Source organism: Ambystoma mexicanum, chromosome 9 (genome assembly GCF_040938575.1).
Source record: "Ambystoma mexicanum isolate Mex_15411 chromosome 9, UKY_AmexF1_1, whole genome shotgun sequence".
Classification (NCBI taxonomy): domain Eukaryota; kingdom Metazoa; phylum Chordata; class Amphibia; order Caudata; family Ambystomatidae; genus Ambystoma; species Ambystoma mexicanum.
This window is the reverse complement of record NC_090931.1, coordinates 226627146-227203861: the sequence shown is the minus strand read 5'-3', so window position 1 is coordinate 227203861 and position 576716 is coordinate 226627146. Positions and strand designations below refer to the sequence as shown.

General features: G+C 47.5%; 1 protein-coding gene across 1 annotated transcript; it reads left to right on the top strand.

Annotated features, from left to right (window-relative positions):
* Positions 1–165093: 165093 nt before the first annotated feature.
* On the top strand, positions 165094–566320 carry LOC138487894 (NXPE family member 1-like). The gene is made up of 5 exons (XM_069614517.1): positions 165094–165225; positions 389930–390663; positions 479673–479734; positions 557296–557514; positions 565674–566320. The coding sequence occupies exons 1-5, from the start codon at positions 165145–165147 to the stop codon at positions 566207–566209; spliced, it is 1632 nt and encodes a 543-aa protein (XP_069470618.1). The 5' UTR covers positions 165094–165144; the 3' UTR covers positions 566210–566320.
* The last annotated feature ends 10396 nt before the right edge of the window (positions 566321–576716 follow it).

Below are 576716 nucleotides of genomic sequence, written 5' to 3'. Positions count from 1 at the left end.
GCAGAAAATGCGCTTTTTTTCCCACATTTCGGACTTTGCGGGGGTGTCTGGGTAATAAATTCTGGGGCGATTTGGGCATATCACACCTCTGCGGATTTCCACGGGTGTCCTCTTTTCGGAAATGCATGGGGTTCCCTGTTTTCCCTGGTGGCTTGGACACCCGAGGCCCATATCTGTATGTTGTGCCGGTCGGCAGAGCGTCTCAAATTCCGGTCTGAAAACAGACTTGGTGTTACTTGTGTTTTAGGCTTTCCCCTTGGCGGCCAGGTAGGTGCACCCAAATATGTGAGGTACCGTTTTCATCGGGACATCTGTGGGAACGCGGGACGGTAGGCCATGTGTTGTTGGGTGTGTGTTGCAATGGGTGAGCCAAGTGAAATGTGCGGAAATAGCGTTTTTTTTCCCACATTTCGGACTTTGCAGGGGTGTCTGGATAATAAATTCTGGGGCGATTTGGGCACATCATACCTCTGCGGATTCCCAAGGGGTTCCTCTTTTCGGAAATGCATGGGGTTCCCTGTTTTCCCCGGTGGCTTGGACACCCGAGGCCCCTATCTGTATGTTGTGCCCGTCGGCAGAGCGTCTCAAATTCCGGTCTGAAAACAGACTTGGGGTTACTTGTGTTTTAGGCTTTCCCCTTGGCGGCCAGGTCAGTGCACCCACACATGTGAAGTATCGTTTTCATCGGGACACCTGTGGGAATGCGGGACGGTAGGCCATGCGCTGTGTGAGACATGTTTCGATGGGTGAGCCGAGCGAAATGTGCGGAAAATGCATTTTTTTCCCACATTTCGGACTTTGCGGGGGTGTCTGGGTAATACATTCTGGGACAATTTGGGCAATTTACTACCTCTGCAGATTCCCACTGGTGTCCCCTTTTCGGAAATGCATGGGGTTCCTGTTTTCTCCGGTGGCTTGGACACCCGAGGCCCATATCTATATGTTGTGCCGGTCGGCAGAGCGTCTCAAATTCCGGTCTGAAAACAGACTTGGGGTTACTTGTGTTTTAGGCTTTCCCCTTGGCGGCCAGGTAGGTGCACCCACACATGTGAGTTACCGTTTTCATCGGGACACCTTTGGGAATGCGGGACGGTAGTCCATGTGTTGTTGGGGGCGTATTTCGATGGGTGAGCCGAGCAAAATGTGCAGAAAATGCGTTTTTTTCCCACATTTCGTACTTTGCGGGGGTGTCTGGGTAATAAATTCTGGGACGATTTGGGCATATCATACCTCTGCGGATTCCCACAGTTGTCCTCTTTTTGGAAATGCATGGGGTTTCCTGTTTTCCCTGGTGTCTTGGACACCCGAGGCCCATATCTGTATGTTGTGCCGGTCGGCAGAGCGTCTCAAATTCCGGTCTGAAAACAGACTTGGGGTTACTTGTGTTTTAGGCTTTCCCCTTGGCGGCCAGGTAGGTGCATCCACACATGTGAGCTACCGTTTTCATCGGGACACCTGTGGGAACGCAGGACGGTAGGCCATGTGTTGTTGGGGGCGTGTTTCGATGGGTGAGCCGAGCAAAATGTGCAGAAAATGCGTTTTTCTTCCGACATTTCGGACTTTACGGGGGTGTCTGGGTAATAAATTCTGGGGCGATTTGGGCATATCATACCTCTGCGGATTTCCACGGGTGTCCTCTTTTCGGAAATGCATGGGGTTCCCTGTTTTCCCTGGTGGCTTGGACACCCGAGGCCCATATCTGTATCTTGTGCCGGTCGGCAGAGCGTCTCAAATTCCGGTCTGAAAACAGACTTGGGGTTACTTGTGTTTTAGGCTTTCCCCTTGGCGGCCAGGTAGGTGCACCCACACATGTGAGGTACTGTTTTCATCGGGACACCTGTGGGAACGCGGGACGGTAGGCCATGTGTTGTTGGGGGCGTGTTTCGATGGGTAAGCCAAGCAAAATGTGCGGAAAATGCATTTTTTTTCCCACATTTCGGACTTTGCGGGGGGTGTCTGGGTAATACATTCTGGGACAATTTGGGCAATTTACTACCTCTGCAGATTCCCACTGGTGTCCCCTTTTCGGAAATGCATGGGGTTCCTGTTTTCTCCGGTGGCTTGGACACCCGAGCCCCATATCTATATGTTGTGCCGGTCGGCAGAGCGTCTCAAATTCCGGTCTGAAAACAGACTTGGGGTTACTTGTGTTTTAGGCTTTCCCCTTGGCGGCCAGGTAGGTGCACCCACACATGTGAGTTACCGTTTTCATCGGGACACCTTTGGGAATGCAGGACGGTAGTCCATGTGTTGTTGGGGGCGTATTTCGATGGGTGAGCCGAGCAAAATGTGCGGAAAATGCGTTTTTTTCCCACATTTCGTACTTTGCGGGGGTGTCTGGGTAATAAATTCTGGGGCGATTTGGGCATATCATACCTCTGCGGATTCCCACAGTTGTCCTCTTTTTGGAAATGCATGGGGTTTCCTGTTTTCCCTGGTGTCTTGGACACCCGAGGCCCATATCTATATGTTGTGCCGGTTGGCAGAGCGTCTCAAATTCCGGTCTGAAAACAGACTTGGGGTTACTTGTGTTTTAGGCTTTCCCCTTGGCGGCCAGGTAGGTGCACCCAAACATGTGAGGTACCGTTTTCATCGGGACATCTGTGGAAACGCGGGACGGTAGGCCATGTGTTGTTGGGTGTGTGTTGCGATGGGTGAGCCGAGTGAAATGTGCGGAAATAGCGTTTTTTTTCCCACATTTCGGACTTTGTGGGGGTGTCTGGATAATTAATTCTGGGGCGATTTGGGCATATCATACCTCTGCGGATTCCCACGGGTGTCCTCTTTTCGGAAATGCATGGGGTTCCCTGTTTTCCCCAGTGGCTTGGACACCCGAGGCCCATATCTGTATGTTGTACCGGTCAGCAGAGCGTCTCAAATTCCGGTCTGAAAACAGACTTGGGATTACTTGTGTTTTAGGCTTTCCCCTTGGCGGCCAGGTCTTTGCACCCACACATGTGAGGTACTGTTTTCATCGGGACACCTGTGGGAACGCGGGACAGTAGGCCATGTGTTGTTGGGGGTGTGTTTCGATGGTTGAGCCGAGCGAAATGTGCGGAAAATGTGTTTTCTTTCCCACATTTCGGTATTTGCGGAGTTGTCTGGGTAATAAATTCTGGGGTGATTTGGGCACATCATACCTCTGCGGATTCCCACGGGGGTCCTCTTTTCGTAAATGCATGGGGTTCCCTGTTTTCCCCGGTGGCTTGGACACCCGAGGCCCATATCTGTATGTTGTGCCGGTCGGCAGAGCGTCTGAAATTCCGGTCTGAAAACAGACTTGGGGTTACTTGTGTTTTAGGCTTTCCCCTTGGCGGCCCGGTAGGTGCACCTACACATGTGAGGTACCGTTTTCTTCGGGACACCTGTGGGAGCGTGGTACCATAGGCCATGTGTTGTTGGGGGCGTGTTTCTATGGGTGAGCCGAGCAAAATGTGCGGAAAATGCATTTTTTTCCCACATTTCGGACTTTGCGGGGGTGTCTGGGTAATACATTCTGGGGCGATTAGGGCAATTTAATACCTCTGCAGATTCCCACTGGTGTCCCCTTTTCGGAAATGCATGGGGTTCCCCGTTTTCTCCGGTGGCTTGGACACCCGAGGCCCATATCTATATGTTGTGCCGGTCGGCAGAGCGTCTCAAATTTTGGTCTGAAAACAGACTTGGGGTTACTTGTGTTTTAGGCTTTCCCCTTGGCGGCCAGGTCAGTGCACCCACACATGTGAGGTACCGTTTTCATCGGGACACCTGTGGGAATGCGGGACGGTAGGCCATGTGTTGTTGGGGGTGTGTTTCGATGGGTGAGCTGAGCGAAATGTGCTGAAAATGCGTTTTATTCCCACATTTCGGACTTTGCGGGGTGTCTGGTTAATAAATTCTGGGGCGATTTGGACATATACCTCTGCGGATTCCCACGGGTGTCCTCTTTTCAGAAATGCATGGCGTTCCCTGATTTCCCCGGTGTCTTGGACACCCGAGGCCCATATCTGTATGTTGTGCCGGTCGGCAGAGCGTCTCAAATTCCGGTCTGAAAACAGACTTGGGGTTACTTGTGTTTTAGGCTTTCCCCTTGGCGGCCAGGTCGGTGCACCCACACATGTGAGGTACTGTTTTCATCGGGACACCTGTGGGAACGCGGGACGGTAGGCCATGTGTTGTTGGGGGCGTGTTTCGATGGGTGAGCCAAGCAAAATGTGCGGAAAATGCATTTTTTTCCCCACATTTCGGACTTTGCGGGTGTGTCTGGGTAATACATTCTGGGGCGATTTGGGCAATTTAATACCTCTGCAGATTCCCACTGGTGTCCCCTTTTCGGAAATGCATGGGGTTCCCGGTTTTCTCCGGTGGCTTGGACACCCGAGGCCCATATCTATATGTTGTGCCGGTCGGCAGAGCGTCTCAAATTCCGGTCTGAAAACAGACTTGGGGTTACTTGTGTTTTAGGCTTTCCCCTTGGCGGCCAGGTAGGTGCACCCACACATGTGAGTTACTGTTTTCATCGGGACACCTGTCGGAATGCGGGACGGTAGTCCATGTGTTGCTGGGGGCGTATTTCGATGGGTGAGCCGAGCAAAATGTGCGGAAAATGCGTTTTTTTCCGACATTTCGGAATTTGCAGGGGTATCTGGGTAATAAATTCTGAGGCGATTTGGGCATATCATACCTCTGTGGATTCCCACAGGTGTCCTCTTTTCAGAAATGCATGGGGTTCCCTGTTTTCCCTGGTGGCTTGGACACCCGAGGCCCATATCTGTATGTTGTGCCGGTCGGCAGAGCGTCTCAAATTCCGGTCTGAAAACAGACTTGGGGTTACTTGTGTTTTAGGCTTTCCGCTTGGTGGCCAGGTCGGTGCACCCACACATGTGATGGACCATTTTCATCGGGACACCTGTGGGAACGCGGGACGGTAGGCCATGTGTTGTTGGGTGCGTGTTTCGATGGGTGAGCCAAGCAAAATGTGCGGAAAATGCATTTTTTTTCCCACATTTCGGACTTTGCGGGGGTGTCTGGGTAATAAATTCTGGGGCGATTTGCGCAAATAACACCTCTGCGGATTCCCACGGGTGTCTTCTTTTCGGAAATGCATGAGGGTCCCTGTTTTTCTTGGTGGCTGCAACACCCCAGGCCTAAATCTGTTGGTTGGCTCCCCAAACCCTAGTAGGATAGCAGTGGTTTAGCCTTATTCCTTCGCGCCCAGGTAGGTGCACCCACACATATGAGGTACCGTTTTCATTGGGACACATGTGGGAACGCGGGACAGTAGGCCATGTGTTGTTGGGTGCGTGTTTCGATGGGTGAGCTGAGCGAAATGTGCGGAAAATGCATTTTTTTCCCCACATTTTGGACTTTGCGGGGGTGTCTGGGTAATAAATTCTGGGGCGATTTGGGCATATCATACCTCTGCGGATTCCCACGGGTGTCCTCTTTTTGAAAATGCATAGGGTTCCCTGTTTTCCCTGGTGTCTTGGACACCCGAGGCCCATATCTATATGTTGTGCCGGTTGGCAGAGCGTCTCAAATTCCGGTCTGAAAACAGAATTGGGGTTACTTGTGTTTTAGGCATTCCCTTGGCGGCCCGGTAGGTGCACCCACACATGTGAGGTACCGTTTTCATCGGGACACCTGTGGGAGCACGGTACGGTAGGCCATGTGTTGTTGGGGGTGTGTTTCGATGGGTGAGCTGAGCAAAATGTGCGGAAAATGCATTTTTTTCCCACATTTCGGACTTTGGGGGGGTGTCTGGGTAATAAATTCTGGGGCAATTTGGGCAAATCATACCTCTGCAGATTCCCACGGGTGTCCTCTTTTCGGAAATGCATGGGGTTCCCTGTTTTCCCTATTGGCTTGGACACCCGAGGCCTATATCTGTATGTTGTGCCGGTCGGCAGAGCGTCTCAAATTCCGGTCTGAAAACAGACTTTGGGTTACGTGTGTTTTAGACTTTCCCCTTGGCGGCCAGGTCAGTGCACCCACATATGTGAGGTACCGTTTTCATCGGGACACCTGTGGGAATGCGGGATGGTAGGCCATGTGTTGTAGGGGGCGTGTTTCGATGGGTGAGCCGAGCAAAATGTGCAGAAAATGCGCTTTTTTTCCCACATTTCGGACTTTGCGGGGGTGTCTGGGTAATAAATTCTGGGGCGATTTGGGCATATCATACCTCTGCGGATTCCCACGGGTGTCCTCTTTTCGGAAATGCATGGGGTTCCCTGTTTTCCCCGGTGGCTTGGACACCCGAGGCCCATATGTGTATGTTGTGCCGGTCGGCAGAGCGTCTCAAATTCCGGTCTGAAAACAGACTTGGGGTTACTTGTGTTTTAGGCTTTCTCCTTGGCGGCCGGGTCGGTGCACCCACACATGTGAGGTACTGTTTTCATCGGGACACCTGTGGGAACGCGGGACGGTAGGCCATGTGTTGTTGGGGGCGTGTTTCGATGGGTAAGCCAAGCAAAATGTGCGGAAAATGCATTTTTTTCCCCACATTTCGGACTTTGCGGGGGTGTCTGGGTAATACATTCTGGGACAATTTGGGCAATTTACTACCTCTGCAGATTCCCACTGGTGTCCCCTTTTCGGAAATGCATGGGGTTCCTGTTTTCTCCGGTGGCTTGGACACCCGAGGCCCATATCTATATGTTGTGCCGGTCGGCAGAGCGTCTCAAATTCCGGTCTGAAAACAGACTTGGGGTTACTTGTGTTTTAGGCTTTCCCCTTGGCGGCCAGGTAGGTGCACCCACACATGTGAGTTACCGTTTTCATCGGGAAACCTTTGGGAATGCGGGACGGTAGTCCATGTGTTGTTGGGGGCGTATTTCGATGGGTGAGCCGAGCAAAATGTGCGGAAAATGCATTTTTTTTCCCACATTTCGTACTTTGCGGGGGTGTCTGGGTAATAAATTCTGGGGCGATTTGGGCATATCATACCTCTGCGGATTCCCACAGTTGTCCTCTTTTTGGAAATGCATGGGGTTTCCTGTTTTCCCTGGTGTCTTGGACACCCGAGGCCCATATCTATATGTTGTGCCGGTCGGCAGAGCATCTCAAATTCCGGTCTGAAAACAGACTTGGGGTTACTTGTATTTTAGGCTTTCCCCTTGGCGGCCAGGTAGGTGCACCCACACATGTGAGTTACCGTTTTCATCGGGACACCTGTGGGAACGCAGGACGGTAGGCCATGTGTTGTTGGGGGCGTGTTTCGATGGGTGAGCCGAGCGAAATGTGCGGAAAATGCGTTTTTTTCCCGACATTTTGGACTTTGCGGGTGTGTCTGGGTAATAAATTCTGGGGCGATTTGGGCATATCATACCTCTGCGGATTCCCACGGGTGTCCTCTTTTTGGAAATGCATGGGGTTCCCTGTTTTCCCTGGTGTCTTGGACACCCGAGGCCCATATCTATATGTTGTGCCGGTTGGCAGAGCGTCTCAAATTCCGGTCTGAAAACAGAATTGGGGTTACTTGTGTTTTAGGCTTTCCCCTTGGCGGCCCGGTGGGTGCACCCACACATGTGAGGTACCGTTTTCATCGGGACACCTGTGGGAGCGTGGTACGGTAGGCCATGTGTTGTTGGGGGTGTGTTTAGATGGGTGAGCCGAGCAAAATGTGCGGAAAATGCATTTTTTTCCCACATTTCGGACTTATAGGGGGTGTCTGGGTAATACATTCTGGGACAATTTGGGCAATTTACTACCTCTGCAGATTCCCACTGGTGTCCCCTTTTCGGAAATGCATGGGGTTCCTGTTTTCTCCGGTGGCTTGGACACCCGAGGCCCATATCTATATGTTGTGCCGGTCGGCAGAGCGTCTCAAATTCCGGTCTGAAAACAGACTTGGGGTTACTTGTGTTTTAGGCTTTCCCCTTGGCGGCCAGGTAGGTGCACCCACACATGTGAGTTACCGTTTTCATCGGGAAACCTTTGGGAATGCGGGACGGTAGTCCATGTGTTGTTGGGGGCGTATTTCGATGGGTGAGCCGAGCAAAATGTGCGGAAAATGCATTTTTTTTCCCACATTTCGTACTTTGCGGGGGTGTCTGGGTAATAAATTCTGGGGCGATTTGGGCATATCATACCTCTGCGGATTCCCACAGTTGTCCTCTTTTTGGAAATGCATGGGGTTTCCTGTTTTCCCTGGTGTCTTGGACACCCGAGGCCCATATCTATATGTTGTGCCGGTCGGCAGAGCATCTCAAATTCCGGTCTGAAAACAGACTTGGGGTTACTTGTATTTTAGGCTTTCCCCTTGGCGGCCAGGTAGGTGCACCCACACATGTGAGTTACCGTTTTCATCGGGACACCTGTGGGAACGCAGGACGGTAGGCCATGTGTTGTTGGGGGCGTGTTTCGATGGGTGAGCCGAGCGAAATGTGCGGAAAATGCGTTTTTTTCCCGACATTTTGGACTTTGCGGGTGTGTCTGGGTAATAAATTCTGGGGCGATTTGGGCATATCATACCTCTGCGGATTCCCACGGGTGTCCTCTTTTTGGAAATGCATGGGGTTCCCTGTTTTCCCTGGTGTCTTGGACACCCGAGGCCCATATCTATATGTTGTGCCGGTTGGCAGAGCGTCTCAAATTCCGGTCTGAAAACAGAATTGGGGTTACTTGTGTTTTAGGCTTTCCCCTTGGCGGCCCGGTGGGTGCACCTACACATGTGAGGTACCGTTTTCATCGGGACACCTGTGGGAGCGTGGTACGGTAGGCCATGTGTTGTTGGGGGTGTGTTTCGATGGGTGAGCCGAGCAAAATGTGCGGAAAATGCATTTTTTTCCCACATTTCGGACTTATAGGGGGTGTCTGGGTAATATATTCTGGGGCAATTTGGGCATATCATACCTCTGCAGATTCCCACGGGTGTCCTTTTTTCGGAAATGCATGGGGTTCCCTGTTTTCCCTGTTGGCTTGGAGACCCGAGGCCCATATCTGTATGTTGTGCGGTCGGAAGAGCATCTCAAATTCCGGTCTGAAAACAGACTTGGGGTTACTTGTGTTTTAGGCTTTCTCCTTGGCGGCCAGGTCAGTGCACCCACACATGTGAGGTACCGTTTTCATTGGGACACCTGTGGGAATGCGGGATGGTAGGCCATGTGTTGTAGGGGGCGTGTTTCGATGGGTGTGCCGAGCAAAATGTGCAGAAAATGCGCTTTTTTCCCCACATTTCGGACTTTGCAGGGGTGTCTGGGTAATAAATTCTGGGGCGATTTGGGCATATCATACCTCTGCGGATTTCCACGGGTGTCCTCTTTTCGGAAAAGCATGGGGTTCCCTGTTTTCCATGGTGGCTTGGACACCCGAGGCCCATATCTGTATGTTGTGCCGGTCTGCAGAGCGTCTCAAATTCCGGTCTGAAAACAGACTTGGGGTTACGTGTGTTTTAGGCTTTCCCCTTGGCGGCCAGGTAGGTGCACCCAAATATGTGAGGTACCGTTTTCATCGGGACATCTGTGGGAACGCGGGACGGTAGGCCATGTGTTGTTGGGTGTGTGTTGCGATGGGTGAGCCGAGTGAAATGTGCGGAAATATCGTTTTTTTTCCCACATTTCGGACTTTGCGGGGGTGTCTGGATAATGAATTCTGGGGCGATTTGGGCATATCATACCTCTGCGGATTCCCACGGGTGTCCTCTTTTCGGAAATGCATGGGGTTCCCTGTTTTCCCCAGTGGCTTGGACACCCGAGGCCCATATCTGTATGTTGTACCGGTCGGCAGAGCCTCTCAAATACCGGTCTGAAAACAGACTTGGGGTTACTTGTGTTTTAGGCTTTCCCCTTGGCGGCCAGGTCGGTGCACCCACACATGTGAGGTACCGTTTTCATCGGGACACCTGTGGGAACGCGGGACGGTAGGCCATGTGTTGTTGGGTGTGTGTTGCAATGGGTGAGCCGAGTGAAATGTGCGGAAATAGCGTTTTTTTTCCCACATTTCGGACTTTGCAGGGGTGTCTGGATAATAAATTCTGGGGCGATTTGGGCACATCATACCTCTGAGCATTCCCAAGGGGTTCCTCTTTTCGGAAATGCATGGGGTTCCCTGTTTTCCCCGGTGGCTTGGACACCCGAGGCCCATATCTGTATGTTGTGCCCGTCGGCAGAGCGTCTCAAATTCCGGTCTGAAAACAGACTTGGGGTTACTTGTGTTTTAGGCTTTCCCCTTGGCGGCCAGGTCAGTGCACCCACACATGTGAAGTATCGTTTTCATCAGGACACCTGTGGGAATGCGGGACGGTAGGCCATGCGCTGTGTGTGACATGTTTCGATGGGTGAGCCGAGCGAAATGTGCGTGAAATGCATTTTTTTCCCACATTTCGGACCTTGCGGGGGTGTCTGGGTAATAAATTCTGGGGCATTTCAGCATATCATACCTCTGCGGATTCCCAGGGGTGCCCTCTTTTCAGAAATGCATGGGGTTCCCTGTTTTCCCTGGTGGTTTGGACACCCGAGGCCCATATCTGTATGTTGTGCCGGTCGGCAGAGCGTCTCCAATTCCGGTCTGAAAACAGACTTGGGGTTACTTGTGTTTTAGGCTTTCCCCTTGGCGGCCAGGTAGGTGCACCCACACATGTGAGGTACCGTTTTCATCGGGACACCTGTGGGAAAGCAGGACGGTAGGCCATGTGTTGTTGGGGGCGTGTTTCGATGGGTGAGTCGAGCGAAATGTGCGGAAAATGCGTTTTTTTCCCACATTTCGGAATTTGCTGGGGTGTCTGGGTAATAAATTCCAGGGCGATTTGGGCATATCATACCTCTGTGGATTCCCACGGGTGTCCTCTTTGCAGAAATGCATGGGGTTCCCTGATTTCCCCGGTGGCTTGGACACCCGAGGCCCATATCTGTATGTTGTGCCGGTCGGCAGAGCGTCTCAAATTCCGGTCTGAAAACAGACTTGGGGTTACTTGTGTTTTAGGCTTTCCCCTTGGCGGTAAGGTAGGTGCATCCACACATGTGAGCTACCGTTTTCATCGGGACACCTGTGGGAACGCAGGACGGTAGGCCATGTGTTGTTGGGGGCATGTTTCGATGGGTGGGCCGAGCAAAATGTGCGGAAAATGCGTTTTTTTTGCCCACTTTTCGGACTTTGCAGGGGTGTCTGGGTATTAAATTCCTGGGCGATTTGGGCAATTTAATACCTCTGCAGATTCCCACTGGTGTCCCCTTTTCGGAAATGCATGGGGTTCCCCGTTTTCTCCGGTGGCTTGGACACCCGAGGCCCATATCTATATGTTGTGCCGGTTGGCAGAGCGTCTCAAATTTTGGTCTGAAAACAGACTTGGGGTTACTTGTGTTTTAGGCTTTCCCCTTGGCGGCCAGGTCAGTGCACCCACACATGTGAGGTACCGTTTTCATCGGGACACCTGTGGGAATGCGGGACGGTAGGCCATGTGTTGTTGGGGGTGTGTTTCGATGGGTGAGCTGAGCGAAATGTGCTGAAAATGCGTTTTATTCCCACATTTCGGACTTTGCGGGGTGTCTGGTTAATAAATTCTGGGGCGATTTGGACATATACCTCTGCGGATTCCCACGGGTGTCCTCTTTTCAGAAATGCATGGCGTTCCCTGATTTCCCCGGTGTCTTGGACACCCGAGGCCCATATCTGTATGTTGTGCCGGTCGGCAGAGCGTCTCAAATTCCGGTCTGAAAACAGACTTGGGGTTACTTGTGTTTTAGGCTTTCCCCTTGGCGGCCAGGTCGGTGCACCCACACATGTGAGGTACTGTTTTCATCGGGACACCTGTGGGAACGCGGGACGGTAGGCCATGTGTTGTTGGGGGCGTGTTTCGATGGGTGAGCCAAGCAAAATGTGCGGAAAATGCATTTTTTTCCCCACATTTCGGACTTTGCGGGTGTGTCTGGGTAATACATTCTGGGGCGATTTGGGCAATTTAATACCTCTGCAGACTCCCACTGGTGTCCCCTTTTCGGAAATGCATGGGGTTCCCTGTTTTCTCCGGTGGCTTGGACACCCGAGGCCCATATCTATATGTTGTGCCGGTCGGCAGAGCGTCTCAAATTCCGGTCTGAAAACAGACTTGGGGTTACTTGTGTTTTAGGCTTTCCCCTTGGCGGCCAGGTAGGTGCACCCACACATGTGAGTTACTGTTTTCATCGGGACACCTGTCGGAATGCGGGACGGTAGTCCATGTGTTGCTGGGGGCGTATTTCGATGGGTGAGCCGAGCAAAATGTGCGGAAAATGCGTTTTTTTCCGACATTTCGGAATTTGCAGGGGTATCTGGGTAATAAATTCTGAGGCGATTTGGGCATATCATACCTCTGTGGATTCCCACAGGTGTCCTCTTTTCAGAAATGCATGGGGTTCCCTGTTTTCCCTGGTGGCTTGGACACCCGAGGCCCATATCTGTATGTTGTGCCGGTCGGCAGAGCGTCTCAAATTCCGGTCTGAAAACAGACTTGGGGTTACTTGTGTTTTAGGCTTTCCGCTTGGTGGCCAGGTCGGTGCACCCACACATGTGATGGACCATTTTCATCGGGACACCTGTGGGAACGCGGGACGGTAGGCCATGTGTTGTTGGGTGCGTGTTTCGATGGGTGAGCCAAGCAAAATGTGCGGAAAATGCATTTTTTTTCCCACATTTCGGACTTTGCGGGGGTGTCTGGGTAATAAATTCTGGGGCGATTTGCGCAAATAACACCTCTGCGGATTCCCACGGGTGTCTTCTTTTCGGAAATGCATGAGGGTCCCTGTTTTTCTTGGTGGCTGCAACACCCCAGGCCTAAATCTGTTGGTTGGCTCCCCAAACCCTAGTAGGATAGCAGTGGTTTAGCCTTATTCCTTCGCGCCCAGGTAGGTGCACCCACACATATGAGGTACCGTTTTCATTGGGACACATGTGGGAACGCGGGACAGTAGGCCATGTGTTGTTGGGGGCGTGTTTCGATGGGTGAGCTGAGCGAAATGTGCGGAAAATGCATTTTTTTCCCCACATTTTGGACTTTGCGGGGGTGTCTGGGTAATAAATTCTGGGGCGATTTGGGCATATCATACCTCTGCGGATTCCCACGGGTGTCCTCTTTTTGAAAATGCATAGGGTTCCCTGTTTTCCCTGGTGTCTTGGACACCCGAGGCCCATATCTATATGTTGTGCCGGTTGGCAGAGCGTCTCAAATTCCGGTCTGAAAACAGAATTGGGGTTACTTGTGTTTTAGGCATTCCCTTGGCGGCCCGGTAGGTGCACCCACACATGTGAGGTACCGTTTTCATCGGGACACCTGTGGGAGCACGGTACGGTAGGCCATGTGTTGTTGGGGGTGTGTTTCGATGGGTGAGCTGAGCAAAATGTGCGGAAAATGCATTTTTTTCCCACATTTCGGACTTTGGGGGGGTGTCTGGGTAATAAATTCTGGGGCAATTTGGGCAAATCATACCTCTGCAGATTCCCACGGGTGTCCTCTTTTCGGAAATGCATGGGGTTCCCTGTTTTCACTATTGGCTTGGACACCCGAGGCCTATATCTGTATGTTGTGCCGGTCGGCAGAGCGTCTCAAATTCCGGTCTGAAAACAGACTTTGGGTTACGTGTGTTTTAGACTTTCCCCTTGGCGGCCAGGTCAGTGCACCCACATATGTGAGGTACCGTTTTCATCGGGACACCTGTGGGAATGCGGGATGGTAGGCCATGTGTTGTAGGGGGCGTGTTTCGATGGGTGAGCCGAGCAAAATGTGCAGAAAATGCGTTTTATTCCCACATTTCGGACTTTGCGGGGTGTCTGGTTAATAAATTCTGGGGCGATTTGGACATATACCTCTGCGGATTCCCACGGGTGTCCTCTTTTCAGAAATGCATGGCGTTCCCTGATTTCCCCGGTGTCTTGGACACCCGAGGCCCATATCTGTATGTTGTGCCGGTCGGCAGAGCGTCTCAAATTCCGGTCTGAAAACAGACTTGGGGTTACTTGTGTTTTAGGCTTTCCCCTTGGCGGCCAGGTCGGTGCACCCACACATGTGAGGTACTGTTTTCATCGGGACACCTGTGGGAACGCGGGACGGTAGGCCATGTGTTGTTGGGGGCGTGTTTCGATGGGTGAGCCAAGCAAAATGTGCGGAAAATGCATTTTTTTCCCCACATTTCGGACTTTGCGGGTGTGTCTGGGTAATACATTCTGGGGCGATTTGGGCAATTTAATACCTCTGCAGATTCCCACTGGTGTCCCCTTTTCGGAAATGCATGGGGTTCCCTGTTTTCTCCGGTGGCTTGGACACCCGAGGCCCATATCTATATGTTGTGCCGGTCGGCAGAGCGTCTCAAATTCCGGTCTGAAAACAGACTTGGGGTTACTTGTGTTTTAGGCTTTCCCCTTGGCGGCCAGGTAGGTGCACCCACACATGTGAGTTACTGTTTTCATCGGGACACCTGTCGGAATGCGGGACGGTAGTCCATGTGTTGCTGGGGGCGTATTTCGATGGGTGAGCCGAGCAAAATGTGCGGAAAATGCGTTTTTTTCCGACATTTCGGAATTTGCAGGGGTATCTGGGTAATAAATTCTGAGGCGATTTGGGCATATCATACCTCTGTGGATTCCCACAGGTGTCCTCTTTTCAGAAATGCATGGGGTTCCCTGTTTTCCCTGGTGGCTTGGACACCCGAGGCCCATATCTGTATGTTGTGCCGGTCGGCAGAGCGTCTCAAATTCCGGTCTGAAAACAGACTTGGGGTTACTTGTGTTTTAGGCTTTCCGCTTGGTGGCCAGGTCGGTGCACCCACACATGTGATGGACCATTTTCATCGGGACACCTGTGGGAACGCGGGACGGTAGGCCATGTGTTGTTGGGTGCGTGTTTCGATGGGTGAGCCAAGCAAAATGTGCGGAAAATGCATTTTTTTTCCCACATTTCGGACTTTGCGGGGGTGTCTGGGTAATAAATTCTGGGGCGATTTGCGCAAATAACACCTCTGCGGATTCCCACGGGTGTCTTCTTTTCGGAAATGCATGAGGGTCCCTGTTTTTCTTGGTGGCTGCAACACCCCAGGCCTAAATCTGTTGGTTGGCTCCCCAAACCCTAGTAGGATAGCAGTGGTTTAGCCTTATTCCTTCGCGCCCAGGTAGGTGCACCCACACATATGAGGTACCGTTTTCATTGGGACACATGTGGGAACGCGGGACAGTAGGCCATGTGTTGTTGGGGGCGTGTTTCGATGGGTGAGCTGAGCGAAATGTGCGGAAAATGCATTTTTTTCCCCACATTTTGGACTTTGCGGGGGTGTCTGGGTAATAAATTCTGGGGCGATTTGGGCATATCATACCTCTGCGGATTCCCACGGGTGTCCTCTTTTTGAAAATGCATAGGGTTCCCTGTTTTCCCTGGTGTCTTGGACACCCGAGGCCCATATCTATATGTTGTGCCGGTTGGCAGAGCGTCTCAAATTCCGGTCTGAAAACAGAATTGGGGTTACTTGTGTTTTAGGCATTCCCTTGGCGGCCCGGTAGGTGCACCCACACATGTGAGGTACCGTTTTCATCGGGACACCTGTGGGAGCACGGTACGGTAGGCCATGTGTTGTTGGGGGTGTGTTTCGATGGGTGAGCTGAGCAAAATGTGCGGAAAATGCATTTTTTTCCCACATTTCGGACTTTGGGGGGGTGTCTGGGTAATAAATTCTGGGGCAATTTGGGCAAATCATACCTCTGCAGATTCCCACGGGTGTCCTCTTTTCGGAAATGCATGGGGTTCCCTGTTTTCCCTATTGGCTTGGACACCCGAGGCCTATATCTGTATGTTGTGCCGGTCGGCAGAGCGTCTCAAATTCCGGTCTGAAAACAGACTTTGGGTTACGTGTGTTTTAGACTTTCCCCTTGGCGGCCAGGTCAGTGCACCCACATATGTGAGGTACCGTTTTCATCGGGACACCTGTGGGAATGCGGGATGGTAGGCCATGTGTTGTAGGGGGCGTGTTTCGATGGGTGAGCCGAGCAAAATGTGCAGAAAATGCGCTTTTTTTCCCACATTTCGGACTTTGCGGGGGTGTCTGGGTAATAAATTCTGGGGCGATTTGGGCATATCATACCTCTGCGGATTCCCACGGGTGTCCTCTTTTCGGAAATGCATGGGGTTCCCTGTTTTCCCTGGTGGCTTGGACACCCGAGGCCCATATGTGTATGTTGTGCCGGTCGGCAGAGCGTCTCAAATTCCGGTCTGAAAACAGACTTGGGGTTACTTGTGTTTTAGGCTTTCCCCTTGGCGGCCGGGTCGGTGCACCCACACATGTGAGGTACTGTTTTCATCGGGACACCTGTGGGAACGCGGGACGGTAGGCCATGTGTTGTTGGGGGCGTGTTTCGATGGGTAAGCCAAGCAAAATGTGCGGAAAATGCATTTTTTTCCCCACATTTCGGACTTTGCGGGGGTGTCTTGGTAATACATTCTGGGACAATTTGGGCAATTTACTACCTCTGCAGATTCCCACTGGTGTCCCCTTTTCGGAAATGCATGGGGTTCCTGTTTTCTCCGGTGGCTTGGACACCCGAGGCCCATATCTATATGTTGTGCCGGTCGGCAGAGCGTCTCAAATTCCGGTCTGAAAACAGACTTGGGGTTACTTGTGTTTTAGGCTTTCCCCTTGGCGGCCAGGTAGGTGCACCCACACATGTGAGTTACCGTTTTCATCGGGAAACCTTTGGGAATGCGGGACGGTAGTCCATGTGTTGTTGGGGGCGTATTTCGATGGGTGAGCCGAGCAAAATGTGCGGAAAATGCGTTTTTTTCCCACATTTCGTACTTTGCGGGGGTGTCTGGGTAATAAATTCTGGGGCGATTTGGGCATATCATACCTCTGCGGATTCCCACAGTTGTCCTCTTTTTGGAAATGCATGGGGTTTCCTGTTTTCCCTGGTGTCTTGGACACCCGAGGCCCATATCTGTATGTTGTGCCGGTCGGCAGAGCGTCTCAAATTCCGGTCTGAAAACAGACTTGGGGTTACTTGTGTTTTAGGCTTTCCCCTTGGCGGCCAGGTAGGTGCACCCACACATGTGAGTTACCGTTTTCATCGGGACACCTGTGGGAACGCAGGACGGTAGGCCATGTGTTGTTGGGGGCGTGTTTCGATGGGTGAGCCGAGCGAAATGTGCGGAAAATGCGTTTTTTTCCCGACATTTTGGACTTTGCGGGTGTGTCTGGGTAATAAATTCTGGGGCGATTTGGGCATATCATACCTCTGCGGATTCCCACGGGTGTCCTCTTTTTGGAAATGCATGGGGTTCCCTGTTTTCCCCAGTGGCTTGGACACCCGAGGCCCATATCTGTATGTTGTACCGGTCGGCAGAGCCTCTCAAATTCCGGTCTGAAAACAGACTTGGGGTTACTTGTGTTTTAGGCTTTCCCCTTGGCGGCCAGGTCGGTGCACCCACACATGTGAGGTACCGTTTTCATCGGGACACCTGTGGGAACGCGGGACGGTAGGCCATGTGTTGTTGGGTGTGTGTTGCAATGGGTGAGCCGAGTGAAATGTGCGGAAATAGCGTTTTTTTTCCCACATTTCGGACTTTGCAGGGGTGTCTGGATAATAAATTCTGGGGCGATTTGGGCACATCATACCTCTGAGGATTCCCAAGGGGTTCCTCTTTTCGGAAATGCATGGGGTTCCCTGTTTTCCCCGGTGGCTTGGACACCCGAGGCCCATATCTGTATGTTGTGCCCGTCGGCAGAGCGTCTCAAATTCCGGTCTGAAAACAGACTTGGGGTTACTTGTGTTTTAGGCTTTCCCCTTTGGCGGCCAGGTCAGTGCACCCACACATGTGAAGTATCGTTTTCATCAGGACACCTGTGGGAATGCGGGACGGTAGGCCATGCGCTGTGTGTGACATGTTTCGATGGGTGAGCCGAGCGAAATGTGCGTGAAATGCATTTTTTTCCCACATTTCGGACCTTGCGGGGGTGTCTGGGTAATAAATTCTGGGGCATTTCAGCATATCATACCTCTGCGGATTCCCACGGGTGCCCTCTTTTCAGAAATGCATGGGGTTCCCTGTTTTCCCTGGTGGCTTGGACACCCGAGGCCCATATCTGTATGTTGTGCCGGTCGGCAGAGCGTCTCCAATTCCGGTCTGAAAACAGACTTGGGGTTACTTGTGTTTTAGGCTTTCCCCTTGGCGGCCAGGTAGGTGCACCCACACATGTGAGGTACCGTTTCCATCGGGACACCTGTGGGAAAGCAGGACGGTAGGCCATGTGTTGTTGGGGGCGTGTTTCGATGGGTGAGTCGAGCGAAATGTGCGGAAAATGCGTTTTTTTCCCACATTTCGGAATTTGCTGGGGTGTCTGGGTAATAAATTCCAGGGCGATTTGGGCATATCATACCTCTGTGGATTCCCACGGGTGTCCTCTTTGCAGAAATGCATGGGGTTCCCTGATTTCCCCGGTGGCTTGGACACCCGAGGCCCATATCTGTATGTTGTGCCGGTCGGCAGAGCGTCTCAAATTCCGGTCTGAAAACAGACTTGGGGTTACTTGTGTTTTAGGCTTTCCCCTTGGCGGTAAGGTAGGTGCATCCACACATGTGAGCTACCGTTTTCATCGGGACACCTGTGGGAACGCAGGACGGTAGGCCATGTGTTGTTGGGGGCATGTTTCGATGGGTGGGCCGAGCAAAATGTGCGGAAAATGCGTTTTTTTTGCCCACATTTCGGACTTTGCAGGGGTGTCTGGGTATTAAATTCCTGGGCGATTTGGGCAATTTAATACCTCTGCAGATTCCCACTGGTGTCCCCTTTTCGGAAATGCATGGGGTTCCTGTTTTCTCCGGTGGCTTGGACACCCGAGGCCCATATCTATATGTTGTGCCGGTCGGCAGAGCATCTCAAATTCCGATCTGAAAACAGACTTGGGGTTACTTGTGTTTTAGGCTTTCCCCTTGGCGGCCAGGTAGGTGCACCCACACATGTGAGTTACCGTTTTCATCGGGACACCTGTGGGAACGCAGGACGGTAGGCCATGTGTTGTTGGGGGCGTGTTTCGATGGGTGAGCCGAGCGAAATGTGCGGAAAATGCGTTTTTTTCCTGACATTTTGGACTTTGCGGGTGTGTCTGGGTAATAAATTCTGGGGCGATTTGGGCATATCATACCTCTGCGGATTCCCACGGGTGTCCTCTTTTAGGAAATGCATGGGGTTCCCTGTTTTCCCTGGTGTCTTGGACACCCGAGGCCCATATCTATATGTTGTGCTGGTTGGCAGAGCGTCTCAAATTCCGGTCTGAAAACAGAATTGGGGTTACTTGTGTTTTAGGCTTTCCCCTTGGCGGCCCGGTGGGTGCACCCACACATGTGAGGTACCGTTTTCAATCGGGACACCTGTGGGAGCGTGGTACGGTAGGCCATGTGTTGTTGGGGGTGTGTTTCGATGGGTGAGCCGAGCAAAATGTGCGGAAAATGCATTTTTTTCCCACATTTCGGACTTGAAGGGGGTGTCTGGGTAATAAATTCTGGGGCAATTTGGGCATATCATACCTCTGCAGATTCCCACGGGTGTCCTTTTTTCGGAAATGCATGGGGTTCCCTGTTTTCCCTGTTGGCTTGGAGACCCGAGGCCCATATCTGTATGTTGTGCCGGTCGGAAGAGCATCTCAAATTCCGGTCTGAAAACAGACTTGGGGTTACTTGTGTTTTAGGCTTTCCCCTTGGTGGCCAGGTCGGTGCACCCACAAATGTGAGGTACCGTTTTCATTGGGACACCTGTGGGAATGCGGGATGGTAGGCCATGTGTTGTAGGGGGCGTGTTTCGATGGGTGAGCCGAGCAAAATGTGCAGAAAATGCGCTTTTTTCGCCACATTTCGGACTTTGCAGGGGTGTCTGGGTAATAAATTCTGGGGCGATTTGGGCATATCATACCTCTGCGGATTTCCACGGGTGTCCTCTTTTCGGAAATGCATGGGGTTCCCTGTTTTCCCTGGTGGCTTCGACACCCGAGGCCCATATCTGTATGTTGTGCCGGTCTGCAGAGCGTCTCAAATTCCGGTCTGAAAACAGACTTGGGGTTACGTGTGTTTTAGGCTTTCCCCTTGGCGGCCAGGTAGGTGCACCCAAATATGTGAGATACCGTTTTCATCGGGACATCTGTGGGAACGCGGGACGGTAGGCCATGTGTTGTTGGGTGTGTGTTGCGATGGGTGAGCCGAGTGAAATGTGCGGAAATATCATTTTTTTTCCCACATTTCGGACTTTGCGGGGGTGTCTGGATAATGAATTCTGGGGCGATTTGGGCATATCATACCTCTGCGGATTCCCACGGGTGTCCTCTTTTCGGAAATGCATGGGGTTCCCCGTTTTCCCCAGTGGCTTGGACACCCGAGGCCCATATCTGTATGTTGTACCGGTCGGCAGAGCCTCTCAAATTCCGGTCTGAAAACAGACTTGGGGTTACTTGTGTTTTAGGCTTTCCCCTTGGCGGCCAGGTCGGTGCACCCACACATGTGAGGTACTGTTTTCATCGGGACACCTGTGGGAACTCGGGACGGTAGGCCATGTGCTGTTGGGTGTGTGTTGCGATGGGTGAGCCGAGTGAAATGTGCGGAAATAGCGTTTTTTTCCCCACATTTCGGACTTTGCAGGGGTGTCTGGGTATTAAATTCCTGGGCGATTTGGGCAATTTAATACCTCTGCAGATTCCCACTGGCGTCCTCTTTTCGGAAATGCATGGGGTTCCCTGTTTTCCCTGGTGGCTTGGTCACCCGCGGCCCATATCTGTATGTTGTGTCGGTCGGCAGAGCGTCTCAAATTCCGGTCTGAAAACAGACTTGGGGTTACTTGTGTTTTAGGCCTTCCCCTTGGCGGCCAGGTAGGTACACCCAAACATGTGAGGTACCGTTTTCATCGGGACATCTGTGGGAATGCGGGACGGTAGTCCATCTGTTGTTGGGGGCGTATTTCGATGGGTGAGCCGAGCAAAATGTGCAGAAAATGCGTTTTTTTTCCGACATTTCGGACTTTGCGGGGGTGTCTGGGTAATAAATTCTGGGGCGATTTGGGCATATCATACCTCTGCGGATTTCCACGGGTGTCCTCTTTTCGGAAATGCATGGGGTTCCCTGTTTTCCCTGGTGGCTTGGTCACCCGCGGCCCATATCTGTATGTTGTGCCGGTCGGCAGAGCGTCTCAAATTCCGGTCTGAAAACAGACTTGGGGTTACTTGTGTTTTAGGCCTTCCCCTTGGCGGCCAGGTAGGTGCACCCAAACATGTGAGGTACCGTTTTCATCGGGACATCTGTGGGAACGCGGGACGGTAGGCCATGTGTTGTTGGGTGTGTGTTGCGATGGGTGAGCCGAGTGAAATGTGCGGAAATAGCGTTTTTTTTCCCACATTTTGGACTTTGCGGGGGTGTCTGGATAATGAATTCTGGGGCGATTTGGGCATATCATACCTCTGCAGATTCCCACGGGTGTCCTCTTTTCGGAAATGCATGGGGTTCCCTGTTTTCCCCAGTGGCTTGGACACCCGAGGCCCATATCTGTATGTTGTACCGGTCAGCAGAGCGTCTCAAATTCCGGTCTGAAAACTGACTTGGGGTTACTTGTGTTTTAGGCTTTCCCCTTGGCGGCCAGGTCGGTGCACCCACACATGTGAGGTACCGTTTTCATCGGGACACCTGTGGGAACGCGGGACGGTAGGCCATGTGTTGTTGGGGGCGTGTTTCGATGGTTGAGCCGAGCAAAATGTGCGCAAAATGCAATTTTTTCCCACATTTCGGACTTTGAGGGGGGTGTCTGGGTAATAAATTCTGGGGCAATTTGGGAATATCATACCTCTGCAGATTCCCACGGGTGTCCTCTTTTCGGAAATGCATGGGGTTCCCTGATTTACCCGGTGGCTTGGACACCCGAGGCCCATATCTGTATGTTGTGCTGGTCGGCAGAGCGTCTCAAATTCCGGTCTTAAAACAGAATTGGGGTTACTTGTGTTTTAGGCTTTCCCCTTGGCGGACAGGTCGGTGCACCCACACATGTGAGGTACTGTTTTCATCGGGACACCTGTGGGAACGCGGGACGTAAGGCCATGTGTTGTTGGGGGCGTGTTTCGATGGGTGAGCCAAGCGAAATGTGCGGAAAATGCATTTGTTTTCCCACATTTCGGACTTTGCGGGGGTGTCTGGGTAATACATTCTGGGGCGATTAGGGCAATTTAATACCTCTGCAGATTCCCACTGGTTTCCCCTTTTCAGAAATTCATGGGGTTCCCTGTTTTCTCCGGTGGCTTGGACACCCGAGGTCCATATCTATATCTTGTGCCGGTCGGCAGAGCGTCTCAAATTTTGGTCTGAAAACAGACTTGGGGTTACTTGTGTTTTAGGCTTTCCCTTTGGCGGCCAGGTCAGTGCACCCACACATGTGAGGTACCGTTTTCATCGGGACACCTGTGGGAATGCGGGACGGTAGGCCATGTGTTGTTGGGGGTGTGTTTCGATGGGTGAGCTGAGCGAAATGTGCTGAAAATGCGTTTTATTCCCACATTTCGGACTTTGCGGGGTGTCTGGTTAATAAATTCTGGGGCGATTTGGACATATCATACCTCTGCAGATTCCCACTGGTGTCCCCTTTTCGGAAATGCATGGGGTTCCCTGTTTTCTCCGGTGGCTTGGACACCCGAGGTCCATAGCTATATGTTGTGCCGGTCGGCAGAGCGTCTCAAATTTTGGTCTGAAAACAGACTTGGGGTTACTTGTGTTTTAGGCTTTCCCCTTGGCGGCCAGGTCAGTGCACCCACACATGTGAAGTATCGTTTTCATCGGGACACCTGTTGGAATGCGGGACGGTAGGCCATGCACTGTGTGAGACATGTTTCGATGGGTGAGCCGAGCGAAATGTGCGGAAAATGCATTTTTTTCCCACATTTCGGACTTTGCGGGGGTGTCTGGGTAATAAATTCTGGGGCATTTCAGCATATCATACCTCTGCGGATTCCCACGGGTGCCCTCTTTTCAGAAATGCATGGGGTTCCCTGTTTTCCCTGGTGGCTTGGACACCCGAGGCCCATATCTGTATGTTGTGCCGGTCGGCAGAGCGTCTCAAATTCCGGTCTGAAAACAGACTTGGGGTTACTTGTGTTTTAGGCTTTCCCCTTGGCGGCCAGGTAGGTGCACCCACACATGTGAGGTACCGTTTTCATCGGGACACCTGTGGGAAAGCAGGACGGTAGGCCATGTGTTGTTGGGGGCGTGTTTCGATGGGTGAGCCGAGCAAAATGTGCAGAAAATGCGTTTTTTTCCGACATTTCGGACTTTGCGGGGGTGTCTGGGTAATACATTCTGGGGCGATTTGGGCATATCATACCTCTGCGGATTTCCACGGGTGTCCTCTTTTCGGAAATGCATGGGGTTCCCTGTTTTCCCTGGTGGCTTGGTCACCCGCGGCCCATATCTGTATGTTGTGCCGGTCGGCAGAGCGTCTCAAATTCCGGTCTGAAAACAGACTTGGGGTTACTTGTGTTTTAGGCCTTCCCTTTGGCGGCCAGGTAGGTGCACCCAAACATGTGAGGTACCGTTTTCATCGGGACATCTGTGGGAACGCGGGACGGTAGGCCATGTGTTGTTGGGTGTGTGTTGCGATGGGTGAACCGAGTGAAATGTGCGGAAATAGCGTTTTTTTTCCCACATTTTGGACTTTGCGGGGGTGTCTGGATAATGAATTCTGGGGCGATTTGGGCATATCATACCTCTGCAGATTCCAACGGGTGTCCTCTTTTCGGAAATGCATGGGGTTCCCTGTTTTCCCCAGTGGCTTGGACACCCGAGGCCCATATCTGTATGTTGTACCGGTCAGCAGAGCGTCTCAAATTCCGGTCTGAAAACTGACTTGGGGTTACTTGTGTTTTAGGCTTTCCCCTTGGCGGCCAGGTCGGTGCACCCACACATGTGAGGTACCGTTTTCATCGGGACACCTGTGGGAACGCGGGATGGTAGGCCATGTGTTGTTGGGGGCGTGTTTCGATGGTTGAGCCGAGCGAAATGTGCGGAAAATGTGTTTTCTTTCCCACATTTCGGTCTTTGCGGAGGTGTCTGGGTAATAAATTCTGGGGTGATTTGGGCACATCATACCTCTGCGGATTCCCACGGGGGTCCTCTTTTCATAAATGCATGGGGTTCCCTGATTTCCCCTGTGGCTTGGACACCCGAGGCCCATATCTGTATGTTGTGCCAGTCGGAAGAGCGTCTCAAATTCCGGTCTGAAAACAGACTTGGGGTTACTTGTGTTTTAGGCTTTCCCCTTTGGCGGCCAGGTCAGTGCACCCACACATGTGAGGTATCGTTTTCATCGGGACACCTGTGGGAATGCGGGATGGTAGGCCATGTGTGTTTGGGGGTGTGTTTCGATGGGTGAGCTGAGCGAAATGTGCTGAAAATGCGTTTTATTCCCACATTTCAGACTTTGCGGGGTGTCTGGTTAATAAATTCTGGTGCGATTTGGACATATACTTCTGCGGATTCCCACGGGTGTCCTCTTTTCAGAAATGCATGGCGTTCCCTGATTTACCCGGTGGCTTGGACACCCGAGGCCCATGACTGTATGTTGTGCCGGTCGGCAGAGAGTCTCAAATTCCGGTCTTAAAACAGAATTGGGGTTACTTGTGTTTTAGGCTTTCCCCTTGGCGGACAGGTCGGTGCACCCATACATGTGAGGTACTGTTTTCATCGGGACACCTGTGGGAACGCGGGACGGTAGGCCATGTGTTGTTGGGCGCGTGTTTCGATGGGTGAGCCAAGCAAAATGTGCGGAAAATGCATTTGTTTTCCCACATTTCGGACTTTGCGGGGGTGTCTGGGTAATACATTCTGGGGCGATTAGGGCAATTTAATACCTCTGCAGATTCCCACTGGTGTCCCCTTTTCGGAAATGCATGGGGTTCCCTGTTTTCTCCGGTGGCTTGGACACCCGAGGTCCATATCTATATGTTGTGCCGGTCGGCAGAGCGTCTCAAATTTTGGTCTGAAAACAGACTTGGGGTTACTTGTGTTTTAGGCTTTCCCCTTGGCGGCCAGGTCAGTGCACCCACACATGTGAAGTATCGTTTTCATCGGGACACCTGTTGGAATGCGGGACGGTAGGCCATGCACTGTGTGAGACATGTTTCGATGGGTGAGCCGAGCGAAATGTGCGGAAAATGCATTTTTTTCCCACATTTCGGACTTTGCGGGGGTGTCTGGGTAATAAATTCCGGGGCGATTTGGGCATATCATACCTCTGCGGATTCCCACGGGTGCCCTCTTTTCAGAAATGCATGGGGTTCCCTGATTTCCCCGGTGGCTTGGACACCCGAGGCCCATATCTGTATGTTGTGCCGGTCGGCAGAGCGTCTCAAATTCCGGTCTGAAAACAGACTTGGGGTTACTTGTGTTTTAGGCTTTCCCCTTGGCGGCCAGGTAGGTGCATCCACACATGTGAGCTACCGTTTACATCGGGACACCTGTGGGAACGCAGGACGGTAGGCCATGTGTTGTTGGGGGCGTGTTTCGATGGGTGGGCCGAGCAAAAAGTGCAGAAAATGTGTTTTTTTCCCACATTTCGGACTTTGCAGGGGTGTCTGGGTATCAAATTCCTGGGCGATTTGGGCAATTTAATACCTCTGCAGATTCCCACTGGTGTCCCCTTTTCGGAAATGCATGGGGTTCCTGTTTTCTCCGGTGGCTTGGACACCCGAGGCCCATATCTATATGTTGTGCCGGTCGGCAGAGCGTCTCAAATTCCGGTCTGAAAACAGACTTGGGGTTACTTGTGTTTTAGGCTTTCCCCTTGGCGGCCAGGTAGGTGCACCCACACATGGTAGTTACCGTTTTCATCGGGACACCTTTGGGAATGCGGGACGGTAGTCCATGTGTTGTTGGGGGCGTATTTCGATGGGTGAGCCGAGCAAAATGTGCAGAAAATGCGTTTTTTTCCGACATTTCGGACTTTGCGGGGGTGTCTGGGTAATACATTCTGGGGCGATTTGGGCATATCATACCTCTGCGGATTTCCACGGGTGTCCTCTTTTCGGAAATGCATGGGGTTCCCTGTTTTCCCTAGTGGCTTGGACACCCGCGGCCCATATCTGTATGTTGTGCCGGTCGGCAGAGCGTCTCAAATTCCGGTCTGAAAACAGACTTGGGGTTACTTGTGTTTTAGGCCTTCCCCTTGGCGGCCAGGTAGGTGCACCCAAACATGTGAGGTACCGTTTTCATCGGGACATCTGTGGGAACGCGGGACGGTAGGCCATGTGTTGTTGGGTGTGTGTTGCGATGGGTGAGCCGAGTGAAATGTGCAGAAATAGCGTTTTTTTCCCCACATTTCGGACTTTGCGGGGGTGTCTGGATAATGAATTTTGGGGCGATTTGGGCATATCATACCTCTGCGGATTCCCACGGGTGTCCTCTTTTTGGAAATGCATGGGGTTCCCTGTTTTCCCAGTGGCTTGGACACCCGAGGCCCATATCTGTATGTTGTACCGGTCAGCAGAGCGTCTCAAATTCCGGTCTGAAAACAGACTTGGGGTTACTTGTGTTTTAGGCTTTCCCCTTGGCGGCCAGGTCAGTGCACCCACACATGTGAGGTATCGTTTTCATCGGGACACCTGTGGGAATGCGGGATGGTAGGCCATGTGTTGTTGGGTGTGTGTTGCGATGGGTGAGCCGAGTGAAATGTGCGGAAATAGCGTTTTTTCCCCCACATTTCGGACTTTGCGGGGTGTCTGGTTAATAAATTCTGGGGCGATTTGGACATATCATACCTCTGCGGATTCCCACGGGTGTCCTCTTTTAGAAATGCATGGCGTTCCCTGATTTACCCTGTGGCTTGGACACCCGAGGCCCATATCTGTACGTTGTGCCGGTCGGCAGAGCGTCTCAAATTCCAGGCTTAAAACAGAATTGGGGTTACTTGTGTTCTAGGCTTTCCCCTTGGCGGCCAGGTCAGTGCACCCACACATGTGAGGTACCGTTTTCATCGGGACACCTGTGGGAATGCGGGACGGTAGGCCATGTGTTGTTGGGGGTGTGTTTTGATGGGTGAGCTGAGCGAAATGTGCTGAAAATGCGTTTTATCCCCACATTTCGGACTTTGCGGGGTGTCTGGTTAATAAATTCTGGGGCGATTTGGACATATCATACCTCTGCGGATTCCCACGGGTGTCCTCTTTTCAGAAATGCATGGCGTTCCCTGATTTCCCCGGTGGCTTGGACACCCGAGGCCCATATCTGTATGTTGCGAGGCCCATATCTGTATGTTGTGCCGGTCAGCAGAGCGTTTCAAATTCCGGTCTGAAAACAGACTTGGGGTTACTTGTGTTTTAGGCTTTCCCCTTGGCGGCCAGGTCGGTGCACCCACACATGTGAGGTACTGTTTTCATCGGGACACCTGTGGGAACGCGGGACGTAAGGCCATGTGTTGTTGGGGGCGTGTTTCGATGGGTGAGCCAAGCGAAATGTGCGGAAAATGCATTTGTTTTCCCACATTTCGGACTTTGCGGGGGTGTCTGGGTAATACATTCTGGGGCGATTAGGGCAATTTAATACCTCTGCAGATTCCCACTGGTGTCCCCTTTTCGGAAATTCATGGGGTTCCCCGTTTTCTCTGGTGGCTTGGACACCCGAGGTCCATATCTATATGTTGTGCCGGTCGGCAGAGCGTCTCAAATTTTGGTCTGAAAACAGACTTGGGGTTACTTGTGTTTTAGGCTTTCCCTTTGGCGGCCAGGTCAGTGCACCCACACATGTGAGGTACCGTTTTCATCGGGACACCTGTGGGAATGCGGGACGGTAGGCCATGTGTTGTTGGGGGTGTGTTTCGATGGGTGAGCTGAGTGAAATGTGCTGAAAATGCGTTTTATTCCCACATTTCGGACTTTGCGGGGTGTCTGGTTAATAAATTCTGGGGCGATTTGGACATATCATACCTCTGCAGATTCCCACTGGTGTCCCCTTTTCGGAAATGCATGGGGTTCCCTGTTTTCTCCGGTGGCTTGGACACCCGAGGTCCATATCTATATGTTGTGCCGGTCGGCAGAGCGTCTCAAATTCCGGTCTGAAAACAGACTTGGGGTTACTTGTGTTTTAGGCTTTCCCCTTGGCTGCCAGGTCAGTGCACCCACACATGTGAAGTATCGTTTTCATCGGGACACCTGTTGGAATGCGGGACGGTAGGCCATGCACTGTGTGAGACATGTTTCGATGGGTGAGCCGAGCGAAATGTGCGGAAAATGCATTTTTTTCCCACATTTCGGACTTTGCGGGGGTGTCTGGGTAATAAATTCTGGGGCATTTCAGCATATCATACCTCTGCGGATTCCCACGGGTGCCCTCTTTTCAGAAATGCATGGGGTTCCCTGTTTTCCCTGGTGGCTTGGACACCCGAGGCCCATATCTGTATGTTGTGCCGGTCGGCAGAGCGTCTCAAATTCCGGTCTGAAAACAGACTTGGGGTTACTTGTGTTTTAGGCTTTCCCCTTGGCGGCCAGGTAGGTGCACCCACACATGTGAGGTACCGTTTTCATCGGGACACCTGTGGGAAAGCAGGACGGTAGGCCATGTGTTGTTGGGGGCGTGTTTCGATGGGTGAGTCGAGCGAAATGTGCGGAAAATGTGTTTTTTTCCCACATTTCGGAATTTGCGGGGGTGTCTGGGTAATAAATTCCGGGGCGATTTGGGCATATCATACCTCTGTGGATTCCCACGGGTGTCCTCTTTTCAGAAATGCATGGGGTTCCTGATTTCCCCGGTGGCTTGGACACCTGAGGCCCATATCTATATGTTGTTCCGGTCGGCAGAGCGTCTCAAATTCCGGTCTGAAAACAGACTTGGGGTTACCTGTGTTTTAGGCTTTCCCCTTGGCGGCCAGGTAGGTGCACCCACACATGTGAGTTACCGTTTTCATCGGGACACCTTTGGGAATGCGGGACGGTAGTCCATGTGTTGTTGGGGGCGTATTTCGATGGGTGAGCCGAGCAAAATGTGCAGAAAATGCGTTTTTTTCCGACATTTCAGACTTTGCGGGGGTGTCTGGGTAATAAATTCTGGGGCGATTTGGGCATATCATACCTCTGCGGATTTCCACGGGTGTCCTCTTTTCGGAAATGCATGGGGTTCCCTGTTTTCCCTGGTGGCTTGGACACCCGCGGCCCATATCTGTATGTTGTGCCGGTCGGCAGAGCGTCTCAAATTCCGGTCTGAAAACAGACTTGGGGTTACTTGCGTTTTAGGCCTTCCCCTTGGCGGCCAGGTAGGTGCACCCAAACATGTGAGGTACCGTTTTCATCAGGACATCTGTGGGAACGCGGGACGGTAGGCCATGTGTTGTTGGGTGTGTGTTGCGATGGGTGAGCCGAGTGAAATGTGCGGAAATAGCGTTTTTTTCCCCACATTTCGGACTTTGCGGGGGTGTCTGGATAATGAATTCTGGGGCAATTTGGGCATATCATACCTCTGCGGATTCCCACGGGTGTCCTCTTTTTGGAAATGCATGGGGTTCCCTGTTTTCCCCAGTGGCTTGGACACCCGAGGCCCATATCTGTATGTTGCGAGGCCCATATCTGTATGTTGTGCCGGTCGTCAGAGCGTCTCAAATTCCGGTCTGAAAACAGACTTGGGGTTACTTGTGTTTTAGGCTTTCCCCTTGGCGGCCAGGTCGGTGCACCCACACATGTGAGGTACTGTTTTCATCGGGACACCTGTGGGAACGCGGGACGGTAGGCCATGTGTTGTTGGGGGCGTGTTTCGATGGGTGAGCCAAGCGAAATGTGCGGAAAATGCATTTTTTTCCCCACATTTCGGACTTTGCGGGTGTGTCTGGGTAATACATTCTGGGGCGATTTGGGCAATTTAATACCTCTGCAGATTCCCACTGGTGTACCCTTTTCGGAAATGCATGGGGTTTCCCTGTTTTCTCCGGTGGCTTGGACACCCGAGGCCCATATCTATATGTTGTGCCGGTCGGCAGAGCGTCTCAAATTCCGGTCTGAAAACAGACTTGGGGTTACTTGTATTTTAGGCTTTCCCCTTGGCGGCCAGGTAGGTGCACCCACACATGTGAGTTACTGTTTTCATCGGGACACCTATGGGAATGCGGGACGGTAGTCCATGTGTTGTTGGGGGCGTATTTCGATGGGTGAGCCGAGCAAAATGTGCGGAAAATGCGTTTTTTTCTGACATTTCGAAATTTGCGGGGGTGTCTGGGTAATAAATTCTGGGGCGATTTGGGCATATCATACCTCTGCGGATTCCCACGGGTGTCCTCTTTTCAGAAATGCATGGGGTTTCCTGTTTTCCCTGTTGGCTTGGACACCCGAGGCCCATATCTGTATGTTGTGCCAGTCGGCAGAGCGTCTCAAATTCCGGTCTGAAAACAGACTTGTGGTTACTTGTGTTTTAGGCTTTCCGCTTGGTGGCCAGGTCGGTGCACCCACACATGTGATGTACCGTTTTCATCGGGACACCTGTGGGAACGCGGGACGGTAGGCCATGTGTTGTTGGGTGCGTGTTTCGATGGGTGAGCCAAGCAAAATGTGCAGAAAATGCATTTTGTTTCCCACATTTCGGACTTTGCGGGGGTGTCTGGGTAATAAATTCTGGGGCGATTTGCGCAAATCATACCTCTGCGGATTCCCACGGGTGTCTTCTTTTCGGAAATGCATGAGGGTCCCTGTTTTTCTTGGTGGCTGCAACACCCCAGGCCTAAATCTTTTGGTTGGCTCCCCAAACCCTAGTAGGATAGCAGTGGTTTAGCCTTATTCCTTCGCGCCCAGGTAGGTGCACCCACACATATGAGGTACCGTTTTCATTGGGACACATGTGGGAACGCGGGACAGTAGGCCATGTGTTGTTGGGGGCGTGTTTCGATGGGTGAGCTGAGCGAAATGTGCGGAAAATGTGTTTTTTTCCCCACATTTTGGACTTTGCTAGGGTGTCTGGGTAATAAATTCTGGGGCGATTTGGGCATATCATACCTCTGCGGATTCCCACGGGTGTCCTCTTTTTGAAAATGCATAGGGTTCCCTGTTTTCCCTGGTGTCTTGGACACCCGAGGCCCATATCTATATGTTGTGCCGGTTGGCAGAGCGTCTCAAATTCCGGTCTGAAAACAGACTTGGGGTTACTTGTGTTTTAGGCTTTCCCCTTGGCTGCCCGGTAGGTGCACCCAAACATGTGAGGTACCGTTTTCATCGGGACATCTGTGGGAACGCGGGACGGTAGGCCATGTGTTGTTGGGTGTGTGTTGCGATGGGTGAGCCGAGTGAAATGTGCGGAAATAGCGTTTTTTTCCCCACATTTCGGACTTTGCGGGGGTGTCTGGATAATGAATTCTGGGGCAATTTGGGCATATCATACCTCTGCGGATTCCCACGGGTGTCCTCTTTTTGGAAATGCATGGGGTTCCCTGTTTTCCCCAGTGGCTTGGACACCCGAGGCCCATATCTGTATGTTGCGAGGCCCATATCTGTATGTTGTGCCGGTCGGCAGAGCGTCTCAAATTCCGGTCTGAAAACAGACTTGGGGTTACTTGTGTTTTAGGCCTTCCCTTTGGCGGCCAGGTAGGTGCACCCAAACATGTGAGGTACCGTTTTCATCGGGACATCTGTGGGAACGCGGGACGGTAGGCCATGTGTTGTTGGGTGTGTGTTGCGATGGGTGAACCGAGTGAAATGTGCGGAAATAGCGTTTTTTTTCCCACATTTTGGACTTTGCGGGGGTGTCTGGATAATGAATTCTGGGGCGATTTGGGCATATCATACCTCTGCAGATTCCAACGGGTGTCCTCTTTTCGGAAATGCATGGGGTTCCCTGTTTTCCCCAGTGGCTTGGACACCCGAGGCCCATATCTGTATGTTGTACCGGTCAGCAGAGCGTCTCAAATTCCGGTCTGAAAACTGACTTGGGGTTACTTGTGTTTTAGGCTTTCCCCTTGGCGGCCAGGTCGGTGCACCCACACATGTGAGGTACCGTTTTCATCGGGACACCTGTGGGAACGCGGGATGGTAGGCCATGTGTTGTTGGGGGCGTGTTTCGATGGTTGAGCCGAGCGAAATGTGCGGAAAATGTGTTTTCTTTCCCACATTTCGGTCTTTGCGGAGGTGTCTGGGTAATAAATTCTGGGGTGATTTGGGCACATCATACCTCTGCGGATTCCCACGGGGGTCCTCTTTTCATAAATGCATGGGGTTCCCTGATTTCCCCTGTGGCTTGGACACCCGAGGCCCATATCTGTATGTTGTGCCAGTCGGAAGAGCGTCTCAAATTCCGGTCTGAAAACAGACTTGGGGTTACTTGTGTTTTAGGCTTTCCCCTTTGGCGGCCAGGTCAGTGCACCCACACATGTGAGGTATCGTTTTCATCGGGACACCTGTGGGAATGCGGGATGGTAGGCCATGTGTGTTTGGGGGTGTGTTTCGATGGGTGAGCTGAGCGAAATGTGCTGAAAATGCGTTTTATTCCCACATTTCAGACTTTGCGGGGTGTCTGGTTAATAAATTCTGGTGCGATTTGGACATATACTTCTGCGGATTCCCACGGGTGTCCTCTTTTCAGAAATGCATGGCGTTCCCTGATTTACCCGGTGGCTTGGACACCCGAGGCCCATGACTGTATGTTGTGCCGGTCGGCAGAGAGTCTCAAATTCCGGTCTTAAAACAGAATTGGGGTTACTTGTGTTTTAGGCTTTCCCCTTGGCGGACAGGTCGGTGCACCCATACATGTGAGGTACTGTTTTCATCGGGACACCTGTGGGAACGCGGGACGGTAGGCCATGTGTTGTTGGGCGCGTGTTTCGATGGGTGAGCCAAGCAAAATGTGCGGAAAATGCATTTGTTTTCCCACATTTCGGACTTTGCGGGGGTGTCTGGGTAATACATTCTGGGGCGATTAGGGCAATTTAATACCTCTGCAGATTCCCACTGGTGTCCCCTTTTCGGAAATGCATGGGGTTCCCTGTTTTCTCCGGTGGCTTGGACACCCGAGGTCCATATCTATATGTTGTGCCGGTCGGCAGAGCGTCTCAAATTTTGGTCTGAAAACAGACTTGGGGTTACTTGTGTTTTAGGCTTTCCCCTTGGCGGCCAGGTCAGTGCACCCACACATGTGAAGTATCGTTTTCATCGGGACACCTGTTGGAATGCGGGACGGTAGGCCATGCACTGTGTGAGACATGTTTCGATGGGTGAGCCGAGCGAAATGTGCGGAAAATGCATTTTTTTCCCACATTTCGGACTTTGCGGGGGTGTCTGGGTAATAAATTCCGGGGCGATTTGGGCATATCATACCTCTGCGGATTCCCACGGGTGCCCTCTTTTCAGAAATGCATGGGGTTCCCTGATTTCCCCGGTGGCTTGGACACCCGAGGCCCATATCTGTATGTTGTGCCGGTCGGCAGAGCGTCTCAAATTCCGGTCTGAAAACAGACTTGGGGTTACTTGTGTTTTAGGCTTTCCCCTTGGCGGCCAGGTAGGTGCATCCACACATGTGAGCTACCGTTTACATCGGGACACCTGTGGGAACGCAGGACGGTAGGCCATGTGTTGTTGGGGGCGTGTTTCGATGGGTGGGCCGAGCAAAAAGTGCAGAAAATGTGTTTTTTTCCCACATTTCGGACTTTGCAGGGGTGTCTGGGTATCAAATTCCTGGGCGATTTGGGCAATTTAATACCTCTGCAGATTCCCACTGGTGTCCCCTTTTCGGAAATGCATGGGGTTCCTGTTTTCTCCGGTGGCTTGGACACCCGAGGCCCATATCTATATGTTGTGCCGGTCGGCAGAGCGTCTCAAATTCCGGTCTGAAAACAGACTTGGGGTTACTTGTGTTTTAGGCTTTCCCCTTGGCGGCCAGGTAGGTGCACCCACACATGGTAGTTACCGTTTTCATCGGGACACCTTTGGGAATGCGGGACGGTAGTCCATGTGTTGTTGGGGGCGTATTTCGATGGGTGAGCCGAGCAAAATGTGCAGAAAATGCGTTTTTTTCCGACATTTCGGACTTTGCGGGGGTGTCTGGGTAATACATTCTGGGGCGATTTGGGCATATCATACCTCTGCGGATTTCCACGGGTGTCCTCTTTTCGGAAATGCATGGGGTTCCCTGTTTTCCCTAGTGGCTTGGACACCCGCGGCCCATATCTGTATGTTGTGCCGGTCGGCAGAGCGTCTCAAATTCCGGTCTGAAAACAGACTTGGGGTTACTTGTGTTTTAGGCCTTCCCCTTGGCGGCCAGGTAGGTGCACCCAAACATGTGAGGTACCGTTTTCATCGGGACATCTGTGGGAACGCGGGACGGTAGGCCATGTGTTGTTGGGTGTGTGTTGCGATGGGTGAGCCGAGTGAAATGTGCAGAAATAGCGTTTTTTTCCCCACATTTCGGACTTTGCGGGGGTGTCTGGATAATGAATTCTGGGGCGATTTGGGCATATCATACCTCTGCGGATTCCCACGGGTGTCCTCTTTTTGGAAATGCATGGGGTTCCCTGTTTTCCCAGTGGCTTGGACACCCGAGGCCCATATCTGTATGTTGTACCGGTCAGCAGAGCGTCTCAAATTCCGGTCTGAAAACAGACTTGGGGTTACTTGTGTTTTAGGCTTTCCCCTTGGCGGCCAGGTCAGTGCACCCACACATGTGAGGTATCGTTTTCATCGGGACACCTGTGGGAATGCGGGATGGTAGGCCATGTGTTGTTGGGTGTGTGTTGCGATGGGTGAGCCGAGTGAAATGTGCGGAAATAGCGTTTTTTCCCCCACATTTCGGACTTTGCGGGGTGTCTGGTTAATAAATTCTGGGGCGATTTGGACATATCATACCTCTGCGGATTCCCACGGGTGTCCTCTTTTCAGAAATGCATGGCGTTCCCTGATTTACCCTGTGGCTTGGACACCCGAGGCCCATATCTGTACGTTGTGCCGGTCGGCAGAGCGTCTCAAATTCCAGGCTTAAAACAGAATTGGGGTTACTTGTGTTCTAGGCTTTCCCCTTGGCGGCCAGGTCAGTGCACCCACACATGTGAGGTACCGTTTTCATCGGGACACCTGTGGGAATGCGGGACGGTAGGCCATGTGTTGTTGGGGGTGTGTTTTGATGGGTGAGCTGAGCGAAATGTGCTGAAAATGCATTTTATCCCCACATTTCGGACTTTGCGGGGTGTCTGGTTAATAAATTCTGGGGCGATTTGGACATATCATACCTCTGCGGATTCCCACGGGTGTCCTCTTTTCAGAAATGCATGGCGTTCCCTGATTTCCCCGGTGGCTTGGACACCCGAGGCCCATATCTGTATGTTGCGAGGCCCATATCTGTATGTTGTGCCGGTCAGCAGAGCGTTTCAAATTCCGGTCTGAAAACAGACTTGGGGTTACTTGTGTTTTAGGCTTTCCCCTTGGCGGCCAGGTCGGTGCACCCACACATGTGAGGTACTGTTTTCATCGGGACACCTGTGGGAACGCGGGACGTAAGGCCATGTGTTGTTGGGGGCGTGTTTCGATGGGTGAGCCAAGCGAAATGTGCGGAAAATGCATTTGTTTTCCCACATTTCGGACTTTGCGGGGGTGTCTGGGTAATACATTCTGGGGCGATTAGGGCAATTTAATACCTCTGCAGATTCCCACTGGTGTCCCCTTTTCGGAAATTCATGGGGTTCCCCGTTTTCTCTGGTGGCTTGGACACCCGAGGTCCATATCTATATGTTGTGCCGGTCGGCAGAGCGTCTCAAATTTTGGTCTGAAAACAGACTTGGGGTTACTTGTGTTTTAGGCTTTCCCTTTGGCGGCCAGGTCAGTGCACCCACACATGTGAGGTACCGTTTTCATCGGGACACCTGTGGGAATGCGGGACGGTAGGCCATGTGTTGTTGGGGGTGTGTTTCGATGGGTGAGCTGAGTGAAATGTGCTGAAAATGCGTTTTATTCCCACATTTCGGACTTTGCGGGGTGTCTGGTTAATAAATTCTGGGGCGATTTGGACATATCATACCTCTGCAGATTCCCACTGGTGTCCCCTTTTCGGAAATGCATGGGGTTCCCTGTTTTCTCCGGTGGCTTGGACACCCGAGGTCCATATCTATATGTTGTGCCGGTCGGCAGAGCGTCTCAAATTCCGGTCTGAAAACAGACTTGGGGTTACTTGTGTTTTAGGCTTTCCCCTTGGCTGCCAGGTCAGTGCACCCACACATGTGAAGTATCGTTTTCATCGGGACACCTGTTGGAATGCGGGACGGTAGGCCATGCACTGTGTGAGACATGTTTCGATGGGTGAGCCGAGCGAAATGTGCGGAAAATGCATTTTTTTCCCACATTTCGGACTTTGCGGGGGTGTCTGGGTAATAAATTCTGGGGCATTTCAGCATATCATACCTCTGCGGATTCCCACGGGTGCCCTCTTTTCAGAAATGCATGGGGTTCCCTGTTTTCCCTGGTGGCTTGGACACCCGAGGCCCATATCTGTATGTTGTGCCGGTCGGCAGAGCGTCTCAAATTCCGGTCTGAAAACAGACTTGGGGTTACTTGTGTTTTAGGCTTTCCCCTTGGCGGCCAGGTAGGTGCACCCACACATGTGAGGTACCGTTTTCATCGGGACACCTGTGGGAAAGCAGGACGGTAGGCCATGTGTTGTTGGGGGCGTGTTTCGATGGGTGAGTCGAGCGAAATGTGCGGAAAATGTGTTTTTTTCCCACATTTCGGAATTTGCGGGGGTGTCTGGGTAATAAATTCCGGGGCGATTTGGGCATATCATACCTCTGTGGATTCCCACGGGTGTCCTCTTTTCAGAAATGCATGGGGTTCCTGATTTCCCCGGTGGCTTGGACACCCGAGGCCCATATCTATATGTTGTTCCGGTCGGCAGAGCGTCTCAAATTCCGGTCTGAAAACAGACTTGGGGTTACCTGTGTTTTAGGCTTTCCCCTTGGCGGCCAGGTAGGTGCACCCACACATGTGAGTTACCGTTTTCATCGGGACACCTTTGGGAATGCGGGACGGTAGTCCGTGTGTTGTTGGGGGCGTATTTCGATGGGTGAGCCGAGCAAAATGTGCAGAAAATGCGTTTTTTTCCGACATTTCAGACTTTGCGGGGGTGTCTGGGTAATAAATTCTGGGGCGATTTGGGCATATCATACCTCTGCGGATTTCCACGGGTGTCCTCTTTTCGGAAATGCATGGGGTTCCCTGTTTTCCCTGGTGGCTTGGACACCCGCGGCCCATATCTGTATGTTGTGCCGGTCGGCAGAGCGTCTCAAATTCCGGTCTGAAAACAGACTTGGGGTTACTTGCGTTTTAGGCCTTCCCCTTGGCGGCCAGGTAGGTGCACCCAAACATGTGAGGTACCGTTTTCATCAGGACATCTGTGGGAACGCGGGACGGTAGGCCATGTGTTGTTGGGTGTGTGTTGCGATGGGTGAGCCGAGTGAAATGTGCGGAAATAGCGTTTTTTTCCCCACATTTCGGACTTTGCGGGGGTGTCTGGATAATGAATTCTGGGGCAATTTGGGCATATCATACCTCTGCGGATTCCCACGGGTGTCCTCTTTTTGGAAATGCATGGGGTTCCCTGTTTTCCCCAGTGGCTTGGACACCCGAGGCCCATATCTGTATGTTGCGAGGCCCATATCTGTATGTTGTGCCGGTCGTCAGAGCGTCTCAAATTCCGGTCTGAAAACAGACTTGGGGTTACTTGTGTTTTAGGCTTTCCCCTTGGCGGCCAGGTCGGTGCACCCACACATGTGAGGTACTGTTTTCATCGGGACACCTGTGGGAACGCGGGACGGTAGGCCATGTGTTGTTGGGGGCGTGTTTCGATGGGTGAGCCAAGCGAAATGTGCGGAAAATGCATTTTTTTCCCCACATTTCGGACTTTGCGGGTGTGTCTGGGTAATACATTCTGGGGCGATTTGGGCAATTTAATACCTCTGCAGATTCCCACTGGTGTACCCTTTTCGGAAATGCATGGGGTTTCCCTGTTTTCTCCGGTGGCTTGGACACCCGAGGCCCATATCTATATGTTGTGCCGGTCGGCAGAGCGTCTCAAATTCCGGTCTGAAAACAGACTTGGGGTTACTTGTATTTTAGGCTTTCCCCTTGGCGGCCAGGTAGGTGCACCCACACATGTGAGTTACTGTTTTCATCGGGACACCTATGGGAATGCGGGACGGTAGTCCATGTGTTGTTGGGGGCGTATTTCGATGGGTGAGCCGAGCAAAATGTGCGGAAAATGCGTTTTTTTCTGACATTTCGAAATTTGCGGGGGTGTCTGGGTAATAAATTCTGGGGCGATTTGGGCATATCATACCTCTGCGGATTCCCACGGGTGTCCTCTTTTCAGAAATGCATGGGGTTTCCTGTTTTCCCTGTTGGCTTGGACACCCGAGGCCCATATCTGTATGTTGTGCCAGTCGGCAGAGCGTCTCAAATTCCGGTCTGAAAACAGACTTGTGGTTACTTGTGTTTTAGGCTTTCCGCTTGGTGGCCAGGTCGGTGCACCCACACATGTGATGTACCGTTTTCATCGGGACACCTGTGGGAACGCGGGACGGTAGGCCATGTGTTGTTGGGTGCGTGTTTCGATGGGTGAGCCAAGCAAAATGTGCAGAAAATGCATTTTGTTTCCCACATTTCGGACTTTGCGGGGGTGTCTGGGTAATAAATTCTGGGGCGATTTGCGCAAATCATACCTCTGCGGATTCCCACGGGTGTCTTCTTTTCGGAAATGCATGAGGGTCCCTGTTTTTCTTGGTGGCTGCAACACCCCAGGCCTAAATCTTTTGGTTGGCTCCCCAAACCCTAGTAGGATAGCAGTGGTTTAGCCTTATTCCTTCGCGCCCAGGTAGGTGCACCCACACATATGAGGTACCGTTTTCATTGGGACACATGTGGGAACGCGGGACAGTAGGCCATGTGTTGTTGGGGGCGTGTTTCGATGGGTGAGCTGAGCGAAATGTGCGGAAAATGTGTTTTTTTCCCCACATTTTGGACTTTGCTAGGGTGTCTGGGTAATAAATTCTGGGGCGATTTGGGCATATCATACCTCTGCGGATTCCCACGGGTGTCCTCTTTTTGAAAATGCATAGGGTTCCCTGTTTTCCCTGGTGTCTTGGACACCCGAGGCCCATATCTATATGTTGTGCCGGTTGGCAGAGCGTCTCAAATTCCGGTCTGAAAACAGACTTGGGGTTACTTGTGTTTTAGGCTTTCCCCTTGGCTGCCCGGTAGGTGCACCCAAACATGTGAGGTACCGTTTTCATCGGGACATCTGTGGGAACGCGGGACGGTAGGCCATGTGTTGTTGGGTGTGTGTTGCGATGGGTGAGCCGAGTGAAATGTGCGGAAATAGCGTTTTTTTCCCCACATTTCGGACTTTGCGGGGGTGTCTGGATAATGAATTCTGGGGCAATTTGGGCATATCATACCTCTGCGGATTCCCACGGGTGTCCTCTTTTTGGAAATGCATGGGGTTCCCTGTTTTCCCCAGTGGCTTGGACACCCGAGGCCCATATCTGTATGTTGCGAGGCCCATATCTGTATGTTGTGCCGGTCGGCAGAGCGTCTCAAATTCCGGTCTGAAAACAGACTTGGGGTTACTTGTGTTTTAGGCTTTCCCCTTGGCGGCCAGGTCGGTGCACCCACACATGTGAGGTACTGTTTTCATCGGGACACCTGTGGGAACGCGGGACGGTAGGCCATGTGTTGTTGGGGGCGTGTTTCGATGGGTGAGCCAAGCGAAATGTGCGGAAAATGCATTTTTTTCCCCACATTTCGGACTTTGCGGGTGTGTCTGGGTAATACATTCTGGGGCGATTTGGGCAATTTAATACCTCTGCAGATTCCCACTGGTGTACCCTTTTCGGAAATGCATGGGGTTTCCCTGTTTTCTCCGGTGGCTTGGACACCCGAGGCCCATATCTATATGTTGTGCCGGTCGGCAGAGCGTCTCAAATTCCGGTCTGAAAACAGACTTGGGGTTACTTGTATTTTAGGCTTTCCCCTTGGCGGCCAGGTAGGTGCACCCACACATGTGAGTTACTGTTTTCATCGGGACACCTATGGGAATGCGGGACGGTAGTCCATGTGTTGTTGGGGGCGTATTTCGATGGGTGAGCCGAGCAAAATGTGCGGAAAATGCGTTTTTTTCTGACATTTCGAAATTTGCGGGGGTGTCTGGGTAATAAATTCTGGGGCGATTTGGGCATATCATACCTCTGCGGATTCCCACGGGTGTCCTCTTTTCAGAAATGCATGGGGTTTCCTGTTTTCCCTGTTGGCTTGGACACCCGAGGCCCATATCTGTATGTTGTGCCAGTCGGCAGAGCGTCTCAAATTCCGGTCTGAAAACAGACTTGTGGTTACTTGTGTTTTAGGCTTTCCGCTTGGTGGCCAGGTCGGTGCACCCACACATGTGATGTACCGTTTTCATCGGGACACCTGTGGGAACGCGGGACGGTAGGCCATGTGTTGTTGGGTGCGTGTTTCGATGGGTGAGCCAAGCAAAATGTGCAGAAAATGCATTTTGTTTCCCACATTTCGGACTTTGCGGGGGTGTCTGGGTAATAAATTCTGGGGCGATTTGCGCAAATCATACCTCTGCGGATTCCCACGGGTGTCTTCTTTTCGGAAATGCATGAGGGTCCCTGTTTTTCTTGGTGGCTGCAACACCCCAGGCCTAAATCTTTTGGTTGGCTCCCCAAACCCTAGTAGGATAGCAGTGGTTTAGCCTTATTCCTTCGCGCCCAGGTAGGTGCACCCACACATATGAGGTACCGTTTTCATTGGGACACATGTGGGAACGCGGGACAGTAGGCCATGTGTTGTTGGGTGTGTGTTGCGATGGGTGAGCCGAGTGAAATGTGCGGCAATAGCGTTTTTTTCCCACATTTCAGACTTTGCGGGGGTGTCTGGATAATGAATTCTGGGGCGATTTGGGCATATCATACCTCTGCGGATTCCCACGGGTGTCCTCTTTTCGGAAATGCATGGGGTTCCCTGTTTTCCCCGGTGGCTTGGATACCCGAGGCCCATATCTGTATGTTGTACCTGTCGGCAGAGCCTCTCAAATTCCGGTCTGAAAACAGACTTGGGGTTACTTGTGTTTTAGGCTTTCCCCTTGGCGGCCAGGTCGGTGCACCCACACATGTGAGGTACCGTTTTCATCGGGACACCTGTGGGAACGCGGGACGGTAGGCCATGTGTTGTTGGGTGTGTGTTGCGATGGGTGAGCCGAGTGAAATGTGCGGAAAATGCGTTTTTTTTCCCACATTTCGGACTTTGCAGGGGTGTCTGGGTATTAAATTCCTGGGCGATTTGGGCATATCATACCTCTGCGGATTCCCACGGGTGTCCTCTTTTCGGAAATGCATGGGGTTCCCTGTTTTCCCAGGTGGCTTGGACACCCGAGGCCCATATCTGTATCTTGTGCCGGTCGGCAGAGCGTCTCAAATTCCGGTCTGAAAACAGACTTGGGGTTACTTGTGTTTTAAGCTTCCCCTTGGCGGCCAGGTAGGTGCACCCACACATGTGAGGTACAGTTTTCATCGGGTCACCTGTGGGAACGCGGGACGGTAGGCCATGTGTTGTTGGGTGTTTGTTGCGATGGGTGAGCCGAGCAAAATGTGCTGAAAATGCGTTTTATTCCCACATTTCTGACTTTGCGGGGTGTCTGGTTAATAAATTCTGGGGCAATTTGGGCATATCATATCTCTGCGGATTCCCACGGGTGTCCTCTTTTCAGAAATGCATGGCGTTCCCTGATTTCCCCGGTGGCTTGGACACCCGAGGCCCATATCTGTATGTTGTGCCGGTCGGCAGAGCGTCTCAAATTCCGGTCTGAAAACAGACTTGGGGTTACTTGTGTTTTAGGCTTTCCCCTTGGCGGCCGGGTCGGTGCACCCACACATGTGAGGTACTGTTTTCATCGGGACACCTGTGGGAACGCGGGACGGTAGGCCATGTGTTGTTGGGGGCGTGTTTCGATGGGTGAGCCAAGCAAAATGTGCGGAAACTGCATTTTTTTTCCCATATTTCGGACTTTGCGGGGGTGTCTGGGTAATACATTCTGGGGCAATTTGGGCAATTTAATACCTCTGCAGATTCCCACTGGTGTCCCCTTTTCGGAAATGCATGGGGTTCCTGTTTTCTCCGGTGGCTTGGACACCCGAGGCCCATACCTGTATGTTGTGCCGGTCGGCAGAGCGTCTCAAATTCCGGTCTGAAAACAGACTTGGGGTTACTTGTGTTTTAGGCTTTCCCCTTGGCGGCCGGGTCGGTGCACCCACACATGTGAGGTACTGTTTTCATCGGGACACCTGTGGGAACGCGGGACGGTAGGCCATTTGTTGTGTGAGACGTGTTTCGATGGGTGAGCCGAGTGAAATGTGCGGAAAATGCATTTTTTTCCCACATTTCGGACTTTGCGCGGGTGTCCGGGTAATACATTCTGGGGCAATTTGGGCAATTTAATACCTCTGCAGATTCCCACTGGTGTCCCCTTTTCGGAAATGCATGGGGTTCCTGTTTTCTCCGGTGGCTTGGACACCCGAGGCCCATATCTATATGTTGTGCCGGTCGGCAGAGCGTCTCAAATTCCGGTCTTAAAACAGACTTGGGGTTACTTGTGTTTTAGGCTTTCCCAATGGCGGCCAGGTAGGTGCACCCACACATGTGAGTTAAAGTTTTCATCGGGACACCTTTGGGAATGCGGGACGGTAGTCCATGTGTTGTTGGGGGCGTATTTCGATGGGTGAGCCGAGCAAAATGTGCAGAAAATGCGTTTTTTTTCCGACATTTCGGACTTTGCGGGGGTGTCTGGGTAATAAATTCTGGGGCGATTTGGGCATATCATACCTCTGTGGAATTCCACGGGTGTGCTCTTTTCGGAAATGCATGGGGTTCCCTGTTTTCCCTGGTGGCTTGGACACCCGAGGCCCATATCTGTATGTTGTGCCGGTTGGCAGAGCGTCTCAAATTCCGGTCTGAAAACAGACTTGGGGTTACTTGTGTTTTAGGCTTTCCCCTTGACGGCCCGGTAGGTGCACCCACACATGTGAGTTACCGTTTTCATTGGGACACCTGTGGGAACGCGGGACGGTAGTCCATGTGTTGTTGGGGGCGTATTTCGATGGGTGAGCCGAGCAAAATGTGCAGAAAATGCTTTTTTTTCCCACATTTCGTACTTTGCGGGGGTGTCTGGGTAATAAATTCTGGGGCGATTTGGGCATATCATACCTCTGCGGATTCCCTCAGGTGTCCTCTTTTTGGAAATGCATGGGGTTTCCTGTTTTCCCTGGTGTCTTGGACACCCGAGGCCCATATCTATATGTTGTGCCGGTTGGCAGAGCGTCTCAAATTCCGGTCTGAAAACAGACTTGGGGTTACTTGTGTTTTAGGCTTTCCCCTTGGTGGCCCGGTAGGTGCACCCACACATGTGAGGTACCGTTTTCATCGGGACACCTGTGGGAGCGCGGTACCGTAGGCCATGTGTTGTTGGGGGTGTGTTTCGATGGGTGAGCCGAGCAAAATGTGCGGAAAATGCATTTTTTTCCCACATTTCGGACTTTGAGGGGGTGTCTGGGTAATAAATTCTGGGGCAATTTGGGCAATTTAATACCTCTGCAGATTCCCACGGGTGTCCTTTTTTCGGAAATGCATGGGGTTCCCTGTTTTCCCTGTTGGCTTGGAGACCGAGGCCCATATCTGTATGTTGTGCCGGTCGGAAGAGCATCTCAAATTCCGGTCTGAAAACAGACTTGGGGTTACTTGTGTTTTAGGCTTTCCCCTTGGCGGCCAGGTCAGTGCACCCACACATGTGAGGTACCGTTTTCATTGGGACACCTGTGGGAATGCGGGATGGTAGGCCATGTGTTGTAGGGGGCGTGTTTCGATGGGTGAGCCGAGCAAAATGTGCAGAAAATGCGCTTTTTTCCCACATTTCGGACTGTGCGGGGGTGTCTGGGTAATACATTCTGGGGCGATTAGGGCAATTAAATACCTCTGCAGATTCCCACTGGTGTCCCCTTTTTGGAAATGCATGGGGTTCCCTGTTTTCTCCGGTGGCTTGGACACCCGAGGTCCATATCTATATGTTGTGCCGGTCGGCAGAGCGTCTCAAATTTTGGTCTGAAAACAGACTTGGGGTTACTTGTGTTTTAGGCTTTCCCCTTGGCGGCCAGGTCAGTGCACCCACACATGTGAGGTACCGTTTTCATCGGGACACCTGTGGGAATGCGGGACGGTAGGCCATGTTTTGTTGGGGGTGTGTTTCGATGGGTGAGCTGAGCGAAATGTGCTGAAAATGCGTTTTATTCCCACATTTCGGACTTTGCGGGGTGTCTGGTTAATAAATTCTGGGGCGATTTGGACATATCATACCTCTGCAGATTCCCACTGGTGTCCCCTTTTTTGGAAATGCATGGGGTTCCCTGTTTTCTCCGGTGGCTTGGACACCCGAGGTCCATATCTATATGTTGTGCCGGTCGGCAGAGCGTCTCAAATTTTGGTCTGAAAACAGACTTGGGGTTACTTGTGTTTTAGGCTTTCCCCTTGGCGGCCAGGTCAGTGCACCCACACATGTGAAGTATCGTTTTCATCGGGACACCTTTTGGAATGCGGGACGGTAGGCCATGCACTGTGTGAGACATGTTTCGATGGGTGAGCCGAGCGAAATGTGCGGAAAATGCATTTTTTCCCCACATTTCGGACTTTGCGGGGGTGTCTGGGTAATAAATTCTGGGGCATTTCAGCATATCATACCTCTGCGGATTCCCACGGGTGCCCTCTTTTCAGAAATGCATGGGGTTCCCTGTTTTCCCTGGTGGCTTGGACACCCGAGGCCCATATCTGTATGTTGTGCCGGTCGGCAGAGCGTCTCAAATTCCGGTCTGAAAACAGACTTGGGGTTACTTGTGTTTTAGGCTTTCCCCTTGGCGGCCAGGTAGGTGCACCCACACATGTGAGGTACCGTTTTCATCGGGACACTTGTGGGAAAGCAGGACGGTAGGCCATGTGTTGTTGGGGGCGTGTTTCGATGGGTGAGTCGAGCGAAATGTGCGGAAAATGCGTTATTTTCCCACATTTCGGACTTTGCAGGGGTGTCTGGGTATTAAATTCCTGGGCGATTTGGGCAATTTAATACCTCTGCAGATTCCCACTGGTGTCCCCTTTTCGGAAATGCATGGGGTTCCTGTTTTCTCCGGTGGCTTGGACACCCGAGGCCCATATCTATATGTTGTGCCGGTCGGCAGAGCGTCTCAAATTCCGGTCTGAAAACAGACTTGGGGTTACTTGTGTTTTAGGCTTTCCCCTTGGCGGCCAGGTGGGTGCACCCACACATGTGAGTTACCGTTTTCATCAGGACACCTTTGGGAATGCGGGACGGTAGTCCATGTGTTGTTGGGGGCGTATTTCGATGGGTGAGCTGAGCAAAATGTGCAGAAAATGCATTTTTTTCCGACATTTCGGACTTTGCGGGGGTGTCTGGGTAATAAATTCTGGGGCGATTTGGGCATATCATACCTCTGCGGATTTCCACGGGTGTCCTCTTTTCGGAAATGCATGGGGTTCCCTGTTTTCAATGGTGGCTTGGACACCCGCGGCCCATATCTGTATGTTGTGCCGGTCGGCAGAGCGTCTCAAATTCCGGTCTGAAAACAGACTTGGGCTTACTTGTGTTTTAGGCCTTCCCCTTGGCGGCCAGGTAGGTGCACCCAAACATGTGAGGTACCGTTTTCATCGGGACATCTGTGGGAACGCGGGACGGTAGGCCATGTGTTGTTGGGTGTGTGTTGCGATGGGTGAGCCGAGTGAAATGTGCGGAAATAGCGTTTTTTTCCCCACATTTCGGACTTTGCGGGGGTGTCTGGATAATGAATTCTGGGGCGATTTGGGCATATCATACCTCTGCGGATTCCCACGGGTGTCCTCTTTTTGGAAATGCATGGGGTTCCCTGTTTTCCCCAGTGGCTTGGACACCCGAGGCCCATATCTGTATGTTGTACCGGTCGGCAGAGCGTCTCAAATTTTGGTCTGAAAACAGACTTGGGGTTAATTGTGTTTTAGGCTTTCCCCTTGGCGGCCAGGTCAGTGCACCCACACATGTGAGGTACCGTTTCATCGGGACACCTGTGGGAATGCGGGACGGTAGGCCATGTGTTGTTGGGGTTGTGTTTCGATGGGTGAGCTGAGCGAAATGTGCTCAAAATGCGTTTTATTCCCACATTTCGGACTTTGCGGGGTGTCTGGTTAATAAATTCTGGGGCGATTTGGACATATCATACCTCTGCAGATTCCCACTGGTGTCCCCTTTTTTGGAAATGCATGGGGTTCCCTGTTTTCTCCGGTGGCTTGGACACCCGAGGTCCATATCTATATGTTGTGCCGGTCGGCAAAGCGTCTCAAATTTTGGTCTGAAAACAGACTTGGGGTTACTTGTGTTTTAGGCTTTCCCCTTGGCGGCCAGGTCAGTGCACCCACACATGTGAAGTATCGTTTTCATCGGGACACCTGTTGGAATGCGGGACGGTAGGCCATGCACTGTGTGAGACATGTTTCGATGGGTGAGCCGAGCGAAATGTGCGGAAAATGCATTTTTTTCCCACATTTCGGACTTTGCGGGGGTGTCTGGGTAATAAATTCTGGGGCATTTCAGCATATCATACCTCTGCGGGTGCCCTCTTTTCAGAAATGCATGGGGTTCCCTGTTTTCCCTGGTGGCTTGGACACCCGAGGCCCATATCTGTATGTTGTGCCGGTCGGCAGAGCGTCTCAAATTCCGGTCTGAAAACAGACTTGGGGTTACTTGTGTTTTAGGCTTTCCCCTTGGCGGCCAGGTCGGTGCACCCACACATGTGAGGTACTGTTTTCATCGGGACACCTGTGGGAACGCGGGACGGTAGGCCATGCGTTGTGTGAGACGTGTTTCGATGGGTGAGCCGAGCAAAATGTGCGGAAAATGCGTTTTTTTCCCCACATTTTGGACGTTGCGGGGGTGTCCGGGTAATAAATTCTGGGGCGATTTGGGCATATCATACCTCTGCGGATTCCCACAGGTGTCCTCTTTTGGGAAATGCATGGGGTTCCCTGTTTTCCCCAGTGGCTTGGACACCCGAGGCCCATATCTGTATGTTGTGCCGGTCGGCAGAGCGTCTCAAATTCCGGTCTGAAAACAGACTTCGGGTTACTTGTGTTTTAGGCTTTCCCCTTGGTGGCCAGGTCGGTGCACCCACACATGTGAAGTACCGTTTTCATCGGAACACCTGTGGGAACGCGGGACGGTAGGCCATGCGTTGTGTGAGACGTGTTTCGATGGGTGAGCCGAGCGAAATGTGCGGAAAATGCATTTTTTTCCCACATTTCGGACTTTGCGGGGGTGTCTGGGTAATACATTCTGGGGCGATTTCGGCATATCATACCTCTGCGGATTCCCACGGGTGTCTTCTTTTCGGAAATGCATGGGGTTCCCTGTTTTCCCTGTTGGTTGGACACCCGAGGCCCATATCTGTATGTTGTGCCGGTCAGCAGAGCGTCTCAAATTCCGGTCTGAAAACAGACTTGGGTTTTCTTGTGTTTTAGGCTTTGCCCTTGGCGGCCAGGTAGATGCACACACACATGTGAGGTACCGTTTTCATTGGGACACCTGTAGGAACGCGGGACAGTAGGCCATGTGTTGTTGGGGGGGTGTTTCGATGGGTGAGCCGAGCAAATGTGCCGAAAATGCATTTTTTCCCCACATTTTGTACTTTGCGGCGGTGTCTGGGTAATAAATTCTGGGGCAATCTGGGCATATCATACCTCTGCGGATTCCCACACGTGTCCTCTTTTCGGAAATGCATGGGGTTCCCTGTTTTTCCTGGTGGCTTGGACACCCGAGGCCCATATCTGTATGTTGTGCCGGTCAGCAGAGCGTCTCAAATTCCGGTCTGAAAACAGACTTGGGTTTTCTTGTGTTTTAGGCTTTGCCCTTGGCGGCCAGGTAGATGCACACACACATGTGAGGTACCGTTTTCATTGGGACACCTGTAGGAACGCGGGACAGTAGGCCATGTGTTGTTGGGGGGGTGTTTCGATGGGTGAGCCGAGCAAATGTGCCGAAAATGCATTTTTTCCCCACATTTTGTACTTTGCGGCGGTGTCAGGGTAATAAATTCTGGGGCAATCTGGGCATATCATACCTCTGCGGATTCCCACACGTGTCCTCTTTTCGGAAATGCATGGGGTTCCCTGTTTTTCCTGGTGACTTGGACACCCGAGGCCCATATCTGTATGTTGTGCCGGTCAGCAGAGCGTCTCAAATTCCGGTCTGAAAACAGACTTGGGTTTTCTTGTGTTTTAGGCTTTGCCCTTGGCGGCCAGGTAGATGCACACACACATGTGAGGTACCGTTTTCATTGGGACACCTGTAGGAACGCGGGACAGTAGTCCATGTGTTGTTGGGGGCGTGTTTCAATGGGTGAGCCGAGCGAAATGTGTGGAAAATGTATTTTTTTCCCCACATTTCGGAGTTTGCAGGGGTGTCTGGGTAAAAAATTCTGGGGCGATTTGGGCATATCATACCTCTGCGGATTCCCACGGGTGTCCTCTTTTCGGAAATGCATGGGGTTCCCTGTTTTCCCTGTTGGCTTGGACACCCAAGGCCCATATCTGTATGTTGTGCCCGTCGGCAGAGCGTCTCAAATTCCTGGCTGAAAACAGACTTGGGGTTACTTGTGTTTTAGGCTTTCCCCTTGGTGGCCAGGTCGGTGCACCCACACATGTGAAGAACCGTTTTCATCAGGACACCTGTGGGAACGCGGGACAGTAGGCCATGTGTTGTTGGGGCGTGTTTCAATGGGTGAGCCAAGCGAAATGTGCGGAAAATGCATTTTTTTCCCCACATTTCGGACTTTGCGGGGGTGTCTGGGTAATAAATTCTGTGGCGATTTGGGCATATCATACCTTTGCGGATTCCTACGGTGTCCTCTTTTCGGAAATGCATGGGGTTCCCTGTTTTCCCCGGTGGCTTGGACACCCGAGGCCCATATCTGTATGTTGTGCCGGTTGGCAGAGCATCTCAAATTCCGGTCTGAAAACAGACTTTGGGTTACTTGTGTTTTAGGCTTTCCCTTGGCGGCCAGGTCGGTACACCCACACATGTGAGGTACCGTTTTCATCGGGACACCTGTAGAAACGCGGGACGGTAGGCTATGTGTTGTTGGGGGCGTGTTTCGATGGGTGAGCCGAGCCAAATGTGCGGAAAATGCATTTTTTCACCACATTTCGGACGTTGCGGGGTGTCTGGGTAATAAATTCTGGGGTGATTTGGGCATATCATACCTCTGCGGATTCCCACGGTGTCTTCTTTTCGGAAACGCATGGGGTTCCCTGTTTTCCACGGTGGCTTGGACACCGAAGGCCCATATCTGTATGTTGTGCCAGTCGGCAGAGCATCTCAAATTCCTGTCTGAAAACAGACTTCAGGTTACTCGTGTTTTAGGCTTTCCCCTTGACGGCCAGGTAGGTGCACCCACACATGTGAGGTACCGTTTTCATCGGGACCCCTGTGGGAACGCGGCAAGGTAGGCCATGTGTTGTTGGGGGTGTGTTGCGATGGGTGAGCCGAGCGAAATGTGCGGAAAATGCGCTTTTTTTCCCACATTTTGGACTTTGCGGGGGTGTCTGGGTAATAAATTCTGGGGCGATTTGGACATATCATACCTCTGCGGATTCCCACAGGTGTCCTCTTTTCGGAAATGCATGGGGTTCCCTGTTTTTCCTGGTGGCTTGGACACCCGAGGCCCATATCTGTATGTTGTGCCGGTCGGCAGAGCATCTCAAATTCCGGTCTGAAAACAGACTTGGGGTTACTTGTGTTTTAGGCTTTCCCCTTGGCGGCCAGGTCGGTGCACCCACACATGTGAGGTACCGTTTTCATCGGGACACCTGTGGGAACGCGAGACAGTAGGCCATGTGTTGTTGGGGGAGTGTTTCGATGGGTGAGCCGAGCAAAATGTGCGGAAAATGCATTTTTTTCCCAAAATTTTGGATTTTGCGGGGGTGTCTGGGTAATAAATTCTGGTACGATTTGGGCATATCATACCTCTGCGGATTCCTACGGGTGTCCTCTTTTTGGAAATGCACGGGGTTCCCTGTTTTCCCTGGTGGCTTGGACACCCGAGGCCCATATCTGTATGTTGTGCCGGTCGGCAGAGCGTCTCGAATTCTGGTCTGAAAACAGACTTGGGGTTACTTGGGTTTTAGGCTTTCCCCTTGGCGACCAGGTAGGTGCACCCACACATGTGAGGTACCATTTTCATCGGGACCCCTGTGGGAATGCGGGAAGGTAGGCCATGTGTTGTGGGGGGCGTGTTGCGATGGGTGAGCCGAGCGAAATGTGCGGAAAATGCATTTTTTTCCCACATTTCGGACTTTGCGGGGGTGTCTGGGTAATACATTCTGGGGCGATTTCGGCATATCATACCTCTGCGGATTCCCACGGGTGTCTTCTTTTCGGAAATGCATGGGGTTCCCTGTTTTCCCTGTTGGCTTGGACACCCGAGGCCCATATCTTTATGTTGTGCCGGTCAGCAGAGCGTCTCAAATTCCGGTCTGAAAACAGACTTGGGTTTTCTTGTGTTTTAGGCTTTCCCCTTGTCGGCCAGGTAGGTGCACCCACACATGTGAGGTACTGTTTTCATTGGGACTTCTGTGGGAACGCGGGACGGTAGGCCATGTGTTGTTGGGGGCGTGTTTGGATGGGTGAGCCAAGCGAAATGTGCGGAAAATGCGTTTTTTCCCCCACATTTCGGACTTTGCGGGGGTGTCTGGGTAATAAATTCTGGAGCGATTTGGACATATCATACCTCTGCGGATTCCCACAGGTGTCCTCTTTTCGGAAATGCATGGGGTTCACTGTTTTTCCTGGTGGCTTGGACACCCGACGCCCATATCTGTATGTTGTGCCGGTCGGCAGAGCATCTCAAATTCCGGTCTGAAAATAGACTTGGGGTTACTTGTGTTTTAGGCTTTCCCCTTGGCGGCCAGGTCGGTGCACCCACACATGTGAGGTACCCTTTTCATCGGGACACCTGTGGGAACGCGGAACGGTAGGCCATGTTTTGTTGGAGGCGTGTTTCGATGGGTGAGCCGAGTGAAATGTGCGGAAAATGCATTTTTTTCCCACATTTCGGACTTTGCAGGGGTGTCTGGGTTATAAATTCTGGGGCGATTTGGACATATCATACCTCTGCGGATTCCCACGGGTGTCCTCTTTTCGGAAATGCATGGGGTTCCCTGTTTTCCCCGGTGGCTTGGACACCCGAGGCCCATATCTGTATGTTGTGCCGGTCAGCAGAGCGTCTCAAATTCCGGTCTGACAACAGACTTGGGGTTACTTGTGTTTTAGGCAGTGTGCAGTCATAATGTCGAAAATAAAAAGTCGAATGACAAAAATGTCGAAAACTAAATTTTGAAAAAAAAAGTCGAATCTATTCTTTTTTTATTTATATGTATTTTTTGGGTTTGCTAAGTATAAAAAATGGGTAAAATAAAAAAAATAAAAAAGGGGGGTTAGGGGGGAACCCCCCCATTTTGGAAAAAAAACGTAACAGAAAAAAATGTGACTTTTTTTTCGACATTATGACATTCGACATTTTTGTTTTCGACCAAATGACTATAAACCGTTTTAGGCTTTCCCCTTGGCAGCCATGTAGGTGCACCCACACATGTGAGGTACTGTTTTCATCGGACACCTGTGGGAATGCGGAACAGTAGGCCATGTGTTGTTGGGGACGTGTTTCGATGGGTGAGCCGAGCGAAATGTGCAGAAAATTTGTTTTTTTCCCCACATTTCGGACTTCGCTGGGGTGTCTGGGTAATGTAATAAATTCTGGGGCGATTTGGGCATATCATACCTCTGCGGATTCCCACGGGTGTCCTCTTTTCGGAAATACATGAGGTTCCCTGTTTTCCCCGGTGGCTTGGACACCCGATGCCCATATATGTATGTTGTGCCGGTCGGCAGAGCGTCTCAAATTCCGGTCTGAAAACGGACTTGGAGTTACTTGCGTTTTAGGCTTTCCCCTTGGCGGCCAGGTAGGTGCACCCACACATGTGAGGTACCGTTTTCATCGGGACACCTGTGGGAACGTGGGACGGTAGGCCATGTGTTGTTGGGGGCGTGTTTCGGAGGGTGATCTGAGCAAAATGTGAGGAAAATGCATTTTTTTCCCCACATTTCGGAATTTGCGGGGGTGTCTGGGTAATACATTCTGGGGCAATTTGGGCATATCATACCTCTGCGGATTCCAACGGGTGTCCTCTTTTCGGAATAGCATGGGGTTCCCTGTTTTCCCCGGTGGCTTGGACACCCGAGCCCATATTTGTAGTTGTGCCGGTCGGCAGAGCGTCTCAAATTCCAGTCTGAAAACAGACTTGGGGTTACTTGTGTTTTAGGCTTTCCCCTTGGCGGCCAGGTAGGTGCACCCACACATGTGAGGAACCATTTTCATCGGGACACCTGTGGAAACACGGGACGGTAGGCCATGTGTAGTTGGGGGCGTGTTTCGATGAGTGAGCCGAGCGAAATGTGCAGAAAATGCTTTTTTTTCTCCACATTTCGGACTTTGCGGGGGTGTCTGGGTAATAACTTCTGGGGCAATTTGGGCATATCATACCTCTGCGGATACCCACGGGTGTCCTCTTTTCAGAAATGCATGGGGTTCCCCGTTTTCCACGGTGGCTTGGACACCCCAGGCCCATATCTGTATGTTGTGCTGGTCAGCAGAGCGTCTCAGATTCCGGTCTGAAAACAGACTTGAGGTTACTTGTGTTTTAGGCTTTCCCCTTGGCGGCCAGGTAGGTGCACCCACACGTGAGGTACACCTGTAGGAATGCGGGACAGTAGGCCATGTGTTGTTGGGGGCGTGTTTCAATGGGTGAGCCGAGCAAAATGTGCGGAAAATGCATTTTTTTTCCCCACATTTCGGACTTTGCGGGGGTGTCTGGGTAATGTAATAAATTCTGGGGCGATTTGGGCATATCATACCTCTGGGGATTCAGGTCGGTGCACCCACACATGTGAGGCACAGTTTTCATCGGGACACCTGTGGGAACACGGGACGGTAGGCCATGTGTTGTAGGGGGCGTGGTTCGCTGGATGAGCCGAGTGGAATGTGCGGAAAATGCGTTTTTTCCCCCCACATTTCGGACTTTGCAGGGGTGTCTGGGTAATAAATTCTGGGACGAGTTGGGCATATCATACCTCTGCAGATTCCCACGGGTGTCCTCTTTTCGGAAATGCAAGGGGTTCCCTGTTTTCCCCGGTGGCTTGGACACCCGAGTCCCATATCTGTATGTTTTGCCGGTCGGCAGAGCGTCTCAAATTCCGGTCTGAAAACAGACTTGGGGTTACTTGTGTTTTAGGCTTTCCCCTTGGTGGCCAGGTCGGTGCACCCACACATGTGAGGTACCGTTTTCATCGGGACACCTGTGGGAATGTGGGACGGTAGGCCATGTGTTGTTGGGGGAGTATTTCGATGGATGAGCCGAGCGAAATGTGTGGAAAATGTGTTTTTTTCCCCACATTTCGGACTTTGCGGGGGTTTCTGGGTAATAAATTCTGGGGCGATTTGGCCATATTATCCCTCTGCGGATTCCCATGGGTGTCCTCTTTTCGGAAATGCATGGGTTTCCCTGTTTTCCCCGGTGGCTTGGATACCCGAGGCCCATATCTGTATGTTGTGCCAGTCGGCAGAGCGTCTCAAATTCCGGTCTGAAAACAGACTTGGGGTTACTTGTGTTTTAGGCCTTCCCCTTGCCGGCCAGGTAGGTGCACCCACACATGTGAGGTACTGTTTTCATTGGGACACCTGTGGGAACACGGGACGGTAGGCCATGTGTTGTTGGGTTCATGTTTCGATGGGTCAGCCGAGCAAAATGTGCGGAAAATGCCTTTTTTTCCCCCACATTTCGGAATTTGCAGGGGTGTCTGGGTAATAAAGTCTTGGGCGATTTGGGCATATCATACCTCTGCGGATTCCCACGGGTGTCCCCTTTTCGGAAATGCATGGGGTTCCCTGTTTTCCCCGGGGGCTTGGACACCCGAGGCCCATATCTGTATGTTGTGCCGGTCGGCAGAGAGTCTCAAATTCCGGTCTGAAAACAGACTTGGGGTTACTTGTTGTGAAGATACTGGTGGGGGGTGCCTGTACTTCTGCTCTCTATATAGTAGAATAGAGGCGCAGATGACCCCAGCCAAGATTCTCAATACGGTAGCAATGGACGAGCAATCAAGGCCTAGCTTCTCAGGAGGTGATGCAGGCTGGTTCTTAAGTACAGTGTAGTCCCCAAACCCCCACAAAGGAATGTCCACACACTGTATTACTGAAAACACAGTCTTTATATAATTAATATTCAAATGTATGTACACGATCACAATAACGCATCTTGTACTCAGAAATCAACAATGATAAATATATACAATTCTAAAGTGGTACCACCAATGTTATCAAATCTCATTAAAGTGCATCAACTGTAGAGTTAAAATGTCACACAGATCAATAACGAGGAAACCAGCAATAGAGATAGGAAGGAATGCAAGATGGTTGAAACAATAGGCAGATTGCTGGCCTCTACCTTTAGACACAATTCTGTGTGGAGATCCCCCCACCTGGGCAACCTGTAAAATAAAGATATATAGCACAAGCCCAGTCCATATATTGTTCATTAGTCTTATTTCCTCCTATTAAGGTTTTAGCCCCCCAATGTACCTGGTGGAGTAGAGTTCTTCGAAGACGCGTCGGAGGATCCTTCTTGAGTGACTCCCTTTAAAGCAGGAGTCACGGATTGTCGAGAGGCGTCAAGGATGGTGAACTTGTCGTCGACGGCGGCGATGAGAAGTTCAAGGGTGCCGAGACCCCGATGTCGATCCAGGCGGTGCTCGTCAGCAACGTCCTGCGAGGATGAGGTGTGCGGGGCACCTCGGCGATAGATTGTTCAGGACCGCAAAGACTTTCAGAAGACCTGTTGCCCAACAAGGGCGCCGAGTTGTCGAAGCCTTTGAGGTTGTGGGATGGTGGGAAACCCACCGGCGGATTCTCCTCGGCGCGTTGGTCGTTCTCAACTTTCACCGGCGGGACAAAGCGGTCGACGCTGCTTACAAGGGAGTCCTTGGATTCAAAATGTTCTTAGGCAAAGGAGCGGGCGGCTCCGGTCGTCGGCGGCACGGCGTCAAGTGGTCCCCACGGCTGGGCAACACAACTTCGACGTGCCTCCAGCGGTTACATAAACCTGCAAACCCAGGTCGACGGCAATGGACTTCGACAACGGCGAAGTCCTGGTGCTTTACTTCCTTCTCTTCAGCGGTCCCGTCTCGGGTCGGCAGCCTTTCGAGGGTCTAACTTCCAGGGAGCTTCGGCGAAGTTAGCGGTGCTCAATGGTCCCTCGGAGCACGGGAAGAGGGCGCCTTACCAAGTCCTCTCTCGGATCAGTCCTTGATGAGTTCGGCAGCTTTCAGATCAGGTCGAAGCAAATGCAACAGCAAGTCTTCGTCTTCCAGCTGGGCGACGAGGATCAGCAGTTCCAGTTACTCTTTAAGTGTAGACACAGCTTCTGAACGCTTCTGAACAATTTCCAGTGGTGAATGGTCCCCAGATATACTATTCTGTCTCTCATCCACACTGCTGGTTCAAGCCCCACAGCCAATCATACGGAAGGGCATTCATGCAGTCAGTCAGCCAATCAGGCACACAGTACAAGTACTCAGCCATTCAACACTACACACTGCATTCAGGCCAGTTTCGGGCAGGGCTGTCTCAGTCTTTGTCTCTCATACCAGAAATCAGACAGCCACAACAAGAAGTGTATATTGGTCACACACTCCATTCACCCAGGTCCCACCCACAGGAGGTACCCACAACATACAGTCTCCGGGAAGGCTCCAGCTAGTCTGGCTGGGCCTTCACAACAACAGCATATATGGAACTGCAACCCAACAGCCAGTCAGGGGGAAGGGACAGAGTCAGGGCTTCCCAGGACTTTGGGAAAACAAGGTAATAGGTAATAGAAAGCAAGAGGCCACGGGGGCCATCTTGTTTTCCATCCGGAATCAACTGATTCCAATGGCAAGGCCTGGGGATCCCCAAAATGGAGGATACTCAGCGCACCTGTCAAAGTCAGCATGGAGCTGCCACCAGCCCATACCCTGCTCTGCGGGCCACCCACAGGTGCCCAAAAACATACACTAGGGGCACAGGGTTGTACCCCCACCCATGGATGCCATAAGGGTATCCCATGGGTCTGTTCACCAAACCAAAAGAGAGAGATCTGCACCGCCAGGAGTCCCACATGAACTCCTGCGCGGAAAACTTGACAGAACACATGATAAAAAGGCAGTAAAGGACAGGATACGAAGGCCCTGTCCCTCCGATGCATTTCCAACATCACAGTCTCCCCCCCCAGACTGAGGTGGAGGGTGCCTAATCTCCCACGGGATAGACACCCTCATCCAGGTGGTCAACATACCTTCTGGAAAGGCCATCTGCATTATCGTGACTCTTCCCTGGTCTGTGCTCTATGGTGAAGTCTAGCTCTTGCAGGCTAATGGACCACCTGAGCAGTTTCGGGTTTTCACCCTTCATCTGCATAAGCCACTTCAGGGGCTTATGATCTGTTTGGACCTTGAAGGTAGACCCCGTAAGGTAGAGCCTAAAACGCCTAAGGCTCCAAACTATAGTGAAACACTCCTTCTCAACAGTAGCCCACCTAAGTTCTCTGCCCTTAAGTTGTCTACTGATGAAGATGATAGGATGCTCCCTCCCTTTGTCATCTAACTGGGACAAGACAGCTCCAATTCCGGTGTTGCAGGCATCCATCTGGACGATAAAGGGTCGGTTGTAGTCAGGCGCACACAATACAGGTGCCCTACACAGACTTTCTTTCAAGCCATCAAAGGCCCTCTGACAGTCTTCCGTCCAATTAAACTTCCTAGGTTGTTTGGGGGAAGTCAGAGCTGTCAGTGGTGCAGCTATGGTTCCATAGTCCGCCATGAAATTGCGATAATACCCAGTGAGGCCCAAAAAGGCTCTCACCTGGGTTTGAGTAGTGGGAGTATCCCAGTCCTGTACATCCTGTACCTTACTGGGGAGAGGTTGGATTTGACCCCCTCCTACCTCATGACCAAGATATGTGACTTTCCCCTGAGCTATCTGGCACTTGGTGGCCTTGGTAGTGAGGTTAGCCCTTTTCAAGGCCTGCAACACCTTACCTAGATGTGTCAAATGCTCTTCCCAAGTGGAACTGTAGACGGCAATGTCGTCTAAATAAGCCACACAAAAGGCTTCCAGCCCACTGAGAGCATGATTGACCAATCTCTGGAAGGTGGCAGGGGCATTCTTCAACCCAAAAGGCATGACCCTAAACTGGTAGAATCCCTCTGGTGTTGAGAACGCCGTCTTTTCCTTGGCATGGTCCGTCAGAGCTATTTGCCAATAGCCTGAGGTAAGGTCAAAGATGCTCACAAATTTGGCAGCACCTATGGTGTCCACAAGCTCATCAGTCCGGGGCAATGGGTGCGCGTCAGTTTTGGTGACGGCGTTGACTCCTCGGTAGTCCACACAGAACCTCCAATCCTTGGTACCTGCCTGGGAACTTACCTTGGGGACAAGGACCACGGGACTGGACCAGGGACTGGTTGAGGGTTCAATAACACCCAGATCCAACATCTTGGCGACCTCAGCCTGGATGTGGTTCTTAACAGTATCTGACATACGGTAGCTCCTGCTTTTGACAGGCACGCTGTCACCAGTGTCAATCTCGTGCCTACACCACGGTGTAAGGGCTGGCGTCAGCGAAAACAGAGAGGCATACTGCTGGAGCAAAGCCCTGCAGGCCCTCTGCTGCTCTGTTGTCAACTCTGGAGAGAGATGCACTCCCTCCACTGAGCCATCCTGAGGGTTGCTATACAGCAAATCAGGAAGGGGCTCACTCTCATCCTCTTCTTGCTCTGAAGCCAGCAAGAGACATGAGACTTCGGCTCGCCTGTGGAAAGGCTTGAGCCTATTAACATGGAATACCTGAGGGGCTACCCCTGGGATTCCCATGTCAACCAGATAATTGACTCGCCTATCTTGGAGATTATCCTGAAGGGTCCAGTCCATTTATCTGCCAATGCCCGAGGCTTGGTAGGCTCCATCACGAGGACCTCCTGTCCCGGCGTCCAATCCACTTGCGATGCTTTAAGGTCATGCCAGTATTTGTTCAATTCCTGGCTGGCCTTGAGATTCGCTGTTGCCTGACCCATCATCTGTGTCATCCTCCGTCTGAGGCCTAACACATAGTCCCCCACTTGCTTGGCAGGACCTGGAGGGGTGGCTTCCAAACCTTCTCTGATCAAGGCAAGGGGCCCCCTCACGGGATGTCCAAAGAGTACTCAACCAGGCTGAAACCAACACCCTCTTGAGGTACCTCTCTGTAAGCAAACAGCAGGCATGGCAGGAGGAGATCCCATTTCCTCCTTAGGGGCTCTTCCAAAGCACCTATCATGCCCTTGAGAGTTTTATTAAATCTCTCAACCAGACCATTGGTCTGAGGTGGTAAGAGGTGGAGAACTTATAGGTTACTCCGCACTCTTTCCATGGTCTTCATGTAACTAGACATGAAGTTGGATCCTCTGTCAGAGACAACCTCCTTGGAGAATCCAATAACGGGTGAAAATGCCCAAAAGAGCCCTGGCAACCACCTTGGCAGTTACAGTCCGAAGGGGTATAGCCTCAGGGTACCTGGTGGCATGATCTACCAAAACCAGGATGAAACGATGTCCACCTGAAGTGGGAGGGTCCAGGGGGCCGACAATGTCGATGTCCACCCTCTCAAATGGTGTGCCAACCACTGGCAATGGCTGCAGTGGGGCAATGACACTGCCTCCAGTCTTGCAAGACAACTGACAAGTTGGGCAGGTCCTGCAGTGGGACTCCACTTCTACTCCCATCCGAGGCCAGTAGAAATGGTCAGAGAGCCTCTGTTTAGTCTTCTTGGTACCAAGACGACCAGCCAAGGGCACCTCATGCGCCAACTGCAGTAGGAAGGGCCTGTAAACCTGGGGTACCACCATCCTCTTGAGGGCACCAGGTTCAGGCTTAGTGGCCTCGCTAACAAGGAGCTCACCCTCCCAATAAATCCGGAATGTCCTAGGCACTTCTCCTTGTGCCTGGGACAGGGCCTGTTTCCTCAGACCCTCGAGAGAGTGGCACTCTCTCTGTCCTTTACAGAAGTCTGCCCGGGAGGGTCCCCCTTCAGCTAACAAGCATTGAAGATCGGGATGATCCTCCGGGTTGAGAACCTCTCCCACAGGAGAGTCTTCTGGCTCTTCTCCCACAGGATTTGAGACGGGGTTTACCACTGGACCCAGCCCGTCCGGAGCATGGATCCCAATAGGTGCTGTAAGAACAGCAGGAAGAGAAGGAGCTCTCTCCACAGAGGTGGCCTTCTTGCTCTTCCTTCGTCTGGCCTTAGGCTGCGCCTTTGGGTCGGGTACCTGACTCACAGACAGAACCAGGGTCACCTGTGACCTAGTGACCACAGCTGCAGTCATGAGAAGACCATCCAAGATCAATCCTAACTCTACTAGATCATTTCCTAACAGAATGTTAGCAGGGACATTGTCCTGAACCAGGACAGGAAGCTTTGCTGTCTTGTCTCCAATTACGAGTGTGACTAAGGCTACAGGCGATAATTTGGGAGGCCCACCGGCTAACCTGTTGGTTCTCAGAGGAGCACCTACATAGTCCTCTGGCTTGAGCAGGGTCCTGTCCACCACTGTCATGCTTGCCCCAGTATGTCTCAAACCAGTAGAAGGCTGGCCATTCAGGAGGACACTTCTCAAAAATCTACGGGTGTTCTGTGGGATAGTCGCCAGTACTTCCGCGTACTGGTCCCAGGCCTCAAGGGACACTAAGGAAATCTCTACAGGAGCACCAAATGTGATCCCTGTAGAGGAGGGGAGGACAGTGGCCTCCACCTCAGACATGGGGTAAGGGTAGGTCAGGCTGACAGCCTGTCCTCCAAGTGCCTTACCTTTACACTTGGAGTCACCCCTCTTGTGATCCAGAGCCCCACAATCCCAGCAAGTGCCAGGAGTGCGGGGTACAGTACTGGAACCACTGGGAGCCTGCTTTGCAGCAGGTGGACCACTACTCTTATTCCCATCCACAGATGACTTATCCCCACTAGATTTTTGGGTCTTAGGAGAGGAGGGTTTAGGTTTACCCGACTGTAACTGCTTTTGGGACTCCTCAGCTTTCTGAGAGGTCCCCTTTTCTTTGTCCTTGTCCTTCCCACTGGAGTCCTTAGGGGAAACCCGGTGGGAGACCCACTTGTCAGCCAGCCTAGCCAGCTTAAAGGGATCCAAAATGTTCTGGTCAGCAACATACTGACGCAGCTCCGGTGAACAGGCTTCAGAAAAATGCTCAAAAAACAATAGGTGGGACAATTCAACAAAAGTTTTCACCTTGTAACCATCAATCCACCCCATCATGTTCATGTGCGCAGCACTCACCCAGTCAACCCAAGACACATTCTCTCTTTTCTTAAAATCCCTGAACCTTTTAAGGTATTGGTTAGGTGTCTTGCCAAACTTGGCAATCAAAGCAGATTTCATACACTCATACTGACCCCTTTATTCCACACTCAGCTTCAGAATACAGTCATACCTAGTCTGAGGCACTCTGCTTAACAAACACTTAGCCCAATCTCTTTTGTCAACATCATGAATTGCACAAGATATTTCAAACGCTTCAATCCATTGGAGGATATAAGAACCCTCCACAAACACACCAACCAAATCTTTCATAAATTTAGTTGCTGGGGACCTGACACTCTCATTGGGTTTCGCTAAAGTCTCCACTCTAGCTTTCTCTAGCTGTATTCTCTGACATTCAGTGTCCTGGTTCTTGAGTTCAAGGTCCTTATTTTTGAGTTCAAGATCCCTATTCTTGAGCTCTACTTGTTGAGCCAATCCCTCCTTCTTAAGCTCAGCATCTATTTCCAACTTGTAACTCAAGCTCCAAGGAACTGCTGGGGTCCGGAACAGAGGCAGCAGGAATGGTGGCATTCCCAGAAACAGATTCAGTAGAACCCCCAGGGGCAGAGTCCTCATTGGTTGCATTCCCCCCTCATCAAGAGGTTCACCAGCAGTCTGGTAGTCCACCAGGGCAGCTATCAGCTCAGCCCTAGACTTATCCACAAAGTCTAACTCCCTGGCTTCACAAGCACTATGGAGAGCCTCTAAGCTCATCCTAGTCAATTTACCATTTGCAATAGAGTCCATTGCTTGTAATGCAGTTATTTTGTACACAACCAAACCTTAATTTAATAAAGTGCAGATATTTTGTAAGTGGCACAGTTATACACTGATTCTTAAAACCATAAGCATCTCACCGCTGCCACCAGTGTGAAGATACTGGTGGGGGTGCCTGTACTTCCGCTCTCTATGTGGTAGAAGAGAGGCACAGAGGACCCCAGCCAAGATTCTCAATATGGTAGCAATGGACGAGCAATCAAGCTCTAGCTTCTAAGGAGGTGATGCAGGCTGGTTCTTAAGTACAGTGTAGTCCCCGAACCCCCACAAAGGAATGTCCACACACTGTATTACTGAAAACACAGTCTTTATATAATTAATATTCAAAGGTATGTACACAATAACGCACCTTGTACTCGGAAATCAACAATGATAAATATATACAATTCTAAAATGGTACCACCAATGTTATCAAATCTCATTAAAGTGCATCAACTGTACGGTTAAAATGTCACACAGATCAATAACGAGGAAACCAGCAATAGAGATAGGAAGGAACGGAAGGTGGTTGAAACAATAAGCAGATTGCTGGCCTCTACCTTTAGGCACAGTTCTGTGCGGAGATCCCCCCACCTGGGCAACCTGTAAAATAAAGATATATAGCACAAGCCCAGTCCATATATTGTTCACTAGTCTTATTTCCTCCTATTAAGGTTTTACCCCCCCAATGTACCTGGTTGAGTAGAGTTCTTTGAAGACGTGTCGGAGGATCCTTCTTGAGTGACTCCCTTTAAAGCAGGAGCCACGGATCGTCAAGAGGCGTCGAAGACGGTGAACTTGTCGTCGGCGGCGGCAATGAGAAGTTCAAGGGTGCCGAGACCCCGATGTCGATCTAGGTGGTGCTCGTCGGGTGCTGTGGGGCACCTCAGCGATAGATTGTTCAGGACAGCAAAGAGTTTCAGAAGACCTGTAGCCCAACAAGGGCATTGAGTCGTCGAAGCCTTTGAGGTCGTGAGGTGGCGGGAAATCCACTGGCGGATTCTCCTCGGCACGTTGGTCGTCCTCGACTTTCTCCGGCGGGACAAAGCGGTCGACGCTGTGGACAAGGGAGTCCTTGGATTCAAAATGTTCTTAGGCAAAGGAGCGGGCGGCTCCGGTTGTTGGCGGCATGGCGTCAAGTGATCCCCACGGCCGGGCAACACAACTTCGACAGGCCTCCAGCGTTTACACAAACCTGCAAACCCTGGTCGACGACAATGGACTTCGACAACGGCGAAGTCCGGGTGCTTTGCTTCGTTCTCCTCAGCGGTCCCATCTCAGGTCGGCAGCCTTTCGAAGGTCTGACTTCCAGGGAGCTTCGGCGAAGGTTAGCGGTGCTCGATGGTCTCTCGGAGCACGGGAAGAGGGCGCCTTACCAGGTCCTCTCTCGGATCAGTCCTTGACGAGTTTGTCAGCTTTCAGAGCAGGTCGAAGCAAATGCAACAGCAAGTCTTCGTCTTCCAGCTGGGCATCGAGGATCAGCAGTTCCAGTTACTCTTTAAGTGTAGACACAGCTTCTGAACGCTTCTGAACAATTTCCAGTGGTGAAAGGTCCCCAGATATACTATATCCCCAGATGTCTCTCATCCACACTGCTGGGTCAAGCCCCACAGCCAATCATACTGAAGGGCATTCATGCAGTCAGTCAGCCAATCAGGTACACAGTGCATTCAGGCCATCCTCCTCCCTCTCAGACACTCACAACAAGGAATGTGGATTGGGACAAGTACTCAGCCATTCAACACTACACACTGCATTCAGGCCAGTTTCGGGCAGGGCTGGATCAGTCTTTGTCTCTCATACCAGAAACCAGACAGCCACAACAAGAAGTGTATACTGGTCACACACTCCCTTCACCCAGGTCCCACCCACAGGAGGTACCCACAACATACAGTCTCCGGGAAGGCTCCAGCTTGTCTAGCTGGGCCTTCACAACAACACCATATATGGAACTTCCACCCAACAGCCAGTCAGATGGAATGGACAGAGTCAGGGCTTCCCAGGACTTTGGGAAAACAAGGTAATAGGTAATAGAAAGCAAGAGGCCACGGGGGCCATCTTGTTTTCCATCCGGAATCAACTGATTCCAATGGCAGGGCCTGGGGATCCCCAAAATGGAGGATACTCAGCACACCTGTCAAAGTCAGAATGGAGCTGCCACCAGCCCATACCCTGCTCTGCGGGCCACCCATAGGTGCCCAAAAATACATACACTAGGGGCACATGGTTGTACCCCCACCCATGGGTGCCGTAAGGGTATCCCATGGGTCTGTTCACCAAACCAAAAGAGAGAGAGCTGCGCCGCCAGGAGTCCCACATGGACTCCTGCGCGGAAAACATGACAGAACACAAAATAAAAAGGCAGTAAAGGACAAAAATACAGAGGCCCTGTCCCTCCGATGCATTTCCAGCATCACACTTGTGTTTTAGGCTTTCCCCTTGGCGGCCTGGTAGGTGCACCCACACATGTGAGGTACCATTTTCATCTGGACACCTGTGGGAACGTGGGACGGTAGGCCATGTGTTGTTGGGGGAGTGTTTCGATGGGTGAGCCGAGCGAAATGTGCGGAAAATGTGTTTTCTTCCCCACATTTTGGACTTTGCGGGGGTGTCTGGGTAATAAATTCTGGGGCGATTTGGGCATATCATACCTCTGTGAATTCCCACTGGTGTCCTCTTTTCGGAAATGCATGGGGTTCCCTGTTTTCCCCGGTGGCTTGGACACCAGAGACCCATATCTGTATGTTGTGCCGGTCGGCAGAGCATCTCAAGTTCCAGACTTGGGGTTACTTGTGTTTTAGGCTTTCCCCTTGGTGGCCAGGTAGGTGCACCCACACATGTGAGGTACCGTTTTCATCGGGACACCTGTGGAAACGCGGGACGGTAGGCCATGTGTTGTGTTTGTGTGGTTTGCATAACATTTTGACCCATTTGCTGGTGGCCTTTGTCACACAACCCTTTCATTTCCCAAATGTGAGCTACATTTAGTCGCTGCTTTAGGCACCATACACTTTTGTAACCTGCACAAGTCACCTACCCTTGAAAAGGTCTGCCTGTGCTCTTTCAAAAAATGTATGCTTGCCATTCCTCACCACATTGATTTTCCTGATTTACACATGCTAAGTGCGTCTGTTCAGGCCGTGAGCGTAAAACTCCTGTGTACCATGGCTCAGTGTTTCGCTTGTGGTATTGCTTGTTTTGTAAAACACTAAAAAATGTGTGCTCTCCTAACTGCAAGAGTCGGGGGAATGTAGCAGAGCATTGCTTTTCTCAAAATTCACAGAAGCCATTGCCGTACCAAGCCAACCATGTCCAACACATACCTTTTTTTCGGTCATTTTCCTGCTTTTCCCCCAATCTATGGCAGTTTCCCCTACCTATTTGTTGCCTGACCTACGCAAATAACCCCTTCCGAAACTTGGAATTTTGTCTACTTTTCAGAAATACTTGACCTTCTGTCCTCCAATTCGGCTTTCCTACCCTTTTCTTCCATTCCGTCCATGCATGTCCAATTGGCAAAATCGCCTACCTCTCACAAAATGGTTGATAACCACATCAAAATATTTTTTTTTCGTTTCCACTCAACCTGTTCTTGAAAGCCAGGAAATTGGGAAATTCAGCACAGCAAACCATTTGTTCCTAGCTCTTGCAATGAAAAAACCACAGGCTTCTTTGCACATCATTTTATTGCCATTTTTTGAAAAACCCCAAAATTTTCGCCCTTTTTGCTTATTTTCTCTCACCCCCCTACAGCAACTGAGGGTTCCTGGGTGGCGTTACGACCACCTGCATGTGGGAAAAAAAGGAGCCAAATTTGGCCGAGATACCTCATGTAACAAAAAAGTTACAAGCCATTGAATGGCCACATACCAAAATCACCAAAAAAGGCCCTGGCACTGGGGAGAAATACCCATGGCAATGAAGGGGTTAATCATAAAGTTATAATTTAAATCTCTGCAACATAGAGCACTGTATTACATGGCCCCACTGCAACTCTTTAAACCTAGGAGAAAAGAACAAGAATGATTACGTTACTAAGACTCATTTGAAGCTGCACTCAAAACAAATAAAAGCAGTATAACAAATGTCAATTTCAAACAATCGAAAAAAAATGTTGCACAATGAACGCCAACAAGAGGAAGACATTGAAGCTCAACTAGATAAAGACACTCCTGAGGGCAGTCAACATTCCCTTACAGGAAGCCAAGAACCACTTGGAGAACCACTCATTCTAAAAGAAGCAAAAATAGCCATGACTGAGGTAGAAAATACCATGTATCAATATAAACAATCTGAACAAGGCTTCTCAGTGCTCAAATCACAGCTAAATGATGAACAACTCACCATGTATCTAGAAGTCACTGAAGAAATAGAGCATGATTTTAAACATGAAACTAAAACTTGTTACTATAAAAATGATAAACTTCTGCTCCTGTATGTAAACGATGAAGCTAGTTCTGGAAAAACAGTCTTAATTAAAATAATAAGCACATTTTTTACAACACTTAACAACCAACAACATTTTGGCTATTGTAACAGCCCCCATGGGTTTATCTGCCTGCAATATAGGAGGTGTAATTTTACAGCGACTATTGCTCCTTCCAGTAGAACCCCAAAAACAAATTAGAATGCTACAAATTATCAGCAGAAGCTGCTACCAAAGTATGCAGAATTCTGAAACAAATGAAAGTGCTCCTGATAGATGAAGTAAGCATGGTTTCCAACCTCATGTTGACTTTAATTCACCTCAGAATGCAAGTAGTCCTAAAAACTGACTATGAAGAACTGTTTGGAGGAAAACCTGTTATTGTTTTCGGAGACTTCCTACAGTTAACACCAATAAAAGGTCAACCTATTTTCAAAACTTTAGGACACAATCAATGCCCCAACATGATCAGCAGCATAGGAAATGTAAATCTCGGGCAACATTTTCAGTACAGAGAACTAACTCAAAGCATGCGTCAGTCTGCAGACCTCAACTATGCTGACATTTTTAAAAACATTGGAACTGGTCTGGTTACTAAAGATGCAAAAACCATCCTAAATAGTAGACTAATCCATGAGCTATATGGGTAAAACACTTCTGCTCCTGATGTCTTGCAACAATTAACTCAGCAAAATATAAAATGCATGTCCTTAATGCCAATCCTTGCAAGCTGTAGTGAATTTAACGACACAATGTTAAAAAAAGAAATGCAACACATACTATATATCAGCTCCACAGACAAACTAGAAGTGCACGGCATGACACACCCTATATGTCAACAAGCAACAGCACCGCTAAATAGCTTAGAAAAATGTACCTCCAACACAGCTGGATTGGAGAAAACTTTAACTTTGTATCTAAACTGCAGAGTAATTCTAAAATGTAACCTTGATGTAGAACAAGGTTTAGTCAATGGAGCAATTGGTACAGTGGTTGGCTTCTAAACAAATCTACATGACATCATTCAGTTTGTCAACATCCACTTTAGACAAACTTGCAGAAGTTAAAATAATTGGCCGCACAATAGCCATTTCCTTCTTTTCAAAGACATGTACGTATGCAGAGAACAATTCTCTCCGTCTCTTGAATATGTTGTCACTATTCACAAATCGCAAGGTCTAAAGCTAGATCACGCATTGATTGACATTGGCAGCACAGTCTTTAAAGAAGGTATGAGTTACGTAGCACTTTCACATCTCTGTACACTCAATGGTCTATTCCTAGTTAACTTTGATGCAAACAAAGTCAACGCTGACATTCCTTGCATCCTGGTATACAACAAGCTATGTGCACTGTACACCCCCCATCTAGATATGTACCCTGTACCTCAAAAAAGAAAACTTTTAAAAAAACGAATACAAACAGAACCTATAACAGATCTCCCAACAATATAGCTAAAGAAACAACTATCAACTGCTTCTCCATCAAATAATATAACTATACAACTGTTCCTCCTCCAAATAGATTTTTTTCACTTTTTGTTTTTGCATTCCCCTGATAATACTGGGGTAATCACTCGCACTGAGCAAAAGAAAAATGCCAGATTTTCATTTCTGGAAAGCCTCTCTATTGCAAGCACCATGGGAGATTTAGCTATATGTTTGAGTGAAGGCGGCACCCCTTTTCTCGTCAAATATTTTAAAAACTTCTAAACGGAATAACCACAAACATGTCCCGGAAATTAAGTCCGGTTTTGGCATGATAAAATGTGAACTTTTTTGACACCCTTTTTGTTTGGAAAATATCAGCCAAATCCGTTAAGTTATTAGAAATGAAATTCTTGGATTTCTTATGGCTCATGTCACTCAGCCTAACTTTAGTATGGTGTTGCACTATAATATATATATATATATATATAGGAATGCACATTTTTGTTGGATAAGAAGTGGAAGCTTATGTTAGGATAACTGGCGAGACGAGAGTGTGTAATTAAGACAGATCACCTGCCTCAGAGCACTTTAGTGTGTGCTCTGTAACAAATCCACTACTGGCAAAACACTCTTTTGGCCCAATCTACAAAAAGGTTTGGCATTAGGAAAGTCCTATTGAAAAGCAGTTTATAAATCAGGCCCTTTGCCTTTAATACTGCCTACCACAGGATGTGCAAATATTTGCTAAATAAAACCCAAGCGGATATGGAAGTGCCTGAGTCACCGCTTGGATAATTCAAAGTTTTGTCACTGCCCATTGTCTTTTTGTCGAAGTACGTTTAATGTTTATTTGTTTCTTCATTTGTAATACGCGCCAGACCCGAGGGTATCAGGGCACAAAGGTTACAAGGTAATACACAGCTTAGCTTACAGGAATGAGTTACACATGTGAAAGCAGGGATGGAGCAATGATACAGGTACATGAAATAAGTAAGAATCAATAAATACATGGATGAGGAGCACAGGCTATAATACAGGTACAGGGATGTGTATGAATCAATAAATACATGGAAGAGCAACAGGATAGTCGAACATGCTATGTGGGGGTTGCATAGGGTGGTCAATCTGGAGTGTAGGCGGGAAGCCGGGCCTTAGTAATCAGTAATCAGTTGACTTGAGCAGTATAATGTAATTACGTCTGAAATTCAGGTAAGATTGAGCCTCTCTGAGTGAAGGTGGCAGGGCGTGCCATAACTGGGCCGCTTTGACCGGGAAGCTACTGCCTCCTACCTTTGAGAGCTTAAATCTGGGAATGATGAGGCAATTAGTGTTGACAAGTCTTGAAGGTCTGATGGAATGTCTTCTGTGGAATCTCTCAGTGAGATACCTGGGAGCGTCGTTATTCAGGGCTTTATGGGAAAGCAAAGCAATTTTTAACTGGATTTTGTTGTAGGGCGAGAGCCAGTTATTTTGATGCTGAATCTCAGATATACGAGTTCTTCTAGCCGCTCCGAGGGCCGCTCTAAGGGCATTATTTTTAAGAATTGGGATTCTTTGGATGATCGATTTATTGGATCCAATGTAGAGGGCGTTACAATAATCTAGCCTGGAGAGAATGAGTGCTCTGGCCAGGATAGTACAGATGTGGTCTGAGAGAAAGAGTGCACCATTTCTAATAAGCTTACAAGTGTAAGCAGTGGCAGAAGCCATGGCGTTCACTTGTTTGGTAAAGGACAAGGTGGAGTCCAGGTAAAAGCCAATGGTCTTTACCTCGCTCGCCACTTAAATGAGGTTGCCATCAATTATGAAGGCAAAGTAGTCCTGGCCTAATTTTTTTAAGATTGGCAGGGGTCCCCAGGATGATGAGCTCTGTTTTATCATCATTCAGGCATATACCGTGGTTCGCCATCCATGTCTGGATGATGAGGTAAACTCTATTCACCAAGGCCAAATCCTCCGCGTAATCCCCAGAAAGTGGGAGGAGAATCTGAGTATCATCTGCATAGTTAGTATAGGTGATACCAAGATGGTCCAGATGATCGAAGAGGGGCTTGGTGAATATGTTATACAGTGTAGGGGAGACGCAAGAGCCCGATGGCACCCCACAAGTGATGGGAATGTTACGCTCACCTGGTCTCCGTGGGGGTGTGGGGCACGGTTGAAGCCCTCCCTTGACTTGACTCCTCGGAATCGCATTCCCCTCCAGATAGTAGTTGGACCTGCGGCTCGGGAGATGGGTGTTGCCACTGAGTGAAGAGGAGAGGCAATGAAAATGGAGTGGGGTTATCATGACTCCCCCAACCCTTTCGTGCCAAAATACGGTGTGCAAGCGCTTTCCCATATAAGCTCACCTGTATTTTTGTAATGTTGAGCTATCCGTCTTGCTTCTCCTAGCAGGGGCACGTAGAACAGACCAAGTTACTTCACTGGTCTGTGGGGGTGTTGATCCAGACCAGCTGCGACCAATCCACTTAGAAGGTAAGTCTTTTGTTATGACTATTGTTCGATTAGACTGTCAATATTTCGTCTAATAATAATCCTTGAAATGTCTCATTCCCTTTCCATAGGTACGGAGAAGTAAATCAGGACCGAAGAGAGTCCGGAAGACCTTAGAGGCTGATGAAGTTTCAACAGTGACAGGTAAGTTGGTCTTTATAAGGGAACTCTAGTCTCTTATATGATGCAGCCGTGCGCTCGATATGCATATGAGTTCTAACTTGTTGTGGTCTTATTTCCTCATAGGTGCAGATCGCCTAAGAAAATTGGTTTCTGGATTCTCGATGAAGATTCGCGGTTGCAGGATGAAGACTCCGACTCTGACCGTGATGGAATGCCGGCGAGAAAGAAGACTTCGGCTCCTACCGAGATGGAATCCAGATAAGAAGAAGAGTCCGGCTCCGCCTGCGATGAGTTGCAGGTAAGAAGCACACTCAGAGATGTAGCGGCTGGCAGCAGGTAAGATGCGCGCTCAGCGGTATAGCAGCTGGCAGCAGGTAAGATGCACGCCCAGCGATGTAGCGGCTGGCAACAGTTAAGGAGAGCCCTCAGCGATGGAGTAGTTGGAGAGAAAGGTGCGCACGGCGATGTAGCAGTAGACTGCAGGTAAGAAGCGCTCTCAGGAATATCTTCAGGATGGGACTGCTACAATCCAGTGATGCGCAGGTAAGCACAGTGGAGAGCATTACGCTGCTGAAAGCAGAATAACGCAAAGCAAAGGCACGTGGATGGGGCTGGCCTTATATAGGCTGGCTCAGGCCCCTCCCATTGGCCCTGCCTACTGACTCCACCTTGCCCTTCTTTGGGACTGTAGCACTTGCCTTCCAGTTCTGTTCTATGGCCATGCCCGGCCCAGCTGCACGCGCCCTTGGCATGGAGTGTGCAGAGCACACTTTTACATGAGCCTGGCGCCAGAGGCCAGAGGCGCCAGGACTGGGTCCAGTGGGACCATGGGGATGAGAAAGGACTGGACCCTTGACTAGTGGCCATGACAGGGAATGAGGTCTGCCGCTGCTGAAGGGGAGAAGACCCGCATTGTCCTGTCACTTTAAAATGACTCAATCCAAGTTATAGCCTCCTTGGAGAAATGTGCGGCTGAGTCTAGATGACTGCATATGACCCTGTGATCCACAAGGTCGAATGCAGCCGAGAGGTCGAGGAGGAGAAGGAGGCTGATTTCCCTTTGTCTCTTAACTCGTCAACCTGTGCCTTCAGGTCAATGAGGGTGGTCTCAGTTCCGTGTTGGGGGCGGAAGCCTGATTGTCTGGCTCCTAGCAGATGGTGTAGTTCCAAGTATTTCTGGATTTGAAGGTATGAACCTTGTCTAGTATTTTTAAAAGAAAGGGTACTGTCGTAATGGGACGGTAATTAGTTGGTATGAGTGGGTCAAGGGTTTGTTTTTTTAGCAGTGGGAGCACCCACGATTGTTTATGGTTGGTAGGGATGGTGCCAGATACGAACGAGGCATTGATGAGTTTGGAGACAAAAGGGGCAAGTTACCTCGCTGCATCCTTGATAAGCCGGGCTTCTCTGGCAGTTAGAAGGCTTAAGTGAGAGAATAACTTTTTCTACCTCAAGATTGAAAGTTTTAGTGAAGTTGAGTCAGGATGGCGGGGTGTCAGATGTAGTGTTCTTGGGAGGGATGTCAGAAGTCATGTTTTTAGGTGGTGGTAGGGAGTTGAGGGATAATTTATTTTGGGCAATTTTATTTTGGAGGGTGTTCACTATATTGGCCAGAGCCTGTTGGATGTCTGCACATCAAGTTTTGTCTTTAGTGCAGGTATCGGGTGTAGGGTTGGGGGTCTCTAATTCTTTTAGAATCTTGAATAATTCCTCATACTAGAGTTTGCTTGGGATATGGGGATGTCGTAAGATTCACGTTTGGCTAGGCAAATTTCTTTTTTGTATTGGGATGAAATCAGAGTCAGTTTATTTCTATTAGCTTCTGAGGCGAGTGATCTCCAGGCGGTTTCACATTTCCTTTTATTTAGTCGTAGATTTTTTAAGTGAGGGGTGAACCACTTGTTCAGATGGCTTTTGAGCTTGCTTGGTCTGAGTTTCTTTGGTGCAATAATATCAAGCGAAGTTAGCATGATTTTGTTCTACTCGTCGGCAAGCGTACCTGGGTCTGAACTTTCTGCAAGAGAATTCAGGGTAGGGAGGATAGCCGGAATAAGTTTGTCTGCTGTAATGTTCTTTTTGTCCCTAGTTGAGCTATGTGGGGCCATGGGAGTGACTCGGGGGAGAGATATGGTAGTGGTATTTGCAAAGGACAGGAGGAAGTGGTCCGTCCAAAGTTGGTGGGAGATAGAGGTGATATTAGCAGTGAAGTTGTAGTCAGCTACCCAATCTAAGGTTCTCCCTTTGTTGTGCGTAGGTACTTTGTTTTTTTGTGTCAGGCCAAGTTTGTTAATGATGTTGGCAGTGGAGGTGGCATGTTTAACCAGAGGGTTGTTGAAACCCAAATTAAGACCATCTAAGAGTAATCATTGCGAAGTAGTTTTAAGGTTGTTAGAGAGTATAGTATAGATATCCTCCTCAGAGGTTCCAATAGGGCCAGGGGGTCTGTAGATTAAATGAATAGTAAGGGTCTGGGAGTGGGCTAGTGGAAGTTTGGCTTTAAGAACTTCACAGGATTGGATATCTAGGGAAGGTGCACGCCTCATGAAAAGACTGGATTTGGAGATAATGGCGATACCTCCGCCTCACGTTTTGTGTCTGTCTTGTCTAAGAATCGTATAGCCGTCAGGGACTGCTAGCTTAAGTATGGGGCCTGCTGCCTCGTGCAACCAGGACTCGGTGATGGTGAGAAAGTTGAGGTTATCCACCAAAATCAGGTCGGCAATCTCTGTGGCATGTGCGACCAAGGACCTGGCATTTATTAGGGCCCCCCTTAAGAGGTGCAGTGGGGGTAGCTGTAGCCGATAAGTGGAGAGTTGACACATCTACTCTCTTGGGGTGGTGGACAGTAAGGTTCTTAGCTGTAGCAAGTAGAGGTGTTCTGATATGGGTAGGGTAGGCCCTGGTAGTGTTTTGGTGAATACGAGAGAGGGTTTTCATATTGCAGGGGGCAAAGATCTGGCGCGGGGTTCAAAAAGTTTAGTTAATCTAGATCGTAGTCCAGTATTCCTAGTATCAATGTTGCATGGATTGCTGAGGAGCTCGGTATAAAGGTGTTAGGTTGTACAGAGTTAGATAAATCTATAGTCATTATGAAGTTGGTAGGGCTTGAAGGATCTTAATGGTAGAGGGGAGAAAGCCTAACGGTGCCCAGTAGGGAGTTAAGTATGAATGAGATACCTAGGACGCTTAAGTAATGAGCTGTAATAAACATGCTGGCATAGGTAGGCGCAATCAGTGAATAGGCGGGCCTAAAGATCAACTATGCTAGTCCTTGAGAGAGTAGATAGGACCAATGCAATCAATCAGGGGGCAGGCCTAATACGATTGGCAGAACTCCGGCCGATGTAGTTTCCTATGGCAGAGTAGGCTAGTTCATTATTAGCGCAGACAGTTACGGACAATGGATTTGCAGGCCTAAAAATCAACAAATTATCCAGGTTGCATGCAGTGAATAAGCCAGAGAAAAAAATCCACCAAGTGGTGGGTTCGGTTTGCACTGGTGGACAAGTAGCAGTATGGGGCATATGAACAATTGTAAACAAAAATGCTAGATGTGGGTTTTGATACACAAGGGTTGTACTATTTAAAAAACCTCCTTGGACCAGCCGCTGGTTTATTTTGGACACTAAATTAATTAGTTATTTATATGCCAGAAAAAACACAAATAGACCATTAGGTTTGCCATTTTTTGCCTATATACATTTTTAAAAGATTTTTAACAAATGTAAAAGTACATGAATGAAGACAGTAGCACATCATTTAGACAAATTAAACAAATTGTGATCATTAGATTGAAATTAGGTATAAAGATTTCAGAAAATAGAAACACAGATCAAATTCAAACATGAACAGACTGTATGTCAAATTCACCAATTATGAACATTGACACATCTTGTGTTCTGCATAGTTTGTCCTACATAGCGTAGACCACATGGACACTCAACACAGTATACCACTTGACTGGTTTTGCAGTTGGACTCATGCTCCTCGATCTGGACTTTGAAATTTACGGAGCATTACTGTCCACTAACCTTGTGGTTCATGCTCAGTATGTAAATTTACTGAAAAAAATCCAAACCTTCACCATTGGAGAAAGGATTTGGACTTTAAAACATCAGTCCAACTGCAAAACCAGTCAAGTGGTATACTGTGTTGAGTGTCCGTGTGGCCTACGCTATGTAGGCCAAACTATGCGGAACATAGGCACCCGGATTTCAGAACACCGTTCAAGGATTCGGTGTAAGAATCTGACATCCCCACTGGTGGAACACTATTTGATTAACCACCACACACTCAATGACTTACTCTGGTGGGTTCTGGAAAGAGTCTGCGTGGGCCCTAACATACAGGGCAGATTAATGGACCTTGAAAGCAGATGGATTTACAGGTTGGATACATATGAACACGGACTGAATGAGCAGTTCATCCCCCAAACGTGACCTCCATCCAGTTACACATTTTCCTCCCCTACATCATTTTTCTTCCTCGGGGTCCCTTCAGATCTTTTTCAGAACACCCCCTTTCTTTTGGAACTAAGCGGTATACAAACACAAAGTGTACAATTGCTCCTGACCATGACCCTCTGTGCTCTTTGGATTTCCTTCCTAACCCTTTTTTTTTGCAAAGCGGGTCCTTTCTTTCCCGACCTGTGAGATTGATACAGAGGATTCGGCTCACTTTTTTTCCCTTCACTTCATACACTTTCGGCCACCCCAAACGCACTTTAACAGTCTGCTGAGTTTTGACTTTTCTCATACAAGTCAAGCAAGCTGTACACAGCCCAGCAGTCCTATTGGCCTACTGAGTCCCTATGGCTCCATCCCCCATTACTTTCATTTGGCTCGTATGCAGCCCCAGGACTGCCATTGGGGCCTGCACACATGCGCTAGTTCACTACGTTCACTACGTACACTTTTACTAGCAAGCCTTTCCGTCCCTCACACACGCACAGGATCTGGAGCATGACTGGCTCCACCACACACACCCCATTGCCTTACAAGCAAGCCCAGGCTTCTCATTGGTGCCTACACACACACCTCCCTGACGGATGTTAACAGACCAGCAATTGGGTAAGATGATGCAGAGACCTTGATTGGCCACTGTATTCCGTTTGACGCGCCTAACAACAAGGTCACGTACATTAGCAACCAAATTGCGCGTCCCTCTCTTCACACTAGTTCTGACCGCGGACCGATTTGTTTCATAGCACTGCTCGCCTGTGGCCTCTAACAAAAGGAATTGTATCGAAGAGACTGATTAGGCCCCGTCACACACCAGCTCCCGGTGGGACAGGTATCTATATGCGGCATACGCACTTTTACACTTATAATCGAACACACATGCTCCCACAAGCACATGTGCCTAATTTAGAGTTTTCGGCTCTTTGCCACTTATTTTCTCCCTCCCAGCAGACACTGACTGATGGCACACCACGGGAGAACACTACAGGCCGGCCAGAGCCAGGAAACTGCACATGAACACAACACGAGCTGGCAACTGCCAGACCACCTGTTTTTCAATGCACGCCACCAGCCTGGTGGACATCGCACATACAACACGAACAGGTGATTCTTACTTTCCTATTTCTGTCCTCACGGCTGCCACTGAGGCCTATGTAGGCCAACCATTTTTTTTGTTTTTGCAATATAACTAATATGACTTTGTCCCACAGTGCTACCGTACCAAAATGGTCAAAATCTAGATGACAAAAGCTCATCTTCCTTTACAGGATAGTTTTGAGCTTCTGCAAAAAGCATGCAATACGTACGGACACAACGTTCCTGATGTTCGGTGTGTTTCCAATGTGAGGGTGGACCTAAGGAGAAGCTTCAAACCCCCCCCCCCCCCATTTTTTCTCATGGTAAGTCCTTTCAAATTCATTTTGGTTACCACGGAGGAAAGGACTGTGCCAGTTGCCTTCATTAATTTAAAAATGTTCCTTGTTTGCTCCAATTCATCTTTTGGATTTTGCATAAATGCCAGAAAACCCAAATACTCCCCATCTTTTTGCTTTTCACTTACAGGGTCTTCTACCCAATGCCCTGATGAAGGCAGACATAAGGATCTTTATTCACATTACCGCCGAAACGCCACATATATGAGGGGACTGAAAGTATTTCTACAAAAGGCTGCATGTCTACAGTTTGGGACCTAGCCTATCCATTTTCATCAAACATCAGATGATTATTTTTCCCCCCGCTGCATTGGCAGACCCTACCTCGAGAAGCAGCTTTGACCTCGAGGGAAAGAGAGAGAAAAGAAAAAGTTCATTGTCACATAAGAGTGAACAACAGAACAGTATTTTTGCTTTCATTCATTGGTATAGTACACTCCGTTTTGAGAAACAGTTCCCACTCAGATGATCAAAAATGTATTTGCGGGGGCGTGGCCAACTAGCACACGATGAGGACGTGATTCCTTGGTGCTCCGTGGCCGCCAGCTGAATCCTGACCAAATCCTGCACAAATCGCATCAGATCGAAAGGAAAAGTCACTTTCCTGTGGCGGACAGTGTGAGCGAGAATCGGAGGAAAGGGCCAGAGATATCGCCGACTGACTCTGACCGTGCCTGGCACCAAACCTACATCAAGATGGCTGCCGGGTGCAAAGGGCGGTAGGAGTCGCCGCGGCCCGTTGGCGAGAGGGCCGTGATTCCCCCTCCTCCCTACTGCTGCGCTTCATTGCAAGTGCGCCACTGACAGGACCCACGACTGGGCAGCTGGCTGCTGTCGGATAAGAGGATCGATCGTGCGACCGGGCGCGGGACCCCTGGACTGCGGCCGGTTACGGTCCTGCACCAAAAGAAGACTCGACCGCCGGTGCCGGGACGCGATCCGGTGGGGTGAAGGACTCCATCCTGCCCGGACCCAGGGCGCTGCAGCGTCGGCGGGAGACAAAGACTTGTGGAGGCACCCCTGGCGTGCGGTCTCCGCGAGGGGGCCGTACCAGCTCAGAGTGGGGAGGACTGCCCTGGTAACGGGAGCCCGGGTGGGCTGTGTGCAGAGAGGGAGAGCAGAATCCAAGCCACTGCAGCCCTGGTGTGATCAGGAGCGCGAAGGGTGCAGATCCCTCTTACTGGCGTGCCCGCACTGGCCATACCGAATGCATGCTCCAACCCCTAAGCTAAAAAATGCATCTTGAGCACCGCAAACCACTGGATCCGGAGAGGAAGGCGACATGGACGCCGGACAGTAACCCTCTTCGACAAAAGGCCTACCACTCAATGCACTGAGGCACGGCCCTAAAAACCTCATCCCACTGCAGTCGTGTGGCTGGATGGCGCCCATGGGAGGCATATGATGTTGAGTGATTCACAGAAACAGGCACTACCTCTTGACTGTATCTCCACACCCACAGGGTTGCCGCCACGTGTGGCCCCCCCACGGTGAGAAGGGATGGATCGCGATGCCCGATTGTGCGTCCAGTGAACCCACGGGGTGCGCCAGTGAGCCTTGGCCCCTGATCTGCGACGAGGAGCGTGAGGCGAGAACTGGGGCGACCCCGCGGGGTCGGAACTGCCTCGCAGGGCGGACAAGACTGCAATATCCCGGCCCTTCAGGGGCATTCGCGGGCGCTCCATATTGCATGGAGCGCCCGCCGACATCCTCCACAATGTGCCGGTAAGGAGAGGGGGAGGTGGGACCCAAATGCCGTATATTGAGCTGACGGCATCATACTGCAAACGGTGGAGAAATGTTTCCCCCGCCCCTCCCCCATCGGGCCCGCTAGTCATACTGGCCTAGCAGGCGGGCAGCCAGAACTGGCTTCTGCACCGAGAGGGTGAACGAAGGGGCGTTATTGAACTATCAGACAGCAGACACCCTACACGAAATCCCAACTGACAAAAAACAAGAAACAAGAGGGATCTCTTACCCAACAAGAAAAGGGGGACAGGTCACTCCGAAGGTGCACTCAAAGCACATGATGCAATAACCCCCACAGCCGTCGAGGGGAAACTGGGCAGCTCCGGTGGCTAGCCCACACATATAGAGTCCCACTTTGTGCGCAGCGCGCTACAACACCACCTGCAAAAACCACCTAAAAGAGTACTGAATTAACTAAACAGGGACCCACGGCGACGAGGGATACAGTCAGGATACTGATCTCCTCACAAGACACAAGATCCATAGAACAAATCACCCTCACACAGTGAGCTCCAACGGGAAATCCTGCGCCAGTTACAGCAATACCACATTACAAGCACCTGCTGCAATTGGCAAAGACAAGACCAAAAACGTGACCAACCAAAGCACGATGGAACAATATACAACTGCCACTGTGCCCCCGACAGCGGAACCAGGCAGGTCTGAAGACTCTCAAAGTCCTGAAGACATCATCTCCCTGAGAGATGTGATGAACGCCATCTCCAGCTCGCGATCCTCTATGGAAGTGAAAATGGATGGCATTTCCACAGAAGTCTCCCTGCTGCGCCACGACCTCTAGAAACTCTTGTCCCGCACCGGAGAGGCTGAGACTCGAATATTTGTTGCAGAGGACGAATTGAGAAATGTGGATCGGCAAATGAACAGAGCAGTAGAAAGCATCAAAATATTAGAGAACAGGGTGGAAGAGGGAGGAAGAGGGAGAGGGCAGATCGAGAAGAAACAATATCTGCATTCTCTGCCTGCCTGAGAAGGCTGAAAGGGAAGGTATGGAGTTGTTCCTAGAGCAATGGATCGCTGATCTATTTGCTTCAAAGACCCTATCGAAACTCTTCTCGATAGAAAGGGCACATCGAGTCCCAACAGGCAGACCAACACCTGGCGGACCTCGGCGAAATGTGGTAGCAAATATCCTAAACTATACAGACCGAAATGCGGTGCTGCACATGGCCAGGACAAAGGGCGAAATAACATACAACGGTTCCAGGATAGGCTTCTTCCCAGACTTCACTAGGGAAGTGCAAAAAATGAGGCAATCCTTTGACCCCCTCAAAAAACGTCTGCAGTCACTGAACGTGAAATATGGCCTCCTGTTCCCAGCACAGCTAAAAATATATCATAACTGCACGATGACACAGTTCACAGATCCTAAGGAAGCATGGACCTGGGCAGAGACCAATCTGAAGGGAGACTGGGGCCCACGTAAAAGACGGGAACCGAAGGGAAACAGAACAAGGCTAAATGAGCCCCCACAAGAGCTACCTCACCAAGACATGGAAGTGATTCCACAAGAACAAGATGAATAAAGACAAGAGTGGATGAAAGATGAGAATTAACACGACACAAGAGTAAGTGACAATCCTTTAACAACTATAGCAACTTGCTTAATGAATGCTGGCGGCCCACAGTCCGGCACGGCACAACCCCCCCCCCCCAATAAAATACGAACTGCATGCTGAGATATTTCTAATACCATAGAGACTTTAGCACTTAGGATTAGTTCAACTAGTTAAACGTTTGTGTCATGATGCCTACCCCCGGGGACCCAGACCAAGTCCAGCAACCCCGGAAGCAGGCATCAAGTTATCCCAAGCAAGCCCAACAACCCCTGCTAGGGGCTATTTGGGTGCAGTCCTGGCGTCTATGGCCCCAGGCTCATATGGAGAGTCAGTCCTGGCGCCATAGGTGCCAGGCTCATAGATTTAAACGTACCTGATGCAGACCATGCTGCAAATTTACCTGATGCAGACCATGCTGCAAGAGCTCCAAGCCAAAAGTGGCTTGGAAGGGACTACTTTACCTAGGGACTATTTTTTACTCGGGTGGGGCTGGGGAGGAATACTTACCTGGGACTACTTTGGCGGCTATTTAAACCACGCCCGAAGAACAGCACACGCTTCGCATTATTCTGCATTCAGCATCGTAACGCTCACCGTGCCTGCAAGTCTGCATCCAGTCTTCTGCCATGCCTGCCTCGAGTCTGGAGCTCCTAGAAAAAGGGAGAAAGAGAAAAGGTTAGAACAAGAGCAATACCTTTGATCCTTACCTGAATTCCCGATCCATCGCGCCTTCGAGCTGGAAGACTGAAGTTATTTTATGCGCGTCGCCTCGCCTGCTGCAGCGCCACGCTGAACTCACCGGCCTTCGTAGCATCTTCACATTCCACCGCATCCTTCTGCATGTTCCCGCCGCGCCGCACTCTGGCACCTAAGAGGAAGACAAGAACAGCAAGGTGAGCCAAGGGAATACACAGAGGCAATATTAGTTACCCCCCATAGACTTATCTGATTTTACCACCGGGGGTACTATTCCTCTTCATGGGTCGGCACAGCCTCCACTGCATCTTCGCCGAACCCCGGCCCCTAAGGGGAAACAAAAGGACAGCAAGGTGAAACAAAGGGACAGACAAGTGGAAACCTCCTCACCACAATAGACTTACCTGATTCTACCGCCGGAGACATTATTCCCCGAGACGTCATACTTTCTCTCAGCGCCTGAATAAGGAAGAAAGCAGCAGGTTACATTTTGACATTATTTTATCGAACTGTGTTGGATGATACAAATCCTTACCTGAATATTACCGGTTGCCACGAGGAACTCTTCGCTAGGGTCAAGCTGCAACCTGCAAGGAATCGGACAAGAGTGAAAGTCAGACATTTGAACTCTTACGAACTACATTCTTACTGCGTCTTGCCGGGAATCTCAGAGTCAATATTGTTCTGGAACTCACCAATTCCTTCGAGCCAGCGAAGCAACTGGTTATCTACGCGCCCCTGCGCTCAATGCAGGATGGAGAGCTCATCTTTCCAAACCATCATGTGAGACTATAAGAGGGGACATCAAAGGTGATCAGTGGGGAGAACAGCAGGAGTGGGGGGGTAACGCTCAACTCCACGGGTGGTTAATTCCCATTCTCCATTTGCAGAAGAATATTCCTACGGGCCAAGCAAACGAAGCGAGGTGGGCCAGCCCAGACCGTCATCTCGGCACTACGCGTCACATTGGTGGAGACCGCAGCTGTCCAGTTCAGATCGACGTCCCTGTGGGAGCCAGGTGAGCTTAACAGTTTGTTCAATGGGCGACAGATGCTTCAGTTTGGGATGGAGTATGGGGAGGGGGAGTTGGGTGTTATACAGGTATTTAATTGACATTTGGCGCAGCAAGACTACAGTCTGCGGAGGCCACAACTGGAAATAACTTAAAGAAACTCGCCTTCATGACATGGAACGTAAATGGCCTGGGGAACAGTATAAATTGAAGGCTAGTAACACAATACATAAACCGTCATGAACTGGACATAGTGCTTCTCACCGAAGCACACTTGGCAGGCACCGAATGCCACTTTTTCAAGAGAACAATGCACAGTACGGCAATCCATGCAGGCTTCTCTATGGGCTCGAGAGGAGTACTGATCTTGATAAACAAAAGAATCCCAATCGATATAGCCAGCATAACCCAAGACCCGAGTGGTAGATTTGTCTTCATGCAGGGCACATTATGGAATCAAACCCTAGCCATAATAGCGGTTTACTCGCCCCCGGCACTCATGACAGCCTTGCTGGAAGAAATTACTCCGTTAATAGCCAATAACCCAGCAGATACATTAGTGGTGGGCGGAGACTTCAATGAAGTGATGAATATCACAGATGACCGCACACATAAGAGGGAGAAACCCGTCGATACCAACCAAACTTGCCACTTTTACATCAGCACTGGGCCTAAAGGACGCGTGGAGGGACCTGCATCCAACGGAGAGACAATTCTCGTTTCATTTGGGCGCACACGCGTCGATGTCTAGATCAGACTACTTCTTCCTCCCATTCGATATTATATACAAGGTAGCGGATGCAACTCTACACCCCCGTGGAATATCAGATCACTCCCCACTCACAATGCTGCTGGAAACAGAGAGACCCCGGCCTCCGCCGAGATGGCGATTAAACGCATACTATCTAGGATTCCCAGAACTAACGGAGAAAGTCCGGGAAGCGACTGCAAACTATTTCGAGCTGAACCAAGACTCATTGGCTGACAAGGGGATAGTATGGGAAGCATGCAAGGCGACTCTAAGAGGCGAAATACTGTGCTGGACAACTGCACACAAGAAGGCACATAAGAAAGATGTTGACGAAGCAGAAGCAGAGGTGAAACGCGCCGAGACGAAATACGCAAGAACGGGAGCAGAGATGGACAACACATCCCTCCAAGTAGCACAAAAGAAACTGCACAATGTGGCCCTGACATGTGCGAAACAAGTGCACAGAACCATGCGCGCCAGACTCTACGAGACAGGAGATAAGGCTGGAGAGGAGAGAGGAGGGACAACGGCAAGTGCGCCACATAAGTAACACAACACTGAATGGGCCTCAACGGATCCAGACATTGCGGAGATATTCGAAACTTACTACGAAACACTTTATGCCCCGCTCATGACACCAACGGATCCCAGCAATTCTGGAATCATTAACCATCCCAACATTAAACGAAACACAGAGGATGCAACTCGAAACCGAACTAACTGAAGAAGAACTGATTACAGCCATCTCGCAGCTCCAAAATGGGAAAACCCCAGGCCCCAATGGTTTTCCAGTGGAGGTTTGGAAGAAAATCGGCACTAGAGAGGTGGAATCCCACATGCTAAAAATGTTCTTATGCGCAAAGGAAAAAGGAATCCTTCCGCCAGACTTAAGGGAAGCTGCTATAGTGGTGATACACAAGGAAGGCAAACCACCGGACGCATGTGGCTCCTACCGACCAAACTCGCTCATAAACATAGAAGCCAAGGTACTGGCAAAAATACTGGCCAATAGACTTCAAACAGTGATACCCTTCCTGGTCCACCCAGACCAATGCGGCTTCATGCCACAAAGATCCACACGAATGAACATCCATAGACTCCAAGCTGCCATCGAAAAAGCATCATCCCTACAAGACTCATTAGCACTCCTCACTTTTGACTTTGAGAAAGCTTTTGATTCGGTCCACTGGGAGGCTCTATGGCACATAATGGGCAAAATGGGATTTGGGAACTACTTCATGGACTGGGTGAAACTCCTGTACAATGAGCCGACGGCAGAAATTAGAGTAAATGGCTGGTCCTCACGCAGTATAAAGCTAGGGAAGGGAACCAGACAGGGATGCCCCCTTTCTGCAATGCTATTCGCACTGGCAATCGAACCACTAGCGATAATGGTGCTGAGAGAGTCACGGGCTTGGAGGGGATTCCATTGGGCACAGGACTGGGAGGACAAAGTCTCCCTATATGCGGACGACATCCTGATCTATCTAAGCGATCCAGTAGTCTCATGTCACATTGTCACGACTATATTAAATACTTACGGGTCCTTTGGTCCTTTGCTCTGGCCAGGATAGTACAGATGTGGTCTGAGAGAAAGAGTTCACCATTTCTAATAAGCTTACAAGTGTAAGCAGTGGCAGAAGCCATGGCGTTCACTTGTTTGGTAAAGGACAAGGTGGAGTCCAGGTAAAAGCCAATGGTCTTTACCTCGCTCGCCACTTAAATGAGGTTGCCATCAATTATGAAGGCAGAGTAGTCCTGGCCTAATTTTTTTAAGATTGGCAGGGGTCCCCAGGATGATGAGCTCTGTTTTATCATCATTCAGGCATATACCGTGGTTCGCCATCCATGTCTGGATGATGAGGTAAACTCTATTCACCAAGGCCAAATCCTCTGCGTAATCCCCAGAAAGTGGGAGGAGAATCTGAGTATCATCTGCATAGTTAGTATAGGTGATACCAAGATGGTCCAGATCATCAAAGAGGGGCTTGGTGAATATGTTATACAGCGTAGGGGAGACGCAAGAGCCCGGTGTCACCCCACAAGTGATGGGAAGGTTACGCTCACCTGGTCTCCGTGGGGGTGTGGGGCACGATTGAAGCCCTCCCTTGACTTGACTCCTCGGAATCGCCTTCCCCTCCAGATAGTGGTTGGACCTGCGGCTCGGGAGATGGGTGTTGCCACTGAGTGAAGAGGAGAGGCAATGAAAATGGAGTGGGGTTATCATGACTCCCCCAACCCTTTCGTGCCAAAATACGGTGTGCAAGCGCTTTCCCATATAAGCTCACCTGTATTTTTGTAATGTTGAGCTATCCGTCTTGCTTCTCCTAGCAGGGGCACGTAGAACAGACCAAGTTACTTCACTGGTCCGTGGGAGTGTTGATCCAGACCAGCTGCGACCAATCCACTTAGAAGGTAAGTCTTTTGTTATGACTATTGTTCGATTAGACTGTCTATATTTCGTCTAATAATAATCCTTGAAATGTCTCATTCCCTTTCCATAGGTACGGAGAAGTAAATCAGGACCGAAGAGAGTCCGGAAGAACTTAGAGGCTGATGGAGTTTCAACAGTGACAGGTAAGTTGGTCTTTATAAGGGAACTCTAGTCTCTTATATGATGCAGCCGTGCGCTCGATATGCATATGAGTTCTAACTTGTTGTGGTCTTATTTCCTCGTAGATGCAGACCGCCTAAGAAGATTGGTGTCTGGATTCTCGATGAAGATTCGCGGTTGCAGGATAAAGACTCCGACTCTGACCGTGATGGAATGCCGGCGAGAAAGAAGACTTCGGCTCCTACTGAGATGGAATCCAGATAAGAAGAAGAGTCCGGCTTGCCCGCGATAAGTTGCAGGTAAGAAGCACACTCAGAGATGTAGCGGCTGGCAGCAGGTAAGATGGGCGCTCAGCGGTGTAGCAGCTGGCAGCAGGTAAGATGCACGCCCAGCGATGTAGTGGCTGGCAACAGTTAAGGAGCGCCCTCAGCGATGGAGTAGTTGGAGAGAAAGGTGCGCATGGCGATGTAGCAGTAGACTGCAGGTAAGAAGCGCTCTCAGGAATATCTTCAGGATGGGGCTGCTACAATCCAGTGATGCGCAGGTAAGCACAGTGGAGGGCATTACGCTGCTGAAAGCAGAATAACGCAAAGCAAAGGCACGTGGATGGGGCTGGCCTTATATAGGCTGGCTCAGGCCCCTCCCTTTGGCCCTGCCTACTGACTCCACCTTGCCCTTCTTTGGGACTGTAGCACTTGCCTTCCAGTTCTGTTCTATGGCCACGCCCGGCCCAGCTGCACACGCCTTGGCATGGAGTGTGCAGAGCACACTTTTACATGAGCCTGGCGCCAGAGGCCAGAGGCGCCAGGACTGGGTCCAGTGGGACCATGGGGATGAGGAAGGACTGGACCCTTGACTAGTGGCCATGACAGGGAATGAGGTCTGCCGCTGCTGAAGGGGAGAAGACCCGCATTGTCCTGTCACTTTAAAATGACTCAATCCAAGTTATAGCCTCCTTGGAGAAATGTGCGGCTGAGTCTAGATGACTGCATATGACGCTGTGATCCACAAGGTCGAATGCAGCCGAGAGGTCGAGTAGGAGAAGGAGGCTGATTTCCCTTTGTCTCTTAACTCGTCAACCTGTGCCTTCAGGTCAATGAGGGTGGTCTCAGTTCCGTGTTGGGGGCGGAAGCCTGATTGTCTGGCTCCTAGCAGATGGTGTAGTTCCAAGTATTTCTGGATTTGAAGGTATGAACCTTGTCTAGTATTTTTAAAAGAAAGGGTACTGTCGTAATGGAACGGTAATTAGTTGGTATGAGTGGGTCAAGGGTTTGTTTTTTTAGCAGTGGGAGCACCCACGATTGTTTATGGTTGGTAGGGATGGTGCCAGATACGAACGAGGCATTGATGAGTTTGCAGACAAAAGGGGCAAGTTACCTCGCTGCATCCTTGATAAGCCGGGCTTCTCTGGCAGTTAGAAGGCTTAAGTGAGAGAATAACTTTTTCTACCTCAAGATTGAAAGTTTTAGTGAAGTTGAGTCAGGATGGCGGGGTGTCAGATGTAGTGTTCTTGGGAGGGATGTCAGAAGTCATGTTTTTAGGTGGTGGTAGGGAGTTGAGGGATAATTTATTTTGGGCAATTTTATTTTGGAGGGTGTTCACTATATTGCCCAGAGCCTGTTGGATGTCTGCACATCAAGTTTTGTCTTTAGTGCAGGAATCGGGTGTAGGGTTGGGGGTCTCTAATTCTTTTAGAATCTTGAATAATTCCTCATACTAGAGTTTGCTTGGGAGATGGGGATGTGGTAAGATTCACGTTTGGCCAGGCAAATTTCTTTTTTGTATTGGGATGAAATCAGAGTCAGTTTATTTCTATTAGCTTCTGAGGCGAGTGATCTCCAGGCGGTTTCACATTTCCTTTTATTTAGTCGTAGATTTTTTAAGTGAGGGGTGAACCACTTGTTCAGATGGATTTTGAGCTTGCTTGGTCTGAGTTTCTTTGGTGCAATAATATCAAGCGAAGTTAGCATGATTTTGTTCTACTCGTCGAACAAAAAAAGTTCCTGGGTCTGAACTTTCTGCAAGAGAATTCAGGGTAGGGAGGATAGCCGGAATAAGTTTGCCTGCTGTAATGTTCTTTTTGTCCCTAGTTGAGCTATGTGGGGCCATGGGAGTGACTCGGGGCAGAGATATGGTAGTGGTAATTGCAAAGGACAGGAGGAAGTGGTCCGTTCAGAGTTGGTGGGAGATAGAGGTGATATTAGCAGTGCAGTTGTAGTCAGCTACCCAATCTAAGGTTCTCCCTTTGTTGTGCGTAGGTACTTTGTTTTTTTGTGTCAGGCCAAGTTTGTTAATGATGTTGGCAGTGGAGGTGGCATGTTTAACCAGAGGGTTGTTGAAACCCAAATTAAGACCATCTAAGAGTAATCATTGCGAAGTAGTTTTAAGGTTGTTAGAGAGTATAGTATAGATATCCTCCTCAGAGGTTCCAATAGGGCCAGGGGGTCTGTAGATTAAATGAATAGTAAGGGTCTGGGAGTGGGCTAGTGGAAGTTTGGCTTTAAGAACTTCACAGGATTGGATATCTAGGGAAGGTGCACGCCTCATGAAAAGACTGGATTTGGAGATAATGGCGATACCTCCGCCTCACGTTTTGTGTCTGTCTTGTCTAAGAATCGTATAGCCGTCAGGGACTGCTAGCTTAAGTATGGGGCCTGCTGCCTCGTGCAACCAGGACTCGGTGATGGTGAGAAAGTTGAGGTTATCCACCAAAATCAGGTCGGCAATCTCTGTGGCATGTGCGACCAAGGACCTGGCATTTATTAGGGCCCCCCTTAAGAGGTGCAGTGGGGGTAGCTGTAGCCGATAAGTGGAGAGTTGACACATCTACTCTCTTGGGGTGGTGGACAGTAAGGTTCTTAGCTGTAGCAAGTAGAGGTGTTCTGATATGGGTAGGGTAGGCCCTGGTAGTGTTTTGGTGAATACGAGAGAGGGTTTTCATATTGCAGGGGGCAAAGATCTGGCGCGGGGTTCAAAAAGTTTAGTTAATCTAGATCGTAGTCCAGTATTCCTAGTATCAATGTTGCATGGATTGCTGAGGAGCTCGGTATAAAGGTGTTAGGTTGTACAGAGTTAGATAAATCTATAGTCATTATGAAGTTGGTAGGGCTTGAAGGATCTTAATGGTAGAGGGGAGAAAGCCTAACGGTGCCCAGTAGGGAGTTAAATATGAATGAGATACCTAGGACGCTTAGGTAATGAGCTGTAATAAACATGCTGGCATAGGTAGGCGCAATCAGTGAATAGGCGGGCCTAAAGATCAACTTTTCTAGTCCTTGAGAGAGTAGATAGGACCAATGCAATCAATCAGGGGGCAGGCCTAATACGATTGGCAGAACTCCGGCCAATGTAGTTTCCTATGGCAGAGTAGGCTAGTTCATTATTAGCGCAGACAGTTACGGACAATGGATTTGCAGGCCTAAAAATCAACAAATTATCCAGGTTGCATGCAGTGAATAAGCCAGAGAAAAAAATCCACCAAGTGGTGGGTTCGGTTTGCACTGGTGGACAAGTAGCAGTATGGGGCATATGAACAATTGTAAACAAAAATGCTAGATGTGGGTTTGGATACACAAGGGTTGTACTATTTAAAAAACCTCCTTGGACCAGCCGCTGGTTTATTTTGGACACTAAATTAATTAGTTATTTATATGCCAGAAAAAACACAAATAGACCATTAGGTTTGCCATTTTTTGCCTATATATATTTTTAAAAGATTTTTAACACAAATGTAAAAGTACATGAATGAAGACAGTAAGACATCATTTAGACGAATTAAACAAATTGTGATCATTAGATTGAAATTAGGTATAAAGATTTCAGAAAATAGAAACACAGATCAAATTCAAACATGAACAGACTGTATGTCAAATTCACCAATTATGAACATTGACACATCTTGTGTTCTGCATAGTTTGTCCTACATAGCGTAGACCACATGGACACTCAACACAGTATACCACTTGACTGGTTTTGCAGTTGGACTCATGCTCCTCGATCTGGACTTTGAAATTTACAGAGTATTACTGTCCACTAACCTTGTGGTTCATGCTCAGTATGTAAATTTACTGAAAAAAATCCAAACCTTCACCATTGGAGAAAGGATTTGGACTTTAAAACATCAGTCCAACTGCAAAACCAGTCAAGTGGTATACTGTGTTGAGTGTCCGTGTGGCCTACGCTATGTAGGCCAAACTATGCGGAACATAGGCACCCGGATTTCAGAACACCGTTCAAGGATTCGGTGTAAGAATCTGACATCCCCACTGGTGGAACACTATTTGATTAACCAGCACACACTCAATTACTTACTCTGGTGGGTTCTGGAAAGAGTCTGCGTGGGCCCTAACATACAGGGCAGATTAATGGACCTTGAAAGCAGATGGATTTACATGTTGGATACATATGAACACGGACTGAATGAGCAGTTCATGCCTCAAACGTGACCTCCATCCAGTTACACATTTTCCTACCCTACATCATTTTTCTTCCTCGGGGTCCCTTCAGATCTTTTTCAGAACCCCCCCTTTCTTTTGGAACTAAGCGGTATACAAACACAAAGTGTACAATTGCTCCTGACCATGACCCTCTGTGCTCTTTGGATTTCCTTCCTAACCCTTTTTTTTTGCAAAGCGGGTCCTTTCTTTCCCGACCTGTGAGATTGATACAGAGGATTCGGCTCACTTTTTTCCCCTTCACTTCATACACTTTGGGCCACCCCAAACGCACTTTAACAGTCTGCTGAGTTTTGACTTTTCTCATACAAGTCAAGCAAGCTGCACACAGCCCAGCAGTCCTATTGGCCTACTGAGTCCCTATCGCTCCACCCCCCATTACTTTCATTTGGCTCGTATGCAGCCCCAGGACCGCCATTGGGGCCTGCACACATGGGCTAGTTCACTACATTCACTATGTACACTTTTACTAGCAAGCCTTTCCGTCCCTCACACACGCACAGGATATGGAGCATGACTGGCTCCACCACACACACCCCATTGCCTTACAAGCAAGCCCAGGCTTCTCATTGGTGCCTACACACACACCTCCCTGACGGATGTTAACAGACCAGCAATTGGGTAAGATGATGCAGAGACCTTGATTGGCCACTGTATTCCGTTTGACGCGCCTAACAACAAGGTCACGTACATTAGCAACCAAATTGCGCGTCCCTCTCTTCAGACTAGTTCTGACCGCGGACCGATTTGTTTCACAGCACTGCTCGCCTGTGGCCTCTAACAAAAGGAATTGTATCGAAGAGACTCATTAGGCCCCGTCACACACCAGCTCCCGGTGGGACAGGTATCTATATGCGGCATACGCACTTTTACACTTATAATCGAACACACATGCTCCCACAAGCACATGTGCCTAATTTAGAGTTTTCGGCTCTTTGCCACTTATTTTCTCCCTCCCAGCAGACACTGACTGATGGCACACCACGGGAGAACACTACAGGCCGGCCAGAGCCAGGAAACTGCACATGAACACAACACGAGCTGGCAACTGCCAGACCATCTGTTTTTCAATGCACGCCACCAGCCTGGTGGACATTGCACATACAACACGAACAGGTGATTCTTACTTCCCTATTTCTGTCCTCACGGCTGCCGCTGAGGCCTATGTAGGCCAACCATTTTTTTTGTTTTTGCAATATAACTAATATGACTTTGTCCCACAGTGCTACCGTACCAAAATGGTCAAAATCTAGATGACAAAAGCTCATCTTCCTTTACAGGATAGTTTTGAGCTTCTGCAAAAAGCATGCAATACGTACGGACACAACGCTCCTGATGTTCGGTGTGTTTCCAATGTGAGGGTGGACCTAAGGAGAAGCTTCAACCACCCCCCATTTTTTCTCATGGTAAGTCCTTTCAAATTCATTTTGGTTACCACGGAGGAAGGGACGGTGCCAGTTGCCTTCATTAATTTAAAAATGCTCCTTGTTTGCTCCAATTCATCTTTTGGATTTTGCATAAATGCCAGAAAACCCAAATACTCCCCATCTTTTTGCTTTTCACTTACAGGGTCTTCTACCCAATGCCCTGATGAAGGCAGACATAAGGATCTTTATTCACATTACCGCCGAAACGCCACATATATGAGGGGACTGAAAGTATTTCTACAAAAGGCTGCATGTCTACAGTTTGGGACCTAGCCTATCCATTTTCATCAAACATCAGATGATTATTTTTCCCCCCGCTGCATTGGCAGACCCTACCTCGAGAAGCAGCTTTGACCTCGAGGGAAAGAGAGAGAAAAGAAAAAGTTCATTGTCATATAAGAGTGAACAACAGAACAGTATTTTTGCTTTCATTCATTGGTATAGTACACTCCGTTTTGAGAAACAGTTCCCACTCAGATGATCAAAAATGTATTTGCGGGGGCGTGGCCAACTAGCACACGATGAGGACGTGATTCCTTGGTGCTCCGTGGCCGCCAGCTGAATCCTGACCAAATCCTGCACAAATCACATCAGATCGAAAGGAAAAGTCACTTTCCTAGTGGCGGACAGTGTGAGCGAGAATCGGAGGAAAGGGCCAGAGATATCGCCGACTGACTCTGACCGTGCCTGGCACCAAACCTACATCAAGATGGCTGCCGGGTGCAAAGGGCGGTAGGAGTCGCCGCGGCCCATTGGCGAGAGGGCTGTGATTCCCCCTCCTCCCCGCTGCTGCGCTTCATTGCAAGTGCGCCACTGAGGGGACCCGCGACTGAGCTGCCGGCAGCTGTCGGATAGGAGGATCGATCCTGCGACCGGGCGCGGGACCCCTGGACTGCGGCCGGTTACGGTCCTGCACCAAAAGAAGACTCGACCGCCGGTGCCGGGACGCGATCCGGTGGGGTGAAGGACTCCATCCTGCCTGGACCCCGGGCGCTGCAGCGTCGGCGGGAGACAAAGACTTGTGGAGGCACCCCTGGCGTGCGGTCTCCGCGAGGGGGCCGAACCAGCTCAGAGTGAGGAGGACTGCCCTGGTAACGGGAGCGCGGGTGGGCTATGTGCAGAGAGGGAGAGCAGAAGCCAAGCCACTGCAGCCCTGGTGTGATCAGGAGCGCGAAGGGTGCAGATCCCTCTTAATGGCGTGCCCGCACTGGCCATACCGAATGCATGCTCCAACCCCTAAGCTAAAAAACGCATCTTGAGCACCGCAAACCACTGGATCCGGAGAGGAAGGCGACATGGACGCCGGACAGTAACCCTCCTTGACAAAAGGCCTACCACTCAATGCACTGAGGCACGGCCCTAAAAACCTCATCCAACTGCAGTGTGTGGCTGGATGGCGCCCATGGGAGGCATATGATGTTGAGTGATCCACGGAAACAGGCACTACCTCTTGACTGTATCTCCACACCCACAGTGTCGCCGCCACGTGTGGCCCCCCCACGGTGAGAAGGGATGGATCCCGATGCCCGATTGTGCGTCCAGTGAACCCACGGGGTGCGCCAGCGAGCCTTGGCCCCTGATCTGCGACGAGGAGCGTGAGGCGAGAACTGGAGCGACCCTGCGGGGTCGGAACTGCCTCGCAGGGCGGACCAGACTGCAATATCCCGGCCCTTCAGGGGCATTCGCGGGCGCTCCGTATTACATTGAGCGCCCGCCGACATCCTCCACAATGTGCCAGTAAGGAGAGGGGGAGGTGGGACCCAACTGCCGCATATTGAGCTGACGGCATCATACTGCAAACGGTGGAGAAATGTTTCCCCCGCCCCTCCCCCATCGGGCCCGCTAGTCATACTGGCCTAGCAGGCGGGCAGCCAGAACTGGCTTCTGCACCGAGAGGGTGAACAAAGGGGCGTTATTGAACTATCAGACAGCAGACACCCTACACGAAATCCCAACTGACAAAAAACAAGAAACAAGAGGGATCTCTTAACCAACAAGAAAAGGGGGACAGGTCACTCCGAAGGTGCACTCAAAGCACATGATGCAATAACCCCCACAGCCGTCGAGGGGAAACTGGGCAGCTCCGGTGGCTAGCCCACACATATAGAGTCCCACTTTGTGCGCAGCGCGCTACAACAACACCTGCAAAAACCACCTAAAAGAGTACTGAATTAACTAAACAGGGACCCACGGCGACGAGGGATACAGTCAGGATACTGATCTCCTCACAAGACACAAGATCCATAGAACAAATCACCCTCACACAGTGAGCTCCAACGAGAAATCCTGCGACAGTTACAGCAATACCACATTACAAGCACCTGCTGCAATTGGCAAAGACAAGACCAAAAACGTGACCAACCAAAGCACGATGGAACAATATACAACTGCCACTGTGCCCCCGACAGCGGAACCAGGCAGGTCTGAAGACTCTCAAAGTCCTGAAGACATCATCTCCCTGAGAGATGTGATAAACGCCATCTCCAGCTCGCGATGCTCTATGGAATTGAAAATGGATGGCATTTCCACAGAAGTCTCCCTGCTGCGCCACGACCTCTAGAAACTCTCGTCCCGCACCGCAGACGCTGACACTTGAATATTTGTTGCAGAGGACGAATTGAGAAATGTGGATCGGCAAATGAACAGAGCACTAGAAAGCATCAAAATATTAGAGAACAGGGTGGAAGAGGGAGAGGGCAGATCGAGAAGAAACAATATCTGCATTCTCGGCCTGCCTGAGAAGGCTGAAAGGGAAGGTATGGAGTTGTTCCTAGAGCAATGGATCGCTGATCTATTTGCTTCCAAGACCCTATCGAAACTCTTCTCGATAGAAAGGGCACATCGAGTCCCAACAGGCAGACCAACACCTGGCGGACCTCGGCGAAATGTGGTAGCAAATATCCTAAACTATACAGACCGAAATGCGGTGTTGCACATGGCCAGGACAAAGGGCGAAATAACATACAACGGTTCCAGGATAGGCTTCTTCCCAGACTTCACTAGGGAAGTGCAAAAAATGAGGCAATCCTTTGACCCCCTCAAAAAACGTCTGTAGTCACTGAACGTGAAATATGGCCTCCTGTTCCCAGCACAGCTAAAAATATATCATAACGGCACGATGACACAGTTCACAGATCCTAAGGAAGCATGGACCTGGGCAGAGACCAATCTGAAGGGAGACTGGGGCCCACGTAAAAGACGGGAACCGAAGGGAAACAGAACAAGGCTAAATGAGCCCCCACAAGAGCTACCTCACCAAGACATGGAAGTAATTCCACAAGAACAAGATGAATAAAGACAAGAGTGGATGAAAGATGAGAATTAACACGACACAAGAGTAAGTGACAATCCTTTAACAACTATAGCAACTTGCGTAATGAATGCTGGCGGCCCACAGTCCGGCACGGCACAACCCCCCCCCCAATAAAATACGAACTGCATGCTGAGATATTTCTAATACCATAGAGACTTTAGCACTTAGGATTAGTTCATCTATGTTAAACTTTTGTGTCATGATGCCCACCCCCGGGGACCCAAACCAAGTCCAGCAACCCCGGAAGCAGGCATCAAGTTATCCCAAGCAAGCCCAACAACCCCTGCTAGGGGCTATTTGGGTGCAGTCCTGGCGTCTATGGCCCCAGGCTCATATGGAGAGTCAGTCCTGGCGCCATAGATGCCAGGCTCATAGATTTAAACTTACCTGATGCAGACCATGCTGCAAATTTACCTGATGCAGACCATGCTGCAAGAGCTCCAAGCCAAAAGTGGCTTGGAAGGGACTACTTTACCTAGGGACTATTTTTTACTCGGGTGGGGCTGGGGAGGAATACTTACCTGGGACTACTTTGGCGGCTATTTAAACCACGCCCGAAGAACAGCACACGCTTCGCGTTATTCTGCATCCAGCAGCGTAACGCTCACCGTGCCTGCAAGTCTGCATCCAGTCTTCTGCCATGCCCGCCTCGAGTCTGGAGCTCCTAGAAAAAGGGAGAAAGAGAAAAGGTTAGTACAAGAGCAATACCTTTGATCCTTACCTGAATTCCCGATCCATCGCGCCTTCGAGCTGGAAGACTGAAGTTATTTTATGCGCGTCGCCTCGCCTGCTGCAGTGCCGCGCTGAACTCACCGGCCTTCGTAGCATCTTCACATTTCACCGCATCCTTCTGCATGTTCCCGCCGTGCCGCACTCTGGCACCTAAGAGGAAGACAAGAACAGCAAGGTGAGCCAAGGGAATACACAGAGGCAATATTAGTTACCCCCCATAGACTTATCTGATTTTACCACCGGGGGTACTATTCCTCTTCATGGGTCGGCACAGCCTCCATCGCATCTTCTCCGAACCCCGGCCCCTAAGGGGAAACAAAAGGACAGCAAGGTGAAACAAAGGGACAAACAAGTGGAAACCTCCTCACCACAATAGACTTACCTGATTTTACCGCCTGAAACATTATTCCCCGAGACGTCATACTTTCTCTCAGGGCTTGAATAAGGAAGAAAGCAACAGGTTACATTTTGACATTATTTTATTGAACTGTGTTGGATGATACAAATCCTTACCTGAATATTACCGGTTGCCACGAGGAACTCTTCGCTAGGGTCAAGCTGCAACCTGCAAGGAATCGGACAAGAGTGAAAGTCAGACATTTGAACTCTTACGAACTACATTCTTACTGCGTCTTGCCGGGAATCTCAGAGTCAATATTGTTCTGGAACTCACCAATTCCTTCGAGCCAGCGAAGCAACTGGTTATCTACGCGCCCCAGCGCTCAATGCAGGATGGAGAGCTCATCTTTCCAAACCATCATGTGAGACTATAAGAGGGGACATCAAAGGTGATCAGTGGGGAGAACAGCGGGAGTGGGGAGGTAACGCTCAACTCCACGGGTAGTTAATTCCCATTCTCCATTTGCAGAAGAATATTCCTATGGGCCAAGCAAACGAAGCGAGGTGGGCCAGCCCAGACCGTCATCTCGGCACTACGCGTCACATTGGTGGAGACCGCAGCTGTCCAGTTCAGATCGACGCCCCTGTGGATGCCAGGTGAGCTTAACAGTTTGTTCAATGGGCGACAGATGCTTCAGTTTGGGATGGAGTATGGGGAGGGGGAGTTGGGTGTTATACAGGTATTTAATTGACATTTGGCGCAGCAAGACTACAGTCTGCGGAGGCCACAACTGGAAATAACTTAAAAAAACTCACCTTCATGACATGGAACGTAAATGGCCTGGGGAACAGTATAAATTGAAGGCTAGTAACACAATACATAAACTGTCATGAACCGGACATAGTGCTTCTCACCGAAGCACACTTGGCAGGCACCGAATGCCACTTTTTCAAGAGAACAAAGTACAGTACGGCAATCCATGCAGGCTTCTCTATGGGCTCGAGAGGAGTACTGATCTTGATAAACAAAAGAATCCCAATCGATATAGCCAGCATAACCCAAGACCCGAGTGGTAGATTTGTCTTCATGCAGGACACATTATGGAATCAAACCCTAGCCATAATAGCGGTTTACTCGCCCCCAGCACTCATGACAGCCTTGCTGGAAGAAATTACTCCGTTAATAGCCAATAACCCGGCAGATACATTAGTGGTGGGCGGAGACTTCAATGAAGTGATGAATATCACAGATGACCGCACACATATAAGAGGGAGAAACCCGTCGATACCAACCAAACTTGCCACTTTTACATCAGCACTGGGCCTAAAGGACGCGTGGAGGGACCTGCATCCAACGGAGAGACAATTCTCGTTTCATTTGGGCGCACACGCTTCGATGTCTAGATTAGACTACTTCTTCCTCCCCGGCGATATTATATACAGGGTAGCGGATGCAACTCTACACCCCCGTGGAATATCAGATCACTCCCCACTCACGATGCTGCTGGAAACAGAGAGACCCCGGCCTCCGCTGAGATGGCGATTAAACGCATACTATCCAGGATTCCCAGAACTAACAGAGAAAGTCCGGGAAGCGACTGCAAACTATTTCGAGCTGAACCAAGACTCAGTAGCTGACAAAGGGATAGTATGGGAAGCATGCAAGGTGACTCTAAGAGGCGAAATACTGAGCTGGACAACTGCACACAAGAAGGCACATAAGAAAGATGTTGACGAGGCAGAAGCAGAGGTGAAACGCGCTGAGACGAAATACGCAAGAACGGGAGCAGAGATGGACAACACATCCCTCCAAGTAGCACAAAAGAAACTGCACAATGTGGCCCTGACATGTGCGAAACAAGTGCACAGAACCATGCGCGCCAGACTCTACGAGACAGGAGATAAGGCTGGAGAAGAGAGAGGAGGGACAACGCCAAGTGCGCCACATAAGTAACACAACACTGAATGGGCCTCAACGGATCTAGACATTGCGGAGGCATTCGAAACTTACTACAAAACACTTTATGCCCCGCCCATGACACCAACGGATCCCAGCATACTGGAATCATTAACCATCCCAACATTAAACGAAACACAGAGGATGCAACTCGAAACCGAACTGAAGAAGAACTGATTACAGCCATCTCGCAGCTCCAAAATGGGAAAACCCCAGGCCCCAATGGTTTTCCAGTGGAGGTTTGGAAGAAAATCGGCACAGGAGAGGTGGCATCCCACATGCTAAAAATGTTCTTATGCGCAAAGGAAAAAGGAATCCTTCCGCCAGACTTAAGGGAAGCTGCTATAGTGGTGATACACAAGGAAGGCAAACCACCGGACGCATGTGGCTCCTACCGACCAAACTCGCTCATAAACATAGAAGCCAAGATACTGGCAAAAATAGACTTCAAACAGTGATACCCTTCCTGGTCCACCCGGACCAATGCGGCTTCATGCCACAAAGATCCACACGAATGAACATCCATAGACTCCAAGCTGCCATCGAAAAAGCATCATCCCTACAAGACTCATTAGCACTCCTCACTTTTGACTTTGAGAAAGCTTTTGATTCGGTCCACTGGGAGGCTCTATGGCACATAATGGGCAAAATGGGATTTGGGAACTACTTCATGGACTGGGTCAAACTCCTGTACAATGAGCCGACGGCAGAAATTAGAGTAAATGGCTGGTCCTCACGCAGTATAAAGCTAGGGAAGGGAACCAGACAGGGATGCCCCCTTTCTGCGATGCTATTCGCACTGGCAATCGAACCACTAGTGATAATGCTGAGAGAGTCACGGGCTTGGAGGGGATTCCATTGGGCACAGGACTGGGAGGACAAAGTCTCCCTATATGCGGACGACCTCCTGATTTATCTAAGCGATCCAGTAGTCTCATGTCCCATTGTCACAAATATATTAAATACATACGGGTCCTTTGGTGGATTGAGAGTCAATTACACTAAATCCTTACTGTTCCTGATCAAAGGACTAGAAGCAGAGGCCCTACACAACTGTCCATATAAAATTGTGCAGGAGCAGTTTAGATACCTTGGGATACAGATCACAAGAGATCTAATGCAATATGTAGAGAAAAACCTGCATCCAATAAGAGATAGATTTGTTAATGATGTGAAACACTGGACATCCCTCCCTCTCAACCTCCTGGGAAGGGCTGCCTTATTCAAAATGCTGGCCCTACCCAGGATCCTATACATCCTGCAGAATGCACCACTATATATACCAAAACTAGAATTTCGTAAACTAGATGAGACACTTAGGAAACTCTTGTGGAGTGGAGGGCACCCTCGAATTGCACTCAAAACTCTACAGCGCTCCATATGGGAGGGAGGGATCAGCCCCCCACACCTACAGACATAATACTGGGCAGCCCAGATGTCAGTGGTAAATGACATCCTACATAATGACCCAACGTTACCGCACAACAGAGCAGACACACAAGTAGACCAGGGGACCACGCCGATAGAAGGGCTTTATCAAAAACAAACTCGCCCATTCCCTCCTACAATAGCTGCACAGAGAACTCGGACACTGAAACAACCCCTGTGGCGTAATAAGCATCTGCCAGAACTTAGAGAACTCCCCCAATGGGCGGCCTGGGAAGAAGCTGGGATAGGAAGACTAGAAGACATGATTGAGAATGGAGAAAGAAAGACTTTTCAAGCCCTAGGGGACGAATACGGTCTCCCCGCCACAGAGTACTTTCACTACAGTCAAATGAGACATGCACTCGCCACAAGCGAGCTGGACCTCCTCAACATCCCAGAATGTACCCCAGTTGAGCGAAACATTGTGATGGAGAGAATTGCTCACAAAATAACCTCTACAATGTACAACGCAATTAGCTAATTTGCTACAACAGAACTCTCAGGACTGAAAGAAAAATGGGAAAATAACGTGGGCCTAATCCAGCCAGAGGAATGGACTACAGCTCTCATGTATCCCAGGGAAACTGCGATCTCAGCTAGAATTAGATTGATTCAACTGAAAATCCTGCACAGGGTATACTACACCAGGGAGGCCCTGCACCAATGGGGAAGAGCAACAGACCCCAACTGTCTACGATGTCGCCAAACGAGAGGGACCTTTTTCCATATACTCTGGGAATGCCCACAAATCCAAACATTCTGGCAAAAATGCTGTGAAAGACTGGCAACAGTGATCGGCCGAGAGATACCAATGGACCCCAAATTGCTAATACTAGGGATAGATGAAGAAATTGAGTTATCCAGATTCGAAAAACTCATGTTTGCAACATCCACAGGCCTTGCAAAAAGGAACATAGCTCAACTGTGGGGCTCGGCCTCACCCCCACAATACGAGAAATGGGTAACGGTAGACATGTGCGTACCAATGGAAAGGAGCGTGTACACCACAAGGGGGTGCCCAGGGAAGGAGACCAAGATATGGCAAAGATGGGAGGATAACTGAGGGCACGTGGCAAAGAACTGAAAGCCTCCTGGACTGATGAAAACGGCTAATTCAAACGACCGTGATGAGCCTAGAGACCTGCGTGATGCAATAACATTCACAGACTATGCGGAGAAGAGCCGAAGCCAAGGAGAAATGTATACCTGTATGTTTGAAGTATTGACTAAGAGTTAATGTGTTTTGTTTTATCTTGTTTGTACCTATAAAACAATAAAATATTTTATTTTTTTAAAAAATGTATTTTCATAAAAGACTGAATAGTGGATTTGTCCTTTATTTTCATTTATTGACATACCAAGTCGTTTTTCCTGATTGTTCCCTTTTTCATTAACAACCACTAGCAACATCCCACTCTCCTTTGGTCACATTTCTGGACATTGTTATGTAAAACTCAAGAATTTGACGAAATGTGAACCTGAATTATATTTTTTTGCGCACAAGATGTGTCAATGGTCATAATTGGTGAATTTGACATATAGTCTGTTTACGTTTGAAGTTGATCTGTGTTTCTATTTTCTAAAATCTTTATACCTAATTTCAATGGAATGATCACAATTTGTTTCATTCGTCTAAATGATGTCTTACTGTCTTAATTCATGTACTTTTACATTTGTGTTAAAAATCTTTTAAAAATATATATGGGCAAAAAATGGCAAACCTAATGGCCTATTTGTGGTTTTTCTGGCATACAAATAACTAATTCATTTAGTGTCCAAAATAAACCAGCGGTTGGTCCAAGGAGTTTTTTAAATAGTATAACCCTTGTGTATCCAACCCCACATGTAGCAGTTCCCTTTCTTGTTTACAATTGTGCGTGCAGTGAATAAGCAGACCTAAAAAATCAACAGGCTATGCTAGCCAGAAGGAAAATAAGTTAGACCAGTGCAATCGTGGGGAATGGGGGAGGGAAGCCTAGTATGAGTGGCAAAACATTGGCAGGGGTAAGTAAGTACAATCAGTAGATCACCAGTTTTGGTGACTAGGTAACTATGGGCTAGGTCAACCTAGTAGGAGGACGCCAAGTAGCATCTGCATAATTAACTTAGATCATCTCATACACAGGACAGCACACCTTAGAGGACAAGCAGTTCATTGCTTACAGTCATAATGAGATTGAGCAATAATACGTTAAGGAGTGAGAGCGCTAGTCTCAGCACAGACCAAGCCGGGCAGATATGCAAAACACAGGGGATGCATTAGTTGAAAGTCCCAGAGTTCATTTGATATTAGCTAAAGATAGAGATGCACTTACCCAGGAGGGGGGGTGACTCCCTGCGCTCCAGGTCCGCTAACAGGGAGCTAACAGGGCCTTTGTCTGGCCTTCGTCCTGCCGGCGGATGTTATTAAAACAAATAGCAACAGAGAAACGAGGCCCAGCCTCACTGTGGTGCCGCGTTGCGCCCGCCCTGGCAAAGTCAGGCAGACTAATGGGACAAAGCCAGGCAGGACTGATTGAAGATGGTAGCGGCCTTGGGCTGCTCAAAATGCACATTTGCAAAACAGTGGGCGAATCAATAATGAACGGCAAAAGGAAGCGTTGCAAATATCTCACCCTTTAAGCAATTTTGCATGCCTTGGGTGCAGAGAGGCGTAGATGTATTGAGTGCTGCTCCTAGACCATGTGAAACAGCTGGTCCTCTCCACGTGTGTCGGTTTAGTGCTATGCTGCTCCTCGGATGAGGGAGAGGGCTCCTGCCCTCTTCCCTCATAGAAAACTTCTGAACTGGAGGAAGCCGGATGTTCACAGGGCCTTTGTCTGGCCTTCGTCATGCCGCCGTATCCGCCTGCCGGTGGATGTTGTTAAAACAAATAGCAACGGAGTTGCTTCGAAACGAGGCCCAGCCTCACTGTGGTGCCGCGTTGAGCCCGCCCTGGCAAAATCAGGCAGACTAATGGGACAAGCAAAAAAGTAAGTCGGATGAAAAGCATTCATCAGACATTGGGTCGCCAATAGTGTAGTAAAAACTACTGCAAAATTTGATTCTGTTCATTCACTACTGGAAAATAGTCCGTAGGATTTAATTTTCTGACTAAATAAATAGACTAACAAAGTCCTTAATGATTCTGTTTGTAATTTTAATGTCACAAATTCATCTTAAAGTGAGGAGGCAGAATTCAAGCAAATTGCCAATGCATTTCAGACCTGGCGTTCGGTCCTTCTTCAGGGCGAATTCTATTTTTCAAAAAAAGACAAACAAAAATGCCTTTTTTAGTCACTCGAGTACAGTAAATTAGACTATTACATCCATTGTTCTTAAGCGTCAGAGTCACATACAGTTTCAGTTAGAAAAGTGTTACGTCTAGTGCATTAAACCTAAGTACAAGCATTATAGCTGAACCGTGCGTTAATGTGAGACAATACAATCTTTACACTTAATTTTAGCACAAGTACCTGTATTTAGATTGACCTTTGCCGCATGTCTTGATGTGGCCACCTAAGATAATTTGTCCTTCTTAAAAAAATCAAAAGTACGATCACATTAATCACATCCAATCCACACGTGAATTTTCTTAACTTGCATTCTCTGCAAAAATATAGAAAAACGCCTTCTTGCTAGTATATAAATGCTTACAGTGTATCAAGTGGCTACAATAAAATTACATGTCGTAAGTTTGTGAGTATTAATAGTTGACCTTCGTACCTTGTCAAAGAAATAGTCCATCTTAACACATGGGTCTGCTTTGTGTAATGCTTTGTGCCATTCTGCCCGCAAATCCCCATTTGTTAAACAGGGATTTGCGGGCAGAATGGCGCACAAATCCCCGTTTTTCAGTGGACAAATTCCATAAATCAGCCCCATTGTCTCAACATCCCTTTATTGTTTACTAATGTATGTTACACTGTGTACCCTTTTAACACCCAGCTCTGCTTCTCAGAGTTTAGACTACTCAGACATGTTTATCCTTGCGGGAGGCAGGTATCAAGGGAGAACCCCCTGAAACCTTGATGTGGGTCCGTTTTTTTGCCCTACAGAATGGGCTTAAGAAAAATCTCTGAACACTTAACCTATAGGTTCCAGACATCGGTTTCTTCCACGTCATTGCCTCAGACGTTCTCTCCAGGTCCTGTGGCTTGCTCTCTGGTTCTCCCCAATAGTGGGTGTATGCCGCCGACTTTCTTTCATGCATGCTCACCTCTGTCTCTCGATATGTTCACTTGCATAGACCTCCTGAAGAAGAAATCCTCCAACTGCTGCCCGTGGTGTGGCATTCAACTTGGCTTCTCACTCCTGAACCTTCTCAACAAAATCCCTCTCACCTGCTGTACACGTTTGATGTTTGTCTCATTCTCATTGATGCTCGCTGGCTCTGTGCCTGACATCCACCAATGCACCACTGCTTGGCTTGACTTTCTGAACACTAAACATCTTTCCCCAGTCTGCTGTACAGCAGCTCTGCCAGGACTCCCTTCTCGACACCGCTCGTTAATTTCTTCATACTTTTCCGGCCCCCAGTACTGCTGGTCAAGTCACATGACTATGATTAGTGTAAAAAAACTCACTATTCTGTGCTAATCCCACTGTTGTGCAGGGCACTTCGCCACACCCAGAAAAAATCCTTCCAAGAATAAAAGTGATATCCTTGGGGTAGCACATTGCAAATCACGCAACCCTTTAGATGAGCACCATTTTTAAAACAAGACCAATGATTTTGATGTTTCTTACTAGTAAAGGCTCTCGTTATCGAGGAACATCCTCTGCTGCCCTTAGATACAGGCCTACTCTCTGAACCGCCTACCACGCAACAATCATGCCAATCGTTTTAGCTGGAACCGTTTCTGGTAAGACAACTCCAGAAACCCGAGTGGAGATGGACTTAACAAGAACTAGAACCTAATCGCAGATAGCCCGAAGAGGGCGAGTGGCCATGGCCTCCTGGACCAAAAGAGGACAAGTATAATATTAATTGCCCTCCTTATTCTGATGTTTGTAAGAACCCTGATTATTAAAGGAAAAGTAAAGAATGCATACAGAAGGACCTTCAACTGTAGACGAGATAAGGGCTCGATTTACAAAGATTTGCAAATAGGGAGATGCCCTCATAATCTTAAATTTGCTGGTGCCACCTCATGCATGTGCCACAAAGGTTCAAAGTAGAGCAAATATAGAGCTGCATTGGGGAATCTATGTAATGCTCATGTGCAAATGTGATTCACGAAGATCTGCTCCAGGGCTTCTCCATGATGGTCCACATTTGTGCAAGTGTTAGGCTTTTAAGAAGAAGATTTGAGGGAGCAGGAGCCAAGATGCTTTTGGCATATCTTATTTTGCCCCAGTGCAAATAATCGCGAGTTGAGCCCAATACATCTGCCACCCATGATCAAAAGTCTAATGGACTTGCAAAATATTCTGCAACAAAGAAAAGCTAACAGATTGATTTGTAGACTCCAGAATCTCTTTTAAATCTGGTAAAGGTCTGACTGGGAGGGACAGCATTCTCTGGTTTAGCAAGGCAATCTGCTGAATGTGTCTGCAGCCAGTTACTTTTATCCCTAGGAAGTGAACTGTTGATAACAATAGGTTTCCTGTGGCCCAGCAATAGATCAGATCTCATACCATAGATAAGGACCTGACATTATTAATGAATTGCCATAGTATATGTCTGAGACCATGCTGTCTGTGCGAACTAATACTGCCTGTTTACCAATGCTGCTGGCAAATACCAATAAAGCTTGATAAACTGCGTGAAGCTTCCCAAGTTGGAGATTTTCTGCCTCACTTATGGAAGCCAAAGTCGTTGAGCTAACTTATTCCGCCAGGTCACACCCCAGTGTATGCAACTGGCCTCTGTAGTTATGATCTTAGGTACAGGGGGATCCAATGAAATTCCTCTCTCTTGACTTAAAATAATAAGGCATCATTGAAGTCTTTCCTTGGTCAAAGATGTCTTTTCGTACACTCCCCGATGGGACCGGTGTGCTAGAAAGGGCCTCACCATATGATTGAAGTGGAACAGAGCCAGCTGCGCCAGAAATGCCTTTGCTGTCTTGTCCCCAGGAACTATGAATCAACATCTGGCCAAACTTGCTAATAGGAAAGGAGAGCAATCCCAGAATCCTTGGCCTTAATTTCTAGGCCCTTGGAGCAGGAAGAGACCATTTCTCTACGTCTGTTAAAAAAACAAGCTCCTATAAACTCTAACCCCTGGACAGGGACAAAGTGGGATATGTAGAGGTTTAAAAACAGATATAGTTGACCTGTCCAAATGCACACTTTCAGCATATTCCCTTTCATTGGTATTTTTGAACAAGATTGAATTAACCAGTTGCCCAAGTAGGGATGTAATTGAATGCCATCTAAATGTATAAGCCACAGTCGTAACATTTATCTGTGCTTTTTTGAGCCCCAAAGAGAAAATCCCTGTAACTGAAAATGCCAAGCTGATATAGTTATGCACGGAAATCTGTGGCGGGTAAGTAGAATTGAATGTGATGGTTCACATCCTGTGTGACTATCATTGTCATGTACACACCTAGACCCACAAACTGAATGTTCTTTTGCAGCACCTCCATTTTAAAAAGGATCTCCAGGATAAACTGGTTGAGTTTCTTGAGTTTGCGACTTTGAAATTTACAACATCAGGAATTTTGGCACTAGAATAGACCATAAATATCTGTATTTCCTTTTGATAATATTATGAATTGATTTCATGACATGATCCTGAGCTGTAGAAGGATTTTCAAATCTACCCAAACAGTCCCCCCCATCACCTACTTCTTCCCCTGGTGCAGGAAATCAAAGAAAAAAAGCAGCAAAAAGGCAGTCTCAATCTAGACCCCCAGGCTGTGGAACCTCATAAATGTATTTCTTTAATATGTTTATTTGGGAAAACAAGAGAATTCCATAATACAAGAATAAAATAACGGTCAACATTAGACTCACACCCACCTTCATGTAATGTAGAAAGGAGCTCAAGACCCTTTTCTTTAAAGAACACCTTCTTCACCCCGATTACACCTGCTAGCCGAGCCCCAGACAACTAATTACTGCAGCTGCTGTTTAATTGTATATCAGACAACCCTCTTGTCACTTGTGCCTACTTACCCGCATTCCTAATAACCCATTCTTATGTAGCACACAGCAGCTTCTCGAGCAAAGTCCACACCCTTCAATAGCTAAAATAAATACTAAATAAATAAATATCATGATTTATATTCTTCCTAAATCTCATCCTCCTCTTCACTGCCAATTGCAGAAAGATCAGGCCCATTCTGCTTGCGGGCTCAGGGGAAAGCTGCTGAAACAGTTTCCCCCAGCGCCTTTTGTAGCTCAGCCTTATTCAGGGACCCCTGAAGAGGAAGAGCAGCGCTACCCAGATCTGTAAAGTGTCATGGTCAGCATAATAAAAACAGTGAGGAGAAACAGATTTGTACTGTGCTTCCGTAGGTGGTGGGGACACCTACATTGTAATGGCGATTTAGTTCACTGACTTTTTCCATGCCTTCATTTACGTATGCTCTTTCCTACACTCAGAGGTAGGCTGGTGAATATTTGATATAGAGAGGTGTTAATGTTTTCTCAGAATTGGAACAGGGGATCACAAACCAACCCTGGGGAGTTTGGAGTAGCCCTCTGGTTAAATGGTGTATTCTGCATTACAATATTTAAGCAAATTCAGTAAAACGCAATCCAATTTACAATCCGTTCTGCAGGGCAAAATAAGAAATTAGATTTCTGTCCTTCTGTCTTCAGACATACCTTATGAGAAATGGAAAAGGCTTGCATCGTATGAATGCCATTGCACAGGAGCATTCTCACTATCACAAAGTAAATATGGTTGTCAGAAAGTACATTAGACAACGTGTGAGTGCCCAGTACTGAAGATCCAAAGATAACAATGTGTATTGGCAATCCCTTAACACTGTATATGAGTTATGTCTGGTGTGTCAGTGACGTGTCAGATGGGGGATTCCTCTACGGACCATTTTATCTCTCATTCCATGAGGCAGAACAGAATGTGGGGACAGAGAAACAAATTGTGAAAATTAAATTTGCCTTATGTACAGTAGCCAACATATGGCCATGTGACTGCTTGTTGCACTTGCTGATTGTTCCGCAACCAACACCTATCCCCATTGTCTTTAAAGTGGCCCTGGCTATCCCCAGCTCCCGTGGGTGATGAAACCTGTCAGGAATCCACTGAGAGCACAGAAGAAGGTGTGCAATCACATATATTGCATAGAGCGTACTTTGGCCAGCTGAAGTGACGGTTCTGGTGTCTCTATCAGATAGGAGGTGTCCTAATGTACACGCCAGACAAAGTGGCAAAAATGCATGTTGTTGGTGCTATGCTGAAAAGAACAGGACAAATGTCACACGGGACACTGCAAAAAACTGTTTAAATCACAATTGATTCAGAGTGTGGAGAGGGAAGAGGCTCAGTCAGATAGCCAAATTATAAACATCATATTTTAATATTTATCAAAATCATCATAATCACATAAAAATGTATTACATTCACACGATAACATCCTAAAATACAATTAAATGTGTATCCCTATAGACAAATTGCCCACAAATATCAAAAAATAGAGATAAAAGCAACCTAACATTTACTGGCAGATGTAGTTCAAATCCATCTGTAATTCATAAACAGTATATATTAGTCATTCTGAAAGTGCTGACAAAAAAGTGCTAAGTGCCTACTACATGTACAAAATACCAAAGTATCTTAAAAAAATTGTCGTTTCGGCGACACACTATATCTGATTCAAGCAAGAACTGATGGTCGCCTTCATCAGGGCGCACTGATGAGTTGCATCTGCCATTAGAAAAGAACACTAATATATACACTTTGTAATTCAACAACTGAGACGCGTGATTGCACCGAGGTGGTACTTCAACCTTGATTGTAGGTCTCGGTATCTATAAAAGCATGAACCAAAAATAATAAAAAAATAATAAGAAAGCAAACATGTGTAATAAAATCAAACATAAGACTGACTTCGCCTCAGGTTACTCCACACCCAATTTAGAATTCAATATAATGACCTATCATTAGCAAGCAAAAACATGTTCACCTTGATTAGTCCATGCGGGGCGCAGAGAACAGTAATTTCCGTCACGCGGCCCATTAAATAGACAGATAACAATAATATTGCATCTGTGGAGACAAAAAGTATATGTGGGATCTACTTAATTATCCCAGCTTCTAACCCTATTGCATAAGAAAAACTTGTCCAAAAACATACACTGAGCTACATATCTGTGAATGTACTAACCTCAACATGATGCCAAGGCAGAGCATGTGTACAAATGGAACGATGAACCATATTCACATCCAACGTTCAAAAACTTTTCATAGTGAGAAACTTCTCAACGTAACAGTGGTGTCCTCCGCTGTAGTTTTAATGGCACAGAGGGCCATTTCAAAATGACCTAAAGGAGTAAGATAAGGCATCTCAATTGGTGATATGGAATAGTAGCGCCAATAACATGAGTAGCGCCACTAAAGTGAAGAGTAAAAAAGAAATGTAAGCTGTCTAACATAGGAGAGAGGGGCGATGATTGAGCCTCGATAGAGACTAACATACCATAAAGTTAGATGTCAAACGTTATTACAGAACTAAAACAAAATACTATATTAACGCTAGCACAGAGGTGCGTAAATAATATACTAGACTGATACATCAAACAGATGCATGTCACATAAAATTCTGTCCGATCGTTAAACAAGTACACATAGCCGTGCCTCGTGTGGACTGAACGTCCTACTGCTGTAATAGAAAGATGCGGCACTAGTGTATAAAGACTAAGGAAAAAGGTTTACTGCGTTCCAAGTACGCTGCAATACAAGCAACTCAGCCGCGTGGAAATGCTCGAACTGCGGCTTGTCAATTACTAAGAAGCCGGGACCGCTAGAAGTGACCCGTTAGCGTGTCTCGTCACCAGTGGAACTGACGGCGTAACAGCGAAATAGCCTCATTAGCACAAGAGAATAGAAAGGGAAATGGGACTTGGCTTCTAAGGCTAAATACCATAGACATAAAAGAAGGACTAACAAACTTCTAAGGCACCAATTATTTATCGAAATGAATGCGGGCCTATGGAGGGGCCAGAGTATTCAAACACTCTGTGCTCAAAGTAAGATAGAAGAATTAAACTAAACAAAAATCACAACAAGGATCATGATAAAAAAGATAATAATAAAGATGATAACAAAGAGTATAATAATAGAGAAGAAGAATACCGAAATAATCAAGAATGAACAGCAAATCATGGAACACAGTGGAGCCACTCTTCTTGGCGATTAAGGCCAGCTTCATAGCTATTGGCATTGTACATTCACCATTGTTCCCGCTGGGACAGTCTGGATGCTGTGTTGTTAATGCTGTGTTGTTAGAATTAACCTCTAGGACCTTGTCTAGTACCCACCATTTCAAATCATTACAATTATGGTTCTGTTTCAAAAAATGGGCTGTCAATGGAGCTGTAATAGTTCTAGTACATATTTTGGATTTGTGCTCTCCAATCCTCAACTTGATGGGCCTTGATGTTTTGCCAATGTATGTTTTTTCGCAGGGGCAAACTATAGTTAACATTTTTAGTGTTACATGTGGTATGCTGTTTAAGGTGCCATACTTTACTATTAATCGTTACAGAGGTGCAGGCAGTCGTATATGCACATTGGTTGCAAAAGCCACATGGAAAATGTGCCATAATGGCTTTAGTGCCCCAAAGGCTCGGAAGTGTATTTTGTTTAATCACGAGCGTTGCTCTGTCAGCTTTAGTAAGCCAATTCTTTAAGTTCTTACCTTTTTTAAAGGCATATAACGGACATGATAAAGCAGGAATATTCATTTGCAGAAGATGCCAGTGTTTTGTAATGATCTTCTTAATTTTGTGGTGGTGTGTATTAAAGGTCATTACACAGACTATTTGTTCCTTGATAATATTTTCCCGATTGGGCTTAGTCAGAAGGATGTCTCGATGCTGGAATTTGGCCCTTTTGCGGGATTGTCTAAGCAAATGGGAGGGATATCCTCGTACCTGAAGTCTGTCTTGAATTATGTCTGCCTGGGTAGTGTAGTCTTCAACCCTAGAACAGTTGCGCCTAGCTCTAAGAAACTGACCGTAGGGGATACTTTCACGCAATGATTTGGGATGAAAACTATCATATTTTAAGACGTTTTACGGTCAATTGACTTTCAATATAAATCCACTATGATGTGTCCACCACCATCTTTGATAAGGAGATCTAAGAAAGGTAAGGAAGAATTGCTAGCCCTCATAGTGAATTTCAAATTAATATTCACATTATTGACCCATGTAAGAAACATCTGAGGATCACCCTTGGATTTATCCCATATAATGATGATATCATCAATATATCGCTTATACAGTCTAAGAGCAGAGCTAAAGGGGTTAGTATTAGACTAAATAAACCTCTTTTCAAAATTCCACATGTAAAGGGTGGCATAGTTTGGGGCAAAAGCAACCCCCATCGCTGTTCCCTTAACCTGAAGATAATAAGTGGACTTAAACCGAAAATAGTTCCTGGATAATGCTATTTCCAAAAGGTCTATTAATACTTCACTAGGGACCTGATGTACCCCAGGTCTACAATCGAAAAAGTCTTTCATGACCAATAAAGATTCAAGTTGGGGTATATTGGAATACAAAGATTCCACATCAAGCGTCAGTAAAATGTCATTGTTGGAATCAAAGGGTAAGCCTTCTAAAGGAGTAATCACATCCGTGGTATCGGAAAGATACGTGTCAGTGGATGCTGCAAGGGGTTTGAGGAAAAAATCCCAAAATTGGCCAATGGGTTCCTACACAGAACTACATAAGGACACAATCGGGCATCCAGGGGGATCCAATAGACCTTTATGGATCTTAGGAAGTATGTATATAAGAGGAGTTCTTGTACCTTTAATTGTAAGAAATGCAAACTCCTTCTCATTAATAGCTCCTGCATCCCGTGCACGTAAAGGAACTGTCAAGATTTCCTTTTGTATACCATCCGTTGGGTCACCTTGTAGTTTGCAATAGAATGCAGGGTTATTAAGTTGGCGCATAACTTCATTGTCGTACTGGTCTGAATCAATTACTACCACTCCGCCCCCCTTATCCGCTTGTTTAATCACAATGGTAGGGTCTTACTTAAGATCTTGAAGGCTAGCCCATTCCTGTTTACTGAAATTGAAACATGGTCCCTGGCTGGTTCCATTGGAAGTATTATAGATAGAGTTAAAGTCTGAACATCTGCATGGGGAGACATGCCGGGAACCACTTGCAGTCACGCAGAGACTGTGATGAAGGCATCGATGGACGTCTTGTGTGCCAATAACTGATTGAGAATGTATTGTAAGGGCACTTACCGCACACAACTGTATATAGTAACAGTAAATCTGTCATACCCACTCAAAGATGACTGTGCTCGCATCTGTTCAAGTGTCTATGAGAATTTGTTTGCATTCCAAAAAACACCCCCTTCCACCTCCTTTATCCAACACCCTTCTTGCCCTCCCACTCCCTGGATGCCAAACAGCCTTGCTTCCCACCTCCCTTATCGCCAACACCCTTGTTCTTCCACTTCACTTGTAGCTAGCATGAGTGTCATAAGTACTGCAGTCTTATTTGTGTAACCGTTTGGGCATGCCCGATTTATCGGCCTGCGTATGTGGCACAGTTGGTGGTTCTAGATATGTCACAAAATCAGGATCAGAGTACTTTAGTACTTTGCATTGTCTCTACACCTGTCAATATAGCCTCCATAAGCTATCAGATCCATTGCAGTACTTGATATAGTTGCTGCAGAGAAGATGCAGGACAGCCTGTCCATTAACCCTGCCAAAATGAGGGATTATTCATGCATAGCATCCCAAATTCCCTGCAGGTATAGCTACTGCTGCTCTGTATTATGTTCTATGTGCTCCCGGCGCTGCTCAATATTATTGATACTTAGCCAGATCCCTTCATGGGTGTACTCGGGTACTATCTCAGGGGTATGGATAGGGCTGGGGTCTTGCTCATGTACCTGTTCCCTCAACCACATGCCACCATCGGTCCAATGCCATCAACATAAATCCCTGTGTCTGTGTCCTTGTGCTGGTGGTATTGGACTGATGTAACAGCTGAGGAGGGGGGAGGAGGGCCCCAGGGAGTGGTTGCCAGTGTCATCCATGGATGGCTGATGTGATATTGAAGCATGTTTGGTCTCCACAGGGGCCTGCATGCAGTCGAAGTTGGCAGCATGTGGGGCTGCATCATCGGCAGCAATGTTATTCGTGGTGCCGGCAGTTGGAGGCGCAGCATTGGCTGTGATATCTTTGGTGGTGGTGTCAGTGCCCTTAACTGCTGGGATGAAGCCAGTGGAGCTGGTGGGTGTAGTTCGCATGCTGGTGCTGGGCCAGCATCCACTTACTCAAGGTGGCACCCAGCACCGTGGGTCACCTTCCCAGTGGTCCCCAGAGTCAGGTAGGTGATGTCATTTCAGAGCCCTTGTGTCTCCTTGCCCTCACCCCACTCACTTTTTTTTTCTAGCACTTTCCTCAACTTTAGCCCTGCCAATAACCGCCAGAAGAATAGGCAGTATATAAATGTAAGGTGAATACCCACGATAGGTAGTGCCCTTCCTGTGAGGACATGGGAACCTAGGTTGACACTACTCTCCCCTGATATGCTCATATACATGTAGGTGTCACAACCTCCTCCAGTTTTTCACCTCCTCCTCCCTGGTGTAACCTTCCCCTCTTACATAGCTCTGACCACCTCCTCTTGTTCTGCTTTGCAACCACCTCTCCAGGTGTCAGTCTGAAAAAACCAAACCAAAAAACCAAACCCCTAACCGACGTGTTGCCCCCACCCCCCCTTTGGGCAAGCACGCTCTCCGGTCTTCAGACAACCTTCAGACAACCTTTGACAATCTGACAACCTCCTATTGGGGGTGTGGATCACTATACCCCCCCTTGACGGCATTCATATCAGGCCCCATGTGCACTGTGGTTACTTACTCCTAGATTACTGCTAATAACATACACTTATCTTACTACCGTGGGCAATAACAAATAACATTAAGACACAAAGAAAACACAAAGAATCGATTCAATTTATAACAATGGGATACATGTATTTATATACACACAGCTAAGCATTAATGCATGACAATGCAGGCAGTTCTAATGCTATGTATAATTTGCACCTTTTATACTTCTGGTGCAAAGCTACCATGCAGTAACTATAAGCCTGTGCTGCGAGTGTGTGGTTCTAATGCAATCTAATGCAAGCTTCAATCATCCATCATCCATCACCTTCATGGATAAATCCACACCATCAATCCACACCATCCACTCTAAACAATCCCCTGTCTGGTTTTACCCTTCACCCCTTATGCGAGTGTCTGTGTGTGTCTTTCTGCGTGTTCCATTAGTTTAGCCAAGGCCAAAACCATACTTCCCATTTTGCATGTGCCAGGTCAGTCAGTGTCTGCCTCTCAAGATCTGGTCACACGAACTCCCAAGCTCTCGATCTTATCAGAGCGTCATCAGGCTGCTTCACCAAGCACCATCTCCAGCCAACTCTCTCTCTGTGGCTCTCCAGATCTCTCTGGCCAACTCTCGATCTCTAGTGCAGTCCCCTCTCGTCCAGACTCCCACAACTCTTCCGTCTCTCACGGCTCTTCCTCGTGCAGCCTCGAACTCCCTCGAACTCTCTGGCCAACTCTCTCTGTCCTTTCTGGTTATAGTCTCCCATGAGGCACCATATTTCTATAATTACTTGTATTATAAGAATGTCTCTTTCGGCGTATAGCAAAATGCCTGCCTGTCTCCTTGGGTGTGCTGTCAGCGTGACCTCATATCTCTCTCTCTTGGCCTTCCGAGTATGTTGCGAAATACATCATCTGTTCCATGTTTCTCCATTCTCTCCACTGTAGGCTTCATTCTGCATTACAAAATGCTCTTAGGCCCCGTCCCTCTCATGCAAAAAGCACTCCTCCATCTCTCCATCGTCACTCACTTGGCGCAGCCCACACCTTTGGGTTGTCTCCGCGAAGCACACCAGCCAAGCTGATAAGCTTCCCTCTCGGACAAGGGTTCATGTTATCTGTGTATGTCTGCCAATGTTTACGAACAGTGTACCATAACATTTCTCCGCACTGAGCAACTTCTGTCTTTCTCCATCAAAAAATGGCTCATAGGCCTCGTGTCTCATTCTGAATGCTTCCTAGTGTTTACCGCAAATCTCTCGCAATGCAAGCACTAACTAAATGTAAAACTCATTCTAGGTGCATACTCAACATACATACATACATGTGTGTCAATCATATCTCTAAATGTGTCTCTACAAAGCATAACAATGTGTGAATGGCTTTTCGTGCATTTCAAATATGCCAGTGTGTGTGTGGCAAGCAATGCATTTTCTCTCTCAGCCTAAGCGCTATATCTAATGCAAACACAGATGAACAGCAAATCATGGTTAGTATATATCGTGTCTCTAAAATACTACATGGCACTTCAGATATATGGCAGTGCCATTCTATTTCAAATGGACAATGTGCAAAGTGCCAGCATGTTTCTCTATCATTCTAAATGGCAAGCACTATATGCATACAAAGGTGACAGTCTAATATTGAATAGTGTACACTTCAGCAATGTACTATGGATAGCTAAACAGAATGCAATAATGGAATGATTCCATTGCAAAGATTCTAATGATTGGGTAATGGTGATTCTAACAGAGAGTACTGATTCTAATAATGGATGTTATAATGAGTAATAGTTCTCTACAGATACTAATGATGAGTCTAACAATAACAATACCAGGCTCCTCATTTTATCAGATTCACACAGGTTCCTCCACTCTTTCTGCCTCCAAGTCTTCAAACGCTTTTAAACCTGTCACCTTCTACAGGCATATCATTCCTCTTCCTGCAACCCACACTACTGGTCTAGGCTAGATGGGTTTTATAGCAAGATTCTCCATCCCTCAGGTTGGGATTAGAACTGAGGTTCTGCAGCTTTGGGCACAGAGCATTTGTGAGTTGTGATTGGTTGGGTTTTATTACCTCTTGTGGGTTAGAATGAGGCTGAACGGGCTGTCCTAAAGTTATATCTACTAAGGCAGCCACTTTGGATTTTCCTTGTTAACATGGCTAGATAGCGAGAAAGTGTTGGTTTTGTTAGCTCGTTTTTCTGGGCTGTATATAAGTGAATGCACTTTTGGGGTGTCTAAGTTGCCCCTCAGGCTGCCCTCAAATTTTCATTTGATGACCTCTCACCATGCTCGCAGTCCTGCAGATTTTGTCGGCAAGACCACGGTTTCTGCAAGCAGGTCCATTCATCTGCACAAGTTTGTTGAGATCGTAAATGGGTCTGCAGTTAAGGGCTGTTCTGCCAGGACCCCGAGTGAGTCTGCAAAACTGCATGAGCTCACAGACCCTGCAGATGTACTCCGATAAAGTTGGAGATGGTTTGGGGAACCTGGCCTTTGCTTCAATAAGAAATTGTTCTGAGAAACGGGTTTGGGGGGATTACCCAATGTTTGACATAGCTTGGGCAGGGGGTATAATAGTGCCAATGAGGAGAAGGTGCTTGTTAAAGTCTGCCATACATTGGAGGAGACATGAAAATACTAATCTGGGGATGGACTCCCTAATGTCTGGCATGTCTAGTCGAGGGTGTATAATACTCCCAATGTGAGGAAAGCCCTCCAAATGCGTGACATATATTAAATGTACAATAGACCCAATGTCGAGATGAGCCTCCTAAAGTCTGGCCTTCAATTTGGAGTGGGTATGATGGTCCCCATGCGACTGTACCCTGCTGAGCAGCCCAGACAGTGGGGGAGTTTCTGGGGTATCCTCTACCTTCTGTGTCTGGGCCCTTCACCTAATAGCTTAGGAGATATCCAGCACCCAAGGCAAAGCCAGGAAGGGAACTTTGCCACATATACCCCCCACTTTTCCGATGAATCATCCTCACCTAGCTAGAGTCTGGCTCTGGTGGGATACTACTTCAGAGACTGGCAGGAAATCTTAAATTAACCAGATCTTCTTGGGCCATTGATTCAGCCACGTGGGCCATCTTGAACCACTGGTTGAACTTTGGAAGACAAGGGCCAATGTTGACCTCTTTGGATAAACCTGGTAATACCACCACCTCGGCCTCATGCTGGTCCTCACCAACATATCATTTCATTTCTGCTTTTAGATAGTGTTAGGCAGAATCCTATGCAGTTCCCTTAGGGAGCACTACAGAAGATTAGGACTACAGGTATATGCAATAAATGCCCTTTGGTATCAGTCTGTACTACACAGATTTAGTTGGTAGCTGTGGCTGGGTAGTCAGACGTATCTCAAGAGGGAAATGAGCAGTATTCAGGGTTAACACACTAGGACTACAATAATATGGAACAATGACACACTGACCAAAGCTTTGTATCAAAAAGAATATATATATTTATTTTACACACGCTTAAGTTCACACACAAATCACTATCATTAAAGCAAGTTAAAACAGTCAAGAAAATTATACACAACTCCCTATTTAAATTGTAGACAAGTTTGAGCAAGAGTGAAAACTGAGCAAAACGGCACAATGTAAACCAAGTGGAAATGGCACTCTAACAATTTCTTCAGAGGGAGGGAAAGGACAAGTCATACAGCGTTAGACTCCTAAACACACCAGCAACACTTCCCAAATGGATTGTGAACAAGTTAGGCAAGGCAGTACTTTAGCATAGGCAATACTTAGGTGAAAAACAAGCAAAATGGCACTTCACAATATTAAAAGAGGAAGGAAAAGGTGGTTATAAGAGTTTAGGTGCACAAGCACATTTCTTGATGAAAAGCAATCTGGAGAAGGCAGTTGTAACAGATTTAGCCAGAGTCAATAGGCCTGTGCCAGAGTCAGTGGTACAAGGGAAAGTGCCCAGGATCAAACTGTTCTAGTAGCTGCAGTCAAGTCTTTGTTTAACGATTTGAAAAGGCGGTTGCGGAAGGTAAAAAGATAATGTTAGACGATAGGGGCGGCCAACCCAGAAGGTAAGTAAAGGATTTAAAGCACCTTTAGCAGTACCCAGCGAAATGGGAGGCCTGGCGGAACAATATACCTTGAAAGTGGAAGAGGCTCCTGCGGTGGCGGTAGTTCCTGGCAGTTCCTGCAGTTCGGGAGATCCAGCAGAGGAAGAGAGGCTCTCGTCGTGGAGGAAGGTTCGAGTTACTGCACTGCCCAGGGATGATGCCAGCCGCATTGCTGCCAAAACGAAATAAAAGGTACGCTCCTTTAAATCGCAGTCGTGGTGGACGGGTGCCTGGCTATCCAGTCTCCTAGTGCAGGGCACTGGCGATTCGACCAAGGCAGGTCCTGGAAGGCGATTGGCAAACTGGTTAGCCACACCAGCTCAAGGGAAGAAGACTCTCACAGGTGAAGATCTTCTCGAGTCGTTGGAGAAAAGTGGTGAAGATCTGCAACAGGGCTTCACCGGTGGTTCAGTCATTGCAGAGGTCTTCAGCTTCTCTCCTCTTTGGGTTTCTTAGTTCCAGTGGCGACGTCTTGTCCTCAAGTCCTCAGAGCCCTGCTTTTATGCAGAAAAACCCCCATTCATACCGCCTAGCTGTCACTCACACAGTGGGGTGGCTATCCTGGTGGGATAACCCCCAGCCTATCAGGGCAGAGTGCGACTTGGGTTGCCTAGGTAACCCTGTCCAGGGTGCCTATTCCCCCTCCCACACATACTGTCTAGCCCAGACTCAGTGGCGCTGAGAGGAGGGCATCTGTGTAGAAGCCCGCCAAAAGGACGAACAAAGGATCCCCGACCCGGGTTAGGATTTCAGAGAAAGACACGAGAAAGAAATATTATCAAAGATCTGGCAATAAAAACCTACCGGAGTAAAGTTAATATTAAAATAAACCGGCGGTATGTTAGAGGCTGTCAGTAAAAGTGGTAGCCTCGAACAATGGGAAAATCCCATAGCAAAATATTTGCGGTCGAATATTGAGGGTAGTAACCACTACCACCAGGCAGAAACTTTGGAGAGAGGGACTGGACGGTACCAACTAGGGAAAAACTATTAACCCTTTCCAGTACTTCCATAGTAAGATGGTTTGTACTGGTTTTGTTCATAACTAGTCACTAGTAAACTCAATGGGGACTGTACATGCCCTGGGAGACAGTAGTCCGTCCCAGGCTATGGAGTCTATGTTTGGGGGTCACTGAGGGTGCTGTGTAACACACATGTAAAAAGATTATACCTATGAGGGTGATAAAAACCCCATAGACCATAAGCACAAAAATAGCCTAAAACAAACATCAGTAACATGTCTAAGAGTGGGAAAAAGAGTCTCACTCTTAGCAGGAGAAAAAAAATAAACGCTTCAAATCCAGCAAAGCTGCTGGGGGACTCTATAGGTAAGGGAAATTAGCCTTAGAAGAGAATTCTCCCTAACAGATAGATATCCCTGACACCATAAATGTAGGTTACTGGGACCAGCCATAAGTTGCTGACCTGTTTGGGGATCACCAGCTCGTGTAGACAGCAGTCTGTTGTCTTCCTGAATCCTGGGATGTGTCTTTAGGCCGTGAAGAAACAAATATATTACTGGCCTTCTACATCTGGATCTCCTAACAACTCCCTTATTCGCTAGATTTGTACCTGAATGGGGGATGGTTGTTGCTTTCTTATTTCCATGCCTTTCTATAGTAGGGGGTTATCCAGACAGTCATTTTGAAAGTGTAATTAATTTCCATATATGGATTTTTTTTTAAATGTTATTGCAGTGTTATTGCGGTGCGCTATATAAGTACCGTTAACATAACAAAACATAACATTGCCATTTTCAACATTACAGCATCATACATTCCCCTCCTTCACCCCTTTCCTCCCCCCCTTCCGACCTGCAGTTTGACATCGTATTGTACAAGTTCTTGAGACATCGAATTAAGTTGTAGTTTACATTATGTCCAAGATCTTCAGCTTCTGGGGGCACCATTGCATCGAGTAGTCTCCCTTTAGGTAGTCCAGCACCATTCCCCAAACTTATGGAACTTGTCTCTCTCCCCTTGTATTCCATATGTAACCCATTCCATCGCTACTATGCCCTATGCTGTCCGTAGCCACTCCACAATCGTGGGAGAGTCTTTCCATTTCCAGTTATTTGCTATTGTCACCCACGCCGCTATAAGTAGGACATGTAGGCCTTTCGTTGGGGTTTTGTCGAAATTTGGAGTTCTGGGTCAAAGAGGCTGCACATCCATCCTTTTGAGAGTATTCTGGGGAGCCCTGTACCATTTTTGAAATCTGAGATTTGATGTCTTCCCAGAAAACCTGTATTTTCAGGCAGTCCCACCAAATGTGTCTCCAACCTCCCCTCCCTGAGCATCACATCCAGCATTCCTGAGCTATCCCTGAGTACATAGAGTGAAGTCTCTCAGGGGTGTAGTGCCATTGTATCATCCTTGTACCACGCCTCCATGGTCTGAATTGATCTCGGTAGTTTTGGGATTTGCAACCAAAGTGTTTCCCAGTGCTGTTTGGGTATTTCCTCCCCAAGTGTGGTCAGCCATTTTAACATATAGAGCCACCTGCAGGTGGGGTCTTCCCCCTGTAGTATCCCATAGAGGCTTAAAATGCGAGGCTTGTCACCCGCATGTGACGTTATACATTTTTCGAATGAGGTAAAGGCTTGTGTCCCTGCTTGTTTAATTGCTGGTAGCTGCAACCAGTGCCTTAGTTGATAGTATTCCAATCTGTCATTTTCCAGCAGTCCCATCTGTATCTTGCACTCCACTAATGATCTAATCTCTCCCCCTCAAACATGTCCTCCACTTCTGGAAGGATCCCTGCACCATGCCTGGGGAGAATTGCAGGTTCCCAAATAAAGGGGTGAACGGGGAGGGAATCGTAGACATACAGCGCTGACCAATTAATCTGTTGCATATCTCGCACACAATTGAAAGGATGTCGCTCAACCTTATTTTCCTTGGCCTATCTTGCTTTCTCATCCGCAGGACCCCCGCAGGGTTACCGCCGCCGCCGCCTGGTGCATCCTGGTCCATGGCTTGGACATATGGTTGGTAAACCATTCTCTGAAGACACTTGGCGGGGCCACACTGTAGTATCTTTCAATCAAGATCACTGTGCAAAAAATACTGATTGTAATTTTGCCCTCAAACATTTTGCAATGTATTCTGCATTAGGGAGGAAGTGTAACGTTAGAACTGAAATCATAAAAGTTGGAAACACTGCAAGTTTATATGAATGTCACTGTCTAATAGTATCCTATGTAGGATTTACTTTCTTTCATTCAAGTGAACTGTAAGTATGCATACCTCATACTCTGGACCAGCTGTAAAGGACGAGGTAATTGTAGTAGAAATATCAGCATCCGCCTGTAACACAGTACTTGTTTTAGTACGCATGAAAACATGAAATGGGACAGAGACAATGGGATGCAGACAATGGTACATACATATAAAGAGAAACCCATAAATGACACTTAGTGTAAACAACCGACAGCATACATAAACGATGTAATATTATTTGAAATTCCAAGCATAATACATTCTCGTAATTGAAAAGTGAAATAAAATTACCTGATAGGCGCTTGTTGTTGCTGATTACTGCGGAAAAGAAATGGATGCAGAATCTTGCTCCTTCATTTTCAGTGCATTGTCATAAAGTGGTAAAAGGGAAAATTAGATTTGCATTAGATATGTGGGAAAATCCAACTGTCCAGAATATAAACCTCTGCATGTCTGCAGGGCTCACCATTGGTGTACTGGATGAGTCGGTGGTTTCGTCACTTGCGAGGGTCTGTACTTCCGTCAGTATGCTCTCCTAAATAAATGGACATTTCAAGCAACCGATTACGAAAACATTACGCTTCTTTTGAAGGGCACTATGGCATTGTTTTCCATGGTCATAATTACTTCATTTGAGGCTCCATGAACCAGGGACAGATGTATAGTAAAATGTGTTATAGTTCAAATGTAATACAATCTGGTAAATATGCAAACATTAGTAAGACACATTTACACCGAAAGCACCAATCCGTTCAGGAAGTTACCTTTTCAGTACCCCAGCGCCTACAGCTAATTCATCATCCGGGACTCACCTGAGGCAGCGTGTGCATCAATAGAGTTGGAATTGTATTTGGAAGCAATTTACGAAGCATTCTGGCTCGACGCTTTTTTGTGTACTACGATTGGTCGTACATATCCGCGGTAAAGTGCAGGCTGCAGATGCGGAATCGATTAGCCCTCAAGTCTCCCAAGACAGCCTGGGCTCTACTTTCAATCTCGTCCACTGCAAAACCACAATATCGAACCCATCTTCTTATTAAATCAATATCCTTCGGGAATGTATGCAGGATTGTGCCCTTACATTTGATATGGCTCCTAGAACGGCAACCCGAAACCATACAAGCAGGCATTCTTGAAAAATCTATAAGATCTGTATAAAAAAAGTATGAATAATTACAAAATAAATTGTACTGTATGCAAGAGATTGATGGAATTATATCACAGCTTTCTATGCAATGTTTGTTTTGGTCAAAGAAGCAAAACCTGTGTAGCGTAGTCGAATATACACTGGGATAGCTTTCATACAGAATTTATTGATATGACGCAAATATTTAACGTGTTACGCGTCCATTGAATGTACTTTCATGCATCAAAAGGAAACATGATTATAGACATGGTGCGAGAAAGATGCGATTCTATTACAATGGACACTGATCAAATGTGCTATATATCGAGATCAGAACACTTGAAACATTAGACAATGGTAAAGTCATTGAGATGAATGAACAATGCACTACTGGGTACATTCGGTCAAAATAGATAGAACATTTGATATCAGAAAGAGACGTATATAGTGACGTTGTGAAGTTAATAGGTGACCTGCCCTTACCTTGACTAACAATTAGATTCTGCAAGCAGGGGAGGTAGTAGCAGGAGAACAGGTAGCACGATCAAGAGTTGACTTCCAGTGTTCAGAGAAGTTCTCCGGCTAAATATCGAGGGGTTTGTAAAGTATTTGGAAAGTGGGTGTATATGTGAATGTGCAACATGTTTCTGGCGCGGTCTGCTAAAGGGGAGCTTGGAGACACTGGGTCTGGGGAGGCCATGTGAACAATAGCCCCTGTGCGGAAGATACCTTTGACACCTTGGCCGTTCCCACCCTCAAGCCCACTTGGCACCTTGGCCGTTCCCACCCTCAAGCCCACTTGGGATCGCAAGGCCACATGTGCGAACTACCATTGATAGTGGAGGGGGCATGGATGGGCAAGAGACGTGCAGAAAAGGGTCAGAACAATGCTGAAAGGAGACACACTTATGTAGATTTCAAGGGCGCGGTCTGCTTCAGGGGAGCCTGGAGACACTGGGTCTGGGGAGGCCATGTGAACAATGGCCCCTGTGCGGAAGGTACCTTTGCAGATTCGACCCTGCCAGGCCCCTTGGCAGCGCACGGGCACAGGTGCGAACTGCCATTGATAGTGGAGGGGGGACGGATGGGCAAGAGGCTTGCAAAAAAAAAACGGAACACTGGTGAAGTAGACACACTTATGTGGATTGCAGGGGCACAGTCTACTTCTGGGGAGCTTGGAGACACTGGTTCTGAGGAGGCCATGTGAACAATGGCCCCTGTGCGGAAGATGGTGTCCGGTCAAAGGGTCAAATACATTGTTTCGAAATACAATAGTTTTGAAACAAAAGGACCGAAAACAAAAAAGTCGAATGCCCTTTTTTGAATGTATTTTTTTTTTGGCCTTTCGTATAGGAAAAAAATGTTTTTTACCGAAAAAAAAAAACATGCATTCGACTCTTTTTTTTAAGTCCTTTTGGTTCGAAACTATTGCATTCGAAGCAATTTCATTCGACTCTTTCAACCTGAATCGCGGAAAATACCTTTGAAGTGTACATGGTGTTTGGTACCTTGGCCTTTTATAATGGAGGGGGGATAGATTGTTTCAGAGGAGGTGAGCGTAAAAGGGCACCAACCATTCTTTCATGTCCCTCATAGACAAGTGAGCATGTCCTTGATTCACTGAAAAATTGAAACAACTATTCATAAAAGCTCTTTTGTATTTTATTTTGTTGATGATGTTGATGGCACAAATATACTACAAATAGTATACTTCGGGTTGCAGAACAGTGTGGGAAAATCCCCTGTACTGTCCTCTGTCACTGGGGAATTTAGCGCAAATGGCTCCAACGACACAGGCGGGTATTATCCGTCGAACATTGAATCCAAGCCTCCCATAAAGCCACCATGTAAATTAACGGTAGGCCGGTACCACCTGTGGAAGAGAAACACACTTACTGTATTTAAATGAACCTGAGAAGTGTACAAACCTTACTTGAAAATGCACCCTGTATCCAATGGCATAGTTGCCCGTACAAATGTTACTTCATGGATCAATCAACTTGGGCTTTGAAGTATAGACACATCACAAAACTGAACACCCATGCAATCCATAACGTTTGGGGCACCCAGAAATATTGTTTCTTAGTTGAACTTGAAAGACACATAAGATGAACACTTTGATTTCCCCAAAGCGTGAGAAATGTATTCAATTGTCAGACTACATTCATTTGGCAGTGATAGATCAAAGTTAAAACAATATAGGAGACAAACATGAAATATTATTCGCCTCAGTGGTCAAAATGACATCACACCTAGAGTACACTTACGCGTTACTTGGATTGCGAGGGGAACTGATGCGCAAAGTTCATGCATAAGCACCATCATAATCCTCAACACAGACCTTGTAAGGCAGGCTGAAGTCATGCAGCTCGGTAACACATAGCGGCGGTGGGTCTTCCTCCGATATGTAGGCCAAGCATTCCGAGTTTTCTCTGCAGCAGCAGTTCTCCTCCTCGGTTGGCATGACCTTGCACCGATTGCAGGTACACAATGTGGAAACGTCTTCCATGCGATTAGGCTCTGGCTCAGGATCCATTGATTCCTCTTCCCAACTGTCGTCCGATGCCCCATTCTTTATGCATCTTTCTCTATCAAGTAATTCTGCCTCGGAATACTCCAGCTCGTACTGGTAAGGTTGTATTGTTGCATTATACAACAACATTGAAATCAATAGTAATGCTAGTATAAATATCTGTTCGCAGGGGCTCCGTGCAACGAAGATAGCTGAACACAGCAGAAAGGAGTCAAAGGCTATACAAAAAATAAACAGTGAAACGATTGAAAAAGCAACTCTGATGTTGTCTGATGAGAAACAGTCTGTTTATACTTATTGAGCAAAGAGGCGTCCTGCCATTTCCATGGAGAAACGTCATTAGCCAGCGCACAAGAGAACGTTGACACGAGACGTGCATTCGCGTTGTGAAATGGGCCGTACGCGTCTAGTGATGTCAGCTTCAGGGGCGGGTGATATGATCTAGTGCCGTGAGGGCACTTGAACTTAGGGCGATCGATCCACGGATAAGATTAGTACAAGATGGCCGCGCTCCGCACGTTGATTTCACATGTGTAAAACGTGTGGAAAACTAAGGTAAGGTGCATAGGAAATGTTTTTACGATCGATCACAGTTTGATTAAAACCACATGCCCAAACGCTCGGGACAATAAAAATTTTGAGCGCACTATTCCTTTAAAAAGGCTTGCTAATTTCTGGCTTTGTTTAAAGCAGAATTTTTGATAGAAGTTCGCCGGGAAGCTGTCTGGTCCCAGTGCTTTATTACCCGGTAGACCTTATCACTGTCTCTATTTCCTGGCGATTTCATCCTCCAGACCCTCCGTGTCTTTGCTAGTCAATTTTCGGGTTACGATCTGCTCATAATAATGCTTTACCTCGTTTTGGGTTGGGTTATCTGACTTGTACAGGGCCCCATAAAATGCTTCGAAAGTCGTCATTATTTTCTCTATATCGGTTGTATACTCCCCATCCAGTTGTTTTATTGTCACAATGGTGTGATCCGCCTGAACCTTCCTTAATTGTTTGGCTAGGAGGCTGTGCGCCCTATTAGCATGTATGTAATATCGTTGTTTCGTTCTCAGGAGTGCCCTCTCTGCCCTCTGTGATCAAAGTAATTCAAGCTGAGCTATTAAGCCCTCTTCTTATTGTAATTCCCCATGCTGTTGTTATTTGCTAATGAGTGTGTGGCTATTGTTATCTGAGATTCCAAGTCACGATCCAAGGCCTCCCACATTTTCTGTTTCTGGGATTGTAAAGCAATGATCTCACCCCGGAGCACCGCCTTAAACGCATCCCAAATCCCTTCTTGAGTTGAGTACCCCTGTTCATTTTGAGCAATGAATTTGTCGATCCAATCATTCAGTTTGCCCACCAATGTTGAATCCCTACTGGGAGTGACCAGGACCACAACCGCCTCCGTGGTTCCCACCTGCGTATTGTAAGCATTAAAGGTGAGTGGTCGTACAATGTTATCGCCCCTGAGTGCACTTCTTCCACCTTCCCCAAGATTGCCGCAGAGACCCAGATATAGTCAATCCTGGATAGGGACTGGTACACGTGAGAGAAGCATGTAAAACCATTCTCCTCCCGCTTCATCTACACGTCCCTAAGAGCGAGCTCATCAAAGATCTCCCTCAAGCACTTGGGCGGGGGGCTACTCCTCTGGCCGCTTCTTGTTTTTCTGTCCTTAGCCAGGTCCCATGCCAGATTAAAGTCACCTGTGATAATAATCGCCCCCTCCGCAAATCTCCCTAGTTTCAGCATAACAGCCTGAAGGAAGTTGGCATAGTTAGTGTTGGGTGCGTACACAGTCCCCAGAGCCATCACTTTTTGTTCCCTTCAAATTTGTAAGAATAGGTATCTCCCCATCTTATCTTCTTGGGTAGCTATTACATGCACCTGCAGATGTCTTTTAAAACCTATGGACACTCCTGCTGTTCTCCCCTGCGCGTTTGCCTGGTGTATGTGGGCAAAGTGTTGAAATCTGAAGCGTGTCTTGTCTGTTTTCTTTATGTGGGTCTCCTGGAGTGTAATGATATCTGCCTGACAACACCTGATCATCCCCTCTACTTTCTTATGCTTGGTGGGTGAATTTAAAACCCATACATTGCATGATGTAATTCTAAGTGACATTTCTCCCGTGGCGGGCATTCCGCTTTCTTTGTGCCATCCCCAGTTTGTATATGTCCAGTGGAGTTAAACTGCTGGTCTGTTTCCTCCTCTCTATTTCCCCCGCTTCCCCCACTCTCCCTCCCCCTCAACATCCCCTTCCCTGCCCCCTCCCCAGTATCCAACTCCCTCCTTTTCCCCATCCCCCTTCGCCCTGCCCTCCCTCCCCTCTTGCCCTTCCCAGTCAGGACCTGAGTTCCCAAGATCTTCCCCACATACTCTCCTGAGGCTCTGGCCCTGGTGCAACCCTGGGAACTTCCCCTGTAGCGGTGAACTACACCCCTTAAGTGATTCCATGGTCGACTGCTAGTCTCCCCTTCATCAGGGCCCCCCAGCTCCTCATTGCCCCCGCCCGGTGTTTATTCCTTCGGCTGTGGCCCCTGCACCCTATTGTAGAAAGGCTGGTCAAGTCCCCCCAACTCACTGTTTTAATGAATTGGTCTTCATCTAATGCGTTCATTTGGTCTGTGGACCCTTCAATACTATTTCTCTTTCCCCTCTCCTGCTTCTGCGACCAGACCATTCCCAGGGTCTGTTATTTTCGCCTGGTTGTTTAGACTTAAGCGGTTGCGTGTGTTGTGTCTCTTCCTCCTCTAGATTCATGATTGCCAAGCCTTCCTCGTATGTTGTGACTCTCTGATTCCTCCCTTCCCAACGTGAAGAGTAGGCCAAATGGAAACGTCCACTTGTAGGCTATGTTCTTTGTTATAAGGATTTTTGTTAGTGGGTGCATAGCCTTCCTTTTCTGTAACGTGGCTAATGCTAGGTCTTGGTAAAGGTGAATCTGGGATCCATTAATCGTAATTTCCTGCTGGGATCTAGCCACTCTGAGCACATGTTCCTTCCTCGTGTAGGAAGCAAGGGCCACCCGGACGTCTCGTAGTCTTGTGCCGGGATCTCATCTTCTGGGGCCCACCCTGTGTGCTCGGTCGATCGTAACCTCTTCTGGGTGAGTCTCCGTTAGTAGGCTCCCAAAGCATTGTTGCATGGTGCCTTTCAGCTCTGTGTCCATAATCACTTCGCTCAAGCCCTTCACCCGAATGTTTGACCTGCGGGAGCGATTTTCCAAGTCCTCAGCTTGTATTTCTAAATTCGGGGTGGTCCTCGCAACCTGTTCCAGGAGGAGGCTATTTTGCTGGGCGTTTTACGTCACTTCTGACAGCCCTTTCTCGGTGGTATCCACTCGGTCCCAAGATCTGTAAGTTCTCTTCTGACTTCCTGCATCAAACACCATATTTCCTCTTTCATTTTGTCCATTCTGTCCTGGAATGAGCTCATCAGTCTATCTTCTAAGCCTCTAAGGCACTCCAGCAGGTCCTCTTTGTTCAGGGCCATGGCACCTGTGGTCTCTCCTGTGGCTATGCCTCCCTGTTGCTTCCCAGTAGTGTTCTAGTTGGCCCTCCTGTGTGTCTGTTGCCCCTTTATGTTTGGTGCAGGTTGCTTTTGCCTTAGCTCCTGGCATCCGAAGGGTTTCCTGGCTCTCCTCCTGCTTATCGAAGTTACTCTCAGCGGAAGCAACTTCTCTTTCCATGGTCAGGCTTGTTCCCTTCGAGCTCTGAGATTTTCCCCTGCCCTTATGTCTCTTTTCTTGTTAGCCACCGGGTGGGGGGAGGCCCCTGGAAGACCTTCTCTTACCAAGTCTTCGAGTTCTCTGGCGGTTTGTGCCAGTTTTGCTGCTCTCTTCTTTAGCGCCTTGGAGCACCCGGATCTAGCCAGGGGTGGGGGAAGCGCCGACTCCGCAGATGGTGTCGGGTCGGGCCTGCACCATTATTCTGTCCTTATCTCTTCCAAGGACGTCCGTGCTCCCCTTGTGCGTTCCTGCTAGTTGGGTGTGGGGGGGACAGGCACCTTCCACCATGAGCCACCCCCCACTTACTTGATCGTCACTGATGGAGTCTCCGGTGGGCTTCACCTTTTCTCCGCTATAGCTCTCTGCTCCGGTGGCGGGTGCCTAGTCCTTGTTTCCCTTGGGGTTGTGGTTGTCAGACGGCTTCCTGCAGCAGTGCTCCTCCGTTCCAGGCTGCACACCTCATTACCTTCACTGGTCGGATCTCATCTACGTTGTATACACAGTACTTTATTTCCCCTTGGGGGTTCTTCCTGGGTTAGTTCTGGTTCTATCTTCTCTACAACGGGAATCTCCTCCTCCGTCTCTCCTGGTCTCCTACGCCTTGGTCTCGATGCGTCACCACTAGCGAAGGTCCGCTGTTACGGAGGGTTCCCTTCCCCCTCCGGGAACCGGGCTCTTCGTGTTCTGCTCCAAAGCCTTGCCTTTATCTCGCAGGGGACTCCCTTTGTTGGTTTTGCTGGTCTACCTGGTCCACTTCCTGCATCGGCTTTGCTTCCTGTTGAGACGCCACGACTGACAGGCGACCTGAAATGTGGCATCCCTCCGTTTCCCCTTGATACTTCGGACGGGCGTCCTGGGGGCGAGGGGGAAGCTCTTCAGGGCAGTCCTTTAGGGCCATGCAGGTGACGATTCTGATCACCGGCTTATGCCCGCTTCAGCAGGCCCCGACGGAGGACAGTGAGACACGTCTTCACGTTCTGTCGGCCATCTTGGAATCCCATGTATGCAATTCATGTGGGAAACTGTGTTCCCTGTTTTCCTGTTATGTTTATTTCAGTATGTATTATGTTGCTCACAAAGGAATAAGTAGTTTGTACATTTTTCAAATTAATTTTGAATTTGTTCTATTTATGTTCTGTACGTGCTATTGAATACCCTTATTCTATGGATGATTATCTGTCCAAAATACTATAAAATAGTATATTTTGTTTATTAAACATTCTTTCTATATCACATTAATGTGTCTGACTTAGCCCACGACTGCTTGTAGCCTCATTCATTGTGTGGTCAAATAATGTTTACCATTATTAGGTTTCTGAATGCTTCATTTGGGCACAAACCTCCTTGTTTTGTTATAATACTCATTTGTTCCCAACTCGAATCATCACGCAGTGATTTAGGAATAATATTCATGTCTCAACAGCACGGAGACCATTGATCACGTGATCGGAACCTTGGTTTATAAACAAAGAGCAATCCAAGATGGCGCTCGACACGAACCAGTACACGAGACACGGGTGTTTAAAGGAATCAAGGTGAGCAATGCACAAGACTGTTGAAGGGGGCTAAACAATAATAGAGCCGAGTTAACTAAAGAACCAGGTCTACACAACCACTCAGGAATAGAATGGAATATGGAACTATAACGGTCCACTAACCCACATGTGTAGATTTGAAAAAACGGATATGAGCAAATGTAAAGATAGACATAGCCATGCAAGCGGGAGTCGTGGAACAAAGTTAAGAATAGAGTTGCATGCAGTTTATAAGACTGGCATTGAAAACACACTACAAAGAGCAGGCACTGGAGAGAGACAGGCCACTACAAGAAATGCCCACAGAAGTTAGAACAGAAGGGCTACATTAGCAAAAATGGGGTCAAGCCGCACAGAAAGTTTCTGAGAGACATGGTCGTAAAGCAAGTACCTAAGGGATCCTATGTGTGTTTCTGTCCATGGGAGCACAACCTTAAGGACAGAAGAATCGATCCTTCCACTGTGCGAAAATTTACCAGTGAAGACAGGTGAATACATCTTTGAAGTTTTACTGTTGTGTCGTGGTGTAGTACACGGCCCTCACATGGGTAGAATTTTAGAGTACAAGACAACGAGATACCAGCATTGTTTATTAATTTATCCACAGATTCCAGTTTGGAATATACAGAGTTGAGCACATGACCCGCTCACCATAGAACAGGCAGCTACACTAAAAGGCTGCCCAACACATGTAAGAAAATTCTTACCCTCAGAATGTATGGACACATATACCCATACACCCGTTTAGAAAGCACCCATAGACTGATGTGAGTTCCATTTGTCTTTTTTGTTGTTTTATCCTATAGGATTCAGGGATCCATGCATTAAGCCCACTGGACACCCGAAGACATCCTCATAATCTTCACAAAATTGATAGTTAGGAGTATTCGACCTGAAGAAAGCGGCCAATAACTAAATCCCGCTGAAACCGGTTGACCTACCCCCAAGTAGTAGTGGACTGATTATCCGGACCCCGATACCACATATACATAGACATAGGGGACATATTAGAAGCAAGTAGAATCACTAGTTCTACCTAATTCTTTGTTAGGCGAACAGAAATACTTGATTTTTGACATCCCTTGACCAGTGATCAAAGGGAAAGCATTTTATGTTATAAACCATACGCGCTGGAGGCGGCAATATTAAAGGTTGAGACCGACCCCCACCATGTATGCACTTACTTTTAGAAAACAGGAAAGTAGTGAGAGAGGACAGGGAGAGGACCTCTACATCCCATTTGTAGTCGGCACATCAGCACTTGCTAGGGCTGGCTCAATGGGCTATGAGGTTACTTAGCTATAGGGATAATTAGTTATCGCTAGGGATCCAGCTTGAGGAATAACTTTTTAAATAAATATCCTTCTGTCAGTTTGGTGATACAAGAATTAAGGTATAGACGGGAGGTGACAACCTTTCGACTCCTATTTGTTGTTACTGCATCAGACGCTGGGGAGACAGAGGGACCCAGAATGCAGCAGGAAGTGCCAGGGGAACTGATAGGGAGAAAGAAGGAGACAGGTCACGTATCAAAACCATTTCTAAGATCAAAATGTTGGCTGGACTTGATGGAGCTTAAGGCCAGCCCTCGGTCAGCACACATGACCACAACTACATGAGCCAAGCAGAGGCAGCTTTCAGAACTTATGTTTATCTACTGAAGAAAAGCTTTGCCCCAGGAGGATTGGAAACTGCACCATATAAACTCGGTTTGTACTAGTTGTGGCTGAAGGTTGGACAGTAATGGAGTTTATTGGAGGTGAGAGGGGGTGAAGCACTCAGGAGGAGGTGGTGAGATGTGGAGGAGTTGGTAATATCTGGAAGAGGTGTTAAATAGGTGGAAGAGATGGTAATATTTGTGGGAGGTGGCGACAAGTTTATTGCACTGATAGTGTCTGTCAGAGATATTGTAGAGCTGGGGAAGAGAGCAGTATGTTGAGGAGGTGGCGAATGATTAGAGGAAGTGGTAGTATTGGGAGGTAGGGTCACCAAGGAACAGGCTGTAACAACGGACAGAAGTCGGAAACAGCAAGCGTAGGAAGGAACGAGGATGCTGGTTTGTCCCAAGGAAGCTGACGAATGTGGTATGCGGTACGAGAGACAGGCAGAGCAGTGATGTCTGTAGAAGTAGAGATGAAAAGGGGTGCAGCTTGGAAGGTGGAAGAAGGGACTAGGGAGTACGCATTTCTGGTTTGATTGCTGTCTCTGACACCAGAACCACAAGAAGCTGAACCTGTACCTGTACCTACACCTGGTCGAGAAGACAGAGAGGCGTTTCTTGAAGAGACTTTGATGAACTCAGTTGAAGTCCTACTTGTGGTGACTTTTAAAGGTACATGGCATGGGTACAGGACTCAGGGAAGTAGTGGTGAGCACCATCGAACAAGGTTGTGAGACTTTGTTTGGACACTCACAGGACTTCTTGTTTGGAGTCTTTTGTGCTGATATTCTGTTTTCAAGAAAATAAAGTACTGTAAAATCATTTGAGAGTCTCGATATCTGTACATCCCACTCAGCGCTGTCTGAGAACACCAAAGAAAGTATGCACAATAAGTGAGTAAAATAATATACATGTAATAATATTCTAAGTACTCCAGAGATTTGGCAGCATAATTCACAGACAATGTAGACAATCCTCCCTTAAAAAATAGAAAATTAGTGAGGTGGAAAAATGTTTTTAAAAAAGTAAGGTTGAACTCTATACATATTCAGAAAACCCATGTATAGGTTAAGGTTTAACCTATGCAAGGTAAACAAAATAAACATTCACATTAAACATAATATACAATACAACCTACATTAAAACTAACATTGTTGCAACACTGTGACAAATAACAAGTAAAACAGTTACCTCAGCACATAGATACTACTTGACAAAGCACACCAAAAACAAAGCAAAACAACATACTTATTTACAATAAACTGTTGACCCAAAAAGGGAAGCCGAGCACATTTCAAGGTTGTAGAAAATCGATTTCTGAATTTTGTTTCTAACTCAAATTGTCATCAAGATATTTACCAGAACTATCCTAACACATTTCATTTGAACTTTCTGGTGTCTTTGCTTATTATTTTATGCCTGTGTTATTATGGTTCCCTGATAAACCACATTGAACTTAGGTTTTCTGTGTCTGTCTAGTAACTGATCCCCATCACCTATGTGACAAATGTTGTCAGCAGGTGGATCAGAGGACTAGACAACATAGAACGCCCCACACCAGGATGCCAACCATACTACTACCAGACATTTGGTTGAAAAAAATTGGTCGACTGGACAAATGGTAGAACCAATTTAGTCGAAAACCAAATGGTCGAATTTCTTATTTTTTTTATTTTCACCCCCTTTTTTTTGGGGGGGGGTTCCCCCCCAACCCCCTTTTTTTCTAAAAAACCCTTTTTTTAAAAAACGAAAACCCGAAATATATATATATAAATAAATAAAAAAATTCGACCATTTGGTTTTCGACCAAATTGCGTCGACCAAATGTCTTTCGACCAGTTTTCAGTCGACCAAATGTCTGGACACCAGACTACACTTCCTATTGGGAGATCCAAATTGAGAACCACGGGGTAGACAGCTGAGACCTGGGTCATACCTGCCCTGAACAATCCTTCTTTTGAGTCTCAGGATTTTGTAGTGATCCGGATTGGAAAAAAAGAGGTAGACAATGAGAACCTCTGGGCAATACCCACTTTGCTCTACCCTACTTTCAGGTGATGTACTACGTTTTTAGAAGTGAAGTGGGGTTTTGCACCTCACAAGGTTAATTTCCCAATTAAGATGACACTAATAGAGGTAGAGAAAAGTGAAAGCCCAACCACAGAAGCAATGCTGAGATGGTCAGAGCTGCAGTTCTCCAAGCTTACACGCTGGCCCAAATGCCAACATGACGAATGCTCTGGAGTATCAACTATGAAGTTTTTTTGAAGTCACTGTGGAAGTTACAGGTTCTGAACACATACTCCTCAAAACCAGCATTAAGTTGAGGATATCAGAGAGTTGTTACGTGAAAGATGTTTTAATGATTTAAAAAGTGCAGTAGTGTTTGTTCATACCCTACTAGGCCTATGTACTTTGCACTTGAGGGTCAGGGGGCATTGAATGCAATGAGAAGTTGTCCTCATTTATCCACGTAATATGGCCAGTGACGCTAAACCTCATTAGAGGGTATAGGGGTTTGGGTTGAGCAACTGTCACTTGCCTGGAATGCTCTCTATATAAGCCAGAAGGTGAGGCATTGTGATGCTGGAAATGCATTGGAGGGACAGGGCCTCCCTGTCCTTGTCCTGTAGTGCTTTTTCATATGTGTAATGTATTGTTTTCTGCCCATGAGTCCTGGCAGTGCAGCTCTTCCTATTTTTGGTTTGGTGTACAGACCCATGGGATACCCTTATGGCACCCATGGGTGGGGTACAACCCTGTGCCCCTAGCATATGTTTTTGGGCACCTGTGTGTGGCCCACAGAGCAGGGTATGGGCTGGTGGCAGCTCCATGCTGAATTTGACAGGTGCTCTGAGTGTCGTCCATTTTGGGGATACCCAGGCCCTGCCATTGGATTCAGTTGATTCCGAATAGGAAACACAATGGCCCCTGTAGCCTCTTGCTTTCTATTGTCTTTTACCTTGTTTTCCCAAAGACCTGGGAAGCCCTGACTCTGTCCCTTCCCCCTGACTGGCTGTTGGGTGGAAGTTCCATATATGGCATTGTAGTAAAGTCCAGGCCAGACAGGCTGGAACCTTCCCAGTTTCTGTATGTTGTGGGTACACCCTGTGGGTGGTACCTGGGTGAATGGATTGTGTGACCAATATACACTTCTTTTTGTGGATGTCTGGTTTCTGGTATGAAACACAATGACTGAGACAGCCCTGCCCGAAACTGGTATGAATGCAGTGTGTAGTGTTGAATGGCTGGGTACTTGTACCAATACACATTCCTTGTTGTGAGTGTCTGAGAGGGAGAAGAATGGCCTGAATGCACTGTCCACCTGATTGGCTGACTGACTGTCTGAATGCCCTTCTGAGTGATTGGTTGCCTGAGTGTGACCCAGCAGAATGAATGGGAGATCAACAGTATATCTGAGGCCTCTCACTGCTAGAATTCGTTTAGAAGCTGAAGTTGGTACTTGAAGCTTATCCTTGAAACCCAGCTGGAAGAAGAAGGTTTGCTGCTGCATTTGCTTTGACCCGATCTGAAAGCTGTCGAATTCATCGAGGAGTGATCCGAGAGAGGACCTGGTTAGGCGCCCTCTTCCCGAGCTCCATGGGACCCTCGAGCACCACTAACCTTTGCCGAAGCTCCATGGAAGGACACCTTGCCAACCGGAGATGGGGACCGCCGAGGAGAACGAAGAGAAGCATCAGACATTCCATCCACTGTCGTCGACCAGGGTTCGCAGGTTTGCTATAACCGCTGGAGGCCCATCAAAGCCCTGTTGCCCAGAAGCGGGGACCGCTTGACGCCGTGCCATCGACGACCAGAGCCGCAACGCTCCATTGATTAAGACATTCGAATCGAAGGAATCTCTCGACCGCACCGCCGACTACTTTGTCTCGCTGGAGAAAGTCAAGGGTGCCGACGCGCTGAGGAGAATCCGCCAGTTGGTTTCCTGCCACCCGAAAGACCGCAGAGATGCCGGACGACTCAACGCCCTTGCTGGGCCAAAGTTCTTCATAGACTCTTTGCGGTCTGGAACTATCAACATCAAGGTGCCCCGCACGCCTGATCCTTGCAGGATGTCTTCGACTCTTCGTCAACGAGCACTGCCGGGTACCAAAGCTGCTGCCTCGGCGCCACCAAACTTTCCATCGAGGAAAATCGATGCCAAGTTCACTTTCTTCGAGGCCCATCAACGATCTGTGGCTCCTGCTTTAAAGGCAGTCACTCAAGAAGGATCCATCGATGCCTCCTCAAAGAACTCTGCTATTCCAGGTACATTGAGGTGGTAGAAACATCTTAGAAGGGAATAAGACTCATTGAACAATATATGGACTGGGCTTGTAGTAGATCTTTATTTTACAGGTTGCCAAGGTGGGGGGGATCCTCATACAGAGTTGTGACTTAGGTGCTAAAGTACTAATCTGCCAATTGTTCTAAACCAACTGCTTTTTCTCCTATGTCTATTGTTGGTTACCTTTATTAATTGATTTGTGTGACATTTGACCAGAGTACAGTTGATGCACTTTAATGAAATCTGATGATAATTGTGGTACCACTTAGAACTGTATATACTTGCCATTATAGATTAACTGAGCACAAAGTGAGTTATTGTGATTGTGTATATAACTTGAACCTTAATTATATAAAGACTGTGTTTTCACTAATACAGTGCGTGGACAATGCTACCTTGTACATTCCAAAGGTGAACATTATAGACTCTCTGCTTAATTTATGAGAACAATTGTCAATTTTCGTTTTACGTGAAATTGAGATGATTCATTCTACTATGTCCCCTATTGATCTATCCTCTGATTTAAAAAAGTCTTCTAAAATCCCTCGGACTGGTAAACTTAATTTGGACCTTTTGTTCCATTAACTCTAGAGGATCTGCTGCTTCGGATTTCTAGGTTAAAATCAAGATCGCCATTTAATCCATGCCCTATCACACTGTTACAAGCATCCAGCAATATTTTTGCACCTAAATAATGTCTTACTTGATCTCTCCTCCGCCTTCGATATGGTCAACCACACCATCCTGCTCAATCGTCTCCGTGACAACCTTGGCATCACTGATCGGGCTCTGGCTTGGCTTACCTCCTTTCTCTCTGATCGACCTTCCCAGGTACAACTTGGATCCTTCCTCTCCTCTATTTCCCTCTTTACCTGTGGTGTTCCCCAGGGGTCTAATCTATTGCCCTGGCTTTTCAACCAATACTTGGCAACCCTTGCCTACTGCATTTCCATCTTCTGCTCCAAATTCCAATGCTTTGCTGACGACACACAACTCATTTTCACGCTTCCATCTGCCACTTCCTCTCCCTCCCTCATCTCTGACTGTCTAATCGCCATTCAAAACTGGTGTGCAGCCAACGATCTCTGTTTAAATGCAAACAAAACTGAGATCCTCCTCATCGGCACACCCTCTCCTTCCTTCCCCCTTAGTCTCTGGCCTGCATCCCTCGGCCCTCCTCCTGCCCCTACCTGCGAAGCAAAGAACCTTGGGGACATCTTTGATTCCACACTATCCTTCTCTTCACACATCTCTGAAGTCTCAAAATAATCTAACTTCTTACTACACCTGCTCAGAGGTACCTTTCCCTTCCTCTCCTTCCCACAGAAACTCACTGTCTCCCAAGCTTTGATTCTCTCTAAGCTGGACTACTGTAACAGCCTCTTTCTAAAGCTACCTGCCTCCACCCTCAACACTCTACACCTAATCCAGAACAGAACTTGGTGACTTGTCCTTGGCCTCAGCCCTGGGATCGTATCTCTCCAGCACTGAAATCCCTCCATTGGCTCCCAGTGGATGCAAGGATTAAATTTAAAACCCTTTGCATTGTCCTCAAGGCTTTCTGGGGCCTGGGTCCAAAATACCTTCAACTATCCCTACGTAAATACCTCCCTTCTCGATCCCTTCGCTCCTCTACCTCAGACTCTCTCAGGGTCAGCCGCTTTTCTAAGAAACGTGCAGGGGCAGATCTCTGTCCTCGGCCAGAGCCTCCCTTTAGAACGGCCTCCCTGCCACCCTGAAACTGGAGGAAAACCATCTACGATTTCAGAAGCTCCTTAAGACCTTCCTCTTCGCATCTGCCTTTGCCACTCTCCTCCCCTGTTGATCTGCCTTCTCTTCTCAGCATTGCCTCACCTGCCAACGGGGCCCCCTTGACTCAGTTACTTGCCCTCCCGGACATCCTCCGGCACTGCCTCCCAGCCACCCTTGCACTGGGACCTGTTATCTGTACCCTTACAGGTCCCCCCACTCCTCTCCTGCAGTTATCAGATGTTACCCTATCTGACTTGCCCTGCACTGCACCAATCACTGCTCTTATCACCTTATTTATTCACTTATTTTATCCACTAACTTATAGATTTCCTATGCCTTGCACTTCTTTGCCCCCTCCCTTTTTCCTTTGCACTTTTCCCCCTTTTCCTTTCCCATGCACTTGCGCGTTCTCAATGTCACTGGGCCTAGTAAGATCGTTTTGTTTTTCTCCCCTGCTCCCCCTCCCTTTGCCTGGTCGTGCTCTGAAACATCTGTGAATGGGCGCGATATAAATAAAAATATCATATATCATAGCAATATTTTTGCATCTAAATAATTTCAGATTCTTACCCTTTCACTGAAGAAAGAAGTTGTCAGGACGAAAGGCCAATCCGCAGCTCTTTTTTCCTTACTTAAAAAACACTAATTGGACCCTGAGAACCTAGCCAACTTGTGCTTGGTCTTCTTGCGCCCATTCTCGGCTAGGATATTGTAGGTGACGATCATGTCCCAACTACAGAAATACGTTTACTCTATAGGCGTCATTCATCCTTCGCAAGCAGGAAACTGCTTAAATAGCAATCTTAAACAATGCAAGGAAAGCCCTTGATCACGATAAAGGGGTAGGGATAATCCTATTAGACCTTTCGGTTGCCTTTGAACATCACATTCTGCCTGTCTGTCTTAAAGAGGCAGACATTTTAGGTACTGCATTACACAGGTTTAAGTATTTCCACACAGATGAGTAATATTTTTCAAAAACAGCCAGAAAAGGAGTGCATTAAACCAGCCATAACAGGATTGCCTCATGGCTCTTCCCCGTTTCCCTTGCTTTTCAATATCTATGTACAACCACTTTCATTATTCATTCAATCATTTGTGTTTTCCTAAATTTCTCATGCAGATGGCATGCAGCTTCTCATATGTCTTAATGGTGACTGGGAAGCCTCCTGTGCATCTACCGGCTATAGCTAAATGGAGGAAAAACAATGATTTCCGTCTAAACACGAATAAAACAGAGGTGATAGATCTCGGAGGAAATGCAGAGCTACGGAGTGATATGTTCTTGCCTTCTGACATGTCCTAACCTCGTAGTTAAAAACCAGGGAGTCAAATTTGACCGTGAGCTTTCATTCGAAGACTATGGCCCTCATTCCGAGGTTGGTGCTAGTCATGGCGCTATTAGCGCCATGACTAGCACCAATACCGGTACCGCCACCAACATGGTGGTATGGGGATTTACCGGTCCATTCCGCCCTTTGCGGGACCGGTAAATCCCCATTTGAAATGCCATTCCCCATTCACATTTGAGCCCCCATATTGACCCCGGTATCCCTTTGCGGGTCCCATCCTTAACGCCTGCTAAAACCAGGCGTTAAGGGAGGACCAGCAAAGGGACCTCGGATGAGGGTGCAAAGGGATTACCGGCACCGGTGTCATTACCCCTATATCAACTATATGTCATACTCCTATTTTTATTATGTTTAAGTACTTTGTCAAATGTTTCCCTTTCTGACTCCCAGAGCTTGAATTGCAGCAGCAATGGCACTAATTCAATCGCGTTTGGATTATGCCAATTCTTTGTTGCTGGGAGTCCCTGATTATTGTTCACACCAGCTAGAAATATCCCATAATTTAGTGACCTGCTTGATATTTCTCTTCAGTATTGTTCATCCATCTCTCGATTGCGGCTTGTCTGCATTGGCCCACTGATAAACAAAGAGTGATTATCAAGACACTTTTTATTTACTGCTGTCTTCATCTCTACACCCACATCTTTGGTCTCAAGACTGCCAGTTTATGCACTCTCTCTTAACTTTAGTTCCCAACATTTAGGCGCACTTCTAGTCACTTGTTTCAGATATGCGTAAAATGGTGTTGGAGCTTTGGCGGCGCTGGCCCCCAAACTCTGGAACAATCTTCCAGTTTCTTTGCGGAAAATTCCATCTTTGAAGCTCTTTAAAAAAATATAAGACTTTCTTGCGGCTCTAAACGTACGCTTCCATACCCTATGTTAGTGGTGTAGTACTCTATTACCGAGCAACCACTTGTGGTGTAAACTGTGCTTTAAAAAAAGTTTTAACATAACATGTTCAGAATAGACATCTCTGCCAGAACACCAGACACACAGCTGAATGTCCATAGGGAAAACTTGGGGATCAACAGCAAAGGAAAATGCCACATTCTGAAAGACAAATGGAGCTGGTTGGGAATGCTAGCTCGCTCTCCATCGGCTGTAGTGTAGAACTATCAGTCCTGTGGAGATCAAGATGGACAGAAGCGGTTTCCTGGGAGACACCAAAACCATTAACACAAAATCCTGGAAACATTGGGCAAAAGAGCTGATACTACCCCCAACACAGTAGCCTCAACAAAAGTATTCAACTATGCCCTTAAAGGAGAGTTCCGGGACTTTTTTTTTATTGTCCCTACGGTTCGGCCATGTGTTTTTAAGCATAACTCGGTAGATCGTGGAAAACTTTCCTATGGACCTTACCCGACTTTTCGTCCATTAACGCACTCGAAATCAGCCGCCATTTTATGATAATCCTATCACTTGCCGCATCGCCCTGGCTCACCTGCTTTTGCGGCACTAAATCAAATCCCCCGCCCCTGAAACAGACTTGATCAAAACATTCATATTCCCCGCCTCTATCCGTGACGTGACTGAGCTGCGTAGGCAAACGCGCCCAGGCGTCTTCTACGCGACTCCACACAGAACCAGGAAATCAACACAGATGAGCTCAAACAACACAGCGCGCCACAATTGGGAATATGAAACTGTACTTTTAAATTAAACCGCAAGATTGTAAATTTGGTAAAGTAAATTTATTTGACATCAAATGTTTTGAGAATATTCAGCGATTAGCATTTTTATTTGCACATGTTCCAAAAAGTTCCGTTTCGAGGCACACGATGTTCCTTTGCTGTACACAGGGTCTTAGATCATCTCACAATACAGCGCCACAATTCGGAATTTGAAACAGTGGTTTAAAAGCAAACGGCAAGATTGTACATTTGGCAAAGTACATTTATTTGACATCAAATGTTTTGAGAATATTCAGCGATTTGCATTTTTATTTGTTCACGTTCCGAAAAGTTCGTTTCGAGGCACACGATGTTCCTTTGCTGTACACAGGGTCTTAGATAAATGAATTTTTATTTGCTCTCGATCCAAAATATTTCGTCTTGAGGCAAGCGATGTTCGTGTGCAGTAGACATGGTGTTGGTTTACGATAAAATAAGCTCTTCGGTCGCACTGATAATCGCATGGCTATTCCAACAACGAGGCACTAGGGCACCACAACGGTCTGTATGTTGCATCTAGCCATTAGTACCGCGTAAGGGCATACTTGTACTTGGCGATCGTCCCACAAAATGGTCAGGGTGCTAACGTTGTTCACGCGGAGAAGCAACTGGCGATTATAGAAGCCATCCGCCGGTGTCTGGTACTCGTGACACAGACAATAATGGACGATGTATCTATTTGAAAAACATAAAAAAAGGAAATTAGTCTCACCATCAGATCTTTATTAAAATTATTCATTTTATATATTAGGTCTGGAAATTATTTCATAGCTAGGACAGTGCAACTGGGTTTTAAACGTCAAGGGGGGCTGTAGGATACTGAGACAGTCCCCCAGTGCAGGGGTTGACAGGGAGTGCAGGTGGAGAGTGGAAGGGCCCAGGACCGAGATCGCAGACAGTGGACCAGTTGTAGCAGGGGAGAGGGAGAGAGAAAGCAGAAGCAAAGGTTTTGAGGTGCTTCCGTAAAAGTATGATATGATATGATATGGTATTTGTAACGCGCCTATACACAAGTGTTTCAAGGCGCGACGAGGCAGGGAGGGAGGGGAACAAGGGGAAGACAGACAAACGATCCTACTAGGCCAGGTGTCATTCAGATCGCGCAAGTGCAGAGGTAAGGGGAAAAGGAGAAAGTGCAAGGAGAGGAGGTGGGGGGAAGTGCAGTACAAGGTAAGTAGCGTAATAAAATAATAAATAATAAATAATAAATAAAAAGGGCCCGCTTGAGGCCAAGGACAAGTCTCGCAGTTCTGTTCTGGATAAGTTGCAGAGGGCGGAGAGTGGAGGCAGGCAGATTAAGATAGAGGCTGTTACAGTAGTCCAGCCTAGAGAGAACCAGGGCTCGGGAGACAGTGAGCTTCTGGGGGAAGGAGAGGAAGGGAAGAATACCTCTGAGGAGGTGCAGCTGGTAGTGTGACTTCTTAGAGACGTCAGATATATGAGGAGAGAAGGAGAGTGTGGAGTCGAAGATGACCCCGAGGTTTTTAGCCTTGCAGGTAGGGGCGGGAAGGGGGCCAAGTAGACGGTTCTCCCCAAGATAGTGCGCGGTACAAAACAACATGCCACATAGAACGAACAAGTACAACTTAACCCGTCTTTAAAGCAACTGTATAGTAATTAAATTGCGGTATAAACTCATCTAAAGAGTTACTTACATTATATTTGCATTTTCCATTGCGTCTGTGCGTAGGGCAGCCCCGAAATACCACTCCTTCTATGCCGACGTTATTTCTTCTAATGAACGAACATGAAATGGCTTTCGTTTCTGAAATTATATTCATTATCGTTTCTTACGTGGTCCAGGCCTGTCAAGGTCAAAATACAATAGAACCTTATTCTGAGTCGTGGGCCATTCTGGCACCCGAGAAAAAATCAAAGCAGCTGACCATCACTTCGAACGAGCACACATTCCAAGTTAGCTACATTCAGTGTAAGGCATTCTCACAGGACTTGAAATTTACACTCCATCTTTGCATTTTGTCTGCGTGCTTTGCAGCCACACAGAACCATAAATACGGAGAGATTCTATATTTATTGAAAAATGATTTATATTACTGTTTGGTTTAATTTAATGCGCAAATGAACAAGGGTGGAGAGACACATTGCATGTACACTGAGCAATCACTTTTATTTACACAATACATAGATACACATATTCAATGGGCCTGCGACATGAGGAGACTTGAGAGAACAGACAATCAAATTACAATCATTTAAACCGTGATGTGTATTTCTCAATGAGTTCTTCTTTAGGTGGACATGGAACAGATGCAATGTTGGGTGGCAATGCAGTTGTCCCCTGCACAGGTTCGTTCACAACTCCATTTATGTGCCTATCTAGGACGTCAACAATAAGTTTCTCAATAAACTCATATTGCATATCCTCAAACACTGGTTTGATCACCCATTGTTTACTTCTTTTAGTGAAGGCCTTATTGTAGCGAAGCGTCCCTAAAGTTCCGGTCGTCGTACTTTGTTGACGGCCAACATTATGGTTATGTGCCAAGACCGCTAAAAGAGTCCGATTTATCATGCCCTCCATGCCAAAATGCAATCGTTTTGGCCTGTACTTTAGGCACATATTGTGGAACACCTCCAAATCTCCTGTGTGGCAGAATTCCGTGAGTCCCCTCAAAGCTTTTGTTATAGTTTTATCAAATACAATCTTTTCAATGGCTTTGTGAGTGGGTGATGAAGGAATCAACCACTTCTTCTTCCGTGCCTCCTCTGTGGACAAATGGCCATGTTCACAATTGTGGAAATGTTGGTTCGTGTTCCATCGGTGAACATTTGTACAGTGTGGCATTACTGACCGCCATTTTTCCAGTAGAATTTCCAACGACCCTCCACATGTTTTTGAGCTCCACCAAAGATGGTTGCTGATTGACTTGGACCACTGTGAAATACCTTGCAATTCTTTTTTTTTACCTGCAGCCGACAATTTTTTATTGATTGATTTTGCAAGATGCCAAACGTCAAATTGGTGATTTATATTTTTGTACTGTTCTCTCATTGTCTTGGCAATTGAAACGTGTCTGTCCGTGGCTATCAGGTCGATCACCATTCCCCGCGATTGTAGTTCTTGCAATGATGCTACAAAGCCAACTTTCTCCATGGCCACTGAGGATGTACTTTGTGACACCTGCACGACCACCGAACTCACAATTTTCTTACTTTCCATGTCCTGAAAGTGGTAGGTGCAGTACTTGGCTGAAAATCCTGGGCTGTCGCACTGTCCATCACCGGCTAGCCTGAACCGTTTGCCCGCGAATGTACTATCAATAGACATTTTTTCCATTCTCCAAGCTTCGCTAATGGCTGGAAATAGATAATCGGTTTGGTATTTGTAGAACTGAGTTTTCGCAATGAAATGGATTCCCACAAACTGAAAGAAAGACTCTAATTTTTTAAAACTTGAACCACTAAAAAGTGCAGCCGCTGCACAAAGTAGATTGCCTGCTGGCAGTTGTCCCAGCATAGGTTGTGCAGACCATGTGAAAGGATGATATTTTGTACAGGTGGCATGTATTTTAAGGTTAGTGCCTCGAATTGCACGAGTCACATTAATCAATGGCTCCCCACATACTTCCCCACCTACCAAATGCCCACATTTAATCCGAATAATAATATCAATCAAACAACTATCGAATACAATGAATTTGGCCTCTTTCCTTATACTGTCACTCTGCATCCCAGCTGGTTCGGCCTGTAACGTTGAGGACATGTCACTCACATGAAAGGTAGAATCTCTGATATCGTCTTCCGCTATGTTCAGTGATATTGATGGTGTTTCATTGTCGTCTACTTCATTCTCTTCCATTGCAACATCTGTTCCTTCTCCGGCGATGGGTGAATAAAACAATTTCTTCAACTTTCTCGCCGTCTTAGTTTTTGCGGGTGTGGATTCTGTGAATTGATCTCCGACTGCATCCGAACTACCAGGAGGACATTCACTATCAATGGCTGGTGGTGGTATAGCTCCGTTGTCAATCACTTCATATTCTTCCCATTGGCACGATGCTTCTCCAGTCTCAAGTCCCTGCCAAAAGGTTTGACAAGCAACATCTCTCGTTCGCTTCACTGTCTGTGTAGATCTAGTTCGTACACCCACTCGCAACTAGAGGACAGATTGGAAAAGGGGTGTTCAGTTTAAACACAACTTACAGTATTGAACTATTAACAGTGAAAAACAACATAATATAGTGACCAGGACACTAACCTTCTTTTGCTTTCTTTTCTTTGAAACTTTCTTGCCTCGAACTTCAACATCAGGACGCTGTTGCTCCGACTCGTGTGTGCATGTCTCCACTTCCTCTTGCGCTGCAACGACTATGTTTTCCTGATAAGCACATCCATCACGCACTGACGCTCCATGGACTCCCTGAAACATAGAACTTTCATTAGTATGTATAATAATATCGAAAACACAAAATGTACTTGGGGACCAATACCCACGTACATCTCAATAGCAAAACACGAATGAACGCTTTGTGTAGAACATTCAAACGACAATTATTCACGCATTGTTGATCTAGTTAGATGGAACTGTCAAGATCCATACCTCGGGCTCCTCATAGACTTCCATTGATGATATTATTGAAGATGATGCTTCAGTGACTCCCTGAAACACAGTAATTGCATTAGTATGGTTTTCTATTTTGATAAAAAGAACAGAAAGTTTGTGCAGGCGTGAACGGCTCATCTAAATAGACCTGCACAAATGATCAGTTGTCTAAAATAAATAATGGATATCTAAATATGATTCGATTTGCTCGATCGTTGGAAGTGTCACCACCCAGAAATCTGCATCAACTACTAGGGGTGATGTTCTTGTAGAAGAAGCTCCGTCATCTCCCTGAAACATAGTACTTGCGTTAATAAAGAAGGAAGTATAGCGGATGTAATCACGTCATATGATCTCGCTTGATCGAGCTGTCAGTATCCATACCTCGAAATGCATAAGAACATCAAGGGACGATGTAACTGCGGTGCACACTTCTGCAAGCTGTTGCGCCGACCCGTAACTGCACGCTCCCCCTTCTTCTTGGACTAATGCTCCATCGACTCCCTGAAACATAGGACTTTCATTAGTAATGAACACAATATTGAAAAAAGAAGACACATAGGAGGGCGACGACAGAAGGACATATCAATGGCTAAAAACGAAAGAAACATTGTGTGTAACAATCACGCTACAAGAATGCAAGATCTGATGATCTCCATCGATGGGACTGTCCTGAAACGTACCTCGAGCATCTGAGTGACATCAACGGTAGTCGTCAATACGTTGGACTCCTCAGCATCTCCCTGAAAGACAGTACCTGAATTATTTTGGATAACAATAATTATAACTGAAAACAAAGACTAGAGGACGAGTACAAGGGTGTACCATTAGGTAAAATAATTACACGATAAATTAAAACTATTGATTTACATGCCTAAAACAAGTCAGTGGCAGAATAGCCAAGTAATATTACCCGATAGGCGCTTGAAGTGGCTGATGACTGCAATAACGACACGGATGGAGAATCTTCCGCCTTCATATTGAGTGGATACATAAATGGGGAAATTATTGTTAGCTAATGCTACACACTACCGCAAGGCCGAGAGATAAATACGTAAACTTGACTCACCAGTGGAGGGATGTGGACGAATAGAGTGGGAATAGCGGTTGAGAGCAATTTTCGCCTCGCTCGCGGTGTGTTCTTCTTTATTAGCAATGATGTGGAGTACATGTCAGAGGTAAAGTGCCTGCTGCAGATGCGGTATCGATCACCCCTCTTGTCCGCAAAGACTTCTAGGACTCTACTTTCAAGCTCAGAGGGTGGATATCCGCAATATCGGACCCATTCTCTTATCTGATCTATTGTCTTAGGGAAAACATGCATTATAGTACCTTCAGATTTATTATGGGTCTTCGAAGGACAACCGCCAATGGAACAGGCAGGCATTGTGGAAAGTTCTGAAAAGTAAAGATCAACAATTCTCTATGAATACCAATGTGTTAAAAAATTAAATACATAAAAGGTTCAATGCAAGGTATGTTTTGGTTTTTGGAACTATACACGGTATTCACATGCGGATAAGTATTTGAATAACTTTAAAAAAATACAAAAATAATTTGACTAAACTCAGAACATGTGACTAGTTCCTTGCATGTACTGTCTTGAACGAAAAGAAATTGGACGCAAAATGAGTATGGTACATGGCCTTACCTTGACGAGCAAACAGTTAGATGCAGGGATCAGAGTAGTTTCTTGTCGTAGAACAGGGAGCAGTTCACAGGTTGCAAACTGATGAGTTTGCTCAAAGTGGTCACGGAAGTTCACAGAGACGAAGAGCAGACAACCAGCACCTTCACGGGTTGACTAGCAAAGCGCAAAGAAGTTCTCATTAGAAATATGAAGTGGGTTATAAAGAATTCGAAACAGGGGTGTGTTTGTGAATGAATGACGTGTGGGGAGATGCTTGGCAGGAGACACGGGGTCTGGCGGTAGACATGGGAACAACAACCCATGCTCTATAGACCACTTTGAAGTGTACATGGTCTTTGGCACCTCTTGGCCTTTATCGCTCCCTGACAGCTCCACTTGCCAGCGCAAGTACCCCGGTGCGAACTGCCTTTGATAGGGCGGGGGGTGGATTGGGGCGGTGGTCGTGCAGACAAGACACAGGAAGACTCGTGAATGGAGACACACTTATGTGGATTGCAGGGGGCCGTCCAGCGTGAGGGGAGATGCTTGGCAGGAGACACGGGGTCTGGCGGTAGACATGGGAACAACAACCCATGCTCTATAGACCACTTTGAAGTGTACATGGTCTTTGGCACCTCTTGGCCTTTATCGCTCCCTGACAGCTCCACTTGCCAGCGCAAGTACCCCGGTGCGAACTGCCTTTGATAGGGCGGGGGGTGGATTGGGGCGGTGGTCGTGCAGACAAGACACAGGAAGACTCGTGAATGGAGACACACTTATGTGGATTGCAGGGGGCCGTCCAGCGTGAGGGGAGATGCTTGGCAGGAGACACGGGGTCTGGCGGTAGACATGGGAACAACAACCCATGCTCTATAGACCACTTTGAAGTGTACATGGTCTTTGGCACCTCTTGGCCTTTATCGCTCCCTGACAGCTCCACTTGCCAGCGCAAGTACCCCGGTGCGGGCGGTGGTCGTGCAGACAAGACTCGTTTGCCGTAGGGCCTCACCAAGGAGAGGCCATCTAACTGCATGTAAGAGGCAGGCTGCAGGATCTAGTACATGGAAGGCAGGGGGATGAGTTTATAAATACCTCAGCCTCCCAGGAGAATATATGGGTGCAGTTCACCCTGGAGACCCTGAACAAAGTGGTGTGGTAAGTATTTTTGGGGGAGGAGGCAAGGCCGGGAGGCTTGATGCCAACCCGCAAAATAACATATGTATGTCTGCTGCATATGGGTTCAACGGTTATGTGGATTGAAGGTGGGCGGCCAGCGTGAGGGAGGATGCTGGCCGGAGACATGTGGTGTGACAAGACAAGGCACAGGAAGACTATTCAATGGAGACACACTAGATTCATTTAAAAAATCAAAACAACCATTGTTAAAATATATGTTGGGTTTTATTTTAGATCTTAATTTCAATTGAACATAAATAATAAACATTACACATTGTAAAGTTGCGGTTGCAGCACATCCCGGGAAAAGCCGCGGTATTGTCCACTGTCGCTGGGGAAATGTTGTCTAATGGCAAGTACCGCACAGGCAGGTATTACTCTCCGAACGCGGTGTCCGAGCCTCCCGTGAAGCCACCAAGTGAAGCAACGATAGGCCACCAGCCTGTACCACCTGTGAAAATGAAAGATGCAAACTGTATTAAAATGACAACTTTCTTATCACTGTCGATTCAGGTACAAAAATGTCATTCTGCTTTGAAACAAATTCTATCTAGAAAATGCACAACATGGAACCAATTTACATGCATTCGAATGATATGTAGATGTAGTTTTATATGTGGGAGACGACCATGAAATAGTAGTGGCATCACTGACATCACAACCAGAGTATACTTACTCGTTACTCGGATGACGCGGACGAACAGTGCCGCAAAGTTCGTGCATAAGCACCATCATCATCCTCAACACTGTCCGTGAGAGGCAGGCTTCCCTGAACTCTGGCAGCTCGGTGATGCATTGCGGACTTGGCTCGCCTTCCGAAATGTAGGCCAAGCACCCGGAATTTTCACGGCAGCAGCAGTTCTCCTCCTCAGTTGGCATTAGCTCGCAACGATTGCACGTGCACCAGGTGGAGACGCCGTCCATGCGACATGGTCCAGGCTCTTCATCCGTTGACTGGTCCTCCCAACTGCCGTCCGAATCCCCATCGTTTTCGCGTGCTTGCCTTTCCAGTAGTTCTTCCTCGGTGTACTCGGGCTCGTACATATACGGCATTATTGTAGCCATTGTGTGGTAAAGAAAGTAAAATAATTTATAGCGGTGGTACTGGTATCTGTTCACACGGGCTACAATCAACGAAGGTAGCTGACCAGAGCACAGAAACGAGTCACAGAATACTCAAAGTAACACAGCGAGAGTAATGGAATCGAAAATCTGCTGCTGTGTGTTGTGAAACGGTGTGTTTATACTTATTGAGGAAAGAGGCGTCCTGCCGTTTCCATGGCGACACTTCATTAGCTGAGGCGCAGCGATTGTTGACACGAAACGTGCTTTGGCGTTGGGAAATGGGCGGTACGCGTCTGCTGATGTCAGCCTCGGGGGCGGGGGATTTGATTTAGTGCCGCAAAAGCAGGTGAGCCAGGGCGATGCGGCAAGTGATAGGATTATCATAAAATGGCGGCTGATTTCGAGTGCGTTAATGGACGAAAAGTCGGGTAAGGTCCATAGGAAAGTTTTCCACGATCTACCGAGTTATGCTTAAAAACACATGGCCGAACCGTAGGGACAATAAAAAAAAAGTCCCGGAACTCTCCTTTAAGAACCAGAATGAGAGTCACTTGGCACCAGGCGCTGAATCAGGTTTTATTATGTGTAATGGAAAAGACCTGTTAACAGCAATCGTGAAGTTATCACATGGGGGCAGAACGGAATTGTACTGATCTCAAATGTGCTCCAAAGCTGCCATTTCAAGCCAGGGGATGTACTGTTAGGAAGTTCATTGTTAATGTAACAGACTTAAATGTATCTTACTGATTTCTATGTATACGGCTCATTGTGTAAACCCTATAAAACCACAGGGTTTTTGTGCTTGGGGCTACAATTTTTTGATGTGGAAACTATGCCAAGTTCTCTGTCTTTCTGAAAAGCTTTATGAACTAAGTCTTGCCTCTACCTTTTCCACCTAGTTTCCAATAGCATTATTTGGCGTTGAGCCGCAGGATTCTACAATCTGGCACCGTGACTCATATTCACCATGCTCGTCTGAGACAGTAACAGAAGAAGAGGACTGCATTCACCCAAAACCCCTGGTGCTCAACTGAACAGGTAAGCGGCCTAACTGAAACTTCTAAAGGGGTTTCGAAAGAGAAGGTCAGCATTTCTTCTTCGGCTGCTACAGACCCAGCATAATTTAGTTTAAGGTAGACACCAGGAGGGTAAAAGAAATTAAATGGCAAAAAGGAGACAAGGTTTGGATTAAATTAATACAATCTAGGGTTCAAAAGAAGATTTCCCTTATATTTATAAACTTGGGGAGAAAATAGCACAACGCAGAGATAAACTTTAATCGTGTAGTGAAAAATGTAAGAAAGGTGCTGAGTGCACAGCCATTTGGGGAAAAAACGGAAGGAATACTTAATGAGGTCTTGTTCTATGATATCAGATCTCTGATATGGAATCTCACAATAAATGCTAGCAAACAGTAACAGAAGAAGAGGACTGCATTCACCCAAAACCCCTGGTGCTCAACTGAACAGGTAAGCGGCCTAACTGAAACTTCTAAAGGGGTTTCGAAAAGAGAAGGTCAGCATTTCTGAATAATATATTCAGCATAACTATCGAATAGACGTTCTTCCTAAAATGGGTAAGTGCCCCTCTAAAGAGCCCCGTGACCCAGATCTGGCAAGAGCTGCGAACTTCATGTACATAATATTATTCACCAGAGACTTGCAGATATCTAGAACAGTGGAGCTCCATAACAAAATGGCATAGATCACACCAGTTCCCAGTCGAAACAACATTTGACCTAATAAAGCTTTTCCGTTTAAGATACACTCTCAAGGATAGGGGTAAAAACAAAAAGCCCAACGATGGGAGATTTTCCTAAACTGGTTTACAGCGGGATCAAAGAGTTGAGAATCTAGAATAAGAGGCTTAGTAGACCAAATGCAAGACTGAAAAATAAATCGGACATGGTCCAGAGGAAGGATCAGGAGCAATGGGCAAGGCCTAATTCGCCAGCTCCAATAGCAAAATTGTATGCGCTATGAACACTGGTGAATGCCGGTGGGAAAGAGGAGGACCTGGATGAAGAAGGTATTATTGATACATTAGGAGATGCAGTGCTATGCCCCGAATGTGCCATGCCAGAGCAAACGTAAGCAAAATAGCGAGATCAAGCGTTGAAAGCACGACGCCAAAGGTTCTAGCGAATGCAACTCCATAACACAACATGCACAAGAGAAAAACCCCAAGCTCAATCGCCGGCCTATAAAACGGCAAGCACATCCAATATGAGCCCATCCAATATAAACCCATCCCATACATGTGCAGGAGCCATTTACAATTTTCAGTGCAGGAATTGCACAACTCCAAGACCCACGGCCACAGTTATCAGGAATGGGTACTGATGGTGCTGCTATCATTTAGGCCACACCCCTCGTTATAGCCCCCCTCAATATCTCACCCCACTTAAAGCACTGGCAATCTGGGTAAACGTAACACCACTTGGGCACTGTACTTGCAGGTGCATTACATTTTATCTTCCATCCTTTTTCCACAGTCTGGCATCTCATGTTTGGAGGGACGGAGCAGGTGAACCCACTAAAAAGCACAGTGTAGCATGCACCCACCTCACCTGTAGGAACTGGACATGCTCTCAGCACAGCATCTTGACATAGCCTTGCAAGAATGGTGTGCAAAGGAGCAGTATTGCCAGGGGGAGAGTATGCTCCTCTGCGGGCCGTTGGGAGAATTCCAATTTACATGTCTATGTCACAATCTGCAAATGCAACACCCGGGTGTGCACTCGTAGGTGTGCTATGCACACGTACACTGCCTCTGGCATGCTGGCACATTGTGAGACTGCAAAAATAAACTGGCACCATCAGTAAAAATGGCGTCAACACATGCACTGCTGGTTACAAATTCCTGATGGCCTTCTATTGGATGGGTGCTCGAGCCATCCAGGGCCATGATGTGTGGTAGGGGCAGTGGGGCGCTGGGGGTATGGGTCCCATATAGTGGCCGTAATTGGAAGCCCCCACACACTTTTTCCAGTGCTGGTCCTAAGCTCCACGCCACTAACAGAGTTTCCAAGTAACCCGTCCTCAAAGAACAGGCCAGTGGCAAACAGGGGCCTCTTGAGAAGGCAGGACCCCGGCCCTCTTGTGTCACAACAATGCACTGATGGAAGTCCCCACAGCAATTCTTCTCTGGGCCGACCTACAGGCTTTCCTGCAGCCACACTGCCACGTGTTATCCTGCAGGTACGTCTTTCTCTCTCTGTATGAATTGGAGCGGAATCTTCATGTTTTTCTTGAGGTTGTGGTCTTGTTGAAGTTGGGGTGCGGTGGATGTTTTTGGCGGTCTTCATCCACAGCCATGATTTTTTCTCTAGGTTCATTCACAGGTCGCAGACAATATGTTATAATCCACTTGTGGTAGTTATGTTAAAGGTTCTTATGCCGCCTAATGTTTCCACCTGCGTGGTCTCTTGGCACCCTAGTTGATCTGTAATACAAGGAGGATGGGGGGTGTTTAGTAGGATTGAGCGGGAAAAGGAGCAATAGAGGTATGATGTGCTGTTGGCAAATTTAGTTTAGTTTAACCGTTCACTGAGCGTAGGTGTGATTTTCAGTTGGTCGCGGTCATGTGGTGTTGGGCGAAATTAAGTGTGGTTTCTTTCATTGTTGTGGTGTTGTGAAGTACTAGCGGTTTGTGGTTCTGCAGGCTTGTGTTTAGTTCAGAGTTTGAGAGGTATATGCAGATGGATGAGATTTTAGTACGGTTTGGTAGTGGCAGTTCAATTCTTACCCCTGCTGTTCTGACTAAATTCATTCCATATCCCTTGCCCTGTCGATCATTCTAGAATATGGCAATTACTGCCTCCACGGGATCCTCCTAGGGTAGTGTGTTCACTGAGCTTCGTGGACAGCCCGTGGGCTGCCTGGTTTCTGTCCCTATTCTTTCATGTGTGACGAGTTTCATCCTCTGTGGTCCGATTAAGTGGAACACATCTCCCTCCCATTTTTACCTTTGGCTCTCTATGAGGATGGGTACACTTCAGGTCTAAAACCACCCTTCCCAGTTAGGCACCTCGCTTCTCCCCTGCCTTCCACTCCGCTCCGGCCTAATTCCCACTCCTTTTCCGTTGTGTGTTCGTTTCATAGTGCATGGTAGGTGTTCTGTCATTTGCATCCCGTTCAGAGATGAAGAGCCAGGTTTTTGGTATTTTTCCGAATTTTAGATGGTCCTTAGTTCTTGAATGAGAAAGCTGTAGACTTCTGTATTGGTACTGCTATATATATTCACCTTCTTGGTTACAAATTGCATCAGGATAAGATATATGAGGGAACATCCACCGGTAGGTCCACCACCCACGAGACTCAGGCACCATACGCCTTACATAGAATACTCAATCCAGGTTCACTCCATACAATCAATAAGACATCACACACCAGCACCTGTCACTGGCATCCATTACTCATGCACGGAAGGGTGCACAATCTTCCCTCTCACTCTATAGGCTTAAAACCTACAATTTTCCATTCAGCTGGCATTTTAAAAGACTGTGCCAATTGAACCTTTACAATGGGCCTCATTACAATACCGGCAGAAGCCGTGCCGGTATAACAGGCACAGCTGCCACCGGTATCATTTTTTTTCCTGCGCCCGGGAATGGGCAATTACCAGGCCATTCCTGGGCGCTGGAACAAAAATGCTCCCCATTCCCATTCGAACCCCATAGGGCTCAATGGGAATGGGGAGGCCGGATGCACCGGCACCATTCAGAATGGTGCCGGTGCATCTGGCATGGTCTGCTCGCAGGTCCCGGTCCTCATGCCAGGTCAGACGTGGCGGGCGAAAAGGCACCCGTGAGAAGAACTCTTAGTTTGCCGGTACAGTAACAACGGTACCAGCTTACTGGTACCGTTGTTACTGTACCGGCAAACTTGGAATGAGGCCCAATGGTCTATCTAGGTTTTTTTTTTAACAAATCAAGTAGGTTTAAAATGCATTGTTCTCCCATGTGTGCCTGTGAATTCCAAATAGCTAAAGGATAAGGGTCATGAGCCATCACTGTTAGAACAGGCACGCTTGGAAATGGTCATCCAATAGGTTTAAAACCTATACATTTACATCAAGCTGGAATTTTAAAGGCCTACACCCCCATATTGGCCACTTTCTTGAGATTTAACATGCTCTGTCGGTTACATAAGGTGCAGCTAGTGTGAATGTGATTCACAGCATATTGTACTGCAACCCCTTAATGGAACCCAAGGCTTCCTTTCCTTTAAAGATACATTCAATTCCTTGGGAAAAGAAGACCCACACCCTTCCTCCAGATGAGTTCTGCTTACTTTGCAGCCCCTATTTCGGACAGGAGCCAGCACAGAAGTGCTGCTACAAAGACATTCCTGCCTCTGTTCTATAGTAAATATTAGCTCCTTTGACTTCAAACCATAACCCATTTTTTTCTGCAATATATCATTGAAGCCTTGTAGAGGCTATGCAGCGCACAGATCTTATATCTGTGTCTTATTTGATTTTTATTGATTAAACTGATGCAACTAATTCTATTTCTGAAAGGGAGGTCTGCTAATCAGACCTTCCTTTCATAGAGGCTCCATGCCCAATGTATAGCGCAAAGATGTTCCTTCACTGAGAAACTCTACTGACACCCTCAGCACCTGCCCTGCAGTGGCACAGGGCAGGTTCAAAGGTCACATGTGCATTCCTGAGTGTTGCTGGAACCCAAATTGACAGCAGGCAAAGGTTGCTTTTTTACTGTCTGAACTTCTGATACAAATTATTATAACAGTGGAACCTAGTCAGCCTCGTGGCACATTAAACTTTAAATACAATCTGTGTTTGGTTATGGCATGGTGGCTGCTAGGGTCACACAAATATATATCCACAGCAATTCGATACTATAAAAGTGTCTTTTTTTTAGCAGGGCTTGGATATGGCAGGGGAATAAGTATTAGACAGTGTCAATAAAGAGAGTGAAGTAACTGTCTCTTGTACATAAGTTATTGGGCCTCATTACAAGTGTGGCAGTCCGAAATGATGGGTGCTGGTCATACCGTACCAGCACCCATTTCCGGACTGCTAAACTACAACTGTGCAGGCGGGGGCTGTTGCGCCCGACGGGTGTGACCTGCCGGGCGTAACGGCCCCTGCCCACAGAGTTTTCACGGAAGCACTGGCACTGTAAGCAACAGTGCCAGTGCTTCCATGTCCCCATTCCCATGAAGTCCTATGAGGCTCAATGGGAATGGGGACTAACATTTTCCAGCACCGGTCTTCCCGATCTGCCAAGACTTGTAATGTTCCAGAGCACCGGGAAGTCAGGCGCTGGAAAAGTGTTACGGGTCTGGCAGCAACTCGTCTGAAGCACTGTCGGGGTTACAGCGAGACTCGTAATGAGGCCCATTGTGAAGCTTTAAGATTAAAGCAGTTACCAACAAACCAGTGTTGAGATTTATGTTGGGTCACAACATAATTGCTGACAGGGAGTCGGGCTCGGACTCATCGCATTCACGATGTAAGGAGTGACACCGGCCCTGGCATTTCTGCAGTCCCCAGCTAGGCCTGTCATGCCGTGGCCTTGTGTGAACCTTTATTTGTCAAGAATTTGGATGCGCTGGGTAGCAAGGAAGAAGACTGTGTTGCTCAATGGCATGGGGGTGGAAGGTCAGAGGAATTTCGCAGGCCTGAAACAGTTGAAGATGATGGCAACAATGTGTACAAAGAGGCAATCAGGAGACTAGTAAAGCGGTTCTCAAATAAAGAAAACACAGTCCTACACAGGATCACATTTTACTGCAGGAAGCAAGAGAACTCTGAATCAGTGGATAACTACGTCATCAGAATGAGGGAAATGGCGGCACTGTATGAGTTTGTCGAGAATACAGTGAGCGTGATTTGCGACATGCTGACCTTGCACACCAATAGCAGTAAAGTCCAAGATATGTTTTTATTGGAGAAAGAGCCAGTATTAGACAAGGTGGTGCAGATCCAGAGCCATCGAGGAATGGCAGGAAGCCAGCAAGCTGTTGAAGAGCATGCTTACAGTACAAGGGTGGCAAGGAGAGTCGCCAAAACGATGACAGAAGTGGAAAAATACAACCATTGAAGTGCCATAGATGCATCAGCACTCGCCATTCGGCAAATGACAAGGAGTGCCCCATCCGAAGCAAAGAATGCTCGAATTGTAGAAGATTTGGTCACATTGCAATAGCCTGCAGTTGGCGTGAGAAGAAAGTTGCGTCCGTTGAAGTGGTCAGGGAAGCTGGAGGTAACGAGTCATCCGAAGAAGACACACCGGCCAGAATGAAGATTACCCAGGCATATAGCGCAGGGAGTCTTGATTCTATTAAAGACACAGAAACAAGCTTTATGCTTAAACTTCTTTAATTGCTACTCTCCAGCACCCTTCAAACCTTAAAACATTTTCATAACAAACTTTCCCATGTTTTCTAACATTTTCTCTAACCAACTCAAATCCACGGGAAACTACCTGGAAAACTCTCCTTCCCATGTAGCCTTTCATGTCTCAGTAGTTTCCTTCTTCAAAATCCAACCAGTCAGGACCCTCCAGACTCCCTATGCCATATCCTATCCGGGTCCTTTCCTCTTCTTTTTGACAACTTGTATGTCCAAACAATAACAATCCACAAGAAAGTCACCAAAACAATCCCAACTCAGGCAAACCACACCCTCTGGCAGTTCAAGGCTCGGTTTCACTTTCACTGACACTCTGGTCGAAGTCCTTTACTACACCCTCTCACAGATTCTTCTGGTCATCTCTTAAAACAGAGAAAACGCACCATTAGGGAGGGAAATATGCTGAATAAACTCTTCCACACTCGTATTTCACTGAGTGGGATAATGCTCACCTCTGTGTCTTTCATAGAATCAAGACTCGCTGCGCTATACGCCTGGGTGATCTTCATTCTATGTCAAGACCGGAGGCAAGCATTATGCTTGTTCAAAGCTTTTTACCACTGCCACTGCTAATGCTGATACCGGCTTCAAGTAAAAATTCCTGAACATGGAGTCACTCGACCAATCGGCTGCTCTGAGAATATCTTGCAGCGAGACTCCCACTGTAAATGCTCTCGATGCCATGGCCCCTCTCACAGAATGTGTGCCAAAGACTGGAGTATCAATACTATCCAATGCTAATACTTCTCAAACTCATCTGGCTATGGTAGTGACTGCCACCGCTTGAAAGGGCTTCCTGGTCACAATCAGCAACTGCAATAGACCCTGAGGCCTACCTGACGCTGCTACTCGATCATACTCTTTAATATGTGGAATGTATGGGTAAGATATGACGCCAGAACTCCCTTTCATCTGTCTGGCAATGTTAAATGCCATGCCATCCGGATAGAACACTCTCCTGTAAATCTCCAGGGCCCTGACATCGGACACTCGTCTGCATGATACCAGGCATAGCAACATAGCCAGTTTCCCTGACAACTGCTTGCCTGATAGCTGATTGTAGCTGATTGTTGCTTGGACATCGAGTGAACAGGTCCAGGACTCTGTTCACGTGCCACAATGTGGTGTACTTTGAAGTAAGCGGCTTAGTCATCTTAACGCCTTTAAGTAGTCGGACTATCGCTGTGGCTGGCGGAGATGGTAGATCTATAAGCGCCTATCGTCCGGAATGCTTTCCAGCTTTGCATAATTGTAAAAATGTATTTTAAAGGTTTGTAATAAACCATATAAAATTAAAATAAAAAGATAATGATGCTAGAAAGTTGGGCACCTGCACTACAGGGGCCGAAACGGGGTCTACACTCTGCTGCTGACACCACTCTTCCCACTGCTCCCATGTGGCACCATAGCTCCTGAGTGTGGAAGGGGCCCAAGACTCCCTGACGAATAAGGCAGCTTGTTCCGAAATACCTGGCATATTCCATCGTCGCCAGAAATTCTGCACATCAGCAGCAGGAGGCTCTGCGCTTGAATCAGAGCATAAGGATGCCGTTCTGGATCGGAGAGCAGGTCCTCCCTCAATGGAATCTTTCTTCGGGAAATCCGAGAAAAGTTCCATCAGAACTGGAAACAACAATTGCAATTTCCACTCGGGCGCTATGCCTACCACCTCCCCTTTCTCCCTGCGTATCTTCACCAGGGTCCTGGCCATCATGATGAATGGTGGAAAGGCATAGTGTGTTTGACCGGACCAGTTCGGAAGAAAGGCGTCTGTCATTTCTGCTCCCGGGTCTAGTCTCCAGCTGAAGTATCTGGGCAATTGCGCATTCAGACGTAATGCAAAGAGGTCCGTATGGAGAGGGTCCCACAGGTTCTGATTTCTCAGAAACGTTTCTCTCTGCAGCCTTCAATCGCTAGAGTCCCAAAAATAGCGAGAGTTCCAATCTGATAGCATGTTTTGCACTCGCAACAGATACTCTGCTGTGATGGGCACTTGGTTGCTAAGGCAATAGTGCCAGAAGTCCTTCGCTAGTTCCACCAGCATTCTCAATCTGGTTCCTCTAGAATGATTGATGTATCAGACCACTAATATGTTGTCCATATGGAGAAGTATGCAACATTTCACTCAATCCTTCATGAGCACCTTGACTGCAAAGGATCCCACTAGGAGCTCCAGACAGTTGTTGTGCAGGTCGAATTCCGCCTGCAACCATCTCCCCCCTGTCTCCAGCTGGCCGGGCTGTGCGCCCCAACCTGATCTGCTCGCATCTGATTCTATGGCCAAGTCTGGGGCGTCTCCAAAAATGGCAGGCCGTTTTAGGCTTCTTTTTTGTGGAGCCACCACACCAGATATGCCTGTGCTTCGCTGCCTAGGGGAACAAGCTGGTAATACTGCAGCCCTTTCTGCAGGTGTCTGATTTTCAGCCTCTGCAGAGCCCTGTAGTGTCATGGGCCGGAGAAGATCGCTTGTATCAAGGATGCCAGCAGACCCACTACTGTGGCTAGATTCCGAAACGATACAACCTGCTTCTAGAGAGCCCCTCTTAGCTCCTTGATAGCTCTAAGTATGGGTGCTGGGAGTTCCGGCATTGCTTTGGTGGTGTCTACAATGAAACCCAGAAACTCCATACGTAACCTGGGAATTAGATCTGACTTCTGTCGGTTCATCAAGAACCCCAGCGATAATAGGTGAGACGTCACCCACTGCACGTGTTCGAGCATCTGTTTTTTTACTTGGCCTAGGAAGAGGATGTCGTCTAGGTACACTATCATCCTCATGCCTCTTTTGCAAATCATCGTAGTGACTGGTAAAACACCCAAGGAGCCAAAGAAAGCCCGAAAGGCAGACATTTGAACTGCCATTCCTGCCCCTTCCATAGAAAACATAAGAAGGGACAATGCTCGTACGCAACTGGTACGGTAAGATATGCGTCTTTGAGATCCAGCCTCATCTGCCAGTCTCCCTTTCGTAGGATGTCTCCGAGGAGATGTATCCCTTCCATCTCGAAATACAGGTATGAGAGCCAGCTGTTGAAACCCTTGAGATTCATCACAGGTCTCACTTTCCTCTTCCTGTGGACCAGGAACATATTCCTGTAGTACTCCCTCTTCTCAGCTGAACCTTTTTTTATAGACCCTTTCAACTTGAGCTGTTGCAGCTGTGATTCCAATAATTGCGCTTCTAATTGTGAAGTTTGCATCGGTTGCAGAGGCAGAGTCTGCCTCGGAAACCCATCATTTCCAGTCTGAGACCTGCTACTGTCTGCAATACCCAGGCATCGCCTGATAGCGTGCGCAAAATGTCTATGTACTGACTCGTCCTTCCTCCCACTTGAGGGTACACATGCGGCATTGCACTTACCTGTTCCTGCACCTTGGTGATGGTAGAAGCATCTACTGCTGCAACCTCTGGGCCCTCTCCTCTGTGGCGGGAAGAAGGCGTCTTGCTGCCTGCTTTCTCAATATTGGGCTCTAGGTCCCTGAGGTCGTCTCTGCGCCTGTAATCGACCGGACGCTTGACCTCTGTAGCGACCAGTCCCAGCAAAAACACATCCCAGGAAGACCTACCTAATAGACTGGGCTTTTTCCAGTGCTGTGAAAGTTCCCACAAACGTATTCATCTTCTTCGCAAATGTCTCTCCAAATAATAGACCCTGTGCGGTCTCGCCTGCTTCCTAAATTGCCAAGTCACCTAATTTATTGTTGATGCTCCTTCTCCTTTCCGACGACAGTGCGCGGTTTGCATTGCTCAACATGCAGACTGCATTCTGCGCCAAGTTGGCAAGTGTATGAGCATCAATGGGCTCCCCCGTGTCTTTAGCTCTCTCTCTGCTAGGTCCATCATTTTTGCTATAGGACCCGTGAGATCCAAGAGCTTGTCTTGGCACTGCTTCCGATCCTGTACATTCCTTTGCTGGCATCCTTGGTTGCCTTGGTGACCAGAAATAATTATTCTGGGGTCCAACTCTGGTGCGTCCACTGCCTTACCCGGTAGCTCGGGTCTGGGGCACTCGGCTTGTCCAGGGGCTTCCACAGGCGCTGGGTAATGTAAGCTGTCACATTAGGTGAGGGAGACCACTCAGAGGATTTTAGGTGTTGATTGGCCTCTGGATCAAACATGTCAGGTGTCTCCTCCTCCTGCTCTTCCAGTATTTTAGGCCTCTTGGACAGGCCTGCCCCTGTTGCTTGCCTGCTTTTAAGGCTTGTGGGCTCCTCCCCTATATTTTGCACCCCTAGGGCAGCGGGTAAGAGGCTGGACACCGCCGACTGGCGCAGAAATGCTTCTTTCAACTTCTGGAAAGCATTGGCTGCTTCCAGGGGCTTCTCTATAATCCCCCTGTCATGGGGATTTGCCAAATATATGAGCAAGTATTTCCAGAGAAATGAACCTTGCTGTTTGTTGAAAATACATTTTCTTTTTCTTTTCTCTAATTCACATACTAATTTACTCTCTTCTACGTGTGCACGCTTTCCGCTGACCTTCTACATGGATAATGCAGAAAAAAGGATCTGCTGTGGGCCTTTTCGTGTTGGTAATCACACAAATGCAACGCTGTACTCACTGTATTGATCCGAGCAACTGTGCGTGCGTTCGCTCTCGCTGTCCTTCGAGCATAAGCTTGTATAGCGGTACTTTCCCTTTGAAGTCGTAATGTGGACATGCCGAGCCGCGCTGTGGGGGGCATGCTCGGGCACGCCGAACGAAGAATGCTTCCAGTATTAATCAATACGCAGCTGGGGCGTCTTACTAGCGGGATGCATGCCGGCATCTCTGCACAAGCGAAATGGCTTGCAAACCCGGCTTGCGTCCCGCGTGTAGTCCACGCGCTCTTTCCTTTGACTCGACTGTCAACCAGAATGAACACAGCAATAAGGCTCGCTGAGAACGAACCCGGCGATAAAACCCAGCTTGCCTTGGTAGTATAAATATATAGCTAACGCTGCAAAGTTACTCGCGCTCCCGCGCTCGTGTGAAAATATACTGGAGAGACAATGAATATCCCTAATATCTTGCTCACATATAGAACATACAAAACATTCCCCACACAAGCATATATAACTGTACACTTATACAGCCATAGACTGTATGTTAATTAACACAGTAATTAGGGAGCAAATCAAAAGAGAACTTATCTGGAAAGCAGCAAAAAGAAGAGGAAGGGACCCTGTCAGGACATGACACAGGGAGTCTGGAGGGTCCCTATTGGTTGTATTTTGAAGAAGGAAACTACGGAGACATGCAAGACTTTATGGAAAGGGGAGTTTTCCAGATAGTTTCCAGTGGATTTGAGTTGGTTAGAGAAAATGTTGGAAAACATGGTAAAGTTTGTTATGAAAATGTTCTCTGAGTCTTGAAGTTTGCTGATAGAAGCAATTAAAGAAGTTTAAGCATAATGCTCACCTCCAGTCTTGACATTGAATTATGGTGAACAGCTCTTTGGTGTGGAGAGAATAACCACACTGCATCTTCAAGGTGGATGGAAACGAAAGCAGAGTAATGGCTGTTTCTGGGACAGACTTAACGATACTGCCTATCCGCACCTGCAAAGACAAGGTTAGAAGAAGCACAGAGAAGGGCAAAAGGACGAAACAAAGGCCGATGGTGTTCAGAGTTACCTCAGCCCACCTGCTGGGCTACATCAATGGTACGTTTGAGTTTAAAGGCAGGAGGACTAAAAAGAGAGTGTATTTCTCAGAGGAGGGTCCGGCAGTGTTGGGTTGGGATGACCAGGCCAAGTTGGACATCAGGCTGGATCCCAGCACTGAGGACCAGGTACTCTCAATCAGAACAGGAGGTGTGTCAGTGTAGAGAAGTGAGTTTCCAAGGATATTTCTGGAAGAACCTGGGAAGACCAAAAATGATGCGCACAAGATCAGATTGAGACCAAATGACATCCCCATAAAGCATAAAGTGAGAACTGTGCAAGAAACACGTTACAGGTCCAACTACAAAAGATGGTGAACAATGGCACAATAGAGACTGTGGAATGGTCAGAATGATTGAGCCCAGTGGGATTAATTGCAGTTTGAATTTAGAGGTGATTACAGTTATCCCCGTCCCAGTATAAATGAATTATCCTGATGATGATGAAGGAGGCCCCTTAAAGGCTCATTACGATTTGGATGGTATTCCGGTGGTAAATCCGCTGGAATACCGCCCAATGGAATTAACTTTACCACCAATTGTTCTGGCAGAATTACCGCCGGATTACAAGTGGTGGTGCCAGAGTTATTCCCCCTTTCTTTCCTCAGTCTCTGTCGTACCTGCATGAGTGTGTGACCTCTCCCCTGCCCCTCCTTCCATTTTCTTTGTGCTTTCGTGTGGTTTCTGCCTTTTTGCCTTTCTTTTCTCAATCTTTGACGTATCTCTGGGAGTGTGCGACCTCTCTCCTACCCCTCCCTCCATTTTGTGCAATTTCGTGTGTTTTCTGCCATATTGCCTTTCTTTCCCCTGCCATATCTGTGTGAGTGTGCAACCTCTTGTTGCATGGTGACCCCTCCTGGGAGCATGGTAGCTCCCAGGATGTTGTAATGGGTCACGTGGCAGTAGCCACGTGACCAACGTAATAAAAGAAGCGAGCTGCTTCCGGCTCGTCAGTCACACTTTGACTCCAGTGTGGTTCTTGCTGTGCGCCTGCCTGGCGCAACACCGCGTGGTGTAGGCCCAAGGACCGGGCCCACCACGAGGCCGGCACCCCTGCTGGGCAACGCCGACCTCCACTGTTTGTGAGCCATGTGAGCATGGCTATTGTGGACGACCCCGGCCTGGGTGCCCCCAGAGCCAGGGCCGCCCTGTGCTGGGTGCCCCCAGCCAACAAAGGACCTCCAGTGACCTGGAGCTCGTGGGGTGATTCCCAGGACATTATCCGCGGCGTGAGCGCCGCCCACGGGTACCCCGTCGGGTGCTCCCGACATGTGTCTGGGGCTGCCCCGGGACCCGGAGCAGCCCCCAACAATGGCGACGAAGATCACCCGGACCTGGGCGTGGAACTTGTGGGTGGCCCAGGGCCCCGTATCCTGTTGGTGTGGGCCCCCTGGTGCCCACATGGAGGTGCGCGGCGCTGGCCGCCAAGGAGCGAATGGGGGCTGCCGAACAGCTAAGGCGGCCCCGAACCACGAGCGGCGTCAGCCGCAGCCCTTACACCGTGCTCGGGATGCCAAACAGCTGAGGCGGCCCCCCCGGAGGGTGAATATGCGCCCCTCCCCCCAGTGGAGAAAGGACAGGCAGAGCAGCGTCTGCCGCAGAGAACGAAGAAGAAGCGGCCCCCGCTGCAATGTGTAGAATGCAGGTCGTGGCCCGCAAGGGGGATGAGAGATGCGCCCCAAGAAGTCATGGAGCAGCGGCGCAGCAATAAAGAAGCCCTGCCCCTCCCACCCCCCTCCTGCACGCGAAAAGGAAGGGCAGCGATGTGGGCCGCAAGCATGAGAAAGGGGCGGGCCCAACTCCAGCTGGGCCCGCAGGGACAGACCTTCCCCAGCGGGAGAAGAGGGCGTCGGCAGCCTGCGGTAAAGAGGCCCTACCTCTTCCCACCAGGTGATGCCCGGCGGCCCCTCCCCAGCCGCAACACGAGGAACGCGGGTCGGGGCTGGTGAGGGGAAGAGGAGGTGCAGCCCCCCACAAGAAGAGATGAAGCCGCTGTGGCCGCAACAAAGGGGTGGACTGCCTGCCCCTGCCCCAACTGCAACACGCGCTGTGCTGGAGCCACGCTGGCCTGGAGGTGTGGCCAAGTGCCAGCACCGCAGAGATGGGGAATGCTGCAAGAAAAGGGGAACCGCCAAACCGCTGACGCGGCCCCCATGGGAAGCGGGCCCAACACCAACTGGGCACGCGGCAAAAAAAACAAAACAAAAAATAAGGAAACTCGCTCCGCACCGGAGCGTTTAAAAAGGAAAAAAAAAAAGGGTGATGGAGGCCCGGCGGGCTCCCAAGAGCAATGAAGGGGACGTGGCCTAAACCCGGGCCCGCAGCGGTGTAAAAGAAAAAGGTAATACACCCACGTCAGGCATCCAGCATACAGCTTTATCGATGGGGATGTGGGTGAAGAGAACGTCAATGCCTGCAGCACCTCCTCCTTCTGCCATCAGGAGGGAGCGAGGCCAAGATCAAGCAGCAAGTGAGATCTGCTGTGGTGCTCCATCACAATGAAGAGAAGGTGGGGGTGCTTGATGTCGATGCAACCCATCGGCCCAAAGTGGTCCACGGGCCAGGTGGGGGTGATGTCTTCTGCGCTCCATGTGGGAGCCAAGGAGATGAGGAAAGTAAAGCGCCAGAGAACTGCACATCTGTCCACCCAGAGAGGGCTGTGTCCATTGGTCCATCGCCCAGCAACAGGGTATCGGCTCCCCACCAGAGTGCTTGTGCGCCCTCAAAGACCAACCAATGGGGCCACGCGGAGGAGGGGTGCAGACTGCCCCGGGTGAAAAGGGAAAAGGGTGTGTGTGAATTCCCTGGTGCGGTTGTGCTGGTACCCTCCCTTTTGGACTCTGAACCTGCCCACGGGGGAGAGGAAGCGGAACGACGGGCCTGCTGCCAAGGTGCCAGTGGATCATCACAGGCGCTCCAGTCTATGGACTTGACCGATGTGGCCCCTGGGCCTTCCCAGGTGCGGCTTTGCCGGTCTCTCTTTAGGTGACTCTGGTGGGGTTGTCCGCAGCGAACACCACTGAGGACTCAACCTGGCCTGCTGCATCGTTAAGATGGCAGACACTGTCACCAACGCCCCCGTGAAGATTCTGTGCTCAAAATGACCCTATCGGGGGAAACGTAATGTGGTGCCAGCAGCTCCTAGAGTTAGTTGTGTTATAGTAGAACCACTCACCCAGGTTAATAAAGGGTGTAGTAGTAGAGTGGTCCTAGGAGCAGTAGTGTGTAGTGTTGTAAGTTTGTTTTGTTGTTATTAAAAAATGGAGTGGTGTTGCATGGTGCCACCTCCTGGGAGCATGGTAGCTCCCAGGATGTTGTAATGGGTCATGTGGCAATAGCCACCTGACCAACGTAATTAAAGAAGCGAGCCGCTTCCGGCTCGTCAGTCACACCATACTTTGACTCTGGTGTGGTTCTTGCTGTGCGCCTGCCTGGCGCAACAGAGCGTGGTGTAGGCCCAAGGACCGGGCCCACCACGAGGCCGGCGCCTCTGCTGGGCAACGCCAACCTCCACTGTTTGTGAGCCATGTGAGCATGGTTATTGTGGACGACCCCGGCCTAGGTGCCCCCAGAGCCGGGGCCGCCGTGTGCTGGGTGCCCCCAGCCAACAAAGGACCTCCAGTGACCTGGAGCTCGTGGGGTGATCCCCAGGACATTATCCGCGGTGTGAGCGCCGCCCACGGGTACCCCGTCGGGTGCTCCCGACATGTGTCTGGGGCTGCCCGGTGACCGGGAGCAGCCCCCAACACCTCTCTCCCCCTGTCCCTCCTTCCATTTTTCTTTGTGCTTTTGTGTGTTTTCGGCCCTTTTGCCTCCCTTTCTGCCTCTGACGACGGGAAAGACCCGAAGAAAATGGAGGAGGCAGCATGGTAACCGCTGCAGAGTCCTCAAAACAACTTGTTCCCCTCCCCCTGGGAAAGGGGAGGGTACGGGGGCGGAAGGGCACCAAAATATCCCAAAGCCCGCGAAGGGCAAAACAAAGGAAAGGAGCGGGCGAGGCTCTTTATAATCAGCAGGGTCTGACTGCAGAGACATCTCGCTCCTGCAGTGGGACCCTGCCGGCTCGCCGTAGTGAAGGAAGGATTTCGTTTTCCACCCACCCACCCACGAAAGGGCAGGGAAGGAGGGTGACACCTGGACGTCGCTGTCGCAGGACTGTCAGGATGGTGTAAGGCGGTGTTTGGGCAACCAAGCACAAATGATAGACTCCGGATGAGCCAGAAGGAAACCGGAATGGGTCTTCGCTCTTCCGGACCAGCGCCTCTTGGGGGCCTAACGGCGGGGGCGTCTGGTGGTAACAGCTAAGGCTCAGCTTCCCCCAAAAAGAAATGGCGCTCTCCCCACCCACGGACACCTGCATGGGCAGGATAGGCTCAGGTACAAAGGGTCGGGGGAGTTGGGGGCCTACTATGGAAACTATACAAAGGTATAGGGGGAAGCAGGTGAGATCCGACACGGAGCAAGCGCCACACTTGCAGACTGAAGTTCACAAAGGTGTACAATAATTCTGTTGTTATGGAAATAAAACTGCGGCCAAGTTTGCCATTTGAAAATACTGTGTCATGCCAATTCATTGCTTGAAAGGAAATAAAGCGCATTGAAGGAACATACACAAAGGACTAATTGGCAATAAGGGCAAATGGACAACTGCAGGGGTTATTCAGCCTCTGCCGTACCTGCGTGATTGTGCAAACTCTCCCCTGCCCCTCCTTCCAATTTGTGCTTTCATACATTTTTCTGTCTTTTTGCCTTTCTTTCCTTAGCTCTTCCGTACCTGGTGACTTGTTCCCTGCTGCCGTTTTATCAGTGTAGTACTATAGCCTGCCTCTGTACGTTACAACAACGGCGCGGACCTGGCGCCACCCCGCCCAACCGATGAACACTTAACCGGCCATTTCGCGCCTCCCTAGAGCGTTGTTTCCAGGTATGTAGTGCCCTGCTCGTGTCTTTTATAATAAGTCAGCTACTTCACATGGCACACCTCCTCAAAATGGCAGAGGCGTGGCACCAGGGCTGGGCAGAAGTTCCGTGTCTGAGTAGCGGACAGGCAGTCTGTATTTTTCTGTTGTCTTTCAGAGCGCCCGTCGAACGTACGGGAATTATTTGAGTGCGCGGACACCTGCTGCCGGAAAAGATACACTGCGCGGCCGTTGAACAGAATGAACTATACAACGATGTTTCCGTTGGTGGTTTTGATTTGTGCTCTGGTCAGTTTCCTCTTTCAGCTGAACATATTTAAGGTACAGTGAATTGTCGTCATTTCTCCTCGTTGTCAATCGGTGCTGTATTATTTGTTTGAACACATCCACGGAAAATATCAATAAAAATATATTTCAAAACCTTATCCGGGGACGTAGAAATGCGGCCGGTATGTCTGTTTCGCGTGGTAATTAACCTTATAGGATCACGCAAAATTGTGTGAACTATATTTTATCCGTATATTTGTTTGACGTGTGCAAATGACTCGCCTGTCTAGAATTATAAGTTCTTCTTTAGTTTTTGTAACATTTAAAGAGCACCCCAAGCACAGAAAATGTGCAGTTCGATTTAGAGTTTTCATTTTTCCTTGCCACAGAATCCGAAGCAATGGACACATTCAGAAGTTTATGAAATGTTCACAAACTTGTCTTACAGCTAGGTTTGTACGACATAAAAAACAGCACGGGCGCCCTAAAACTAACTCAGCAGAACATAACTAAACATAGATACAATTAGGAGCTTTGAAACCAAATATATTTACTTTTCTAAAACGTATCAACAATGTTCATACTTTTTGGAGAAGCACATGTTTTTGTTAAAACTTAAAAAGTCTACACATTATTTTAATACGGGAAAATGGCAAGTGTAAAAAATAAAACGTTTATTTTATTAAAGGCAAAGTAAATCACCTCAAGCCGCAGAACAAGTAGCTTTCTCTGAGAGATAGTAAACATGGTATAATGGTTTGTTAGGACCACCCAAAACATATTTTTGCTGTTTATGCGTTTTGAAAAGTTATTTGAGATTACAATCCATTCGTTTAACAAACAAGGCGAATAATACAAAGGAAACCTTTACAATGTAGATATTTTCCGAAAAACGTAGTTTACGTTTCCCAATTTTGCAGACTTCTAATTTACTTTTGTTGGTTTGCATATTGTTGTCAGCATATCTAGTCACAACATGACTAAATCACGACTCATTAAAAGCATGTACCCATGGAGCAGGTGTACGTCTGGTGTAAGGTTATGCAGGGAAACTGGAAATGTACGGGGGCGTGTCCGGGAATTATGGGGCGTGACATAAGTAGGCACCGTTACAAGTCTAACTTAATGTATGATATGATATGATCGTTTATTTATATAGCGCCTATACACAATGTGTTTCAAAGCGCTTCAAGGCAAGGGAGGGAACAAGGGAAAATACAACCACATTCTTACAGGCCATGAACAGTAAGGATGTGAAATTAACTATCGGACTCGGCCTGACGACATTTCAGATAGTGCTGGAGGGATGGTGGGGAGGAAAAAAACAGTAATGGGAGGGTGGAGGAAACAGACGAGGTTGCTATCATATTAGGTACAGTGACAATTCGGATAGAGTAAGTGCATAGAAGAAAGTAAGGGGAGGAGATAGGAAAAGGGAGAAGGGAAAGGAGGAGAGAGCAGTCAAAAAGAGTGGAGAAGCAAGAGTGGAGAGCGAATACAATTGCAGAAGTCAGTAGTAACGCATAATGTTGCAAGCCAGGATACAAGATGAAGATGGGAACAGCATGATTCAGGGCCACCATGAGTACAAGATTTATTTATTTATTTATTTATTTATTTGTTTTAATTCTTGTAATGCGCCAACATGCCCATAGGCCTCAGGGCGCACATAAAACTGGACGAACAAACAGACACACATGGCAAAAAGAAGAAGGGTCAAAGAGTTATTCCAGATTGAAGAAGTGGGTTTTTACAGCACGTTTGAATACAGTGTAGTCCTGAATCTGCCGCATCTGGGCTGGAAGTGTGTTCCATAGAAGGGCACCTTGAGCATCAAGAGTGGTACCTCCAAATTTGGCTGTCCTGTATTTTGGGTGCTTGAGAATAGAGGATGAACGAAGGTTCCTCGTGTTGGGTTTAATGCTAACACGGGCTGAAAAGTAAGTAGGGCTACAGAGGCTGAGGCATTTGTGGGTCGTGGTCAGTATCTTGGGTGTTATCCGATGTTTAACGGGAAGCCAGTGAAGTTTTTTCCTGAAAGTGGAGATTTGTGTACGACGGGACTGATTGAAAATATTACGCACAGCATTATTCTGAGCCACTTGTAATGAATGGATGTTGGAGGCTGTGGTGCCCGCTAGAAGGCTGTTGCAATAATCCAATCTTGAATTGATCAATGCAGTGGACAGAAGGGCACAGTTTTCTTCCAAAATGAATGGTCGAATATAGCCTATTCTTTTATTTATGAAACCACAGCTAGATTTGATGCTGGAGACATGGGACTTCATAGAGAGTTCTTCGTCAAGAATGACGCCCAGGGTCTTGACTTTCTTCTGGACAAGAATGGTATTGTTGGCAATATGGAAACTAGCATATTTGGAGTCGAGTTTCGCCCGAGTGTTTTTAGATGCCACGATGAGGAGTTCAGTTTTTTTGTCGTTCAGGGCAAGAGAATTGCAGGCCATCCAGTCTTGTATGGCTTTGTATATTTTATTGATGGTTACTGTATCGCTGCTATAGGAGCCACCCAACTGTATGACCACCTGAGTATCATCAGCGTAGTTCGTGTATTGCATTCCTAATTTGTTTAAGAGGTCAAGAAGGGGGCAGATATAGAGATTGAAAAGCAGAGGCGATAGACATGCAAGATGCAAAGGAAGTCCAGCATGAGAGTTGAGAAAGAGTGACGCACCGTGAATGAATTAAGTCCATAAAAGTCAAATCCAGCGTTGGCCACAAGTCAGTGATGGTGAAGGAAGGCACCAGGTGGGCCGGGCTTGCTAAGTGGTGAAAAAGAGCAACAGGCAGGAAGGTATCAGGTGGGCGGGGCTTAGGCCAGGTGACTTAGATCCACTTGCACCTGCTCCCCATCTGCAAAGGAAAAGAAGCTGGAGGGCTCCTTAAGTAGGGAAACAGAGCGGCAAGCAGGAAGGCACCAGGTGGGCATGGCTTGCTAAGTGGTGAAAAAGAGTGGGAAGCAGGAAGGCACCAGGTGGGTGGGGCTTGCTAAGTGGTGAAAAAGAGTGGCAAGCAGGAAGGCACCAATTGGGCGGGGCTTGCTAAGTGGTGAAAAAGAGTGGCAGGCAGGAAGGTACCAGGTGGGCGGGGCTTAGGCCAGGTGACCTAGATCCACTTGCACCTGCTCCCCATCGTATATTCACAAAAGTTAAGGATTGTCTTCAGTGCTCCAGATAAGATTTCGAAGTGTGAATATTTTATTCCCCGTTTTTAAAGTTGATAGTAAAATGATTTTTTAAGGGATTCAAAAAGTAAGTTCCATTTCTAATGGGAATATTTTATAAGCGAGTAAAAATGGTTTAAAAGATACATTTTTAACTCTGCAATGCATTGGCCAATCTTTCTGTCACGCAAACATATTTATTGTATTGTAATGTAATTGTCATTTGTTTACCGCCTTTCACGACTGGTATGGTCCCAACGTACTTTAGGTTGAACGTCTTCGGGGAACTGAAGTCTGGGTATGGGAAAATTCATCAGATGAGTTTAGAATGCGTGTGTGCATTTTAGCCAAAGAGGAGTTGGGTAGGGGTGGCCAGGTACCTACCGCTACCCATATCTAGGTGACAAATGGATGGGTACATAGAGGTTAACAAGAGGGAGTGCCAGAGTAGTAGATTCCTTACGTGTCCAGCCTTACCAATCTTGTGTCGTGCGGAATAGCTGCATTCTAATGGCAGAGGTGTTGTGCAATATGTCTTTGGCTATTTTCCATAAGCATGGAAGTGTGATAAATACTCTTCTGCTGTTGCTGGCTTCTTGGTTGCGTAGATGCAGCGTGGACTCTCTCCTGTGTTCTGCTTGAGATGATTAGATTATTCTTACTGTCATTATGTGCATGCATGAAAGTTCATCGCTGTCCCAACATTTCTGGAATGATTGACTGGCTCAAGAGGGCATGGTTTGTCAGGGTGCAAGGGGGAATAGCCATGTTTTGAGGGCCCTCCTTAACTGTTGAAAGAGCAGCAGTAATAAAGATGGTGTATTATGTTGGGAAGGAGGCCGCCCCATCCCCCCACTAGGCGCTTTAGAGTGAGATGAGATGCATTTGAAGCACTATCATGGGCCAAGGGAGGAGAGGGATGTGAGAGGACCATCTCCCAGTTTAACAGGACCCTACTTCACTATATCCAAATATAGTCTAACCACATAGTGCAGCATAAGGCGCACAAAGTATTGCTATTTTCCATAGGTATTAGTAAACCTAGATAGGAGGGAAGGCCTTGGTGGTAAACGCGGCATTGCATGTATTAGGCCCAAATTGTGAGACAAGGGAAATCTCCAGCCATGCCCAGGCCCCCATGAGGACAGCTCACGCTCCCAACCGTTACAACGCCTATTCATTGTTCTAACTGTGATGCTGGAAATGCATTGGAGGGACAGGGCCTCCCTGTCCTTGTCCTGTAGTCCTTTTTCATTTGTGTTCTGTCTTGTTTTCTGCCCATGAGTCCACGTGGGACTCCTGGCAGTTCAGCTCTTCCTGTTTTTGGTTTGGTGTACAGACCCATGGGATACCCTTATGGCACCCATGGGTGGGGGTGCACCTTGTGCCCCTAGTGTATGTTTTTGGGCACCTGTGTGTGGCCCACAGAGCAGGGTATGGGCTGGTGGCAGCTCCATGCTGAATTTGACAGGTGCTCTGAATATCCTCCATTTTGGGGATAGCCATACCCTGCCACTGGAATCAGTTGATTCCTGATAGGAAACAAGATGGCCCCTGTGGCCACTTGCTTTCTATTGCCTGTTACCTTGTTTTCCCAAAGTCCTGGCACGCCCTGACTCTGTCCCTTCCCCCTGACTGGCTGTTGAGTGGAAGTTCCATATATGGTATTGTTGTGAAGTCCAGGCCAGACTGGCTGGAGCCTTCCCAGTGACTCTATGTTGTGGGTACGCCCTTGCGGTGGGACCTGGGTGAATGGAGTGTGTGACGAATACACATTCTGTGTTGTGGATGTCTAGTATCTGGTGTTTGACACAAAGACTGAAACTGGTCTGGATGCACTGTGGAGTGTTGAATTGCTGGGTACTTGTCCCAATACACATAACTTGTGAGTGTCTGGAGAGAAGTGAATGGCCTGCCTGCATGAATGCCCTTCTGAGTGATTGGTTGCCTGAGTGTGACCCAGCAGAATGAATGGGTGATCATCTAGTATATCTGTGGGCCTCTCACTGCTAGAATTCGTTCAGAAGCTGAAGAGAAACTGGAGTTGAAACTGAAGCTTAACCTTGAAGACCTGCTGGAAGAGAAGTCTTGCTGCTGCTCTACTTCGTCGATCTGAAAGCTGCTGTGTCTCCAAGAACTGACCCAGAGAGGGCCTGGCTAGGCACCCACTTCCTGAGCTACGAGGGACCATTGTGCACTGCTAACCTTTGCCAAAGCTCCCTGGTAGACAGACCTACAAAAGGCTGCTGACCGGAGATGGGGACCGCCGCGGAATCACAAGGAGAAGCGCCCGGACCCTGTTGTCCATCACCGTCGAAGACCGCCGTCGCCGACCAGAGCCGCCGTGCTCCCCAGAGACGTTGTTCACCCTTTTCTTCGTGGGATCTCGATGATCCGTGGCTCTTGCCTTAAAGGGAGCCGCTCAAGAAGGATCCGTCGGGTCCTCGTCGAACTCTGCTATTCCAGGTACATTGGGGTTGTAGAAAGATTATAGAAGGAAATAAGACTCTTGTGAACAATATATGGACTGGGCTTGTACGATATATCTTTATTTACAGGTTGCCCAGGTGGGGGGTTCTCCACCCAGAACTGTGGCTATTGGTAGGGGCCAATATTCTGCCAATTGTTCTAACCAACTGCATTCCTCCTATGCTTATTGTTGGTTACCTTTATTAATTGATTTGAGTGACATTTAACCAGAGTACAGTTGATGCACATTAATGAAATCTGATAATAATCGTGGTACCACTTAGAACTGTATATATTTGCCATTTTAGATTATACTGAGCACAAAGTGAGTTATTGTGATTGTGTACATAACCTTGAACCTTCATTATATAAAGACTGTGTTTTAACTAATACAGTGTGTGGACATTCCTTGGTGGGTGCTTGGGGACTACACTGTACTTAAGAACCAGCCTGCATCACCTCCTGAGAAGCTAGGCCTTGGTTGCTCGACTACGTTACCAATAATAGAGAATCTCGGCTGGGGTCCTCTGTGCCTCTCCTCTGCCATATAGAGAGCAGAAGTACAGACCCACCCTCCAGTCTTTACACTGGTGGCAGCCGTGGGATGCTTATGGTTTTAAGAATCAGTGTATAACAGTGCCTCTTACAAAATATCTGCACTTTGTTAAATTGAGGTTTAGTTGTGTACAAGATAACTGCATTACAAGAAATGGAATCTATTGCAAATGGTAAATTGACTAGGATGAGCTTAGAGGCTCTCCAGAGTGCTTGTGAAGTCAGGGAGTTAGACTTTGTGGATAAGTCTAGGGCTACAGCACCCATTGGGATCCATGCTCCGGATGGGCTGGGTCCAGTGGAAAACCCAAACTCAACTCCTGAGGGAAAAGAGACAGAAGACTCTCCTGTGGGAGAGGTTCTCAACCAGGAGGACCACCCTGACCTTCAATGCCTGTTGGCTGAAGAAGTACCCTCCCGGGCAGACTTCTGTAAGGGCCAGAGAGAGTGCCACTCTCTCGAGGGTCTGAGGAAACAGGCCCTGTCACAGGCACAAGGAGAAGTGCCTAGGACATTCCGGATCTATTGGGAGGGTGAGCTCCTTGTTAGTGAGCCCACTAAGCCTGAACCTGGTGCCCTCAAGAGGTTGGTGGTACCCCAGGTTTACAGGCACTCCTGCTGCAGTTGGCACATGAGGTGCCCTTAGCTGGTCATCTTGGGACCAAGAAGACTAAGCAGAGGCTCTCTGCCCATTTCTACTGGCCCCGGATGGGAGTACAAGTGGAGTCCCACTGCAGGACCTGCCCAACTTGTCAGCTGTCTGGCAAGTCTGGAGGTAGTGTCATTGCCCCACTGCAGCCGTTACCAGTGGATGGGACACCGTTTGAGAGGGTGGGCATCGACATTGTCGGTCCACTTGTCCCTCCCACTTCAGGTGGACATCGGTTCATCCTGGTCTTGGTTGATAATGCCACCAGGTACCATGAGGCTATACCCCTTCAGACTGTTACTGCCAAGGTGTTTGCCAGGGCTCTCCTGGGCATTTTCACCTGTGTTGGATCCCCCAAGGGGGTTGTGTCTGACAGAGGATCCAACTTCATGTCTAGTTACTTGAAAACCATGTGGAAAGAGTGCGGGGTAACCTACAAGTTCTCCACCTCTTACCATCCCCAGACCAATATTCTGGTTGAGAGATTTAATAAAAATCTCAAGAGCATGCTAGGCGCTTTGGAAGAGCCCCTAAGGAGGAAATGGGATCTCCTCCTGCCATGCCTGCTGTTTGCTTACAGAGAGGCACCTCAAAAGGGTGTTGGTTTCAGCCCCTTTGAGTTACTCTTTGGCCATCCCGTGAGGGGGCCCCTTGCCTTGATCAGAGAAGGTTTGGAAGCCACCCCTCCAGGTCCCGCCAAGCAAGTGGGGGACTATGTGTTAGGCCTCAGACGGAGGATGACACAGATGATGGGTCAAGCGACAGCAAATCTCAAGGCGAGCCAGGAATTGAACAAGTACTGGCATGACCTTAAAGCCTCGCAAGTGGATTGGACTCCGGGACAGGAAATCCTTGTGATGGAGCCTACCCAGCCTAGAGCTTTGGCAGACAAGTAGACTGGACCCTTCAGGATCATCTCCAAGATGGGCGAAGTCAATTATCTGGTTGACATGGGAGTCCTTGGGGTAGCCCCTCAGGTATTCCATGTTAACAGGCTCAAGCCTTTCCACAGGCGAGCAGAAGTCTCATATCTCTTGCTAGCTTCAGAGCAAGAAGAGGATGAGAGTGAGCCCCTTTCTGATTTGCTGCATTGCAACCCGCAGGATGGCTCAGTGGAGGGAGTGCATCTCTCGCCAGATCTGACGACAGAGCAGCAGAGGGCCTGCAGGACTTTTCTCTAGCAGTATGCCTCTCTGTTTTCACTGACACCAGGCCTTAAACCATGGTGTAGGCACGAAATTGACACTGGTGTCAGTGTGCCTGTCAAAACCAGGTGCTACCGTATGTCAGATACCGGTAAGAACCACATAAGATGTTGGATCTGGGTATTATTGAACCCTCAACCAGACCCTGGTCCAGTCCAGTGGTCCTTGTCCCCAAGGCAAGTTCCCAGGCAGGTACCAAAGATTGGAGGTTCTATGTGGACTACTGAGGAGTCAATGCCGTCACCAAAACGGACGCGCACCCATTGCCCAGGGCTGATGAGCTTGTGGACACCAGAGGTGAGCACCTTTGACCTTACCTCAGGCTATTGGCAAATAGCCCTGATGGACCATGCCAAGGAAAAGACGTCATTCTCAACACCCGAGGGACTCTACCAGTTTAGGGTCATGCCTTTTGGGTTGAAGAATGCCCCTGCCACCTTCCAGAGATTGGTCAATCATGCGCACAGTGGGCTTGAGGCCTTTTGTGTGGCCTTCTTAGGCAACATTGCCGTCTACAGTTCCACCTGGGAAGAGCATTTGACACATCTGGATAAGGTGTTGCAGGCCTTGAAAAGGGCTAAACTCACTATCAAGGCCATCAAGTGCCAGATAGCTCAGGGGAAAGTCACATATCTTGGTCATGAGGTAGGAGGGGGTCAAATCCAACCTCTCCCCAGTAAAGTACAGGATGTACATGACTGGGAGGCTCCCACTACTCAAACCCAGATGAGAACCTGTTAGGCAGAATCATATGCAGTACCCTTTGGGAACACCACACACAATTAACACAAGTGTAAGTACAATTTCACCTTTGGTACAAGCCTGTACTACACAGTAAAGTGGTAGCGATGGCTGAGCAGCAAGACTTATCTCAAGAGTAAAGTGAGCAGTATCAATAGTTACACAAAGGACAACAATTACTATGGTTCAAACAAACACTGACTCAAGGTTTCTGAGTAAAAGAATATACATTTATTTACACATCAGTTATAAAACAATTCACTATTATCAAGTAACAGAAAAATCACAATCTTAATACACTACACACCACCCAATGAATTCTGGACAAGTTAAGCTCAAAATGAAGTTTGAGCAAAATGACACTCCAGCAATTAAAAAGGGAGGGAAAGGCAAGGTTATACAAAACTAAGCAGCACCAACAAGTAAGTAGGCAGGGCAATCTAGAAAAGGCTTTCTACAATGAGGATTCAAATCAATAGGCATGGGCCAATGTTAATGGTTCATAGTCTTTGCTCTGGATCACACAGTTCAGAGTAGTTTGCGGTTAAGTCTTTGCCAAGAGTTCGAAACGAAGTTGGTCGTCAGAAAAGTTATTCAAAAGAGTAGAGATGGACAAGCCCTCGGATTGGCAAAAGATTTCAAATACTTTTACCACGAAACAGGCGACCGGATTAAAACAGTACCTTAAATGAAGAAGGAGGCTGTAGCTGAGGCAGAAGTTCCTGGCAGGTCCTGCAGGCTCACGGTTCCTGAAACAACTGTCGGACTGACACGAAGTAGGAAGACTGGAGGGTCTTGCACTGCCCAGGGAAGAAACCAGCAGCGGAGCACAGCAACAAATAAAAGGTGCTTTCCTTAAAACCCAAACAGGGTACGAGCCTGCAGCTGTGCACAGCAAATTCGACCAGGAGAGGGGAGGCCTTGCTTGGTATTTGGCAAACTGGTTGGTCCCACCAGCTCAGGGGAAGAAGACTCCTTGCAGATCTTCTCTGTCATCGAAGTTTGGAGATTCGGACCCGCAGCAGGGCTTCACCGGGAGGTTCAGTCGTGGTAGTGGTCCTCTTCTTTCAGCTTCTCTTCGGTTCTCTTGATCCAATGCCAACTCTGCCTCCTCAGTCCCAGAGACCTGCTTTTTATGCAGTTTTCTCCCATTCACACAGCCTGGCTGTCAATCACACAGCAGGGTGGCTGTCCAGGCAGGACAGTCACCTAGCCAATCAAACAGGAGTGCGACTTGGCTTCCCAAGGGAACCCATGGCAGGGGTCCTAAAACCCCTCCCTCACATCCTGCCTACCCAGAGATTCAGGCGCCTAAGGAGGGCTTCAGTGCAGAAGCCCGCCAAAGGACGGTGAACAAAGGAACCAAACCTGGTTTGGCGCGCAGAGTAAAACACAAGAAATGCTTTTACAAAAAGAACTGGCGAATAACCCCAGCCTTTTCCGGATTAAAGTAAATGTGGTCCAGCGGGTTTAAGTTCGAGGCTACCAAGATAGCCTAAAGCAGCACCAAGGGTATTTAAATAATACGCGGTAGGAAAAATATGGTAGATACCACTGCCTCCAGCCAAGTCAAAATGAAAAGGGAACAAAACAATATTCCATGAGGGACAGACAAAAAGGGATAACTATTAACCCTTTCCAGTACTCTATGAAAGATAGTTTGTACTGGGTCTGTGGTTTTAAAAAGACTAATAAAGTCAATGGCAACTTTGCATGTTCTAGGAGACAGTTGTCAGTCCCAGAAAATGGAGTTTAGAGTGGGAAGTCTGAAAAAGACAACTCTGTGTCACTGCACTAAAGGTGTTGTGTAACACCCATTAAAAAGATGATGCCTATGGAGGAGGTGAGGCTCCACAGTCTATGAACACAAAAATGTTAAACACACACATAGGGATGGATGTAACGGTATAACGGTATACCGTGAAAGATACAGTGAACCACTTAATTGAACAATGATAACCATCACATTGTTTATACCGTTCATACCGTTAAGTGTGCTTTTCAATCTGATTTGGAAAGGCAGCCGTAGTGTGTGTGTGTGTGTGTGTGTGTAGCCTCCATTGATCTGTGGCATGCAGGTTATCAAGAAGGCAACATGTTCATCTTCACCAGCAGCCAGTGGGGGAGCAAAAAGCCCTAATGACCACTTAAGAAAAGCTATTCAGTTTGCTTTGTCAGTTGCAGCCGCCCCCCCCCCTCTCCACACGTGTGTTTGTGTTTGGTGGAAGCAGGGCATTTCAGTGGAAAGTATGTTGAAAAGCCCAATTCTGGCCCTGGGTGCCTGGTTTTGTTTATGATGATAAATCTGTCAATTTATGACCTTTTAGAAAGTATTTGTTAAGATTAGCTAACTCCACCTGCTACACCGCGATAACCATGATATACCGTAATTTGGCAAGAAGGTTATCGTACCGTCATAAAACTAATACCGTGACACCCCTACACACACACAGCAAAACACATGTAAGAGTGGGCAAAAAGGCCCACACCTGTTAGATGGCAAAGGGAGGGTACACCCGGTCATATTCATCAGTAGACAACTCAAAGGTAGAGAATTTAGGTGGGCTACTGTTGAAAAGGAGTGTTTCAATATAGTTTGGAGCCTTAGGCGTTTTAGGCCCTACCTTATGGGGTCTACCTTCAAGGTCCAAACAGATCATAAGCCCCTGAAGTGCCTTATGCAGATGAAGGGTGAGAACCCGAAACTGCTCAGTTGGTCCATTAGCCTGCAAGGGCTAGACTTCACCATAGAGCATAGACCAGGGAAGAGACACGATAATGCAGATGGCCTTTCCAGAAGGTATGTTGACCGTCTGGATGAGGGTGTCTATCTCGTGGGAGATTAGGCACCCTAACCTCAGTCTGGGGGGTGACTGTGTGGCTGAAAATGCATTGGAGGGACAGGACCTCCCTGTCCTTGTCCTGTAGCCCTTTTTGATTTGTGTTCTATCTTCTGGGGAACTCCAGGCAGTGCAGCTCTTTCTGTTTTTGGCTTGGTGTACAGACCCATGGGATACCCTTATGGCACCCATGGTTGGGGGTGCAACCTTGTGCCCCTAGTGTATGTTTTTGGGCACCTGTGTTGACAGGTGCTCTGAGTATCCTCCATTTTGGGGATACCCAGACCCTGCCACGGGAATCAGTTGATTACTGATAGGGAACAAGATGGCCCCCGTGGCCTCTTGCTTTCTATTGCCTGTTACCTTGTTTTCCCAAAGTCCTGGGAAGCCCTGACTCTGTCCCTTCCCCCTGACTGGCTGTTGGGTGGAAATTCCATATATGGTGTTGTTGTGAAGTCCAGCCCAGACTGGTTGGAGCCTTCCCAGTGACTGTATGTTGTGGGTACGCCCTTCGGGTGGGACCTGGGTGAATGGAGTGTGTGACGAATACACATTTTGTGTTGTGGATGTCTAGTATCTGGTGTGTGACACAAAGACTGAGACAACCCTGCCCGAAACTGGTATGAATGCCGTGTGGAGTGTTGAATGGCTGGGGACTTGTCCCAATACACATAACTTGTTGTGAGTGTCTGGAGAGAAGTGAATGGCCAGAATGCACTATGCACCTGATTGGCTGCCTGCCTGCATGAATGCCCTTATGAGTGATTGGTTGCCTGAGTGTGACCCAGCTGAATGAATGGGTGATCATCTAGTATATCTGTGGGTCTCTCACTGCTAGAATTTGTTCAGAAGCTGAAGAGAAACTGGAGTTGAAACTGAAGCTTAACCTTGAAGCCCTGCTGGAAGAGAAGTCTTGCTGCTCCTCTACTTCGTCGATCTGAAAGCTGCTGTGTCTCCAAGAACTGACCCAAAAAGGACCTGGTTAGGCGTCCTCTCTCCGAGCTCCATCGTGCACGGCTAACCTTTGCCAAAGCTCCCTGGTAGACAGACCTACAAAAGGCTGACGACCGAAGATGGGGACCGCCGCGGAATCACAAGGAGAAGCTCCCGGACACTGTTATCCATCACCGTCGATGACCGCCGTCACCGAACAGAGCCGCCGTGCTCCCTTTGCCTAAGTAACATTTGATCCAAGGACGCTCTCGCCTGCACCGTCGACCGCTTTGTCCCGTCGGAGAAAGTCGAGGCCGCCAACGCGCCACAGAGCATCCGCCGTGTGGTTTTCCTGCCACCTGAAGACTGCATTGTCGCTGATGACCCGACGCCCTTGCTGGGCCAACGTTGTTCAACTCTTTGCAGTCCTGAACTATCGTCACTGAGGTGCCCCGCACGCCTCCTCCTTGCAGGACGTCTACTCTCCATCGTCGGTGAGCACCGCTAGGAACGAAGCTGCCACCACACCTTCGTCGTTCACCCTTTTCATTGTGGGATCTCGACGATCCGTGGCTCCTGCCTCAAAGGGAGCCGCTGAAGAAGGATCCGTCGACGACCCAATGTCGAACTCTGCTATTCCAGGTACATTGGGGTTGTAGAACTATTATAGAAGGAAATAAGACTCTTGTGAACAATATATGGACTGGGCTTGTACGATATATCTTTATTTACAGGTTGCCCAGGTGGGGGGATGTCCACCCAGAACTGTGTCTATTGGTAGAGGCCAGTATTCTGCCAATTGTTCTAACCAACTGCTTTCCTCCTATGTCTATTGTTGGTTACCTTTATTAATTGATTTGAGTGACATTTAACCAGAGTACAGTTGATGCACTTTAATGAAATCTGATAATAATCGTGGTACCACATAGAACTGTATATATTTGCCATTGTAGATTTACTGGGCAGAAAGTGAGTTATTGTGATTGTGTACATAACCTTGAACCTTAATTGTATAAAGACTGTGTTTTAACTAATACAGTGTGTGGATATTCCTTGATGGTTGCTTGGGGACAACACTGTTCTTAAGAATCAGCCTGCATCACCTCCTGAGAAGCTAGGACTTGATTGCTCGACTACGTTACCAATAATAGAGAATCTTGGCTAGGGACCTCTGTGCCTCTCCTCTGCCATATAGAGAGCAGAAGTACAGACCCCCCTCCAGTCTTTACACTAACATTGTTGAAAATATTTGTTTTTTACTCGAGAGGAATGTGCCTTACAAGGCCATGATCACAGACCGGCGCCTGGTGGCCATGTTATCTCACACTGGTCAAAGCATGACCCAGTTCTTCCTCATGCGACAACGAGTTATGTCCCATATAACTGACTAAAACGTAAGCCTTCTGAATTCCATGGTACCAGGTGCCCTTTGACCACCAACCCCAAAGTAACAAGTCCTGAGATGTTAAAAAAGGACAGACAGGGCACATCATTGAAGCAACAATCGTGTAATTTGTATTGTGAGGTACTGGGAGGGATAAATTATTTTTCAAAACGAGGGTGGAGAACTTGGAACCGGATGGCACGGAGGGGAGTGAGTGAAATGCATGTTTTTAGGTTAGAGTACCCCAGAACCTCCTTTGTGCCGTTTTAAGGCCTGCCAAGTCAACAGTAGGAGTGATAAAGTAGTTGTATGGTAGGAGTATAATTAATTTGTTTTCTGACCTTTGCCGTGAGAAGATGATCACTGCAGCACCCGCGTGGAGGAAGACGGATTGACTGGGCTGGGACTTATGGCCTGGCATCCCTTATGGGGCAGGCAGATCCTGGATAGGTGCACACCAACCAGACACACAGGATTTTACCCTATATATTGCATCATGCATGACAACGTTGTACTTTATAAGATTCTGCTTGTACTATTTTTCGGCAGAACGTTCTTAGCAGTAGAGCTCTTTGCTGTTGCTCTCATCTGCGTGTGAGATTAAAACTTGTTATCCTTACAAGATCGACTTGGACCTTTCTTCCCTAGCGGGTTGTATTCTCTCTGGTGTGAGCGTTCAGGGAAGATTTTAGGATGCTTGATGATAATCTTTCAAACTTTGCAGTATTTTTCACTACAGGGGTGTGACTGGTACTGACAGAGGATCCCCCAGTGTTTCATGTATATTTAATTCCTGTATAGTGCAATGCAGGATCTGATATACACCAAATACTTTAGCATTTAATGTGCATATTTTATATAGAAATCTTTTCTGGTGGTGCCTGCTCAATCCCCTTTGTCGTAAGCCTGCTCTGCATCCATGGCAGAGCACCAACAGTGCTAATTATTAAGAGGTCAATTTTTGTGCTTCAGTGCCTCTTACAAGTTTTATCCAACTGTCCTATTTACAACTGAATTCTTTGTAAATCCAATTTGTGGTTATATATATATAAAGTTCTGACCAACCATTGGTGTAACCTACACCAAAAAAGGTATTGTTTGTTAATCAGTCCCTTTGGCCTATTGTAGCAGGTGGCCACATGTGCTAAGGATAATTAGCAAAACCTGATTGGGGTGGAAAGGGGGTTAAATCGCCCAATTGTGGGAAATTTGAAGAAGCAGTTGCTCTAGAAGTCAGTAGTGACCTATGGGAGTTCTCATAAAAAGGTATTAGATCATTTTTAAAGACTTTTGTTCCAATGTTTATTTTCTGTCAAATCAGAATTTGACTATTGGTGCATAGTGTGTTTAGTGTTACCTGGTGTCTGGTGGTTACACTGTTGCTGTGCTGTCTGCTTTCCTGGACTGGAGTCTTTTTACACTTTCTACCTGTGAGCCTGCCTGGAGGCAGGCACAAAAACCCCAGCACACGTGGAGCATGTGGTGTGTTTAGTGTTGCCTAGTGTCTGGAGGTTACACTGCTGCTGTTTTGTCTGCTTTCCTGGACTGGAGTCTTTTTACACTTTCTATCTGTGAGCCTGCCTGGAAGCAGACTCAAAAATCGCAGCACACGCGGAGTGCATGGTGTGCACAGTGTGTTTAGTGTTGCCTGGTGTCTGGAGGTTACACTGCTGCTATTTTGTCTGCTTTCCTGGACTGGAGTTGTTTTACACTTTCTACCTGTGAGCCTGCCTCGAGGCAGACTAAAAAAAACCAGCACACGCGGAGCGTGCGGTGTGCACAGTGTGTTTAGTGTTCAGTGGACTGCTGGACGATTGATCGGTGGAACACAAGTAACTTGTTGAATATCGTGTTGCGTTCATTCTTCACAAGTAAGATCTTCCTCGTTTCTGTTGTTTTGGAATCAGCGTTGAAGTATTGTGATGCGAGACCCTATGTAACTGGAATTAAAACGTGAGGCACTCCACCAGAGACGCAAACAATTCAAGACCAATTTCCGTTACTTTTTCTACGTCTAGGGCGTCCTTTTTGTTTGATACCAACGTTGATTATCTAAGTAATTGTGAGTCCACGGTCCACTGCAGTGTGATTGCAGGAGTGTGGTAGCTGAAAGTTCCATAGCCTGCCTGCATAGCCCGTGAGATATCACTTCCACTGACATTTGGATTGGTGCATGCTTCAGTGTTTCTACTTTTTGATTAAGCTTTTATCTTGCAAACATCTCATCATGAACAATATTGCGCACTGAAGGAAGGGCATGTTTTAAAATTTAATAACTTTTACCGCTAAACAAAGACATTTTGAGGAACACTGGCAACTTCGTAGCTCTACACGCTTGTGGGCTCAAACAGTGTGAGACAAATCAATTCTATCAAACATAAATGTTACTGGCTTAGTCTAGTCAATTAAGTCTGGCGCGACTTAACTGCATCTTTGGGTAGCAGTGATTGTTGAACATAGTTCCTTTGAGCCGCAGCCTGGGGTGTAGTTGACCTCACACCCAACTCACACAAACTTGTGGGTTCAAATAGTGTGAAAAGAATCAATTCTGTCGAATATAAATGTCACTAGCCTATTTATTTATTTATTGCATTTATTTGCAGCACCCAAACCCGTAGGTATTACAGTGCTGATACAACTTAGGAAACAAAACCTAAAGGGAAAAGTACATAAGCATGATAGTAAATATTGCAGAGAGTCAGGTTAGGGGGATACCGCAGCCTAGTCTGGCCATTAAAACGGACACAATTTAACTTAATCGTTGGGTAGCAGTAACTGTTGGACATAGACCCTTTGAGCCTGGGGTGTAGTTGACCCACACGCAACTCACACACGTTTGTGGGCTCAAACCATGTGAGAAGAATGAATTCTGTCAAAGTAATACCTTGTGATCAAGGATTTTATTTTCACGGAAATCTTAATTAAGAGTTTCTCAATCCATTTAATCTCTGCAAGCCTCATGGTTTTTGGGTTGAGAAGTGTTAAGTGTATCATAGAGCATCCACCGTCTCTTTTAACAATGAAAGATCACTCGCAGGGTATGCTCAGCTCACCCTCTGAATCCACAACAACTGTTACTAAACCCGAGCAGATAAGGATGTGTGTTGATGAGACAAACCAATTTAAAATAAAATGTGAAACTTGGATGAGAATGTTGATAGCACTAAATCTAAACATGACGCTAAGCAAGAGATTCAGGTTGAGATTCATCATGAGCCTGTAGGTGAACAAGCCTTGCTAACCAATAAGCAACCAGACTATGAGATCCAAAACTCCAACATTCCAGCATAGGTGCAAGCTAGTGATACTTCATGTTCTCTTACACATGTTGACCCTGAGGATTTATTAAATTGTGGGGTCAAAAACATTGTGTCTGATGTTTCAATACTTGCACCTGTCGTGCTGGCAGAGTTGGGCAAGCACGTGAGGTTATCCCTGGGACCAGCACCACCTTGTGCAATGCTACTGCACGCTATAGATGAAGTGCATTTATTTAACAAAGCTGATGTTTCTTTGACTAAGCCGGAAGAGACAACGGGCCTCATTACACGGAAGGCTGTAAGCCATGGCGCTATTAGCGCCATGGCTGCCGCCGGTACCTTACCGGGTCCGCCTTGGTGGATGGCGGAATTAGCGCCATATTCCAAGGTGTGTGGGGGCGCTAATTCCGCCATCCACCATTGCCCCTTCACCATTGCCAGTCAGCCCCATAGGGCTCCATGTTAATGGTGAAGGTGTTAATTACGGTACCGCAAATTGCAGTACCGTAATTAGCACCAAAGTCCCTTTGCGGGTCCCGTACTTAACGCCTGTAAAAACCAGGCGTTAAGGGAGGACCCGCAAAGGGACCTTGTAGTAAGGTGGTAAGGGTTTACCGGTACCGGTGCCCTTACCGGTACTGGTAAACCCTTACCGCCTTCCGTGTAATGAGGCCCAATCTCACATAAATTACCAAATAATTGTTCTCATTCAATTTCTAAAGTAGAACACTCAAGTAAACGATCAAAATTATCACAGAATTAGAGCCCTATCCTTCATAATGACTTGAATGAAGACCCTAGATCTCCAAAATCATGTTGCTCTAACTGGTTCGATTCAGACAGCACCACCTTGTGCAATGCTACCGCACGCTATAGATGAAGTGCATCTATTTAACAAAGCTGATGTTTCTTTGACTAAGCCGGAAGAGACAACCTCACATAAATTACCAAATAATTGTTCTCATTCAATTTCTAAAGTAGAACACTCAAGTAAACGATCAAAATTATCACAGAATTAGAGCCCTATCCTTCATAATGACTTGAATGAAGACCCTAGATCTCCAAAATCATGTCGCTCTAACACTGGTTCGATTCAGATAGCACTTCTATCTACACCTTTGGCTAATAACAGCACCTCTCAAGATTCCACTCTTGCTGACATCTGCTCCTTTCCAGTACTTACTAGAATTTGGAACCTACTGGATAAGGGTCATGATGTTACACAATATGAAATACGCGAGGTTAAACCCTCTCTATCAGAGATTCTGGCCAAAATGAATAAATTGGAGGGTTTCATATTGGCTTGTGCGACCCAAATCAACAATCCCAATTTGACTGCAAAAAAGGAGGTGTCGTGTACATCTAAAGCAATTCAAACAGAGGCGTGGGAACTTAAAAAACTTCAGTGACTGGTGCATTTATCACAGGCTTCACAGACCTCCCCATCATATGCAGCCGAAAGCACGATGCAACCTGAAATCGAACTGATAGAAGGGGAAAAAATTCAATTTACATCTATACATTGGCAAGTCTCAGATGACACCATTCAAGACATTGGTGAAGATATATGGAACACAGTGAATACTGATGTGGCTAAAATTGCTATATTGGAGGAACAAGCGCCTTGGTGTAAAGCGCTCTATAAATAAACCAATCAATCAATCAAAATATTAAGACTTTTAAGTGACATGGATGGTGGTATGGAGTCTGTGTCACTGATGCCCGTGATTGAACAAAGAACAGAGCTTCAGGAAGATCTTTCACCAAATAGCCCGAAACCGTTAACAGATATTATTGAACATTCATATAGTACCAATGAACAAGAGGGCCTAGAGTATCGTTCAAACCAAGAGACTAGGGCATCAGAGAATAGGGCAAAAAGAAAGGCCAACAAGAATATCAATAATTGCTGATAAAAAAAAACAAATAACATGCAAGCCTTGAAAATTGTAGGTCACAATTCTGCAGTGAAAAATCTATGTTATCTGCCTTAGCTAGATGTGATAATTGATTTGAATACCAGGCAGGAACACGTAAATGAGAAACAGCATACAAACAGAAAAGGTTCTATCAACTCCTCGAACGCTACATCGACACAAACCCAAACTGATATACAGGCTCTATCCTCTAAAATTTGCACCTCCAATTTAGTTAAAGGGTCTATAACTAATAAAAGTAAGGTTTTGCAGGTTGACGCAATGTCTCTACCAGCTCTGTTTCTAAATGGAGGAACAGGTAAAGCAAAGTAAGATGATGACCTTTTTTCCCTCCATGTTTAAAAAATCTAAGGGGCTGGTTACAGATTCTGTGCCCAATTCACATCTCCTAAATCAAACAATGCTCAACCCCCCAATCATAACAAATAATCTGGTAACTCTGATCTATTACTGTTACTATTCAGGAAGGGAATTGTGAGCACAACGATTTTCCCGCCATTCAACCCCAGGAATACAACACACATCAATTAAAACTGAAACCTATCCTTCAAACATCATGGGTTGGGAAAGTGACCTGAAAATCAACGGTACTAGTAGAATCAATAGACCATGCATGTTAGATCTCTTCAAACAAATTCCAACACTGAGATCTCTAAATTCCAAGGATATTGAATAGATTACATTACCACAGACAAATAATAATCGTATGATCTGTGAGTTTCATTCGATTATAATATCTAAGTTAATCTGGGAACAGCGTCATGACCTTTTGATCCTAGGGTATAAGCCATATTTATTGAATACCATGGAAGAGGCTATTACATTTGTAGGGTTACATGCAAAAGTCTCTGATAATGCAAACAACACAAAGTCGAATTCAAATAACACACAGTAGAATTAAAGCATCATCGTAGGTACAAATGACTTTCTGATGGCTCAGTTATCACCCTCGCCAAGAGTGCTCATGATTGGTCTTGGGTGGCGCCAGCAATAAAAACAATCATGACTTTAGAGCAAGGGATGTTGCAACCCTAGCATCCAGTTGTTAAACATAATGTAATGGAATAAGTGTGGCTTAAGGAACATGAATGCATGAAGCATTCCCTATTAAACCAGCGTGTATGCTTTTTTAGGAGACTATGGTATTAAAAGATTTTCCACTTAGCGGTTATGAGACATTTACATGTCCAGCTAAAAGAGCACTTGCGGGTCATCCTATTGGGGGGCTAGCTATTGCTACTGACAGGGGCGTTAAAACTAATACACCATTAATTAATTCCTTGGAAGATCTACTAGTTGTTAAGTTGAATTTGGTGGATACAGTGGAAACAACTCATCTAATTGTTAACTTGTACTGCAATCCGGCTAGATTTAAACTGTCGGATTTTCTCTCCAAGTTAACCGTAATACTTGAGGACTGGACAATCAACCATTTGAATAACCCAATCATCATAGGAGGTGATTTCAGTTGTAATTGCCTTGAAGGCTCGAAACTGAATAACCATTTTTTTTTTATTTATTTACTTGTATTTGTCCCTAAATGGAACTTTACAAAATTTTTCATTCCTGTATTTCCGCAAGTCCTCAGGGGCCTTTGTCCAGCCTTTTCAGTGTTTCTTGGATGATCTTTACCAAAGCGATTTGCCACGTTGTTCGATCTCCTCCAATCAATCTTAACCACCATTGGTCCTCGTCAAAGTGTTCCTTTACAAATAGGTGGTCGAGGTAAGCTGATCATATCGCTTGATTTTTTGGGCAGACCATTAATAAGTGGCGAATGGTTTCCTTTTCGGCACCGCAAAATCGGCATTCGCTTGTTTCTGTGATACCTCGAATGCAACGAATTTCATTTGTTTCGATTAAGTTCAGACTTATCCTGAGCAGGTAGTTTCTAGATGCTCTATTTGGGAATTTTTTGATATATCTCTGGAGTTCATTTACTTTACACTCAGTGTGAGGGAGGTGGGCTAAAAGTTTGTTTGCTGTTGCTTCTGCTATGGTGTCTGACCAGTCCAGATTTTTGAGTTTTTCGGTCACTCTGGCCGGATTCGAAGACAGGTCAGCTTCTGTGCATGCTACTGAATCCAATAGGGTTAAGTTTTCGTTTTTCCAATTTGTCAGCATTTTCACTGTGTCCATTTTCATTTCTTCACCGATCATTGTATAGATGTTCTGTTTGTCTTGGGCGATGCACTTACGATAGAGCAGGACCGAGTTGATATTTACTGTGCCTGCTAATGAGAGGAGGCTCAGTTCTCGTCGGATCGCCAGCGTTGAGGTTGAATTCGGCAAGGACGGCACTTTTCTCCAAAAATGTACTTCCAGCTTTGTCCAGAGCTTTTTTGGGATTTGAGGCATTGCTTCAGCTCCATATGCAATTGAGGGAACTACTTTTTTCTTATAGAATTCAATTACCGGGATTGTTGAAAGTTTTCCGAATTTCAGCTCTATAGCTTTGCCTTGTGCTGCTAGCTTTCTGATTTTAGTTTTCAGGCTTTCTTGCATTGCACTTTCTGTGTGGGAACTGTCAAGGGTCACACCCAGGTACTTAAACTCTTTTGTTCTTTCAATCTCTATGTACCATTTGAATTTGTCCGATCTTTTCGGTGCTGATTCTAGAATTAGTATTTTTGTTTTTTCTTTATTGATTTGTAGGTTGTTTTTCGCTGTGTAACATAAGAGGTTTGTCAGTTGCATCTGCAGGCCTATTTGGGTCTGGTCGAACAGGGCGAGGTCGTCGGGGTACATGAGGCGGCTGATTTGTACCTTGGCCAGTTTTGGCGGAAAGCTTTTTGTAAGGTCTTCCGTTTCACTGAAGTCGCCCATGTATGCAAGGAATAACTCTGGAGCGAGAGGACACCCTTGTTTGACCCCCCTACCCCTAGGAATTTCTGCTGAGACTTGTCCTTGCAGAGTTAGTCGTACTCTGAGAGTGGTGTTTGAATGCGGGGCTTTCAATGGTAGAAGGATCTCCTTAGGGCATTTCCATCCTTCGAGTTTTGACCAGAGTCTCGACTTATCTACCAGGTGAAAGGCCTGAGAAAGGCCAACGAAGGCCACAAAGGACCTTGGTTTCCCTCCGAGGACCTTGCTTTTTAGTATGCGGATGACCAGGATGTTGGCCGCTGTACCGACATTTTTTTTAAACCTGTTTGGAATCGATCATGGCATGGTGCAAGTTTAGTCCAGGTTTGCAGACCTTTCCAATGCAATCTAAGAGGGCGATTGGCCGAAAATTTGAAGGGTCACGCACATCCCCCTTTTTGTAAATTGGAACGATGGTCGCCTTGGTCCAGGAGGGTGGAATGGATTTCGATTTGGCGCATCTCGTAAAGATCTCTTTTAGGAGATTTGACCACTCTACCGGATTTTCTTTAAGGTCCATGTTGGAAATTCCGTCTGGGCCGACCGCTCGTGAGATTTTGAGCTTTTTTAAAGTCTCGAGGATTTCTTCTTGGTTGTCGAAACATAACCAGCTCGAGGGGTCGTTCTCTGTAGAGTCATCGCCTTCTTTTGTTGCCGGTTCAAAGAGTGTTGTAAAGTGATCAATCCATTTCTGTTCCCCCATTGAGTTGATAATAGAGTTTTTTTTTGACGATGTTGTGGTTTTTATAAGGGACCAAAATTCTCTCGCTTTATTGCCACAGATCGCCTTCAGTACTTTTTCCGAATCTTGTTGGTAAAAGATTTGAGCAATGGTTTTTGACCCAGTTTCTATAGTTTCTGGAAGCTTCTGATAGTTTTTTCTCCTGGTCGCTGGACTGCGTTTGCATCAGTTGACTCTTGATTTTTCGGAATTCACGTCTTTTTTGGGCTAGCTGAACATCATAGGTATGTTTATGGGTGGAATCGGTGGTTTGAGCTGTCTGTTTTTTTATGGAGAACACCACAATCAAAGGCACATAGTCTGGTTCAGGATTTTCTTCTGATATACCCTCTTCGGAATATTTTTGTATGAGCTTCTTTACTGCCGATGTTGAGAGTTCAATTTCCCTGGTTGTTTACTTCCATACCGTATGGTTCATTGCTGGTTCTGCGGAAGTTGGTTGACCAAGTTGTTATTAGTTGATTGTGGTCACTGTCTGTTGTCTTGCGCACTTTAAAAGTCATTACAGTGTCCAAGAAGGGGCGGGAGACATAGGTATAATCAATTGTTGCTCGCAACACTCCCTGTTCCCAGGTCGGCAAACGATCTTTCTCTGTAAAGACCATGTCGAGATTTAACATGTGTCGTGAGGCCATCAGTTTGCACCAAAGTTTTCCTCTTTTAGTTGCTGGTGTTGGATTGGAGTTTTTCCCCTCTGTTGAACAGGAGTTTTTAAGAGTGATGTTAAGGTCTCCGCAGATTATAAAGGACGAAACTTGGCGATTTGACTGAATTTCGTCGATTATTTCTTCCATCATGTGGGTGACGTTTTTTGCATCTATTGCCGCTGGGTTACAGTAGGTGTTTAAGATCGCTATTTCTGAGCTTAGCGTCCTTTCAGGGCCTTCGAGATCGATAAGGACTACCAATATGAATAGGTTTGACAGCAAGGTTTCTTTTATTTTTAAACCTACACCATTTCTGCATGCCACTAGTAGTCCGGATGATGGTCGGCCTAAGAGGCCTTTTTTTGCAGGTGCCAGGACTACGTTGTAGCCACCAGGATGGGTTTGTCAAAGAGCCATGTTTCTTGGAGACAAATCACATCGAATGAAACCAGGTCGGCGTCAGACCGAGTCGTCAGGTGGATATGTCCACGAGTGTTCCAAGAACAAAGTTTTAGTACTGTGGGGAATGTGTCGGCTGGCAAGGTGTCGTTGTCGGCGCTCTGCCAACCTTCGAGTTGCTATTTGTTCAGATTTTTTGAAAGTGCTTTTGGCAGCCAGGACCAGATTCCCTGCGGATTTCCATTTAGCTGACGAGTTTCTGGAAGTTTCACTGGAAGTAAGTTGGTTTTTTGCAGCACCTTTTTTTGAACTTCATGATTCACTGGTTTATGTAAGTTTTTATGAGTGTTTGAGTCTCTGTTTGTCCCGCTTGTTGAATTCCTTTCAGTTCTTCTTCCAAGGTGTGCCTGTTCCTGATACAGTTTCTCAGTAACAGAGTGGTCCTTTATCTTGTAGCCAGTGGAGTCTTTGCTTTTGGACTTCCTTTGATCGTTTTTCTGAGTGTCTCTCTGTTCTTCAGGTTTCATTGAGTTTTCAAACACCCTGTAGCCAAGTTTGAATAAATTCTCTGCTTCGTCGATTATTTGCGTCTGTATTTTCTTTGAAGGAATGTGCAAGTTGGTTTTTGCTCTACGGTTGGAGTGGTAAGGATCCACTAGCTTCAAGTCTTCTGATTTAATCTGTCGAAGTGCTGGAATGAATCCAAAGAGGGTTAGCACTCCTTTTCTGTTGAGAATTATTTCATCATGATTTTCTGACCGTTGTTCTATTTTTAAAGTCCAGTGGAACTACGTCGATCGTGGTATTTTTCGGTTCTGGATTTGTAGTGAACTCTCGCTGACGGTTCCTTTTCTTGTATTGAATGGTCCTTTGGGGTCTTTTTACTTAGATCACGCCGTAGGTCATCTCTACTTGATTTTCTGTCCCTTTCTCTGAGTTTGTGTCGATTTTCTAATTTTGGGGTTTCCTAGTTCATTGAGGGAAACTCAGTTCTTGAGGAGAATGATACTTTTCTTTGGCTAGTATTGTTTTGGTTGGTTCTTGAAGTATGGTGGAGATTGTTTCTTCTTTCTTCCATGGTACAGAAAGGTGGGCTCTTTTGTTGGTAAGGAGGACTGCTCGTATTGGCCCTTTTCTCGGCTTGATCTTTTCCAATTTGCGAACTACTTGTCTGATCCTTGTCTAGGTGTTCGCTGATGTTCATTAGCTGGTCGTCAGCCAGAAAATCTTCTACTGTTTTTGGCGAATGTTTAGTTCCTATATCATTTGTGATCTTGAAGACGAGGGGAGGCCCCTGGAGTGTAGCGGGGCTGCTCTTTGAAGGTTGGATTTTCTTTGCCCTCTGAAGCGTAGGCCCTGATTCTGGCATATCCGTTTTCCCTGCTGATGTTCCATGTTGTAGGCAGAAGATCGGGTAAGCCTGGTCTTTGTCATTAGGTTCAATTTGGTTTCCTTTGTGGCTTGGTGATGTTTCTTTTTCGTTGGATTCGGATTGATTTTTAGGCGGTCTTGATGATGTCTCTTCACTGATGTATATGATTTCACTTTGTTCATAATTGACCGCACCGTTTTTAATTTAAGTCTGAAGATCACTGGCCGCTAAGGCGGTCGTCAGTGAAGGGGTTGATAAACTTTGTATTTGTGTGGACACAGAAGACCTTTCTTTGCTGCAAGAAGGTACAACGTTTGGTTGTTCTTTTGACAGTGAGATGCTTGTTTTTAAACGTTCGTCCTGGTCAGTAATGTATCCCTCCAAAAAGATCAGTTTTGTAAACATCATTGCCTGCATAGTGGTGTGGTCTTTGAGATTGTCGCTGATAGATTCGAATAGCTTTGTGAACGGCACTAAAGCTATCGAGACTGCAGACATGATGGATATAAAGTCCAGTTTCTTTTTTGCCGGGGATTCATTTGTGGCTCCTGATGGATTTTTGTTTGAGTTCTGCTCATTTGTTGTCGACTTTCTAGGCAGCCAGATATTGGGGGCGTCCATGGAATCTCGCCTCTCCCGGCTTGATTTGTCCCTTTGTGGTTTTCTCTGGTCCCCCACCTGAAGTGGCTCTCCCACCCGCTTTTTGTTGTCGTAATTGTGATTTGGCTCAGGGCTCCTTTGCGGCCGGGGTAACCACAGGCTTTTTCCTTCTTCAGCTTTTTCAGTCGGCGTTAGCCAATTTTGCGAAATTCGTTGTGGTGGAGTCCCTGGCGGTGTTACTAAATCGACAGGTAGATTTTCGTCCAGTGCCAGAAGTTTTTCCTCATTCGGTGTTAGGTTTCTAAAGCCGGTATAAGTGTCGAAGGAGCCAAACTTGGAGTATTTTCGCAAGGAGTTGCTAAATTTACCAAGGAAGGATGTAGGTTTACTGAGTCGACCCCTGCCACATGTTCTTTTGGTAATGAAAGTGGGTCCTGTGTTGAAGCACCCGGCACTGGCGGCAAGTATTTGGGTGTTGGTGAATGTTGTGACTTATGGGGAGTCGATTGTTTCAGGGGGGTACCACTGGGGGTGGCAGATGGAGTGGAAATATCAGTTTTCCTGTTTTTTTTAGGTGGTTGGCAAGAGTTTATTGCTTCTAGTATCTCGGCGTCTGTGAGATCATCTTGGGAACCCCTGGCCTGCAGGGCAAAAGCATTGAAGAAGTCAGTTACTAGACTTACAGCTGGGGTTCTGCCAGGATCCAGTGCCCATAGTTTTTTTTAATATTGTTCTTACTCCTGGGTTTGCATTGTTCCGGGTCTGTTTATGAATGGGCATTTTCTTTTTCTGTGTGTTTGACTTTGGACTCACTTTTGCTTTTTGACAATGTTTTTCCCCTTCTTTGGGGACGTTGTCCGACTCAAGCGTCACTTCTTTTTGTTACTCGTGGTTTCCAGCATTGGAGTGTTTGAAGTGTTTGAAGTTTCGGTTTCTTGGACCTCTTCCTGATGTGAAAAGAACGGATCGGCCTTATGAAGCAGAGATAGTTTTCTCAGAACATTTTCCTTTGCTAACGTCTTTTCACACGTTTGGTTTTCTGGATGCGTGTGAATGATGGCAGTAATTTTCACTTTGTTTCTTTCTTCATTTGATGTCTGAGGCACTTTGTTTGATGGTGAGGCAGGTGTCGACCCTGCTGTAATTTCGGTCACAGTGTTGGACATTGGTCTGGGCGGCGCTGTCAGGGGATCACAGAGCACCGATAGAGTTGGGCTCGATCGATCCTCGGCACCGCCTCCCCCGCGTTGCAGGTCGTCAGTCGCTTCGGTTTCACGGTCAGCCCGGTTTTCGCTGCTTGACGTCGGCAAACCCGTGCCCCGCCCCTCTGGCTCACTGCGCCCGCCCCTCCCTCCGGAGGGACTAGGGAGCTGGAGCAGGGTGGAGGGAGCAGTGGGCGCAGGCGAGCCTTTTGTTGATGTTACTGTGGATTGGGATGATCGCTCTGGGGTTCGAAGGTTCTCCCCTGAGCTTCCACAGTCCCTGGCCGACTGCTCCTCTGGAACTACAGCTTCAAAAAACGGTAAGGTCGATTTGGTCGTTTTGGCTTCCACTCTCGAACTAAGAACATGTTTCTTGGGAAACACAGCCTCGATGGTTTTCAGAGGTTGGGAGAAACAGTCCTTTTCGAGTGGGCGCATTCCCGGTTTGGAGTTGTTTGGTGGTGCGCGCAGGCGAGCACTGCACAAGAAACGTCCTTCTTCCAAATCAAGAGCCTGTACCTCTTGTTCCAAGTGTTTGGACGAGTCGGCAGTCTTGACAGCCATGACTGACATGACTGCAAGACTGCCACTCTTCGCCACTCCGCGTCCGCTCCGCGGAGGAGATGGTGTTTTGTAGGGAGGTAGATCAGCTGTAGAGACACGCCTCCAGGCGTGAACACAGGAAACAGACTCGGATTCAGCACAGTCAACGGGTAAGCTGCAAGACTGCTACTCTTCGCCACTCCGCCATTTGGTAATGCACAAGTTAAACTTAACTAGTGAGCACAGGGGGCTGGAGTGGCACACATTTGTATCTGAATGGGACATATGTCAGTTGGAAGCGGATAAAGAGTCATTTACATTCCTTGGTGTAGGGGCAGCGCAGTGTCTAGGATAGACTATATCTATGTCTCCTCCTCTTTTAGAGCTTACTGCGGGAGAATGAACATATTAAATCCAGGACTGGGAGATCATATGATCCTACAATTACATTTTTTTAATACAATTCCAGTGTCTGAGATGAATACATCATTAGCCTACTACTACATAGTATAGTGAGCATGGGATGCGGGGGACACCCCCGCTGCCCTTTGCCCTTTTTTTGGGGAGGTGCCCCCGTAGCCCCCGCTCACAATATAGTGAGCAAGGGTGCGGGGGACACCCCTGCAGCCCCCAGCACGAATGCGTGATTTGGTCGAACTTTTCGGTTGTTTGGATTTTTTTCGAACGGCTGAAATTCAGCCAAATCACACATGATGACATATAGTTTCGGTCATTTTCCCAAATCTGTATTAAAATATGAGTTAAGAATGTATTCCCTGCTAGTAAATATCGATGCCTCTGAAGAAGAACTCACTAATAGACCAGTGAGCGTTAAAAAGAAGCTCTATAGCCATAATTGTTGCAATACTATTGACTCATTAGGCACTTATAAATTACACAAAGAGTACGCTGGTTTTGTGCGAAAAAGGGAACATCTGTGGCCTTATTTGATTCATCTCCCTTGTAACAAAGAACAGGCACTGTATATAAGATTCAAATCTAATCACTTCTCAACAAGAGAACGCACAAAACATTGGGTTAAATCAATGGTTATAGAAAAAGATGGTTGGGACTTAGAAGTATATGTTGTCATCCTTCCCCTGTCTGTTGTCAAGCACTCTGATTCTGACCTGAAGCATCACTAAAGATTGTTGGTGGGGACCCAGGATTGATTCACTCAGCGCTGCACTTTGATAGAGGTGGGCAGGAGCCCTCTCTCCCCAGCATCGCCACACAGCTTCAGGAGAAGCACGAAGACCTCCACAGCGACGAGGTGGCTCGCTCCACTTCCTGCCCGCACTAGGTGAAGCCCTTTTGCCCACACTGTGCCTGCATTTGCCCATTCTGTCATCTAAATCTCCATTTGCCTGTTTTGCCATCTGAATCTCCACACAGAGCTGTGATCAGCCTGCAGCATTGAGAAAATGCCCGCTGCCTCATTGTTTATCTGTTGCTAGGCAACCGTGCTTCCTGAACAGCCTCCCGATTGGCTGCCACAATCTACTTTCTTGCATTGGCCCCACCGAAAGGCGAAAGCCGGCCATTGTAGGAAGGGCCGCGCAGTAAGGGTCAGGCCCGTCTGTCCCGACCTCCCACTCACCGCTGCATTTTGACAGAGGTGGGCAGGAGCCCTCTCTGCAGCATCGCCACACAGCTTCAGGAGAAGCACGACAACCTCCACAGCGACAAGGAAGCTCGCTCCACTTCCTGCCCGCACTAGGTAAAGCCCTTTTGCCCACACTGTTCCTGCATTTGCCCATTCTGTCATCAAATTCTCCATTTGCCTGTTTTGCCATCTGAATCTCCACATGGAGCTGTGATCAGCCTGCAGCATTGAGAAAATGGCTGCTGCCTCATTGTTTATCGGTTGGTGGGCAACCGTGCTTCCTGAACAGCCTCCCGATTGGCTGCCACAATCTACTTCCTTGCATCGGCCCCACCGGAAGGCAAGAGCCGGCCATTGTAGGAAGGGCCTCGTAGTAAGGGTCAGGCCTGTCTGTGCCTGTCTGTGTTGGTCCGTGACCAAACACGCTGCTGCCCCCGACAAACTGCTCCGCTACCTTCTTGGTCAAGTAAATAGACACCCTAAACCGACCAGAAGGAGAGACTGACAGATTTGAGACTTTTTGCCACGCAACAGCTCGGACCTGGTGGCCCCACAGAACCATCCAAAGCATTGGTCGCCAATAGCAAAACCACTATGCAGACATCATGGACCCCCTGCGCTGAACTACTGCTTGCGGATTAGTAATGCTGTAAGTAGGCCGCTGCGCTGTATCTGTCATCTCATATTATGTATGCCCATATATCAGTATAGCCAGATCGCTAGCCTCTAGCCTTCTCCATGCTAAACTACCACCTACCTCCCCACTGGATCTATGCTGGCTGCACAGCCATTATTTGCTGCACTCATTGCATCCACAATTGTCATGATGATGTTATGCAAATCAGCATTTCGTTTTTACCTGCACTGTTTGTAACCACTGCCTTCTCGCCTGGTGCACAATTCTTATTACTGTATAGTGATTGACCCATAAGGCGTAGCATGTACCTATTGCATAATAGATTATTCTATAAAACTTAGTCTGTACTAGTAAGCCTTTACACACAACACACTTTGCCCTGCTGATACCTCTTCTTCTGTTTTCCCTCTTCAGCAAATCATCTACTCTCCCCTAGCACTATCTACTTTACTCTGCCCACCCATTCAGCCACTCGCAATTGCGCACTGCACTCGCATTATGGCCGCCACTGCACTCCCCCTCCCCTTTAACACCCCCACCCTCTTCCACCATCATACTCCATTAAACCCAACCTCCAGACTACCTACCCTAAACCCATCACCTGCCCAAGAGCCAGCAGCTCGAGAAATCAACTATTAGGCCTCCGCTTTAGACACCCACACAGCAGCTCATAGACCCACCACAGCACCTCACAGACCATAGGCCCTCCCAAACTTGCGACAAACCTAGTCTTACACAGCTTGCCCAAGGCACCACCTACCTCAACCACAACTGAGCCAGCCCAAAGCAAAACCCAAAAAACCACAACTCCCACCAACCTGCAATGTACACTGATCAATGCCAGATCCCTTCCTGCACATGCTACAGAAATCTATGACCTTATAACTAACCTCAACCTCGACATCCTTGCCATCACTGAAACCTGGCTACATAATGCTGCCGGCCCAGCCCTTACACTAGCCATTCCGCCAGGATACACCATCATTAGGCAGGACAGACCCACAACCATAGGTGGTGGAGTAGCCATCATAGTCAAGGACCACCTAGGAATCAGACAAACCCCTTCTAATCTCGGAGAGAACATCGACTCCCTTGCAGCTAAGATCTCTCTATCCCCAACACTACCATCACCTTCAACCTAGCCTACCGCCCACCAGGCCCTATATCTGACTTCCATGACAACCTTATACACCTCCTAGCTGAAAACCTAAAAACAACGACAAAAACAATCTTCCTGGGCGATATCAATTTGGGATTCAATGACCAGAATGACAGACCATCCAAAGTACTTGCACTAGCACTACAAGAACTAGACTTCGACCAAAACATCTACTCATCCACGCATTGTAAAGGACGCACCCTTGACTGCGAAGCTGACCATAATTGTGATATTGACATCTGCTCTATCACTCCCACCCCTTAGTCCGACCATCTACTGATACACTTTCTCATCCCCACACATGCAACCACTGCTAAAAACCCAGCCCAACGCCTCCAGCCATGGCTAGAAGCGCTAGGAACCTCACTAAAGACAGGATTCTCCCCCACCTAGACATTCTTACCTCAAACATGCCCTCCGCCTCAGACCCATCGGTACTGGCGGACATCTACAAATCAACCATCAGTACGGCCATAGATAGCATCGCCCCACTCCAAAAGAAGAAAACTAAAAACATTAAACACTCCAACACTTGGTTCTCATCAGAACTAAAGGAACTCCGTACCCAAAAACGCAAAGCGCTCAACAAATGGCAAAGCTCCCCAAATGCTTCCTCGCTATCCTTGTACAAAACACTTGCTATACAATACAAAAAAGCAATAATCACAGCCAAATCTGCATCCTACAATGACAGAATCACCAATACTAGTTCTGAATCAAAAGAGCTTTTTGCCATTTACAAAGAATTATCCACACCAGCCGCCAAGTCCCAAGAGATCGTTAAAGATCAATCCTGGTGCAACACCACACAGCCTGCCCTACTAAACAAAGTTGAACTCCTGCAAAAGAAAATTCAAGAGCACTACAAAAACCTCATCCAGCACATTAAACTATCCTCTAGCGCTGAGATAGAGATAGAGGCCACAAAAGACCCAATAACACCTTTCAGATTCAGAGAAATCACCGAATCAGAAGTAATGGAGATTGTGAACAAAATTAAGCCCTCCAATTGCAAAGGGGAGGCCTGCCCTGCCAAACTAGTCAAACATTGCGTTGAAACACTTGCACCCTTTCTCAAGGCATTCATCAATGCCTCCTTCAACTCTAACACTGCCCTAGATATCTCAAAGAAGCTTGGGTATGCCCACTTCTGAAAAAAACACCTTACACCCAGAAATTGCCTATAACTACAGACCCATTACTACTGTCCCATTCCTGCTCAAGATCCTGGACAAAGTTGCCTACACGCAAATCCAGCAATATCTGGAGGAAAATCACATCCTAGGTAAAAGACAATCAGGGTTCCGTCAAGGACACGGGACTGAGTCAGCTATACTCGATCTTAAAATACAACTCAGCGACATCATGGACAAAGGCAAACCGGCACTTCTGCTTTTATTAGATCTATCCACTGCCTTTGACCTTGTCAACCATGACATCTTAGGTATGCAACTGAAAAACGAAGCCCACTTCTCGCCACAAGCCATCGCATGGGTTGCCTCATTCCTTAAGGGTCGACTCATGAATGTCTTCTCAGACTCCGCCTGCGCTGCACCCACAACCATCAACTGTGGAGTCCCACAGGGCTCATGCACAGCCCCTACGCTGTACAACATATTCACCCTCCCACTTTTCAATGATCTGGATCATCACGACATAGCCTACACCAACTATGCCAACGACACTCAAGTCCTATTCCCCCTAACCGCCATCTACGAACAAGACGCCGCAGCCCTTACCAAGATCTACACAGCCATCCAGATATGGATGGCAGCCAACGGCCTCTGTTTAAATGGGGACAAAACCGAGATCCTCATAGTTGGCACCAAGGAAACCCTGAACAAGCTCCCACCACAATACAAAACCTTTACCATCGACAACTCCACCATCAATGTTTCTGTAGCGGTAAAAACCCTAGGAGTATACCTCGACTCAACCCTGTCCATGTCACGCCAAGTCAAGGCCTTAGCCTCCTCCGCTGGACTCACCACTAAGGTAATCAATGCAGTTAAACCCTTCCTCTATACCATTAATTTATTTTCTATCACCAGAGCAACAGTGGGCACTAAATTGGACTACTGCAATGCCCTCTTCCTGGGCACCTCTGCTAAAAATCTAAACAAATTGCAAGTCACACCGAATAATGCCTTAAGGGCGGCACTGAGTATTCCCAAAAGGGAGCACATCTCACAGGCTAGGAAAGATGCACACTGGCTACCAGTAAAAGAGTGTATCCTTTTCAAAACCTTGGTCATCACACATAGATGCCTCTCTGCCGACGCCCCACCTTACCTATCAGAGAGGATCACTCCCAACTCATCCACCAGACACACCAGATCTCACTTGGCCAACCAGATACATGTGCCCACCTTTGAAAGATGCAAAGCTGGCGGGTCCAGCTTTGAACACTTGGCACCCAAAAGTTGGAATGCACTACCCACGGCACTAAGAAACGAAAATTCCTACACTGTCTGCCGCAAACTGCTGAAAACCACCCTCTTCAACTAAGTCTTCGCTCCATCTTTCTGATATATGCTGCCTAAATGTAACCTTTGATCCTACTAATCAATACTGCCATTACTTGTACTATTCTACCTGCCACAGTGTATTCCTGTACCAACTAAGAGTGTCATTACGAGGTAGGCAGTAGGGGGTTAACAGCGCTGGTAAAGGTGCCGGAGCCGTCAACCCCTTACCGTCTGATTACGAGGTTTGCTTGTGGGAACCCGCTAAGGATGCCTGGTTTTACCAGGCGTCCTTAGCGGGTCCCGCGAGCAGACCAGCATGCTAACAACGGGTCCGTTGTTAACGGGCACGTTGTTAGCATCATCCCCATTCCCATTGAGCCCTATTGGGGCTCGAATGGGAATGGGGATGTACCGGGTCCGGGTTCCTTGAATGAGGAATTACCGGGCCCTCCAAGGTCAGAATGGCCCGGCAATTCCTCATTCAAGGAACCTGGACCTGGTACCCGGTAAGGGGGAAGCCATGCCGCTAATAGCGGCATGGTTACCTCCTTCCTCGTAAGGACCCCCAAAGTCTTCTTTCCATCTCCTCTCTGATATATGCTGCTTAAATGTAACCATTAATCCTACATATCAACACTTCCATTTCATGTACTTTTCTACCTGCCTCAATGTATTCCTGTACCAAGCGAGCTAACTGTAACAGCACCACGATGCCCCCGGGCCGATGTGCGCTATACAAATGCAAACAAATAAATAAATTAAGTTAGGCTTGGCCTAAACCAATCCCTGGGCCCCGTTTGGCTTTAAAAGAGGGCTGAGCCCCTGACTGATCAGATCTTCTGAAGACTTCCGAAGGAGTAAGAAGAAGAACTCATTTGGAGCTGAGCTGAAGGTACAATCTACCTTGCATCTTCTGCCAGTGAAGGAAGGCCAGAAGTTCCAAGAGGGAAGCAAGAACCCTCCCCTAAACATCTACCAGTGAACAGAGGGAGATACTGGACTCATAGGACCCGCCTAGCAGCTCCAGAACCGGTACCCAGCCAGCACACAGAGTGCCCTGCTAGGTTCTGACAGCAAGCTTCCTAGGTGGGAAGTGCCGTAGAGTCTCTGGACAAAGGACAAGAAGACTGTTCCCTGCTAACACCCTCCTGAGCTTTGGGCCGTTCGCCTTGAAAGGACACAAGCCCTGCGAAGAAGCTAGGAGCAGTGCCACACAACCATCATTCAGCATCCATCTTTGTAAGGACAATTTCGAGACAGTCGAGTCCTCAAACCGTATCCAGCTGCGCCGATGAATGGTCACGCCGCAGTGACCAGAGCCGTCTAAGACTCCTCGACAGTATTCCAGATTCGGCAACCAGCACAGAGACAACGATTCTTGGCCTGAGCCGCCGCGCCGGACAGCCTGCAGACATCCGTCCAGCCTTGCTTGCCGAACTGCATGCCGGCTGGTACCCGCAGATGTCTCCCCCCACTAACTCTGTCTCATGGGCTGCCAAGAGCCTGGAACCGTTTTGAAACTGTCGAGCACCAAGAACTTCTTCAGCACCAGGTACATTGTGGTTCTGTCCCCCCCACCCCCATCCATGGTCCTTCTCTGAAGGCCCCTAGAGACAGTTACAACCCTTTGCCCGTTTGGTGTTGAAACTGAATAACCTTGAACAGTAAGACTGATTGCTTTACCAACTACCCTCCTGTCAGTATCGAGAGTACTACACTTTCCTTTCCTTTCATTTGTGAAACTGTCTGTCCTCTGTTCCTTTACAGTGGGGGTTGTAATTGCAGTGTGCTAGAACTGTCTGTTGTAGTAATAATAAAGTAGATATTTTTACACAACCTTCATTGGACAGTCCCTTTTATCATTGTGTAATAATGGTATTTTTGCTGTGTTGCAACTAAGCAACGATTCACAACCTTGCGGAGATAAGCCTGCCGTTCCGCCCACGTTACCAAAATTGGACAAGGTGGTTTTATAATTCAGTTGTATTCCAATCGGTTTGGATCCCTTCGGGTGTACTAGAGGTGTGGGGTTGATTGATGGTTTAGAAACCGATATTCATCCCTGGACCACTGGTGCCCCAGAAGTTGATTTGTCACACTTGGTAACCAGTGCCCCAGCTATGACAGGGATAAAGTATATTAGCTGTCTGGCCTAGGTGGGCCAGATTCTCAAAAAATAGCCAAAATGTAAGGAGTGCAGAGAATGCGTTTGTTTTATTTGCGCTATTTTCAGAAATGCTTAGGTCAACTTATTCACAAAGGTGACCTGAGCATTTCAGGAGAGGCTGGACAATAGTGCAAAGATGTGCTGTTCATCCCCTTTGTTCATCCACCTTTGTTATTGTTGGCTGACTTTAATTTATGTGTGCTGTGCCATAAATTAAAGTTAGCCAGCCATAACAAACGTTCCTTGCCACCTGCATTCTGTACATTAACACAGCGCACACTCCTGACACTAATGTTTGTTTGTTTGTTTGTTTTATTATTTGTAATGCGCACCAGATCCGGGGGTATCAGGGCGCAACAGTTACAAGAATGTGCAAAGCTTAGTTACAATCATAGAGTGAAATACATTGCATACAAATACCGGATTTACAAATATTACAAAGCAATACAAGAATTAGAGTTCTACCCATAGGGATCACAAGTAGGTAGTGCTAAATTACATCTTGTTTACACAGACATAGGGCCTGATTCATGGAACATTTTCCTATGGGATTGCGCCATTATAAAACACTTCCATGAATGAGTCCCATAAGGTCATCCATGGGTGGAGGTTACACCGCCCGGGTTTACTGGTCGGAGGATTTGAACCATGTGATAATATTAGATCTGAAATTCTGGTAAGACTGGTCTTCTCTCAGTGAGGGGGGCAAGGAGTTCCAAAGTTGGGCCACTTTGACCGGGAAGCTATTACCTTCAATTCTAGATAGTTTGAATCTGGGACTAGACAAGCAATTCAGGTTAGCTACTCTGGTCGGTCTTAAGCATGTCCGTCTGTGGAATCTCTCAGAGACGTAGATAGGTTCAGCATTGTTAAGTGATTTTTTAGTGAGTGACACAGTTTTTAGTAGGATTTTGTCATTGGTCAGGAGCCAGTTCTGTCGCCTACTCTCAGAGATATGTTCTCTTCTGGATATGCCTAAGGCCGCTCTTAAGGCGTTATTTTGGAGAGTTTGGATTCTCCTGATGATGGATTTATTTGAGCCTATGTACAAGGCCTTACAATAATCTAAGCAGGACAGAATAAGGGCTCTGGCTAGGATGATGCAACTGTTGTTAGAGAGAAAGGGTTTACCAGTTCTAATAAGTTTACACGTGTACGCTGTAGTGGATGCTAGTGTGTTAACTTGTTTAGAGAAGGACATGGTGGAATTGAGATAGAATCCTAATGTTTTTACCTCCTTAGCTACCTTGATGAGGTTGCCGTCAATTATAAAGGAGGAGTAATCAGGGCTTAATATTTTTAGGTTGGTGGGGGTACCCAGGATGATGAGTTCGGTTTTATCATCATTCAGGCATAGACCCTGCGTAGCCATCCATCCCTGGATGATGAGGTACACTCTATTCACCAAGGCCAAATCCTTGTCATAATCCCCTGAAAGTGGGAGGAGAATCTGAAGTATCATCTGCATAGTTAGTGTAGGTGATACCAAGAGGGTCCAGCTCATCGAAAAGGGGCTTGGTGAAGATGTGGTAGAATGTGGGCGAGACGCAGTACACTTGGTGCACCCTGCAGGTGATGGGTATAGGGTCTGCTGCTGCTGATGGTGAGAGGACCCTCATTATTCTGTTGCTTAAGAATGACCTAATCCAGGTTATGGCCTCCTTGGAAAAATGTGCTGCTCAATCGAGATGGCTACATACGATTGTGTGATCAACCAAGTCAAAAGCAGCTGGCAGGTCCAGGAGGAGAAGTAGGGCTGATTTCCCACTTTCTCTCAGTTTGTCAACTTGGGCCTTAGGATCGAGGAGGGCGATCTCCGTTCCATGTTGTGGACGGTAGCCTGACTGTCTAGCTCCTAAAAGGTGATGTGATTCCAAGTATATTTGAATTTGCGTGTATGCCACTTTGTCTAATATTTTTAGAAGAAAGGGAACTGTCGTGATTGGCCTGTGATTGGTTGGCGTCTGGGGATCTAAGGTAGGTTTTTTTTAATAGTGCAAACACCCATGATTCTTTGAGGTTTGTGGGAATGGTAACGGTGGCAAAGGAAGCGTTGATAAGCTTGGAGATGAAGGGCAATAGGTCCCGAGCTGCATCCTTGATGAGCTGTGCCGGGCAGAGATCACCCTGGGAGTTAGATGGTTTAAGAGACAGAATAATTCTTTCAACCTAGATGATGGATGTTTTAGCCAAGTTGAAGCAGGCAGGTTGGATTTCAGAAGTGTAGGGGGAAGTTTTAGGAGGGGGGTAGGACATTTAAAGTTGCTTTTTCCTGCTCCTTTCCATTTCTTTCAGACAAAGTAATCTGGGTATGATGTCAGCAGTCTGGATGAGACCCCTTAAAACAGGCTTTCTTTTGCTGCAAGGTATCTGGGTGACTTGAGGGCTACTGCCTTATAGATGATGCAGCAAGACTTGAAGGTGATTTGTGCATCCATTGGGAGCCAGTGAAGGTCCATAAGGGCTGGGGTGATGTGATTGTGTCTGCGTAGACCCTTGATGAGGCATGCAGCCATGTGTAGGACACTTCTCAAGGGCACCAGGGAGGACTATGGAAGGCCTTAGCGGAGTGCATTGCCCCCATCCAGGTGGGATAGGACCAGTACTAGTGTCCGGAGGGAGGAAGGGCTTGACTTTTTTCGCAGGCGGGAGAGATGATACCAAGCTGTCTGAGTATTCTTAGCTATGTGTGTCTTGAAGGAGATGTGTTTATCGATGTGTTTGACTATGTAGCACGTAAGAGGTGAGATTAGGTGTGAAAGCCTCACTCATAATTCATGGTTGATAACCAGGTCTATTTGCCTGGGTGTTTGTTGTTGTTGATGTGGAGAAGGAATTCGGTCTTGGAGGGGTTGAGCTTCAGGTATGCACTGGACCCCCAAGACAGGTTCAGCGAGACGCAGGTTTTGAACCTATGGATGTCCTTGTTGAAGTCGATCTTGAGGTGTAGCTGTGTGTCATCAGCGTATTGGTGGATGTGGCAGAGGCTCCATGTAGAGATTGAAGATCACCGGAGAGAGGATGGAACCCTGTGGGACTCGTTGGCATAGGAGTGACAGGACAGATTCAAATAAGTAATTATTTATGAAAGAGGTGAAGCATAAAGTGAAAAAAGTAAAACACCAAGAACCGAACCTTGTGGGACACCAAATAAAAGAGGATGAGAAGGAGAGACTTGGCCAGATCAAGATACCGGACAAGATAACAGGCAGTTGGTGAGCTGGTGCAAGTGGATCTTAGTCACCTGGCCTAAGCTCCACCCACCTTCGTAGCCCTGCCTCTTCCTTTCTGCTCTTAACTCTTAGATCAAGGGCGTCTATGTGCCGGGTGTCCAAACTGAAGGGCAGACAAAGAAAAGGACAATTCCTGTTTGGACCTGTTCGGACCGCGAGGAGCTAGGGCCCAAGCCCTTGCTCAGACAATAGGTAAGCACATGCTGACATGTGTTTTCTCCCTCTGTCCCCACAGGCCATCGCCACCATCATCTGGTAATGCCAACGTAAACGACATTGCCTCTCCTCTAAGGCATGGACTGCGCAATGCAGCAATCTCACCCACATCAGCCCCAAGTCCATCAGCACCCCCTCACCATCCACAACACGGAAGTTGATGCTCGCCAACGTCCGCTCAGCTATCAACCATGCAACAGACATCACCAACCTCAACTCCACACACAACCTTGATGCCATTTCATCACCCGGACCTGGCTGGCACCCACCTCCACCCACATCCTAGACATCCTTGTACCCGACAGCTACAGCTTCCAACACAGAGGCTCACCAAACAAGACAGGAGGAGGCCTTGCAGTCTTCCACAAGACCTTCTGGCCCTGCACCAGACTTGACGTCAACAAAATGGACTCCTTTGAAGTTCTCTCCTGCCACTTCCCGCTCTCCCTGACGGACACAGCCACCTTCCATCTCATCTGCAGACCACCCAAATCCAACAATGCCTTCATCAAAGACTTCACAGTCACTGCACTGTCTTCCCACCACTACAGCTCTGCTCTCCTGCTTGACTGGTCTGATCACCTAGCCGTGCTTTTTAACATCCCGCACACCACCCCAGTCGAGCACTCCCAGCAGAACCCCATCAGACAAACCTTCAGATCCTTCAAGAACTTCCCGGTGGAAGCCCTCACGGAAGACCTCGCCAACCTCCACCTTACATGTACCAAACACCCCCAACCAAACTGCTACTTTCTACTTGAAGCACTCAAAGCCACCTTTTCATCTTCCATCGACCGACATGCGCCTTTAAAACAACGCACCTGCAAACGGAAGCCATCAGCACCCTGGTACATACATGAACTCAACCTCATTAAAAGAGTCATCAGGAAACAAGAGAAAACCTAGCACCGATCCAGGACCGCATCCGACCTGGCGCTCCTCAAGGAACTCTGAGCAACGGATGCGGAGACAGTAGAGCGTCGGCATCGAGCGAAACTTGGAGATGCGCGAGATGGTTGAGTGCTAACATTCATTTGAAAACTATCTGTTTTTATCATCTTTATGAGAGGATTGCCTTATGCAGTGTATCTTCCATATGATTTGTTTTAAATTGTTATCAAAGAATAGTCTCCTTATGTCCCGCTCCCGCTACTGAAGCTTGGGTCTACTGCCAAACTCCTCCCCTGTCACCCTTTTTCTGATATCAGAAATATTGAACAGGATGATGTGGAATCGGGAACCTGGTGACCAATCCCAGCTTCCTTACATCATCAAGATTTGGTGATCTTGGTCACATCATGATATAGGTCTTTGCATCGGCCCACTTATTTCTTTCAAATAGTAAATGCATATAACCACTATAACAACAAAGTTTTTTATTAACGATAAATACTCTTGGTCGTCCTGTTTCTCATTTGCTTACAAGCTCACTTATACAAAGCAAGAACATTCTAAACTCTGAACAGGCTGCAGGGTTGCTAAAGCTCAACAGAATACCGAATATTGCTGAGCTGTGACCCTGTCCCTTCTCAGGTCACACCTCTTTTATGTTGCTTTGGGCACCACCACCTTTTGTTCTGCTTTTGGTGAGTGGGTGTGTATGTAAGTGTATTTATGTGTATGCTGGGGTGTGTTTATGGCTGGAAAGCTTGTGTGTGAATTGATGGTGGACATATGGATTTGTTTGTGTGGATTGTTAAGTTAGGTGCATTGCTCTGTGTGTATGGGTTAGTGGTTGAATTGATGTGTGTGTGAGATTATTAAGATGAGTTAGTGGGTGAATGGTTGAGTAGGCTTGTGTATGGTTGTATGGGTGGTGTGGCGCTGCCCGATGACTGGGCGCGCACGCGTCGGCGTGACATTGCACGCCGCCGCGTGCAACATGAATAAACGGGGCGTTCCCGGCCACAGCAGAGCGACTGGGAAGCCCGAACCGAGAGGACATCTCTGGCTGTGTCCTTCGGGGTTGGGGGCTTACGGAAGGTGCTGGGGGGTCCCGACCAACCCCCAACAGTGGCGACGAGTGGGGGAAACAATGCCTGGGCCCGGCAGTGACTTGACCGGCAATTTTTGTGTATTTGCAGCGAGGTCGCCTTGAGACTTCGCTCCGGCCCGCAGGCCGTGCGTTACCCACGCGGCTGATGGCCATTTTGTGAATCAGGCCGTGAAACTTCTCCGAGCTCCGGTTTGAGCTGAGAAGTGCATCCAGGCCTAATTTTTGGAAATCCTTGAGACTTCGCTCCGGCCCGCAGGCCGTGCGTTACCCACGCGGCTGGTGGCCATTTTGTGAATCAGGCCGTGAAACTTCTCCGAGCTCCGGTTTGAGCTGAGAAGTGCATCCAGGCCTAATTTTTGGAAATCCTGCTAGCAGGCAGTGATACCTGCATGTGACCTTGCCCAGTGGTGATTTTGCATTTTTCTGGGTCTCCTACGTCGAGTGCAAGCATGAAGGAGGGCTACAATGGCTGGGCCTGCATAGCCCATATTTCTTTCTTGTCCTAATTTTTGGAACAGCTGGAAGCCGAGGCTTCTCTTCATCTTCTTTATCATCACACTTGTGGCCCCACTGATCTTCATCCTCTTCATCATCACATAGGTGTGGTGCAGCAGCTGTTTTTCTTCAATGGTGCTGGCTGGAGGCATTTGGACTTGGTATTTGAGTTGCGGCCTTCACACTGGGGGTGCCTGTGCGCTCAAACGAATGAGTGATACTGAGGACCAGGACAGAGCGGCGGTGCAGCGGCCTCCACGTGCACCAGCAGCACCTCAAGGTTTGCTGCCTCCAGTGCAGCCAGCACAGCAACCTCCAGGTGGTCAGGCAGGCCCTCAAGGTCCTCCACTTCCAGCGCAGCCTGTGGCAGCACCCGTTGTTCAACAGATTCTCCCTCTTATGGCTCAGGTACGTGCACAAGCGGCTCTGCAGCCCATCTCGGAGTTTGAAGTATCGGGCCCACCTTCCAGCTTGGGGCCCAGATGGAGGAGGTGTATGGACCGCCTGGACATGTACTTTCGGGCTGCCCAGGTGGTAGATGATGATACCCGACTGGCAACCATGCTGTACTCGGCAGGTCCATCTGTCCAAGAGACTTTTGAATCGCTCCCGCCAGGGGATGGATCCTATGATCAGGCGAAGGCCGCTCTGCAGGCCTACTTCCTGCCTCTCGCCAATGCGGATTATGAACATTTTGTCATGCTCTCTGCTCTCTGCTAAACAGAAAGACGATGAGACTCTGGACACTTTTTGTGGGCGCCTAAGGGGTCTCTCGCTGGCCTGCGCTTGGGTTGATGCGGAGGACATGATCAGGACGATGCTGATCCAGGCTTGCTCATCAGGCAAATTAAGGCGCCAGGTGCTAAGGGAGCCTGGAATTACACTTCAGTGCATCCTTGAACTGGGGAGGTGCCATGAGGTGTCGGAGGCGAGGGCTGCTAGAATGGAGGCTGGGTCGCACCCCATCAAGACCGAAGAGGTATGTGCGAGGTGGCAGGGGCACCCGAAGACCTGGCCGCAGTCCCCGTGATCGAGCCAGTAGGGCAGGAGAAATCTGCCAAAAATGTGGGTATGATCTGCCCCACCCTGCTGAATGCCCTGCGGCTGGAAAGACCTGTGGACGGTGTGGGATGCCGGATCATTTCTCGAGGGTATGCAAAGCTGCAATGCCAGTATTGGTACCGAGGGGCCCGGGACGGTCCAGTCTCAGTCGCCAGGGTCGACCATCCAACGTCGCTCAGGTGGATCAGACTGAGGAGGATGCCCAGGTGGAGGAGGCTGAAGAAGAGGAGGAAGAGAATATCTTCTTTGTCTCGAGTGTGGGGATCCTGAGAAGTAAGAACAGGAGACAGCCCAGGTGCATGGTTGAGGTGAACCGATCTCCAGTCCCCGTCCTTGTGGACACTGGGGCGTCGGTGAATGTAATGGCCCGTGGACACTATGATGCCATGAACCAGCCCTCCAAACTGGCTGCTCCCAAGGCCCGCATTTTTGCCTTCGGTGGTGTTGACCCCATCCCTCTGGACGGTGTGTTCGTGGCAAAAGTAGAACATGAGGGCTCCCATATTACAGCACGATTCTACGTGACACCGGTGAGCACCAACACGCTGCTCAGTTGTGCTGCAGCAGAGGCCCTCGGCATCGTCAGCTTTGCATACTCTGTCTATTTGGAGGACATTAATGACTTGCTCGAAAAGTATGCCGCTCTGTTCAAGGGTATCGGGCAGATGGCCGGTGACCCAGTGAGGTTACACATTGATGAGTCGGTGCAGCCCATTGCCCTGAAACATCGAAGGGTGCCGTTCCACCTGGGTGAACTTGTCGGCAAGGAACTGGACAATTTGGTCAATCTTGACATTATAGAAAAGGTGGAAGGCCTGACGCCCTGGGTGTCCCCGATAGTGGTGGCACGGAAGCCCAAGCAACCCGATGCTGTTAGAATCTGCGTCGACATGAGGCTCCCGAACAAGGCCATTAAGAGAGAGAGGCACCTCACCCCGACGATTGAGGACATCATTGCAGAGGTACAGGGCGCTCGTTTCTTTTCGAAACTGGACCTTCGAGCGGGATATCACCAGGTTGTCCTCCACCCCGAGTTGAGGTACATTACCACCTTCACGACACACCGAGGGCTATACCGCTACAAGAGACCACGCTTTGGTGTGTCCTCGGCGGGAGAGGTGGTCCAGAACATTATTTGGGGCGCCCTGGCTGATCTACAGGTCGTTTTGGACATAAGCGACGACATCCTGGTGTTTGCCAGAACGGAGGTAGACCATCTGAGGCGGTTGGCGAAGACGTTTGGAAGACTGCAGTCCTTGGGACTCACCCTCCACAAAGAGAAGTGTGAATTTCTCCGACCATCGATAGAATTCTTTGGTTTTGTATTCAAAGAAGGGGGGTGTCTCCTGATCCCCGGAAGGTGCAGGACATAAAGAAGGCGCAGCCTCCGGAGTCCGTATCCGAGGTGCGAAGCTTCCTAGGCATGGTCACATACTGTGGACGATTCATTAAAAATCTGGCCTCCAGATCGGAACTGCTCAGGGCACTGACCAGGAAGGATGTCATCTGGAACTGGGGCCCGCTAGAACAGGCGGCTTTTGATGACATAAAGGGTGCCCTGGCGGCTGAAGACACCATGTCCTTCTTCGATCCCGCGCTGCCTTCGGAAATCATCGTCGACGCCAGCCCATTCGGCCTGGGTGCTGTGCTAACACAAATTGACAGTGGTGGGGGCGTCCACCCGGTGGCATATCCCAGCAAGGCCCTGTCCGATGCGGAGCAGCAATACTCACAGATCGAGCGCGAGGTGCTGGCAGTACTGTGGGGATGCCGGCACTTCCGGCTCTACGTCCTTGGACGCCCGGTGACGGTGGTGACAGACCACAAGCCGCTGCTTCCCATCCTAGCAGGGTCGTCATCCAAGCCACCGGCACGAATTGAGCGGTGGATGCTCGCCCTTTTGGAGTATGGAGTCACCTTTGTATACCAGCCAGGGGCGAACAACGCTGCAGACTATCTCTCCAGACACCCTGGGGCGTACGCAGGCGAAGTCCAAGACGCCTGTGCAGAAGAAGCAGACGAGCACGTCCGGGTGGTGGTGGAGGCAGCCACGACAAATGCTATGCCTCTCCAGGAGCTGGAGGCAGCTGCAGCGCAAGATGAGTGCTTCCAGATCCTAAGACACTCGATGTAACAGGGCTCCTGGAAGTCGGTGCTGGAGACTCTTGCGGGGCGCACCCAGGATGCCAGGACCGGACTTGAGCAACTATGGAAAGTCCGGGAGGAGTTATCGTTCTCGACATCTGGCCTTCTGCTCCGCAGAGATCAGATTGTGGTGCCCCAATCGAAGGAGGACGAGGTGATCGCTTTGGCTCACCGGGGACATCAGGGTGCCGCCAAGACCAAGGCACGCCTACGGCTGAAGGTGTGGTTCCCTGAGCTAGAACGCAAGGTGGATGACTTTGTGGCAGCCTGTGTTTGGTGCCAGGCGGCATCTCCCCTGCAACGGGAACCTGCAATAGAGACAATGCCGAGGGGGACGCGCCCTTGGGAAATCGTTCATGCAAACTTTGGATCCACCACCATGGGCACCCATTTCCTAGTTCTGGTTGATGAGTACTCTAGATACCCCGAAGTGGAGTTTGTGGCGTTAGAGCATGTCGTGGTGGCCTTGGAAAAGGTGTTCGCGGCCCATGGTTTCTCACGAACGCTGTGCTCGGACAACAGGGTGCCATTCCAGAGCGAACGCTTCTCGGAGCTGATGCAGAGCTATGGGGTGGTGCACAGGAAAATCATGCCCCTCTGGCCCCGGGCCAATGGCGAAGTGGAACAGCTCATGAGGACTCTAAATAAGACCTTTAGAATTGCTCAGGGGCAGGGGCAGTCACTCCAGAGAGCCCTGTACCAGTTTCTGAGGGTGTACCGCACCACGCCACATGCATCCACTGGAGTGGCCCCGGCTGAGGCATTCTTCAAGCGGTGTCCTTGGGGATTGCTACCGGAGGTAGGAGAGAAAGAACCTGGGGTGATCAATCACCAACAGGTCGAGATGGACCGGCGGCTGAGGATCGAGCAAGAGAACGCTCGGAGAGGGCTTCGCCCGCAGTTGCTGGAGCCATGCGATGAGGGCCTCATTCGGAATAGGCATCCCCATGGGAAGCTCTCCCTACCGTATGAACCGGAACCGCTGGATGTCGTCGCGGTCCGGGGATCCATGGTGACTGCATCGGACGGACGATCGGTGGTAACTCGCAACCTGAGTTTCTTCAAGAAACTGCGGGATCCAAGAACTGATCCACCTCCTGATCCAGACCCATGAGAGATCCCTGAGGATGAAAGGGAAACACCCTGTCTGCCTGAGTCCCCGGCCCGGGGCATGCTCCTGGACAGATCACCCGTGCCGGAGGTGAGCAGGAGGTACCCCCAGAGGGCTGGGCGAGGGAAACCTGCTCACCTCAGCGATTACGTGTTGGGTTACCTGGCTGTTTGTCCAGAGGATGAGGACTGTTAAGTAAGGGGACCCGGGTGGATGTCAATAAAGGGGTGTTTTGAACATGGGGTTTTCGTAAAGTGTTAAGGACTCATTTTGGTTTGTTTTGCAGTGTCTAGTGTTAGTATTGTTATTGTTCTCCTGGAAAAAGGAGGAGTGTGGCGCTGCCCGATGACTGGGCGTGCACGCGGCGGCGTGATGTTGCACACCGCCGCGTGCACCATAAATAAACGGGGCGTTGCCGGCCGCAGCAGAGCGACCGGGAATCCCGAACCGAGAGGACGTCTCCGGCTGAGTCCTTCGGGGTTGGGGGCTTACGGAAGGCGCTGGGGGGTCCCGACCAACCCCCAACAGGTGGGTTACTTGGTGGATGGATTGATGAATGACGTCTGTTCGTGGATGGGTGGCTCATCTGTGAATGCGTGTGAATGGTGTACATAATGTTAAGTCATTTATAGTAAAGTACTCTTTTGTAACACACTTCTGCCACTTTGGTTGCCTCATTGTGCATAACCCTATTCATGAGATAAAGGGAGAGGTAAATGTGAATTCTGTATTGTTGAGACTAGCAAGCCAGAGGCATCCGAGTCCTGAGTGCCCGCGTGATCCCAGATGGATAGCAGCTGACATAACCATGGGTGCGTTTTTATTCGGAAGAGAGAGCCCTAGGTCGATCTGTGGGAGTCAGTGCATTGAGGACTTAGTCTCTTGCGTGTTGTGTGTGATAGGGCTAGAGGAGTTGTGGTGTTCCTCAATTAATGTGTTGTGTTTGTAGGCAGTTGCTGCCATTTGATAGATGATTTTGTGAATAGTTTAAGGTTGGGAGATATGGAAATGAGTCAATAAGAGGAGGAATTAGCTATCAAATCTGTTAATAATGGGTTAAAGGGCTTCGGGAGATCCTCTGTACTTCTCGGCTGGTGCAATGTGTGCTGGTCCATTGCGTGTGAATACATTGGCTTTGTGTGTTTAAATTATAGGTTAGAGAATGAATGTTGATTGCTTGCCAATTAATGTTAAGTGCACATTATAATGAATGCAAGGATGAATGCATGTTCACAATGTGAGTTGGCACAGAAGGATGTGATGCACTAGAGGCAGCCAGAACAAAAGGAGAGCCACAACGAAGTGACAGAAAGCGGTATTAATTGCAACGGGCACAGGAGAGGGGGTGACAGAGTAGTAGGTTGAAGAGTGGGCACAACAAGGAAATGGCACACACAAGTAAGTAGTGGAGTTGCCTGGCACATAAAAAAGTACATGGGAAATAGGTGAAGCCAGGCATCTACGGGACAGTTACAGAGAAGATTGTGTGAGAGAGCATTGGAACCAGAAAACAGGAACTGGGAAGTGATACAGAGTTCGATAGAGAGGGAGAAAACATGGGAGAAAGGTGCAGGGAGAAGTGACAAAGATGGCAACTGATGAGGGGCGTAGAGGAAAATGACAGAGCTGGAGGTAATACGAGTGAATTCAGATGGGTAAGCAGAGCAAAATAAAGAAGCAGCGGTGGAATGGGCATACCGGACACGACGGGAAGAAATGGTATAGATGAGGGACACAGAGAGGAGGGACATTAAGAAGAAAGATAGAGGAAAGAAGTAACATGGATGGAAAGCACTTAGACAAAGTACATTGGAGGTGTGTGGAGTGAAGAAATGTGGGAAGAGGCAGAATGTAACGATATATATCGAGCAACCACCCTTAACTTGTAGAGTTACTCCCCCTCAAAGAGCCCTCACGATAATTTGTTTACTTTTTTAGCGCTAGCCCTATTGGCGACTCTTATAGAGCCACGTAAATCTCCCTGCGCGCCCCTCCCATGCCTACATTGAGCAATTATAAACTCAATGAATAATTACTTGAACGGATTACACCCTGTGGCGTAAAGCAAAGCTTCAATTACAAAACACACTTTTTAGGATGTTACTTTTAACCCCTTAACTGTCAAGGGTCCCCCTCCACACCCCAGTGCCAAGGCCTTTTTTGGTGATTTCGGTATGACGCCATTCAATCCTTTGTACCTTTTTTTGTTACATGAGATATCTCGGTCAAATTTGGCCCATTTTCTTCCCACATCCTAGTTTGCTGTATGGGGGTGAGAGAAAATAACCAAAAAGGGAGAACATTTATTTTTTTCAGAAATTGCCAATAAAATGATGTACAAAGAAGCCTGTGGTTTTTTCCTTCTAAGAGCTGGGAACAAATGGTTTGCTGTGCTGAATTTGCCATTTTCCAGGCTTTCAAGAACAGGTTGAGTGGAAACCAAAAAAACATATTTTTATATGGTTACCAACAGTTTTGTGAGAGGTAGGCGATTTTGCCCTTTTTTCCAATAGGATATGCGTGGCCGGAATGGAAGAGGAGGGTAGGAAAGCTGAATGGGAAGACAGAAAGGCATATATTTCTGAAAAGAAGACAACATTCCAAATTTAGGAAGAGTGATTTGAACAGGTCAGGCAACAACTAAGTAGGAAAAATGTCCATAGTTTGGGGAAGCATTGGAAAATGACAGAAAAAAAGGTATGTGGTGGACATGGTTGGCCCGGTAAGGCAATAACTTCTGTGAATATTGAGAAAGGCAATGCTCTGCTACATTCCCCCGACTTTTCCAGTTAGGAAATCACACATTTTTTGCAATGTTTCACAAAACAAGCAATACCACAAGCAAAAAACTGAGCCATGGTACACAGGATTTTTATGTTTACAGCCTAAACAGACATATTTAGCATGTGTAAATAAGGAAAACAAATGTGGTGAGGAATGGCAAGCATACCGTTTTTGAAAGAGCACAGGCAGACCTTTTGAAGGGTAGGTGACTTGTGCAGGTTACAAAAGCGTATAATGCATAAAGCAGCACCTAAATGTAGGTCACATTTGGGAAATGAAAGGGTTGTGTGACAAAGTGCAGCAGCAAATGTATGAAAATATTATGAAAATCAAGTGAAGGGTGCACCTACCTGGGCACAAAGGGAAAAGGCTAAAGCACTGGTAACTCCAAGTCTTTCGGCAGAGCAGATTTTGCGGGAATTTGCTCTTGAGGACAACCTACCGATTTGGGCCTAAGGCGTTGCAGCCACCAAGAAAAACAGGGAACCTCATGCATTTCCGGAAAGAAGACATCCATGGGAATCCACAGAGGTCTGACTTGCGCGAATCGCCCAGAATGTATTACCCACAATAGCCAGGAAAAAGTCCAAAATTTGGTGAAAAAATCTCAATTTTCAGACATTTCCCACTGCCAACCCACCAAAACATGCCGGCAACAACACATGTCGAACCTTCCACCGTCCCCACAGGTATCCCGATGAAAACGGTACCTCACATGTGTGGGTGCACCTACCTGGGCGCAAAGGGAAAAGGCAAAACTACTGGTAACCCCAACTCTTTCAGCAGAGCAGATTTTGATGTTGTGGACAACCTTCAGATTTGGGCCTGGGGTGTCGCAGTCACCAAGGAAAACATGGTACCCCATGCATTTCCGAAAAGAAGACACCCTTGGGAATCCACAGATATCTGACTTGCGTGAATCGCCAAAGAATGTATTACCCACAATCCTCGGCAAAGTCCTAAATTTGGCAAAATAACTCAATTTTCAGACATTTCCCACTGCCAAACCACGCCACAAACAACACATGTCCTACCTTCCCGCGTTCCCAGGTGCCTCAACGAAAACGGTACCGCACGTGTGTGGGTGCACCTACCTGGGCGCAAAGGGAAAAGGCTAAACCACTGGTAACACCAAGTCTTTCGGCAGAGCAGATTTCGAGGGATTTCGCTCTTTTGGACAACCTACAGATTTGGGCTTATGGTGTCGAAGCCACCAACGAAAACAGGGAACCCCATGCCTTTCCAAAAAGAATACACCCGTGGAAATCCATAGAGGTCTGATTGCGTGAATCGGCCCAGAATGTATTACCCACAATCCCCGGCAAATTCTGACATTTGGATTAAAAACCCAACAATTTTCAGACATTTCACCCTGCCAACCCACCGAAACACGCCGCCAACAACACATGTTCTACCTTCCTGCGTTCCCACAGGTGTGCCCCGACAAAAACAGTACCTTACATGTGTGGGTGCACGCTAAGGCAAAAGGCTAAACCACTGGTAGCCCTAGTCTTTCGGCAGAGCAGATTTTGAGGGATTTTGCTCTGGTGGACAACCTACAGATTTGGGCATAGGGTGTCAAAGCCACCAAGGAAAACAGGGAACCCCATGCATTTCCGAATAGAAGACAGCCGTGGGAATGCACAGTCTGACTTGCACAAATCACCCGAGAATGTATTAGCCACAATCCCCGGCAAAGTCTGAAATTTGGCTAAAAAAAACACAATTTTCCGACATTTGCCCCTGCCAACCCACCGAAACACGCCGCCAACAACACATGTTCTACCTTCCTGCGTTCCCACATGTGTCCCGATGAAAACAGTACCGCACATGTGTGGGTGCACCTACCTGAGCGCAAAGGGAAAAGGCTAAACCACTGGTAACCCCAAGTCTTTTGGCAGAGCAGATTTTGTGGGATTTTGCTCTTGTGGACAACCTACAGATTTGGGCGTAGGGTGTCGAAGCCACCACGGAAAACAGGGAACCCCATGCATTTCCAAAAAAAAGACACCCGTGGAAATCCACAGAAGTCTGACTTGCGCGAAACCCCCCAGAAAGTATTTCCCACAAGCCCTCGCAAAGTCCAAAATTTGGCAAAAACCCCACAATTTTCAGACATTTCCCAATGCCAACCCATCGAAACACACCACCAACAACACATCCTACCTTCCCGCATTCCCACAGGTGTCCCAACGAAAACGGTACCTCACGTGTGGATGCACCTACCTGGGCGCAAAGGGAAAAGACTAAACCACTGGTAACCCCAAGTCTATGGGCAGAACAGATTTTGAGGGATTTTGCTCTTGTGGACAACCTACATATTTGGGCTTAGGGTGTCAAAGCCACCAAGCAAAACAGGGAACCCCATGAATTTCTGAAAAGAAGACACCCGTGGGAATACACAGAGGTATGACTTGCACGAATCGCCCCAGAATTTTCAGACATTTACCCCTGCCAACCCACCGAAACACGCCGCCAACAACACATGTCCTACCTTCCCTCGTTCCCACTGGTGTCCTGACGAAAATGGTACCTCACATGTGTGGGTGCACCTATCTGGGCGCAAAGGGCAAAGGCTAAACCACTGGTAACCACAAGTCTTTCGGCAGAGCAGATTTTGCAGGATTTTGCTCTTGTGGCCAACCTACAGATTTAGGCCTAGGGTGTCGAAGCCACCAAGGAAAACAGGGAACCCCATGAATTTCCGAAAAGAAGACACCTGTGGGAATTCACAGAGGTCTGACTTGGCGAATCGCCTTAGAATTTATTACCCACAAGCCCCGGCACCTACCTAGGCGCAAAGGGAAAAGGCATACCGCTGCAATCCCCCAAAGGGTTTGGGGAGCCAACCTACATATTTGGGCCTGGGGTGTCGCAGCCACCAAGGAAAACAGGGAATCCCATGCATTTCCAAAAGGAAGACACCCGTGTGAATCCACAGAGGTCTGACTTGAGCAAATTGCCCCAGAATTTATTACCCACAAGCACCGGCAAAGTCCGAAATTTGGGGGGGAAAAAACTCAATTTTCAGACATTTCCCACTGCCAATCCACCAAAACACGCTGCCAACAACACCACATGTCATACTTTCCCGCATTCCCATAGGTGTCCCGACGAAAAGGTTACCTCATATGTGTGGGTGCACCTACCTGGGCACAAAGGGAAATTCTGTAACGCAGCCCAGCCATCTCTTCAGGGTGGTTGGGGGTGATGTCCCTGGCCTTGGGTGAATGTCTCCCATGGGGTTTGACTGTCCCCAAGCCCAGCAGCCGGTACAGGGAGCCCCGTCAGGATCCTCAACATTTCCCAAAGGAGAAGCTGTAACGCAGGTGAGCCAGAGCTCCGGGATAGTTGGGGGGTAATGTCCCTGGCTTTGGGCGGCTGTCTCCCATGTGGTTTAACCGTCCCCAATCCCAGCAGCGGGCCCAGGGAGCCCCAGCATGGTCCCCGATCGTTCCCGGAGGGAGAAGCTGTAAAGCAGGCCAGCCAGAGCTCCAGGAAAGTCAGGGGTAATGTCCTGCCCTTGGGCATCTGTCTCCCATGTGGTTTGACCATCCCTCAAGCACAGCAGCGGGTGCAGGGAGGCCAGACAGGGTTCCCGGCCTTGTCTGGAGGGAGAAGCTGTAACGCAGGCCAGCCAGAGCTCCGAGATAGTCAGGGGTAATGTCCATGGCCTTGGGCGACTGTCTCCCATGTGGGTTGACCAACCACAAGTGCAGCGGCAGTCCCAGGGAGCCCCGGCAGGGTCCCCGACCTTTCCCGGAGGGAGAAGCTGTAACGCAGGCCAGCCAGAGCTCCAGGATAGACTGGGGTAATGTCCCTGGCCTTGGGCGGCTGTCTCCCATATGGGGCGACCATCCCCAAGTGCAGCAGCTGTCCCAGGGAGCCCCGGCAGGATCCCCATCCCTTCCCCGAGGGAAATTCTGTAACGCAGCCGAGCCAGCACTCCAGGATTTGTCAGGGGTGATGTCCCAGGCCTTTGGTGGCTGTCTCACATGTGGGTCGACTGTCCCCAAGTCCAGTGGCTGTACAGGCAGGGTCTCCATTATTCCCGGGAGGGAAAGACTGTCACGCAGCCCAGCCAGAGCTCCAGGATGGGCTTGGGGATGGTTGAGTCACATGGGAGACGGATGCCCAATGTCAGGGACATCACCCCCGACCATCCTGGAGTCCTGGCTGGGCTGTGTTACAGAATTTACCTCCGGAAAGGTATGGGGACCCTGCCCGAGCCCCCCTGGAACTGTCGCTGGGCTTGGGGATGATAGACCCACATGGGAAGTGAATGTCCAAGGCCGAGGACATCACCCCTAACTGTCCTGCAGTTCTGGCTGGGCTATGTTACAGCTTTCCCTTATGGGAAGGGATTGACACACTCCTGGGCCTACCTGGTGGGGAAACACTGTAATGCAGCCCGGCCAGAACTTCAGGACGGTTAGGAGTGATGTCCACGCCCTTGGGCATTCGTTTCACCTGTGGGTCTACTCTTCCCAAGCCCAGCGGCAGTCCCAGGGAGCCCCGGCAGGGTCTGTGTCCGTTCCTGGAGGGAGAAGCTATAACGCAGGCCAGCCACAGCTCCGGGGTGGTGGGGGGGTGATGTCCCTGGTTGGGCAACTGTCTCCCATGTGGGTTTACCATCCCCAAGCCCAGCGGCGGTTCCAGGAAGCCCCAGCAGGGTCCCCATCTTTTCCCAGAGGGAGTTGCTGTAATGCAGCCCAGCCAGAGGTTCAGCCTGGGCATGCGGACGGTCAACCCACATGGGGGACAGGTGCCCAAGGCCGGAGACATCACCTCCGACCATCCTGGTATTCTGGCTGGCCTGCGTTGCTTTTCCCTTCACAAAAGGACGGGGACCCTGCTGGGACTCCCTGGAACCGCTTCTGGGCTTGGGGACGGTCAAACCACATAGGAGACAGCCTCTGATCATCCTGGATGCTGGCTGGCTTGCGTTACTGCATTTCCCTCGGGAAAGGTCGAGACCCTGCCGGGGCTCCCTCAGAATGCCGCTGTGCTTCGGGATGGTCGACTGACAAGAGAGACTGCTGCCCAAGGCCAGGGACATCACCCCACCCATCTGTACCACTCACCTTGTATCCACAGGGACGCCACCCGACTGGACTGGAACTCTTCTGGGTTGGATTCACCTTCCCCTGGGACTTGCGCTGCTGTGGGTCTATTCTTGTATTTCGATAAGGTGCGCTCTCCGTCCTGCTGTTCTGAGCAGGGGCGCGTCGTGGCTGGGCACCTTTTGGCTAAGTTACTTCACTGGTGTGGGCCCTGGAGTCCAGGCCGGCTGCGACTCCACTCTTGAGTTAAGTCTTTAGTTCTAAAAGAATGTGTGTCTGCAATAGTTGTTGCCCTTTTAACCTTCTCCTTCTCTCGTAGATGCAGAAGGGATGATGAAGACGTCGAGCTGATGGAGAGGGCGGTGCTCGAGAAGGTAAGAGAAGGCGCAAAGCGCGGCGCTATGAGCATCCTTTGAATAAGGCTAACCTGTGCTATTCTTCCTTGCAGGTCGCCGAGAAGTTCCAGGAGGAAATGCGGCCAGATGGAAGTGGAGCGTAGTGTGGAAGATGTTCGGACCGTTGTCGAATTCCAGGAGAGCTTCGGTAGGTAAGCGGAGTCTGAAGGCTATGGAATCGGAAGATGAACGCTTACTAATTGTCCTCTTTGTCTCTCCTCTCTAGGATGTTGCTAGCGGAAGATGACTAGCCCCAGGGAAGACTCTGGAGCAAATGAGGAGCTAGATGCTGAACAGGTAAGGAAGAATAATGGTGTTCTTCTCCCTGTAGATGCAGGCCAAGGATGCTGCGAGCAGGACTTGGTGAACATCACGCTGCGAGTGCAGAACAACGTGAAGCGCATGCTTCAGCTCGGGCTTGGCTTAAATAGCCAGCAGGTATCCCAGATGCCTCCAGGGCGGACCACGCCCTAGATTCTAGACTGCATGATGCAGTTCCACGCAAGTCCTTGTGGGGGCAGCCATCTTGGTCCATTCCCCAATGGAAACTCCACCTGTCATATGAGCCTGGCGCCAAAGGTGCCAGGACTGGCTCCAGGACAGCCGATGGGGGCATGATTGGGCCCTTGGCCCCTTGCCGGAACACTGTGGTGAGGGTCAGAGACCCTGAGTTCCCAGGCCAGGGGCTACCATCCTGGAGCTCTGGCTGACCTGTGTTACAGCTTCTCCCCACCAGGTAACCCTGGCAGTTTGCCAATCCCTCTCCGGAGAGAAAAACTGTAACACAGCCCAACCAGAACTCCAGGACGGTTCAGGTGATATCCCTGGCCTTGGGCATCCATCTCCCATGTGGGGCTACCATCTCCAATTATAGCGGTATTTCCAGGGAGCCCCGGCATGGTCCCCATCTTTTCCCTCAGGGAGAAGCTGTAATACAGGCCAGCCAGAGCTCCAGGGCCTTGTCCCTGGCCTTGGACGGCTGTTTCCCTAGTAGGTTGACCGCCCCAATCCCATCGGCAGTTCCAGGGAGCTGGCAGGGTCCCATGTGGGTCGACAATCCAGAAATCCAGCGGCAGTTCCGGGAAGCCCCGGCAGGATCCCCATTCCTCCACGGAGGTGACATCTGTAACGCAGCACAGCCAGATGTGCAGCCTAGGCTTGCGGACGGTCAACCGTCATTGGAGCCAGCTGCCAAAATACCTCCCCAGACGGCCCACTCCTGCCCGCACCACCAACAATCCAGCCCAGTCCCACCCACCCCACTTACAATGGGCCCTAACCGTAGAATAATAAAAAACATTACTCAGCATTGCAGCATTTGTTACCTATGGTCAGCCCAGCAAAAACAAATCATAACTACTACTCTCCGTTCACGGCCCCCCTTTCAAACCATTGCTGGTGGTCTACTGACCCTCACCCCCAAGTAAAAACACATTTGCCCCTTCCTAGAGGTAGATTGCCAGATTGCACTAGCGATCTGCCCCTAGGCAGGGCTACATGAGAGGCCCCCTCCATTTTGGGTGGGTGGGAGAGGGCCACCCCCCTTTCCATTACATAAGTCCCTGGTGGTTTAGGGTGCCCCCACCATCAAAATGTAATTTTGTTTTTATTTTTGTTTTGCCCATACCCCAGGAGCAGATGGCCACATTACTGTACCCAACTGCCCCCAGGGTGGGCAAAACCTACTGCCCCATTCCTGGGGGGCGGAGCTGTGCCAAGATTTCTGGTGGCCCTCTCCCCTCCACACCAAATGGATGGGGGTATCTCATGTAGCCCTCCTTTGGGGCAGAAATATGCCTCCAGGGAGGGCTACATGAGGTGCCCCCCATCCACTTTGGGTGGGTGGGAGAGGCCCATCCCCCTTTTCATTACCTATATCTCTGGTGGTTTAGGATGCCCCCCATGAAAAATCCCATCTGTTTTATAATTTGTTTTTTTTTGCCCTTTCGCTTGAGGTAGATAGGCAGATTACTGTGCCCATCTGCTCCGGGGGGGGGGGCAAAACGTACCGCCCGATGCTTGGCGGGGCCTGTGGCAAGATTTCTGGTGGCCCTTTCCCCCACACCACAAATGGAGGGGGGCATCTCATTTACCCCTTCCTAGGGGCAGAAATCTGACCCCAGGGAGGGCTAGTTCATGTGTCCCCCCATCCACTTGGGTTGGAGGGGAGGGCCAACATCATTTTGTTTTTGCCCACTTTCCTAGAGGCAGATGGGCACTTTAGCCCCCAAGGTAGGCAAAACTGGCTGCCCCATGCTTTGGCAGCCAGGGTTCGGGGGGGGTGAGGGCTCCACTTCACAAATTGATCCATGGTGGTCTAGTGGCATTGCTGGGCACGGATCGAGCGGTCATTGGTGTCATTGGAAAGGGGAGAGTCTACCCTTTCCAATGACACCTCACTCGATCTGAATGGCAAAATAATCCCAAATATCGAGGGAGAGAAAGGTGGACACTCCCCTTCTCTTTTCACCGCGGTCGCCAAAAATGGCTGCCGCAGTGAAAATTACTTTCAGTTTCACATCAGCATGCATTATGCACGCTGACGTGAAACTGAAGGAAATCCAACCACCAGGCCATCAGGAGGAACATCCTCCTCACGGATTTCACTTTTGTGCGATCCCTCGCACAAAGTGCGGTACCAAAAAGGACGAGATACCTCGTCCTTGACACTTAAGGGATTAAACACAATTTTCCTGCATTTTACTTTTTTTTCACAAACATGGAACACAGACTAAATAACTCGTTCAACAATCTTGTCTCACAAACCCCTTTTGTCAAGTTAAAGGATACTTGGTAACATGACTAGAGCATAAACATCAGCACTTCTAAATAAGGGTTTACTTTTAAATCACATGCACATTTCGATTTTCAAAGCAATATTACAGCAACATTTGTTAGGTTAATTTCTATGCACGCTTGAAGTTGCTAGGAGTTTGAAATGCCACAGTTTAATTGACAATGCTGGGGGTTGATAGAACACTTCTTCCTACTACTACAGAATCTTTTCGGCTATCAAGATGACTTACTCTCAGGAAAGAGTGTATATTGTTCAATGGAAATTAAACTAGTTTCACTTTGCAAAGTGCCTCTCCCCCCAGCACCAAAAACCCAGGCATCAGTGATATGATATGATATGATGAGTCATTTATAACGCGCCTCTACACAGGTGTTTCTAGGCGCAACAAGACAAGGGAGGGAGGACAGAGGGGGTCAAGACAAACTATCTTACTAGGTCATGTGTCATTCAGATCGTGTAAGGACGGGGAATGAAAGGGGGTAGTGCAATCAGGCAGCAAAGCTCTGAGTAAGTGTGTAACCAGTGCCGGGAGACGGAAGGGGGAGTGCAATCAGGGCAGCATTGCTCTGAGTAAGTGTGGCCAGGGCAGCACTGCTCTGGCTAAGTACAAGGAGGCAGGGGACTTTAGGGGTTACAGTTACAGCCCCTAAAAGCGCAGTAGACCCGGAGGCAGTGCAGGGGAGACTGATCATGGAGGAGCCTGGTACCGAGTGAGACTCAGAGAGTAGCCCTAACAGTGCTCCAACGCTCGGTCCAACCTCACATGACCAGCGTAAAGTCAGACACCACTTGAATAGCAAGCCTACACACACTTCCAAAAAGTCCATCACTAGTACCGTCCTCAAGCCACCACAACCAGAAAAGTTCCAACACCTTAGATGTGCGTTATTAAATGTTTGCTCACTCAACGCCCACGCTTTAGAAGTTAATGACATTATTACCAACCAGGACCTAGATATGTTAGCCATAACAGAAACTTGGCTGCATTCTGCCGCTGGCCCGACTATCAGTTTAGCTGTACCATCAGGATACTCGATCCTAAAACAGGATAGATTAACCAAAATAGGAGGTGGAGTTGCACTGATTTTTAAAGACACCTTAGCCTTAAGAAAGACTCCCACCTCCGGGGAAGACACCATTGACATCCTCTCAGCCAAACTTACCCTCTCTCCCAAAAATACTGTAAACATTCACGTCATATATAGACCCCCAGGCCCTGCTAATAACTTCAAAGGCATAGTCAACCATCTTCTTGGAAAAAACATCAAACAAACGTCCAAAACACTGTTTCTAGGAGACCTAAACCTTGGATATAATGATAAACTCGACAAAGAAGCTACCACTCTCGCAAGAAACCTCACAGATCTAGGATTCACACAAATAGTCACTGCCCCGACCCATAATAAAGGCCGTATCTTAGACTGGGTGGCAGATCACAACTGTGGATCCACTCTCAACTCTAACACAGCCCTTCCATGGTCTGATCACAACTGCCTCCAATTCTGCATCCCCATATCATCTTACTCCAAACCTCTAAAACATGCACCGGCCACGCTAGCCAGAAGTGCCAAAAAACTCACAGCAGACAATATACGTCCCTTTCTCAAAACCCCTTGCCTAGCACCCCCGTTCTCCTCCAACCCCAACACTCTAGCAGAGATCTTCAAAAACACCCTCGCCTTGGCCATCAACACTGCAGCCCCTCTTGAAAACAAAAAAGAAAAAAAATCGTTTCACTCTAACTCATGGTTCACGGATGACCTACTAAATCTTCGTCAATGTAAGCGCCAAGCCCTCAAAACATGGCAGGCCAATCCCTGTGAGGCCACCAAAGTAGACTTTCTTTGTATCTCTAAAAAATACAAAAATGCCATATTCAAGGCGAAGTCAGAAGCCTACAATAAACATATCATGGAAGCCAACTCCCCCTCAAAAGAGTTTTTCACCATCTTTAAAGAGCTCACTATCCCCCCAATCTGCACAGATGAGATTGTTAAGGATGAAGCCTGGTGCAATAGCATCCAAACAGCGATGTTAAATAAAATAGACCTTCTCCAAAATAAAATAGCAGAACACTTTAAGGCTCTACACCCCGAACAGACCCTCTCCGTCAATACCACCAAAGATAAGCACACCTCAAAATTCAATTTTTTGCCAATCACCGAGTCGGACACTCTCCACATCCTTAAACAGCTCAAACCATCTCAATGCAAAGGCGACATTTGCCCCCCCAACATAATTAAAGAGTGTGCGGCACCCCTCGCAACGATCATCACAGCATTCATTAATGCCTCATTCAAGACGGGTAATGTCCCTGACAGCCTTAAAGAGGCATGGGTACGCCCGCTCTTAAAGAAACCAACCTTGGACCCCGCCCAACCTAACAATTACCGGCCCATTACAACGGTTCCATTTCTCCTAAAAATCCTAGATAAAGCTGCACACATGCAGATACAGGCCTACCTGGAAAACAACTATGTCCTAGGTAAAAGGCAGTCCGGATTCCGTAAAGGTCATGCCACTGAAACCGCGTTACTAGATCTGAAGAATCAAATCACCCTAATCCTAGATAAAGGCAAGCCGGCCCTCTTGCTCCTCCTAGACCTTTCGGCGGCATTTGATTTAGTCGATCATGCCATTCTCACGAACCACCTAACTCAGGCCGCTCATTTCTCCAAACAAGCCACAAACTGGATTACCTCCTTCCTCAAAGGTAAAGTGATGAAAGTGTTCTCCAATATAGCCAACGCAGAGCCTACCACCATCAGGTATGGAGTCCCTCATGGTTCATGTACAGCTCCCACCCTCTATAATCTTTTTACCAAACCTCTCTTTGATAAATTGGACGCACTTGGGATCACATACACCAACTACGCTGACGATACCCAAGTACTCCTCCCGCTCACAGGACGCTACCTTCAGGACGCAGCCACTCTCCAGAATATATACGCCACCATCCAAGCATGGATGGCCACGAACGGCCTATGTCTTAACGGTGATAAGACCGAAATTCTCATCCTTGGCTAAAAATCCACTCTCAAGAATCTCGACCCACTCTACACAAACTTCTGCATAGACAATTGTGTCATCCCAGTTCTACCTTCTGTTAAAACACTAGGAGTCCACATTGACGCATCACTATCCATGGACAAGCAAGTCAACTCCATTGTCTCTGCCTCCGCCCTGAGCACTAAGCTCATTAATGCCATTAAACCTTTCCTAACCAAAGATAATTGCTTATCTATTGCCAGAGCCACCATTGGAGCCAAGATAGATTATTGTAATGCGCTATTGGCTGGCACTTCCAACACCAATCTCAATAAACTCCAAACAACACAAAATAATGCACTAAGAGCAGCCCTCAATATACCTAAACGGGACCACAAGCCGGAAAGGCAGCACATTGGCTACCTGTCAAAGAGCGCATTACATTCAAAATACTTACCACTGCACACAAATGTATTTACCTATCCGCACCCTCATACCTGTCTGATACTCTAGTCAGATCGCACTCCACTAGACCAACCAGACAATGCCACACCAACCAATTTAGGGTCCCACGCATCAAACGAGCTAGAGCAGGTGGAATAAGCTTCCCATACCTTGCCCCGAAGCTATGGAATGCACTACCTAGCACACTCAGAGCAGAAACCTCTCTCACTGCCTTCCGAAAAAAACTGAAAACCACCTTGTTCAACTAGCTCCTCCTACGACATCATCTCCTCTTCCTCTCCTATCTTCTCCTTACTACTCTCTTGCAACTAAGTAATGACTTCATTGTATGCATAACAAGTCATGTCTGTAACAAGCGCCACGATGCCCTACGGGCTGCATGAGCGCTTAACAAATGTGAATAAATAAATAAATAAATAAATAAATAAGTCATCGCAGCAGCCAGGTAGGCCATCAAGGGAGGGAGAGAAAGCTGAGGACAAAAGGAAGGTCTTGATCTGCTTCCGGAACTTCTGGTGCTCCGGCTCCATTTTGAGAGGGGCAGGGAGGCCATTCCAGTGGGAGGCTCCTGCAGAGGAGAGAGATTTACCAATCACTCACTGCCTGGAGAAGCGTCTGACCCTTAGAGAGTTGGATCTAGATTCATGAAGGGCTCGAGAAGGAAGGTATTTTGGAAGAGAGAGTTGGATGTAGTGCGGTCCCCTGCCCCAGAAAACTTTGTGGATGATGCAGAGGGTCTTGAACGTGATCATTGCAGCCACCAGGAGCCAGTGGAGAGATTTCAGGGCTGGAGAGATAGGGTCCCTGGGCTTGAGGCCAAAGATAAGTCTTGCAGTCCTATTCTGGATTAGTTGCAGAGGGCGGAGAGTAGAGGAAGGCAGATTGAGAAAGAGGCTGTTGCAGTAGTACAGCCTTGAGAGAACCAGGGCTCTGGAGACTGTGAGCTTCTGGGGGAAAGTGAGAAAAAGAAGAATACCTCTGAGGAGGTGAAGCTGGTAGTGGGCCTTCTTGGTAATGTGTGTGATATGAGGAGAAAAGGAGAGAGTGGAGTCAAAGATGACACCAAGGTTTTCTGCCTCACAGGAAGGGAAAGGAAGAGGGCCAGAGTGAGAGAGGGAAAGCGGGAGCAAGGGTCCCAATGAGAAGGATCTCTGTCTTATTGGCGTTAAGGCAGAGATCGTTGGATGTGCACCGACCCTGAATTGCAGGATTTCTGTCTAGCCAGGAATGAGCCAGAGAGGAGAGGAGGCTGAGGGGAGCCCGAAGGAGAGCTGAGTGTCATCCACATAACACTGAAAGTAAGAGGAGATGGTAGAGATCAGGTGGTCCAAAGGGGCCAAGTAGACATTGAAGAGTTAGGGTGAAAGGGTAGAGCCCTGGGGATGCATGTGGAGAGAGAGGTGGAGAGAAAGGACCCAAGTTGGACCTGGGAGGGTCGGTCCAGCAGGAAGGTCAACCACTCCAGGGCCTGATCCGTAAGGCCCAGGTTCTTGCGGAGTCGATTGATGGGGATGGAGTGATTCACTGTGTCGAGAGCAGAGGAAAGTTGGAGGTGGATGAGGACAGAGCAACGGCTGAAGTCAAGATCAGAGAGTAGATCTTCACGGGTGTTCAGGAGAGCAGTTTCCGTGCCTCTGGCTGCTCTGAAGCCAGACTGATGGTCATGGAGACAACCAACATATTTAGCGTGGAGAGTATGCAGTAGACCCCTCTGTTTAAAGGCCAGGTCTAGGGAGCAGAGATTGTTTAGTTTGGGGCCAAAAGCACTCCTTTTGTTTAACACAATGTTTAAGCAGTGGTAACACTTGGGATTTTTGTTTTAGGAGAAGTATAACTTTCATTAAAATGCATGTTTTGGGGAAGGGGTAACAATTGGGATTTTCGTTTTAGGGACATGGACCTTTTTGTTTTAAAGGCAACGTTTGGGAAAGATTTCAGTTATCAATTTTGTTTTTGTGATAAGTATATCTTTTGTTTAAAAACAAGTTTTGGGAAGGGGTATCAATTGTAAATGTCATTTTAGGGAAGGACACCCATTTTCATTAGAGAATTCAGGGGTGAACAGGAAAGATCAAGGCACCCCGATTACTTTAAATGACTAATGTATTTTTCCGCTAGGAAAGAGGTTGGGGGTTTCAAACTCCCCCAGATCCCCCCAGCGTCAATCTGTTTTGGAATTAATTAAATTAATATTCAGTCAAATGTGCTAAGGGTCTACACACATTGCCCCCACCCACTATTAAGCAAAGAATATTAAGGCAAGCAGATCTCCCTACACTTTATTTGGCTTTGTGTGAGTTACTTATATGGAATTTCTCTGGTTTTGGTGCACAGGAAAGTCAGCCAGGTTCCAGGTTCCTCTCTTGTGGGAACACCGGGATCTGGTCCTGATATTTCAGTCAAAGGCAGGGACAAGCTTCCCCTATCTCTTTGGCTCCCCTCAGCTTTAGGCATCCCCTTTGGCTGCCTTCCCAGACAAGGTTAAATCTCCATTCAGCTTAGGCAGCCGTCCTGGCAAGGTTAGGTTTAGCCACCTTCCTTCAGCTTTTCCCCCAGGAGATTTTAGGCAAGTGTCCCTGGAAGATTTGAGCCACACCTTCAATTATTACAATTAGGAGGTGCCAGTTTATTGGTGCTAACTTTCTCATTGGAGGATCATTCTCTTTTCTTCCTCCCAAGAGCCCATCCCTCTCTATGGATAGGCTAGTGGAGTTCTGTGATTGAAGTGGAGTGGAGAGTTATACCCCTTTGTCATTTGCAGTTATTTTACATGACAGTTTATCCTCAAAAAGTCCCTACATGGCATATTTTAGTAACTTACTTATAAATGTCATAATGTATAGATATTAATATTCCCCTCCTCATGGCCGATTGGCAAAGGCCACTTTCATTTCGGCATGCCATAGCACAGGGCCACTATGATTTTTCACCTTTTCTTCAAAAAGTGTAATAGTTATGAATATGGAATGTAATATCCTGATCCCTAATTTAACAAGTCATCAGCTCGCCAGTCTTTATATTCAGGACATTTTCAGGGAAGTTAAAAACACATTTTAGGTGGTAACTGAAATTCCCGAAATCACACATGAATGACAATTACATCAATACCACTGCCTTGAAATCATCTTAAAAACGACACTTGTCCCAAGTCTGTAAGTATAACTGTTCACCAATTACTGAATAACATAAAATGTCCAATGTAAGGTTATGGACCCATACTTAACATTTATAATATTCAGTTTCACATCACAGTTCCCATTTCTTGGTTTCATTTGATTGAAGCCACATGGTTCAGAGTTTGCAGGCTGCAATGGTGACGTAGTCTGCAAATAATACATTAGCTGTATTGCTCTGGCCAGAGACCAGACCTGTGTAAAGTCCTTTAATCATGGTCTAAACATTCTGCCTGGCAACTGGCTCACATCCAGAATCGAAACCTATTGTGCTGTATTTTCCTGAACTCAGGAGAAATTTACATGTAGGACATGAAAGCAAATAGCCTTCTCAATGGGAATATTTGTTTCCTTTTCCCATGCAGCCTTTATTCCTTTACATAACTATGTATTTTCCTGGTTCAATGCGCTTTGGAATCAGTGGATTTCTTTTTTTCTTTGCACACAGTAATAGTTTTTTAATGGGGCATTTTGAAGGTCAAGGGCTATTACTGTTTATTTTGGTAATTCACAATGAACATTTTTTTGTAACATAATTCCCATTTTTGTGTTAAAAGGGGGTCTTAGTCACCTGAAAGGAAAGATATTCACATGGCTTTGAATGTCACCTGCCAGGCCCACTTTGTGCTCTGAATTGTCATAGTGCACAGCCTTATGATGTGTGGCTTTTTCAATGAAAAAATCTGCTTTTGTCTCTCTGTCAGCACTGTGCCTTTTCAATTTTAAATCTGATTTTACTTTTCAGCATACTCTGTGTTTCAATTGCAGACTTTCCTTAATACACTGTTCCTTGTGTCATCTTCCAGCAAGACACATATTTTGCTTTCACTAGGCCCTTTCGCTGTGTTAAGGTTTGGGCATAGGCCCTCATTACGACCCTGGCGGTAAGTAATCTACATTACCGCCATGGCGTAATCATCGTTTACGCCATGGACCGATGGCGTAAAGAGCGCCATATTCCGACCCATCGCGCATGAGCATTACGCCATGGCGGTAATCTAAACTACGCCATGGCGTAAACAGCCCTTACCGGCATCGAATGCGGCGCTGGGTGACCTACCGCCACCCATCATTGCGCCGACCGTAATCAGCGGGCACCGTAATTAGCGGGCACCGTAATTTTAAATCTGATTTTACTAGAAGTAGCGTCATCGCGGCGGAACGGGAAAGAGCACAGCGGCCATCTTTAAAAACACAATCCATTGCCATCCTACCCAACCACACTACATTCGACCCTGAAACCCTGTGAATCCCGTTACCCACCCATTTCCTCACCCATCCATGCCAAAAGTTGTCTAAAAAGCCTGCGACAGGCAGCGGCAGGACCGCTTCAGTCGCGAAGAGTTAACCATGCTTGCAGAAACGCTGCAGGAGAAGGCAGACGTCGTCTTCTCATCAGAGATGACGAGACCAGCCATAGCCCGGAAAAAAGCAGCATGGGAACTCGTGGCACAACGCGTCAATGCCGTAGGTACCGCCCCACGCACCGCCAGACAGTGCCGCAAAAGGTGGGATGACCTCCGGCTCCGAGTAAGGGGCATACTGTCAGCAAACCGCAACCTGGGACTGGCAACTGGCGGTGGAGCAGACTCCGCCCTGAAGATGCAGCCATGGGAGGAGACATGTGCCTCATTGATCGGCATAGAGTGCATTGAGGGCGTCGGCGGAATGGAGAGAGGAGCCCCGACATCAGGAGACACAGGTAGGTGCCTCCAATGCAGCCTTGCAAAACACCCTGAATCACACTTACATGGGAACCACAATGTCGCCGCATATGGCAAACGCAACACATCAGCAGAAGACCCACACCCTGCACACATGCAGCATGTACACTCTACAGCAGGCACACACATTCCTGCATGCTCAACCCACCCAAAAGTGAGACAACCTGTATGTCACGGCCTACCATCTATCCATCTAAACCATGGCACTCATCACAATGCCTGCTCAATATCCGCTGAACCATCAATAACACTTTCCCTCCTCTGCTCCACCACAGACTCACACTCGGACACCGGCAGGGACGAGAGTGGCACCACCCCAGCCAAGAAGACCAGGACAGAAGGAAGATGCCACCAACCATCCACCTCTGCTGGACCCATGGCCAACCCACAGCAGGCCAAAATTCCTGTTGCCGAACAGCCCAGGGCAGCAATTCCCCCCGAGGAAAGGGACATGATGGCCCCCACGGCAGACCCACAACCACTGCCGCCCACTGAGGGGATCGTGTCTGCGGGGAGCAGTACAGTCGGGGAGACTGCAGCCATCGCAGCCTGTTCTGACAGCGATGTGGCGAATGGGGATGATGACATGGAAGGTCCCCCCAACACCCAACTTACCTCCCCACACCTGTCCCCATGTAGCCTGCATGGACAGGACACACAGGGGCAATCCCCTGGAGGTTCATGGCCAGCCACTCCAAGCCCAGTGGGAGTAGGGGAAGAGGGGAGTAGTCCTATTGGGCCTGCAATTGCAACCTCCATTGTGCCTGATTTCCGCCAGGTGCTGGACCAAATATCAGCGAGGCAAGAACAACTGGCGTCAATCCTAACGCAGCATGTTGCTGATTGTGGAGGTGCCAGTTCAGGCATGGAGAGGTGTGCTGACAGCATCAAGGCAGCCATCCAATCAGCAAGCACGAACATATGCACAGAACTAGCCGCAGTGCGGAATATGATTGGTGAACTGATACGGACAATCATGGACACAAGGCGTACCGAGCAGGCCGGTACCTCCTCAGCTGCAAGTTCGGCCCCATCCAGCCCTGTCCGCAGGTCATCCAGGACCCGGAGGAGTACAGGCAGGGGGGCCCCAGGTTCGGGGACAGGGGGCTGCCAATAGTGCCCGCCCAGTGGACCACTAAAACATTACCCTCTTCACCACAGGCACTGGCACTCCTTTACAGGGATTTCTGGGGGGAGGGGAAGGGGGGATTGGGTGTTTTGGGGTGTTCAGGGGGGAGGGGGGATTGGTTGTGTTGGGGTGTTCAGGGGGAAGGGGATTGGGTGTGTTGGGGTGTTCAGGGGGGAGGGGGGATTGGGTGTGTTGGGGTGTTCAGGGGGGAGGGGGGATTGGGTGTGTTGGGGTGTTCAGGGGGAGGGGGATTGGGTGTGTTAGGGTGTTGAGGGGGGAGGGGGGATTGGGTGTGTTGGGGTGTTCAGGGGGGAGGGGGGATTTGGTGTGTCATGACTTTTCAGAAGCACAATACACTTTTTCGTTTATCACAAACCAAATGTGTGGACATTGCTCATTGTGTATGTGTGCTTTATTGTTGTACAGTCTACAGTGTGCATATACCAGACACACACAGTGCCCCAAGTGCCGTCCACATGTTACACGCACACGCTGTGTGTGCTAGAAGTATTGGTCAATGAGATTCTGACGCATTTCACGCCCCTCTTGTGCATCGCTGCCTCCTTGAGGTGCTGCCCCATCCCCACCCTCATCATCCTCATCATCAGGTGGTTGCAGTTCTGCGTCAGGGGGTATAGGCACGTTACTTCTGACGCACATATTGTGTAGCATGACACATGCCATGACGATCTTCGCAACCTTCTCATGGCGGTACAGGAGTGCCCCGCCAGACCTGCTGAGGCAGAGAAAACGTGCCTTCAGTAGGCCAAAGGCCTGCTCTATCACCACACGGGTACGTGCATGGGCACGGTTGAAGTCCTCCTCATGCTGGTTCTGTGGGTTCCGGACTGGTGTAAGGAGCCACCTCTTCAGGGGATAGCCTGCATCACCTGTAAATGGGCAACAATGTATGTGTCAGGAATGAGATTGCTTTCTGAACATGACGCGCCACCATGCCTTGCATTCAACTGTTACTTTGCACCAAATTCAGTTGTGCTAATGGATTCACACTATGCAACCGGTATATGTACATGGCTCTCATGTACTGTTTTGCATGCCAAGACACAATGCAGGGGGGACAATTGCCTTGTGAGTGCCCATCCACTGTGTCCGTTCAGGCCGTTACTTTATGTGACCTGGCACGTGTCCTGTGATGTCAAAGCTCACATGATTGCAACATTGCTGTCTGGCTCATTATGACCCCAGGGAACAATACTGGTGTCAATGGGGGGAGTTTGTGGGGCTTGCTGTCTGTGTAGTGGTGCATTGATGTTCCAGTCCCACATGTGCCTCCTTTGTGCGCAGTTATGGGGGACAGGCCTTTCAGTTGATGGTGTTTGGTGACGTGCATGTAGGTGCGTTCCTTTGGAGTCAATGTGGTCACATTTCGTACAATGCACTTGCAGATGGTTGTGTCATGGTTGGGGTACATTTTCATTCACATGTTAGGGCTGATTAGATCAGGCATCATGTATACAGTTGTCAGATGACGTGAGTGCTGCCTCAGGGTATGATCTGGCTACTGCTAGTCGCAGCCATGTGACGTATGCATCATCCCCCCCCCTTTCTGCCAGGTGAAATATGCATTGGTACGTCGATCACCTACACACTTCGCATTTCCATGCTCATGACATTAGACTCACCGAGTAGGCAGGATCTTGGGCCTGCATGTCGCTCCATGTAGCGTGGTATTGTGGAGTTCCGAAGGACCATTGAATCATGGGTTGATCCGGGGAATCGGGCACAACAATGTGTGAAGATCCTGTTGGAGTCGCAGACCATTTGCACGTTGATTGAGTGAAATAGTTTACAGTTGCGGTATGGTACCTCCATGGCATGTGGGACCACCAATTCAACATGGGTGCAGTCGATGGCACCAATGCAACCAGGTATGCCAGCTAGTGCATGGAAACCCACTTTGGTGTTGGCAATCTCCTGGGCAGACCGTGACAATGAGATGTGGTCGTCTGTGTGCTTGAGGAGGGCATCGAGCACTTGGATCAGTGTACGTGAGAATAATGGTTGGGATATGCCATGCAAGTGGCCCACTGTGTGCTGGTAGGTGCCTGTGGCCAGGAAGTGGAGCACGGACACGACCTTCAGTAGGGGCGGGATGGCGGTGGGTGTTTCTATCATGCTGACGATGTCGTTGTGTATCATGTGCACAATGTTGGTGATGGTGTCCCGGTCCAGTCGGTACAGGGTGTGGATCTGCTCTGCGGTGAGGTTGAATGGACTGGCTCTGATGCGTGGGATTGGGGGCTGCCTGCGTGGTGCCACTGGCTGTGCTGGTGGGGCTTGCTGGCCCTGCCTTGCCCTCTTTCTCCTCCTGCGTCTCCTCTGTGCAGCTTGTTGTTGTTGTTGTTGTTGTTGTTGTTGTTGCAGTTGTAGCACTCGCATTGCTATCAGGTCCTCCAGCCCCAACATTGCTAGTCCTATTGGTATCATTGTGGAGTGTGACTGGGGCTGGTAGGGGTGGGGTGTGCTCTTTTTGCACTGGGAGAGTCTGTATTGCCTCCACCTGTGCTGATTCTGTGCACCTGTGGCAGCTGGGAACACTGCACATGGCCATTTACGGTTGGTTCGCGATGGCGGAAATAGCGCCATGGCGGTAAGGTACTTTACGGCCTTGGCGATGGCTTTAGGGGCATGTGCGCTTGGTTTGTGATCTGCGTAGCTTTGCGCCATGCCTGTATTTACGGCATGGTGGGTCGCGCGCGCGCGACCTTGGTGCTGTTAGCGGCACCGTAAACTACGATGTCGCTAATTGCACTTTCGCGGGTCATAATCGGACCTAGCGGAAAATGATGCCGGTATTCATTTACCGGCATCGTTTTCCGCTTACCGCCTGGGTCGTAATGAGGGCCATAGTGTGTATATGTCAGTGCGTGTTTTCCCATTAGAACAATGTATTTCAAATCAGAGGCCTAACCCTGCTTTTCAGTTATGACATTCTGGCGGCCATTCAACCCCCCCCCACCCGGCTCTTGATACTGATTATTTGTGGAAAAAAAGTAGGGGAGAGTGGGGGTTTCCTCCAAAGTCTTTTTTTTGTTGTTGAAGCCCGTCTGGCTCATTTTCTTTCCTTAGGGAGTGGACACTCTGGCCTCCACTTCTGTATTTTTGGTTGCAGGGGATATGGGATGGAACCCCTTCCTCTCTTTGGTCCCCGGGGTACTCCCCGGACTCCACTCCTGCCCCCAGGCTGGAATGGAAGGATGTTAATTATCTAGAAATAGGAAGAACAAGAGAGGTTCAGTATTTTTTACAAAACATAGTCCCCCAGAAACGTTACTGAGAATTAAAGACACGAAGCACCTAGATCAATTCCAGTGAACAAAAATGTATACATAGCAGTTTCAATGACAGTTTTAAACTATATGTTTCTTTTTACTTTATGACCTGGTCCATGAGTATTAATTAAATAACTCCCTGTTATGTATATTTTGGTCTCCATCCGGGGTTTTCTTCTCACCTCTCATTCCTCAGATGGTTCATGAACTCGACCTTCATTGGGCTCCTCAATCAGTCGTATAGCTTATCTAGGATGACAGCTTTTCAACTGATTGATGTGGACCCATTTTTATTCCGTCAGTTTTCCTTTTGGTATGCAGATCTTGTAGGCAACAGGTGATATTTTATGTACAATTTCAAAGCTACCACGCCAATACGGAATGAATTTCCACTCCTTGGTTTGAGTCCTCTGAAAATTGTACAGGCAAACATGTGCCTCCTCTAGCAGTGCTCTGTGAAAGGAATAAGCCTCTGCAGAGTGGGTTTTCCCCAGGCAATACCCCGTCGTAGAACTGCGAGCATCCTTCTACATGTTCCCTCTGACTGCTGCATTAATCCCCACCAGAGCCATTGTTGCTAGGGGAGGCCGAACAGTTTAGCCATTTTTCTCATCATTGCTGGTTATCACATGGGTCTGCAACCTTTGACTCTCCAAATGCTTAGGACTACAACTCCCATTGGCCCTAGCCAACATAGCCAGTGGAAAGTGATCATGGAAGTTGTAGTACAAAATATCTGGAGTATGGGTTAGAGTTTGGCTGAATACAAAGGCAAGTTGGTCTTGTTTTCTTCTTAATCACATTTTACAGCCAAAAAATGTGTTAATCCCCATGTTTTCCTACGTTAAGAGATGTTTGGAATTTTTAAATGCAACAATATCTTTTGTTAATCATTCTAATATCACTGCTCATAATAAAATTATTTTGCAGAATATTAACATTCAATTAAAGCCAGAGCTGGAGCACACCGAATTACAAAACATTTCTTATCTATGGCTAATGTTTCTGAATATCTTCTATTGACTCATTGAAAAAATGAGCGAGCATTGATTACAAAGGCTAGATTTAACTTCCTGCCACTTAGGGCTGTTACTGGCAGGTGGTTCAGGGATTTGTTTGTCCAGCATATACTTCAATTAGGAGAAGAACATTTAAGTTTATACTGGGCAATTTTTATTTAAGGCAATGCAGACCGGCCATCATTTTCATTCTGTCTGCTAATTTTCCTGTAGTGGCCTGGAGTTTGCTTCAGTACTTACAAATTGCCCTGAGCCTTAGAAAGACATCAATGAATTAAATGATTGCCATATTTTTGTAATAATTTTATTCATTAACTTGTTCTATTTATTATGTGAAGTTGAATGACTGACATTTGTTTAGTAAGCATGCATGACACACATACAAATTAAAAATAGCAAAAATTAGAGAAAATACAATAAACATGCTTGCATCCATACACCCAACCTGCGTTAAAAAGAAAAATGACCAAAATCAATGAAAATTACGAGGCACCAAATTCTTCTATTACGAAGGATGCCCTGTTCAGCATCCCAGCCATGACTGATAAACAGAAAGTAGAATGTATACCCTGTCTAGCCTGCCTGTATGGCTGCAGTGCAAGGCATGCTCACATCTATCAACCTTTCGGACTGTAAGTAATAATGGTTTGCGAGAAATAATTACCTTTGTGAGAATAAATCTGCTTACAGACGTTATTACGTAATTAGTGAGAAAAGAAAATTCATGATAGGTGCTTGAATGGCACGCTGAGGTAAATATGTGAAAATTAAAACAAGAATTTTAACACTTATGACACATAGTCCTTCATCCAAACCGGCATGGACCTGAATCTCCGAACACTGCAAGAACTATTATGAGCATTTTGAACACTTCTATCCTCTTGAGGATTTCAAACACTCGCATTTTGAACTTTTACATCCCCCTGAGGATTTTGAACACATCCATTCTCTCCTCCTCCCCCCATTTTCATCATGCTCACCTGTGGCCACTCTATTATCCATACCATATGCTTTAGCAATCTTGCCTTTAGACCAGACTTCCCCTCCATCTAATATGACCACACTCTTCTTAACCGCAGCAATTCTCCTCGGACCCATGAATTTGCTGTCCAACACTTATTCACCATTCTAGGATTCTTCACATACACCATCTCACCCACCTTCCATTGTCGATCCTTCACTTTTTCATGAACATCAAATCCTACTTTATTCTTCTCTTGACTCTCTTTCATAGATTTCATTATTTGTTCTCTATCAACTTGAACCACTCCGGAAATTCCCAACCACCCTGGACACAATTTCGTACCTGGTTCTCTTCCCTTGAGCGATACAAAGGGTGATACTTTTGTCACTGAATGTGGTGTAGTGAGATAATTCCACGTCATAATCCTCAACATCTCCCTCCACGGCTGCTTTACTCTCAAAGCTAACTGCAGACCTTCCTTCAAAAAACGGTTGACTCTCTCCACTAGGCCATTTGCCCTAGGGTGATACAACGCTGTCCTGACATGCTTAATGCCATAACCACTAAGAAATCTTTTCATTGCCATTGATACAAATTGAACCCCATTATCTGATACAAGCTCAGTGGGTACTCCTTCTTTAAAGAAAACTTTCTCTAGAAATGTAATGATTTCTCTAGTTGTGACTTCCCTTACCGCCTTCCATTCAATCCATTTCGTATGAAAGTCAACCACCACAAACAAAAACCTCAAACCATTTCCCAGACCCATAATGGGTCCCATAATGTCTACAGCGACTTTGGTCCATGGTTTCTCCGGTACCTCATTTGGAACTAAAGGAACTTCCCTTACCACTTTAGTTTTGTCACTCCTTTGACACTCCATACACTCCTTCACCCACCTTTCAGCCATCTTATCAATGCGCGGCCACCAATAATTGTGACAAAGTTTTCTCTTCATTGCCCCTTCCCCTGGATGCCCCTCATGAGCCAACTCCAAAATACTCTCTCTGATAGCTTCTGGAGGAACCACACATCGCCCTCTCCTTAGTCTGTCTGCCCGCAAATTCAGCTCTTCTTTGACTTCCCACCATATATCGAATCTTTTATCCAAACTCTTTTTATTAAGCCATCCCTTTAAGTCCACTCTTTGATCAGCTTATAATCTTCATCAGAACTTTCAGCCTGCAACCACTTCTCCTAAGCTACTGCCTCACCGACTTCAGCCACCACTGACTCCTCCATTGCCTCATCCTCACGGTTTTCTGTGACAAGTAAAGGCATCCTAGAAAGACAATCTGCTACTATGTAAAAATACTCCAGAAAAAAAAATAGGAGACACTAAAGACCTTGTGCCCCTGCTTTCACCCAAACAGCTCCATGGATATGTTTGGATCAGTAGTGTATGTAGAGCCAGAGGAGGAAACTGCTATTTTTACTGCATGATTGGAAGAGTAAACATGTATATTTATTTGTGCATGAATAAACTAGGTGCACATAAAAGATTACAAACATGTCCACGTGCTTATAAAATTGTCCCATTGGGAAATGGACTTACATTTTTACTACCCCAAAAAATCATTTTATTCCCAACTTTAAAAAGTAGGGAATATATTGCGTATTTATAACAAAGGTTGTACCTCAAATTTTAGGTTTTACAAGGAGAAAAGTGGTATATAAGGTACTTCTGATATGAAGAAAAAATGTGAACCACCCACTACCGCCTGCTCCTTAGTTTCCTTGCGACTTTTATTTGTCGGTAGTGGGTGGTTCACATTTTTTCTTCATATCGGGAATATATTACTCCAACCTCAAAATCTTATCTGGAGCACTGCTTAAAGTATAGCCACTGTATTGAAATTAGCTGAACTTTAAAGTATAGCCACCGTAGTGAAATTAGCTGAACCTTAAAGTACAGGCACTGTATTGTATTTAGCTGAATTTGGAATATAGCCACTGTATTAAAGTTAGCTGAACCTTAGCGTATAGCCACTGTACTGAAATTTGCTGAATTTGGAGTAAGTATAGACACTGTAGTGAAGTTAGCTGAATTTGAAGTATAGTCAGTGTATTGAAATTAGCTCAACATTAAAGTACAACCACTGTATTGAAGTTTGCTGAATTTGAAGTATAGCCACTGTATTGAAATGAGCTGAACCTTAAAGTACAGCCACTGTATTGAAATTAGCTGAACCCTAAAGTACAGCCACTGTATTGAAATTAGCGGAACCTTAAAGTGTAGCCACTGTAATCACAACAACAACTGCATTGGTAATAGATTCACAGTCTGTCTGTGTAACCTGGCTGAACTTCCCTTCCCAAGGTTTTCATTTGGATTCAGTTCCAATGTTCAACACAAAGAAACAAGTAAATCCAGGTTTGTAACAAAGTTCCACTTTAGTTCCTTGCACCTGCAGCATGTCAAAAGAAAGTTCTATCAATCCAATCTTTTTCCTTGAATAGTGATTTTCAGTTAATAAAATAGCAACAATGATATTCTTCGTCAGGATGATTTGTTACAACTTATATTTTACAAAAAAAGGGGGAGCCCCCAGCGTGTTCAGTGGGAGTTCGGGGCAAGGTATACGATAAACAAAAGGTTGTAACTCTCACTGTAAAATGACCAAGAGCTTAAGGTCCAATTTTATATTCAGTTTTCCAAACCAATGAATGTTCTGCTCCTAAGGAGTCAGATAAATAGGAAATACCAAGGAGAACAAACGGAGCAAAAGTATTGATCATACATTTTATTTTTTAATGAAAAAAGAGAGAAAAATTGGTTAAAATCTTCAATGTACAAAAACATAAGTAAAAAATGGTAGTTCTGAGCAATGGAGAGAAGATTTTTCGCATGAGGTGTTCAGAAAACATAAACAATGGAAACAAAAATGACCACATAAATGATTGACATGTTCAAACAGAAATTATTCAAAGTATAAACAAAAAAAGGGGTTCATATGCTTTCATTTACATACATTAATAAATCCCAGTTATATTATATTTCAACGTCTCCTCCTTGATGCTACAATTGGCGTTGAGGATGTTCATCCAGTGCCGGTTTGTCCAGCAACCGTTTGACCAGCTGAACAGAATTAAAGACTGAAGGTGAGCGGCATAGAATCTTGCCAAATCACATTATTAGTAAGGACTTTCGCTTGGTGGCAAGTTGTGCGTACTTTAATATAGTGGTAAAGGACTCACGGCTCCAGTTGTCTATCCGTGTGAGCCCCTTGAGCCGCACATCGAGTAGAAACACTGCCTCGAGCTGGCCGCAGGCTCGCGGTGTTGTGGAGAGCGCAGCGCTTTAGAGTAAAGCACCTGCAATGTCGTGATGTTCTGCACGTTGCGTGCGTGCAGACATTTTGTTTTTGCAACTGTTACTGTGGCAACGGCATAACAAGGCCACCGCAGTCACGTCGCTACGAAGGCCGCTATGCCAACATTTGGATGCTGAATCCGATAACGTTGTTTCGGTTGTATAAGAAAAAGAAAAAGTAAAGCAAGAAGGCGGATTATATTGTTTATATTGTTTATATATAACCCTGTAAAGAAGAAGAAATTAATTTAAAAAAATAAATAAAGCAAATGAGGATTTGGAAATCCGCTCTTACTCCTACTTGTCCCAGTACTTCTACCAAAGTGACGATAGTTAAATGATTACGCAGTGGCATATGAGGTGATATTAAAGAAGTGCACACCAAGCATACAGGGAACATCAAGCATACAGGGAGGTGCAGGATATGTGTAAATAATAGAGCCTTGCAGTGACATTGCTATGAAGCTATTAGATAACAGAGGAGCAGGTGACCATCCTGCAGCTGGAAATATGTCAATGCACACTGTCCCACCACCGGCCATGTTTTTACTGGAAGCTGGAGAACCAAATTTGCCATGGAAAAGATGGCTGAAATCATTTGAGCATTATGCTTCGGTTGTCTGTGGTACGAACTATAGTGTGGAGAGAAAGAAATCACTATTACTCCACTGTTTGGGGCAAGCAGGACAGGAGAAATATGAAGACTTGCCAAATTTACCTGGAGATGATGAAGGGGATTTGAATGAATATGAAAAGTGCATTGCAAAATTGAACAAACACTATGAAAAGAAACTAAGTACAATTTTGGAAAGATATTAATTCGGCAAGACGGCACAAGAGAGTGGAGAAAGTGTGGAGCAGTTCATAACAGTTCTTAGGAAACTAGCAAAGAATTGCAAGTTTGGACCACAACTTGATGAGAGACTCAGGGATCAATTTATGTTGGAGTGCAACATGTACTAATATCAGGGAGAGACTGTGGGGAGAAGATGATCCTGATCTAGATAAGGTACTACGCATAGCCAAGGAGGTGGAGTATATGGAGAATTGTGTCAAGACGCTAGAGGAAAGAGTGAAAAGTACCACAGTAAAGTCGGAAAGTTCCATAAATGTAATTCAGATGGCAAAAGCTGATGAGACAAATAATCAAAATGCTGTGGTGAGACGGAAAGAGGAATCTAGAACACAGAGGGCCTCATTACGACCCAGGCGTTAAGGGTTAACGCCGTCGTTAACCCTTAACGCCTGGTTCTGATTTTAACGGCTGCTTTTAGCAGCCGTTAAAATCCATGGCGCTAACCTGCCATGATGCTAATTACGCCACCGTAATTTACGGTGGCGTAATTAGCGCCTTCCCCACTCCCATTATGCCCTATGGGGCAAAAATGGGAATGGGGAAGGGAAAATGGGAAATGGGGATTTACCGCCCCACTCACCTTGGAATGGGGCGGTAAATCCGCCATCCACCATGGTGTAAACATAGTTTACACCATGGTGGTAAAGTTGGCGCAATTAGCACCTGGGTCGTAATGACCCCCAGAGCATGTATAAACATGGTACTGATATGAGAAGTAGCAGTGATACAAGGAACAGAGGCTTTGCACGTGGTTTTGGAGTGTACAACAGAGGACGTTATGTGAATAATAGACGTCCTCAAATGAATCAGAGTGGTAGAGGAAGAATCAGGACGTGTTTCAGGTGCGACAGTCCCATGCACTGGGCTAACAGTCCTGAGTGTCCAGCTGACCACATCATTTGCAGAAACTGTAATGGCAAAGGCCATTTTGCCAAATGTTGTAGATTGGATAAAGCAAATATGAACTGGATTGGTGGTGCAGAAGAAAATGAAGAGGAGGAATGTGGATTTGCTGTCAGTAGCACAGTAAATGGGATGGAACTAGAGAGTCTGAAGGCCATCATCAAGATAAATGGTAATCCAGTTAAAATGATGACCGATTCAGGAGCAAAGTACAGGCTACTACCTGAAAAAATCTGGAGGAAAATTGGCCCGAGATGGCTGAATGAGCCTGACATCAAGCCAAACGCTTATGGAGGAGTGAAGATAGACATTCTTGGATGGTTTGATGCAGAAGTAGCATTTAAAGATAGGGTTGCCAAAGTGAAAGTTTATGTATCAAGGAGAGGAGAAACGCCTCTACTCAGTTGGACACGTCAGGCATGGTTGAAAGTCAAATTGGATGCCAGTGCCGAAGCGTCAGTCTATATGATTGAATCCAGTGAATTGTCTACTGAGGCAGTGAAGAAGGCGGTATTCAGAGATGAAATAGGCTGTGCAAAAGGGATTACGCATAAAATACAGCTCAAAAAGGATTGTGTTCCAGTTGCACAGAAACTAATAAATGTTCCGTTGGCAATGAGAGATGAGGTCAAAAGTTAATTGAAAAAATTGGAGGAACAAGGTATAATTGAAAAAATTGGTGCTTCAGAGTGGGTATCACCATTGGTTGTGGTGAGGAAGAGCTCGGGGAAGGTAAGAGTATGCATCGACCTCAGAGAACTGAACAAGTGTATCATCCCTGAGAGGCATCCGCTTCCCAACATTCAGGAATTATTATCTACGATGGGGCCTGCGAAAGTATTTTCAACCCTTGACCTCACTTCAGCGTATCATCAAATTTGTTTGCACAAAGACTCAAGACAGTTGACAGCGTTCATAACCCCAGAAGTTTTATATCAATACAAGAGAATGCCGTTTGATCTTATATCGGCAGCCTCTGTATTTCAGAAGACCATGCATCACATTTTTTATGGTGATAAGGGTATTATATTTTTTCAAGATGATATCCTCATATTTGCGGAAGATCAAAGAGAGCATGATAGGATTTTGGATGGAGCATTAAGGAAACTGCATAAGATGGGCATGACATTGAGTAGGGAGAAATCGAAGATCTACAGAGAGCAAATTGAGTATTTGGGCCATGTAATATCGGAGCAAGGTATTACACCCAAGCCTGATTTATTGTCTGCCATCAATGACATGGCTCAGCCTGGCAACAAAGAAGAACTAAGAACCTTCTTAGGAATGGCTGAGTATTACTCTAAATATGTTAGGAAGTTTGCTGATCATGCGGCTGCGTTGAGGGATCTCACCAGAATGAATGTTAAATATGAGTGGAATGAGAATTGTGAAAAGGATTTCAAGTATATAAAGAGTGCCCTCACAACCGCACCAGCACTGAAGAATTTTACAAGGGGGCAGCAAACAGTAATCACGACAGATGCCAGCAATGTGGGCCTAGGTGCAGTGTTAGCACAGCTGCATAATGGAGAGGAGAAAATTATTGTGTTTGCCTCGAGACTATTAAAAGGAGCAGAAAAGTCATATGCGACTATTGAAAAGGAGGCTTTAGCCATCATGTGGGCTGTGGATAAATTCAGGAGTTTTGTGTGGGGAATGCAATTCGAGGTAAATACAGATCACAAGCCACTTGTGGAGTTATTCATGAACAAAGGTTTGGACAAAGTGTCGGCAAGGATACGGAGATGGGTACATAGGATGCAGGAGTTCAATGTGGTGGTCAAGTATATTCCAGGAGTGAGGAATTATGCTGCAGATTGTTTATCCAGACTTACAAATATCCAAGAAGATAATAAAAAGGATGATGAAGAGAGTCAACAGGAAATGATATGTGTGATACAGGACACAGCTATTGCTAAGGAGGAATGGCTGGCAGGAATGAGTAAAGATGTCAAGTTACAATTTGTGATGGAAAATATAAAAAAGAGACAAATCCCTCTGCAAGATCAAGGAGGCAGATGTGCAAGGACTGTGGAGTATCAGGAATGAATTGAGTGTACAAGATGGATACTTGCTCAGAGGGGATAGATTAATTCCACCTGAAGATCTACGGAAGAAAATAATTGATTTAGGCCATGAAGGACAACAAGGGATTTCCAAAACTAAGTCCAGAATAAGGAACGCATACTGGTGGCCGGGATGTGATGCAGAGATCGAGAGAGTCACAAGAAACTGTATCCTTTGTAATAAATCTGATAAGGGTTGTGTGAGTAATGAGTACCCGATGGTGTTAACTGATGTGCCAAGCAGGACATGGATGAAAGTAGGGATTGATCTAATGGGTCCCATATGGAGTGAAGGAAGCCAAACATTTTGTGTGGTTATGATTGATATCTTAACAAGATGGGCAGAAGTGAAAATGATGTCTAGTGTGACAACAAAAAACATTATCAATTTCATAGAAAAAGTATGTGGTCGGGAAGGATATCCTGGAGTTATCCTATCTGATAATGGCCCTCAGTTTGTCTCGAGAGAGATGGAAGATTATTTAGAAAAGAAATCGATTAAGCATGTGACCAGTGCGGTTTATCACCCACAGACCAATGGTGTAGTGGAAAGATATAATAGGATTTTGAAAGATGCCATTAGATGGGCATGGGCAAATGGAAGGAGCTGGAAAGAAGCAGTTAAAAGTGTTATTATGGCACACAGATTTATCCCACACAGTTCCACAGGTATATCTCCTTTTGAACTGAGCAGGGGTAGAAAGGCAGTCACCAAGCTCTGTCCAGGATTGATGGGAGAAGTGGTAAATATGGGAGTGGTAACCAGTAACACTGCTGATATGATTAGAGAGAGACAAAGTAGAAATAAAGCATGTCATGACAAGAAAAGATTCAGGGAGAATGAGGCAGTGGAAGTAGGTTGTTTTGTGAGAGTGAAGTTGCCAGAAGCCTTGAGAGTGAAAGGTATTAAGTGGTCTGATCCCATTCAAGTTATTGAAGTGTTTAAACATGCTGAACGAACAAGTGATGGAAGGGTTTGGAATAATGGAAGAGTGATGGGAATCAATAGTCAAGTTAATGCTGAGAGCATGAATAAAAGCAATGTAGTTGAAAATAGAGAGAACCAGAAAATTTCCTTACCAGCAAATTCCATACATGTACCAACTGTGATGAAGACCTATATATCTAGGTTCGGAAGAAGGTACCAGAGACCGATGTACCTAACGGACTATGGAGAGTAAGGACTTGTCTAGAAAGAAGAGGGATGTGTAGCATGGCGACATATGCTGCACTGATATCATGGAATATACAAGGATTCTAGAAGGGAATGCGGAGAAGAGAATGTGGACATTGGAGAGGCGGTTGGAGAGACTGAAGCATCTCCCTTCAGAGACTCCTTATATCTATCCCTTTTTCATATATATATATATGCTTTCATTTACATACATTAATAAATCCCAGTTATATTATACTTCAACGTCTCCTCTTTGATGCTACAACTCCAACGTCACCCTAGCACTAATACTACTTGATCTGTCAGCAGCCTTCGATACAGTCAACCACGAAAGACTCATCAAAAGGCTGGAAAGTATTTGAATCAGTAACATGGCTCAACTCTGGTTAAAATCTTCTTGATAGAAAGAACAGAAACAACTTGGATAGCACTAATCAAGTCAATACCTCGCAAAACAACATGTGGAGTCCCACAATGCTCATCCCTCTCACCACTACTTTTCAACATCTACACAATTCCCTTGATTAACCTCATCCATAAACCCAGCCTCACCTGCTACAACTACACAGAAGACACTTAAATCATCTACAAAATCAATGCCAGTGAAGAACAAAACCTGACGCTCGCCACCTGCCTCACTGAATTAAACCAGTGGATGAGCACCAACAACCTTGAACTCATCCTGGACAAAACAGAAATCATGATTGCACCCAACAACCCGATGAATAACCCCACATCCCATGGCCTACCGAACTGAGAAAACCACCAGAACCATAGAAAGTGGACAAAAATCTCGGATTCCTAATGGACAACGAACGAATACTCGAATCACAAGTCAATGCAGTAGTTAAGAAATGCTTCTTCCACTTACAAACAATCAAGAGGATACTCCTCTTCTTCAGCTTCCCATGCAGAACACTCGCTGTCATCTCTCTTGTCATGTCCAAAGTAGACTACGCCAACAGCATCTATATTGGAATACCAGAATACCTTGTGAGAAAACTACTACAAATACAGAATGCAGCAGTAAGACTACTCCGCAGACTTACTAAAAGAGAGCATATCACACAGCGCTGAGAACACCAGTCAAAAAACAAATCTTCAAAACACTCTGCATAACACACACAGAAACCACGGCCAAGGAGCGGAATTCATACAGGGAAAAATCTCCATCTTCAAACCAACACGAACACTAAAGTCCAGCAATGACATTTGTCTCAAACCGAAACAATAGGTAAAAAAGAAATCTGTGGAAGTAGCATTCTCATGCATAGCGGTGAAACTTTGGAACTCACTCCCAAAGGAGATACATTCAACAGAAGATCACTTAAAATTCAGGAAACTATTAAAAACATGGCTCTTTAACTTACCAAACTAAAGAGGGAACACAGGTGAAAGAAAAAACGCCAAGGCAACACAATAAGAAAGTGCGAAACTGGATCACCCAAAGAACAAAACATTCAACCCCAATCTTAGAATAAGATTAACCCAATGAATCAACCTAAATGCACAGAAAAAAACCCAGAAGACCCCCAACTAACCCTACTAAATGATCTCTAACACTCTGCATACCCACCACCCAACATTGAAGAAACAAGACACATACCGTCTCCACAAAAACACTGCAAACGGCAAGCACTCTACTGACTCACCACAACACAGAAGATGCACATAAAACACTGTGAGGCAGGCATGGTACCACAAGTAAGGACACAGGCACAATGGTACACATTTCAACATCTTCATTAAGTTTGACTTGGGTTGGAGAATTCCTAGCTGGCCCTAATTCTATAATGGGAGTAGTCTCGACCATCAAAGTAAAACAAAATGGTCCAGGTCAGTCAGTCAAACAAAGGAAAATTCTGTGTCGGAAACCTATATTTGTCATCACGTTTCACAATAACTAAGTGTGGGAAAATGTGGCAAAATAAAGAGTGTATCAAAAGAAAGTTAGAATGGCAAAGAAGGGGACTCACCACTCCCTTCCCCAAGTTCAGTTCACTGGGGTTCTTACAAAGTTCCTTCAATCTGGGTAGTATACACAGTTGAAAGATTTCCCATAAATCTATCAGGCTTCCCTTGCCTATTGCAATGTCAGTATAATATGCATCACAGTTATCTTCAATGGATTCTTTCGGGTTTCCCTCACCCGGCTTCATAATTCTCAAACAATCAGATATTCACAAAGTTCCTTCTTAGTTACTTTCCTTCATACACTTAACATGGCTTAAACGCTTTCCAGCCAAACAGCTCTGCATCACAGAGCTCGGGAGAACTCCCTCCGCTCACCTTTGTACTTGTCTTTCACAATGTTCACCTGTCAAAGAGCTTTGCAACCGCATAGTATTATCACACTCCGACAGCAGGGTCCTTATCATTTTCGCCTTGCCAGAGACTTTTGCAACCGCACAGTATTCTCAGCCCTATGTGTGACCACTCCGACAATAGGGTTAGTTTCTCAATGTCTGTGCCTATTGCATATTTCACAAAAGCATATAGTTCATTAGGACGGGCCCATGGCCACTCTGTTCCTCGTTGCACACAAATATCAATTCACTTTCACATGAGCCTTTCGGGATCTCTCCCTCATGCCCTTTCCTTCAATTGCTTTAAACACAATTCATCTTCATTATTCATGTTCTGTTATCTTTCAAGAAGTGTTTACCAATGTGCCTTCTCACATGGCACTGCTCTGCTTTTTTTTTCTCATCAGCTCTCTCGACAGTTTAATACAGTCAAGCTTTCAGTTCAATGTTTTTATCCTCCAACGCTTAGCCTTTTGTGTCACACTGTAGCTTTCCACAATCGCGCGTATCACAAACCAGGCTCTCCCTTTCTTTGAACTCACTGGCTGTGATTGCTTTCATGTGTCCTTCTGTTTTCAATAGTTGAGATTGGGGTCTTGCCCACCTGCCCATCAGACGCTCCTCGGAAGCCTGGGGCCACGGGGAGGACACAAGCAGTTTCTGGCGCATGGAGGGAAGGGATAAACCAGCCACTTGTCTCCCTTCTCTGAACTCTCCCGGCTTCTTGGAGACACGGCTCCCTCGCCACACTTTCACCTGCTTCAACTTGCAGCCTGTGAGCATCTCAGTGTCCCATTCTCCCTGGCCTGGTACTCGACAGCACTCTCTCAGCTACTCCTCCGCCTTGCCATCCAGCTTGCCTTCCTTCTTGCCCGCTGTCTCACTCCCTGTGTCTTTCTGTGTTCCACCTTTTATAGTTTGGAAAACGGTCCATGAGTTTCAGGTGTGTGTGATTGTGACTGCGTGCCTGACCGTGCCTGGCATTGTTATTGCAACAAGGCCAGTACATGTTACTAGTGGTAATCTTCCTACTCTCCGTCTTCATCTTCCTCGTCTCAGTTGTTGGGTTGATAAGGAAAGGAGGGGATTTATGGGAGTTGTAGTATCCCACAATGGTAGAGTGAATATGGGGTAAATAACTGTCAGGAAATGGGAGATACCATGTCTCACCTTCTGGTGTCTCCTCCCCACTCCCTGAGGAACCCCTACCCACATGATCCTCCCTCGCTTGTCCACCCCCAGGGTCAGGATCCAATAGCGATGGTCCTTCCCTGGCCACCATAATACGGGATCCTGGGGACTGAGTCGTGAAATACCTTCAGGTTTTTCACAACACCCACATACAACACCCACCATATACCACACATTGTTTACCTATCCAAACATACCAGCACACAGTGACCGGTTTTACCAAACTGAAGCCACCAACAGCACATCAAAGCTCTCTTACACTTTTCCCTTCAATCCCACTAACAAATACATCCCAACTGTCTTCCTTTTCAGCTCTTTCTAGGTGCCTGGAGACCATGAAAATGGCAGCGGTGCGCGGTATAAATCATAATGAAATAACAAAACATACTCTAGCCCTGATTGAAGACTTGGCGAATCTGATCTTCAAATGTTGACCTGTTCAACAATCTGAATCTACTACTGGGGCATAGTTACAACTGATATCATGTTTTTGCTATCTGGGGGAAAGGCTAATCGAGTCCCTTTGTGTGCCTAGTAAAACTGAGCATTACATGTTAGGAATCTTGGGTTGTTAGGCTGAACCCACCTTGATATGAATAGTGTATAATCACAACTTACCAAACCACTGTATGTCCTGAATGGCACATTTTACCATAGGTTTTCTTGCCTGACTCTCCTTCCAGTCCCTAGCTGAGACATTACAACAACTTGCCACTGCTGCACAGTGGCAGGTTGTTGTAAAGCACTGCTCTCGCAGAATGTTTCAGATGTCCAAAATCAGCTACAATAACTGCTTGGTCATCAGCTAAATTACCTCAGTGCATGCTTGTTTTTTTGCATCCTTGTGTATAGGGTTTTGCCAGCCTAGTAACTGACTGAGCTATGCAAATAGCGCAGATTTCAGCTCTTAAGGCTTGATTGGCCACTGCATATGTCTTGCGGGAAGCCATATCAACTTTGTTATCAACCGCATCTTGTGGTGCGTTGTCGTCTGCTCACCCAGAACACTATCCTGCTAGGTTCAGGAGCATAGAATCTAGCTCTACATTATCAGTAAGATTGAATTCTTTCCCTTGAACTAGTTAAACAAAATCTTGAGAAAATGACCTTCTTGAGGTGTTTCCATTCACTCATAAGCAGTTTCTGTGCAGACACGATGACTGACAGCCCTCTTTCTGTCGCTTGGTCATATTTGCCAGGGCACTCTTCATAGGCCTCTGTTGGTAACCCCATGTTCATTATCACATTTGCTTCAGTGCTTGAGGTTTCCCTTTTGCCACATATCTTTCTTTAGCATCTCGATCATTCATACCCTTCGCTTCATCCTGAGAATCCATCAGATTTCTGAGTTGCTTTTTTCTAGTGGCTTTTTTTGCCCAACGTCTCAGTACATGCAGCATCATTCAAGCTTGGAGCTCTCTGCTTTGTCTTTAAACATTGCTTTGGAGTACTTTCTCAGTCTGCCCTCCCCATGAGTCCTTTTGCTTTTGTGTCTCTTACGCGAATAAGACACACTTATAAGAGATTGAAGTAGACCCTTTCCTTCTATTTTGGCGACCCTTCCTGGATTTCTGCTGGCTTTTCTTTCCTCAGATGATAAACTTTAAACCTGCTTAATTTAAACTTACCTTTGTGGTTGATGCTGTAATTACATGCCCTAAACCCCTACTCGTTTCTCAATGCCTGTCGGTGCTATTACACCATCTGTACAGATAAAGAGAAGCGGCTCAGCTGTCCCCTTCTTGCCACTTGTGATGAGCATGTCATGACACAACCCATCCATGGCCTGAGGAACAAGACTGTTCTCAAGCAGTTGCTTGCTTAATTCTCTGAGAATTGCTGCAATACAAGTATTTTCATGTGTGTTTAGCATGAGAAATCCTAGCTCCCCTTGTCTAGAAAAAAAAACATTTCTGTCAGAAACAGACACAACATGTAATGCTGTGAGAGAGCCGTGCCTTGTTACAGTGGGTAGGATTAATCATTTACAAAAAGCAGGTCAGGCTTCCATAGTTACAGAAGGTCCCTCCCTACTGCACCAGGTTCCAGCACACATCTCACACTTTGAGTTTCAACTGGAACTTGCAGTTATACTACCGTTTGTCCCCACCAGATAGTCCCTGGGGTCCGTAACACTCCTCCACTATTCTAGCCCAGTGTGAGGTACATATCCTCTGTTGAACACAACAGTTTCTGGAGGGAAAAGATTAGAGGTGGCCTTTTCCTATGCCATTTAACTAGCTGGATGTGCTATGGACCACACCATTGGTATTGATAAAATACCATAAACTATCTAATTATGATTATCTCAATTCAAGTCAAGGTGATATTTGAACAAACACAGTCCACACAGAATTTGAAAGAATTTTAGGGGGATTTAGGGTCTCATTACAACTGTGATGGGCCGGAAATAAGGGTGCTGGTCGCACCTGTAAGGAACTTATCATGGCAACAGTAAAGACAGACACAAGTGATCACAAGTGATCAAAGTTCAAGGGTGTGTATTAAACTGCATGCAGGTTGGAAAAAAGCCTAATCTACACCTAAATTGAAGATGGAAATAAGGCAGTCCTAGTGGCGTTGTATCAAATAAAAAGGCCTATACTAAGAAACCTATTGCCAAACCTTGTAACTAATACAAAAGGGGGTGTAGCATAGTTTTCAAGAAAAGAAAGAAGAATCACAAATAATATGTCAGGATATGGCAGCTTGGGTCTCCCTTCCCCACTTTTCAAGCATGGGGCAAGGCGGAATCCTGGAGCACAGTACACTCTCGAGCTTCCCCAGCACGAGACGACAGTTCCACTTGCAGCTATCAGGGCTGTTGATGCCAAGTCTCATCTCTCTTGAAAGTCTCTTGTCTTCGAGAGCTTGACTTATTCAAATAACAAAAAATAAAAGTTTATTCAACAATATGAAAGTTTGTTGCCTGGTTTCACTTAGGGTAAGGATTCTTCACCCCTAGGTCCCCCTCTTACGGGCACTGACCCCTCTTTACTTTCAGCCTCCGTCCACTGAGTTCACTATGGGTTTTCCTTCCTTCACAAATCTAAATGTCTTTTTAAACAGTTCCAGTGGACATCCCTCGGCCGTGTTCACTCTTGTCAACACACTGTTTCTTGGGACTTTACACTTTGCCGCCTATTTGTCAGCATCCCTCTTCCCGGGTTACTCTTGCCAACTTCACATTCACATTCGTTTTCAATGTTTGCAGGATTCACTTCCCTTACTTTTTCACAGTTCTTAGGTCATAGGTTTTCAACTGTTCTGGGATTTTGCTTGACCTCCTGTATGACCACTTTGACCTATCTTGGTGGCTCTCCTACGGCTTTCTGGTATCTGTAGTTTCATTCAGACGGGGGTTGACCAGAGTTTCTTGGAGCAGCACCCACGTGGTGCCGGCCCTCTTTTGAAGCTAGTCACCCCTTTACAATGTTGCAGTTCTTTAAGCATTTCTCACTGTGCCACTTAGCGACTTCCATTCACCACAGCCCTGTTCTAATTGGCTCTCCCCTCGACACACTGGCTGTGATGAACCGCTTGGCATTCCTCCTAACTGGAGTCAAGGCCGGTACCATGGATGCAGGAGTCTCTCTCGCTCCGGCTTATCAGCATCGATATGCTCCGTCTACTGTTGACATCTGCAGCAGCACACTTGGGCTATTGTCCATGGCCTTGCGATTCTTTTACCGGGGGGTTTGCAGGGTTTTGGCAAGGTCGTGTCTCTCCTCGTCAGCCTCTCAATGTTTGCCCCCTTTTTCCTCCATTTGAACTGCCGGGTCTGGATAGCTGTCTCGTTGTGCGGTCTGCGTGCTCATACTGTGCTCTCTTGTGCCACCTTTTATCCTTGTGGGGAAGGGAAAGCGCCGTCAGATATGTGTGATTCTGATCCATTGCCTGACTTTGCCTGACCCTCGTATTTGGGCAAGTCAGGTAAACATCGCTGGTGTTAGTCCAAAAAGGAAAGGGGGGGGCAGCGGTTTTGAATGTGGTAGGATGGGGAAACGGTGTTGAAAGAAGGAGGATACCGCGTCTCACCAGTCAGCGTCCCACTTCCACTCCCTGAGGACCCCCCATCCCGGTGATCCTCCCTCACTGGTCCACCCCCAGGAATTGGATCCAATAGTGATGGCCATGTCCTGGCCACCTGGATGACAGATCCCCGGGGACTAGCTAGGGAGACACCGTCAGGTGTCTCACACACCTTACCGGCACCCTTTCCGGACCTCCACAGTACAACTCTGCGGGTGGGGGCCATTATGCCCGGCAGGTGTAACCTGCCGGGCGCATTGGCCTCCGCCCGCAGTTTTCACTGAGCCACTCTTAGCAACGGTGCTGGTGCTCCCGTCTCCCCACTCCCATGGAGTCCTGTGGGGCTCCATGGAAATGGGGAACAACATTTGCTGGCACCTGACTTCCCGATCAGCTGGGAATTGTAATGTCCTGGTGGAACCGGGAAGTCAGGTGCCGGTAGTGTTACGAGTCGGCGGCCAACCCGCCGGTAGCACCAGCAGGTAACAGCTGGGCACGTAATGAGGCCCTTATTAACCTATATTGCCTGATTCGTACAGCTCTTGCTGAGGTATTGTGGATTTATCATTTGGCTGTGGCTCTCTTCTATCAACGCATGAGGGAGGAATGGAATGATGATGTAGTTGTAATTGTGGATCAACCAACTTCCAGAGTAGCATTAATTAACATCACATTAAAAAATAAACAGTAGCAACTGTGAAGGTGTGATAACAATGCAGAACCCCATGGGAAATAACTGTCCAATTTGTTGAACTCCCACAGTGACAACGATGGAGATGCAGGGGCACAATGTTAAGGGCACCCTGATACCATCAGAGACAGAATGACACCAGTAGAAACAGAGTATAGGAACAAATACCGATTTATGCTTAGCTTGTGTACAGTCAGTGCATTTTGCATGAATGTGTCTACATTTGATGGGAACCGGGAATGCTCAGTAGGGAAGAGGTGACAAATACCGAAGCAGTCATGTTCAATGCAGGCCACTCACCCCCACACACCCCATGGTTTGCATTTTCTCCTGCAAGTTATGATCTCACTAACATGTGGAACAATAGTGACTTTGGCATTACTAGTTTCTGTGGCATCTAGGGAAATTCATGGATCAATTATTTGCAAAGAGTTTTCGGATTATACACAACCTCACGGATAGCCCTGAGCCTCTTGGATCTGTGGGTCGTAGGGTATTGGGTTCAGATTATGTTTGCATTGATACGGCTAAAATTCCTATACCAATCTGACAGGACATGAGAAGGAGACAAAGTTTTACATTACCGGTTCTCCCAGGTTTCCTGTTATTTTAGGGACGTGATGTCTACTGTTACATAATACCTTGTTAGACGAGACACACATGACATTACATTCTCTAATTGTGCCAGGAGCATTGCCGGGGTAGAACACACATGAGTTAGACACAGAACCTGATATGTACCATGTTTCCACTTGGTTTAATTGTGCCAATATTTAAAGCTGACAAATTCTTCATGAAAAATAAATCGATGCATATTTCATTGTGGTTTTCCTATTGAAATGCATTTGACTAAATGGTCGCTCTGAATATAGTGTTTACTTTGCTTATGCCATGAAATGCAAAATATCCCTGCTTATCAAGTCCTACAATAGGCCATATTTAACTAATTGAACACACGCAAACATTTTCATCTGACTGGCTAATGGCCCATTAGATTTCATGAAAGGTAAGTTAGTGTGAGTGTGACCAGGCCCACAGATCAGCCGGTGATCTCCCCTACAACTCTGCCTTCCTTTCAAGCTCCCTCCCGCCAACCAAATTTCCAACACGTATCTCCCTTGCATGCAGCCTGGAACCACCCAAGAATATTCAGCAGATGGTTACTCACACGCTGCCCAAATTACTGATCTTTTCCCTTGCCCCCAGTCCTATCCTACCTACTTCCACTGCATATACCAGGTGCTGCCTGCTATCCAAAATGCTGGATGGGGTCTGCTGCCAAGAGGTGAGTATCCCATGAGCAGAAGATCACAACATTTGAAAGGAGCCGCATAGGCACTGACGGGGGATGCTGGTGCAACACAGCGTTTTCGTTTGAGAGGGAAGAATAAGGTCAGTGCCCTAAAATACCTTATTGTAAATTCCTTTCAATGAGGAGTCTAAAGTGAAGTAATGCATTTGAGCATGCGTGCATGCTGATCAGGTATGATGGCAGAGAAAGGAAACCTAGATGCTCTGATTACCATGACATACTTGTCAACCCTACAGATTTAGGCAGTAGGCTACTGCTTTTGAAGCAGCCCTACCGCCTACAGATTTCAGTGCCAGACCCTACTGCTTTTTACAGTGGCAAGTAATTTATGTGATTCTAAGGCAGGCTCTAGGACAGAGCATGCGACACATTACTTAGGCTCTCTATACAGTGGACTGGTAGGTGATTACTTTGATTGCACTCAGACCAACTCACTGACCTGACAGCAGCGTGACTCTGTCCTTCACTCTTGCTGGTACAACCCTTAGGTGAACCAGCAGTGAAAGCAAGTGGCAGAGTGTAACACCATCAGACAGCATCTACCGACAAGTTGGTGTTAACATTCAGAATTACACATTTTTAACATTTCAACATCTTTCCATGTTGTGCTGTTTGTATGTTTTGTATTTTCCTGTGACATCATTGTTATGGGAATTATTATTTTTCAAACTTGAAAAATCCTACATCTTTTTGGTCACATAATGTTGGCAAGTATGTTACACAAGGCCCTGGGGATGAAGGTCAATTGACTGCCAATTTATAAAGAACTTTTGGAATCATTTTTGAAAAAAGAGGTTGGGAATCTTTCCCTGCATAGAACCTATGATTGCGCCGTTGGTATGGAATCAGATGTGGTAATACAACATTAATGATTGTCTGCCTTGATCATATGAGAGAATGAAGAACAGTGTAGTCTGCCGTACTGGAAGAAGGAGTCAGACAAAAGGATGGCATATTTACAACAATCTATATTGAAATAATCATGAAAAAAGCCTATCTTCCCCTATCTCTAAAGGGTTTTTCCATTTGTGGAGGGTACAACGAGGGACGCAAGGTCTTTATTTGCAATAACTCCTTTACCTCAGCCATCACTTTGGGTATGAAGGTACTACCCTGGTCTGTCCGAATTTCCTGAGGAAACCCAAACCTAGATAAAAAGGGGATCAGATGTTTTAAGATCTGTTGGTAGGTGTAGCTTTTGAGGGGAAAAGCTACTGGGTATCGGGTGGCAAAATCAAGCATAACCAGGATATATTTATTTCCCAATTTAGAGGGTTCTAATGATCCTATTATGTCCATTCCAATCCAGGAAAAGGGCATTGCAATAAGAGGAAGATGTTTGTTTGTTTGTTTATTGTTTGTTTGTTTGTTTATTTTATTTATATCGCGCGTCTGACCCGGAGGTAATTGGGCCCTAGAGGATAGTAATGGTTACATGGCATAGTATAGCATTCGCGGAAAAAATTACAAGGGTGGCTGGATGGGTTACCAGGTTGCAGGTTCACAGGTTTGTTATGGAAGTAATCCCTGGGAAAGAAAACATATTAGCGGACAGTCTGTCGAGAGTAAAGGTTCATTCCCAGGATGGGATAGAGAATGATGATATGGAAATGGTGTTTGTAAGTACAGAGGGTATCGTATCCAAGGAAGAGTGGTTGGAGGAAATAAGGAAGGATGTGATATCGAGGAAGGTGATATCATATGTTGAGTCCGCAGTTTGGCCAAGCAAAGCAGCGTTATTGGAGGAAGAAAAACCCTTCTGGGAAGTGAAAGATGAATTGTCAGTTGCTGATGAGATATTGTTTAGATGGGAAAGAGCAGTGGCTCCCAGGGGGATTCGGGGAAGGATTATAGATTTGGCGCATAGTGGTCATATAGGCATTGCGAAGACCAAGGGAGTATTGAGAACGGATTACTGGTGGCCTGGTTTTGACAGGGAGGTTGAAGTTCGGTTGGGCGAGTGCCAATTCTGCCTCCGAAGTGGTAGGGAGGTAGAAGCTAAGAAGCAACCCCTGGTGGATGTGGGAGTTCCTTCAAGGGTTTGGAATGATATAGCCATGGACATACTAGGACCTGTTGAGTTGGGATATGGTCGGGGAAGATTCGTTGTAGTGGTGGCTGATCTATTTTCTAGGTGGGCGGATTTTAGAATTGTGAGGGAGATAACGGGAGAAAGCATGGTAAAAGTATTGCAAGAGATTTTTGCAAGTGAGGGACTCCCGGGAAGTGTTCTTACGGACAATGGAACGCAATTCACTGGTGGATGCTTTCCCAAGTGTTTAGAAAAATGTGGTGTGAGTCACAAGACGACAGCCTTGTACCATCCAGAAACTAATGGAGTTGTTGAGAGACTCAACAGATGTGTGATGGAAAGTATTCGCATGGGGGAAGAGTGTGGATTTGACAAGTTGGCGACTATTCAGAATAGGATGTGGGCGTTACGAATAGCACCCCACGCCACTACCGGTCTATGTCCATTCGAGCTCATGAGAGGTCGAAAGCCTTATTCCATGGCGTGCCCGCCGTGGTTGGGCAGAAGCAGGGAGTCTGATGTGGTTGTTGACGAGGTGAGAAGATCTCTCAAAAAGAAGAAGAGTGAATGGGTCATGCGGGAAAACAAGAGGAGAGGAAGGAAGGAATTGCATGTGGAGTGTGGTGATTTGGTAAGGATAAAGAAAGGAGTAGTGAGAAAGAAGGGTGAGATGTTGTATTCCGACCGAGTAAGAGTGGTAGCTGTGTTGAAGGGTGCTGTGCGGGTGGCCGGTGGCCAGGTTTGGAATATGAATAGAGTTGCCACGGTGAAGAGAGGTAACGTGTGAAACATTTTAATGCGATGAGGATGTTTATTAAAAAGAAGAGGAGATGTGTTATGATGTTGTTGCCAATATAGCAGCCTGAGCCACCCAGCACAGTGAAGCTGGATGGCATGGAATGTTATGCACCTCCAGTTCCGATGAGGTCATACAGGCTGCAATGTATCTCAGTGTTCTAACTTTGTCAGTTAATCTTGTCTGTGTCACTGTGGGGAGCCCTTGTTGTTGTTGGGGGTCTTTTTCCCTTATTAACCTAAATAAACACTTGTTAATATACATGCCAGTGCCCTGTGATGACTTCGCAACAGGAACATATATACATATTAAACATTGTACATATTATACATAGATCATAGCAGTAGTATAAGATGGATAACACATACTAGTTGTGCAGATCATCTCGCAGTTAGTGGTATCAAGAGCTGTTCTTTTATGTTTTGTTGAGTATCCATGTGATAACATGGCTTCTGAATTCGTTGAAGGTTTGAATAGTCTGAATATTCTGAGGGAGAGTGTTCCAAAGCTGGGCGGCTAATAACTCTGGCTCTGGTGATTCTGTTGGATACCTTTCATGTGAACTTGTCTGTGAGATAGGGGGGGGGCTTGGTAGATGAGCGCTTTGTGAGTGAGGCAGATAGTTTTTGGGACGATTTTGTCATGTATAGAGAGCCACCTGTAGTGCTTTGTAGTTTCAGATATGTGCTCTCTTTTGGGAATATTCAACGCTGCTCTGAGCGCGTTGTTTTGCATGATCTGGAGTTTATTTAAGATGGTTTTGTTCGCTCCTAGATGAAGGCTATTGCAATAATCCAGTTTAGATTGTATGAGCGCTCTCGCCAGCATAAGGCAGCTGGTGGGGGATAGTAAAGTTCTACAGGCTCTGATCAACTTGCCTGTGTAGGCTGTGGCCGATGAGGTCATGTTAATCTGCTTAGTTAGGTTGGACTGGGCATCGAGTTAGAAACCTAACGTTTTTACATGTTTGGCAATGGGTATACTGTTCCCATCGATGAGGATATTAGTGTAATGAGGACTTAGTTTGAGAAGGTTATTGGATGATCCGACTAGGAGTAATTCTGTCTTATCATCATTCAGGCAAAGGCCATGTGTGGCCATCCATGCCTGAATGATGATGTAGACTTCGTTAATCCACGCAACGACTATATCATAGGTTCCTGAGAGGGGTAGGAGTATCTGGGTGTCATCCGCATAATTTGTGGAGGTGACACCCAGACGGTCCAATTTGTCAAATAGTGGCTTTGTAAAAATGTTGTACAAAGTAGGCGAGACACAGGATCTTTGAGGGACTCCACAGGTGATGGGGATGGGGTCAGCAGCTGCTGAAGGTGAAAACACGCGCATAGTTCTGTTAGCGAGTAAAGATTGGATCCAGGCAATTACAGAACTGGAGAAATGGGCCGCTGAGGATAGGTGGTTACAAAGTATGGAGTGATCCACCAGATCAAAAGCCTACGAGAGGTCAAGTAGAATTAGGATGGCCATCTTTCCTTCGTCTTTTAATTCATCGATCTGGCTTTTGAGGTCGACAAGTGCGGTTTCTGTTCCATGCTGGGGTCTGAAGCCCATTGACGGGTACCGAGTAATTTGTGAGTTTCAAGATAATCTTGCATTTGCAAGTAGGCTATTCTGTCCAAAATTTTCAGTAGAAAGGGGACTGTCGTAGTTAGTAGGTATAGCCGGGTCAAGGGTCTGTTTTTTTAATAGTGGTAGAACCCAGGACTGTTTGAGGTTACTGGGGACGGATTTGTTAGAGAAGGAGGAGTTTACAAGTTTAGTAATGAATGGGGCAAGGTCTCTAGGTGCATCTTTTATAATCTGGGCTGGGCAGCTATCGGCCTTACAGTTAGATGGTTTAAGAGATGCAATGATTTTGCGGACTTCAGGAATGGTGACTTTTTTGAATGTGAAACCTGTGTTAATGTGAGGGGTAGAGGTAGGTGCTGGTGTGATGACTGTTAATTCGGATCTTTTGTCAGGAATTCTGGTCTGCAGTCCTTTAATTTTATTGGAAAGGGCATTTTGAATGCTCGTGCACCAGGCTTTATCCTTAGTGCATGTATCTGGCGGTGGGTTGGGGTTCTCTAGTTCTCTTAGAATGTTAAATAATTCTTTAGTACTGGAACTGGCTTGGGCTATTCTGTCATTATAAGTTTCTTTTTTAGCCTGGATTATCTTATTTTTGTAGGTGTCAGTGATAATGCCAAGGTTAGTTTTGTTTTCAGGTGTAGGGGATGATTTCCATTGTGATTCCCATTTTCTTTTTCAGTACTGAGTGTTTTTAGCTCTGGAGTGAACCATGAGTTAAGATGGGCTTTGGGTTTGCTTTTTCGTAATTTAAGCGGGGCAATAGCATCAATGGCTTTAATCATGGTCTCATTATAGATGTTGATTAGAGTGTTAGGATCATTGGTGTCCAGTAGGGCATTGAGTAGGGGGGCTACCAAAGGAACTGGAGCATTGCTGTAATGTTACATTTATTCCTTGTGAGGCAGGGGAGAGCAATAATGGGCTTTTTCATTTCCAAGTTGTTGATATGCACTTAAAAAGTGATAAGGTTGTGGTCTGACCATACTAGTGGGGTCAGATCTAGTAGGGTGATGGTACAGTTGAGAACTGCAACCCAGTCAAGTATCCTTCCTTTTTCGTGGGTGGGTCTGGTGCTAATTTGAGTATATCCTTACTCTAGTAGTGCAGAGGCTAGAGAGATGGCGTGAGGGTCGCTAGTGTCCTTGTAACCGAGGTTGAAATCTTCTAAAATGATATTTTGCGCCATGGGTTTCGTGGTGTCGGCTGCTAAGGCTGTGATATCTTCTTCAAAGGACCCACTGGGTTCTGGGGGCCTGTAAATTATGTGTAGTGTGATGGTGCTGTTGGGTGAGGTTTGGAACTTAACTGAGAGGAGTTCACATGATGCCAGCGGCGTGGGGGTGGCTAGTCTTATATTAAGAGTGGCTTTAAAGATAATGGCTATTCCTCCTCCGCGAGCCGTGGCTCTGTCTACATGGAGAATGGAGTAATTATCTGGGACGGCTAGGGCAATAGAAGGGCCTGCTGCCTCATGCAGCCAGGTTTCTGTTAATACAAGGAAGTCAAGCTTATTGTTCACAATAATGTCGGCAATCTCAGTTGCGTGTGCTACCAATGACCTGACATTCAGTAATGCTCCCTTAGTGGGCTGTGTTTGAGCGTCCTTTGTTGGTCGACTGGGGCTAATGTCCCCTGGGTTGTTCAGTGGGGCTGTGCACCTTTTCTTTTTGTGCCTGCGATTATTGTCAGAGCATCCAGGGCGATCTGAGCGTATGAACTTATTGGTAGATTCTACTAATGATTGCCTGCTGGGCGGTAGTCTGCTGGTTAGTCTCTCGTTACGCTTAGATATGTCAGGAAGGGCGGCGGTTGAGGCTATAGGCACATGGGGCAACCTATCATGTGTAGTGCTCATAGTGGAGGCTGGATGTAGTTTGATTGTGATTAATGTGGGGAAAGGGGGTAGTGTGGGGAGGAATGGTGTAGTGCAGGGGATAGGGTGATGACGGGGACATCTTAGTCTTCCTAACCCTTCATCAAACTTAATGTAATGACCTCCGGTGCAGGGGGTTGCAGATGGTATAATACAGAATGGGAACATGGTTAAAGTTAGCAGTGCCTGCATTCTATTATGGTAACGGGCAACTATAGCGTGATCTTACTGATACAGGGTAATTTGCAAGGCACAAGTATACTGCAACCTAGATTTGAAATTTAGCAACTATAGTGTGAGCTTACTGATACAGGGTAATTTGCAAGGCACAAGTATACTGCAACCTAGATTCTGAATTTAGCAGATGGGCATAGTCAACATACAGTCATCTGTTACTATTGATAGCAGTTAGGCGCTAGGCACAAGTATACCGCTGGGTTAGACTAGGCTAAAATGCATAGAGTAGGTGCAAAAATTGGCTGTGGCTTAATGAACATTAGTTTGGGCTGATTCAAGAGCATAAACAGGGAACACCTAGTTTCAAAATTAGCAGTGGGAGCCAGAATGGTGCGAATTCATAAGCATAAACAGGAAACACCTAGATTCAAAATTAGTAGTGGGAGCCAGGATGGCGCTAATTCAAAGCATAAACAGGGCACACCTAGATTCAAAATTAGCAGTGGGAGCCAGAATGGCGCCAATTCAAAAGCATAAACAGGGTACACCTAGATTCAAAATAGCAGTGGGAGCCAGGATGGCGCTAATTTAAAAGCATAAATAGGGTACACCTAGATTCAAAATAGCAGTGTGAGCCAGGATGGCGCTAATTCAAAAGCATAAACAGGGCACATCTAGATTCAAAATTAGCAATGGGAGCCAGAATGGCGCTAATTCAAAGCATAAACAGGGCACATCTAGATTCAAAATAGCAGTGGGAGCCAGGATGGCGCTAATTCAAAACCATAAACAGGGCACACCTAGATGCAGAGCAGGCCAAATACAAATCAAACTTAATGTAATGACCTGGTGCAGGGGGTTGCAGATGGTATAATACAGAATGGGAACATGGTTAAAGTTAGCAGTGCCTGCATTCTATTATGGTAACGGGCAACTATAGCGTGAGCTTACTGATACAGGGTAATTTGCAAGGCACAAGTATACTGCAACCTAGATTCGAAATTTAGCAACTATAGCGTGAGCTTACTGATACAGGGTAATTTGCAAGGCAAAAGTATACTGCAACCTAGATTCGGAATTTAGCAGATGGGCATAGTCAACATACAGTCATCTGTTACCATTGATAGCAGTTAGGCGCTAGGCACAAGTATACCGCTGGGTTAGACTAGGCTAAAATGCATAGAGTAGGTGTAAAAATCGGCTGTGGCTTAATGAACATTAGTTTGGGCTGATTCAAGAGCATAAACAGGGCACACCTAGTTTCAAAATTAGCAGTGGGAGCCAGGATGGCGCTAATTCAAAAGCATAAACAGGACACATCTAGAGTCAAAATTAGCAGTGGGAGCCAGAATGGTGCTAATTCAAAGCATAAACAGGGTACACCTAGATTCAAAATAGCAGTGGGAGCCTGGATGGCGCTAATTCAAAAGCATAAACAGGGCACATCTAGATTCAAAATTAGCAGTGGGAGCCAGGATGGCGCTAATTCAAAAGCTTAAACAGGGTACACCTAGATTCAAGATAGCAGTGGGAGCCAGGATGGCGCTAATTCAAAAGCATAAACAGGGTACACCTAGATTCAAAATATCAGTGGGAGCCAGGATGGTGCTAATTCAAAAGCATAAATAGGGTACACCTAGATTCAAAATAGCAGCGGGAGCCAGGATGGCGCTAATTCAAAAGCATAAACAGGGCACATCTAGAGTCAAAATAGCAGTGGGCGCCAGGATGGCGCTAATTCAAAAGCATAAACAGGGCACACCTTGATGCAGAGCAGGCCAAATACAAATCAAGACTAGGCTCGGCAGTCGGCCAAAATACAATGTGGGCTAAGGTGTATAATCAGGCAACATACATCTAGTACATCTACAAATGACAAGTCCGAGCTGAGGCACACTGGTAATGCTAGATGTCATTCAGGCAGGGAACAAGGCAAAGTTAGACCTCAATATTCAGGCAATATATAATACAAGGCTAAAGGCATATTAATCAGGCAAAATGCGAGATAAGGCTGAGGCATGGTGGGCAGGCAAAAGGCAAAGCAAGGCTATGGAGCGAAATTTGTGCGCATGGCAATTTGACTGAGTAGTACATACATGCAGAGGATTAGCAGTGTGTGCATAAATATATGGGTAAAGGTCAGCAGTTATTCAAAGGGATCGAGTGGTACAGATGGGTACCTAACATGGTAGACGTGAGGCTCAGTGTTACTAGCGCGTGACCCAGGAGGTAGGGACAAGTGCCAACAGTGTGGTTAGCTTACTCTACGTGGCAGACAATCAATAGAGAAGCATATAACAGGTGATGGGTGGCGTGCAGCCCAAAGATGATTCGTGACTGTTGTTATAAGTATTTTAGACAATAATGTCGGCAGGTGCTCATATGATGCAACTTTAGAGTGTCGTGTCTCGAAACATAAAGGCGATGTCTTTCGGTACAATTTGTGCAAGCAATGTCTCAACGTCAGAGCAGGGGTCCAGGCAGGAGGTAGGGCTTAGGGACCTGGAGCAGCCGCAGCTCGGTCAGCTCAATCAGGATCTGAGCCTTTTCCGAGAGCCTTCTCTCGAAGGCCGGCTCTCGCCTGCCGGAGATCCTATTGGCTATTTGGCAGGGTGAGGAACCAATCAGGATAGGCAGTTGCTGCCTCACAAGGATGAGGAGGTGGTGGCCCTAACGTCGGCCATCTTGGAAGGGCTCGAGGCCAAGTGGCAGGCAATGGCATCAGGTGGTTGGGGGGGCTCAGCTCCTTAATTATGTGGGGTCCTGAGTCAGTCCTCATGCGCTTCCCAGTCATGGAGCGCAAAGATTATTGGTGCCGATTTCTGCGATTTCGGTGATTTTTAAAAAGCACTTGCGGGGTGCTGTGGTAACGTGGATTGGGGGCCCTGTCTTACCTGCACATCTTAGCAGGTGTAGGGGGTAGCTCCAGGTGCGGACGAGCAGGTCAGAGCTCCTGCTCTGTAGGCGACGTCCTGTAGATAGAGGCTCAGCCGGATCTGAGCCTTTCCAAGAGCCTTCTCTCGAAGGCCGGCTCTCGCCTGCCAGAGATCCTATTGGCTATTTGGCAGGGTGAGGAGCCAAATGTTGTAATCGTGCTGGAGATCTCATAGCGGGGCAATATTCTGACACAGAGCACAAATAGTCACAACATTTTTTACATCTGCATAGACTCCTAGCCAGTAAAACCATGGCATAACTTGTCTCTGAGTTTTTTTGTAACCCCTAAGTGTCCTGATGTAAGATGGGAGTGGGCCAATTATAAGACCACTCGATGGTGACAGTGAGGGACTACTAAGTGGGTTCTTGATAGTACGTCAGGGGTCACCGCTCTTCTATATAGGAGCCCATATTTTTTAAAAAAAGAAAGGTCCTCCTTATGCCTGGCTCTCAACCTCTGGAACAACTTTTAAGACACCTTCTGCTAAGATCAGATCATTATGTTTTGCAAACGCTATGTCGGGAAGGAATTCTGTCTCTTCTGACTGAGGCTTAGATTTTTCTGATATAACTATAACGGCCTCCCAAAACCTTTACTACCTCTCTAAGTAATATTGTGCTTCTGGATCTCTAAGGGTACGGGGAAGACAGCGCTCTCCAAGATCCCTTGAGCAATCTGTTCTCTGGTTTTGACATGATAAGCCTGTTTCCTATTGTTATAGGTTAGGATCTTGATGTCATCTCTGCAATCGGATCTATTACACCGGCCATGACTTTCAGGCCATATTTCCACGCTAGACCTGACTTTGAGACCAGCCGTATATAAGTTACAAATGGGGGGACCAATATAAGGCCGATAGGAGCCAATTGTCACCCTCCCATTTCAATAGTAAACTTGCAGCTGCTACATAGATCAAAAGCATTAGTTTAATTTGTAGCAATTGTTGGATCTGAGGCTCTAGGATTTTGATCAGTCGGGCCTGAACCCACTTCTGACACCATATGTGGCGTGCTGGAGTAAGGAGTTGGACAAAGGGGTGGCATGTTTACAACAATCTTTTCAAATTATAATGAAAAAGGCCTATTTACAAAGGGTTTTCCCAACCTAACTAAAGAAGAGCTAAGGTGCTTGTCGTCAGGGTAGCTGTCAAACTCAAAATGTCTGTCCTCTGTCCATACTAACCTACTCTAGCCCTAGCACTAAAAAAATACATGAACATAAAGGGCTCCAGAAGAATGACTCACTTATCCTGGTGCAATAGGCGCAGCCTTAGGGGCGTATTCTATGAGTCTCTGATAAAAACATCCACACTGCTAGAGAATAACCCCTTCTCTTAGTTCAACAACTGTTATCTCCTCCTGGTCGACTTGGTCAGCCTCCAAGCTGCTGTTTAGTGACCCTTTGTCTTAGTTTCTGATTCATCAATTTAGGTGAAAGAACCAGGAGAATGACTCCCTTCTCCTCGTTCAGTTGGTGCAACCGTTGGCTAACTTTGGATAGTTTCCTGCAACAGTTTTTATCATCCTTTGCATTTCTTTCTAGGCTTCTCTTAGGCTTTGTTTAAAAGTCAAACACTCCTGTTGTTTCCAAAAACACATGTATTTCTTGTCTTTCTTTCTCCCCTCTTGTCTGTGAAAACAAGGGAAACAGTTCCTGTAATGTCCTTGACTTTTCCTAACAATCTGACACAGGAGATTGTTCTTGTGGCACTCTCTAGCCTGAAGGTCTTGTTTGATGACAGAGTGTTGAGGAAGATTACTCCCAATATTTTCTTCTCTTTCCGTTTCTTTGGTACAACTGAGGCGAGGAATATCACTAATGGTGTAATCTTCACACTTGGTAATTCTATCCCAACTCTGGAGGCTTTCTTTCCTTTCAATATTCTTGATACAATTACTGAGACTAGGGAGGTTTGCACTCCAGTTCTTCTTCTCATTCAGTACTTCTGAGTCAATTACTGAGATGAGGAAGATTTCTCCTGATGTTTTCCTCCCATTCTATATTCTTGATACAGTTATTGGGACGAGGGAGATTACTCGCAATGTCTTCTTTAGCCTCAGCACCCTTCCCCGATCCACTGCCAGGTCTCCCATGACTCCCATTAACTCTTCTTTGTTGGAGCCAGTTCGCCGGTTCTTCTTGTGGTGCTGGGTCGGTGCGTTCCCATGGAACGTTCTGTGATGAATCCTGCAGAGTCTTCACCCAACCACAGCCTAAAGTCTCCTCCCATGTGGCCAGGGGAAGGTAGTAGGTACCTGATCCGAACCCTGTGGCTGGTATCAGGGGAAAGGATCACATGGGAGGAGACGGCTATCTAGGGAAAGTGGTGACTCCACTAGGAGAGATTTTGTATTCATCGTCTTCTGAGGATGAATATGAAATAATTCCCAGATACTTAATGGCATGCTACCAATGTACCAATCCCTCTAATATCAATGACCAAAAAGCCTGTTTTAAAAAGTCATTTAAACAGAAATAAATGTGGTGCCTCAAAGGCTCAGCAAAAAAGATGAAAATCTTGAATTGTCATGATTCTGCCTAAATGAGAAATCCTCAATGTAATGTGGAATTACAAACCTTTTCACAACCTCCTCTTACCCTAATAACTCTCAGTTCATAAAAGAACCTGACTTAGTTAAAAGTCACATGAAACAACTTTATGTTATACATTCTTTGATGGACTTCAGTTCCCATAATGCAAAAAGTACTGGGACGAAGAAGAGGAGCTCAGAGGCAATAAGGACTCAGAATGGTGAATATTCAAAGTTGCAGTCAATTTGTTTTCATTCAAAGCACCTGAGCAGGACATTTAAAACCCAAGATGAGGCCCAGCTGTGGAATGAAGGAAAGGAAAACAAAGAATGAAGGCGACGAATGTGAAGCAGAGGAAGAAGGTGAAGGAGCCGTGAATGGCCATGCGGGAGAAGCTGAAGCCAACTGAAGTGCAGGAGCAGCCAGGGAAGGAAAACCACTTTCAGGAGTCACCCAGAAGGGTTAAAGTAAGCAGAACTGCAGAGTACACGCAGCGGAAAGTGCTGTACTAAGAAGGCGCTCATCTGAGGAGGAGACATGTCCCCAGAGCAGCTGGAGGCAGACTGACAAAGCCATGTAAGATCAACAGAGCAACCAACGCTCCCGAAGACCGGTGTGCAACTTACCAGAGGCTTGTGGGAGCAGAAGAAGCAGCAGACTGAATGCTGAAGGACCACCGCATGGTCTGGTAGCAAGATGGATCTGCCGCAGAGAACCAGTGAGTTGGCAAAGAGTGAATGCTGACCCCGGGCGCCCCAGATGATAATTTTGTATTCCGAACAATTGAAAATGCAAAGTAAAACTTTAATGAATGTCAAATAGCAAAATAAAACAAATTTAACAAAGAAAACTAATTTAAGTGGCAAAGAAGAAAGTTCCCTTATAGGGAACTACGAGAGAGGAACGTTTATAACGAGTACTACCCACCTCTAAGAAGCTGTCAAAAGATTTTGGGAAAACTACCAGTGGGGAAAGCCTCTAACCAATACTACCCACAGCCACGGGACTGTGGGCATTCCATATCAAGACCACAACTGGGAAAATCTCATAACCAGCATTACCATCAACCAAGAAGTTGTGAGAAACGTGTAATAAAGCAACCAAATAATAAACCCACTTTTCAGAGATATACTTTTGGGAAAGCTTGTATATCACATTGCTAACAGCCAAGTGACTGTGAAACCATACTAAGGCAACAAGGGCGCAGCACTTCCTTTTTAGGATTTCAACTGGAGGAAACTTATAACCCAAACTGCTATCAGTCAAAAGGTGTTATAGAAATCAAGGAGAGACCCTTTGAAATTGATTCTTGTACATTTCTTTTTCAGTTTAAGGAAAACTGGAAAATAAGATGCCAAGATACAAGAGACTATAAGAAAAGGCTGCTATTGGTCAAACCTTCCAAGAGAGATTGGTGTGGAGGATCTTGGAATCAATACTACCACCAAGTTTGAAGTTAGTTGTAGGTGTTTTTCTTCCTGGCCAGTATACCAGGGAAGGGTTTATAGCGGTAAGTGCTGGCAGGCGAGTGGACCAGGAAAGAAGATGGTGGTTTGATATCTTTCTGCCAGAAAGATATGTGGAAAGAACTTTTGTTGAATTGAGAGAAGTCACATACTGTATCATTTGTTTGACAATCAGCAGCATCACTGAAACAAGTTGCCTTTTGCTATCCTGAAAAAAGTGTTTTATTTCAAGAAGTGTTGAGAATGATTGAAGTGCTATCTTGACAAGAAGTTGTTTCTTTGAAGGAAGTATTACAGGCTAACAGAACATTTGCAATTGATTAGGGGGCGTGGCTTACCACCATGCTGTTAACATGCATCTTCGAGAGCTCCTGCTGGATAGGACCAGATCAGCACCGAAAAAGGCACATAAACACGCTATCCAGTGGCTTTTAATGGTGTATGTAGACCTACAAGCACTCAAAGAGCAACAGGACCCGCGCAGCGACTGCAGCCCTAAACCAGGAATCGGCTCATCGTACCAGTGCTCTGTAGGAGATCGGCGTCCCCAGGTTTGGCAGCACAGACATAACTGTAGATGATACAACGGAGCCGCGGGGTTTGGGAGCCATGCAGAGCGTGAGAAAGGCTTAATATCTGTGGTCAGGTGTAGACAACGATGGGTTTCGTAATGCCATAGGTTCTGTACCGTATTGCTTTATTTTAACTGTAAAATTGCTTTATTGTTATTATTATTATTTGACAATTGATAGAGCGCAGACTACGGCCTAAAGGCATCTAGACGCCTAAAAAAGGACGGCAGCCCCACAACTAATACTTCACACTATTACTTGAGGAAAAAAAACTGAGTTAAAACAGAGGGGTTTTTAACGCTCTTCTAAAAGGGAGATACTCAGCAAGAGTTCTCAAAGATAACGGAAGAGCATTTCACAAACTGGGGGCCAGGACTGAGAAAGAACGACCACCCAAACACCTTTGCTGGTATTTAGGGATCTTGAGAAGCAGGTGAGATGCAGAGCGCAGTTGTCTAGCTGGGCAATAACGCTCTAATTAGGTGTTGGGGACCAATGTTGTGCACAGCCTGATGGACGACACAGAGAATCCTAACTTCGATCCGGGCAGCCACTGGCAACCAGTGCAAACGGTGCAGGAGTGCTTGTGAGGGGGTCAGACGAGGTGCCATAAGTGCCATTCACGCTGCCGGATTTTGGAGTACCTGCATCTGTTGGATCTAATACTTTGGCGGTCCCAGGTAAATTACATTGCAATAGTCTAAGGACCCCATTATAGTGGATGTCAGCAGTGTTGTTTGATTGGCTGGGGAAAGCAAAGGAAACATCTTCCTCAAAGCTTTCAGTCTTCCAAACCCAGCGTTACATATTGCATAAATCTGGGCCTCGAGTGAGCCGTTGAGTAAGAGTTTCACCCCCAGGCTTTTTACTGAGGTGCAGGGAACTGGACAGGGGCCCAGTGATTCGGGCCAATACTGTGAGTTCCACAGATGATTAATCCTGTGAGGTCTGACAACCTGGCCTTCCGTTTTGCTTCCATTCAATTTCAGACAGTTCGCCGACATCCAGCTGCCTACTTTCTCCAAACAGTCCCGCAATTTCTTAGGGACAGCTGCTTGGGGGAGTCCAGCCGAAATACCAGCTGTGTGTCATCGGCATAGGAATAAAAAAGGACTCCACATTCCGCAATGAGGTCAGCCAGTAGTCGAACATACAGGTTGAAAAGAAGGGGAGACAGCGCTGACCCCTGCAGAACTCTGCAGGTCAGTTCCACAGAAGAAGAAAAACAGGTTTGAAAGGAAACAGTTTGAGAATGGCCTTCAAGGAAAGACTTGAACCATGCTAAGAGGGGACCAGTATCCTCTCCTGGTTCCAGCCTGGTCAGTAGAATATCATGGTCCACCTTCCGAAAGCCACATAGAGATAAAGGAGGATAAGTACTCCAGTCTCTCCGCTGTCCTGAAACAATGCAAGATCGTCAAGCAGTGAGATCATTACAGACTCTGTGCCCATTGTGGGTCAAATCCCAGATTGAAAGGGGTGCAGACAATGATTTTCTTCCAGACATCTGGAAAGTTGCGCAGTGATCACAGCCTCCATCAGCTTCACCATTACTGGAAGAAGAGAAATAGGTCTATATTTGGCTGGCACCTGTGGGCAGAGTTAGATTTATTCAGGACGGGAATAATCACTGCATGTTTAAGAGCAGTTGGGACTTTTCCCATGGAAAAAGAATGCTGCAATGCATCTGTAACCATTGCAATGGCCCTCAGAGGGAGAATTTTCTGGATGCTGAGGGGAACCACATCCAGAGGCGAGGCCGATTTTAGGCCTTCAAGAGCCTTCCAGATAGCCTAATCATTTATTGGCTTAGGATTAAAAGTATTAGCCAAGAGCAATGAAGAGGGTCCTCTTCCGGGCAACTCCTGAGGCTGTAGTATCGCCTCAGCCATTTGGCTGTCTCTGATGGATTTACGAATTTCTTGAATTTTATCATAGAAAAAGGCGCTAATTTCATTACATCGCAGTTGGGCACAAGGCGGTTTAGTTGAATTGCCTAAAGGGCAAACTGATGACTCCTTTGCTACTAAGAATAGTTCTCTAGAAGAGCAAGATGCTTCTGTTATCCGGTTGGAATAATATTTAGATTTAGCAACCTGAATCATTTTATGGTAACACAGCACTGTTTGCTTATAAGCATCCAGGGTATCAACATCGTATTTCATTCGCCATTTCCTCTCAAGATGGCGACATAACTGCTTTTGAGAACTCAGTAATGGGGTGAACCGTGCCTCAGTAGGTTTTGTTCTACCGAAGTGGGGTAGGTTAGGGGCCAAATTATCTGCTACTTTCTCCAGGGAAGTAAGGAGAGAGGAACAAAGAGCGACGCCTTTCTCCCTGAAACTACTGTTAGCCTCAAGTAGTAAGTCAGTCATCTCATTCAGATCCACTTTATGCCACCGTCTACAGGTTTGCACACCATGAGAGACCTGTGGAGGACAAAACGGTATCCTGACCAAAAAGGGTACAAAAAATGATCAAACCAGTTGACCGGAACAGGGGCAAAACTAGAAACCAATCCTGCCTCTGTGAAAATAAGGTCCAACAAATTGCCACTCTTATGGGTGGGAGAGATGATTGCACAGACCTAAAGAGTGTTCCAGTAGACTGGTCACCAGGTTGTTAGCACACTGATCAGACGGACCATTGGGATGGAAGTTAAAATCTCCAGGCACCACTAAATTGTGATGTGCCAGGCAAGTTGGCAACCAGCTGAGCAAAATGTATTGCAAAATCAGTTCAGCTAGATGATGGGGGTCTATATACCAATAAAAAGTGGACCGTCATATTAACATTGACCTGTGTTCTGACCAAAAACCAGTATGCAGGGTAAAGAGTGTTCCATTGAAATATGGTGACACGGATAGGATACACAATGGGCCTCATTACAACTCAGGCGGTAAGGGTTTTACGGCGCCGTAAACAGCGCCGACCCTTACCGCCTGAGTACGAGGTCCCTTAGCACCATGGCGGATTTAACACCTGCTTTTAGCAGGTGTTAAAATCCATGGCGCTAAGGGACCATGGAGTTAATTACGCCACCGTAATTTACGGTGGCGTAATTAACGCCTTCCCCACTCCCATTATGCCCTATGGGGCAAAAATGGGAATGGGGAAGTGTAAATGGGGATTGGGGACTTACCGCCCCGCCAAGGTCGGAATGGGGCGGTAAGTCCGCCAACCACCATGGCGTAAACGTAGTTTACGCCATGGTGGTAAAGTCACGGCCCAGGCGGTAAGTTACCGCCTGGGTCGTAATGAGGCCCAATGAATTATTGCCGGCCCACCACCTCTACTCGGAGGGTGCCTATCAAGGCGTAGTGCCACATAGGAAGATGGCATTAACCTATTTCATCTAACTTCCAACAGGGAGCATTGGCCTGTACCTCGCCGCTGTACCTGGCCTTTGACGACCTTTCTCAGGCCTAAATGATGGACTAAATTACCATGGCCGTGTTCCCCACCTTCTTGATCAATATTATTAAATATATTTATTCAGATACTTTTGTAAGGTTATGTCTTAATGCGAAAGCCTCTATGTCTGGTCCTGTCCCCACATTTCGTGGTCTCGCCAGGGCTGTATCCTGGCTCCTGCACTTTTAACTGTTTATATCCGCACCGGGCAAGGGCCATTAGCCAATCAGGTGGCTGGAACAGCGGGCGAGAATATACATCCTCTGGCCGCTGTTCCAGCCACCCGAGGCCCTTCCCCGGGTGCCGCCATTTTTGTAGATGTTTTATTTGCAGAGGCAACAGGGAGCCTGTCCACTCCCCAACTCCTGCAAACCAAACCCAAACCTCTTCCCCACCCACTCTATCCCTCCCCACTTACCTGTAGGAACAAGCTGTATGCTCTGCTCCGGCACACCTCGCTTTCTGGCCGCCACCATAGACATGGAAAAGGGACTTAGTCCCTTCTCCCTATGGCAGCAGGCATCTTGGTTTCTTTTCTTTAGTTTTATCTTTTGAAGATTGGCATCGCTCACGGCAGCCAATCTCTAAAGGAAAATAATGAAAGCCATTTGTCCCCTGGATGAACCCCCGGGTGCGAATGGCTTTCTCACCCTGATGAGGGAAAAGGGGGTGGTGGACATGACCGGTAACAGGCCACAGCCCTCGCTGAGTCCGTCACGCTTGCGGGCCATTACCGCCGGTGCATGAACGCCATATTTCTGATTTGTGTCATTCTCCAGCAACTTGGCTTTTCCACGTAAACAAGGACACATTCATATCAACTATTTGACTTACACCAATGATATTGCCCTCATGGACCGTACCCTGATGGGTCTCCACAGGTTGATACATTCTTTCACTAAATATTTACAGAATCTTGATCTAGAGAGTAACACTTCGAAAACAAAGATTTTGGTTTTTAAAAATCTCAAAAAGGTAAACCGTAAATTTATGTGGCAAGCTAGCAATTGCAAACTGGAGTTACTCACCAGAAATAAGTACTTAGACATTAGGATTTGGGCTCCAAATCTACCTGAGATTATGAACAATTTAAAACCTCCTTTAATATTTTCCTCATCCCAACTAAAAAAGATTGATCTAAGATATTGGACATTTTCCATTATCCCTTTGCTAAAACTATTTAAGGGCAAAACAGTACTCCAGACTTATTTATTGGTGGTAAGGCCTTTTATGTCAACATTGATTGGTCATAAATAGCAAAAATTGGATACGTGCCCTCAAGCCCCCACCTAGTGTACCCACAGCAGTTCTTAGAAATGAATTAGGTCTTTGATTCCTTCGAGCTCATGATGATTGGCAATCTTTGTTGCTATTTAATTAAATAATGAGCCCTTCTATGTTCTTCTCTCTACATATTCTGAAAGAGGTTTTAATAAGTAAAGCCAGCCCTATTCTAACCAATTGGGCACTTAAATATATGGGAATTTTATCCAAACTGGATATGACCATTGAACATTACTAATTTGTTCAACTTAGATGAAACGAAAGTTAATGCTACAGGACTGGATGGTCACCTCAGAGACAGCTAAAATGTATAAACATTTTAAGAATTGTATGTGCATTGAAAAACCTTTGTAGAGTTTCTCTGGGCACTTCCCACTTCTTTGGTTACGGGGAACCGGTTTCATGGGGGATTGGGAGGAAAACGCAGCTCTCATTTGCTGCGATCCTGGGTTCAATAGAGTCATGAGAGAATTACTTTTCTCGTTTCGAACAGGCATGGTGAGCGCCGCCACAAGAGATGTCTAAGAATAATATCAAGCAATCACAAGGACCTTCCACCTAATTAGAATATTCAAAGTAGCTCCCCTCCCTCTTCCCCTCCTCCTCTCTATCCCCCCCTACTTTGCAAAGCAATTGCTTTAAGTTAGAATTAATCATTAAAATAAGACACGCGAGCAGAAAATAAGGGTCAATTATCTTTCTATGACCCCACAGTTTGCTACCTGTAGTTACACACCGTGAGTCAATAGCCAAGGATTGGCCACAAGATAAGAACGTGCCTTGATACTTCTGAAAAATATCAGGCGTTCAAGCCAAGGTTAGTAGACATTAACATCCACCAATATTTGCCTGGCACACGTGTATTGACGCAATGCAAATAATTAAATCAACATTACACTTAGAGACTCTCATCTTTTTCCAATTAAAGGAAGATCACAGCTCTCTCAATTGATATCAAGAAAAGAGGATTAAAAAAAACAGGCCTATACACTCTACAATAAGACAGAGGTTAGTTTTATGTTACAACTTCCAATATATAAACACTTGAAAACTTCTCAAGTAGTCCATAGACAATTAGTTTTTAACCACTTGTGTTGTCTATTTCATTCCCTCTACCATTGAAAACGGGGTTTGTCATATTTGTGTTCACACTCAAAGAAATGTTGTGTCCTGATGAAGGTCCTCCCTGAACTCCAGCAAGAACATCCCAGGATAGACGTATCTTGAACATGGGGCCAAAACACATTGGGCCTCATTACGAGGAAGGCGGTAGAGGGTTAACGGCGCCGGTAGAGCTGCCGGTGCCGTTAACCCTCTACCGCCTCATTACGAGGTCTGCTTGCTGGACCCGCTACGGATGAGCGGGTCCCACAAGCAGAACAGGATGCTAACAACGGTCCCGTCATTAACAGGCCCGTTGTTAGCATCTTCCCCATTCCCATTGAGCCCTATGGGGGCTCAAATGGGAATGGGGATGTACCGGGTCCGGGTTCCTTGAATGGGGAAATACCGGGCCCTCCAAGGTCGGAATGGCCTGGTATTTCCCCATTCAAGGAACCCGGAAAGGGTAACTGGTATGGGGGTAGCCCTCCATACTTGTAATGAGGTCCATTGTGTCAACCCGTAGTCTGACTGGATACTGTTCGTTTGCTAGTCTGTTCCTTTAAGGACTAAAACTCCTGAGCCACAACTCACCACACCACTGTATTGTGTAATCAGCCATCCCCTATTGGAAGGTTTAAAAAAGTGGTACCATCTGCAAAGATAGCCACGTGGCTGTCTTATGTCTCCATTCTGAAACATAATACATTAATGTATATGTTCAGTACCATAGGTTGTGGACCATGTGACCTATCTGTTATCATATTTTTCCCAATATTTATTTTTGGTGTTTAAAACTATTCTTACACAAATTTGGTGTCCTAACCTCCTGGTCTGAACATTGTTTTTTTGCCGTGTATGTTGTAATAATTGTTTGCATGGCGTCAACCTGCTATGAAGTAGTTTGCACCTCTGTGTTTTGTTTTCCATATGAGTAATGTTTTCTATATATATTTTTTTTAAAGTGAATCAATAAATAGTTTTTTTAACAGACATTCTGGTATAGGTGCAGATGTTTTGATTGACTCCTGCTTTTGGAAGTTATTACACATTCTAGTGAATGCGTAGAAGGGAGGCGTAGCCTGCTTTCCAGTTTTTGTAGCTTGAAAAACCTCCAGGCACAGTTTTACCTTATTTCTCTAAATTTCCCAGTAGATTGTGGAGCAGCAATTTGTAGAGGAGCAGCTGCATGCGGAAATGGAATTCGTCGGGCGGACCCTCTTACAAACTGGCCTGCTGCCTCCTTCAAAGGCAATATCGACTCTGAAACCACACCAAGAAAAGAGTCTTTATTCAAGCCTGCATCTCCACGGCATCACAACACTGTCAAAGTCTGTAAGGAACTGGCCAATCCTGAAGCAACTTCCTCTTCTGTCACACCTGCCCAGGACCTTTCCTCTGCCCTGACTGTACACTTCACTGCCAAAACCCAAGACATCCTTTCCTCTCTCTCCTCCACACAACCTCATTCACCAACACCTCTGGAGCCTTGCTCGGCCGCTCCACCACTTCTCTCTTCTCTCACTCCCATCAGACCTGATGAGGTCGCCAGACAAGTCCAGTCTATGAAGGCATCATCCAAATAGGTGGACCCCTGCCCCTCCAAAACCATTAAGGACAACATTTACTCTCTCGCTCGAGCCTTGGCTGATCTCTGAAATCTCTCTTTTGCCACTGGAGTTTTCCCAACTTCTCTTAAGCACTGCCTTGTGCACCCTCTTCTTAAGAGACCCTCTGCCGACCCCTCCTTTCCAGCAAACTACCGCCCTATTTCTATCACCCCTTTCGTGGGCAAACTTCTGGAGAAGTTGGCTATCTCTCAGCTCACCCTCCACAATTAAACTGCTGGTTGCTTCCACGACCATCAGTCTGGCTTTAGAGAATCCAGATGCACATAAGCTGCCCTTCTGAAAACCCATGAAGACCTGCTCTCAAATCTCGACACTAACACACCCTCTGTGCTCATTCTTCTTGCCTTCTCCTCTGCCTTTGGCACAGTAAACCACAACATTCTGAACGCACGTCTGCATGACACCCTTGGAAGCACAGGTCAGGCTCTGTCGTGGTTGACCTCCTTCCTTTCTGACTGCCCATACTAGGTGGAACTTGGGTCCTTTCTCTCTACTATCACTCTTCCATTCTGTGTCGTTCCCCAGGGTTCTAACCTATCCCCCTGGTTCTTCAAAGTCTAAGAGCTGCCCTTGCATGTGTGTTTGCCACCTTCACCTCTAACTTCCAGTGTTATGCAACTCTCCTTCAGGCTACCCTCAGCCACCTCCTCTACCTCCCTCATATCTGAATGTCTGACCGCAACTCAGTCATGGTGTGCTACAAACAACCTCTGCCTCAACGCCAGTAAGACTGAGATGGTTAGCATTGGGACTCCTGCTCTGGCTTTCACACCCTGACTCTGGCTGGTCTCCCTTGGCCCTGCGCCAGCACCCACCAGCGAGACAAAAAACCTTGGGGTCATCTTCGACTTCACTCTCTCCTTCTCCACTCACATTTCGGACATCCCTAAAAAGTCCAACTACCAGATACACCTCCTCAGATGTACTTCCTTTTCTCATCTTCCCCCAGCGGCTCACTCTCTCCAGAGCCCTTGTTCTCTCAGGGCTGGACTACTGCAACAGCCTCTTTCTCAACCTCCCTGCCTATACTCTGCGCCCTTTGCAATTCATCCAGAACATAACTGCAAGACTTATCCTTGGCCTCAAGCCCAGGGACCGCATCTCCCTGGCGCTGATATCCCTTCACTGGTTCCCCGTGGCTGCAAGGATCAAGTTCAAAACCCTCTGCATTATCGACAAGGCTTTTTGGGGCCTGGGACCTACCTATCTGCAAAGTTGCCTACCAAAATACTGTCCTTCCCGAGCACTCCGCTCATCTACCTCCAATCTTCTGCGACTAAGCTGGTTCTCCAACCAGAGATTTTTAGGGAGATCTTTATCCTCTGCAGGGACCTCGCTCTGGAATAGCCTCCCTGCCACATTCCGTCTTCAGCCTGATCTCCTTAAGTTCCAGAAACTCTGTAAGACATTCCTCTTCTCCTCTTTCTTTTCTCTCCCTCTACCCTGCTAACCTTTCTCTCTGCTCTATCCCCCTCTCCTTCCTTTTCTGCAAAACCTGCTGACTGGGCGCCTGGTGTACCTCAGAGTCTCACAGGTCCCTGGCACCCTTGCCAGTCCCCTTGCACTTGCCTCCGGGCCTTGCACCTGCCTCATCGTTACTGAACTTGGTCAATGGCCCTTGAGAATAGCATCTCTCAGCACTTACCCCAGCTTCTGACTGACTGGGTGCAGTTGGTACCCACCCTCCTCCCGCCCTCTGCACTTGCCCCCCTCCCCTCTCCTGCACCTGTCTGTGCACTTGCACGATCTGAATGCACTATGCCCTGAAGGTCGTCTATCTGTTTTTCTCATTACTCCCCTCCTTGCATGGTGGTGCCTCAATACACTTGGAACACTGCAGAACCATCGTTAGACCTATTTGCTGTTATCTACACCGTTAATTGTATTATATTCACTTGTTTCATGCACCCACTCTGCCTGTGCAGACTTGTATTGTTCAGAAACTTAAGGGCTCTGAATGACTGTTGTTTTTTCCCCTTGTTCCCTCACTCATTGAGCGCTTTGAAACACTTGCTTTGTGTATAGGCGCTTTACAAATAAATAATACCATACCATAACATCCCTCTGCGGGAAAACCTACCCCCTACCTCCCATATGTTGGAGACCTGAGATTGTGCCGTGTTTGACACTTGCAGTTGTGCCATGACTGCAGCGTGTGTTCAAGAGAAGATACCCTTTCTGACAACCTTACCGAATGTATCCCCAAAGTGATGACAACCTAAAGGAGGAACTCCCTGAAGGAATATGAGAAGGAGCAGAGAAAAGAAGCCAGTGACGTCAAAATAATTATGCACAAGGTCTCAGGATACTGACTAACAAGAATGTATGGATCCTAAAGGAACTAATGACGAAAGTAAGGAATCAAGTCAACTCTCAAATCTAAAGGAAGAAGGTTACACGTGCACAAAGTGCTGCAGAAAATCAACCGTTCAATAATTGTACCGACCCTGAAATGCAAGGTAGACCAAGGCCCTCATTACGACCCTGGCGGTAAGTATGCGACATTACCGCCATGGCGTAATCATAGTTTACGCCATGGACCGATGGCGTAAAGAGCGCCATATTCCGACCCATCGCGCACGAGCATTACGCCATGGCTGTAATGTAAACTACGCCATGGCGTAAACAGCCCTTACCGGCATCGAACGCCGCGCAGGGTGACCTACCGCCACCCATCATTGCACCGACCGTAATCAGCGGGCCTCGTAATTAGCCGCCCCGTAATCAGCGGGCCCCGTAATTAGCGGGCACCATAATTAGCGGGCACCGTAAATAAGCGGAACAGGAAGTAGCGTCATTGCGGCGGAACGGGAAAGAGCACAGCGGCCATCTTTAAAAACACAATCCATTGCCATCCTACCCAACCACACTACATTCGACCCTGAAACCCTGTGAATCCCATTACCCACCCATTTCCTCACCTAACCATGCCAAAAGTTGTTAAAAAAGCCTGCGACAGGCAGCGGCAGGACCGCTTCAGTCGCGAAGTACTAACTATGCTGGCAGAAACGCTGCAGGAAAAGGCAGACATCGTCTTCTCATCAGAGATGACGAGACGAGCCATAGCCCGGAAAAAAGCAGTATGGGAACTCGTGGCACAACGCGTCAGTGCCGTAGGTACCACCCCACGCACCGCCAGACAGTGCCGCAAAAGGTGGGATGACCTCCGGCTCCGAGTAAGGGGCATACTGTCAGCAAACCGCAACCTGGGACTGGCAACTGGCGGTGGAGCAGACTCCCCACTGAAGATGCAGCCATGGGAGGAGACATGTGCCTCATTGATCGGCATAGAGTGCATTGAGGGCGTCGGCGGAATGGAGAGAGGAGCCCCGACATCAGGAGAAACAGGTAGGTGCCTACAATTCAGCCTTGCAAAACACCCTGAATCACACTTACATGGGAATCACAATGTTGCCCCATATGGCAAACGCAACACATCAGCAGAAGACCCACACCCTGCACACATGCAGAATGTACACTCTACAGAAGGCACACACATTCCTGCATGCTCAACCCACCCAAAAGGGAGACAACCTGTATGTCACGGCCTACAAAGTCCACCATCTATCCATCTAAACCATGGCACTCATCACAATGCATGCTCAATGTCCGCTGAACCATCAATAACACTTTCCCTCCTCTGCTCCACCACAGGCTCACACTCGGACACCGGCAGGGACGAGAGTGGCACCACCCCAACCAAGAAGCCCAGGACCTAGGGAAGAGGCCACCAACCATCCACCTCTGCTGGACCCATGGCCAACCCACAGCAGGCCAAAATTCCTGTTGCCGAACAGCCCAGGGCAGCAATTCCCCCCGAGGAAAGGGACATGATAGCACCCACTGCAGACACACAACCACTGCTGCCCACTGAGGGGATTGTGTCTGCGGGGAGCAGTACAGTCGGGGAGACTGCAGCCATCGCAGCCTGTTCTGACAGCGATGTGGCGAATGTGGATGATGACATGGAAGGTCCCCCCAACACCCAACTTACCTCCCCACACCTGTCCCCATGTAGCCTGCATGGACAGGACACACAGGGGCAATCCCCTGGAGATTCATGGCCAGCCACTCCAAGCACAGTGGGAGTAGGGGAAGAGGGGAGTAGTCCTATTGGGCCTGCAATTGCAACCCCCATTGGGCCTGATTTCAGTCAGGTGCTGGACCAAATATCAGCGAGGCAAGAACAACTGTCGTCACTCCTAACGCAGCATGTTGCTGATTGTGGAGGTGCCAGGTCAGGCATGGAGAGGTGTGCTGAGAGCATCAAGGCAGCCATCCAATCAGCAAGCACAAACATATGCATAGAACTAGCCGCAGTGCGGAATATGATTAGTGAACTGATACGGACAATCATGGACACACGGCGTACCGAGCAGGCCGGTACCTCCTCAGCTGCAAGTTCGGCCCCATCCAGCCCCGTCCACAGGTCATCCAGGACCCGGAGGAGTACAGGCAGGGGTGCCCCCGGTTCTGGGACAGGGGGCTGGCAATAGTGCCCGCCCAGTGGACCACTGAAACATTACCCACTTCACCACGGGCACTGGCACTCCTTTGCAGGGATTTCTGGGGGGAGGGGGAGGGGGGATTGGGTGTGTTGGGGTGTTCAGGGGGGTGGGGGAGGGGGGATTGTATGTGTTGGGGTGTTCAGGGGGAGGGGGAGGGGGAATTGGGTGTGTTGGGGTGTTCAGGGGGAGGCGGAGGGGGGATTGGGTGTGTTGGGGTGTTCAGGGGGGAGGGGGAGGGGGGATTGGGTGTGTCATACCTTTTCAGAAGCACAATACACTTTTTCGTTTATCACAAACCAAATGTGTGGACATTGCTCATTGTGTATGTGTGCTTTATTGTTGTACAGTCTACTGTGTGCATATACCAGACACACACAGTGCCCCAAGTGCCGTCCACATGTTACACGCACACGCTGTGTGTGCTAGAAGCATTGGTCAATGAGATTCCGATGCATTTCACGCCCCTCCTGTGCATCGCTGCCTCCTTGAGGTGCTGCCCCATCCCCACCCTCATCATCAGGTGGTTGCAGTTCTGCGTCAGGGGGCAGAGGCACGTTACGTCTGACGCACATATTGTGTAGCATGACGCATGCCATGACGATCTTCGCAACCTTCTCATGGCGGTACAGGAGTGCCCCGCCAGACCTGCTGAGGCAGCGGAAATGTGCCTTCAGTAGGCCAAAGGCCTGCTCTATCACCACACGGGTACGTGCATGGGCACGGTTGAAGTCCTCCTCAAGCTGGTTCTGTGGGTTCCGGACTGGTGTAAGGAGCCACCTCTTCAGGGGATAGCCTGCATCACCTGTAAATGGGCAACAATGTATGTGTCAGGAATGAGATTGCTTTCTGAACATGACGCGCCACCATGCCTTGCATTCAACTGCACCAAATTTAGTTGTGCTAATGGATTCACACTATGCAACCGGTATATGTTCATGGCTCTCATGTACTGTTTTGCATGCCAAGACACAATGCAGGGGGGACAATTGCCTTGTGAGTGCCCATCCACTGTGTCCGTTCAGGCCGTTACTTCATGTGACCTGGCACGTGTCCTGTGAGGTCAAAGCTCACATGATTGCAACATTGCTGTCTGGCTCATTATGACCCCAGGGAACAATACTGGTGTCAATGGGGACAGTTTGTGGGTCTTGCTGTCTGTGTAGTGGTGCATTGATGTTCCTGTCCGACATGTGCCTCCTTTGTGCGCAGTTATGGGGACAGGCCTTTCAGTAGACGGTGTTTGGTGACGTGCATGTAGGTGCGTTCCTTTGGAGTCAATGTGGTCACATTTTGTACAATGCACTTGCAGATGTTTGTGTCATGGTTGGGGTACACTTTCATTCACATGTTAGGGCTGATTAGATCAGGGATCATGTATACAGTTGTCAGATGACGTGAGTGCTGCCTCACGGTATGATCTGGCTACTGCTACTCGCAGCCATGTGACGTATGCATCATCCCCCCCCCTTTCTGCCAGGTGAAATATGCATTGGTACGTCGATCACCTACACACTTCGCATTTCCATGCTCATGACATTAGACTCACCGAGTAGGCAGGATCTTGGGCCTGCATGTCGCTCCATGTAGCGTGGTATTGTGGAGTTCCGAAGGACCATTGAATCATGGGTTGATCTGGGGAATCGGGCTCAACAATGTGTGAAGATCCTGTTGGAGTCGCAGGCCATTTGCACGTTGATTGAGTGAAATAGTTTACGGTTGCGGTATGGTATCTCCATGGCATGTGGGACCACCAATTCAACATGGGTGCAGTCGATGGCACCAATGCAACCAGGTATGCCAGCTAGTGCATGGAAACCCACTTTGGTGTTGGCAATCTCCTGGGCAGACCGTGGCAATGAGATGTGGTCGTCTGTGTGCTTGAGGAGGGCATCGAGCACTTGGATCAGTGTACGTGAGAATAATGGTTAGGATATGCCATGCAAGTGGCCCACTGTGTGCTGGTAGATGCCTGTGGCCAGGAAGTGGAGCACGGACACGACCTTCAGTAGGGGTGGGATGGCGGTGGGTGTTTCTATCATGCTGACAATGTCGTTGTGTATCATGTGCACAATGTTGGTGATGGTGTCCAGGTCCAGTCGGTACAGGGTGTGGATCTGCTCTGCTGTGAGGTTGAATGGATTGGCTCTGATGCGTGGGATTGGGGGCTGCCTGCGTGGTGCCACTGGCTGTGCTGGTGGGGCTTGCTGGCCCTGCCTTGCCCTCCTTCTCCTCCTGCGTCTCCTCTGTGCAGCCTGTTGTTGTTGTTGTTGTTGTTGTTGTTGCAGTTGTAGCACTCGCATTGCTATCAGGTCCTCCAGCCCCAACATTGCTAGTCCTATTGGTATCATTGTGGAGTGTGACTGGGGCTGGTAGGGGTGGGGTGTGCTCTTTTTGCACTGGGAGAGTCTGTATTGCCTCCACCTGTGCTGATTCTGTGCACCTGTGGCAGCTGGGAACACTGCACATGGCCATTTACGGTTGGTTCGCGATGGCGGAATTAGCGCCATGGTGGTAAGGTACTTAACGGCCTTGCCGATGGCGTTAGGGGCATGTCCGCTTGGTTTGTGATCTGCGTAGGTTTGCACCATGCCGGTATTTACGGTGCTGCTGCCAGGACCGAAGGGGCAGCGAGGGTCCGCCTTCCTGTCGCCGACCTCTCTGTGCTGATTGCCGGGTCCTCCCGCCGTCGGACCTACGGCCCAGCTACTCTCGTCCCTGGAGCCGCTCCTCCTCCTCTCCGGAGACTCTTCTGATGTCCCAATCCCCGTTCAGTCTCCCCACACTTGCGGGGCTCTCTGCCATCCACCCGGTTGTCTTTCCCTGATCAGTTTCACAGTCACGGCCAGCCGCGGGGGCCCCCGCAATGTCCCCACTTATCCAAGGGATCTTCCGCTCAGGGGCTGCCCGGGATGGCGCGCGCCACCATTTTCCACTTTCCGGCCGCCAAGTTCCTTCTCCTGAAACTGCATCATCCGGGGGATTTTAAGCTTCGGAACTTCGTCAGTTGCCTGGAATGCATGTCATCTTTGTTCTGGGTAATTCGTAGGGCGGAAATCCTGTTATTAAAGGAAGAAATCGCATGGCTTGGGTGCTAAGGCATGGAGCTCAGGGGAAACACGTCCGCATGGCGTGTCGCCTAGCCACGCCCACTCAAACTCTATTTTCAGCCTTGGCTCACGTGACAGGAGACCACAATTTGGTCCATTTGGCAATTTTCAAATGCTTTAAATGAATAAAACATGGCACTCTTGGTGTTCTTTCTTTGCACCTTAACAAGGGATGATTCATCCTTTGCATGTTCGCTCCTTTCCTCCTTTCAATGCTCACTGGACACCACAGATACCCCTCGGCAGAGGGACCAGGCAGGGGTGTCCCCTGTCGCCATAGGTTTTTGCACTAGCAATGGAACCATTAGCCCAACATATTCGCCTTCACCCCGACATTCAAGGGTTCAAAGTAGGAGATCAGGATCACAAAGTAGCACTATATGCGGACGATGTGCTCTGTTTCTTGAGAGAAGCCCGAACCTCGATTCCCCCGCTCATGAGGCTGCTAGATAGATTTGCGCAGATTTCGGGCTTCACAATAAACATGGCCAAATCAAAGGGCCTGAACCTATCTGAAACATCTGAAGTGCTAAATGAACTACAAAGCACTTTCTCCCTAAACTGGGTAAACTCTAAAATAACATACCTTGGGGTACTCTTAACTCCTACATACTCGGGACTGGCAAGAGCCAATATTCCACCACTGATAAAGGACGCAAAGGAATCTCTACTAAAATGGGCCCCCCAGGAGATCTCATGGCTGGGGCGCATAACAGCAGTCAAAATTACCTTGCTTCCCCAGCTTCTTTATGCATTCCAGGCCCTCCCAGCCCATATCTCAGAGCGAGATTTACAAGACTTGCAGAAGGAGATATGTAGATTCATCTGGCAGCGGAAAACTCCTAGAATTCAGCACAAGATCCTCATCAGAAGTAGGAAGCTTGGAGGTTTAGGGCTCCCCTCCATCTTAAGATATTACCGGGCAACCCAACTTGCCCCCATCCTGAGCTGGGCCATCCAGGAGGACCCCCCCAAATGGCAGGACATTGAACAACTGTTCTCAGGGGCTCCTCTCTCTCACCTCCCCTTCCGCGGGAAGCACAGACTTCACGGAAGCCCCTTCTCCCAACTACGAGTTCCTCTCTCCGATGCTGGGACAGGCAGAATACCATAAGAGGGATCCTCCCAGGCCTGGGTCCCCTAACCCCAATTACCCAGAGCCCAGCATTCACCCCAGGGCTCCAACTCAAATCATACCAAAACTGGACAAGAACAGGGACCTTGAGACTGCAGGAGCTTTATGCAGATAACAACCCCCTGACCTCCATCCAATGTAAGGAGAAATTTAGCCTCCCTGAATCCGAAAGATTCAAATATATACAACTCAGGCATTGGACCACCAACCTAACCGTAAAAAAGGCCGCCACCAGACCTCCCACAGGCCTAGAAATAACAGTCTCAGAAGGTCAACGGTCACACAAAGTGGCTACGTGCTATTGCCTCCTAGAAAATGCCCCAGAGGAAGAAAAACTGTCTTACATGTTGGCTTGGGAGAGGGAGCTGGGGAGAGAGATAGCTCCAGAATCATGGCAGAGAATCTGGGACAGAGCCCATAGATCCTATAGATGCACAACTGTCAGGGAATGCGCATTTAAGATATTTTATCGATGGTACTTTATGCCACAAAGGCTACACGCAATGAATGTAGATTACCCGGATGTATGTTGGCATAGGTGTGGGGCGAAGGGAGACTTGGGGCACTTGTGGTGGAATTGTCCGATCATTCAATCCTTCTGGTTGGAGGTCAGGTCCAAAATCAAGGACATTTGTGGAACTCTCCTCCCCATGGACCCGTTGGTGATGGTAATGGGCGACACCCCAGATGACGGATCCCACCCGCAGTCGGGTCCCAGAGCGAGACTAGTCACACAGCTACTGATGGCAGCCCACCTTACCCGTGCACGATTTTGGAAAGAACTGGAGGGCCCTCACATCGCACATTGGTGGGTTAAGGTTTGGGAGCTTCTGGGAATAGAGAAGCTAACGGCTGCACTGGAGAATCGGACAAACAAATTCCAGAATATCTGGGGCCCATTCCTGGACCATGTAGAGGAGAAATACCTCCTTCAGCCCTGAATAGCTGAGGAAAGAAAACGAAGGAAGGACAAGGACCCACCGGCACAAAAGTAGATTGTGGGAACGGGGCAGGGCACTGGGGGTAGTACCTGGAACTAATGGTGCTGTTGGTGAAGAATGTATTTATTTATTTATTTATTTTCCCCTCTATTATTGTCCTTTTACCCTTTCCTTTTTGTCCAACGTTACGGAACATAAAGCTACAACACTACAACCCCGAGGGTTACTTATGAATTACATTTATTAGAAGAATCATAAAAGTGTTAAAATGGAACGTTGATGCATTGTTAAGTTAATTGAAGTTAGATGCACAGTGACTAATGTTGAACTTTATGAATTTTATGAAGTTTATGGGCTGATCTAATGGATGAGTCAGGTAATATTGCCACTGATTGGCTCGTTAATACTTATGAATTACACACCCCAGAAGAATCATAAACTTGTTAGAATGAAATGTTAATGCACTGGTAATCTAATTGAAGCTAGAAGCACAGTGACTAAGGTTGAATTTGATGAATTTCTTTGGCTGACCTAATGGATGAATCATTGGGGCGGATGACCGCCTAACTGTAATCAAGTAATATTGCCACTGATTGGTTCGTTAATGAATTCAATGTTTATCGATGTTTCAATAAAAAGATTTTGCCAAAAAAAAAGAAAATAGAGTTCGAACTCGGAGTCCCAGAACACGATAGCGAGTGCTCTCAATCCCTTGTATTCTAAAAGACAAGGATACTTTGCAAGGCCAAGTTAAAAGACAATCAGAAGGCAAGGGTGATGAGAGATCCTGGGCTAATTGGGTGGGGAGGTAGTGTCATGCCCTATCTCCTTGCACATGGGTCTGGGCTTACGTGCTGCTAAGTGAACCAAATGTTCCAGACCTGACACAAGCGTGCCAACCAATTGAAGTGGTCCATATAACCAAGGACCTTATAGTTTGTAAACCAATGAGAAACTGTGTATCTAATGTTTCTGAAGATGACATGTTTTAGAGGTAGGCATATGTTGTCCACCTGATAGTAGGCAGCCAATTACAATTCTAGTTCCTATAGAAAGTATACTTATATGTTCCCCTCAAGCCAATCCCAACCCTTAGTAGGTTTTTCATCATTGCCACATAGCATGAAGTCACCTCTGACATATGTTTTTATAGAAAAGCTATGTTTTGTGTGAAGATCGCTGAGAGAATTCGATCGTACGTCTTTTGATGTCCGTTGTAACTCCCTGTTTTAGATCATTGTTAACAAAACAGTACTTTGCCATCTTCCTGAGTTGATTCGGTTATTTGGACTCAGAATGTATCCGTGTGATCCCATCCATTACATATGCACGTTCCTAAAGGGCCCTAAGCTCAGATTCTTGAGACTATGCCTAAGGAGGTGTTCGGCGCTCGAGAAAAGATTCCAGGGCATCTTAGAATTTGTTGATTTTGTCAAGAGCCTTTTGTCGTTGGAGCACATCTTGATTTATTGTCCTAAATTGTATGATACCTGGTGTCTATATTTCTCTTGTCATGAATGTAACTATTCTTTCGCCCCCCCCCCCAGTTTTGGTTGCCAATACATAGTGGGAAGAACATCTCCTTAATCATTTTGGCGCTGAGATTTTGTTCTAGTCTACTGGTCAATTCTTGTTTATGTAAATATATTTGATTTTGTTTTTATGTTTTTCCTTTGTTAGACATTTTATTTCTACAGGTAAATTCACTTTTTTGGTATTTGTTTATTTGTGTGAAAGGTTATTTTTTTAACCGAATCACTAAAATAAAATACAAAAATAAATAAATGAGGGAGCACTCCAGAGTGGGATGTGTATGTACCAGTGTGGGATATGCACTTTACTCCCATTCGTGTTTGCTGGTGCTCGGCTGTCTACCTCTACTGGTCCTTCTGACTGCCCACATATGAGCCCTACTGCTTACCTTTGATTTGTCACTTATCAATCAATTATTGTACATGCGCTGTAAAGCCGATGTGAAGGGCCCTATGTTCTAATTCTAATTGGTTATTTATAACGTTTCTTGGTGAACTTGCACTGCCACTGGTAAACAGGATCTTTATTTAAGTACAAGAATGTCATTGACACTTCGAAGGAAAGCCCTTTAAATTCATTTTAGTTGCATTAAAAGGTTTGCTGCAGCAGAATTAAAATTACAGAATGTTAAATGAGCTGCCTGTATTGCTTTTTCAGCAAATTACCCTATTTCAGACTTTCTTAACTGCAATGTGCACACCTTTTCTGTATGATGATTAGTTGCATTTTCCACACACGTGGCATGCATATTTTGTTTGAAATGCCATTAAAGGTTGGATTAGAAAACAACTTGGATTAGAACTGAAAATGGAGCATTTGAAGAGAAACAAGTATCTTCTCCATCATTGGATCTTTCATTGATTCGCCCGCTTTTGAATAGTCCTTGTTGTCAGTTTGGGAATCCTGTGTACATTAATAAAGCAGTTCCTGTTGCGCACAATAAGTAACTGCGCTCATTGTAGTTATCTATCTGAGTTATTTTGGGTAATTTGCCCCATATCCAATAGGCACTTCCTTCCTCAGCTCCACCCCTGGGGGCCATTTTCAAATTCTTTACCACACTTTTAGAGTTGGGACTTAGATTTTCCCATTTCATTTCATGTTTTTGGAAGAATCCCTCCAACAGAGATTTCAAAAGTCATCTTGATTTGAAGACTGACATAAGCAGTTTCATATTTGAGGGGGTTGGGGAATGTGCAGCACTCAGGTGAACTTGCTCGGGTTGAGGGATAAGTTACACATTTTATACCTCTGCGTCTTAAGTCCTTTGAAGTGCTCTCCTGCACTCCACCAGGACTAATCCCAAAGTCAAGAACAGCCTATGTAAGAATTGCTCCATCTGCAATCTAAAAAATATTTATGTGATCGACAAGCATGAAAGTATTGCTTATAGTACCTGTACTCTGAACTTGACATGAGCTGTCATCTACCAGTAATTCTCTGATTAAAACTGGAGTGGCAGACATAGAAGTCTGACGTCATGGGTAGATGAGGTATCATCACTTCAGGCTCTGCCTCTATTCGAAACTCAGCTTCAGCCCGCCCGGTTAGACCACAGGAGAGGTCTACTTCTTCAAAGAGTGGGATGTCCCACGAAGAGCCTTCCAGGTATAAAAGTGTGAGGGTAAGATCTCTAACTGGGATCAAAGAAGGTAGTATAAGCTCTCTGTGCCTAGGATATCAATCTCCAAAACCCCCTCAGGGCAAAAGGCTCACAAGTTGGCAAAACCGTTGATGAAAGACTTTTCCACAAAGGCAGCGATGGTCGAGACATGCTGTAGTTGTTAGGCGGCTTAATATAATCCCACATCATCATCGAGCAAAACCAAAATCAAAGGCATCCATGACACCTTCAATGGTCGCCTCATCATCGGCTACCATAGAAGTAGGACCCTTGTTGCTGACATTGTCCTCAGCAGTGACAGTGGTGAGGTCCTAGTCGACGACCTCAATGACAATGGCATCTTGGAGTTTGGCCATGATTCTACCAATGTACAAAAAATGTCAAAGAGATTTCCTGGGCAATTATTGTCACACTCACCTGTGTCTCTGCAGGAGCGATGGATGAGCCTCCCTTAACCCGAGTCTTCACTTCCCCTGTTTCACCCGGAGGAATACTTTGATCTTTAGTAAGGTGTGCACTCCATCCTGCATTTGCAGGGGCGCGATTCACTCATGTGATTGGTGCCAATGTCTGTAGGCTGAGTTCAGATGCCAAACACTGTTTTATGCCTTCACAGCGAGGCCGAGAGTTCAAGGCGCAAGTTTCTTCACTGGCTAGAAAGTCCTTCCCACAAGTGAACGTTGTGCGGAGAATGTTGAGTGTCCAAAATTGTCTGTATTGTCTTTGTTTGCCGGTATTTTTGTGGGTGAGTAGCGCTGCGTGTAGAAGCTAGCTGCTGGTAGGTTTGCGCAGCACCTTCAAATCGAGCGCGCCTGGTAATATATCTCCCTTTCCCTTGCAGGAGAAATGACGTGGTATTAGCGCCTCCAGTCTGGGTTCAGCGCTACTGGAGACTTGGTGGTTAGGTAAGTTTGCACGGAAGCTTTTGCTAAGTATGCACCGCGTAGAGAGAGAGAGAGCACAGTGAAATAAGTGTCTGCATTATTGGAGCGAGCGCAATAAATAATGTCTCTTCTTTCTTACAGGGGTTTGTGCGCTCGAGCAACTAACCTAAATTCCAGCGTCGCGGGATGATTCGGTGAGTATGCGCAGCGTTACTGATGTGCGCGTGTTAACGCTGTTCTTCTTTGTTCTTACAGGTGCCGGTGTAGAAGTCCCCTCTTGACTGGAGATAGCTGCAGCGTGGAGTAAAAACCAGGTAAACTGAAGCTGAATGATCCGGAGCAGGTAACCAGAAGTAGGATGATCCGAAGCAGGTAAGCAGAAGCAGGATGATCCAGAGCAGGTAAGGAGAAACAGGATGATCCGGAGCAGGTAAGCTGATGCTGGCTGATCCAGAACACGGCAAGTGTGTTGCTGATACAGCTCACAGTAAGCAACACAAAGCACTGGAAGAATCCTGGGTGTTGGCTATATAGCCAGCCACACCCAAACACTAGAGAGCTCATGAGTTATCATGCACTTCATGTTTGGCAACAGGAAGTTACTACAAACACTAAGAAGGAATGAAAGGAGGGATTTGTTATGGGTTTTTTGTGTGCCTATGCCAGGCCTGCCAAGCCTCCACCCAGCTTGCCCCAACTACCTGCCTGATACCCATGACAGTTATCACCCGATTTCCCACCTGGACAGTGCTGGAAAGTTATTTGGGAACATTATTTTAAAACACCTTCAGGAATGGGTGAAAAGGGAAGGTATAATTAGATATTCACAAGCTGGCCTCAGGGAAAACGGGTACGAAAGACCAGTGCTTTATGTTTTTCATATTAATTTGAAAATATACAGTTCTAAAAAAATGTATTATATGTGGTGTTCTTAGATTTAAGGACTGCGTACGTCTCTCAAGAAAGATTGTTTGGCAGATATTTTCAACCCGTAAGGCTCCAACCAATCTGACCTCAATAATATGTCACTATACAGGCTGGGAGGGGAGCAGACACGAACCTTTGATGTCAATATGGGTGTTGGACAAGGTTGTGTCTTGGCCCCTCTCCTTTTTGATATTTATGTTCAAGAGATAATAGATGTTTTACTGAGAGAGCGTGTGAGGTTAATGGACTCACTTACCGTCTGTGATTTCAGACTGATCCACCGGACTGAAAAAGGGAACCAAGTGACTGTTTCCTTCGCCTGATCGTCAAGAGGCAATAAGATATCATGGAAAGACCCATCACTGGGCTCAAATGAGGAAACAAGGGATAAAACCCAGAAAAAACCCTTGTGGCAACTTCTCTTGGAGTAGATGGTAGAAGTGCTTCAGACGTTGAACAAGACGGCTTAGCATAAACTCCAGGTTGGATAGGGTCCAAGAATGAGGCAAAGATGTGGAATACAACAGGAAGCAGGAACAAGGAAGAAAGAAGCAAGGAGCTCGTAGCAGGTAGGGCGAGTAGGGAATGGAGCAAGGGAAAACCTTATTCAGGAAGATTGGAAACAACAAGCAGAAGGGGAGCGTCGATAGGCAGGAATTACCTTTGTTGAGACGCAGAGCTCTGGGGCATCAGAAAGTGTTTATTCCTTCCGAATGTTGACTTGCCAGTGGATATCTTGAGAATTACTAGGCCGCGCATGTTGTAGGGAACCAAATCGTAATGGCATAATACGGCATGAGCAACGCCATCAGTTTCAGGGACTCCGAAGTTTGACAGCTTGTCAAGACTGCCCCAAAATGGCATCTGAGAAACACCCAGCACTATTTTGCACAGACAGCACGGTTTTGATATCTACAACACCGCAAGGTTTGATAAAGTCTCTTTCAATTTTTTAAACAAATGCAATAAGCTGCAATTAAACTTGAACATTGACAAATCCAAAGCAATGGTATTTAAAACACAATTTTTGAAACGCAAGCCTGTGAGGTTAGAAGTGCATTGTCTGTCGCTCAAGCAGGTTGACCATTTCCATTACTTGGTATTGAGATTATAGGAGTCTGGTGGCTGGGTATAACATTACTCTGGAGAAAGTAAGTGGAGCAATATTATCTTTTTTGCATAAAACATGGTAGGTAGTGCGGTCTCCCCAGCCCTGCCCGCTGCATTGTATGTCTCAGAACTGTGGGGCTATGGTGATGTTACCAAGCTGAGCACTTATGAACATACATTTTTGAAAAAACTTTTGTTGCTCCCTCCCAGTGCCCCTATGTCTCTGATTCATCTGGTGAGTGATAGCATCTCAGTTGCCGCACAGATTATTGCCAAACCGGCCCTTTGTTTGGGCCAGACTGTGGAAGCAATACAGCTTTGAAATGTACCGGGACACACTGCTCCATTTTATGGCTCTAGAGTTTAAAATGGGCGACGCATGCCAAGATTACCCTTCAAGCCTTGGATGTGACTAATTTGTGCGAAAACCCCTGAGTCTCGAATCCATCAGTGATTAAGAGCTTGAAAAACATTGTAAAGTTGAGAACTAGTGAATCACTTATAGCTGAGCTGTTAGCCTGAATTTGGGCTCTGAATACCTTGAACTTAGGATGCAACCAGGATTTAAAACTTATCTGGATGTAATTTTTCCCCCACTTGAAAAATCCTTATATTTGCGTTTTAGAATAAGTATAATTCCTGTGGTCTCCTTTACCTAAAATTGAATGCTATCGAACACGAGCCTGTGTCCATTGTGTGGGGCTGATAATGAGACAATGGACCTTATTACAAGTGTGGCGGTCCGGAAACAAGGGGGCTGGTAAGCTTACTGGCACCCTTGTTTGCGGACTGTAACACTGCGAGTCTGCCTGCTGGGGCTGCTGCGCCTGACAGGTCTGACCCTGCCGGGGGCAGTAGCATGGGAGTTACAGAATCCGGCGCCTGACTTCCCACGCCGCTGGGACTTGTAATGTCCCGGTGGCACTGGGAAGTCAGTTGCCGGACTCTGTGTACGGGGTTGGCAGGGTCGCACCGGCGGGTTTCCGCCAACCTCGTAAGGAGGAACAATTTAACATTATTTATTGATTTGCAACAAGACTATCCACTTCAGAAGAATGTACCTCAAACCCATTCTGAGGGTGTAAGAGATTTGTCATACTTCTATTGCTGTGTAATTTCTGATTCAGTGTCTTAACCCCTGTGTGGTTTTTACTACTGCCAATTATATCTATAGGGCATGGTTGCTAAGAGTTAAGACTCTGAAACAGATAAGTTCCAACTCTGAATACTGTTGATGCTTCGGCTAGGTTGCAAGATTTTCTTTCCTTGCTTTTCATCTTCAAGTGCTGCTACTTTAACTCGGCCTTCATGGGCTTTAGCATAGATATCTTGCACAAACGGGCTGGTAAATTGGTTAGCAACCCAGCTCTTTTGAGCACTTGCACTTTAGAATGATGATTTATGGCACAGATATCTTGTATACAAGTGCTGGTGCATTTATTTCCAATGCTTTTCAGCCTCTGCACTTGGGATTATGGTTTTCTCTATCTTACTGAAATGATTGTCTACATGAATGTCTGTATTTTAAGTACAGTGTATCCTATTCCCCACTCTTTGACTTTGCCCTTCTTATAAGATTTTGATATGACGTTTTAATGGATAATATTAATGAGATGTTTTTCTTTTTTTAACATAATTGTATTAGAGAATGTTTAAGTTTGTATTTTCATGAATCTGTTGTATTTTATATGTGCTTTTATGGCAGATCAGCTGAAATAAAGCTGAAATAAACAACATCAATATTGTTGAACGTGACAGTAGCACCTGTATCGCCAACTACCCTCTTGTTAACTGCATGTGCGTCCATGACAAAATTGCTAAAGCAGGCCATTCCATGACCACTCCATACAGTCAAGGAGCCAGAGGTAGCACAGACCAAGAATCCCATTGTTTGCCGCAGAGGCGGAAGCAGAGACTATTAACACTGTAACCATCAGTCCCGCCTACCCACTCAGAGCCAATGGACATTACTTTGGAAAACACACTGCAACATTAAATAGATTTGGACTTTGAGGACCCACCAGAGATTTTCTCTGAGGAACACGAGGGGGTGGAGGAATGATGGCTATTGCTTATGGAGCTACCAGTCTTACCAAGCCACCACTGGAGTCCCCAGAACAACATCAGGGCATTCCACGCCATGATGAAGAAGGTAGCTAAAATGTGTTTTTTTATGCATAAAGTGAGAAATTATTGAACCCTATAATGTACATTACATATTTTGAAATGTCATCTGGAAGGCTGGTTTAGCGGCCGTGGGGAACACTTTCACAGCTCTGGAAAAGAGAGATTGCTTTGTCGAGAAGTGCAGAGTGCCGTGCAAGGCCTCTCAATACTTAAGAGCTCCTCTCAGTCTGGATTCAGTGGTCTCTGCGCCAGTGAGGATTAGATCAGTCGTCCCTTTGCACAATACCCCCAGACAGAGAGGACAAGCAGCTGGATGCATTTGGTAAGTGAATCTTTACCACAGCGGCAGCAACTATCAAAGTTAAAAATTCAGTGGCCATCTTGCCCAGGGCGGATAGGGAGTCGGATGTGTAGTATGATCTTGGTCCAGTATTAGCATACTTGCATGATAATAAGAAACAATACGCCTTGTTACAGAGGGGCAATTGGCATCCAACCACACAGTATCCATCGCAGTGGATATCACCAACACAGGATATATTCAAATGGGGGAAGGAAGCGGTTCTCTTTTTAGGCTGAGGTTGAGGCTAAAGTGTTATAATTGGCCTTAGATGGGGAGGACTTATTTGAAAAGAAAGTGGCCGACTGACTCCTGACGATTAAGACATACATTGACGGGTTGGTTTTAGGCGGTCTAGGTATCAACAGTGTTTTCCTTGTAGTTTGGGCAGGTCGCTCTGCTACTCCATCAGTTAGCTCCTGGTTATAACGTCTATTCACAATATGGATTTTAGGTCCTTTGATTGAATCTTGTACTCCTCTATGTTCGAGATTTTCCTATGACACCATAAGAATTGATTTAGTGGCACACTATCCAAAGTGCTCTTCTGATGGAAGCTGGGGGCTAACAATAAAATATTGTGGTCTGTTGTCTTGGAAAACATGTTGGTATTTAGTGTGTTATTTTCCTCATATGTTTCTACATCCAAGAAGTGAATACTGGATACGATATATTATGTGGTAAACTTAATCCGTGCATTCATATTGTTCATCATCTCGAAAAAATTAACAGTTCATCAGCCAGTCCTGTCCAAAACCCAGAGATGTACTCAAAGTATCAATCATACATCGTCAGATGTTACATCCACCTAGGTGAATTAAGAACATGTTTAGTCTCCAGATATAACATAAAGGTATTAGCATAACTGGGTGCAATAGCTGCTCTCATGCTTGTGCCAGACAATTGCAAGTAAAAAGTATCATTACATTTGAAAAAATTATTTTGAAGTACCAATTTCAAAATGGACAAAGAAATATCCTGTCTGCTTTAAAAGTCTCAGTTGATAAGAATATCCATTCCATAGCCTCCAGTCCTGCTTCATGCACTATATTCGTATATAAGGATGTTACATCTATGGTAAATAATATTTCGAAGGGATTGTGTCCTCCGACGTATTCCTTATCTTTGATAATTCGTCTCCAGCTTGCTGGCCTCGGAATTTTTTTTTCTGTAGAGGGGGCTGCGCGTCGACGTCCGCCGAGTCGATCTCCCTCGACACCCAGCGTATCGGCGCTGACGTCACCATGCCCATAAACAGCCACGCGCGGCGTCCGTTGCTCAGTTCCGTTTTTCCGCACTTCGTGGGGCCTCGGAATATCGTTGCTCAATTCAGTCAGATAGAACCTCTTATATTTACTCGAAAATACCAACTCGTTCTCGATGGCTTCTTCATCGGAACCGACGACTCCGTGGTCCGGCTTCAAAAAATGTCGAGACTGCGGTAAGAAAATGTCGATAACAGATCCACACAGGATCTGCTTGTGGTGCTTGGGAGTCGAGCACCATTGTTCGGAGTGTGAGGACTGCATGTCCATGACGGCGAAAGCCTTGAAGGAGCGCAAGGGGAAGCTCGAGAGAGGTAAATCAGTCAAAACCTCCTCGAAAGTTTCTTCAGCCGAGTCGAGGCATTCGTCTCCTCGCCATCGGTAGCATTCCCATTCTAAGTCTCGAAGTAGCTCCCACCATTCGTCGAGATCTAGACACTCAAAGAAGAGACGTCGAAGATCCCCTTCCTCATCATCTTCTGTTTGCCCAGAAAGGGCCTCCTGCCCCACAAAACACAGCTCTCAGGCTGAGTGGGAGGAATTCAGGAAGAAAATGCTAAGCATCTTCGAGAAAGCGGCCTCGACCCCCTCTAAAACAGCTGAAGGTGATACTCCGGGTGAAAAACCCCAAAAATCGAAACGCCGCAAGTCGCTGCACCCGGCGAAAGAGTCCACCCGAGAGCGCGATGGGCGATCGGGTAAGAAGGCACCATCTTCGACGCCGTCGTCGAAGATCTCTTCGACGCATGGATCTGCGCCATGAACGCCGTTGTCGAAGGGTTCTTGGACACATCGGTCGATCGAATCGACGCCATCGTCGACGCCGCCATCGACGCCGATGAAAGAGAAAACCACGGCTACTTCACAGCCAACGGTGATAGCAAGAGCCTCCGGCACGACCCTGAGACCGTCTTCGACATCCTCGAGTAGGATCCCGATCCTCTCAAGTTCTTCGAGGCCTCTTCCAGTTTTCTCGACGGCTTTCTTGGCGTTCGAAACCTGTCACACCGGCGTCGACGACATCAACGTTTTCTCGCCCAATAATGACGAGTTTGGCTCCTTCTGCCTTAGAAATGGGTTTTACACCATTTCCGAGGTCAGAGTACCCCGGATTATCTTCAATCTATGAAGAAGGGGAGGATTCTGACCAGGAAACCTTTGGGTTGCAGAGGACCACACTACCTGTTTCAGAGGATTTTACCTCTGAGGAAAGAATGTTGAAAGACCTACAGGAATCATTACACAAGGCAAGTGGGCTGGACACTTCCCCAGAAGTGGAATTTGTCAAACCAGACCCAGGTGAACATGCCGAAACACCCTATAGAACCCTGATGGCAAGGATTATTGAATTTATGGGTTGGTCTGCGCCTTCAACTGTTTTTCAACAGGATGACCTGACAGACATACTAGACAAAGGTCCACAGGAGGATCCTGTGGTCCCCTTCCATGCAGCCTTGCAAAGGAAGATTTAATCTAATTGGGAAACTCCTGAGGTTATCCCTGCAGTCAATAAAAGATTGTCAGCCAAGTATAGGGTAGCTGCGGCTGACCCTGAATACTTATCAAAACACCCGACTCCAGAGAGCCTGGTGGTTCAAGCGGCAACTTCATCAAGCAGCAGATCAACTTACCCTACTGTCCCACAGGATAGAGATGACAAAAGGTACGATTCTATGGCAAAAAAGTATTTTCTGCTTGTAGTATGGCGTTGAAGTCCATCAACGCCACCTGTACGCTCGCAAGGTTCAGTCACACACTGTGGGAATGTGCTTCATCAGCGGCTGACTGCATACTGGAAGGAGAGGAAAGGGAAGCCTTCCTTAACATCATTAAAGATGGCAAAGATGCCATGTGCGAGTCACTTCAAACTGGCATCGATTCCGCTGACAGTATCAGCAGGGCCATGGCGGCAAGTACGACAATCCGCAGGCATGCGTGGTTTGCGAAAGTCTGGCTTTGCTCCAGATGTACAGGCCAGACTTTTGAATATGCCCTTTGACAGCTCTTCTTGATTCGGTAAAAAGGCTGATGACAGTCTGGAAAAGTTGCAGACATCTAAAGCAGCGGCAAAATCTTTAGGAGCTGTAATCCGCCAAACTCCTTTTCGCCCCTCAGTAACCTCTGGGAGAGGAAAGTCCTTTCGCTATTATTCCGCATTCGGGAAGGGCAGAGGACAGCCGGCTCAAAGAGGCCAAAGGAGATCCACCCGAGGAGGACGGGTCAAAAGTACTAAAGCCGCAGCAGCAGCAGGTGCCTCTTTACCCTCGGCATCTGCATCAGCCGCCCCCAAACCACTCTGAGGTCTTTCCACACAAAACACCTCTAGGGGGCAGGTTAACTCACGATCTGACGGAATGGCAGGCTATTACGTCAGATGCTTGGGCATTGGAGACAGTTGCCCAGGTTTACTGCCTACCCTTTCTACACATCCCTCAGAGTCATCCACCGGGGCACAGCTCTCTAAAAGTTCCAGATCCGCTCCTCTTGCAGGAAATTATAGACCTGCTAAAGAAAGGTGCCATAGAACCGGTAACTGTAGCGGACAGGAACAAGGGCTGGTACTCCCCCTACTTTCTCATACCAAAGAAGGACGGAAGACTGAGACCTATCCTGGACTTACGAGAATTGAACAAGTTCCTCAGGAAGGACAAGGTCAAGATGGTAACTCTCTCTCAGGTCCTTCAGGCCCTCCAGCTCCAGGACTGGCTGGTATCTCTGGATCTTCAGGATGCTTATTTCCATGTGCCAATCCATCACAAACACAGGAAATACCTGAGGTTCGCAATTGGTGACTCTCATTATCAATTTCGAGTTCTGCCATTTGGGCTGACCTCCGCCCTGAGGGTTTTCACCAAGCTAATGTCGGTAGTGGCTGTGAGTCTAAGGAGGGAAGGGATCCATGTCTACCCCTACCTGGACGATTGGCTGATCAGAGCTGTATCTTTGGAACAAGCTCAGATCCAGCTAGATTATGTCTGCCACTTCCTTCACAAACTGGGCTTCTCCCTCAATTTAAAGAAGTCACAGATGATACCATCACAGAGACTCCAGTTCATTGGAGCGGTCCTGGACACTTCCCTGCGAAAATCCTAGCCACCAGAGGCGAGGGCTCAAGATATTCTGCAGATGGTCAACAAGTTTCAAAATGCCCAACGTCTCCCAGCCTTCGACTTTTTGAGGTTGTAAGGCCTCATGGCATCCTGCATCTTCCTTGTGCCAGAGGCTCGCCTGAGAATGAGATCTCTTCAGTGGGCACTGAGAACTCAGTGGTCGCAATTCTCAGGGAGAATGACAGATCTCCTCTGGATTCCGTACAAGGTAACCCATGACCTTCATGGGCCTATCCAGAGAACATCTTAAAAGGAGAACTGTTTTGGCAGCAATGGCCGGAGATAACAGTAGTCACAGACGTCTCACTCATGGGGTGGGGAGCCAATGCCAATGACTTGACCATCAGTGGTTGTTGGTCTCCATCGGAGTCCAGACTACACATCAACCTATTAGAGCTGAGAGCGATCAGACTAGCGCTGAAAGCTTTCCTGCCATCAGTACAGGGGAGAAATGTCCTGATAATGACAGACAACACGGTGGCCATGCACTACCTCAAGAAAAGAGGAGGCGTAGGGTCAATGCCACTGTGCAGAGAGGCAATGCAGCTCTGTTTTTGGGCAATTCAGGAAGGAATGTCTCTATCGGCAGTCCACCTAGCCGGAGAGAAGAACTTAACAGCGGACACTCTGAGCAGGCAGAGCACAGTCGCCCACGAGTGGGAGCTAGCTCAGGAAGTCCTTCAGGAGATCTTCGCCCTTTGGGGAACCCCTCAGGTGGATCTGTTTGCCACCAGCACCAACAGGAAGTGCAATCTGTTCTGTTCAAGGGAATTTCCCCCGAGAGGAGCTCTAGGGGACGCGTTCGTAGTGGACTGGGAGTTCCCACTCCTTTACGTGTTTCCACCAGTCCCTGTTATTCCTCAAATGATCAGGAGGTTGAGAAGATTCCGGAAAACCATGATCCTAATTGCCCCGGACTGGGCCAGGAGAACGTGGTACCCGGACCTTCTAGATATGTCCATCTGTCCTCCAATCCGTCGTCCACTCAAAGAGAATCTTCTCTCACGGAGGTATTACCCGAATTGTTCGTTTACAATTGTTCGAATGACACAATTGTTCGAATAATAGTGTTCTTAATTGACCTTCTGCACAATTGACCGTATGGTCATTTTAATATATATTATGGGTTGGGTTGGTGTAATAATATTATAAGGGGATTGGGAGGGGGGTTGGGGTGGGGGTTGGATTGGGTGGGGGGCTGTGCGGGGTTTCCCCCCGCATATATATCCTAATTGACCGTTTAAATTTGGTCAATTGTGCAGAAGGTCAATTGTTATTCGAACAATTGACATTCAAACAATTCGTATACAACCCTCACAGAAGGGAGGTCAGGTTCTCCATCCAGATATCAGAACCCTCAACCTTCACGCTTGGCTTCTGAAAGGGTGAGGTACAAGGATTGGGACCTCCCTGATGACGTCAAGGAGGTGTTGCTTTCGGCCAGAAGGCCAGCAACAAAGTCTTTATACCGCTGCCGTTGGAACAAATTTTGCAGCTGGTGTAGAGAAGGGAATATCGACCCTATTTCATGTGGTACACCAACGGTGTTATCGTTTCTACTCTACTTGGCAAACTCAGGCCTTCAAGTTGGCACTGTAAAAGGCTATCTCGCAGCGCTTTCAATCTTCAAGCGCACTGCGGAGGAACCATCGTATTTCAAACTACCTCTAGTAATACAATTTCTCAAGGGATTAACTAATGTTTATCCTCCAAGACCATTCCAAGTTCCCTTATGGGACTTAAAATTAGACTTAAATTTCCTAATGGGTACTCCATTCTAACCACTCCACTCTTGTTCGCTGAGATTTCTCACTCTTAAAACTGTCCTATTGGTAGCACTAACATCTGCTAGGAGGGTGAGCGAATTACAAGCTCTCTCTTGTAAACCCCCCCCATACAATTTTTCATAAGGACAAAGTTGTCCTACAGGTGAAGCCTAATTTCCTCCCAAATGTGGTTTCTGAATTTCATATCACTCAGAAAATTACCTTACCTTTGTTCTACCTTCCTCCCCATCCAGGGAAAGAGGAAGAAAGGCTACATAGGCTGGACCCAAGGCGAGCTCTGAGCTTTTACATCAGCAGACTGGCTAGGATTAGGCAAGCAGACCAACTATTTGTAGGATGCTCAGGTCACAAGTTGGGACTACCCATAACAAAACAGACCATTTCCAGGTGGATTATTTTGGCCATTCTGGAATGTTACAAACTGGCAGGGAAAGAGCCACCCCACAATCTTAGGGCTCATTCAACCAGGGGTATCGCAGCCTCTTCGGCCCTCCAAAGAGGGGTACTGGTCCGAGACATATGTGCGGCTGCCACATGGTCATCCGCACATACATTCACAACATTTTACAACCTGGATTCCTCCACTAGTCAAGAGACCAGATTTGACAAAGCCGCATTACATTCGGTTCATTCCTAAAAGGGATACATGACATTATTACTCCCACCTCCAATTACATGCCACTGCTATGGGAGTCTATCAAAGATAAGGAATACGTCGGAGGACACAATCCCTTCGAAGAACAAGTTACTTCTTACCTTGTAACGTTCTTTCAATGGGATGTTCCTCCGGCGTATTCCTTATTCTCCAGCATGGGGTCTGGCATGGATTCACATGCTCATGAATATTCCCCGTCGTCAGGCTGGGAATCCTTGGTAAAGAAAAAATCAGTATCAGTTTCGTTTCTGATCTGTCTTTCCTAGTAGTAACCAATCACTGATCTCTGCGTCATACTGACCACAGCCAATGAATGCCCTCCACCTAAGCCCCGCCTCTGGCAGCCATCTTCAGATTTTTACCGCACGTTCAAGTGTTGGGAATCCTCGTGCTTAGCTCTCGAGCTTTTACTGCATGTTTCGCGCTTTTTCAGGTGAATTTTCACATTTTTTCGGTTAATCGAGCCTCAAGCTCCACCGTTTCTACTCCCGTTAACGGCTACCCGTTGCGGGATTTTCCTACGCCCCTCAAGGGTGAAGATTTCGTCGAATCAACTTCTTGGAGGATTCCAGAAGATTCGCGGCCTACTTCGAGATGGCCCAGGATGCGAGTTCGTCGCCCGGACCCAAGCTGTTTCGCAGCTGCCCTGGATGTGGGCTGCAGAATGTGTTTAAGGAAGACGAACATTCGCAATGCCTCTACTGTCTTCATGGGGACAAGACTCATGTAGAGAAAGACTGCCAGTTCTGCAAGAACTTGTCGGAGCGGACCATGAGGGACCGTCGATCCCGTCTCGCAAGCTGGTTGGAGAAGGGCTCCACGGGTGAGAAGAAGAAGAAAGGGTCCGAGCAGGCTTCTAAGTCCTGTGCGGGCACCCCGGCGACGGGGGCCCAACACCAGGCCAAGTGCCGCGAGTCCGCTGGCTCCGGGAGCGCTGAAAGGTCGGGCTCTTCGGTCGCCAGGCAGGGCGCACCTTCCCCGGCACCGTCAACCACGAGCCAACGCTCCGGTTCGGGGAAGAGAAAGTCAGAGACCCCGGGTAAGCTTCGGGAGAAGCCCCGTCCGATCTCGGAAGAGGGGAGCGAGGCGTCGCCTCTCCCCCGAAGGAGAAGACCCGGGACGCACCTAAGGTGGTGAAGGCCCCTACCCAGCAGGCGAAGGCCTCTATCGAGGCTATCGCGGCGACTCTGGCCAAGACGGCAGAGACACCGCCAGCGGAGACTGCCTCCGGGACTAGAGTTTCCCTGCCGCCAAGGAGGGAATCCTCTTTTCAGCCCATCGTCGTGGCCGCCATGATGGAAGAAGCGAGGGGGGGCACGGTGCCCTCCTCGAGCTCGGAGTCAGCCTCGGAGGAGGAACTGACCGAGGCCGTGAGGAACCTCGAAGTCCAATTCGAGAAGGTTCGATCCCGTCAGGAAGATCCTCGGGAGATAACCGAGGAAGACGACGATGGTGAGGAAGAGCGGCCTTCCCTTCCGTCGCAGCCGGATCCTAGGCCTCAGGATGGCTCGGCGGCCATTTTGTCTGCCATCCAGTCCTTATGCTCTGAGATAAGGACGAGATTCCCACGGCCCAGGCCGGAGGACCCGCAACCTGGCCCGTCGGGAAGTCCTCAGAACAAACGACGGAGGACCCAACCCTCTCCTCCGCTCGCCCCGTAAGGCCTACAGTTCCCTCCTCATCCTCTCACGAGTCGGTAGATGACGGTGCGTTGGGCTCGACGACGGGTTCTGAGGGCGACGACGACGGAACGGGTCTCCCGTCGCATGGGCCTCGCCACCCGACGAGATTGGCTCTTTCCACGCCATGATCGCCAGGGCGTCCGAATTGTTCCAGCTCTGCCCGGAGGAGCAGAAAAAGGAAGGTTTCCTCTATCAGCGCCGGGAGGCCAAGAGGAAGACGGTCATTGCGGTGCCCCTAATCGATGACATCTGGGAGGAGGGCCTGTCGGTTCTCAAAAACCCCTCCACGGCACCAGCCAAACGGGACCGGTACGAGAAGAAGTACTGGGTCCCCGAAACCGCTCCCCTGTGCCTCAGGGCCCAGCCAACACCAGACTCGGTCGTCTCGGCGGCGGCGAAGAAGAAAGCGGCGGGGTCAGGAGCCTCGACGTCGAATTCCCCGCCGGACGGCAAGGGAAACAAGTTGGACGCCATGGGGCGGCGGGTCATTTCATCGGCGGCGACGACGATCAAAGCGGCCAACGCCCTGGCGATCATGGCCCGTTACGACAGGGAGCTCTGGTTTAAGCTGGCCCTCATATTGGACTTCCTGCCGGACGACAAGAGGTCCGAGGCCCTGGAAATACTGCAAGAGGGCGAGGTGGCCTCGGACCACGCCATAACGGTGGCAACCGATATTGCCGATACCGGGTTCCGCCAGCTGGGCAACGGTGTTTGCCTACGACGACGGGGTTGGCTCCGGGCGACCGACTTCCGTCAGGACGTCCAGACCAGGGTGTTGGACATGCCGTTCGACAGCAGCAACTTGTTCGGGAAGGCGGTGGACGAGTCCCTCCAAGCCATAAAAACGGACACGGAGACGGCCCGCGCCCTAGGAGCCCTTCAGCAACGATGGCCCTTTCGGAGCTCCGGAGGCAGACAGGGTGCCTCCAAGGGATCCAGCGGTGGCTCGTCGTCCTACCGCCAGACGGCACGCTCCTCGTCTCAGGCGGCCTACAGGGGTCGTGGCAAGCAGGGAGCGCCTCGCCGCTGTCGGCAAGGTGGCCAGGGCGGCAAGGCCACCACTTCCAAGCAGGACTGAACCGGCCGTGGTCTCGGGCCCCCACCGAAGCACCCCGGTGGGAGGCCGGCTGATGAATTTCGTCGGCGTGTGGAAGTCCATCTCCACCGACCGTTGGATGCTGGATATGCTGGCAAGAGGACACTCTATCGAATTCCTGAAGAAGTGCCCTCACGTTCCACCTGTGGCCAGGAAGGAAAATCACGTCCCGCAGCTGCTGTTGGAAGTACGGGCGATGCTCAGGAAAGGCGCCATCGAGCTTGTCCCAAAGAGGCTCCGGGGCTCCGGGGTGTACTCAAGGTACTTCCTCGTCAGGAAGAAGACGGGCGGCTGGCGCCCCATCCTGGACCTTCGTCGTTTGAAGAAATACATCAGATCACAAAAGTTCAGGATGGTCACCCTCCAGCACGTACTGGGACAGCTGGAGGAAGGCGACTTTCTTTCGTCGTTGGACCTGGAGGATGCATACTTCCACGTTCCCATCCTCAAAAGTCACCGAAAGTACCTCAGTTTCGTCGTCCAGGGACTCCACTACCAATTCAGAGCACTGCCATTCGGATTGAAGTCGGCCCCCAGGGTCTTTACCAAGTGCCTAGCACCAGTGGCGGCGCGGCAGCGCCTACAGCGGATTCACGTCTACCCCTACCTGGACGACTGACTCATCCGCTCAAGGACGAGGGAACTCGCCGTCAAACACACTGCGAGGACCGTCCAGCTACTCACAAACCTGGGATTCGCCATAAACTACCCGAAGTCCCACCTGGTGCCGTCGCAGGTGGCCCTGTTTCTGGGAGCGAAGCTCGATACAGTGAGGTGCCTGGCGGCCCCGTCGGAAGAACGGACGAAGACCATTCTAGGCAAAGTGCAGCGCCTGCTAGCCACGGACGTGGCCAGGGTGAGGTCCATCAAGTCCCTCCTGGGGATGATGTCCTCTTGCATCTACCTGGTGCGCCTCTGCAGACTACGGATGCGCCCTCTTCAAGAATTTCTCGACGCCCGTTGGATACAGGCGACGGGCACCTTCGAAGACAGGGTCCCCCTCAACGAGGTGTTCCGGCGGGCGATTCAGTGGTGGGACGTTCGAGCGCACCTCACGGCAGGCAAGGACTTTCAGACGCCGGCGTACCAGGAGATGGTGACGACGGACGCCTCCCTGGAAGGTTGGGGCACCCACACCGGAGATCTCCACGCAAGAGGCCTCTGGCTCCCAGAGGAGAGGCTCCTGCACATGAACGTCCTGGAACTCCGAGCCGTGTTCTGGGCTCTCAAATCGTTCCTCCCATCGCTCAAGGGCAAGGTGGTGCGGATCTTCACAGACAACACCACGACAATTATTTACATACGGAAGCACGGAGGCACCAGATCCCCAGCCCTATCCAAGGAAGCACAGGATCTGTGGCACTGGGCGGTCGCCCAGGGGATGTTCCTGGTTCCCTTCCACCTGGCAGGAGAAAGCAACACCATCGCCGACTCGCTCAGCAGGGAGCTGCACGCGTGTCACGAGTGGGAACTGCGCCAGGATCAGGTGGATCAACTCTTCCGACGATGGGGCAAACCCCAAATCGACCTGTTCGCAACAGCAACGAACTCGAAGTGCAAGAGGTTCGCCAGCAGCTTTCCCCAGCCGAGAAGCATGGGCGATGCGTTCTCGTTCCCCTGGGATGGCCTATACCCGTATGCGTTCCCTCCGTTGCCGTTGCTGCTTCGACTCATCAGCCAGCTCAAGAGGTCCCGGTGCAGAATGATCCTTGCCGCACCGGTGTGGCCGAGGCAGATCTGGTTCCCAGACCTTCTGGACTTGTCAACGTCCCCTCCCATCAAGCTGTCGGCGGACGCGGACCTTCTCTCCAGAGAAGGAGGCGCCATCTTCCACCACGACCCGGCGTCGCTGAACCTGAAGGCTTGGCTCCTGCAGCGCTAGAGTTTGGAGGCTACGATATACCGGCCGATTGCAGAGAGGTTCTTGCAAAGGCCAGGGCATCCTCGACTCTCAAATGCTACGGTCATAAGTGGAAGAGGTTCTCTATCTGGTGCCGAGCACAGAAGATCAACCCCCTATGGATTACGGCCCCTCAAGTGCTGCCGTACCTGCTATCGCTGGCAAAGGCTGGGCTAGCCCATGCCTCCATTAAGATTCATCTGGCGGCGATCTCCAGATATACCAGAACCACAGGACGGATGTCCCTGTGGTCCCATCGACTGGTGAAAGAGTTTATGAAAGGACTGTTCCGGTCGTTCCCGCCGGTGAAGGCCCCGGCCCCGGCGTGGGAATTTAACGTGGTGCTGACCAGGCTCATGGGGCCCCCATTCGAGCCGATGCACTCCGCACCTATGAAGTTTGTGTCGTGGAAGACTGCGTTCCTGGTGGCCATTACCTCCGCACGATGAGTGGGAGAAATCCAGACCCTATCCTGCAAAGCACCGTACTTGACTTTCCATGCCTCGAGTGTGGTGCTTAGGACGCACCCCTCCTTTATGCCCAAGGTGCCGTCGGACTTCCATTTTAACGAGCCCTTGGTCTTACCTGTTTTCTTCCCGTCTCCTTCGTCGCCGGCCGAGAGGACTTTACACTCTCTGGATGTGGCTAGAGCGCTGAAGTTCTATGTGGACCGCACGAAGAGTTTCCGGAGAACATCACAGCTGTTCGTGAACTTTGGACCTGTGAATCAAGGGAAGGCTCTCTCGAAGTCTTCTATTTCCAGATGGCTCTCCGGCTGCATCATGCACTGTCACCGGTTGGCTAACCGACCGCTGCCAGGCCGTCCGAGAGCCCATTCGACCAGAGCGATCGCTGCTACTACGGCGTTCTTATCTTGTGTGCCCCTGCTGGACATCTGCAGGGCTGCTACGTGGAGGTCGACGCACACCTTCACGAGATTCTACTGCGTCGATCGGGATTCCAGGGAGGAGTCCAGGGTCGGCCAAGCAGTGCTGCGCAACCTGTTCGCTTAAGGTGAGCCTGGTGAGGAGGTAAGAGATGCTTAATGTTGAGCTTTTTGTATTGCTTAATGTTGAGCCTTTTACCACCCCCCATGGTTGTGCATGTGTGTACTGCTACTTAATCTTATATTCATGAGCATGTGAATTCATGCCAGACCCCATGCTGGAGAAGGAACAAGTTACTTACCTGTAACTGTTGTTCTCCAGCATGGGTCTGGCATGGATTCACATGCGAACCCTCCCGCCTACCCCTCTGCGGCTCTTCACTTGGTCATACTGCCACTTCACGTGCTACCAAATCTGAAGATGGCTCCCAGAGGCGGGGCTTAGGTAGAGGGCAGTCATTGGCTGTGATCAGTATGACGCAGAGATCAGTGATTGGTTACTACTAGGAAAGACAGTTCAGAAACGAAACTGATACTGATTTTTTCTTTACCGAGGATTCCCAGCCTGACGACGGGGAATATTCATGAGCATGTGAATCCATGCCAGACCCATGCTGGAGAACAACAGTTACAGGTAAGTAACTTGTTCCTCGCCCCTCCCATCCATCCCCGCAGTAATACTTCCCTTGTGGGTGTAGCTTACGCTCCTTCAAGGTCAATAACCAATTCAGGCATGACTTATCTTATGCTACAAAACGGAACTGAGCAACGAACGCCACGCATGGCTATTTATGGGCATGGTGACGTCGGCGCCGATTCGGTGGCTGTCGAGGGACATCGACTCAGCGGATGTCGACGCGCAGCACCCTCTACAGAGAAAACATTTCCGAGGCCAGCAAGCTGGAGACGAATTATCAAAGATAAGGAATACATTGGAGGAACATCCCATCGAAAGAACGTTACAATGTAAGAAGTAACTTGTTCATCTATGGATGTAACATCCTTAAATAGATCATGCAGGTTTTGACCTGCATGATGGGAATTCCTTCTGAGTGGTAAGGGGTTTGGATGATTGTACATCATTAGTTGGTTGTAATTGTCAACCAAAGATTCAGTAATGGGATATCATGCTTTTTAGGCATACAGAAGAATTTGAATGAATTAAGACAAGGCTGTTTAATAAGCCTTGAAAACAGATATCTGATCCGAAACACATCGGCATATGTGAAGTGCTACCATGTGTGTATTACTAGGACTGGACACTTTTTTTTATTTAACTGCTTGATGTTCTGAGAACAATCTTGATTGAAGGTTTCCTGTACCTGTATGGACATTGAAACAGTTAGGAAGACACTTTTTCCCAAGTTGTTTTGTTTATGTAAATCAAACATGAAGTCTAACATATGACTTTTAGTTGTTTTTATCAACTTTATTTATGGTTCTTGCATTAAATGTTCTTTGAGTTTAACGAAGTCCTTTTTTCTTGATACATTTCTTTATGTTGGTGTGTAATATTGATCTTTAGAATTATTCAGGGATTAGTCCCATAGGAGTGCACGAGGGGTCACCTGTTGGAGACACCAGGTTTATTTTTCCTTTTTTCGCTTAGGGGTCTCATATGGTCAGGGGTTCTTACCCAATTGCACCTTTAAGATATTTAATTATTGAATTCTCTAGAGCATTTTTAGTTACATTTTCTTGAATGAGTAGTGCATCTCACCACCATTGTGTGTTCTTTCACCCACACAGCTCCATGAATGTGTTTGGACCAGTAGTACCACAGGAAGAAAATACTATTTTAACTGCCAAATTGGAAGAAGTAAATATTTATCTTTTAATGTGCATGAATATGGGTGTAACGTAATAAATACGACAACAAGATTTGTTTTTCAGTTAAAACATTTTTACTCACTTATAAAATGCTCTCATTGGAAATTGGACTTACATTTCTACTCCCTAAAAAATCATTTTACTTCTCACTTTAAAAAATAGAGGGTACACATTAGTAGCAGTCCTTTTGTTTCAAGAGTTGTTTCATCAGCTACAGAAATGACTCAGTTCATCCTATCACTACCAGGAAGCTTCTTGTTAACAAGTGACTAGTATAAAAAAGGTCACAATTCTACCATGCTGGCAGCAGACAGAAAGGAGCATTGCAATCCAAAAGCCTGTTAGGCAAGCATGCATGACCCATTGCACCATCTACACCCATACTTCATCACCTGAGTGGGGAGAACCTGACAGCATTTGTGGATCAATGAAAAAGAATAACAGTGGCCCAACCGGCGCTTTCCATGAAAGCCTACGGTCACACTCTTCAATTCCCTCAAAGGCCAGCTGTTACCCCTCACATCTGCAATGTGGAGAATCATTTGGATGTGCTCCAGAAGAATGTAGAAGCGCTCCTACCCCCACAACTATATGTTGCCCCACACTAACAATGTGGAGAATCATTTGGATTTGCTTCAGAAGGATGTAGAAGCGCTCCTAGCCCCACAAGTCTCTGTTGCCCCACACCTGCAATGAGGAGAATCGTTTGCATGTCCTTCAGAAGGAGGTAGAAGCACACACACTACAGAAGGCTCTCGGGCAGGACCCCCTTATGCAGGAAGTCTTCTCCCATTATTTCTTGGTCCAGAAGAAGTTGAGGGGTTGAAGGCCCATCTCGGTCCTCATATTCCTTAACAAATTGCTCAGATGTCATTCATTCCAGAATGTCTCTCTACAGAAGATACTGAGCCTTTGCACAGCAGAGTCTTCTCTTATCCTTGGACATGGAGGGTACTGATTTCCACATTGCTATTCTTTCAAAGGACTAAACATATCTATGCTTTGTGGTGGTGGGGTAGCATTACCAATCCAGACTGCTCCTGTTCAGCTTAAAGTCTGCCCCAAGTGTGTTCCCAAAATGTCTGACCCGGTAGCAGCACATCTCAGAAGGGAAGGCCTGCACATCTACCCATACCTCAATGACTGGATGATTCAAGTTCCAATATTGGGCAAGTGCTGACAGAACATGCAATGCGCAGAGAGATGTCTGATATGGTTTGGCTTCTCTATCCATTGCAAGAGATCATCCAGAGTTCCATTGCAGTGCAGTGTTCCTATGGGTATCTTTGAACACCACAACTTGAGGGGCAAGACTTTCTTACATTCTGGGTATTCTGTGCAAAGTATGGGCACTGTCTTTTCTATGTATGATCACAGTCTGGGCAGTCAGTCCCTCACAGTCATACGGTCATCGAGTATTACCCTTGCATGTAATTTTAGTCTTTTCATGCACCAAGTAAAGGAATTTCTAGACCTGAGATGGCGGCAAGTCTCTGAGAGAAGCGATGACTGGATCTTTCTCACCAACATATTTCCCAGGAGACTGCTCTGCTAGCAGAGCGAGAGCAACTTGAGGAGGAACTTCATATAACTGCACCCAAAGTTACCATTATGATGGATGCATCAATGGAAGTCTGTGGAGTCCTCTTGGGAGACCTTCATGCCAAAATGCTGAGCTTGCTGATCGAAAAACAGTTGCACCTAAACATGTTGCAGCTCAGGACCGTGTTTTGAGCCCTGAAATCCTTCTTACCTCAATTGAAACAGAAGACAATGAGAGTCCTTGCTTACAACATGACAATGACGATCTGCATCCAGGAGAACGGAGGAACAAAATCGCAAACACTGTCCACCGAGGCACAGAAGCTATGTAAGTGAGCAATGCATCAGGGAGTGTTCCTGATGCCCTTCAATCTAACAGGAGCCAGGAACTCAGTGGATGATTTGCTAAGCAGGGTTAAAGCAATGCAGCCAAAAGTGGGAGTTGTAACAAGACCAAGTAGACAACATATTTCAAATATGGGGAAAATCGAAGTCAACATGTTGCCAATTAGAAGAAATCCAAGTTCAAGTGGTTTGCAATCAAATTCCCACAACCAAACCCCTTGGGTAGGTATTCACATTTCCTTGGGACATCACGCTCCTTTATGTGTTTCCACCTTTTCTGCTAGTTTCCGGCATCCTACAAGCAGTAAGACGGAAGCTCTGTGGACTGGGCGTCATTGCTCCTACATGGCCGAGACAGTTTGGTTGTCAGATCTGTTATCTCTCGCACAAGCACAGCACATTGCACTTCTTCCTTCTACCTTAAATACTGGCTCCTGAATCCATGGAATTTGGACACATAGAAATGCCCAAATAGGGTATGGATATTTTTGCCACCGCAAGATCTTTCATCACCAAGTGTTACAGTAAAAAATGGAAATGGTTTTCCATCTGGTGCAGAGACCAGAACTTTGATCCTCTGCTTTGAACCATATCAGGTACTTCCGCATCTTATGTACCTGGCCAAAGAAGGCTTAGCATTCTTGTCCATCAAGGTAAATATAGTAGACATTTCTCGATGTACTCGAACACTAGACAAGTAATCTTAGTGGTTACAAAGATTGATAAAGGAATGAATTAAATGATTATTTACAGCATTTCCCCAGTACAGAAAATTGCTCCTTTGTGAGAATTGAATACAGACCTAACCAAACAGATGAAGAGGCCGTTCGGACACATGCATACAACAGACATTACATTTGTTGCATGGGAGACATCCTTTTGTTGCTGTTACCTTGAGTAGAAGAGTGGGTGAGCTGCAGGCCCTCTTGGTGCAGCAACCATACCACCCATTCCATAACAACATGGTTCCTCTTCGGGCAAATCCAAAATTCATGCCTAAGGCTTCTTCTTCATTCCACTTAAACAAGCCTCCTGTCCTTCCAGCTTTCTTCAGTGCCCTTCCCCACCTCCAGAAGCACCTCTGGACTTTAGGAGGCAGCTAAATATTTGTTGGATTGCACCAAGAGATTTCTTCACTCCCCTCCCCAGTTTAGATTCTTTGGGTCTAATGGGACTGGCCAAGGGATCTCAAAGGCTGGAATCGCAAGTCGACTATTAGGTTGCATCGCCTTTCTGTCATGTAAAGGCTAGAAGACTGCTTCCTGGTATGGGGGCATCCAACAAGGGCTGTATTATCCACGAAAGCCATATTAGCAGGGGTGCCACTTGAGGACATTTTCAAAGACGCAACATGGAGAACACTGCATGGCTTTCTGAGGTCTCACTGTGTCAACAGTAAGACTGTGGAGGTGTCCAGGGTCATACAGGCCGTTCTGCGCTACATGCTTGTGTAAGGTGATGATGTTTCTAGTCATCTTCCTCCTCTATGTCTACTGTTTTGCAATCTGTTCAGCAGCATGTGAATCTAGGAAATATCCAATGCTGCACATGGAAAAAGTCACTTAACTGTAATTATAATTCTCCATCATCGGTATCTTTAATAAATACACATGCAACATTACCGCCAACCCTACATGGGGTTCAGTGTCGGATGTTATGTAGGCAACCAAGAATATGAAAAGGGCCAACAGGGGTGGAGATAAAGAAGGGAGTCCCCATTGGTAGAGGGGAAAAAGACCCAAAATTGCTCAGATGGAGTATTAAAGTAAGTGCATTTCCTAATTGTATACAGTGGGAACTGCTTTATTAATTTACTGAGGATTCCCAGCCTGATGACGGGGAATATTCATCAGCATGTAAATCTGTGAAGGATACCAATGCTGAAGAACCATAGTTTGAACTAAGTACCTTTTTTCCTTATTTAACATGCTGCATTTCGATTCCCACATGGCAGCTCTCATATTAATGGCTGAAATGTGTTTGAAGGAATCTCATAGTGAGCAGCTCTGTCATTTTGCTAACAAGTTATTTGTTTTGATTAACTGATTACTACTCTTCAGCAGTACAGGGGTGAGCAGTGGCTGAACCGCCTTCTCAGCCCCACTCTAATAATAAGCAAGCAGTGATCCCAAGTCTAGAAAAATAGGAACTTTAATAAAAACAATCAATACAATGAGCTAACTAAAACATTTCAGACTAAGCTCTGTAAAGGAAATAGAGAATGCAGAGTTTGAGAATAAAAGGCATTTCTGGTTGATAACATTGGCTGTTCAGCAAATAAATTTCAGCAGCAATGTCGATGTTCAAGGTTATGGGCCTCATCACGAGTTCGGCGGTAATGCGGCGGTTTTCCCGTCGGATGTAAATAGCGCTAACGCCAAGGCCCCCGGCGGATAATCCACCAAATCACGAGTTTTCGTGCACGCGCACCGGGACATGGCGTTAGCGCAAACAGCGCGCAACGGGTAGAACCCTTAAGTCCGGCGCACAGTGCGCTACCGCCATATTGCGCTAATAGCGCGCGCCATGTGCGAGCGCGGGAAACGCGTCACTGCCGGAACGGGAAACAAAGTGGCAGCTATCTTGGAAATCACAATCTGTCGGATATCACAGCCCCTGGAAGCCATCCACCCCATCTAACAGCAAAACATGTCACAGGAGCTCACTAGGGGCAAGACTGCCCTAGACAAGGTGAGAAAGCCCAAATTTAGCGACCAGGAGCTGGCTGTACTGGTGGAGGAAGCCGAGACACATCATGAGGAGCTGCAGCAGTGCAAAACCAGTGGCCAGCGCAGAGCACAGATTTGGCGCAACATCAGCTAAAGGGTCACTGCTGTGGGGCGCATGCCCCGGGATGGGGAGGATTGCCACAAGCGCCTCAATGACCTGCGTGTACGAGTCCGTGGCATCCTCTCACAGCACAGGAGTGCAAGCAGGGGCACTGGAGGAGGGCCACCATCACCCCTACCCGAACTCACACCTTGGGAGGAGAAGATGAGTGCCCTGATTGCTACTGGAACCATCGAGGGAATTGGTGGAGCGGAGGCAGGCACCGGCATCGATCTAACTGCAGGTGAGTCCCATCCAGAATGTATGCAACTGAAAGTTCCACACATGCAGACCCTGACTGAATTAATGTGAAGAAATGTGTGTGAGGAACTGCAGACACCCATAAGTGAGCCCTACATCCATTGAACCGTAGTGCTGCCTAGACGACCCTGCCCGTGCAGTGCATCAATGTTAGGGGCAGCGGATAGACATCCATAGCCATGGGACAGCCACGTAGAGTTTGAGTGTTCAGGAATATACCCCCAAGACCCTGAGCTCAGTGCACCCCCAACCACGTATGCAATCTTGTCACGCAAACATTCCCATGCAGTGAACCGCCATACTCACTCACACCAAGCACCACATGGCGACTGAACAAAATGCAAGTTGAATGCATGATTGATACTGTCTGCAATCCCACTTGTTAGCATGAACTGCATTACACTAATGTAGGTAGCATTTAACTCACACCACACCCTATGTACCCCACTGGCACACGTCAAACCCAACGGGACGAAGATGATGGGGAGGAGGCCACACCATCACGGCGCCCACAGCAGCGAGCCTCCACCAGCACCACTACCCCACAAAGAGGCCGCACGGAAGGGAGCCGACGCAGGCCACCCTCCACTCCACCACAATGCAGCCCTACCAGACCGTAGTAGCACCCACATGCCCGCAGGGAGGCCACGGCCAGCTTGCCCCAAGCCACCAGGCACAGCCCCGATGCAGAGGAACTGACCTGTGGATCGGAGCCCGACATGGGAGCGACACCTCCACGTGCACATCATGCAGGAGGACTGCATTCACCCGAAAGCAGTGACGTAGAAGGGATGGTCACACCACAGGGAACCCCAAGGCCAGGCACACAGCAAGCACAAAGCCCACATGTGCATCGTGTCCACACACCACAGCCGGACAAGGACACGCCATCATATGGCAGCCCTGAAGACCGGCACTCAGAGCCTGGCAGCCCAATCCAAGCCGGCGCCATGTTCCCATGCAGCCCCCCCCCCCCCGACAGCGCACAAGTGGCAGACCGGCACCTGCCACACCAAAGGTGCCCTTCATCACAGGGGCAGCAGTGATGGGCCGACTGGACGTGATAGAGGCCAAACAGGCCAAGTTAGAATCAATGGCCAAGGTGCACAGCCGGCACCTCAAGGCTATCAGTGCATCCATACGCCATGGATGTAAGAACATAGCGCATGACAATGCGCGCACACACAGAGTTGTAGAGCAATGTACCGCTGCCCTGACTGGGTTTGGACAAAGAGTGAGGGAGTTGTGCGAGGCAGTGTCAGCACTTGCTGAGCAAACAAGGGAGGGAAACAACCTCATCCGACAGCACATGCAGGCAACCGGGTCATTCCCTTCGACCTCAACCACATCCACAGAGGGATCCCTTGAGCCATCTCCTAGGTGCCGGTCTATGCGCCACCTGAGGTCACACACACCAGAGGGGCCCGGACAAGGAAAACGCCCACGACCATCCTAGTCGTACATGGCATTGTTGTTGGTGCCCTGATGAGACACATGCACCAACCTGTACAGTTGTGGGGAGTTCACTGGGGGGAGGGGGGATTGTGTGCTGGGTGTTCACTGGGGGGAGGGGGGATTGTGTGCTGGGTGTTCACTGGGGGAGGGGGGATTGTGTGCTGGGTGTTCACTGGGGGAGGAGGGATTGTGTGCTGGGTGTTCACTGGGGGAGGGGGATTGTGCGCTGGGTATTCACTGGGAGGAGGGGGGATTGTGTGCTGGGTGTTCACTGGGGGGAGGGGGGATTGTTGCACTGAAAATAAATCACGTTTCAAAAATCACAAAGCATGGACAGTAGTGATTGTGGAAACATTCTATTTAATGTTGAAGTGACATCTGTTCAATTTACCCATCACCTGTGTTAGAAAAATACATCAATCAATCCCTGTCTGGCCAACCTCCCCTCCCTCAGCCCAACCCTTTGTGCACGTGCAACACCTTCAGGCACATCATCACCCTCACTCCCATCCTCAGGTGGCTGCACATGAGCATCAGGGGGCAGTGGCACATTTCTGCGACAGCAGATGTTGTGCAGCATGGCACATGTCAGTATAATTTTGCCAACTTTTTCTGGTGCATACATCAATGCCCCTCCTGTGCGGTCGAGGCACCGGAAGCGTGCCTTCAGCAGTCCAAATGCCCTCTCCACGCAGATCCGTGTACGAGCATGGGCAAGGTTGTATGCCCGCTCCGCTGCCGTGTGTGGATGACGCACAGAGGTCATGAGCCACGTGTACAGGGGATATCCAGAATCACCTGCAGGGGACAGAAAGCCGGTATGGGGACAAGGTAAGTCCAATGGGTGTACAGAGCTCAGTCATCAGTGTCATTTTGCCATACCTGTCATTAGATCAACAACATTGTGGAGTGTGCTGTGCTACAAGCAGTATTGAATCAATGAGGTACTCTCCACTAGGTATGCCTCTGTTTCAGAAAGTAACTGTACTCATTCACTTGTCACTGGGTAAGGGGGCCCTTACATCTACTTCTGCATGAGAGAAGTGGCTGCCTCATGTTTCATTGCCATTCCCTTTGGATGCAGTTGCATTTGCTGGTTGTCACTATTCTGTACTGTTCTCCATGCATTTCCTTGGCCATTCTGGGGACAGTGTTTGTGGGATGTACATTTCCATTACTCAGGCTACTTATGTGTGGTGCGTTTGTGGATGTGGCAACTTATGGGTTACATTTGCATAACTGTCTGGTGGGCAGGGGGGGATGTCTGCACTGTGTCAGTGTTGGGAGCCATAGTGCTACTCACACAGGAGGCTTTATGGTGGTGGGCCTTCCATATGTCACTGTGCTGCCACTTGTCTTTTACATCCTGAATGGGTGTGTTCTGCTGTGTTGGACATGTCCAAGCTTTCTCGTGCAAGCTGCTTGAATGGAAATGCTGCAGTAATGGTGCTGCCTATTGAGATTCATGGATTTCATTGTGTGTAACCCGCCCCATCAGTTGTGGATTGACATGCATTATGGTATACATTTGTACTCACCCAGCAGCCATGTCTTTTGCCCTCGGTGCCTTTCCATGTACGCTGGGAGGGTACTGTTGCGCAGGACCATGGAGTCGTGGGTGGATTCTGGGTAGCGGGCACAGCAGTGGCTGAAGGTGAGGTCAGGCCCACATGTCATCTGCACATTGAGGGAATTGTACTGTTTCCGGTTTCTGTACGCTGCCTCATGTGCCTGGGGTGGTACGAGTGCTACATGTGTGCAGTCCAGGGCTGCTATTACATTCAGGACTTGGGCAACGGCATGGAATTGACCCTTCAGCTGGTTCACCTGGGCCTGTGTGGCTGGCAATGCAATGTGCTCATTCACATGATTCAACAGTGCATCGAGCACCTGTCCCAGCATGGCACTGAATGTGGACTGGGCCATTACATGAATCATGGCAACGGTATGTTGGTAGCTGCCAGTCCCAAGGAATTGAAGCACAGACACGAGCTTCACTAGCGGGGGTACTGCTGTGCTGATGGCTATGCGGCTGCCGATGTCGGCCTGGATTGTGTCCAGCAACTGGGTGATGGTAGCCCTGTCCAACCGATATTCAGTCACCAACTGTCCTTCAGTCAGGGCCCAGGGTGTTGGCCTGACCCTGGGGATGGCTGGCCGCCTTGCTGGTGCTGCTCTCCTCCTCCCCCTGCACTCCCAGGGCCCTGGCCTGGTTGGCTGGCCTCTGTAGCTCTAGGTGCAGCAAGTAGATGTCCACATCAAGGCTCCCGGCTCTAAATGGCAGCATGGTGTTGGGGAGGGTGTGTTGTGCATGGGTGGGTCCATTGTAGGCCTCAGAATAGCATTGGTTTCACCTGGGCCCTTATTGCTGTCTCCTCCCTGCTCCTACTGGTGTAATGGTGTTGGGGAGGGTGTGTTGTGCCTGGGTGGGTCCTTTGTAGGCCTCAGAATAGCATTGGTTTCACCTGGGCCCTTATTGCTGTCTCCTCCCTGCTCCTACTGATGTAATGGTGTTGGGGAGGGTGTGTTGTGCATGGGTGGGTCCTTTGTAGGCCTCAGAATAGCATTGGTTTCACCTGAGCCCTTATTGCTGTGGCCTGTGTTATTTTACCTCCAGCTTTTTGCTGGGGGTATATTCGGCGGATTATCCGCCGCTTTTCTGGTGCTAATTGCGTGATTACTGATGTTTTAGCGCGAATGTTTACTGGCGCTTTTACAGCCGACGCTTGTACAGCCGGCTGTACTTGCTCCGGCTGTAATGGCGCCAGCGGTATTTGGACACGTGATCCGACGGACCCTTAAAATCAGCGCTGATAGCATTACCGCTGATTTTAAGGGTTACCGGCAAACTCGTGATGAGGCCCTATGTCTTTAAAAGGAAAAGAGGGGGACTTAAAAGTCACTATGGTAAGTCACTATGGTCTGTGGCTCAAGTCTGCGCTTGAGATGATTCAAGTCGATGGGTCCCATCATCTCGAGTTGCTGATTGATTCTGATCAAAACGAGGCATTCGCTGGGTAGAATCAGAGGCGCAGACACTCAAGTTGATGGCTTCCAGCTGGATGAGTCTGCAGCTCCAAACAATGCGTCTGTTGGGTTCATTCGATGCTTGGGATGCAGCAGGTTGGGTGCTTTCTACATCGGCGAGACGGCGGTCGAAATGTGGTGTTAATGTGCTTCTCTGGTTTGAGTTGACGTTGCGACAGCTCTAAAAAGCAGTTAAAGGAATGGTTCGGTCAAAATCTTTTATTGGCCCTACGGGTTGGCCATGTGTTTTTAAGCCTAATTTGCTCGATTTTAGAAAAATTTCCTATGGACCTTACCCGAGTTTTCGTCCATTAAACACACGTGAAAACAGGCAGTAGGGCGCCGCCATTTTGTGCTAATCCTATCACTTGCCGCATCGCCCTGGCTGACCTGCTTTTGCGGCACTAAATCATATCCCCCACCCCTGAGCCTGTCATCAGCAGAACCGTACCGCCCATTTCACAACACCAAAGCACGTCTCGTGTCAACATTCGCTGCGCTTCAGCTAATGATGTGTCGCCATGGAAATGGCAGGACGCCTCTTTCCTCAATAAGTATAAACAGACTGTTTCACAACACAAAACAGCAGATTTTCGATTCCGTTCCTCTCTCTGTATTACTTTGAGTATTCTGTGACTCGTTTCTGTGCTCTGGTCAGCTACCTTCGTTGCTTGTAGCCCGTGTGAACAGATACCAGTACCACCGCTATAAATTATTTTAGTTTGTTTAACACACAATGGCTACAATAATGCCCTACATGTACGAGCCTGAGTATACCGAGGAGGAACTACTGGAGAGGGAAACACCGAAAACGATGGGTCTTCGGACGGCAGTTGGGAGGACGATTCAACAGCTGAAGAGCCTGGACCTAGTCGCATGGATGGTGTTTCCACCTGGTGCACATGCAATCGGTGCGAGCTAATGCCAACCGAGGACGAGAACTGCTGCTGCTGTGAAAACTCGGGATGCGTGGCTTACATTTCGGAAGGCGAGCCACGACCGCAATGCATCACCGAGCTGCCAGACTTCAGGGCAGCCTGCCTTACATGGTCCGTGTTGAGGATAATGATGGTGCTTATGCACGAACTTTGCGCAACTGTTCGTCCTCGTAATCCGAGTAACGAGTAAGTATACTCTGCTTGTCATGAACAGAGAGTGTGTCAGTGGAAACCAGATTCAAGTTAAAGAGGTGACCGGCAATGAGTTGGGGAGAGGGGGCCCCTGGATTCGGAATCACAGATCAGGCCATATGAACCAAACAATAATTGAAAAACATGAATATTTTATTAAAATTTCATTTGTTTAAAACATACATATTAAATTTTCAATTTTGTTACGAGCTCATCTCTAAATAGCAGCATATTATTGTTGAATAAAGTGCATAGTAAAACAAAGTGCTGATATAAAACAAGACTGAAAATTCAGTCAATACATTGTTAAATGTGGCCATAGCCTTTGACCACCAGCCGGGTGATCTCCTTCAGCCGACTTGAGGTTCAGACAGCTTGGCAACATGAAGTTAGTATTGACTAAATTTCCTCTTTAACTTGAATCTGGTTTCTGCAGACTGTTAGACGGAAACATGTACAGTTGTCTCTGGGACCACTGCAAAAGATTTAGGACTACAGGTGTTTGGCAGTAAACCCACTTGGTAGCAGTCTGTACCACACAGATTCACTTGGTAGCTGTGGCTGAGCAGTCAGACTTCCCTCAAGAAGAGTTAGGCAGTATGTGGAGTATACAAAATAGGGCAATCTACACAGTAGAACAAGTAAACACGGAACAAGGCTTCGGTGTAAAGATATAAAGGTATTTATTTATAACGACACATCTATGGAGAACACTCTGGCACTAATATGGCAAACAACTTCAATCACAATTACTAATACGAAGAAAAAGATCAATCCCCCTAACAATAGTTCGAAAAGTCTAGGTTCACCAGCATCACTTATTTGCAGGCAGAGGTGTATGCTTTAACCTAGATGGCACTCTAGTATTCGTTAGGACGGGAGAGAAAAATAAGGCAGGTTATGAAATCAACTCGGTACCAATACTTTACAGACAAATGCAAGGCAAGTAAGGCAGGGTCTACTGCAGATCACAAAGTTCAGAGGCCAGGCCCACTCGGAGAGAGGCAAGGCGATAAGTCCCAAAAAGTGTCTCAGTGGAAATGCGCTTCGAGTCTTTATCGCAAATTGTTATGGAAAGATTGGACCAGTTCAGAACAGCAAGTTAAAGAAAGCTTGGAGGCGACCCAATGGACAAGCGAGGATTAAGACACCTCACTCTATCCAGCAGAAAGGGAAGCCAGGCGGACACGGTACCTTGTTTGTGGAGAGACAGCTCCGGCGGGGGCAGTTGTTCCTGGTGGTGGATGCACGTCGGGTCTTTTCCAAGAGTAGAGATGATCTCGTCGTCAAAGAAAAGTGAAGTCCGGTGCACCACCAGGGAAGAGACCAGCCGCGGAGTGCTCCGTCACAAGGCACCACCTTTTGGTCGCGGTACAGTGGTAGTGGCTATCCGGTTGCCGGGGTGCTCTGCACAGGCAATTCGACCACTGCGTCCTGGAGCGAAGAAAAAGCAAAGGGGACTGGTTGTTCCCACCAGTCAGGGGAAGAGACTCTCCGGCAGGGAGATCTCCTCTCTCGTCGCGAAGTGGTGAGTCGGTTCAGCAGGGCTCCACCGGAGGTGTCGTCGTTGCAGGTAGGCTCAGCTTTACCCTCGTCGGATTCTTAGGTCCTGTGGCGACTTCTGAAGATCCAGTCCCAAAAGCCCTGCTTTTATGCAGAAAACCCCCATTCATTCAGCCTAGCTGTCAATCAAAACACGCTAAGTGGTGAGCGGGGTGGCTCACCACTTGGGCCAATCACACCAGAGTGCGACTGGAGTTGGCAAGGCAACTCAGTCCAGGGTGCCTAAACCCCCTCCCACACCCTTGTGGTAACCCAGACAGAATGGCACCCCTTTGGAGGGTCTCTGTACAGAAGCCCGCCAAAAGTGGAACAAAGGGCTCAACCTTTGGTTTAGGAGTCACAGAGACGAACACAGACGCCATTTTAAAAACCGAGGTCTGGCAGAAAATACCATCCGATAGACTTATTTAAGATAAGTAAACCGGTGGTATGTTAGAGATTAGCGAGAAAAAGTATCAATCTCCAACAATTGGAAGAATCCCATAGGGTTATATTCAGGGTCGAATATAACAAGTAGTTTCCACTGCCACCAGCCAAAACTCGACGAGGGGGGACGGGACAGTGCCCCCTCGAATAACAGACCCATGAGTAATCGAATTACCCCTACTAGTACGTCCACAATAGGATGGTTGTACTAGTTATGTTAGTAAATTTAGGTCTAGTAAAGCCAATGGTGACTTTACATGCCCGGGGAGACAGTAGTCAGTCCCCGGGTATGGAGTCTATGATGGAGGTCCACTAGGACGCACCAGTGCTACGGCACGGAGGGTGCAGTGTAACACACATAGCAAAACATATGAGACCCTATGGAGTAAAAGACCCCATAGCCCATAGAACACATTGACATTCAAAGGAATTACACACATTCATGTCCAAGAGTGGGAGAAAAAGAGTCTCACTCTTGGCAGGATGGAAAAAACAAACTCCAGAAATCCAGCAAAGCTGCTGGGGGACTCACTAGGTTAGGAAATTCAGCCTAAACAGAGAATTCTCCCTAACACTGACACACTCTCTGTTCACTACATTTGCTATTTCCTCTTTGTCAGCGAAGTAGAGGTTTACCCATCGTTTGTTTTGCTTACTCTGCTTGTCATTTCACTCCTATTTCATGGTCTTCTACTATATCCAAAATTACATATAAATATAATTGTAACGCATGAAAGTCGTTCAATAGTGTGCAGTCTCTCAATAGCATTTGTCCGAGCAGAATGCCATTATTTACAAGAATTGTCATTGACAACAAACGTTTATTAAACTTATGTTGGTCATTTAAAAACAGTTTGTTTCATTCGTTTTCACAGGTTGTACAGGCCTATCGTTCCTTTACATGGTGGCTTCACGGGAGGCTTGGACACCACGTTCGAAGAGTAATACCCGCCTGTGCCGTTCGTGCCATAAGAGAAACTTTCCCAAGTGACAGCGGTCAGTACAGGGGATTTTCTCTCGCTGTGCTGCAACCTGACCAACATTGTCATTGACCTGACAATGTCTAAAGTCTTATATTTTTGTGTCATCAAAATAAGATACAAAATAAAACACCACATATATTTTAACAACGGTTGTTTCGATTTTTTAAATGAATCAAGTGTGTCTCCATTCAAGTATGGACGTCAGACATCTGTGCTCCGAATGGGTGAAGGTCAGGTCACTGTGAAGCAGGATGGTCACTATCTAAGCTAACATTATATATTCTCAATAATGCATGCACTAAATAACACTTGTTAAAAGTCTTTCAGTCGGTTATGTCTCTATAAAAGTCACACATATATCTATACTATCAATTAACATTGGATTATACAGGCCTTAGGTTAAGGGGCTTGACCCCTATAATACACTGTTTGAAGTGTGGGTCTGTGCGCACAAGAATCTCCGGTATGTGGCATTTGTTATTGATAGGCAACAATATACTGCAATAGGGCTCTAATGTTAGTTGGGGATCTGCTAGGTGGGCATCATGGCGTGGTCAGTGGTCTGGCACATGAAGAGAATACCTTGCAGGGACACAGGGTCAGAATGGCAGTAAGTTTCCACTGGCGAGTGTGCGTGGGCAAGGACACGTTTGTGGAGATGAACGAGATATGTGCTTAGTTCAGGCTGGTTCACATGGAGGACAGTGATCTCAGAGGAAGAGTGATGTGTTACATTTATTAGCTGTTGCAAATACCTCTGGAGTTTTCCAGTCAGAGGGGAACGAGGGTGGGGGCCATGTGCTCTGCGCAGTGAGGCCTGGTCACCAAGATGGAGTGGAAAGGGGGTACAAAAATGGATGCCCCGTGTCCTGCTCAGTGGTCCCATCTACGCGAATGTCAACCAAAGTTAACATCACATAAGGGCAAGGGGCAAATCCACTACTGGAGGCACTTGGTCCGATTTTCTACTGAGAAGTAAAGGATGAGAGGGGCCTGATGGCCCCTCGCTCCCACTTACTTGCCTGCACGACCCAGGCCCATCCACCCCACCCCCCTCTATCAAAGGCGGTTCGCACCCGGCGATGAGCGCTGGCATGGGGGGCTGTCATGGGCGCAAACGGCCAAGGTGCCAAACAGCATGTACACTTCAAAAGGTATCCCACGCCCAGGGGCCATCGCTCACATGGCCTCCTCAGAGCCCATGTCTCCAGGCAGGCCTCCCCCGAGGCAGGCAGCCCCCCTGCAAACCACATAATACCACGACATACACACGTCATTCATTCACAAACACACCCCTGTTTCTAATACTTTATAAACCACTTGATGTGTCTCATGAGAACATCTTTGTGCTTTGCAAGTCAACTCCTGAACCTTCTACCTGAGAAGCACTGAGATCTATGCTAATCTGCTCGTCGTCGTGCTATCTGTGACCGCTTCGAGAATACCCGTCAGTGTGCTACCTGTGGCCATCTACCTGTTCTCCTGCAACATACTGCTCGGCCTGCTGAATCCAACTGTTTGTTGGTCAAGGTAAGGCCATGTATCCTAGTCATATTTTGCTCATTTTTACATTTCTATCTATTACAGTACCCAATTACAGTATCGATTACAGTACCCAATAGTGCTATGTTCGTTGGTCTCATTGCTATTGACTTGAGTTTCAATTGTTATGTTATCAATAGATCTATTTATTTTCATCTGTATCAATTGTCATCGAATTGCATCCTTCGGGGGTCCAGTCTAAATTGTAAGCATGTTTCCTTCTCGTGCAAGACAGAACATCCAAGGGACAAGTCACATGTTCAGAGTTTAGCCACATCATTTAAAAAATGTCTGTATCTTATGCAAATACTAAGCCGCACATGATGAACTGGTATAGTTCCGGCGACCAAAACAAACCTTGCATTGAACATGGTATGGTTCATTTACTTTTTTATGACATTTTTATTCATCAAGGTTTTATAATAATCTAGATATTTACTTTTCTGAATTTTCAACAATGCCTGCCTGTTCGATTAGCGGTTGCCCTTCGAAGACCCATGCTAAATCTGAGGGCACTACAATGCATGTATTCCCTAAAACTGTTGATCGAATAAGAGAATGGGTCAGACATTGCTGATATCCACCGGAAGAGCTTGAAAGTAGAGTCCAGCAAGTCTTTGAGGACAAGAGGGGTGATCGATACCGCATCTGCAGCCGGCACTTTTCCTCGAACATGTACGCCACATCTCGGGTAACAAAGAAGAATAAACGGCGAACGACACGAAAATTGCTCGCAAACGCTATTCCAACTCTATTCGTCCACATTCCGCCACTGGTGAGTCAAGTGTCCAGATTTAGCTTTAGGCCTTGCGGTAGTGTGTAGGTAGCCGAATGGATTAATTGATATTTTAGGTGTTGTGTCCCTTGTAATACTTTCGATATTGATATGAGTGTATAGCTTTTTGAATAATGACATTTATCAATAAATTATTTTTAGATTTTATAACCCCCAAAGGAAATCTATTTATGGGCACAGGGAACTGTTCTATATTGCGCATTTTCAATAGCATTATTCTCAAGTATTCTGTCAGTTTACATGGCAAGTTTTTAATATTTGCATTTCATTATCAAACAATAATTTACCTTTACAACTGTTTGACTATCCACTGAATCTGAAGCAAGAACATTCTACATCCGTGATGTGCCCGCAGTTATCAACCACTTCTAGCGCGTATCAGGTAATCATACTTGGCTATTCCGCTACAGACTTGTTTTATGCATGTCAAGTAATAGTTTTTCTGTATCGTGTGATTATTTTACCAATTGTTTGGTTAGTGCTTTCCAATTGATATACACCTTAGTTGTCGTCCCCTGGTGTTTGTTTTCAGTTATAATTAGTGTTATCCATACTAATGCAAGTAATGTCTTTCAGGGAGATGCTGAAGCGTCCACCACATTGACAACAGCCCTAGATGTTCTTCAGCAGCACAAGGTATGGATACTGACAGCTCCGTCGACCGTGATCATCAGGACTGGAACACTTGTCGTTTGATTGTTCTACACCATGTTTCATTCGTGGTTAGCCATTGATATGTACCTGTGCGGTCGACCCCAAGTGTGTGTTGTGTTTTCAATATTGTAATCCTTACTAATGCAAATACTATGTTTCAGGCAGTTGTTGAAGCGTCAACCCACGCACTTGATGCGGAGTCTGACATTCAAGTAATTCCAGGGGAAGCGGGACCATGCGGATACAAATCGTTGCAAAAGCTTTCGGAAGTGCGCACCACATTTACAACATCCATAGATATTCTTCAGCAGCACGAGGTATGGATACTGACAGCTCCATCGAGCGTGATCTGATAACGTGATTCCATTTGCTATACTTTCCTCCCTATTAACGCAAGTACTGTGTTTCAGGGAGTCGATGGAGCTTCCACTACAATCACAAGATCCTATTTAGATGATGCCGATGTAAAGAAATCAGAGAAATAAGTCGATTAAATCTGATCATATTTAAATATTCCTTGATTCTTTTAGACAATGCATCATTTGTGGTTATCTCTTTATATGTACCTGTGCCGTCGACCCCAAGTGTGTGTTATTTTTACAATATTGAAAACCATACTAATGCAAGTACTGTGTTTCAGGGAGTTGCTGATGCCTTCTCTCCAATACAATCATTCATGGCAGTCCATGCAGAGCCAGAGGTATGGATAGTGACAGTTCCATGGAACTAGGTCATCAGAGCTCGAATACTTGTCATTTGATTGTACACAATGTTTAATTTGTGTTGAGCTATTGAGATGTACCTGTGTGTTCGTTCTCACGTGTGTTTTATGTTATCAATATTGTGATACATAGTAATGAAAGTACTATGTTTCAGGGAGTCGATGGAGCCTCATTCCGTGCTGTCTATGCGGATACAGAAAATATAGTCGTTGCAGCGCAAGAGGAAGGGCAGAGATGAGGAAACGAATCGGAGCTACAGCGTGCAGATGTTGAATGTCGAGTCAAGAAAGTTGCAAAGAAAAGAAACAAAAATAAGGTTAGTTACAAAGAGTTCATAACTTTAGACTTTCTTTGTGCTGGGGACTAATTTATGTTTTTTGCAGTCAATTGTACTATACTTTATCTTGTGTTTAAACTGAACATACCTTTTCCAATCTGTCCTCTAGTTACCCGTGGGTTTACGAACTATACATACACAGACAGTGAAGCGAATGAGAGATGTTGCTTGCCAGACCATTTACACTATGGAGGAACTATTAATTCAGACGCCGCGTGTTGAGACTAGAGATGCTCAAATCCAATGGCCAGAACATGAAATGAATGTGTCCGGAGAATCCAGTAAAGTTGTAAAGGACCATCGCTACAGTGCGATTGCAACACAAGAAGATGATACTGAATGTATTGAGGATAGCTCGGAAGTAGTTGCAGATCAATTCACACAATCTACACCTGCCAAAAAATTGCCACCAAAAAAGCTGTCGACATTGTTGTGTTCTCCCATCAATGTTGAAGTAACAGATGTTGAAATGACAGAGAATGAACCAGCAGCAGCATTCACCGGCGCATCAGAACCTGATATCGGCGATATTTCTTTCAATGCTGCTGATATGTCCTCAACGATGCAGTCCGAAACAAGTGCAATGCCGTTGACAGTCTAATGAAAGAGGGCAAATACATAGTATTCGACAGTTGTTTGATGGATATTATAAGTATGCTGAAATGTGGGCATTCCGTCAGAGGGAAAGTATGTGGGAAGCCATTGATTCCTGTGACTCGTCAAAAACAAGGCAGTAACGTCACAATACATGCCGCCTGTATATTAAATCATACGTTCTAATAGCCTGCACAACCGATGCTGGGGAAACTGCCAGCAGGCAATCTACTGTGTGCAGCTGCATCACTTTTTAGTGGCTCCAGTTTTAGAAAGTTAGAGTCTTTCTTTCAGTTTGTGGGACTTCATTTCATTTCTAAAACGCAGTACTGCAAATACCAACATGATTATCTGTTTATGCCCATTAGTGATGCTTGGAAAATGGAACAATTGTCTCTAGCAAGTACATTCGAAGGGAAACGATTCAGGCTAGCCGGCGATGGACAGTGCGACAGCCCTGGATTTCTGCCAAGTACTGCACCTACCACTTTCAGGACATGGATAGTAAGAAAATTGTGAGTTTGGTGGTCGTGCAGGTAACACAATGTACATCCTCAGTGGCCATGGAGAAACTAGGATTTATAAAATCAGTGGAATATCTACAATCGAGGGGAATGCACATCGACCTCATAGCCACGGACAGACATGTTTCAATTGCCAAGACAATGAGAGAGCAGTTCCCACATATTAAACATCAATTTGATGTATGGCATCTTGCTAAATCAATCAATAAGAAAATCTCGGCAGCAGGGGAAAAAAATGGTTTGGAAAGTATTTCACAATGGTCTCAGTCTATCAGCAACCATCTTTGGTGGAGCTCCAAAACTTGTGAAGGGTCAGTGGAAATACTACTTGAAAAATGGCAGTCACTGATGCACCACTGCACCCAACGTTCACTGCTGGTCAGAAAACCTAAATTTCGACCAATGTGAACATGGCCCTTTGTCCCCAGAGGAGGCAAGGAAGAAGAAGTGGTTGATTCCATCTTCACCGACACACAAAGCCATTGAGAAGATTGTTTTCGATAAAACTTTATCAAGAGATTTGAGGGGACTGACAGAAATCTGTCACACAGGAGGTTTGGAGGTGTTACACAATAGGTGCCTAAAGTACAGGCCAAAGCGCTTGCATTTCAACATACAGGGCATGAAACATAGGACTCTACTTGCGGTCTTGGCCCATAACGAGAATCTCTGCCATGAACAATCTAGGACTACGGGTAATGTAAGGATCCCTCGCTACACTAAGGTGTTTTCTAAAAGAAGTAAGCAATGGGTGATCAAACCAGCCTATGAGGAAATGGAGTTCGACTTTGTAAAAAGCCTTATTGTTGCTGTACTCGAGAAGCACAGATATGGAATTTTGAACGTTTCTGTGCAGAGCACTGATGCATTGCCACCAAACATTGCCACTGTGCCATTGCCACCCAAAGCAGAGCTGGTTGTGAAGTACAAATCCCGGTTTAAATAATTGTAATATGATTGTCTTTTTGTAAATAAATGTTATTGTACAGTGTACATACAAAGTATGCTAACCCTAACCCCTCCCTTCACCATCCTGGGTAGCGAACAACCTGGGTGTCATCTTTGACTTCTCTCTCTATTCACCTCATATCGCTGACCTTGTCAATATGTGTATGTATATATTTCTGTTGCTGTAACTAAGTTTTGCAATCTCATGTAAATGCCGTGCACTGTTAACCGAGGGGAGGCTTGCGTATTGCAAATAATAAAACAAACAAAAAATAAATCTCACTTTCAACTCAACTCCTCGGGTATGTTATACTTTCCCTGACCTTCCCCCAAAAAGTCAATGTCTCCATAGTTATGGTTCTCTAGGGCTGCAAAGCTCGCGGATGAGGACAAAATTGGGGGCCTCAGAACGCGCCAAGCGAACCATTGCAGATGGGAGAGAAGCCAGTTCGCATTTGCACATTGAGGCCTAGTACATAGATGGATTTGAAAATTCAAGTTCTCAAAGATGGCTTTACACGGGATGTTTCAAAGTAAGAATGTATGCTCATTTAGTGTGAAGGTCAGCAGCTTTGATTTTCAGCTGGCGGCCTGAAGAGGCCCACAACTCGCACTGGCAGTATAAGGTTCTATTGTTTTTTGACCTTGAGAGACAGGGACCATGCTGAAAGGACTTCATTTGAAGGAGGGGTGCAATAACGTAAAAGACGATAAGGCAGAAAATTCTGAAACTAGACCGAGTTTCATGTTAGTTCAGTATACGAAAAATCGTTGTCAAGAGCACAGTGGGATTTACGGACTGCATTACGCAGAGACACAATGGAAATTGCAAATATAATGTAAGTAACTCTTTAGACGCTTTTATACCGGAATGAAGAATTAATGAATGGATGAATGAATGAATGAAGAGCAAGTAAAACGTTTGTGAGATCGTCTTTGTACCGGGCACATGGGCATGCAGGTCCACATTCCACACGCATGTAGACAAACAGACGTTTCTCATTGTGTGTTAACCTCGATTTATTTTGTTAGTTTTCACATTGATTTTAGAGCCGAACATACTCCATTGCACTATCCTTGAATGCAAATAGTTTCAGATCGGCCGTAATAAATAAAATGAATAATATTAATAAAGATCGGCTGGCGAGACTAATTATATTTTTTATGTTTTCAAAACAGGTATATCCTTCCCTACTGCTACTGCCACCAGTTTCAGACCCCGGCAGATGTTTTTTTCAACCGCCAGCTGCAGTTTATCGTAAACAACTGCACCACTTTGATGATTTTATGGGACGATCGCCAAGTGCCCATATGCCCTTATGTGGTACTAGCGGCTAAAAGCAACATATCAACCTTTACGCTGGCCTAGTGCCTAGTTGATGGAACAGCCTTGCGGTTCACCGTGCGACCAAAGTGCTTCTTTTAACGAAAACCAACACCCTGTGTACCATAAAGGAACAGCGCGTGACTCACGATAAAACGGAACAGGATTTGCGGATAGAGAGAAAAGTAAAAAAAAAATACCATTCCGATTTAATATGCCAATTGCTGAATATTCTATAAACATTTAATGTTAAATAATTGTACTTTACCAAATGTACCGTGTTGCTGTTTGATTTGAAAGTCCAGTTTCATATTCCGAATTGTGGTGCGCTGTGTTGTGAGTTGATCTGTGTTGGTTTCCGGGTTCTGTGTGAAGTTGTGTAGAAGACGACTGGGCGCGTTTGCCTACGCAGCACAGTAACGTCACGGAGAGAGGCGGGGAATATGAATGTTTTGATAATGTCAGGCTCAGGGGCGGGGGATATGATTTAGTGCTGCAAAAGCAGGTCAGCCAGGGCGATGCGGCAAGTGATAGGATTATCACAAAATGGTGGCGCCCTACTGCCTGTTTTCGCGTGTGTTTAATGGACAAAAACTCGGGTAAGGTCCATAGGAAATTTTTCTAAAATCGAGCGATTTAGGCTTAAAAACACATGGCCGACCCATAGGGCCAATACATTTTTTTGACCGAACCATTCCTTTAAGCAGTTTGAAATCCTTGCTGTACCAAAAGCAGCACTCTGGTTCCTGTATTGCTCAAAGTGAGTAGAGTGCGGTTGACTCGGCCCGATGATGTCTCCAGGGTTCATAGGTGCTTTTGAACTTCTGGGTTGCTGTGAGACCCAATCAAGGGACAAGGGGAGACCTTTATTTCACACTTCCGCTCTTGAAAGATTGTCTGGCCCCAACAGAGGGTCAATCACCTTTAGTGAGTACAGTACTGGTTTCAGTGCACAGACAGCAAAGATAGCATGGTCTACAACAGTGTCACTCCACTGTTCTCTCTAGATGGTTAGGGAGCAGAGCTTTCCTATGACTTGTGGCTCACTTTCTTCACCTGTATGCCAGAGGACCTTGGAATAGATTGTATCCCCATCAGAGTTACAGTGAATCCTTCTTGTCTGTAGTCCAAAGATCTATAAACCAAGGATAGGATTTCCTGCCTTTATAAAAGTAAATTAATGCAGAGGTTTGGTCCAAACCAAGCCACCTGGCAGGGGTCCAATTCAGGCTTCTGTAACAAGTGTCCTTTGACTTCTGACATATGACCCACAGTATTTTGTCTGCAGGAAGTGGCAGGGGGCAGGAAGCTGTAGAGAGACCTTGCAGGAGCCAAGATGGTGGTATTCATCTTCTTGCCTACTTTGTCCTCTATGCTGCTCTAACTTCACCCCTTCCTATGTCTGTTTACTTTAAAAGGGTTCCAGTGATTAGCACCCTGTTTCGAGAATGGCTTTGTTATGTCAGGGCTGGCTTTGGTGCCCTGGTTCCCTGGGGACCTCCTGGTAGAGTTCATGGACTCTTGTAGGAAGATGGTGACTTCCACAGCGGGATCAAAGAAGCAGCTTCCTGGCCGTTGACCCACATGGCTGTTGTGGAGACACCTAGGTCAGACCATTAATGCAAAACAGCCCTCTCATGGCTGAAGCACTGCCCACCAAGCTGGCACAAAATGACATCCAAATGATGTGGCTATATAATTGTGTGACTGCAGCAGCCACCATTCCACAACCAGGCAGGGCGTATATGTACAGTTTACCAGGCTGACTAAGGTGCACATGTATTATGTTTTGACTCAGAGGAGCAGAAGATTAAAAAACACCTCTGCCTGTGTGAACTTTCTGTTTCAGCAGATGTCAGGAAGGCATGTGTGATCTTTAAACCTGCCCAGCTGCCACAGCAGAGCAATTGTTGTGGGTGTCAGGAGACTGTCACAGAAAGGCACACAAGTCCACTATATTTTTGGCATTGAACATTATGAAAGGGGGGGTTGATCATCAGATCTCCTTTTCAGAAACTGAATTACCTGAATAATTTTATTTAAAAAACTTTACAAAATTCACACTACCCCACTCTCTCCGGATCGAATTCTGTCACAAGTGAAGTACCAAAATTCATCAGTGGGGACCAGCATGCAACCAACCCTGATAGGTTTCTATGCAACAGGTGCCACTCATATTCCGAAAATGTTCCATGACGAGGATTGAAGGTGAAACCTCACCCCAAAAATAGTCTTTGAACCTCAGGCGGAAATGTACTGTGCTCACTCTGCTTGTGTAAAGCCTCTTAAGAAATTATTTTGGAAAATGAGTGTCATGCGCTGCATATCCTGGCACCTGTGGCCTCGCATCCGTCTAGGAGGCCATTGTTATTCCATCACGTAATTGCTTTCAGCAGCGGTCTAGTTGTTTTCTTCCGGAGTTACTCCGGAGCTTATTAGCCACGCCGTGTCTTTCCCACAGTGCGTTGCAACCCCTTTCGCTCAGCTGTACTCTTTCGTGCTGCCGCTTGTTGCTCTAATGCTGCGTGCTGTTTGTTTTTGTCCGTTCCTGTCTTCCTTGCAGAACGTCTCTGCTATTTCTGTGCTTTTTAGCTGCTAAGCGGCTTTGCCGGTTTGGGGCTGCCGTGTCTCTATTCCTTCCTCCCCTCTTCTGTTTATTCTTACTTTCTCTCTTTTCACTTACCTCTGGTTCCGCTAAGTACGGGTGTGCTCCTCTGTGGTTTCCAGTGTACTTTCTTTCTTCCTGCAAGTTTTTATACTGGGTTCCCTACTCCCGCTTACCTGTAATGCTGTACTTTGGAATTACCGGCGGAGCCCATTTTCCATCAAGGATCCTGTCTGCAGCCTTCTTTGGGGTTTTTTATGCCACTCCTGTCTTTTTCCCCATTTTTTGTCCCTGTCGGGGTAAGGGGTCACAAGGTGGGCTCTCCGACAGGCCTTCACTGTGGCTTCTCTTCGAGGGAGACTCTGTCATCAAGCAAGAAATAAGAAAGACTAACGGGCAAGAAGCTCACTATCACCAGTCGCCACGGACGTCGATCTACCAGGTGAGTAGGAGGAGGAGGAGGGAAAAGGGAGAGTTCAAGACAATCAGAGTGCTGAAGTTGATAGTTTGCAACACCAAGTACCAAAGATGGCTACCCCAGAACAGTTGCAGGAGCTGGTATCGGCTATGCAGAATCTCAACCTTGAAAGGCAAAACCTCAAAGCTGAAAACAACCTATTGAAACAGATGGTATCAGTCCGAGAACCACGAACCCATAAATTGCACCCTATGGCACTCTCCTCGGGCAAATTTGACAGATCTCCTAAAAGACTTAAGGAGTTTCTGGATGCCTGCAAAATATACTTTACGTTCAGAACACACACTTACGCCACTGACCACGTCAAAGTGGGGTTTTTGATTTCAAACATGTCAGGGAATGCCTTGGCATGGGTTACCCCCCTGGTCACTGGAGCTGATCCTGTGCTCAAAGATTATGGGGTGTTCATTCAACTCCTGAAACGTACTTTTGAAAGGCCAGATATAGCTCTTGCTGCGGGGGAAGATCTGTTAGATGTCCGCCAAGGGCAGACAGATGTCCCAACCTACATTTCTTCCTTCTAATGACTGGCTACAGAGACTGGATGGTCAGAACAGTCCCAGTTCATACTTTTCAGACAGGGTCTCCGGGAGGATCTTAAAGATGAGCTAGCAAGATCACTGTGTCCTGCTTCTCTTACAGAATTGATGGCAGCTGCCCTTCAGATTGAATTTTGGATGCATGCGAGAAGACACGAAAAAGGCTGTTTTTGCCCATCTTTCACAGGAAGCACCTCTCCTCCTCTGTCGCCTCTACCAAACGAACTGACGAACCCATGCAAATTGGTGCTACCCGGCGATCTCTTACACTTGAAGAAAGAAAGAAAAGGAGAGATCAAGGACTTTGTACCTACTGTGGGTCAGACAAACATCAGATCCAGAACTGCACAGAGATCCCCTCAAGGCAGTCGGAAAACGACAACCCTCGATCCTAGAAGGGACGGGATATCGAGGGCTCTCTTCCAGTCCCTATGTTTTACTTTCCATATGTCCTAAAAACATTCTCGAAGATTCCCGACTGATGGTGCTCAGTGTTCATTTGAAAATAGATTAACGCCAGGTTGAAGCATTAGCATTGCTAGATTGTGGTGCAGCTGGTAATTTTGTGGATACATTATGGGTAGACAAAGTGGGCTTACGCCGCATGGACCGCAAGGAGGATCAAAAGGTTGAAGGAGTGGATGGTAAACCTTTGAGTTCAGGCCTCATCACTCAGAACACAGAGACTTTACAACTGACCATCCAACAACATAGCGAAGAAATCAAATTCCACATCATACGTGGGGCTCACTTTCCTCTTATATTGGGCATCACCTGGTTGTTCAAACACAACCCACGCATAAATTGGGCTGCAAACCAACTGGGTTTTGAATCTTCATTCTGCCAAAAGAATTGTTTACAAAACGTACAGTTTCAAGGATCTAATGCATTGACAAGTACTCTCAATACGAACGTAGGGATACATTCCATACCTACCCTCTTGGCTGAGTATGAGGCAGTATTTGCAGAAGAGACACCCTTGGCATTACCGCCTCATAGACCCGAAGATTGCTCCATAGACCTTGTATCTAATGCATTGGTCCTGTTCGGAAGAATGTTTGTGTTGTCCCAAAAGAGAGGGAAGTACTACGAAAGTACTTAGATGACAATCTACACAACAGACTCATAAGACCATCTAAATCCCCAGCTGGAGCTCTGCTCTTCTTTATACCTAAACAAGATTCCTTTGACCTCCGACCATGCATTGACTTTAGGGGTCAAACCAACTGGGTTTTGAATCTTCATTCTGCCAAAAGAATTGTTTACAAAACGTACAGTTTCAAGGATCTAATGCATTGACAAGTACTCTCAATACGAACGTGGGGATACATTCCACCCCTACCCTCTTGGCTGAGTATGAGGCAGTATTTGCAGAAGAGACACCGTTGGCATTACCGCCTCATAGACCCGAAGATTGCTCCATAGACCTTGTATCTAATGCATTGGTCCTGTTGGGAAGAATGTTTGCGTTGTCCCAAAAGAGAGGGAAGTACTACGAAAGTACTTAGATGACAATCTACACAACAGACTTATAAGACCATCTAAATCCCCAGCTGGAGCTCCGCTCTTCTTTTTACCTAAACAAGATTCCTTTGACCTCCGGCCATTCATTGACTTTAGGTGTCTCAACAAAGTTACAGTGAGGGATCGCTATCCCATGCCCCTCATTCCAGATATACTGGAAGCTGTTCAGGGATCTATGGTGTTTTCCAAATTGGACTTACGCAGTGCCTATCATTTATTAAGAATTTGCTGTGGAGATGAGTGGAAGACAGCGTTCTGTACACCCTTCGGCTTATTCGAGTATCATGTGATGCCTTTTGGGTTGGTTAATGCCCCAGCTGTATTCCAAAGAATTATGGACTGCACCTTTTCGGACCTTCTGTTCCTCAATGTAGTAGTGTATCTTGATGATATCTTGGTTTTTTCACGGAGCATGCAGGAGCATCTCATACACCTCGTAGAGGTCCTGAATCGCCTCAAAAACATTGGTTACTAGCGAAAAAGGAAAAGTGTGTCTTGGGAGTCAACTCGGTACCCTATTTGGGGTTTATCCTGTCCTCTCAAGGGATTCAGATGGACGACAAAAAGACAGACGCTATTCTGCAGTGGCCTGCTCCTAACTCTGTAAAACAGATCCAAAAGTTCTTGAGTCTAGCCAATTTTTACAGGCGTTTTATTGCCGGGTTCTCTGAAGCTGTGCTGCCTATTACTAATCTTCTCAAAAAATTGTCTTTGCCATTTCATTGGAACGAACAAGCGGAAAACAGTTATCAGCATCTCAAACTTCTATTCTGCAGTACTCTCATTCTATGACACCCAGACCAAATGAAACCGTTTATACTGGAGACAGATGCCTTGGCGGCCGCCATACTCACAGTTCTCCTACAAAAGCAAAATCAGGAAGAACATCCCATTGCTTACCTATCTAAGACTTTGACCAATAGTCAACGCAACTACTCAGTCATAGAAAGAGAACTTCTTGCTATGAAGATGGCATGCGAAGAATGGAGGCATTTATTACAAGGAGGTGAACATCCATTTACCATTAGAACGGATCACAAGAACTTACAGTTCCTGCGGACAATGGATTGTGTCAATTCTCGCCAAGCCCGCTGTCCCCATTTCTTTGCGCAGTATGATTTCCAAATCACGTACATTCCAGGCAGTCAGAACACTGTGGCAGATTCCCACTCTAGGAAGATCAGCGATTCAGGACCACCCTTTCATTCCCCCGAAAGACTGTTTCCCAGGAATAGGATTATCAGCAACATCTCTGTCTTTCTCCGAAAGGTTAAGCACACCATAATCTTGCAAGGTAATCAAGTACAAGACAAAAGGTTAACCAAACAAGACGGCCTGTTGTTCCATAACTGTCGCTTATACCTACCCGCTGGGGTCCTTCGCCAAAAGGTCTTATCATGGTGTCATGATCACAAGACGGCCGGTCATAGAGGTCAAGCTGGTACGATCACAAGACGGCCGGTCATAGAGGTCAAGCTGGTACTTTGGTTTTGATCAAAAGGGTGTTCTATTGGCCAGGTCTCTCCTCTACTGTGAAGCAGTATGTCAAATCTTGTGGGGTCTGTAACAGAAGCAAACACAGTACCTCTAGACCAGTGGGGTTATTAGAACAGGATACTGTCCCAGACAGTCCTTGGAGCCATATCTCCACGGATTTCATAGTGGATTTACCGGTATCACAAAGCTGCTCCCGTATAATGGTCACCGTGGACACTCTGTCTAAGATGGCACATTTCTCCCCCCTGCCGGGGTTACCCACTGCTGCAGGTATGCCGAAAGTGTTTGTCAAAGACATTTTTCGACTACACAGACTTCCAGACAAGATAACGTCAGATCGTGGTATTCAGTACGTCACTAAATTCTGGACATCCCTTTGCCAGAATTTAGGCATAGAAAGGGCCTTGTCATCAGGTTACCATCCTCAATCCAAAGGCCAAACTGAAAGGTTGAACTGTACTCTGGAGCAATACCTTTGCAGCTATACCAACACAGAACAAGACAACTGGGTATCTTTACTACCTACAGCAGAATTTTCCTACAGCAACGCACGACATTCGGTCATGAGATGTGCACCATTTTTCTGTACCTATGGGTATCATCCATCCCATAATGATGGGATGGGTATCATCCGTTCCATAATACCACAAATTCCCATACAGTCTACTCTCCCCGCAGTAGAAGAAGCCTTGTCTCGGATTCAAGAAGCTCACAACACCGCTAAGCTGAGCTTGTCGGACAGTCTTCGTAACTACAAAACACAGGCCGACAAGCATCAACAAGAGGTTCCAGACTGGAAGGTGGGCTCCAAGGTCTGGCTTTCCACTAAATACTTGCCTCGATGGACTCGTCCCTCTAAACTTTCTCCTCGCTACATTGGTCCTTATCCCATCTCAACCAGGATTAACCGTGTAGCTTTTTGTCTTAAGTTGTCCCACAGTTTGAGACGAATTGATCCCGTTTTTCATTCTTCCCTACTCAAAGGGTCAGATCCAACACACCCCTCCAGACCTGTTCCGTTGCAAGCCCCTTCTGACTCAGGGGCGGAATATGAGGTGTCGCAATTGTGTGATTCCCGATACAGAAGGGGCCGAATAGTGGACCTTGTACATTGGAAGGGATTCTCTAGTGCAGAGGACTCATGGCAGCCACTTTCACATATTCATGCTCCTCTTCTCCTTCGGAAGTTCCATCGGGCTCATCCTGGTAAGCCGGGAGGTTCTAGATATGGAGGGGGGATACTGTCATGCGCCGCATATCCTGGTGCCTGTGGCCTCGCATCCGTCTAGCAGGCCGTTGTTATTCCGTAACATAATTGCGTTCAGCAGCGGTCTAGTTGTTTTCCTCCGGTGTTATGCCAGAGCTTATTAGCCACGCCCTGTCTTTCCCACAGTGCGTTGCAACCTCTTTCGGTCAGCTGTGCTCTTTCGTGCTGCCGCTTGTTGCTCTAACGCTGCGTACTGTTTGTTTTTGTCCGTTCCTGGCTTCCTTGTCGGAACGTCTCTGCTATTTCTGTGCTTCTCAGCTGCTACGCGGCTTTGCCGGTTCGGCGCTGCCGCATCTATATTCCTTCCTCCCCTCTTCTGTTTATTCGTATTCGATCTTACTTTCTCTCTTTTCACTTACCTCTGGTTCCGCTAGGTAAGGGTGTGCTCCTCTGTGATTTCCAGTGTACTTTCTTTTTTCCTGCAAGTTTTTGTATTGGGTTCCCGACTACCGCTTACCTGTATTGCTGTACTTTGGAATCACCGGCAGAGCACATCTTCCATCAAGGTTCCTGTCTGCAGCCTTCTTTGGGGTTTTTTATGGTGCTCCTGTCTTTTTCCCCATTTTTTGTCCCTCTCGGGGAAGGGGTCACAAGGTGGGCTCTCTGACAGGCCTTCACTGTGGCTTCTCTTCGAGGGAGACTCTGTCATCAAGCAAGAAATAAGAAAGACTAACGGGCAAGAAGATCACTATCACCAGTCGCCACGGACGTCGATCTACCAGGTGAGGAGGAGGAGGAGGGAAAAAGGGAGAGTTGAAGACAACAGAGTGCTTAAGTTGACAGTAAGACACAGTGTATTTAAAGAGAGCTATTTTTGTTAATTCCACCAGTGTGTGAATTAAATAAAAGCTACAAATTAGATAATTGCTTCTGTAGACATAAAACATAATTCAGAAACCTGTCTTGCAAGGTTTTAATGAGATGTCAGCAGAAAGTGAAATTGCTTTAAGGAATCCTTCAAGAACAAAACAGACTCCCAGTTTCAAAAATGTCCAGGAATAAACAGCCTCAGTACTAATTATACAACTTGTGAACTACGTTCCTTGTAATGGCAGCGCTCATTTTGTCGTTGTAGTGTGATGGCGGCTTAAATAAACGGTTCCATATTTTGCCATTCATTGTTGTTGTTTTCTAGGATTTTCCGTAATTGTGAAGTGTTGAAGGTTTCCAGGTTCTATCATACTGAAAATGCACCCTGACACAGCACATACAGCCATGCACTGCACCTTCTCACTTACTGCAATGTAAATAACCTGAACACAACCAGGTACTACACTCACTGAAAAACATGATACACATCCTTGCATTGCACATACATCTACACACACCCTCATGGTGCACATGCACACTAAACCAGAACATACATGCACATATATTCCCACTCCACATATGTGCACTACACTAAGGTGCACCAATTCATACACACGCATTCGGTGCATAAATGCACATTCACGCTATGCATATGGCCAGCATTGCTGCCAGGACCAAACCACCAAGGCTCTATGCCTTGCTTTGGCTCCTGGTGTTTTCCCAGACCATCCAGCCCCACCACTATTTCTTGCGGGTCTGCTCTTCTGCCGTCCCCAAATACCGTTACTAGAGCCTCTTGAATCTCTATCCAGAAGATTTGCAGCTTCAGGAACTTCCACCATAAGTGGGACCAGATTCCAACCTCCCCAGAACCCCTCCGGCATTCCTGAGACGTTATGGGGAACATTTTATGAATTATAACCGGGGTGTAGTGGCATCTAAAGAGTAGTTTATGCCACATTTCCTACAATTGAATTGATCTGGTTAGTTTAATCATTTTTGATGCAGGTCTTTGCCATCACACATTATAGGTGACTGCATGCTTTTTCTTTATACCCCTGTGCGTTTCCCCTGCTTCCATTTATTTGAAAGGAAACCTCATACTGTCCCAATAGAGACTGTATGGCAATGTATCTATTTTCTATCTGTCTATATATATGAAACTGTAAATCTGTTTGTTTGTTTGTTTGTTTGTTTGTTCCTCATGCAATTCCACACTGTTTCACCAATCTGCACCAAATTGTGCACACTTACCTGTTAGGAACCTCTGGATGTCACTGTCTACATTTCACGGGGACACCACACACCCTCCCCTATATTTCAGCCCCTGCCCACATGGGACGGTTGCCTGGAAGCGGCAAACATCAAGGTGGTCTTAGAATGACCGAACATAGCTCATTTTAAGCATCTGGATGCAACGAACAGAACTTCAAGGTCCTTTGACCCTTTTAAAAACCACATTTCAAGGCCCTAGGATGCACCGTTTTCTGAGATATTTGCGCCACATGTGAAAAACATCAGTGTGGTCATAGAAGGACCGGACAAAGCTCATTTTAACCGTCTCAACACAGGAACACAACTTCCAGGCTGGGGACCACAACAACCAAGTTTCAAGGCCCTAGGATGCAACGTTTCTGAGATATCTGCACTGTAATGCACTGCAACATACTGCGCCGTGCCAGGGTGAGGCGATCGATAGGGTTAGTGCACAGAAGATCCCATTATGCTACAGCACCCACATTCTCCCCTCCTATCCATGGCTGCTTTGTGATTGTCAACAATTGATGAGATGATGAGATTGTTATCATGTCTGTTTACAGAACCTGTGCGAACTAAGGGCACTTTTTTCTAGTATGAATTATAAAACGAATTTGTTGAATTGTATTTTTATCAATTTGTGATACTACTTATATGGTTTTGTTAATGGATTGTGGTTATATGCTGTTATTATTCAAATGATTAAAATAATTATTTTGCACAAAAAATGTGCTCTTTTATTCCTTTACTGCATCGGAGGATCACAGTGCTCCGCTATCCTTTTAGTTTTATATCCTCTAGCACAGCCAGCAAAGTGTCAAAATATAGCCATGTTTGGTCTTTCTAGGGATTTATGTAGTGACACTGTCCTTTGGCACAGGAAGTGTAAGTGCCTAGGTTACTGAATGCACTGCATGTGTATGTGGGCATTATGCCATGAGATAGATTGTGGCATTGCAATCTGACTGCACCCCTTTCTTTCTCAAAGTATGTTTTCTAAATTGCATGCTTCTGAAGAAAACATGTACTTAAAGTGCATTTGCTAAAATGTAATTCCCAGGTTCCTTTAGCACATTTGTGGATGGCAATGCTCCCTTATCCTTTTTAGTTTTGTCTATTAGGTGGCGCTGAAAGCACTACCTTTAAGCCAAAACTATTGTCATTAAACTAGGAGCTTTAAAATGAGAGCTTCAAATTGGAGCAGTGAATGAGGGTCTGTAATGCGTTTCAATGGAGATGACACATGAAGTTGGATACATAGGCTGTTTGTGTTGTTTGGTTATGAGTCTGCCTATTCCTAAATCAAATCTATATGATTGTCCACCCATTCCCACCCAAAACCACACCCATGTGCACTCTTTGCTTGCATTTGTATTGTGTGCTGAATTTGGCAGCCATTTTTACTTCCAAAACGGCGACCGTTATATGTTAATGTTTCTAAAAAGTTATTTTACTTTCTTTTTTATCTAAAAAAAATATATTAGTGTTTTTAAGTTATGTAATATATGTTTCTTTATTTTGTATTAAAAATAAACAACTTACTGTTAAAGATACATTTTGTTCCAAAATGTCTCTGAAAATATCCATGTACTTACTTGTGGGTGTTGCTCTAGTGTTTTGTGATGTAAGCAGTACCTGATTGGATGTGCAGTATGTTAATGATGTCAGTAGGATGTGATTGGGTCTGGCGTATGTGTTTGTTTCCACAAGATAGCCATTTTCTTTTAGCATTGGAAGAGTGAGGTAAGGCTGTTTTTGTTCTGTTGTTGTTACTTTGTTAATTGTGTGGTGAAACCTTTGCAAACTAGTTATTTATGTTAGAATGTGCACTATTAATGTGCTCCATGGTGCCTTAGCAGTTATAAATCATGTATGACTGTACATTAAGGCCTCAGGGACTTAAAACAGGAGTCGTGTTGCCATCTCTTTGTTTCTCTTTACTACCTCGTCGGCCGTGGCTCAGCTAAAACGTCATCATTTGCAGCCTTATTTTTAGATGGTTAGGGCACACCTGCTGCTCTTTACTAGTCGCTTCACCAAAAATATCTTTGCAGTCTGCTTCGGGGACATATTTGCATTTCCCTGCGTGCCAGGTGCCGTTGCTAGAGCGCTCCTGCTGCTCCCTCCTAGCGGTTTGTCCACAAAAAGCTTTGCAGTCGACTTCGGTGGCACGTTTGCTTTTACGGGTGTGTCGGGGGTCGCCTTGCAACTCACAAATTAAAAATTACAAAAGTAGTCAAAAAAGGAGTGTTCACAGGCAAGAAGTAACACAGGTTAACTCAGGACCCAGACACAGCTGGGATAGCTATATTCAAACAGATCGAGGAAATGAACTGCATGAAAAGGCGCTGTCAAAGAAACACCCATGAATCTAAGACTTTTCTAATAATCGACCTAATTAACATTAGTAACTTTGCAACATGAATAAATCTCCCCACACCGAGCTGACTGGTGCTTGCACATCACACCCTTATAGAAAAACATACATTATATTCTGTAATTGGGTCCACAAATCTTCCCACACTGCCCTCAATTTTAATAAGTGACATTGCAATCCGACCTCAACTTCCCACATCATAAAAACAATTCACTGAAACGATTGAGATGACCAGCAGAACTTTATTCATCTATCCCGAACATCTCATCTAAGTTCTCGTGAGAAGTGCTCACTACCAGGACACTGTCAGAGCCCTGAAACACAGACATACTGCTATACAAATGTTGCATATTAAGAACTCTTGGACCTTCTTCCCAGGCAAAATCTGCTAAAGGGCAATTTGAAACCGCTTTGGTTCTCTTGACTACATCTAAAAATCATGTTTTGCAAATCATTTTTTATTATCAAATGGTTATGCTCTCCATGCCTGTCGGCGGGACCCATGTGTTCTAATCTGTGACCTCGAAAAATAACAACTGTTGTTTTGCTTTTTACCATACCAGCCTGGGATCATGGGACCTGCGATGTGTTACCAGCCACTGCGGCATTGTTGCAGATTAATAAAAAGCTAATACACGTTGTCGGCAGTGGCATGCTACAAGTCCTATTTATCGCGTTTTACTCTACCTCTAGGTTTGGTTATATTTACCTGTGCCCCTATATTTCTTTTATATGTAAATAACTTTTATTTTGGGTTTGACTTATGTAATCATTAAAAGGAGCACCCTCCCCTTTTACAGTGCTACTCAGTGTATACGTGCACGCTTTTGAAGTCGCTTCAAGTTGCTGTTCTGCTGGTTGTGCTGCAGCCCGATGCCCGAAGTGGATCATTAATTTCTACAAAGAACAGCATTTGAGTTAAACTGTTCTTTTAAACAGAAGCCACACCCCCTGCTTACTCAGGAGGCTTACTTATTGCGGAAGCGCGTGCTTTTGAAGTCGCTGTTCTGCTGGTTGTGCTGTTGCCCGAAACCCAAAGCGGATCATTAATTTCTACAAAGAACAACTTTTGGTATGCAATCAGGACAACAGCCTAATGGACTAATGGACTAATACTGGCTTAAAGTAAAATAATATCCTTCTCCCTATTTTTTAGAGTTAAACTGTTCTTTTAAACACAAGTCACGCCCCCTGCTTACCCAGGAGGCTTACTTATTGCCGAAGCACGTGATTTTGCGCGTGCGCTTTTGAAGTTGCTTCAAGTCGCTGTTCTGCGGCCTTGGTGGCGTTGGCGCTAGGGCAGTGGAACTCATTTAACCTCTGCGTTCGGAGTTAGCCATGTATTATGGTTTTTATTTGTATGTGAAGATACGGCAGAAGATTGCTTTAATCAAACCACTACACCATATTCAAATTTGGCAGACTAAAGTAAAGATATATCATTCAGAGTACAATTGGTATTGTATAATCTGGTGAAATTCCTATATTCAATCATTGGCCTTAAGTGAAGGAGATTTATTGTTGTTAGTTTATTGAGTGCGGCCATAGATTGAGTTTGGTTGGCCATACGATAGACACATTTAATCGGGCCAGGGTATAGTAAGTAAAAAAAATATATATCTTTTTTAAAAAACATGCCACCTAAACTTAGGTCACATAAAGGTACAAGGAACAAAAGCACCAAAGGTTCGACACCCAGGTAGGCAAGGAATACAATAGTCTCTGGGGAAAAAACGAAAAGAAGGGAAATAAACAAAAACACAACGGGGTTAGAGCAATCTAAAATATCAGACTTCTTAATTATTAAGAAGACGGGGTAGGATGTCCTACAGAGGAAACTGCCAATCGATCTGAGACTAGTTTTATGGTGGACAATATTTCACTGCTTAATCTTACTAAGGATTTTAGGAGACATTCTATGGGCCCTCCACCAGGAGCTGATCAACAAATAACTGACAACGTGCAATTGACGAATATGCAACATGATTTCCAACGGCATGCTATGGGTATGGCCAATGTGCAAACCAGTCTATTGACCAGGAATAGCATGGAGAACATTGAGGAAATTAATAATATTATTGGTACGAATTTGTCACTGACTCTGGATTTAGAGAGATTGGCACAATAGGATACTATGTTTGATGAAGATGAGAATGGGTCCTGATGTGATGCACCATCAGAAATAGATTACAATCTTAGTATAAAAGAAGAAATTGATGCGTTGATTGCGACAGTTAACATCTTATTAGGCATTTGTACACAAATGATGAACAAACAACTCTCACTAAAAGATTTGGTGGCTATTACATATGAAAATGTTAAAGGAATGAATCTATTTGTTGAGAGCTCTACGAAGAAAGATTTTGCAGGAGCCAATGTCAGTTTACAGGAAGAAAAGAGAGATGATTTGAGTGAACTTTGTATACTGGTTAATAATGAACAGGTAGAGGCCATTGAAGAAGGGGCTGAATAGCAGACAGCACATGTCAGTATAATTGATCCAGATAGTGGAAGAATCATGGAAGTGGTGGGGGAAGATGAAACTAAGTATTCCCAGGGACAGAAAAGACGGACAAACTGAAAAAGAAATTATAAAAAGGGTAATAAAGAAGAACAAATGCAATTGGAAAGAAGAATATAGTTAAAAAGAATAGTATTGCCCTGGCTGAAACATCGGTTAACGATATAGAATGCATAGAAAGTGCCAAAAGATATGAGCTCCACCCTGGAGGTAAAGTGAGAAAACAACAAGAGGGGAGTTTGAAAGTATGGTTCAAAGGAAAGGGTGAAGTTAGAGGTAAAATGGAGGATAGGGATAGAGAAGCCGTCAGTATAGGGACACCTGTCAATGTTGAATTTGAGGAAGCCATGGGCGGTGTTAATATAGAGAATTTTGAACAGCTGGTAGGTATGGAGGTTGGAATCAGATTCCTAGATATAAAAATCAATCGGGAAAGGGTGGACCTCAATCCTAGAGATAAGGAGATTTACAGGGTAGAAATGGAAAGGCTGGCGATGAGTGGGAACCTAAATGTAAAAGCTAAGGAAAGGGATGAATTGCATGGGCAACAAAAAACGAACCAGGATTGGTAAAAGTATAAAGATAATTCAGAAGTCCCCAAAAGAAGATAGCCCCTTTTTGAATGGAGGTTGGTTACTCAATCATCTAAATCAAGTATCCAAGCTACAATGCATTAAAAGCTCTGATATTGATAGAGTGATTTTGCCAGAGGTTGGAAGTTGGGAGAACTGGGCTATAATTCAGTTTGGAACAGCGGTTATTGAAGAATTGATTAAAGATCATATTAATGAGCTCTGAAATAAGGATTTTGAAATAATTGTATGTAATAATATTGAGGATAGTAGAGAGGTAGAGGTCCGTCTCCAAAGACAAAATAGGAGGATTGATGCTCACCAGGAGGGAATAAGGGAAATGGACAGATGGATCCCTGATGAAAATTATCTAATAGAAGGTTGAAATGAGGTTGAATACGTAGTAAAATGATCATATCCTGGAATAGTAGGGGGATTCAGTCCATATTACATAAGGACAGTGTTGCTATCTTAAAATGCTGTGATATCATTACATTACAGGAAACCTGTGTTCAAGGCTCGATAGTATTTGATGGGTATAATGTATTGACAAATCCGGCTAGCATGGGCATAAGAGGAAGACCTAAAGGGGGTTTATGTGTGGCAGTTAAGAATACTCTAAGAGTAAGACAATACGATAAATTTGGCGAATCTGACTCTGTTATGGTTGTAATTATAGAACATATTGTTACCAAGGAGGAATTCCTGTTGATAAATGTTTATGCTCGGCCTGCGGGAGTTAACCTGATGCAAGTAATGTAGATAGTTGTGGATATTTTGGAGAGTTGGCATATCGAAGCCCTGAAAGGGAATGTTATGATAGTGGGGGATTTTAACTCTCTAAGTGATGTGACAATGCTAAAAATGGAAGAGTGGGACGTATTGTGTGGGGCCTATGAGTTACCTCCATCTGTTGAGTTGAGGTATTCTGGTCCTAAAAAAGATCAACTTACACAAATCTCAATTGGAATGATCTGGCTAAATATGTTGTATAGCTGGAGTCTACAATTTTTGCAACCAGTAAATCAGGAAAATATTTGCCCCACTTGGACAAATGGAAGTGTCTCCTACCGGTTGGATTATATATACTCCTACGTCCCGTCCCCTTTCCTCCATACTTCTGGGACATCTCTCTGTCCTGTGGGACGGGACCGGAGCACTGTGTAAAAAGCATCCAAAAATTTAGCAACATTTCTGTCCTTCCTCTCTTTCTTGCGCGGGGCCTGGCACGCGGCCGTAACCCCACCCACCTGGGCACCGCCCCATGCATCGCCCATCAGTCCTTTTCTCCGCTCGTTCGGGACTGGACGCATTTGCGTCCGCGGAAGATTGTCTTCCTTTTCTTCCTCTCTGGCTCTCGCTAGCGATCGTGTACTAGTCTGTCTATGTCGTTCAAACTAGACTTTTCAGATTTTTCATCGTGTGACCGTCGCTTCACGAGGGCGGATCTCCATCCTCTTTGTCTAGAGTGTTTGGGTCCGGATCACCGTTGGGACTCCTGTTTTTACTGCGACTCCCTTTCGGTCCGGGCACTTCAACGTCGGTTGGAGCGGTGGGAGGAGGTGTTTCAACTGACTCCTCCTTCGCATTTTCAAGCGTTTATCGATGAAAAGAAGAAACGCCCAGTAAGTTTGTGACTTTTCCGAGTACCCTGGCCGGGAGACACCTTCCCGGGTTCTTCCCGAGCCGGGAGGAGCGTTGATAGCTCTGTCACCGGGGATTGCCCCGAGTTGCCTTCGGGGCCTAATATTTGTACCAGAGTTTTCTCTGAGGGTCTCCGTAAGGGGCCTGTGGATACCGGAGTACACTCCGAAGCCTCTCCTGTGGGATACCGGAGCTAGCTCTGAGGCCTTTTTACCGGCTTCCCTCAAAAATAAAAGGTCTTGAGGCCTTGGTTGGGCTTGGTGTTACCGAATTGATGTTTGAGGCCCACGCTAGTAAGGCTGTTACCGGACCTGGATCCGAGTCCCTCGTACAGAGGCTAAAGTTACCAAAATTTCTGAGAGGCCTGGCATGGCCTTATCGGTGTAAGTCGTTTCTCACCGTTCCCGCTCTTCGGGCGACGCCAGAACTGTTGAGGGGGCAAAGAAGGAAAGTTCTTCTTTTACCGGCAACGCTGAGGTCCTTCCTGAGAAGGCTAATTTGGCTTTTGGTATGTTGCAGAAGCATTCCAGGCCTCATAGTACCGGTTCAGCCGAGGTTCCTTATGTTAAGGCTAAAGTTAAGACCCCTGATCCATTGACGAGGACTCCTGCCTCACTTCCTCACGTGCTACAGTTCCCCTCAGGTGATGACAAAATGGCGGCCGTTCCCGCCACGACCACGGTGGCCATTTTGGGTGCTACCCACTACGCCATCGGCCTCAGCTGTAGGGCTTGGTTCTGTGGGTGAACATAGAATTCCTTGTGCGCATCCTTTTCGCCCAGTTTACAACTGGAACACTCGGATGCCCCTTCCGCACAATGTTTCGTTGCCTGTAGGGTCGGCACCTTTAATTTCTGTTGATTCATCAGGAGATGGACCTGTGTGGCAAGCCTCCCCGTTGCGTCCCTGGAATTATCCTCCTCATGAGAGGCCTCCTCCGGTACCAAAACAGTCCCAGGAGGATGCCTTTTTCGGCAAGTTTCAGACGCTCATGCGTACCGATCCCATGAGGGAATATTTCAAAGGGCTTTTAAGTGAGATATGTCCACCCGCTCCTCCGGCGGCTCCGCCAGTGCCGCCCTTGCCTATGGTGCCTTCGCCGACCCTTCCGCCATTGCCCCCATTCTCCCCTGTAGACAAGGCAGTGCTCGACACGGTTCAGCAGGATCCTGACCTGTCGGATGAGGCGCAGGGCGATCAGGACAACGAGGACCTGCCCCGCTCTATCAGAGCTTTCCATGACCGGGTACTGGACATAATGTGCTTTTTGGATGTTCCGTTGCCGAGGCACCCGCTCCGCAGGAGGGTGTGCTTTCTGGGGTGTTCACCCTGTCTCCTTTGGAGAGTACCGGCCTGTTCTTGCAGCAGGACATTCTGGCCGAGGTCCGTAGGGTCTGGGAAAAGCCACACTCTGGACTTTTTGCCAATAGGAAAATTGACGTGCGATACAGGCTGCATTCTTCGGAAGAGGTGGCCCTGTCATCTTGTCGGCCCCCCTCCTCCAAAATGGTAGCTGCAGCTACTTTGCAGTCCAGGCCTGCAGCCACCTCTTCTACAATGGCTACTCAAGTTCTGGGGGAGGAAGACAAGCTCCTCGACTCCCTTGGGAGGAAGATTTTCGCTAACTCAGCTTTGCAGCTCCGGTAGGCCAATGCAGAGCTAGTGTTAGCGGGGGCGAATATGCGGATGTGGAAAGGTCTGTCGGAGTCGAGGAGTTCATTCCGGTCGAGAAGCTGGAGGACTTTAAAGCAGGATTGTCCGATGCCAGGTTCTTGGCTCAGAATCTGATGGAGGCTTCGGCTCACCACGTAGACACTTCGGCTCAGGGCCTTATGCTGGGACTTGATACCTTCCGACAGGTGTGGTTGCATGCCACCAAAATTTCAAAGCAGGTGCAGGACAAAGTGTTGAACCTTCCGTTTGACGTTAAGGAGCTGTTCCATTCTACAACGCATGTGGAGCTGACCAAGACGAAGGACAGCACACAGACACAGGGCCATCTTAATCACTTTTGAAGCCCTGGGCACGGACATCTTTGGGTGCCCCCTCCACCAAACCAAACAAATTAGGGGATCAAGAATAATGGTCACACCACCCCACCCGTTGCGCTCACAACCTATAGGTTGATATGCTGTCTCGCAGCATAATGAGCATGTTTACTCCCTTTAAGTCCCCTTACCTTCGTCATTCTTGCTCTAATCAGAATGATAAACAAGTAGCATTTGAAGACCAACATTAGCAGTCTACGAATAGGTTACTGCTCTAGTTCTAGTATTAATGCAGGACCATATGTAAAAGGTACATGTCACCCATAATAAACAGAGAACTCACATTAGCTGCCTCACAGAATGCAAAAATGATCATGCATGGACAGGAGGCCAATTGGAAGGAAGGAGAACGATACACATACCGAATCATGGATAGTGGATGCAGATTAGAAGCTTCCAGAAAAGTGTCTTTATCCAGACAGATTGAGATTAGAAGTGGGATATGGTTTTCCAATAATGATCCCATTAGATATCAAAGGAACAAATGCCTGTGGTGTGGGATATGAATATGCTCACTATTAAAGTGGAAGCAACCCTATAGCCACTGAACCCATGAATAAGACTTTTATGAAGATCATACCATGAGAAGGAAATCACTCTGAAGCCATTTTGAAAGGTTTAGGGACTGGCAATATAAGATTAAATGAGATGCCCAGGATCACACATTGGCTAAGGACTGAAGGGGTGAAGCTGGGATTTGTGCCAACACTGTCATTTCTGCATTTGAAAACTTTCTTTTCCAGTTCTTACCATTAACTAAAACAATCTCATTTATAAAAATGGACTTGGAATGTACACAAATCACATTACCAAACATGACCATTTTTAACAAAATATTATAAAAGGGTTCTATGCAAAATGGGAATGGTTCTAGCTTCATTCTCTCCATCATCAAGGCAAGTATATAAGTACCAGCATACCAATCAATGTGATTTAACAAATGTAATCTGGGTTTGTCTTTTGTTTTTTAAAGCTTTAAATACTTCCAAAACAATGTCTTGTGATATTTTCATTTATAAACGTGCATAAAAACCTTTGACTTTTACCAAAAAGCTGACCGTTTTTTGTGTCAAACAAGCAGACCTTGAAATATGCTTGCCTAAGGCCTGCAATATCTGGTCCACTCTCCTACCACCCCTTCCACTCAAATGGTCTACATAAGAAGAAAGATCAAGTAATGGGCTAAATGATGCCAGAAGCATGCAAGAAGGCAAACCTCACAGAAGACAGCAAAGTAATGCAAGATATATTAGATGATTTGACTAGGATCACTGTATCGTCTGCTGGCAAAGCCAGGATACAAGCATGAACGATTTTGTTCCATAGTCTTGAAATTGGATACTTATTCACCTCTTGGACTAACAGTTTATGCCATTGTTGGAGGTGATTGCCTAGGTTTTACAACACCTCATCCGAACAAACCAATTTCTAGACCTTCACCATACTGATGACAAGTTAGTTTTTATAGCATTCCCTATCTGGTACAGGTACATTGCTGATACCAGCAGATGTTGTTCTGCAAAACCAAGTACATATGCAGGCAGTTTTTAAACTTCAGACATAGGAAAGGCTCAGCCAGCCTTGCTGGGATATGATATTCTAATTTTGCTTATGAACACATATCTCTGCAATGGCTGCTTCACACACTGAGCTTACTTCTGGACCATTGTCGCACTCAATTTATCAATATGCATTTCACTGTTGCCTATTGCACATGATCAACATAATTTCCACAGGAAGGAAAGAATGCTACAGAGTTGTGCTGTAAGGAACATACAAACTATGTATACCACAGTGAACACAGAAAGCAATACATGATGAGATGATCAAGGCAGAATGTACTTGTCAAAACAGAAAGGCAATGGGATTAAGGACTCAGTACAACCCCATTAAATATCCCGACGTGGGCTATTTAAGACTGGTTAACAATGTAATCTTACTTCTTCAGATTAGGCAGCCTTTTTAGGGCCCCACTCCAAGGTGGGGGCCCTGGGCAAGTGCCCCTTTTGCCCTCCCATAAAAACGTCTCTGCACAGACAGCTAAGTCCTTATAAGTCCTAGTTAAAACTCCTTTTAAGAATCAGAGACCGTTATCACAAAGCCGGCCCTATTCTGGGTTTAGAGGTTTTCTAGACCGAAAATCTCGTAGAGTGGATGCTCCTTCAGGTAATAACTGCCGGAGGCAGCAACATACTCGGTTTTTCTCCCGCTCCTCAGCCTCCTCCACAGGTTCAGGTGGTTACACCACTGAAAAGCCTACAAAATGAGGGTTCTCCGCGCTCGCACGAGACCCCGGTGGGAGGACCCATTGCGTCTCATTGGGAGGCGTGGCAGACCATCACCGAAGACAGGTGGATCTTGTCAGTCGCTCGGGCGGGCTTCCGCTTACCCTTACCCCCTACCCCACCCTTCAACCCTCCTTTTCAGCAGTCGGGTTCGTCCTCCCTAAAAGCCGAGATTCAGAAACTTCTGGATCTCAGAGCTGTGGAACCCGTTCCCCTGAGGGAACGAGGGGAGGGCTTCTACTCCCAGCTGTTTAAGGTGCCCAAACCCAACCAGGCTGGCCTACGCACCATCCTAGACCTTTCCCAGTTCAATCTTTTCCTACCCCAAGAGAAGTTCAAGATGATCACGCCCGGCCAGATACGGTCCTCCTTGCAGATGGGCGATTGGCTCAGGGTGGTGGACCTCCAGGATGCGTACATGCATATTCTGATTTGGAATCCACACAGGAGATATCTACGCTTCTCTGTGGGAGATGAGCACTTGCAATTTCGAGTGCTTCCTTTTGGCCTCAGCTCGGCGTCGCGTGTCTTCACGAAGATGATGTCGGTGATCGCGGCCTATCTTTGTCTGCAGGGTATCCATGTGTATCCGTATTTGGACGACTGGCTCTTGGGCAGCCCGTGCCCTTTGATAGCCGCCTGCAATCTTCAGTCTCTCCTCCAGCTCCTGTTCCACCTTGGGCTGTTGGTGAACTGGCGGAAATATTCCATGACGGTCTCGCAGGACTTGATTTTCCTGGGTTTTCGCTGGAACACGATCGACTGCAGAGTGTACCTGACCGGGGACAGAATAGCGGACCTGTTGGCCACGTGTCAGATGTTTGCGCAGTCGGAGAGCATGTCGGCCTGGTGGTTCCAGAGACTTCTGGGCCTCATGGCCTTGTGCGTGTTGGCTCTTCCTCTTGCTCGTCTCAAGATGAGGCGGACTCAGATGGCTCTTCGGAGTTCTTGGCGTCAGGCGGTCGACCCGGACTCCAAGGTGATAATGATTACGGCTTCCATGAGAGTGGACCTGGAGTGGTGGTCGTCTCTCAGCAACCTGTCGGTGGGTGCGGGTTTCGGGACCCAGTCCCTATGGTGACGGTCACAACAGACTCCTCCCTTCTAGGGTGGGGTGCGACGTTGGATCTTCTTCAGGTCTCGGATCTTTGGTCGCATCAGGACAAGCTCCTCCACATAAATCATCTGGAGCTTCTGGCGATCTTCCTTCCGCTCAAGGCGTTCAGACCGATCATTGCCAACAAAGTGGTCCGTATCCACACCGACAATGTGGTGTTGATGTATTACATCAACAAGCAAGGGGGAACCAATTTTCCCCCCTCGTGGACCTGTCCATCCATATTTGGGAGTGGGCTGTTCTTCATGGGGTCTGGCTTCTTGCAGGACACATCCCGGGTCAGCTGAATGTCATGGCAAATGCCCTCAGCCGGCGGACAATGGTCAGCTACGAGTGGGAGTTGAAGGCAGAGGTCCTCTCATGGATTTTCCTGCGCTGTGGCAATACCGGAATTGGACCTCTTTACTACAATGGCAAACAAGAAGCTTCCTCTGTATGCCTCCAGAAGCGGACTGGAAGTTTCCTCAGTGGGGGATGCTCTCGAGATTCCATGGCACAACATGAGGGCTTATGCTTTCCCGCCTCTCCCTCTGGTTCACCGGACGATTTGCAAATTGAAGAGCTCGGTGAACTGTTCTCTTCTACTCATAGCCCCGTGGTGGTCGGCCAGATTTTGGTTCTCAGAACTTCAACACCTGTCGGTGTATCCGCCGATCAGGGTACCGGTGACCCCCGATCTTCCTCACCAGGGGGAACAGTAGCTGTGGCACCCCTCCCCACAATCGCTCAGCTTGGCGGCATGGTGCCTGAGTTCAAGTCTTTAGAACATCTTAACTTGTCTGCGGATAACATGCGTATTATCCAGGCAGCCAGAAAACCCTCAACTAGGTCCCAGTACAGAAGCAAATGGTTCAGGTTCTGTCATTGGTGTTTAAGCAAGCAGTTGGACCCAAGGGGGGCTACAATCGACACAGTACTGTCCTTTGTATCCTTCTTAGCAGAATCGGGTGTCACGTTCTGTCATGCAGGACTTATCTTTCAGCGGTTTCCGCTTACCTATCTACGGACCAATGCCCAGTGGTTAAGGGGCATTTTGCAGGCGTGACGTGCCTTTATCCTCCGATTCGTAGTCCGCACCCGGCGTGGGATCTAAATGTGGTCCTGACGGGGTTGTGCCATAAACCTTTCGAACCAGTGGCCACGGTGGACCTCAAGCACCTGTCGTGGAAGGTGTCCTTTTTGGTCATCGTTACTTCAGCAAGGCGTGTGAGTGAGCTCCAGGCTTTGTCGGTGGAGCATCCCTTCTTGGTCTTTCACAAGGATAAGATGGTCCTACGGACAAATCCTACTTTCCTGCCGAAGGTGGTATCTGAGTTCCATCTGAACTAGTCAATCTCCCTGCCGGTCTTTTTTCCGAACCCTGCCTCAGAGGCAGAAAGGGTTCTGCATTGTCTCGATGTCAGAAGGGCTCTTAAGTTCTATCTGGACAGAACATCCGAGCTTAGGAGTTCTTCTCAACTGTTTGTAACCTTTGGTAACCCACAGGGTAAGCAGGCCTCTAAGGCGACTATTTCTCGGTGGATCGGCGCCTGCATCTTACACCGTCCAAGGGCTGAAGCCTCCTAAAGGTATTCATGCACACCTGTGCGGGACAAGGCAGCCGTGGTTACATTTCAGAAATATGTCCCCTGGCAGACCATCGCAAAGGCGGCTATTTGGGCATCCCCATCTGCTTTTTGTAAGCATTATTGTCTTGACATGAGCTCAAGTTCTGATGCTCAGTTTGGTCATGCTGTGCTGAAGAAACTTTTTCAGTAAGGGTTTTTTTCCATCCACCCGTAGTTCCTGTAAGGAGTGCTTGGGAATCTCCCATAAGTATGGAGGAAAGGTGACGGGATGTAGGAGTATAACCAGGTTACTCACTGTAGTGACCACCATACTCCTATTCCATAGTCCCCTTTCCTCCATACGCCCGCCCGCCGTCCCCTCTAATAAGGTTCCTCTGTTATTGCTAAGAGGTCTTGGACCTGGCGATAGAAAAGGACTGATGGGCGATGTGCGGGGCGGAGCCAGGGTGAGCGGGGTTATGGCCGAATGCCGGGCCCCGTGCAAGAAAGAGGAAGGACAACATTTTTGCAAAATGTTTGGATGCTTTTCACAAAGTGCTCCGGTCCCGTCCCACAGGACGGAGAGATTTCCCATATGGAGGAAAGGGGACTATGGACTAGGAGTAAGGTTGTCACTACGGTGAGTAATCTGGTTATTTGTGAATAAGGGTTTGAGTAAATTGATAAATTGGTTTGAACATATGCCAACACCCCATAGTGACCACTTTATATTAAAATGTACACTGGATGGCCTTCATTTGAGTAAAAGGTTCAACACGTGTTTCAATATTCAATGTAATACTAGAGGAAACAGGATATGTTGGACTGAATCCAATTTGGTTAAAATTGAAAAATTATTTAACATCCTACCCATCAGTGGACAAGATTTAGCAATAAATTGACAATAGGTTATTGGAAATTAGGTATGATCCTAGGTATGATACAGCTGACAGAGATTAGAATCACTATCAATAACAGAAGGGGGAAAAACATAAAAATCCCTATGATTGTCAGATATCAATTAAAAAGAAAGGTAAAAGGAGCTATTAAACAAGTGAATAAAGAATTGAATCTGAATGTGAAGGAACGCACTCAGAAGATTGCTAGGATTCGTATGAAATTTAAGAACTGGCTAAAGGTATATAAACATAACCTTCATAATGTAAATTGGAAAATAGTATTTAAGTTATACAGGACCCATGATGCAAAAAGATTCTGGTATTTGTATCGGCAGTTTATGACCGAAGAGGCAAATACAGATGTAAATATACCTATTGAGGATTGGATAGAGTTCATCTCATCTCTATATTATAGGGAAGACAAGGTGATACCGCTAATAGAGATCAAATGGTTGGTGGATGAAATGATCTTTCCATTTGGATTGATAGATGTGCTTAAGATGATTAAAAATATGAAATCCTCGAGGGCACCGGGGCCGGATAAATTGGCCAACATCGTACTAAAGCGTAATCCGGAAAAATGGGCTTACATTTTGCTAGAACTCTATATATGCATTTGCAAAACAGGAAAGATACCAGACAGCTGGAGAGAGGCAATATTTATCCCAGTTTATAAAAAAGGGGGAAGAACCTGCCTGAAAAATTATGGGCTACTTGCAATGGCAGACTCCAGTTGCAAAATGTTCTGCTCCCTCCTTTTGCAAATTATAAATGCATTGAGTAGGAATAATAAATGCATCTCTCCTCTGCAAACCGGGTTTAGAGCAGGGTATGGCACCATTGATAATATCATAACGTTACATTTTCTGGTGGCTGAGGCAATGAAACAAAAAACGAAACTGTATGCTTGTTTCATTGATTTCTCTCAGGCATTTGATTGTGTTGATAGGACTAGATTATGGGGAAAATTTGAGAAATGGAAAATGGGCCCCATTGTGCTACATTTTCTAAAAGAAATGTACAGAGAAAGATCAGCTGCGATGTATGTGAATAAAAGAAAAGAAAGAACCTTGCCCATAGAAACTAATATAGGCCTCAAACAGGGTTGTGTAACCTCACCCACCTTATACAACCTGTACGTATCTGACATGGGGGAAAGATTTGACAATATTAATAATTTCCCTCCCAAGATTGGTGATATACCCATTTGTTGGATGTCATATGCAGATGACACAATTATTATAGATAAAACCCTGATTGGGTTACAGAGGTTACTAAATGAACTCAATAGTGACGCTAAAGAAAATAATTAAAGTATCAATGTGGGTAAAACCAAGATATTAATATTTGGGGGAAAAGGAGGGATGAAGAAAACATCTAAATATAGATGGCAAATTGAATCCTGAGACATTTATGTGCTGGAATCCTACCCATATTTATGTATGACAGTCAGGAATAACCCCCTACAGACCATTATGTTGACATTATAGTTAAAAAGATACAAAAATAATGGACTATAATGAGATCTTTTATATCCGCTAGGGGGATATTCCATTGAGAGACTGTTAGAAATGTATAAGTCATGCATTATACCTGGTGCCATGTATGCAATGGAGACGGTGGCAGCTAAGCAAACGCACATCTAGGTAAAATAGAAGGGAAACTCTGGAGACCTGAATTAAGATTGGTCAATTCAACGTCTATTGAGCCCATTCGTTGCGAATTAGGGCTAACGTCCTTGTTAACGTTATGGAAAATAAGGTGTTGCAAGCTTTACATAAAAATGACACTGGAAGCAAACATGGATGGCAATCTGATGAAAGTCATCGGGGAAAAAGCTATTAAAAAAAAGACCACAATAATGAGGCCTTGAAGGATCTACCTAATACCTCACTAACTTTCCTTAAAGAGATAAATCTACAATACCAAAAGAAATTGATCATGTAAATTGCTTGTATAATAAATTTAAAAAGAAAGCTATTCAATGGGACTTAAATAATTTGGATAGCCTGGGGAAAAAAAGTAAGTTTGCTACCTATTGTCTCCAAGGGAGGTCTCCGAATATATCTTGTAGTTACCTTTGGAAGGTCAATAATAGGGAGCTTGTTATATTTATATTACTGCTAAGGTTCAATATGCTACCTTGTTATGAGTATATTGGATCCTTAAAGGGTATCCCTATAGAAAAAAGATTATGTAGATTATGCAATTTAGAGGTGGAGACATTGAGACATTTATTAAAGGCATGTAATAGATTGATGGGATGGTAGGTTATAGGGATATTGCTTCGGATAAAAGTATGATTGAGCCAGATCAGTTATGGTCCGCAATTTACATGGCGGAACCCATCGTGTATATTGGAGCTGCATTCTATATATGGAAAATTATTCTGCTGGAGTGGGAAAAATTATCACTGGCAGTGGTTGGCATCGAAAATGAAGGTGTAAATTATACATTTATGACTAATTGATTGATGAAAATGTAAACATTCATGAATAGAGGTTGTTGGATGTTCATTTAGAACAACAGTGTGGGATGTTAAAAGGTAGATTTTAATATAGAGGGAGATGATTACACTAGACATGTTTGAAAGGGTAGAAGTTATGTTTTAACATATGTATAGATTTTTATCTAATGTTAAATCTACAGAACTGTTATGCTGATTGGTATTATAATTATTGAATTGTTATTATTACTGAATCATTGTTTAATGGATTCTTTTTAATTGGATTCTAATTGAATTGAATGTATTACTTATGTGACCTTTTAACTTGTTATGTGAAATGCTAAATTGTTAATATTGGATTATATATTCTTTGTGATGTTGTAAGTGTTTAAGGTTTCAATTAACCAAATACACTATAAATAATTTTTAAAAAGCATACGGGCGCACTGTTTAACCGCACAGAACTTGCATTTTTTTAAACCAGCATGCCATGCACACAAGCATCAGTAGTGCTCTCCTGCTGCTCCCCGCTAGCTGCTTCTCCCAAAATATGTTTGCTGTTGGCTTTCTGGTCACGTTTCTATTTCCTTGCTGTCATGAACCGTCGCCTACATCCTTTCTGGACTTCGTGGTCCCTGACACGTAGGGGATTGAATGCAGTAATCCTTCCAACATGGCCGCCGGACACGGAACGCTGTTTGCCAGTCCTTGCGCTCCACGCTCTGCGTTCTACTAAACAGACATGCCCCTGCGGCACTGCGCGTCTCAACGCTACCCCTTGCTGTAGTTGGACGTGTGTTACCGGAGTTCGCTCGGGGCTTTCATCTGCATTCTGTTTCCCGGTTCCTTGAATCCCCTTTCCTTCCTTCCTTTCCTCAAAACTTACCTTCAAACTTCCTGGATTTTCACCCGCGCTCGGGTCACGGCGTTCCGTGTCTCCGAGCTCAGATATTGCTCCTTCCTGGTCTCCGTCCTAGACATCTGAATGTATCCTGGAGTTGGATTGTCATCCTCACGCTGGAATCCGAAGACCAGCGCACGGGTCTATACAAATCCCGGACCGTGCGAAAGAAGTCACCAAAGAAGGTCTCAAGCAAACAACAAAAACAGGTGAGAAGGGGAGAGACTTGTGACAGATTGAGACGCCTAAAAACGATACAGACATAGAGTTGGAAGCCGCGGTTCAAGACCTCATGCGAGGCATGCAGAAACTAACCACAGAAGTTCAGAACCTTAAGGCTGAGAATGCTGCATTAAAGCAGCTAGTCTTGTCACGTGAATCTGCATCTAAGGAAAGTGTGTTGTTGGGAGGAGTAGTGGACAAATTTGATGTTTCTTCAAAGACCCTCCGTGCCTCCCTTGATTCATGTTTGGTACACTTCACCTTCAAGCCCTACTACTTTTCCACTCCTCGAGCAAAGGTGGGGTTCATGATCTCACACCTCACTGATAACGCCTTGATCTGGGCAACCCCCCTAGTGAATTCGGGCGACGCCCTCCTGGATAATTACGATGTGTTCGTGGAAGCCCTAAAAACCATGTTTGATCGCCCAGAGCAGGTTTACAGCGCTCAAGAAAGCTTACTTGAATTTCAACAAGGATCCCAGGATATGCTTACCTATGTGATCCACTTTAAACAACTTGTGAAGGAAGCTGATTGGTCTCAAGAAGCCAGCTTCACCCTCTTCCGAAGAGGCCTGAATGAACAAATGAAGGACGAGTTAGCCAGAGTAGCTCGCCCAAACTCCTTCCAGGCTTTTATGGATCTTTCCTTGCAAATCGACTTTCGAATCCAGGAAAGAAAGGCAGAGAAAAAGAAATCCAAATCAACCTTCCAGAAGGCTGCCACAGACCACTCAATCAGACCAGAGGCCACAGCTTCTCCTACCTCGGATCCAGAACTCATGCAACTGGGGCCCTTCCGTGGAACCATTACCCCACAAGAAAGAATGCGCCGAATTCACGCTGGTCTATGCATGTATTGCACCTCCGATAAACATCTCGTGAGTGAGTGCCCTATTGCTCATCCACGGCGTTCGGGAAACGCCAGCTCCTGATCCTAGATGGGGCACAGTGTCGGGAGAGAGATGTTTGCTCCACATCAATTCCTTCCTTGAACTCTCCTGGACAAAATAATCTTGTGATTCTACAGGCATTCCTATCGCCTTCCAAGAAAGAATCTTACCCCATCCTGGAATTAGTGGATTGCAGAGCCATGGGGATATTCATAGATCATGATTGGGTCACTTCTCACAACATTCCACATGAAACTCAAGAGACAATGCAACCTGTAGAAGCTATTGATGGGAGACCCATCTTCGGGACCCATAACCCATAACCATAACCCTTCAAACTAAAGAAATCCTACTTTCCATAAACCACCATCAAGAGAGGCTCAAATTTGACATCATAAGGTCGGCCCACTATCCAATTGTTCTAGGCATGCCCTGGTTACAGAAGCATAACCCCTACATCAATTGGGCAGCAGGCTCCTTGTTTCTTGGTTCTGAACATTGTATGTCCCACTGCTTATCACAAGACACCTTACCAAGGTCCTCTGAAGACTCTCAAGAAACTCCGCAAATTCCAGTCACTGTTTCTAACATCATCCGGATTCCCAGGGCCTATCAGGCTTACACAGATGTATTCTCGACAGCCATTGTTCAAGCTCTTCCACCACACAGACCTGAGGATTGTGCCATTGATACTGAACCTTCTGCAGTAATCCCTTTCGGGAGAATATTTATTTTGTCAGAACCCGAAAAAAGGGCCCTCCGGGAATACTTGGATACCAACTTGGAAAATGGAACTATACGACCATCCAAGTCCTCGGCGGGCGCTTCTCTATTTTTCCTCCCCAAGAAGGATTCCAAGGAGCTTAGACCATGCCTAGATTACCGTGGCCTTAACCAGTGTACTCTCAAGGATCGTTACCCATTGCCTATCATCTCGGACATCCTGGAAGCAGTCAGAGGTGCAGTCGTCTTCACGAAATTAGATCTCAGGGGTGCCTGCCATCTTATTCGTATAAAGGAAGCTGACCAATGGAAGACAGCCTTTAGAACACCCTTTGGCCACTTTGAATACTTGGTTATGCCCTTTGGACTTGCTAATGCCCCATCAATCTTCCAACGTTTTATGGATCGGGTGTTTTCTGATATGCTGTTCCTCTTCGTTATTGTATATCTGGACGACATACTGATATACTCCAAGGACCACTTGAAACATGAAGAGCACGTAAAGACAGTCTTACAACGTCTACGTGAACACAAGCTCCTGGCTAAACCCGAGAAGTGCCTCTTCCATGTATGATATGATATGATATGATGATATGATATGATATGGTATTTGTAACGCGCCTATACACAGGTGTTTCAAGGCGCGACGAGGCAGGGAGGGGAGGAACAATGGGACACAGACAACGATCCTACTAGGCCAGGTGTCATTCAGATCGCGCAAGTGCAGGGGTGGGGGAGGGGGAAAAGTGCAAAGGGAAGGGGAGGGGGGGAAGTGCAGTACAAGGTAAGTGGCGTAAAGTAAGGTAAGTGCAGAACAAGTGCTGGGGAAGGGGGGGCTGTAGGGATACAGAGACAGTCCCGCAGTGCAGAGGGGTTCCAGGGCATCAGTGCAAGTGGAGAGTGGCTGGGCCCAGGGCCGAGGCCATTTAGAGAGGTCCAGTTGCAGGATCAGTGCAGTTTCAGTGAAGAATATTAGCTGTTCAGCAGGGGAGAGGGAGAGAGAAAGCAGAAGCAAAGAGGAAGGTATTGAGGTGCTTCCGGAACCGGAGATGGTTCTCCTCGAGTTTCAGGGAGGCAGGAAGGCTGTTCCAGAGGGAGGCCCCTGCCGCGGAGAGAGATCTACCCCCAGCTCGTTGCTTCGAGAAGCGGCTGACCCTGAGGGAGTTGGAGGCGGATGAGCGAAGGGCTCGGGAAGGAAGATATTTGGGAAGAGAGAGTTGAAGGTATTTAGGACCCAGGCCCCAGAAGGCCTTGTGGACAATGCAGAGGGTTTTGAACTTAATCCTCGCAGCCACTGGGAGCCAGTGTAGAGATTTCAGTCCTGGAGAGATACGATCCCTGGGCTTGAGGCCAAGGACAAGTCTCGCAGTTCTGTTCTGGATAAGTTGCAGAGGGCGGAGAGTGGAGGCAGGCAGATTAAGATAGAGGCTGTTAGAGTAATCCAGCTTCGAGAGAACCAGGGCTCGGGAGACAGTGAGCTTCTGGGGGAAGGAGAGGAAGGGAAGAATACCTCTGAGGAGGTGCAGCTGGTAGTGTGACCTCTTGGCGACGTCAGAAATATGAGGAGAGAAGGAGAGTGTGGAGTCGAAGATGACCCCAAGGTTTTTTGCCTTGCAGGTAGGAGCAGGGAGGGGGCCAAGGGAGGCAGGCCAGAGAGCTGCAGGGAAGGAGGGAGTGGGAGTACCGATGAGTAGAATCTCAGTCTTACTGGCATTAAGGCAGAGGTCATTGGCGGCACACCATTCTTGGATAGCAGACAGACAGTCAGAGATGAGGGAAGGAGAGGGGGAGGCTGAGGGTAGCCTGAAAATGAGCTGGATATCGTCCGCATAGCACTGGAAATTAGGGCAGAGAGCGGCGATGCGGTGGGCAAGGAGTGCCAGATACTGGTTGAACAGCCAGGGAGAGAGATTAGATCCCTGGGGGACACCACAGGTGGAGAAAAAGATGTCGGAGAGGAAGGACCCCAGTTGGACCTGGGAGGGTCGATTTGAAAGGAAAGAGGTCAGCCACGCCAGAGCCTGACCAGTGATACCCAGGTTTTCCCGGAGACGGTTGAGCAGGATGGCATGGTTGACAGTGTCAAAGGCAGAGGAGAGATCGAGCAGAATGAGAACACACGGAGTGTTGGAGTCGAGGTTCAAGAGCAGGTCTTCACGGATGTTCAGGAGAGCAGTTTCCGTGCTTCTGGCAGCTCTGAAGCCAGATTGATGGTCATGAAGACTACCAACAGATTCAGCATGGAGGTTAAGCTGGGAGATGGCCAGTTTCTCCAGGAGCTTGCCCAGGAAGGGAGTGATGGAGATAGGGCGATAGTTAGCCGGGCAGGAGGGGTCGGAAGAGGGTTTCTTGAGAAGAGGGTGCACAAGGGAGTGCTTGAGGGGGGAAGGGAAGACTCCAGAGGCGAAGGAGTGGTTGCAAAAGTCAGCCAGGGCAGGAGCCAGGGAGTCGATGTGGTCCTTGATAGTTTTGGAGGAACAGGGGTGAACCTGTTAAGACGAGACTTTCATTGATCGGACTTGTCTGGAAACCTCGTCAGCAGAGAAAGGTGGAAAGGCAGAGAAAGAGGGAGGAGGGGTGACTGCAGAAGGGCCAGAGGAAGAGCCGGGAAGGTAGGGAGGGAGGTGGAAGGAGGAGAGCGAGGACAGGATGTCCTGAGTTTTTGAGATGAAGTGAGAGGCCAGTGCAGTGCAGAGGGCCTGGGAGGGGACGGGAGAGGTAGAGACTGCAACAGGGTTGGCCAGCTCCTTGCAGATTTTAAAGAGTTCGGCGGAGTTGTTTGATGCCGCAGAGATGCGGGCTTGGATAAGGGCTCTCTTCTTGGTGAGAACGGAGAGCCGGTACTGCCTTTGGAGCAGGTGGCAGGCCAGTTTGTCAGAGGATGAACATGATGCATGCCATTTCCTCTCGGCAACCCTGCACTTGCGTTTTAGGGTGACGAGATCCGAGTCATACCAGGAGTTACATTTGGCTTTGGGCTTCAGGCGGATTCTCATGACGGGGGCAAGGATATCAAGAGTAACAGATATAGCAGAGTGGAGCCTGGAGAGGGCTGTGTCAGGGTGGGAGTCAGCCGAAGGGGCAGGGGGGGGCGAGAAGGTAGCAGCGAAAGCCTCAACTGACACACGCTTCATGGGTCGGATGACCGAGAAGGTGGGTGGCAGTGAAGAGGGTGGCTTTGCCTGTGGGGTAGGGAGGGTGAGGTGGGAGGATAGGAGAAAGTGATCACTCCAGGAGAGAGGAGTGGAGAGAGGGACGGAGAGGGGAAGGTCAGAAGAGATCAGAGCATCAAGAGTGTGCCCAGCAGAGTGAGTAGGCCCAGACGGGAGAATAGAGAGTGAGAGAGAGTCGCAGAGGTCACGAAAGAGACCAGTGGGGGGACTGGAGGCATCAAGGTGGATGTTGAAGTCGCCAAGAAAGAGGAGTTGAGTGGTTGAGGACAGGAGTGAGGAGGAGAGGTCAGCCCACTCAGAGAGGAAGGAGGAAATTTGACCAGGTGGCCGATAGATAGTAGCCACGGTAAGGGAATGGCTAGGAGAGAGAGAGAGTCGGCAGACAAGACATTCAAAAGAGGAGTAGGTCTGCGTAGGAGTGACAGTGGCAGGAATCCACTCAGGGAAGATAAGGGCAACACCACCCCCTGCACGGTTAGGCCTGGGCATGGAGAGGATCTTGTAACCGTCAGGTAGGAGTGTGTCAAAGCTGGTGGCAGAGCTGGCTGTGAACCATGTCTCAGTGAGACAAAGGACGTCGAGGTCCAGTTCCTCAAGAAGGTGACAGATATCGGAGGAGTGCTTGATGGCAGAGCGAGTGTTTAGAGTGGCAATGTGGAGAAGGCTGCCATCCTTGAAGAACTTCCGGGGAGGGGTACAGATCAGAGGTACGCCCTGCGGAGGTATTGAAGAAGGAGGTGAAGAAGGAGCACGAGAGGGGGCAGGGAGGGAGGGTAGAGGCAAGGTAGCCAAGGATAGAGGAGGGGGACAGCAGGAGAGGAGAGGAAGTTGATGAGGTGTGGGAAGCGTCTATCGAAGAGGTGAAGGTTGGCCTGAGGGCCTTGGACCAAGACGGTCCCATTAGCGTAGACATTAATGATGGCCTTAGAGGAGCGGAAGGGGGCCAAGAGGACATCCCAACGGGTGCCACCATTAATGGGAGAGGAGGAGAAAGGAGAGAGCACAGAGACCATATGAAGGGTCCATAGGTGAGGCGAAGGCACGAAAAAGAGGATGTCAGTGAGAGTTTCCTTAGAGCAGGCATTAGTGTAGGTGTCAGCGATAGGGAGGCCTGGGTTGGAGACCAGGATGTCCTTTTTAAACTTTTTCCTACCAGATTTAGTGAGGAGAGCAGGATAGTCAATGGAGAAGCAGTTAGAGAAGATAGGCGAGACAGAGAGCACCATGGAGTAGAAGGGAGGGGAGAGGGGGGGGGGGAGACAGACGAAATGAGAGCACGCAGACAGGAAGTGAGCGGCAAGCACAAGTTACCACAATTAGAGCAAACAAACAGTAAAGCGTATTAGGTAACCGGGCCACCTAAGTTTGAGAATCCTGCGAGGGGAGAAAGGCACCCTAGTTTACCACAGTTCAGAGCAAACAGTAAAGCGTATTAGGTACCGGGCCACCTAAGTTTGAGAATCCTGCGAGGGGAGAAAAGCACCCTAGTTTACCACAGTTCAGAGCAAACAGTAAAGCGTATTAGGTACCGGGCCACCTAAGTTTGAGAATCCTGCGAGGGGAGAAAAGCACCCTAGTTTACCACAGTTCAGAGCAAACAGTAAAGCGTATTAGGTACCGGGCCACCTAAGTTTGAGAATCCTGCGAGGGGAGAAAAGCACCCTAGTTTACCACAGTTCAGAGCAAACAGTAAAGCGTATTAGGTACCGGGCCACCTAAGTTTGAGAATCCTGCGAGGGGAGAAAAGCACCCTAGTTTACCACAGTTCAGAGCAAACAGTAAAGCGTATTAGGTACCGGGCCACCTAAGTTTGAGAATCCTGCGAGGGGAGAAAAGCACCCTAGTTTACCACAGTTCAGAGCAAACAGTAAAGCGTATTAGGTACCAGGCCACCTAAGTTTGAGAAATCCTGCGAGGGGAGAAAAAAACCCTAGTTTACCTCAACTGTGTATACAGTGAGGCAAGGCCCCATGCGGATGTAACCAGGCGTAGGAGGGGTGGGCCGGGGAACGGAGAACAGGTGGAACTGGCGCCTGGCGTCCCCTGCGGACACCTGCAGACACACAGGGAGCCGCACTGTAGGAGTCGCCCTTGTATCGCCTAGTATCAACTGTTCACTATCTCGGATTCGTTCTTAGCCCAAAAGGAATTGGAATGGACCCCTCAAAGGTTAATTCCATTCTATCCTTGCCTGTTCCAACCACTGTAACACAAATCCAATATTTCCTAGGGCTTGCTAACTTCTACCGGAAATTTATACCAGCATTTTCTGAGATTGTGCATCCCATTGTTACATTGTTAAAGAAAGATGCCCCCTTTCGGTGGACTTCTGCCCAAGATTCGGCGTTCCAGCGGTTGAAGTCGGAGTTCAGACAAGCTCCCATCCTAGCTCAACCTGACATTGATCGACCTTTTCTTGTCGAAACTGATGCCTCCAATTACGCCATTGGGGCAGTCCTAAAACAGGAACTTGGCGACAAGTTAGAACACCCTATCGCCTATCTTTCTCGCACCTTGACCCCCAGTGAAACTCATTATTCCGTCCTGGAAAAGGAATTGCTGGCCATCCGTCACACCTTCACTGATTGGCGTCATCTTCTTTTGGGAGCCAAACACCCGGTACAAGTCCGCACGGACCATCGGAATCTTCAAGTCCTGCAATCCCTAGAATGTAGAAACAGTCGCCAAGCCCGTTGGGCCTTCTTTTTTGCCCAATACCAATTTCAAATCCATCATGTTCCTGGAACACATAACATTATAGCCGATGCCTTATCCAGACGTCCTGATTATGAACCCCTTGAAGATCGGACCTTTCCTAAAATGTTTCCCCACACAATATTTGTTGCCCAAGCAATTACCCTCCTGGAGGATATTCAAATTCAAACCCAGTCCTCTGAACCTTGGAAGGAGTTTAAGAGAAACAATCGGTGGAATCTCAAAACAATGGACAGATACCTGTTCAAGGACAATCGCTTGGTCATTCCCACTCCTGGACTGAGACAAAAGATCACTAGCCTATGCCACGATACTTTTCATTCAGGACAACGTGGCATCACCAATACTCTCCATCTAATACAAAGACAGTTTTGGTGGCCAAAGATGAAGGATGATATCAAGATCCATATCCAAACATGTGAAGTCTGCAATCAGACCAAACATGATAACAAAAAAATCAGCAGGTCTCCTGCTCATACCAACAAGACCCTGGGAAATCATTGCCATGGATTTTATCGTGGAACTACCCTCTTCCAGGGGCTACACAACTATAATGGTTACCATTGATTTGTTCACTCATATGGTTCATTTTACACCTTTATACAAACTGCAATCCTCATCTGAACTTGCTGGAATTTTCCTGGAACACATATTCCGGCTTCATGGTCTACCATCCAAGATAATTTCTGACCGGGGACCCCAGTACATATCCCAGTTCTGGAAACAGTTATGTCGTATACTGGGAATCCAACGTGCCATGTCATCGGGTTATCACCCACAGACCAATGGAGCCACTGAACGAGTAAACCAAACCCTGGAACAGTATCTTCGTTGCTTTGCCACCAAGGTCCAGGATGATTGGTCACTCTTAATACCTTTGGCCGAATTCGCATGCAACAATTCGGATCATTCAGCTATCAAAACCAGTCCTTTCTTCTGCAGTCAAGGATTTCATCCTTCAGTTCTACCGTCCATTCTTCCACACCCTACCCCAGTACCTGCGGTTGATTCCTGGATTGAAACACTAATTAATGTGCACAAAGAAGCAAAGGAACACCTTGAAAAGGCCCGAAGAGACGTTAAACATTATGCAGACTCCAAAAGAAGACCTGGGCCTTCCTATTCAGTAGGCGATAAAGTCGGGTTATCCTCGAAACTCCTTCCCCGTCACCTACGACCAATTAAATTGGCTCCCAGGTATTACGGGCCCTTTTCTATAAAAGAAATCGTCAACCCAGTGGCCTTTCGACTTCGACTACCAGAATCATGGAAAAGGACCCATCCAGTCTTCCACACCTCTCTGTTAAAACCATATGTTCAGCCCTCTCGAACTGCTCCAAGATCTACCCCAGTGATTGTCAATGACCAACTCGAATATGAGGTCTCCAGAATCTGTGACTCTAGGTACCGATGTGGTCAATTACAATATTTGGTCGAGTGGAAAGGTTATCCTCCCAGTGAGTGCACTTGGGAACCCGTGTCAAACATGAATGCCCCAGGCTGATTCAAAGATACCATCTTATCCATCCAGGCAAACCCAGAGGACCTGGGCTTCAGAGGAGGCATACTGTCATAAACCGTCGCCTACGTCCTTTCTGGACTTCGTGGTCCCTGACACACGGGATTGAATGCAGTAATCATTCCAACATGGCCGCCGGACACGGAACGCTGTTTGCCAGTCCTTGCGCTCCACGCTCTGCGTTCCACTAAACAGATACGTCCCCGCGGCTCTGCGCGTCTCAACGCTACCACTTGCTGTAGTTGGACGTGTGTTACCGGAGTTCGCTCGGGGCTTTTATCTGCATCCTGTTTCCCGGTTCCTTGAATCTCCTTTCCTTTCTCCCTTTCATCAAAACTTACCCTCGAACTTCATGGATTTTTGTCCGCGCTCGGGTCACGCCGTTCTGTGTCTCCGAGCTCGGACATTGCTTCTTCCTGGTCTCCGTCCTGGACATCTGAACGTATCCTGGAGTTGGATTGTCATCCTCACGCTGGAATCAGAAGACCAGCGAACGGGTCTATACAAATCCTGGACCGTGCGAAAGAAGTCACCAAAGAAGGTCTCAAGCAAACAACAAAAACAGGTGAGAAGGGGAGAGACTTGTGACAGTTGCATGCCAGGCGTGCACTCAAATGCTGTTACTAGCTCATCAACCCAGTTGTGTATGGAGGGTTGAGCCAATTATCCAAAATTTCCAGTCAGTGATGTGACAGGCCCTGCTGCAGGCAACACGTAATTCAATTTAACTTCATATATGAGAGCCATCAGGGCACATTTGCATTTTCCCGCATGCCAGTCACTCTTGCGTCGGTAGTGTGCTCCTGCTGCTCCCAACTAGTTGCTTCTCCCAAAATATGTTTGCAGTCAGTTTCTGGACACATTTGTATTTGCCCACATGTCGAAACAAACTAAACAAATAATGTTTTACTTTATATTTGAGAGCTGTCCTCCGACCGTATGAACCTTGGGAGGCGTAATCCCGCAGCCTGTGAATATGCTGCATTGTTTGGCTATTTGGAGTTCTAGAGTTGGAGGTTTGTTGGCCCCAATATAGTACTAGTCTGATTTCTGGTTTTAGTTACTTTATGTACTGATGATGCACTTTGGCACAAGAAGTGTAAAGCTATGTTGCCGCACCCCGCCATATTTCTCTTTGTGGCAACACACAGAAAGGCATGAATGCCATGCCTTTTCCAGTGAAGTAGCGTGACATTGTCCCTATTCTTCCCCTTCCTTCCTATGATGTGCCTGTAACCACATTATTATTTTTTATCATTATTATTATTATTATATTATTATTATTATCATTATCATTATTATTGTATTTATTGAGTGCTGACCTGGCTTAGAGAAGCAGCGTAGCACTTTACAGAGGTATACAACAATACAGATATATAACGGAACGCTTTACAGAGGTACACAACAGTACATATGCATAACAGAGCACTTTTCAGAGACAACAACAGAACAGACATTCAGCGGTTGGGGTGGAATACAGAGGGACACAGAGGAGGGGTACAGCTGTACCGGGTGGCTGGGAGGAGAGTGGCAGGCACCATCTAGCGGGTCAGGTGGTGCGAGGGGTGATGTGATGGCCTACATGTTGAGGCTGAGAGATTCCTCGAAGAGGTGGGCCTTGAGTTCTGCATGCATCCCTAACACAATCCCTATTCAAAAGCCCAAACTGTTATCTTTGTCAGTGCTTGTTTTCCGTTTGCAGTTGTTTTTCCTTTGACCAACACAAAGAATGGGTATTTTATGAGGGCAAAGGTCAACTACCACACATAAGAACCCTGCTTATATAGGGTCTATCGCTAGCAGAGCTGGTGTACCCAGAGGAGTTAAACCGTCCGGGAGTATGCTCACCAGATATAAAGCAAAGGGGGTACCAATGTAGAGTTCTCCTGGAAAACTTAGGGTGACTTAATTTGAAGACATTTGAAATGGACCAAGAGTTTTCTTTCTTACCCAGCAAATGACGGAAAAATTGAGTAAATATCAGGGATCTAACATAGCACTTATCAGGAGGCACACATCTGTGCACCCATCAGGCTTTGCACTGCAACATTGCACATATATTATACATACATTCTGTGAGATGCAAATGAGGCAGACAAATAGATTATGAAAGCAGTTTTGCCTCATTTACTGAAAGAGAGCAGGATGAAAGTCATGCTGCGTACAGAACCTTTGAATTGCTGGTACTGTGGTAAATCATTTGGAGGTACGAAAACAGCTCCACAGTAACAAAAGCATATCAGCTTCTGGTTACTCCACATGGCCCTGTTCCGCTGTCCTGGCTGCCCAACGCCCACCTGATTGAGAAAAGGAAAGTATCTGTGGATCACATTTCACTGAAATTGTCTGTCAAAGGTGTACAAGGAAAAGATATAACTCGCAGCTTGAAATGCAGGCTTCTACCAGCAGAGTCCACATTCCAAGCTAGCTGATTGGCTGGCCTACCATTACCATGTTCTAAATAAGCCTTGTAGACTCCGCTCAAGGTCCGTTCCCGACGTTATGGGCAATGAAGACCGAGTTAAAGGCCCAAGCACAGCAAGGGCATTTAACAAGATTTACGGTCCATAATACTCAGTCGGCATGAGGGTAGGATCCCTAAAACCACTATAACCTGCATTGCTCTTTCAAGTAAACGAAAAAAGGTTAGAAGGGCATTAAGGATGAATGTAACTAGTTCTCCAGCATTGGATCTTTCATAGATTCAGATGCTTGAATATTCCCCGTCGTCAGACTGGGAATCCTCAGTGATAAAAATAATAATTCGAATCTTTTTAAAGTATACACACATTGCTACCTAGAAATGCATGTACATAGTCCATTATGGCCTATGAGCCATTCTATTGTGTAGTCCCTCCACCTCACTTTGGTCCTTTATGACCCCAACCAATGAGGTGGCAGGGCTTAAACTCCGCCCCAGGCAGCCATCTTCAGATTTTTCACTGCAGTCTAATTGACACAGGGAATCCCCAAGCTCTCTGAGCTTTTTCAAATTTACTTCTATTGTCACAGTAGTTTATACTTTAATATACTCTACCACATTCCCCTTTCTAGGGGCTATCTCCACTGTGTTTTGGAGTTTCAAAAAACTTTGTTTTGACCCAGAATTCATCGAGTGAACTTTCTCTTCAGATGGCTGACCTTCAGACTACCAAGAAGCCTTCCCTTTTGAGGGATTGCACGAGGTGCAGGTGAAAGGTGGTTTACATGAAAGACCCCCATGAACACTGTACATACTGTCTTTATCCCCATGACATCCAGAAATGTCTTATTTGCAAGTCTTTTTCAACTAAGACCCTACAAGAGAGGCACAGAAGACTACTCCTGCATTTGGAAGCCAAGGGACTTTCTTCTGACGAGGAATCTGCAAAGACATTCTGTGTTCACTCCAGCAAATCATCTGAGAAGCAAACTTCTAAAAGAAGGGCTTCTTCAGTGGAAAGGAGCTCCTCTCCCACTTCCAAGAGCAAGAGGAAGCTACAAAATATACCTTTCCTACCTCCCCTAGAGTCTACAAGCCATAAGATGAAGCATTCTATGGCAAAAATTACCTCAAAGGGAATGAGGAGTTTGCAAAAAACCGGGGGGTCGCAGTCCTCCACGGAGAAGCCGTCTACGAGCGGCAATAAAGATAGAGGCCCGTCGTCCACCAAGCCGTCGACGACATCCTCATCGACGACCCCCACGTGGCAAACCGCATCGTCGACGACTAAGTCCTCGTCGGCGAGTTTATTATCCACGAAGCAGTCGTCGACGAAGGAAGCTCATCATTCATCCACAAAGCACTCATCCACGAGACTTTCGTCCACTAGGCACTCGTTGACGGAGAAGTTACCATCCACAAGCTCTTCTTCCACGCACTCGTCGACAGATTAAGGCAAGCCACCGTCCATGAAATGTTCGTCAACGGCCCCGTCATCGACGAGGCCGTCGTCGACGAAATCTTCGACCACGGCTCTGTCGACGGCACCGCAAGCTTCTTTACCGGCGGAAGAATTAGGGCCCAAAATGCCCCATGCTGACGCCACTGTTACACCAACCAATGAAGACAGTCTTCCTGAGTCTTTAGAAGCGCCGCCTCAGTTTGTGGATGCTCTTGAACCACAGGGAACGCAATTATCTCCCTTTTGGAGAAATGCCAGAGTTACCTGACGTCATCCTACAGGAGGCGTTTTCAAACACTGAGTTTACTGAACAACAGCATTGTCTTACATCTAATGAGCACAGCCCTCCTTGGCAGCCTACTACAGAGGTGCCTGCTGATCCTTATGACCCTGTGCTCATGTTATCAATGCAAACGATCATGGAGGAGTTCAACAGATGGCAAAATGAAAAGAAAAAGTCAACTGGAGCCAAGCTTTCCGCAGAGGGATCTCGACAAAGTACACCAAGACATTTGCCTCCCAAGAATAGACCACAAAAAAGAGTAAGTTCACCTGAGTCTCCGCGCAGGTCTAGAAGCAGGACACTCAGTGCTTCACCGACAACGGTCCCTTCTCCAGCATCGTCACACAGGTCAAGATCTCCAATTAGAGATCCAACGGTTGTACCATCTTCTGTTTTGGTCTCAGACTGGCAGGAAGATCCGTTCAGAGAACTTTCTGAACCGGAAGAAGGCGAGATTACGCAAGGGCTGGATACTAGTGAATGGGACGACTACATTGTCGAAAAGCCCAGAAAGAAAGATTCTCCGGGTGGCTCTTCATCGCCGGACGGTCTAGTCTCTTTTCATACTATCATCGGCAAAGCCGCAGAATTGTTTAAGTTGCAGGTCACATCGGAGGAAAAGAAGTCAGTGCTTTATGAGCACAGAGACAAAAGTAGGAGAACTGTTACTACCATTCCTCTCCTTGACACCATTTGGGAATCCGGATCCAAGATATTGGCCACGCCCTTATCCACCCCGGCTCTAATTTCCAGACTAGAGAAAAAATAAAAGGCTCCTGAGTCTGCACCTCTCTGTCTACGAGGTCATACAAAACTGGACTCAATGATCACTGTAGCAGCCAGGAAAAAGCTAACCAATCCAGCATCACCTCTATCAGCCCCACCGGACAACGGACGGTCGTAAGCTAGAAGCTATGGGCAGAAAAGTGTCCGCATCAGCATCGCTTACCATCAGAGCGGGCAACGTGCTGGCCATGACGGCGGGATTCGACCGCAAGCTTTGGCTCCGCATGTCCAAGCTGGCTAAACAGCTACCTGTAGACCTCCAGGAGGAAGCCAAGTCGATTATCGCCGATGGGGAAGCATCTTCGGATCACATGATTGACGCTGCAGTCGATGTGGCGGAGTCAGGTTTCCGGCAGATGGCCCACGGCATAGTGCTGAGAAGACAGGCCTGGATGAAGGCTACCAATTTCAGACCTGAGGTCCAAGCTCAGATATTGGACATGCCCTTTGATGGTCAAGAACTCTTTGGGAAAAAGATTGATGACCACCTTAAAGGAAACAAAACAGATAAGGACACGGCACGTGCCATCAGTTCTTTGAAAGACAAAGACAAGGATTGCAGGTTGTTTCGTCCTTTTCGAGGTTCATCCTCGAAATACAGAGGTTTTAACCGCCCTTCCTACGGCCAGAAGTCGCAAGGTAGTTCATACCAGGACACCAAGTACCAATCTTCCATCAAGTACTCCCAGAGAGGGAGGCGGGGCTCCGCTCAAGGTAAGTCGCAGAGCAAACAAAACTGACAGCCCAGCTCCTCCCCCTCAATGTCACACCCCGGTGGGGGGAAGGGTGAGTCAGTTCTTCCAATGCTGGCAGTCAATAACATCAGACAAATGGGTTTTAAAGGTGGTTCGCGAGGGACACACATTAGAATTTCTAAACCAGCCCCCTTCCTTGCCCCCGACTCCGCGCAAGGTGCATATGTTAAAGCAAGTCATGTCTGAAATCCGGAATCTGCTGCACAAGGTAGCAATAGAGCCAGTACCTTAATCTTTAAGGCGGAAGGGTTTCTACTCCCGTTTCTTCCTCATCAAAAAGAAGAACGGTCAATGGCGACCCATTTTGGACCTGAGAGCCCTAAACAAATATATCAAGCGCATCAAATTCAAGATGATAACTTTGCAAGGAGTGCTCCCTTGGCTAAACATGCACGATTTCTTGGCCTCTCTAGACTTGGAGAACGCATACTTCCACGCACCAATCCACCCAGCACACAGAAAATTCCTCTGGTTCACCGTGGACAATCTTCATTTTCAATTTCGAGTGTTCCCGTTCGGTCTGAGATCAGCACTGAGAGTGTTTACGAAATGCCTGGCACCAGTGGCTGCGAAACTCAGAAGGACAGGAACAGAAGTCTTTCCATATCTGGACGACTGGTTGATAAGAGCAAGTTCCGCTTCAAGCGCACGCTTGGCAGTTGCAAAGACTATAAATCTCCTAAGAGGATTAGGTTTCGCCATAAACAACGCAAAGTCCTGCCCAATTCCCAGCAAGACAGTTTCTTTCCAGGGAGCCGAGCTCGACACCAGCATTCCCAGGGTAAGACCGTCGGCAGAAAGAGCAACAGCAATTCTCCGCTTGACCTTGTGTTTCTTAAGGCAAAAAAAACCCGACATCGGTGCGCTCTTACAAATCCCTCCTGGGCATGATGTCCTCATGTATATTCCTCATACCAAATTGCAGGCTTCGCATGAGGCCTGTTCAGGAGGCACTGGACCACCAATGGAAACAAGCTCTCAGCTCTTGAAAGGACATCGTCCAGATTCCAACGACGTTGTACAAGGCACTTCGATGGTGGAACACTCTGCAGAACCTCTTACAAAGGATGTCGTTTCAGGCACCAACATCAGCCCTTCTCTTGAGGACGGACACGTCTCTTTTGGGCGGGGGCGCTCATCTTGCGGACCTACAAACCAAGGGTTCCTGGTCACCCCAGGAGTCACAACTCCACATCAACGTGCTGGAACTCAGGGCCATACGGTGGGCACTGAAAGCTTTCCTTCCGGTAGTAGCGGTGCAGGTACTCACTGTACAGACAGACAACACAACCTCAATGCACTACACAAACAAGCAAGGAGGTACGAGGTCAGAGATCTTATCTCAAGAAGCTCAACTACTATGGGCATGGGCCTTGCATCACGGAGTCCAAATCAAGGCGGAACACCTGCCGGGAGTGGACAATGTCCTAGTGGACAAACTGATCAGGGACTACTCGCCTAGGTGTAAAGCGCTCTATAAATCAATAAATCAAATCAAATCATCTTTTCACGTGTGGGAGCTGGACGAGAAGGAAGCCCAATGGATCTTCGCCTTATGGGGCCATCCACATCTCGATCTTTTTGCCAACAGGGCCAACAAGAAATGCAAAATGTTCGCCTCCAGGTACCCAGAGAGTCAGTCAGTAGGAGACGCGTTCTCTGTAGATTGGACGGGGAAATTCCTATATGCCTTTCCCCCTTCCCCCTCATTTCCAGGATACTAAGCAGAATGAAAGAGCAGAAGTGCTCTATGATCCTAATTGCACCAGACTGGGCGCGGCAGGTCTTGTACTCGACCCTACAGCACCTGTCCCTATGGCCCCCGATTCGCCTCAAAGCGCATCAGTTTCTATTGACGCAACAGAACCGCAAGGTCCTCCATTGCAACCCAGCAAGCCTGTCTCTCAAGGCCTGGTTCCTGAGCAGCGTAAACTGTTTAATCTCAATCTGCCTGCGGAATGCTGGGATATAATCAGGGCCTCAAGGGCTCCTTCTACACCCATCACCTACACTAGGAAATGGACTCGTTTTTCCAAGTGGTGTGAGACGTATGCTATTGATCCTCTCACCGCTTCGGTTGAGCAAGTACTTCCTTACTTATTACACCTAGCCAAAGCAGGACTTTCACTTTCTTCAATCAAGGTCCACCTATCAGCCATTATGGCATACATGATGGCACCATAGATGTAGTCCTTGCTCTCCCTGCCCGCTGTCAAGGTCTTCTTGAAAGGCCTTTTGCATACATACCCACCTACGCCCACGTCGGTTCCAACCTGGAGCTTGAACACTGTGCTAACAGCCCTCATGGAGCCTCCTTACGAGCCCATCCACAGGTGCGACATAAAATTCTTGTCTTGGAAAGCGGTTTTCTTGATAGCCATTACTTCGGTCAGGAGGATCAGTGAGTTACAAGCTTTATCGTCTGAACCTCCTTCACCTTGTTCCACAAGGACCGTGTCATTTTAAGACCACACCCTAAGTTTCTTCCGAAGGTAGTATCGGAAATGACGCTCACAGAACGCATTGTCCTGCCAACGTTCTTCCAGAATCATTCTTTGGAAGCAGAACAAACATTACATTCTCTGGACATAGCTAGAGTATTGAAGTTTTATTTGCAAAGAACTAAGGAGTTCCGGTCTTCAAATAGACTGTGCATCGCTTTCTTGGGCCACACAAAGGGCCAGCATATTTCCAAACAAGGTCTGGCGCGCTGGGTTTCTTCTTGCATCACCCAAAGCCATCAAACGAAAGGCGACCCCCTTCCCAAACCACTCCCAGCACACTCAACCAGAGGGAGAGCGGCGTCAACAGCGTTCCACGCACGGGTGTCCTTGAAGGACATATGCAAAGCCGCCACATGGAGCACTCTGCACACGTTCGCTAAACACTACTTCCTGGCTGAAGATGCCAACAAAGAAACTGCAGTTGGACAGGCAGTGCTCCGCCACCTCTTTTCATAAGGTAGGACCAGCCTCCTTTTTTCCCACCTTTCCCTGAGTATTTAACCGTTGTGTTGCGGCATGGTAAAGGTTTGATCAGAGATATGTTTTCTGTATTATGCATATATGGATATGATGGTGGCATAGTTTTAACTGCTTGGTATTCTATTCAAGCATCTGAATCTATGACAGATCCAATGTTGTAGAAGTCTTAGTTACTTACCTGTAACTGTATTTCTCCAGCATTAGTATCTTTCATAGATTCACATGCACCCACCCGCCTCCCTTGAGAGGCTGCTCCTATGCTCAGCTGCCATCATACTGTAATTCCTACGGTTCAAAATCTGAAGATGGCTGCCTGGGGCGGACCTTAAGCCCTGCCACCTCATTGGTTGGGGTCATAAAGGACCAAAGTGAGGTGGAGGGACTACACAATAGAATGGCTCATAGGCCATAATGGACTCTGTACATGCATTTCTAGGTAGCAATGTGTGTATATTTTAATAAAATGTAATAATTATTTTTATCATCGAGGATTCCCCGTCTGACGATGGGGAATAGTCAAGCATCTGAATCTATGAAAGATACCAATGCTGGAGAAATACAGTTACAGGTAAGTAACTAAGACTTCCTTTTTAGGCTTAGATAACAGGCAGATTAGCATTCTCTACTTTCTGTGTAAAGCCCACTCTGCTTTTGCTACTAACATTAGCATGGACAGGCAGAGGCCTATTGTTACATTTTAAATCTTCCTGGGCAGCCATCGGGATTTGGCTGTGGGTACATAGGCAGGGCCTGTTGACAGCTAAAAACGTGCTTTGGTGGTTGCAGGGAATTTGCTGTGAGGAGCTCAGCACTTTGGTTGAACAATCTAAAGGCTCTACCAGTTCTTAGGGTCCCTAGATTGATTGTCCAATGAGAATGCCCAATGAACATTCCAAAGGTTATATTTAAACCATAAAGACCTAGCTTGAGGGCAGTACCGGGAGTAATGGTCCCTGAAAACTGAGTAGTGAATTGGATAAAGTGTATGAGCCCATAATTCTTGGTTAGGCCTGAGCGTGTTGTCTATAAGGCGTTCCATTACATTCCTGCTCCTTCACCTTCTCCCCTCTCCATCCCGTCGTATACCAGATAGCGCTTCCAGATTGTATAGCCCTGCATGCAGTGAATTGGACCTGTCCACACATACCACTGCTACCGACAGCTGCCTACATAAGACCTCTAAGGTCAAGCAATCTGTAAGGTATGCACCCATTTGTGCATCCATTAAAACCGCAAAACCTTCCGGCACTAAGCTACTTTCAAACTATCCCACTATCATGTCGGTTCATACCGGACAACCCAAGTGTTTACCCAGGTGTCTCATATCGTTCTCTTACCTCTATTGTGCCTAAAAGGCGGACCTTGCAACTTCCACCGCTCCTGGATGTCTATTCTTTATTGAATCCTCACGCAACTGATGTAGCCCCCCACCACACGGGCTGAGCCATTGAGAAACTGTTCTCCTTCTTGCTCGATGTGTTCCCGCACACCTACGAAGCTTATTATGTACCAAGCATTCGGGTTATCTCACCAAGTTGTTTTCTTATAGACTCAAATGTGGGCCATGCAATACACTATAACTGACTTGAATGACCTACCTCAGAACTATCTCTCAACAAGGCAACACCTCTACCTCCAAGCTTCTCTTCCTTTTATCTTGATTCCTTTGATGTGGCCACTGTACTCTTCTGCGACCTCTGTGACTCTTTCCCTCACCATTTTTCCCTCTGGTCTGTCTCACTCAGCCGGACACACCTTGCATGCGCTAATTTCAGCAGACATCCCTATCTCTAACCCTCTCATCACACTTCCCTCCTGGTCTGACCATTCCCTCCTCTCTTCTCATCTGGAGCTCTCGGGCTCCCTGGCCAAGCCTTTGCCCGCACTGCCAGTCTCTTCCTTCATTCGACCGATGAAGCGAATGTCACCCACTACACAGCCCTCTCTAACCTTCACCTCTCCATCTCCAATACCCTGGACACTGTTGCCCCTGTCATGAGGATCCGTATGAAGCCTGCCGCCAAGTGCAACAGTTGGTACGATTCTGACCTAGTCTCTCTGAAATGCAAGTGCAAAGTTGTGAGCGGAAGTGGCAGGTTACAAACATATCCAATGACAAACTGACCTGTCGCCTGCTCCAAAGGGAATACCATTTTCCATCCGCTCCAAGAAGAGGGCCCATATCGAAGCACGCATCTCTGGGGCCACCAACAATACGGCTGAATTGTTCAAAATCTGTAGGGAACTCGCCAATCCGACCGCCTTCTCCACTTCTCTTTCATCCCAGGCCATCTGTACTGCATTGGCCTCCAATTTCACAAACAAAACCCATGGCATCCTGTCATCACTCTGTTCTACTCTCCTCCCTACTCCTCCACCTGCTCTTTGGACTCCCTTGGCCCCCCTTTCTCCCTCCCCTATACTCTCCTCCTTCTTGCCCATAGCTCCTGATGAGATCTCTAAAGCGGTCCGCTATATGAAATTCTCCTCCAAACAGGTGCTCCCCTGCTCCTCCAGAACTATCAAGGACAATATCTCTGCCCTCGCCCCTGTCTTGTCTGATTTATGTAACCACTCTCTGGCCACTGGCTGCTTCTCACTATCCCTCAAGCCCTCCCTTATGCACCCTATCCTAAAAAAGCTGTCTGCTGACCCCTCCCGCCCGGCAAACTATTGCCCCATCTCCAATAGCCCCTTCCGGTGAAAACACTTGGGGAAGTTGGGCATCTCCCAACTGTCCCGTCACACTGAATCTGTTGGCTGTCTCCATGACCACCAGTCTGGCTTCAGTGCATCCAGGAACTGCTCTCCTGAACACCCGTGAAGACCTGCTTTTAAACCTTGAATACAACTCTCTTTCTGTTCTCATACTCATTGACCTCTCCTCTGCCTTTGACACAGTCAATCATGCCACCCTCATAAAGACCCCATGACAGCCTTGGGTTCATGGACCTTGCACTTGACTGGCTGACCTCCTTTCTAACCGTCCTTCCCAGGTGCAACTGAGCCCTTTCCTCTCATCCATCTCACTCTCTACCTGCGGCATCCCTCAGGGCTATATGCTATCGCTGTGGCTCTTTAACATTTATCTTGCCCCCCTGGCCCACTTGATTTCCTCCTTCTCTTCTTATTTCTAGTGGTATGCTGATGACACCCAGCTCTACTTCAAGCTTCCCTCCTCTACTTCCTCTCCCTGCTCTGTCATTCCAGACTGTCTGACTGCTATTCAGGCATGGTGCATGGCTAATGAACCCTGTCTTAATGCCAGTAAGACCGAGATCTTTCTCATTGGGACCTCTGCTCCCTGCTTTCTCATTGGGTCCCCTCCCGTCACCCTCTTATGTGGCAAAAAACCTTGGTGTCATCTTTGACTCCTCTCTCTGCTTCTCCCCTCACATCACAGACCTTGCCAAGAAGGCCTACATTGAGTTTCACCCCCTCAGAGGCATTCTCCCCTTCCTAGCCTTTCCCTAGAAACTCAATATCTCCAGATTTCTTTTTCTCCCTAGGCTGGACTACTGCAACATCCTCTTCCTCAGTCTATCTTGTTCCACTCTTCTCCCCCTTCAACTAATCCAGAACAGGACTGCAAGACTTATCCTTGGTCTCAAGCTCAGGGACCACATCTTTACACCCCTTAAATCTCTCCATTGGCTCCTGGTGGCTGCAAGGCTCAAATTCAAGACCCTGTGCATTATCCACAAAGCCTTCTGGGGCCTGGGACCCTGCTACATCAAACCCTCTCTCCCTAAATACCTCCCTGCTAGATCCCTTCAGTTCTCTAGCTCCAACTCTCTGCGGACCAGATGTTTTTCCAAGCAGATAGTGGGGGGTAGATATCTGTCATCGGCAGGAGTCTCCCTCTGGAATGGCCTCCCTGCCCCCCTCAGACTTAAGCCGGACCTCCTTAAATTCCAGAAGCCTTTCTCTTCTCTACCTCCTTCCCCCTCCCTCTTCCTTGTTAATTGCCCCACCTGCCACTGCAACTACTGGCCTGGTTCACCTACGAGTCACACAGAGCACCAGGCCCTCCCTAACCAGTCTTCACCAGCACCACCTCAACCAGCACTGCCCGTCCGGGCCCATTTCTGACTAACCTGGTGGGAGCGGCACCCCTCTTGAATCTGGTCCCCTCGCATTTAGAATGTGGTCCTCCCCCTTGATCCACGTTATTGTTGATTGTATATCCCCTGTCTCCCCCGTTTTTTACTTTGTGGCACCTAAAAACACTTTTGCTGTATAGTGCGCCTTATAAATATTCAATAAATAAATAAACAATGTAACTTGTACGTTTTATACCTTACTGAAACCTGCTGCTCACGCCTTGCGTGCGCAGCCAATGTAGCCCCCCCACTACACGGGCTGAGGCTTTGCCAACATGCGCTGGGCAAGCCTCTGATGCACTGCTCCCCCTCTGGCTTGTTGTGTTCCTGCACACCCTCCATGCTTAGGATGAACCCAAGAAGTCGGTCATGTCGCTAAGTTGTCTACCTGCAAACTCAAATGCGTGTCATGTAGTGTACTCTAGCAGATTTAAAATTTTGAATTACCTACCTCGTAACTACCTCACAACAATGTAATTTGTAACTTTTATACTTTACTGATTTCCGTGGTTAACGGCTTGCGCAGCCGATGCAGCCTCCTCACTAAGCTGTCCCATGTAGACTTAAATGCGAGTCATGTACTTCACTATAACAGATATTAAATTACCTACCTTGTAAATATTTCACAACAATTTAACTTTAACCTGTAACTGCTCAGTAACTGTTACTAGCGCCTAGATGCCTCTGGACTTTGCGCGCTACTATAAATGTAAAAAATAAAAAAATAAATGCGCCCCCTCATTGTTGAAATTTACAATGAAAAAACTTAATATTTTCATATGCTGGGCAAAGAGCCTAAAATATTTCAATTATATCTTAAAAAAAGTTCATGTATTTTGTCTCATTTTGCCACTATAGAAATATCTGAAAGAAATGGTTGCTTCTTCTCTTTATGACTTATAAACAATAGACAGTCCCCCAAAGCGGCTGTGAAGTTGTGTTTATCAACTATTAGCTTCTGTGGATGTGGCCTAAGCCACTCCGGAATCTAGGGGTGCAGGCTTACACATAAGATGTAAGCCAGCATTCCTTTCCAGTAACAGTGCCACACCTGAGGTAGCACCTTTTTTTGGGCTCTGGGCCAGTCTCGCTCCCCCAACCCACCACCCCCTTCTCTCCCTTCCACCTTACTTCTCCCTGCTCATCCCTCGCCCAATTACCTGTGGTTCCACTGCATCCATCGCCCACACCGCCTGATGCTATGCAGTCCAAAACATGTAAAGCGACTTGCGTCCCTTTCTTCATTGTGTGGCAGTCCAACTCTTTTTTTTCAAAGGGAATCAAGCTTGTACTGTCATCAACCACCCGATTCCCTTCCCAAAAAAACGATTAACACCCTGGAGGGAGCCTGAGGGTGCTAATACTGTTAAGCGCCAGGTAAGGATTGTGAGCTTGACCAGTAACAGCACTAAGCTTGACATGGCTTAGGCACGCGGGCTGTTACCGGCCAAGCCTGCCCACTTATTAGCTGCTTACCTCTATATTATCCAGCTTAGTTTCCTGTAGCACACTTTCGAATGGATTGTGTCCTCCAACGTATTCCTCATCTTAGATATTCACGTCCAGCTTTAGCTGCTTTGGGATTTTTACTCGGCAGAGGGCGTCGTGCGTCGATGGCGCTGAGGTCCCTCGAAGGCCTCCGTCGAGGGTGACGTCATCGGGTACACAAGTAGCTTGCGCGGAGGCCGTTGACCTCAGTTCTGTTTTTCTGCAGAGATTGCAGTTCAAAAATGTCGATAACTGACCCACACCAATCGAGTTTGTGGTGCCTCGGTGAAGATCACGACACTTAGGCCTGCACAAAGTGTCAGACGATGACTGGTAATGCTTTGCGGAACGACCGTTGGAGGTCATCGACGCCATCCAAGGTCCCGCATAGCTCGAAGGACAAAGCCTCGAAGAGCGCCTTGACGCCTTTGAGACCGGTTCCGTCGACGGCTCCAATTTCATTGACGCCATCAACGCCTTTGTCGACGTCGACTCTAAAGCCGTCGGCACCGAAAATTCCTAAGGCTCCAGTTCAGTCATCTGAACAGGTTGCAACAAAAGAGAAAGCTGCAAAGCCTACACCCTCTTCAAAAACAGTTCCTATAGAGAAAACTGTCACTTCTCTGCCCAGGAAAGAATTCTTTAAATCCATATCCTCCATTTTTGAAGAGCAGGAAAGGTCTGAGGATGAGGAAGTCCCATTTGGCTTGGAATATGGTACCCCAAATGTCCCAGAATGTCTCATCTCTGACTAGAGTAGAATGAAGGATCTCATAGACAAAATAAACAATGCTAATGGTGTGGATACATCACCTGAGGCAGAATTTGGAAAGCCAGAACCAGGAGACCATGACAGTTCCTCATTCCGTCAACTAATGAAAAAGGTGGTTGATTATTTAGGTTGGACTAGACCACAGACCCAATTTGTCCAGGATGATCTGACGGACATTCTAGATCAAGACCCGCCCACTGATCCAGTTTTACCTTTCCACGTGGCATTGCAAAATAGGGTGGCCAAGAATTGGGAGAACCCAGACTCTATTGCTTCTGTGAATAAGACCCTTACATCAAAATACCGCCCTTCCAGTAGTGACCCCGGCTATCTGTCCAAACACCCCACTCCCGAGAGTCTGGTGGTCCAGGCAGCCACCGCTACATCCAATAAAGCAGCATACTCTTCTAACCCTCCAGATAGGGACGACAAGCGTGTGGAGGGATGGGCACGCAAGGTATTTTCAGCATGCAGTATGGCCTTAAAGTCGGCCAACTCCACATGTGCCTTGGCAACATTTTCGTACACTCTCTGGGAATGCATCTCCATGATGGCAGAGCATATACCAGAAGGGGAGGAAAGGGAAGGATTCCTGGCTATCTTTAGAGATGGAAAGGAAGCCATGCAGGAATCCCTTCAATCTGGTTTGGACACTGCAGACAGCGTAAGCAGGTCCATGGCTACTAGCGCAGTTATGCGCAGGTTTGCGGGGTTGCGGAAGTCAGGTTTCGCACCAGATGTGCAGTCCCGTCTCCTGAACATGCCTTTTGACGGGTCTCACCTTTTTGGCAGCAAGGCTGACGAGAGCCTTGATAGGTTGCAGACCTCAAAAGCGGCTGCCAAGTCTTTGGGAGCCACTATCAGGCAACCTCAGCCTTTTCGTTCATCAGGAAATTCTTGGAGGGGACGATCCTATCGTTACTACTCCTCATATGGAAAGGCGAGAGGAATAGCCAGTCTAAAAGGCCAAAGAAAAATCCCTCGTGGTGGACGAGGTAAAAGTGCTAAGCCAGCTCCAGCTGCAGCTTCCTTGCCATCAGCAGCCACAGCATCTGCCCCAAAACTGCTTTGAGGGCTTGCATCATGTAACACCGGTGAGGGGTAGACTCCCTCAGCATCTGCAAGAATGGCTAGCCATTACTTTAGATGCTTGGGCTCTGGAAACAATAGCCCAAGGTTACTGCTTCCATTCTTAATGCAGCCTCAAAACAATCCACTAGGGAGACACTCTTTGAAGTTTCCAGATCCGCTTCTACAGCAGGAGATTTTAACCGTGCTAGAGAAAGGTGCTATAGAACCAGTGCCTGTAGCGTAGAGGAACAAGGGTTGGTACTGCCCATATTTTTTTATTCATAAAAAGGACAGAGGACTGAGACCCATCTTGGACTTCAGATACTTGAACAAGTTCCTCAGACAAGTTCAAGATGGTCACTCTTTCTCTGATCCTTCAGGCCCTTCAACTTCAGGATTGGTTGGTATCATTGGTCCTTCAGGATGCTTATTTTCATGTGTCAATACATCCCAAGCACAGAAAATACCTGAGGTTCACCATTGCCGGCTCACATTATCAGTTTCGAGTCCTGCCATTTGGATTGACCTCCGCCCGATGGTTTTCATTAAACTGATGTTTGTTGTGGCAGCGTATCTCAGGAGAGGGGGGATCCATGTCTACCCCTACCTGGACGATTGGTTGATCAGGGCGCGTTCTCCCGAACAAGCCCTGGATAATCTGGAAGTCACCTGCCACTCCCTTCACAGACTGGGCTTCTCCCCAATTCAAAGAAGTCACAGATGACACCTTCTCAACAGCTCCAGTACATCGGAACGGTATTGGATAGAGCTTGCCTCCCAAGACGAGGGCTCAAAATATTCTTCAGATGGTCTCCAAATTTCAGAGTGCCCAAAATTTTCCGGCCTGCGACTTCTTGAGGTTGCTTGGTCTCATGGCATTCTGCATATTCCTAGTGCCAGAGGCTCACCTGAGAATGAGATCCCTTCAATGGGCTCTAAAGACTCAATGGTCCCAGTTCTCAGGAAAATGACAGATCTACTTCAGGTTCCGAGCAGGGTTCAACAAGACCTTCTATGGTGGACCTGCGAGAACAATATTCTGAAGGAGAACATTTTTGGCAACACATGGCGAAAGATTACAGTAGTGACGGACGCCTCACTCATGGGGTGGGGAGCCCATGCCAACAATTTGACAGTCAGTAGTCGTTGGTCTCCATCGGAGTCCAACCTACACATCAACCTTTTAGAGCTGAGGGCAATCAGACTAGAGCTGAAGGCTTTTCTGCCCTCGTCAGAGGGAAGAATGTCCTGATAATGACAGACAACACTGTAGCCATGCATTACCTCAACAAAAGAGGGGGTGTAGGGTCACTACCTCTGTGCAGAGAGGCAGTGCGGCTCTGGTACTGGGCAATTCAAGAAGGAATCTCCTGATGAGCAGTTCACCTAGCCGAGAGAAGAACACGACAGCGGACGCTCTGAGCAGGCAGGACACAGTCTCCCACGAAGGGGAGCTAGTTCAGGAAGTCCTTCAAGAGATCTTTGCCCTTTGGAGAACCGCTCAAGTAGACCTGTTTGCGACCAGAGTCCAACGGAAGTGTGAAAGGTATTGCTCAAGGGAATTTCTTCCGAGAGGAGCTCTAGGAGACACGTCTGTGATGGACTGGGAATTCCCACTACTTTACGCATTTCCATGTATTCCCGTCATTCCTCAAGTGATCAGGAGGTTGAGACGGTTCGGAAGCCGCATGATCCTAATTGCCCCGGATTGGGCCAGAAGAACGTGGTACCCGGACCTTCTAGATTTGTCCATCTGTCCTCCAATTCGTCTTCCTCAGAGAGAGAATCTCCTCTCACAAAGGGAGGATCAGGTTCTCCATCCAGAGGTGAACACTCTCAACCTTCATGCTTGGTATCTGAAAGGCTGAGATACAAGGATTGGGACCTCCCGGATGATGTCATGGAGGTGTTGCTTTCGGCATAAAGGCCAGCAACGAAGTCTCCATACCGTTGCCGTTGGAAGAAGTTTTGCAACTGGTGCAGGCAAAAGAATATTGATCCTTTTCTATGTTCAATCCCAGAGGTGTTATCTTTCCTCTTATCACTGGCACATAAGGGTCTCAATGTTGGGACCGTTAAAGGTTATTTGGCAGCGCTTTCTATTTTTAAGCGGTCTTCAGAAGAGTGTTCTTATTTTAAAATTCCTTTGATAATCCAATTCCTAAAAGGGCTCACAAATGTGTTCCAACCTTCTTCCTTCCAAGTTCCAGTTTGGGACCTTAATATGGTTCTAAAGTTTTTAATGTGTGCCCCGTTTGAACCCTTGCACACATGCCCTTTAAGGTTGTTAACCTTCAAGACCATTTTATTGGTCGCATTAACATCTGCACGAAGAGTGAGCGAGTTGCAGGCCCTATCTTCTAGGCCACCCTATACTGTGTTCCACAAAGATCGGGTTGTTTTGAGGGTTAGACCATCTTTTTTGCCTAAAGTTGTTTCGGATTTTCATCTGAATCAGAAGATCATTCTACCGGCTTTCTATCCTCCCCTGCATCCCGGTAAGGAGGATGAAAGACTCCACAGGTTGGACCCTAGAAGGGCTTTAAGTTTTTATATTTCTAGGCTCTCCAAGCTTAGAGTTGATGATCAACTTTTTATTGGCTACACTGGAAGGAAATTGGGTCAAGCGATGTCTAAAGATACCATGTCAAGATGGATTGTACTTTACATTACTGATTGGCTGGTAAAGACCCGCCAGAAGGCTTGAGGGCCCTCTCAATCAGAGGTATAGCCTCTTCGACAGCCCTTCAAAGGGCTGTCCCTGTTAAGTCGATTTGTGATGCAGCGACTTGGTCCTCAATACATACTTTCACAAAGTTTTACAGTTTAGGCGCTTCCCACTCTAAGGAACTTGCATTTGATAAGGCAGTACTATATTCAGCACTGTAAAAAAATATATATTCTTCTCCCTGCTCCTCCAAATTCTTACACTGCTTTGGGAGTCTATCTAAGATGAGGAATATGTTGGAGGACACAATCGATTCGAAGAACAAGTTACTTACCAACTGGTAACATTATTTCGACTGGATGTTCCTCCAACGTATTCCTCATCGACCTCCCAGCCTACCCCTCTGTAGAATTTCCAAGGTTATCACTATTTCAACTCTCGCAATGCCGAACCATGTTGACCTAGACTGACTACCATCACGAGCAAGAGGGGAGAAAAAGAACTGAGGCCAACGGGCACCGCGCAAGCTACCTGTATACCCGATGACGTCACCTTCGACAGAGGCCTTCGAGGGACCTCGACTCGATGCCATCGACGCACAACGCCCACTGTCGAGAAAATATTTCCGAAGCAGCTAAAGCTGGACGTGAATATCTAAGATGAGGAATACGTTGGATGAACATCCAGTCGAAAGAACGTTACCAGTTGGTAAGTAATTTGTTCTTCTCTGGCATGCGCAGACAATCAAAAGACACACAATTCTGCACACTGATCAGGCTGCAGTAAGATATTGGTTGGCTGGGGAGATGACTGCCCCCTTTGCTGTTCATAGGGTTGTGAGACAAGGCTGCGTTCTTGTCCCTCTCCTTTTCTCTATATAACAGGAAGAAATGATAACATCTCTTTTGGTGGATAGTGCGGATTGATGGATCAGGACAGATATCCGGCACTGTGTTTCATGCAGACGATGCAGTATCATCTGTCTACCACTACTCGGGGGCTAAAAACCTGCTTGGCAACTTTTATGAAGAAATGTGTAGACCTTGAGCTACGCCTGAACGTTGAAAAGATGAAGGTCATGGTCTTCAAGCGTAAATTTTCCCAACTGTGTAGACTGAGTATCAACGTGGCCAGATGCTCTCCGGAGCAGGTTACATGCTATGATTATTTGTGCACCAGATTCAACGAGAACAGCCTTTGGACCATCCAGGTAGAGAAGGCATGCTCCACGTTGGGGAAGTACAGTAAAGCAACAATAGCTTTCTTTTACAGGCATGGCAGAGGGGCACTCCATTCGGATATCGATCTCTAAGGCAAACAAGAAATTCCTGCATCTATTTATGGCTCAGAGTTGTAGGTTATACAAATACATCAAATTTTAACAGGGATTAAAATACATTTTTGAAGCGTTTATTAAAGGTACCCTGTAGCACTGCCAATGCCTTCCTACATTTAGAGTTTGATGTTTGCCCAATCAGTGACTTAGCCTCTCCCCATCCAATTCTGTATTGGGTGAGGCTGTGGAGTTCTAAAGGACTGGGGAAGTACCAAGACACCTTGAAACACCTCCTGAGCCTTGAGGATGGCAAAAGCATTCCCTGGGTGGTCCATGTAAAAAGAAACGCATGCTTGAATTGAACGAGGCTAGATTGTGGGAGGGACCGCATTGTGTAGATAAGGCAGCCTCCAAAATAATTAAGAAAGCAGCTTTATTTCTTTCTAGGACAAAAGATGATTGAAGATGCAAGGAGGCTGCATTCAGGAGGAGTATACTTGAGTTGAAAATCTGAATTTCGCCTATAAACGTATCTCAATTATCTATCCCCCTCATTCGTAAGATCACTCTTTGTTAGTCTCAGGTTTGGGACCCTCCAGATAGCCACTTTAACACACCAATGGGCTGGAGGATGCGCAAACACTTGCCCTCTTTGTGGATTGGGCGAGGAGACGATGGCCCACTTTTTTATTTTTGTGACTTCTGAGAGTGCGATATATGCGCCCCTTGTTTAGGGAAGCTGGGTCCGCTCAATTAACGAGGCCTTGGAACTGTGCAAAGGAACTTGAATACCAAACATTGTGAGCTCTGTCCATCAATATGTTCACAGAGTTTGGCTTTTAAGACATTAAGACAAACTGGGCCTGACCATGAGATGGGCGGTATCCTGGCGGTGGGGGCGATCACGAGTTGGGGGATGTCTCAGGAGGATAGCTCAGGGGTAATGTGCTCGCCTTGGAAGCAAGACGACACAGACCAACACAGGTCCAATCCCCAGGTCCGTGCTTAGAAACCTCTGGATACTAAGCATTTTATAAATATACAATTACAATAGTGCTGGGATACCGGCCAACACAAAGGGCCTCATTCCGAGTATGGCGGTAAGGGATAGCGGCCACCGCTAACGAGAGCGGTGGCGGTAATCCCTTACCGCCATACTCCGAGTTCCCTTTGCGCCAAGGAGGTTTTAACACCTGCTTTTAGCAGGTGTTAAAATCCATGGCGCTAAGGGACCTTGATGTTAATTACGCCACCGTAATTTACGGTGGCGTAATTAACGCCTTCCCCACTCCCATTATGCCCTATGGGGCAAGAATGGGAATGGGGAAGGGTAAATGGGGATTGGGGAATTACCGCCCCGCCAACCTTGGAATGGGGCGGTAATTCCGCCATCCACCAAGGCGCTGCCGGTCCGGGTACGGCGTCAACCAAGGCGTTAATAGCGCCATTGGTTAGCGCCGTACTCGGAATGAGGCCCAAACAGCGTTACCGCTTCTCGGACCAGCGCTGTTAGCGCCGGATCAAGAGTAGCGTTAAGGCGGGAAATCCCTGTTCCCTATTGGACCCAATGGGACTGGGGGGCAACTATTGGTGCCCGTGCTAACTGCGCTGAAAACAGGCGCTAAATGGGATCTTCAAATCCAGCAAAAAACTGGAGGTAATGCAGTCAATTTAGCGCCCAACTTATTAATCGGACTAGCCCTTTAGCCCGACTCGTGATGAGGCCCAAAGACGGATCAGGTGATCCAATGAGGAAGATTAGTTTCAAACTGAATAGAAGTGGAATACGGATACTACTTATTGTTGTTATGAAGTGTCTTTGGGGCTGCGATTATATTCTCCCGACTAGACCGTAAAAACAGGTTGTATTCACTGTTTCTATTATGCACTTAGCACTTTAACTTTCTTTATGCTCTCTTTTGTGCAATGATTTTTTTTAGCTGGTTGTATTTTAATTTCATACCTTCATGTTCTTATCTTTGTAATTGTATGAACTTGTACGAATTTCACGTCGAATAATGTTTTATTGATTGATTGATTGACTGATAATTTGCCTTAGGTTAAGGTTTTTGCCAAGTTGAAAGGTATCTAACTGGAGTATACACATATCTTCTGAAAGGCTGGCCTGCACATATTACCCGCAAGTTATGGAGGACACAGTACATTTTATGTTCTTGTGTGACCTATAAAGGGAGATTAGGCAGAAGACTGTTCTCCCTGTGTTCAGACGTGCGGGCATTAGAACAATTGGGCAGACCTTGCAATATCGATTAATTGTTGTAGATCCAATAGCCTTAGATGCAACCCAGAGTTATATCTGCATTGCGTCAAGGCTAGCAAACAATATCTAGGTGGGCTATCGCTTCTCCATAAGAATGTGGTTTTACTTTCAAACTGTATGTGGAGTGATGGGTTGATAATTCTTTTTGTATTTATGTAATTATTGTATGTATAATCTTCTTGCAATGCATTGTACTTTTATGGCTTGTACCTAATAAAGTTATTATAATTATAATAGTAACTGATTTTTTAAATATTAACAATGAGTATATACTAGCCTCACTGTCGACTTTATAAATATGCATACATATATTGATCGATTTTTTTATGGAGAAACATTTTTGATTTCTCCCAGTAGAGAAAATATACATCATTTGAATAAATTCCATAGTCTGTTTGAATGTTATTTTTGAAACTGTTATAGCTGCACAAGAAACGGTATTACGTGACTACAATTTTATAAATATTAGACTTTATCAAATGAATAATGCATCTTTCGTTTTCCATTCCAGCTGCCCAATTTTAGGTATTTTGATATTCAAGGAAATTGTCCGAGCCAGAAAACAAATAATTTTGAATTTCCTGAACCCACGGTAACTACTGGGCACAGCATGATAGAACCAGGAGAGCAAACAATTCAAATTATTAGGAAAATAGAACAACTAATTCCCAGTGTCACATTAACCCATGTAGACAACGCAACGTGTGCTAAAAAGATCAGCGTTTCCCTTGTAAAACGTCAAGAGAAGTATTGCGTGGGAGATAGCCTGATCTTTCGACTCGACACATACGATTATGCAGGCCAGAGGAAGAAACATGGAGGAGACCTCTTGAGGGCCCGCATCTATTCGCCAAAGCTGGAGGCAGGAGCATCTGGGAATATCGAAGACTTCAACAATGGATCTTACCTGGTTAGCTTCACACTATTTTGGGAGGGAAGAGTTCACATTTCAATATTGCTAATGCATCCCAGTGAAGTTGTTTCTGGCCTGTGGAGAGCAAGAAACAGTGGGTACGACAATATACAGTTCCTTGGCATGTTCGCCAATGCCACACACTCTGCACGCACTGAATGCAACTTTGCATTGCAAAAATTGGAAGGCAGGTGCTTGCACCTTGGCAAGATGGGGGAATTTTTCTACTGCATCAAGCCTGAACATCTACCATGTGAGACTTTAATTAACATGCAGTCGTTCAACAGGGCGCATTCCTACCTCAGCGATGTGGAGAAGCGCCTCCTTACTAGGTAAATTTCCGCTATGATGGCTTTTTCGTGAGACCAAAGTCACCATCACATGTTTTGAAATGTTAATTGTTAACAGTTAAGTGCTTGACAATTAGTTGGGCTGACTTCAACAATTAACCATTAAATCTGCCTCATATACTCGTGAACAACCCCTTCCCTAACCTGCATCCCATCTCATCACATGTTCAGTTCCCTAACCTGCATCCCATCTCATCACTTGTTCAGTTCCCTAACCTGCATCCCATCTCATCACATGTTCAGTTCCCTAACCTGCATCCCATCTCATCACTTGTTCAGTTCCCTAACCTGCATCCCATCTCATCACATGTTCAGTTCCCTAACCTGCATCCCATCTCATCACATGTTCAGTTCCCTAACCTGCATTCCCTAACCTGCATCCCACCTCACTTGTTCAGTTCCCTAACCTGCAACCCATCTCATCACATGTTCAGTTCCCTAACCTGCATCCCATCTCATCACATGTTCAGTTCCCTAACCTGCATCCCATCTCATCACTTGTTCAGTTCCCTAACCTGCATCCCATCTCATCACATGTTCAGTTGCCTAACCTGCATCCCATCTCATCAGATGCTCAGCTGCACCCCTCAAGTTACCTCTTGATCGGTGAAGGGATCATTGCTAAACACAGCTTGAGGTTCTCCTGGATGGGGCTCGATCATCTGCTTCTGTGGTCGCTTAAAGAGAGGCAGATACCCAGAGTCTGTTGCAGGTTTAGCCATTTATCTATAATGAAGTTATTGGGGCAAAACCGAGGAGATGAGTCATGCATTTTCATTTGGTTCGCGTCTACCATCGATTGGACACGTTGGGAATGATGCTACCAAAAACACTCGAAGGTCAGGGGCTAATGACTAGTATAATGATAAGGATTTGTTATTTATATAGGACCTATGGCTAAGTGCTCCACATAGAGCACATTTACATATATCATGGTAATTCGAACTCAAGCTGGTACTCATTTATTGGCCTCCGAAGGATGAAAGGGTGAGTTGTCCTTGCCGGTCTTCGAACCTCCAACCTGCAGATCGTACTTATATCGAAGTAGCGACACCACTGAGCCGCTTTAGCGGCAGAACATAACAGAATAGCACACAAAACATGAATTGATTTAGAAATGTAAATGCTGTTAACTTCATTTCAATAAGTCTATGCTCACTATAACATTGGGGAATGGATCATAAGTACACATGAACAGGGCGTAGTCACCCTAGCATTGCTCATAGAGACAGACAACACAGATTAAAAGAACTCTGCCCAACACTCACAGCTGATCCTATGTAATTGCTGGTGAGTGACGCACACTGGACCAGCTGCAGCTGGCACTAAAAATAATTCAGGTACACTAATTGATGTTGTAAAATATTGGCTTTTTTAATTCCTGTACCAAATGCGAAGTACATTTTCCAGAAAAAATAAATATTTCCCGAAAGAATGCTACTACAACCCTAGCTACAAAGCATGCACGTTGTTCCCAGTGGTTGCCGCGTTCTGTTCTTGACTTTGTTGAAAGACTCACTAAATCCAAGAACTCACTGTAAAAGAATGGATACAAAATACGGCCACCATATGATTCCTGACATTTTTAGTTCATACTTTAAGGCCGTTTTTTTAACCCAATTTGTTACATCACCTTAAGATCTCGCAGACTGGGGTTGCTGCTTAAACAACAAAACATACATGTCCCAAACTGCATCCAAATTTGATCTTTGGTCGCGTGTGAGAGAATGGTTAGTCCTTGGTCCAGATTCCCTATTTTCCAATTCCAGCATAAATGGCATAGTGTGTTGTTTGCCATGCAGGTCCACACCTTGGGTTCACAGAAGAAGCCAAGAAACCCCCTTTTTTGTTTTTACTACTGAATGAGTGCACTTTTTGTGTGTGGGGCAGAGGTCATGTTATGCCTTGCTAGGCTTTGTCGTGCCTTGCTATGCCTTTTAATTCTTGGTTTCCTTTTGTGCCTTGCCCTGCCTTACAACGCCATGGTATGTCTTGATATCTGTAGCTTCTTGATTGTTTGCGCTCCTCGTCGCTAACCTGCTCACCCTTTTATTGTCTCCTTTATACAACAAACATCAACTAGCTGTTGTAAATACCTTCATTGATGTGACAGTCCACTCACAGACCAGCTGCAGAGCCATGTTGGATTCCAGGTCACTTTATTGTACATAAGTATATATATATACAGAACTCGAGTTACTTGTGGTTTATTTACATAGTACATGGAAAGTAGATTAAGATACATCCAGTGACAGGGAAGACACCCACCGGCCATCCTCATCCATCCAGCTCAGGCCCCCAACTGACATTCCTGGACCACTCATACATCACATTTACTCAACATTCCCCTGAGTTTATATCATCCATACACCAACATTCCATAAGCATATATTCATGGCCAGTGAGGCAAACAGGACCAGCTCACAACATAACACTAGCCACGCATACATTTCAGAGGAACACCAATAATAACCCCCTCCCCCTGCTGTATATAATACCAACATCCGAACTGTACACCTCTCCCACCAGCTTGTCATACACAGTCGGTCAGCAACCCTCCACCCATCCTGGCTCTCAGGACAGACCTTACGAGTAACAAAGCACTAGTATCCTAGAACAAGGCAGTTTCTGGACAATGTTTCACCCAGGGCGAAACACAAGAATAAATCGCCCCATGTTGTTCTTCTACTGCTATGCGCGCTGTCCTCCATCTCCCAAATAATGTAATCAATGCAATTTAAATAACGTATAACTGACTTGTACTTAAAATGAACAAGAAGACAAGGAATACAACAATATTTTAAACAGGAATTCATTTTCTTTCTCATGTTTTTATTCGTTGTCGAAATGAAGGGTACTCTCCTGGATGTTGCAGCTGCAAAAGCATGCATTGCTTCCGATTGATCTATTTGTCCAACAATGTTGCCCTGAATTGAAAGAGTAGCAAGTAGCAAGAGCCAATAGTTCTCTTTAGTTGGTGAACACAGCGCTCAAGGGGCCTCTCCAAATGTTCCTTCATAAGAATGAAAGATGCATGTAAAATAAAGGGAAAGACTTAAGCAGTGGTGAAAAAGAAGGACGTTCCCAGCTATGTTAAGTATAGGTTCTAAAGAATTCCTTAAAACGACTTAAACACTTTGTAGGGAAAGACCAGAGAAGTAGGTAGGCTACGAGGTGAAGCAGTCATGTTGCCAGATGGCCTGTGCGCCTAGACATAGTATAACATGGTGTGAGTGCATGAGTGTTCAATTTAAAAAACTGGTATATGATAGAGTACCTCAGTATAGGATGCCAAAATCTACAACAGGGTTCTGCAACCTGTGGCTCTCCAGAGGCTATGCACTATGGCTGCCATGATGCCTCCCAATTGACTATGGTTGGCAGGGCTTATGGGATTTGTAGTCCAAAACATCTGGAGAGCCAAAGGTTGCTGATCCCTGATTTTAACAATTGCATGAGTACTTATGCATGTGCTGGCAACAGCCACCTAACAGAGTGAATTCCTGGTTATATTAACTTCTGGCAAATAGTTGCATGCTGGATGATAGCTCATGTGTAAATGCTATTTTTTTTTTGGAATGGTTCAATGCCATGCGACAGGTTTGAAACCCTGGTTCCACCGACCAGCCCCTTTCTTCATTCTCAGGGCGATGAATCGAGTACAGTGGGAAATAATAACATTGATTAATGCAGAGCTTAGAAATCACCAAATTATACTTATATGATGCAAGTGCAATGCCAAAATATTGAAATGCCTAGTAAATTGTTTTAGTTGCTGTTGTCTGATAGCAAAAGCTGCACATGTGTGTGAATACTTGGCAATGAGGCTAGTGCCTTACTGTAGGATGACAATACCTGCAATAAGCTTTATATTAACATAGCCCGGCACAGTGTTCGAAATTGAAGGGAGCTGGGAGCTGTTTGTAGTCTGGTTAGCATGACAACAAAAGCTACCAGGAGCTTCTTTTGGCTCCTCAGGCCAACTGATGCTGAACAAACATACTGTTGTGAATTTAACTGTGCCTTTGGGAGAGTATATAAATAAACATTAGGACACATTTATTCGATATTTAAAGCATAAGAGTTCATAGATAATGGACCAAACAATACAAAAAACAGAGACCACAGGGAACAAAAGAACACATGGGTACCCTTGGTATATGCTTATCTACAAACTAAACAACCCTTATGTCTGAGACAAAAGATGCACTGTCTATGTTAGTGTTGCATCAATTTATTCAATAAATACAATTTGCCAAATGCCATATGTCTAGTGCGTACAAATGTAGCAGAAAAATGCAATAATCGTCTATTCTTCAAGTTTTTCAACTTTCATAAAAACATAAAACACAACAATGTTCAAGACATATATAACCTACACAACAAACCTCTAAGTGGACTATTCTATGCAATAAATGCATACTCATTAATTTGTTGCTAATCTGCAGTGTGCTATATTCATAAATTACATTTTACAAATGTAATCTCTTATGAAATTGCATGTCATATTTTAAAATGCAAATCTGAGCCTGCCCAACATGTTTCATTCCTCATCGGCTAATCATCAGACCTTCTTGAGGGGCTGTGTTTTTTTAAAGTGTTTCCGTTGCACAATAGGGTACTGTTCAAACGCACATGTGCGCTTATCTAAACACTATAAATGTATAGCACGCCAGTCCGGAATCGTCGTCGTCAATGTTAAATGAAGGCGGAGGCATCAGAGGTTTTATAATGAAGGTTTATTAAGTAAAAACCATACCACAGCAGGCACTGCTTTCAGATGCTCTGCCAACTGAAACTCCTCACATTCCAGAACACCCACTCCTAAGTAAACATTCCTGGAACCGAAGCCCCTGACCTCATAATGTAAGTCAAGGATTCCTTATAAGTAAAACATGAACTGCAAAATAAAAGACAAGCATGTACATAAAGTGTATAACACAGTCTGAGCATTATACTAAGATGCAATATAACAAGAAAATTGAGACAGGTGGGACAGGTCCCTCTTTGATGAAATCCCTCCTGTTTTCCATTGGCGCTGAGAGGACGGAAGGCGAAAGTGGTCGATTGGAGGAGGGGAGACGATACCGAAGGCCTTGAGCTGAAGAGCGAATGGTGAGTAGACTAAGGGGAATGTCAAAGTGAGGGGATGGGATTGTGGTAACAAAGAAAAGTAACGGGTTATTTAGTATATAACGCGGAGCGTTAGAGATATAAAACGAGGAGCGTTAAAAGAGCCCTGTTTCCTAGTTCAAGGAGCTTTAGAAGGAGTCATTTCAAAACCCAAATGGGTAAAATTAGGCAGCACATAAAAAGGTTCATGAGAGGGAATGACTCAAACTCCAATTGGTGTATTTTAGGGGCTAAGAGAAAAGGAGTATCATGATGTATATGTGAAAAGTCGACTAGTCTATCTGTGTATTTTGTGTATTGAAAAAGAGAAGTGTCGAAGAGCGACAAAGATAGACTGTCTAAAGTAGAGATGAAAAGTTATTATCTATCTTGGGTCATTGCCTTGCCGACCGTAAGGTAGATTGAGATAATTGAGAAATAGAGGCTTTGGGCGGCGAAGGTTGGAGCGCGCTCATATTTGTTATTTTTCTGAAACGTATTTGTGTAAACTCTGGTAAGTATTGACAGTCAATTGAGACTCATCATAATGGGAGAAGTTACTCTACTGATGCATTTGTGTAAAACTTTGCCAAAGCACATGCCCAAGCTCAAACAGTACAGTGCAGAATGGGTAAAGGGCACATCAGATAAAATGTTCATGCCGTGGCCACCAGGGGGATCACTGTCAAAAGCAGTATTGAAACACATGACCAAATACTTGCACGCTGCATACACAGGAAAGAAATTAGAGAAAAGGTTAGCTATTTTAGAGCTTTGGAAGATGTACCAGGAGGAGCGGGAGGATCCGCCTCCTGAGGAGTGGATGCTTAGCCAACGTAAGGAGGAAGGTGTCGAGCCTTCTGCTCCCCTTACCTCGTTGGAAGTAAATGGCGATAGTACGGAAGGTATAGGACTGTATCCGTTAAAGGAACTGAAAGCAGCGACAAGGTATAATAACCCAATAATGAACCGCCTGCTTATGGCAGTGACGATAGTCCAGAAGAGACTAGAGGAAAGGAAGAGATCTTTAAGATCTTGCAGAACAAGGAGGAGAAAAGCAAACAATCGAATGTAACCACAGACATAGAACAAGAGATTAAGAGGTGGAAAGGGGAAAAGGACCAAGCTGACGACGTAACGCTCATACAGAACGAATGGATGGGTGGACAGATATTGCTCAAGCTCGATGGGAAAAGTATCGAGGAAGTCAGACAAAGGGAAGATCAAGTTGAACAGGATAGATAAGACGGGGAATGAGAAAAAAGGTTAAAATTGGAAGAACACAAGAGAAAGAACAGACAAAGGCGAGAACAGACGTATCAGGAAGAACAGTACAAGAAGGAAGAAAGGGTATGGGAGCAGAGAAAATATGACAACAGGAAGAGGGCAAGCGAAGAATGGGATAGGCAAGAAAGGAAGAGAGAAGAGGAGGAAGCGCCGAAATTAAGAGATAAAAGGATGCAGAGACAAAGGGAAGATGAAGGGCGAACGAAAGAAAGGAGGAGAGATGACAAGAAGAGGAAAGAGTTAGATGGGATGCGAGTAAGCGAAGGGAATTAGACAAAGAGAAGGAACGAAAAAGGAGACAAAGGGAGCGCGATATTGATTGCATTCAGAAAGAGTTAATGGAACCGAATCTGGTATTACAATAGAGCAATATAGAGTAGTTTTCCCCATTAAAGGAGGCAGCACCAGGGCCACTAGGGTAGCCCTGGAAGAAGATTTTGACATAGGGAGCATCGGAGATAGGATCGATAAGGCCTATCAAGACTTAAGGGAAAGTAGTCCATTGGAAAGTCGAGGGAAGAGAGATCAATCTTTGGTCCTCCACCCACGAAGAAGAGAAAGAGACCTATTTAGTCTTGAGCATAGAGCACTGTCTCTAAACAGGCTAACTTTCAATAAGGGTGAAGGGGACGAGAGTTACACCAGCTGGGGCCTAGATATGTCAGACAAACAGAGGGAATCCTTCCGTGGAGAGGAGGGTGGAAGCGTATGAGGTCCCGAGGGATGCCTGCAGACAGACAAGGAAGTAAGATGGTCTGATCTCGAGCAGCCTAAAGATAGAATGCCGGATCCTGTGGCATATTCAGAGCGTCCAAAAGGACGATCACATAGTCAGAAGGAAGAGTCACTATCATATGTGAGCAGGCTAAGGTCATTGCCAGATAGAAGACGATGTGGAACCATTGTCCCCACTATGGATAGGCAGACAATGGGAGCCGATTGCGGATTTGGTTCACGCAGTTCCCTTTATTGGAGAGAGGAGGGGCTAGACTAAAGTATATTTCATGGCCACAAATGATAAGGGCTATGATTTACGAGCTAGAGAAAATGACATCGGGAAATACGATAGCAATAGGGGACATTAAGGGTCTCCTAGCAGCAATTATTGGGGAAAGGGCTGATGACATTTGGACAAGAGCAGGTTATTCAAGTGTCACTGCACAGAGTACAGCGCTTGATGGAACGCCATTTAATAATTGTAGAGCAGGTGTCTGGAGAGCTCTCAGAGTACAATATCCTGATACATCAGATATGGGTGCAATTATGGCACGTAAGATCCAAGAAACAGTGGACCCTTGAAACGCAGGACCCGTGGGGAAAGACAGTGGCAGTATTTTACCACATTTTATGTCAGGTATTGCCAGAACAGGTACAGAGACACCTTAAAAAGTTAGTGGGAATGGAAGCAAGACCGTGGGCGGAGATACAGTTGACCAAAGTGCATCACTGTCGGCTGTTGCAAGAGAAAAATAGGAAGAAGGAAGAGGCTAGAAAACTTGAAGCCAAGTTAGTTCAGAAGAAATTGTCAAAATACACCATAGAAGGGGCGGTACTGACAAGTGGAGAAGGACTGGGAATGCAGCAAGCAGTGGGTGCATCACAGGCGAATAATCAACGCCAAATGACCAAGGAGCGAATGGGTTTATGCCACGAGGCAGAAAATGGGGTATAGAGGAAGGGGTGGTTTTCAAAACAATCAAGGTGGCTTTCAGAACATGCAGAATGATAATCAGAATATGCTAGGAGGATTTAATCAAGGAGGACAAGTTAGGAGAGCTCCTCCTGTATGTTGGACATGTGGAATGACAGGGCACATTGCGCGCATGTGTGGGAGCCAAGGGTATGCACAGAATGGGCAATTCTCAAGAGGGGGGACAGCTTATCCTCCAGCATATAGCCCACACGTTAGAAATGGGTTCGGCCAAGATCAGACAGTGTATCAAGCACAAGCACCGCAATTGCAACAGGCACAGCAGCCACAGTAAGCACCATTGAATCCACTGCAAGGGCAGTCACAGCATGCACCAATGCAAATACAGCAGAACGCAAACACAGGATAGTTATTGATGCCTAGATTAAGGGTTGTCACTGTGGTGGGAGGAAGTCCCTTCACATGTATGGGGATGAGTATGTATCCACAATAGGACAGCTCACAGGGCGACTTGATGTGTTCAGTATTATCAGTGACACCAGACCCTCAAAAGGAACCAAGGGTTAACATAACATAACAGGCACACTATCACCCCCAGAGGTGCACTTTGGAGCTAATAACAGATGTTTAGTATTACCCAACTTAATGGTACTACAATGGGTTGATGTAACGATATGTAGACATTGGGGCTACTCGTTCACGTATACGAGAGGGAAACTACACAATGTTGGGAAATGCCATGTATGTGCAAGGATCCTGTGGAGCTACGAGTCAAGTTTCTTTTACCTACGAATTACCAGTATCTGTTGGAGAGTGTGACATGTCTGTTCCATTATAGTATTCACGGCAGACACCAGTTAATATTCTGGGGTGAGATTTAATGACGAGGCTTAACATGACGATTTCTTTCACTGCTAAAGGCATAGTGCGTTGTACTTCAGGGATACATTATATGAATGTGGGCAAATGTATATTGTCATTTACAGGGCACATGGCCCTGCGAGGAGTGCCAATGGAGCCAGAAGTTTTTCTTTATGGGATTCACATTCTGTTAACGTGGCTACCCGGCTTAGTGGGAAAGACTAACAAGTTTCTGTTCAGGCCACAGATACCTATGGACGAAGAGGGGGGACATACTATTCCCTTAGAGTTAGATGCAGCCATAGAAAGAGGGGAAATGGCCATGCTCGGAGGAACCGATGACGAAGGCAGGCCATGGAGAACAGTGATTGCCATTGGGGATGGGTGTAGATTAACTGACGTCACTGACGATTATATGTTTAGAGATGATTTAGCAGATGACAAGGTGATATTTGAGATAAGTATTACATATTGGATCAGAATAGAGAAATGAGAGGTCCCACCGCGAATTATGATAATGCGGCAGCGTCCAGCATTTTTTGACAGACTTGGCAAAAGTGCCAACCTCTTTATAGACTACAGGCCTCTATGACGTAGGCCTATTGAAAGGGCTAGGGGAGGTTAGGATTAAGCTGAAAACAGGAGCAATTTTACCTCAAGCAAGACAGTACCCCATGTCTCGAGAGGCGGTTGAGGGTATTTTTAAGACTATTTCAGCACTGATGGAACAGGGTATCCTAGTGAGGTCAGAGTCACTGTGCAATACCGCAGTGTACCCTGTGAAAAAATTGAAGGGGTGGAGATTAATTCAGGACATGAGACCAATTAACCAGATTGTAGAGGCAGAGTTTCCTTTAGTTCCTAATCTGGCGACAATACTATGTAGTATCCGATATTCCACAGTGATTGACTTGAAAAATGTGTTTTTCTCAATCCCGTTGCATAAGGACTTCCAGGACTTGTCATCATTTACGTTTCGCCAAACCAAACTGAAGAGCGCTTGTTTGCCCCAAGGGTATTGCGAGTATCCATCGATCTTTAATAGGGTACTCCAGAAGTACCTAGGCCATATTGATTTGAAAAGCGTTGTGATACAATACGTAGATGACATTTTGGTTTGTAGCACCACAGAAGATGTGTGCAGACAAGACGCGATTCAGTTGATGACTATCCTAGCAGACAAGTGATACAAAGTAGACAAAGAGAAGTTACAGTATTGTCAAGAAGAAGTGTTGTATTTAGGCCAGTTGATCTCACATGAGGGAAAGAAGGTCACACCTGAAAGAGCTTAGGCAATTATGAAAACAGCAAAACCGCACACAGTAAAGCAAATGCAGCAATTTTTGGGATTATGCAACTATGTTGGAGCATGGGTGTTTGATTATAGTTCGTACACAAGACCCCTTTTGCAGGCTCTAAAGAAAGCACAAGTGAATAAGGAATAAATAGAATGGACTGAGGAAATGGAGGACGGTTTGAAGAATTGAAGAAGCAATTTGTATAGCTCCAGTTTTAAGAATTCCCAATTATGCTGAGGAGTTATTTTTATTTTCGCACACAAATGGGACGGTCATGACAGCAGTGCTTACACAGAGGACTACACTAGGGTACAAACCTCTGGCATATTATAGTAGGATTCTAGATCCAGTTTTGAGAGGGCACTTTCCTTGCGAACAATCGCTGGCAGCAGCCACGTTCTTAATTGAGAAGTCTACCAGCATTGTGATGTGGTGTTCTATGATATTGTTTTTTTAACATGCTTTTTTGCTATTTTGGAAAAACCTAAGGGTACACTGACATATCAGACAGCATCTGCATATCAAGTAGTTATATCAAATCCAGCTATTAAAATAGTCAGATGTAAAATAGGGAACCCTGCCACATTTGTAGCCGACCCTGTGGTAGAGGGTGAGCATGTGCATGACTGCTCTAGCTATAAGGAGTTCTATGATGACATACAGCGTGTAAAGGAAAACGCATTGTCTGCAGGGGAGATTCTCTTTATTGACAGGTCGTCAACATTTTTTTAAAATTGATGGGGAAAGGCATTCTGGTGCCGCTGTATCTTAAGACACAGAAAAAATGGGGAATTTGGAGTGGTAGCACGTGCAAGACTACATCTCACTTTTCAGCACAAGCAGCAGAATTGGTAGCACTTATTGTTGCACTTGAAAATCATGCAGAAAGGGAAGTGACGGTGTACAGTGACTCCACCTATGTGACGTCAAACCTGCACGCAGGACTAGCACGTTGGAAAAGGAGGTGCTACCTCGGCGTGGACGGCACTCCAGTGCAACACGCTGCATTATTGGACAGGCTAATTAAAGCACTACAACTCCCAGTAGCCATTTGAATAGTTAAATGTGCAGCACATACTAAAAGAACAGATTTTATTTCTCGCAGGAATGAAGCCACAGACGTAGAGGCCAAAAGGGTTGCATATTCACCAGGCATTTCTAGTTTCGATACTCCAGATGCAAAAGAGAAAGTAGTCACGATTATGATAGTGAATGAAGGGTTTAATCATTTATCAAGAACACAGTTGATGGAAGTTCAAGGCAGGGCTCTTTATCCCCCTCAAAAGCATTATGGTGACAAGACAGCACTGGAAAGCCGGTGCTGCCAGTAGCATTATTGAAGGTAGCGCTTGAACAGTTGCACTACCCCATGCCTGTAACTAGGGATAGCCTTGCAGCAGCTATTACGGAGGACTGGTTTGTACCGAACCTGTTAGAACACGTTGCATTTTATGCAGTAAATTGCATCGTATGTCAAAGGTTTATCGTTGAACATACACTGCGAACAATCAGAGGAGTAATTCCTCCACCAAATGGTCCTTTTCAGCATTTACATATTGACTATCTTGGTATACTGCAAGTATGTAGTGGTTACAGGTATATGATAGTGGTGGTGTGTCCCTTTTCAAGGTGGATCGAAGCAGGTCCTTGTACATGCCTTGATACCACTTATGCAGCAACATTTCTGGTACGAGAAGTCTTTCAAAGATGGGGAGTATGTGAGGTGCTGAGATCCAACAATGACCCCTATTTTGTTAATGAAGTATTTGAACAGATTAGCCTATTATTGAACATTAAGCACAAGTTTTCTTTTGCTTATCACCTGCAAGCGAACGGAATATATGTGAGAGACTCAACGGTCTTCTCAAAGAGGGAATTGCAAAACTCAATTTGTCACTGAAGAAGGGAAGGCTTTATTGCCTGCCCCTAGCATTATATGCATTAAGGAATCGGCCTGGGTCGGACCACCACCTCACACACCATGAGCTAGTGACAGGGAGGGGAATGAGAACATCCTTGTCTCCTCCATCGAGGAGCAGAAGCGATGCCCAGAAGACCGCAGAAATGTTAGGAAATGAGTTATGTGCGTACATAACATGCATGACTGCTAGTATATCTGTCATTTCAGATCAACTCAAGAGCAAGGGGGCTCAGCCTCAGAACACAGATGAAGACCATTCAGCAGCCGGACTTTCAACACTATTCTCTGGAGATGCAATTTAATACGCAATTTCACTCGAAAGTGGCATGAGCAACGATTCTCAGGACCGTACATTGTGGAGGACATTACTCCATCAGCAGTAAAAGTCCAAGGGAGATGCGTATGGATATATCTTGGTGATGTGAAACCGTGTACTGGCGAGGCCGCAGCACCCCGACTATCGATTCGAAAGCAAGACAAGTAGAAGTTCAGCACATGCAGACTTGATGGATGATGAGGAAGAAGGACGCTAAAGTTACTGATTAAATCAATGAAAGTGTTCAATTGGACTGTGGACATCTTTATAGATATTATAGCAGGAGTGCAAACTTAATTCTTGATTCACAGGAATCTTTCAAATTGAACTTCAGAAAGAGTTGACCTACTGCAAAGTATGCCAAACTTTGAATTTGACGACTGAAGCACAAACAGTTTCCAGACTCGTTTCTCACTGAGTGTCTATTTGGACAAATCAATGGTTCTAACTGATGTCGATGTCCATAGGCTCCTTCTTGCTGTTTTCGTTTTTTATTCTGCAAGCTTATCCTGCTCTTGTTGGGCGCAGTACTGATACATGCATTTTTCTGCACGATCCTAAAAATGGCCCTGCAATCAGGAGGCTTCTTGTGGCAATAGTTGAACAGATCTTGCAGTTACCTGACCATCTAACAGAGCTGCCTAATTAAAAAGGCAGTACACGGGTACAATGCGGAATACTGAGAATGGCTCAGTTTTGGAAAGTGAGCAAACTCAACGACGTGTGTAGAATCGTAATTGGTGGGGATTGATGTATTGTTGTATAATGTATGCATGCACATCATCTATCATTGTTTTCCTGATTCTTTGGTCCACACAGTTTACTTTGTTGGTCCAAAGAAGGCAGAAGTCCCCTTGATTTTCCCCACTCCAGTGATTCTTGCAGAATTGTCTGCTACCAAAAGACCAAGGCCATTTGTAATTTTTCCTACACTAGTAGCTTGTGTAAGGTCGCACATTTCTATGACAAGTGTTCCTATGATTTCTCCTGTGGGAAGGACCATTACTGATATACTTCTTGAGTATTATGCAAGCACTCACTTTGTGAAAGGGAGACATAGGAGAAGCACAAGGGAGATGATCATGAATTAAATAATTATTTAGACAGTACAGCACATTTGGGGAACAATATGTGGTGCCAGCACATGGAAAAGGTGGGCGAGAGCACATCCAAAGAGAGTTGTTATGTTTGTGCTCTCATATCTTATGCTATGGGGACATCTAAGATATTCATAGTTGTATAAGTGGCAGTCCAAAAAGCTCATTGCCTGAAACACTGTTAGGGAGAATTCTCACTCTATGGCTAATTTCTCTTACCTAGTGAGTCCCCCGGCAGCTTTGCTGGATTTCTGGAGTTTATTTTTTCCACTTGGTAAGAGTGTGAGCTTTTCCCCCACTCGTACCTGTGTTTTGCCATGTGTATTTCCTCTGTTTTTGTGATTGTGGACTCTGGATTACACCAATCAGTAGCCCCACTCTTTTGTGTGTTATACAGCACCTTCAGTGCAGTGACACATGGTTGTCTTTTAGACTTCCACCGACTCCATTTCTGGGGCTGACTGCTGTCCCCCAGAAAAGGATAAAGTTGCCATTAACTTTACATAGTGATTTAACCACAGATCTAGTACACCCCATCTTACATAGAGTATTGGAAAGGGTTAATCCTTAGCCCTTTTTATATGTACCTCTTGGAGCATGCTTTCGCTCCCTTGACATTAAGACTTGGCTGGTGGCAATGGTATCTACCCTAATTTTCCTACTGCGGTTATATTACATAACGTGGTATTGTTTTAGGCTATTTTAGTAGCCTCAAACTTTAAACCTGCTAGCCCAAATACTTTTTATTTCGGCTCTGGTTGGGTTTAATCGCCATTTCTTTTTGTTAAAATCCTTCTTGGGTCTTTCTTTGCGCGGCAAACCAGATTTGCCTCCTTTGTTCGCCGACCTTTGGCGTTTGGATGTCTAGGTGGGCTGAATGTGAGGGAGGGGTGTAGTCACCCCCTGCACATGGTCTCCTTGGAGACCCAAGTCGCACTTTGTGTTGATTGGCCGAGGTGGTTTTCCGGGCTGGCCAACCCCCGTGCTGAGTGATTGACAGCCAGGCTGTGTGAATGGGGGATTTTGGCATAAAAGGCAGGACTCTTGGGCTAGAAGGCAGAGTCGCCTCTGGAACTACAAGGAACCGAAGAGAAGCAGAGAAGATGGCTGCTGCAACCCTGAGTCCCGGTGAAGCCCTGCTGCAGTCCTGAGCTATCTTCCCCTTCAACGACTAAGAGAAGATCCAGTCCGGAGTCTTCTTCCCTTGAGCCTGGTGGGATCAACCAGCTTGTCTTTTCTTCAGTCAGATAATCCTCTCCTGGGTCGAAATCACTGCTGTGCTGTAGTGGTCCGGATAGCCATCAGAAGAGCCCTCTCCTGATTAAAAGGAGCGCACCTTTTATTCATTGTTGTCTTTTTCGCTGCTGCTGGCCTCATCCCTGGGTAGTGCAGATTGCTCCAGATGTCCTCCTTCTTGTCCCCACGACTGAAGCCGCAGGAACCCTGAGTCTGCAGGAACTACCAGGAACAACTGCCATGGCACCAGCTTTCTCCAAAGGAATAAGGTACTGTGCACACTTGGTCATTCTCTCCGTCTGACCAGCCGGAATCGGGGTGAACCCTTTTCCTCCACGAAGATTTGTTCTTTCTTCCCTCCTTCTTATAACTTTTCCTTCCATTCGAAAATCTTTACAAACTCTTGGCATCTTGAATCTCGAACTGTTCAATCTGTGATCCTCGGCAACTGAGCATCTGCTCCATTGACACTGGCGCAGGCCTATTGACTTTGATCTGTATCTTTGAATAAGTCCTCGAGTCTCCTTGCCTTGAAAAAGTATCGCCTATGATTTTTATCCACTTTTCCCTTGTTTGAAATTCTAAAGAACAAAGTGGGCCTCATTACGGCTTTGGCGGTAGCCATACCGCTATTGGTGGCATGGCTGCCACCAAAACGGGGTCCGGGTCTGGGTTCCCAGAAGGCTCCGAGTTCGGAGGGCCCGGTAATTCCTCCCTCTGGGATCCTGGGCCCGGACCTTCCCCATTCCCATCTGAGCCCCATAGGGCTCAATGGGAATGGGAGAGGGAGCTAACAACGGGCCGATTACGACCGGCCCGTTGTTAGCTCCCTGGTCCCCTCGCGGGACTCGGTAAGGACGCCTGGTTTCACGCCTGGCGTCCTTACCGGTTCGCGCAAGGGGACCTCGTAATTTTGCGTGATGGGATTAACGGGTCCGCCTCCATTAGCGGAGCCCGTTAACCCATTACGCAAAAGTCGTAATGAGGCCCAGCGTGTTTTAACGCGGGAATGCGTTAGTATCGCAACACCAGTCTGTCAAATCCTAATGTACGTACCTTGAATTTGTTGGAACAAGTGGAATTGGTTGTGTGTAGTGTATTTTACATATGGTTCCGAATTTATAGAAGTGAAGTGTTTTCTAACAGACGGTTTAAAAAATAAATGTACTTATATTTTTTACCTGAAACCTTGAGTCAGTGTTTGCTTGAGTCACAGTAATTGTGGTCCTTTTTGTAATCTCTACTACTTCTCATTTACTCTTGAGATAAGTCTGGCTGCTCCGCTACTGCTACCACTTTAACAGTGTAGTACAGGCTTGTACCAAAGGTGAACTTGTAGTCTTAATTGTGTGTAGTGGTCCCTAAGGGCACTGCACAGGATTCTGCCTAACACACACCTTGCACTCTGCCATATACGAAAGGTCAGTTCCAGGGTCAAACAGTATCCTTGGTATGGGTGACTGAGAAGACAGCTCCAGAAGTAGACAACTATGTGCAAGATTTAAAGACAAGAGAGAGACCCCCACACCAGAGATCATGTGATGAGATATGAACAGCCTGGAATGAATGGAGCAAGAATAAGTTGGGAAGTAAACAAAAAGCTCAATGGTTAAGGAGAAAATTACAAAGAAATACAAAGATGCAAGGAGAGAGGTCAGCTGCAGATCATGGGAACCGTGCTAACTCCAGAGGGATGGGCCAAAGGCCTGATTATATGTAGGCCATTATCACTTACAGGATATTATGAGCAAGTTATAGATACTGCAGAAAATGAATGCAAGCATCGTTGGCCGAAGATTGCAAAGTTACTGACTTGGGTCGATGATAGAGGAGGACCCTTGCAGATAGTGCCTTTAGCCAGTGCAGGGCTGTGTTTCCGAAACAATGGCACGAAAAAAGTCGGAATGAATCAACAGTGTGGTAGAATTTTCGATTTAACAGGCATGAAGGATGGGACAGTAGGGATAATGGACGACTACTGGGCCTCCAGATCCAGAGTTTATCTGAAGTTGTCCAAGGACTGGGGAGGGCTGTGTTCCCTAGTACTCATTCATGTTCCAGCATTAGTGATTCCAAAGATTGACCTGAACATTGGATAGTTTCTAAAAGCAGATGCCCATCTAAGGAAGATGAGGTCACTTGAGTTTCTTAATCTGACAAAGAGGGAGAATTACTTCTCAGCTAAATCGATAGAAGCTTTTGTTGCTATTCTGTGTGAACACAGGTTGTTCAGCCAGACTTCAGCAATATTCAACACTATATTTATGCCAGAGATCCAGACAATGGTGAATGCGAAATGGTTACAGATCACTCGCTGGGAGCTTCAGCAGACAATCAACACTACTATAAAGGGATTCAACGCTATCAAAGAAGAGTTGAGAGCCATAAGATTGATGACTCTCCAGAATAGGTATGTTCTGGACATGATTACAGCAATGGATGGATGTGTTTGTGCCAAAATCGGGGAATCATGTTGCTTATTCACACTTTCTATTGATGACGAGAATTGGACCTTGACAGAGGTCATAACATTGCTGACAAACTTGCACATCAAGATGGAAGATGAAGTAAAAGATATTGCAGATGACCGTTCTCATGGGTTACGCAATGGATGGCGAATATCTTCAAGTTCCTTGGAGCATTATTGGTGATGATCATGTATGGATTCTGTGTGATCAGGATAATAATCACACAGTGCAAAAAGACAGCAAAGAAGGCTGTAGGAATGAAGATCATGATCAATGTTGAATCTGGATTTGGACCCAAGAGTTGACAGATGGAGAAATCTGAAAATATATATAGTATTCAAGCACCCGAGGGAATGTTCCTGTATCCAAGAAACCACAAGAAGTATGTGGGAAGATGGGTTTACTGCAGCCCGAATGAACAATGTAGCCACATGACCTTGAGTGTTGAGGACCATATAAAATCAGCAGGAACTTTGAAAGGTGTGGTGAAGATATGGATTCCAAAGAAACACTTCTTCAAGAAAGGATGTTTAGATGTGAAGACAGATGAGAGAGTGGTCGATGAATCAACCAGAGGGGGGAGTGTAGAGGAGGAGTCAAAATGCCTCTACCGGAAGTCCCGCCCCTGTTTTGCCTATATGTTGGGAACCGGAAATAGTGACAAGCACAACACCTGTAATTGTGCCCGTAACACAAGACGCCTTTGAGACAAGGTATACATTGAGAAAACCATTCTTTATGTATCCACAGAGAGATGACCGTCTCTTGAGAGAGATCCCAGAAAACATGTAAAGACGGATGGAAGAGGAGACTATTGACATCACATGAGGCAAAGGTGACGTACCAAGAAGAGATGCCAAGAGAGAAGGTGAATAGACCATATAGAATCTAATGATGAAATAAAGAATCAAGTGACCCTTTACGCGCGAAATGAAGATTGCACGTGCAAAGTGCACTGAAGAAAATGAAAGCTGTTTTATAATTGTGCAGATGCTGTAACGCAAGTAGACTAAGTATTCGTGAAGGCTGGCTATACATAGTAAATAGGCTGCAGGCGGTGCTGCCATTATATAGAATTTGGATGTTCCACGTCGTGTTTTAGCAAACTAGGACCCCATGAACAGAAGGGCTGAAAATGTGGCGCAGTAGAATAAGAACAGCTGACGATGGAGAAGAATCGAGAAGGCTTGTCTGGCCCAGGGTCAAGGGTTGAGGCAGCCAAGAAACTGGTTATCTATCATGGAAAGATACAATGAAGTTGAGATGAGAGACAAGCTCCTGTTAAGGTGCGACGGAAACACAATGAGTGCCAAGTTTTATTAATTTTAACAGTAATAAATACGAAGAAGGAGCTCAAAAACACAGTCTCCTATCACATGGTCTAGATGTAAATAGATTTTGGGCAAACTACGCCGAGACTTGAAGATAAGGCTATGCTCACACTCCCTTCTATTCCCAGCAGCAGTGATACTCTGCAAGGCCAAGTTCAAAGACTATTCGAATGGCAGACAGCTTGAGTGATGATGGATGTTTGGCTAATTGGGTAGGCAGGCATGGTCAAGTCCAACCCACCAGCACCGGGGGTACCAGCTTGCGTGCTGATAGCGATTGGAATATTCCAGTATGTTGCAAGCGTGCCAACCAATTGAGGGCCAAGTAGTAAAAAGCCCTATAGTTTAAGACCCAATGAAACGTTGTGTATTTTATGACACTGAAGATGTCTTGCCCTAGGGGTTGGCTTAGTTGTCCACCTGACTGTAGATACCCAATCATGATCCTATCCCCCATAAAAAGTATACCTAGATGTTCCCCGTTGACCTACCACAATTCAACTTAGGTGTTCTTAGTTTGCTGCATAGTATGACGTCAATCATGATGAGTTTTTACTGTAAGTGTGTTTTTTATGAAATTCGCTGCGCAAGCTTGTGCAACTTCTGCTGATGTCCGTTGTACTCCTTGTTTTAGATCATTGTTAATAACACAGCTTAAACTTGCCAACTTCCTGAGTCAGTCATATAATTGGTGAGTGAGTAACTTATGCATCCCCATCCATTCCATATAGCGCTACCTCGCTTAAAGGGCCTATGGGTTCAATATATTACTGCTCCTTGTCGCCTTATGCCTTAGTCCGGCAGACTCTACACCTGCCTTTGCTGCCAAAGACCATGTACAGGATCTAGCCCTTGCAGCTCGAAATGAATACATGTTTCACTGTCCTCAGTGATAGTCCCCCTCAGCATTGAAATGGCGATCTCCCATGGATTACGGAAATCTTAGACAACATTTTTGCTAGTCATCTACATGAGTATGTGCAAAACTAAACTTGGTACGTTTCAGCCAGGCTTACTCCCACTCTATCTTTCCTCTAGCTACCCACAAACCCTGTGTATTTTGCATCTAGGTATCCCCTGCTGTATTTTCCGTCTAGGTATTAGCCCCAGTATTTCTTTCACCTGGGTATGCTGCCACTGTATTTGCCTATATTTTTGCATTCAGATATTCACCTCGAGCTGTATTGTGCATCTAGATTAACCCATTTGCGTCTTGCATCTACATATTCCCCACCATATTGTGCTTCTATGTTACCGCCCCACCATTGTATTTTGTATTTAGGCATTGCCCTACTGTATATGGATTCAAAGTGAACCTCCCATTTTACCTTACATCCAGATATTCCCCTGTTGCATCGTGCTTCCAGGGGATCTTCCACTGTATCTTGCAACCATGTATACCTCCACTCTATTTTGCATCCACTTTGTTTTGATCCTGTTTTTGTCTACTAGGGTCTTCTCCTCAGTGTCCATTTGCTTTCTTCTGGGCTACGCCTTGGATATTTGCTTCTGGGCCAACACACACAACCCTCTGCCTAGTCATCCCCATGCTATGCTGTGCCTAGAAGTTGCAGATTTGTTTGACAATTTATACCACAGCTGATTACCAAACAGTGACAAGACCCACCAGAATAGTTCTCTTCTCTTCAAGATTGAATCGCCAAAGGTAAGATGATAGTTTCCCCAACCTCCCACCAGTCACCACCAAAAACAAAAATGCTTACTTTTAGGACAAACAAAAGCATTCTGGATGGCCACACAGTTTGACCAATGCCATGGCCAAGGGACAGAAAGATATTGAGATATAAGCATTGTAGAGGCTCAGAAAATGATATAAAATTGTTTCATCGACAGGTGTTACTATGAAAACACTTTGCTGAAAAAACTGATCAAAACTTTTTTGGGGGGCTGGAAAGGGCAGATAAAGGGTTGGTGGGGGTCGGGAACAGTTACAAACTGGTGGGGGAGGCGTGGTTTGGAGGGCCACAAAAATACAAAAATAAACATTTCAATTACTTTTTTCAGCAAATTGTTTTCCTAAAAGCACCCATCGAAAAAAAACCTGTCGAACATATGACATAGAACCCAGAAAATCTAATTGGACTCAAGAATCTGATGATCTCTCAACCAGAATCATCAGTAGTAAGAGTAAATCCAACAACCAGTGGTCGAAGTGTACGAAGAAAAGTAGTGGAACTATGTTCCCTGCTGGCCAGCACCCCCTCTCCACAAACCCTATCACCAGGCCCCTCCCACACACAATACAAACCCCCAAACACAGCCTTCAGATAATTCCTGAAAATGTGGCAATTCGTGTGACACACTAGCATGGCGCATTCAGTCGAAATGTAAGCACTTCATAGTAACATCCACTAACAGGCCTCACATGAGCGCAGACATCGCCCCGAAAGAACTGTCTCTGCTCACTGTCACCAACATGCTGTGCTCCCAAACATACTGCAGCTAAGGAATCGGGTGATCAGATTTTTTAGGGTCGATCTTTCTTCACCCTCGTTTGGCACACAATGCTTCATACAAGGAATTCGAGTTGGTCTTCCAGCGTCTCTTATAAGGAATCAGAATAATAAGATAAGAATTCTTCATTCAAAGGGATTGTGTCCTCCGACGTATTCCTTATCTTTGATGTTATCCATTCCAGCTTGCTGGCCTCGGACATTTTTTTCAGTAGAGGGAACTGTGCGTCGATGTCCTTCGAGTCGGTGTCCCTCGACAGCCTCCGTTTCGGTGCCGATGTCATCATGAGTATAAATAGACTTGCGCAGCGTCCGTTGCTCAGTTCCGTTTTTCCGCGCTTCGTGGGCCTTGGAAACATAATGCTCGGCTCCTTTTTTCAGGAAAAACCTTTGTATTCTCCGAAGATTATTACCTTAAAACTATGGCTTCTTCATCCGAACCATCGACTCCTCGGTCCGGTTTCCAAAAATGTTGTGACTGTGGGAAGAAAATGTCATTAACGGATCCTCACAGGATCTGTTTGTGGTGCCTAGGATCGGAGCATCACTGTTCTGAATGCGAGGACTCTATGTCCATGAAGGCGAAAGCCTTGAAGGAGCGTAAGGGGAAGTTAGTAAGATGTAAGGACTTTAAAACTTCTACTCCCTCGAAAGTTTCTTCGGATGAGTCGAGATATTCGTCTCCTCGTCGACAAAAGAAACATTCCCGTTCAAGATCTCGAAGCAGTTCTCATCAGTCTTCGAGATCAAAACACTCTAAGAAGAGATCTCCCTCTTCTTCTTCCTCTACTTCCCCAGAAAGGGTCACCTGCCCCACGAAACACAGCTCTCCGGCTAAGTGGGAGGAATTCTGTAAAAAAAAATGCTTAGCGTCTTTGAGAAAGCGGCTTCAACCCCCTCTGAGACGTCTAAAGGTGATACCCTGGGTGAAAGACCCGAAAAATCAAAACGGTGCGAGTCGTTGAACCCGGCGAGAGAAAGTACTCAGAGCGTCATGAACCTTCGGGTAAAAGCAGTAAGACCACGTCATCGACGCCGTCGTCGAAGGTTTCTTTGATTCATAAATCTGTGTCATCAATGTCTTTTTCGAAGGGTCCTTCGACGCATAAATTGGTTGCATCGACGCCGTCTTCGACGCCACTGTCGACTCTAATAAGAGACAAACCTACAACTGTCACTACGTCACAGGCAGTAGAGGTGTCGAAAGCTTCGACCATGACGTCGAGGATGCTATCGACAATCTCGACGACACCGAGTAGGATTCCGATCCTCTCGAGTGCATCGCGGCCTTTTCAAACTTTCTCAACGCCTTTTTCAGGATTGTCAAAGCCTATGACGTCCACGTCGACAACCTCGACGTTTTCTCAGGCAGTGACAACTAATTTAACTCCTTCTGCTCTAGAAATGGGTTTTAAACCATATCCTAGGTCTGACTACTTTAGAGCCTTGTCCTCTAAATATGAGGAAGGGGAGGATTCCGACAATAAGAGACCTTTTGGTTTACAAAGGACTACAATACCCATGGCAGAGGAATTAATCTCTGAGGAGAACAGGTTAAAAGACCTCCAAGACTCTCTACATGAGGCAAGTGGTTTAGATACTTCTCCAGAAGTAGAGTTTGCTAAACCAGACCCTGGAGAGCATGCTGAAACCCCTTATAGGATTCTGATGGCTAGAATTATTGAATTCATGGGGTAGACAACACCTACACCTTCTTTTCAGCAGGATGACCTTACTGATATTTTAGATAAAGGTCCACAGGAGGATCCTGTTGTTCCCTTTCATACTGCTTTGCAAAGAAAAATATCTGCAAATTGGTAAACTCCTGAAGTTATCCCGGCAGTAAATAAAAAACTTTCTGCTAAATACAGAGTATCAGCCTCAGATCCTGAATATCTGAGCAAGCATCCAACTCCAGAGAGTTTGGTTGTACAAGCAGCAACTTCATCTAACAGTAGGTCGGCATATCCTACTATTCCACAGGACAGGGATGATAAAAGATTTGATGCCATGTCAAAAAAAGTATTTTCGGCATGTAGCATGGCGCTTAAGTCTATCAACGCCACTTGCACGCTAGCAAGATTCAGCCACCCACTTTGGGAGTGTTCTTCATCTGCGGCTGACTGTCTCCCAGAAGGAGAAGAAAGGGAAGCATTCTTAAACATCATCAGGGATGGAAAGGATGCAATGTGCAAGTCCCTCCAAACAGGCATTAATTCTGCTGACAGCATCAGCAGGGCCATGGCGGCAAGTACCACAATCCGCAGATTTGCGTGGTTGCTGAAGTCTGGTTTTGCTCCAGATGTACAAGCTAGACTTCTGAACATGCCCTTTGACTGCACTTCTTTATTTGGAAAGAAGGCTGATGACAGCCTGGAGAGATTAAAAACATCCAAGGCAGCAGCGAAATCTCTTGGGGCTGCAATCTGGCAGACTCCAAATCGCCCCTCAGGAGCTTCCTGGAGGGGTAGGTCTTTTCGCTTTTACTCCGCATTCGGAAAAGGCAGAGGACAGCCAGCTCAAAGGGGCCAGAAAGGATTCACCCGTGGTGGACGGGGCAAAGGTACAAAAACCGCTGCAGCAGGTGCCACTTTACCCTCTGCATCTGCTACAGCCGCTTCTAAACCCCTCTGAGGTCTCTCCTCACAAGACACCAGTAGGGGGCAGGTTAACTCAACATCTGGCAGAATGGCAGGCTATTACGTCCGGTGCTTGGGCATTGGAGACAGTTGCTCAAGGTAACTGCCTGCCCTTCCTACACATTCCTCAGAGGCATCCACCGGGGAACAACTCTTTGAAGCTTCTAGACCCGCTCCTTATGCAGGAATTTTTAGACCTGCTAGAGAAGGGTGCCATAGAACCGGTACCCGTAGCGGAGAGGAACAAGGGTTGGTACTCCCTCTACTTCCTTGTACCAAAGAAGGACGGAGGACTGAGACCCATCTTGGACTTGCGAGAATTGAACAAATTCCTCATGAAAGACAAGTTAAAGATGGTAACCCTTTCTCAGATCCTTCAGGCTCTCCAGCTTCAGGACTGGTTGGTATCTCTAGACCTTCAGGATGCTTATTTCTATGTGCCAGTCCATCTCAAACACAGGAAATACCTGAGGTTCGCAATTGGCAACTCTCACTATCAATTTTGAGTTCTGCCATTTGGGCTGACCTCCGCCCGAGGGTCTTTACCAAGCTAATGTCGGTAGTGGCTGCAAGTCTAAGGAGGGAAGAGATCCACGTCTACCCCTAACTGGACGATTGGTTGATCAGAGCAGTATCTCCGGAGCAAGCTCAGATCCAGCTAGATTATGTCTGCCACATCCTTCACAAGCTGGGCTTCTCCCTCAACTTAAAGAAGTCACAGATGATACCATCACAGAGACTCCAGTTCATTGGAGCAGTCCTGGACACTTCCCTGGGAAAAGCCTCGCCACCAGAGGTGAGGGCTCAAGATATTCTACAGATGGTCACCAAGTTTCAAAATGCCCAACATCTACCAGCCTTCGACCTTTTGAGGTTGCTAGGCCGCATGGCATCCTGCATCTTCCTAGTGCCAGAGGCTCACCTGAGAATGAGATCCCTCCAGTGGGCACTAAGAACCCAATGGTCGCAATTCTCAGGAAGAATGTCAGATCTCCTTCAAGTCCCGGACAGAGTAGCTCGAGACCTTCAGTGGTGGGCCTGTTGGAAGAACATCTTGAAAGGAGAACAGTTTTAGCAACCATGGGCAGAGGTAACAGTAGTCACGGATGCCTCACTCACGGGGTGGGGAGACCATGCCAACGATTTGACCATCAGCGATCGTTGGACTCCATCGGAGTCCAGACTACATAACAACCTTTTGGATCTGAGAGCAATCAGACTAGCGCTGAACGCTTTTCTGCCATCAGTACAAGGAAAGAATGTCTTGATAATGACGGACAACACAGTGGCCATGCACTACCTCAACAAAAGAGGAGTCATAGGGTCACTGCCACTGTGCAGAGAGGCAATGCAGCACTGGTTTTGGGCAATTCAAGAAGGAATCTCTCTTATCGGCAGTTCACCTAGCCGGAGAGAAGAACTTGACGGCGGACGTTCTGAGCAGGCAGAGCACAGTCTCCCACGAGTGAGAGCTAGCTTAGGAAGTCCTTCAAGAGATCTTCACCCTTTGGGGAACCCCTCAAGAGGATCTGTTCGCCACCAGCATCAACAGGAAGTGCGATCAGTTTTGTTCAAAGGAATTTCCCCCGAGAGGAGCTCTAGGGGACGCGTTCATAGTGGACTGGGAGTTTCCACTTCTGTATGCGTTCCCTCCAGTCCCTGTCATTCCTCAAATGATCAGGAGGTTGAGAAGATTCCGGAAAACTATGATCCTAATTGCCCTGGATTGGGCCAGGAGAACGTGGTACCTGGACCTTCTAGAAATGTCCATCTGCCCTCCGATTCGTCTTCCGCAAAGAGAGGATCTTCTCTCGCAGAAGGGAGGTCAGGTTCTCCATCCAGACATCGGAACCCTCAACCTTCACGCTTGGTTACTGAAAGGTTGAGATACAAGGATCGGGATCTACTGGATGACGTCTTGGAGATGTTGATTTCAGCCAGAAGGCCAGCAACAAAGACTTTATACTGCTGCCATTGGAACACATTTTGCAGCTGGTGTAGAGAAAATAATATTGAACCCTTTTCATGCAATACACCAATGGTGTTATCTTTCTTGTTTTACTTAGCAAATTCATGTCTTCAAATTGGTACGATCAAGGGCTACCTGTAACGCTCACCTGGTTCCCTCGGAGGCGCGGGTCTTGACTGGGCGGTGAAACCGTCTTCAATGTCAGGCGTAGGATTCGTTGGGCTCCCGGATTTGGCCCCTTTCTCACCGAAAGTTTGACCTGAAGGGTGAGGTGTCTGCAAGTGGAAAATCAAGGTATTAGTGCCTGGAAGATTGGGAGAAGTTCCAAGCCCCTCTCTCCCTCTCTCCCAGTGGTACTCGGTCGATGGTTGTGCTCACCTTAAATAGGTGAATGCTGGGCTCTCCATCCTGCGTCTCATGCAGGGGCGCTGGGTCCAGTTACTTCACTGGATATGAGTTCAGCCTCTTAATTGCAGAGGGTAAGTTGAGAGCGATGCCGCCGTGTGCTGCACGAGCGTGACTTGTAAGTATAAAAGTTCCCTTTAGATTGCTCTCTTCAAATGTCTTATCTCCTTAATGTCTGTCTTTTCCCTTTCAGATGCTGTCGTTGCCGAAGAAGATGCTCCCCCCAGGTTCGTGGCAGAGAGCGTAACAAGAAGATGGTGCATACGAAGGCACGTAAGTAGAAAGGCTGCTCTAGGGCTGTAGAATGCACCTTAATGTCTCTTTTGTCTTTACAGGTGCCGGAATGCAGCGCGAACAGAGTTGGAGCGAGCGTAACACAGGTAAGCAGTTTTGTAACTAAGCGTTACTAACCAATGTTCTTTGTCTTTGCAGGCCCGATGCCGTACGAGATGTGCAGAAAAAACGCCTTGAATGCTGCCGATGGATCGGGTAAGTTGAACCACTAACTTTGCCTTTGCCTAACCTGTGCCTTTTGTTTTGCAGGAGCTGCTGAAGACTGAGGATTGGATCCCAGCAGGTAATTTTCGTATTCACAGGATCCGGAACTGAAGATTCACTGGAGCTGACACGGTGAGCGTCCTGCTGCAGATGCAGAATAACGCGAAGCACCTTGCATCAATCGGGTGTGGTTTAAATAGTCCATAGGAGTGCTTAGGTGTCTTCTTCCACAGCCTCGCCCAGACAAAAGAGTTCCTGCTTCCAGAAGGGGTCCAGCATCAATGATCCAGGGAGTGGTGCCTGCCCCACCCAGAAGGAAAAGTAGTCCCTGCCAGAAGAGAGTGAAACATCATCTTGCTGGTAAGTAAGCAGCATGGTCTGCTGCAGGTAGGTCCACCCAAGCACTCTCACACTTGTTATGAGCCCGGCGCTTCCTGTGCCGGGACGGGTCCATGCTATGAGCCTGGCACCACCGGTGCCAGGACAAGGTCCAAAAGGTCCCTATTGGGACTTGCTGGTGCCGATAGTATATGTTATGAGCCTGCTTCCAAGGATGTTGGGTAGGTCCTGACTCTTTGGAAGCAGTGGTCATGACAGCACCCCCCCTCAAGGCCCCTCCCAAATTCGTCTTCTCCGGGGGTTTCGGTTTATCAGGAAAAGTTCGATGAAACTTCTTAACCAGACGGGGTGCATGAACATGTTCCGACGGTTCCCAAGATCGTTCCTGGGGGCCATAACCTTTCCAGTCAATCAGATAGTATAATTTTGATTTGGAAATCTTGGAGTCTAAGATGTCTTGTATTTCGAATTCCAGTTCTCCGTCCACAAGAATAGGGTCTGGAGATTTCGGCAAACGGGTTCCAGGTTGCAAGGGTTTTAGTAGAGAAACGTGGAAAACTGGATGTATTTTCATATGGGCAGGTAGGCCCAATTTAACTGCCACTGGATTCATTATGGCAGTGATTGGGTAAGGTCCCAGGTATCGCGGATTGAAAGTACGCGGTCCTTTTAGCGGTAAATGTTTGGTGGATAGCCAGACTTGATCTCCCACAAGATATTGAGGAGCTTCCTTTCGATGTATGTCCGCACACTTCTTGTATTGTTCCTTGGCCCGCTTAAGGTGAGACGTGGCCTCTTTAAAGGCTTGAGTGATTGTAGAATGCAGATGATCTACAGCGGGTGTCCCAAGATTTTGAGGTGGATCAAGATTTGAAGTGCGAGGGTGGAGTCCATATAAAAGAAAAAAAGGAGTTTTTCCGGTTCCGGCATGGACTGAATTATTATAAGCGTACTCCGCAATCCAGAGAATGTCTTTCCAAGTATCCTCCGTCTGTTGTAACATGCAGCGCAGATACTGTTCCAGAGTTTGGTTGGTCCTCTCGGTCTGCCCGTCGGTCTGGGGATGATGGCTGGTTGAAAGCCTTACGTCAATTTGGGCTAGGCGACAACAACTCCGCCAGAAGTGGGAAATAAATTGACTTCCTCTATCTGAGATTAAAACTGAAGGAAAGCCGTGCAACCGAACGATGTTTTCGAGGAACTCTTGAGCCAGAATTGAAGCTGTAGGTAACCCTTTCAATGGGATAAAATGGCCATCTTCGAGAATAGGTCCACAATCACTAAGATTGTATTAAATCCGGAGCATGGTGGTAAATCCGTGATGAAGTCCATGGAGAGAGTATGCCATGGGTGTGGAGGAATGTCTATTGGATGTAAGAGACCTGCTGGCTTCTCCTTCTGGCTTTTGCTTTGAGTTCACACACCACAGGAATTTATGAAATCTTTAATGTCCTTTCTCCAAGACGGCCACCAGAAATGTCTTTTTATCTTTTCCGACGTTTTGGCAATGCCGGGATGTCCTTCCATTAAGGAGTCATGGTAACAAGAGATCACCTGTCTTTGTAAATCGGTGCATGGTAGATATAATCTTCCTCGAAAGTATAGTAAGTTCTTATCCATTGTGAAATCTTTTCCCTTGAGTTGCCAGTCTTGCACTTCTGCTGGAGTCAGAAGTTCTTTAACTTTAGGTTCAAGATCTTCAATGGTTTGTGCACTTATCAAACCCAGGATTCTCTGTTCCGGAATTATGGGTACTGGTTCAGGATTGGTCGTGAGTTCACCTACTCCAATTCGGGAGAGAGCATCTGCTTTACCATTCTTGTTGCCTGGTCGGTAAGTTATCACAAAGTCGAACTCGGCAAAAAATAATGCCCAGCGAAGTTGTCTAGATGATTGAGCTTTGGCTGATTTAAGGTACTGTAAATTACGATGATCCGTGATGACGGTGACTGTGTGTCGGGCTCCCAGGAGATAATGCCGCCAGGCTTTAAAGGCGGACTTAATAGCCAAAAGTTCCTTATCTGTAATAGTGTAGTTGATTTCGGGAGCCGAAAATTTGCGGGACCAGAATGCTACTGGGTGTAACTGGTTTGTTTCTGGGTCTCTTTGCGAGAGCACTGCTCCCATTGCGAGACTGGAAGCATCAGTCTCCACGATATAGGGAAGTTCCGGGCGAGGATGTTTTAAAACTGGAGCCGAGGTGAATTTTGTTTTTAGTTCCTGAAAAGCTTGTTCCGCCTCCGTAGACCACTCGAAACGTTTATTCTTTCTGAGAAGGGCAGTAATGGGTTGGACTACTTGAGAAAAATCAGGAATAAATCTACGATAAAAGTTGGCGAAGCCCAACATGCTTTGAACTCCTTTCACAGACATTGGTGAGGGCCACTTAATGATAGCGTCCACTTTTCTTGAGTCCATGTGGACTCCATTAGGTGACAAAATAAATCCCAAAAATTCTACCTCCGTGACATGAAAAACGCATTTCTCCAGCTTTGCAAAAAGTCTGTGTTTTCGGAGCCTCTCCAGTACTGCTGTGACGTGTTTTCGATGATCCGCTTCAGAGGACGAGTAGACCAGAATGTCATCAATATAGACAACTACACATACGTCGATGAGCTCTCTGAGGACGTCATTCATAAAATACTGAAAAGCAGCCGGTGCGTTGCATAACCTAAAGGGCATTACTTGATACTCGAACAGTCCATATTTAGTACGAAAGGCCGTCTTCCATTCGTCGCCCTCTTTTATTCGTACTAAATGGTAAGCTCCTCTGAGGTCCAGCTTTGTGTAGATACAGGCACTTTTAACTTGGTCAAGAAGTTCAGGGATCAAAGGTAACGGATATCTGTTCTTAATTGTAATCTGGTTCAGGGCACGGTAATCTATACATGTTCTCAGGTCTCCTTCCTTTTTTGGAACGAAGAACAAAGCTGAAGAGGCTGGGGACTTTGAAGGACGGATAAATCCATTAGCCAGGTACTGGTCCAAATACTGCCTCAGGTGAAGATTTTCAGGTTCTGTGAGGGCATAAATTCGACTGCACGGAGGAGTGGATCCCGGAACCAAGTCTATCTGGCAGTCGTATGATCTGTGAGGAGGCAGCGAATTAGCTTGATCTTTTCGAAAGACATCCTGAAATTCCCGGTATTCAGGAGGCAGGTGATGACTCTCAGAAGTAGTTGCTACTAGCTTAGTGGTAGGCTGAGGATAACAGGTAGGAGCGCATTCTGGAAACCGGATTGTCTTTGCTCGCCAATCGATCTGGGGATTGTGTTTCTCCAACCAAGGGATTCCTAGGATAACTTGAAACTGCGGAGCCTTGATCACATCAAACACGATCTTCTCTTGATGTCCATCTTGGCTTACCAACGTCACTTCCATGGTGGTGTGAGTTACTGGTCCAGAAGCTATTTCCGTACCGTCCACGGTGGTGATGACGTCTTTCACCGTCTTAGGACAAAGAGATAAATTCATCCTGGCGGCCAATTCACAGTCCACGTAATTGCCGATTGCGCCACTATCAATGTATGCTTTAATGGCATGCATACGATTGGGTTGTTCTGGACACACGAGGACCATGGGCATGATGAAATGCGAGGTCAAAGAACTGGTTTTAACGCTCGGCAAGCGGACCTCTACACTTGTCGGGCGAGGTCGTTTTCCGACTCTGAACCTTTGGCACCTTTATCGGAAGCTCCTACTATCTTCTTTCTTGGTTTCACGGGGCAATCTTGAAGGAAATGCCCTGAGTTTCCACAATAGAGGCACAATTGCAGTTGTCTTCTCCTTTCCCTTTCCTTTTGAGTTAGAGGTCCTTTCACAACCCCAATCTGCATGGGTTCCACGGTATCATTTCCTTTAGCGGAACTCTGTGGTCTTGAAAAAGTTCGAGTCTCAATTCTGGAACGATCGGCTTTTCGATTTTGTATTCTATGATCCAATTGAACCACCAGATCGATGTATTCGGAACAGTCTTGTGGAGGATTCACCACCTGAGCCAGAACGTCTTTGAGTTCTCCACGCAGACCTCTGTAGAAAAGGGTGATCCTCTTATCCTCAGGCCATCCGGTTTCAACCACTAGTCTGTTGAATGATGCAATGTAGGCCAGAAGATCTTGATTGCCCTGTCGTAGTGAAAGAAGTTCATTGTCCAGGGCCTGTCCCTGAGAATGTCTTGCGAACAATCTTTCCATACTAGCTTGGAAGTCCTGGAAATTGTAAAGAATTGGGTTATCCTGAGTCACTAAAGGAATAGACCAATCTGCGGCACTGCCACTAAGATATGAGAGCACGAAGGCCACCTTAGCCTGGTCCGTTGGGAAAGCGGCAGGTCTACACAAAAAGTGCAAACGACACTGATTGATGAACACAGCATATCTTTTCGGATCACCTGAAAAGCGTTCGGGCGGGGCCAGAGGTACATTTCCGGGTAGATTAATTTGCACCGGATTAGAGGAAGTCGTTGGAGCATGGCTCCCCCCAGGGGTAGGCAGAGGAGTTTGTCCCGCTTGGGTTTGCAACAATTGTCTAGCCAAATCATCTGTTCGTTCCTTAGAAACCACTAACTCCCTCCTTAGGGCATTTGTTTCCTGACGCGCTGCGTGTACTTCTGCTCTCAACTCCCCGAGCAACTGGGCCAATTGGTCCGTGTCTGAAGTTTCCATTGCGCCTGGGTGGGAAATATGTGGTAAGGCTTCGCGTTCTGTAACGCTCACCTGGTTCCCTCGGAGGCGCGGGTCTTGACTGGGCGGTGAAACCGTCTTCAATGTCAGGCGTAGGATTCGTTGGGCTCCCGGATTTGGCCCCTTTCTCACCGAAAGTTTGACCTGAAGGGTGAGGTGTCTGCAAGTGGAAAATCAAGGTATTAGTGCCTGGAAGATTGGGAGAAGTTCCAAGCCCCTTTCTCCCTCTCTCCCAGTGGTACTCGGTCGATGGTTGTGCTCACCTTAAATAGGTGAATGCTGGGCTCTCCATCCTGCGTCTCATGCAGGGGCGCTGGGTCCAGTTACTTCACTGGATATGAGTTCAGCCTCTTAATTGCAGAGGGTAAGTTGAGAGCGATGCCGCCGTGTGCTGCACGAGCGTGACTTGTAAGTATAAAAGTTCCCTTTAGATTGCTCTCTTCAAATGTCTTATCTCCTTAATGTCTGTCTTTTCCCTTTCAGATGCTGTCGTTGCCGAAGAAGATGCTCCCCCCAGGTTCGTGGCAGAGAGCGTAACAAGAAGATGGTGCATACGAAGGCACGTAAGTAGAAAGGCTGCTCTAGGGCTGTAGAATGCACCTTAATGTCTCTTTTGTCTTTACAGGTGCCGGAATGCAGCGCGAGCAGAGTTGGAGCGAGCGTAACACAGGTAAGCAGTTTTGTAACTAAGCGTTACTAACCAATGTTCTTTGTCTTTGCAGGCCCGATGCCGTACGAGATGTGCAGAAAAAACGCCTTGAATGCTGCCGATGGATCTGGTAAGTTGAACCACTAACTTTGCCTTTGCCTAACCTGTGCCTTTTGTTTTGCAGGAGCTGCTGAAGACTGAGGATTGGATCCCAGCAGGTAATTTTCGTATTCACAGGATCCGGAACTGAAGATTCACTGGAGCTGACACAGTGAGCGTCCTGCTGCAGATGCAGAATAACGCGAAGCACCTTGCATCAATCGGGTGTGGTTTAAATAGTCCATAGGAGTGCTTAGGTGTCTTCTTCCACAGCCTCGCCCAGACAAAAGAGTTCCTGCTTCCAGAAGGGGTCCAGCATCAATGATCCAGGGAGTGGTGCCTGCCCCACCCAGAAGGAAAAGTAGTCCCTGCCAGAAGAGAGTGAAACATCATCTTGCTGGTAAGTAAGCAGCATGGTCTGCTGCAGGTAGGTCCACCCAAGCACTCTCACACTTGTTATGAGCCCGGCGCTTCCTGTGCCGGGACGGGTCCATGCTATGAGCCTGGCACCACCGGTGCCAGGACAAGGTCCAAAAGGTCCCTATTGGGACTTGCTGGTGCCGATAGTATATGTTATGAGCCTGCTTCCAAGGATGTTGGGTAGGTCCTGACTCTTTGGAAGCAGTGGTCATGACAGCACCCCCCCTCAAGGCCCCTCCCAAATTCGTCTTCTCCGGGGGTTTCGGTTTATCAGGAAAAGTTCGATGAAACTTCTTAACCAGACGGGGTGCATGAACATGTTCCGACGGTTCCCAAGATCGTTCCTGGGGGCCATAACCTTTCCAGTCAATCAGATAGTATAATTTTGATTTGGAAATCTTGGAGTCTAAGATGTCTTGTATTTCGAATTCCAGTTCTCCGTCCACAAGAATAGGGTCTGGAGATTTCGGCAAACGGGTTCCAGGTTGCAAGGGTTTTAGTAGAGAAACGTGGAAAACTGGATGTATTTTCATATGGGCAGGTAGGCCCAATTTAACTGCCACTGGATTAATTATGGCAGTGATTGGGTAAGGTCCCAGGTATCGCGGATTGAAAGTACGCGGTCCTTTTAGCGGTAAATGTTTGGTGGATAGCCAGACTTGATCTCCCACAAGATATTGAGGAGCTTCCTTTCGATGTATGTCCGCACACTTCTTGTATTGTTCCTTGGCCCGCTTAAGGTGAGACGTGGCCTCTTTAAAGGCTTGAGTGATTGTAGAATGCAGATGATCTACAGCGGGTGTCCCAAGATTTTGAGGTGGATCAAGATTTGAAGTGCGAGGGTGGAGTCCATATAAAAGAAAAAAAGGAGTTTTTCCGGTTCCGGCATGGACTGAATTATTATAAGCGTACTCCGCAATCCAGAGAATGTCTTTCCAAGTATCCTCCGTCTGTTGTAACATGCAACGCAGATACTGTTCCAGAGTTTGGTTGGTCCTCTCGGTCTGCCCGTCGGTCTGGGGATGAAGGCTGGTTGAAAGCCTTACGTCAATTTGGGCTAGGCGACAACAACTCCGCCAGAAGTGGGAAATAAATTGACTTCCTCTATCTGAGATTAAAACTGAAGGAAAGCCGTGCAACCGAACGATGTTTTCGAGGAACTCTCGAGCCAGAATTGAAGCTCTAGGTAACCCTTTCAATGGGATAAAATGGGCCATCTTCGAGAATAGGTCCACAATCACTAAGATTGTATTAAATCCGGAGCATGGTGGTAAATCCGTGATGAAGTCCATGGAGAGAGTATGCCATGGGTGTGGAGGAATGTCTATTGGATGTAAGAGACCTGCTGGCTTCTCCTTCTGGCTTTTGCTTTGAGCGCACACACCACAGGAATTTATGAAATCTTTAATGTCCTTTCTCCAAGACGGCCACCAGAAATGTCTTTTTATCTTTTCCGACGTTTTGGCAATGCCGGGATGTCCTTCCATTAAGGAGTCATGGTAACAAGAGATCACCTGTCTTTGTAAATCGGTGCATGGTAGATATAATCTTCCTCGAAAGTATAGTAAGTTCTTATCCATTGTGAAATCTTTTCCCTTGAGTTGCCAGTCTTGCACTTCTGCTGGAGTCAGAAGTTCTTTAACTTTAGGTTCAAGATCTTCAATGGTTTGTGCACTTATCAAACCCAGGATTCTCTGTTCCGGAATTATGGGTACTGGTTCAGGATTGGTCGTGAGTTCACCTACTCCAATTCGGGAGAGAGCATCTGCTTTACCATTCTTGTTGCATGGTCGGTAAGTTATCACAAAGTCGAACTCGGCAAAAAATAATGCCCAGCGAAGTTGTCTAGATGATTGAGCTTTGGCTGATTTAAGGTACTGTAAATTACGATGATCCGTGATGACGGTGACTGTGTGTCGGGCTCCCAGGAGATAATGCCGCCAGGCTTTAAAGGCGGACTTAATAGCCAAAAGTTCCTTATCTGTAATAGTGTAGTTGATTTCGGGAGCCGAAAATTTGCGGGACCAGAATGCTACTGGGTGTAACTGGTTTGTTTCTGGGTCTCTTTGCGAGAGCACTGCTCCCATTGCGAGACTGGAAGCATCAGTCTCCACGATATAGGGAAGTTCCGGGCGAGGATGTTTTAAAACTGGAGCCGAGGTGAATTTTGTTTTTAGTTCCTGAAAAGCTTGTTCCGCCTCCGTAGACCACTCGAAACGTTTATTCTTTCTGAGAAGGGCAGTAATGGGTTGGACTACTTGAGAAAAATCAGGAATAAATCTACGATAAAAGTTGGCGAAGCCCAACATGCTTTGAACTCCTTTCACAGACATTGGTGAGGGCCACTTAATGATAGCGTCCACTTTTCTTGAGTCCATGTGGACTCCATTAGGTGACAAAATGAATCCCAAAAATTCTACCTCCGTGACATGAAAAACGCATTTCTCCAGCTTTGCACAAAAAGTCTGTGTTTTCGGAGCCTCTCCAGTACTGCTGTGACGTGTTTTCGATGATCCGCTTCAGAGGACGAGTAGACCAGAATGTCATCAATATAGACAACTACACATACGTCGATGAGCTCTCTGAGGACGTCATTCATAAAATACTGAAAAGCAGCCGGTGCGTTGCATAACCCAAAGGGCATTACTTGATACTCGAACAGTCCATATTTAGTACGAAAGGCCGTCTTCCATTCGTCGCCCTCTTTTATTCGTACTAAATGGTAAGCTCCTCTGAGGTCCAGCTTTGTGTAGATACAGGCACTTTTAACTTGGTCAAGAAGTTCAGGGATCAAAGGTAACGGATATCTGCTCTTAATTGTAATCTGGTTCAGGGCACGGTAATCTATACATGTTCTCAGGTCTCCTTCCTTTTTTAGAACGAAGAACAAAGCTGAAGAGGCTGGGGACTTCGAAGGACGGATAAATCCATTAGCCAGGTACTGGTCCAAATACTGCCTCAGGTGAAGATTTTCAGATTCTGTGAGGGCATAAATTCGACTGCACGGAGGAGTGGATCCCGGAACCAAGTCTATCTGGCAGTCGTATGATCTGTGAGGAGGCAGCGAATTAGCTTGATCTTTTCGAAAGACATCCTGAAATTCCCGGTATTCAGGAGGCAGGTGATGACTCTCAGAAGTAGTTGCTACTAGCTTAGTGGTAGGCTGAGGATAACAGGTAGGAGCGCATTCTGGAAACCGGATTGTCTTTGCTCGCCAATCGATCTGGGGATTGTGTTTCTCCAACCAAGGGATTCCTAGGATAACTTGAAACTGCGGAGCCTTGATCACATCAAACACGATCTTCTCTTGATGTCCATCTTGGCTTACCAACGTCACTTCCATGGTGGTGTGAGTTACTGGTCCGGAAGCTATTTCCGTACCGTCCACGGTGGTGATGACGTCTTTCACCGTCTTAGGACAAAGAGATAGATTCATCCTGGCGGCCAATTCACAGTCCACGTAATTGCCGATTGCGCCACTATCAATGTATGCTTTAATGGCATGCATACGATTGGGTTGTTCTGGACACACGAGGACCATGGGCATGATGAAATGCGAGGTCAAAGAACTGGTTTTAACGCTCGGCAAGCGGACCTCTACACTTGTCGGGCGAGGTCGTTTTCCGACTCTGAACCTTTGGCACCTTTATCGGAAGCTCCTACTATCTTCTTTCTTGGTTTCACGGGGCAATCTTGAAGGAAATGCCCTGAGTTTCCACAATAGAGGCACAATTGCAGTTGTCTTCTCCTTTCCCTTTCCTTTTGAGTTAGAGGTCCTTTCACAACCCCAATCTGCATGGGTTCCACGGTATCATTTCCTTTAGCGGAACTCTGTGTTCTTGAAAAAGTTCGAGTCTCAATTCTGGAACGATCGGCTTTTCGATTTTGTATTCTATGATCCAATTGAACCACCAGATCGATGTATTCGGAACAGTCTTGTGGAGGATTCACCACCTGAGCCAGAACGTCTTTGAGTTCTCCACGCAGACCTCTGTAGAAAAGGGTGATCCTCTTATCCTCAGGCCATCCGGTTTCAACCACTAGTCTGTTGAATGATGCAATGTAGGCCAGAAGATCTTGATTGCCCTGTCGTAGTGAAAGAAGTTCATTGTCCAGGGCCTGTCCCTGAGAATGTCTTGCGAACAATCTTTCCATACTAGCTTGGAAGTCCTGGAAATTGTAAAGAATTGGGTTATCCTGAGTCACTAAAGGAATAGACCAATCTGCGGCACTGCCACTAAGATATGAGAGCACGAAGGCCACCTTAGCCTGGTCCGTTGGGAAAGCGGCAGGTCTACACAAAAAGTGCAAACGACACTGATTGATGAACACAGCATATCTTTTCGGATCACCTGAAAAGCGTTCGGGCGGGGCCAGAGGTACATTTCCGGGTAGATTAATTTGCACCAGATTAGAGGAAGTCGTTGGAGCATGGCTCCCCCCAGGGGTAGGCAGAGGAGTTTGTCCCGCTTGGGTTTGCAACAATTGTCTAGCCAAATCATCTGTTCGTTCCTTAGAAACCACTAACTCCCTCCTTAGGGCATTTGTTTCCTGACGCGCTGCGTGTACTTCTGCTCTCAACTCCCCGAGCAACTGGGCCAATTGGTCCGTGTCTGAAGTTTCCATTGCGCCTGGGCGGGAAATATGTGGTAAGGCTTCGCGTTCTGTAACGCTCACCTGGTTCCCTCGGAGGCGCGGGTCTTGACTGGGCGGTGAAACCGTCTTCAATGTCAGGCGTAGGATTCGTTGGGCTCCCGGATTTGGCCCCTTTCTCACCGAAAGTTTGACCTGAAGGGTGAGGTGTCTGCAAGTGGAAAATCAAGGTATTAGTGCCTGGAAGATTGGGAGAAGTTCCAAGCCCCTCTCTCCCTCTCTCCCAGTGGTACTCGGTCGATGGTTGTGCTCACCTTAAATAGGTGAATGCTGGGCTCTCCATCCTGCGTCTCATGCAGGGGCGCTGGGTCCAGTTACTTCACTGGATATGAGTTCAGCCTCTTAATTGCAGAGGGTAAGTTGAGAGCGATGCCGCCGTGTGCTGCACGAGCGTGACTTGTAAGTATAAAAGTTCCCTTTAGATTGCTCTCTTCAAATGTCTTATCTCCTTAATGTCTGTCTTTTCCCTTTCAGATGCTGTCGTTGCCGAAGAAGATGCTCCCCCCAGGTTCGTGGCAGAGAGCGTAACAAGAAGATGGTGCATACGAAGGCACGTAAGTAGAAAGGCTGCTCTAGGGCTGTAGAATGCACCTTAATGTCTCTTTTGTCTTTACAGGTGCCGGAATGCAGCGCGAGCAGAGTTGGAGCGAGCGTAACACAGGTAAGCAGTTTTGTAACTAAGCGTTACTAACCAATGTTCTTTGTCTTTGCAGGCCCGATGCCGTACGAGATGTGCAGAAAAAACGCCTTGAATGCTGCCGATGGATCGGGTAAGTTGAACCACTAACTTTGCCTTTGCCTAACCTGTGCCTTTTGTTTTGCAGGAGCTGCTGAAGACTGAGGATTGGATCCCAGCAGGTAATTTTCGTATTCACAGGATCCGGAACTGAAGATTCACTGGAGCTGACACGGTGAGCGTCCTGCTGCAGATGCAGAATAACGCGAAGCACCTTGCATCAATCGGGTGTAGTTTAAATAGTCCATAGGAGTGCTTATGTGTCTTCTTCCACAGCCTCGCCCAGACAAAAGAGTTCCTGCTTCCAGAAGGGGTCCAGCATCAATGATCCAGGGAGTGGTGCCTGCCCCACCCAGAAGGAAAAGTAGTCCCTGCCAGAAGAGAGTGAAACATCATCTTGCTGGTAAGTAAGCAGCATGGTCTGCTGCAGGTAGGTCCACCCAAGCACTCTCACACTTGTTATGAGCCCGGCGCTTCCTGTGCCGGGACGGGTCCATGCTATGAGCCTGGCACCACCGGTGCCAGGACAAGGTCCAAAAGGTCCCTATTGGGACTTGCTGGTGCCGATAGTATATGTTATGAGCCTGCTTCCAAGGATGTTGGGTAGGTCCTGACTCTTTGGAAGCAGTGGTCATGACACTACCTTGCAGCACTGTCAATCTTTAAGCTTACTGCTGAGGAACCTTCATATTTCAAATTGCCCTTGGTAATTCAATTCCTGAAAGGATTAACTAATTTTTATCCCCCAAAGCCTTTTCAAGTTCCATTGTGGGACCTAAATCTAGTCTTAAAATTTCTGATGGGTTCTCCTTTTGAACCACTTCATTCCTGTTCATTAAGATTTCTCACTCTTAAAAAAGTCTTTCTAGTAGCTCTAACATCCGCCAGAAGAGTGAGCGGATTACAAGATCTATCTTGCAAACCTCCTCATACAATCTTTCATAAAGACAAGGAGGCCGATTCATGGAATAATTAGCGCGGCGCAAGTGGCCAAAAACGTGCGAATTGCAGTGGAATAGCGAAAATCGCAGTGCAAGTGCGAAAATCGCACGAAAAGCAGCGCACATCGATTCATGGAAGGCCGTGTGCGAGAAAACCATCGGATGTGCGATAATAAAGTGCGCGGCGCACGTTAGCGCACAGGCCATCTAACTGCGTGCGCCAGGTCACAGCGAAAATCGCACATAGCGCGGCGCACGCAACAAAAGTAGGCGGAACACGGGGCGTAACACTCGGAATGGGGAACAACTTGCCAAAATGTGGGCGTCACAGGGGAAGTACAGGGTACAAGGGCGCGGAACGCCCACACGCTCGCCTACAACACGTATTCATGGAATAGAATAGGGCAAAAAAGCGCACACTCAAAACAGCGCACAGGCACAAACACGACCGCCACAAGAAAGCAGGCGGTAGCGTCTCTGCGCCTGTAAGAAATGTGCGCCAAAAGGTGCGGGCAAAAATAGCACCTATATACTGCCATGATGAATGTCCCATACTGTGGCCCTCCAGGACAAATGACGTGCAAAGGGGTACCCACAAACACGGACACCCGCTGACAAAAAATACGTGTGCGTGTATACCGGGGTGCGCGGGAAGTCTCACACGCGAATTGGCAGGGCATGTGAATTCCAGGGGTTTGCGGGAAGTTCCACACGCGATTTGGCCGTGTACGTGGATTTCAGGGGTGCGCGGGAAGTCCCACACACGATTTGGCCGGGTACGTGGATTTCAGGGGTGCGCGGGAAGTTCCACACGCGATTTGGCCGTGTACGTGGATTTCAGGGGTGCGCGGGAAGTACCACACACGATTTGGCCGGGTACGTGGATTTCAGGGGTGCGCGGGAAGTTCCACACGCGATTTGTCAGGGTACGTGGATTTCAGGGGTGCGCGGGAAGTTCCACACGCGATTTGGCCATGAACGTGGATTTCAGGGGTGCGCGGGAAGTCCCACACGCGATTTGGTCGGGTACGTGGATTTCAGGGGTGCGCGGGAAGTTCCACACGCGATTTGTCAGGGTACGTGGATTTCAGTTGTGCGCGGGAAATTCAACACGCGATTTGGCTGTGTGCTCCCAGGTATTCCCTGTACACCCTCCACGGCCCCTGCAGGCAGCACACACCACAGGGGACTACCCTGCACACCTGCTCATGTCACCCAGCACCCCCACCCCCCAGCATCCAGGGCCACCCTCCACCAGGCCCCCACTCATGTCTTCCACCACCCCCAGCCACCATGGGCAGCCCCCACCAGGCCCCCACTCATGTCTCCCACCCACCCCCACCCCCCAGCCACCATGGGCAGCCCCCACCAGGCCCCCACTCATGTCTCCCACCCACCCCCACCCCCCAGCCACCATGGGCAGCCCCCACCAGGCCCCCACTCATGTCCCCTATCACCCCCACCCCCCAGCAGTGCAGGGGCACCCTCCACCAGGCCCCCACTCATGTCCCCCTGCACCCCCACCCCCCAGCAGTGCAGGGGCACCCTCCACCAGGCCCCCACTCATGTCCCCTATCACCCCCACCCCCCAGCAGTGCAGGGGCACCCTCCACCAGGCCCCCACTCATGGCCCCTATCCCCCCCACCCCCCCGCCACCAGGGGCACCCTCCACCAGGCCACCACTCATGTCTCCCACCACCCCCAACCCCCAGCAGTGCAGGGGCAGCCTCCACCAGGCGGCCACTCATGTCTCCCACCCACCCCCACCCCCCAGCCACCATGGGCAGCCTCCACCAGGCCCCCACTCATGTCTCCCACCACCCCCACCCCCCAGCAGTGCAGGGGCAGCCTCCACCAGGCCCCCACTCATGTCTCCCACCACCCCCACCCCCCAGCAGTGCAGGGGCAGCCTCCACCAGGCCCCCACTCATGTCTCCCACCACCCCCACCCCCCAGCCACCAGGGGCAGCCCCCACCAGGCCCCCACTCATGTCTCCCACCACCCCCACCCCCCAGCAGTGCAGGGGCAGCCTACACCAGGCCCCCACTCATGTCTCCCACCACCCCCACCCCCCAGCCACCAGGGGCAGCCCCCACCAGGCCCCCACTCATGTCTCCCAGCCACCATGGGCAGCCCCCACCAGGCCCCCACTCATGTCCCCTATCACCCCCACCCCCCAGCCACCAGGGGCACCCTCCACCAGGCCCCCACTCATGTCTACAACCACCCCCAGCCACCAGGGGCAGCCCCCACCAGGCCCACACTCATGTCCCCTATCACCCCCACCCCCCAGCAGTGCAGGGGCAGCCTCCACCAGGCCCCCACTCATGTCTCCCACCACCCCCACCCCCCAGCAGTGCAGGGGCAGCCTACACCAGGCCCCCACTCATGTCTCCCACCACCCCCAGCCACCAGGGGCAGCCCCCACCAGGCCCCCACTCATGTCTCCTACCCACCCCCACCCCTCAGCCACCATGGGCAGCCCCCACCAGGCCCCCACTCATGTCCCCTATCACCCCCACCCCCCAGCCACCAGGGGCACCCTCCACCAGGCCCCCACTCATGTCTACCACCACCCCCACCCCCCAGCCCCCACCAGGCCCCCACTCATGTCCCCTATCACCCCCACCCCCCAGCAGTGCAGGGGCACCCTCCACCAGGCCCCCACTCATGGCCCCTATCACCCCCACCCCCCCGCCACCAGGGGCACCCTCCACCAGGCCACCACTCATGTCTCCCACCACCCCCCAGCAGTGCAGGGGCAGCCTCCACCAGGCCCCCACTCATGTCTCCCACCCACCCCCACCCCCCAGCCACCATGGGCAGCCTCCACCAGGCCCCCACTCATGTCTCCCACCACCCCTACCCCCCAGCAGTGCAGGGGCAGCCTCCACCAGGCCCCCACTCATGTCTCCCACCACCCCCAACCCCCAGCAGTGCAGGGGCAGCCTCCACCAGGCCCCCCCTCATGTCTCCCACCACCCCCACCCCCCAGCCACCAGGGGCAGCCCCCACCACGCCCCCACTCATGTCTCCCACCCACCCCCACCCCCCAGCCACCATGGGCAGCCCCCACCAGGCCCCCACTCATGTCCCCTATCACCCCCAGCCACCAGGGGCACCCTCCACCAGGCCCCCACTCATGTCTACCACCCCCCCACCCCCCAGCCACCAGGGGCAGCCCCCACCAGGCCCCCACTCATGTCCCCTATCACTCCCACCCCCCAGCAGTGCAGGGGCACCCTCCACCAGGCCCCCACACATGGCCCCTATCACCCCCCAGCCACCAGGGGCACCCTCCACCAGGCCCCCACTCATGTCTACCACCACCCCACCCCCCAGCCACCAGGGGCAGGCCCCCACTCATGTCCCCTATCACCCCCACCCCCCAGCAGTGCAGGGGCACCCTCCACCAGGCCCCCACTCATGGCCCCTATCACCCCCACCCCCCCGCCACCAGGGGCACCCTCCACCAGGCCACCACTCATGTCTCCCACCACCCCCACCCCCCAGCAGTGCAGGGGCAGCCTCCACCAGGCCCCCACTAATGTCTCCCACCACCCCCACCCCCCAGGGGCAGCCCCATCAGGCCCCCACTCATGTCTCCCACCCACCCCCAGCCACCATGGGCAGCCCCCACCAGGCCCCCACTCATGTCTCCCACCCACCCCCACCCCCAGCCACCATGGGCAGCCTCCACCAGGCCCCCACTCATGTCCCCCTGCACCCAGGTCCTCACAATCACCAACCATGTGCGTAATGGTCAGCCTCCACAGCCAAAAGGCCCTACCAAGTAACCCATTCACCCACATGGAAATGAAAATTACATGTTACACCCCCAACGTACATAAAGCAAATGAACCCATGTCTGTCACACACAATGGTTGCAAATGAATTTGAAAACACCCAACATGACATGCATGAAACCAATGAGATGATACCACACAGTGAAGTATGAAAACAAAAATGTATTAAAAAAATATGAATGCAAATGAAATGAAACAAACTACAATGCCAATGAAAAAAAGAAAAGGTGCATGTCCGTCCCAAAAAATGAAAAACACCAAATCCAAAAAAAATGTACTTCAAAGTCACATTAAAAATGAAATCAATCCGACAGAAAAAAAATAAAATCCAAACACCATTTCTCCATGGAGAAGAAAAAATAAAATTAAAAAATAAAACAATCCAATGAAGAACTATGTACAAAATATCCAAGGGTCCATGAGCCCAACTGAACAAAGGAAACCTACAAAAAACCCTAACAAAAATGCAACTATATACAAAAAGTGGAGCTGTGTCCGTCGACTCCAAATCATAAGAATAAACAAATGAAACCTAAAACTAAAGAACTATATACAAAGGCGGCGGGCAAGTCCAGCGGCTCACTCCGTAGTGTTCCGGGCCAGGGCATCATCAAACTCCTCGTCTATGTCCCGGAGGCGGTCCTGTTCCATGGCCCCGAGGGTCCACAGGGACGACGCCATCTGCTCCTCCAACCCCCTGTGGATTGCCTCAAGGCACTCGGCCCGCCTCAGGGCCCTCCGCATGGAGTTCTCCGCCCTGACCATCGTGAGCCGCTCCTCTTCCGCCCGCCGCCGCTCCGCACCTATCTGCTGGCCCAACCGCAGCCACACGGAAGACACTTCCTGTCCTGGGTCCGCCTGCCCCTCCGATGTTGATGGCCCCGAGCCATGATGCCTCCCACGTTGACTCTGCTGCTGCCTCTGACGCAACTGCCTCTGCCAGCACGACGGCATCCAGGCTGATGGAATCCACTGACGCCGTCGTGCATGTGCCCTGCCTGATGATGCCGGCACATCCTCCATCTGCTGGGGTACACTTGCTGTGGTGTCCACCCCTGCTTGACCTCCGACTCCCGACTGTGGCAGGGATGGGATCCCCACCGAGCTGGCTGCATAGGTCAGGGCAGGTCCACAGGGAGCCCTGGTGGCATCTGGGCCGGAAGACGGAAAGGAGAACGACTGGCATATAGCCTCCACAGAGGAGGAGAGGGCCGCCAGATTGGCCGACACATGCAGGAAACCCCCGAACATGGAAGATCCCAATTGGGCCACGTCGGCACGGTGCTCTTCGTGATGATGTGCGTGCTCCTCCCGGGAAGCACGCACGTCATCACGAATTGCACCCGCGTGCATCGCAACCCCAATCAGGACCTTCTCCATACGGACACGGGTCCCCTCGTCCGCAGGTGGAGGGGAGTCAGGTGACATGGACATCCCCTCTACCTGCGGACGGGCCTGGGACGGGGCAACCCTGCTGGTGCATGGTGGTGCACTCACAGGGTCAGGGACAGCGACATGCACAGGCCCCTCCACGGTGACCTGTGCTGCCTCCTGCCCCTGGCCCTGGACTGCACCACTTGCACCAGCAGGGATGCCCCCACCAGGCCCCATGTGTGCCCCTGTGGCGGCCTCCTCCTCCTCTGTGGAAACCACCAACCTGGATGGCTCCTCACCGTCTTCCACCGTAGCAGGCCCCTGTGGGGGCTCACCCACCCCTTCCGCTGCAGCCGTGGGGGCATCCCCGCCGCCTTGCTCCACAGCGCCGTCTCCGCCCTCTTCTTCACTAGCCGCTGCGTAGAGGGAGACAAAGAACACAAGCATCAGGGTACTGTACAATGGTCCCCTAGACAGGAAGCAATAGCAGATGAGTACCACTGTCAAAGTACACTTCCATCATGTCCCTCCACAACACATGGGTCAGTCCAGGCAAAACACACACAGTAACAGACATGGTGCATGCCATGGACATTTCCATACATGTCCAATGGACTCTTGAAACATACAATGATATGGAACTCACAAGCATCATGGGTCATGCCTATCACATGCACACACTTCACCTCAGTCACATCCATCTGGCCCCATACACCCCAAACACAGCGGATACAAGGGTAACTAGGCTGCATCAGTGAATCTGTGCATTGTCACACACATGTGTCATGCATCCATGGCATGCACAAGTCACAGACACGCAGGTCAGGCACACAGACATGGCTACCATATATGTACCTGCCATCAGCACCCATCCCTCACCCCCACCCATGTCCAGGAACAGAGACTGGCATGCTCTCATGTCTAAAATCTGCATAGGGCTCCCCATGTGGCATTTAAACACATGCAACAACCATGTGGTTCACATATCACTGGTCGCACATGCATTACCATGATGTCCCTGCACACATACATGCATACATGGCCTATGTCACACATACAGGCAAGTATCAGAGATCCAGCACACCGCAACATGCCCTGTCTCACACAGCAATGCTTGGAGACTTACCGCTCAACTCCAGACGGGTCTCCCTTTCAAGGATCTGGGCGTGGAGCGCTGGGCGTACGCGTTCCAGGACTCTCATCTGGATGGAACTCATGCGGCCCCGGCCCCCCTCCACGAGGCGCCGGGCCTTCACAAGGGTCCTGGACCTCAAGTCCTCCCAGCGCTTCTTGATCTTCTGGACGTTGCGGGATGCCACCCCCTCCGCGTTGATGGCAACCACACAGTCGGCCCAGATCCTCTCCCGTCCTTCCTTGCTGGCGCGGGACGATCCAAAGAGGGCATCATACTGCCCCAGGACATGCTCCACCAGGACACCAACTTCGGTGGCAGTGAAGCTGGTGCCCCTCTGCCCCTCTGGCCTGGGGTTGCCACTGGTGCCAGATGTGGAAGTGCCCGACATGGCAACCCCAGAGGCAGGTGTGGGTGGGCAACTGGGTCCTGGGGCTGGGCTGTGGAGCGATGTAATCCCAGTCGGGAGTCTTCAGTTCCAGCAGGGGTGGACACAGCAACTGGACCCCTGCAGATGGCTGATGTGCAGGCACCAAATGGCAGGGCACGGTGGCAGCAGGCAGGCAGGCAGGCAGCAGCAGATGGCACGTGGGAGGCTGCTCGGGGCACTGGGGGGCAGTAATTCGGCCTTCTGGGCAGGAGCGTGGTCTTCTGTGTGTTTTCGCGTGGCCAGCTTGATACGAAGTAATTTGGCACGTGAAAATCCTGCACGTCAGCGTGAAATTCGAGGAAAGGCCCTTAGCGCGTAAGCGCGTCAGCACGCATACGCGATTCTATTGGACCAAAGGCCCTCAGCGCGTCTGTGACGTGACCCGCACGGGTGTTTCCCACACAGCACGTGATGACAGAGCACACGTGGAAAGACTGCACGTCAGAGTCTCATCGCCTGTAATTGGACAGCACGTCAGAGTGTCATCGCGTGTAATTGGACAAAAGTGCGCGTACACGCGATTGGCCTATGTACGTGTATATCAGGGGTGCGCGGGCACTTACACACGCAAGTACGTCAGCGCACCTGTATCCCGGGGTGCGCGGGAATTTCCACACGCTATTGGACTGGGTACTGGATTTCAGGGGTGCGCGGGTCACACGCTCGCCTACAACACGCGCAACGCATAAATTTGCGCGCTAACAAAATAACAAGCTCAGACCCAGGATGAACATACCGTTCCTAGCAGCAGTGGGCGTGGGCTACCAAAGGAGGAGGAGGAGGATAGTCAGGGCCAGAATATTCACACCCAGAACCAGCCTTTTCGGGATGCCTGATGACCAGGTGTATGGGAGGTACAGGTTTCCACCACACATAATACTGGACCTGGTGAGTGAGTGGGAGGATGACCTCACATCACCCACCCTGTGCTCCCAAGCACTCAGCCCCCTGGAGAAGGTCCTCAATGTACTGCACTTCTTAGCCACTGGATCATTTCAGCGGACAAGTGCCATAGTTGGTGGGGTATCACAGGCCACCCAGTCACGCTGCCTACACCAGGTCTTGAACATCATCACTGCACGCCCATCAGTCCGCAGGCACATATACCTGCCCAGAACACCTGCAGAAAGGCATGCTGCCGCCCTGGATTTTTACGGTGTGGCACGATTCCCCAAAGTGCTGGGTGCCATCGACTGCACCCATGTGGCTCTACGTCCCCCCAGGGCATCAGAGCACATCTATAGGAACCGCAAGCACTGGCATTCCATCAACGTGCAGGTAGTATGTAATGCCAAGGGAATCATCACCTCAGTATATGCCAACTATCCTGGGTCCACCCACGACAGCTTCATTTACCGAATGTCCACCCTAAGCCGGGACCTAGAAGCTGGGCGGCATGGCGATACATGGCTGCTTGGTGAGTATGAATGCCACTGCACATGCATGCATGTCAGATACTGAGCAAGGTCACAACCCCACCAATGATACCAATCACCACCTCCACAGGGGACAGTGCCTACCCTCTCAGCCCCCACATGATGACGCCAATTCGGAACCCCACCACGCCACCCCAGGTAAGATATAACACAGCCCACATTACAACCCGGGGCTTAGTGGAGCGCACATTCGGAGTGCTAAAGTCACGCTTTCGCTCCCTTGACCGTTCTGGCGGGTAGCTGTTGTACGCTCCCCCAGTAGTGTGCAGGATCATAGTGGCAGCATGTGTCCTGCACAACGTTGCAACACGCCGGGGCCTGGCCGTGGACATGGTGGTGGCCCCACATCCCCAACCACATGCACAGCCGCTGCGCATGGGAGGGGAAAGGGCACGGGGGGAGGCAGCCCGTACACAGCTAGTGGCTAATTACTTCACATAGAAATCACACCCCTGTGGAGTGCACACTGCCCTGGCACATTCCATCTGACAATCAATGATGACTCAACCTGACACTGATCCTGAATGTCTGGAGAATCAACCGTGAAAACCATATCAGCCTGAGATTGTTCACCTGGAAGTGTTACAATGTGTGCATCCCTACCCACACAGACACCACCAATGCAGTTTGTGAAGAAACACATTCAAGCAGCTAAAATGAATACCCACTTGCAAAATGCAACAAGAGGACAGTACCATGTCAGCCAACCCATCCCCAGCACCGCCACACGACACACCGTGCCATGTCATGCTATTTGCAGGTAAACAAAGTAATCCCCACAACATGACACTAGTGTCACAATGTACAGTGTCCCTAATTTAAACTTGCAACACCTGAAATGCTCACAGTAATGCAGGACCAACAACAAACTTGAGCAGGTACTACCATTAACATGACATCACAAATGTAATAAATTAGTAGTCTCACCACCTGGAAATGCCTGCACTCCCACCACTACCAACTGTGCAGTGTTGGCGCCATGTAGAGTTGTAGGTGCACTGCTGCCAACATGGACCCCATCTCCAAACTAGAGGGCCTTGTGTAGACATGAGGAAGGGACCTGCAAATTGGGAGGTAGACACAGATGATGAGTTACACATCAATGCAACATGCAGTGTACAACACAACAGCAATATGCACTATGAATGTATACACAGTATTGACTAGACTACCCACACATGTAGTGGGAGTCCAATGTCACCATGTACGTCAATGTCACTTGGGCACACCCTTTGCAAGCCCATGGAAACGGGAAGCAGGAGGGGTGTGTGACTCAAACCCAAGCATCTGAACCAAATACATGAGAAGCCTGCATGTGCCCAGCCACAATGCAGCGTATGCCCACAGGAACCACGGAAGGCAACAAATTGTCCCAAAAAAATTGGGAAAAAAAATTAAAAAAAAAAATTTAAAAAAATCAAAAATGGCCATTGATGGGCCCGGGGGGGTTGGGGAGGCCACCCAGGAGGTCCGAGGACAGGGTGCACACCAAAACCCACCTGTGTGGATCCTGGGAAAAAAAAACACCTCCATGGGCTCATGGCCCACACGGCTACCCTATTGTGGGAGTATCACTGCTGTCGCTATTATCACCCTGTGCAGCTGCATCCGGAGGTGGTTGCACTATGGGAGGCAGCCCATGCAAGGCCCTAGTCTGCTCCTCCATGGCTGCAAGCATGCGGGTGTGGTAGGTCTCGTTCTGGAGGATGAGCGTGCGGAGGTCCCCATGCAACAACTCACGGGATGCCCGGACCTCCGCCCTCGTTGTCTGCATCTCAGCTGAGAGCGTACGGGTGAGACGCTCCAGCTGCTGTTCTGTCCTTTGGTGTGTTGAAGCCTCAAGCTCAACAAGAGTCGTCCTGAGGTGAAGGAGCTCCTGCCTCAGGGCTTCCCTGTGGCCCTGGGACTCTATGGAGATGGCCTCCTGCAGAGTCGCCAGTGCCGCCCGCCTGTCCCTGTTGGACGCCAACATGTCCTCCCTGTGTGACTGGCAGATGGAGTCGGTTGCCTGCTGTAGTCGCTCCATCAGCCTTTCAGGGGGGACAATGGAAGTGGCCACCCTATCCATGGCCTGAGCCATCATCTCGGATGATGCTGCCTGTTGGGTTTCCATACCGTAAATGGATTGCTCCCATGCGGTATTGCCAGGTGGAGTACGGCCACCACGTCGGCGGGCACCACACCTGTCTGGGGCAAGGCGAACTGCGCCTTGCTGTTCCGGCACTGCCTGAGGCTGCAGGACTGCATTCCCCCTCTGACCTGCTGGCCCAGGAACAGGATCAGATGTCGCGGAGTGTGACCCTGCATCCGTAACCACCAAAGGCGTAGCTGCCAACACTGACATCCCCATTGAGGGTTCTGACCCTGGTGCAGGTGGGTGGGACAGAACAGAATCCCTCCCTGGAACACTCACCTGCGACGGCACGTAGGTCTCATCATCCGAAACAACACCTGAGTACAGCTCGGGGGAGGTGCAGCCAGAGACACCCCTTGAGAGCACGACCTGCAGCACTTGTGGGTTCTCACCCACCACCACACCACGTCCCTCACTGGTGGTTGTTCGGCCCTCGGACCCCTCCTGGGTCTGCACCATCTCCACAACCCCAGCAGTATCAGGTGCGTCTTCCCCTGCAAAGACATAAAAACAAAGAAATGGAAACAGGCATTAGCACCATGGCACACAATGAGGGCTGAGAAGCAAGAGAACCAGTACTTGATTGACTCATGTCCCACATGACTAAAACCCTCCCATGCATGCACCCTCACTGCGTATGAAGGGGAGGCAAATGGCACACATTGATGACACCAAGATGGAAGATGAACACATTTTCTGCATGCTGCCTGGCAGTGGCATCACACATTGGCCTGTGATTGCCAGGTGAAACACACATGCCATCACACAGATGGCATGTACCATTGCTATTGAGTGAAGATGGAGAGGAGGGCAGCACCTATTCATTCAGTCCAGTTCCCGCATGTAATAGCTTTTCTAATTCAAACAGGTCAGATTTTTCACCTGGAGCTGCCAGTCCTAAATGGTCCAATTGCACAGGGACATGTGTGAACAAATGATATCCAGGTAACAAAGTCACTCCACTTTACCATAGCCATGTCAGACATGTGACTAGAGGACTGCGAAATGCCTAGTAAAAGTGGTGGAATGCAAACAATCTGACTGAATGAACAGTGAAAAATAAGCAACAATGTTGTGGCAAGGTGACACTTCAAGGGCAACTGGCGTGCAGTTGGGCTAGATGTCTACTGTTGGCAGAAGGGATACTGCTATGGCCAAATGCAGCTGCGCAGGATGTATTGCATGAAGCACATGGCTGACCCATACGACTCAGGCGCACACACTCTCACCTGGCACACAAACAGAAGCCCTCACACACACACCATGCACATGGATGACACACACATGCATGTGCACTCACCGGACAATGCCTCGTAATCAGGCAGATCTCCCACGCCTTGGATCTGTTCCTCCGTGACGTAGGTCCCAGCGACTGACTCATGTGGAGTGAGTTCCATGTCTACTACTGGAGACCCACCTCCAGTCACTAGAGTTGCGGCATGACTTGAGGCCAGCTTACTCTTTGCCCTGCGCTTTAGGTCATTCCAGCGCTTATAGCAATCATTGGCTGTGCGCCTCACGATTCCAAGGGCACTTACGATGTCCGCAATGGTCTGCCAGTGTGCCTGGCGTTGTGCAGGTGTGGTCTTGGATCCTGCAACAATGACCATCTCGTTATCATGTGCGGACACATACTCGACAAGTGCATTCAGTTCGTCATCCGTGAAGCTGGGCTTCCTCGACGGGCCGGACTGTGTAGCCGTGTCTGGGGCATCAGCCTGTGCCGGACGAGCACTCTTCCTCTTCCGCTTGGAAGGTGGTGGTGATCCTGAGTGTCCTGCGCCGCTCTGGACACTAGGGGCAGGAGCCCTGGTGGACTCTGTATCAGGAGTGTGGGATTGCACACTCAGCATGGGAGTTGGTGCAGGCATTGGCTCAAGTGTAATGGTGTCAGGGGGAATGTCAGCAGGATGGACTAGGACCGACACTGTCCTGGCTGGGTGTGTGAGAGCTGGGGTGGATGGAGCCGCAGCTGCCCCTGCAGCCTCTCCGCCCTGCCTACTTGGGGCAGCAGATGACCTTGCTGCCCCAGATGCACGTGGCATGATGACATCAACGTGCACCAGCGCACGTGTCATAGGCCTGCTGACCTGGAAGTCAGCCATGGAGTCAGCCAGGTCTGGTGCCACAATGGGCTGGTCCAACAAGGGCTGAGCATGGATGGTGTCAGCCACATCAGCCTCAAAGGGAGGGGGGGGGATTATGGGTGCCCTTGATTGGTCCTCCACACATGGGGGGACAGGCTCACCCTCAAGTAACGACCACGTCCCCTACCGGATCCACCACGGCCACCACTTGTGGCTCTTCCACCTTTGCCACCCTTACGGAATCCTCGCCTCCCAGCCATGGCACTGATGTTAATGTGCGTATGGGAGTGGCTGTAAGCTAGTGTCCTGGGCAATTGGGGGTCAAAGGGGTTGGGTACCAGATGGTAATTGTACCCTAGTGCTCTAGCAAGGCTGAATGTAACCCCTGGGGAAAGATGACGGGTCACGCTACGCACAGGAGCCCCAAAAAAGGGAGATGACGTGCACGCAACCCCTCCTAGACCACGTGTGCAGAAAGAAAAACCTGCACTACGCTGTGTCACCCAGTAACACAAGAATGAACATATGCGTGTCACACGCAGCCTAGAATGACCTCTGAAGGGGTAGGCTACACACGGGGCAAGCACAGATGTTAGATACGTGCGTGACTCACCGTCTGCCAGGTAAAAGAGCGTGAAAAAGGAGCGCGTTTGGTTGGCAACACCCCCGCCAAAAGAAGATTTGTACGCTGTCTGAGGAGACAGGACAACAGTAGAAGGGAACACTGTTTGAGGGAACAGGCCCAGGTAAACCAGTAAAAGAGAAAAAAGAGAAAAAGCTGTCAGAGCTAACAGGGAATACGAACTTGAAACGCTGTGAAGTAAATCGCGTGTGAAACGACAGGAAGTACAGAATTCACCCACTCGCTCTCCACGAAAAGCACGTACAAGGAAATGGTGTTCTACACGTACCTTTTATACAGGCCCACACGTCCTGCGTCACTTACGCGGCGTGTACGCGCTAGGGCCATTTCCACCAATTACACGCTTTGTCACTTCTGCGTGTAGGGCCATTTCCACCAATTACACTCTTTGTCATTGCCGCGTGTACGCGCTAGGCCCTTTCCCACCAATTACACGCTTTGACACTCGGACGTGTCTTTCATTTTTTTAACACGCAACATTTTCAAACGTGTGCCCAATTCAACGTGCACGTGACTTCATAGATGCGCATACGCTGGCGACGCGTTTACGCGCTAAGGGCCTTTGGTCCAATGACATCGCATATGCGTGCTGCCGTGCATACGCGCATGGCCCTTTCCTCGTATTACACGCGGACGTGCAGTTTTTCACGCGCGCTGAAATGCGCATGCACGTCTGTACGCGTCACGTCACAGGGGCGCTTGCGCTTGAGGGGCCTTCTGTCCAATGAAAATGCCTATGCGTGCAGACGCGCTTACGCGCTAAGGGCCTTTCCTCGAATTACACACTGACGTGCAGATTTTTCACGTGCCAAATCACTCCGTATCAAGCTGGCCACGCGTATGCACACGGAAGACCACGCTCCTGCCCAGAAGACCGAACTACTGCCTCCCAGAGCCCCGAGTACGCTCCCACCTGCCATCTGCTGCTGCCTGACTGCCTGCTGCCCACGTGCACTGCCATTTGCTGCCTGCACATCAGCCAGGGGTGCTGTTGCTGTGACCACCCCTGCTGGAACCGAAGACTCCCGACTGGGATTCCATCGCTCCACAGCCCAGCCCCAGGACCCAGTTGCCCACCCACTCCTGCCTCTGGGGTTGTCATGTCGGGGCAAACACCATCTGTGACCACTGACAACCCCCGGCCAGAGAGGCAGAGGGGCACCAGCTTCAGTGCCACCGAAGTTGGTGTCCTGGTGGAGCAAGTCCTGGGGCAGTATGATGCCCTCTTCGGAAGTTCCCGCGCCGACAAGGAAGGACGGACTCGGATCTGGACTGACATCGTGACTGCCATCAACGCGGAGGGGGTGGCAGTCCGCGACTTACAACTTGTCAGGAAGCGCTGGGAGGACTTCAGGTCCAGGACCCTGAACAAGGCCCGGCGCCTCTTGAAGGCAGCGGATGCCAAGGGGCGCCGGGGCCACTTGTCGGAAGAACAGATGAGGGTCCTGGAACGCATATCCCCAGCGCTCCACGTCCAGGTCCTAGAGAAGCAGACACGTCTGGAGTCGAGCGGTGAGTGTACATGCATCCTGATTGTGAGCAGTGCGTGTGGTGATTATTCGGTAGTGTGCAGGTTGCACATCTGTTTGTAAGGGGTCGAGTATGGGTGGGGGTGTACAGGGCCGTGGGGCTGACACATGCGAGGGCTGTAATGTGTGAGACATGGATGGTGCTTGTGTGTGTAGGCTTGCATGCCAAATGCAGTTGTGTGGGCACACATGTTTGGATGAATGTGTATGTAAGTAGACATGTCCGTGATGTCACGCATGTATGTTGTTTTCGGCTGCATGTATCAGCACTGTGTACATGTGCATGTGTGTGTATTTGACAAGGGTGCAACAGTGATGCAACATGGATGCATGTGACAGTGGTATGTGGAAGCTTGATTGGCAGATGTGACATGGATGCCCGTCTGAACACTGCGACACTTGGCAGAGGTGTACATATGCATGCAAGTGTGGTGGTGTGTGTACATGTGTGGTGCACTTCCTGTGTTGCATGTGATGTCGGGCTCACCTTTGGCTGCTCATGCTGTTGTATGTGTAGGGATGGTGGTGGCAGTTGCGATATGGCTGTGGTATGGCTCATGTGTTCGAGTTGTAATGACATGTGTGTTGGGGATTGTGATGACATGTCTGAGGTTTGCCAATGCCACTCATGTGCAACTGTCATGTGTGTATGTGTCCATTGTACAGTGCCCTGATGCCTGTGTTTTGTTTCTCCCTGTCTGCAGCGTCAACTGATGAAGAGGGCGGAGAAGGTGCTGTGGAGCACAGCGGCGGGGATCCCACCGCCAGCCGGAGACGCAAGGCCCGGCTCCCCTCCCGTGTTGTCATCTCGTCGGGGAGTGAGGAGTCCGGTGCCGCGTCCCAGGCCGCAGCTGCCGGGGGGAGGTCCAAGAGGCGGAGGTTGGAGTTGGACTCCTCGGCAGCAGAAGGGGCAGCTGGGACCCCACAGGGCCCCACAGGAAGATGGCACGGAGTCATCCAGGTTGGTGGGGGGTTTGGTGGAGGAGGAGGCCGTGCAAGCACCAGAGACGGGGTCTGGAGGTGGGGATCCCACTGGTGCTAGTGGTGCAGTGCAGGACCAGGGACAGGAGGCAGCACAGGCCGCCGCGGAGGTGCCTGTGTGCAATCCTGTCCCCGATCCTGTCCCTGCATCATCTTGCACCAGCAGGGATGCCTACGTCCAGACCCGTTTTCAGGCAGGGGATGAGCTGACGTCAACTGGCCTTCCTCTGCCTGCGGAGGTGGCTATCCAGGACCGGGTTGAGCCTGTCCTGGCTGGTGTGGCGTTGCGTCAACGGGCCATGCGAGGTGACCTGCAGTCTTTTCATGGAGAGACTGCACGTCATCTCGAATGGCTCGTTGACCACGTCAGCCTGCTGGGACAGGTCACCCAGGCCGGATTCCTCCGTCTGATGGGGTTTGCTCCGACCCCCTCCTCAACTGGACCCCCTACGCGCCAGTCGTCCTCTGTGCCATCTTCCCACCCATCAGTCACCTGGGTGCCCTGTGGAGCTGCCTCTGACGGTGCGGCCAGGCTGGTGGAGGAGGCATCCCTGCCACAGTCGGGAGTCGGACGTCCAGCAGGGGTGGCCACATCTACGACTGCACCCCAGCCGGCGGAGGATGTGCAGGCAGCAGGAGGCAGTGCACGGGCAGAGGCAGAGCAGCAGCAGCAACATGGTGGGAGCCATGAAGGCTCGGGGCCTTCGACATCAGAGGGGCAGGCATCGGCCGGAGGGCAGGAGTACCCAGGACAGAGAGTGTCTTCCGTGTGGCAGCGGTTGGGCCACGCCATAGATGCGGAGTGGCGGCGAGCGGAAGAGGCGCGGCTCACAATGGTCAGGGGGAGGACTCCATGCAGAGGGCCCTGAGGCGGGCCGAGTGCCTCGAGGCAATCCGCAGGGGGTTGGAGGAGGACACAGCGTCGTCCCTGCTGACCCTCGGGGCCATGGAACAGGACCGCCTCCGGGACATCGAACAGGAGTTCGATGATGCCCTGGCCCAGAACACCACGGAGTGAGCCGCTGGACTTGCCCGCCGCCTTTGTATATAGTTCTTTAGTTTTAGGTTTCCTTTGTTTGTTCTTATGATTTGGAGTCGACGGACACTGCTCCACTTTTTGTATATAGTTGCATTTTAGTTAGGGTTTTTTGTAGGTTTCCTTTGTTCAGTTGGGCTCATGGACCCTTGGAAGTTTTGTACATAGTTCTTCATTGGATTGATTTTATTTTTCATTTGACTTTGGACAACATTTTTTTGGATTAGGATTTGGTGTTTTTATTTTTTTAAACGGACATGCAGCTTATCTTTTTTTCATTGCCATTGTAGTTTGTTTCATTTCTTTTGCATTCTTATTTTTTTTAATACAATTTTGTTTTCATACTTCACTGTGTGGTATCATCTCATTGGTTTCATGCATGTCATGTTGGGTGTTTTCCCATTCAATTGCAACCATTGTGTGTGACGGACATGGGTTCATTAGCTTTATGAACATTGGGGGTGTAACATGTAATTTCCTTTTCCATGTGGGTGAATGGGTTACTTGGTAGGGCTTTTTGGCTGTGGAGGCTGACCATAACGCACATGATTGGGGATTGTGAGGACCTGGTTGAGGCTGCCCATGGTGGCTGGGGGGTGGGGGTGCAGGGGGACATGAGTGGGGGCCTGGTGGGGGCTGCCCATGGTGGCTGGGGAGTGGGGGTGGTGGGAGACATGATTGGGGGCCTGGTGGAGGGTGCCCCTGCACTGCTGGGGGGTGGGGGTGGTGGGAGACATGAGTTGGGGCCTGGTGGAGGGTGCCCCTGCACTGCTGGGGGGTGGGGGTGATAGGGGACATGAGTGGGGGCCTGGTGGAGGCTGCCCCTGCACTGCTGGGGGTGGGGGTGGTGGGAGACATGAGTGGGGGCCTGGTGGGGGCTGCCCATGGGGGGTGGGGGTGGGTGGGAGACATGAGTGGGGGCCTGGTGGGGGCTGCCCCTGGGGGGTGGGGGTGGTGGTAGACATGAGTGGGTGCCTGGTGGAGGCTGCCCCTGGTGGCTGGGGGGTGGGGGTGATAGGGGACATGAGTGGGGGCCTGGTGGGGGCTGCCCATGGTGGCTGGGGGGTGGGGGTGGTGGGAGACATGAGTGGGGGCCTGGTGGAGGGTGCCCCTGGTGGCTGGGGGGTGGGGGTGGTGGGAGACATGAGTGGGGGCCTGGTGGAGGGTGCCCCTGCACTGCTGGGGGGTGGGGGTCGTGGGAGACATGAGTGGGGGCCTGGTGGAGGGTGCCCCTGGGGGGTGGGGGTGGTGGGAGACATGAGTGGGGGCCTGGTGGAGGGTGCCCCTGCACTGCTGGGGGGTGGGGGTGGTGGGACACATGAGTGGGGGCCTGGTGGAGGGTGCCCCTGCACTGCTGGGGGGTGGGGGTGGTGGGAGACATGAGTGGGGGCCTGGTGGAGGGTGCCCCTGCACTGCTGGGGGGTGGGGGTGGTGGGAGACATGAGTGGGGGCCTGGTGGAGGGTGCCCCTGGTGGCTGGGGGGTGGGGGTGGTGGGAGACATGAGTGGGGGCCTGGTGGAGGCTGCCCCAGCACTGCTGGGGGGTGGGGGTGGTGGGAGACATGAGTGGGGGCCTGGTGGAGGGTGCCCCCGGTGGCTGGAGGGTGGGGGTGGTGGGAGACATGAGTGGGGGCCTGGTGGAGGGTGCCCCTGGTGGCTGCGGGGTGGGGGTGGTGGGAGACATGAGTGAGGGCCTGGTGGGGGCTGCCCATGGTGGCTGGGGGGTGGGTGGGAGACATGAGTGGGGGCCTGGTGGGGGCTGCCCCTGGGGGGTGGGGGTGGTGGTAGACATGAGTGGGTGCCTGGTGGAGGCTGCCCCTGGTGGCTGGGGGGTGGGGGTGATAGGGGACATATGTGTGGGCCTGGTGGAGGGTGCCCCTGGTGGCTGGGGCGTGGGGGTGGTGGGAGACATGAGTGGGGGCCTGGTGGAGGGTGCCCCTGGTGGCTGGGGGGTGGGGTGGTGGGAGACATGAGTGGGGGCCTGGTGGAGGGTGCCCCTGCACTGCTGGGGGGTGGGGGTGGTGGGAGACATGAGTGGGGGCCTGGTGGAGGGTGCCCCTGCACTGCTGGGGGGTGGGGGTGGTGGGAGACATGTGTGGGGGCCTGGTGGAGGGTGCCCCTGCACTGCTGGGGGGTGGGGGGGGTGGGAGACATGAGTGGGGGCCTGGTGGAGGGTGCCCCTGCACTGCTGGGGGGTGGGGGTGGTGGGAGACATGAGTGGGGGCCTGGTGGAGGGTGCCCCTGCACTGCTGGGGGGTGGGGGTGGTGGGAGACATGAGTGGGGGCCTGGTGGAGGGTGCCCCTGGTGGCTGGGTGTGGGGGTGGTGGGAGACATGAGTGGGGGCCTGGTGGAGGGTGCCCCTGCACTGCTGGGGGGTGGGGGTGGTGGGAGACATGAGTGGGGGCCTGGTGGAGGGTGCCCCTGGTGGCTGGGGGGTGGGGGAGGTGGGAGACATGGGTGGGGCCCTGGTGGAGGGTGCCCCTGGTGGCTGGGGGGTGGGGGTGGTTGGAGACATGAGTGGGGGCCTGGTGGAGGGTGCCCCTGGTGGCTGGGGGGTGGGGGTGGTGGGAGACATGAGTGGGGGCCTGGTGGAGGGTGCCCCTGGTGGCTGGGGGGTGGGGTGGTGGGAGATATGAGTGGGGGCCTGGTGGAGGGTGTCCCTGCACTGCTGGGGGTGGGGGTGATAGGAGACATGAGTGGGGGCCTGGTGGAGGGTGCCCCTGGTGGCTGGGGGGTGGGGGTGATAGGGGACATGAGTGGGGGCCTGGTGGAGGCTGCCCCTGCACTGCTGGGGGGTGGGGGTGGTGGGAGACATGAGTGGGGGCCTGGTGGAGGGTGCCCCTGGTGGCTGGGGGGTTGGGGTGGTGGGAGACATGAGGGGGGGCCTGGTGGAGGGTGCCCCTGGTGGCTGGGGGGTGGGGTGGTGGGAGACATGAGTGGGGGCCTGGTGGAGGGTGCCCCTGCACTGCTGGGGGTGGGGGTGATAGGAGACATGAGTGGGGGCCTGGTGGAGGGTGCCCCTGGTGGCTGGGGGGTGGGGGTGGTGGGAGACATGAGTGGGGGCCTGGTGGGGGCTGCCCCTGGTGGCTGGGGGTGGGGGTGGTGGTAGACATGAGTGGGGGCCTGGTGGAGGCTGCCCCTGGTGGCTGGGGGGTGGGGGTGATAGGGGACATGAGTGGGGGCCTGGTGGGGGCTGCCCATGGTGGCTGGGGGGTGGGGGTGGTGGGAGACATGAGTGGGGGCCTGGTGGAGGCTGCCCCTGCACTGCTGGGGGGTGGGGGTGGTGGGAGACATGCATTGTTGATCAGTAGTGCAAGGTGACATGTGGGTTGGCTGGGGGGCATGCCCATGGTGGATGGGCTGCCTGCGGGACATGAGCAGGGGTGCAGGGTAGTCCCCCGTGGTGTGGGCTGCCTGCAGGGGCCGTGGAGGTTGTGGAGCGTACACCTGGGAGGACCCACACGGCCAATTCACGTGTAGTACTCCCCAGAACCCCTGAAATACACATACCCTGCTGAAATCGCGTGTGGAACTTCCCGCGCACCCCTGAAATACACGTACCCTGCTGAAATCGCGTGTGGAACTTCCCGCGCACCCCTGGAATACACGTACCCTGCTGAAATCGCGTGTGGAACTTCCCGCGCACCCATGGAATACACGTACCCTGCTCGCACTGGGCCAATCGCGTGTGGAACTTCCCGCGCACCCCTGAAATACACGTACCCTGCTTGCACGGGGCCAATCGCGTGTGGAACTTCCCGCGCACCCATGGAATACACGTACCCTGCTCGCACTGGGCCAATCGCGTGTGGAACTTCCCGCGCACCCCTGAAATACACGTACCCTGCTGAAATCGCGTGTGGAACTTCCCGCACACACCTGAAATACACGTACCCTGCTGGAATCGCGTGTGGAACTTCCCGCGCACCCCTGGAATACACGTATCCTGCTGAAATCGCGTGTGGAACTTCCCGCGCACCCCTGGAATACACGTACCCTGCTGAAATCGCGTGTGGAACTTCCCGCGCACCCATGGAATACACGTACCCTGCTTGCACGGGGCCAATCGCGTGTGGAACTTCCCGCGCACCCCTGAAATACACGTTCCCCGCTTGGCGTTTGCTGTTTGCCAGCCCGGTGAACTGGTCCAGGGTTAGCGCAGCCCTTTGCGATGATTTAGCGATTTTGATGGCTTTTCCTTGCGCGAGGGCGTTCTTGGGGGCGTTACTGGCGCTGCTGCAGGGTCGCTGCGATTCTCTGCGCCACGGCTGGTTTGGGAGCCTAAAATCCATGAATACGCTGTGCGCGGAAATCGGTTTTAGCGCACGTGCCTGGCGCAGACAATCGCACGCGGACACTCTGCGCCAGCCGCTTGCGACACTTTTCTGCGAAATTCTATGAATTACCCTGAAGGTTGTTTTACAAGTGAAGCCTACTTTTCTCCCAAAGGTGGTCTCTGAATTCCACATTACTCAGAAAATAACCTTACCTTTGTTTTATCCTCCTCCCCATCCAGGAAAAGAGGAAGAGAGATAACACAGGCTGGATCCAAGGCATGCCTTGAGTTTTTATATTAGCAGACTTGCTAGGATAAAGCAAGCAGACCAATTATTTGTAGGATACGCAGGGCACAAATTAGGATTGCCAATCACAAAACAGACCATTTCAAGATGGATCATTTTAACCATTCTAGAATGCTACACATTGGCAGGAAAAGAACCCCCTCAACATCTTAGGGCTCATTCAACCAGGGGTATCGCAGCCTCTTCGGCTCTCCAAAGAGGGGTTCCAATTAAAGACATATGTGCGGCTGCCACATGGTCGTCCGCACATACCTTTACCAAATTTTACAGCCTGGATTCCTCCTCTAGTCACTAGACAAGATTTGGGAAAGCTGTGTTACATTCTGTACATCTTTTAAGGGAAATATTTCATCTTTACTCCCACCTCCTCTTTGCACTACTGCTATGGGAGTCTATCAAAGATAAGCAATACGTCGGAGGACACAATCCCTTCGAAGAACAAGTTACTTCTTACCTGGTAACGTTCTATCGATGGGATGTTCCTCCAACGTATTCCTTATCACCCCTCCCATCCATCCCCGCAGTAAAACTTCCCTTGTAGTTGCAGTTTATGGTCCTTCAAGGTTACTAACCAATTAATGTAAAGCAAATTTTAGCTTCAAAACGGAACTGAGCAACAGACGCAGCGCAAGTCTATTCATACTCATGATGACTTAGGCACCGATACAGAGGCTGTGGAGGGACACTGACGCAAAGGACGTCGACGCGCAGCGCCCTCTACTGAAAAAGATTTCCGAGGCCAGCAAGCTGGAATGGATAACATCAAAGATAAGGAATACGTCGGAGGAACATCCACTCGAAAGAACGTTACCAGGTAAGAAGTAACTTGTTCTTCTGACACAACAACTCATTATTACTAACCAAAACCCTGTTCCATACCCCCACTAACCCACTCATTCCTCATTCTCTTACCAACTTACACAACTCACACAATCAGCCCTCACAAATGACAGTGAACCGCCTACAAACAAACCACATTAAAGGACCAACACCATTGTTCATTTCTATAGTCCTACCACATCCACCTCATGCCAGCGGCTAACCAGGTCTCGAAGAGCTAACTTACAAGGTATTGATCGTGAGTTCTCCCCGTTGATAAAATATATACCCAAGTGTCTCTGACACTAACCACTTAATTTTACACCATGTCTCAGGATTTATGAACTACTGACCTGCGCGCATCAACACCTTAGGATTCACACTTGCCTTTCCCTGTATCCCATGAATTGCCAGCCCCTCAATTCGGCCTGGGAAACCCTCCTTTTCTTGCAGGGCCACATGCCGCAAGACTAACAAGCATTGGCAATGCCAACAGTTGGGGCTTTTGTGCAGGCATGGGAAAGGCACTTGCTAGGCACAGCCGTAGTGTTATTGACTGGCTTTGGTGATTTTCCTGGCAAGAGCCTTGTTTATCTTTACGGGTCCCGAGGAACAGGAATATGTAATTGCTCATTGAGCTGTGGGCCAGCAGGCTGGGCTTGGGGATGATAGATTGGCCCCTCGTGTTAGGGGCCATACACTCCAAGGTACCTGAAGCGCTCATCCCGGCTTCGTGTAAATGCTATGTATAGTCCTGTTAAGGGATTCCCTTTAACAGCACACTATATTGTGGGCGCTGTATTCTTTGTTTGTTTCATTTGAATCGGTTAGATTTAAGCGACAGATTGCAAGATAAGATTTGCACATGGCAATCCCTGAAATTGAATACTGCATCCCCAATGACACGGGTTTACCTATCAACTTTAACAATACTGACATATCCACTGCAGCCCTCCAACCCAATGAGCTATCTTTTTAGCTGGGGTAACTGGGAGACTGAAAATCAAAAACATGTAATAACTTTTTTGACTGTGGACATAATCACCACATTCTGCCATCCTCAATGTCTCATACACTATGGAAATAACCATACAAAGGTTATACCAGAAGCCTGCCTTGCATAGATGTAGATACCTGCCACCACGCCCCACTTCCTTCTGCGCTTTATGTTTGCTTCCTGGAACTTGTAGATTTGCGTTTAGCATTAACCCAACATTTAACAGGGCAATTCCAACACCCTCTCTTGAATGACTCATCCCCTTTCATAGGAACAACACAATCACTTTATTTGCTTAAGAAGTAAGGGAGAAGCCGTTTCCCTGAAATATCAGCTTCCATTCCCTTTCACCTCCTTCCATCTCTTTGCATGCTTCGGATGCTGAAATCACTGAGTCTGCAGTAGTCAGCCATTGCTGCGGCCAATCCTGCCTCGAACACACAGAGAATGGGGTGTTGTTTTAACCACAGCAAGCGTGGGAGTGTGGGTGTGCAACCACCATTTACAGATACATGCACAATTCCTGAGTCGCTTATGGAGACATTGCTGGGTATCTTCTAGCAGGCAGTAAACTGTTCACTGTATTCTGGTGGTGCACTAGTGTTTTGGTGAGCACACATTGAACATTGATACCCTGTAATGCAAGTTTCTAGATAAGGAGAGAGGGGCATGCTGTGCCAAAAGCATAGTGCGTACATGTGCCCTTTGTGCATCAGTCTCCTGACAACTGCAGCGCCTGCTCTTCAGTAACATAGGGCAGGTTCAACAAATGCATTTCTGACAGCTGCTGTGACCCATAGTCACTGCGTCTAGAGATGACATTTTAATTTCTGCATCACTGATCCAAAATGTCATAATTCTTGCATTATCTGTTTGGTGGCGGGGAGTATCTAAGAATAAGCCATATCTGGTTATGGTATAGAGATTAATAAGGGCAAACAATTATTAAAATCTCACCAATCTGATGTCATACCAGTGACATATATCTCAGCTCACACGGCCGGAAGCCATTGTGTTACACGTTGACACGGCCCAGCGATAACCTTGTCTCAAACTGACTTGACCTCCAGCCCAAACCTGTTGGATACTTCAAACCGCATCGCTACAAACACTGCAGCGAACTGGACAAAGTTCTGTCTCAAAGCTGACCTGAACCCAGTTCGACCGCAAGGGCAGTACAGTGAAGCATAGTTCGACCCTATCGAACCATCCAAGATCAAGAGCAAGGTACTGTTGAGAGGCCAAGTCCCCCATGTCCAGTTTCTGGAATCCTAGAGACTAGTGCTATTCTCTGCAAGTTAGGCATTTACAGTGTTCATTCCATAGGGGTGGGTTTTTGTTGCTGTTTTCCGAGCTTGTTATTTCAATTCTTGATTATTTAGTTAAAGTATATATATTTTTCTAGAACCTTCATTAAACTTTTTGAACTTTATTTTGGAGATTTTGAACTATTGCTCTTTGGGTATTACTTTGACCACTTCACACCCCTCCTGGAAGTACAGCCTGCCCTTGGCCCACTTTCCCAGAAAAGGCGAAGGAGGTTACCGGTGAGGCTGTGTCTGTTTTACATTTATGATTGGGAACAATGCTGGTCTGATAGTAGATGTGTTGTTGAGTAGGCGGTATAGCCACTACTCATCCCTATACCCTGTACAGAGCAGTAGTCATTTAATCAAACCCATCCCCCTGTGTCTAACTCACACAGGCACAGGGGATTGAGTCTTTTTTCTGCACATTTCAGTGCTCATTCCATTTTGGAATATGTGATGCGCTATGAGATGGTCAGAAACCCCCCAGTATTTGCACAAATGGGCAACGGGGTTGGAAAGTGCATCTGAATGTGAGCATCCATGATGTGCACATTCAGATGCCCTTAATGCACAGGGCCCAATTCTTTTTTTGTGCAATTTATGAGATGCACTTGCACATCACCTCCCTTTTGGCATGCCTCCAGTTTCCTGTTGCACAATTGTGTGTAGTCCCATCAGTTATTATACCATCCTATTGTAATCCCAGTTTACTGCTAAACAATTACAGTAAACCCAGTTGTAAAATCCCATAATATTACCATTCTGTACCATCACCATATATGTAAGATAAGAATGAAGGTAGGGTATACTAAACATTTTAAAATCTCTGCATACCCTATTTGCAAAAGCTGAGCGAATACCTACTTTTACTCCATTATTACATACAAGTGCATGGAATTTAAAAAAAGAAAAGCTACTGGCTTAGCTTCCAGTAAAAATGTGTTTCCTTTAAATACTTTATTCTGTATAAAACCATAAGGTAGCAAACACAATACACTTACAAAATCATTAAAAATATGTGTGGTAGAATCTCAAATCTCAGCCTTGGATGTATAGCATTACGCAGACTGGTTTGCTTAAAAAATATTGCAATTTATACATCACGAAAAATAACCCCAGAACAACAGGAAAAGTCATGATCTCATAGATAATTATCTAACACATAGATTAAGATGTATTGTCTGTTGGGGACTCCCACAGATTATTAAAATACCCACAAAGTGGCGACATTAGCCCCATAGTGTTCATAGGGGTAGGAATGAAAGGGTATCTCCTAAGTGGCATGCCAAGGAAAGAACAACATGGTATTTGGGGCTGAGAAAAAACATTCTGGAAGGAAACACTGACACAAGAGATTTTCTGCAGAACAATTGAACAACTGTTCTTGTAAGAGTTAGTTGTCAATGAGTGTAATGAAGAATGTAGAAATGTGTATTGTCTGTATTGTACACATTATCTGTCCTGGTTTACACATTGTGGAAGCCGCAGAAGAATCGCGTGAGCTGGCAGGGAACCGACTCACTCCAGTGCAGGGGAAGTCAAGGTGGTGGCATGACCTCTGGGAGGTAGACCGCTTGGTCCAACAATGACTTCGAGACCGCTAGCCCCAGGCCTTCACGGACCTGTGCTTACGAATTAGAAGGAAGCGACGAGGGAACAGCAAACCACCCGCTACCCCGGGAGAAAAACCGGACACACGTTCCCAAAACAAACAAGGTAATGGGAACTGCAGGGACCCCAGGTGGGTTCCGGGGGGTAGCAGAGATTGGAAGTTGCATTGGGAGTAATCTTCCTTGTCACAGTATTTACCATGAAGACCCAGTGAGTGGAAGCTGCATCAGGAGTAATCTCGCTTGTCACAGTAATAACCAAGAAGACACAGAGAGTGTAAGTTGTATAAGAAGTAATTTCTCTTGTCACAGTAATTACCAAAGAAATACAGAGAGTGGAAGTTGCACCAGGAGTGATCTCCCTTGTCACTGTTATCATAGGCAATATACAGAGAGTAAGAAATACGTCAAGAACTTAAGAACCATGGAGATAGCGGGAGTGATCTCTCTTGTCAAAGTGAGCACCAGAAAGGACCCAGAGATAAAGAAAGCCTCTGGAATAATCTCCCTTGTTACAGTAGTGATACCAGAGAACCAAGAGTCAAGAGAATCTCACAAGTGATCTCCCTCGTCACAGTAGTGATATCCAAAGGTCTAAAAACCAAGAGTGCATCGGGAGGAATCTCCCTTGTCACAGTGATAATCTAAGTAATATCAAAGAAGATCCTAGTCAACACCTGGAGATAATCTTCATAACATCCTAAAACAGGCAAGAATTGCTGTAACTGTAAAGCAAGCTTTCAGAAGCCCTTGGGGAGTAGTGAAGAGACTTTTGGGGACTATTTTTTAAGAATTTTACAAGGCAGCCCTCAAGGCTGTACAAGGTGGGTCAGGAGATGGAAGTCATTCTCCTAACCATACTCTCCTTGTTGAATCAGATACTAAAGCAAAAGAGTGATGGGAAAGAGATAAAGACTGAGCCAGTGCACTCAGAGAAGGGAGCCATTCTCCTGGTACTATTTTATTTTGGATGCTGAACCCGTTTGCAAACCATTGGTAGGTTTAGAGTAGGCTTTTGTACAGAGGACGGACACTTTTCATTTGGACAAACATCCGGACGATGAGTACCTGAGTTATATTTGTTTAGGCTGGGATAACGCTTTTAGAGATAGGTAGTGGTAGGACCTTTTCTTTATTTTTAAAATAAAACTTGTTGAAACATGCCACCCGTTTGTCTGGCTCCTTACTCCACCTCACCACAACGCACACCTAAAATTGGTCCAGGTAATTACTTTATATGTCAATTAATAAATCAGGTCAGGAAAGCAAATAATTATGTTGTCAGATACCGTGGCGGGAGAGGGAACGGATGGCAAAGGCAATAGGGACCCACAGAATAACATGTTGGAGTCTGACATAATATAGTCCTAAGAAATGTTAACTATTTATTTCTAAAAGATTGCATAGACCAAACACCTGTACACGAAAATAATGACTTAGAGATGTCGAACTTACCTGAGTCAGTGGTAGATGAGGGAGATAAGAGGGAAATACTGCCACATGACGATTGGCCAGTAGGTAAGCCCTCAATGGCTTGTTGGAATCTTTATTCTCATAACCTCAATATGAGTCTCCAAATAGGAATTAATATTATGACCATTTTTAAGTTAATCAGCTCCAAATATGGCCTCATTACGACCCAGGCGGTAAGTTACCGCCTGGGTCGTACCCCCTACCACCATGGTGTAAACTGCGTTTACACCATGGTGGATGGCGGATTTACCGCCCCATTCCAAGGTGAGTGGGGCGGTAAATCCCCATTTTACCCTTCCCCATTCCCATTTTTGCCCCATAGGGCATAATGGGAGTGGGGAAGGCGCTAATTACGCCACCGTAAATAACGGTGGTGTAATTAGCACCATGGTCCCTTAGCGCCATGGATTTTAACGCCTGTAAAAAGCAGGGGTTAAACTCACCATGGCGCAAAGGGACCTCGGAATCAGGCGTTAAGGGTCGGCGCCGTTTACGGCGCCGTTAACCCCTTAACGCCCGATTCGTAATGCGGCCCATAGACTTGGTGTAATTCCACATCTTTAAACATTTGTCCAAAATGTGATTGTTTTTAATTCTTCTTTAATAATGCAAATGAGTCCTTTATTACCTTTGGTTTATGGTGTATTTTTGGAAAAGGATCCTCTAAATACAGAACTTTAGAATTTGGGCAAGATGGAAGATCACGTCATGTCTATAATATCCCTTCAATTCTCAAGTCAAGAATCTGGCCGGGGAGTAGATTTCCTGCTACCACAGAGGGAACAAGATATGCACCCTCAAATAGATTGGTTGTGTGCAATATCATAACTTACATCTTGTATAATCATTTGAAATTTATTTTGTGGAATTCCCATGATTTGAAAACAAAATTCAGGTATGGAATAGTTTAAGAGAATTTGATAAAATTTTGCTTTGAGAATTATGGGAATGTGGAGTTGTTATTTAGATGGTTTTACTACTATTGTAAAATATATGCTCAAAAAGGAATAAAAGGGCGTCCGTTGTTAGTCCTGTCCAAATCAGCAAGATACTGAATAAGAATCCCCATATAGTAGTATAGTAAATAACTTGGTATAGCTCTTATGTTATTTCTGATTGACTTATTATTCATTTATATAATATGCCCAAAGACTGCCACCTTTATTTGTATCTAGGTCTGATGGTACCATCTGATACCCCTTTTTTCCTGCCCCACTGTGCTTTACGTTTCTCCTCACCCAATGTAACTAGCACCTAGATTCCTAAGGGTTCAGTGCACTGCAACAAATGCGAAAATAAATAAATAAATAAATAAATAAACAAAGCTAATGGGTACATTTCAGATGTGATGTCATTGAATTAGTGCTGGATTACACATCTAAAAAGGAAGAGATATGTATAATAGTAACAGGCAATTTCAGTGTCTAGGTATGTTTCAAATTAATCCACATTGTGATGATTTTTTTTCTGGCCCATTTGGTGAAGCACATTGACACATAAGAAGATCTCTCAGGAAGCGAAAACTTCTGGTCAACTCTTTAATTTGTGGAGCCTTATCATGGTGAATGGTTGCATTGAGGGTGACATTCCAAGTCAGTGCACCTGGGCAGATGGAAAGACTTTTAATATAATTGATTATATTTTTGTAACTGAATTCCTTTTTAATCAGGTTACAAGAAAGAAGGTACATTTGGATCTATGAGGGGTCATAGTTCTTAAATACTCACCATAAGTATTTTTAAATAATCTCCTCATTCTGTAGGGCTTATTGTAACAAATCAAATTATTTGGATGTTGAAAAACATAGAAAACTTTAAGATATCCTGGAAAGAAATCAAGATATTCCCCTTTCCAAGATATTTACCCTGAAAGGGGTGAATCTACACAAAATGTTCTTGACATCTCAAAATGAAATCTAAAGAAGCAGCCCTTACACATGCATGTATGGCTCCCTTAACGAAAAACAAAAAGATCCTACATTTAAAAAAAAATCATAATATTGTGCAAAAGAAAAAGCATTTGTGAAGCAATATTAAAGTATTATATCACATTGTTTTGATTCAGAAACATTTAATTTACAGAAAATTGGTGTTACAGTGGTTTAGAAACTGGTTGAATCAACATAATGGAAATCATGTAGCATTGGGATGGCAATGAATGTTAGCAATAATAAGAAAAAGTAAAACAAAGGAATTTTGTGTGTTGTTAAATAATATTTCTTTGACACAATGATCCATGCAAGTAAATCCATTCAATGAAGTTAAATGAAGGCCGTACATTGAGCAAAACTTTGCAGTGCTAATTTTGGCTTTAGGAAAGCTTGTTCTATCTTTTAATTCCAAGTGGGTGGGTACGACGATACTGAAAATATTAGAAGTAAATTAACTCATTCTAAAGCCCCTGATACTAGCAAATGTGGTATTAAAAATAATCATCTTTTTTAATTTACCTTGTATGGGGAAATTATTGATACTAATAAATAACAAAACAAACCTAATGCCTGGGCCCTGAGAATAAACATTCTGTCTGTTTTTCAAACACATTTTCAAAACTTGTTGGGCACAATAGAAAAACAAATGATTTTAAATTTGCTGAAAGGAATAGCAATAAAGTCTGAAGTTCCTCCACTTTATGTCCCATTTATAGATTTGACATCAGCAAACAGGGTATTACTGTGGTTGAAGCTTACTAAACAGGTTATTTTTCAAAGCCTTTTAAAATTGTTTATTCTTTTTTCTACAAACACTTCAGTTAATGTGAAATAATGGCCTTTTTTAACGAAAGATATACATACATTTAGAGGTGTAAAACAGGGGTTCGTAGTAGCCCCTTATTGTAATCTGTGCATTTCATATATAGGTTAAAATTGAAAGTAAAAACAGAAATCAGCTGACAGAAACTGACAACATTATAATAATGCACTTTACAAAAATGAGTCTTCAACATAGTTTAACAGCTGAAACAGTATATGCTGAGCAACATTTTCTATCAATTAGTATAGATAAAACAAAGATGAGATGTTTAAGGAAATATTTTAACAATGGAAAATATAATTGGTATTTAGGTTCATCTGTGGTAGGAGAGGTTAAAGAAATAGGTTTTTTAGGTTTTTTCATTGATAAGAGCAAAAAATTGAATAGATTGGTGCCCGAATTGCAAATAAGGTGGAACCAGTTTTTACACGCTTAAAAGCATTTGATAATAGCAACAAGGGTTTCTCGCTGAAAGCTTTGAAAAAGCATATGTAGCAAAAAAGTCACAAGTAATCATTATCTTAGAATGGTTGGAGGACTTGGAGGGGTGACACATAAATTGTTCTGCTTGCATTTGCCAAACATGAAATCTATAGTGAAGGTATTGTAAGGAAGGCATGGTATCAACAGCAGAGACAGACACAATAGATGCAGTTTTCAAAACCTTTATTTAGTAATGGAAGTAGTCTCGACCATTGACCAAATCAAACAAGTCCAAGTCAGTCTAGTCAAAATAAACAGGCCTATACTAAAAAAACAAACCTTGCCCTCCTTCTTAAATATCAAATGTGTAAAGGGAATGCATAAACGAAAAATAGTGTCTCAAAAGAAATGTCAGAATGGCTCAGGTAACAACACCCTTCCCCATGTTCAAAAGCACTGGGCATCAACAGTTTCTTAAAAGGATAGGTGGATGGCACAGTTCTATCAATCTGGCACACTTTGGCTTACTGGTACAATTCAACAGTTCAGGCTTGGGCTTCAAGCTTTTGACAGTTCAACAAATTATTTAGGCTTCGTCCGCCTTGCCTCAAATGCACAGTTCTGCTTTTAACTTGTATTTTACCGCAATTCAACACAGGCTTCCCTCCGTCGGGCTCGAGTCTGTCTTTCTTTTCACAAATGACTTTTACTTCTCACATGGATCTCCCTCTCCGGGGCTCAAAACCACTTTTCTCTTTGTAGGAGTTCCCTTCCCCAAGACAGTTCCATACAACTTTTACCTTACTTTACTTTCCCTGTTGAAGACTTTCCAAACTGCAAGGATTTTACATAGACCTCTGTATGACCACTTCAACCTCTCTTTAACCAATTTAACAATCTTCATCAGCTCTCACCACCAATGCTTCCTGGTACTTGTATTTCTAACAATCTTCACCAACTCTCAGCACCAATGCTTCTTGGTACTTGTAGTTCTAACAATCTTCATCAACTCTCAGCACCAATGCTTCTTGGTACTTGTAGTTCCTTGGTATTATCCTTTCTTTCCTTCGCTCTCTTGGTGTTACAATTTAAAGTTCATACTTTGCCCTCTTGGCATATTAAAGTTCAAATACTTTCTTTTCCTTTCAATCAACTTTCATTCAGGATTGCGGTTACTTTCTTGCTATTGCTTCCCGCTTCATCACAACTTCAAACACTTTACAGAGACACTTTACAGAGACTTTTGTATGTGCGATTCCGCCTCGCAGGACCACTCTGTTACTTTGTATACTCTCATCACAGTTCAGTAATTGTCTTTTCCATTAAGCGTTTATCAGCCACACACAGCCTTCAACTCTTACTACAGTTTCACTTGCCGGGCCTTTGTTGCCTTCGATAACTCACTGCTCGTGTTAATTGGGTTTCTTTCGTCAACGCCTTTCATATAGCAGTCAAAGCCGTTACCAATGTCTCCTCTGCTCCTCCCCTTCGTCGTTCACCTGGGAGGGGAGTGGATCACCTTGACGCACTTGACTGCTCCTTCTCTGGCCTCATTCCTCTTCTCAGGGTCAGTAGTGTTGTCAGTATGAAGTGAGGAGGAATTATGGGAGCTGTAGTTTCCCCTAAAATATGTAGGGATAGGGGTTAGATGGGCGGTGGGAAAACGGGGAATACAATGTCTCACCATCAGGTGCTCCTCCCCCACTGCTTGAGGACCCCCTACCCAGGTGATCCTCCCTCACTTGTCCATCCCCAGGGTCGGGATCCAAAAGCGATGGACTTTCCCTGGCCACCTAAGTACGGGATCCCCGGGGACTAGGCTGTGAAACACCCTCTGATTTTTCACAATATCTAGGGGGAAGTGGGCCTGCAGCCCTGAGTGGCCTAAAAGAACAAAAGATATGGAAAAAGACGATCCAATTGAAGGGGAAGAACTGGGAATCTTAGGGGGACATAAAATAGGTGAGATAAAGGGTTTAAAGGAGGAAGGAAAGGGCATCTTATCTTTAGGATTTCATCCACAGTATATTATTCTGTATTTCGTATTCTTTCTGCTTTGTTCTTTCGCCAGTTCTCTCTGATTCTTTCTCTATCACCTCTATCTCATCTTGTAACCTTTCTTACCTTGCTAAAATATTCTCCTCTCTCTTTCTCTTGCTTTCTCTAGTGCTTCTTGTCTCGCTCTCACTCTGTCTCTCTCTCCATTTGCCCTTCTATACTTTCACACTCTTTGTGTGTTCCCAAATGTGTACTTCTCTCTAAGGTTATACCTCGCTCCCTCTGCCACTCCCTCTATCTTCATAAGCAGTCAGCCCTTCACTTTGTATTCCTTCCTGTTCTCCTCTAACCTCCTGCCTTTGCTCCTCTCTCTGACTATTGGCATATTCACCTCTCCCATGTGTACTTTAAAGGTTTCTGTGGTCTGCCATGGAGCTTCACTTTAAGTGCTCGGCAAACAGCTTTGGGCAGGGAACTTGTTGAAGAGAATGTGTTGAAGACCTAAGCGTTCAGTCGTAGCGGCGGCCCGGGCCACACGCACTCTCATACACCTATCACAACCCTGTCCTCTCTCCAAGGGCCACTAGCTAATTCACAGCATTGTCACATGTAATGTCACAGAACACAGGAACATCTGCACCTGGAAAATGGACAGAAAACGGACCAAACACAACAATAATACTAGAAGCATGGCAGTTAGGATAGACCCAACGCCTCCTCCACTGCATTTGAACACCTGACACAGATAGAAGCGTCTGACCTCTTGCGGCGTTTAGTTGGAACATAGACTGCTATTTGCTGCGAACCGTTTCTTTTACAGCCACAAGAACCAACAGGAGAAGCCAAATACCTGAGCGGGCACCTTAACATCAAAGCGCCTCCAATTGGAGGCAATGGTGTGTATAATACACCACTACACTGGCCACAGTCAAAGTTAACGACACACCTCAGTATACAGAAAGGATTATGACAAGAAATTCGGTCATGGTGTCCACATACATTTTCCGCCTACCTACACCCAACTATGCCTCAACACCTTTTGACAGCAGTATGGGGCGCAGTCTTACAATAATTTCTGGCATGCTGAACACATAGCGAGTCACTAGCACTGACGCCACCTCCGTTCTTCCCGCCAGCCATCCATGTGCCTGACTACACGGGTTGCTTTTCTACCGGAGCCTGGCCAGCCCAGCTAAGCATTTTTTGGCCAAATGCACACACGCATCATAATCGTGCCCCAGGCCTCAAACACTCTGGACTTAGGTCCTCCAACGGCGTTCCCACTAACAGCGCATTGAAACTATAACAATGGTAAAATGTGCACTATACAAATGACAAGTACACTACAATAGAAAAGGCAGAAATTGCGCAAAACATATGTGTATGTCATGAGTAAGGTTCCCAGAGCAGGTCAGTGTTTAGCCATTACATGGATGTTTACATTTACAGCTGTGATTACTTTCCTTTTGTATGTTATGATTGAGTCCAGCAATACAGGGTCCTTTAAATCAAATGAAAAAAAGTATTTCCAACAATTCAATTGTATTGGCCTGGTGGTTGATCCACTTCAGATTTTCTTGACACGCATCGTTTTAGCATTGTGGCACTTTTCTGCTTTGATGACTCAGGAGCTACATAAAGTGATGCAGAGCTCAGCACCCGGTCTCTTCCTATATATGCTTTTTCAGTGATTATTTTGGCATTGACCATGACTAGCCTGTCTCTGTTTTTGGCAAGCCAAGAAATCATCTACATTAGAACTGTGCAACCTGTGGCTTTCCAGGTGTTTCGCACAAAGAAACTGTAATCATTTTTTTATGACAGACTCTGGTCGCTAAGTCAAGTACCGGGAACCGAACCAGTGCTGCTCGGAGCTGTCGTGTTTCCAAGAAAATGGCATTGTCCCTGAGCTATCGTCCCGGCACATGACTCACATAACCCTCCACCATTGGGTATGCTGGCTAGGCTTGATGGGAGTTGTAGTCACAGATATATGGGGAGCCAAAGACCCCGGATCCACTGCAACCGATAGGAAAGAACCCCAACCCTCCACAAACTCCCTCATGATTGGCAAAATTGAGAGAACTGACATGTAAAGCACTGTTGACAAAACAGCGCATAAAAAAAATAAAGCACGATAATTGCTGCCATATTCACCCAAATTGAATATTGGGCAAGTGAGTGGAATACGAGGAGACAAGTTTCTGGAGTGGGTTGTGCCAAAAGACTGGGGGGTGGGAGGAGTTTGCAGAATTGAGGACCCAATTACTTTCACAGTAGAAGCTCTCATGATCAACCATGCTCATATTTTGTAAAGCCTTTCCTGGATGGATAATAGTGTAAAATAAATATTCTAAAGTAATACCTCATGTACATGCAGAGTGATCAATACAGAGTTGCATAGCAGGTTCAGTGAAACATGCAGACATGTGCAAACACTTTCAAGCCAAGTTTCTCCCATCCACTCGTCACGCCTTCACGACAGATCTTTGCTAATATTGGAAATATATTTAAAAAATAGTTTGTACAATTCAACGTGAACAACGACTTAAAACAGCTACATGAAGGGTTTTCAATTAATAAATGGTCACTTGTTAACTGTGTTTGAAAACGGGAGCCTATATTACATACGTACACTATGGGGCTCATTACGAGTTTGCCGGTATCTCGCTGGTAATTCCGGTACCAGTGATTCTGGCATTTATTTGCTGGTAAGGCCCTGATTTACTAGCAGATCTGAACAACAATGAAGGAGAAGATTCAAGCTTTGAACCCTCCCGTCCCCTGCACACAATAGGGTGTGTTGGATAACCAACTAGTAAATCCTCAAGGAAATAATTACTGTGGGTAAAAAAGCATTCAAACACAAAAAGTTTTTTTTGTAAAGCATGTGGGTGCATATATTATTGATTTTAAATTGTAATTTTGAGTACAGAGACAAAAGCAAAAGAAATCTCAGTATAATTGCATAAAACAAATGAAGGATGAAGAAATGTTGCCAGTAGTCTGATTTTGAGTGGCGACGCATTTCGAGGCTGGACACCTCTTCTTCATAGGCCACAACAGACTCTGATAGAGTAAAGTAGAGGGGAGTCATCTAGACACAATATAGAGCATCCCTCCAACAAGCCGGGATGAGGCACATGTTCGATGCCGGGACTTCAATTGCAAAGGTAAAGGTATATGTACTGACTCAAGATGGATCTCAACTGGGAATCCCAAAATGAACTAGTCCGATAATCTATCTTATAATTGGCGGGATAAGTGCCAATAGATACTCGTGTTAATCAGCAATCTTCCAAAAAAGCGCATGGCGCTCAGTCTAGCCCAATAGCAATCTCCAGGTGTTGTAGAATGGGTAACCCTTCACGCTTTTCTTACTCAATACTACCGATCCTGCAGCTACAGGTCGCCCGTGTATGGTACAATCACAATCATGCCTACACTGGATCTACTTCAGGGCGTTTGCTGACTTGAACTTTTACCTATTCTACAACACCTGGAGATTGCTATTGGGCTAGACTGCGCGCCAATGCGCTTTTCTGGAAGATTGCTGATTAACACGAGTATCTATTGGCACTTATCCCGCCGAATATAAAATAGATTATCGGACTAGTTCCTTTTGGGATTCCCAGTTGAGATCCATCTTGAGTCAGTACATATACCTTTACCTTTGCAATTGAAGTCCCAGCATCGAACACATGCCTCATCCCAGCTTGTTGGAGGGATGCTCGATATTGTGTCTAGATTACTCCTCTCTACTTTATCAGAGTCTGTTGAGGCCTATGAAGAAGAGGTGTCCAGCCTCGAAACGCGTCGCCACTCAAAAGCAGACTACCTGCAACATTTCTTCATCCTTCATTTGTTTTATGCAATTATACTGAGATTTCTTTTGCTTTTGTCTCTGTACTCAAAATTACAATTTAAAATCAATAATATATGCACCCACGTGCTTTACAAAAAAAACTTTTGTGTTTGAATGCTTTTTTACCCACAGTAATTATTTCCTTGAGGATATAGTAGTTGGTTATCCAACACACCCTATAGTGTGCAGGGAACGGGAGGGTTCAAAGCTTGAATCTTCTCCTTTGTTGTTATTTGTAGAGGTCTTGTGCCAGGATCTCAGTTCCTCCCCTGCACCTTAAAATTTAAATATTAGTATTTTTTACATTTCTTTATACAGCTATTATACTAGGTTGTGCACCTGTTTTGGTATCTCCTTACTAGCAGGTCTGGCCTGCTGGAAGATCATTGCCCCAACCGGCAAAACGTATGTTTCCCCAGTCTGCAAAAAATGCTGGTGCCGGAATTGCCGTCATTTTTTCTGCATGTATTTCCGGAATGGGGAACTCATAATGAGTCTGGTGAGCGGGACACACAGACACCAGGCTTTCATCCCACTGCCCCAGGAACAGAGGGCACCTCACTTTTGAATAGCACAAATGCAAAGTGCTGTCCTGTCCCCTTTCCTCCATTCTCACAGAGCTCTCCTTTCAACAGAGATCAAACCCAAGTTTTGTAGCACCAAAAATGTATTGGCCTTTTATAATTAGTGTGAAGGTGGCCACATTCGTGAGCACCGCCCCTCCTCTCCAAGCACATCCCTTGCCTTCTCCTTTCATTTCTTTTCTCTGGAACCTTGTGGCACCAGGACCTTTTTCACGCTCTTTTCTTGTTTATCATTTCTTTATTTTGTTATTTTTCCCACACAGTCTTCCGCTTACCATCAGGTCCCCTCAATTTATGGTGGGGCAAAGGTGGATTTCTACTTCCTCATCATGTGACATTCATTACATCATTAGCGACTCTCAATCACTGTGCTTGGAATACCACAGGCCTGATAATTCATTGGGAATGTGTCTTTGGTGAAACAATCTCTCCATCAGAACACTCATTCAAAGGCTTCATCGGTGGTAAGAGGCATTCAACGAAGTTCCTCCTGCACCTTCAAGGAGTTCATTTATGGGAAAAAGTTGTATAGTTTTATGATAAGTGACTTGGTTTCTCAGAGCACCTAAGGCCAATAAACTCTTCCCTGGGGTAGACGATTATGGGAATGAATCTTGTGATCCTTGCACAACAGTGGTCAATCTTCTGGGTGCAATCCTGAGGCTCCCTTGAAGAGGGCTAACATCAGTGACTCAGCTATGGATATCAATGGCAACCCCAAGTTTCATCCAACATAGTCTAATATGTGAACCCACTCTGGGATTCCCCCCATGCCATGTTCGAGTACTCCATCACCCCCTCTGGGTCATGATAAATTATGCAGATAAGTGGTCAGCCTTAATCTCCACCCACCCAGCTCCTCATTGGGAGAGACCCTTATGTTTTGCTCCTGCATCGAATGGCCATCTCCTACCAGGATGCTCTCCCTGAAGCCTACGTTCTCGCCTTTGTAGTTTGTGGACCACTGGCTATATTGGTCTTCTTGGCAACCAGTATTAATTGGACCTGGCTTAACCTCCTCTAGTCCAACATTCCTCAGAAGAAGACAGGTTTGTCATACAAACTTTAGAACCTTATGCACATTTGGCCCCTATTTTAGGGGTTTGATTAAGAAGGGAATGCCGCTGGCTCCTGCTTCCCACCGTCACTGGGGATTTCACATTTGCCACCTTCAACCATGGCTCCGCCTTCTGTACCACTGCTGAGGGCCACCCGTGTCTCTTCTTTTGCACTCACTCTGGCACTGCCCAGACCCCGTTAACCAGGCGCACCTCTGCCAGTTTTTCACCCCTCTCCTATGCCTCCAGGCATTGACTGGTCTATCACACCAATGGACACAGTGGGCCTCATTACGAGGTATGCCGGTAAGGCAAAAACGATGCCGGTGTGGTAATACCGGCATCGTTTTCCGTCCCGTTGCATTCCGACCCGTAAACCCGGTATTAGCGGCACACTAAACAACAGTGCCGCTAATAGCGGCATAGGCGCGTACACGCGCCCCTTCAGGGGGCAAATACCGGCATGCCGGTAATAGGGTAATTCCAACCCTCGCATACATGCAAATACCGGAATCGCGAAGCCGGTAATCATGGCCTGCACGATGCCGGCCATACAGGCATCTCAGACCACCCACAAACAGCAAGAAGGATACAAGTCAGCTCCCACAGATGCACACAATCCCCACAGGTGGAGTCAATGGAGGCTGTGCCAGTATAAACTGAGCTCACCCACACACCACAACCCCCCCCCCACACAGGTGTAGGCAATGTAGAGTGGCCCAGTACAAAAGGAGCACACCTACACACCACACCCCTTCCTACACCAAAATGCTAACACTAGCAGTTGCAATCATGGCACTGGAGGACATGCCTGTACTGCTACAACTACAGCAACAACAGCAACAACAACTACAGCAGCAACAACAACAACTACAGAAGCAACAACAGGCAGCACAGAGGAGACACAGGAGGAGAAGGAGGGTGAGCAGGCCCAGCAATTACCACCAGCGCAGCCACCAGTGCCTCGTAGGCAGCCACCAATCCCTCGCACCAGACCCAGCCCATTCAACCCTACCCCTGAGCAGATCCACACCCTGTACCGGTTGGACCGTGACACCATCACCACCATAGTGCACATGATACAGAACGACATTGCCAGCCACATACAAATATGCACTGCCATCACCCCACTACTGAAGGTGGTGTCTGTGCCACACTTCCTGGCCACAGGCACCTACCAACACACAGTGGGCCAGCTGCATGGCATTTCACAACCACTATGTTCACGCATGCTGAACCAAGTGCTGGATGTCCTCCTGGAGCACACAAGCACCCACATATCCCTACCATGGACTGCCCAGGAGATAGCCGAAACTAAAGTAGACTCCCATGCACTGGAAGGCATGCCCAATTGTGTCGGTGCCATCGACTGCACCCATGTGGAATTGATAGTCCCCCATGCCATAGAGGCCGTGTACCACAATTGCAAACAATGCCACTCCATCAATGTGCAAATGGTATGTGACTCCAGGAAGATCATCTCCCATTGCTGCGGCTGATTTCCTGGATCAACACATGATGCCATGTTACTGGGTAAATCCACGGTACCCCATCGAATGGAGCGACATGCCGGACCACGTGCCTGGCTGCTTGGTGAGTTGCACAACCGTCCCATGGCAGTGCTTTGGGGTACTGATGTGTGGGGATGCATGAGGGGCGGGGGCAATACTGCACCTGGGTGGGAATAGCCGGTGATTGGAGAATGCATGCAGAGCCAAACACTCCTGACCTGAACCAGTCAAACGATACATGACACTTCACTGGGCCACATATCACAAATAATGCATATCAATGAGAACAAGTAAGAGGCACAACCAGTCCACCATGGTGATGGCAAGCAATGCATGAATGAACAGGACGGCAAGTGTGGCTCTGTGGGCAGTGTGACTATGCATAGTAAATAATGAACAGCATGAATTGGAGTCAAAACATTGTTGCACTACCACAGCATATCTGCCTCAGCATGCATGATTACACCCTGCATCATCTATTGAATGCCAACCGAACTACCACACCTCATGACAGTACAGATTGCACCTAGATAACAATTTTTCATGCTTACAGGGCCATGTGCATGGCCACACCAAATAGCTGGTGGCATGACTGTGCTCCCTGAATTACGGGAGTTCAGAGTGACACACACCTATTTGAATCTGCTTGCAGGTGATGGAGGATATCCCTTGAGGCCGTGGCTACACACCCCTATGCCTAACCCGCAGAATGGCCATGAGGAGGAGTACAATTGTGTGCACACCCATACCCGTGTTGTGATTGAGCAGACCTTTGGCCTGTCGAAGGGGCGGTTCCGCTGCCTCACCAGGTCTGGTGGGGCACTCCTATATAGGCCTGAGAAGGTGGCAAAGATCACCATGGCCTGTGTCATGCTGCACGACATGTGCGTCCGGAGAAATGTACCATTGTCACCTGACATTGACATGCATGGACCGGGTGAGGATGATGAGGACGGAGACGGAGGTGAAGTAGCCCCACTGCCAGTACGTGATGCACGGAATGGCCATGCTGTACGGCAAGCACGAATTCAAGTATACTTCTGAAACACAGGGACTATGAAAGACTTGTGTCAGTCAGACACTGGGCCAATGTGAACATGCACACAGGGAATGTTGGGAGTTGGGCATTGAACACCGTAACACATTAAATGGATGCACACGAAAAATAACAATAATAATAATAATAATAATTATAATTATTTGGCATTTATATAGCGCTACGAACCCTCAGGTATCTGAGCGCTGCTTATTATTACCCACGGTGTGTGGTGCTCATTTATTGACCTCGGAAGGATGAAAGGCTGAGTTTGGCCTTGCCAGGATTCGAACCTGCGTTAGCAAGCTCTGCACGGGTGTCAAAGCGAGCGCTCTACTCGCTGTGCCACTTGACCGGCAATGTCCAGCCATGCATTTTTCTTCTCATAACTTGTGTATTTTTTAAAACTGCAAAATTGTGCCCACTCCCCCCCCAGACTCCCCCAACAAACTCCCTCACCCACCCCATAAACCCCAGAAAATACTCCAACAAACTCCCTCACTCACCCCACAAACCCCAGAAAATACCCCAACAAACTCCCTCACCCACCCCACAGATCCTAAATGTCCCCAGGTGTGCAACAAACAGTGTTCCCTTTACCAATTTAGTTTTTCACATTGTCATTGCCCATACTGTTATTGCTTTGAGACTTTTGGGTCTGGGGGTGCCATGGCCGAGCGCCGTGCGCTCCTCCATGTTAACCGCACAGGGCTCGATTGCACCGAGGTGGAAGGGGTTGTTGTAGTGAAGGTGTCTATTGTCAGTCCCATGGCTGGGCCAAGGTGTGGCGGCTGCATTTGCGGGATGTTTGCAAGAAGGTCCTGTATCAATGACCCCATGCACTCCCTGAATGCACACGTAGATGCCTCCACAGCAGCTGTATTGGCTGCAATGGCCGTGGCTATGGCCTTCATGGCCTCATTCCCAGCGTCGACCTGTTGACGCATGATTTGCAGCATTGAATCTTGGCGGGCCTCTACCCTTGCCAGGTGAGCCTTGAAGGAGGTGTCGGCCGCAGGTGTACTGGTGGCTGGCAGGGTGGTGGCTGGCAGGGTGGTGGAAGGCACCCGCGTGGGGTCCTCGTCCTGGGCACTGTCCTCCTGGAAGATCCCAATGTCTGATTCTCCAAGGTCAGAGTCATGGAGACACAGATCATCCAGGCTCTCAGACTCCGCAGGTGGGTGGGGGCTGGCAATGGGGTTTGGGGTGGGTGTTCCAGACATGATTCCAGCCTCATCATCCACCTCTGTGGACACAACGTCCGTGGTGGCTTGCGGAACGGCTCCCACTGTTGTGGGTGCCTGCTTCTGTACTGTCGCTGCAGGTGCCCCCTGCAGGGTTGATGCCATGCGTGGCACACTGGGTGTTGCTGCAGGCATTTTCTTGGACGGGGTGGCGGTGGCCCTGGTCCCTTTGCGTGCACTGGATGTACTTGCACCCTTGTCCTGTGTTCCACCTTCCTCATCGGTGCCTGGGAGATAGAAGAGATGCAGGTCATCAGTGATGTTGTCAAATAGCAGCTATGATGTATTGCGGTGTGATATGTTCATACATTCAGGCATCATTTCATTTCTGGTATGTGGCATTTGGTGTACTGAGGGCACATGTTGGCAATCAATGCATGGCTGGTGGCATAGCATTGGTTTGGTGTCTGTGTGGTGGGTCCCATGGGCATGGTTGGGTCATGTTGCACCTCTGTTGGGATTGGGATTTTCACTCAGCATGCATGTGGTGCAGGGTGTGGCACTCATTATTCTATGGATGTGTTGATGTAGCCTTGGAACATGCATTGTGTTGCCTAGTCTAACTTCCACATCACTTGTGCCACATCATATTTTGGTATACGTGGATGTGATGGTTCACTCACCTTCCTCTGTGATAGTTGCCGCGCCGAACTCCTGGTCTCCTATTCCCTCTATGGATTCCGGGTCATTGAATGCACTTGCGGTCTCCTCCCATGCAGTGAGCTTCACAGGGGAGTGTGGGCCACCCCGCCTGTGCCATTGCGGCCCTCCTGTTCTTCGCCAGGATCTTCCTGACCGGGAGGCGGAGGTCGTCCCAGCACTTCCGGCAGTCACGTACACTCCTTGGGGTGCTCCCCACTGCTGACACCCTCTGAGCGACCTCCTGCCAGACCTGTTTTTTTTTGGTTTGGGCCGCATGCTTGAGGTCTGTGCTCCTGATTGTGTCTGCATGCTGTTCGAGGGAGTTAGCAAGCATAGTGAGTTCAGCATCAGAAAAACGCTGCTTCCTCTTCATTTGGGAGGATTTACTGGTGGCCTTCGACATCCTGCTTCAGTTGGGGCACACAACAACACGAGTGTAGTGGTGGTTAAGGAGGATGGCAATGGCCGCCAGCTCATTTCCTGTTCCTGCGCGATGACGTAATTTCCGGGTCCTTTTTTGCGACTACGGTAATACCGTGCCGGTATTACCGTGCCAGTGTTTAGTGGTTGTTATGACGCGGTTACGGAATTGGCGGTACCAGCAATGCCGGTATAGGGGGGTTGGTGGCCCGTTACCGGCATGGCGGTTTTGCCACTACCGGCATGGGGTAACGCGCATTCTCGCGCACTCATAATCACCCGCTGTTAGCGGGTTCATACAAGCACGGACCCGCTCATTCCGGCATGCCGGTAATGAACCCGGTTTTACCAGGCAATTCGTAATGAGGCCCAGTGACCCTTAAGACAAACTGGCATTGTTTTTTTCCACAAAATGAGGAGCTTAATAAGAAAAGGGTAGTACCCAGACAGGTAGTTGTTATCAGTGCTTAATAAGGCTCCACCTAAATCCTTCCAGGGTGTCCTGCATCAGGAATTTCTATCCCAATCCTTTGCTGGATTTTGTGGCACCCAAGATTGCAAGGCTAGGCAAACCAACAATTCCCCCAGCTTCCAATGCAGGAAACCGCAGCAGACACTCTCAGCCTTCTACTGATGTTCATCTATCTCAACATCAGAAAAACCCACAAAGTGACTTGCGTGTTAGTTCCCTCCTCTCTACAGTGGGGACCATGTAGACCTTCACATGGAGGCTTGAAGGTCCATAAACTCTAACCCGTGATCCTGTCCGTGATGAGTCAGGACTTCCTGCCCCATTCCTCCTTCCCCCTTTCTCATCCCCCATAGTGCTGAGCGGGTGTTCACCCTCTGGGGTGAGATTGCAAACAATCTACAGATGAGGCCCACAGAGGCAGTTTCCCTAGCATAAAAGGAGTCTGGAAGACAACTATCTCCACATCTGCATTTCCGAGCAGCTCTTATTTTATTGGTTGGGCGTGGGTAACTTCTAACATTAGGCTCCTCTCTGTCTCACATATCTTCTCCAAAGTGATGCTTTCTTTTTCCTGAGAAAAGTAGTCCATGGGCCTCATTACGACCCAGGCGGTAACCATGGCGCTAGTAGCGCCATGGTTGCCACTGGTATTTTACTGATTCTGCCATGGTGAATGGCGGAATTACCGCCCCATTCCAAGGTTGGTGGGGCGGTAATTCCCCATTCACCATTGGCCCTTCCCCATTCCCATTTTTGCCCCATAGGGCTCAATGGAAATGGGGAAGGCGGTAGTTATGGTACCGCAAATTGCAGTACCGTAATTACCTCCAAAGTCCCTTTGCGCGTCCAATCCTTAACGGCTGGTAAAACCAGCCGTTAATGTAGGGACCCGCAAAGGGACCTCGTAATTAGGCGGTAAGGGGTTAACGGCGCCGCCACCTTTTACGTCGCCGTTAACCCCTTACCGCCTGGGTCGTAATGAGGCCCCATGTCTACTCTCACCTCAACTAACTAGTTTTCCTGTCTCCTTTGCTACAGTTGGCCAGATCATTTCTTCCATACCTTTTTCGACATACCGTTTGACCTGGGTCAGTCTATGAACTTTAGGAAGTCTTCTATGATGGCCACGCACTCAATGTCTTCTGCTAGAACCTATTAATTGCTTTGGTTGTTCTAATCAACAGAGATCATCAGATGTTGTCAATATACGTTTCCAAAACGTATGTTAAACAGAAAGATGATGGCTGGAAGGTTTTAAATTAATCTTAGCCACTGGAGTTACTCTGGGCAACCCTCCAGACCCTCATTGTTCTGCCTGCCATGCCATTACAGATTTTAAAAAAAATTTACAAATCAGGCCTTGTCTCATGCCAAAAGGGGCAGTTCAGCCAGCCTAAGCTTCTAGGTAACATCACTTCTGCATGAAACCACAAACAGCCCCAGATATGATTCAGCCTCATTGGGCCTTGCCAGTGATGTGTAGTTTGGTACTTTGGGCATGGTAAACCCCGGACCCACATATAGGTATACCAGTCCTACTTATAATGACTTTACGCATATCTGAAGGGTGATGGCTGGACGATTTTATTTGTTACTTTCGAGGGCCCATCGAAAGACGGACAGGCCTCCAAGGTTTTGATTGGGCACTGAATGTTCTCTTGCATTGAGGAAAGATACTCTATGCAGAAGATTCCACCTCTGATAGGTATCTACGCCCATGCTGTGCTTACTATGGGAGCCTCCCTTCAACTGGAATGTCATTGCCATGGTAGCCACCTGGGCCTCTGAGTCTGTTTTTGGTAAGTATTATTGAATGGATGCTAGTTAGAGAGCCGACACACAATTCAGCAAGAATATTTTCCACAAAGTGAGTCGTGGGCTGAGATGCCCTGTTTCTTTCAGTGCTTGGGAATCTCATTTGAGTATGGTGGAAAGCGAAAAGGACAGAGAAGTACGAAAGAATTGTTCACTCTAGTGACTATTGCATTCTTAATCCATAGTTCTCTTCCCCCATAAGCACACCCACCTTCCCTTCTAAAACTAAGCAATCAGTCAGACACTGCCTAAACTGATGGAAAAGGACTGAATGGTGTAGCTGGAAGTGGTGCCCTGAAAGGTGAGGCACTGGCCATGCAGGCGCCCAATTCATATTAAAATTAAAAGGACAGAGAGGCACTCGCCAAGGTTGCCCACTCTCTCCATTGTTATTTAATCTTGCGTTAGAACCTTTACTCCAAAATATTCATTTAAATCCTTATATTAAAGGAATTTCTTTAAATAATATAGAAACTAAATTATCATTTTACGCAGATGATATACTTATTTATCTCTCTAATCCGGCCACTTCTATTCCTCATTTAATAAACATAATAACAGATTACTCTCTAGTTTCAGGATACAAATTAAATCTTGATAAATTCGAGATTATGCCCCATAATTGTTCGTGTAACAGAACTAACACCCCTATTTTTGGATTAAGTTGGCAATCTTTCCAAATTAAATACCTAGGACTAATGATATAGTCTCTTCAGGTAATCTTAATACCAACTATATTAGTAGCAAAGTTACAGAACTAGTTGAAAGGTGGTCTCCGCTCTATCTTACATGGTGGGGCAGATCAGATACCATAGAAATGATGATCACTCCTATTGTTTTATACTATCTATCAATGATCCCTATCAAAATTCACTCCTCTTTCTTTAAAAAACTAGACTCTAGACTATTAAAATTTATTTGGAACTATAAAGTTCCCAGAATTGCTTCCAATAAACTGAAACTACCCAAAGCACTTGGCGGTGTCAAATTTCCGAACTTCTGCCTTTATCATAAAGATTTTGCTCTGAAACAACTCAATACTTTTTATGGTTGAACAAACTTAATTCTACTAAATCGAACATAGATATCATTCATAGATGGTATTCAGTTGGCATACAATTCGTAAAACAATTAATTCAAAATGGCAATGTTATCCCCTTTATTAATATTTGCTCTACATATAATATTCCTGCATCGGATTGTTCGTTTCATACCTCCTTAATTAATACTATCGCTAAATACGTGCATATAATTAATCAGCAATCCCCTTCCCCAATCCCAATTTTCCTAATCAATAATCCTTCTAATAAAGCTGCTAAATTGTATTCCTTCCTAAATAATCCTCATTCGTCAACTTCACTAAAACTTGCCTTAATCAGGAACTTGGAAATAGATTGGGACTTTCAACCCTCACCTGAAATTTGGGATAAAATCTGGACTATATGTCATTCCACCACAACAGCTGCCTATTGTAACGCTCACCTGATTCCCGCAGAGGCGCCGGTCTCGACTGGGTGAATGCCGTATCTTCAAAGGTGATGTGTAACACACAGTTGGCTCTTTGGGCTGGACCTCTGTGCACTGTATGTCTGACTCGAAGAGTAAGATGTCTGCAGATAGAAAATATGGGATTAATGGACTGGGGTTATTGGGTGCCTCTCTCCTCTTCCCTTTCTCTTCTCCTGTAGAACCCAAAAGGTTAACACCCTCACCTTAGGTAAGTGAACGCCGAACTCTCCATCTGCCTCGGGGCAGGGTGCCGTAACCAGTTTCTTCACTGGATAAGGGTGCAGGCCTCTTGACCTCAGAGGACTGCTGTCCGTCGTTAACTGCACGAACGGTAAGTTCTGGGCACTTCAAATGTCTTAAAAGTCTTTTGTAATGATATCTCTTGTTTTGCAGGGTTCCGGCGATGGTGGATGGCGGGCTGATGAGAGTTGAGGATCGAACCCGCGTGAGGAATAGAAGCGCCTGGAAGCACGTAAGTAAGTGCTTGTAGCCTGCTTCACGATACGCACTAACTGTCCCTTTTATCTTGCAGGTACAAGTTCGGAGCTTTAGAGAAGCTGAAGGGTGCTGGAATACCCACTGGATTCGGCGTGGGAAGGAGTAATGGCACGTGAGTAATAAAGTTGCCCAATGTCTAAAAACGCACCTTCTTTTGTCTTTCAGATGCGGGATGCAGCACCGAAGGCCTCCGGAGCGTGCGAAGAGCTGGTAAGCTTTTGTGTTTCAGATGCCGGAATGCAGTGCGAAGACCTCCGGAGCATGCGAAGAGTAGGTAAGCCTTTGTCTTTCAGATGCCGGAATGCAGCGCGAGGCGTTGGTGACAGCCGATGGACCAGGTAAGAGATGCGCTGCCACTGAAGACCGTAGTGCTAACCTGTTCTTTCTTTGTCTTTACAGGTGCTGCTGAAGACTGGATTCCAGGATGGTAAGCCTTTGTTCCCTTAGGCCCAGGATCAGAAGCAGAAGACACGATGAGCGTTCTGCTGCAGAGAATGCAGAATAACGCAAAGCAAGATTCATCCATCGGGTGTGGTTTAAATAGCCTTCTGTAGTGCTTAGGTGTCTCCTTCCACAGCCACGCCTAGGTAAGAAAAGAGTTCCTGCTTTCCAGAAGAGTTCCAGTGTTCTGAACCTAGGGAGTGGCTCCTGCCCCACCCAACAGGAAAAGTAGTCCCAAACAGAAGAGGATCAGGGGTTCAACTGGCAGGTAAGTAAGCAGCATGGTCTGCTGCAGGTAAGTCCACCCAAGCATTATGAGCCCGGCGCTTCCAGCGCTGTGACTGGGCATCTTTATGAGCCTGGTGCCACTGGCGCCAGGTCAGGGTCGAAAAGGTCCCAATTGGGACTGGCTGGCACTCGGAACCGGGATTATGGGTCTGCTTCCAAGGGAGTCGGGCAAGTCCTGATCTTTTGGAAGCAGAGATCATGACACCTATCTCACTTAAAAATTTGATGTGTGGCTCCTTCGATGTTCTTATTATCAGTCAATCTGAATATTCTAATTTGTTCAATATATTTCTTATGATTGCTTTTCACAATATTACTAGCAACTGGAAAAATGTAACCAATCTCTCATATATTTTGTGGTGGAATTCAATTTGTTCAATTAATAGAATGGAATATTGCTTTGCATCAATAAATAATTTGTTATCCAAATTGAATAAGAAATGGAATAAGTTTATACAGTACTTGAATTATAAGAATTAACAGGTGTATCTTTAATTTCACTGTTTATAGTTTCCCTGCCCCCCACCCTTTTGTCTCTTGTCTGTTTGCTAATATATTTTACATTCATTCCTTGATGTTTTTGTTATTGTCCCCTTTATGAAATATTTTTGGATTGAATATTTAGCCCATTGTTAACTTCATATGTTTTCTTACATTATTACAATTTGACCATTCGTGTTTTCTATTATTACTCTTAAATGTTGTGTAAAAGGTTACTTACTACATTTTTTTTTTTAATGACTTGGTATTGTTCCTGAATGTATGAATTCTTAACTTAATAACAATACTTAAACTAAAAAAATAAAAGGACAGTACATTTATGCTGCTACAAAGAAAGCACGCAAGACCAGCCCCATTGGACTTAATATTCCATGAGTCTGAAGGAAACTGGGCTATGGGCGTAGGAGGACAGTAGTCCATTTCTTTTATTCCATAAGTAACCTCTATGCCAAACAATTTTACAGACCTGTCATTGTGCTAAGCATGGTATGGTAAAGAATGTTCTATACCAGGAGATATGCACAGCTCCAGGGTTGCATTCTATATAGAGAACAGTAACATGTCTAAAGAACTTCTTGATAAGAAATTGCACGGAGAACAAAAATGAGGCCTGGGTAGTGATGTGCCTTACAGTAATACAGTGTTATGTAGCACTGGTGGGTGACAAGGTTGACACCTCATTTCCAAGATAGTAACTTACACTGCTGCCACCGAGTTGCATGTGTGACCATCCCCCATCTTGAGAATTATGGCTTAGTGATACCAAGGAAAGGCAGAACCATCTTATGATTGGCCAAATGTGCTGAAAAATGCTCTGAGATTCAAGGTTGATAGCAAAAAGTCGAAAAATCACTGGTCCATCACCAAAGAGAAAATCACATAGCGTATCAAATCAGTGAAAAAAATGAGTCCTTATGTTCATGACAGCTTTTGTAGGAAAGTGAGGATTTGTGGAAGCTAATGAGGCTGGCGTGAGGGTTGAGGGGCGGCAGAGGTCTTTGATTTGATTGTAGGTTAACTGATTTCTCCAGAAGTGTGTCAGCCCTGTATATTGTAATTGTCCAAATTGAATTAACACCCAGACATAAGAAATGTTATGCAGTGGGAAATAAATACACATTACTGATTCCCTATTCTAGGAAATGCACTTTACTTGACTTATAAATAGTAAGTAATGAACATTTGAAGCAAATCTCTTCAACGTGACCATTAAATGAATTATTACAAATCTATGTATTCATGGGTTCTATTTAATCACAGAATTAGATTCAACTGTTTAAGGCATTCCTTAATAAGATTAAATTTTTCAACATGTTTGAAGCATTTGACATGCAAATCAAAAATTCGAATAGCAGTTGAGTAGGAAAGTCAATTTCAAGATGTGAAGATTAATGAGTAATGTTGAGGGTGTTTAAGTCACGCCATAAGAGATTTGTTCATTAATATGTGTTTGATTCTTTTTTTTTAAGGGACAACATTGGAGTTGAAATACCAAAACCTTTTGAATATATTGATGTGTTTCAGTGTAACAGTAAGTTATCATGAGACCTTTTCCTCTCATTCTAGTGCATCTGCACAATTGGATCTGGAGGCTGGAATGAAATTGTTTCTTTTTTCTTTAATGCTTTTGGATTATATCTGATGGGCTAACTGGGCAGACGACTCTTACTTGATGTTATTCTATCAGCTCTTTAATTGCACCTGCACCTCTCGAATGTTTTGTTCTGCTAGAACTCCAGAGACAGGACTGGATGGCAATGATACGATGAAAACTGGAGTCTTCTCTGTCCTTGTCGTCTTTCCCAATTTGATTAGCTTCTCATCGCAGTGTTTAGCTGCAAGCTAAACAAGATCTTTAAGTAGATGGCTAGATTGATAGGTGGATAAATAAGAAAAACTATCTTTGAAGGGAATTCCAACTAAGCACACGAAGAGATTCATTTTAAATGTGTAAATATGTTACCCCTATTTCCTGAAAACCTTGACAAATATACATTTGAAATGTAAAATTCATGAAATGCACTGCGTTCATGTAGTTTTAAGGTGAGTCATTTCTGTGACAGAGTAGGCCTGTCAGCATTGCATGCTTCATCACACAACACACAGACACTCCAAAAACTTGCCATGCAATAACATACACTGGGTGTAAAAACTGTGTAGTTTGACCTCTGCACCTATAATCGTATTAATTTGTGTACATGTTTTAGTCGTAGATGCACCTTTGAAATGAATATTATTCCCATAAAGTAAATTAGAAACACTTAGGCGCCCATTTTGATGCCTACATGACTCATAAAGTCATTATGCACATTTTAAGTGGCGATAACTTTCATTAAGTAAATCCAAAAAGTAAGTTCCTATTGGCTTCAGCACCGTTACAGTATCGTGACTTACGATCACTACAAAATTGGATGACTTTGAAGATCAATCTTAAAGGATGGCAGTAATATTCTTAGTTGGTCATACTCTTTGTTAGCCAATGTTTCATAGATTTTAATATTCACATGGACATGCAGAGACATCCGAGTTAAACATAACAGGCAACTTTAAAGTGGGGAAACCAGCAGGAATGCTTTCATAAATAGGTGGGAGTGGAATAACTACCAGAAGAAAGTAGTCTTGTCACCTTTGTGCACAGTTCTTAGGTATAGGCTTTAGTAGGGAACAGAGACAGGGGTGGGTGCCACCTGTATTCTAGGATCTCTTAGAGCTGAAATACCAATGCCCTCCCCGGCGCATGGCTATGTGGTTATCCCACTGTCGGCTACCTCTTGGAGAGACTGCTCTAGCCCATACCGCACAAGATATTAGGGTAACACTTTGTTACTGACAATTATTATACAGAGGTGTCAAGTTTCACAATGAATCACTTTATTCCAAAATTCGTTGTCTGAAGTGCAGGCTGGTTCATACATCATCCTTTACTGGTCAACACGTGTTTGCCACCAAGACACAAAAGAAATTGTCAGAACTTTGCCTATGTGGTTAATTTGAAGAAAACAAAATTGTCATCCAATTAGACAGAAATCCTAAATTGATCCATTGAGCAAGAATTATATTAAAAAGTCTAGAAAACCAAAGTGAAGTAACTCTGGAGAGAGGTAGATAAATATATAGTCAAGAAAGGGCTCCAAAGGTTGTCAAAGTGAGAACAGAGCTACTTGTTTCTTGGTGTTGTGTTATGTCCCAGTTCCAGCATCTCATATGGGCTACCATTATGCAGGGACTCATATGGGTGGCCCTAATGTTTAAATATGTTTTTATTAAGATCAGTAAGCATACAAGGTTCATACAGCAAGTATAACGGCAAATAAATGTAAACAAACTCCATGTACGTGCTTGAGCAAGAACTTCATCTACAACATATGTAAGCAATATAGGGACCCCATATGATGTATATAAATACTATATCCTAATGCATAAAATGCAATTCAAAATGAACTCATAGTTATATGAAGCATTCATGATAGACATTAAATACGAACAAAGACACAAAGGACTAACATGAACAAAAGGAACGGAGGGATGGGATATTATTTACCAAGGTGTGTAATAATAGTGAAATATTATCTTTTCCATTAACTAGGCATTGCATTTTCCAAAAAAAATCCAGAAACTACTGCCATTTTAATTCATGCTTGTACTGCAAGAATGGGGACATAGCATTGCATTTTTCCATTCTATGAATGTTACATACTGAATTCCACCATCATTTAACCCCTTAACTGCCATGGGTCCCCCCGCGCCCCAGTCGCAAGATCTTTCTTGGTGATTTTGGTATGTCGCCATTCAATCCCTTGTAACTTTTTTGTTACATGAGATATCTCTGCCAAATTTTGCCCCTTTTTTCCCCACATGTAGGCGGTCATAATGCCACCAAGGAATCCTAGTTTGCTTTAGGGGGTGAGAGAAAATAACCAAAAAAGGAGAAAATGTGTTTTTTTTTTAAAAATGCCAATAAAATGATGTACAAAGAAGCCTGTGCTTTTTTCCTTGTAAGAGCTAGGAAGAAATGGTTTGCTGTGTTGAATTCGCCATTTACCAAGCTTCCAAGAACATGTTGAGGGGAAACCAAAAAAACATATTTTGATATGGTTACCAGCCGTTTTGTGAATGGTAGGCGTTTTTAGACTTTTTTTCCAATAGGACATGCGTGGACGGAATGGAAGAGGAGGGTAGAAAAGCTGAATGGGAAGACAGAAAGGCATACATTTCTGAAAAGTAGACAAAGGCCCTCATTACAACACCAGCAGTAACCAATGGCGCTATTAGCACCATGGTTGCTGCCGGTATTGTAACAAGTCCGCCAATGGTAAATGGGGAAATACCGCCCCATTCCAAGGTTGGCGGGGCGGTAATTCCCCATTTACCATTGGCCCTTCCCCATTCCCATTTTTGCCCAATAGGGCTCAATGGGATTGGAGAAGGCGGAAATTATCGTACCGCAAATTGTGGTACTGTAATTACCTCGGAAGTCCCTTTGCGGGTCCCTACTTTAACGGCTGGTCCAGACCAGCCGTTAAGGTCGGGAGCCGCAAAGGGACCTCCTAATCAGGCGTTAAGGGTTTAACGGCGCCGACACCTTTTACGGCGCCGTTAAACCCTTAACGCCAGGGTCGTAATGACCCCCAAAATCCCAAATTCAGGAAGGGGTGATTTGCAGCGATCGGGCCAGAATTTATCACCCACAATCCCCGGCAAATTCCCAAATTTTGCGAAAATACCCACAAGTTTCAGACATTTCCCTCTGGCCACCCACCGAAACAAGCCGCCAACGGCACTTGTCCTACGGTCCCACGTTCTCACAGGTGTAGCGACAAAAACGGTACTTCACATGTGTGAGTGCACCTACCTGGGCGCGAAAGGAAAAGGCTAAACCACTGGTAACCCCAAGTCTTTCAGCAGAGTAGATTTTGTGGAATTTTGCTCTGGTGGACAACCTACAGATTTGGGCCTAGGGCGTCCATGCCACCAAGGAAAACAGGGAACCCCATGCATTTCTGAAAAGAAGACTTCCGTGGGAATCCACAGAGGTCTGACTTGTGCCAATCGGCCCAGAAGGTATTACCCACAATCCCTGACAAATTCTGAAATTTGGTGAAAACAATCACAATTTTAAGACATTTCCTTCTGGCCACTCACCGAAACACGCCGACAACAACACATGTCCAACCGTCCCGCGTTCCAGCAGGTGTCCCGCCAAAAATGTTACCTCACATGTGTGGATTCACCTACCTGGGAGCAAAGGGAAAAGGCTAAACCACTGGTAACCCCAAGTCTTTCAGAAGAGTAGAGTTTGTGGAATTTTGCTCTGGTGGACCACCTACAGATTTGGGCCTAGCGTGTCCAGTCCACCAAGGAAAACAGGGAACCCCATGCATTTCTGAAAAGAAGACATCCATGGGAATCCACAGAGGTCTTACTTGTGGCAATCGGCCCAGAATTTATTACCCACAATCCCTGCAAAGTCAGAAACTTGTCAAAAAACCCACAATTTTCAGACATTACCCTCTGGCACCCACCGAAAACACGCCGCCAACAACACATGTCCTACCGTCCCGCATTTCCACAGGTGTCCCTCACATGTGTGGGTGCATCTACCTGGGCGCAAAGTGAAAAGGCTAAACCACTGCTATCCCCCAAAGGGTTCCGGGAGCCAACCTACAGATTTGAGCCTGGGGTGTTGCAGCCACCAAGGAAAACAGGGAACCCCATGCATTACTGAAAAGAAGACACCCTTGGAAATCGACAGAGGTCTGATTTGTGCGAATCGCCCCAGAATGTATTACCCACAAGCCCCGGAAAAGACCCACATGGGAGTTGGATGAAAGGCATCTCATGTACCCCTTCCTAGGGGCAGATATCTGCCCACAGGGAGGGCTACATGAGGAGCCCCCCATCCACTTGGGGTGGGGGAGAGGGCCACCCCCCCTTTTACTATAAAGCATACCTGGTGGTCTAGTGACAATATTTTGTTTGTTTGACCCCCTGAGGGCACCAATCTGCCCCAGGGGGCAATACTAGCTGCCCCATGCTTGGGGGGGGGCCCGCACCAATGTTTCTGGTGGCCCTCTAACCCCCACCCCAAGTAGATGGGGAGCCTCTCATGTAGCCCTCCCTGGGAACAGATAGGGGCAGAAATCTGCCCCCAGGGAGGGCTACAAGAGGTGTCCCCATCCACTTATGGTGGGGGGAGAGGGTCACCCCCCTTTCATGGGGAAAAACATGGTGGCTAGTGGCCCTCCAGCCCCACCCAAATCTCAGTTTTCTTTTTTTTCTTTTTTTTTTTTGCTTCCCTGGGGGCCCCCAACTGCCCCCAGGGGAGGCAGTACTGGCTGCCCCATGTTTGGGGGGGCTGCACCAATATTTCTGGTGGCCCTCTCCCCCCTACCCCAAGTGGATGGGGGCATCTCATTTAACCCTCCCTGGAGGCAGATGGGGCAGAAATCTGCCCCAAGGGAGGGTTACAAGTGATGCCCACCCATCCACTTAGGGTGGGGGAGCACCCTCTGTATGGGAAAAAAACCTGGTGGCTACCACTCCCACCCAAATGTCCGTTTTGTTTTTAATTTTATTTTAAAAGTTTTTTCATGTGGCCCTTCCCTGGGGGTAGATGATCACCCATCTGCCCCCAGGGATCACAATACATGTGCCCCCATGCTTTGGGGGCCGGGGGGAGAGGGCCCTGTCCCCCCCACGTCACAAACGGATCCCTGGTGGTCCAGTGGCGTTGCTGGGCGCGGATCGAGCACTCTGTGCCCGATCCAAAGAAAGGTGTCGTTGGAAAGGGGAGAGTCTCCCCTTTCCAACGACACATCTCTCGATCGGAACAGCACAATAGTGCTGTTCAGATCGAGGGAGAAAGGTGAAAACTCAGCCTTTATTTTCACTGCGACCCCCCGAAATGGCTGCCGCAGTGAAAATTACTTTCACTTTAATGTCGCCGTTCATTACGCACGCTGACGTGAAACTGAAGGTAATCCAACCTGCGGCCCGTGAAGAGGGACCTCCCCCTCACATAGCCCTGGGGTTGGATTACTGTTTTGTGCTTTGCAGGGATTGCACAAAACGAAGTGCAAAAAAGGACAAACTATCTTGAGTGTCCTTGTCAGGTCCCTGGGTAATAGGAGGTGTCAGGTTAGGCATCATTAATTACTAAGAGGCTAGTAGTGGTTAATGAGGGTCATTCACATTGAAAAGGTATTTCCTTAATCTGATCTTCCATTCAGCCAGCAACTCATGATGGAGAACTTCCTGTACAGCAGTGATTGGCCAGTGACTATTGTGATGTTGTTTGGAACCCCTGGAGAGGTTCTAAACTGCCTTTCATGAAGATCAGCTCAGGAATGGTCACAGCGCACAAAACCTCCAGATTAAAACAAGAAAACAGAGTAAAGAAAGCACATCTCTTAAAAGAAGATTTTCAACTAGAGTCTGGAAACAACTAGAGATAAGTGACAGTGATAAAAGATCAAAGTTTATTCAAAAGAAAAGATGGAAATGTTTTAAGCTTAAAAGTAAGACTGTTTCAATCTTCCAGTGCAGTGTAAATATTGTGAATTCAAGTTACGTTAAAAGACATATATTTTAAAAGAAGTTAAGATATTATGTTCAATACTTGTTTATTTTCAAAAGGTCGGACAGTATATTTCGTTCGCGTGTGATTACATCAGCTGAAGAAGTAGCGCGTGAATTTTACATGAAGGCGTTAGTTTCTTTGAGCGTCGTGTGTTTTCTCGCGTAGCATATGAGTAAGGCACCTTGCAGCGTGGCTTGCGTGCTGACGGTTATTTAGGAAGTAGCGTTGAGTGTATCTTGTAAATGAGTGGCGTAGAATTAATTCAGACGCGGCGTTGAGCAGGAAGTCTGTTGTCCGAAAACCGCATTGAGTTTTTGAATGCGCGGTGTGAGAAGAGAAATCCGAGGCATTCTCTCCGTGCGGGGAATCTTCTGAAAATATATGCGCGCAAGTGAAATTCAGAAGATATTTTACCTCGCGGCAAGTCCATCGAAGTTACTTGCGCGCATGTTGTTTCAAAAGCATTTTTCCTTGCGGCGGGTTCAGTGAAGATACTTGCGCGCGTGTATTATTTTAAAAGCAACTCAATAAGTATTTTAGAACTATACTAGCAGCAAGAGGATGTATGCAGTCAGAAAGTAAATACTGAACTACACTTTTGAAGTAAAACGAAGCCATAGTTTATATGAGACGCTGAAGTTTATTTGCAGGTTTCTAATGTAGCAGTTCTTAAGAAAAGTGTTTAAATGAACATTTATTGAAGGAAGTAAAAGACTGTATTTGAAACTAAATAAGAGAGCAGAGAAAGACTTCAAGGCATCATAACATTTTGAGTAAAGACTTTTCAGTGGAATTTAAAACAATCTCTTTGAGGATAAGAAGAAAAGGTCACTAACTAAAGCACAGCATTACAGCAGAGAAAAGACAACTATAGTGGCCGCGATTTCACAAGTATAAATTTACCTCTCAGTTTAGGGCAGAGGTAGTCAGGTAATTGATGGTTAAATATGGAAAATAATAATTTATTATTAAGATTAATTATTGAATGTTAAATCTGAGATGTGTTATTTGCAGGTTATCTGGTGTTTCCAGAATTAAGGAGGCCAGGGGAATCCTGACCGTTTGTTTTGTTCTCCACGTCCCTCTTTCCCCCGGTTTAGTCAATTGAGCAGTTGTTCATTTGACTGTTGGGTGGACTGGATTGGAGGATTGGGTGGGTTTACCTCTGCTCCTGCAGGATTTTGGCGCTGGGACCTGATAGTATGAAAGGCCCACGTTAGAACACCTGCCTGAGCAGAAATGGAATCTGAAGCAGGGGTATCTTTAGATTCTTTAGCAAAATTGTTATCTGAAATGAGAGAGGAGATGTCTAAATCTAGAAAGGAGACTACTGAGTTAAGTGATAGGCTTAAGGAGTTAAGTCTTTTGGTGAGCAAGGAAGGAGTAGAGGTTAGTAAACCAAGCGTATCTAGTTGGAACCCAGAAAGAGAACCGCCTATATTAATTCCAGAGATAGAAAGGGTTGCTGTGGAAAAGGTTAGAGGGTTTGAGGGGCGAGAAGGAAGTTTGCCAGCGATTTCTGTGGTGACAACTCCATTGGCTCCACCAGAGTGGTTTTCTGGGGATCAACACAAGTTTAAATCATTTTTAATGCAATGTGAGTTGCATTATTTATGTAAATCATTTTTGATGCAATGTGAGTTGCATTATTTATGTAGACCAGAGTATTTTCCTAACGAAAGAGCCAAGGTGGCCTTTTTGATATCTTATTTGTCTGGTGAAGCAGCAGCTTGGTCTGTACCTTTGGTTTCTGGAGGAGCAAGAGATCTGGAGAATTGGGAGTTATTCAAAATTGACTTTACTAAGATGTTTGATAGGCGTACTTTCTCTCAGAGTGTTGACTGTGAGTTATTGGAATTGAAACAAGGAGGTAAGGATTTATCAGTTTATATCACTCAATTTCGAGCATTAGTATTAGAAAGTGCTTGGCATGAGGAGAAAAGGTCTTCTCTATTCTACAGAGGGTTGCGTGAGCATTAAAAGATGCTTTGATGACTGTTCTGGAGAAACCAGCCACTTGTGAAGAATTAATCACATTAGTGTGGACATTAGACGCTAGAATTGTTGAGAGACGGCAGGAGTGCAGGAGATCTATTCCAGAGGGTAGGATGTGGTTGCGAAGGGAGAGAACCAAAATTGACTCAGTTCATAAGGATATGAAGGTTCCAGGGAGAGAAACACAGTTTAGGCCTCCGCTAACAAAAGAAGAAAAGGAGAAGAGACGTAAGGGGAAACTTTGTCTTTATTGTGGGGATAGTGGTCACTTTGTAGGGAATTGTCCCAGAACTCCTCGAAAAACATTCACATCTTCTGGAAGAAATCAGGTGGTGGCGAACACTATCCAAGCATCAGTTCCACACATCACTATAAATGTATCCTTGTATTGGAAGGGAGGTTTGAAATGTGGGGGTCCCTGTGTTTTAGATTCTGGGGCAACTGGCAATTTCATGGACACAAATTTAGCTATCCGTTTAGGGATACCAGTTGTGGCTAAGGAGATTCCAGAACAGGTTAGAGCTGTTGATGGGACACAACCTAGTTTGGGACTCATAACACAAACCACAGAACTTCTTGGATTAAAGATAGCAGAAGGGCATTGGGAAAAGATCATGTTTGAATTAATTGATGCCCCTCAATTACAAATTATCTTAGGTATGTCTTGGTTGACTTTGCACAATCCTTTAATTGATTGGGCTAGGAGAACAGTGGAATTTAGATCAGATTTTTGTTCTGAACATTGTTGAAAGGCATGGGAGGAGAATGTTGTCACGGAAGGAGAGAGTCTGGGAGAGTTATTGGTGGGTGGAGTGGCAGAGGAGCATGTGATTGGGGCTGTGATTGGTTGTCTGCCAGAATTTTATCAGGAGTTTGAGGTTGTCTTCAGTGAACGTGAGGCTAATGTGTTACCACCACATCGCCCATATGATTGTAAAATAGAGTTGGAGGTGGGGGCTCCAATTCCTTGTGGCAGAATATATGCGGTGACTGAAAAGGAGAATGAACATTTGAAGACACATTTGCAAGAAAACCTTGAGAAAGGTTTTATTCGCCACTCACAATCTCCAGCAGCATCACATTATTCTTCGTGGCCAAGAAGGGCAAAAGTGTAAGAACTTGCATAGATTATCGGGCTTTAAACAAGATAACAATTAAGAACCGTTATCCGCTTCCATTGATTTCAGTCATGTTAGATGCTATTCAAGGAGCGAAGATATTCACTAAATTAGATCTTCGTGGAGCTTATCACTTGGTAAGAATCAGAGAAGGTAATGAGTGGAAGATGGTGTTCCGAACACGTTTTGGCCTATTTGAATATCAAGTGATGCCTTTTGGCCTTTGTAACGTTCCGGCAGCGTTCCAATATTTTATTAATGAGGTTTTGAGAGAATATTTAGATGTATTTGTTATTGTCTACATTGACGACATTTTGATTTTTTCAAGAAATGAGAGTCAACATCAGGAACATGTAAGAAAGGTGTTAGTCAGACTGCGCTAGAACCATTTGTTCGTCAAATTGGAGAAAAGTCAATTTCACACGTCTAGAGTGGAATTTTTGGGTTTTGTTATTTCTCCGGCCGGATTGGAAATAGATTCTAGTAAGATCAAGGCGGTTTTAGATTGGCCAGCACCTACTTGTGTAAAAGATGTCCAGAGTTTCATAGGATTTGCCAACTTTTATCGGCGATTCATTCAAGATTTTTCATCTGTTGTAACACCTTTAACTCGATTGCTTAAGAGGGGAGTACAATTTTGTTGGGAAAAACAAGCTGAGGAGGCATTCAGTTTTTTGAAGAAAAAGTTCATGTCTGGTCCGATATTGTTACATCCCGACATAGAGCAACCATTTTTCGTTGAAGCGGATGCCTCAGATCAGGCTTTAGGAACAGTTCTGTCACAAAGACATCCTAGTACGGGTCAATTGCATCCTGTAGCATTTTATTCTAAGAAGTTTTCAAGCGCTGAAAGAAACTACACCATCTCAGACAGAGAACTTTTAGCAATTAAAGCAGCGTTTGGAGAGTGGACACACTATCTGCTGGGAGGCCGCCGACATAAAGTGACTGTTCTTACAGAGCATCGGAATTCAACTTTTCTGCGTTCTGCTAAAACTTTAACTCCACGCCAACTGAGATGGTCCCATTTCTTTGCAGATTACGACTTTGTAATTACTTTTAAACCTGGGCGACAAAACGGAAAGGCGGATGCCTTGTCCAGATGTCATCCCGGAAGTTCAAAAGAAGATCCTTTAACTCCAATGCCATTGCTTCAAGATAGTAACTTTGTGGTGGCAGAGATACAAAAGGTTGCAAGTTTGAGCGAACAAGTGTCAAAGTTATTTTCTGAGGAGCAATTGAATGACTGGGCAAGGAAGGATCCGACACGAAAGATTAAGAATGGTTTGCCATTTGTGGATGCAAGATTATTTTTGCTTTCTGAGGGTTTGCAAGTAGAGGCTCTTAAACAGTGTCATGATTCTTTTCTAGCTGGACATCCAGGTTTTAGAAAGACCTTACAACTTTTACGTAGAGAGTATTGGTTGGAAGGAATGCGTAAGGATACTTTGAATTATGTCAGAATGTGTGAAACATGTGCGCGAGTGAAGTCAGAAAATCAAAGACCAGCAGGGTTGTTGACACCTTTACCCATTCCTCCTCGTCCTTGGCACACAGTTTTTTTAGATTACATTGTGGATTTACCTCTTGATCAGGGTTGCACAACAATATTAGTGGTTGTAGACTTTCTCTCCAAGGCTAGTCATTTTGTTCCTATTAAGGGTTCAGCTACTGCTACTAATTTAGCACAAGCTTTTATGCAAAATGTGGTGGATTACATGGACTCCCTACACAGGTGATTTCTGATAGAGGATGCCAGTTTGTGTCCAAATTTTGGCAAGCATTCTGAAAGGAGTTGAAAATAGAAGTTAGTTTAACTACTAGTTTCCATCCCGAGGCGAATGGTCAAACTGAGAGAGTGAATCAGGAGTTAGAAAAATATCTGCGTTGTTATTTGAAGGCAGACAAACGTTGGGTGGAGTTAATTTGGTTGGCAAAGTTTTGTTACAATAATACGGCAAAAACTTCAACTACTATGTCGCCATTTTATTTGAATCAGGGGTTTCATCCCAGATTTCTCAAGGATGTGAATTTGGAAGAAGTAGAAGTTCCCGATGTTGAGAGTAGATTGAGAGCCATGGTTGAGAATGTTAAGAAGGCTATAGTGGCTTTGCTGAAGAGTAAGTCAAATTATAAGAGGTTTGCTGATCGAAAGCGTAGGGCAGCTCCAATTTATCAATCAGGTGATTTGGTTTGGCTTTCCAGCAAGAATATAGCTCTGAAGGGTAAGGATAAATTTAGCTCACGTTTCCTGGGGCCATTTGAAATTGACAAAGTTATTTCTCCAGTCACTATTAAGCTCAAGTTGCCCTCTAGCTTAAAGGTACATCCCACATTTCATGTCAACCTCTTGAAACCCTGTATTTTTCGGGAACTAGATTAACTCAGGTACCGGGTCCAGTTAGTGTTGATGGTTCAGGAGAGGAGTATGAGGTTCAGGACATTCCCGATTCTAGATTGGTTCAAGGTAAATTGCAGTATTTGGTAGATTGGAAGGGTTATGGACCTGAGGAAAGATCATGGGTAGCTAAGCAAGATGTACACTCACCAATGTTAGTCAAGCGATTTCATTCACGTAGAACCGAGAAACCAGGCCCTGGGGCAGGGCTTTACCGGGGGGGTACTGTCAGGTCCCTGGGTAATAGGAGGTGTCAGGTTAGGCATCATTAATTACTAGTAGTGGTTAAGGAGGGTCATTTACATTGAAAAGGTATTTCCTTAATCTGATCTTCCATTCAGCCAGCAACTATTGTCACAACTCATGATGGAGAACTTCCTGTTCAGCAGTGATTGGCCAGTGACTATTGTGATGTTGTTTGGAACCTCTGGAGAGGTTCTAAGCTGCCTTCCATCAAGATCAGCTCAGGAATGGTCACAGCGCACAAGAGCTCCAGATTAAAACATGAAAACAGAGTAAAGAAAGCACATCTCTTAAAAGAAAACTTTCAACTAGAGTCTGGAAACAACTACAGATAAGTGACAGTGATAAAAGATCAAAGTTTATTCAAAAGAAAAGATGGAAATGTTTTAAACTTAAAAGTAAGACTGTTGCAATCTTCCGGTGCTGTGTAAATATTGTGAATTCAAGTTCAGTTAAAAGACATCCATTTTAAAAGAAGTTAAGATTTTAAGTTCAATACTTGTTTATTTTCAAAAGGTAGTACAATATATTTCGTTCGCGTGTGATTACATCAGCTGAAGAAGTAGCGCGTGAATTTTACATGAAGGCGTTAGTTTCTTTGAGCGTCGTGTGTTTTCTCACGTAGCATATGAGTAAGGCACCTTGCAAAGTGGCTTGCGTGCTGACTGTTATTTAGGAAGTAGCGTCGAGTGTATCCTGTAAATGAGTGGCATAGAATTAATTCAGACGCGGCGTTGAGCAGGAAGTCTGTTGTCCGAAAACCGCATTGAGTTTTTGAATGCGCGGTGTGAGAAGAGAAATCCGAGGCATTCTCTCCATGCGGGGAGTCTTCTGAAAATATATGCGCGCAAGTGAAATTCAGAAGATATTGTACCTCGCGGCGAGTCCATCGAAGGTACATGCGCGCATGTTTTGATTTAGAGACTTACCCTGCGGCGAGTCCTCCGAAGGTACGTGCACGCGTGTTTTGTTTCAAAAGCATTTTTCCTTGCGGCGAGTTCAGTGAAGATACTTGCGCGCGTGTATTATTTTAAAAGCAACTCAATACGTATTTTAGAACTATGCTAGCAGCAAGAGGACGTATGTAGTCAGAAAGTAAATACTGAACTATACTTTTGAAGTAAAAAGAAGCCATAGTTTATATGAGACTCTGAAGTTTATTTGCAATTTTCTAATGTAGCAGTTCTTAAGAAAAGTGTTTAAATGCACATTTATTGAAGGAAGTAAAAGACTGTATTTGAAACTAAATAAGAGAGCAAAGAAAGACTTCAAGGCATCATAACATTTTGAGTAAAGACTTTTCAATGGAATTTAAAACAATCTCTTTGAGGAGAAGAAGAAAAGGTCACTAACTAAAGCACAGCATTACAGCAGAGAAAAGACAACTATAGTGGCCGCGATTTCACAAGTATAAATTTACCTCTCAGTTTAGGGCAGAGGTAGTCAGGTAATTGGTTTTTAAATATTGAAAATAATAATTTATTGTTAAGATTAATTATTGAATGTTAAATCTGAGATGTGTTATTTGCAGGTTATCCGGTGTTTCCAGAATTAAGGAGGCCAGAGGAATCCTGACCGTTTGTTTTGTTCTCCACGTCCCCCTTTCCCCCGGTTTAGTCAATCGAGCAGTTGTTCATTTGACTGTTGGGTGGACTGGATTGGAGGATTGGGTGGGCTTACGTCTGCTCCTGCAGGATTTTTGGCGCTGGGACCTGATAGTCCTTGGCGCTATGAACGTAATGTCAAGGATGAGATAGCTTGTCCATGGCACTTAAAAGGGTTAAAATGTATAACTTTGAGATCTTTCCAATTGAAGTAATTGTCTGGATTGCTATAGCAATGAAGAGGTGGCACAGATAAAAAATGTTTTATTAATAGCAGGTTGGATAACTTTGCTACCATAAAACCGACCAGTAAAGGAGAAATCCAGTTGTACCTGAAAAATACGCTCAAGAGTTCTCCAAACCCTTTCCCAGAATACTTTGACATGAATACATTCAAAAACAATATGTTTAAAAGACCCCTGCATATAAAGACAACTCCAAAATTTGTCATTTTGGAGAATCCACCTTTGAAGAGCATTAGTGGAGTGATAAAGGCCCTATGGTGGAAGAAATACAGTGTTTGAAGTAAACTTGCTTAGACAATCGCTTTAGATATATTAGTCTAGATAGAGGGCCATACCAGTTGGGAGTCACTTAGGGAGCAATCTTGACTACACGCCTCTTGACATTTGAATAGGACTCTGTCAGTTGACATGGAAGAACAGGTTTTGTAGAACATAGATGCTGTAACATTAGGGTTAGATAGATGACGTATTCTTTGAGCTTGATAAACATTCTGTTGCAAGTTAACAAATCATAATTTTCCATAATAGCATCTATTAAACTTACATATTGCTGCAAAAAAGACATTGGCACATGGAATTTGGTTATGAACTCAACAAAAGTAAGAGGAATACCCCGAATGAAGAGCTGCCCTACATATTTAATGCCAAGAGATAACCATGGTCTCCATCATATAATTCTCTTGTTAACCTTTATCAGAGGATTCATCCATATATACTGTGATATAAACTGGGATCTTTTTGTACTCAAAGAGAATAAGTATGATCGTAGGTACATAATAGAAACATTAATACTAGTACTAGTAAAGCATCTGTTGTTAACTTTAATATTGGTACAGTCCATAAGAACATGGGGAGAGACCATCACTTTCTCTATAAGAAGCCAGTTTGGCACATTAGGATTAGTGGGAATGAACCATAACTGTGCCTGTCGTAGAACAAAGGCTGAGTGATATTTTTTATAATCCGGGAAGCCAACTCCCCCCAAGTTCTGAGCTTCTTGAGATTACACAGTGAAATTCTACGATTATTTTTCCCCCAGAGAAATGTGAGGATACAGGTGTCCAAAGATTTAACAAAAGAGGCAGGAATAGAAATAGGGAACATATATAGAGAGTAGAGTATGTATATGCTTAAGGAAGTCTGATGCATGGGTACTATTGGGCAATGCTTCAGACGAGTATAACTTTTGATCAGAATTTGAGAAAACGGCCCTCATTACAAGTCCGGCGGTGGACCATGGTGCTCCTAGCACCATGGTCCATGCCGGATTCCGCCATGGTGGATGGCGGAATTACCGCCCCATTCCAAGGTGAGTGGGCCGGTAATTCCCCATTCACCATTTGCCCTTCCCCATTCCCATTTTTGCCCCATAGGGCATAATGGGGATGGGGAAGGTGCTAATTACGGCACCGTAAATTACGGTGCCGTAATTAGCACCCAGGTCGTTTAGCGCCTTGGACTTTAACGCCTGCAAAAAGCAGGCGTTAAAGTGTGAATCAGGCGTTAAGGGTTAACGGCGCCGACAGCGCCGTTAACCCCTTATCGCCTGACTTGTAATGAGGGCCAACGTGTCAAATGTCCTTATCGGTAAGGACTGTATTGCCATTGTGATCTTTAATAACAGCAATCTTTGCTTTATCTTTTTTAACTTAAGATATGATGCTAGTGATTTACCAGATTTATTAGAAAACTGATAAATCTTGGATTTATACTTTAGAAAAGTGGCACATGAGTATTCTGTAGCTAAGTTATTGTACTGTATTCTAAGTTTAGTGATTTTTTGAAGAGTAGGGGCGGAGTTAGTACGAATGTATTCTGATTCTAAAGATTTAATTTGTTTAAGAATATCTTCTGTTTCTTTTTTGAGTTTTTTCTTTTTAGTGGCAGTGTAGGATATAATGTGTCCTCTTAGTACCGTTTTATAACAGTCCCAGTTATTATGTATGGATGTATCAGCAGGAAAGTTTTCTGCTGAAAAATTGGTATGCTGTTGATGGATTAATCTCACAAATTGTTCATCTTTTAAAAGAGCTGAATTGAATCTCCATCTATTATGTTGATGTATATTTTGTATATTGGATAGTTTGATATGAACAGGAGCGTGATCTGACAGGTTTATACATTCTATCTTGGCATCTAACAAACGGTTAGTCAAGAATTTGGATACAAAGACATAATCAATTCTTGAGACAGAGTTATGAGGAGGGGAGTAGAAGGTATAGTCCAAATCGGAGGGATGAGTGATATCCCATGAATCAATAAAGCCTAATTCAGAGACAAAGTTGGCAAATTGTAGGTGGGATTTAGTTGCTTTAAAACGTACATTAGACTTCTTGTCGAGAAGGGGATCCATAATCTCATTACAATCTCCACATACAATGCGGTTGTTAGGACAAGATTTGAAAATAACATTTCATAACTGAGTCCAGAAAGCAGGGTCAGCATTTGTATGGCCATATGCATTTAAAACTGAATATTCTATAGAATCAATAAGAAATTTAACCAAAACCCATCTCCCTACATCATCCGTCTCTGTAGATAAGACCTTGCACTGAAGATGTTTATTAATAATGTTGATAACTCCATTCTTCTATCCATTCGCCGTACTCGAAAAAACTTGACCCACCCTTAGGCGTTTCAATTTGGCAGCTTCTGCCTGTGAGAGGTGAGATTCTTGTAGGCATGCAATGGATGGTTTAGCCCTATTAAGGTGTGAACGAATGTTCTGCCATTTAACAGGATTATGCAGCCCTTTGATGTTCCATGTGGCTATGTACATACAAACTTGGAGTTTATAGTGATGTACTGGTGAATTGAAACACATAAGAGAAAGAGACATATGGGAGTGGGAAAGACAAACAAAAAGAACATTGAATTTTGCAATTTCCATACAAACCCACTAATGTAGAAAGGAGTAGTGGCTAATGGGAAACAGCCACTCCAAACCATGTCTGAGTGAAGACAATAAGTAGTAGGGTTGGAGAGCCAGATCTGGAAGGGCTCACCTTGTGCCCCATCCCGGTGAGAAAGTCATGTTATGATAAACATCTTGTGCACATATTCCAGTTCATATAGGTGGTCTGGCGGTGTCCATCTAGTCTCTTCTGTGGCTCTGGATAAAATTGCGCAAGTCAATTGGATTCTGAAAGGTGAACATGTGACCATTAAGAGTGACCTTTGGAGATGCTGGATGGATGATCCCATATCTCGCATTGAGTTGCCTTAGCGCTGGTCTAAACACTAATAACTCTTTTCATCTTTCTGCAGTGGGGTTGGAGACATCCTGAGACATAGATTTTGGTGCCCTCTCATGTAAGTAGCTTTTTCGAATGGTTTGTACTCTCCCACGTATTCCTCATCTTAGATATCTTGTCTCCCAGCTTTGCTGCTTTGGAAAAAAAAATTCACCAGAGGGCGCTGTGCTCGAAGCAACAGAGTCGTAGTCCCTCGAGGGCCGCCGTCGAGCATCAACATCATCTGCAGTATAAAGGGCTCGAGCCGCGCCCGTTAGCTAAGTTCCGTTTTTCCGAGCACTGCTTCATGTCACCAAACGGCGCATCAGTTTTTCTTCGACGAAATGTCCTCATCATCGACTCCAACCACACCCAAGACAGGTGTCTACAGTGTGGAAGAAAAATGTCGATTACTGATCCCCCATGTTATTGCCTTTGGTGTCTGAGCCCTGACCATCAGGTCGACGAATGTGGTTCCTGTCAGACTATGTCCAATAAGGCTCTTAATGAACGGAAAGGTAAGCTGGCGGTGGGGGAGGAATCTTATAAGTCTTCGAAAAGACAGAGATTTGGGAGGGTCGAGTGGAAAGTATCGACAGGGGTCGAGGAGATCGAAGTCTAAAAGTCGCTCAAGGAAATCGTCCTCTTCTTCGTCCAAAAAATCGAAGAAGCAACGACATAGGTCTTCCTCGTCCTCTTCCTCCTCGTCTGACAGAAGGGTTATATCCTACCCTTCCAAGCACGATTCCCCAGAAAAATGGGAGGCTTTTAGGGCTTCGATATTAAAAGAAATATGAGAATGCAGCCCAGACCCCCTCGAAAAAGCTGTGTGAAGATCATGCCACTGCCCACTCCAAAAGTGACAGAGGGAGATAAAAGACCAGGCATGCGAGATCAGACAAAAAGTTGAAGGTGTCATCGGGGGAAAGTACTCCAACACCTCACGTAAAAAAAGTGAAACCAGCGGTGCATAAATCGGGGGTGACGGCCAGCAAAATGCCATCCACATCGAAGTCGAATATCGACTCCATGCAGCCTTCGACGACAGCGTCAAAGCCCCCTCTCGATGCCTTTATCGAGGCATTCCTTAATTCTGATGCCAAAGTCGACGCCTTTGTCGCTGTCACGACCCGTGACCCAGAACCCCACTGGCATGGTCACATGCCAGGTAGGGTTAGGACTCGGGGTTCATTTGGGGCCCCAAAGGCCTTACATTATCACCAGGGACTCTCCTGGAGTCAGTCCTGGAACCTTTGGTGCCAGGCTCATATTTGGAATGGGACTTGAGGGGACTACTTTTTGTGTGGAAGCATGCAGCCAACATGGAGACACCCACACAGTCTAGTCCCTAAGAACCAGACTGTGCGGTGCAGTGTTTTAGGGTGTGGTAGCCCGACTACTTTACCTGAACTACTTTACAGGGGTAGGCTATATAAACCACACCCAAGCTGAAGAACGTGCTTCGCGTTATTCTGCAGCCAGCAGCGTGACGCTCATCGCGATCAGAGACCAGCACCTGGCGTTCCTGGAATCGCAGACCTGCAGACTGGACAAAAGAATATCATTAGCAGTCCCAGCTTACCTGCAGCTTTCCATCCTTCGATCCCGGCTGCTCGCAGTCTTCCATCGATTGGCAGCATCTTCAGAACATCACGCATGAACCGGAACGAAGCACCTAGAGGGGATAGAGAAAAAGGGACAACGTTAAACAGGTTACTCACAGCAATCCCAGCAGTAACCATAACCTCCTCACCTGGCTGGGCATATCTTGGCCGGTTCCGCTCCGGAAATCACTGCACGCCCAGAAAGACCATTGCGACCTCAAAGGAATAAAGAATGCAGGTTAGCCCAAAAAGACATTAGCGCGTCGCACTTCGCGCTGATCCTACTTTTCTTCATACGCTCCGCCTCCATAAATCCAGGCAGGAGCCTGACCCAAGCAGCACAACCAGCGAACCTCCACACACCTAAGGGGGAAATAATCAGGGAAAGACATTAATAGCACGAAAGAAAAGCAAAGGCCTTCAGCGACTGCTATAATCAAACTTACCTCCTTAAAGACACTTGGATGGGTTGGCACCAGTGAAGTTAACTCGGTTGCTTCAACCCGCAAAAAACTACCCGCCCCTGCGCAGAAAGCAGGACGGAGAGCACGCCAGACATCATAACAAGGCCCACCTGCCATAGAAGACATCATCCCGAATTGAGCACATCCGGGGGGAATCCGGCAACCAGGGCATACGGGCGTCCCCGTGGATACCAGGTGAGCGTAACAGAATGCGAAGCCTCATAACAAAATCCACCTGGGCGCCATGGAGACTTCAGAAATGGACCAACTGGCCCAGTTATTAGGACAATTACGCGCCGAAGTGCATTCCGCTAGGCAAGAGACTAATACCCTGCGAAGGGATTTTGTCGTCACCAAGGATCGCACTGAAGAACTCAGCAGACAACTACTGCAATCACAGGTCGGGCAGGCTTCATTACCCGGGACAACTTCGCCGGCACAGGCAACCATGTCGTCTACCGCTCCAGTGCAAATCAATTTACCCGGAACAATACCGTTAGCTCCGCCAGAAAGGTTTTCAGGAGATCCTAGAAAGTATGCAGCATTCATGAATCAATGTCGCCTTCATTTCCTCTGCAGAGCGGATGCATTCCCTAATGATCAGGCACGAGTAGCATTTATTTTGTCATATCTAAGCGGTAGTGCAGCAGATTGGTCAGTGCTGCTTGTGAGCTATGATGATCTGTTACTACGTGACTTTGGGGGCTTCCAAAGGGAAATGGAAAAGCTCTTTGCCCGACACACCCATGAACAAGCTGTAGACAACAAACTCTTATCACTCCGGCAGGGGAATCAGGACTTCCTAACATACATAGCAACCTTCAATAGGTTAGTGGCCTGAAGACAAGAGAACCACATTGTTTCACCGAGGCCTTCGAGGGGAATTAAAGGACGTCTTGGCTCAGGTAGTTGACCCACCTAGAGACCGTAGTGAATTTATCAATCTGGTGGTGCAATTAGATCATCGACTACAAGATCGGAAAGCGGATCGGTCGAAATCCAACACACGGGCCGTGTATCTACGAACCAAGGATGCTACTCCGCGCACGTCAGAGAATACCACAGAGCCAATGCAGATTGGAGGCATACGACCACCGTTAACAAAAGCCGAAAGAGACAAGAGAAGGCAATAGCAGTTATGTTTGTACTGCAGACATTCGGGGCACTTCTTAAAAGACTGTCCAATAAAAACCCCCAAGCGAGTTGTGGGAGCTACAGAAAAGGATGAGAGTAAGGAGTCGGAAAACTGCCTAGCTCGACAAAAGTAGAGGTCAGTTTGTTGAGTGAGAAGAATGAGCCACCAACCTCACATTTTGCAATACCAGTGATCCTAATCAATCACCAACAACCTTCAAGGATGCATTCCAATGAAGCTTACATAGACAGAGGAGCAGTTGGGAATTATATTGATCAAGATCTGGCCGCACGGATGGGGCTTCCCTTAAGTTTTAAGCCGAACACAGAAAAGGTGAACACAGTAGATGGGACTGAAATTGCTTCCGGACCAGTAACCCAATGTACGGCAGGAATAACCCTGCTGTGCCAGGATGGACACCGGGAATCGATTTCCTTTGATCTCATCAAGGCGCCTCAGTTTCAGCTAATGTTAGGGATGCCATGGTTAGTTGCTCATAACCCTCGGATAGATTGGCGTGCAAGAAAACTGACTTTTTCTCATGATTGCGCCTCAACCTGTTATCTCCAAGAAAACAAGTCCAGTTTCAGGGTTTCTATGAGTCCTAGAGTCGGCATATCTACACTTGGCGCAACCAGTACTCTCCCTGAAGAATATCAAGATTTCCAGGATGTGTTCCAGAAGGAACAAGCTAATAAACTACCACCGCAGAGGTCCTATGACTGTCAGATTGACCTCATACCTGGTGCACAGATCCCTTGCAGCAGAATCTATACGCTCACTGAATCAGAAAACCAGCATCTAAAGTCCTATCTGGACCAGTACTTGGCAAATGGGTTCATTCGCCCATCCAAATCACCGGCAGCCAGTCCCCTGTTCTTCGTACCAAAAAAGGAAGGGGACTTGAGAACCTGTATTGACTATCGCGCCCTGAACCAGATCACCGTGAAAAACTGTTACCCACTGCCCCATATTCCGGAGATACTAGATCAAGTCAAAGATGCCCAGATTTATACGAAGTTAGACCTCAGAGGAGCGTACCACCTGGTCCGAGTTAAAAAAGGAGATGAATGGAAAATGGCCTTTCATACTAAGTATGGGTTGTTTGAGCACCAGGTAATGCCTTTCGGGCTTTGAAATGCCCCAGCGGCGTTCCAATATTTTATGAACGATGTCCTAAGGGAGCTGATCGATGTTTGCGCTCTAGTCTACATAGATGACATCCTAGTGTATTGAACCTCAGAACAAGACCATGTCAAGCATGTTCACGCTGTCCTTGCGAAACTGCGCCAACATCGACTATACGCAAAACTTGAAAAATGTTTTTTCCATGTAACCGAAGTTGAATTTCTTGGTTTCGTTCTTACTCTGAAAGGCATTCGAATGGATGCACACAAGGTAGATGCCATTCTAAAATGGCCCTCTCCAACCCCAGTAAAAGGGATCCAGAGTATGCTGGGTTTTGCAAATTTCTACCATTGATTCATCCCAGACTTTTCTCAGATTGTGCATCCGATCACGTTACTTCTACGAAAAAACTATAAAAAATTCATATGGTCAGAAGATGCCGAAAAGGCCTTCCAAAAACTAAAGGAAAGGTTCACCTCAGCCCCGATCTTACAACACCCTCATCCAGATCTTCCTTACATTGTGTAAACAGATGCTTCCAGTATGGTGATGGGGGCGGTTCTTTCTTAAAAAGACCCTGAAACTGGCCAATTGCACCCCGTGGCCTTCTGGTCGCGAAAATTCACACCTCCTGAACTCAACCATGCCATCACTGATAAGGTACTGCTTGCTATAAAATCCGCCTTCAAGGCATGGCGGCATTATCTCTTAGGGGCCAGGCATACAGTCACTGTAATTACAAACCATCAGAACTTACAATATTTAAAAACAGCAAAGGCGTAGTCCTCGCGCCAATTACGATGGGCCCTTTTCTTCGTCGAGTATGACTACGTTATCACTTATCGACCAGGCGTAAGAAATGAGAAAGCTGACGCACTATCTCGCATGGGCATAGATGAAAGAGAATATGCAACTCCAGATCCAGTAGCCATTATACCTGAGGACAAGCTTTTAGGCCTCACCACAGCTTTAACACAAACTGAACTTAGAAATATGATCCAACGGGAAATAACCCCAAGCGAGTTACTGGAATGGTATTCTCAAGGAATACAATACACTGTCAAAAATCAACTGCCATATTTTGACGAACGCCTGTACGTGCCTAAAACCGAGCTACAACAACAAATCATTTCAGACTATCACGACTGTTTGATGGAGGGTCATCCCGGAATTGCCAAAACTCTAGCCAAAGTAAAATGCAATTATTGGTGGCCCACATGGCGTCGAGACGTCATCCAATACGTTCAGTCATGTGGAGTGTGTACACAAAACAAGTAATTGAAGCAAAGACCATCTGGCATCCTGCAACCATTAGAAATACCTCCGGCACCATGGCACACACTCTCTTGACTTCATTACTGATTTACCTCCCAGCCAAGGGTTCAATACCATTTTAGTTGTAGTGGACCTATTTTCTAAAATGGCACACTTTATCCCTTTCAAAGGCCTTCCAGATGCATCCCAGCTAGCAAAGGTGTTTTTGGAAAACATTATCAAGCTGCATGGATTCCCTTCAGTCCTGGTCTCTGATCGAGGGACCAATTTGTATCAAACTTCTGGAAAAAGTGCTGCGCTATGGCTCACATCGACATACGGTTATCCACCAGCCATCACCCCCAAACGGATGGTCAAACAGAGAGGACCAACCAGACTCTCGAACAATACCTACGATGCATGCGGCATCAAGTCGAGGGAACCTGGAGAGATCTATTATGGATAGCCGAATATGCTTACAACAATTCTGCACATTCCAGTACTGGGCAAACACCTTTTTTCACCACCCTCTACAGCAGACATCTGCATACTTCCGAACTTGACAGCCCTCCCAGCCTCGAAATGCTGGCTGTAAAGACTCTTCATGCAAACATCACTCAGGCCTTTAAAAAGGCAACAGAGCAGTTAATCCAAGCCAAAAGTAAGCAAAAAAGGTTTGCAGACCAACATCGGAAAAAGGCTTGTGACTATCAGATAGGAGACAAAGTTTAGCTAGCAACAAAATACATACCACTAAAGGGAACCCAGACTTTTCGCCCTCGCTAATTGGGGCTTTATCCTGTTCAAGCAATCATCAACCCGGCAGCAGTTAAACTAACATTGCCGGCTAAAATGCGAATTCATCCAGTGTTCCACGTCTCACTGCTAAAACCAGTACAACCCGGTACACGAGTTAAACCACCACCTGAACCCATCATGATCAATGGAGAATCCGAATACGAAGTGAAAGAAATCCTGGATTCCAAATATACCAGATCCAAACTATACTATCTAGTCGATTGGAAGGGTTATGGCCCTCAAGACCGATCTTGGGAACCTAGTTTGAACATTCATGCACCACGTTTAATTAGAACGTTTCATCAAAACTTTCCAGACAAGCCTGGACCAGGCAGAAGAATCACCTTAGGAGGGGTCTTGGGGGTGGAGTGCTGTCATGACCGTGACCCAGAACCCCACTGGCATGGTCACATGCCAGGTAGGGTTAGGACTCAGGGTTCATTTGGGGCCCCAAGGGCCTTACATTATCACCAGGGACTCCCCTGGAGTCAGTCCTGGCGCCTTTGGTGCCAGGCTCATATTTGGAATGGGACTTGAGGGGACTACTTTTTGTGTGGAAGCCTGCAGCCAACATGGAGACACCCACACAGTCTAGTCCCTAAGAACCAGACTGTGCGGTGCAGTGTTTTAGGGTGTGGTATCCCGGACTACTTTACCTGGACTACTTTACAGGGGTAGGCTATATAAACCACACCCAAGCTAAAGAACATGCTTTGCGTTATTCTGCAGCCAGCAGCGTGACGCTCATCGCATTCAGAGACCAGCACCCGGCGTTCCTGGAATCGCGGACCTGCAGAGGAGACAAAAGAACATTATTAGCATTCCCAGCTTACCTGCAGCTTTCCATCCTTCAATCCTGGCTGCTCACGGTCTTCCATCCCACTGGCAGCATCTTCAGGACATCACGCACGCACCGGAAAGAAGCACCTGGAGGGGAGAGAGAAAAAGGGACGACGTTAAACAGGTTACTCACGGCAAACACAACAGTAACCATAACCTCCTCACCTGGCTGGGCATATCTTGGCCGGTTCCGCTCCGGAAATCACTGCACGCCCAGAAAGACCATCGCGACCTGAAAAGGAATAAAGAATACAGGTTAGCCCAAAAAGACTCTAGCGCGCCGCACTTCGCGCTGAACCTACTTTTCTTCATACGCTCCGCATCCATAAATCCCAGCAGGGATTTGCTGACCCAAGCAGCGCACCCAGCGAACCTCCGTGAACCTAAGGGGGAAACAATCAGGGAAGGACATTAATAGCACGAAAGAAAAGCAAAGGCCTTCAGAGACTGCTATAATCGAACTTACCTCCTTAAAGACACTTGAATGGGTTAGCACCAGTGAAGTTAACTTGGTCGCTTCAACCCACAGAAAACTATGCGCCCCTGCGCAGAAAGCAGGACGGAGAGCACGCCAGACATCATAACAAGGCCCACCTGCCATAGAACAAAAAAAGAAATAATCAGGATGAAGAAGATCCTTCAAATAAGCCAGTTGTGCCGTGCATGTGTATTTATTTTACATTGACACAGTCCTTTTTTTAGTTCATTCAACAATTTATTTTACAGATCTTTCGATAAGCACGAAAGTTTTTTGGCATCAAACGGACAAAAGTTATTGTGAACGGTGGTAACACGGGTTAAGTGTCAACCTCTGATGTATTGAGGTTGAAGCTCCACACTGAAATACATTCCCTGTATAGATGTGATAGAGAAAGAACTATCAAGCAGGGAAAGTATAACTGAGGCTTGAAGATGGGGCCATCTAAACATACACAAGAATTTTTCAGATCTATGTCCTCTATTTATGAGGAGCAGTCCTCTGAAGAGGATGTTACTTTAACTGGAGTTAGATTTGGAACCAAGAAGGTTGCTGAGGAATTGATAGCCCCAAACTCTAAGATGGCTGACCTTTATGATTGCCTTCAGACGGCCAGTGGCCTAGATACTTCCCCTGAAGTAGAGTTTGAGAGGCCAGACCCCGCAGATCATGCAGACCCTGGGTATAGAAACCTAATGGGAAGGGTCATTGACTTCATCGGATGGAAAACAGCTTCCCCAAGATTTGACCAGGACAATATGACAGACATCCTTAATGAGGGACCTCAAAGGGACCCTGTCCTCCCTTTATATAAGGCACTGCAAAAAAGGGTGATGGCAACTTGGGATATCCCAGACTCTGGGCCTGCAGTAAATAAAAAGTTTGTAGGAAAGTACAGGCCATATTCCTCAGATCCTGAGAACTTGTCAAAGCATCCCTCGCCAGAAAGCTTGGTGGTACAAGCTACAACCTCCACTTGACAGTCAGCGTATCCTTTGATACCACCTGACTTTACTTTACTTTACTTTATTACATTTATATTGCGCAGCCACTGACCCTTGGGCTTAAGGGTGCAACAAAGACAGAGACAGCAAGTAACAGATAGGCGTTAGTAACGGGCGAGGACAGGAAGAACATGGATGCAAGTAACTATGCAAACAAGTAAGTCTTGAGTTTCCTTTTAAAAATGTTGAGGGACTCAATGCAGCATATTTCTGGAGGCAGGTCATTCCAGGCTTTAGGTGCAATAGCATAGAAGGCAGCATTGGCGGCCTTCGCCGTCCTACATCTTGGAATAGAGACAGAGTTCTGCTGACTGGATCTAAGTACTCTAGCATGAGTTTTATTGGTTAGAAGTTCTCGCAGGTAAAGGGGCATTTTTCCCTGAAGACATTTCCACGTAATGGTGAGGATATGAAAGAGGATTTGTGAGTGAATGGGTAACCAATGCAGGCTCCGCCTTCCATCAGTGAAATGATCTCTGCGGTCAAGCCTCTTTACCACTCTTACCGCACCATTTTGGACTTCTTGCAATCTGTTGCATGTAGTTTTATCAATGCCTATCAGAAGGCTGGAACAATAGTCAATTTTAGCGCCTATGATCGCTCGCGCAATTGTTTCTGCGTTCTTTTGAGATAAGAATGGTCTATGTTGGGCAAGTAATTTAATATAGTATGCACAGGATGATATCAAACTGCTTACATGTGGTTTCATGGTGAGTAGCTGATCAAATATTACTCCCAGTGTTCTGACTTTTTCAGGGGGTGATTTTTATAGCTCCTAGTGCAAAGTTTTCATAATTGGGACCCAGTTTCTGTAGGGTATGAGGGGAGCCGATGACCAATAATTCGGTTTTCTCTCTATTAAGTGCTAACTTATTAGAGATCATCCATGACTCCACTAGAGAGTAGATCTTATTGATCATAAGGTCATCTTGGCCTCTAACACTGGTCTTCTATCACCGACATCTACTCCAATGCTTCCTCCAAACAGACTCTCACCGACATCCTCTTTGTCGTTCCTTCGCCAGATCTATGGACTCCTCATATGATCTCTGTGCTCTGTCCTATCTCCTCCTCTCCCATTAATGGTGGCACTCGCTGGGAAGTTCTCATGGCTTCCTTCGACTCCTCTAAAGTCATCATTAATATCTACCTAAATGGCACTGTCATGGTCCAAGGCCCTCAGGCCAATCTCCTCCTCTTTGATAGGCGCTTCCCTTGACTCATCAATTTCCTCTCATCTCCTGCTGTCCCCTCCTCTCCCCCCTTCGCTACCTTGCCCTCTCTCTCCTCCTCCTCTGCCCCTCCTAGGTCTCTTTCTCCTCCGCAGGGCATACCTCTGATCTGTACCCCTCCCCGGAAGGTCTTCAAGGCTGGCAACCTTCTTCATATTGCCACCCACAACTCTCGCTCTGCTGTCAAACACACCCCTGACATCTGCCACCTCCTTGAAGAACTAGACCTTGATGTCCTTGGTCTTACTGAGACATGGTTCACGGCCAGCTCTGTCACAAGCTTTGACACTCTCTTCCCTGATGGCTACAAGATCCTCTCCGCACCCAGATCCTCACGGTCCGGTGGGGTGGGTAGCCCTGATCTTTCCTGAAAGGATTCCTGCCTGTATGTGGAGGTTTACAGGAGAGAGCTTGTAGCTCACTCACCCTCCTAGCAGATGTTAGTGCTACCAATAGGACAGTTTTAAGCGTGAGAAATCTCAGCGCGCAAGAGTGAAGTGGTTCGAATGGAGTGCCCATTAAGAAGTTTAAGACTAAATTTAAGTCCCATAAGGGAACCTGGAATGGTTTTGGAGGGTAAACATTAGTTAGTCCCTTGAGAAATTGTACCACTAGAGGAATTTTGAAATACGATGGTTCCTCCACAGTGCGCTTGAAGATAGAGAGCGCTGCCAGATAGCCCTATACAGTGCCCAATTGAAGGCCTGAGTTTGCCAAGTAGAGTAGAAACGATAACACCGTTGGTGTACCACATGAAAAAGGGTCGATATTCTGTTCCCTACACCAGCTGCAAAATTTGTTCCAACGGCAGCGGTATAAAGACTTTGTTGCTGGTCTTCTGGCCGAAAGCAACACCTCCATGACGTCATCAGGGAGATCCCAATCCTTGTACCTCAACCTTTCAGAAGCCAAGTGTGAAGGTTGAGGGTTCTGGTGTCTGGATGGAGAACCTGACCTCCCTTCTGCGAGAGAAGATTCTCTTTGAGTGGAAGACGGATTGGAGGACAGATGGACATATCTAGAAGGTCCGGGTACCACATTCTCCTGGCCCAATCCGGGGCAATTAGGATCATGGTTTTCCGGAATCTTCTCAACCTCCTGATCATTTGAGGAATAACAGGGACTGGTGGGAACGCGTAAAGGAGTGGAAACTCCCAGTCCACTACGAACGCATTTCCTAGAGCTCCTCTCGGGGGAAATTCCCTTGAACAGAACAGATCGCACTTCCTGTTGGTGCTTGTGGCAAACAGATCCACCTGAGGGGTTCCCCAAAGGGCGAAGATCTCTTGAAGGACTTCCTGAGCTAGCTCCCACTCGTGGGAGACTTTGCTCTGCCTGTTCAGAGCATCCGCTGTCAAGTTCTTCTCTCCGGCTAGGTGGACTGCCGATAGAGAGATTCCATCTTAGATTGCCCAAAACCAGAGCTGCATCACCTCTCTGCACAGTGGTAGTGACCCTATGCCTCCTCTTTTGTTGAGGTAGTGCATGGCCACCGTGTTGTCCGTCATTATCAGGACATTTCTCCCCTGTACTGATGGCAGGAAAGCTTTCAGCGCTAGTCTGATCGCTCTCAGCTCTAATAGGTTGATGTGTAGTCTGGACTCTGATGGAGACCAACGACCGCTGATGGTCAAGTCGTTGGCATGGGCTCCCCACCCCGTGAGTGAGGCGTCTGTGACTACTGTTATTTCCGGCCATGGTTGCCAAAACAGTTCTCCTTTCAAGATGTGTCACGCTCACCTGATTCCCACGGAGGCGCAGGTCTGGCTTCGAGTGCTGATGCTTCTTCAGTGGTGAAGCGCAGGACTCTGAAGATGGATTGGAATGGCCCCTCTACTCTGGTCTTTTCTGGCTCGCAGGAATATTCCTCTTAGGGTCTGGAAGGATGATTTCTCCATCCTGCTTCTGATGCAGAGGCGCGTTGAAACCCAGTTACTTCACTGGATTGAGGTTTGATGGGAGTTCAAAATAAGCTTGACTATTCAGGTGAGGCACTGTAAGAGTTCTGTTGCAAGTTCAAAAGTTCAAGCTTAATAATAATGTTAATTGTCTTATTGCAGCAAGCGCTAATGCTTATGTCTTTTTTCCCCTTAGGGACCGGGGTTCGGAATGTCGGAGATATGGCGCCGACCCGAAGTGAAACGTGCAGTTCCAGTAAATAACGGTAAGTTCTGGATGAGCGTTCAGGTAATGTCTTTGCATTCGCTCATTCAATGTCCTTGTCTTTTTTCCCCATAGGGGCTGGGGTCCGGAATGCCAGGAAGCGGCAGGACCCGAAATGAAATGGGAATAACCCAACAGGTAAGTCTTAGAAGGAAACTGAGCCTTTCCTATTCCCTTCCTTCTCTCACCTTGTCTTCTTGTCTTTTTCTCTCTAGGCTCTGAGAAGTGGGTGCGGATCCGGATGATCGCTGCTGAAGATGGAGGCGCCCAGGAAAGGTGAGTGAAATGCAGCGCTGCAGCGATCGAAGCGAAATGCTTTTAAAATGATGTCTTCCCTTTCAAGATCGTCGGTGTGATGTCTCCGTGATGCAGCTTTAGCTGGTAAGGTCTTCTTTCTCCCCAATTCTCTCTTATCTCCCTTTGCATTTGGCTGAAGTCCAGATGCAGGAGCTGACACAGTGAGCGTCCAGCTGCGAGGAGCAGAACAACGCGAAGCGTGAGTTGCTGATCGGGCGTGGTTTAAATAGCTTTGGAAGAAGTTTCAGGCATGTATCCTTCCACCAATCAGGTATGTATCCTTCCCCGACCACACCCAGGTGGAAAGTAGTCCCACAGGTAAAGTAGTTACATTCAGGCCTCAAGAGGGCCTGGATGTAGCAGCATGGTCTGCATCAGGTAAGTGCACATTAAAACACTTGAACACATGTCTAGCTTTATGAGCCTGGCGCCTAAGGCGCTAGGACAGGGGTCTACCATGAGCCTGGCGCCTAAGGCGCCAAGACTGTGTCCAAAGGGCCCCAGCTTGGGCCCGCTGGCACTTCCGTGGGGGAAATGATGCCTGCCTCTGGGGTTGCTGGGTCGGACCTGGCTCCTTGGAGGTAGGCATCATGACAGATGTTCTCTGGATAGGCCCACCATTGCAGGTCGTGGGCTACCTTGTCCGGAATCCGGAGGAGATCTGTCATTCTCCCTGTGAATTGCGACCACTGACTTCTCAGTGCCCACTGAAGAGATCTCATTCTCAGGCGAGCCTCTGGCACAAGGAAGATGCAGGATGCCATGAGGCCTAGCAACCTCAAAAAGTTGAAGGCTGGGAGACGTTGGGCATTTTGAAACTTGGTGACTATCTGTAGAATATCTTGAGCCCTCACCTCTGGTGGTGAGACTTTTCCCAGGGAAGTGTCCAGGACCGCTCCAATGAACTTGAGTCTCTGTGATGGTATCATCTGTGACTTCTTTAAATTGAGGAAGATGCCCAGTCTGTGAAGGAAGTGGCAGACATAATCTAGCTGGGCCTGGGCCTGTTCCGAAGATACGGCCCTGATCAGCCAATCGTCCAGTTAGGGGTAGACGTGGATCCCTTCCATCCTTAGACTCGCCGCCACTACCGACATCAGCTTGGTGAAGACCCTTGGGGCGGAGGTCAGCCCAAATGGCAGAACTCGAAATTGATAATGAGAGTCGCCAATTGCGAACCTCATGTATTTCCTGTGTTTGAGATGGATTGGCACATGGAAATAAGCATCCTGAAGGTCCAGAGATACCAGCCAATCCTGGAGCTGGAGGGACTGAAAGATCTGAGAGAGAGTTACCATCTTGAACTTGTCCTTCCTAAGGAACTTGTTCAATTCTCGTAAGTCCAGGATGGGTCTCAGTCCTCCGTCCTTCTTTGGTATGAGAAAGTAGGGGGAGTACCAGCCCTTGTTCCTGTCCGCTACAGGTACCGGTTCTATGGCACCTTTATCTAGCAGGTCTATAATTTCCTGCAAGAGGAGCTGATCTGGAACTTTTAGAGAGCTGTTCCCCGGTGGATGACTCTGAGGAATGTGTAGAAAGGGTAGGCAGTAACCTTGGGCAACTGTCTCCAATGCCCAAGCATCTGACGTTATAGCATGCCATTCCGTCAGATGGTTACTTAACCTGCCCCCTACAGGTGTATTCTGTGGGAAGGCCTCAGAGTGGTTTGGGGGCGGCTGATGCAGATGCCGAGGGTAAAGAGGCACCTTCTGCGGTCTTAGTACTTTTGACCCGTCCACCTCGGGTGGATCTCCTTTGGCCTCTTTGAGCCGGCTGTCCTCTGCCTTTCCCGAATGCGGAATAATAGCGAAAGGGCTTTCCTCTCCCAGAGGTTCCTGAGGGGCGAAAAGGAGTTTGGCGGATAGCAGCTCCTAAAGATTTTGCTGCTGCTTTAGAAGTCTGTAACATTTCCAGACTGTCATCAGCCTTTTTCCCTAATAATGAAGAGCCGTGAAAGGGCATATTCAAAAGTCTAGCCTGTACATCAGGGGCAAAGCCCGACTTTCGCAACCACGCATGCCTGCGGATTGTTGTACTTGCCGCCATGGCCCTGCTGATACTGTCAGCAGAATCAATGCCAGTTTGAAGTGATTCGCACATGGCATTTTTGCCATCTTTAATAATGTTAAGGAAGGCTTCCTTTTCCTCTCCTTCGGGTATGCAGTCAGCCGCTGATGAAGCACACTCCCATAGTGTGTGACTGAACCTGGCGAGCGTACAGGTGGCGTTGATGGACTTCAACGCCGTACTACAGGCAGAGAAGACTTTCTTTGCCATAGAGTCGTACCTCTTGTCATCTCTATCCTGTGGGACAGTAGGGTAAGCGGTCCCACTGCTAGATGAAGTTGCCGCTTGAACCACCAGGCTCTCTGGGGTCGGGTGTTTTGATAGGTATTCAGGGTCAGCAGCCGCTACCCTATACTTGGTTGAAAATCTTTTATTGACTGCAGGGATAACTTCGGGAGTTTCCCAATTAGATGCAATTTTTCTTTGTAAGGCTGCATGGAAGGGGACCACCGGGTCCTCCTGTGGGCCTTTGTCCAATATATCTGTTAGGTCATCCTGTTGGAAAACAGGTGAAGGCGCAGACCAACCCAGAAACTCAATTATTCTTCCCATCAGGGTTCTATATGGTGTTTTGGCATGTTCCCCTGGGTCTGGCTTAACAAATTCCACTTCTGGGGAAGTGTCCAGCCCACTTGCCTCAGGTAGTGACTCCTGTAGTTCCTTCAGCCTCCTTTCCTCAGAGGTGAAATCCTCTGCAGTAGGCAGTGTTGTCCTCTGTAACCCGAATGTTTCCTGGTCAGAATCTTCCCCTTCTTCATAAATTGAAGAAAGTCCAGGGTATTCTGACCTCTGAAATGGAGTAAAACCCATTTCTAAGGCAGAAGGAGCCAAACTTGTCGTTATTGGACGAGAAAACGTCGATGTCGTCGACGCCGATGTAACAGGCTTCAAAGGCGCCGAAAACGGCGTCGAAAAAACTAGAAGGGGTCTCGAAGAACTCGAGAGGATCGGGATCCTACTCGAGGGCATCGACGACGGTCTCGGCGTCGTGCCAGAGGCCCTTGAAATCACTGTTGGCTGTGGGGTGGCCTTGGTCCTCTCTTTCATCGGCGTTGACAATGACGTCAAGCCGATTGACCGATGCGTCGAGGAACCCTTCGACAACGGCGTCGATGGTTCCGATCCGTGCGCCGAAGGAATCCTCGACGACGGCGTCGAAGACGGTGCCTTCTTACCCGATGGCTCATGGCGCTCTCGGGTGGAATGTTTCGCCGGGTGCTGCGACTCGTGGTGTTTTGATTTTTTGGGTTTTTCACCCGGGGTATCACCCTCAGCTGTCTTCGAGGGGGACGAGGCCGCGTTCTCGAAGACGCTTAACATTTTCGTTCTGAATTCCTCCAACTCAGCTTGAGAACTGTGTTTGGTGGGACAGGATACTCTTTCTGGGGACACAGAAGACGACGAGGAATGGGACCTTCGACGTCTCTTTTTTGAGTGTCTTGATCTCGACGAATGGTGGGAGCTGCTTCGAGATCTAGAATGGGAATGTTTTCGACGGCGAGGAGACAAATGCCTCGACTCAGCCGACAAAACTTTTGAGGAGGTTTTGGCTGACTTACCTCTCTCGAGCTTCCCCTTGCGCTCCTTCAAGGCTTTCGCCATCATGGACATGCAGTCCTCACACTCCGAACAATGGTGCTCGGATCCCAAGCACCATAAGCAGATCCTGTGTGGATCCGTTATTGAAATTTTTTTACCGCAGTCTCGACATTTCTTGAAGCCGGATCGCGGCGTCGTCGGTTCTGATGAAGAAGACATCGAGAACTATAAGGTATATTCGAGTAGAAATAAATAACTATCCTGACTGAACTGAGCAACGACGTTCCGAGGGCACACGAAGCGCGGAAAAACGGAACTGAGCAACGGACACAGCGCATGGCTATTTATGGGCATGGTGACATCGGCGCCAATACGGTGGCCGTCGAGGGACATCGACTCGACGGACGTCGACACGCAGCGCTCTCTACAGAAATAATTTCCGAGGCCAGCAAGCTGGAAACGTGTTATCAAAGATAAGGAATACGTCGGAGGACACAATCCCTTCGAAAAGGAAACCACAACTAATTGACTTAAATTGCCACCTTCAACCGCCTCATAGCACAGACTAACTGGCCGGAGGAGAAACAGACCACACTTTTTTACCGGGGGCTTTGTGGTGATCTAAAGGACGTACTAGCTCAAGTTGTCAAACCAGTCGAATGTTGTGCGGACTATATCAACTTAACTGTGCAATTGGACCACCAATTACAAGACCGAAAAATGGACCGCACGAGGGCGGAAGGGAGATCAGTTTACATAAGGCCTCGGGACACTCAAGCCAGGGGTCATGAAACCCCTGAACCTATGCAATTAGGGGGATTACGAGCCCCATTTCTAAGCTGAAAGAGAAAAAAGGAGGGAACAACGACTTTGTTTATATTGCGGAAAGGCTAGACATTTCTTGCGAGATTTCCCTATTAAACCCCCCAAGAAGATGATAGGTGCCACGCACAATGACAAAGAACAGAAGTCAGAAAACTCGGACGTCCGGCAAGTGTAGGGGTCCACTTGTCGTGCGGAATCAAGAAAGTTGTAACAACCTCACACCTGGTCATTCCGGTATTAATAGCCCATCACCAACAACCATCAAGAATACATGCTCTAGAAGCCTACATTGATAGTGGTGCGGTGGGAAATTACAACGATCAGGAGTTGGCTGCATGGATAGGCCTCCCACTTCAGCAAAAACCACACTCGGAAAACATCACTGCCGTGGATGGATCTCAGCTGTCTTCAGGGCCAGTAACTTAACACACCAATGAGATAATGCTGACATGTCAGGATGGTCATCGGGAAAGCATTTTGTTTGATCTCATAGGGGCCCCCAGTTCCAAATGATCCTAGGAATGCCGTGGCTTGAAACTCATAATCCAAGGATCGTCTGGCGCACAAGAAAGCTGACCGTCCCCTAAAAATGTGCAAAGAGCTACTAACATAAGAACGTGGGGAAACTACAACACAAAGAGAAGCCCATCCTAGGAATTTCGGGTTCATTGCCTTCCGAATATCAAGATTTTGCCGGCGTGTTTCAAAAGGAACAAACCAACACCCTGCCTCCACACAGAATTTACGATTGCCAAATCGATCTGGTCCCTGGAGCACAAATTCCCTGCAGCAGAATCTATGCTCTGACTGAGCAAGAAAATCAGCATCTAAGAACATATCTCGATCAGTACCTAGCTAATGGGTTCATCCGCCCATCCAAGTCTCCAGCCTCCTCACCTCTCTTCTTCATGCCAAGGAAGGAAGGGGACCTCAGAACCTGTATAGATTATACAGCGTTAAGCCAGATTACCGTAAAGAATAGGTATCCTCTGCCACTCTTTACTGAACTACTTGACTAAGTAAAGAATGCTAAAATCGATACAAAGTTAGATCTGCAAGGAGCTTACCATCTGGTCAGAGTGAAAAAAGGCGACGAATGGAAGACAGCATTCCAAACCAAATGCAGGCTTTTCGAGTACCAGGTCATGCCCTTTGGGTTATGCAATGCACCAGCCGCATTCCATATGCTCATCTATTCGGCATCCAAGGAGGTGCACATGGGCCATGTAATAGCCGTTCTGGAAAAACTCTGTAAGAACCGGCTATTCGCTAAACTGGAAAAATGTTTTTCCACGTCACGGAAGTCGAGTTCTTGGGCTTTATGCTTACCCCATGAGTGGTACACATGGACACTCGTAAAGTGGAAGCTATTCTTCAATGGCCATTACCGACATCAACCAAAGGAGTGCAGAGTGCACTCGGGTTTGCCAATTTCTACCGGTGATTCATCCCGGGATTTTCTCAAATCGTTCAGCCTATCACCTCTTTGCTAAGAAAGAATAAAACGTTTTCTTGGACCCCCGACGCAGAAAATGCATTCCAGGAAGTAAAATCGGCTTTCACTTTCACTTCTCTGGCCCCCTCGTCCCGACCTATCTTAGATGGTTGAGACTGATGCCTCCATTGTGGCCATGGGGCGGTGTTATCACAGAGAGACCCAGACAACGGACAGTTAGATCCGATAGCATTTTGGTCCCGTAAGTTTACAGCACCAGAAATGAACTATGCCATAACCGACAAAAAACTGTGGCGATCAAGGGAGCCCTTAAAAACTGGAGACACTACCTCCTGGGGGCTAGACATACTGTCACTGTTATCACGGATCATCGCAATTTGCAGTATTTAAAACAGCCAAGGCCCAATCTTCTCGTCAGCTTTGCTGGGCTCTCTTCTTCACAGAGTATGATTTCGTAATCACACACCGACCAGGAGTGCGTAACGGAAAAGCAGACCTGTCAAGAATGGGCAATAACAAAGACGCATTTATTCCATCAGAACCAGTAACCATCACTTGGAGGAACGAATTCAGAACTAGATCGCAGTAACCGCCTGTTGGGAAGAATTGAAGGTCGACCTCCAATCTCAAATGGATCAAACCGCCTAACAAGAATGGTTGAACAAGAGAGACCAGTACTCCGTCACTGACAATTTACCCTATTTTCAGGGAAGACTATATATTAGGGATAAAGAAACTCAAGACAAGATTATAGCCAACTACCACAAATCATTAGTGGAGGGACACACCGGGATTACTAAAACACAAGCCAAGATCAGGAAGAATTATTGGTGGCCAACCTGGAGAAAGGACGTGGCCCAATTTATTGCGACCTGCGGAGTTTGCGCACAACAGAAATCCCGAAAGGCCAGCCCCGCAGGATTATTGCGTCCACTAAGTATACCACTGGTCCCTTGGCATACATTATCCATGGACTTCATTACAGACTTACCTCCCTGCGACGGCTTCAACACAATTTTAGTGGTGGTGGATTTATTCTCCAAAATGGCACACTTTATTCCACTAAAATGACTTCCTACTGCTGGAACCCTGGCCACTGTATTCCTAGAGCAAGTAGTCAGACTACATGGCTTCCCTTCAGTACTGATTTCTGAACGGAGAACACAATTCATCTCAGCCTTCTGGAGGAGTTGTTGCAAAATAGCGCAGATCGACCTTCGCCTCTCTACCAGTCACCACCCCCAGACCGATGGTCAAACTGAAAGGACTAATCAGGCGCTAGAGCAATACCTGAGATGCATGTTGCAGCAGACTGAAGGATCCTGGAAGGATGTTCTTTGGTTAACTGAATTTGCTTACAATAACATCATGAATGGTCGGCACCCTCTTACATCTTCCTTTGACCCGCTTGATGAGCTAGAAATGCCAGCAATCACCTCCCTACATAAGACTATTACCCAAACCCTTAAGGCCAAAGAACAACAAAAGAGGTTTGCTGACAGGCATAGAAGGGAAGCTCCACATTACCATATCGGAGATAAAGTATGGTAGTCTGCCAGAAATGCACCACTAAAAGGACCTTGGGTCTTCCGTCCCAGCTACCTTGTGCCCTATCCCATCAAAGCCATCATCAACCCAGCCGCAGTGAAACTAGACCTACCCGACAATATGCAAATTCATCCAGTATTTTACGTTTCCCTCTTAAAGCCCATGAAGCCTGAGACTAGGATCAAAAAACCACCGGAACCTGAAATTATCGGAGGAGAACCTGAGTACGAGGTTAAGGACATCCTAGATTCTAAAATGGTACGATCAAAATTGTACTACTTACTCGACTGGGAGGGTTATGGACCTCAAGATCGCACTTGGGAGCATGTGGAATTTGTCCATGCACCTCGACTAATCAGGCTGTTTCATCGTAACAATCCCACCAAACCTGGACTGGGGAGAGGAACGCCTGTAAGAGGGGCCTTGCGGGGGAGTGCTGTCAGGGCAACTAGACAAGGGGCAAGTCCTTCCTTATCCCCAGGGTCCAAATGGCCCCAGTCCTGGCGCCTCTGGTGCCAGGCTCATGTAAATGTGTGCCTTGCACACTCTATGCAGCAGGGCCAGGCGTGACCGTAGAACAGCATTGGAAGGCACGTGTCAGAGTCCCTGGGAAGGGCAAGGTGGAGCCAGTAGGCTGGGCTAAATGGAGGGGCCAGAGCCGGCCTATATAAGGCCAACCCATCCACGTGCCTTTGCTTCACGTTATTCTGCTTTCAGCAGCGTAACGCTTTCCGCTGTGCTTACCTATGCATCACTAGATTCCAGCAGCTCCATCTCTGAAGACATCTCTGAAGGCGCTCCTTACCTGCGACCAGCCGCTACATCACCGTGTGCGCCTCTTACCTGAATCCAGCTACTCCATCGCTGAGGGCGCTCCTTACCTGCTGCCAGCCGCTACATAGCTGTGTGCGCCTCTTACCTGCATTCCATCACTGCCGGAGTTGGAGTCTTCATCTCACCTGATCCGGGCGTCCAGCTACCCGGAGCTCCACGTCTTTCCATTTCTTCGCGGTATCTTCATCCTGCAACCGCGGATCTTCATCGAGCATCCACACTTCATTCTTCGCCATCGGCCTGCACCTGCAAGGGAATAAAGAACACAACAGGTTAGAATTCATATGAATAACGAACGCTTGGCCGCGCCAAACCAGGGATTAGAGTTTTCTTATAAAGACCAATTTATCAGCTACTTTTGAAATTCCATCAGTCTCAAGGGACTCCCCGGACCCTCCTCGGTTCAGATGTACTTCTTCATACCTATGGGGATGGAATGAGACATTGCCAGAATTATTATTGGACAAGAAAAAGACAGTATAAACGAATAATAGTCATAATTAAAAGACTTACCTTCTAAGTGGATTGGTCGCAGCTGGTCTGGATCAACACTCCCACGGACCAGTGAAGCAACTTGGTCTGTTCTACGCGCCCCTGCTAGGATAAGCAGGACAGATAGCTCAACATTACAAAACAACAGGTGAGCTTGCATTGGAAAGCGCTTGCACACTGTATTTTGGCACGAAGGGGTTGAGAGAAGTCACGACACCCCTATGCCATTTTCATTGCCTCTCATCTTCACTCAGGGGCAACACCAGCATCTCGAGCAGAAGGCCCTGCAGCAACTGGGAGAGGGAGACGACTCCGAAGAGCCAAGTCAAGGGAGGGCTCCAACCGCGCCCAATGCCCCTGCGGAGACCAGGTGAGCCTAACACTTGATGACCTTGCCCCTGTCATGAGGATCAGATTCAAGTCCAAAGCCAAGTGCAATTCCTGGTATGACTCTGACCTAGCTACACTTAAACGTAAGTGTAGGGCGGCTGAGAGGAATGGAGGGCTTCCTGTTCATCCTCTGATAAACTGGCCTGTTGCCTGCTACAAAGGCAATACCTACTCTCTGTCCTCACCAAGTAGAGACTCCACATTCAAGCTTGTGTCTCTCCGGCATCTAACAACTCGGCTGAAGTCTTTAAAATATGCAAGGAGCTGGCCAACCCTGCTGCAGTCTCTACCCCTCCTGCTGCCTCCCTGGCTCTTTGTAATGCCCTTGCCTCTTGCTTCATTTAAAAAACCCAGGACATCCTGTCCACCCTATCCAGTCCCACCCCTCCCCATCTGTGCTTGCTGACCCTCCTTTAGCCACCCCCCCACCATCCTTCTCGTCCTTTCCTCTTTTCTCCCCTGATGAGGTTGCTGGACAAGTCCGATCTATGAAAGCCTCATCAAAACAGATTCATCCCTGTTCCTCTAAAACCATCAAGGACCACATTGACACCCTCGCTCTGGCCCTTGCTGTTTTTTGCAACCACTCCTTTGCCTTAGGATCATTCCCCTCCCCTCTGAAGCACTCCCTTGTTCATCCTCTTCTCAAGAAACCCACAGCTGATCCTTCTTGTCCAGCTAACTATCGCCCAATTTCCATTACTCCCTTTCTGGGCAAACACCTGGAAAAGTTGTCCATCTCTCAGCTTAACCTTCATTCGAATTCTGTTTATTGTCTCCATGACCACCAGTCTGGCTTCAGAGCTGCCAGAAGCACGGAAACTACTCTCCTGAACATCCGTGAAGATCTGCTCTCCAACCTTGACTCTAACATTCCCTCGGTCCTCATCCTCCTCGATCTCTCTTCTGCCTTCGACACGGTCGACCATACCATCCTGCTCAACCATCTCTGTGAAAACCTGGGTATCACTGATCAGGCTCTGGCCTGGCTGACCTCTTTCCTCTCTGATCGACCCTCCCAGGTCCAACTTGGATCCTTCCTATCATCTATCTTCCTCTCTACCTGTGGTGTCCCCCAGGGGTCTAACCTCTCGCCCTGGCTTTTCAACCAATACCTGGCAACTCTCGCCCACTGCATTGCCATTTTCTGCTCAAATTTCCAGTGCTATGCTGATGACACTAAACTCATTTTCAGGCTGCCCTTTGCCACCTCCTCTCCCTCTCGCATCTCTGAATGCCTACCTGCCATTCAAGATTGGTGTGCCGCCAATGATCTTTGTCTGAATGCTAGCAAGATAGAGATCCTCCTCATCAGCACACCTTTGCCATCCTTTCCCCTCACTCTCTGGCCGGCTTCCTTTGGCCCTCCTCCTACCCCACATGCGAGGCTAAGAACCTCGGGGTCATCTTTGACTTCACCCATTCCTTCTCCGCCCACATCTCTGAGGTCTATAAAAAGTCAAACTTCCTACTGCACCTCCTCAGAGGTACTCTACCTTTCCTCTCCTTCCCCCAGAAGTTCATGGTATCTCAAGCTCTGGTTCTCTCTAGGTTGGTGTTAGGCAGAATCCTGTGCAGTGCCCTTAGGGACCACTACACACAATTAAGACCACAGGTGGCAACACAAGTTTATTTTTGGTACAAGCCTGTACTACTAAGTTATAATGGTAGCAGTAGCAGAGCAGCCAGGCTTATCTCAAGAGTATATGAGCAGTAGCAGAGATTACACATAGGGACCACAATTACTGTGACTCAAGCAAACACTGACTCAAGGTTTCAGGTAAAAAATATAAGTACATTTATTTTTAAACCGTCAGTTATAAACACAACACCTCTATTAAACTTTAAACAAAACCACACGTTAAATATACTACAACTAACCAATTCACTTTGTACAGTATGTCTCAAGGTAAGTACCCTGTGTTTGAATGAACCGGGTTTATGAACAAAACACGATACTGCGGATACGGTTGCGATCACTTTTTGACAGTTCGGTCTACTCAATAAACGCGTATCCATGACATGAAATGCTACCGGGGCAAAAGCACACTTAGCAATTGAGATACCCAGAGGGAGTTGGAGGCAAAAATCACAGGCAATATTTAGGTTAGGCAGACAGTATCGAGAAACACTCAGAAACAGGAGTCGAAGTCAAAGGGTCTGAGCCAGGTTTAAGTGACCCCGGAGACCTGTGCCGAAGATCACACCGTTAGACAGTTCACGATTCAGCGTAGTCCAAAAGTACTTGGATATTGTCAATGTTCGGAGCAAAAGTCATAAGAAGGAGGGAAGACAAGGACGAGCCTTGAGGATGAAGAAAAGGGATTCACCCAGTTTCCTCGAACAGAACACAGTACCTTATTCCCACGATGCAGCTGGTGCCCTGGCAGTTGTTCCTGTTGGTTTCCCGCAGACCCACGATTCCTGGAGCTTTGTTGTGAAGGAGGACGTCTGAAGGGGGTCTGCACCACACAGGGATGAAGTCGGCAGCAGCGACAACGAATAAAAGGTGTGCTCCTTAAAAACAGGAGAGACTCAGCAGGTGGCTATCCGGACCACTACAGCAGTGTGCAGCGATTTCGAGCACGGCAGAGATCTCTGGCTGAAGAAGATGAGCTGGTTATCCCCACCAGGCTCAAGGCAAGAAGACTCCGGACTGGATCTCCTCTTAGTCGTCGAAGGGTAGATAGCTCAGGACTGCAGCAGGGCTTCAGCGGGACGGGGTAGTTGCAGCAGCCGTCGTTCTCTCCTCTTCTCTTCGGTTCCTTGTATTTCCAGAGGCGACTCTGACTTCTAGCCCAAGAGACCTGCCTTTTATGCGCAAAACCCCCATTCACACAGCCTGGCTGTCAATCACGCAGCAGGGGGGCTGTCCAGCCGGGACAACGACCTCAGCCAATCATAGCAAAGTGCAACTTGGGTTTCCTAAAATACCCTGTGCAGGGGGTGACTACACCCCTTCCCCACATTCAGTCTACCTAGACACCCATGCGCCAAGAGGAAGGCTTCTCTGCAGAAGCCCGCCAAAAGACGGTGAACAAAGAAGGCGAACCTAGTTTGCCGCGCAAAGTAAAACACAAGAAGGACTTCAACAAAAAGAAATGGTGAATAAACCCAACCGGAGCCAAAAGAAAGACGATTTGGTCAAGCGGGTTTATGTTCGAGGATAATATAATAGCCAAGATCAATACCAAGTTTATCTAATATACTTGCGGTAGAAAAGTTAGGGTAGATACCACTGCCACCAGCCAAGTCTAAATGTTAAAAGAGCGAAACAATGCTCAGGGAGCTACAGACAAAAAAGGGGTACAGAGTAGCCCTTTCCAGTACTCCATTTAAGATGGGGTGTACTGGGTCTGTGGTAAAAATGACTATGTAAAGTAAATGGCAACTTTACCTTTCTCTGGGGGACAGTAGTCAGCCTCAGCGAAATGGAGTCAGAGGGAAGTCTTAAAGACAACCCTGGGTTACTACACTAAAGGTGCTGTGTAACCCGTACAAGAACAGGGGCACCTGGAGTGGTGTGCTCCAGTGCCCAAGATCACACAATGAGTAAAAACACATAGGTCAAAACATATGTAAGAGTGGAAAAAGGATGTACACTCTTACCAGGTGGAAAAAATAAACTCCAGAAATCCAGCAAAGCTGCTCGGGGACTCACTAGGTGAGGGGAAATTAGCCCTAGAAGGCGAATTCTCCCTAACAGTTGGACAATTGTAACAGCCACTTTCTAAATCTACCTGCCTCTACTCTTCGCCCTCTGCAACTCATCCAGAACAGGACTGTGAGACTCCTTAGCCTCAAGCCCTAGGATCGTATCTCTCCAGCTCTGAAATCTCTCCATTGGCTCCCAGTGGATGCAAGTATTAAATTCAAAACCCTCTGCATTGTCCACAAGGCTTTCTGGTGCCTGGGTCCAAAATACTTTCAGCCATCCCTCCGCAAATACCTCCCCTCTCAAGCTCTTCACTCCTCTAACTCCCTCAGGGTAATTCATTTTTCAAAGAAACAAGCTGGAGTAGATCTCTGTCTTCGGCTGGGGCCTCCCTCTGGAACAGCCTCCCTGCCGCTCTTAAACCTGAGGATAACCGTCTCTGATTCCGGAAGCACCTCAAGACCTTCCTCTTTTCTTCTGCCTTCGCTCCCCCTCTCCCCGGCTGATCTGTTCTGTCTTGGCACTGTGCACCTGGCCACCCTCTGTCCTCCGGGTCCAGGTACCTGTTCACCCTGCCACCCTTCCGCACTGCCTCCGGGCCACCCCTTGCACTGGGGTCTGATCTGTACACATACAGCCCCCCCTTTTTTCTTCCTGCACTTATCAGACCTACCCTGTCTGCTAACGCTCACCTGGTATCCACGGGGACGCCACCCAGTCTGGCTAGACTGCTTCTGAGCGTGGACCCACTCCCTTGGACTCTTGTTCGGCTGAGGACCCGGTCTGAAAACACAGGAGTTTTGGTTTAGCTTTATTGTCTCTTCTAGCCCGGAGCCCACCTCCCTTGTGGACCCAACGACCCCTTAGTGCTCTCTTCACCTTGCTTTTTGGTATGGTGCGCTCTCCGTCCTGCTGTTTTGTGCAGGGGTGCGTTGTGGATGGGCGCGTCGCAACCTAGTTGCTTCACTGGTGCGGGCCCCTCAGAGTCCAGACCTGCTGCGGCTCCGTTCATCAGGTAAGTCTGCTGTTTTGGCAGTTTGTCCTTTATTTTGCAATTGCCCCTGTTAATGTCTTTCTTTCGTAGGTGCGGAAGGAGTTCTGGTGATGCCGTGCTGCCTGGGGCTGCGCACGAGATGGTAAGTGAAAGCGCTGAGCTATGTGCCTTTCTTGTGCTAACCTGTTTGTTGTCTCTTTCTTGCAGGCCTCTGTGATGTTCCGGACTGTATGTTGCCGAGAAGATGGAGAGCGGTGAGTAAGTGTTGCGCGAACCGCCTTCTAGCACTCCTGCGTGTTAATCAGCCTTTTCTTTCTTCTTGCAGGTCCTTGAATGGCCCGGAATGGACGTGGACCAAAAGCAAGTCAAATTCAGGTAAGCGTGCGCCTCTTTGTTGTTTTTCAATGTTGAAGAATAAACGCTTCCTAATGCTGCTTCTCTGTTCTCTTTCTTCCCAGGTTGCAGCTTCCAAGCGTTTGCCAAGAAGCTGGATTTTCGGGTTTCTGGAGCGGGGGACAGAAGCAGGGCTCACTAGTAGGTAAGGAATACTAACAGTGTTCTTGTTCTTGCAGGTTATCGGGCCCGGAATGCAGAGATAGATTCCAACAGACCGTGGTGAGCGTCATGCTGCGACCAGCAGAGAAACGCGAATCGTGTTCTCCAGCTTGGGCGTGGCTTATATAGCCTGCAGGTATCCCAGGTGCCCCCAGGCCTGACCACACCTAAAATGCTAGACCGCATGGCTCATTTCTGGAACTGAGCTATGCGGGGGCATCCCTATTGTGTAAATGCTATTGTGAGTTCCAGTTCTCTGATTTCCCATATGAGCCTGGCGCCAAAGGTGCCAGGACTGACTCCAAGAGAGTCTTGGGGGACATGATGGGGCCCTTGAGGCCCTGATGGAAGACAGTGGTGTAGCCCAGATGGCCTGACTGGCAAGGCCAGGGGCAGGGATCATGACAGCACTCCCCCCAAGGCCCCTCTCAGGGCGGTTCTGCCGTCTGGTCCTGGCTTGGTGGCATAATCACGATGGAAATGCTCTATCAATCGTGGTGCATGGATGTAGTCACAGGGTTCCCATGTCCTGTCCTGCGGACCATACCCCTTCCAGTCCACTAGATAGTATAGTTTCACTATGACATACTTTGAGTCCAGGATGTTCTTGACCTCAAACTCTGGTTTTCCATTGACCTTTACTGGTTCGGGTGGTATGGTTACCCGGGTTCCAGGTTGAACTGGTTTCAAGAGAGACAGATGGAACACAGGATGAATATGCATGTTGGCAGGCAAGACCAGTTTAACTGCAGCTGGGTTCATAATAGATTTGATGGTGAAAGGTCCTAAACATCGTGGGCGAAATGTCCAGGTTCCTTTTATAGGCACATGCTTTGATGTTAACCAAACTTCGTCTCCCACCTGGTAGTTGGGAGCCCTTTCACGACGCTGGCCTGCGTATTTCTTTTGGCGGTCTTTGGCTTCATGTAAATGTTTGACGGCTCTTGTGAAGGCCTGAGAAATGATGGTGTGCAAGGTTTTAGTGGCCGGCATTTCCAGAGTCGTGGGGACGTCCAGTTCAGAGGTGCGTGGATGTCTGCCGTATATTGTGTAAAATGTGGTCTGTCCCGTACTGATGTGCAGGGAATTATTATAAGCATACTCGGCTATCCACAGCAAGTCTTTCCAATTCACTTTGACTTGATGTAACATACAGCGCAGGTACTATTCGAGCGTTTGGTTCGTTCTCTCTGTTTGGCCATCCGTTTGGGGGTGGTGGCTAGTGGATAGTCTGATGTCGATTTGAGCCATTGAACAGCATTTTCTCCAGAAGTTGGATACGAATTGGGTACCTCGATCAGAGATCAGCACTGATGGGAACCCATGAAGTCGTAAAATGTGTTCGAGGAATACCTTTGCCAGGCTATATGCATTTGGGAGACCTTTAAACGGCAGGAATTGGGCCATTTTAGAAAATAAGTCCATGACCACTAGAATGGTATTGTATCCTTGACTGGACGGTAGGTTGGTGATAAAGTCAAGAGATAATATATGCCAGGGTGCCGGCGGAATTTCCAGCGGTCTGAGGAGTCCAGCTGGTTTCTCCTTAGACGACTTATTTTGTGCACATATGCCACAAGAGATGATGCATTGAATGATGTCCTTACGCCACGTGGGACACCAGTAGCTTTGCTTTACCTTGGCTAGAGTCTTGGCAATTCCAGGGTGGCCCTCAATTAGGGAGTCATGATACCCCGAGATGACCTGTTCCTGAAGCTATTTCTTGGGCATGAATAGACGGTTCCTGAAATATGGTAGTTTGTCCTTGACTGCATTGTGTTCTCCCCACGAATCCCATTCTTGTAACAACTCGGGAGTCATCACGTGTTGAATCTCTTGCAGTAGGTCGTCCTGAGTTATCGTGGTTGTAATGCCCAGGAGCTTGTCACTCGGGATGATAGCCACGGGATCGGGGGTCGTGTATACCAGTTCATCAGTACACATGCGGGAAAGGGCATCGGCTTTTCCGTTTTTGACCCCGGGTTGAAACGTGATCACATAATCATACTCCGCAAAGAAAAGGGCCCAGCGTAGCTGTCGTGAAGATTGAGCCTTCGCAGTTTTTAGATATTGTAGATTTCGATGGCCTGTTATCACGGTGATAGTATGCCTGGCACCTAGAAGATAGTGTCGCCAGTCCTTGAAGGCTGATTTGATGGCTAGGAGGTCCTTGTCCATGATAACGTAATTGAGTTCAGGTGTTAAAAACGTACGCGACCAGAACGCTACAGGATGTAGCTGGCTGGTTTGTTGGTCCCTTTGTGAGAGAACAGCACCCATCGCCATGCTGGAGGCATCTGTTTCCACCACATACGGAAGATCTGGCCGAGGGTGTTGTAAGATCGGGGTGGAAGTGAATCTCACCTTGAGTTCTTGGAAGGCCTTTTCTGCCTCTTCCGTCCACTGGAACTTCTTGTTGCACTTCCTCAATAATGATGTGATTGGATGCACTATTTGAGAAAATCCCGGAATAAATCAGCGGTAAAAGTTTGCAAAGCCCAACATGCTCTGAATCCCTTTGAATGAACTTGGGGCTGGCCAGTGTAGAATGGCGTCAACCTTGTGCACATCCATTCGGATTCCCTTTGGAGTGAGGATGAAGCCGAGGAACTCTACCTCAGTGACGTGAAATGAACATTTTTCGAGTTTGGCATAGAGTTGATGTTGGCAGAACTTTGTAAGGACAGAATGAACATGCTTGACCTGGTCCTGTTCTGAGGCAGAGTATACTAGGATATCGTCTATATAGACAAGGGCACAGACGTCAATCAGCTCTCTCAAGACATCGTTCATGAAATACTGAAATTCAGCGGGGGCGTTGCAAAGGCCAAATGGCATTTCTGGTATTCATATAGGCCATATTTGGTATGAAACGCGGTCTTCCATTCATCCCCCTTTTTAATTTCGGACAAGATGGTATTCTCCTCTAAGGTCCAATTCGTGTAGATTTTGGCATCTTTGACTTGGTCTAACAATTCCGGAATAAGCGGCGGGGGTGTAACAATTTTTAACGGTGATTTGGTTCAGTGCATGATAGTGGATGCAAGTCCTCAAATCTCCTTCTTCGGCACGAAGAATAGGGGAGATTCTGCTGGTGACTTCGAGGGGGTTTTCTGGTTCTGTAAGCGCAAAGATTCGACCACAAGGGATTTGTGCACCAGGTACCAGATTGATCTGGCAATCATAGGTCTGCGTGGTGGCAGGGTGTTTGCTTGTTCCTTTTTACAACACATCTTGAAAGTCCTGGTATTCACTTGGTAGGGTACCGATCACACCAGGGCTATTGCTGCTGTTCCTTGGACAGATGTGCTTGTATTCGTTGACTTCCTTCGTTTGTAATAGCAAGTGCGAGTACAGCCTTCGGAAAAGACCAATTCCCTTGCACGCCAATCAATATGCGGATTGTGTGCGACCAACCACGGCATCCCTAGGATCAACCGGAACTGAGGCGCCTTGATGAGATCGAAAGCAATAGATTCCCGGTGGCCATCCTGACACAGAAGTGTTAGAACTGTTGTGCATTTGGATACTGGACCGGAAGCGATTTCTGTACCATCAACGGTGGTCACTGTCTCAGTGGTCGACTTATGGCACAGAGAGAGCCCCGTCTTTGCTGCGAGATCCTGGTCCATATAATTCCCAACTGCTCCACTGTTGATGTATGCTTCAACAGTATGCGTCCTAGGCGGCTGCTGGTGGTTAATTAGGATCACGGGCAACGCAAAATGGGAGGTCTGTAGTTGACTTTCTTCGCTCGACAAATGGACCCCTACATTTGCCGAGCTTGGTAGTTTTCCGACTCTTCATTCATGTTTTCCTTATCCGTGGCTTCTACGATTCTACTTGGTGGCTTTACTGGACACCCTTTGAGGAAATTACCTGCTTTTCCGCAGTATAGGCATAGCTGCTGTTCCCTTCTCTTGTCTCTTTCAGCTTTGGTTAAAGGGGGTCTTACCCCTCCCAGTTGCATTGGTTCCACCAAATTGTCTGCCACCTGTGGAACATGGTCCTTAGACCACACGAACATAGGGCGAGTGTCTGGTCTGCTCCGATCTGCCCTTCGGTCTTGCAACCTGTGATCAAGTTGAACCACGAGGTTGATAAACTCTGCACAGTCTTTTGGTGGTCCACCACTTGGGCTAGAACATCCTTTAGCTCCCCCTGTAGACCCCCGTGAAATAGCAAGGTTCTCTTCTCCTCCGGCCACCTTGCTTTGACCACAAGCCTGTTGAAAGTGCTATATATGTTAATAAGTCTTGGTTTCCTTGACGGAAGGTCAAGAGTTTGTTGTCTAGTGCCTGTCCATGAGTACGATGGACAAAGAGCTTCTCCATCTCCTGCTGGAAGCCCCCGAAGTTCCGTAGCAGTGGGTCATCCTGACTAACGAAAGGTACAGACCAGTCTGCAGCACTAAAAAGGTGGTTCCAGTCTCACTGAGCCAACACAATAATCAATCAATTGTTGCTTATGTTGCAAATGTATTGCAAAACTTCAAAGTTCAACAGCCTGACACGTGTTTCGAGCAGTCCTTGCTCTTCATCTGAGGCTTATTGGTGTAACGTAATCACATGAGTCGTAGTGTTCCTGTATTCTTATACTTCGCAGTTGTGGCAAATATAATTATAACCCTCTGTGCTCGGGGGTCTGGTGTGTGACATGGCTGGTTCCTGTCTGCAGCACTGCCACTCAAATAAGACACCACGAAGGCAACCTGTGACTGATCATTAGGAAAGGCCCCAGGTCTGCAAAGAAAATGGAGCAGTTTCATGAAGGTTGCATACTTCCTAGGGTCCCCCGTGAAACGCTCCAGCGGGGCTAAAGGAACTGCTCCTGTAAGAGTGATCTTTACAGGATTGATCGGCGGTGCTGACATCGATGAAACGTTCCCAGGCAATGGGGCTTGTCCGGCCTGTGATTGGAGGAGTTGTCTACTTAAATCATCAGTGCGTTCCTTAGCCACTATCAATTCCCTCCGCTAGGCGTTGGTCTCCTGCCTGGCTGAATGCACCTCAGCGCCTAACTGCACCAACATCTGAGCTAACTGGTCGGTTTCCGAGGTTTCGATAACGCCCAGGTGGATTGTGATTTGTGAGGCTTCGCGTTCGGTAACGCTCACCTGGTGTCCACGGGTATGCCAGCCAGACTGGCTGGACTGCTTCCGACTTTGGACCCACTCCCTTGGACTCTTGTTCGGCTGAGGACCCCGTCTGAAAACACAGGAGTTTGGGTTTAGCTTTATTGTCTCTTCTAGCCCGGAGCCGACCTCCCTTGTGGACCCAATGACCCTTAGTGCTCTCCTCACCTTGCTTTTTGGTATGGTGTACTCTCCGTCCTGCTGTTCTGTGCAGGGGTGCGTTGTGGATGGGCGCGTTGCAACCTAGTTGCTTCACTGGTGCAGGCTCCTCAGAGTCCAGACCTGCTGCGACTCCGTTCGTCAGGTAAGTCTGCTGTTTTGGCAGTTTGTTCTTTATTTTGCAATTGCCCCAATTAATGTCTTTCCTTCTTTCGTAGGTGTGGAAGGAGTTCTGGTGATGCCATGCTACATGTGGCTGCGCACAAGATGGTAAGTGAAAGCGCGGAGCGCGGCGCTATGTGCCTTTCTTGTGCTAACCTGTTTGTTGTCTCTTTCTTGCAGGCCGCTGTGATGTTCCAGACTGTATGTTGCCGAGAAGATGGAGAGCGATGAGTAAGTGTAGCACAAACCGCCTTCTAGCACTCCTGCGTGTTAATCAGCCTTTTCTTTCTTCTTGCAGGTCGTTGAATGGCCCGGAATGGATGTGGACCAAAAACAAGTCAAATTCAGGTAAGCATGCGCCTCTTGGTTGTTTTTCAATGTTGAAGAATAAACGCTTACTAATGCTGCTTCTCTGTTCTCTTTCTTCCCAGGTTGCGGCTTCCAAGATAAGAGTGAGCATTCGCCGAGATACTGGATATTTGGGATTCTGGAGCGGGGGACAGAAGCAGGGCTCACTAGTAGGTAAGCGAATACTAACTGTGTTCTTGTTCTTGCAGGTAATCATGCCCGAAATGCAGAGGAAGATTCCAACAGACCGTGTTGAGCGTCACGCTGCGACCAGCAGAGTAACGCGAAGTGTGTTCTCCAGCTTGGGCGTGGCTTATATAGCCTGCAGGTATCCCAGGTGCCCCCAGGCCTGACCATACCTAAAATGCTTACCGCATGGCTCAGTTCTGGAAATGAGCCATGCAAGGACATCCATGTTGTGTAAATGCTATTGTGAGTTCCAGTTCTCTGATTTCCCATATAAGCCTGGTACCACGCCAGGGCTGACTCCAAGAGAGTCTTGGGGGACATGATGGGGCCCTTGAGGTCCTGATGGAAGACTGTGGTGTAGCCCAGATGGCCTGACTGCCAAGGCCAGGGGTCATGACACTGCTACCTTAAACCTAGCACTTGCAAATTGCTAGCTGCACTACCACTGTTTGTTGCATTTTATTATTTATGTATTTATTATTATTTATCTGTTACTCCTCTGCTTCGCACTTTCCACTTTCAATTCCCCCTCTCCCACACACTTGCACGTTCTCAATGACACTTGGCCTAGTAAGATCGCTGTTTTGTTCTCCCCCGTTCCTCTCCCTTGCCTTGTCACGCTCTGAAACACTTGTGTACGAGCGTGATACAAATAAAATATCGATATCAATAAAAGAGTGTCTTTGTCATAGTTGCCAGTTAGTGGGATGTTCTGAGGCAGAGTATACTAGGATATCGTCTATATAGACAAGGGCACAGACGTCAATCAGCTCTCTCAAGACATCGTTCATGAAATACTGAAAATCAGCATAGTTTGTAAATATCACTCCTTCTAGGGTCAACATGGCAAATAAGGGAGCAGTACAAATGTTACAAGCATGGTGATGTACATGCACCCTGTGGTACACCCATGGCAACATTAATGGAAGTTGATTCAGCTTCCTTAAAGAATACCCTACTTTCTCGGTTGCTAAGAAAAGAAGAAATCCAGTGGACCGCTAGAGAGGAGAAATTAGCTACTTCCCTCAACCTGTTGGACATGATGGAATAGTCCACCAGGTCCAAGGCGGCCGAAAGGTCGAGTAGCATCAGCAGGGAGGCTTCCTGTTTGTCCAAGCGTGCTAGGAGCTTAGATTTAAGTTCTAAAAGAGTTGTCTCCGTGCCGAAGCCCACTTGAAAGCCTGACTGATGGTCGTGTACAATAGAATATTTATCGAGGTGCTTGGCTATTTGTTCATAGGCTACACGATCCTGAATCTTCAGAAGAATCCTGGTGTTAGTAATGGGCCTATAGTTTTTTGCGAGATTCACATCAAGGCCTGTTTTTTTCAGGATCGGCATGACCCAGGCATCTTTCAAATCCTGAGGGACACTCCCGGTGACAGGAATGACAAAAAAGTTGATGCTTGGGCCCAGAAAGTCTTCTCTTCAGGCAGCATGGCCCTTAAATCTCCGAATGTAACTTGCACTCTGGCAAGATTTACATACACCCTGTGGGACTGTATGACATCAGCGGCTGAGCACATCCCGGAGGGTGAGGAATGGGATGGTTTCCTGGCGATTGTGAAACATGGGAAAGAGGCTATGGAGGAATGCCTCCAGTCAGGACTAGACACTGCTGATAGTGTAAGCAGGTCCATGGCATCAAGCACAGTCCTACGCAGATTTGCATGGCTGAGGAAATCTGGCTTTGCACCGGACGTGCAGTCCAGATTACTCAATATGCCCTTTGACGGCTTGAGGCTGTTCGGCAGCAAGGCGGACGAGAGCTTGGAAAAGCTGCAGACCTCTAAAGCGGCAGCTAAATCACTCAGCACCACTATAAGACAGCCTCAGCAACACTCCTACGCAGGGTCATTTTCCTGGAGGAGCTCTCCCTTTCGTTTCTACTCCTCTTTTGGAAGAGGGAGGGGACAGGCCAGTTAAAGAGGCCAACAGAGAAAACCCCCTTGTGGTGGAAGAGGGAAGGTTGCTAGATCAGCCCCATCAGCGGCTACTACCTCCTCAGCCAATGCTGCAACCACTGCAAAGCCACTATGAGGTCTTAACCCACAAGACCCTGGTGGGAGGCAGGATCACTCAGTATCTGACTGAATGGCGGGGCATTACGTCAGATGCCTGGGCGCTAGAGATAGTGACCCATGGTTACTGCCTTCCTTTTCATTAAAGACCTCAAGATCATCCACCGGGAGCCAATTCTGTCAAAATTGCAGACCCGCTCCTTGTGCAGGAAATTTCAGCCCTGCTAGAGAAAGGTGAAATAGAACATGAACCTGTAGCGAAGAGGAACAAGGGTTGGTACTCCCTGAACACACTGAACAATAGACCCTGCCAATAAATGACAATGCCAACCACGTACACATTTACAGGGGACAGTGCCTACACGCTGACTACCTTCATGATGACACCCATCCGGAACCCCACAACACCAGCTCAGGTGAGGTACAATACTGCACATGTAGCCACTAGAGGCATAGTAGAGCGCACATTCGGAGTGCTAAAGTCACAGTTCCACTCCCTTGACCACTCTGGTGGGGTGTTGCTATATGCGCCACCAGTAGTTTGTAGAATCATTGTGGCTGCATGTGTCCTGCACAATGTAGTCACACAGCGCGGTGTACCAGTGGACATGCATGTAGTACATTGGCCGCAACCACAGGCACCACCTTTCCCCAGGACTGGGCAAAGGGCAAGTGGAGAGGCTGCACACACACAGCTGGTGCAATCGTACTTCACATAAATGACTGCCCCAGTGGAGTACACACAGTGAAGCCACCTCACAGGTGCCATTCAATGATGAATTGGGGCCTATCCTCCGTGCCACTACCACTGGTTGATGTGTGGAGTGAAATCATTCTGGAGGCTCAAGAACTGTACAAATGCCTAAAATATAAGAGCAATTAAAAATATGTTGAGAATGAAAAATGCATGAACTAGGCAACAATCAAATATTAGCAACCAGCCATTCATGGCCACCAAAACAACAATACCACCAGTTCACAAAATCAAAAAACAATCTTATTAAAGACCTGTGTTACCATGGGCACTACAGGCACTAACATATCCATATAGCTGTGAACGTGATAGTAGGAGTGCAAGATTGCATATGTGGCATACATATTGGGAATATGGGGCCACCAAAACAACAATACCACCAGTTCAAAAAAAACAATCTTTTTAAAGACCTGTGTGACCATGGGCACTACAGGCACTAACATATCCATGTAGCTGTGAACGTGATAGTAGGAGTGCAAGATTGCACATGTGGCATACATATTGGGAATATGGATACATTGCCCCCATATTAAAACAACCACTGAATAAGACACAATTTGTAAGTGTCCAAAAGTGGTTTTCATACCCCAAGGGACACATTTACAGAAGAGTAAAACAATGGCCCAATCACACATGACAACAGCCTGTGACTCATGGCCAAATATGTATGGCAATGCTGAAATGAACACAGGCATATCAACTTGCACCAACAGTGCCCATGTAGTGCACACAAAAGCACACACAACAAGCAACAAAGTCCCTGACCATGTCACCTGGACAACAACTGTACTGCATGTAGACACCAAACCACACACACCAGACCACAATTATGAAATGATACTACAATATAGATGCTAAAACTCAAGCAAGGACAGTCCCGGACCCACAATGTGTGTTACACAACAATGAATATGTTCATTGGCCAACTCATCCCCTGACTTGTGTAATAAACAATCACATCAAAGCATCATGTTAATCTTTAAAACAAACGTGTACTGCAAGAGTAATGCACATGTTACCTCATCCCATGTGAGCCAGCAGCAGCTAGACTGTGCAGTCCTCCTAAATTCTGCCAGAATGTAAACCAACCAACAAGATTGCAGTGTCCTGTGTACGCATTTAGCATGAACTCCCTCCACAATTGCTGCATCCATCATTCCATGGAAAATTGATCTGTAGAGAAATACAACTTAATGTGAGGACAGGCAACACATCCATGCACCCAGACAAACAGCAACATCTGCCCCCCTCAGTGACCCGCAACAAATGCATACAATACCTCACCAGCAACCCATCACCATGTGTCCTGGCACACATGCAGCCACATCCGCCCACCTCACCCCAATGAAACAATTACCTTCCCCACAGTGACACCTTAGCCATCCATCCCCACAGTGACACCTTACCCACTCATCCCCACGTTGACACCTTACCCACACACAATACTTACACTGCCCCCTGCCCTGTATGTCATGCAGTGAAGGACCATGTCACACCTATCCAGCATGACACTGAGAGAACCCACAAAAAGAGACTATGTAGAGCAAGGAAACCCAGGAGCACCTTCGTAGTATTCTCAATACCCTGATATGCCATACCCTCATCCATTTGGCAGTGGGATAATGCAGCAAACACTGTCACGGTAACCGATGATGAAAAGCCCAATAAGAAGTGAAACAAAAATCTCACCCATTGCACAGAAGACAGGATCTTGCAGAATGCAGCACTTAACAGAGGCAGTTGTCAGACTGGAAGACAGGGCACCAAGTCAACTGGCCATAGAGATATAAGCAAACATGATAAAACAATGACAGGGGCCAAGGACAACCACACATAAAATGGATCAAGCAACAGGAAAGTGCAAGTAAACACTCCCAACCCCAAACTTAAACAAGTGTCACAGCACACAACCATCCGGGCATGCCACCCTCATGACAACTCACCAACAAAGGCCCTACATTGGTAGCCACCCCCCCCCCCCCCAATAGGATTCCACAAACCAAACCACCATCAATGTGTGTTCAAAACCTCATGCATATACACACCAGCCTAATAACACATGTAACACGCACCCACGATGCTGTACCCCTACCCACAACAAAAAGGAAAACAAAACCAAAGACACACAGTGCCAGAGTACCTGCCACAAACCACAAGACAAGTGACACCCTGAGTGCCCTTCAACTACCTTCACAGGATACCCACCTGGCTTGCATCAACTGCATCACCCCGGGAAATACATTTACAAATTATAAAGACATGCATTGCAACAATCAAAAGATAATGTCTCAGGAGGATAGCACATGGGCAACGTGCTCGCCTTGGAAGCAAGATGACGCGAAGCAACACAGGTTCAATCCCTGGGTTGCTGCACTTAGAAACCTCTGGGTATTAAGTGCATTATAAATAAACAATTAAAGTTATACTGGACATCCCTGACAACACATCACATGTAGTAAACAATACATTTAGCTTGTAACACCCAGTGTACTTGGATCACAGAGTGCAAGAGGTAGACAGGACACAGTGTGACGATTGTCTAGCAGTGGAGTGGAGCGGGAGAGAGAGAGGGACAGGAAAAAAGCATTTCAAGGAGGAGACTGTCTGCAGCGGAGATGAGGACGGACATGTCTGGTGCCACAGTGGGTGACAGCAAAGATAAGGCAACCTCGGGATGAAGATGGAGACATGAACACCTCTGGAAGTAGTATGCTAGTTTGAGAGCACGGAACAGACAGAGATGGAATCGAACCACATTTAGTGGTCCATGAAGGACAAAAGAAGGTGAAGCTGAAGTTCAGATGGGCAAAGAATGTGCACATATGAAAGGTCATTCATCAGCTCTACGTCAGAAACAACACAGACAACACCCAGCATGGCATGCAAATCAGAAAAAGACCCATGTATACCACATCCTTTCTAAGAAGGCACTCCAAACACATACCCAGACCATACAACAACAAACATACACCCCTGTGTACAACACTGCAAATGGACCGCCAGACAACATGCAGCTGTTCACTCACCCCCAACACACCACACACCCTGTTTGAGACTGTCCCAGTAGGTGTGCATGGATTCCAGGGTGCACTTGCAACTCACATGGGGAGATCAGATGAAGACAATCTGTGGGGAGTGGACAATCTCACACATGCATGGGTCCCCAATGTGGGCACACAATGTTCACTCGCTGACATTGGCAGAGGACATGAAGAAGGAATCCAAACCAATGAACTCTGGCAGTGCAGATAACCAATATAATTAAACACTGTAACACAAGTCTCTTTGCGTAACACAGAAGAAGTCAGTCATAGGAACATATGCGCTTATTTGGCCAACCCAACATGTATCAAGTGTGACAAACATGTCCTGTGCAGTCAATGAACACAAAAGGCGAGAATGATTCTCAATAGACTACGTCATGAAGCGCTACAGCGGAGGATGAAGATCCATGAGAATCGGTGTGTGTGGCACATGTTGAACAGTGGCATGTCTGCAAAGTCATGTAAGTGGAGAAGGGATTGGATTGTGAAGTGACACAGGTCAAAGAGAAGTGTGCACAGGGAGTACACATACAGGGCACTGTAGGAAACATGGTGACAGGGGGGAGTTGAAGGGTGGCAGTAAGGATACATCATCAATGTTGGTCATGCAGATGCACAGTGAATGCATGGCACCAATCAGTACGTACATTCAGACTGAATGAAACACTGCCAATGGGTAAAGTGTGTATAGTGTTGTCCATCCACTTCCAATCATGGTGTCACGTATCTAAGTGCATCCAACCAAACAATGCACATGCATCGAAGTGTAACTGCACATATGCACACATGCATGTGTACAGACCCATATCTGCCCAGGCATTCCCTTTGACACAAGGTTAACTCACCAGTATCTCAAGATTTGTAATGCATGCAAATACCACTGTGACCAATAACAGTGACACAGCATGCGAGGCAGTGCACATGCTTACCTGTTTACTGAGCTGGCATGATGTGATTCCCTCATCACCTCCACCAGGAACTTTGCCTCTAAATTTGTGAGAGGAGGGTCAGTGCCTGGCAGAGGGCATGGGGACTAGGGATGTGAAAGTGTACAGGATGTTCTCCCCCCTATGGAGTGCAGTCACTGCATGATTTTGTAGCACTGCAAAAACATGGGCCAATTCATTACAACAGCTGTATTTCACAATCATGCATACAGTACACATGCGTAAAGATTCACTCCACCCAATGCTACCTGCACATTACCTCCAGTTGACCACGATGCAACCATGCCAGTTGATGCCACTGCGCTTGGCTGTTTGTCGACAACTGCATTCATCATGCCCCTGAGAGTGCAACTGCACATTTAAAGGTCTAAAAAAAATAAATGTGTATACACAAAGGGTGAGTCCCTATTTTTTGTTTTAGGGGGATTGAGCTAACAACGGGACTAGATACTGAAAGAAAAAGTAACAAAAGCTCAATTACCCCTCTTTTTGTCCTCCTTGCAAAAGGGTCAGGGACCAAGGGATTTTTTGATAGAAATCTTTCTTATCTATCTAGGGGTCGCATATAAACATATCATTGTCCAGAGAGCATTCGAAGTACAAAACATAATATTTTTTAATAGATTGAATTACACACTTCTATAAATGGTCGGTGCTTTCCACAAGGCACCTCCAGACTTTAGAAACAAATTAGAACACATAAAGTTAAAAAGTCCAGCACAAACACACACATATTCTATTCGTGGTATCTAGGCTTAGTAAAGTGACAGTTTTTATGAAACACCTTTCCAAAAACAATTGTTTAAGTTTCTGATTCCGTTCGGGGAAACCAAGGCATTAATGCTATTACTTTTTCTTTCTAAAAAAAATAAAGAATATAATAGTCCATCATGGACTGGTGAGGGGAGGTGGGAGTGCACCCAGATGGGGTGAGGGGTAGGGTGCATGTCAACGTCCACATGAGTGGACACAAAAATAAGACAAAAAATTAATAATTCCACTCCATGGGCTTGTGGGCCTCGAGGCAACGGCGGACGAAGAGACTGGTATGTGCTGGGACCCCCATCCTGCATTTGATCTGCAGGTGGCTGCGATGTTGGAGCCCTACCACACAGTGCCACAAGACTGGTCTACAGTGGCTATGGCCAGCTGTGACACAGTCGAATGCACCAGCACAGTGAGGTTGGTGATGTCTCCATGCATTTCCTCACGGATGGCTTCAAAGTCTTTATGCGCACACATCCGTGATGCATTGAGTTGTTCAGAAAGTGTCTGCCTGAAGGCATCCATCTCCTCATGGATCAGTGTTCTTGTGGCTGAGAGTTCTTTATGGATGGCAGTTCTCATGGCCTGCATGTCATGCCTTTAGGGCCTCTCTGAGTGTCTGCTTACAGAGACTTCTGCAGACACCACAGAGCAGCCCATTGGTCCTTGATGTTTGCCTCCATGCGCAGTCTGTGGGAGCAACATGAGGACCGCATGACCTGCAGCTGTTGCTCTATCCAGGCCACTAGGAGTTCATGGACTTGGCCATTTTATCCATCCCATCTGATAACTTGTCCAAAGCATTCCCATGTCAGAGGGCAGCACGTAACATCTGCTGCTCCCACTCTGTCTCCCCAGCCTGCACATGTCCCCCATGACGGCCTGATGCATGGGACCACTCCTGTTGCTGTGGTGCCCCTGTCATTGGCTGCAGGTCTGCAACCCTTCCTTCGACATCAGCCCCAGGACCTGAAGCCAAATCATAGGAGGTTGGCCTTGCAGCCGTACCCCTGCAAATGGTGAGACAACCACTGACTGGCTTTGCAAAACCACCTGGGCCACTGCAGACTCACGTGTCCCATCTGATCCACCCATTGGGCCACTCACCTTTGCCCTCTTTGAGGGATGTAAATCAGGTCCAGCATCAAAGCCAGCTGAGTCAGAAGAGTGCAAAGAGTAAGCAGCACGACTCAGGATGGTCGAGAGCACCAGTGGGTTCTCACTGTCTGTCACACCACATCCCACTCTGGCAGTCTGACGTACCATGAACTCTCCCTCCTCTGAATCTGGTGCATCCTCACCTGCACATGTACAGAGAAAGACATATTGAGACATGTTCAAAGAGACAATAATGCACATTGCTTCAAGGTGCACTCTAACAACAAACGGCAGGACACGTACCCATCAGACATTGTGCATTCACACGCTTTGTTCAGTAAGCAAAAGATGCATGGCATTTGCTGACAAGTGCCCCCCCCACCCATCATGTCCATGCCAGCATTGGACACATTGGCATTCAACAGTGGCGTAAACGCAGAATGAGGGGCCATTCAACTATCAATTCACCACATATTGCAGGGGAAAAGTAATGCACATGTGACATTTGAATGTTCAGTGACATCACATGGCAACAGCCAGACATCCATATCCACAGACAACACCACGGTCAACACATGACACACTAATCCGGTCTGTTGCAGGGAATTGGATAAAATGAGGACCTGCAGGAAGGTGTGGAAAGGGAAAAAGCCCATGAGTAGGTACAGCAAAAGGGTGCATTATAGTCAAGGTCTGTGAAGTGCAGAGAGACGGAGAGTGGATTGGGCAATGTAAACAAGGTACACTGAGCCACAAGAAGGTGAGGGGAGTGGCCCCATGGATTGGTGCAGAGTGTGGGAGTGTAAAAGGAAGCAGCCGTCACAATGAGTTGGCTCTCTGTGTCACAGAAATTGAGTCACTGTGGATGTTGTCTGTGGACACTTATGCAACTCCACTCTGGGAAAACCACAAGGTGCGTTGACAGACAGCTGTGATATGCATTGTGACAAGTAAACCCATAGGAGCAGGTGACAAATGGAACATGTAGCTCTGCATGACATTGCGTGAAAGATAAACTTTGTCTGCATGCACCTGTCTAGCAGCACAGAGTGAAACGCAACAAGAATGTAGCACTCAACAGTTTATGTAGGTGTTCCATTGTGCACATGTACCAGGGGAGTACCATGTGGGGGATGTGTCCTGTCACACAGACATGTGCCACAAATGGCAGCCACAGGGGGCACTCTCAGTAGGATGGCCATTTGACATGAGTCTGTACTTCACAGGACATGCTGTACCCAGATCTGGCATACAAATGCAGCCAGATTTGCCAATACACAAACGATGTGGGTGTTGCATGACTGCCAAAATACAGGAGGCGCAATGACGGACACTCACCTGACCAAGGAGGATGAATGGCTCGTAGCCTCCTCATGCAGTGTCATCACTAAGGCGTTTATCTGTTCTGTGACATTCTGCCAATGCACCATACGTTGTGAGTGTGTGTGCTCCCCGCAAACAGGCACATGTCACAATGGTAATCGATCATGTAGTCAATGAGGACCTGTAGCTCTTCATCAGTGAAGTTCTTCTTCCTCTGCGGGCCAGCGTCCTGTGCCGTGTCTTGGGGTTGAACCTGTTCATGCTGTGCTTGTTGTCCCTTCCTGCCACAAGTGGCAAAGGGTGTTGGAGCTGCCCCTGTCTGGCTGGAACCACGTTGGCATCCTGCAATGTTCTCCTGGGGCTGGAGCAGATGTCTCCTCACTGTGTCGGGTCTCCCTAGGGCTGTGGCAGGTGTCTCCACACCACGTCCCTGATCCCCTAGGGCTTGGGCAGATGTTTCACCACCATGTCCCTGACCCCTTCTGCCCACTTTCCCTCTTAGGGCCTTTCCACTCATGTCACATGTGTAAGGGATAAATGGGAGGCACACTGAGTTATTGTCCTGGGCAGTATGAGTCAGGGAACAGTTTATGTGATGTAGATCGTAGATGTGTGGTCCAGCAAGACTCAATTGTACCCCAAAAGGGAATAAAAACGGTATGCAATACGAAGTGGCACCCTGAAAAAGAAAATGCATATGCGGTACCCAGAAAGCTTCTGATAACTGAAAAAGCGGTACGCGATATGCAGTGGCACCCCAAACACAAAAATCACATACGCAGTACCCAGAAATCTTCCGTTAAGTAAAAAGTGTGGTATGCGATACACAGAGGCACCCAGATATACAAAAATTGCGTTTGAGACACACCATATGCCTCAGAAACTATACAAATACATGTGCGCATACGCAGAGGCAAACACCCCGCAAAAGAAAAATGGGTACGCAATATCTGAAGGTAATGATTTCATAGCAAAATACAGATACGACTTCGTAACTCCTAGATCGTAACCTTTGCGCACAACTAGTGATGCACGCTGATTGACTTATATTAGCACATCATTGCCATGAGCTGCGCAGGCATGTTTCGTAGGTGCGCAGCATCACCATACACGTTTAGGGCCGTTACTCTGTTTTCAGTCCCTATGATGTCCTCTTCAACTCAGCTACACGCTGGCACCAACGTAATGCAACACCACGGCTGACATCACAACTGCCATCTATGCGGAGTGGGTGGCAGTCCGGCCCAGGAATATGGTCTGGAAAATGATTTGATTACCTCAAGACCCGCAGCCATACCAATGTGTTGGCAGCCCTCTCCACGGAACCCACTGTGGAGGTGCACCGTGCTGGCTGCCACCAGTTCAGCGAGATACAGCTGCGGGTACTTGAGAGGTTCTATCTGGAAATCCTCTCCCGGCTCTTTGCCTGCAAAAGTCATCTGGATGCCTGTGGTGAGTACCTATGTGGGTCAATGCTCTAGGGCGTATGTGTGGCATGCATGTTTGCAGATGCCACATCCTGTTTGTGGCTTGTGTGTGTTGTCAGCCGCAGCTGATTGCTGACTCATGCCAATGCAAGCCATTTGTGGCATCAGACATTGTATGGTGCGATTTGCATGAGGATCGCCGGATTGGGCATTCTTGGCTTGTTCTTGTTGTGCATGTGCCGTGTGTGAGCATGGAGCAAGTGCCTGAACATGACCGATGTGGGCATGTGAGTGACGTGCATGATGTCCAAGTCTATGTGTGGCACAACTGACAGTGCATCCATGCAGGCACATCTAATGATAGTGACACGTGCTTTGATGCCTATGTGTGTGGGGTTCATGCATTGATGCTTCCAGGACTGGGACGTGACATATCCTTCCACTGGATTTGTAAGATGAGTGTATGTGTGTACATGCAATAATAGTATGGTTGGCCAACTGACATGTGCAATTTGATGTCAGTCATGGCTGGCGGCACATGTTGCTTGCTTGCAGGACATGGTGTGGAATGTGGATATTGGTGACTGTGTTTGTGTGGGCAGGTGCCCTGGTGTTATCTCCATGATCATGGCTGCAGGTTGTTCTTGTGTTGGTTGCTGATTGGTGTGGTGGTGTTGCCTGTTGTAGGGGATGTGTTGGGCACTGTACAATGTGCTTTGTTCACATGTGCATGGGTCATGCCTGTGATTGAGTCTTCACACTACAATCATGCCACATTTTCAATGCAGTTTGCCAGGGCACATATATGTGTGTGTGTGCATTGTGTGTGTGTCAGTTCATGGTTGTGACATGATGTGTGATTCCTCTTGTTAATTTTGTGCATGCAAGACATCCATTGATGACCATTACTGATGTCAATGTTTTATTTTTTTCTACAGTTACTGCATCTCGTGAAGAGGGTGGAGGCATCGTTGTGGAGCGGAAAGGCAGGGACAAAGCCACCAGGCAAAAGCGTAAACCCTGGCCAGCCCTACTGGAGGCTACATCATCCGAGGCTGAGTTAGCTGGGTGAGCGCTAGTTGCATTGGGTGGAGCTGCTGGGGGTATGTCCCAGTCGGCTGTTGTGGAGGGGGACGCCTCAGTGGCTGTGGGCTAGGGTGTGGGGACGGAGTGGGCATCCATGGAGGAAGACTTTCTGGGGTCACCCAGGGAGATGGAGGTGGTGTTGGAGCAGTCAGAAGACGAAGGCCAGCGCACAGAGTTGGTGTGGACATCCAGGAGGGTGTTCAGGCTGCACCCCTGGGCCAGGGACAGGAGGATGTGCAGTACACCATGGAGGGAGCAGACCAACCTCCTGTGCCTGCCCCATCTGATGCAGCCATGACCACTGTTGTGGATGCCTCCACCCAGTCCGGGCCCGCCTTTAGGACCACAGAGATCCCCCATGAGATGTTGCATGCCTTGCTGGCTAGGATTGCAAGGCGTACGGGTGGGATTCGTGATGATGTGAGAGAGATTTGTGAGCTTCTCTCACATCATCACCAAATGATGTGCATCTCAATGTCCCAGCTGTCATGTGCGCTGCTCTCGGGTGGTCTCTGTGCGCTGGCACATTCAGCTGCCCCCTCCTCCACTGACTCCTCTCTGCCCCATTCATCCTACGGGGGGCCTTTCTTGCCACTTCCCATCATGGGCCCCTCTTCTCCTCTCCCAGTCTGGTGGTCAGCATGTCCCTACCTAAGGTGGAAGTCAAAAAAAGTACAGCGGATGTGGTTGCTGTGACAGCCCAGGCACATGCACAGGAACAGGCATCAGTGGGGCAGCTGGCACATCAGGACAGTGCTGGTACTCTACCCCCCATTGTGCAACATCCAGATGGGGTGCATGTGCAGAGTACACTTGACCAGGCAGAAGCACTATAGGAGTGTCCAAGGGCAAGCAACACAGGGCCCAACAACATCGGAGAGGCAGGCTTCACAGCAAGGTTTGGACAACTGGCAGGAGGAGCGCCGCTGGTTCAGGCAAATGGTGTGCGTCCAGAATGGATTTGAGAATGCAGTTTATGGTGGAGAGGGAGCGGGCTAGGGTGGCACAGGTTGCCAGGGCCAGGACAGAGGTGGTGGAAAGAAGGACACTGAGGCGTGTAGAGATTCTAGAGGAGGCTTGCAGGGATGCCGGGGAGGAGGAGAGGAGGACGAGGGACCCCCTGCAAGCCATCCAGGACCAGACGGTGGCCCGACTCCAAGTGGAGGATGAAGAATGTGACTCTGCCCTGGAGGACATAGGACATAATGGCACAGTATTGAGCCTGCTGCCCATGTAAATAGTTGATTGTGTGGTTTATTGTTTTGGTTCATTTTTTCCCTTGGACATTTCCCCCTTCCACATTTTTGATAATGTATATATTGTTCATTCAGTTTCTTGTTGTAAACCACACAGTTGTTGTTGTCTCTTTGTTCAAGGGTTTTTGTTTTACTTTGCTATCCATTTGTTGTGTGACTCTCACGTAGGTTAGGGCCAAACTGTGGGGAGCTGGCATACTGTGATTCTGGAAATGCATTGGAGGGACAGGGCCTACCTGTCCTTGTCCTGTAGTCCTTTTTCATTTCTGCTCTGTATTGTTTTCTGCCCAGGAGTCCATGTGGGACTCCTGGCAGTGCAGCTCTTCATGTTTTTGGTTTGGTGTACAGACCCATGGGATACCATTATGGCACCCATGGGTGGGGGTACAACCCTGTACCCCTAGTGTATGTTTTTGGGCACCTGTGGGTGGCCCACAGAGCAGGGTATGGGCTGGTGGCAGCTCCATGCTGAATTTGACAGGTGCTCTGAGTATCCTCCATTTTGGGATACCCAGGCCCTGCCATTGGAATCAGTTGATTCCTGATAGAAAACAAGATGGCCCCTGTGGCCTCTTGCTTTCTATTGCCTGTTACCTTGTTTTCCCAAAGTCTTGGGAAGCCCTGACTCTGTCCCTTCCCCCTGACTGGCTGTTGGGTGGAAGTTCCATATATGGTGTTGTTGTGAAGTCCAGTCCAGACTGGCTGGAGCCTTCACAGTGACTGTATGTTGTGGGTACACCCTGTGGGTGGGACCTGGGTGAATGGAGTGTGTGACCAATATGTACTTCTTGTTGTGGCTGTCTGGTTTCTGGCATGAGAGACAAAGACTGAGACAGCCCTGCCCGAAATTCGCCTGAAAGCAGTGTGTAGTGTTTAATGGCTGGGTACTTGTCCCAATCCACATCCCTTGTTGTGATTGTCTGAGATGGAGGAGGATGGCCTGAATGCACTGTGTGCCTGATTGGCTGACTGACTGCATGAATGCCCTTCTGTATGATTGGCTGCTGAGTGTGACCCAGCAGTGTGGATGAGAGGCAGAATAGTATATCTGGGGACCTCTCACCACTGGAAATTGTTCAGAAGCTGTGTCTACACTTGAAGAGTAACTGGAACTGCTGATCCTCGACGCCCAGCTGGAAGAAGAAGACTTGCTGTTGCATTTGCTTCGACCTGATCTGAAAGCTGCCAAATTCGTCGAAGATTGATCCGAGAGAGGACCTGGTAAGGCGCCCTCTTCCCGTGCTCTGAGGGACCATCGAGCACAGCTGACCTTCGCCAAAGCTCCCTGGAAGTCAGACCCTCGAAAGGCTTCTGACCGGAGACGGGACCGCCGAGGATATCGAAGTGAAGCACCTGGACTTTGCCGCCGTCGAAGTCCATTGCCGTTGACCAGGGTTTGCAGGTTTGTGTAACCGCTTGAGGCCCGTCGAAGTTGTGTTGCCCTAGAAGAGGGGACCGCTTGATGCCATGCCGCCGAGAACGGGAGCCGCCCGCTCCTTTGCATAAGAACATTTGAATCGAAGGACTCCCTTGTCCGCACCGACGACCACTTACTCCCGCCGGAGAAAGTCGAGGACGCTGATGCGCCGAGGAGAATCCGCCGGTGGGTTTCCCGCCACCTGAAGGCCACAAAGACTTCAAAGACTCGACGCCCTTGCTGGGCCACAGTTCTTCAGAAACTCTTTGCGGTCCTGAACAATCAATCGCCTAGGTGCCCCGCACACCTCATCCTCGCAGGACGTCACTGACGAGCACCGCCTGGATCAACGCCATGGTCTTGGCACCCTCGAACTTCTCATCGACGCCGTCGATGCCAAGTTCACCCTCTTCGACGCCTCTCGATGATCTGTGGCTCCTGCTTTTAAAGGGAGTCACTCAAGAAGGATCCATTGACGCTTCTTCGAAGAACTCTGCTCCACCGGGTACATTGGGGGGGGGGGTAGAAACATTATAGGAGAGAATAAGACTATTGAACAATATATGGACTGGACTTGTGCTGTATCTTTATTTTACAGGTTGCCCAGGTGGGGGGATCTCCACACAGAACTGTGTTTAGGTAACTGACTCAGTATTCTGCTTATTGTTTCAACCATCTTGCTTTCCCTCCTCTCTCTATTTCTGGTTTCCTTGTTATTGATATGTGTGACATTCTAGCAGTATAGTTGAAGCACTTTAATGAGATCTGATAATATTGGTGGTATCACTATAGAATTGTACATATATGCCATTGTTGATTTCTGAGTACAAAGTGCGTTATTGTGATAGTGTACATACCTTTGAATATTAATTCTATAAAGACTGCATTTTCAGTAATACAGTGTGTGGACATTCTTTTGTGGGGGCTTGGGGACTACACTGTACTTAAGAACCAGCCTGCCTCACCTCCTGAGAAGCTAGGCCTTGATTGCTCGTCCATTGCTACCGTAATAGAGAATCTTGGCTGGGGTCCTCTGTGCCTCTCCTCTACTATATAGAGAGCAGAAGTACAGACCCCCCTCCAGTCTTTACACATACCCTCAACAATTATGTATGGGGGTGGTGTGGGTGTGGCTCACAGTGCATGGACACCAACCAACACACTTCAGCTAACAGTGTGTGGTCTCATGTCATGCAGCACCTCTGCCACTGTATTGCTTATTCATCACATGTGAGTTTGGTTATATATGTGGCTGTACACATCATACGTCTGCTTGGCTCACACACTCTCACAATTTCTTTGCATCGCACCAAAACATGCCTGTTAAAATTATGTTAGCTGCAGGGGCTTAGAATGCTGTGCTTTCCGTCCTCAGTCCCTTGATTCATTGCATGTTGTTTGCTACTATGCACTGACATCACATGTGACTCTGTCCTGTGAGTGATGTCTTGGACTAGTGTCCTCCTAGGCCATTCACCTACCGCAGTTTGAGGCAATTGCAATGACACATTTGCACAATGATACATCACATTGCATCACATTACGTTACTGTGTGACATGTACATGGTGGTTTCACTGTGTAGCTGCTGCTAAATTCAACTGTCCTTTTGCTGTGCCACTGGTTGTGATGTACCAGGGAGTCCGGTGATGAGCTAAAAACCTGCATTCTGCATCAGTGCACCCAGTTGTTAGGTATAGGGGTGGGTATGGGGCCAGTGTGCTTCATGTTGGTGGCAGGCCAGTAGAATTGAGGTAAGCTGTTCCGCAATATCGTACTGTTAGGGGGGTGATGTGGCAGGGCCAGGCTGGGTTGGTGTCGGGGCGAGGTGGGCTGGTGGGTGGTGTGTAGACTGGAGGGGGCTGCCTGGGGTAGTGTCAGAAGTGAGGGGGGGCTGGTGGGTGGTGTGTGGACTGGAAGAGGGTGCCTGGGGTATTGTTGGAGGTGAGGGGGTAGGTGGTGTCAGGACTTGAGGGGGCTACTGGGGTAGTGTCGGAGGTGAGGTGGGCTGAGGGTGGTGTGTGGACTGGAGGGGGCTGCCTGGTGTTGTGGCAGAGGTGAGGGGGGCTGGTGGGTGGTGTGCGGACTGGAGGAGGCTGCTTCGGGTAGTGTCAAAGATGAGGGGGGCTGGTGGGTGGTGTCATGACTGGAGGGGGCTGCCTGGGGTAGTGGCAGAGGTGTGGAGGGCTGGTGGGTGGTGTGAGGGCTGCCCGGGGTCGTGTCGGAGGTTAGGGGGGCTTCCATGTAAAAGTTGTAATTTTGTATGTGACTCTAGTACATAATTACTAATCCCATCCATTCAGGAAGACGGATGATTCTGGTTGCAGCAACCGCAAATGGCTCGAAGTAGATAAATATGTGTGCCAATACCCATGAATTGTATTTTTGTAACATGTCTTTGAAGTCATCTTCAGAGACCTACCAGGTTGCAACAGGTTACTCTGGATTTTTTTCATAATGGGCCGAAGATATTCCAGAATTCTGTTCTTGTGAGCTCTTATTGTGCTTCTAGCAAATATCCTCCCACAGAGAGAAATTAAAATGTGAACAACAAATCTGTTATTTCACTTAATGCATGTTTTGATCGGTTATGTACTGCTGCTGATGAAGCTAAGCTGAAGTTGTCTGTTACTTATTGATGTATACTGGCATGGCAGACAGGTGCCATATTTAAGGAAAGCTTTCGGTCGGAGTGGTAGCAAACTCCCCTTAGTTGAAACTGCCTCTACTAGGAAGCTAGGGCTCATCAGGCTCTCGATGGTATGTTCCTTTCTGGAGCTGCTTATAGGTTAGGGTTTGATGTGGCCTTGTAGACCATTACCCATTGTGAGAAAGTACCAGTGTCTCTGGGCAAGCTTCCACATTTTGCAATTAAAGCCTTCCTAGTCATTAATGATATGATATGTTATTTTATTTATATCGTGCTCGTGCACAGGTGTTTCAGAGCGCGACCAGGCAAAGGGAGGGGAAACGGGGAGAACAAAAACAACGATCTTACCAGGCCCCTTGACATTGAGAACATGCAAATGCATAGGGAAGGGAAAAATGGGGAAAGTGCATGGAAGGAGGGGAAATTGGAAAGTGCTAAACATGGGAGAGAGCAAAATAAATAGTAATCAGTCAAATAGGAATAAATAAATAAAGGTGATACACAGTAGTAGTGCAGCCGGAAACTGGCAAAGTGCTAGGTAAGTCAGATAGGGTGTATCTGATAAGTGCAGGAAAAACGTGGGTGGGGGGCTGTATGGGTACAGCTACAGGCCTCAGTGCAAGGGGTGGTCTGGAGGCAGTGCAGGGGGGTGGCATGGTGAGCGGGTACCTGGGCCCAAAGGACAGAGGGTGGCCATGTGCACAGTGCCGAGAGAGAAAGCAAGTCAGCAGGGGAGAAGAGGAGCAAAGGCAGAAGCAAAGAGGAAGGTCTTGAGGTGCTTCCGGAACCGTAGATGGTTCTCCCCAAGTTTCAAGGTGGCAGGGAGGCTGTTCCACAGGGAGGCCCCAGCCAAAGATAGAGATCTACCCCAGCTCGTTTCTTTGAAAAATGACTGACCCTGAGGGAGTTAGAAGTAGAGGAGCGAAGGGCTCGAGAGCAGTGGTATTTACGTAGGGATAGTTGAAGATATTTTTGGCCCAGTCCCCAGAAAGCCTTGTGGACAATGCAGAGGGTTTTAAATGTAATCATTGCGTCCACTGGTAGCCAGTGAAGGGATTTCAGAGCTGGAGAGATACAATCCTGGGGCTTGAGGCCAAGGGCAAGTCTTGCAGTTCTGTTCTGGATTAGTTGTATAGGGCAGAGAGTGGAGGCAGGTAGATTTAGAAAGAGGATGTTACAGTAGTCCAACCTAGAGCGAATCAGACATTGGGAGACAGTGCGCTTCTGAGGGAAGGAGAGGGAAGGTAGAGTACCTCTAAGGAGGTGCAGTAAGAAGTTTTACTTTTTAGAGACGTCAGAGATGTGTGCAGAGAAGGAAAGTGTGGAGTCAAAGATGACCTTGAGGTTCTTAGCCTCGCAGGTAGGAGCAGGAGGAGGGCGAAGGGAGGCTGGCCAGAGAGTGAGGGGAAAGGATGGTGAAGGAGTACCAATGAGGAGGGTCTCAGTCTTGGTGGCATTTAAGCAAAGATCATTGGTGGCATGTTAGGCAGAATTCTCTTAGAAAGGCTAATATCCCAAACCTAGAGAGCCCCCCAGCAGCTTTGCTGGATTTTTGGGGTTTGTTTTTTTCTACTGCTAAGAGTGAGACTCTTTTGTTCCCACTCTTAGGCATGATTTGAGGTTTATCTTTGACTTGGTATGTGCTTATGGGTTATGGGGTCTTTTACTCCATAGGGTATCATCTGTTTTGGTATATGTGTTACACAGCACCCTCAGTGCAGTAACACAGGGGTGTCGTAGTGACCCCCAAACATAGACTCCATACCCTGGGACTGACTACTGTCTCCCAGGGCATGTAAAGTCACCATTGGCTTTATTAGTCCAAAATTGTGAACAGAACCAGTACAAACCATCATATTGTGCAAGTACTGGAAGGGGTTAATTAGATTGCCCCTGTGTCTGTTTCCAAGGGGGCAATGTCCAGTCCCCCCTTGTCGTGTTTCTGGCTGGTGGCAGTGGTTACCACGCGAAATATTCCACCAGAATATTTCCTATGGGATTTTCCCATTCGTTTTAAACGCACCACTTTTTTTTTGGTGTATTGTAAAGATACTGCTGGTTTATTTAATTAATATAAAATCGCCGGTTGGGTCTTTTCACCAGAACTCTTTTACAAAATGGCGTATGTGTCCGTCTCTGTAACTCCAACCAAGGTCGGGCCCTTTGTTCCACTTTTTGGCGGGCTTCTCCACAGAAGCCCTCCAACTGGTGCCACTCTGTCTGGGATTCACAGGATGTGTGGGTGGGGGAATTGGCACCCTGGACTGTGTTGCCTTAGCAACCCAAGTCGCATTCTGTTCTGATTGGCCCAGTGGGGAGCCGCCCGGCTCACCACTTAGCATGTATGAGTGACAGCTAGGCTGTTGAATGGCTGTTTTTCTGCATAAAAGCAGGGCTTTTGGGACTGGAACTTCAGAAGTCGCCTGGACCTGAGAAATCCAAAGAGGGGAGAAGCTGAGCCATCTGCAACGACGACACCACCGGTGGAGCCCTGCTGCAACAACCTCACCACTTCCCCGACGACAAGAGAAGATCTTCTGTTGCAAGAGTCTTCTCCCTCTGGGCTGTTGGGAACAACCAGTTCGACATTCGCCTTCCAGGACGTCTCTAGGTTGAATCGCCAGTGCCAAGCACCCGGCAGCCGGCTAGCCAAGCTTCAGTCCACTGGGACCGTGAATAAAAGGGACGCACCTTTTAACCGATCGAGCAACTCAGCAGCTGGTCTCATCCATGGGCAGTGCAACAACTCCAAGTTTCCTCCTCGACAAGATCTTCTCCTATTCTGGTCGAAACCACAAACTGCACCCGCTGCCAGGAACAACTGCCACCGCTGGAGCTTCCTCACTTTTAAAGGTACTGTGTTCCACTTGGCCTCCTTTTCCACAATTGCTAAAGGTGACACTTAAATCCTTGGCTTTCCAACTGGGTTGGCTCCCAGACCTTCTAACTTTACCTTTTGCATCAAACCAACCTCTTTTGAACATTTTTAGCAAAGGCGTGAATGCATTTTTAAACTGTGTGATCTTGGGCACATTTCGCCTTGCTCCACTTAAAGTGGCCCTGGCCTATGAACTTTGGCTCTACAGTAGACCCAGCCTTCACTAGCTTGCTGAGGTCTTAGAAAAGAGTTTGGGACCTGTTTTATTTTCATGACCTGTCTTTTTCTCTCCCTCTAACTTAATTATTGGAGTGCCATCTGAGTTAAGTGCTCGCATCTGTTTTACAAATAGTGGTGTTTTGACCTAGACTTGTCTAATAATTATTAAGGGAGGTGTGTATACTTTTTATGATTGTGTTTGAACTTGCTTTGATCTATAGTGCTTAGTGTATTTCCTAAAGTGTGTTTTAAATAAATAATTATATACTTTTGATACCAAGCTCTGGTCTGTGTTTGTTTGCTCCACTGTGTTTCTGGTCCTATTTTGTATCCTCTGTATACTGCCCTACTCACCTTGAGAGAAGTCTGACTGCTGAGCCACAGCTACCAGGTAAATCTGGGTGGTGCAGACTGCTACCAATTGGGTTTACTGCTTACTCCTGTAGTCTTAATCTTTTTGCAGTGTTACCCAAGGGAACTGCACAGGATTCTGCCTAACATGGCACACCAATTTTGAATGGCGGATAGGCAGTCAAAGATGAGGGAAGGAGAGGAGGTGGCTGAAGGAAGCCAGAAAATAAGTTGGGTGTCATCAGCATAGCACTGGAAATTTGAGCAGAAAAAGCAAATGCAGTAGGTGAGAGTTGCCAGGTATTGGTTGAAAAGCCAAGGCGAGAGCTTAGACCCCTGGGGAACACCAGAGGTAGAGATTGAGATAAAAGATAAGAAAGACCCAAGTTGTACCTGTGAGGGCCGATCAGAGAGGAAAGAGGTCAGCCAGGCCAGAGCCTGATCAGTGATACCCAGGTTGTCACAGAGACGATTGAGCAGGGTGGTATGGTTGACCGTGTCAAAAGCAGAGGAGAGATCAAGTAGGATAAGGACAGAGGGAATGTTAGAGGCAAGGCTGGAGAGCAGGTCTTCACAGATGTTCAGGAGAGAGGTTTCTGTGCTTCTGGCAGCTCCGAAGCCAGATTGGTGGTCATGGAAGGAGCCAACAGAATCAGAATGAAGTTTAAGCTGAGAGATGGCAAGCTTTTCCAGGAGTTTACCCAAAAAGGGAGTAATGGAGATTGGGCAATAGCTGGACAAGAAGGATCAGCAGTGGGTTTCCTGAGGAGAGGATGCACAAGGGAGTGCTTCAGAGAAGAGGGGAAAGATCCAGAAGCAAAGAAGAGGTTGCAGAAATCGGCAAGGGCCGGGCGAGGGTATCGATGTGGTCCTTAATGGTTTTAGAGGAACAGGGATGGACCTGTTTTGATGAGGCTTTCATAGATCGGACTTGTCTAGCGACCTGATCAGGGGAGAAAAGAGGAAAGGAGGAGAAAGAGGGACGGGGGTAACTCAATTTGGGTCAGCAAGAAGAGAGGGCGAGGGGAGAGGAAGGGGAGTAGGGGAGAGTCTGCATAAGATTTCCTGGGATTTAGAGCTAAAGTGAGAGGCAAGGGCATTGCAAAGAGCCTGGGAAGCTAGAGTAGGGGTGGAGACTGCAGAAGGGTTGGGCAGCTCCTTGCAGATTCTAAAGAGTTCGGCCGAGTTGTTAGATGCTGCAGAGACATGGGCTTGAATGTAGGCTCACTTCTTGGTGCGTACAGAGAGTATATATTGGCTTTGGAGCAGGCGGCAAGCCAGTTTGTCAGAGGATGAGCAAGAAGCCCTCCATTTCCTCACGGCCCCCCTACACTTACGTTTAAGTGTAGGTAGGTCAGAGTTATACCAAGAATTGCACTTGGCTTTGGGCTTCAAATGGATCCTCATGACAGGGGCAAGAGCATCAAGAGTAGCAGAAATAGAGGAGTAGAGCAGAAACAGGGCTGTGTCAGGGTGTGAATCAGCCTGGGGTGGAGGAGGGAGAAGGTGGCAGCAAAAGCCTCAAATGACAGATGCTTCATGGGCCGGGTGTCCGAGAAGGTGGGTGGCAATCTTGGGGTAGGCATGGCTTGAGGGGAAGAGATGGAAAGATGAGAGGAGAGAAGGCAGTGATCACTGCAGGAGAGAGGAGTGGTGAGGGGAGTAGACAGGGGAGGCCAGAGGAGATCAAGACATCAAGTGTGTGACCAGTAGAGTGTGTCGGGCCGGAGGGGAGGATAGAGAGGGAGAGTGAGTCGCAGAGGTCACGAAAGAGCGCAGATGAGGAACAGGGAGAATCCAGATGGATATTGAGGTCACCAAGGAGGAGGAGTTGCGTGGTAGAGGCAAGGAGGGAGGATGAAAGGTCTGCCCACTCAGAGAGAAAAGAGGTGATTTGACCAAGGGGCAGGTAGAGAATGGCAACAGTAAGACAGTGGCTAGGAGAGAGAGAGAGCCTACAGACAAGGCATTCAAAAGCAGAGTAAGTCTGAGCGTGGACGATAGAGGCAGGAATCCACTCAGGGATGATCAGGGCTACACCCCCTCCGGGCCGTGTGGATCTGGAGGCAGAGAGGATCTTGTAGCCATCAGGGAGGAGAGTGTCAAAGCTTGTGACAGAGCTGGCCGTGAATCATGTCTCGGTAAGACGGAGGACGTCAAGATCAAGTTCTTCTAGTAGGTGGCAGATGTCAGAGGAGTGTTTGACATCAGAGCGAGAGTTGAGGGTGGCAAGATGAAGAAGGTTGCCAGCCTTACTTAAAGGCCTTCCGGGGAGGGGTACAAATCAGAGGTACGCCCTGCACAGGTGAGGAGGGAGCTTGAGATGGGGCAGAGGAGGAAGGAGAAAAGGGCAAGGTAGCCAAGGGAGGAGAGTAGGGGACAGCTGGAGATGCGAGAAAGTTGTTGAGGTGAGGGAACCGCCTATCAAAGAGAAGGAGATTGGCCCGAGGGCCTTGCACCATGACAGTGCCATTTAGGTAGACATTAATGATGACTCTGGAGGAGTCAAAGGAATCCATGAGGACTTCCCAGCGGGTGCCACCATTAATGGGAGAGGAAGAGACAGTACAGAGCACAGATATCATATGGGGGTCCAGAGATCTGGGGAGAGAATGAAAAAGAGGACGTCAGTGAGGGTTTGTCTGGCAGAAGCGCTGGAATAGGTATCGGCAATGGGGAGACCAGGGTTGGAGGCCAAGATATCCTTTTTTAATTTCTTCTTACCAGACTTAGTGAGAAGGGAGGGGTAGTTGATAGTGAAGCAGTTTGAGTGGATAGGAGAAATAGATAGCGCCATGGGCAGGTAAAGAGAGGAGGCAGTGGGAGGAATATGCAAGTGCAGCGGTAAGGGGCAGTCACTGAGCAAGCAAGTTACAAGTGAGGGCCAAAGTAATAATGGAAACACACCCAAATAAGAATGAACTAAAACACACCCAAAGTTGCTTAAAAAAACACACCAAAATTTGCTTACAAAAACACACCCAAAATGTGCTTACAACCCCCCCCAAATTTGATTTCCTCTAACACACCCAAATTTGCTTACAAAAACACAACCAAATTTGATTTCCTAAAACACACGCAAATTTGCTTACAAAAACACACCCAAATTTGATTTCCTAAAACACAATCAGTGTGTTTGTTTCCAATGGTCGTCTCCTTTTTCGAGTGCTGATAAGATGGGCACTTTCTTCTTTCTCCATTTATGAAATAACGTGTTCCCATTTTCTCTTTTAGTAGCTTGCGGTTGGAATTATGAGCTCACCCCTTTCAAGTAGTCTTTCACTTTCAAAGAGTGTGTTACAATTCCGGAAACGGATCTATGAACATTTCTCGAATTTGGTTTGCCGATTGACATTTTGCCTAATTATTTTCCCCGATTTTACTACTTTTTTACTGCAAAAATATCGGCAGAGATTCCCACACCCCCTTCCACTCCACCTTTCTATATACCTTACCCAATCTTACCATCTGTACGTTTGCAGTTAAAGACGTGGTAAAGAATTTGGCAAAAAATGTAATTCGGGAAAAGTGGGTAATAGCCCGAAAACTATTGATGTATGTTTTAGAATGCAGGTTGCCCTATGTAGGATATATGTGGCTGCAGTATACTGGCAGTGTAATGTCTAACTGAGTTGAAATTCTTCATTGCATAGTTTTAAATCCATAGCGAGCAGAGCACTTGCACTTCACTGTAATTTATAATCAGTTTAATATTCCATTTGTTAAAATTCAGATTTGCAGCATAGGGCACAATCATCTCTGGGGATCAGTTCCAGACACAAGAATGTTGTCTTTTTTTCTGGATCCAAAACAGTAGCCTTTGTTCCATGATAAACCAGCTGATACGAGGCAAATCATTAGTCAAAACCCCCTTTATGAATGTCACCCAGAGAACGAGTAGGGCCTTGACATGGATGATGCATTATTTTTCTAAAACAACATATTTTTTAGTATAGGTGCAATGGTCTTATATTGAAGACCTTTCAACATGACATTAATAGCTGTTTCATACATTCATTTAAATTAATACAAGCATTAATCCAATCTATATATATATATATATATGTATTAAAATATATAAAAGTGAAAATGTGTGGGTTTGTGGCTTCATGTATGTTCCGTATACAATTCTACACTGTTTCACCAATCTGCACCAAATTTTGCACAGTCGCCTGTTACGACCCTCCGGACCTTACTGGTTACATGACTTCTGGAAACCCCACCCCTTTCTACGGATTTCAGCAAAAGTGCACATTTGGTTGTGGGTTTGTGACTTCACGTATGTTCCCTATACAATTCCACACCGTTTCACCAATGTGCACCAAATTTTGCACAGTCACCTGTTAGTACCCTCTGGACATTTCTAGCTGCATGACATCTGGACACCCCACCCCTTTCCCCAGATTTCAGCAAAAGTGAAAATGTGTGTTTGTGCCTTCACGCATGTTCCCTATACAATTCCACACCGGTTCACCAATCTGCTCCAAATGTTGCACAGTCACCTGTTAGGACCCTCTGGACATTACTGGCTGCATGACATTTGGACATACCACCTCTGTCCCTGAATTTCAGAAAAAGTCTCTGGGGTTGTGGGTTTGTGGCTTTGTGTATGTTCCCTATACAATTCAACACTGTTTCACCAATCTGCACCAAATTCTGCACAGTCACCTCTTAGGAACCTCCAGACATTACTGGCTACATGACATTTGGACACCCCACCCTTTTCCACGGATTTTAGCAAAAGTCAAAATGTGTGGGTTTGTGGCTTGACAAAGCGTTGTTCCTTATACAATTCCTTACTGTTTCACCAATCTACACCAAATTTCACATTTACCTGTACCATGAGGGAATGAAAGTCTGGGTAACGCTTGCATATGAGCTAGTTTTACAATAAAAGAAAAAGAAACCGGAATAAAGCAACAATGGGCACAACTAAGCCTCTTACTACATCCCAGCATTCCAATACACACATTCACAGTAACATATGAAGTGTGCCTATTCTTCGAATCGCTTGTGTCCATTATATACATTCCGATTTTGATACCAAATCCATATAATCGATGTCTTAGTGCAAAGAGTCTTTTCTATATGTTTTTTAAATATAAATCTCAATATCAATTGCCATGGTGACATAATGTTCCATTAGATGTTCATCTTATATATTTTTAAAATGATCACACTCTGTCAACAGGTGACTGGTACTTTCCGAGGCTGTATTTCCACAGAAATGGGATGATACATTCATTTTTGCAACACAAAATAGTGTTCATTAAACTAAATACACCCAAAATGAGGATCATTTTTTTATGATGTGTAGCTCGCTTGCCTCTCATTTTTGAGCAAGTAATCAGCTGACGCTGGTCATGGTGGGCCGATGATTGAAGCAATGGAACACCCATAGAGTAAGTGAGAAGTATTTTTGCCATACTTATGCGACCTCTGGCTCTCAACATCCAGACTACCTTGAAGATAAGAGCTGTTTTTTTTATTTACTAAAGGTGATAAGATGCAGAAAAATGCAAAAATATGTGCAGCGGAAGAGCCTTTTCATGTATGATTGGACAATATTCAGAGACATTATGATATTTCTTGCACGTTGTTGTCAGCAAATATATGATGCGTATGATGAGAGGAGATGTAAGATAGTATTTATGTTCTCCCTGGTTGATGAGGGGATCCCGTACTCAATGTGAAAGTCTCTCTGTCCATCTTTGTTGAATCACTCGTATAAGGGGGGCCTACCAAGATACAGCCACAGTGACAATTGGGTACCAAGAAATAGCTGGCACTTAGCTCTCATTTGAAGCCCTTTCTTGAATATTAAGTATCTTTTGGTCTACTAAGTTACTGTTCTCTAGTTTCCTGCCACCTTTTTTCCTTTAATCTCCTCTTGGTCCTTCTTCACTTTCTGCTACAATGTGGTTGCAGATGGACTTTGACGTGCACAAGGTTCACGTTGTGCATTTGTGATAGGTTGTGTTGCATTCAGGTTTTATAGCCCTTGCGCTAATTTGAATTCTTTCTCAGTAGATCAATTTAGTTGACCTGTTTGAAAGGCTAATCACGTGTTTTATTTCAATGTAATCATACAGGCAAGTCCTGATGAAGCATGGGTAATAATGTTGCCTCTGAATAATAATATCATTGACGTACTATTACCATCACCACCTGCACCACATGTATATGATCATTCTCCCGCAAACACCACCAGCGAGGTCAAATCTGGAGGTTTCTGTTTTTCTGTTTAGTTATGTGGGCCTTGGTCCAAAGTGCTGTGACCAGTTCTGAAGATCATATCTAGATTATTGTGTACAGCTCTGGGAGCTTTATCTGATTTCTTTCTATCAAGTTCTGAACCCCAAATATGAATACGGTGCCTAGCAACTAAAGGCCCCTAATGGGAATTGTGGCTATCTTTCAGGAGCACATCTGAAGCACTGTGCCTGGTTCTGGTGCCACAACCAAACTATTACCTCCAGATGTGAAGCCCTCTTCTAAGTATTGTGTCAGGTTCTGGGAGCGGCCTCTGGCTTATTCCACCTTTTTCTGGGGGGATTCCTCAGAATGCTAAAGACAAACTGCACACAAGCTTTATTCTCGGATAAACTGTGTTTCTGGTGTAAATCAACACAACTCTTTGAAATTAAAATGTGCACAATTGGGCAAAGAAAGTGACATTATATTTTGTTTGCCTCCCAGAGACTGATAATTCGTGGAAGAAAACATGCAAGATCGGGATGCAATCACCATTCCCCAGTGGCTATTTCTTAAACAACATTTGGCACCCTGTTTTTTGCAAAATGATGCCACTTGAAAATATGGATCAGAAGCGAAACTGCCTGGCAGGAAAAATGATCTACTTAATGGGAGATTCGACACTTCGCCAGTGGATATCTCACTGTACAGCAGTCATCAAGAGTAGGCTTTATTCTATTTTGATTCTGCCATCTATTTGCATGTTACCAAAATAGCATGGGGGCAACGGTATTACCAACATGTGTTTAAGAAAATACGTAGTTTACATGGTGAAATGCCAACACCATCTTGTTTATTTTCTCTGTCAGGGGTTCACAAGCTTTGGCTCTCCTGATGTTTTGGCCTACGACTTCCATGATCCTTCACTATTGACTAGGCCGGCAGTGGCTGATGGGAGTTGTTGTTCAGAGTACCTGGCGAGTCAGAGTTTTCAGTCCCCTGTTCTAAGAGAACACTCACTGTTCCATGTTCAAGAAGTTGATAGGAAGACTTGACTTCCACCTTCCTCCCTTAAAGCCATGCCAGATTTTCAATTGCCTTCTGCACTAAGATTTTTGACCAGTGCCTAATAGCTTTGTTCATTGAGATGCAGGCATTTCATCAGGGGTCAAGTCCTAAAAAAAGAAGTGTGGGAACTCATTAACAAACGCAAATGGATGCAACGTCGCCGGAAATTAGCATATCAAAGTGAAATATGCACAATTCATTGAAGTGGCTTTGTATAACTACCCAAATTGCACAGAACAAATGGCATTTGCCTTTCATAAAATCAACACACACGCAAAACAAATAGAGGATATTTTCTTCTAATAGTGTTTTTGAAAACGTTTAAAGGTGTGCATATTTTAAACTCCAAGAACCAATACCAATGTTTTTCCTGGAACATGCAGTAGCGAAATGAGACATATCACCTTTAGTTGTTTATTATTTTACCTCAGGTTATATATAGTGCAGTGGTGAAGTGTCCGACCTGCAAACCTAAAGACTTGCGGTTTGATCCACGAGGTTTGTGTTACTTCATAAATTCAAAGAGGACACTGAATATGTCTCCTTTTTGCTGGGGGCTGAGTCCACCCTCTGAAAAATGTGGGTGGACTCCGTCCACCCGCGTGTACCCTCGACTTGAACCCTGCATTTCGTTTTTCATGTTGGATTTTGTGTATCTTAAGTTGAGAGAGGAAGCAGGGGAGTGGAATGTAAGGGGAAGGGGGAGGCAGAGGGGAAGGGAGAGAAAGCGAGGGAGAGTAAATTGCCAGGTCTGCATCTTATGACATTTTGTAATATTGACCATGCTGCCACCAACCTTTTCCTCTTACTCCTACATCCCGTCCCCTTTCCTCCATACTTATGGGACATTTCTCTGTCCTGTGGGACGGGACCAGAGCACTTTGTAAAAAGCATCCAAAAATGTTTCCAAAAATGTGTCCTTCCTCTCTTTTTTGTGCGGGGCCCGGTACGCGGCCGTAACCCCGCCCACCTTTGCTCCGCCCCGTGCATCGCCCATCAGTCGTTTTCTCCGCTCGTTCAGGACTGAACGCACTTGCATCCTCGGAAGGTTTTCTTCCCTTTTTCCTCTCTGGCTCTCGCTAGCGATCGTGTGCTGTTCTTTCTATGTCGTTCAAACTAGATTTTCCAGATTGTTCATCGTGTCACCGTCGTTTCGCGAGGGCGGATCCCCATCCTCTTTGTTTAGAGTGCTTGGGTCCGGATCACCGTTGGAACTCCTGTTTTTACTGCGACTCCCTTTTGGTCTGGGCACTTCAACGTCGGTTGGAGTGGTGGGAGGAGGTGTTCCGATGAACTCCTCCTTTGCATTTTCAGGCGTTCATCGACGAGAAGAAGAAACGCCCGGTAAGTTCTTTACTTTTCAGAGCACCCCGGCCGGGGGATATCTTTCTGGGTTCCTCTCCGGCCGGGAGGGGCGTTGATCGCTCTGCCACCAGGGTTCACCCTGAGGTCCCTTTTGGGCCTAATAATTGTACCAGAGTTTTCTCCAGGGGTCTCCGTAAGGGGCCTGTAGATACCAGAGTGCGCTCCGAGGCCCCTCCTGTGGGGGCTGTTTGTAGACCCAGTTCTACTGAGTCGTGGTGTACCGGAGCTCGCTCTGAGGCCGTTCTGTCGGCTTCCCTCAAAAATAAGACCGGGGTGCGCCCCGAGGCCTTGGGTGGGCTTGCTGTTACCGAACGGATGTTCGAGGCCCGTGCAGATAAGGCTGTTACCGGACCTGGGTCCGAGGTCCCTCGTTCAGAGGCGAAAGCTACAAACAGTTCTGCGAGGCCTGACAAGGCCTTGTCAGTGAAAGCTGTTTCTCACCGTTCCCGCTCTTGTGGTGACACCAGACCTGTTGAGGGGGCAAAGAAGCAAAGTTCTTCTTTTACCGGCAGTACCAAGGTCCTTCCTTCGAAGACTAATTTGGCGGTTGGTATGTCACAAAAACATTCCAGGCCACACAGTACCGGCCGAGGTCCCTTATGTTAAGGCTAAGGTTAAGACCCCTGATCCATCGACGGGGACCCCCGCCTCACTTCCTCATGTGCCGCAGTTCCCATCAGATGATGACAAAATGGCGCCCGTTCCCGCCATGACTGCGGTGGCCATTTTGGGTGCTACCCCTACAACTACGCCATCGGCCTCAGGTGTAGGGCTTGGCCCCTTGGGTGAACTTAGAGTCCCTTGTGTGCATTCTTATCGGCCAGTTTATGACTGGAACGCTCAGATGCCTCTTCCGCACAATATTTCGCTGCCTGCAGGGTCAGGCCAGTTGATTTATGTGGATACGTCGGTGGAGGGGCCTGTGTGGCACCCGTCCCCATTACGTCCCTGGATTTGTCCACCTCATGAGAGGCCTCCTCAGGTTCCGAAGCAGTCCCCGGAGGAAGCCTTTTTCAGTAAATTTCAAACGCTTATGCATACCGACCCCAGGAGGGAGTATTTCAAAGGGCTTTTTAGGGAGATATGTCCTCCTGCGCCTCCGGCTCCACCTGTTCCTCCGGTGGTTCTGCCGGCGCCTCCCTTGCCTACGGTGACTCCCCCGACTCTTCCGCCTTTGCCCCCATTGTCCCCTGTGGACAAGGCAGCGCCCGACACGGTTCAGCAGGATCCTGATCTGTCGGATGACGCACAAGGCGATCAGGACAGCGAGGACCTTCCCCGCTCTATCAGAGCTTTTCATGACCGGGTACTTGACATGATGAACTTCTTAGATGTTCCAGTGCCAGAGGCATCGCTCCACAGGAGGGTGTGCTTTCTGGGGCGTTCACCTTGTCTCCCTTGGAGCATACTGGCCTGTTCTTGCAGAAGGACGTTCTGGCCGAGGTCCGTAGAGTCTGGGAAAAGCCACACTCTGGACTTTTTGTCAATACGAAAATTGACGCTAGATACAGGCTGCATTCTCCGGAAGAGGTGGCCCTGTCATCTTGTCCGCCCCCCTCCTCCACAGTGGTGGCTGCAGCCACTTTGCAGTCCAGGCCTGCAGCATCCTCTTCCACGACAGCTAGTCAGGTTCTGGGAAAGGAGGTCAAGCTCCTCGACTCCCTCGGGAGGAAAATCTTCGCCAACTTGGCCTTGCAGCTCAGGCAGGCCAACGCTGAATTGAAATTAGCGGGAGCTAACATGCGGATGTTGAAAGGTCTGTCGGAGTTTGAGGAGTTTATCCCGGTCGATAAGCTGGAAGACTTTAGAGGAGGCCTTTCCGACGCAGGGTCTTGGCCCAGGATCTCCTGGAGGCTGCGGCTCATCAGGTAGACACCTCGGCTCGGGGCCTTATGCTGGGGGTTGATACCTCACGGCAGGCGTGGCTGCATGCAACTAAAGTCTCAAAAGAAGTGCAAGACAAGGTGTTGGACCTTCCGTTCGATGGTAAGGCGCTCTTTCATGCTACAACAGATGTAGAGCTCACCAAGACGAAGGATAGCACTCAGACAGCTAAGTCCTTATCTGACCTGGTTAAGGTTCCTTTCAAAACCCAGAGACCGTTGTTGCAAAGTCGACCTCCCTCTGGCTTTAGGGGCTTCACCGACCACAAGTCTCGCAGAGTGGATACCCCTGCGGGGAATAACCGCCGTAGGCAACAACGGACACGGTTTTTCTCCCGTTGCTCAGCCTCCTCCTCAGGTTCAGGTGGCACCTAAATGAGGGTTTTCCACGATCGCACGAGACCCCGGTGGGAGGACGCATTGCATCTCATTGGGAGGCGTGGCAGGCCATCACAGAAGACAGATGGGTCTTGTCAGTCGCTCGAGCGAGCTTCCGCTTACCTCTACCTCCTACCCCATCCCTCAACCCTCCTTTTCAGCTGTCGGGCTCGCCCTCCCTCAAAGCCGAGGCTCAGAAACTTCTGGACCTCAGAGCTGTGGAACCCGTTCCCCTTGGGGAGCGAGGGGAGGGCTTTTACTCTCAGCTGTTTACGGTCCCAAACCCAACCAGGCTGGCCTGCGCACCATCCTAGACCTTTCCCAGTTCAATCTTTTCCTACCCCAAGAGAAATTCAAGATGATCACGCCCAGCCAGATACGGTCCTCATTGCAGACGGGCGATTGGCTCAGCATCGTGGATCTTCAAGATGCGTACATGCATATCCTGATTTGGAACCCACACAGGAGATATCTATGATTCTCTTTGGCAGAGGAGCACTTCCAGTTTCGAGTGCTTCCTTTTGGCCTCAGCTCGGCGCCGCGTGTCTTCACGAAGATGATGTCAGTGATTGCAGCCTATCTTCGTCTCCAGGGTATCCATGTGTATCCATATTTGGACGACTGGCTCTTACGCAGCCCTTGTCCGCTGGCAGCAGCGGGCAATCTACAGTCTCTCCTTCAGCTCCTGGTCCATCTTGGGCTGTCAGTGAACTGGCGGAAATCTTCCATGACGGTCTCGCAGGACCTGATTTTCCTGGGTTTTCGCTGGAACACGATCGACTGCAGAGTGTACCTGACGAGGGACAGAATGGCGGATCTGTTAGCCACGTGTCAGATGTTTGCGCAGTCGGAGAGCATGTCTTCTGGGCCTCATGGCCTCATGCGTGCTGGCACTTCCTCTTGCTCGTCTCAAGATGAGACGGACCCAGATGGCCCTTCAGGGTTCCTGGCGTCAGGCTGTGACCCGGATTCCAAGCTGATAATGATTCCGGATTCCATGAGAGTGGACCTGGATTGGTGGTCCTCTCTGAGCAACCTGTCGGTGGGTGCGGGGTTTCAGGACCCAGCCCCCACGGTGATGATCACGACAGACTCCTCCCTTCTGTGGTGGGGTGCGACGTTAGATCTTCTTCAGGTCTCGGACCTCTGGTCGCCTCAGGACAAGCTCCTGCACATAAATCATTTGGAGCTTCTGGCGATCTTCCTAGCGCTCAGGGCATTCAGACCGCTCATTGCCAACAAGGTGGTCCGCATACGCACGGACAATGTCGTGTCAATGTTATTACATCAACAAGCAAGGGGGAACAAAGTCTCCCCCCCTCGTGCACCTGTCCATCCAGATATGGGAGTGGGCCGTGCTTCATGGTGTCTGGCTGCTTGCAGTACACATCCCGGGCCAGCTGAATGTCACAGCGGATGCCCTCAGCCGGCAGAGAGTGGTCAGCTATGAGTGGGAGTTGAAAGCGGAGGTCCTGTCATGGATTTTCTTGCGTTGGGGTACACCGGAGGTGGACCTCTTCGCTACGGCAGTAAACAGGAAGCTTCCTCAGTATGCCTCCAGAGGGGGGCTGGGAGCCTCCTCTCTGGGGGATGCTCTTGAGATTCCATGGCACAACATGAGAGCTTACGCCTTCCCACCTCTGCCTCTAGTTCATCGAGCAATTTGGAAGCTGAAGAACTTGGTAAACTGTACCCTTCTACTCATAGCCCCGTGGTGGCCGGCCAGGTTTTGGTTCTCAGAACTTCAACACCTGTCGGTGTATCCGCCAATCAGGTTACCAGTGACCCCCGATCTTCTTCATCAAGGGGAACAGCAGCTGTGGCACCCTTCCCCACAATCGCTCAGCTTGGCGACATGGTGCCTGAGTTCAAGTCTTTAGAGCATCTTAACTTGTCTACGGATAACATGCGTATTATCCAGGCAGCCAGGAAACCCTCGACCAGATCCCAATACAGGAGTAAATGGCTCAGCTTCTGTCATTGGTGTTTGGAAAAGCAGTTGGATCCAAGGGTGGCTACGATTGACACGGTGCTGTCCTTCGTGTCCTCCCTAGCAGACTCGGGTGTTCACGTTCTGTCATGCAGAACTTACCTTTCAGCGGTTTCCGCTTATCTTTCTACAGAACAATTCTCTTATTCTCTGAGTAACCCAGTGGTTAAGAGGCATTTTGCAGACTTGACACGCCTCTGCCCTCCGGTTCGTAGTCCGCACCCGCCGTGGGACCTAAATGTAGTCCTGACGGCACTGTGACATAAACCATTTGAACCAATGGCCATGGTGGACCTCAAGTACCTATCATGGAAAGTGTCCTTTCTGGTCGCCGTTACGTCAGTGAGGAGAGTGAGTGAGCTCCAGGCCTTGTCAGTGGATCATCCTTTCTTGATCTTTCACAAGGACAAGGTAGTCCTACGTACAAACCCGGCCTTTCTACTGAAGTTGGTAACTGAATTCCATCTGAATCAGTCGATCTCCCTACCAGTCTTTTTTCCGAACCCTGCCTCAGAGGCTGAAAGGATTCTGCACTGTCTTGATGTCAGAAGGGCTCTTAAGTTCTACCTTGACAGGACTTCCGAGCTTAGGAGTTCTTCTCAACTTTTTGTGACCTTCGGTAACCCTCAGGGTAAGCCGGCATCTAAGGCGACTATTTCTCGGTGGATCGCCGCCTGCATCACGGAGTCTTTCACCGTCCAAGGGCTGAAACCTCCTAAGGGTATTCATGCACACCTTGTGCGGGGCAAGACAGCCGCGGTTGCTTTTCAGAAATATGTCCCCTGGGAGTCCATCGCTAGAGCAGCTACTTGGGCCTCCCCAACTGCTTTTTGTAAGCATTATTGTCTTGATATGAGCTCAAGAGCTGATGCTCAGTTTGGTCAGGCTGTGCTGAAGAACCTTTTTCTGTAGGGGGTATTTCCATCCACCGTAGTTCCTGTTAGGAGTGCTTGGGAATCTCCCATATGTATGGAGGAAAGGGGATGGGACGTATGAGTATAACCAGGTTACTCACCATATTGTCCACCTTACTCCTCGTCCATAGTTCCCTTTCCGCCATACGCCCGCCCGCCGTGCCCTCTAATAAGTTTCCTCTGCTATTGCTAATAGGTCTCTGACCTGGTGATAGAAAAGGACTGATGGGCGATGCACAGGGCGGAGCCAAGGTGAGCGGGGTTACGGCCGCGTGCCGGGCCCCGCACACGAAAGAGAGGAAGAACACATTTTTTGACACATTTTTGGATGCTTTTTACAAAGTGCTCCCGTCCCGTCCCACAGGATGGAGAGATGTCCCAAAAGTATGGAGGGAAGAGGACTATGGACTAGGAGTAAGGTGGTCACTAAGGTGAGTAACCTGGTTATTCTCTTCCTCCCTACAACCAGAAGAATGGAATTAATGTATGTCTGCAAAATCCTCCAGGTTTTCCTCATCATCTTCAAATACAATGTGTATGCAATGTTTCCTCCTCTTTTCTTCTTCATGTCCCACACCTCAACCCTGCACCTCAACAAAGCCACTGCTGAGGGTGTTACCTAATATGTCCAGACCGCTTTCCTCCAACACCTATTCTCGTAACCCTTCTGGAACATTAATTATCCACTGGTCCTCTAACAGGCAGTAAGGCCCCAAAATCCTTCTATTCCCATTTGCCATTTTATCCTAGTGGCAAGAGAAACAAATAACCTTGGTGGTGAACAATGAATGGCCAAATATATAAAATAAACTGACAGTAAGAAGTAAACTTGAAAAGATAACAACAAGTGTCATAAGTAAACTAGCAATGTGTGCAATGAATTGTCCATTTCAAACTCAGAGTATTGGTCCCTTGAGCAGGCTGGTTCCTGCAATTCCCCTACAATTCCCCCAAAAACCATAAAACGTTCTTAATAGTAAAAACATGCTTTCGTAAAACGGTAAACCTCAGTACATAGTAACTTGGGAATATGTCTTCTTACACCTTTTTTTCATCTGCCATATTTCTTTTACAGTCACGAACATTAAATATAGATTAATGATTATGTCAAAATGGTTGTAATTAGAATTTAAATATTCCCTCTGTCCATGCCTCAATTTCATTCAAATGGCCGTGGTTGCAAGCCCACGTACTGTCTGCCTTGGTGTAAAAAGTATTGCATTAATTTAGCAACATTTGAAGCATTATCTTATTTTGAATATTCATCTATTGCTTTCCCAACAGCACTGAAATATTATAACCTCCATCGGACTGGTCTGGAAACTAAACTTTTGGCGTTGGACATGGAGAAGAATATTCTATTACAGTGGAAAAGACATGGCTATCCATATATTGCTTCGCAGCATTATTCAGTGAAAGATCCTGACTATGTTGCCCAGGCCATTGACCAACTCCCTGGAGGAGGACATTTCATCATCGTCATCAATTTGGGCCAACACTTCCGGCCTTTCCCAATTGATGTGTTTATTAGAAGAGCCCTTGACGTCCGGAGTTCTGTAGAGCGCCTCTTCCTCAGAAGTCCTGATACAAAGGTTATCATCAAAGCCGAAAATACCAGGGAGATGACAATAGACCAGGAGCGATTTAGTGACTTTCATGGTTATGTACAATACCTAGCAGTGAAGGAGATCTTTGAAGGACTCAACGTTGGTATGGTGGATGCTTGGGATATGACCATTGCGTTTGCCACAAATAACGTACACCCTGCTGAAGTTGCAGTTAGGAGCCAAGTAGATCTGTTTTTAACCTACGTCTGTTAGCTGAGGGTACAATTGCAAATTTCGAAATCCTTCATAATGTTGCCATGATGAAATGAGAAAGTGTTGTGTGCTTCTCCAGTGCCCTTTTCTAAACATTTTGTTTACAGAATGCGTGATGACTCATGACACATTTTTCGTAAACATTAATACCACTTTGTGCTAATAGTTGCAGCACATCTGGGTCGGAACGTTAAAACTGAGGTTTACAGTTAAGAAAGGTGTGTCACTCAATATAGTCAATAGCCACCCCATACAGTGGCGTAACACAAGATGTGCCCCCCCCCCTGCGAGCCATGCTGAGGGGGCCCCCCAACTCAGCAACAAATCAATGGTCGCGCCACACTCTGGGCCAGCCTAGATTATCACACTAGCGCAATACGCACAAACGTGCTGCTGAACAGATATGCCGCACACTGCACTAGGAGAAAGATATACATATGTGTTTTAATATAACATACAGCACACTGTCTGTAAAAAGTTGGCTAAAAAGCCAGAGTGTTTGCAATTGTTTTGTAGGGAACACCAACCCAATAGATGCAAGTCACCAACAGAGCACAGGAACATTAAAGCTTTGCTATTAAAAATGCCATGCCACAGTGAAAACATGTCCAACAGGTTGCACAAGGTAGAACAGTGTCGACATGTAATAACAATATAGTAAAGCTTGCCAGGCCACATTTAGACATATCTAGACTGGTTGCACCACAATGGCAGTCGAAGCAATAACACTCATCAAGAATAGAACATACATTCAAGCCTGTGTCTCTGTGGCCTCTAACAACACGGCCAAACTCTTTAAAATCTGAAAAGAAGTGGTCAATCCTGTTGAGCTCTTTACATCTCCTGTTCCCTCCCAGGCCCTCTGTTTGGCTCTGTCATCTCACTTCTACGCTAAAATTCAGGACATCCTATCCTCCATCTGCTCTTCCTCTCCCTCTTCCTCTCTCGGCCCCCCTTTGGCCATCTCTACCTCTCTTCCTCCTATCTCCTCTTTCTCTCTGACAACACCTGACGAGGTTTCTAGACAAGTCCGATCTATGAAAGTGTCATCCAAACAGGTGCTCTCCTGCTCCACCAGAACCATCAAGAACCATATTGACACCCTCGCTCCAGTCTTGACCGATTTCTGTAATCACTCTTTCCCCTCTCCCGTTAAGCACTCCCTTATGCACCCACTCCTCAAGAAGCGTTCTGCTGATCCTGCCTGCCCGGCAAACTATCGCCCAATCTCCATTACCCCTTTCCTGGGCAAACTGTTGGAAAAGCTGGCCATCTCCCAGCTTACACTCAACACAGAATCTGTTGGTTGTCTCCATGACCATCAGTTTGGCTTCAGTGCCAGAGACACAGAAACTGCTGTCCTGAACACCTGTGAAGTTCTGCTCTCTAACCTTGATTCCTGCATTCCTTCTGTCATCCCCCTTGATCTTTCCTGTGCTTTCGACACGGTCAAGCATGCCATCCTGATCAATCGACTCCATGAGAACCTGGGCATCATAGATCAGGCCCTTGAGTGGCTGACCTCCTTCCTCTTGGACTGCCCCTCTCAGGTCCAACTTGGTCCCTTTCTCCACGCTCCATCCTCTCACTCTGGTTTTTCAACCTCTATGTGGCCCCTTTGACCCACCTGATCTCTACATTCTCCTCTAACTTTCAGTGTTATGCGGATGACCCTCTGCTTTCCTTCAGGCTCCCCTCATACTCCTCTCATCTCTCGCTCATTCCCGACTGTCTATCCGCGATTCAGGATTGGTGTGCCTCCAACTATCTCTGCCTTAATGTCAGTGAAATGGAGATGCTTCTCATTTGGACTTCTACCCCTGCTTTCCCTCTCTCACTCTGGCCGCCCGCCTTGGGCCCTCTTCCTTTGCCTTCCTGTGAGGCAAACAACACTGGTGTCATCTTTGACTCCACTCTCTTTTTCTCCTCACATCTCAGACGTTGCCAAGAAGTCCCACTACCAGCTGCTCCTCCTCAAAGGGACTCTTCCCTTTCTCACTTACCCCCAGAAGCTCACTGTCTGTAGAGCCCTGGTTCTCTCTAGGCTGGACTACTGCAACAGCCTCTTTCTCAATCTGCCTTCCTCTACTATCCAGCAACTAATCCAGAAAAGGACTGCAAGACCTATCCTTGGCCTCAAGCACAGGGATCGTATCTCTCCAGCCCTGAAATCTCTCCACTAGCTCCCAGTTGCTGCAAGTATCAAGTTCAAGACCCTTTGCATTGTCCACAAGGCTTTCTGGGCCCGGGGCCCGCACTACATCCAACGCTCTCTTCCAAAATATCTTCCTTCTCAAGCCCTTCACTCATCTACTTACAACTCTCTAAGGGTTAGGCGCTTCTCCAGGAAGAGAGTGGGGGGTAGATCTCTCTCCTCTACAGGTGCCAACCTCTGTAAAAGCCTCCCTGCCCCTCTCAAGCTTTAGCAGACCACCTGAAGTTCTGGAAGCAGCTCAAATCTTTCCTTTTCTCCTCTGCTTTCTCTCTCTCCCTCCCCTGCTGGCCTACCTGACCTACCTGTCTGCTGTACTGACTGGTTGCTTGGCTACCCTCAGAGTCTCACTGAGTCGAGACTCTTTCTTGATCAGTCACCCTTGCACTGCCTCTGGTCCTACAATGCACTTAGGGGCTGTAACTGTAACTCTACAGGCTCTTGTTCTCCTTGCACTACCCAGAGCTGTGCTGCTTTGACAGCACTTACTCAGAGAATTGCTGCCCTGTTTTTCCCCTCCCCTCTCCCTTGCACTTCCCCCTTGCGCTTCTCGTTATCGCACTTGCACGATCTGAATGACACAAGGCCAAGTAAGATCGTTTGTCTTGTCCTCCCTCTATGTTCCATCCCTTGTCTTGTCGCGCCTAGAAACACTTGTGTGCAGGTGCGTTATAAGTGACTGATCACAGATGCCCAGAAAAATATACAATGCTGCAGTAAGAAACAGCTGACTGGCAGCACCCAAATGGCAGTCTAGCCAGGTAATTCACTTAGCAGGACTGCTTTTTTTTTTTTTTGAAGTAGTAATTTATTGGTGTTTTGTATTAAAGGCATACAAATACAAACATATGAACTGTGTATATTAATAAGTAAAATGGAAAAGGAAAAGGAAAGAACAAGCAAAATAAAAAAATAAAAGAAAATAAAAACAAGAACATCAAAAACGACAGTCTTCATGTGGTGCAATACATGTCTCTCGGGTGAATGTGGGTGAAGAGAAATCGTGTGTCTCGGGGAACCGGTGGAGTCTTTTGTGGTATCAAGCGTTCAGTTGTGGCATGTTGTTGGAGGTTGTCAGGGGGGTTTGTGGTCTGCGCTGAAGGATGTGTCTCTTAATAGGGCCTTCCAGGAGTCTAGGGTGCCGCTCGCCATATCTCCGGTGGAGTTGGTTCTGTCTTGCCAGGCTCTGGTTTCAGCTGCTGTCCATTTTTGCATCTCCTTCAACCAGTGTTCGTGTCTGGGGCCGGATGGTTTCTTCCAGGCCATGGCTATGGTTCTCTTCGCTAAGATGCATGAAATGTCCATCATTTTTACAAGGTGTTTGTATTTAGCTGGTCTGGGATAGGTGCCTAGTAAGCATTCTCCCGGTGTCCACTTATATCTTTCCATACCTGCATCTTTGCAGGTCTGTTTGATTTTGGACCACAGTTCCATCGCTTTGGTGCATGTCCAGAACATATGGATTAAGTCGGCTCTGTCGTGTCCGCACCTCGGGCATGCCGGGGAAGCTTGTCTGTTGAAGGAAGCCACCCTGTGTGGAGTCATGTACGTACGATGAAGGACGTTCAATTGGATCTGGCCGAATCTGGAATTCCTGGACACTTTTTTGGGGTATATTAATGCTCTTTCCCATTCCTTGTCTGTGAGCGTGGTTCCGATGTCTGCTTCCCATTTCGCCTTCAGTGCCTTTCCCTTGGGGTTGGGTTTGTCAGTGAGTCTGTTGTAGAGCCTGGAGATCGGTCTCCATCCGTCCCCAAGATCGTGCATTTCCTGTAGTAGCGGGTCTGGAGCGGGCTCTTCTGGCCATCCTTTCCAGTTTTTTTTGCTGGTTTGTTTGATGCGTTGGTACCAGAGAAACTGGCCACTTGAGAGCCCTTCCTTGATCTGTAGTGATTCGAGTTCTCTGAATTCGCCTTCCTCAAACATATCTCCCCATGTGTAAATGCCTGCCATTTCCCATCTTCTTGCCGTGGATAGATCAGATTCTGATTTGCATATATCCACCAGGATGGGGTTGTCTGGGGAGTACGGGTGTTTCACTTGCCTGATGTAACAGGTTCTGGCCCATATCTGCCTGCCGAGACCGATGACCAAAGGAGGGTCGGGGGAGTGTAGTAGAGGGCTCCATAGGGTTTCCTTGGGTGTTAGTTTGGTGGAGAATTGACTCAGGAGTCCCAGTTCAGCGGATGGCTCATCTGAGATCCACTTCGTTTAGTTTAGTTTAGTTTATTATTTGTATAGCGCCGCCTGGCCCTAGGGCATCCAGGCGCTTGCGATGAATACAACAAGAATAATGAATACAACAAGAATAATGCAGCAGAAATGTACAAATCGATTACATATTTACAAATTTACAGTGTTGGTGCATGCTAGTGAGGTAGGGCTAGGCAGTTTCTTTGGATAGAAGCCAAGTTTTGGTGTTGTGTCTAAATCTGTGAAAGGACGGTTCTGATCTCAGCTCGAGTGGAAGTGAATTCCAAAGTTTGGAGGCAAGCACGGGGAAGCTGGAGCCACCTGCTTTTTGGAGCTTAAATCTTGGGATATTTAAGCAGTGTGTTTGAGCTGATCTGGTAGGGCGCGCTGGGGTGTGGTGCTTGAGGTTGTCGGATAGGTATCTGGGTGCTTGGTTAGCTAGGCATTTGTGTGTGAGTGAGATGGTTTTATATTCAATTCTTTGTGGTATGGATAGCCAATGGCAGGTGCGTCTGGCGTCCGAGATGTGTTCATGTTTGGGTATGTTCAGGGCTGCTCGCAAGGCGTTGTTTTGTATGACTTGTAGTTTGTTGATGTTTTTCTGACTGGTTCCCAAGTATAGCGCATTGCAGTAGTCAACTTTGGAAAGGACTAGCGCTCTGGCTAAGGTGATGCAGTTGGATGGTGAGAGGTCTGCTGGCATTGATGAGTTTACAAGTGTAAGCAGTGGCTGATGAGATGGAATTGATCTGTCTTGTCAGTGTGAGGGAGGAGTCGAGGTAGATTCCTAGGGTTTTGACGCTGTTAGAGACGATGATGTTATTGCCGTCTATAGTGAATGCTTGATAGAGTTTGTCGAGTTTATTAAGTCTGGGTTGGGAACCTAGGAGAAGAAGCTCGGTCTTGTCGTCATTAAGGCATAGGCCATGCTTGGCCATCCATTCTTGGATAATGGAATAAATGTTGTTGAGAGCAGTGAGGTCGGTGGAGTAGTCGCCTGTTAAAGGGATCAGTATTTGGGTGTCATCTGCGTAGTTGGTGTAGATGACACCCAAGCGGTCCAGTATGTCAAAGAGGGGTTTCGTGAATACATTGTATAGAGTGGGGGAGACGCAGGAGCCCTGGGGGACACCGCAAGTGACTGGGGCTGGGATGGCAGAGGCTGTGGGTGCGAAGACTCTCATGGATCTGTTGTTAAGGAAGGAATGGATCCATGCGTTGGCGTTATCTGAAAATTTGGCTGCTGAGGATAGATGTTTGCAGAGGATGTCGTGGTTGACCAGGTCGAAGGCGGCCGATAAGTCAAGGAGGAGAAGGAGGGCTAGTTTACCATTGTCTTTAATGTTGTCCATCTGTGTCTTAAGGTCAATCAGGGCGGTCTCAGTGCCGTGTTTGGGGCGGAATCCTGGTTGTCTGAGTCCTAGTAAGTTATTTTTCTCAAGGTGGTTCTGTATCTGGAGATAGGCAGCTCTGTCGAGGATTTTTAGTAGGAAGGGTACAGTCGTTATGGGTCTGTAGTTGGTGGGGACATTAGGGTCAAGGGTGGGCTTCTTAAGTAAAGGAAGAACCCAGGAGTCCTTGAGGTTGTTGGGCACTATGTTGGAGGTGAAAGATGCGTTGATGAGGGAGGTGATGAAGGGAGCAAGTTGTTTGGCTGCATCTTTAATGATAGGGGCTGGGCAAGTGTCGCCTTGGCATTTGGACGGTTTAAGAGAGTAGATTATTTCTTCAACCTCTTTAATGGTGATGGTGGAAAACTCAAAGAGGTTATTGTCATCATTTTGGGGGGTGGTGTGGGTGTGTGTAGAGAGGGTGATGTTATCGGAGAGGGTGAGGCTTTCTTTCTTTGTCAGGATTTTGGCTTGTAGCGTGGCAATTTTGCCTAGGAGTGCTTCCTGGATGTTCGTGCACCAGTGGATGTCTTTGTTGCAAGTGTCTGGAATGGGGGAGGGTGATTCGAGTTCTCTCAGGATATTGAAGAGCTCTTTGGTATTAGATTTGGCGTTGCTGATTCTTTCATTGTACATGTTTTTTTTAGACTGGATGATGGCTGATTTATAGATGTTCGATGCCAGTGCGTAGGATGTCTTATTAATAGTGGATGGTGACTGTTTCCATGCTAATTCAGCTTGTCTTTTGGCTTTGCGGAGTGTTTTTAGTTTGGGGGTGAACCAGGAATTGAGGTGTGCTCGTGGTTTGGCTTTCCGAAGCTTGAGTGGTGCTATGGTGTTTATGGCCTTAAGGATAGTTGTGTTGTATAAATCTACTAATTCAGTAGGGTTGGTCATGGTGGGTGAGAAGTCGATGATGGGTTGGAGTAGCGGGAGGAGTTTCTCTAGTGTGATATTTTTGTTGTTTCTTGTGAGTGTGGGTGGGGCATTGGAGGAGGGCACTGGTGTTTGAGTGCCTTTGTTGATGGTGAAGGTAATAAGGTGGTGATCGGTCCAGGCGCATGGAGTGTTGGAGAGGATGGTAGTGTTGCAATTGAGGTCAGCTATCCAGTCAAGGATGCGGCCTTTGTTATGTGTGGGTTGTGCGATATGGTGGGTGAGTCCTAATTCTGAAATAGTGTTGGCGATAGTGTGAGCTTTGTCATCTTTCTCATCATTGAGACCTAGATTAAAGTCTCCTAGGATGAGTAGTCGAGAGTTAGGTTTGATATTGTTAGAGAGTAGAAGGGCTATGTCGTCATTAAAGGATAGTATGGGGCCTGGCGGTCTGTAAATGAGGTGGATGGTGATAGTGCTTGTGTGCGTTGTGGATAGTTTGAGGGTGAGTAATTCCGCTGATGTCAGTGATTGGTTTTGTATGTGTCTAATGTTGATGGAACTTTTTGCAATAACGGCTACTCCACCACCTTTAGCTGTTTGTCTGTCTGCACGGTAGATGGTATAGTCATTGGGTATAGCAAGTGATAGAGAGGGGCCAGATGCTGGGTGGAGCCAGGTCTCAGTAATAGCTATGAAGTCGAGATCATTGACGGTAATAATGTCGGCAATGTCTAAGGCATGGGCGACTACAGATCTCGCATTGATGAGTGCACCTTTAATGGTTTCGGTGGTGATGCATGATTTTTTGGTGTGGGTGCGGGGGGAGGGTGCGATCGGGCCGTGTGATATCTGGTCTGTCGGAAGTGTAGGGCGTGTGCAGTGAGGGGCAGATTTGGTTAAGGTTATGTTTTGTTTGTTGCCTAGATTGGGGAAGGATGCGGGTGTGTGTGTTCTGGATCTGAGTCGGGTGAATCTCGATAATCCTGAGCAGGGATAGGATCTGCTGGTAGTGAGGTTCGTGATAGTGGGTTGGCCGATGGGAGTAGTTTGTGATGCTTCTTGGGGGCTGGGGGTGTCTGCTATGCGATGAGAGTCAATGGAGGAAGTAGGCTGGAAGGGGTTGATGTTGGGTAGGAAGGGGGTGGGGCAGGGTATGGGATAATGTCTGGGGCAGGCTAGTCTGCTGAGGCCGTTGGGGTGTAAGCGAAAGTGTGGCCCTGTACAAGGGGTGTCATGGGGGACCAGGCAGAATGGGAACATAATGAGGAAGGTCCAGGTTATCATGTCTGAGTTTGACGCACAAAATCGTCAGAGAGAAGCTAGTGCGCAATGTTAGTACACAATGGTGCTGCAGTGAGGGTACTAGCGCAGAGAATCGGAGAAATGCTAGTGCACAGTGCTGATACCCAGTACTAATACACAGTGTACTCTAAGCGACCATAAGGCACTACACAATGTCACAGTAGTCTCTAAGCGACCATAAGGCACTACACAATGTCACAGTAGTCTCTAAGCGACCATAAGGCACAACACAAGTGGTCACAGTGGTCTCTACGCGACCATAAGGCACTACACAATGTTACAGTGGTCTCTAAGCGACCATAAGGCACTACACAATGTCACAGTAGTCTCTAAGCGACCATAAGGCACTACACAATGTCACAGTAGTCTCTAAGCGACCATAAGGCACAACACAAGTGGTCACAGTGGTCTCTATGCGACCATAAGGCACTACACAATGTTATCGTGATGTGACTAAGCTGCGCCGCAAGGTAGTATAGCTGAAGGTCCGGAAGTTTTATTCCTCCCTCCTTGTGTGGGAGAGATAGTGTGGCCAGGGACAGTTTGTGTTTTTTGGGGCCCCACAGGAAGTCTCCTATGAGCGCTTCTAATTTCTTGAAGAAGGGTGGTCTTACGTAGAAGCATATATTCAGGAAGAAATACAGGAACCGGGGAAGAATTATCATCTTTACAATTGCCGCTCTACCAACCATTGCGAGCGGGAGCTTAGACCAGAATTTCATGGATCTGCGGAGGCTTGGTATGGCAGCTTCCGTATTGTATTCGTGTGTGAGCATCGGAGTGTGGCCCACTTTGATTCCTAGGTACCTGAACTTGTCGAGTTGCCATTTTATTCCTATAGTCGGGAGGTCGTTCTCTGTTAGGCCTCTCAGGCCAGCCAGTGGGAATGCTGAGGATTTGTGTCTGCTAAATTGTATTCCAGAGTATTTCGAGTAATTGTCAAGTACCTCCAGTGTGGTCGGTGCATTGACCTTGGGGTCATTTAGGTACAGTAGGACATCATCAGCGTAGAGGGAAATTACGTTGTAGGTATTGCCGATCTTGATGCCGGCATCGAAAAATTGTTGCCTGAAATATATGGCAATCGGTTCCAGGCCAAGTATATATAGCATAGGCGAGAGAGGGCATCCCTGCCTAGTGCCCCTCTGTATCTGCCAGGATTCTGAGACCGTTCTACCTGTCTTCACTCTTGCGCTTGGAGAGTTATATAGTACCTTGATCCATCTGATGAAGCCCTCGCCGAACCCAAATCCCCTGAGTGACTCGGTAAGCCACTCCCAGTAGATGGAGTCGAAGGCTTTGATGGCGTCAAGTGATAGTACCGCTAGGTCTTCATCCCTTTCGTAGGTCTCTGCCATGATGTGTTGAAGCCTTCTGAGGTTAGCTGTGGTGTTGCGACCGGGAACGAACCCGTTTTGGTCTTCGTGGATTATGGAACCCAGCACTCTGGCGAGTCTGCCAGCCAATATGGTGGTGAGGATCTTGATGTCGTAGTTTAGCATGGCCAGGGGGCGATAGGAGTCGCAATCAGTGGGTGTTTTATGTGGCTTGAGCATGGGAATGATTATTGTCTCCCTCATGGTGTTGGGTAATATCCCGTCTGTGTAGGCCTCTTGATATACTTCGTGCAGGATTGGGGTGAGGGTGGATTCGTATGCCTTATAGAACTCAGATGGGAGGCTGTCGCTTCCGGGGGCCCTGCCGGTGGCGAGCGATCTGATTGCTGCCTTCACGTCCTCGGCCGTGATCTCCTTTTCTAGTTCCTCTCTCTGTTCGGCGGTGATCTTGGGGAGGTCTATCTCTTCCAGTGTATCGATGATTTCGTCTCTGGGAACTTGTTTGGCGTGAGTGTATAACCTGGAGTAGAATTTGGCGAATGTCTTGTTAATTCCTGTCTGCGTCTTATGAGATGTTCCTTCTTCGTCTAGTATCTCGGTTGGGAGTTGCTTAGGATGTTCTTTCCTGCATAGCCAAGCCAATAGCCTACCAGGTTTGTCTGATTCTTTGTGGGATCTGGTGGTGTACGTTGCGTGGTCGAATTTCTCTAATCTGTCCCAGGAGGATTGGCATTTTTCGCGGAGCTCTTTCAGTTGCTTCTCGATTGCCGGGGTGGTGTTGGAGGAGGATTCCAGACGTGCTATCTCCAATTCGTGTGCATCCAGGGACGCCTTTAGTTGCCTGCGGGTACCGCCAGCTTTCGATATTATTTCGCCCCTTACCACCACCTTCAAGGCCTCCCACAATGTGCTCCAGGTGGATACTGAGCCCTTGTTGGTGTCAACGTATTCTTCAAGTTTTTCGGCGAGGTCCTCTCTGAACTCTAAGTCTTCGAGGGCCGCAACAGGCATCCTCCACATAGGGATGGGGGGTCTGGGTCCTTTGAGCTGCCATTGCATGATCAGTGGCGAATGGTCGGAGATCGATCTGCCCAGATATTTGGAAGACTCCACCAATTGCATTTGTTCTCTATCAACGAAGAGGTAGTCGATTCTTGTGTAGACTCTGTGTGGAGCTGAGTAGTAGGAGTAGA

Coding starts and splice junctions, on each gene's coding strand:
- LOC138487894 (XM_069614517.1), top strand. CDS start 165,145: ATGAACTATACAACGATGTTTCCGTTGGTGGTTTTGATTTGTGCTCTG. Junction 165,226..389,929: donor TTCAGCTGAACATATTTAAG/GTACAGTGAATT, acceptor TTTCCATTCCAG/CTGCCCAATTTTAGGTATTT. Junction 557,515..565,673: donor CTGTACAGCAGTCATCAAGA/GTAGGCTTTATT, acceptor CTTTCCCAACAG/CACTGAAATATTATAACCTC.